The following is a 576,716-nucleotide window of genomic DNA, read 5'->3' on the forward strand; positions in this document are numbered from 1 at the left end:
CCTAGTCTCCACATTCCGGCACCTGTTCGGGTACACAGAGGGAGAATTCAGAATGTCCAAATTACTTAAGAAGCACATCTTTTGGGACTTGTGAGAGGAAAAGGGAGCACCTGGAGAAAACCCTCGCAGACACAGGGAGAACGTGCAGACTCCACACAGACAGTGACCCAAGCGGGAATCAAACCCTGGAGCCAATGGTGCTAACCACTGTTAAATGGGTACAGCATGAGAAGCCGTGGAGCTTCACTCTGTGGTTAAGTTCGAGCCCAATGAGTATTTCACAAATGAGGTGATCACGAAAGTATATCAGTTGGATTCAAGGCCGCTTATTGTATTTTACAGGAGAAATCATTGCAGACAATGCTGAATCTGATGACTACTACGAATATATGTTTGAAGATTTTGAAGATGATGCAGAAGGCAATGACTTGGAAGGTGAGACAGATAAAGACCAGTATGAACTGCTTCTAGATCTTTATCGCAGGAGCAAAAACGGTCTCATTGAAAAGTCTCAAGAAGCATTACTCCGGTGATTTGGACGGAATGAAAAGATGGTCACAGGGAACGCCCAGATTGCACTGAACACTAAGAAGAGCCGGAGCTCGGAGATGGCGCATACAAAAATAGAAACTTCAATCGAAGCTGCTGATACCATGGATGGCCAGCCACTGACCAAGCTACAGCAGAAGAAATAATCCCAATATTAGAGAAACTGGCTCCAGAGGTACGCGGTAACTTGTTCCAGGTCTTTGAAACGATTCCTGTAGTCAATTCCCAGATCATCGAGAACACTGAGGATGAGTGGGAAGACATTGATGATGACAGCAACTCTGACGTTGGAGAGTTTGAAGACTCCAGGACTGAAACAGAGGAGATCCTTGAGGACACCAATGATGAATGGGACAACATCGATGAATACGATGACAGCAACGCGGATGTCAAAGCGATTGGCGACTCTGAGAGTGACCCAGAGGAGGAGCTGATGACAGTTTCACTATGCAGCTCAATGGATAACACACACATTCTTGAATTTGACCGAGATAACCCAACGCCTGGGTCATCACGACCAGAGAGCATCATAATCTCTAGTAACGAAGAGTGACTGAGCGATGTTCCAGCAAGCCAAGAGGAGGCAGCACCTGCTGTCGTAGTTCCAACTTCCACCTAGGCACCAGAAAGCAAGGCGCTTCAACAATCCATAGAGGTCGCAGAGTGGACGTGGCCACACAACCCAGTGATAACGCGTCGACCCCTCGGGGTCCACCTGAAACTCTGGGTGAAGACCAACACCATACCAGAGGCTGCCAAACCTAAACACAAACACAAGAAACTGCACCATTCCATTCCATTCTCAGAACAAAGAGAAGAAAGAGGAGAAGACTGGGAGAACTAGCTGATCCCATGAACAAGCCATAAACAGAAACAAAGTAAAGCAGCAAGCAGTGTTCTGGCAGGAACTGCAAAGAAAGAGGCTGATGATGCAAGCATGCCAATCATGAACACAGGCCTTCCAAAGGCACAAAGCAAAGGGCAGAAGAAGAAAGAGGCTGGCAAATAAACCTGTCTTTGAAGAAGCTGGAAATGGCCCAAATGATCACAGAGGTGATCCAGTGAGGGAGGCACAATGACCTGTGCGAAAAAAGACTGACACTAACCAAGCATATCATGTTTATGAATACTTGAGTTAAACTTATTCACATTGTTAGACATATCATGAATGTATAAAGTTAAAAGATTCATGTTGGTTGTAAACAAATCTTAATGTTTTCTGAGGAAGGGGGGGGGATGTGGTGATATGCTTGTAAGCAATATTGTAGATGGCTGGTGGTGCAACCTCCAACCAGAAGGTGGCAGTACAGACACACCATGCAGTCTCAAGTCAGTGGTCATGTGACAAGACACCAATATAAGTGGAGGCACATCCGGCCATCAGCAGATGGTTGTAAGACATACAAGTGAACAGTCATGCTAGGTGTAGTTCCAGAGGTGTACAAAGAAATTCCATGATAACTTGCTGTGAAACAGATCGCTATCTTACCACATCTGATTCAATAAAGATCCTGTTTTGGACAAGTCAAGTCATTTGGTCGATTCCTTGTTAGACATAGAACACTAAACACAACAGGCACAGCTTTGATAAGGCAATTATGTCTGCCATTAATGTAGAAATGTAAAAATGATCAGGGTGTTGCGTTCTAGTTTCAGGAAACATCCATCAATGTCACAATGAATTGGAAACGCATGAGTGAGTTTGGAAGTGTTTTATCAGAGGAATGTAAATACACCCATATCCTTTAAATATCGACTATTACAGTGGTGAAAGCAATATGCCTTCAGAAGGCATCAATATAATCCTTTTCTGATTCTACATTTTCTTGTAGACTTAATAGCATCTCCCTTTCAGCACTGGTTCAATCAGAATTGGCAAAACTGTAGATAGGAAGTCAAATAAGAATAGTTTTATAAAGGTTATTTTGTTATTTGCCACTGAAATTTATTTAAACGTGGAAACAGACCTTGATTATTATCAAAGAGGTGATAAAACAATGGCAGGATAAACTGTCATACAACATCCAGAAGACACAGATCACTAGTAGGGGATCAAGTTATCTCAAGTATATCATCGTATCTCAAACAACGACGAGTCAGATTACAGAAGGGAGAAAGATCACTTTGTTACATGGTGTAACGAAAATAATCTCTCTCACTGTCAGCAAAACCAAGGAACTGATCATCGACTTAGGGAGTCTAGTATGACACATGCTCCTGTCAATGGCTCCGAAGTGGAGATGGTCAATAGCTTTCAGTTCCTGGGTACTGGAACAAGCAGTCAAGGTTTGTCAGGCGAGCAAGATAGCTGCACAGCAAATAAGCACACTCTTGTCAAAACGTTTGGTGTTTTGTGGCCAGAGAATTGTGGCCAAATGCATTACACAAGCTTGCTACCCTCCCATTGATTCTGTCTACATCTCCCGCTGCCTCAGGAAGGCAGACAGTATTGTCAGAGACCGCTTGCACCCAGGCTTTGCCCTCTTCCAGACCCTTGCATCAGGCAGAAGATGCAGAAGTCCGAAGACCTGTACATCCAGACTTAGGAACAGCATCTTCCCCACAGTTACCAGACTCCTCAACGACTCTCCTTCGGACTGATCTGTTCCCTATCAGACATTATTCATGACGCCCTATGTTCCTCTTGCTTATGTCTTATTTGCTACGTTATTTTTCCGTTGTTCCATACTGTAATGAATTACTTATTTGTCAATGTACTGTGTACCTTTTCACATTCACTGTAACTATCTGCAATTTTTTTTGTCTACTGTTCCTTGGCCGCAGAAAAATACTTTTCACTGTACTTAGGTACATGTGACAATAAATAAATCAAATCAAATCAAACCTGTTCACCCACCAACCACAGACTCAGCCCGACACATGTTCTTTCGCCAAGATCAAGGTTTGTTGCACTCACATCCAAGAAATCAGAGAGGGCCTGTAGGCCTGCCTGGAATACTGATACTCCAATCTGCTGCTAGATGCTCACCTCCAGTCAGTTGAACTGCACGACCCCCATCCGCCCCTTCCCCAAAGTACGTTGGGAAACTGGAGACCAACTGGAACATCCAAAACATCCTCTTTAATTGCCCTTACCAAAATTCTCAATGAGCCTGAAATAAAAACAGAAAATGCCAGAAAAGTTCAGCAAGTCTGACCGCATATATGGAGAGAGAAGCAGGGTTAACGTTTTGTGTCCCATCTTCTTCAGAGCTGAAGAGAAGTAGAAATGTGATGGGTTTGATACTGTTGACTGGAGTGGGGGGGGGGGGGGGGGGGGGGGGGGGGGGGGGAAGAGGGGGGAAGGGAGTTGGAATAAAATAGAAGGCCAGAGATCAGTTAGAGCTCAGGATAAATAAAATGATAAAGATGTCAAGGATACAAGGCAAGGGAAGCATTAGTAATAGTGTTAACAACTAAAGTAAGTGTTAATAGTGACATAAATGTCAGATACACTGTAGCAGAATGTGTTAATAGTCGAACAAGGTTTAGTGTTGTCTGAAAACAAAACAGAACAAGAAACAGACTGACGTTTGAGTTGGGGGTGGGGGGAGGTGGTTAGAAAAATAATGAAATTAGAGGACAGAGTTCATGGTCTGAAGTTGTTGAACTCAATGTTAAGTCCAAAAGGCTGTAAAGTGCTTCATCGGAAGATGAGATGCTGTTCCTCCAGTATACATTGGACTTCATTGGAACACTGCAACAGACCAAGGATGGAAATGTGAACATGAAAACAAGATGGAGAATTAGACCATAACACACAGGATCAGAATTAGGCCACTCGGCTCATCGAATCTTCTCCGCCATTCAATCATGGCTGATATTTTTCTCATCCCCATTCTCCTGCCTTCTCCCCATAACCCCTGATCCCCTTATTAATCAAGAACCTATCTATCTCTGTCTGAAAGACACTCAATCATTTGGCCTCCACAGCCTTCTGCGGCATAAAGTTGCACAGATTCATTACCCTCTGGCTGAAGAAATTCTTCCTCATCTCTGTAATTGAAGTATATATATATTATATATATATATATTTATTTAAATGATAAACAATTGCTGCAGCTTTTTTGCTCATGATATGCCATATTTAGTATTTCAAGCAATATCAGTACATATGAGGATCAATTTCCACAGCTAACGTTTGAAATCAAGTTTCTTCTGTAACAGAGGAAAGACTGTCTGTGGGAAAGGTAATAACATTAGTTTCCCTGTATGAGAGAGCGAAAAAATGTTCAATATATGTGTGTGAGAGAGAAGTAGCAAGGCATAACCTTTGTGTTTTGTGAGAAAGGAACAGTAGATGTCTCCGTGAATGGATGAAATGCAACAATGTTTCTGTGAGAGATGAGGGGGCAGGATAATATCTTTGTGTGAGTGAGAACTATTTTAGTGTCTGTCAGATGAGTCGAATAAATCTTAATACTGAATAGGGCAACATCACCATATATGACAGAAATAAAGCCTCAATAATTGGGAAACAAAAGGGATCTGTCATACTTTTATTGAGCTAGGGAAAGGGTGAAAATTATTTGGTATCATATCAAACAAATTCCTGAAAATGCAAACTGTAAGAACACATGTGAAAGTTGCTACAGTATCCTCTGAGCAGCACGTCAACACTCAGTGAACTGATGCTGTACTGAAAATCATTCAGTACAGAAAGGCAAATTATTAGAGCTTGGTATCTTCACAAAACCCATGAGAAAATACCAGTCCAAATGCATTGATTAGAAATATTATCAATGTGGCATAAGAATCAATGACTGAACAAGCATTTTATAATGGTTGAAATCATCTGTTTATTCCCATAGTTTCTTGTCCCTGTGGAAAAGCAGAGGACAATCTTTGCTGTTAGATCAAAAAAAATGTTGTTTGTTATATACAATGAATAATTATATCCAAGCACAGTATGTACAAAATTATCTAATGTCCCTTGTAACTAGATGATGGATAAGGGATAATTCATATATCAATGGGTAGTTTAACTTAAAGGGAGCATGAATTAGAGATCTGATGGTCCAATAGCATAGCCCTACTTCCATTCCATAAGGAAGCATGCCTCCTTATTGAAACTGTAGGATTGGCTAATTTATCTTTTAACAGTTTGGATGAACTGTCCATAAGCATCCCATTTGACTCCTGTTTTGATGAATACAACCTCAAATCCCCAATGTTCAACATTTTCACACTTTACCATCACTCTGTCACCTGCTATCACAGCATCATCTTGGCCATAATCCTGAAATAAAAGTCATTACAAAACAACCATTTTATACCATCTTTACTCAACAAAGCATCCAAAATTGCATACAAAACTCACTAACCACCCTTATCAGTTTCCTTAGTGCCTATCTAGCAGGTGCCCTTGTCTGGCCTACTGCTCTTTCAGCAGCATAGAAGGCTGCAATATAGCTGGTGAAAGTCTGTTGCCTTTCAGTCATGGAGACTGCAGATGTCTTGCAGGATGCCCTCTAGCAAGCTCTGGGCCTTTTAAACCTAATTTTGCCTCGGTATGAACATCAATGGTCTAGATTGACTGGCTGACAAGCAACAGCAAGGGCCAAGCCAGACTGGCAGTGGTGAGAGCACCATTTAGCTTTGAGCTTCTCAAAATTTATTTTGTTCTCCCAAAGGCAGAACATAGCATTTAAAATTGCACACAAAGGATATCTGAAGAAATTCAGCAGTGATGTCTGCCAGGTAACAGAGACTGAAGTACAATGGCCATCATAAAGGGTGACTCAAATGTGACTTAAGTAAGTTGGATCTGGCACAAAGTAATGCAAGTAAACTATTTGATAAAAGACAATATACTGATCTTGGATGCATTGTACAGTCAAAGAAAGACACAGTGGGGAATGAATCCTGAGATATCAGATAAACTGTCACTTCAAAAGGCATGGACTAGTCAGGGATGGTCAGCGTGGCTTTGTTTTTTTCTTTCGTTTTTAAATAAATTTAGAGTACCCAATTAATTTTTTCCAATTAAGGGGCAATTTAGTGTGGCCAATCCATCTACCTTGCACATCTTTGGATTGTGGGGGCGAAACCCACACAAACACGGGGAGAAAGTGCAAACTCCACACGGACAGTGATCCAGAACCGGGACCAAAACTGGGGCCTCGGCGTCGTGAGACTGCAGCCCTACCACTGCGCCACCGTGCTGCCCCACATGGCTTTGTTAAGGGAAGGTCCTAATCTTGGATGCATTGTACAGTCGAAGAAAGACAGTGAGTGTTCAGTAAAATTAATGGAGCTATGAATGTAACATTCCGTGAATGAGAGGTAAAAACCCTGGATAGCTTGCACTAGGAATATACCATGGGTTTCAAACAGTATCAGGGGCATTGAGGGTAAAATGTTCACTCTTTAGGAATTTAAAAAAAAACAATTCATGACAACGTTAAGAGGAGATACATGCTAAGAGGGAGGACATGCCTTACAACTTTGATTGAATACTTTGGGGAAGTGACAAGGAGGATTGATGAGGGTAGTGCAGTTGATGTTGTCTACATGGATTTTAGTGCGGCATGAGAGAAGGGCACACATAGAACACAACAGTGCAGAAGGAGGCCATTCCGCCATCAAATCTGCACCAACCTACTTAAGCCCTCACTTCCACCCTATCCCCGTAACCCAATAACCCCTCCTAACCTTTTTGGACACTAAGAGCAATTTAGCATGACCAATCCACCTAACCTGCACGTCTTTGGACTGTGGGAGAAAACCGGAGCACGCGGAGGAAACCCACGCAGACACGGGAGAATGTGCAGACTCCGCACAGACAGTGACCCAGCAGGCAATAAAACCTCGGACTCTGGCGCAGTGAAGCCACGGTGCTAGCCACTATGCTACCGTGCTGCCCGGAGACTGATGGCAGACTGATTAAAAAAAGTAAAAACCCATGGGATACAGAGTAATGTGGCAAATTAAAGTAGTGTTCTGCAGGGCTCAGTGTTGTGATCTCTATTGTTTGTTTTATACATTAATGATTTGGACTTGAATGTGGATGGCGCAGTTGGGATAGATGACACAAAAATTGGCCGTGTAATGGATAGTGTAGAGGATAGCTGGAAGCTGCAAAATGGTAGGGATGGGTTGGTGTAGTGGGCAGGAAAATGGCAGGAGGAGTTCAACTCCGATAAGTGTGAGGTGATGCATTGTTCCACGCTGTAACTAATCACTATTTGTTGATGCACCACTGACAATGTACTCTGTCGATTATTCTTTTGCCTACCATGTACGAACTGTGTACGTTCCCTTCGCCACAGAAAAATACTTTCACTGTACTTAGGTACATGTGATAATAAGTATCAATCAATCAATCAATCAATCATTCAGAGAGGTCAAACAGATAAGGGAATACACAATAAATGGGAACATACTGAGAGGGGTAGATGAAGTGACAGATCTTGGCATACAACTGCACAGGTCCCTAAAGATGGTAGTACTGGTAGATAAGAGTGTGAAGAAGATATATGGTACATTCTCCTTCATTGGCAGAAGTGCAGAATACAAAAGTAGGGATGTAATGATGGAATTATGTAAGACTCTGGTGAGACCATAACTGGGGTAGTTCTGATCACCACATTAGAGAAGGATGTAATTGCTCTGGATAGAGTACAGAGAAGATTTACGAGAATATTTCCTGGAGAATTGTAGCTATGAGGAGAGATTGGAGAGGTTGGGGTTGTTTCCCTTGGAACAGAGATGGCTGAAGGGTGACATGATTGAGGTGATGGGTCGAGATAGAATAGTCAGGAGGAACCTGTTTCCCTTGGCAGAGAGTTTAAAAACCAGGGGTCATGAATTCAAACTAAGTGGCAGAAGGATTAGAATGGACATGAGGAAAAGCTTTTTTATGCAGAGGGCAGTGGGAGTCTGGAATTCACTGCCTGAGTTGGTGCTGCAGACAGACCCTAAACGCTTTTAAAACATACCTGAACCTAACCTGCATTTTGCATGCTGTAATCTGCAGGACTCTGAGCCATATGCAGGAAACTGGGATTAGAACATAGAACATAGAATTTACAGTGCAGAAGGAGGCCATTCGGCCCATCGAGTGTGCACCGGCTCCTGGAAAGAGCACCCTACCCATGGTTAACACCTCCACCCTATCCCCATAACCCAGTAACCCCACCCAACACTAAGGGCAATTTTGGACACTAAGGGCAATTTATCATGGCCAATCCACCTAACCTGCACATCTTTGTGACCGTGGGAGGAAACCGGAGCACCCGGAGGAAACCCACGCACACATGGGGAGGATGTGCAGACTCCACACAGACAGTGACCCAAGCCGGAATTGAACCTGGGACCCTGGAGCTGTGAAGTGATTGTGCTATCCACAATGCTACCATGCTGCCATGCTGCATTAGAAAGGGCACATGGGTGTCTTTGAGTCGGCATGGACAAGGTGGGCTGGATGGCCCCCTTCTGTGCTGTATCTTTTCTATGGAAGATGTTTGCAGCTCAGATGAAATGTAAAGAAATAAAAAAATTAGTGACACTTCATTTGCGTTGTTTGGTGTGGGTAGGAACCTCAGATGACATGCATCATTGGTAGTTGAAGAATATTAGTTCATTACTGTGGTTCGTCCTTTTGCTTTGACCATATAGCAAAGAGGAGGAAATGGAAAGGTGTCATTAGCAAAATAACTCATTCATCCACCTTGATGGATGGTTTTGATATAAACAATTCTCCCCCTATGTTCTAAACATTGACCACCATCTCTGAGTTTTGCTTCCTCATTATCCTTCTCCAGGTCTGCAAAATAAAATGAAGTTCCCAGACTGATGTCATTAGTACAAAGAGTTTGAAAACTTTCAAAATTCACCACATGCAGAAAGACAGTTTCAGTTAATAACATCGAGAAGCTCATCCTCTTTAGGAAGTTACCGTTTGGAGCTATAGATCGATTTAAACAACTTCTGTTTAAAGAGCTGCCTCACTCACTAAGCCCAAAAGATTTACGGACGTCATCTGGAATTGTGGAAATCCGAGCTGAAATCTATGCCAAAGACCATTAAATTCCGAACTGTTTAGGAAGGAAACTCCAGGTTCCATCCCATCGAACAACTTCATGAATGGGAGGAGATCCGAGAGAATGAATTCCTGCCAATGCCCCAGTCCATTATGTTGCATTAGCTCCTAGTCTTGTAGCAGGCACCAACTTGAGTCCCAGGAATCAAACAGAATTGAACTTTTTCCTGGAAGATAAAATATTATTTTCCAAATTTAATGATTGAGTCAACCACACACCTATCTTAGCATTTCAACAAAGTTATATTTAATTCAAGATTTCATTTAAAATAGGTTTGAACTGACAAAGGTGATACATTTAAGACATTCAAATTAAATAGGGGCGGAGGTTTCAATTTTTACAAAAGGATACCTCATTGTTTCACAAATATAAATTCAAACTGGACATTTTACAGATCAATAATCAAGATGTAGTTAGCAGGAGGCTCAGGAAAGTAGGGAGGCATTGTCAAAGCACTATTGGTTCACTGAACAGGAAATTGGGGAAATTACCGTCTAGGAGACACAACAGTTACACTTTCCCGTTGCTCATTTTAAATAATTCTATTTCATGTACACATATTGAATTTCCTTCATTTTGTTTACTGGTTCATGGGATGCGGGTGTCGCGGGCTAGGCCGCCATTTATTACCCGGCACTCATTGTTTTCGCTATTGCAGTGTTGTTTTGTTGTGAAAAGTTTGTTTTCGGAGAGGCTTCCAGATGTCCATGTTCACAATGACACCTTTCCAATGGGCATCAGAGCAATTGTTGAAGCTTAGAACCAGGATACTTTAAGTGAATAGTTCCTAATTGTTGTGTCTTTTAAGGTGACTCGTAACTTAGAGTAAAACACTGCCCTAATTCAACAAATACACACCATGTTAATTGGCTTTCAGCAGGTAAGTAGGGGCTGGGGGCAGGGGGGTCTCCCTTAAAGAATATGTTAATGAAACAGTCTCGTTGGGAACGAAGAGTTTATAAAATGACAAGAGCTGTCCTTTGTGCTGAAACCCTTCTGCTTGTTGGTGACACAGGCGCACTGTGCCAAGTGTCCCACTGTCCATGTGATTAAAGTGTATTTGTAATTTCTTCAGTATTCTTCATTCCAGCTGCTTACCTCCTTTGCACTGTTGATTCTCTTTCACACGTGTTTAACAACAAATGTATTTTCGCTTCGTTAAGAAAGCCGAGTGTCAAATAATGGAACGATGAGAATATAGGCACCGTTTGAAATGATTTGGAGCATTTGACGAGAAGTGGGGAAAAAAGCTACATTTTTAGGTACTCATTTTTTACTCGAGCCCTTTAAACATGGCTTTGAAAGTGCATTGCGTCTGAAGCAACTCACGATTTGTAAAGAATTGGGATATAACTGTATGTCAACACAATTCAAAACAATGAGCTCTGCCAAAAAGTAATTACTTAACTCATTAATTAAGCAAGACTAAATTTGGATAACAATTTTACAATGACTTCGGAAAGAAAAACGTTGAACAATTAAAAACAAGACAAGTCCCAGACGCGGCTAAATGGTATTGTTTTGGAGGAGACAGCGAGTCAGTGGGGCCTCCTTATCAAAGCCAAAACATCTTTCCAATTACAACTTTCGCCATCTTCAGAGTGGAGTCAGATGCTGATCTTACCGCTAACCTCTAGTCTCTGCAATTACCGCAGGCCAAAAATGAATGAATTGGAGTGATGTGGAGGTGCGATCAGAAATGAAATGGTAGGCATGTCAAAATGACAATGTATATTACATGGTTAAAAGAATAAATGATACGTGCGATAGCTGCGGGTGATTTCAATAGCTATCAACAATTCGCATTTTTAAAAAAGTGAATCTCGAGAATTAGTTCTAATTAACTGCGGGCAATTGCTCGAAACATCCCCTTGGATGAGCAATACCGTTTGTACACTGGATGGCAAGAAAAGTAACGTGTATATATAGGGTTTGTGTACACATGTTAGTTTCAAACTTCATCCAGAAAGAGCACCAAATGTCAGCTGTAGAATTTGAAACCACCGGAACTGGGACTGCAATGCCTGTTTGCTACGGTAAAGAAATTTGGTTCTTAATTTATTTTTGTAGCGAATTATTCCTTAAAATTGAACTCACACTGAATGTCCTACGCAATTGTTCAATGAAATGTATTTTCTGTGTATGCGGGTTAGATTTGTCTTGGTCAGAACTGACATCAAACGAGCCTCTCCATTCATATTTCTAATGAATTGCAGCCTCATTTCGCACTTCAATTTTCAAATAACAACGTGGAGTTGTTAGCTCAAATGAATATCTGAACGCGTGCTGGGGTTAGATAGAAAACAGCCAAAGCACACTTCTGACTGGAGGGTTCACATATGATTGACATGTGTAAAATTATGAGGGGCATAGACAGAGTAGGCAGGATGACACGTTTCCCCTTGGTGAAGGGATCAATGACTAGGGGACATAGATTTAAGGTAAAGGGCAGGAGGTTTAGAGGGGATGTGAGGAAAATCTTCTTCACCCAGAGGGTGGTGGGAGTCTTGAATTCACCGCCTGAAAGGGTGATGGAGGCAGAGACCTTCATAACATTTAAGAAGTATGTAGATGTGCACTTGCCATGCCAAGGCATACAAGACTATGGGCCAAAAGCTGGGAAATGGGATTAGAATAGGTGGTTGTTTTTGACTGGCATGATGTGACGATGCCGGCACGGCACTGGACTGGGGTGGGCACAGTAAGAAGTCTTACAACACCAACTTCACCTGATTACTATTTTTGACTGGTGCAGATCCGATGGGCTGAAGGGCCTTTTCTGTGATATAGACCTCTATGACTGACTATGTAATTTGCAGGGGTTCCCTCTCAAAACTGTCACACCCACAGGCATAGAGGGAGAATATTTCTCAAGGATGTTTTTTCCTTCTCTCTTATGAACTGATCTTGAACAACTTTGCACTATGCGCACGTTCGAGTCGGGCGCCTCAGTGATGGAGTTGGTTTCGTGTGGAAGTGTTTCAGTTACATGGTTTTGCCAGGCGCGGTGTGATGGTTAGAACCAAAACCAGCGAATGCAAAATAAATGAGTGCCAACTGGTCTCTTCAGGACCGAGGAGGAGTGTCAGCAATGCAGCAGGTTCGCCGCGTACATGTGCCCACACGTCTACTGTTTATTATACATCATGTGTAACTGAGAAGTAAAAAGTCAAATTGTCTGTATTTCGATTTTTGGATTCTAAAAACAGAATCGCATTTCCAGTTATGTAGGAGCCTTTTGCTAGCCAAGCTCATCAAGTATTATTGTGGTGCTGCTTAAATTACATTCTTTAAAATGTGCATTTATGTTCGGAAAAGGTTTAGCAAAGATCTGGAACGTGTACAATTACATATAAAATAGAAAGGTAAACAGAGTTTTTTAATCGTTGCAATTCTCTATAAAGCAATGGAACATTAAAAGTGACATAGATTTTTGAGATTTAGTGCAATATTCTCTCCTACCACCTAACATTCCCTGTGATTATTACACTTTGGGAGGAGCAATAGTTATTGTATGCCATATTATTGAGGAGATGGAGCCTGAAACAATGTTAGAGGTGGTGCATTTTCAACAGAACTTTGTTGCAGCGCATAACAAGGGGTTTAAAACTATGCGCAAGGACACAGCAGAGATACCATTCGATGGGACTTCACGGAATGTGATACTGCAGTCTCTCGTTTTCATATGTTTCCAAGTATTGAGGCAGGGATTAATATTAAAAATCTCCCAATTCCTGGGACTGTCCACAATAATAGAGGGCCAATCTATGGTTGTCACTGCAAAGAGTTTTGTGATTTGCTTTTAGCACTGGCGGTCGAAGTGATGTTGGGAGAGCGGTCGGGTCCTTTATGAGTCCCAGTTGCTTATTTGGTACTTAACCTATTATGAAATGCCAAATGCGGAAAAGTTAGAGAGCAATATAAACTGGCCCGGTAACCAACTATCGATATTTGTAATTGCGCGAGTGACTCCTCAATGCTGGGATTCTGAAAAGAGGGACAGCAAATCTGTGGAAAAGAGATGGCATTCACCTCACATTGAAGCTGGATCTACCGTCCACATTGACAATAGACCAAACTAAAATAGGTTGAAATGACGCGATGATCTCTGTAATATAATAAACTTCTCGCATTAGAAGCAGAGTCCTCATTGGTAAGCTAATGAGTTTTGTGGCACTGCAGAATTATTGAATCCCAGTCACTTGGTGACTGCGTTAAACAAGCAGTGAGTTTTCAGCCGGGTCTATGAGAAGCTTCACGCACAACACGTATCCTAGGTGCACACGGTAAATTTCCATTTCTACATGATAAACAATAACCCGAATAAAGTATTCACAGGTAAATCACCTCTCTAGTATGAAGAAGGCTCATTAATGTGCGCGAAGAATAATAGTAACTATATTTATTTTATAGCCGCTGCAGTACTTTGGAAATAAAGTTTATTTTATAACTGTACCCTGCAGTTACCACGGACTTTCTGCGCGCTGATTATTGAAGTGTTGAATTCCTGAATCGATATTCTATAAACTGTGAAATCATTTCAAATCATAAAACTCCTTCATTTGTCCCATTTTTATCCCAGTTCAATAAAGGGCCGAGGAGTACAATGGATGCAATGCGTGAATTATATTATTTATCGCTTTGTTTACATTTCCTTGAGCTGGTCCGTTATATTTTATATAAAATGGATAATAAAGCAACCAGGGTTCCGACGGCTCACTTGTTTATTTTTTTCAAATCAAATACCATCAGAGTGAAAGAATTCGCGGGTACTTTTGTCCTATCATCTAAGTCAATGCGAGCAGTTGGAACAGGTTGAGATATGCTAATAAATATCTAAACGCCTAAGGTATTTTAATTAAAATCCGCTATTCATCCATGGAAAGCAAATTCTGATTTAATTTGGGAAAGTTATGTGTTAGTTATCGTTAGGTTGCTCGCAATAGCTCTTCAATAGTTTTGTTAGGTCGTGCACCTAACAATCAATACTTTGACAGTAAGTTGCAGCAACTTTGCCCGTTTTGCTCATTTTAATCATGTATTAGCATAAAGATGACCCAGAACAATTCTGGCAACATTTACAGACCAGATCATGTTCTAATATAAGTACAATTTTCCATCTATTTTGTTTGAACAGATGCCTTTAAATGAATCATTTGCTATTTTATCGGAATCTCAATTATAACAATTAGACATTCAGGGACAAAACAAGGAACATTGCATGGAATGATAAATGTGTGTGGGAGGCAACGAGAGCAAGAGAACAAGGATGTTCATTATAGAAATATACGAAATAAACTATCAAAACTGAGTATAATTTTATTATTTTAGCACAGTCTAAAATTCCCTCAAAAGTTTCACAAATTGAAATGACATATAAGAAATCTTCCTTCCCCACAGCACACCAATATCTACAGAAATAAACGAATGCATGCAAACCATAGGCTTGGAGTAATCATTATGCAAAAGTCAAAGAGAGTAAATATCTCAAAAATTCTTTATGCTACCATAGTACAGGAAGGAGAGTTGATGATCAGTAACTGACAAACACACAAGTTTCACACAAAAAAGTTAAACTTTGTAATCTTATCAGAAATATCAAAACATCAATGATCTAATAATGGTTGTCCTTTATGGTAATATTAGTTAAAATAATCTTTGACATTTTTCTTGGTTTAAAAATAGATGCCAAGGCATAAGTCTGCATTACAGTCAGTTTTATGAGTGTCTGTTTGCTCAATCCTAACCTTTGAACAAACAACACAGTCCAAACTTGTTGCTGTTGACAGAGGGAAAAGCCACTCAATACATCTCTTCCAGTCTGCAAGTTAATGATCGGTTAGCCATGCTTTGTTTTTGTATCTCTGTGAGGCAGTGAATTGCATTGGCAAATCAAGTAATATAATTGGTGATAAACCTGTAAACAGGACACCAAATTAAACAGAGGGAGATTAGAAATGATGAAGAATATTTGCCCAAAGAAATACTAACATCAGTACTAAACACTGGCAGGCAAAGTGCTATTTTTTTCAACAATATACCGAAGGTGCAACCTGTTAGACCAATGCTATCAACACAATATGTCATTTTAATTTGGAACATCATTCTTCTTGCCTGGTTGAGTGAGATTGTCATGTTATGACTGACCTCTGGAAATAAATATGTTGTAGACCAATGGACTGTACTAAAAAACTGAGCTAATTGCCCAGATTTATCATTAAACCATTGGCACTGACACTCTTTGCAAGGCAGCTCCAGCAACTGAGTTAGTCTTTACGTTGCCAACGTGGACTTGTTCCAGATCCTCTAAATGGGAGGAGTGGGCTGGTGGCATCAGCGAGGGTGCCACAAGCTAGATAGAAAATAAACAAAAATCCAAAAACATTGAGAATTTCAGCTATCCTCAGACAGAAACTTTCTAAATAATTGGATATTAGTATCCAAGGATATACATAGGATCCAGAAGCCGTACTCATTGCCTATCAATTGGAGTATTTGGAAAGAAGACTGTCTGGAATAATAGTAGGGGTGGCAGATCACTCCAAGAAGGAGATTAATGACTCAGCTGAGTTTTAAAATCATCTGAAGCTCTCATGATAATTTCGCGAGCACAAGAATGTGCAAACTCCACATGGTCAGTGACCCGGGGCTGGTATCTAACCTGGGTCCTTTGCACCGTGAGTCAGCAGTGCTAACCACTGCGACACCGTGCTGCCAGACAAATTCACAATCACAACCATTTGAATATTACTGTCCAAGAACTGGGTCTTATGTTTCTCAAGCTAGTCACAATATTCACAGCTGGATTTGTTTTATATAATTATTTCACAGAACTCACAAGCAACTAAAAAAAAGTTAATGAAATTTGAACTTGATTTATTCAATGTGAACGGGGTAGTAACAGCCCAATAATGGTTCAATATCTCATTTACTTAAATCGTCACCAAAGCTAAAGGTGTTTACTTCAGGGAGACTGAAGTGTTCAGCTATTGCAGGTAGCATACCCTTTCATTAAACAAGTGGGATCCTATAATCGACACAGTGCCTCAATTAATATTTTAGGGCCTAGCAGTTTGGAATGTTGGCCGTGTATGCTCACCATGCAGTTTAGGTTGTCCATCTAGCCAAAGACGACCCCAGAGGTAAGTACTCACTTTTGTGGGAATGCTGCATAAAAATAGCCTGGACGATGATTTATTCAGGGCACCTTTTCCTCCCACAAACAGTCAGCCAAATATAACGTTTTTCTGGGTGGTTCTGATGTAACCCTAACCCTAACCCATATAAACGCCTCCCCAGTGCTTGTTCTAGATCCATTCGAGGGAATGGCTGCCAGGAAGCTTGTGTAAAGATTGTCTGAGGGAACCCTGACCGGATTCTTGGATAGAGTGCAGCAGAGGTGGGATGCTCTCTCTCCATGGTTGCACAGATGTCCATCCAGCAAGGTGACCACCCCTGACTGTATAGCAGTGGCAACCCTTGTGAATGCCAGCTCACTGCAGGAGAGAATGGGTAGCAGTGCCACAAGATGATGAATGACCTCCATCATGCGGTCAGGGCAAATCTGCAACCTCCAGTCTCTCACGGCATCCCCTCACACACCGCTTCCAACTCCAATGTGATCTCTTACTCAGCCACCTCGCAGGTTCTTCCTCCTCTTCCCCCCCCCCCCCAAATCCCCATGGTCTCCCTCATTATCTACACTGCTCCTCACAACCCCACTCCCACTCTAGTCCCACAAGTGCCCCACTTCATCACCATCTCAACTGACAGGACACCCAAATACACTTTTCTATCTATCTCACTGCAGGACAAACTCGAGCATAACAGGCGAGATAACACCCTGAGCCATGCGCAGTCTCAGATGCCCTTTGAGAAAAGAGCCCTTGAGCTGGCCAGGATAGAGCAAGGCCGCACCTTGTGCAGAGGGTGAAGTGGGGCCTGAAGACAAAAGTAAGAACTATCAGGATGCACAGTCATTCATTGAGCCTCACGTGAGTGAACATTGTCCCATCATTTATCTCCTGTGATGCACTAATGTCAACTCCCTTTGCAGGGCAATCAGTCAACTAGTCCAGACCATCCTCACGCCACTTGGTGTCCACGGACATGAGCAGCTCCGAGGGAGACATCTTGGACACTGCCATAGAAGAGGCATCACATCTGTCAATCACACCCCCCAAAAGTGCAGACATTCACACCTCAGTGGTATTAACTAGTAATACTAGCGTCTGGGCCACTCACTGGCGAGGACCTCACAAACGAAGATCCGCAGCAGGTGGAGGAAGGAATGTCCCAGGGGTCTGGCACTCAGGTGGATGCTAGAGCCAAGGGCTCTCCTGATCCCCTGGCTGATGATGCGCCCCTGAATCCGGTCATCCCAGAGCTGCTGGTGCTGCAAAGGCAGAGTCACGAGCATCAGGAAGGGATGATGGTATATCTCCTCGGTGTGCAAGAGCGATTGGAGGGGTTTCATCATCTTCCCTCTGAGGAGATGGTGCCGTCACTCCTACACAGCGAGAGCAACACTACGAGGGTGGTATCCGCAGTGGAGACCTTGGTGCAGGACATGCACTCCATTGCTGGGGATGTCTGCTCCATGGCTCAGCACATGACCTCCATGACTGAGGTTATGAGCTCCATGGTGCAGAGCTTCACCTGCATGGTGCAGGCACTGGTGGGAATCAGTGCCAAAGGATGGTGGGGCTTCTGGATCTTACTCCAGCTTCCGCACTATCCCATTGTGGTACACAGGGGCCCTCGAGCAGCCGAGGGGTAGAAGACCTTCAGGAAAGCTGCCCAGGTCTTCCACCAAAGAGACCCTGGGAGTGGCCTGCCCATCTGATCTCCCTATCTCTGTGAATGCCACCCTCCAGTCCCACATACTGAGGAGGGCAGCACTGCAATACCCGTGCTGCCCGAAGGTAGACCCGGACTCTAAATGCATAGGCCCCCCAATACCCGTGCTGCCCCCCAGGGGATGCCCACCAAAGTCGTCTGAGGAAACAGGTTGTGGAAGGCAGCAGACCACCCCTACCTCAGCTGTGGATTCTGGGGATACATCTAGATGTAGAGTGAGGGTGAGGAAGAGTAAGAAATTGTAGGCACCTATTGGCACGGTGAACCTAGGCACAAGCTCAGATAGGTCACCGTTGTAATGTAGACTGTATATTAAACATCACTTTGTTCACCGGCAGACCCTCCACCATGTAATTTCATGGCGCCAGGCCCTGCAAACCCCCCCCCCCCCCCCCCCATACACACACACACACACACACTCAGCACTTCATCTTTGTGGAGTGTGAAAATGGCAGCACTATATTTCCCCCATCTCCCACATTGATGACTCAGTAAAGACATGCTGCTCTTGGCATGGATCACCACCCTCCACTTAACCCCAGCATCAATGCTTAGGCCTCTTGTTTCTGCTACCCTTTTCCAGTGATGAGTAGGTCACGGGCTGACAAAGGTTAAAGAGACAGATCCACCTCAGATGTTCGTTGGAGGACCCCTGACGTAGGAGGCGGCTGCAACAGGTGAAAAATTATCCAGCATCTCTGAACCCCGTGATAAGCCCGTTCATTTGCAGATGTGTTCAGCTTTGTGTCAGGCAGGAGTCAGATATATCGCTGAGGATGAAGAAGCATCGCTGAGTCTTCATTGCAAGTCATCATCATTCTGCTGAATTTGGCCCATGGCTTTGCCGGTCTGCTTATGAACCTCACACTACAACCATTTCACCGCATTTGCCCATCTCAACTCTCGCTGGATGAGGCACATGTACCCTTAAGAGTCTCAGTGGTGTCTTCCCCCCGACCATTTCCCCACCCCATCCTATAACCCTAGCATTAGGTGAAAGGGCAGTTCAGTGGCTGTATGGAACCAGCATCTGCATCCTCAAGAGAATCCTTAAAGACCCCTCCGTCGCTGGGGTGAATGATGATAGGCATTACTGGCATACCTTCCATAGGCCTTGTAATGTTAATACTTGTATTAGCATTGGAGTTCTCTGTTTGGGGGCCAACCCTTCCAAAGGATTAAGAACAGTGGCCCTGACGTTTAGCTCTGCGGGATTTAATGGGAACAATTGACTGGTCAAGGAAGGGTGTGGTACTATTTCAGGCTGATGAATACCTCCTGTGGGAAACAAGGTACAGCTGATTCAGGGTGAAGCCTGCAATTAGAATGACCAGCACATCCTTACATGCCTCCCTCATTCTCCCAGGTCACAAGGTCTGCAGAGTTGACAAGCCTTCTATCAGCCACAGCCATTCACCCGAACACTAGTTCCTGTCAGTCAAACGTCTCTGACAAGTTGATTAAAACTTCCATGCAGCTTAACCCCTAACAGTGTTGCCTGAGTGTGGGGTACAAATCACACTGCCTTCGCCCTCCCCCAAGTGAGAGCGCCTTCATGCCTCATGAGGTAGAGATGCATTCCATTTCTGAGACCCCATTTTTCAGCTCCCACTATGGAAGGGCACTCCCACAGTGGCAATTTGTACACGTGCCCAGCATGGAGGACATGGGAAGTGCTGCCTGCATGCCAGCCATTAAACCCCTTTAAAGCAAGGGTTGCCCAACATCAACAGTTGGTCAGGCCTTCAAGCGACCCCTGCCCCTCAGTTCGTGATACTGAAACCCACCCCCAGGTAAAAATGTTATTGTAGTGGGAGAAAGGGGAAGGAATAGAGATTTAACAAAAAAGAGTATGCCAGATAAATGTATCATCCCTGAATTTACTTGCATTTTCAAGTAATAATGGTTAAGGCATACTCCACACAGGAGCACAAGTTAGGATAGAAACCACTTTTTATTGAATACATATCCCATTTATGGATGATGAAACATCCTGGTTTGTTGTGAGGCTGACAAGACTCTCCCCCCCCCCCCCCCCCCACCATCTCTTCAGTGGCATAAATGTTTCTATTGAGAAGAAATGCAGAAGTGACAGATTTGAATTACCCTTACAACTGCCCCCTTGCACAATGTGTAACTTATGACCAGATCAACAAGATAGTGTGACAAGTTGGTTTACAACTACATTAAGGGTAAAAGGATAACAAAGGAAAAAGTAGGGCCTATTGAGGACCATAGCGGTAACATTGTGCACAGCCAGAGGTAGGGTTCTAAATGAATGCTTTGTCAGTGGTCCCTTGTGAGGGAGACAGTGTGTGTATAGAAATCAGGGAGAAGGACTGTAATAAAATTAAAGAAATTAACATAGTCATAGAGGAGGCTCTGAGTGGTCTGGCAGACTTAAAAGTAGACAAATTACCAGGGTCAGATGAAATGTATCCCAGGTTGTTGAGAGAGACAAGGGAGGACATAACAGGGGTGTTGGCAATAATTTTCAATTCCTCTCTAGCCACAGAAGAAGTCCCAATGGACTGGACGATAGCCAATGTGGTGCCAATATTCAAGAAGAGAGGAAGGGATAAACCAGGAAACTAAAGGCCAGTCAGTCTAACCTCAGTAGTGGGGAAACTATTGGAAGCGATTCTGAGAGACAGAATTAATCTGCATTTGGAGAGGCAGAGATTCATCAAGAGCAGTCAACGTGGTTTTGTTAAGGGGAGGTCATGTCTGACCATCTTGATTGAATTTTGTGAAGAGGTGACCAGGTGTTAGGTGAGGGAAATACATTTGACATAGTCTACTTGGACGGCACGGTAGCACAGTGGTTAGTATTATTGCTTCACAGCACCATGGACCCAGTTCGATTCCCGGTTTGGGTCACTGCCTGTGCGGAGTCTGCATATTCTTCCCGTGCCTGCATGGGCTTCCTCTGGGTGCTCCGGTTTCCTCCTGCAAGTCCTGAAAGAGGTGATTTGGACTTTCTGAATTCCCCCTCAGTGTACCCAAACAGGCGCCATACTGTGGCGACTGGAGGGTTTTCACAGTAACTTTATTGCAGTGTTAATGTAAGCCTAGCTGTGACAATAATAAAGATTATATTATTATTACTTAGACTTCAGCAAGGCTTTTAATAAGGTCCCACATAGGAAACTGATAGTGAAGGTAAGATCCAAGCAATTTGGCAAATTGGATCCTGAATTAGCTGAGTGACAGGAAGTAGAAATTTATGGCGGAGGGATGTTTTTCTGACTGGAAGCTTATGTCCAATGGGGATCGTTGACCCCCACAGGGATCAATGTTGGGGCCCTTACTGTTTGTGGTTTATATAAATGATTTGGACATGAATGTAGGAGGGTTGATCAGTAAGTTTGCGATTGGTACGAAAATTGGTGGGGTAGTAAATAGTGAATAGAATCATTGAATTTACATTGCAGAAGGAGGCCATTTGACCGATCGAGTCTGCACCGCACCCTACTTAAGCCCATGCCTCCACCCTATCCCCATAACCCAGTAACCCCACTAATCTTTTGGACACTAAGGGACAATTTATTTATTTATTTATATAAATTTAGAGTACCCAATTCATTTTTTTACAATTAAGGGGCAATTTAGCGTGGCCAATCCACCTACTCTGCACACCTTTGGGTTGTGGTGCGAAACCCACACAAACACGGGGAGAATATGCAAACTCCACACGGACAGTGACCAGAGCCGGGATCGAACCTGGGACCTCGGCGCTGCGAGGCAGCAATGCTAACCACTGCGCCAACATGCTGCCCTTCTAAGGGGCAATTTAGCATGGTCAATCGACCCAACCCCTGCACATCTTTGGACAGTGGGAGGAAACCGGAGCACCCGGAGGAAACCCACGCAGACACAAGAAGAAAATGCAAACTCAATACAGACAGTCACCCAAGGCCGGAATGTAATTGAACCCGGCTTCTTGGAGCTGTGAGGCAGCAGTGCTAACCACTGTGTCGCTGTGCCACCCATAGGATAGTCTTAGATTATTGGAGAATATAGATGGACTGGACAGATGGGCTAAACCGTGGCAAATGAAATTAAATCTGGATAAGGGTGAGGTGATTCACTTGGGCAGGACAAACAAGGCAAGGGAATACATGATAAATGACAGGACCATAGGAAGCACTGAGGATCAGAGTGACATTGGTGTACATGTACATTGGTCCCTTGAGGTAGAGCAGGTGAATACAATGGTTAAGAAGACATATGGGCCGGGATTCTCCGAGCCCGCGCCGGGTCAGAGAATCGCCGGGGACGCGGGAAATCCCGCCACCCCCCTCCGACGCCGGGACGCGATTCTCCGACAACCGGTGTTTATGCCGGCATCAACACTTAGCCGGGATTTTAGAGAATCCCGGCCATGGTATCCTTGCCTTTATTAGCTAAGATATAGAGTTTACGAACAGGAAGTTATGCTGGAATTGTATGAAAGGTTGGTTAGGCCACAGCTAGAGTTTTGTGTGCAGTTCTGGAATCCACATTATAGGAGGGATGTGATAGCACTTGAAAGGGTGCAGAGGAGATTTACCAGGATGTTGCCTGGGCTGGAGAGTTTTAGTTATAAAGAGAGATTGGATAGACTGGGGTTGTTTTCCATGGATCAGAGGAGACTGAATCGGGACATGATTGAGATGAATAAAATTATGAGGGGCATAGATAGAGTAGATAGGAATAAACATTTCCCCTTTGTGGAGGGATCAATGACCAGGGGATGTAGATTTGAGGTAAGGGGCAGGAGGTTTAGAGGGGATGTGAAGAAACACTTTCACCCAGATGAGTGGTGGGAGTCTGGAACCCACTTCCTGAAAGGATGGTGGAGGCAGACCTTCATAACATTTAAGAAGTATTTAGATGTGCACTTGCAATGCCAAGGTATACAAGGCTATGGGACCAAGTGCTAGAAAATGGGATCAGAATAGTTAGGTGGTTGTTTTTGACCAGTGCTAATGCGATGGGCCAAAGGGCCTTTTCTGTGCTGTAGATCTTTGACTCTACATTATGATCAACTGATGACTGTACTTGTTAACTAATTCCACAACTTTTGTTCTTATTAATTTTGTAAATGGATTACCTATGAGAAACTACTGATAGCAACTTTAAACTGACAGTGAGGAACTCGCTGATTATTTTCAAATTTATGATTCCGTTCATTGTGATGGACACTATTAAGCACCATAGGCTGGATTCTCCGCCCGTCGTGCCACATTTCTGCCCTGACCCGCTGGCGGGATTCTCCGTTAAGCCAGCCGGTGAATGGGGTTTCCCATTGTGGGGCAGCCCCACACCATCGGTAAACCCCCGGGTGCCAGCAAAACAGAGAATCCCGCTGGTGGAGAATCCCGCCCCCTGTATATTATTATGGGAATTCCTTTCTAAAATGTGAATGAAACATCAGTGCGGTTGGAAGTACCAACGAAAGATACGGCCAACACACAAGTACCCGAAACACCTCAATATGTATCTATAGGTCCAGGAGTACTTTTGAGGATTCAACTGAGGAGGTGTCTCTTCACAGACTTGGGTTCAACAAGGTACCCCTGAATGAAGTGCGTCAGATTCCATATACCGATTTGTAGTCCAGGAAAAAAGGGGAATGTTTAGCTCTGTTAGTAATTGTCAACTGATCTGCCTTTGGCTCTCTGTTGCAATTGGAGCCTTCAATAAAATCACCCTGGATGCTATCCAAGAAAAAAGAACAAAAGGAACAAAGAAAAGTACAGCACAGGAACAGGCCCTTCGGCCCTCCAAGCCCGTGCCGACCATGCTGCCCATCTAAACTAAAATCTTCCACACTTCCTGGGTCCGTATCCCTCTATTCCCATCCTATTCGTGTATTTGTCAAGATGCCCCTTAAATGTCACTATCGTCCTGCTTCCACCACCTCCTCCGGCAGCAAGTTCCAGGCACCCACTACCCTCCGTGTAAAAAACTTGCCTCGTACATTTGCTCTAAACCTTGCCCCTCGCACCTTAGACCTATGCCCTCTAGTAATTGACCCCTCTACCCTGGGGAAAAGCCTCTTACTATCCACTCTATCTATGCCCCATATAATTTTGTAGACCTCTATCAGGTCGCCCCTCAACCTCCGTCATTCCAGTGAGAACAAACCGGGTTTATTCAGCCGCTCCTCATAGCTAATGCCCGCCATACCAGGCAACATCCTGGTAAATCTCTTCTGCACCCTCTCTAAAGCCTCCACATCCTTCTGGTAGTGTGGTGACCAGAATTGAACACTATACTCCAAGTGTGGCCTAACTAAGGTTTTATACAGCTGCAACATGACTTGCCAATTCTTATACTCAATGCCCCGGCCAATGAAAGCAAGCATGCCGTATGCCTTCTTGACTACCTTCTCCACCTGTGTTGCCCCTTTCAGTGACCTGTGTACCTGTACACCTAGATCTCTCTGACTTTCAATACTCTTGAGAGTTCTACCATTCACTGTATATTCCCTACCTGCATTAGACCTTCCAAAATGCATTACCTCACATTTGTCTGGATTAAACTCCATCTGCCATCTCTCCGCCCAAGTCTCCAAACGATCTAATTTTGCGTTCACTCAGAGAGCTGGAGAATTCATCCAATTTGGGATGGTATCACAGTAGCAGCATGTAAAGGCCATTCAATTTTATCAAGTTCTCAGTTCCTATAAGCTTAGCCGGGCAATAGATGACAATCTCTTGCAGCATTGTGGATGCCTACCATTGAGTACCTGATTAGAAAGGAATTCCTCTCCTGAATGTTCACGTTGTTTTTGGCCAGCAGAAATGATTTCTACTTGTCAATGCCATATTTTCAGAAATTTGGCGTGACGTTTATGTCATGAGAAACTCCAACCTCCGAGCACGATTCAGAGAAGTCAGCCACATGTTGGCGTGGATGTTCAGCACAAATTTACTTTTTAAAAATAAAATATAAATGGAATCTGTGAAGAAGGGAGGCCCAGCTGCTATAGATGTTCAGGCATCTGGAACCAAGCATTACGAGGATTTTGACTTTGAGGAGGATGCCATCCTGACTGCCAAGCAAATTCCTTGGCTCAGATTAAAAGACTCGCTTGACTACATTTTCCCAGTCTTCAGGCTGATTTCATTCCTTCCAAGAAAATACTTTGTATCCCATTACAGCCATGCCACTTCACCCCAATTGTGTCTCGCAGGATCTAGTAAGCTCACTGAACAGCAGAGCCAAGACAAAATTCAACACCAGTTTTGTTGTACCTTCACAAAGGTGACATTCAATCCAAGTTTCTATTTCTTTCCACTCTGTTCTTTATAGGTGGCTATCCATTTTTTTTCAATTTACTTCTCCTAGTGTTTTTGATTGAATTGGTTTGATCCCTGTGGGGGAAATGCATACCAAAATAAATAAATTTACCAAATGGTCCCCAAATGAAAGAGTTACAATAGGATTTTAGCTTGTTTTAGCTTTTACTTTAACACAAATTATACCTCAATTAACAGGCAAACAAACTTCAAATAAAAAGGATAAATTTCATTTTGAATAGACAAACCACAAAGATACATCTTATGCAATCGTTAGCATTTGAAATGAAAATCGCTTATTGTCACGAGTAGGCTTCAATGAAGTTACTGTGAAAAGCTCCTAGTCGCCACATTCCGGCGCCTGTCCGGGGAGGCTGGTACGGGAATCGAACCGTGCTGCTGGCCTGCTTGGTCAGCTTTAAAAGCCAGCGATTTAGCTGAGTGAGTTAAACCAGACCCTTGCATTTGCATCACTCCTTGCACAGATGTGGCATTACATAGCTATGCAGTTTTACAATCTGTTGTTCTTTACTCACACAGGTTAAAACAGGAGTGCTAGCTAACCACACATTTCATTTTCAGGTTTCAGGTATGATTATCATCAGCAAGACATACTTCTATGAATCCTCTCTCCCTCAGGTCGCAACAGTTCTGACAGAGTTCTTTTTTAACCAACCAACCAATATAAACTCCAGTTCATTGCTTGGACATTTCTAGGAAATCACCCAGTTGTTTTAACATCTTTGAGCTGTTTACAAAGCTTTCCAGGTCTTTAACATTTTTAGCTAGTTTACACAGTTCCTTCAAGACCTCCTGCCTGCTTTTGTACCAAACCAAAAGAACTGCCTTTTCCTGAGAGTCATTGTCTTCTTCTCCTTCCCAGAATTATCTGTGTTTCTCTTTCTGTTTCTGTCTGTTTTGCCTTTCTGTCTGCAGCCATGTGCTGACCACCTTCGCCCTCCAGCTCCACTGCTTATAACTGTGCTTTGTGGCTGTATCTCTGCCTTTTCTGTCTTAGCTTCCTTCCTGTTGGTTCTGCTTCGCTGTCAAGGGTTGCCAGGACACATGGACTAGTATTTCTTATTATCTGAGAAAGTAACAATCGATCGCGTTACAATTAATGACAATTGATACACTTAGTTATTTTCAAATATTCTTGAAAACAATTAAAGAATTCAGAGACATTTTAAAGAAATTATGAATTTTCCTATTGTTTTGCTTCTGGGTCAAAGGATACATTGTATTTACAAAACAAGCTTAATTACAGTGTTATACAATCTTATGATGCCCAATACATTTACCTGGCTATGAGACATGTTACCATCCTATGTTCTTTAAAGGCATCCGCAATAATATTATTTTGGCTGGGGCAGCACAGTGGCACAGTGTTTAGCACTGCTGCCTCATGCACCGAGGTCCCAGGTTCGATTCCGGCTCTGGGTCACTGTCCGTGTGGAGTTTGCACATTCTCCCCGTGTTTTCGTGGGTTTCACCCCCGCAAACCAAAGATGTGCAGGGTAGGTGGATTGGCCACGCTAAATTGCCCCATAATTGGAAAAAAATGAATTGGGTACTCTAAATTGCACAATTTTTTTGTGTAAATGTGTGCAATTCCAATGAAACAGCCTTTGGTTCTTGATTTTGAAATTCTCTCGGAAAACAAGGGTTGTGGTGCAATCAGCATGTTTCTTTTTTTCAAAAATTGTATTGGACTTTGTACAGTCAGGACCCTAGATTAGCATTCATGAGGATCCAAAGGTTTTCAATTTGTTTGGTCTGGTTAACTTTGTCGAGAACGGGCAGCACGGTGGCCTAGTGGTTAGCACAACCGCCTCACGGCGCTGAGGTCCCAGGTTCGATCCCGGCTCTGGGTCACTGTCCGTGTGGAGTTTGCACATTCTCCCCGTGTGTGCGTGGGTTTCGCCCCCACAACCCAAAAAACGTGCATGCTAGGTGGATTGGCCACGCTAAATTGCCCCTTAATTGGAAAAATGATTGGGTACACTAAATTTATAAAAAAAAAAAAAAACTTTGTCGAGAACAATGTTGCTAATTGCTTTAAAACCATCTGGTTTCTGTATACTGGCAGCTGTGAATTAGATTGCAATGAGAAATCTACATCTTATCGCTTCTTATCCTCTGGATTAAACAATTTTCTTTTTTCCTCCTTAAAGCCAAATACTAAATTATCATCGGGGCTTTCAGTTTTCAAAAACAGACTCTGAACCAATCTGTTCATTCTCTAATGCCTTTAAATTATTTGAGATATCTTGCGGGGGGGGGGGGGGGAATATCATTTCACTGGCCAACGCCAGTGATTGTATCATCCCTAGATCCTCGAGGATATCAATTGACTTGCCTTACCGGACAAATGTGGCGACACTTTAAACTCAAACAGAAAACTCCAATCATTTCCTGCACCCTGATTCGCTCTACCAGTAAGTATAGTTTGTTTGTCATAGGTTTTATCCTTTGGGACAGTATTTCTGAAGGGGCAATATGTAACTGTACTAATGCCAAATTCTTGCTTCTTAGTTCTCAGCATTCATCCTTCACACTCACTTTCTTGTGACCAAAGCAGCAGGTTGACCCCCTTGAATTGATCCTGTCCTCCAAACTTTCGCTTGTACTAACCCAAGAAGGACCTGGGTCTTTATCTTTGCCACTGTTCTCAGCAGAACCTAGCCTCTCCTCATCATCAACCTTACTCTCATTCCAGTATTACTGGAAGGTTCCAAAATGGGGCCAGTTACTAATTACCTTGTGAGTTAACTCTTAATCATCTGTCATTTCAGCGGCTTCCCTTATCTTATGAACTTTGTGGTCTTCCATGTGAGACTCTAACCCAAGAGAAACACCATTTTTAAATTCCTCAATCAACAGTATGTCCTCAAGACTATCAAAGTTCTGTTTCACCTTCAGTAACCTACACCACCTGTTGAACCCCATTTCCTTTTCTCTGGCAAATTGTACATTGTCTTTCTAAATTTATGCCTGTAGGCCTGTGGCACCAACTCACAAGCGTTGAGTCTAGCAATCTTTACTACCACTTAATAACACAGGTTCACTTTTGAAAGAGATGATTACACTTCCTTAGCTTTCCCTGCCAAACACTTTGAGTGGGATTCTCCGACCTCCCGCCGGGTCTGAGAATCCCCAGGGGGTGGCATGAATCCTGCCCCGCCGCTCTGACGCCGCCTGCTGTATTCTCCAGCTCCGGTTTTCGGGCAGGGCGGGGATCATGTCAGTTTTTGGCCAGTCCCACTGGCGTGGATTGGACATGGTCCCACGTTGAAGAACCTGGCATGTGGGTTGGCTGGTGCGGTCCTCGGGGGCGGGGCACGGGGGATCAAGCCCAGGAGTGGCCCCCACAGTGGCTCGGCCCGCGATCGGGGCCCACCGATCTGCGGGTGGGCCTGTGCCGTGGGGGCACTTCTTTCTACTGCACCAGCCCCTGTGTGGCTCCGCCATGGCCGGCGCGGAGAAGACACCCCCCTGTGCACGCGGCAGAATACGTCGGCCAGTCTGCGCATGCGCCAACCCCTCCGGCACTGGCCTTGCACCCGGAAGTGCGGAGAATTCTGCTACTTCCGGTCGGCCCGACGCCGGAGTGGTTCACACCGGTTTTTACGCAGGCGTCGGGCCATCACGCCGATTCGGGAGAATCCCGCCTTTTGTAGGAGCTTTCGGCCATTTGAGATTTATATCAATTTTCTCAAGGGACACAAAGTATCTCTCCACTCCCTCAGTTGGGTTGGATTTGTTCATTGTCACATGTACCAAGGTACAGTGTAAAGTATTTTTCTGCAAGCAGCTCAAACAAATCATATAGTACATGAAAAGAAAAGAAAATACATAATAGAACAACTTAAGGTACACAATGTAAATACATAGACACCGACATCAGGTGAAGCATACAGGAGTGTAGTATTAATCAGGTCAGTCGATAAGAGGGTTGTTTAGGAGTCTGGTAACAGCGGGCAAGAAGCTATTTTTGAGTCTGTTCATGCTTGATCTCAGACTTTTGTATCTCCTGCCCAATGGAAGAGTTTGGAAGAGTGAGTAAGCTGGGTGGGAGGGGTCTTTGATTATGCTACCCGCTTTCCCCAGGCAGCGGGAGGTGCAGATAGACTCAATGGATGGGGGCGGAATCGTCTGATGGACTGGGCTGTCATCACGACTCCCTGAAGTTTCTTGCGGTCTTGGGCTGAGCAGTTGCCATACCAAGCTGTAATGCAGCCAGATAGGATGCTTTCTATGGTGCTTCTGTAAATGTTGGTGAGAGTCAGTGTGGATGTGCTGAATTTCCTTTGTTTCCTGAGGAAGTAAAGGCGCTGTTGTGCTTTCTTGGTGGTAGTGTCAACGTGGGTGGACCAGGACAGATTTTTATTGATGTGCACACCTAGGAATTTGAAGCTGTCAGCCATCTCCACCTCGACCTCGTTGATGCAGACAGTGGTTTGTAAAGCACTTTGCGTCCTGAAGTCAATGACCAGCTCTTTAGATTTGCTGGAAATGGGGGATAGATTGTTGGCATTAGACCACTCCACTAGGTTCTGTATCTCCCTCTTGTATTCTGACTCATCATTGTTCGAGATCTGACCGACTATGGTTATGTCATCACCAAATCTGTAGATGGAGTTGGAAACAAATTTTGCCATGCAATCGTGTGTGTAGAGGGAGTATAGTAGGGGGCTAAGTATGCAGCCTTTGCGGGCCCCGGTATTGAGGACTATTGTGAAGAAGGTGTTGTTGTTTATCCTTACTGATTGTGGTCTGTGGGTCAGAAAGTCGAGGATCCAGTTGCAGAGTGAGGAGCCAAGTCCTAGGTTTTGGAACTTTGATATGAGCTTGGCTGGGATTATGGTGTTGAAGGCGGAGCTGTAGTCAATATAGGAGTCTGTGTAGGAGTCCTTGTTGTCGAGATGCTTCAGGGATGAGTGTAGGGCCAGGGAGATGGCGTCTGCTGTGGACCGGTTGCGGTGGTATGTGAATTGCAGTGGATCTAGGCAGCCTGGGAGTATAGAGTTGATGTGCTTCATGACCAACCTCTCATAGCACTTCATTATGATTGATGTCAAGGCCACTGGATGGCAGGTTGTCTGGTTCTTCTTTGGCATCGGTATGATGACGGTCTTCTTGAATCAGGTGGGGACTTCGGAAAGGAGTAGGGACAGGTTGAAGATGTCCACGAACGCATCTGCCAGCTGGTCCATGAATGACCAGGAATCCCTTCCGGACCTCTCGCCTTCCGAGGGTTCACTTTCAGGAAGGCCGATCTGACTTTGGAAGCCGTGAACGTGGGTACGGATTTGTCCGGGGCTTCTGGGCACTCAACAGTGGATTGATTGCTTCCTGCTTGAACCAAGCATAGAATGCATTAATTTCATCGGGGAGGGGTGCGTTGGTGCTGACGATACTGCTCAGCTTGTGCCCACTGTGTTGTTTAGGCTTTGCCACAACTGACGTGAGTCTGTAACGCTAGTCTGTCACTTTAGCTTGGTCTGATATTGTCTCCCTGCATCCTGGATGGCTTTGCGGACATCGTACCTGGATTTCTTGTATAAGTCAGGGTCGGCTGACTTGAATGCCTCAGACTTGTCCTTCCTGATTAAGCGATGGTTTCGGAGTGGGGAACGTACGTACTGCTTTTTTGGCACGCAGTGTCCACACATTTGCTGATGAAGTCTGTGACGGTGGTGGCATAGTCATTTAGGTTGGTTGCTGAGTTCTTAAATATTGACCAGTCCACTGTCTCCAAGCAGTCACAGAGGAGCTCATATGTTTCCTCAGACCAGCACTGCACGACCTTCTTAGCCAAATTCTCCCGCTTAAGTTTCTATTTGTATGTCGGGAGAAGGAGCACCGTTATATGGTCTGATTTTCCAAAGTGCGGTCGGGCGATGAAACGGTAGACTCCCTTGATTTTTGCCTAGCAGTGGCCGAGAGTGTTGTCACCCCTGGTGGGACAGGAGATGTATTGGTGGAATTTTGGCAGTTCACTCGAGGTTGGCCTTGTTGAAGTCCCCAGCCACGATGAACAAGGCCTCCGGGTGTTCTGTTTCGTTGTTGTTTATAACTGTGTACAGTTCATCCAGCACCTTCTTCACTCCTTACTAAAGTTAGTAATGAAGTAAAAATTCTTCACCAAATCAACATTAAGGAGAATGTTTCCTGAGTCAGCCGCACTTCTCATCAATTAAGGTTCATATAATCAGAACTTATCCTACATTTTGAACATCTCTCTCTCTTTATCTCTGAGGTACTTATGTCAATTTCCCAATAAAATATGGAAAAACAAATGTGAAATCTTGTTTATTTAATTGCTGAAAATGTTTCAGTGACTCTGTTTTAGTCCATGGTTTCAAATTCAGTCTCAAGCCCCAATTTTGTTATGATCCCCATGGGGAGAACATAAATCCAAATAAGCAAAATTACCATATGGGTGCAATTAGCACCCCTATGCCCCCCCCCCCCCCCCCCACCATCCCCATCCCCCACAACCCCCACAGCCAAATAAAGAAATTACCAACAGGATGTCATGTTTCTGTAGCTTTTACTTTAACACGAATCTGGACCAGTGCAAATGATATGTAATATGTAAAATTAGTCAAATTATACTTCAAATAAAAAGATACATTTTACTTTCAATTGTCTACAAAATAGATACATTTTACACAATTGCAAGCATTCACATTATTCCCTCAAAATGTGACACTATATAGCTGCACCGTTCCACAAAATGCTATTGTTTATTGCTGCAGTATAGGTAAGGACTCCTATCTAGCAACAACTGAGTTTTGAGGTGTGATTAGTATCAGCAAGGCACACTCCTGTGAACCCACTCTGCCTCGGGTCTTCACAGTCCTGAAGGCGTAGCTCTGCAGATTTCCTTTGCGACTAATCAACCAATAAATATCCTGGTTCACCACTTCCGAGTTTTGCCATTTCCTCCAGGTGCTCCAGTTTCCTGCCACAGTCCGAAGACATGCAGGTTAAGTGGATTGGCCATGCTAAATTGCCCTTAGTGTCCACATCTTTTTATGGTGCACGATTGAGATGATGGCTTCACTGATTTCTTCCCCTCCATTAAGTGTGGCAATAACATTAGGATTAACATTCTGATCAGGAATGTTTTTAACATAGAACATACAGTGCAGAAGGAGGCCATTTGGCCCATCGAGTCTGCACCAACCCACTTAAGCCCTCACTTCCACCCTCTCCCCCTAACCTAATAACCCCTCCTAACCTTTTTGGACACCCACGCAGACACAGGAAGAACGTGCAGACTCCGCACAGACAGTGACCCAGCAGGGAATCGAACCTGGGACCCTGGCACTGTGAAGCCACAGTGAGGATACTTACGTCTGGCACCCCTTAGCACTGCTCTGGGCCCTCTCCTGGTGATTATGGGAGAGTTTTTCCTGATTGATTGATTTATTGCCACATGTACAGAAGTACAGTGGAAGGTATTTTCCTGCGGCCAAGGGAATGTGCACAGTACGTACATAATAGACAAAAAACATAATTGACAAAATACATCGACAAATCAGTAATTGCTTACAGTGCGGAACAAAGGCCAAACAAAGCAAATACGACATGAACAAGAGCAGCATAGGGCATTGTGAATAGTCTCTTATAGGGAACAGATCAGTCCAAAGGAGAGTAATTAAGGAGTCTAGTAGCTGTGGGGAAGAAGTTGTTCCTACATCTGGATGTAGGGGTCTTCAGACTTCTGTATCTTCTGCCTGATGAGAGGGCACCGTTAGCCACTCACTTGGTTCACAGTGGTGGCGGGGTTGGGGAGGGGGTTGATGGGGGAGGGGCGTGGAGGGAAGGCTTGGGTTCGTTTGGGGAGTTGGGAGGTTGGTGCTCCCTTGGTGGAGGGGTGGGGTGGGGGGTGTTGATATCTACTCACCCGTGCTGCCCAGTGTAGGTCATTGACCTTCTTCCTGCACTGCAGGCCGGTCCTCCTGGTCACTCTCCTCGAGCTGATAGGAGCCTCCCCAGGTCAGCATTCCTGAATCTTGGGGCCAGTCTCCTCAGCCATTGTTGCGAGCTGGCTGGGGTTGGCTGAGCAAGGGCAGTCTAAGTGCTGCTCGACCTTGTTAGCAGGTGGCTAGCGAGCGCGGTCCCGGCAAATCAGCTGACGAGACTTAATTTGCGGCGAGAAGCCCATGAGGCCTTAAGAGGACCAATTAACTTTGAATTGCATTGCCGGCCTTGTTGGGCAGAGCACAGGGAAGCTCACAGCAATTCCCACTCGTTACCACACTTAAAAAATGTTTCTGGAGAATTGTGCCCATAGGGTGGGATTTTCCGTTGGCTGATGCCGAAATCAGGAAATGCGATTGGGCAGAGAATCAGTCATGAAGCTAAAATTACGGACCTGGAGAATACCGGGTCAGGCCCATTAATGATATGCAAACAACTTTACTGTACGTGTGGAATAAAACGCATTGATGCCGCTGTCAAGGCTAGAACTACTCAAAGGGGACACTGCAGCAGCGGAGCCTTCGTCAGAGGAACAGGATGCAGTCGGTGAGGATGGAGAGCTGGCTGCCTAACAAACCGAGGAGGAGGTGAGAAGGAGGTGCACCCCAAATGGTGCCCTAGGAGCCTCTTCACTAACATCCCCAACTGAGATGAGTGTCTCTGGGATGGTGGGGGGTGTTGGAGACAGCTGTGACAGGAAATCAGTGTCGTCCCAGGACACTGTTCGGGCTGCAGGTCGAGCGCGCCGCTGTCTGTGTCCTCACTCTTGCTGCTATCCACTTGGGGTTGGGGTTGTGGTTGGGGGTCACCAGAGCGGGTCCGCCTCATCAGCAGGAGATCCTGCAAGTTACAAGACATGACGCATGGTTGGATCATGGGTTGGAGTGGTAGGTGGTGGTGGAGGGGGGTGTGTGGGGTGGTGGTGCTGGAGGAGGGGAGTAGGGTGGTGGTGGTGGAGGAGAGGTGTGGGGTGGTGGTGGTGGAGGAGGGGAGTGGTGTGGTGGTGGAGGAGGGGAATGGGGTGGTGGTGGTGGAGGAGGGGTGTGGGGTGGTGGTGGAGGAGGAGTGTGGGGTGGTGGTGGTGAAGGAGGGAAGTGGGGTGGTGATGGAGGAGGGGTGTGGGGGTAATGGTGGTGGAGAAGGGGGGTGGGGGAGGTCTGGCTATGGTGGAGAGAAGGGCGTGATGTTGGGGGTGGCGACAATGTGCCTTGAGGAACCGGAGGCAGGGTCTCACTTGCTCGCTCGATATGGACCTTCATATCTGTGATTTCCCTCTCTTCAGGCCCACCGACCAGGTCCAGTGCCCACTGCTCTGCTGCGGTGAGGGGCCTCAGGTCTGGTCGCCGCTCTCCTTGTTGCCATCTTGTTGGCTGGGAAGAGTGTGTGTGGGGAGTGGAGTGCTAATATGTGGCTGCAGTTTGTCAGCCTCTCGGTGTCAATCCTGACCCCGGCGTTTCAACCACTGTTTTTCATCAGAATCGATCATGTTCCACGTGGCGCCGGTGCCAGCCTATTAAAGGTTATGAAACTGGTCCGGGAGTGGCGCAAAGTATACTGTCTTAGAAGACCACCAATTCTGTCCCAGTGTCAACACTTAGTCTCAGGAACGGAAAATTGATTGACTGATTTGATTAATATTTAGTACTGAAGTACAGTGAAAAGTATTTTTCTGCGGCCAAGGGAACGTATATAGTAGGCAAAAGAACAATTGACAGAGTACATTGGCAAATGGTACATCGACAAATAGTGATTGGTTACAGTGTGGAATAAGGGCCAAACAAGAGCAGCATAGGGCGTCGTGAATAGTGTTCTTACAGGGAACAGCTCAGTCCGAGGGAGAGTCATTGAGGAGTCTAGTAACTGTGGGGAAGAAGATGTTCCTATGTCTGGATGTGCAGTGTCTTCTGCCTGATAGAAGGGTCAGGAAGAGGGCAAACCCTGGGTGTGAGGGGTCTCTGATAATGCTGTCTGCCTTCCTGAGGCAGCGGGAGCTGTATACAGAACCAATGGTAGGATGGCAAGCTTGTATGATGAGTTGGGCTGAGTTCACCATACTGCAGTTCCTTGCGATCTTGGGCCGAGCAGTTGCCATACCAAGCTGTAATGCAGCCAGATAGGATGCTCTCCATAGCACATCTGTAGACGTTTGTGAGCGTTGATGCAGACATGCCGAATTTCTTTTGCTTCCGTCGGAAGTAGAGGCATTGTCGTGCTTTCTTGATGTAGTGATCTCCGCATGTACATAAGAGGTTAATGTGTAATCAGTAGAATCAGATTATCACTAGAGGGCAGTATTAACAGGGGTGTAAAAGCAAGCTCATTCTGTTCCCATGCCTCTTTTGGGTGTATTGTGACGAGAGGATACGAGTGTAGATTAGCTCCGAGTGTAAGTGCAGATAAACATAGTTACTGTATTTAGATCTTGTTATTGCTAGTATAAATATTAAAGTAAAGAACTCACAAAATTATTGTTTCAGTTACTCAATAAATCTTTTGTTAGTACTGTATGACTTTGAGTCTTTCCTATCAAGATTCAGAAAACCTCATCAACAACAGTATTGAGTAACATATATTATATTCAATAGTATAACATAACATACTACCAGAAGTATGATAAAACACTTGACTGTTGCATCAACGTGAGTGGACCAGGACTGACTGTTGGTGATGGTGGCCCCCAGGAACTTCAAGCTATCAACCATCTCTATTTCGGAGCCATTGATGTAGACGGGTGGGTGTGTCGTGCTACGCTTCCTGAAGTCGATGATCAGTTCCTTGGTCTTTCCAACATTCAGAGAGAGGTTGTTTTCAGTGCACCATGCAACCATGTGATCTATCTACCTTCTGTAGCCTGATTCGTCGTTGTTTGAGATATGACCCACCACAGTCATATCATCTGCAAACTTATAGATTGAATTGGAGTTGAATCTTGCTGCACAGTCGTGTGTGTATAGGGAGTACAGTAGAGGACTGAGCACACATCCTTGCAGGGCCCCGGTGTTGAGGACTATTGTGGAGAAGGTGCTGTTGCCTATCCTGACAGATTGCGGACTGTTGGTGAGGAAGTCAAGGATTCAGCTGAACAGGTCCAAGGTTGCAGTGTTTGGTTATTCGTCTTGTCGGGATATTGGTGTTCAGCCCATAGTTTTAGAGTTTAAGAATGTGATTGTATTTGCTATGAAAAGACATAGCAATAAATAGCCATGCATATTGCATATATGAGAGTACGTAACATTGTTAAAGGGCAACTAATAATTTTATTCCAATATGTTTTGTGTAGCAAAACGTGAATTACAAGCTATTTAGTAAAGTTAGGGAAATGTAACGAAATAAATGTGAAATTTGCCCAAACATATATACCATAGTGAATCACATTTTTGGATCTTTGCACTCTTCTTAGGCTAAATCTTTTGACTGCCATAATTAAAACTACTCTGATCAATATGTTTTTTTATTCAATTCAATTATCTTCATTAGCCCCAATATCGAGATAAGCTTACAGTAACATGAACAAAGAAATCTCTCTACCAATTACTTTATCCATTTGAATTATCTTGCATCTTCACAGCAATTTTCTTCCACCTTTGAAAAAAATAAAGCATAAGAACATCAAACCTTTATTGAGACATTGAGTATCAAATAAGCCTAGTGAGCAAATAATAAATGGCTTGTTGCCTTGCACATTGGGGGTCAAGTTCAAAAAATCAGCTTCAGGTGAAACAAGGTGAAACAGTGCAGATATAGTTCAGTCATTTCTAAAAGTCATGTATTATTTTTTTTAAATAAATTTAAAATGCCCAATTTTTTTTCCAATCAAGGGGCAATTTAGCTTGGCCAATCTACCTACCATGCACATCTTTGTGTTGTGTGGGTGAGACCCATGAAGATACGGGGAGAACGTGTAAACTCCATACAGACAGTGATCTGGGGTGGGATCGAACCTGGGTCCTTGGCGCCATGAGGCAGCAGTGCTAAACACTGTGCCACTGTGCCTCGCTAAAGTCAGATATTCTATATTTATTTTCATATATTACTTTGATTTCCTTTTATTTATAATTAAATAACAAAGATGACTACACTTTGAGAAGCAGGAATATAGAATTGGTTGCAATTTAGGAGTTTCTACACAGTCTGAGGAGCTGAGAGGGGCAAAACTAAGGTTTTGCAATGCCACCACAGGCACAAAGGTGTAATTACAGCATGATATGTTGACAGAAGCAATTTCCATTAGAAACGTAGCCATAGGAATTTATAATTGAACAAGTTGGCAGTATTGAAAGGTATTCAGCAGTACATATTTGTTAAGCAATGATGTGTAACAAGGAGATAATAGATCTGGCCAGCCTTTAAAAACATGCTGACATCATCCCAATATCAGTGATGTTATTGCTGCATGTGCATTGCATCATGTGTGCCAAAGTATATTTACCGCGGATGTCCTGAAGTATTGTGCTTGTACTTATATTTACCCTTGTGCTCTTTCAACAGATGCAGGTGACATGGCAGTATAACAGAAGGCTAGTATGGAAGAGCTAGACACATACACAGTCACTGTCACTTATACATAGCACTTCACATTGTCCTGAGAGCACAGGCACCTTAGATTTTCAGTAAGAATGCATTTTGTCTGGTGATAAAAACATAGCACATGATCATTGGAGATCCAGAGAAGTCTTCAAAAGGCATAGTGCATGATTTACTGCCACTCCTTAGTCGATCTGTTTGTATGGTACATACTGGAACATGTGAGTGCGAGAAGACCTTTCATCTCCATGGAACAGTTTGGGTGCACATCAAGCTGTTCCATGCGAGTGAATGCTCAGGATATCCAATAATATAGGCCAACTAATTGGAACTTAGAAGCACATTGGGCGGACATCTCCGGCACCAACGGAGAATCCGCGGGTAATTCACGATGGGAAAATTGGAGCCGATTCCGGTACCGGTGAAGGGATAGCATCGCGCCACATGGAACATCCACGGATCGCATGGAAAACGGCCGAGAATCGTCAGGTCCCAAACCGTGCATGCGCAGGGCTGACGTGCTCCACCGGTCACATCAGAGAAAATGGCGGCGGCAGTGCTGGAACCCTAACCTGCCCATCCCAACCCCACAGCCCACCCCCTGGCCACCCCACACCATTCCTCCGGCCCTAACAGCAGCCCCCCGGCCAGTGGCATAGATCCCAGACAAGTGTGGCGGCGCTGCCTCTGTCCGCAGCTGGCATGCCATGTTCCTGACCACTGGGACCACACGTGGCCCACGCCGCCAGGATCTCAGCCCATTGGGGGCAGAGCATCGCGGGTGGGCAGGCTGATGATGCACCAATGGCTTTGCAACTATGTGCAGCCCGCAGCCCGAGGATGCCGATATGGAGGGGGCGGAGCATCACAAACTGGTGTCAAACGGCGCCTGCCCCGAATGCGGCGTGGAAACCACTCTCCGCCTGATCGCCGATTTCGGTGTCAGGCTACGGAGATTTCTGCCGATATTCTTTGGGATGGAGAAGAACATACATGATAGAAACAGGAGTAGGCATTCAATTCCTCAAGTCTATTCTGGTATGCAGATTATAGCAGGTCTATACTTTCATTTACCTGTCTTTGCTTCATTTCCCTTTATACCCTTACATAAAAGCCATCTATCAATCATAACCTTGAAAATCTCACTTGGTTATGACAGTTTATGACAGCACAGTGGCTAGCTGCCAGGGACCCAGGTTCAATTCTGCACTTGGGTGATTGTCTTTGTGGAGTTTGCATGTTCTCCCCGTGTCTGCGTGGGTCCAAAGATGTGCAGGTCAGGTGGACTGACCATGCTAAATTGTCCCTTAGTGTCCAAATATGTGCGGGTTAGGTGGGGTTACGGGTTTACGGGGCTAGGATGGGAGAGTGAGCCTAGTTAGGGTGCTCTTTCGGAGGCCCAGTGCAGACATGATGGGCTGAATGGCCTCTTTCAGCATTGTTGGGATTCTATTGGTATGGATTCTATGGTTCAGCATACACAACTTGGATAAATTTCCAGATTTACACAGTGAGAAAAACACCTTCCTTTGTATTGTACAAAAGGAGGTTGTTTAGCTCACACACCTGTGGAAGTAGTCTCCAATTTGACCGACTTTCCACCTCTTTCCCCATAATCTTGCAAGTATGTGCCCTTTTGATAGCTATTAGTGAATCTGATCCAAACCACTTTTCAGCAGTTAATTTCATACCATAATAAGTCACTGCATTAATAACAGCTTGTATTTTATAGTACCTTTAATGTAATTAAATGTTCATGGAGATTCACAGAGGCATTATAAAAGAAAATATAACACCCAGTCATATAAGCAGATATTAGGGCAGATGAATAAAAGCGTGGTCAAAGACATAGGCCTTAATGACTGTCTTAAGGGAGAGAAGTGAGGAAGAGAGACAAAGAGGCTGAGGGAGGGAATTGAAAAGCTTGGTTGTGGAGCAATTAAGATCAGGTAGAGTGGATCAGTGATGGGTGAATTGATGTGAGTTAGGACATGGGTAGCAGAAGTTTTGATCATAATAATAATCTTTATTGTCACAAGTAGGCTTGCATTATACACTGCAATGAAGTTACTGTGAAAAGCTCCGAGTTGCCACATTCCGGCGCCTGTTCGGGTGTACAGAGGGAGAAATCAGAATGTCCAAATTACCTAACAGCACGTCTTTCAGGACATGTGGGAGGAAACTGGACCACCCGGAGGAAACCCACGCAGACACGGGGAGAATGTGCAGACTCCACACAGACAGTGACCCAAGCCGGGAATCGAACCTGGGACCCTGAAGTTGTGAAGCAACAGTGCTAACCACTGTGTGCTCGAGCCGCCCTCAATATTACAATTACGAGGGCATGGAAGCGCAGCTGGTAAAGTGAATTGGCAAACTAAATGATTGGATAGGCCAATAGAGATGCTGTGGCAAATATATAAGGGGATATTTCAAAATGCATAGAATAGATTAATTGCACCAAGTAAGGAACAATCCAAGGGATGGACCCACCATCCACGGCTAAAAGATTAATAAGAAGGGAAAAAATAGAGTATGAGAGAAATGTAACGAGAAATATAAAAACAGATAATAAGAATTTTCATAAATATCTTAAAAAGAAAAGAGTTAACAAAGTGAGATTTGGAAAGTGAGTCTGGAGAATTGATAATGGAAAGCAAGGAGATGGCACATGAATTGCAGAAGTATTTATTGCACAGGTCTTCACTATAGAGGATACAAGTAACATTCCAGAATCAGCTATGAACCAGGAAATGGAAGGGAGGGAGGAACTCAGGAAAATTAGTCATCAGAGAGGAGGTACTGAGTAAATTGTTGCAGCTACAGGCTGACAACAGCCCAGGCCCTGATGGGCTTCATCCTCAGCTCTTAAAAGAAGTGGCTAGAGAGATATAACTGATGCATTGGTATTATTTTTTTTAAACTTTCTATATTTATGGAAGGTCCCATTAGATTGCAAGATAACAAATGTGACTCCATTATTTCCACCAGACATAGTAAAATAGAAAATAGGAGCAGGAGTAGTCAATCTGGCCCTTCGAGCTTGCTCCACCATTCATTATCCTCATGGTTCATCAACCAACTCAGTAACCTATTCCTGTATCCCCTGTACCTTTTGATCCCCGCCAAGAGTTATATATAACTATTTCTTGAAAACATACATGTTTTGGCCTCAACTACTTTTTGCAGTAGAGAATTCCATGGGTGGGATTCTCCGAGCCCGCACCGGGTTGGAGAATCGCTGGTGGCATGGGAAATACCCTCAATGCCGCTCTGTCTGTTGCCGTGCCGCCGATTCTCCAGCGACCGGAGAATCAGCGGCAATTGTGTCCAAGTGGTCGCCACAGTGCCGGTCAGGGGCCGCTGAAATAGGCCCCGGCGGCGATTCTCCGCGGGCGACGGGCCGAATTCCCGCCGAGTTCCGCCAAGTCCCGCCGGTGTGGTTCTAACCCAGTCCACCCAGCGGGAGCATGGACCCACGGCCCCTGTGGACGTCCTGGTGGGGTGGCGGGGGGATCTGACTCCGGGGGGGGGGGCCTCCATGGGATCCAGGCCCGCGATCAGGGGCGCCCGATCGGCGGGTGGCCGCGATCTGGAGTTGGCCTACCTCCTTTGCGCGGCCCGCTGTAAAGCTCCCGACATGTTGCTCCACGCCGGCGCAGAGATGGCAACAATACGCATGCATCAGCGCGGAGACGGCCATCGCGCGCATGCACGGACCAGCGCCGGCCGTGCAGGGCCGCCTTTCGGCGCCGGAGCAGTGCGCTGCTCTCTGGCCCCATGCTATCACCCTCAACAGCGGAGAATTGCTGGGCCAGGAGGCCCATTGACGCCGGCATACACCACTCCGGTCTTTACGCCAGCATCAACACTTGGCCAGGATATCGGGGAATCCCGGCCCATAGGTTCACCATTCACTGCGTGAAGACATTCCTCCGAATCTCAGTCCTAAATGATTTACTCTGTATCTTCAGACTGTGACCCCTGATTCTGGAATCATCAGGAACATCCTTCCTGTATCTCCCCTGTCCAGTCCTCTCGGAATTATATAGGTTTCTATGAGATCCCCCATCATTATTCAAAACTCTAAAGCGAGTACAATCCTAACCGACTCAATCTCTCCTCATATCCTGCCATCCCAAGAATCAGTCTAGTAAATCTTTGCTGTACACCCTCCATAGCATGAAGATCCTTCCTCAGAAAAGGAGACCAAAACTGTACACAATGTTCCAGGTCTCATCTCAAAGTCACATATCCAAATTTGCTGAGGATACAAAATTAGGTGGCATTGTAGACAGCCTAGATAATAGCATAAAATTACAAAGAGACAATGACAGACTAGGTGAATGGGCAAAATTGTGGCAGATGGAAATCAACGTAAGCAAATGTTTGGACCAAAAAGGCTAGAAAGGGTGCTTTCTCAATGGGAAAAGGTTAAGTAGAGTGGATATCCTAAGAGACTTGGGGGTTCAGGTGCATAGATCTTTAAAAATGCCACGAACAAGTGCAGAAAATAATAAAAAAGGCTAATGTAACGCTTGTCTTTATATCTAGAGGATTAGAACAAGAACAAAGAACAAAGAAAATTACAGCACAGGAACAGGCCCTTCGGCCCTCCCAGCCTGCGCCGATCCAGATCCTTTATCTAAACCTGTTGCCTATTTTCCAAGGTCTACTTCTCTTTGTTCCCCACCCGTTCATATATCTGTCCAGATGCATCTTAAATTATGCTATCGTGCCCGCCTCTACCACCTCCGCTGGCAAAGCATTCCAGGCACCCACCACCCTCTGCGTAAAAAACTTTCCATGCACATCTCCCTTAAACTTTCCCCCTCTCACCTTGAAATCGTGACCCCTTGTAATTGACACCCCCACTCTTGGAAAAAGCTTGTTGCTATCCACCCTGTCCATACCTCTCATAATTTTGTAGACCTCAATCAGGTCTCCCCTCAACCTCCGTCTTTCCAATGAAAACAATCCTAATCTACTCAACCTTTCTTCATAGCTAGCACCCTCCATACCAGGGAACATCCTAGTGAACCTCCTCTGCACCCTCTCTAAAGCATCCACATCCTTCTGGTAATGTGGCGACCAGAACTGCACGCAGTATTCCAAATGTGGCCTAACCAAAGTCCGATACAACTGTAACATGACCTGCCGACTCTTGTACTCAATACCCCATCTGATGAAGGCAAGCATGCTGTATGCCTTCTTGACCACTCTATCGACCTGCGTTGCCACCTTCAGGGTAAAATGGACCTGAACTCCAGATCTCTCTGTACATCAATTTTCCCCAGGATTCTTCCATTGACCATATAGTCTGCTCTTGAATTAGATCTTCCAAAATGCATCACCTCGCATTTGCCTGGATTGAACTCCATTTGCCATTTCTCTGCCCAACTCTCCAATCTATCTATATTTTGTTGTATTCTCTGACAGTCCGCCTCGCTATCTGCAACTCCACCAATCTTAGTATCATCTGCAAACTTGCTCATCAGACCACTTATACCTTGGTCCAGATCATTTATGTATAAAGACATAGAAGTTATGCTGTAGCTATACAAAACCCTGGTTTGACTCCACTTGGAGTACCATGAGCAATTCAGGGCACTAAACCTTAGGAAGGATATATTGACATGGAAGGAGGGCAATGCAAGTTTACAAAAATGATACATGAATTATAGGGGTTACGTTACGACGAGAGATTACACAAATTAGGCCTGGTTTTGCTGGAATTTAGAAGCTTAGGGGGTGATATGATAAAGGTCCTCAAGATATACCAGGATAAAGATAAACTATTTCCACTGGTTAGAGATTCTAAAACTAGGGAACATAGTTTACAAAATTAGGGCTAGACTGTTCAGGAGAGATGTGAGGAAGCACTTTTTCATGCAAAGGGTGGTGAAGGTTTGGAACTCTTTCCCACAAACAGCAGTTGAAGCTAGAACAGTTGTTAATTTTAAAACTGAGATAGATAGATAGATTTTTGTTAAGCAGAGATATTAAGGATTATGGACCAAAGGCAGGTATATGGAGTTATGATACAGATCAGCCATGACCCCCATTTAATGGCAGGACAGGTTTGAGGGGCTGAGTGGCCTACTCCTGTTCCAAGTTCCTATGTAACAAGGCCCTGTATGACTGCAGCAAGACATTCCTTCTCCTGTACTCGAATCCTCTCTCTATGAACGCTTGCTGCACCATCATAGAACATAGAACAGTACAGCACAGAACAGGCCCTTCGGCCCTCGATGTTGTGCCGAGCCATGGTCACACTACTCAAACCCACGTATCCACCCTATACCCGTAACCCAAGAACCCCTCCATTAACCTTACTTTTTAGGACACTACGGGCAATTTAGCATGGCCAATCCACCTAACCTGCACATCTTTGGACTGTGGGAGGAAACCGGAGCACCCGGAGGAAACCCACGCACACACGGGGAGGACGTGCAGACTCCGCACAGACAGTGACCCAGCCGGGAATCGAACCTGGGACCCTGGAGCTGTGAAGCATTTATGCTAACCACCATGCTACCATCCTGCTTACTTTCAGCAACTGGTGTACGAGGAGGACACCTACGTCCCATTGGACATCCCCCTCTCCCAATCTATAGCCATTCAGATAATAATCTGCCTTTCTGTTTTTGCTACCAAAATGAATAACATCACATTTATCCATATTATACTGCACCTGCCATGCATTTGCCCAATCACTCAACTTGTCCAAATCACATGGAAGCATCTTTGCATCTGAGGAAGCATGGTAGCACAGTGGTTAGCACAGTTGCTTCACAGCTCCAGGGTCCCAGGTTCGATTCCCAGCTTGGGTCTGTGCGGAGTCTGCACGTTCAACCAGTGCCTGCGTGGGTTTCCACCGGATGCTCCGGTTTCCTCCCACAGTCCAAAGATGTGCAGGTTAGGTGGATTGGCCATGCTAAATTGTCCTTAGTGTCCAAAAACATTGGGTGGGGTTACTGGGTTATGGCGATAGGTGGAGATGTGGGCTTGGGTGGGTGCTGTTTCCAAGGATCAGTGCAGACTCGATGGGCCGAATGGCCTCCTTCTGTACTGTAAATTCTATGATGATCTATGATCTTCTTCACAGCTCACCAACATTGCCCCAGCTTTGTGTCATCTGCAAATTTGTAGGTATTGCATTTAGTTCCTCATCTAAATCATCAATATATATTGTGAATAGATGGGGTCCTAGCACTGATCCTTGAGGTACCAATCACTGTCTGCCACTTGAATAAGACTCATTTAGTCCTACTATTCAAAAAGGTAGGGTGACAGAAAGTTAAAAACTATAGGCTAGTTAGCTTAACATCAGTCGTAGAGAAATCCTTAGGAGCTATTATTAAAGAAGCTATACAGGGCACTTGGATAAGCTCCAGGCAACCATGCAGAGTTAGCATGGTTTTGTGAAAGGGAAATCATGTTTAACCAACTTAAAATAGTTCTTTGAGGAAGTAACCTGTGCTGTGAATAAAGGAAAACTGGTGGATGTACTGTACTTAGATTTCTAGAAGGCATTTGATATAGTGCCACGTCAAAGATTAAGTGGAAAAAGTGGAAAATAAAAGTTCAGCAGAGGGGAACATATTGGCATCGATAGATTATTGGCTGACTAACAGGAAGCAGAGAGTAGGCAAGTTGTAACGAGTGGTGTGGCACAAGGATCAGTATTAGGTCCTCAACTGTTTATAATTTATATAAATGGATGATGGGATTGAAGAGATGGTTGCCAAATTTGCTGATAGGTAAGGAAGTAAGTTCTGAAGAGCAACTCAGGAAATGGCTGAAAGCACTGGATACTGCAAAGGCTCTGTGCCCTGACAATATCCAGGCAATAATACTGAAGACTTGTGCTCCAGAACTTGCCGCAACCCTAGCCAAGCTATTTCAGTACAGCTACAACACTGGCATCTACCCAGCAATGTGGAAAATTGCGCAGGTGTGTCCTGTACTCAAGAAACAAGACACATCCAACCCAGCCAATTGCGCCTTATCAGTCTACTCTCCATCATCAGCAAAGTGATGGAAGGAGTCATCAATAGTGCTATCAAGTGGTAATTAATCAGCAAAAACCAGCTCACGGACGCTTAGTTTGGGTTCCGCCAGGATCACTCAGATCCTGAACTCATTAAAGCCTTGTTTCAAACATGTACCAAAGAGCTGAATGCCAGAGGTGAAGTGAGAGTGATTGTCCTTGACATTAAGGCAGCATTTGACTGAGTATGGCATCAAGGTTCCCTAGCTAAACTGGAGTCAATGGGAATCAAAGGGAAAACTCTCTGTTGGTTGGAGTTATACCTGGCACAATGGATGATGGTTGTGGCGGTTGGAGGTCAATCATCTCAACTCTAGGACATCACTGCAGGAGTTCCTTAGGGTAGTGTCCTGGGCCCAACCATCTTCAGATGCTTCATCAATGGCCTTCCTTCCATTATTAGATCAGAAGTGGAGATATTTGCGGATGACAGCACAATGTTCAGTACAATCTGCAACTCCTCAGATAACGAAACAGTCCATGTCCAAATGGAGCAAGACCTGGACAATATATCCAGGCTTGGGATGACAAGTGGCAAATTACATTTGTGCTGCACAAGTGCAAGGCAATGACCATCTCCTACAAGAGAGGATCTAACCACCGCCCCTTGACATTCAACGGCATTAACATCGCTGAATCTCCCACAATCAACTTCCAAGGGGTTACCATTGACCAGAAACTGAACTGGTCTAGCCACATTAATACTGTAACTACCAGGGCAGGTCAAAGGCTAGGAATCCTACAGCGAGTAACTCACTTCCTGACCACCCAAAGTCTGTCCCTCATCTACAAGGCACAAGTCAGGAGTGTAATAGAATAATCTCCACTTGCTTGGATGAGTGCAACTCCAACACTCATGAAGCTCAACACCATCCAGGACAAAGCAGCTCGCTTGGTTCCTCCTCCTTCCACAAACATTCAAACCCTCCACCACCGACGAACAGTGGCAGCCTTGTGTACCATCTACAAGATGCACTGCAGTAACTCACCAAGATTCCTTCGACAGCACCTTCCAAACCCACAACCACTACTATCTAGAAGGAGAAGAGCAGCAGATATCTGGAAACCCACCACCAGGAGGCTTCCCTCGAAGTCAGTCACCACCCTGACTTGGAAATAGATTGCTGTTCTTTCATTGTCGCTGGGGCAACATCCTGGAACTCCTTCCCTAATAGCACAGTGGGTGTACCTACAGACCAAGGACTGCAGTGTTCAAGAAGGCAACTCACCGCCACCTTCTGAAGGCAACTAGGGATGGGCAATAAATGCTGGTCAAACCAGTGATCCCCACATCCCATAAATGAATTAAAAAGGAACATAAGAATACAAAAAAGACAGGTTAAGTGAATGGGCAAAGAACTGGCAAATGGAGCATAATGTGGGAAGATGTGAAGTTGTCCATTTTAGCAGGAAAAATAAAAAAGAAGCATGTTATCCAAATGGTGAAAATTTACAGAGCTCTGAGGTGCAGTGGGGTCTGGGTGCCCTCGTGCTTAAATTGAAAAATATTCATTTGCAGGTACAGCAAATAATTCGGAAAGAAAATAGATTGGTATAATTTATTGCGAGGGGAATTGAATACAAATGTAGGGAAGTTATGCTTGAGTTGCAAATAGCACTAGTGAGACCACATTTGGTGTACTGTATACAGTATTGGTAATCCTATTTAAGGATGTAAATGCATTAGAAGCAGTTCAGAGAAGGTTTACCAGACTAATGTCTAGAATGGACAAGTTGCCTTCTGAGAAAAGGTTGAACAGACTAGGTTTGTATCTGCTGGAGGTTAGAAGAGTAAGAGGTGAATTGATTGAAACAAATAAGATCCTGAGGGGTCTTGACAGGGTGGATGTGGAGAGGATGTTTCCTCATGTGGGAGAATCTAGAACTACGGATCACTGTTTAAAAATAAAGGGTTGCCCATTTAAAATGGAGATAAGGCCAAACATACCTTTGGAATGCTCTTCCTGAAAAGGTGGTGGAAGCTGTCTTTAAATATTTTCAAGGAAGAGGTGGATAGTTTCTTGGTAAGCAAGGGATTGATAGATCTTCGGAGATAGGTGGCAGGTAGATTTGAGGTTACTATCAGATAATATTATTGAATGGCGGAGCAGGCTTGAAGGGTACCAGTAAAACTTGTCCAAACTGTTCTTGCATAACTTAAAATGGAACTGCAATATTACTGGTGTCAGTATTATTGATTTTTTTACTGTGATTTGAAAATTTTGAACTAGTTTTTGGTACAGCCCTCGCTGTTAGCTCTGGAGCTCTCCCCTCCACAGCAGGAATGCAAGGGCCGTGATGCTAACCCTATGAAAGTCCTTTAAGGAGATGGTATTTGTGGTGATATGCATCACTGTAAATACATAAGGGGTTAATGTAAATACAAGTAGACTAGCTAGGCACTAGAGGGAGCACCAGAGACATGACGCACAAACATTCAACCAATAGGCCAGTAAGATAGGACACGAGCAATGGGCAATCACGACACACACAGAGGTGACACTACCACAGGGGGGTATTACACCAACCCATATATAAGGACACGGCACACATGATCTTCCTCTTTCTAGTGGAGACACTTAGTGAGTACACAGGGTTAGTTTGAAACACATCACACCCACCACGTGGATTGTAGCAGACTGGTGCGTCAGTCTGAGTAGCTATAGCAAAATTAACAGGAGGGTCGAATCCAAGTAGGAGAATCATTAACAGTTTAATAAATGTGTTAAAGCTATCTCCAAGTCTAAATCTTCCTTTGTCAGAGTGCACATCAAGGAAGCAACTTATGCTAAGTCAAGTGCATAACAAAACATGGTACCAGTGAGTGACTGTTAAATCCATATAGTTACAACTCAGCAAACAGTGACAACCAGCAACAGCAGCCAGGCAAGATGATGTTCGAGATTCCGGTTCCACAGCAGCTCAGGTACCAAGGCAATCTCAGTGAAAACTGGCGTGGATTCAGACAGAGATTCGAGATCTACCTGGTAGCGTCCGACCTAGATGGCGTGGCAGATGCAGAGAAAATAAAGTTTCTACTTACCATCGTGGATCCAGAAGCAGCTGAAATCTTCCATACCTTCAAATACTCAAAGGGGAAAAACAAGAACAACTTCCAGGCAGTCCTGGACAAATTCCAAGAATTCTGCAAGGAAGATACAAGAAGAAAAGTTAAAAGAGGCGCCAAAACTCACCATGAGGTAGGCTTGCAGCAACGAACGGCAGTTTTTATTTGCAGCCATCTTGAAAAAGGAGCTGCACATGCGCAGTTGCGCGAAGAGAGCACAGAATGGGAAGGTCTGTTTGTGCATGCGCGAGAAGCCGCGCATGCGCAATTGCAAAAAAAGCCCCAAGTAAAGGAACAGCGATCTGCGCATGCACAATCGGTTCCTACCACCTACGTCACACGCTTCATGGCGTCAGAGGCCCCGGACCATGCCCACTTAAAGGGGAAATGTCCCAAAACATGAAAAAACAGTTTTAAAGCCGTAAAACCCGATTCTTTCACCTGGAACAACAGCACAATGCCTGAAATTCGACCAGTAGCTGAAAGTAACATCCGCAGAACCCTGCAACATGCAGTAAGCACCACCCTAGAAGATGATATGGTCTTGGAAGACAACAACTCAGACGATGGTTTCATCTTGGGAGGTGGCTACCCAGTACCAAATCCAAACCGCAACTAGAGGTGTTGTACATTGAAGATCCCGACGACGAGTTCTTCGGACTGGGGAGTCCTCAGCCAGCATATATGAAAACCCGACTCGGGAGTGCAGGATTATGCTGCGGCCTGACACCAAGAGACAGAGAGCGGCACAAGCCCACAGAGAGTGGCCTGCTGCCACACAGAGAGTGGTCCACGCACCACAAAGGGTCCCAGCCTGCACACAAGAAGTGATGACAGTCGCAGCAGCGAGACCAATGCACAATTCCACACAGGGAACGCTGGAAGACTCCATAGAGGGAGTGACCCAAGCCTCTACAGCGAGCTCGTGGACGGACTCCACGATGGAAGGAACGCAAGACTCCAGAACGCAGTCCTTGCATGAACAAGACCATGAGGGTCTAGCAACCTCCTGGGTCGTTCTCCGAAGTGGGCGGGATGTACCTTATAGGTGCCTGTCTTTTCCTTGACGACCTCCTTGGAAGTTGTTCTCGGTCTGTGCTCCAGAATGTATCTATATGCCGCCATTAGCAACGCCCAGCGTTGGATTCTAGCTGATGCAATCGGGGGTATTGACTTGTCTTCTTTTAATAACCCTAATAACGGCTTATGGTCCGTCACTATGGTGAATTTCCGCCCGTACAGATACTGGTGGAATTCTTTTACTGCGAATATCACCGCCAGTCCTTCCTTCTCGATTTGGGCGTACTTCCTCTCAGCCATCGCCAAGGGGCCTCGAAGCATAGGCTATTGGCCGTTCTTCCCCATTCCTTCTTCTATGGGCTAAGATGGCTCCTACCCCGTAGGGGGATGCATCACAAGTGACCACCAACTCCTTCCTTGGGTCATAATGCTCTAGGACATTTTCGGATGACAGCTGTTCCTTAATGTCCCTAAATGCTCGGTTTTGGCGGGCGGACCATTTCCATTCTTGCCCCTTTTTTATTAGTTGGTGGAGGGGTTCTAGGATGGATGCCCTATTTTCATTAAATTTTCCATAATAGGTTACCAACCCTAGAAATGATCGTAACTCCTGGGCCGTGGTGGGAGCTGGGGCTTCTTTTATTGCCCTTACTCTGTCTTCTAATGGATGTAAGCCTGACTCGTCTACTTTATATCCCAGGTACGTCACTTGTGGGGCCAGAAAAACACATTTTTCCCTTTTTAGCCGTACGCCTGCCTTTGCGAAACGCCTGATCACTTCCTCCAGGTTCCTTAAGTGTTCCCTGTTTGTCCTACCCGGGATTAAGACATCGTCCAAATAAATCGCCACCTGCGGTAGTCCCTGCAGAATATTTTCCATCGTACGCTGGAATATAGCGCAGGCTGATGACACTCCAATAGGTAGCCTAGTATAACGAAAAAGGCCCTTCAGGGTGTTGATCGTAGCGAACTTCTGGGAGCCCTTGTCCAGTTTTAACTGCAGGTAGGCGTGGCTCATGTCTAGTTTCGTGAACAAAAGCCCACCTGCCAATTTGGAATATAGGTCGTCTATTTTCGGGATTGGGTATTTGTCCAGCAGTGCGTATTTGTTTACTGTCTGTTTGAAATCTCCACAGAGACGTATCGAGCCATCTGGCTTCAAAATTGGTACCACCGGCGCTGCCCATTCCGAAAACTGTACTGGTCTGATAATGCCATCGCGCCGTAACCTTTCTATTTCGTCATCTACTTTCTTCCTTAATGCAAAAGGTACCGGCCTGGCCTTACAAAATTTCGGAAGGGCTTCTGGGTCCACGTGCAAAGTTGCTTTGGCACCTATGATTTCCCCCAAACCTTCCTGGAAGACCTCCGGGTATTTTTGGAGTACTCCACTCAACTGCCCGCTTCCACTCTGGAAAATTTTCATCCAATCTAATTTTAGGTCTTTCAGCCAGTTCCGTCCAATTAAGCTTGGTCCGGAGCCCTCTACTATCATCAACTGTAATCTGAGCAATTGTTTCTCAAATTCCACAGGTACATGAGTCGTGCCTAGAACTTCCAGGGGTTCCCCCGTGTAGGTTTTAAGTTTCGTCGATGTTTTTGTTAGGGTTAGTGGCTGGAGTCCATCTTTGATTTTTCTAAATGCTGCCACTCCCATTACTGATACGGCCGCACCCGTGTCTATTTCCATTATTGTCGGCCGCCCGTTCACCCGTGGGGTAATCCTAATGGGTTCTGCTTTCTTCGTTGTAATATTATATAATTGTTCCCCTTCGGAGGAGGATGGGGTGTCTAGGTTGTGTACTTCCCTGCGTCCCCACCTGCTATTCCTCTTTTGCCACCTCCTTCTAGGGTTTCTGTCGCTGTTACCCCACTCTGTCTGGTGCCAGAAACGGTCCTTCTCTGTTGGGGGAGCCCCAGCCGGTACTTCCCTCTGTCTCCAGTTAGTCCTGGCAGACTTGGGGCCAGTTCTGGGGTTTTCCTTTTTCCTTCTATTCCTCAGGTTTTTTCTGAGAGCGACTATCTGGTAGCAGGACCCGTTGTGGTAGTCCCTCTCACAGGTATCTACCTCCATTGACGTGCCCTGTAGTTCCTGCACCCCACTTGCTGCCTTTTCTAGGGACAGTGCGAGCTGTAGCGCCTGCCTGCAGTCTAGCTCCGTTTCCGCCAACAGGCGTTTCTGTATTGTGAGGTTGTTTATACCACACACTAACCGGTCCCGAAGCATTTCATTTAGCGTCGGGCCAAACTCACATTTTTCCGCCAGCCTTCTCAGGCGGGTCAAGAAATTCGTGACTGATTCCCTGTCTTCCCGCTTCGCTGTGTAGAATCTGTACCTACGCAAAATGAGGGGTGGTTTTGGGTCGTAGTGCTCTTTCACCAATTCCGTTACTTCTTGGAAAGTTTTCGTGTCCGGCGCATCGGGATAAGTCAGACTACGTATAATGGGGAAAGCGGAGGGTCCGCACGCCGACAGCAGGATAAGCCGTCTCCTTTCGTCCGTCAGTATATCATTTACCCGGAAGAAGTAACACATTCTCTCCACATACTGGGACCAGTCCTCAATAGCCGGGTCGAATGCCTCTAACCTCCCAAAAAACGGCATTTTTAAAATGGCAAGGCTTACCCTCCGAGTGCGGCAGCTGGTCTCCGCCAAATTCGTAGTTTACCTCGTCGCCACTGTAGTAATCCACGGGAGGCAGGAGTTCCGTCACCACACCAATATTTATTTACAATAACGATATTACAGGAGCAGCTACAAACAGTGCTGCTAGCAGTCCAGTCAACTTAAGACTGCTCACAAAGCCTACACAGGTGATTATATGGGCCCCCACAATGAGCTATCATTGAGGGAGCTCATACTCCAATTGGCCAACCAATAAAGCCAATTGGAGTTTATTACAAAAACCAACTGAGGCACCCTCAATTACGACGCGAGAACGAGGTCAGTAATCAAAAGGCTTTAATCTACAGAGAACTGAACAGCATCCGAGAGAAGTGTGCTCACCACATGGAGCCTTATCCTATATACCGTTTCCTGCTTTGCGTAGCCAGAGGCGGAGTCCCCCAGGGTTCCAAGCCTCTTAAAGGGGCACGGTATTAAAGGTCAGGTACCGTTTACAGCAGTTATTAATACCGTTCATCACACCAACAAACACAACAACAACGTCAAAGACAATAACAAGAAGCGTACCAGTGGCAACAACGTCGCCAACAAGCATGACAAAAACAACACCAATGGAACAACAACTGGTACGACATGGTACAACTCTGCCCATGAGGGACACTGTTACTGCTCAGCTCAGTACAATGACATACCATGGCAGGACGACACACATTGCATACATCGCTACCACAAGCATTGGAAGAAAAAAAGACTCCAAATCAGACAACAAAGTGATTTGACTACTTCTTGGTTCCTTAAGCACAAGGACACTGATGGCATTCACAAGGACATGCCACCATCAACATCACCACCTCACCAACCAAACAAGAAAGACATTTGACCATAATAATTGATGAATTTTGGACTCATACATTAGATTTGGACTTATTATTTAATGATCACTGTTATCATGATTTGTATATATCATCACTTATCTACTTAGTTTGTTCAATTTTCTTTAACACTACAGAAAATATGTAACACGAAAAAGGGGGGATGTGGTGATATGCATCACTGTAAATACACAAGGGGTTAATGTAAATACACGTAGACTAGCTAGACACTAGAGGGAACACCAGAGACATGACACACAGACATTCAACCAATAGGCCAGTGAGATAGGACATGACCAATGGGCATTCACGACACACACAGAGGTGACACTACCACAGGGGGGTATTACACCAACCCATATATAAGGACACAGCACACATGATCTTCCTCTTTCCAATGGAGACACTTAGTGAGTACACAGGGTTGATTTGAAACACATCAAACCCACCTCGTGGACTGTAGCAGACTGGTTCGTCAGTCTGAGTAGCTATAGCAGGATTAACAGGAGAGTCGAATCCAAGTAGGAGAATCATTAACAGTTTAATAAATGTGTTAAAGCTATCTCCAAGTCTGAACCTTCCTTTGTCAGAGGGCACATCAAGGAAGCAGCTTATGCTACGTCAAGAGCATAGCAAAACAGTATTAATGTCAAACCACACACAAAGGTCGGAATCTTTGATTCGTGGTGAGGGTCTCACTTGACATTGAAGGATCTGAAGTGAGACCAGTGCTGCCTTTTCTTTGGAAGACCTGCCAGAACTTATGCCAATCAGGCAGATCCAGGGCCACCAGTGGGCCTTCCTCCAGAATCAAGTCTCTACTTCACAGGGCAGCATGGTGGCACACTGGTTAGCACTGCTGCCTCATGGTGCCGAGGACCCAGGTTCGATCCCGGCTCTGTGTCACTGTCCATGTGGAGTTTGCACATTCTGCCCGTGTTTGCGTGGGTTTGGCCCCCACAACCCAAAAGATGCGCAGGCTAGGTGGATTGGAAATGCCAAATTTCTGCTTAATTGGAAAAAATGAATTGGATACTCTAAATTTCTTTTTTTTTAAAGTCTCCATTTCACCCCACCTCTCGTGACCCCATCCATTGGGCAGGATTCTCCGATGCCCGACGTCGATATCGTATTCGGCGATTGGGCACCAGAGAATCCCTGCCAACGCCCAAATTCGGGGACGACGGCAGTTTTCTATTCTCCACCCCCTCCGAAATGGCACCATTGCATCGCGCGCCGCCCGCAATTGGAGCGGCGTTGGCACATCATCTGAAGGCCCGCCCCCGATGGGCCATGTTTCTGACCGTGTGGGGGACATGTGGCCTCAGAGGTCGGGAACCCAATGTGGCGGATGTGGACTGTGCCCAGCGCCGCCACAGTCGGCCGGGAGCCGTGCTGCTGGCTGGGGGGCCTTTCATGAGGGCTGGGGAGACTGGTGGAGCGTGGCCTGGTAGTGGCCATGGGTGGCCAGGGGGGCAGTATTTGGCAGGTCTTTTCCGCACACAGCCGGCGCCAAGTTTTACGGCGTCACCAGTGCACGTCGTCGCCACGCGCATGTACACCCATGGACCCGGCCATTCTCCAGCCATTTTTGTCGTGGGAGCCGGGTGTTTTACCCGGCATGGCTGCTAGCCACTCATCAGCCCCTGGATCGCTGAAGATTAGGCTCTGATTTTGGCATCGTAAAACACCACAGCATCAAAAATGGAGAATCCAGCCCATTGTCGATAATTTCTTATTCTGCCCATCTGACACTTTTACTGGATGAGCAGAAAAACCTTCTAATATTGAGAAGACTGAAGCTATTGTCTGCAGTCCCTGTCACACAGCCCCATTCTCCTGCCACCAATTTGACCCCTCCACCTGGAAACTGTCTAAGGCTGAAGCAGGCTGTTTACAACCTTTATGTCATATCAACACTGAATGAACTTCCAACTACATATCTGTGCCATCATCAATGCCACCTATTTCCACCTATGCAAAATCACCTGCCTCTGCCCGTGCCTCAGCTCTTGTGCTGCTGAAGCCCTCACCCATGCTTCTGTTACCTGCAGATTGGCTGGTCTAAAGCACTCGTGGTTTCTCTCCCACTTCCTACCCTATGTACAAACAGACAAACTTGCACTGTGGGTGTGTACCTACACCTCAGAGACTACAATGGTTCAAGAAGGCAGCTTCTGAAGGACAACTAGGGATGGGCAGTAAATGCTGGCCTAGCCAGCAATGCCCACATCCTGTAAGTTAATTTGAAAAACTTTAACTCATCCAGAACTCTGCCATATCCTATCCTACACTTCAACCTTTCTGCTTTACTTACATTGAATATTTTTTTTAAATTAGAGTGAGTTTATTAGAGTATCTACCCTATTAAATATTATTACATTTTAAAGCTCTTGAAGGGAATACAAACCTGTTGACACGGTGCACATTCTAACCTCAGTCTCTGACGGCATAGCTATGTTGGGTTTAAGCTTAGAGTAGTTGGTTAACATGTATGGTAATGAAAGAAGGTTTCACGGCTACGAATGACAACGAAAATTTGAAGTCCGTGATGATAAGTATTTAGTTCTAATGTATAAAGAAGGACGTGGGATGTCATTTTTTATCGAAATAAGCAGGGACCTGACATGATAATTAGAGCATCATTTAAATAAAATGATGAATTTAAAGTAGATTAATTCATATTAAATACTGAAACACATCTTCACAGAGGGAATCTGAAAGCTACATTTTGCAGTGCTGTCGTATTCATAAACAACAATTTCTCGCAACTTGAATTCTCACAGCACAAATTCTAAATTACTTATTTTTACTTGTCCCTTACCTTGCGAGGATTTTGCTTCAGACTTCTGAAAGGTTTTATTGAATGGTTTCCAATAATATGCTTCAATTGTTATCCATTAATCTTTCCTAGTAGGCTGTTTATTGAATCTTTTCCAACTCGTATGGAGTACAAGGTGCCAATGTTCAATTTTAGTTTTTCCTTTGACTAGAACCTTTGACTTAGTAGATTTAGCATTTTACAAATACAGAGAATGTGATTAAATATTGAATGGATTTCTAGGTGACAATATTGATTGGTGAGTTTAGAATTAGGGTTCAAAGTGTCGGGATAAGGGATGGGACACTTAGAGTTGAGGTAAAGAGACATTTCTCCCCTCAGAAGGTTGTGAGCGAAAAGCTGGAGCTAAGGATCAGCCATGATCTTACTGATTGGTCGAGTAGACCCGAGAGGCTGTACGGCCTACTTCTGCTCCTAGATCTTACGTTTTTAAATCCTTGGTATTGTGTCGGTAAAAAGTCACTTTAGGACTTGTTCTCAGAAAGTTCAATGTAACACAGAGCGTGATCAATATTTAGAATTCAATTCTGGGCAGACGAGCAGAAATAGAATTATAGAACATAGAACAGTACAGCACAGAACAGGCCCTTCGGCCCTCGATGTTGTGCCGAGCCATGATCACCCTACCCAAACCCACGCATCCACCCTATACCCGTAACCCAACACCTCCCCCCCCTTAACCTTACTATTAGGACACTACGGGCAATTTAGCATGGCCAATCCACCTAACCCGCACATCTTTGGACTGTGGGAGGAAACCGGAGCACCCGGAGGAAACCCACGCACACACGGGGAGGACGTGCAGACTCCACACAGACAGTGACCCAGCCGGGAGTCGAACCTGGGACCCTGGAGCTGTGAAGCATTTATGCTAACCACCATGCTACCGTGCTGCCCGATGGAATTGATGGAATTTTCATGTGAGAGTACCTTTAAGAAATGCGTGTTTAAGAAATGTACCTTTAAGAAATGGGTGTTTATCAGTGATGTCAGAGTGTGGGTGGAGCTGGGCTGTCTGTCAGCTTTTTACTTTTGTTTTAGGCTGTTTGCTGCAGGGTGTGTTTTAGTTTCGTTTTCAGTGTTGGAGCTGAAGCCAGACAGAGCAGGTGAACTGTTGATCTCTCTGCCATCAAAAGACTATCTCTTGATCATTTGGTGAATTCAGAATTATAAATGTTCTCAGTAGTGAATGTAAACCTAATCTGCTTCTGTTAAAAGGTGTTTCTTTTGTCTTCTAGATGTTGTTTTGGAAGTTATTATGGCTTACTTAGTGTTGTATTCTTTGATGGTTGTATTTGAATTAATGGTTGCTAAGATGTTCACTGTATGGTTTAAAAGGTTAACTTGAGATCATAGAATAAACATTGTTTTGCTTTAAAAAATACCTTTCCATTTCTGCTGTACCACACCTGTAGAGTGGGCCTTGTGCTCCCCATACCACAATCTATTAAAAGTTGTGGGTCAGGTGAATTCCATGATACACTTTGGGGTTCTCTAAACCCTGGCCTATAACAGAATCAAAAAAGAAACAATTAGATACAACAAAGTAGGGAATGTGGATAGGTTTTGAATGGATGAATTAAGATGGCCCAGCAGCTGGTTTCATCCATAAATACCCTGGCCCTGATCGAACAGCCTCATTGCACCCAACTCGGGAGGCAATGAGGCTGTTAAATCTCGTGAGAGGCTTCTCACGAGATTTTCAATGCTCGGGCTGCATTGCCACATCGAGCAAGATCTCGTAAGACGTCGCGATCGGATCTCGCCCTCACTAGGAGGGACCCAGATTTGCATATTTGCAGTTAGGCTCACTTAAATAGGTCTGCGCTTGATCTCTCAAGGCTCGGGATCAAACGCCTACACCTGGGAAATCTCGCTATGGAGCCATTTAGCACTGGTCCACACAAAGGTGGACCAGGCATAAAGATACCTGGAGAGATCTCTAAGGCCATCGGAGGTCCTCAGGTGGTCAGACTCCGGCTAGGGTAGTACCCTCGCACTGCCACTGTGACCCTTGGCACTGCCACCTGGGCTTCTTGGCTCTGCCACTCAGGCGCCCTGGTAGTGCTACCCTGGCATTGCCAGGGTGCATGAGTGGCACTGCCAGGCTAGCAAGAGCACTGTCAGGGGGCCAGGCTGACAGTGCCAAGGTGCCCAGGTGCCAGGTTGGAACTGTCAGGGATCGGGCCCGGGGGGGCCCTGCCCTTAAGAGATGGTATGACAGGGTTCAAGGACCCCCAACAGTTGAGTTTAGGCTTTGTCAGGATCCGGAGTCCACGGAAGGGGGTCCAGAGATCGGGGAGATTGGGGTGACATTTTAAAATGAAGGTAAGTGTGGCTTTGGCGGGGCATTCCTTGTGGAGGTCTAAAGAAAAACAGAGTCCCATTTGATAGCGGGGTCATTCACGGCCCTGCAGGTGCCAAGAAACACCCTGCTAAACGTGCCCAAAACAGGGCTTTTTTGTCCTGTTAAATTGTGCTTATCGGACTCTGGAGGCTGGACAAACCTGTGCTATTTTGGAAATTATAAATTAGCTCTTAATATCAGATTCCTAGAGAAATAGGGAAACAGGTGCCAATTGGAGGCAGAAAGGCCACTTAATTAGGCAGAGTGATGCCATACCTAAACACCCTCCCACCTCTGACAGAATTAAATTCTGGGCCGGAAAGCCAATGATAAATTTTCACACAATGCCACCAATTAAGACTCTTAAATGGCCAACTAATGATCACTTTAGGGCTACTTTCCACTGCTGCTTGGCTTAAACCAGCTCCAGGTCATCCTCCCAATGTACGCCTGCATGACTGGTAAAAGAGCGCGGCTGTCTGTCACCTGAAGGGTAGGTTTCTGGGAATCAAATATTGTTCAACGGCAACTCCCTTTTCTGGAACTCCGATCCTGGGATTCCTGGGGTGGGGGGGTTGCCCTTCCAATATTAACCACAGCCTCTTGCATGGCCCTATTGACCACAGGAGCCCGCCGGCCTCTGATTGGTTAGCAGCTCTTAGCAGCTGGGACTTCTCCCTTCAGAGATTTGATTCTGGAGGAACGCCCACTGGTGTCCCTGGATCTGCCTGATTGGCCTAACTTATTGAATGTCTTCCGAAGAATAGGCAGCATTGGTCTCACTCCAGCTCCTCAACCAGCAGGTGAGACCCTCACCACTAACCAAAGATCCCAACCAATGTGTATGGTTTACAATAATACCATTTCCATAAAGGACTTGCAGCAGGTTAGCATCATGATCCTTGCATTCTTACAGAGGAGGGGAGAGCTCTAGAGCTAACAGTGGGGGCTGTGCCAAAAATTGCTCAAAACGTTCAAATCCCAGTAAAAATCAGAAATACTGGCACCTATAATACCAGAGTTCCATTTTAAGTAAGTTGTAGAAGAACAGTTTGGACATGTTTTACTGGTACCCTTCATTTACAAATTTTACAGCTGTTTTCCTTTTGCGTGGACACCATGGTCGTTATGCACTGTTATGGACCAGGGTATAGAGAACCCCAAAGTGTATCATGGAGTTCTCCTGACCCACAACTTTTAATAGATTGTGGTATGGGGAGCACATGGTCCACTCTACAGGTGTGGTACAGCAGAAATTGAAAGGTATTTTTTAAAGCAAAACAATGTTTATCCTATGAACTCAAGTTAACCTTTTAAAACATACAGTGAACATCTTAGCAACCAATAATTCAAATACAACCCCCAAAGAATACAACACTAAGTAATGCTTAATAACTTGCCAAACAACATCCAGAAGACAAAAGAAACACCTTTTAACAGGAGCACATTAGGTTTACATTCACTACTGAGAACATTTATAATTCAAAATTCACCAAATTATCAAGAGATAGTCTTTTGATGGCAGAGAGATCAACAGTACACCTGCTCTGTCTGGCTTCAGCTCCAACACTGAAAACAAAACTAAAACACACCCTGCAGCCTGCTCAAAAACAAAATTAAAAAGCTGACAGACAGCCCAGCTCCACCCATACTCTGACATCACTGATAGACATCGATTTCTTAAAGGTACTCTCACATGACATGCACCCAACTAACAGGCTGGTGAAACGTTCGCCCACGGAGAGAATAGCTGCCCTACTGCCATTTAACAGGCAATTAGACATCAATAGGCTGGAGCTGGATTTTCCCCTTCCGGGACAGGACATCCTGCCTTGGAGCTGCTGTCCAATCAGGTGGCAGGCAGCTCTGTAACCCCAGTTGTGCCAGGGGAGCGCAGTGGCCACTGCTAGAACTATAGGTAGTTCCTGATGGAGATTATTGCTGGAGCCAGACACTAAGATAAATGGAGGGAGGTGGATTTCACTGGGATTAGGGTGACAGGCCTCAGCAAGTTTGATGTGGGGCTGTGTTTGAGAGGCTAGTGGGAAGGCAAAATGAAAGGTGTGACCTTGGGGAGCACGGACAACCTCCATTGGGCTCAGTGAATCTGTCAATCTGTATCCCTCCCCTTGCCCGACACCAGCCCTTGCAGATAAAGCTCATGGACCAGTTGCTTGAATTGAGCCTCCTACTACCCTGGGTAAAATAGCAACTGGGGCAAAATGAGAAGCAGGGGGTGGGTGTAGGTGAAGTGAAACTTAAATATCCAAAGAAAAATTTGGGGTATCAGAACAATATCATGATGGCAAGAAGAGTAGAATCTGCAAGGACAGAAAGTTTAACAGAAAATGTACATTAGCAAATATGGTCATTGCAGGGAATAGAAGTAAAAAAAATGAAAATTAAGATTTTTATTTGAATGCCTGAAGCATCTGCAATAAGTTAACTGAATTGGTGGCACAAATAGAGGTAAGTGATTTTGATCTATTTGCCATTACAGAAATATGGGCCGGGATTTTCCGACCCGGCGCCGGATTGGATAATCCCCAGGGGGAGGCGCAAATCCCACCGCGCCGCCCCGACACCGGCTGCCTTATTCTCCGGCACCGTTTTTCGGGTGCCGGCCGTTGACAGTGCCCCCCACCCCGACGATTCTCCGGGCCCTGATGGCCGAGTGGCCGTCCAGTTTTGGCCAGTCCCGCCGGTATGAATTACTCACCTCACGCACGGCAGGACCTGGCAGGTAAATGTGTTGGGGCGGTCCTGGAGGGGGCATGGTGGCCTCGCCCGAGATCGGGGCCTACCGATCCGGCGGGCCTGCTGTTTCCGTGGGGGCCTTCTTTCCTCTGCACCGGGCCACTGTAGGGCTGCGCCATATTGCCCGGGCCGGTGCAGAGAAGAGAATCCCCGCGCATTCTCGGAAATACGCCAACCAGTCTGCGCATACATGGAAATACACCGGCCAGTCCGCGCATGCGCGAGGTCATGCCGGCCATATATTTCAGAGAGAACAGACAGAATGGCAGAAGAGGCATAGTCTTTATAGTAAAGGATAGCATAAGAACAAGAGTGTGAAACAATCTGGTCTCTGAAAATTATGAAGTAGAATCAGTATTGTTGAAAATTAGGAATAGCAAGAGTAAGAAAACATTGGTCGGAGTAGTTTATAGGCTTCTTAGCAGTACTTATAACATTGATCAGAACATTGAACAGGAGCCTGTAACAAAGGAAATGTAATAATTATGGGTGAATTTAATCTTTATATAGACTGGGATAATTAAGCTACCAAGAAGGTCTGGAGGATGCATTTGTAGAATGGTTTTGTGACAGTTTCTTGAGCAAGTACATAGTTGAACCGACTTGGGATTAAGCTATCTTAGATCTAGTGTGTAATAAAATCCCTGCAGTGCAGAAGACCATTCGGCCCATCAGGTCTGCACCGGCCCTTGGAAAGAGCACCCTACTTAAGGCCATGTCTCTACACCTATCCCCATAATCCCAGCTAACCTTTGGGACACAAAGAGGCAAGTAAGCATGCAATCCACTTAACCTGTGCATCTCTGACTGTGAGAGGAAACCTCAGACCATCGGAAGAAACCCACGCAGACACGGGAAGAATGTCTCCACACAGACAGTGAGCCAAGTCTGGAATTGACCCAAGTACCTGGAGCTGTGAGGCAGCTGTGCAACCATGCTGCCCAATGAAATGAAATGAAATGAAAATCGTTTACTGTCACAAGTAGGCTTCAAATGAAGTTACTGTGAAAAGCCCCAGTCGCCACATTCTGGCGCCTGTTCGGGGAGGCTGGTACAGGAATTGAACCATGCTGCTGGCCTGTCTTGGTCTGCTTTCAAAGCCAGCGATTTACCCCTGTGCTAAACATTAATTAGTAATGCCAAAGTAAAAGATTCACTGTGAAATAGTGCCAATAATACTATTCAATTTCATGTTAAGTTAGAAAGTGACACATTCCAATCACAAATAAATATCTTAAACAAAGCCAATTAAGTAGATATGAGGGGGAGAACTGGCTGAGGCTAATTTGGTAAATAGACTGAAAGGTGTAGAGGTAAATTGACAGTGGGAAATATTTCAAGAAACAATTCAAAATGTTCAGCAAAATTACATTCCATTGAGCAACAAAATCTCATCCAGAAGGACCCATTGTTGCTCACTCAGAAAGTTAAGATTAAAAAGAGATTTACAATCTTGCGATAAACAGTAACAAGTCTGAAGATTCAGAACGTTTTTGAAACCATCAAAGAACCACCAACAAGTTGATAAAAAAAGGGAAAAATATGAAATATGAGAGTAAACGAGCCAGGAATATAAAAACAGATTGGAAGAGCTATTTAAAGTATATAAAAAGGAAGAGAATAACTAAAGTAAACATTTGTCCCTTAGAATCAGAGGCAGGAGAAAATATCTTGGGGAAATGAGGAAATGGCAGAAGCATTGAACAGGTATTTTGTTGAAGACACAAGTTCCATACCAGGGATAGACAATAACTTAGGGGTTAAAAGAGTGAGGAAATTAGGGGAATTAACTTCAATAGAGATAAAGTTTTGAAGATACTTAAGGGACTAAAATCCCACAAATGCCAGGATCTGATAGCCTATAGCTTACGTTTTTGAGAGACAGCTACAGAGATAGCAGATGTGCTATGATTTTCCAAAATTCCTTCGATTCAGGAACTGTCCCATCATATTAAAATTTGGCAAATGTTAAAACGTTTTCAAGAAAGGAGGCAAAAATAAAGCAATAAACTACAGGCCAGTTAGCCTAACATCAGTTGTTAGAAATCGTTGAAATCTATTATTAAAGAAGTCTTAACAATGCACTTAAAAAAGTACAGAAACATAGAAACATAAAAACTAGGTGCAGGAGTAGGCCATTCAGCCCTTCGAGCCTGCACCACCATTCAATATAATCATGGCTGATCATGCAAATTCAGTATCCCACACCCGCTTTCTCTCCCTACCCCTATAACTTTAACCGCAAGGGCCACGTCCAGCTCCCGCTTGAATATATCCAACGAACCGGCCCCAACAGCTTTCTGTGGGAGAGAATTCCACAAGTTCCCTACTCTCCTCACCTCAGTCCAGAATGATTTACCCCTTATTCTGAGGCTGTGACCCCTAGTTCTGGACGTCCACAACATTAGGAACATTTTTCCCGCATCTAGCCTATTCAGTCCCATCAGGATTTCATATGTTTCTGTGCAGTCCTGTCTCATTCTTCTAAACGCCTGTGAGTAAAAGCCTAGTCGATCCAGTCTTTCTGTGGCCGGTAGTTGCGCAGAGTGGCAACTTCTGCATGGGTGCCGCCCACCCCAACATCCCCGTACTTCAGCCCCCCACCCCACCAACCCACCCCAACAATCGAGCGCCACTTTGCCGGCGGGGCATCACATGGCCCACCCAAGGGCAACACCCACAGTAGCCCCTGCATGAGGCCACCAGGGACAAATGTCGGGGCCAGAGTGCTGGGCACTGAAAGGGTCAGGGGTGCGGTGCAGAGGGCGGAGTGCTGGGAGAACAAAAGTATTTGCGCCTGGGGACGGGGAGGAGGGAGCCGTAGGAAGATGACATGAGGAGGGCAGGGGCTGCAGTGCAGGCTGGGGTCACCGTGCAGCCTGTTGGACCTGGTTGCGCGTGGGGGTACGCACCATGCTATTGTGTCTGCCTTTACACCCGCTGCTCACAATGGACTTCGGAATCCAACCAGGAATGGTGGCCTTAATCCTAGCCACCGCAGCCCTGGGGATGCACTGAGGCTGTATGAGCAGGAGTTGCTCAAGGAGGACCCTGCAGCAGAGGAGCCTGCCTCAGAGGATGCAGCCAACTGGCCGAGGAGGAGGTGGGAAGGTGGCACCACGTCAGGCCTCGTATGTACTGGCAGCACCTGTCATTTGAGGATCTGCTGGACCGTGCATATCGCTGAAGACTCCGGTGGAGCAGGGGACAGTACAACATATCTACCAGATCATGGTGCACCTGGAACTGCTGGAGTATGGGGGAGGGCACCCATTCCCGTGGCCATCAAGCTGACGGTTGCCCTGAACCTTTATGCCACGGGGTCCTTCCAAGCGTCAAGTGGGGACCTGTAGGGATCTCACAGACCTCGGTGCACAGATGCATCTGCGCCATCAGGGTGGTCCTGTATGCCTGGTTGACACAATATATCAAATTCAATGTCGACTGAACCCACCAGAAAGCCCAAGCAACGGGGTTCGCGGCCATTGTTGGGATTCCCCAGGTCCATGGGGTGATCGATGGGATGTCCGCCTACAGGCACCGGCCCATGATGGACCGATCTTCACAAACCAAAAAGGGTTCGACTCGTTGAACAAGCAGCTGGTGTGTGAGCATAAGCTGCACATCATGCAAGTCTGGGCCCAATACCCAGGCAGTGTGCACGACGCCTTCATCATAGCACACTCGACTGTTTCTGACATCTTCGAGGTGCACCCCCAAGTGAGGGGTTGGATCTTGGGCGGCAGGGGTTATCCACTGCGGTCATGGCTGATGATACCTATCCGGAGGCCAGAGACCAATGCGGAAGTCTATTACATCAACACCCATGCCACGGCCAGGGGGTGATGGAGCGCTACATCGGCATCCTGAAGATAAGGTTCAGGTGCCTGGACCGCTCTGGAGGGGTCCTCCAGTATAGCACTAGAAAGGTCTCCCACATCATGGTGATCTGCTGTGTCCTCCACAACATCTCGCAGCAGAGAAGCAAAGTGCTGGAGGGGGGCAGGATGGGCAGGGCAGGGGGTGGCAGTCACTGAAGGCTGCACATTGTGTGTGCTAGGGCCGGTGTGCATGGGACACTCTACTCGCTTCCAGGTTCACCAATTAGGGGGCTTGGAAGATGGCACAAACATCTCATCCCACCCCCATACCCACACCCCACCCTACAGCCAACCACCCCCTCCCATGACTGTCTGCCCCTTGGGGATTCCTATCTCTACTTGCTGCACATGTATGCTGCACACAAGGTAGTGCCCTGGGAGCCTCTTCACTAAAGTGTCCAACCGAAGTGAGTGTCTCTGGGTTGGTGGAGGGTGTTGAAGACAACAGTGATGGGAAGTCAATGTTGTCCCCAGACTGGTGTTCCAGGGTGTTTTGGGCTGCCGTTCGGGGGCTTGCCTCACTGTCTGTTGCTTCCTCGTCGCTAGAATCTGCTTGGGGTTGGGGTCAGGGAAGGGGACACTAAAAGGGCCCGCCTCGTCACCAGGTGATTCTGCAAGACAAAAGGCATGATTGGATTGTGGATTGGGGTGATGTGGGGTGGTGTAGGGGTGATGCGCAGTAATGAGGGAGTGATATGGGTGTGGTGAGGGGTGGTGAGGGGTGTGTGGAGAGGTGTGGGTTGTGTCACGTATGCCATGGGAAACCAGACCGCAGTGAAGTCTCACTTGGTTGCCCGATGCCGACCTCCGCCTCGGTGACTCTTTCCCGGCCCACTGACCAGGTCCAGTGCCTGCTGCTCCGTGGCTGGAGCGGCCGCAGATCCGGTGGTCCCCCTCTGGTTTTCCCTCCCCATTCCTGTTATGCACCACCTTCTCCTGGGGGGGGGGGGGGGGGGAGAGAGAGAGAGAGAGAGAGAGAGAGAGAGAGAGAGAGAGAGAGAGAGTGCACAGGGAGACGGAAAGCACACAGTGTTAGACGTCGGAAACGGGCAGCATAGGGGGTGGGCGGCTGGTGGCCTTCATGACCAGGGCATCCAGTCATGGCAACTGGTATAGGTTTGGGCACATGGTGCAGTGTGTGGAGCATGCATACTGCTGGCAGGTGGGGCTCGGTCACCCTCCAGTTGAGGGGGGGGGGAGTTATTGGTGTTTGGAATTGGACACAGTGCTGCCTACTCCCCCTGGCCACCCTGAGGAGGTCATCAGCTTCTTTCAGCAATGCTGTCCAGTGCTGGCGGTGGGGCCCACACACTCACAGCCTCTGCCACCTGCACCCAGGTCCAGCATGCGTTGGTGGGTGACAGCCTCCTTCCCACTCTGGGGAACAGGTTGGCCTGCCTCTCCTCTACAATGTTGAGTAGGTTCTCCAGCTCAGCATTTGCAAAACGGGGGTGCCGCTCTACATGCTGGTATTTTATTGGCTGGGATGAGTGTGTGTAGGTTGTGGAGTGCCAATAAGTGGCTGCAGCTTTGCAGCCTCTCAAGTGTCAATCCTGACCCCAGAAAACCGGACACTGTTTTTCATTGGAACCAATCATGTTCAACGTGGCACTGGCGTTAGCCCATTAAATGTTCATGTGCTCCGGGACTGGCGCCAATTTAGTTATCATAGAAGTTCACCGATTCAGTCCCGACGTCAACACTTACTTTCTCAAGTGGAAAATCCCACGCAATGTACCTAGGTTTGCTGATGATACCAAACTAGATGGAAAGGTAAGCTGTTGGGAGGACACAGAGAGGCTGAAAAGAGATATTGACAGGTTAGGTAAGTCGGCAACATGATGGCAGGTGGAGTATAATATAGGGAAGAGTGAAGTTATGCACATTCATCATAAGAATAAATAGGCAGTTTTTTTTTAAAGGTGAGAATCTTGTAAGTGTGGATGTTCAAAGAGCCTTTGGTGTGTTTGTACAAAGAATGCAGTAAGTTAGCATCCAGGTGCAGCAAGCAATTAGTAAGGTAAATTGGCCTTTATTCCAAAGGGATTACAAGGAAGAATTAAGACGTCTTGCTACAGTTGTGCAGGATATGGTGAGACTGCATCTGGAGTACTGTGTGCAGTTTTAACTCTACATTTAAGAAAGGATATACTTGCATTCGAAGTTTCACTAAATTATTCCCTGAGATGGGGTGGGGGGCTGTTCTATTATGAGAGGCTGAGTATTTAAGCTTATATTCTCTGGAAGTTAGAATAATGGAAGGCAATCTCATTGAAACTTACATAATTCTGAATCTAAAACATAAAGGCACAGTCTCATGATAAAGGGTCAATCATTTTTGAATGGGATGAGGAGAAATTATTTCACTCAAAGAGTTGTGGATCTCAGGACCCTGGTTCGATCTCGGTCCCGGGTCACTGCTCATCTGGAGTTTGCACATTCTCCCCGTGTCTGCGTGGGTCTCACCGCCAAAACTCAATGTTAAGTGGAAATGTTGTTTTTATGTTTTTTTGGAAAAGAGCTGTGAATCTTTAGAATTCTCTATCCATCCTTTAAGATGGGGATGGATATATTTTTCATCTCTCAGGAAATAAAGAGATATGGCAAGATCAAGGTCACATTGAATGCCAGAGCAGGTTTGATGGCCATGTGGTCTACTCCTGCTTCTTTAAAAAAATTCTTATGCGACCATTAAGAGGCCATTATCAGGCCCAAGGGCAGGCCCGTGTCTTTCCTCTGCCGCACCACCCTGTAAAATTCCATATAAGTCAGGAGTGAGTGGGTAGCCAGCGGGAAGGCCAACTCCTGGATTTTACAAGCCCCCTCCCCCCCCCCCCCCCCCCCTGCCTTCAAACCTGCCGGTGGAGGGAGCATAAAATCTAGCCCAGAGGAATTATTGACACACAAAAAAAAATGCTAGGGTTAGAACTCAGTCTGACACAAAACCATAGCATCAAATCATTTAGTCTAAAAGAAAAAGTGGGCATGAAGGGATAATGTGAAAGTGCAAAGAATTCATATACAATAGAATTTGACGAGCGTCAGCTAATGGGCCATTTGATGTGCGCCATAGTCATAATTTGCAAGCAGGATGAAGGGTTTACAAAGGTGTATAATAAAGTAGATTAATACAGTGACATGAACACAGACAATGACATTTTGGTCTTGAAATTTGATAACTGCTGAAAGCAGGCAGGAGGATCATGACGTGCAATTAACCCACACCTGTTGCTTCCGATGTAGGCAGCCCACAGACGTTATGCTCCCTATTATTTTAAATGTTAATAGTGTGCAATCAGCACTAAGCACATTGCTGAGTGCCTGAACACATGAGCAGGGTGCAAAACCGTGAGAGTTGAACATAAGTTAAAGCTAGCCTGCACAACTTATAGCCTGTCTACGTCTCTTAAAGAGGAAGTATATTGTGGCTGGTGTAGGTGCGAGAAGTCATTTTACCACTGTTTCTGACCTCAGGAAGAGACAGGAATGGCATATCATAGCAGAGAATTGAGTCAAAGAATGCCTGGATATGTTGGTGTAGGAGGAGGAGTGATAGTGGCCGCGATTCTCCAGAAAGATTTCTAAGTGTGGTAGCGAGCAGGAACTGTCACAAGCTTCCTAGCGCACAGCCCAGCAAGGCCAGCAACGCAATTCAACGTTCACTTAATGAGGCCTCACGGACTTCTCGTCGCAAATGAAGGCTCGTCAGCCGATTCACCGGGACCATACTCACCAGCACCCTGCTAACAAGGTCGAGCAGCACTTAAGTTGCACTTGCACAGCCAAAGCCAGCCAGCTCACAATAATAGCGCCGAGAAGACCGGCCCCGAGATTTAACGATATGTACATTGGGCAGCACAGGTGAGTAGGCACGATCGATGGGTCACAGCTGTCAACCCCACCCTCCACCAGCGCAGATACAAGCACCTCGGTGGGAAATGTTTGTCAGGCTTCTGGCGAAAATCTGGTGAGCACCACACAGCTGCTGGTGTACATCGGGTGAAGGCAGGAACCCCCAGGCGAGACAGCATCTGGAGGTCTACTGGAACCCAGGACCCAGCTGGATCCGAGCCTGGTCTGAGCCTCTGGTACAGGGTTATCCAGAGCTGATAGAAACATTAGGGAGCGGTCAGGACATTCGGAGGGAGATATCAACGACACACCAGCAGGTCCATAGCGAGATGTGGAGATGTCGCTGGCAATGCGTGGCACCAAGGCCAAACTGCTAGTGGAGGCCCTGGTGCACGTCGTCGGCACCATGAGTGAAGGTGTGCAAGGCATTGCGAAGTCGGTGAAAGCCATGGCTGAGGATCTCGGCAGAATGTCCAACTCGCTGGTGGATGTTACTCAGTAACAGGATGATCTTGATGAGGGGCTGCGGGACATGTCCCGCTCTCAGATGGCCTCACAGGCATGATCACGCTCAGTTAAAATATCTTCAGATGCTATATTTCACTACCTATTTCACTAGCCTGATACACAGTTCATTAAGCCACACACCCCTGAACAATCTCCGTCTCAACTCGTACCCAACGTTCATTGCTTGACCTCACCCTCACATGCTTAGCACAGCTGCAAGCCATAGACTCACATCTCAGAGCCATAGACATTATCCAAACCAATTGAAGCGCACTCGCTGGCACATTTTCCTCTCTCTTGTAGAACAAAGTGGCGCATAGCTGGAGGAGGGAAGGCAAGGGGCAAGTCCTTGCCTTGATGGAGGACAATGATAGCCATTATTGAAGTGGCCATGACTGAGGCCATGTTGCCAACATGGTGAAAACAATAGAAGATGAGATTATCTTCATAGCTAATCCTCATTCTCAAACCTCACTTCCTTCCCATGCCAAAATATCTTCTAAGTTTACAAGCAGATACATCTTACAACACCCTATTCCCATCACCACAGCCCTACCCTTGTCCCTTTCTCCTTTTAGATACTCAAGGACCGCAACTTGTCAAGCAATGGTTGGATAGCAAAAGGCAGAAAGGAGGAATACCACAATGAAGAAGAAAGACACCCTCTCTCACATTCATAGCCACCAGCTCAGATATTGACACTGTGTCTCCTTTAGAAGACAGCTTAGAAGTGATATCTGCACATACTGAGACACCAGGCATGTGTGGTCTGCAATGAAGAGGAAATATCCTCGCAGCACCTACCCTGTCAGGCACATTCAGAACCTTATATGTTTGAATAGGATCATCTCTCATTCTCCTAAATTCCAATAAACACAGGTCCAACCTTTGCTCATCAGACCAACTTTATCCCAGGAACCAGCCTGGTGAACCATCTCAGAATTGTTTTCAATGCAAATATATCTCTCCTTAAGAAAGAAAACCAAAACTGTACACAGTGCTCCAGGTGTGGTGTCACCAATGCCTTCTACGGCTGTAGTAAGACTTTCATACTCTTATACTCTATTCTCATTGCAATAAAAGCCAACATTCCACTTTCCCTCCCAATTACCTATTGTGTCTGCATGCTAATTTTTTATGAATCAAAAATTGCTCTTCTTCCTCCTCAGTTGGTCACTGTACAACTTATGATATGGATTATGCTTTCATGATCGCAAAGAACCACCACAAATCATAACATGTGCTCTGTCAAGTACTGCTGGGTTCCTCGTGTATGATCCAGGCAATAAAAGTATTATTTACACACCCAAATTGTCAGCTTGGTCTAATTTCTCGTGACAGCATGGTTTTTATTATGTGCAAATTGATACAATTATGAGATTTATGAGATAATTATGTTTTGGCACAGTACCTTCAAATTTAAAGTTAAATAGTGGGGTCACGTGGCCTGTTCTAAAGTCTGCCTGACAGTAAACCTGGGTGATTTTATTGGTAGAGATAAAAGGAAAGCTTAGATTGTTTTATTGAGAAGCATATGCAGCAGTATTTACACTTGGAGATAATGGCAACAGTCTCTAAATTTATAATGAGTAGACACTGAGTTTCCCAAAGTCCCAGAAAGGTGTTGAAAGTACACCATTGTAGATAATTGTGCTGTAAATTTGCTATTTACTTCAAAACTGAGAAGGGGGGTTCACAGATAGTTAATTCATATTTTCACCTGAGTTCAAATAATAATAATAATCTTTATTGTTACAAGTAGGCTTACATTAACACTGCAATTAAGGTACTATGAAAAGCCCCTCGTCGCCACATCCTGGTGCCTGTTCGGGTACACAGAGGGATAACTCAGAATGTCCAATTCAGCTAACAGGATGTCTTTTGGGACTTGTGGGAGGAAAGCGGAAAACCCGGAGGAAACCCACGCAGACACAGGGAGAATGTAAAGACTCCGTACAGACAGTGACCCAAGCCGGGAATCGAACCTGGGACCCTGGCACTGTGAAGCAACAGTGCTACCCACTGAGCTACTGTGCTGCCCTCAAGTGAATGTGTTTTCATGTTGCTATGGAGAAGAGAATGAATAAGTCATTTTTCAGGTCAGGTTACAGGCTTCCCTACAAATTAATGAATATCACAGACAGACAGCTGTTTTTGTGTGGTTAGCAGAGAGAAGCAGCTGCTCAGCTTTGAAAACTAGCAAAGCCAGATGTGGGAGGCAGATGGTCTCTAGTCCAAGAGAAGTGTCCTGTGCCCTTATAAAGATTCCAGGAGATGTGTCCTCGCATTGCAGAGGAAAGAAGAATCATTGGAACAGGCTTTAGTGCGGATGATATAATTAAGAAACTCTCTGAAAACTGAAGAAAACATCTAGAAATGATCATTCAAAGTTACTACTCAGCAAAATGGGGCCATAGGAATCATTGGAGGTTGAAAGGAACTGCAGCCTGCTTGTTATAAAGACTGTAATAGGTAATGGGGAATGTGATGTCTGATGAGTATAAAGTATAAGTTGCCTACAAAAGAAAATAGTGCTTAGCCAATATGCTTTTAAAGATATGTAACAGTTTAAAACTTGAAATATTGCTTTGTCGTTCTTTCAGCTAGTAACTGGAAGATTGAATTTCTTTAAAAGATATCAATCTCTATGGAGATTGTAACATGGATTATACTCTGGAGTGATGAACCATATCTTCAAGCAATTGATAGTCCCTGTTGCCCAGCAGACACCCTCTGATTTATCATGCTCAAAGGCAGATGGTACAGTAGACTTCCTCAGAATAAAGGCATAATGATTGTTTCCCGGATGTCTGTCTGCATGATACAGTGCATTGAGACGCACACCAGGAAGTGGAAGGGGCCATACATTCCACCCTGGAAGGGGCCATATATTGTCAAGCAGAATACTGTGGATGCTGGACATAGAAACACAAAATGCTCAGCAGATTAGGCAGTGTCTGTGGAGAGAGAAACAGAGTTAACTTTTTGGGTCTGTCTCCTTTGTAAAGTTACTGTCATCTTCACAGTCATTGTCAATGCTAGTTCACCTTGTTTTGAGACTGCAGTTCCAGCTGCAGTGGGTGAGAAATTTCAATGAAGGTGATGTCCTTCATGAAGTAGAAACATCTGGCACACTGTTCCTTTCCGAACTTTGGGTCAGAAAATTGCTCCCTGCAAGAAACATTTCTCCCATTCCTGATTCTCTCTTCCAGCAATGTGTCCTGCTCTGCGCCATGTTGTAATCCACAGGACTGCACCTATGTCTGGCAACAACTGATTCATGCACCATTCCCTGCAGACTTTAGCAACTTTAATCAGCTCCGGAAACAATAATGCACTTCTACAATCACAGCAAGAACCATTAGAAATCAAACAGCCACCAACCTTAAAGTAACTGATGGTCCCTTTAAAAAGCACTGATTGGGCGTCGAGCTTGCTGTTCAAAGCATGCTCAGTTGTAAGAGATTAAGAGCTGGTTGTATTAGCTGCAGTGCTAAACTCCAAATTGGTGGCACTGTTGTCAAATCAGTGTTACATACGGATTGGTATCACAATCTGCTTACTCTGCATACTTCCACTGGACTTCCTCTCTGTGCTCACTAATGCCTTCACCAAAATGGCATCTGGTGAGGCTAGCCCCAGCTATGTACACGCATGCACAGATTGATTGTTTGATTTCTAATGCTTCTGGTTGTAATTGTAGAAGTGCATTTTTGAGCCAAAATAGCATTTGTAGCAGCACCAAATAACTTGGCACGACAGAACCACATTTCATGGTACTTTTCATTTATAAAAGCACTTTTACGTAGAGAAATGTCCAACTGTTTTTCATAAAAAGGCATAAATTTCAAATGAAATGTTTAATTCATTTTAATTTAGAGAAATTCAGAAGGTTCATAGACTATAGGGAAACTGTGTGGAGCAACGGGGTGCATTTGTGTGGAATGGGTCTAAATGGAGCTAGGAGGCAAATATGGCCTTCTTCAATGCAATTTGCTTCAATGACCGTAGGTAAAATGGGAATATATAATGTATCCCATTACTGGCAATGATTTCATGGCATCATAACAAAGTTAAAAAGTAGGTTGGTTGTGAAGGTCATACTGAAATGTGGATTGAACTTAACATTTCTATGTTACTTAGTTCTTCTGTTTAACCCAAGCATAAAATAAACATATGTAGTCACATTTGTTAAAATACTTAATCATGTGGAATTGCTGAATTATGATAGTATCCAGACAGTGCATGTTTAAATTAACTCCAGGCAGATTTACAAAAAGATCCATAAGGTCCAATAAACCTGGATATTTCAAATTCTGAGTGGACACCCACCAGTGGTATACTTCATTCAGTGTCAAACTTTGTAAAATTACCTCCCTTAAGAATCTCCCACTATCCTGGGTTAAGTGTGAACCTGAATCCAGATTTATACTCCCAGACTTTGTTTTGCCATGAAGGGTAAAATGACAATTAAGATATTATGTAAATACATCCTTGAATAGATTCCGTGTGTCATGACCGTATGCCAGCTATGGTTCAGTGGTTACACTCTAGTTTCTGGGTCAGAAGGTTTTAGCTTCAGTTGGAGTCTTAAGCACAAAACCTACAGGCTAACATTCAGAGGTTCTGTGTTTCAGATGAGAATTTAATCCTGAACTTTGTCCTCTCAGGTAAATGTAATCAATACAATGAAACCACCTTGAAGAAGAGCAGGGAAGTTTTCCCTGATGTTATGGTCAGTAGCTGTCCTTGAACCAACATGCCTAAACAAGCAGATTATTTGATTACTCTCACATTACTGTGGGAGGTAGATGTGAAAAATGAAAATCGTTTATTGTTACAAGGAGGCTTCAAATGAAGTTACTGTGAAAAGCCCCTAGTCGCTACATTCCGGCACCTGTTCAGGTCCTTTTCGGGGAGGCTGGTACGGGAAATGTGTACAAAAATGCTTCTTGCATTACAACATTAAATATTTTGATTGACTCTGAAGTGTTTATCGACATCTTGAGGTGATGGAAGTCAAGTAAATGCAAGTTCTAACAATTAAGTTTTATGGCAAGGTAACAAGGCTATATATAGGAGCTGTGGCAAAGTGGAAGAGTTCAAACACAAGGAAGGGAGATCCAGTAGTTCCATCAATTGGCACAGCCAAAAACCTCATGAATGGTTATCAAGTAAAAGTACTCGTACTTGCAATTAGCTATCATTGGTCTAAGTGCAAATGTGAGAAGAATCAAAATCTGACAGATGTGCAAATATCATGAGTTGCTCAATTTTGGCGATTTAGTAAGAAATTAAAGAATTGACACTAAGTTCCCTATGAAGGTAGGAAGAGGAATGGCGTTCTGGATGATCCCAGTTCCATAAATATGCGTTGATCTGTTGATTATAAAGAATCGAAACTGTATCATAGCTCAATGCATTGGGGCAAATAAAGTTATGAACTTTTTAATTACCTATTAACACAGATCTTTCAAGATTGCTTATGTGCTATGCTTCCGTGACTTTGGCTGTCTTCTACTTAACCATCACGCTAAATACTCAACTTGTTAGGAATTATTGTAATGATCACAGATGGTTTTCAATGTGCCGTGACTTGGGTTATTCTATATGCTGTTACTGAGAGGTAGGGGTTTGCCCTTTGGACGTGCCAATGTACTGTACCGTGTTCTCAGCCAATCGGTTCTCAGAATGACAGCGGTGTTTATTAACTCTGTTTCAACACCTTGTGGCTGACAAAAAGAGCAGGAGAGTGCTTCAAACTTGTTTTTTTGTTGTTGTTTTGTTGGCAAGTTATTATTTTGGAAGGAAAGGAAGCGTTGTGGTGCCTGAACTTGAACTGTGCCTATTCCAGGAACACAAGCAAACAAGCACAACATGAGTGCAGACCAGGATAGTCCTGCTCCAGCTTCCTGCAATGTGCCCGTGCCAGTTCCCGAGGTGGAAATCAAACACACCAAGGTGAGTGCTTTTCAATTAAATCTGAACACTGACAACTTTGCCCGACTTGCAGCCCCCCCCCCCCCCCCCCCCCCAACCCCCACAATCTGTTATTTCGTGTTGTAACATCGTTTCAAATCTGAAACCAGAAACTCTGCTCGGGACGTGGAATGCGAACATGACCAAAAAAAACAGAACTATTGCCGGGCCTAGGACGTGTAGTTTGTGTCGTAGCGGAATAGATGATGGTAAAACAGTAGTTATCACCGCGGTGAATATCAGCGCAGTGTTATTATTGAAACAACAATAAGTGGTCGCTTTCCCGTGCGGGAGAGCGGGGGGACTGCAGTCAGCCGGAGCTGCAGAGCGGGCAGCCGGCAGCAAACCCCTCATCTCACCGGTGCAGTCAACTGGAAGATTAAAGTTTCTCTTGATAACCAAGACAAAACATGTTCCCAAACAACGACGACTTAAAACAACATCAACAAAACATGTTTTGGAGCGTCTGGGCGAAAAAAATGAATCTAAGGAGTCTTGACCCATGTGTCGCTCTATCAAGTGCAGCATGAAGTAGAAAAGCAGGCCAACCTGTAAGTATTCAGAGGATCCACACATTGGTATTTCTGCCCCCTCCCCATGTCCGGAAAACCAGGCTGCGCTCAACTAGCAAAAGGAAAGTAGTAAGCGAGCTGCGCAGTGGCGTTTGGCGATAGCCGTTTTTTTTTTCCGGCGGTGTTGTTTTGAATCGTTACCCACTTTTAGCTGTTTGTTGCTTTATTGTAGATCTTTATAAATAACGACTGGCACAGCTCCAGCAGCGGCAAGAAATTCGCAACCTGTAACCCTGCCACGGGAGAGAAGATCTGCGATGTGGAAGAAGGCGACAAAGTGGGTTCACTTAATCATTTCAACATGTTTATTCCCAATAATTCCGAGGAGTGCACTTCGGGTTTTTTAAATCAAGTTTCTGTCAGTCGCCTCTCGGTTTTCACGCGCATAAAGGCAACACATGAAATGAGATTATATTTGAATCCACGCTTGGATTTAATCACTGCTCTTTGTCTGTTATAAATGCCTATTATAGTATTCAGAGCTCATTGATATTTGGCATATCTAACTTTCACTTCAAGGATGAATGATGAAGCCATATGCTCAACACTAATTAATTGTAGATCAGTATCTATTGCTAGTTTCAAAGAGAGATTGCATTCTTGATGGTTGGGCTTGAGTCATAAAATATACATTAACCTAGAAGTTAAAATCATGTTAAACCAAGATGGTCTTTGTTTGGCACCATTATTCCTTTTGCAATTTGTGCACTTATCTGAATAAATAGGGAGCTCCAAGGTGTCACCGTGAAGGACAAATATAATTGACTTTAAGTCATCATTAGAGAAGCATACTGTTCGGTGATTGAAATGAGCACAAATCCCTATTCTGCAGTGCTAAAATGAGTAGTAAGGGAATCACAAAGTTCTTGAAGAACAGCATATTTCTGAAGTCACTGTGAACTCCTGTGCTCAGATGGTTGAAGTTCCACAACCATCACCAACCACAAGGTCACAATCGCTGGGTGAAGAAATGTGTCTATATCAGAATAATTTGGACAGTAAATGGTTTATCTTAAAGGCTAAGGAAGTTGCATTACAGCTTTCGTAATACCTGTACGCTCGACTGCATATAAACTATGTGAGTTTTCTATTTTTAATAATTTATGAATATCATATTCAAAACATTACCATTAAGGAAATATTTTATTGCATCCCATTACTTTATTCCTTGTTGTTTACTACGTCTCTGAGTTTTGCATAATCTGTAAATGTACTTTAATTACTTACTTAAAAGTGACCTTGTTGTAACATGGTGTATATTTTCCTCTATTCATTATCATTCTTTTCTGTGAAAGTCATACTTCACTATTAGCTACCAGAAGAGAATAATTTTGGAATCTCAAAATATAGTCTAAAACAGGCCATCTTTTGCCAGTCTTCTGTTGTCTTATATTTACTGATGATGGAAGGGTGCCTTGATCTTTCAGAAAATAGCATTTTGGGATACAATATGAGTAATTTGGAGCATGATGTGTGTAAATTTTACAGACCTATTTGGAAAAAAACAGTGAGGGATAAACCTGACAATAAAGGCCAGTCTGCTAAATGACAGAAGTGGTGGAAATTTCAGAGACAATAATCTGGGCCAGAATTGATTAACATTTGGGAAAGTATCGACAAAAAAATGAAATGAAGCACATATTTATTAAAGGAAAAGTGTTTAGTTAACTCGATTGTGTTCTTTCATGTAGCTCTGTGTATCCAACTCCAGGACACCAGTATTATATAGTGGTCTTAAAACTGAGGGAACACCATTTTAAACTTCCAATCAGCCTGAAAGACAACCATTCACTATTACTTTCACCATTTTGGAGAGAATTTGTATTATGTATGTGGACTTTCAAAAGACATTTGACAAAGTGCCAAATAGACTTGTTAACAAAATTAAAATGCATGGATTTAAATGTATAGAGGCAGCACAGGTTAAATTGGCTAAGGGAAAGAGTAATGGTTGTCTTTCAAACTGATTGGGAGTTTAAAGTGGTGTTCCTTGTATATTACTGGTATCTTGGTGTTAGACACACAGACTATAATTTCAAAGTTTACAGATGATGCAAAACTCAGAGACGTAGTAAACATCAAGGAATAAAGAAATGGGGTGCAATCTTCCCAAAATGTGTCAGTGTCAGAACGAAAGCCAGCAAATAGCTCTCCAGCTGCATGACTGAGTTTTCTCTCCAGATTCTCTGGCACTTAGTACTTAGGCAAGACCGGCACCATGGAGATCAGGGTGCCATCTTTAAATGGTGCTCCGATCTGCACAGGAAATAAACACCACCCCCACCCCACCATGGATACCGAGGACCCCCATCACAACACATAAAGGGCGCCAGGTTGGCAGTGCCAAGAGCAATAGCTGGGCATGTCCCTCACCGCATAGGGGCTATACTGACTTGTGCGCCACCACTGATTTTAACTTTTAGCACCCAAAGAGGAGTCCACAGATCTGAGCTCCAACTCATCTGTCAACACAAGGTTGGTTGAACCTCCCTGCTCATCATCTATGAACAGGCAGCTGGCAGAGTTACTAGGTACCTCATCCATCTCTCACATTGGCATTGACCTGCTGAGGTCACTGGCAGTGTGTGGGCTTGCAAGTCTAAACGTAACCCCAAACAACCTCTGATTGAGTTCCTCGAACTGCCCTTTATGAGAGGCATGATTCTCTCTATGGAGAAGGCTGTACATTCAGAGCTCCGGCTCAAAACAGTGCTCATGTCCGTATGGACGTCTTCAAGACAGAGACCATGGCACACTGGTCCTCAGGGACTTCCGCCAGATATTCCCGTGCATCCCCTGAACATCCAGCATCTGTTGCCTGATGGATGACTCCAGAGGCTCGTCTTCTGTCTCAGTCTCAGCATTGTCCTGGTCTCTGGCAATCATCCGAATGAAGTCACAGTGTGTACACTCTGGTTGCTTCTCATAATGCCTCAGAAAGGTGTTCTGAATGGAAGACCAATGGGGACAGTTGCTTTTCACATCTCAGTCTAACAAACACTGCCCTACATCTCTTACACCCTTCTGTCATCTCTTCACTGTCCACTGGACTCATCTTCCTTTGAGACCCAGGCCTTGGACCTGGCTCCATGCTCACACACCACTCAATGCTTCCTTCACCACCTGATCACCTCCCTCCTGCTCGTTATGACCCCTGTTCTCTTGTAAGGGCAAAAGTGCTTTCTCAAGGTTCTCCCCCCCCCCCCCCCCCCCCCCCCCATACCAGAACATAGCAGCCTTCCCCTACAGACCAGGTTCAGGTGCCCATCACATTGCCCCAACTCACCCTTACATACAATCCATCCATGCGGCCTAATTATTTAGTCTTTCAAGGCATAGTGAGATGCACCATTTTACATTCTGCATTTCACACTCGTGAGCACCAACAAGTCCTGCCATCCCACAATTGCACCTATCCATAACTCCAAATATACCCAATACTCACTCCAGCAGATGCAGAAGGCCTTTGAACCTTTTCCTGCACTGGATCCATGTCCAATGAGCAACATCATGTCCACTCATCAGGTGTTCCACCTCTGTCCAGGCCTTCTGGGTGAGGTGAGGTGGCCTCCTCGCCTCATCTTGCGGCAGCACAATCTCTTGCGGGCACTCACTGCCACCAGATGAACTGTTGTCAATACACTGAAAACCGGGGTTGGGGCAGACTGACATGGGCTGCAAGTCCAGATGCCATAATGTGAACATTAACATCAGAATGCCTTCCTGATGCAGTACAACACACAGAATGTAAATGCAGCTCCCTGAGGCTCCAGAATACCTGTTGGTAGCCTCGGGGAGCTCCCTAAAAAATGTTAAACCCCCTGCTCGCACCCTCATTTGTCCCGGAGCCTGTCCTCCCCCCTCTGCTCCCCACCCTCCCCAGCAGCAGCGCTGGCCAGCAAGGAATCGAGGTCAGGAGCTGATTGCAGAAGGAGGCGGATTTCATATCCCCTTCCAGATCACGTTGAGAATTCAAGCCATAATCGTCTTTGCTGATTTATTAAAAAATTGAATTGTTGGCAGGACTAGGCAGCCTGGTAGCACAGTGGTTAGCACTGTTGCTTCACAGCGCCAGGGACTTGCTTCGATTCCCGGCTTGGGTCACTGTCTGTGCGGAGTCTGCACGTTCTCTTCGTGTCTGCACGAATTTCCTCCTGGTGCTCCGGTGTCCTCCCAGAAGTCCTGAAGGACATGCCTGTTAGGTGAATTGGACATTCTGAATTCTCCCTCTGTGTTCAGGCGCCAGAGTGTGGCCAGTAGGGGATTTTCACAGTAGCTTCATTGCAGTGTTAATGTAAGCCTACTTGTGACACTAATAAATATTATTATTATTTTCACACTTCTTTTGGTCTCCAATATGAAGGCTTATTCTATACTATGATTATTTAACCGGAATTAGCATTAAATACAATACCTCAATTATTGTAATGTGAAAGGTTACCTTGGCAGATTACACAAAATCGCATCGGAGCATATTGCATTGTAACCCAAATAACCACAGTCTTGGAAACTGTTGATAACTTCCAGCAGATTAATTCTGTTTATGTGTGTACATGTACAGGTGTGTGGACATATTTGTGTCCATGGGTGGAATTTTCCCACCATGCCTGTTGTGGGTTTCATGGCGGATGGGAGTGGAAAATCTGGAAAGAGGCCAAAGTCGGATTCCTGTCAGTGAAAGCAGTTTGTAATTTTCCCGACAACCCTTTAATGATAGGTTGACGGTGGGTCTACGTTGGGTACTACGCTGACAGTGACATGAACATCATTTTCATTCACTGCCGTCTCACAAATTAAATATGCTGCTTGGTGGAATTAGATGGCGCCTTCTAATCTTGGGTCACACCAGCAGGAATTCACACTGGTCTGATTCACAGTTGTAAAATGGTGGTGTGCAGCGGGCAGACCTCATTTAGCTTGTGACTTTGAGGTAAGTGCAATATTCACATGCTACCTGCCACAGCACTGCTCCAGTCCCATTGCATTGCCAGTGCAACACCACACTGCTAGGGTATAGGGCCAGTTTGTTCCTGGTGGTTGCTCCCAGATGGTGGCATAGTGGTACTGTAACTGGTGATCCAGAGACCCAGGATAATAATCTGGGGACCCAGGTTCGAATCCCACCATAGCAGATGGTGGAAATTGAAGCCAATATATCTCTGGAACTAAAAGCCGAATGATAACCATGAAACCATTGTCAATTGTCTTTAAAAAAAAAACAGCTGGTTCACTGTGTCATTGAGGGAATGAAATCTGCAGTCCTCATCTAGCCTCGCCTATATGTGACTCTAGATCCATAGCAACGTGGTTGACTTTTAAATGCCCATTGAAATGGCCTAGCAAGCCACTCAGTTGTATCAAACTGAAAAAGTCAATAAAAATTGAATGAAACCAGATGGACAAACCGGCATCGACTTAGGCACTGGAAATAGCAACAGCAAACCCACCCCTGTCGACCCTGCAAAGTCCTCCTTACTAACATATTGGGGCTTGTGCCAAAATTGGGAGAGCTGTCTCACAGACTGGTCAAGCAACAGCCGAACATAGTCGTACTCACAGAATCATACTATTACAGATAACATCACAGACACCACTATCGCCATCCCTGGGTGTGTCCTGTCCCACCAGCAGGACAGACCCAACAGAGGTGGAGGCACAGTAGTATACAGTCAGGAGGGAGTAGTCCTGGGAGTCCTCAACATCGACTCTGGACCCCATGAAGTCTCATAGCTTCAGCTCAAACATGGGCAAAGAAAAGTCCTGTTGATTACCACGTACTATCCATCATCAGCTGATGAATTAGTACTCTTTCATGTTAAGCGCCACTTGGAGGAAGCACTGTGGGTGACAAGGGCACAGAATGTACTCTGGGTGGGGGACTTAAATATCCATCACCAAGAGTGGCTCGGCAGCACCACGACTGACTGAGCTGGCCGGACCCGAAAGGACTTGGCTGCTAGATCGGGACTGCAGCAGGTGGTGAGGGAACCAACAAGAGGGAAAAACATAATTGACCTCATCCTCACCAACCTGCCTGCTGCAGTTGCATCTGTCCATGGCAGTATCGGTAGAAGTGACCACCGCACAGTCCTTGTGGAGACAAAGTCCCACCTTCACATTGAGGATACACTCCACCGTGTTGCGCAACACCACCATTGTGCTAAATGGGATAGTTTCAGAACAGATCTAGCAACTCAAGACTGGGCATCCATGAGGGGCTGTGGGCCATAACCAGCAGCAAAATTGTACTTAGCCGCAATCTGTAACCTCATGGCCCAGTATATCCCACACTCTACCATTACCACCAAGCCAGCGCATGAACCCTGGTTCAATGATGAGTGCAGGAAGGCATGGAGCAGCACCAGGGGTACCGAAAAATGAGTTTTAACCTGGTGCAGTTACAACACAGGACTACGTGTGTGCCAAACAACATAAGCAGCAAGTGACAGATAGAGCTAAGCGAACCTACAACCAACGGATCATATCTAAGCTCTGCAGTCCTGCAGTCCATCCAGTTGTGAATGGTGGTAGACAATTAAACAATTCAATGGAGGAGGAGGTTCCAGAAATATCCCCACCCCATGGAAATATCCCCGCCCAGCACATCAGTGCCAAAGATAAGGCTGAGGCATTCGCAATAATCTTCAGCCAGAAGTGCCGAGTGGATGATCCACCTCGGTCTCCTCCGAGGGTCCCCAACATCACAGATGCCAGTCTTCAGCCAATTCGATAAACCCCACATGATGTCAACAAATGGCTGAAGGCACTGGACACTACAAAGGCTATGAACCCTGACAATATTCCAGCAATAGTACAGAAGACTTGTGCTCCAGAACCTGCCACACCCCTAGTACAACCCAGCAATGTGGAAAATTGCCCAGATAAGTCCTGTACACAAAAAGCACGACAAATCCAACCCAGCCAATTACCACCCTATCAGTCTACTCTCAATCATCAGTAAACATAGAACAGTACAGCACAGAACAGGCCCTTCGGCCCTCGATGTTGTGCCGAGCAATGATCACCCTACTCAAACCCACGTATCCACCCTATACCCGTAACCCAACAACCCCCCCCCTTAACCTTACTTTTTAGGACACTAAGGGCAATTTATCATGGCCAATCCACCTAACCCGCACATCTTTGGACTGTGGGAGGAAACCGGAGCACCCGGAGGAAACCCACGCACACACGGGGAGAACGTGCAGACTCCGCACAGACAGTGACCCAGCTGGGAATCGAACCTGGGACCCTGGAGCTGTGAAGCATTTATGCTAACCACCATGCTACCGTGCTGCCCGCAAGTGATGGGGTCATCAGCAGTGCTATCAAGCAGCATTTACTTCACAATAACCTGCTCATTGATGCACAGTTTGGGCTCCGCCAGGGTGACTCAGCACTTGTCCTCGTTAAAGCCTTGATTCAAACATGGAGAAAAGAGCTGAACTCCAGAGGGGAGATGAGAGTGACTTCCTTGACATCAAGGCAGCACTGTATGGCACCAAGGGGCCTATCAAAACTAAAGTCAATGGGAATCTGAGAAAACTCTCCGCAGGTTGGAATCATACCTGGGACAAAGGAAGATGGTTGTGGTTGTTGAAGGTCAGTCATCCCAATCCCAGGACATCACTGCAGGAGTTTCTCAGGGTAGTGTCTTAGGCCCAACTATCTTCAGCTTTTTTATCAATGGCCTGCCTTCCAACTTAAGGTCAGATATGGGGATGTTCACTGATGATTGCACAATGTTCAGCACAATGCGACTCCTCAGACACTGAAGCAGTCCATGTGCAAATGCAACATGAACTGGACAATATCCAGGCTTGGGCTGACAAGTAGAAAGTAACATTCATGTCACATATTGCCAGGCAATGACCATCTTCAATAAGAAAGAATCAAACCATCACCCCTTGACATTCAAAGACATTACCATCACTGAATCCCCCACAATCAACATGCTGAGTGTTACCATTGACCAGAAACTGAACTGAACCAGCCATATAAATATTGCGACTACAAGAGCAGGTCAGAGGCTAGGAATCCTGCAGTGAGTAATTCATCCCCTGATTCCCCAAAACCTGTCCACCACCTACAGGGCACAAGTGCTCCCCACTTGCCTGGATGAGTGCAGCTCCAACAACACTCAAGAAGCTTGACACCATCCAGGGCAAGAAGCCCACTTAATTGACATCCCTTCCACAAACATTCACTCCCTTCACCACTGACGCACAGTGAGAGCTGTGTGTACCATCTACAAATGCACAGCAGGAACTCACCAAGGTTCCTTAGGCAGCAGCTTCCAAACCCACAGCCACTACCATCTAGTAGGACAAGGGCATTAGACACATGGGATCACAACCACCTGCAAGTTCCCTTCCAAGTCACTCACCATCCTGACTTGGAAATATAATGCTGTTCCTTCACTGTCGCTGGGTCAAAATCTTGGAACTCGCTCCATAATAGCACAGTGGATATACCTACACCATACATGGACTGCAGTGGTTCAAGAAGGCATCTATCACCACCTTCTCAAGGGCAATTAGAGATGGGCAATAAATGATGGCCTCGCCAGCACGGCCATATCCTGTTAAAATGAATTTTTCAAATATCCTGGAGGACATCACTAGGAAGCAGCATTCAGGCAAGGCTCTACACTTAAACCAAGACCAGCATTGTGACAGAGGAGGGAGTTGAGGAAGCATGATTTTTTAAAATTGTTCCTGCAATGTGGGCATCGCAGACTGGGCCAGAATTTATTGCCCATCCCCAATTGCCCTTGAGGGGGCAGTTAAGAGGCAACCACATTGCTGGGGATCTGGAGCCACATGTAGGCCAGACCAGGCATGGATGGCAGATTTCCTTCCTTCGAGGTCATCAGTGAACCAGGTGGGATTTTATAACAGTTGACAATGGTTTCATGGTCATCATTAGACTTTTAATTCCAGATATTTATTGAATTCAATTTTCACCATCTGCAGTGGCAAGATTTGAATCTGGGTCCCCGGAGCATTACCCTGGTCTTTGGTTTATTAGTCCAGTGACAATGTCACTATGCCACTGCCGCCCCATGGACACATGATGGGGGAAAGGGATAGGAAGGAGTTTCAAGAGAGCGGGAGGGGAGGAGGAATGACAGCAGGCAGTGAGAAGACTGAGGTTGGAAGCTGGAGCCCAACTGACACAAAAGGAAGTGTATGGGATACCACATGTATGAATGGGAGGAGATTACCAGAGACACCAGAATAGGAAGGGACGGGTAGATGTGTTAGTGTGGCACAAGAGGACTGGGATGCAGAGACTCATGAGATGGGTGGGATGGGAGATCATGTAGTGACCAGCCATGAGAGCATTGAAAGAGAAAATCTGCAATCTAGTGGGAGCGAGAGAGTAGAGACAGTCCTTGGGCTCACTGTCAGGAATAAAAGAATAGAGACACTGCTGGGGCCAATAGTCAGGAGTGAGAGAGTAGAGTCAATCCTTCAGTTGACCAAGCCTTTCGCATTAACACCCAATTTATTAACAGAAGTGCAATATTTATCCAGTGGATGCACCTCCGTGACCTAAAAGTGAGTTCAATATTCCTTAATTTTCCCAACCTTAACACTACACCTAGGTACAACCCAACAGGGGCTGGTTTAGCTCACTGGGCTAAATCGCTGGCTTTTAAAGCAGACCAGCAGCACGGTTCGATTCCCGTACCAGCCTCCCCGGACAGGCGCCGGAATGTGGCGACTAGGGGCTTTTCACAGTAACTTCATTGAAGCCTACTCGTGACAATAAGCAATTTTCAATTCATTCATTTTTCATTTCACATGCACAGCAGAGATGAGGAAGCCCGTTGACTGCTATGTCCAAGGTGACCTTGCCGATGTCCGGGAGTAGCCCGAGGCCTGGAGGGCCCAACCTCATAAGGGCCTACTCAGAGGCAGATGTACCCTCCTTGGAGTGAGTAGCTGGGTTGGATGGGGTCACAGGCAGAGAGGACTCTGAATGGCCAGACACCCTTGGAGTGAACTGTGGAGCCCCCAGGGAGTTCAGTTGATGCCCATGCTCTTTGTGGGTGCCCAAGGACCTCGCCCTGACTCCTTGAGGATAAATGATGCCTGGAGATAGGCTAAGGTGCCCCGCCCACCCCGTCACCTAGCCACTGATGGGCCACATCACACCAATGTACGCAGCCATGGAGTCCATGACTCAAATCCGCCAAAACCTGCTGGACCAATGTCTCTGTGGCAGTTGGCTGTCTTCCCATGTTAACCTCAAGTTGTTGGGATGTCAGAGCCATGACTTTGACTCCTCCAACCTTCACTAGTCTTTTGAATGACTCATGCATGTGATGAATGTAAGAAATTATTATATTTTATATTTGTGCCAATAATGTTACTAAAAACTCTGGTTTTAAAATACGTACAGGCAATATGCCTGCTAAAGCTGAAATTAAGGAATTGTAAAAGGTGAGGTACTGATTGATTTTAACCATTTACTTGGTTACAGAGAGATGGTTAATGAGATATTGTTTTGATTGCTCGAGATTCCCTGGACAGCAGTTAATTTATGAGGGCTTGTATTTAGTCCTAGCTTAGCAGGTGATGGGACATCCTAGTGGGATACAGATGATGTAATGAATGGGAGGATCCAGATCTATCTGTAATTTTCAGTTTTGCAAACTGTTGTTAGGTTGAGCAGCAGAGTCTGACAAGACAGAAGGATTTTCAGGTTGTTCCTGAAAAGGGTCTCGCTCCAAAGGTCTGCACAGACAAGCATGTAACCTATTTTGTTAACTTTATATACAAGTGGCATTTGTAGGGCAGCACGGTGGTGCAGTGGGTTAGCACTGCGGCCTCATGGCGCCGAGGTCCCAGGTTCGATCCCGGCTCTGGGTCACTGTGTGGAGTTTGCACATTCTCCCGTGTTTACGTGGGTTTCGCTCCCACAACCCAAAAATATGCAAGCGAGGTGGATTGGCCACGCTAAATTGCCCCTTAATTGGAAAAAATGAATTGGGTACTCTACATTTATATTTTTTTTAAATAAGTGGCATTTGAACTGTATTGGGGTTGCTTAATTGAAATTAGTGGAAGGTGTAGATAGTAAATTAAAGATTTTCCTTTTATTTAACAACAATTTATCTGTTAATTGTAAAGCTATTTCATTGATGTTAATGTGGTTAATTCTGTGTTTAAATTAAAGTTTGTTTAAACATAACAGATACCTATTGGTCAGAGTCATCACTTCTGGGGTAAAGTGTCCTTTCCTCACTGTTTTTAAAAAAAAGTTGTGGTCTGGCCCAGTATTCCAACAAAATCACCCAGTATCCTAACACACATCTCTGCCTGATGCTTAGCCGCCTGCCATTGCATCTCTAGCATTGAGCTGGCAGCCATTCACAAAGACTTGTCATTTGACGTGGACTCAGCATGTTCCTGAGTTTTCCCTGCCTCCGATGTGGCAGTGAGGTGTTCGCCACAAAGTGACCCTGAGCCTAATGTAGAACTATGACCCAGCGAGGTGTGTGTCTCTGTGCTGGTGGAGTGTGTAGGTAAACGTCACAACTGCTCTTCTTCGGTGGCTGTTATGTTGCCCCTCTGTGCATAGAACTGAGACGTTAAGACAAATATACTGGTTCACAAAGGTAATGCTGAAGTGCTACAATTCACCCAGTAATTTGTGGCAATTCACAATCCACATTGTATCTCTTCCTCGCCAAAAGCTGCTGGTCTATTTGCATATTACTACTCTTATTTGTTATTGACCCACAGTTATTTTTCCAGCAAATTCCAGGCTATTTTTCTGCAGCTGCTGTTAGAAACCAAATTATATGTGCACTTTTCATAAGTTATGTATGAGATAATTTTCAGTCCAGTGTAATTATTGTACACCATTCTCATATCAAAATATTAGAATCAGGGCAGCACGGTGGCACAGTGGTTAGCCCTGTTGCTTCACGGCGCCGAGGTCCCAGGTTTGATCCTGGCTCTGGGTTACTGTCCATGTGGAGTTTGCACATTCTCCCCGTGTTTGCGTGGGTTTCGCCCCCACAACCCAAGGATGTGCAAGGTAGGTTGATTGAACATGCTACATTGTCCCTTAATTGGAAAAAAGTGGATTGGGTACACAAAATTTTTTTTAAATGAAAAAATAAATATTAGAATCACAGAATACTACAGTGCAGAAGAGGCCCTTCTGCCCATCGAGTCTGCACCAATGCATGGAAGGGTCCTATCCTGCCCACCTAATCCCATTTGCCAGCACTTGGCCCATAGCCTTGAATGTTATGGCGTGCCAAGTATTCATCCAGGTACTTTACTCAAATCCCTCTATATCCCATGTGCATTTGTCTTCTTAATAAGTCTCCCAAGTAGGACCTTGTCAAAGGTTTTTCTGAAATCCATGTAAACTACATCAACTGCACTACCTCATCTATACACATGGTTACATGCTCAAAAAATCCAATCAAATTAATTAGGCATGGCCTCTCTGTGACAAAACCATGCTGACTATCCTTGATCAAACCTTGCCTCCAAGTGGAGATAGATTCTCTCCTTCAGAATCTTCTCCCACCTATTCCTAAGCTCCAACCACAAAGTTTCATTTTGTGCCCCCTCCAAGATATCATCTCTCCTTACTGCAGTAACTGTCTCCTTAACTAATAATGCAATGCCTCGTCCTCTTTTCCCCTCCTCTGTCTTGCCTGAAGATTCTATATCCTGGGATGTCCAGCTGCCAATCCTTCCCCTCACTCAACCATGTCCCTGTAATAGCTGTTATATCATGATTACACAAATCAATCATTGTCCTTAACTCATCCGTTTACCCTTTTATATTTCTGTCTTACTCCCTTTATAAAAAACTTTTTAGGGTACCCATTTTTTTTCCAATTCAGGGCCAATTTAGTGTGGCCAATCCACCTAACTTGCACAACTTTGGGTTGTGGGGGTGAAACCCACGCAGACATGGGGAGAACGTGCAAACTCCACACGGACAGTGACCCAGGGCTGGGATTAAAACCCAGGTCCTCAGTGCTGCAGTCCCAATGCTAACCACTGCGCCACATGCCACCTGCCTTACTCCCTTAAAACGTACTACCGCTGTATTTCCTCTGACCTGATTGCTTTTCTGTTTCATACTGTGTCCCTTTTCTGCTATCAATCTGTATCCCCTGCCCCTGCCAAACTAGTTTAAACTCTTCCCAACAGCACGAGCAAACCCGCCAGCAAGGATGTTAGTCTTGCTCTGGTTCATATGTAGACCGTTCCGCTTGTGTAGTTCCCACCTTCCCCAGAAACAGTCCCAATGGTCCAGGAATATAAAACCCTCCCTCCTGCACCGACACTGAAGCCACGCATTCATCTATGCTATTCTCCTATTCTGTACTCACTAGCACATAGAACTGGGAGTATTCCAGAGATTACAACCCAAGAGGTCCTGCTCTTCAATCTACTGCCTAACTCTCCGAATTCTTAATATAAGACCTCACCCCTCTTTCTACCTATGTCATTGGTATCAACAAGTACCATGACCTCTGCCTCATCACCCTGCCCCTTCAGGATTCCCTGCAGCCGTTCAGTGACATCCTCCTCGGACCCTGGAGCCAGGGAAGCAACAAACCACTCTGGCGTATTTTTCACGACCACAGAAGCACTTATCTGTGCACCTGACTATGGCGTCCCCTATGACTATTACTCTTTTTCGTTTTGACCCTCCCTGCTGAAGGGCAGCACAGTAGCACAGTGTTAGCAATGTTGCTCCAGGGTCCAAGGTTCGATTCCTGGCTTGGGTCATTGTCTGTGCGAAGTCTGAATTTTCTCCCTGTGTCTGCGTGGGTTTCCTTCGGGTGCTCCGGTTTCCTACCACAAGTGTCCCTTTTCTGCTATCAATCTGTATCCCCTGCCCCTGCCAAAGCAGGCTCGAGGGGCCAGATGGCCTACTCCTGCTCCTAGTTCTTATGTCCCAAAAGACGTGTTTGTTAGGTAATTTGGACATTCAGAATTCGCACTTCACGTACCCAAACAGACGCCGGAATGTGGCGACATGGGGATTTTCACAGTAACTTTGTTGCAGTGTTAATGTAAGCCTACTTGTGACAATAACGATTAAAGAACAGCAGAGCCAGCCGTGGTGGCACTGCTCTGGTTGCTGCTATTGTTTTCCCCCGATAGGCCATCCCCCCAACAGTATTCAAAACGGTATACTTGTTAGAGAGGGGGACAGCCACGAGGGATTCCTACAGTGACTGCCTGCTCTTTGTAGTGGTCACCCATCTGTCTGCCAGCACCTTGGGTGTGAACACATCTCTATAAACCTGTCTATGTGGCTTTCCGTCATCTGCATCCTCTTACGTGCATCCAACTCCTGCTCCAACCGAACCACGAGGTCCGTGAGGAGCTACCACTGGGTACACTTCCTGCAGATGTAGTCATCCGGAATGCTGGAAGTGTCAAGGACCTCCCACATCTTACAGTGAGAGAACTGCACCCCGCTGACTGAAATTTCTAGCACTAATTAATTCATTCTGTAAAAATAAATAGTTATTAAATTTCGTACAAATTAATTAAGGCAAAATAAATATTTATTAAATTTAGCACTAATTAATGAACTACCTTAAAATAAATACTTATTAAATTTAAAATAAAATTAACTATATGGACCCCTGCGCTAGATTTCTCTGATAAATATTAAATGCTAAATACACCAGTCTCCTACTTCCTCCTCTACTGAGTTAATTACTCTAGTTTTTCAAATTTAGAACAGATACCCAACCAGCCAATCAGGTCACAGCCTTACTGTAACATCACTTTTCAGTTTACTTTCCTCATCCTCGATATCCAACAGGTAAGTTATTTATACTTACTGTTCTGAAGCTCCACCTCCCCAAGTTTGTGCATCTACACTCCAAGCCGACCAGGCCCCAAATCCTGGAGTAAAGTTTTTTATACTTACTGTTCTGAAGTTCCTCCTCCCCAACTTTGTGCCACCTCCACTCTGTGCCAACTTGGCTGTAAATCCCAGAGGTAAATTATTTATACTTACTTTTCTGAAGCTCCTCCTCCCAAGTTCGTGCTAACCCCGCTCCCTGCCAACGAGGCCGCAATTCCCAGAGGTAAGTTATTTATACTTACTTTTCTGAAACTCTTCCTCCCCAAGTTTATGCCAACTGCGTTTCATGCCGACAAGGCTGCAAATCCCGGAGTTAAGTTATTTATACTTACTGTTCTGAAGCTCCTCCTTCCCCAGTTGGTACCACGTCTGCTCCCTGCCTTAAAGGCTGCAATTCCCGGAGTTAAGTTATTTGCACTTACTTTTCCGAAGCTCCTCTTTCCCAAGTTCGTGCTAACTCTGCACCCTGCCAACAAGACCACAAAAAACCGGAGGTAAATAATTGATACTTACTTTTCCGAAGCTCCTCCTCCCCAAGTTCGTGCTAACTCTGCTCCATGCCTACTAGGCTGCAAATCCCAGAGGTAAGTTATTTATACTTACTGTTCTGAGTCTCCTCCTCCCCAAGTTCATGCCAACTCCACTCCGTGCTGTTATGAGCCAGGGTTTAGAGAACCCCAAAGTGTATCATGGAGATCGCCTGACCTACAACTTTTAATAGATTGTGGTACGGGGAGCAAAACGGCCCACTCTACAGGTGTGGTACAGCAGAAATAGAAAAATATTTTTTAAAGCAAAACAATGTTTATTCTATGAACTCAAGCTAACCTTTTTAAAACATACAGTGAACATCTTAGCAACCATCAATTCAAAAATAACCCCCAAAGAATACAACACTAAGTAATCCTTAAGCTGCCCTTTTAACCTCCATAAGACTTATAAAAAAACTTTTAACAGAAACACATCAGGTTAAAGTCACTACTGAGAGCAGTTATTAGTTTTAAATCACCAAAGGATTGATTTACAGTCTTTAGATTTCAGAGAGAGAGAATCATACACCTTCTGGCTGTGACTGCAGCTATCCAGCACCGAAAATGAATCTAAAACCCATCCTGCACCAAAAAGCCTAAAACAAAAGTAAAAAGCTGACAGACAGCCCTACTCCACCCACACTCTGACATCACTGATAAACACCCATTTCTTAAAGGTACATTTCTTAAACACTCATTTCTTAAAGGTATTCTCACATGACAGTGCCGACTAGTCCGCAATCCCGGAGATAAATTATTTACACTTACTGCCCCAAAGCTCCTCCTCCCCATGTTCATGCCAGCTCCGCTCCATGCCGACAAGGCCGCAAATCCCAGAGGTAAGTTATTTATACTTACTGTTCCGAAGCTCCTCCTGCCCAAGTTCATACCAACTCCACTCCCTGCCGACTAGGCCGCAAATCCCTGAGGTAAGTTATTTATACTTACTGTTCCTAAGCTCCTCCTCCCCATGTTCGTGACAACTCCGCTCCGTGCCAACAAGACCGCAGATCCCAGAGGTAAGTTATTTATACTTAATGTTCCAAAGCTCCTCCTCCCTAAATTCGTGCCAACATCACTCCCTGCCGACTAGGCCGCAAATCCCGGAGGTAAATAATTTTTACTTACTGTTCCAAAGCTCCTCCTCCCTGAGTTCGCGCCAATTCTGCTCTCTGCCAACTAGTTAGATTAAATCCAATTTTCTATGTCCCTTCCTTACTTGTCCTTGTTACTACCAATTAGAGCCCTTACAGATTATAAACCACAAACTTATTTTCAAACTATAATTGATGAAAGTTGTAATGACTTACCGACCTTGTCCACTACTTACCAATTAGCTCTCTCCCTTATATCCTCAGCTGCAGCAGGGGAAGACTACTCTCTGAAGATTTAAAAGTTACAAAGCAAGGAGAAAAAGGAAAGAGCACCTTTCCCGCTCCGCAGCGAATCCCCACTCGGTTTTAATTATATAACTTCGATAATTTTAGCACACTTAACATTTTAGTCACTCAGAAGAATAAAGTTATTATTGTAGCTACAATGGACAAATTAATTTGCTGGTTCCCTTGTTAAACTATTCCAGGACAGCTATTGGGCAATTTAGCATGGCCAATCACCTAACCTGCACATCTTTGGACTGTGGGAGGAAACCAGAGCACCCAGAGGAAACCCACACAGACACAGGGAGAACGTGTATACCCCACACAGTCACTCAATGTCGGAATTGAACCTAGGTCTCTGGCGCTGTGAGGCAGAAGTGCTAACCACTGTGCCAGGTTGACAAGAGACAGGTAGAAAATGCAACTCTTATTACCTACATCCTAAGAAGAAAATAATAAAAATTAGCTTTTGTGGAGTGCAGGAATTACATTTCTCATGGAAAGCCTGCCAATTGTATCAGAATTTAACCATAATGTTGTTTCACAATGAGTATAATTTCTGTATCATTGCCATCCTGTTTGCAATAAGATGGCTGGTAAAGGACCAAAATTATGATTGCTGCAAGTACCAACTTACTGCCAAATTGTCATCCATCCAGAGTTTGAGTGGGACTCAGGTCTGGTGGCCAGATCACGCTCCCATTGGAAAGAGGTAAACTGGGGTCAGAAGAGGAAGTTAGCACACTAGTGCCATTTTAGGCTCAGCCTGCCTGACTACCAGCAATCACTGATTCTGCCCAACAACCATGGCTGGCACAAGTTAGTAGGCACCTATTTCCAGTGCCAGTTTAAAAAAATCCTTAGCTGCAGATAAGAAAAGCTGGATACAGGATTAGGCAACATTCTTATGGGAATCACTTGTGGGTTGTGAGCCCAGTGACTTTCAAAAATGTGGTAATTCTCTTTAGTTCTGATACCATTACTCTTCCCACTTATGTTTCTGTTGCAGGATCTTCATGTTCATGCTCCAAGATATTATGTTGTGCAATGGCAGGATACAGGTTGAATCTAATGGTTCCTCATAGCCATTTCAGGCTAACTTTAAAAAAAACAATGAAAGAAAGCCAGACTGCAATTATCCAAGTGGCTTTTGCATTTCTCCTATGGGTGGTTTCCATTGTCAGTACCCTGGGAATAGGTTGTTTACAATTGTACAAAATTGTACAAAATTGCCCCTAAGTGGGGTTAAAGGGATAGGCTGGAGTTTGGGCTGAGGTGGGGTGCTCTTTGAGAGGGTTGGTGCAGACTTGATGGGCTGAATTGCATCCTTCTGTGCTGTATGTGTTTTATGGTGTTTGCCATCCAGAGATTCAAAGAAATGAACAAACATAAAGTTAAAATGAGGAAAATTTTATTCCAGGAAAACTCACCATTGTTCCTTAAAGAGTTAAGTATAGTACAACATGAAAGAATCATAATTTTGGGGCCTCACTTTTGTTAGTTTACTGGACTTTTGTTCTAAAATTCTAAAGATTAAATTGTGAGGAGTAATTTCTGAACATGTAATGATAAGTGTGAGGGCTATCAGTTAAATTATCCTATTTAAAAGGTAGAATTCTGTTTACATTGAATAAAAAGTATAGATTTACTTAAGATTAGATTACCAAACTCTTGGATTCTCTGATATTTGACCAGGCAGGAATTATGAGATGAACTGCAATTGAATTACCTCAATCCATTTTTTGACAGCTCACTTAAAGCTCTATTTCACTGCCATTCATTTTCCATTTACAGATGAGAGAATGGATAATACTATTATGAACACAGGTGCCTTTTCCTACAACTAATTGCTAGGGCAACAAGCTATGTTGCGGCAGATGTTGTATTTTGCTATTTTTAGTGGAACAAAAGAAAGAACCATTTTTTCCTTCCTTTTTATGTTCCTCTTTGTATTGTGAATTGTATAATAAAGAACAAAATAGAGAATGGAATATTAAAATCAGGAAATGTTCAAATTGCTCATATAGTCAGTCAGCATCTGAAATAAAATTGTGTCAGCTCTTATATCTTAGATAATTCTCACAAGTTTTGACTCCTATTAGCTTTGAAATTGTCTATTTTTCGCCTTAAGATCTAGCTAGGATTTTAATTACATGACCGGAAAACAGGCAGCAATCCCTGCCAGATAATAGTTTTCAGTTCCTTCTTTTTAATTTTATGGGATATAGGCAATGCTGGCAAGATTGATACTTATTGACCACGTTAGTTATCCAGGTAAGATAGTGTGGGTTTTCTTCGTGGACCAGATTGCCAATTTGATACAACTGAATGTACCCACTTCAAAGGGCGGTTAAGAGTTAACTAACTGGAGTCACATATAAAGCAGACAAGGATCACAGGTTTCATTTGTAAAGGACATTCGTTGGATTGATAAAACAATCTGAGGGATAAACAGAATTGTAATACAGGTCAGCCAGGATCCAATTGAATAGTGGAACAAACATGACGTGCTGAATGGCCATCTCTTCTTCCGTTTCTAACTAAGGTTAGCGACAATTATGTTTTTTCTAAAACCCAGTCAAACCAATTCCAAATAAAATGTACCATGCCTTATGAATTTGAAAATTATTGGTTCAAAATCCAGGCGCACTCATTTTTATGTGCACTGGATACAATCCTAAATGGCAAGGCCCAAAGTGCCCTAATATTGGACTTTGGCATAATTTTCATTAAGTCAGTGAGTTATTGATAGTAACAGTAGCTGTGATCAAAGCAGCTCCCTGCTATGTTAGCACAGAGAGGTGGGGTGCAATTGGATCAAAAGGTGAGTGATCAGGTCAGAATGGGTAAAAAACTCCTGCTCCTGAATTCACATTCAAGTAAGTTTGAAAAATGTACTCTGTCAGTTGCTGCGTAATAGGTGGTTTCTTTAAGACCATTTATTAGGCTCCATAAATGTGATTTTTCTGAATATCGCTAACACTTGCACTAATTGGCGGCTTCAGAATAAACTAATCTTGCATTGGTGGCTTCAACTGGTCCTTTAAATTTCACCACATGGCAGGCAAAGTACTGCCCAGAGGCAGACTTAGACTTTTGGGGGCCCTGCGCTCTCTTTGCAGGGACCTCACATCACAAACTGGCCCCCCACCCACCCACCCACGGAAATGGGGCAACCAGCTCCCAATTACATTGAGCCCTGCCCCCAATGAAGTTGAGCCCCACCCAATGAAGCAAACCCTGCCCACAATGCTATCAAGCCCCACCCCAAATTACGTCAATGCCCTGCTAACCCCACCCATCAGCAGCTCACACAATACAAGGCACGGAAACCCAAATTCTCTCCCTCATTAGAATCCATAGAATCTCTACAGTGCAGAAGGAGGCCACTCGACCCATTGAATTTGCACTGCCCCTCTGAAAGAGCACTCTACCTCGGCCCAATTCCCCACTCTATCTCCATTGCCCCAGCTAGCCTACACATCTTTGGCAATTTTTAATCTGGCCAATCCACCGAACCTGCAAATCTTGGGCTGTGCGACGAAACCGGAGCACCCAGAAGAAACCCACGCAGACACGGGGAGAATCTGCAAACTCCACACAGACAGCCACCCAAAGCTGGAATTGAACCCGGATCCCTGGCACTGTGAGGCAGCATTGCTAACCACTGTGCCACCATTGCCATCTGAGTCTGGCTGCTGCCCAGTCCAGCCCTCTCACATTTTGAGTCCTGCTGCTGGCTCTAGTAACCCACCCGCCGACCCTCCTCTGCCTTGGCCTGGAGGTCAGAGAGTCATCGCGCTGCTCCCCTTGATGGCCGTTGGCCACGCCTCCTTCTTCCCTCACAGAAGACTTTGCAGACTTGCACCCCACTGTTAGTTTGGCAACCTCACCTTTGCCCCTGGCTGCCCCTCCCCCAGACCGAATGCCAGAAACCTGGCTGCTGCTTTGCAGCTCTATTCAGCGATAGTTCAGTAACTTCACACCAATTCAGGAGACCAGTGTCTGAATTGATCTAAATCTCCACCACCTCTCAACGTCTGGCAAACCGATTCCCGCTCTGAAGGGGAGTCCACCAATCAGTCTGGTGTTCTGTATTGCCTGTTGATAGGCTCAAGAAAGTCAAATGAGCCCATCAGCAAATTTAGAGCTATCAAGGCTCTGATTGGTGCTCTCATGGTGTTCCCAACACAACAGTCACTTCTCTGATTGGGGCCGCCTCATTGGCCGGGCCCCATGCTACAACGACATGTGTTTCATTTAAAATCCGCCTCTGGTACCATGGTCCCCATGTGCACTTCCTCCTTGTCATATTGGAGGCTTAGGAGATGTGTTAGTGGCTAAAAACAGAATCTAAGTGGCTGGATTACTAGACCTATAAGAACGTCAGCTTTAATTGGTTTCATCACCTCTATCACTAAATGTTCTGTTTCCTGATTTGTAAATATATCTGTGCCCATATATGGCCATTGAAATGTGAATGGCTAAGTGGATATCTTTGTAACAATTTCTTCAAGCTTTAATGTAACTTTTAGAATATCTTAATGTTACACCATGCAGTGTCTTAATCTTAACTACTCTACTGTTATCTTTTGCAATGTTGCCTACTTATAACAGATTTACCTTCACTGTTAAACCATCTTAGTGTGACTGCTTTGCATGTGAATTGTTCCCTTTAAGATGGAAATTGACAAAGCAGTAAAAGCTGCCAGGGACGCTTTTCAGATTGGATCACCATGGCGCAGGATGGACGCCTCACAAAGAGGGAAGCTTTTGAATAAACTTGCTGATTTGATGGAACGGGACCGTGTAATATTAAGTGTGAGTTGTATCTTGCATTTTCGTAATCTTACATGTGAAGATTCCAATGTTACTGTGATGGTGAGCTTTTGTGCTACAAGTGCCTCTTACAAATTCACTATTCACAAATAACCAGACCATGACTTCTAACACAGAATTCCTCAATTGTATCTGGTGGAAATTATTTTAAGGATACTCATAGAGTTACTAATGCTCTAAAACAACAGCTTTGTCTAAAAATGAAACCATTTATTTTTACCACAATACATATATACATAGATACATAGAAGATAGGAGCAGAAGGAGGTCTTTTGGCCCTTCAAACCTGCTCCGCCATTAATCACGATCATGGCTGATCATCCAACTCAATAGCCTAATCCTGCTTTCTCCCCATAGCCTTTGATCCCATTCTTCCCGAGTGCTATATCTAGCCGCCTCCTGAATATATTCAATGATTTAGCATCAGCCACTTCATGTGGTAATGAATTCCACAGGCTCACCACTCTTTGAGTGAAGGAATGTCCCCTCATCTCTGTCTGAAATGATTTACCCTGAATCCTCAGACTGTGACCCTTTGTTCTGGACCAGTAACATCGTCCTTGCATCTACCCTGTCTAGTCCTGTTAGAATTCTATAAGTCTCTATGAGATCCCCCTCATTCTTCAGAACTCCAGTGAGAACAATCGTAACGTAGTCAATCTCTCCTCAAATGACAGTCCTGCCATCTCTGGAATCAGTCTGGTAAACCTTCACTGCACTCCCTCGGGAGCAAGAACATCCTTCCTCAGAGAAGGAGACCAAAACTGCACACATTACTCCAAGTGTGTCCTCACCAAGGCCCTGTACAACTGCAGCAACACATCCCTGCTTCTATATTCGAAACCTCTCACAATGAAGGCCAACATACCATTAGCCTTCTTTACTACCTGCTGTACCTGTATGCTTACCTTCACCGAATGGTGCACAAGGACACCCAGGTCCCGCTGCACACTCCCCTCTCCCAATTCACAACCATTCAGGTAGTAATCTGCCTTCCTGTTTTTGCTTCCAAAGTGAATAACCTCACACTTAGGTTGTTGGGTTACGGATATAGGGTGGATACGTGGGTTTGAGTAGGGTGATCATTGCTCGGCACAACATCGAGGGCCGAAGGGCCTGTTCTGTGCTGTACTGTTCTATGTTCTAGTGGCTCTTTGTTGCGAAGCAATAACCTAGCCTGTCTTTAAACCTTATTTATTTCACATTGTAAACTTCATTATCAAACCAAAGACATTAACCCTTACAAATACAGAATTACAAAAATTACATTTACTTAAAGCTGTGCTTTATTTCTAGCACTCACAAATACAAATATAGATTACTTAAAATTAACTGTTTTTGATGCTGTGAACAAAAATATGACAAGATATGAAAACAAGCAAAGGATTTTAGTGAGATGGATGGATTGGGACTGCTTTTTTCTGGCGCTGGTGGTTTTTGTGTTTGGGATGGTTTTTGATGGTATAATCGGTTCACAATTGGTGTACCAATTGGCTGCATTACTTGGGTTACCTTTTGAAGCATGCCTGAATCAGTTCCTCCAGGGAATCTTTAGCAATTCAGTTAGTGGCTACAGATGCTCTCATTGTACCAGGCACTCCACATTCGTCCCCAGCCCTTTCTCCTCTAAAGAAACAGAGATGTCATTGCCCTCCTGTATGTGTTGTATATTGCATGTTGTTGCTTTATGTGCAAGACACAGCAGGCCATTGTCATTCTAGAAACCCTTGGTCTGTACTGAAGAGGACCCCCAGAGCTGTCGAGACACCTGACTCAGATCTTCAGCACCCTGATGGCTTGCTCAGTGGCCACTCTAGTACACATGTGGTTTTGGTGATAGCTTTCCTGTACGTCAGTGCTGGGGTCCTCACAGGTGTGATCGGCCATGCCCTTCGAGAGTAGCTTTTGTCTCCAAGGAACCAACCGGCGAATCTGCTTGGAGGTGCAAATATTTATCAGAGATTTGACTGGCACAGGATGAACTCATCATGGCAGTTCCCTGCATCTTGCACAGTCATGCAAGTTGACCTTTGAGTGGGTGCAAATCAACTGAACATTGATGGTGCAAAGTCTCTTTCAATTGATAAATGCTGCTGGATGATCGGAGAGGCCTTTATCACATTTGACAGTCTATGACCAGGATTTTATAGGGCAGAGGGGCCCAATCCACTGGCTGGAAATTAAGGGAAACTCAACCTTTGGTAGTCATAGAAACGCCAACCCAAATGTAAATGCAGTGGGCAATTAACTGCATCAGTCAGTGTGCCCTTATCCCTATATATCACAATGCCTTTCCCCCAAGAGCTGCAAACAAACTGGATGGCTGGAGGCTTGTCATTCGCAGCACCATCACCAAGAAAAGTGTCCACTGCTGGAACTGGAACCAGGCAAAGATGAAAGAGGGCCCAGTCACAGATAAGCGGGCTTAGGCATGCCGGGTCATTCAGGCAGGCCCTAGGTGAGGTTGTCATTCATTAGGGTTTGAGGGAGTGCTAACAAGGGGGTGGAACTTGCTGCAGGGATTGGAGGGGTGGGAGGGCGTTAACTCTGTGAAGCGCAGAGGGTCACTCCTGCCTGCCCTCAAGGAGATCAACAGGATGTGCCTGGCCATCTCCCCACAAGGCAAAATGATCACCTGACACGGGTAAAATGCCAGCAGTGGGAAGAGTCTCAATTAGCCTGAGGGCATGAGGTCTGAGTACCATCTTCCCCACCACTGGGGCAGCACGGTAGCACAGTGGTTAGCACTATTGCTTTACAGCGCCATGGTCCCAGGTTCGATTCCCGGTTTGTGTCCAGAAAAGGGGCGAGGATTCAGTGAGAGGAACCAGAAAAGGGGTGAGTTTTAAAAAATTAATTTACGGGATATGGGCGTCGCTGATTCGACCAGCATTTATTGCCCATCTCTAGTTGCCCTTCAGAAGGTGGTGGTGAGTTGCCTTCTTGAACTGCAGGAGTCCTTCAGGTGTAGGTACACCCACTGTGCTATTAGGCAGGAAGTTCCAGGATTTTGTCCCATCAACAGCGAAGGAACGGCGATATATTTTCTGGGTGAGTGAGTGACTTGAAGTGGTATCTCCAGGTGGTGGGGTTCCCAGGTATCTGCTGCTCTTGTCCTTCTAGATGGTAGTGGTCGAGGCTTTGGAAAGTGTTGTCTAAGGAACCTTGGTGAGTTACTGCAGTGCATCTTGTAGATGATACAGAAGGCTGCCACTGTTCATCGGTGGTGGAGGGTTTGAATGTGTGTGAAAGGAGGAACAATCAAGCGGGCTGCTTTGCCCTGGATGGTGTCCAGCTTCTTGAGTGTTGTTGGAGCTGCACTCATCCAGGCAAGTGGAGAGTATTCCATTACACTCCTGACCTGGGCCTTGTAGATGGTTGAGAGGCTTTGATGGGTCAGGAGGTGAGTTACACACTGTAGAATTCCTAGCCTTTGACCTGCATTGGTACTCATAGTACTAATGTGGCTAGTCCAGTTCAGTTTCTGATCAATGGTAACCCCCAGGATGTTGATTGTGGGGGATTCAGCGATAGTAATGCCATAGAATGTAAAGGGGCGATAGTTAGATCCCCTCTTATAGGAGATGGTCATTGCCTGGCACTTGTGTGGCACAAATGTAACTTGCCACGTCAGGCCAAGCCTGGATATTGCCCAGGTCTTGCTGCATTTGGGCACGGACTGCTTCATTATCTGAGGAGTCGTGAATAGTGCTGAAAATTGTGCACTCATCCGCAAACATCCCCACTTCTGACCCTATGATGAAAGGCAGGTCATTGATGAAGCTGCTGAAGATGATTGGGCCTAGGACATCACCCTGAGGTACTCCTGCAGTGATGTCCTGGAGTTGAGATGATTGACCTCCAACCACTAGAACCATCTTCCTTTGTGCCATGTATGATTCCAACCAGCGGAGAGTTTTCCTCTTGATTCCCATTGACTCGAGTTTAGCCAGGACTCGTTGATACCATACTCGGTCAAACGCTGCCTAGATGTCAAGGGCAATCACTCTTACCTCACCTCTCGCATTCAGCGCTTTTGTCCATGTTTGAACCAAGGCTGCAATGAGGTCAGGAGCTGAGTGACCCTGGCGGAACCCAAACTGAGTGTCCGTGAGCAGGTTATTGCTGAGTAAGTGCCGCTTGATAGCACTGTTGATGACTCCTTCATCACTTTGCTGATGATGAAGAGTATGCTGATAGACCGGTAATTGGCTGGGTTGGATTTGTCCTGTTTCTTGGACAGGACACACCTGAGCAATTTTCCACATTGCTGGGTAGATGCCAGTGTTGTAGCTTGTTATGGGCCAGGGTTTAGAGAACCCCAAAGTGTATCATTGAGTTCACCTGACCCACAACTTTTAATAGATTGCGGTATGTGGAACACACGGCCCACTCTACAGGTGTGGTACAGCGGAAATGGAAAAGTATTTTTGAAAGCAAAACAATGTTTATTCTATGAACTCAAGTTAACCTTTTTAAAACATACAGTGAACATCTTAGCAACCATTAATTCAAACACAACCCCCAAAGAATACAACACTAAGTAATCCTTAAGCTGTCCTTTTAACATCCATAAGACTTAAAAAAGAACTTTTAACAGAAGCACATCTGGTTAAAGTCACTACTGAGAGCAGTTATTAGTTTTAAATCACCAAAGGATCGATTTACAGTCGTTAGATTACAGAGAGAGACTAATACCCCTTCTAGCTGCGACTGCAGCTATCCAGCTCTGAAAACAAAACTAAAACACACCCTGCAGCAAACAGCCTAATACGAAAGTAAAAGGCTGACAGACAGCCCAGCTCCACCCACACTCTGACATCACTGCAGTAATAAACACCCATTTCTTAAAGGTACTCTCACTACAGATATTTATATACACACCCATTCATAAACATTCATTTCTTAAAGGCACTCTCACATGACAAGCTGTTCTGGGACATCTTAGCTAGGGGTGTGGCAAGTTTTGGAGCACAAGTCTTCAGTACTATTGCTGGAATATTATCAGGACCCATAGCCTTTGCAGTATCCAGTGCCTTCAGCCGTTTCTTGGTATCACGTGGAGTGAATCGTATTGGCTGAAGACTGACATGTGTGATGCTGGGGACTTCTGGAGGAGACTGAGATGGATCATCCATTCGGCGCTTCTGGCTGAAGATTATTGCGAATGCCTCAGCCTTGTCCTTTGCACATATGTGCTGAGATCCTCCATCATTGAGGACAGGAATACTTGTGGATCCTCCTCCTCCAGTGAGCTGTTTAATTTTCCATCACCATCCAGGGCTGGATGTGGCAGGACTGCAGAGCTTAGATCTGGTTGTGGAATCGTTTAGCTCTGTCTATTACTTGCTGCTTATGCTGTTTGTCACACAAGTAGTGAAGTTGTAGCTTTACCAGGTTGACACCTCATTTTTCGGAATGCCTGGAGTTGTTCCTGGCCACTTCTCCTGCACTTTTCATTCAACCGTTCGACTCCCTGTGGGAGTGAGTAGAACAGGAACCAGAAAAGGGGCAAGGATTCAATGAGAAACCAAAAAAATGAAAAGGATTCAGTGAGAGGGACCAGAAAAGGGATGAGAATTCATTGAGGAACCAGAAAAGGGGCAGTGATGTTCCTATATTTCCTCAATACCTGTCCAGGAATATTTAACATCCAGTCCTGACCTTCTTTGAGCCACAACATCATATTTAAATTTGCGCCTGTAACTCAACGATTTTATTTAGCACAAACCACACATTCACATGCACAGAACCCTGGTTTAGACTTTATTACTTTCTCACTTACTCTGACCCCCACCTATTAACTATTCCTTATTCTACAGCTACCCACCTCTCCCAGCATTCTGTGCACTTTGACATTCCTCTCTGATATTATTTCTTGGTTATCACATCCCTGCCAAGTTAGTTTAAACCAGTCACAATAGCATTAGCCAAATGACCCACAAGAAATTCAATGAAGGCTCTATTTAGGTGCAACCCGTACAACTTGTACAGGTCCCATCTTCCCCAGAGGGGGAAAGCTAACTTCAATAGCGTAAGAACTGGTCTGGAATTAATTGTCACGAAAAATGATAGCTGAGCAATGGGTAGCCCAATGGTTAGCAAAGGTAGCCTGCAAATAAGAGATAGTTTAGGCACACTCAAAGTATAGTCCCTCAAAATGGAAAGGTTGGGTAAACAAATCCAGAGCTCCTGGATGACAAAAGGGATAGAATTTAAGATAAAGAAGAAAAAGTGTGCTTATGACAGGTGTCAGGTGGAAAATATATTGAAGAACCAGGCTGAATTCAGAAGGTTCAAAAGAGAATTAGCGAGGCAAAAAAGAGAGTATGAAGAGAGACTGGCAGTCAACATAAAGAGAATTCTAAAGTGTACTATAGGCACACAAATAGTAAAGGATGGTAAAAGGAGTAATAGGGCCAATTAGGGACCAAAAAAGGAATTTATGGAGGCAGAGGTCACAGCTGAAGTATTAAATGAATACTTTGGATCTGTCTTTACCAGGCCACAGTGAAAGAGGAGATAATTCAGACACTATAAGAGTTTATAATTGATAAGGAGCAGTTATTGGATAGGCTGTCTATAAGTGGATAAGGCACCAAGATTGGATGAGATGTATCCAAGTGTTATCTGTAAAGTTCAGACACTTCGACCAGTTTATTTTTCAAACATTTTACACAGGTCCCCTTATCTGCGAGATGAACAAAGGACAAACATAAGTTAACAATTCAACCCAAGTTTATTTAAAGCACAATCAAACTGTTATCCCCCCACATTATCCAAACTAGAATATGGCCAATATTCTTGATACTAACTGTGCCGATGAACTGGTCAAGCTTCAGGTCCAATCCTCTGAGTCCCAGTCGTCTCAGGGACTTCATCTGTGAAGGTGAATCTCACACGCTGCTTCCATCTGTCCTCTGGTCCACTGTTAAGTCTTTTCCGCTGCCTCTGTGTCAAGTCTTCGCTGGGGAGGGTCTCTGGATGTCCCCTTTGCGCCCTTCCAGAAGCTTCTCTAGCCCTCAGCCAATCAGGTGACTGGCAGCAGTCGCAACATGCAATGGAGTTGCCAATTGCAACTCTGCAGGACACCAGGAACTCCCCCCAGATGTCCATCCTCAGGTGCATTGTCTGCACTTAACCTTATTCCATATAAGGTTGTATAAGTGCCAGAGAGTCTGGCTTCATCTGGGCAATTCACAACAATTGATCCAGTTGAATGCGGCTGATTACATTCCGATGTTCTGTTAAGCCCAGACTTGCCCCAGCTGTCTGTCTTTGTTCAGTATTTTTGAGTTTGGCTGTTTGACATATTACTAAAATTTGACTTATTAATAAAGTCACTGATGATAAATTTTCAGTTTTACTTATGTTCAGAGTTGGTGCAAGAGGAATGGAGAATTGCAAACGTTACACCCTTGTTCAAAAAAGTGTGCAAAGATAAACCCAGCAAATACAGGCCAGTGAGTCGATCTTCAATGGTGAGAAAACTTCTAGAAGCAATAAATCAGGAGAAAATTTGTATTCGCATGGACAAATGTGGGCTAATAAAAAAAAGCAAGCATGGATTGGATCTGTGTAGACTCGATGGGCTGAATGGCCTCCTTGTGCACTGTAGGGATTTATGATTAAGGCTCATGACCAAAACCTTAGTCAAGGAGATAGGTTTTAAGGAGTTCCTCAAAGGAGGAAAGAGAGGCAGGATTGTTCAGGAACGAATTCTAAGCATAACTGAAATTATGCCAGACATTGGTAGAACAATTTAAATTGGGGATGTTGAGCAGGCCAGAATTGGAGGTGTGCAGATATCACAGAGATAGTAGGAATGGAGGAGACGAGTTAGGGAGGGGCAAGGCCATGGAGGGATTTTAAAACAAGGATGGGAATTTGTGCCTTGAGCTGTTTTACTAAATTCAATGCACTATCTAATCACAAGTTGGCGTTGTTGAGTTTGTGGAATGGAGGAAGAGTTGGAGATTTGAGCTCCCTCCAACTCGCACTCACTTCATTCCTGAGGAAAGCTACTGTACAAATACATTGTGATTCGCAAAGATCATTGGGCACTATTGACATCTGTATTGTTGGCATCCAGACAATACTCCGTTGCTCTCCATTCTCCCCATCCCCCTTCACTTCCTGTTTACTGCAGTACCTTCAACTAATTAACAGGAGGACATACTTAAATGGCAAGAAAAGATGGAAAATGTGTTGTCCTAATTTCTTATCGAGGGTTACTGACGCCAGTTTCATTGCAGTTTTTATTGTTACCTTAATATCAATGAGAAGAAATTCCACATTTATCAACTATTTTGATCTGACACTCAAAGGGCTCAGGTCCTGTGATGTGATTATCACAAAATAATGTGTGACATGATTCACAGAATGTTACAATTACACTAAAGGTCATTGTAATAGGTTATTTAATAAAAGTCGTTACACCGTTTGTACGTTTAGATATTCTTAAATTAAGATGAATTTTTAGCTCCTCAATTATTGGAGAAAGCTGCTGGCTCTCTTGGAAAGTTAGAGTTGATTTAACTGTTGTTCATGAGAACTAATATCACTGACTGCCAATTTTTTCTTTTTATTTAAGACAATAGAATCTATTGACTCTGGAAAACTCTTCCTTCATGCATACTTTGTTGACTTAGATGGTTCAATTAAAACACTGCGTTACTATGCTGGCTGGGCTGACAAAATCCAAGGACGCACCATCCCTGTGGGTAAGGTTTTATTTATGCTCATTAATCATGTTAAATTAATGTTCTTATCTATCCTTGAAATAAACACTGTGGGAATTTTCTAATAATGTAAGAATGTTTTCACGCAGTGTTTATTTTTAGCCAAATTATTCTAATCTCAAGCTTTTCAGAACCAGAAACAAAATTATCTTGTCTGTTACTCCCAGTACAGGTTTAAACTTCACTAATCCTTGAACAGCTGTGTTAGAAAGAAAGTATATTTAGTTATATAAATAGACAGTTATAAGAAAATTATTAACAAGCTGTTTCCAAAAATGCACATTTACCTAGGGTAATTCATATTTTTGCATTTTCCATTTGGGCTACTTTTCTTCCCTTTTAATCTGCTGTAGACAGTTGTTTTCTTGTAAATGCATGAATCCATATGCACTACTTCCCGTGGAAGTGATCTTTCTTCATATGTCAGCATAGATGGTTATCATGAGTAGAACTGTTCACTTTGAGGGTCATCACAGTGGAATCCAATTTTGTGTTGCTAAAATTACGGTCAAATGCACTTTTCAGCGTAGATGATTTGGATACTGCGCATCTACAACTCCAGAAATTGTTGTGGCCCCCACTACCCTGACTGCTGAGGTTACTTAGAGAACAGAAACCCGGACTATCCTTTTGGTGATTCTATTGGCAATAACAGAGATATCAGTGAGTAGTGTGAAAAATAGGTTTTCAATTCTTTTGTAGCTTCAGCAGTTTATTTTTGGATCCCTTACTATATAGAGGAGGAGCGGTGTGGATAACCTTACTATATGGAGGAACATTGAATTTCTCGCAGTATGGATCCACAAACAAGCAGTTATCCCAGAATAGGAGATCTCCATGGCAGAGTTTAGCATCTAACTTACAAGATACTTGGAGTTACATGTTTAGTGCTGTAGTTGCAATGGTTAACAGTATACTTCCACTTTCTTTGGCACCAAGATATTTAATGTTTCTGTAATTTTAGGCTTGTCGATCAATTATACTCGATAATTTGTCACATTAATGTAACTATGTTACTCAGGGGTGCAGTAAATTCAACTGAATTCTGGCAACGGAGTGAGAATTGCTCGAGTCCTTCAGTCCCATGTTAGCTGCAGTATACTATAACTGCTGCAAATAAAGTTTTTTAATAATTCCAAGGCAATTTGTCCCCTAGATACTTCTTAACCTCATTTTTAAATTGTTTAATGTTGGCAAAGAGACAACTGACCCACTGGCATTTTACAAATATTAAAATTTCAGCGAACTCGGTTGAACACTGTTCTAAACTGGTATTAATCCAAATTGGTACTTGCAGTATGACAGTACCATTAAAACAGTCAACTGGCATTACAATCTGATGAAATAAAATGTTTCCTCCCTTTGCCAGAAGGAGACTTTGCAAAATATATGTTGCAGAAGATTCTGAAAATTTCCAGGGCCAAAAGGCAGAAAAAAAGAAAGCACACCTAAATTAAGCATCAAATATAATGTAACTAGTAAATATATGCTTTCAACCTTTCAAATAATTTCTCATACCTGGAATGAAACTACAGAATATTTCCAGCGCTGATTTGAATTGAAAATAAATTAACTCAGTCAGACCTGTAGAGACTCAAGCTAAGTAAATTACTTCCTGTTATTAATAACAGCTTTATTCTTTGTTAAAAGATTACATTGGCAAAGAAAATTAAAATTTAGCACAAAATAGGCAGATAATTGTTGGAAAGACTATTTCTAACAGTACTGTGAGAAATTCTAAGTGTTGCCCCTTATAGTGAGAGATCTACAGCGCTCCTCCACTGTACAGTGAAGGATTCACACTGCTCCTCCACTTTACAGTGAGGGATCCACACTGCTCCTCCACTGTACAATGAGGGATCCACACCGCTCCTACACTGCATAGTGAGGGATCCACACTGCTCCTCCACTGTACAAGGAGGGATCCACAATGCTCCTCCACTGTACAGTAAAGGATACACACTGCTCCTCCACTGCACAGTGAGGGATCCACACTGCTCCTCCACTGTACAATGAGGGATCCACACCGCTCCTACACTGTACAGTGAGGGATCCACACTGCTCCTCCACTGTACAATGAGGGATCTACAATGCTCCTCCACTGTACAGTGAAGGATACACACTGCTCCTCCACTGTACAGTGAGGGATCCACACTGCTCCTCCACTGTACAATGAGGGATCTACAATGCTCCTCCACTGTACAGTGAGGGATCCACACTGCTCCTCCACTGTACAATGAGGGATCCACACTGCTCCTCCAATGTACAGTGAGGGATCCACACTGCTCCTCCTCTGTACAGTGAAGGATCCACACTACTCCTCCAATGTACAGTGAGGGATCCACATTGCTCCTCCACTTTACAGTGAGGGATCCACACTGCTCCCCCAATGTACAGTGAGGGATCCACACCGCTCCTACACTGTACAGTGAGGGATCCACACTGCTCCTCCACTGTACAATGAGGGATCTACAATGCTCCTCCACTGTACAGTGAAGGATACACACTGCTCCTCCAATGTACAGTGAGGGATCCACACTGCTCCTCCACTGTACAGTGAGGGATCCACACTGCTCCTCCACTGTACAGTGAGGGATCCACACTGCTCCTCCACTTTACAGTGAGGGATCCACACTGCTCCTCCACTTCACAGTGAGGGATCCATACTACTCCTCCAATGTACAGTGAGGGATCCACATAGCTCCTCCACAATACAGTGAGGGATCCACACTGCTCCTCCTCTGTGCAGTGAGGGATCTACACTGTTCCCCCAATGTACAGTGAGAGGTCCACACTGCCCCTCCTCCATACAGTGAGGGTTCCACACTACTCCACTTTGCAGTGAGAGGTCCACACTGCCCCTCCTCCATACAGTGAGGGTTCCACACTACTCCACTGTACAGTGAGGGATCCACACTGTTCGTCCACTGTACAGTGAGAAATCCACACTATTCCTCCACTTCACAGTGAGGAATCCACACTGTTCCTCCACGGTACAGTGAGGGATCCACACTGCTCCTCCCCAATACAGTGAATGATCTACACTGGTCCTCCTCAATACAGTGAGGGATCCACACTGGTCCTCCTCAATACAGTGAGGGATCCACACTGCTCCTCCCCAATACAGTGAGTGATCCAATTGCTCCTCCTCAATGCAGTGAGTGATCTATACTGTTCTTCCTCCTTACAGTGAGGGTTCTACACTACTCCTCCACTGTGCAGTGAGGAATCCACACTGCTCCTCCACTGTACAGTGCTGAATCCACACTGCTCCTTCACTGTACAGTGAGGAATCTACACTGCTCCTCCACTGTACAGTGCTGAATCCACGCTGCTCCTCCTCCATACAGTGAGGGATCCACACTGCCCTTCCACTGTACAGTGAGGAATCCACACTGCCCCTCCCTGTACAGTGGGGAATCCACACTGCCCCTCCACTGTACAGTAGGGAATCCACACTGCTCCTCCAATGTACAGTGAGAGATCCACACAGCTCCCACTCCATTCAGTGAGCGATCCACACACCTCCTCCTCCATACTGTGAGGGATCCACACTGCTCCTCCACTTTACAGTGAGGAATCCACACTGCTCCTCCACTTGACAGTGAGGGATCCACACTGCTTCTCCACTGTACAGTGAGGGATCCACACTAGGGCAGCACGGTAGCATTGTGGATAGCACAATTGCTTCACAGCTCCAGGGTCCCAGGTCCGATTCCGGCTTGGGTCACTGTCTGTGCGGAGTCTGCACATCCTCCCCGTGTGTGCGTGGGTTTCCTCCGGGTGCTCCGGTTTCCTCCCACAGTCCAAAGATGTGCAGGTTAGGTGGATTGGCCATGATAAATTGCCCTTAGTGTCCAAAATTGCCCTTAGTGTTGGGTGGGGTTACTGAGTTATGGGGATAGGGTGGAGGAGTTGACCTTGGGTAGGGTTCTCTTTCCAAGAGCCGGTGCAGACATGATGGGCCGAATGGCCTCCTTCTGCACTGTAAATTCTATGAAACACTGCTTCTCCACTATACAGTGAGGAATCCACACTGCTCCTCCACTTTACAGTGAGGGGTCCACACTGCTCCTCCTCTGTACAGTGAGGGATCTATAGTGCTCCCCCACTGTACAGTGAGGGAATCCACACTGCTCCTCCACTGTACAGTGAGGGAATCCACACTGCTCCTCCACTGCACAGTGAGGGATCCGCACTGCTCCTCCACTTTACAGTGAGGGATCCGCACTGCTCCTCCACTTTACAGTGAGGGATCCGTGCTTCTCCTCCAATGTACAGTGAGAGATCCACACAGCTCCCACTCCATTCAGTGAGCGATCCACACACCTCCTCCTCCATACAGTGAGGGATCCACACTGCTCCTCCACTCTACAGTGAGGAATCCACACCGCTCCTACACTTTACAGTGAGGGATCCACACTGCTTCTCCACTATACAGTGAGGGATCCACACTTCTCCTCCACTGTACAGTGAGGGATTCAAACAAAATTATGAGGGGCATAAACAGAGTGGATAGTCAGAGACTTTTTCTCAGGGTAGAGGGGTCAATTACTAGGGGGCATAGGTTTAAGGTGCGAGGGGCAAGGTTTAGAGGAGGTGTACGAGGTAAGTTTTTCACACAGAGGGTAGTGGGTGCCTGGAACTCGCTGCCGGAGGAGGTGGTGGAAGCAGGGACAATAGTGACGTTTAAAGGGAATCTTGACAAATACATGAATAGGATGGGAATAGAGGGATACGGATCCCGGAATTGTAGATGATTTTAGTTTAGATTGGCAGCATGGTTAGCGCAGGCTTGGAGGGCCGAAGGGCCTGTTCCTGTGCTGTACTTTTCTTTGTTCTTTGTTTGTTTGCTCCTCCAATGTACAGTGAGGAATCCACACTACTCCTTCATTGTACAGTGAGGGATCCACACAGCTCCTCTAATGTACAGTGAGGGATCCACACTCTTCCTCCACTGTACAGTGAGGGATCCACGGTGCTCCTCCACTATACAGTGAGGGATCCACGCTGCTCCTCCACTGTACAGTGAGGGATCCACACAGCTCCTCCACTGTACAGTGAGGGATCCACACTGCTCCTCCTCCATACAGTGAGGGATCCACACTGCTCCTCCACTGTACAGTGAGGGATCCACACTGCTCCTCCTCCATACAGTGAGGGATCCACACTGCTCCTCCACTCTACAGTGAGGAATCCACACTGCTCCTCCAATGTACAGTGAGGGATCCACACTGCTCCCCCAATGTACAGTGAGGGATCCACACTGCTCCTCCAATGTACAATGAGGGATCCACACTGCTCCTCCACTGTACAGTGAGGGATCCACACTGCTCCTCCACTGTACAGTGAGGGATCCACACTGCTCCTCCACTGTACAGTGAGGGATCCACACTGCTCCCCCACTGTACAGTGAGGGATCCACACTCTTCCTCCACTGTACAGTGAGGGATCCACACTGCTCCTCCACTGTACAGTGAGGGATCCACACTCTTCCTCCACTGTACAGTGAGGGATCCACACTGCTCCTCCACTGTACAGTGAGGGATCCACACTGCTCCTCCACTGTACAGTGAGGGATCCACACTGCTCCCCCAATGTACAGTGAGGGATCCACACTGCTCCTCCACTGTACAATGAGGGATCCACACTCTTCCTCCACTGTACAGTGAGGGATCCACACTGCTCCTCCAATGTACAGTGAGGGATCCACACTGCTCCTCCACTGTACAGTGAGGGATCCACACTGCTCCTCCACTGTACAGTGAGGGATCCACACTGCTCCTCCACTGTACAGTGAGGGATCCACGGTGCTCCTCCACTGTACAGTGAGGGATCCACACTGCTCCTCCAATGTACAGTGAGGGATCCACACTGCTCCTCCACTGTACAGTGAGGGATCCACACTGCTCCTCCACTGTACAGTGAGGGATCCACACTGCTCCTCCAATGTACAGTGAGGGATCCACACTGCTCCTCCACTGTACAGTGAGGGATCCACACTGCTCCTCCACTGTACAGTGAGGGATCCACACTGCTCCTCCACTGTACAGTGAGGGATCCACGGTGCTCCTCCACTGTACAGCGAAGGATCCATGCTGCTCCTCCACTGTACAGTGAAGGATCCACACTGCTCCTCCACTGTACAGTGAGTGATCCACACTGCACCTCTTCAATACAGTGAATGATCGACACTACCCCCTCAAAGCAATGAGAGATTGACAGTACCTCCCTAAATACAGTGCGGGTTTCACACTGCTCCTCCTCAATACAGTGAGGGATCTACACTGCAGCCCCTCCATATAATGAGGGACCAAAGAGCTCCTCATCCATACAGTGAGGCGTCCACACTGCTCCAACTCTGTACAGTGAGGGGTCCATACTACTCCTCCACTGTACAGTGAGGCATCCACACTGCTCCAACTCTGTACAGTGAAGGATCCACACTGCTCCAACTCTGTAGAGTGAGGGATCCACACTGCTCCTCCACTGTACAGTGAGGCGTCCACACTGCTCCAACTCTGTACAGTGAGGGGTCCATACTACTCCTCCACTGTACAGTGAAGGATCCACACTGCTCCAACTCTGTACAGTGAGGGGTCCATACTACTCCTCCACTGTACAGTGAGGCATCCACACTGCTCCAACTCTGTACAGTGAGGGGTCCATACTGCTCCTCCACTGTACAGTGAGGGATCCACACTGCTCCAACTCTGTACAGTGAGGGGTCCATACTACTCCTCCACTGTACAGTGAGGCGTCCACACTGCTCCAACTCTGTACAGTGAGGGGTCCATACTGCTCCTCCACTGTACAGTGAGGGATTCACACTGCTCCTTCATTGTACAGTGAGTGATCAACACTGCTCCTCCATTGTACAGTGAGGGATCAACATCTGGAAAGGCATTGCTTGATTAGGGATAGTCAGCACGGATTTGTGAGGGGTAGGTCTTGCCTTACAAGTCTTATTGAATTCTTTGAGGAGGTGACCAAGCATGTGGATGAAGGTAAGGCAGTGGATGTAGTGGACATGGATTTTAGTAAGGCATTTGATAAGGTTCCCCATGGTAGGCTTATGCAGAAAGTAAGGAGGCATGGGATAGTGGGAAATTTGGCCAGTTGGATAACAAACTGGCTAACCGATAGAAGACAGAGAGTTGTGGTGGATGGCAAATATTCAGCCTGGAGCCCAGTTATCAGTGGCGTACCGCAGGGATCAGTTCTGGGTCCTCTGCTGTTTGTGATTTTCATTAACGACTTGGATGAGGGAGTTGAAGGGTGGGTCAGTAAATTTGCAGATGATACGAAGATTGGTGGAGTTGTGGATAGTGAGGAGGGCTGTTGTCGGCTTCAAAGAGACATAGATAGAATGCAGAGCTGGGCTGAGAAGTGGCAGATGGAGTTTAACCCTGACAAGTGTGAGGTTGTCCATTTTGGAAGGACAAATCTGAATGCGGAATACAGGGTTAATGGTAGGGTTCTTGGCAATGTGGAGGAGCAGAGAGATCTTGGGGTCTATGTTCATTGTTCTTTGAAAGTTGCCACTCAAGTGGATAGAGCTGTGAAGAAGGCCTATGGTGTGCTCGCGTTCATTAGCAGAGGGATTGAATTTAAGAGCCGTGAGGTGATGATGCAGCTGTACAAAACCTTGGTCAGGCCAAATTTGGAGTACTGTGTGCAGTTCTGGTCACCTCATTTTAGGAAGGATGTGGAAGCTTTGGAAAAGGTGCAAAGGAGATTTACCAGGATGTTGCCTGGAATGGAGAGTAGGTCATACGAGGAAAGATTGAGGGTGTTAGGCCTTTTCTCATTAGAACGGAGAAGGATGAGGGGCGACTTGATAGAGGTTTATAAGATGATCAGGGGAATAGATAGAGTAGACAGTCAGAGACTTTTTCCCCGGGTGGAACACACCATTACAAGGGGACATAAATTTAAGATAAATGGTGGAAGATATAGAGGGGATGTCAGAGGTAGGTTCTTTACCCAGAGAGTAGTGGGGGCATGGAATGCACTGCCTGTGGTAGTAGTTGAGTCGGAAAATTTATGGACCTTCAAGCGGCTATTGGATAGGTACTTGGATTAGGGTAGAATAAGGGAGTGTAGGTTAACTTCTTAAGGGCAGCACGGTAGCATTGTGGATAGCACAATTGCTTCACAGCTCCAGGGTCCCAAGTTCGATTTCGACTTGGGTCACTGTCTGTGTGGAGTCTGCACATCCTCCCCGTGACTGCGTGGGTTTCCTCCGGGTACTCCGGTTTCCTCCCACAGTCCAAAGATGTGCAGGGTGGGTGGATTGGCCATGACAAATTGTCCAAAATTCTATGATTAACCTAGGACAAAAGTTCGGCGCAACATCGTGGGCCGAAGGGCCTGTTCTGTGCTGTATTTCTCTATCTCTAACACTGCTCCTCCACTGTACAGTGAGAGATACACACTGCTCCTTCATTGTACAGTGAGGGATCAACACTGCTCCTCCACTGTACAGTGAGGGATCCACACTGCTCCTCCACTGTACAGTGAGGGTTCCACACTGCTCCTCCACTGTACAGTGAGGGATCCACACTGCTCCTCCACTGTACAGTGAGGGATCCACACTGCTCCTCTACTGTACAGTGAGGGATCCACACTGCTCCTCCACTGTGCAGTGAGGGATCCACACTGCCCCTCCACTGTACAGTGAGGGATCAACACTGCTCCTCCACTGTACAGTGAGGGATCAACACTGCTCCTCCACTGTACAGTGAGGGATCTACACTGCTCTTCCACTGTACAGTGAGGGATCCACACTGCTCCTCCACTGTACAGTGAGGGATCCACACTGCTCTTCCACTGTACAGTGAGGGATCCACACTGCTCCTCCACTGTACAATGAGGGATCCACACTGCTCCTCCACTGTACAGTGAGGGATCCACACTGCTCCTCCACTGTACAGTGAGGGATCCACACTGCTCCTCCACTATACAGTGAGTGATCGACACTGCTCCTCCACTGTACAGTGAGGGATCCACACTGCTCCTCCACTGTACAGTGAGAGATCGACACTGCTCCCCCAATGTACAGTGAGGGATTCACACTGCTCCTTCATTGTACAGTGAGTGATCAACACTGCTCCTCCATTGTACAGTGAGGGATCAACATCTGGAAAGGCATTGCTTGATTAGGGATAGTCAGCACGGATTTGTGAGGGGTAGGTCTTGCCTTACAAGTCTTATTGCATTCTTTGAGGAGGTGACCAAGCATGTGGATGAAGGTAAGGCAGTGGATGTAGTGGACATGGATTTTAGTAAGGCATTTGATAAGGTTCCCCATGGTAGGCTTATGCAGAAAGTAAGGAGGCATGGGATAGTGGGAAATTTGGCCAGTTGGATAACAAACTGGCTAACCGATAGAAGACAGAGAGTTGTGGTGGATGGCAAATATTCAGCCTGGAGCCCAGTTATCAGTGGCGTACCGCAGGGATCAGTTCTGGGTCCTCTGCTGTTTGTGATTTTCATTAACGACTTGGATGAGGGAGTTGAAGGGTGGGTCAGTAAATTTGCAGATGATACGAAGATTGGTGGAGTTGTGGATAGTGAGGAGGGCTGTTGTCGGCTTCAAAGAGACATAGATAGAATGCAGAGCTGGGCTGAGAAGTGGCAGATGGAGTTTAACCCTGACAAGTGTGAGGTTGTCCATTTTGGAAGGACAAATCTGAATGCGGAATACAGGGTTAATGGTAGGGTTCTTGGCAATGTGGAGGAGCAGAGAGATCTTGGGGTCTATGTTCATTGTTCTTTGAAAGTTGCCACTCAAGTGGATAGAGCTGTGAAGAAGGCCTATGGTGTGCTCGCGTTCATTAGCAGAGGGATTGAATTTAAGAGCCGTGAGGTGATGATGCAGCTGTACAAAACCTTGGTCAGGCCACATTTGGAGTACTGTGTGCAGTTCTGGTCACCTCATTTTAGGAAGGATGTGGAAGCTTTGGAAAAGGTGCAAAGGAGATTTACCAGGATGTTGCCTGGAATGGAGAGTAGGTCATACGAGGAAAGATTGAGGGTGTTAGGCCTTTTCTCATTAGAACGGAGAAGGATGAGGGGCGACTTGATAGAGGTTTATAAGATGATCAGGGGAATAGATAGAGTAGACAGTCAGAGACTTTTTCCCCGGGTGGAACACACCATTACAAGGGGACATAAATTTAAGATAAATGGTGGAAGATATAGAGGGGATGTCAGAGGTAGGTTCTTTACCCAGAGAGTAGTGGGGGCATGGAATGCACTGCCTGTGGTAGTAGTTGAGTCGGAAAATTTATGGACCTTCAAGCGGCTATTGGATAGGTACTTGGATTAGGGTAGAATAAGGGAGTGTAGGTTAACTTCTTAAGGGCAGCACGGTAGCATTGTGGATAGCACAATTGCTTCACAGCTCCAGGGTCCCAAGTTCGATTTCGACTTGGGTCACTGTCTGTGTGGAGTCTGCACATCCTCCCCGTGACTGCGTGGGTTTCCTCCGGGTACTCCGGTTTCCTCCCACAGTCCAAAGATGTGCAGGGTGGGTGGATTGGCCATGACAAATTGTCCAAAATTCTATGATTAACCTAGGACAAAAGTTCGGCGCAACATCGTGGGCCGAAGGGCCTGTTCTGTGCTGTATTTCTCTATCTCTAACACTGCTCCTCCACTGTACAGTGAGAGATACACACTGCTCCTTCATTGTACAGTGAGGGATCAACACTGCTCCTCCACTGTACAGTGAGGGATCCACACTGCTCCTCCACTGTACAGTGAGGGTTCCACACTGCTCCTCCACTGTACAGTGAGGGATCCACACTGCTCCTCCACTGTACAGTGAGGGATCCACACTGCTCCTCTACTGTACAGTGAGGGATCCACACTGCTCCTCCACTGTGCAGTGAGGGATCCACACTGCCCCTCCACTGTACAGTGAGGGATCAACACTGCTCCTCCACTGTACAGTGAGGGATCAACACTGCTCCTCCACTGTACAGTGAGGGATCCACACTGCTCTTCCACTGTACAGTGAGGGATCCACACTGCTCCTCCACTGTACAGTGAGGGATCCACACTGCTCTTCCACTGTACAGTGAGGGATCCACACTGCTCCTCCACTGTACAATGAGGGATCCACACTGCTCCTCCACTGTACAGTGAGGGATCCACACTGCTCCTCCACTGTACAGTGAGGGATCCACACTGCTCCTCCACTATACAGTGAGTGATCGACACTGCTCCTCCACTGTACAGTGAGGGATCCACACTGCTCCTCCACTGTACAGTGAGAGATCGACACTGCTCCTCCACTGTTCAGTGAGGGATCCACGCTGCTCCTCCACTGTACAGTGAGGGATCCACACTGCTCCTCCACTGTACAGTGAGGGATCAACACTGCTCCTCCACTGTACAGTGAGGGATCCACACTGCTCTTCCACTGTACAGTGAGGGATCCACACTGCTCCTCCACTGTACAGTGAGGGATCCACACTGCTCTTCCACTGTACAGTGAGGGATCCACACTGCTCCTCCACTGTACAATGAGGGATCCACACTGCTCCTCCACTGTACAGTGAGGGATCCACACTGCTCCTCCACTGTACAGTGAGGGATCCACACTGCTCCTCCACTATACAGTGAGTGATCGACACTGCTCCTCCACTGTACAGTGAGGGATCCACACTGCTCCTCCACTGTACAGTGAGAGATCGACACTGCTCCTCCACTGTTCAGTGAGGGTTCCATACTGCCCCTCTTCAATGCAGTGATGGGTCCAACCACCTCACCTCAATGCAGTGAAGGATCCATACTAACCCCTGCCTTCAATACAGTGAGGGTTTCACACTGCTCCTCCTCCATAGAGTAAGGGATCTACACTGCCCCTCCTCCATACAGTGTGGGATACACATAGCTCCTCCTCCGTACAGAGGGTTATCCACCTCTTGTCCTCAATGCATGGAGGGACACCCACTCTCCTCCTCAATACATTGAGAGATCCACACTACTACTCCTCAATATAGTGCGAGATCCATACAGCCCCTCCTCGATCCAGTGAAAGATGCGCACTGCTCCTCCACTGTACAGTGAGAGATACACACTGCTACTCCTCCATACAGTGAGGGATCCACACTGCTACATCGCTGTACAGTGAGGGATCCACACTGCTCCTCCACTGTACAGTGAGAGATACACACTGCTACTCCTCCATACAGTGAGGGATCCACACTGCTACATCGCTGTACAGTGAGGGATCCACACTGCTCCTCCGCTGTACAGTGAGAGATCCACACTGTTATTCTTCCATTCTGTAGGGGATCCACAATGTTCCTCCATATTTGTTAAGGCTTATAGTGTTCCTATTCATAGTAAGGAGACCAATGTCTTGCCTCACGCTGGTGTACTGTAAAGGTATCATGATGCTATCTTTTTCATTTTGATGCTGAGTGATTTCTCATGCACATTAACATGGAGGCCGCAATTGAACTGAGGAAGTGATTTGATATCCGGATCGATATCAAATCACTTCCTCAGTGGTACTGCTGCCTCACTGTGCCTGGAACCTGGGTTCAATTCCAGCCTTGGGTAACTGTGTGGATCTTGTATGTTCTTCCAGTGTCTGTATGGGTTGCCTTCAGCTGCTCTGGTTTACTCCCACAGTCCAAATATATGCAGGTTACGTGGGGCTATAGGGATGGGTTGGGGGTGGGGGTGGACCATCTGGGCCTAGGTGGGGTGCTCTTTCAGAGGGTCAGTGCAGACATGATGGGCTGAATGGTCTCCTTCTGCACTGTAGGAATTCTATGATTCTATATCTAAGTACCAGAAAGCTGAAAGCTGTAAAACTACTTCCGAGAGATAATGGGCGGCATGCTCCATTTGGGTGACTATCTCCCACCGGAGATCAATTGCACCAGTTTTATGATCCTCTTGCAGTTGTAAAGCGCAATGCAATATGCAATTCAGTGTTCCAAGCCATGCAAATATATGAATGGCGTGAAATACAAGGGATTCTGGCGCCCCCCCTCCCCCCAGAAAAGGGACCCTGTCAGAAAGCTGAAGTGCAGTCCAGAGAGGGGCAGTGGGAAGCTTTATAGCAATAATACTTAACTTGCAGCTCCTGCAAGGAGAGCAGCTGTCCCTGCCACAGATCCATTATCTGCAAACCATTCACAGCTTTATGACGAGTGGTCTGTGATTTACAGCTTGTGAAAAACATCTACAGCTTTGATCCATTCATATCCTTTCACACTTTAATGGCCTAAGTGGTGACATCCCAATGTTTTTAAACATTGACCACATCAAAGAGAAACAAGTGCAGTAAAAGCACGCGCTTAAGTAATTAGAATGCACTTAGTGCTTGGAATGCACTTACATCTCTTTGGTGTGGTCAATGTTTACAAACATTGGGTTTTCACAACCTAGGCCACTGATGCATGAAGGGATGCAAATGGATCAAAGCTGCGGATGGTATTTAAAAGCTGTGAATCACAGACCACTACTGCTGCAAGGTAAGTATTACAGTTAGAATGTTTCCCACTTCGCCTGTCCAGACTGCTGTCTACCTTCCAGTCAGGGGTCTCTTTTCTGGGGTGTGTCCCCCTATTAGAGAGGTCCATGGGGTTGGGAGGTCTCCTAATACAGGGTTCCCTGTGGGATGGGTGGGGGGGGGGCTCCCAGAAGAGGCATGGGCAAGCAGTGCATTGTTGGGGGGATAGCCTTGGATGGGTTCAGATGGTCGCAACCAGTGTGGCCTTGGCATTGTGGATCTCGTTGTGGGCCAAGGGGGCAGCCCATCATGAGGTCCACCACGTCAGGTTCCCGATTGCTGAGATCACAAGTGATCCGCGCACACGTGATCCCCAGCCATGAGGACCGGAGAATCATTGTAGCCCGGAGCATAGGGTGCCGGACCTGCTAAATAGATGCATTTATTTACATATCCCCTCTGGTGTGAATTGTGGACCACATTCACGCCGCCAGCAGGAGTTGGTGTTTCGGGCGGCCGATCCCGATTTTCCCGACGCCCAATTCTCCGTCCCATCAAGGAACACATTTGAGTTGTCCCAGGATGGAGAATCCCGCCCAATATCTATAAGTCTTTGCTACAAATGATTATACTCTAGTCTGGACAATGGTCATGTTTAAAAGTTGCAAATCAATACCTCAAAACCTTTAAATATTTTTAATAGTTTCAAATGCATTGAGCGATCTTTCCTGTCTGTCCTTAACCTTAAAAATTAACATATGCAATGCAGTTTTTTATTGCCCACAGTGATAACCACTATTCTTCTCATTATGTATGTTCTATATTCATATAAAATGGAGCTTGAACTTTGATTTTAAAATCGGGACTTTCTATGAAACTAATCTCACTTGAAACGTTTTTGTAAGATTAATGACTATTGATGCCACTGTCAAAATAGCACATTATTGCAATAGAATTCTTTAATTTGCAAATGCTAATCACATGGAATCAATTTTAAACAAAAGTCTTCAGTACAGATATATGATGGAGTCATGCTTATGGCCTCAACCTTTCGCCCCTCGGGTGCACGGAGTTGGCGGACCCAGGAGCAGCCGCAAAACACACTTCTGACCATCAAACACGCTCCTGGCTGCTGTCAGTCATAAGAGCTGTGAAAGTTTGAGCGATACCAGGGTGGGAAGAAAGTGGGTGCCGATAAAAGGTGGGGTGCAGGCAGATGCTTCCAAGGTGCTCTGTCAGAGGGATAGCCGATGTTGAGCTATCTCAAGGAACTGCTGGCCTGTGAAAAATAAATATTGATATGAAACCTAACACACAAGTGAACATGTGCACAATCAAGCACAAATCTCAGTCCCCGGACACATTTTAAAATGTTATTTGAGCTCTGACCATTCTTCCTGCACTGGATCAAGGTTCAGCTTAAACACAAAGGCCGCCTCGCGAATCAGCATACCCACCAACCATAAAAGCAAACGAGCAATGTAAAATTCCAGTCAATTGGTGTTTAATTGATTTAAAATGGCTTCTTGATTGTTGGCTAGCACACTTAAGACTCTTGAGTGCATTATGCCGATGATGGTGGTGGATGTTTGCCCGTTGTCTTTGCGCATGCTTTCACACACTTCCAAACCAGGCACACACCTGGAATTTGTCCATACAATTCTGGCCATAATGTGTATTCTGTCAAATATACTCCTATTGCCGATATTAATTTACAAAATACGCCTGAATGACATAACCGTACAAATGTTTGCTTATGCTTCATGATTAAATTAATACATTCATTCTTTATTTTCTATTAGATGGAGATTATCTCACATTTACAAGACACGAACCAATTGGAGTGTGTGGACAAATTATACCTGTAAGTAAAAATTGTAATTTTATTTTTTTTGACCAAATTCCAGAAAGCCATTGTCAGGAGTTTGACTTCCAGCGAACAAATAGTCTGTTGTATAACTTGTATAACAAGTATCTCTTGTATAATAGTCTCACTGTAACATGGGGAGTCGTTGGTGCCATCTTTTAGAAACCTGGGGCGGATTCTCCGGTCTCCGATGCCGAAATCACATTCGGCGATCGGCCTAGAAATCCATGCTGGCACCGAAATCGGAGTGGCGGCACTTTTGCGATGCTCTGCCCCCTCGAAAATGGAGTACTTGCAGAGTGCGCTGCACACCGTCGGGATGTTTTCAGGATATCACCTGAGGCCCTCCCTCGATGCTCCGCCTCTGATGGGCTGAGTTGCCGATGTCCTGGCACACTTATCCAATTTATTTTCATGAACGCGACGTGGCAGCTGTGGACTGAGTCCAGCACTGCTTCAGTCGGATGGGAGCCGTTCCGCGAGCAGTGGGTGCTTTGGTGGGGGCTGGTTGCACTGGTGGCGGGTGATCCGGGGGTGGTATTCCTGGTCAAAGGGTCCGGTTTTTGGTAAGCAAGGTCCGCACGCAGCCAGTGCCATGTTGCATGTCACGGACCCAGCAAATCTCCAGCCCTATCCGCAGTTAAAGCCAGGGGGGGCTTTACGCTGCATGCCTGCTACCCCCCCCCCCCCCTTCAACAGACGGAGGATGGGTGCAGCTTTTGCACCGTTTTTTGGGGCGTAAAACATAACTGTTCCCATGCCAGCGTCAGTACCTAGCCTTCAAATCGGAGAATCCAGCCCCTGTTCTTTAACATCTGGGTGCTGTTTCTAATCCTGGTAGCATGTTATATTACCCATGGTGGTAATATGTTGTGTTCTTTGCCTTTTGTTCCAGAATGGTTCGTTGAGGTGATGACAAAGAATCCACTAATCATTAGATTGAACCAAAATTAATTCATTGTATAACGATTAATTAAATAAAGTTTGCACATGCTACTGAGCTACAGTTATTAATAAAGTAATATTGAATCTGTCTAGTAGTAATCAATAATCTAAGTAGTCACTAATAATAACCTTGTGTTAACTCTATCAAATCTAATCTCCTCGTGCTGTTCTCAGGCTTTCTCCTTCACTAACATCCAGAATTACCTTAGGGTCTGATTTATATATAGAAAAGTGGTGGTGCCCTCTAGTGTTTCATTTACACTGAGATGTAATAATTAACCCTTCACTCACCTGACTATATACGTATCATTACAGGTGCTACTGACAAGTTTATCATGGATAATGATAATTGCGCCTTCACCTTTTAGGTTCTTGGTCTTAGAAATCCCTCCTAAACACCTTCCATATGCCCAGCTATTTCACATTCTTCAGAAGTCACCTTGATATTTATCTCTTTGATAAAACCTTTAATCATTTGCCCTGATAACCTATTATTTAACGTAGTCTCTGATTATGCTGCTGGGATTTGTTTCCCCCACATTAGAGACATTAAATGCTGAGACAGAAGTTCTCTTTTTCCGTCTCTAGGTGTCTGTACTGATCGTTCATGGCCCTATACAAAATGAGTTTGAGCAGTTTCATTACACAAATCCAACGCAAGACTATTTCAACTCATGCTCTTTGACAAAAGCAAATTACTGTGGATGCTGGAATCTGAAACGAAAGAGAAAAAGCTGTAAAATCTCAGCAGGTCTGGCAGCATCTGTAGGGAGAGAAAAGAGCTAACTTTTAGAGTCCGATGACTTTGACAAAGACTCATTGGACTCGAAACATTAGCTCTTTCCTCTCCCTACAGATACTGCCAGACCTGCTGAGATTTTCCAGCATTTTCTCTTTTGTTTCATGCTCTTTGACCTTGGGCCACTTTCATTCGTTTGAAATAATAGGTCCTATTGGGCACAATAGTGCATCATTTTCTTGCTTATTTCTAATCAATGAATAGAGCAAATCAAAGAGTTTCTGTTACAGAATGAAAATAAACTCTGTGGTATTACACATAATTTTTATTTCAGCGTTGAGTAAACATTGGAGATGAAGGCTCATCATTTTCTATTGAACTCTACCATGGTATAATGATTACTCCCATTTATAATCAGTTCCTCATCAATAATTTATTGCAAAACATTCATTAAATGCTTCAGTGTGCAACCTGAATATTTATTTAGCACGCTGATCGTTTAATTATGTAATATTATGAATGGCCTGGCAGGCAACAGAATTAAAGATGTGCATGAATGAGTTGAGGAGTCAGTATATTAAGAATTAATGCTTGATACTTCAAAGAATTTGGTAAATTGGATTTGAACTTATAGTTGTGCGTAATCAATTTAGAGTGAGTAGGACAGTTAATTAGCATTGATTGCATGTGGGTTAATTTGAATTAATTATTAACTTATTAATAAATAAAGATCAAGAGCAACATTCCCGCTCCAAGTGTAATTCTTATAAGATTGCTGCCATGCCATCGATCCTTAATTTATAAACAATTTAGTCACAATGGTTACAAAAATCACTGTCCATTTGGTTTGTTAACATAAACATTTGTTTGTGAAGATTTTGTCTGTATAATATTTCTCGCAATATCCTCTTTTAGTACATCGGGTATATTCTATAGTCCTAAATTCATTATAAAAAGGTGCATTGCAAGGTTGAATTTTATATACCCACCCACTTGCAGACTTAACACAGGGGCAGGACCTGTTAAATCGATGGGCGGTCTGCCTGTTGTTTTCCCATCTGCCCTTGCCCCCACCACAATTATACTAGTTCAAGGGTAGTATCAGACCACTAAGCCAATTGAGGCCATTAAAGGGCAATTATTTCCCACTTAAGCACCTTATCCGTCTCTGCTGTGATTCAAGCGACAGCTGGAAGGGCTCCCTGTGCGGGCTAATGATGGGCATTAGGGTAGGTGGGAAGCTCCTTAACAAGCCTTCTGGGCCCTTCAGAGGGCTGATCAACCCCCACAGTTGCCCACCATCCATTGGCCTTTCAAAGATCACACCCACCCCCGATTACCTCCGTTGCCCTTCATGCCAAGGCAGCCGGCAAGACACTTGCCCAAATCCTGTGTTCCCCCCGAAGGGCTTCCCTCCTACTTTTTAGCCGGAAGGTGGGGGAAATCTAGCACCTTGTGCAATTCAACCCAAAGCAGGACATAGAATTGTGTTAGATTACATTTTATTAGAGATGCCAAGAGGGCGAGATTCTCCGCAAATGCGGAGAATCGTAAAGGCTGCCGTGGGACAGGCCGTGACCCACGGCAGCCTTCACGCCCACTTCTGGGGCCGATTCTCCCCCCCCCCCCGGGCGGGGCTAGGAGCGCGGCCCCGTGCATCACGGCGGCACGGCCTTGACGACGGTCATCAAGGCCGCACGCCAAGCGTCACGCCGGCTGACGCGGCCGATGATGTTGACCGCGCATGCGCAGGTTGGACAACGCCAACCCGCGCATGCGCAGTTGCTGTCTTTTCCCTCAGCCGCCCCGCAAGACGTGGCGGCTTGACCGTGCGGGGCGGCGGAGGGGAACGAGTGCGTCCGTTACGGATGCACGGCCCGTGATCAGTGGGCACCGATCGCGGGCCTATGCCCCCCTTGGCACGGCCGTGGTACTGCCGTGCCAATCGGGCCCCCAGATGCCCCAAACGGGCATCTGGCGGCTGTTTCACGACGGCAGCTAGCAGGTGTGTTTGCTGCCGTGTTGAAACGGGCGCGAAGGCCCGGCCTCTTGGCCCATCGGCCTCGGAGAATCGCTGCTCGCCGTAAAAAACGGCGAGCGGCGATTCGTGTCGTGGGTCGGGCATGGGGGGGTGAGAATAGTGGGAGGGCGTGAAAAATGTCGGGAGGCCCTCCCGCTATTCTCCCACCCGGCATGGGGGGTGGAGAATCACGCCCAGGGAAATTTCACAACTCATTTATCACAATACATATGGGCAGAGAATTCTTATCCTATTATGACATACAAATATTATTATGCTATGATAAGAAAGATTATGGGGTGAATTCTCGATGAAAGCAAATTACTGCAGATGCTGGAATCTGAAACGAAAGAGAAAATGTTGGGAAATCTCAGCAAGTCTGCTCGCCCTTTCCTTTACCTTTCTCCTCTTTGATTCCCCCTTCCCCTCCCCCACATCTACAGTTCATCCTCTGATGTTAGTTTCTCTGCTGTTTGACCTTTCACATCTTTTGTTCTCTCTGGGGACTGCCATTAGTACTCTTTCCCCTTGGTTTCTGTGGCCATTAGCACCCGGTTTCCCTGGGTTTCTGTGGCTATGACTCATCTTTCATTCTCATTCCACAGTATAAATATTTCCTACTTTCTCTGTCTGTTACCTTTGACAAAGTGTCATCGGACTCGAAATGTCAGCTCTTTTCTCTCCCTACAGATGCTGCCAGACTTGCTGAGATTTTCCAGCATTTTCTCTTTCATTTCATGGGGTGAATTCTCCAACGGCAGGATTGTCAGTCCTGCCGGCAGTGCACTCAAGCCTGTGGGTTTCCACGCGGCAGGGAAGAAATCCTATTGGTCAGTGGCGGGAATAGCCAATCCCACTGCCAGCGACGGCACACCACTGAGAAAATACTGGGAAGCGGAGAATTCACCCCTTTGTCTGTAGAACTAATCATTAAGAAAATATGATTCTATTAATGTACATTTTTTGTCACTACAGTGGAACTTCCCACTGCTGATGTTTACTTGGAAACTTGCTCCTGCACTGTGCTGTGGCAACACAATAGTTATCAAACCAGCTGAGCAGACTCCACTCACTGCACTCTACATGGGAGCTTTAATTAAAGAGGTAACTGGTTAAAATTGTAAATTATGAATTAGACACTTATTTATGTTCCTTACTAAATCAAATAAATGTTTCCGCGATTGTAAGCTGAAGTAAATTTGTATCCACCCATGTAACACACCCAAAGTTACACCCAGCTCCAACTGACAAAGGAGTTGGATTCTTACAAATTTATTGCAAAGTTTTGGCCTAATAAGGCTCACCAACTGAATGAAAATGCTTTGTGAGAACATTTGCCTTCATTGTGCCTGCTCTCGGTGTAAAATGAGTGAAAAGAAGTCCAACTTAGGGGGCTGTTGAGGTGTTTCTTGTGGTCACCTCCAACATGTTTTAGAACCCTTGCATATGTTAATAAAGAATCGAATATTTCTTTCTGGATCTATATCAGAAATTGTTTTTTCTAGAATGCAACTAACAGCTCCACCTGGGACTGCTGGTCACTGCCCTCCCTCTCCTCCTGATTGCCCCAGCCCCTTCTGTCCTTTGCCAAAGTCTCAGTAAGCTGAACTTGCTGACCCTCATGACTGGTGAGCTGTTTCTGGGCCCAAAACTGGCAACTATACTAATGGGGGCTGTGGATCAACTTGCTGTATTCCTGCCTCTGGTCTCAGTAAGATCACCCCTTACAGGCACAATCTGATTTCGAGACTTCGCTCCCTGGGGTGAATTTATTGTCAGAATATTTACAATATTTACTCCGATTTTAAAAAATGTATTCATGCCAATCCCTGGGCGACATCATAGTCCATGTAAAAAAAATGTGTACCCTTCTCTGGCTCATTTAGTCTCAGCTATTCTGGTGTGATAAGAGCAAAATACTTTAGATGCTGGAAATTTGAAATAAAAACAGGAGATGCTGGAAGAACACAGCAGGTCCGACAGAGCCTGTGGAGAGGTGTTGCCAGACCTGCTGAGCTTTCCAACATTTTCTGCTTTTATCTTCTGGTATGAGTCCGTTTGATTGTAAATGGTTAAATTCAGTTGGTAAAGTGGCTTTCATAAGTTGCAGCAAGTAAATTATTTACTAGAACTCCAGACATCGAACTGGAATTGGTTGATCATTTTTCTTGACTTCATACTAAAGGTCTAGGTCAAGTCAAGCTTGAATTGATATCCTCGGGCAACAGAGTAAAGAGCTATCATAAAGGATGTAAAACTTCCTGCTTTACTGATTTTTGAATTTACCTGTTAATCTGTGGCAAACGTACTTTTCAGAAGCTAAGCACTATGGTTCAGTAGCACAATGCTACTAAAATCAAAATATTCAGCATTGTTATTAAGTTGTGCTGCTATTCCTTTAACTATGGATATAAGAAACATACATTTCTCATTACTGATCAACTTTAGCAACCAATTGTGACATTGTTCCCATTTGGTAAGGGAATAGGGAGACCGACATGCTGGTATTTCACTGAAAATTAAATATTAACTTCCACAGGAAAACCGCTTTGATTTTTTTTTAGACAAGATCAATCAAGTGACCACAGCAGCCGTGTTCTTTGCTTTTTTATCCAATCTGAAAATATTTTTGAGTTGAAAGTTCTGCCGGTCATTAAAAGTTTTTGAAATGTCCTTAAGAGCTTGCAATTTCCATTGAGAAATCCTGGTGAGGAGTTGAGGCCCAGAGGACAAAACACCATCAAATTGAAATAAATTTTTTATATATTAACAAAATTAACTAATCAAGGAGATGTCATTAAACATTACAAAGCTTGCATTTTTAAAGATGATGTGGAGATGCCGGCGTTGGACTGGGGTGAGCACAGTAGGAAGTCTTACAGCACTGCTCCTTCCTCAGGTGAAGGAAGGAGCAGTGCTCCGAAAGCTTGTGTTTGAAACAAACCTGTTGGACTTTAACCTGGTGTTGTAAGACTTCTTATACTGTGCATTTTTAAAGGCAGTTCTGCATTGCACAAACATATTGGAGAGATTTTCTCCAGCCTTTCCTGCCCGGGGGGGGGTCCTCCCGGTCCCAGTGAGGGGGGGTCTCCCGGTCCCAGTGAGGCGGGGGGGGCTCCCGGTCCCAGTGAGGGGGGGGGTCTCCCGGACCCAGTGAAACCAGTCTCAGCCTGCGGATTCTCCAACGGCGGCACATGCGAGGAATGTAAATCACCATTGACTTCAGTGGGACCAGAAGATCCCGCCGGCAGCCGGCACTGATCTACCTCCATCGCAGGGATGGGGCTGGAGAATTCTGCTCATTGCATTACATTATTCAATGTTCAAAAACCTATAGTGCATGGGTCACGCATATGGCCAAAATAGATTTCTGGTGGTGGCCATGGTGAGAATGGGCGGCACGGTAGCATGGTGGTTAGCATAAATGCTTCACAGCTCCAGGGTCCCAGGTTCGATTCCCGGCTGGGTCACTGCCTGTGTGGAGTCTGCACGCCCTCCCCGTGTGTGCGTGGGTTTCCTCCGGGTGCTCCGGTTTCCTCCCACAGTCCAAAGATGTGCGGGTTAGGTGGATTGGCCATGCTAAATTGCCCGTAGTGTCCTAAAAAGTAAGGTTAAGGGGGGGGGTTGTTGGGTATAGGGTGGATATGTGGGTTTGAGTAGGGTGATCATTGCTCGGCACAACATCGAGGACTGAAGGGCCTGTTCTGTGCTGTACTGTTCTATGTTCTATGGTTGTGCACAGGGCAGCTCCTGCTTGAAAGCGTAGAAAATAACTCTTTATACCTAAAATTGGGTGTCATTTTGAAGGGTGATGCGACGTAGCGAAGTTGGAGAAGAAAAATGGTTAGGGACGGAGAAAGTAGCCATCTTGGATGGAACAGGTACAGGGCGAAATTAACTGGGGTAGAGCTGAAAGTTGAGGATGGCAGATGGTAGAGAGGTATGGAGGCATGAGCCTCCAGTAAGGCTGATAACATGGAGCGTGCGAGGGCTCAATGGACCAGTGAAATGATCTTGGGTCTTTGTGCACCTCAGGAGTTTAAAAGCGGAGGTTGCCTTTCTGCAGGAGATGCACGTCCGGTGAAGGACCAGGTTCGGCTAAGGAGGAGATGGGTGGGGCAGTATTTCCACTCGGGACTTGATTCAAAGTCGTGGGGGTGTCAATTTTGATGAGTATGAAAACGAGTTTTGTGAGAGTGAAGGAAGTGAGGGACCCCGGTGGGAGATTTGTGACAGTGAGTGGGGTATTAGAGGGGATGCCGGTGGTACTGGTGAATGTGTATGTACCAAATTGGGATGATGTAGGCTTTATGAGGGTGTTGCTGGCTGCGATCCTGGTCTTGGCCATGCACCAGTTGATTACTGGAGGAGATTTTAATTGTGTCGTAGAGCCAAGGGTAGATAGATTGAGCCCCACGTCAATGGGTTGAATATGAATGGCAAAGGCGCTGGGTGGGTTTATGGAAAAGATGGGTCTGGTGCACCAGTGGTGCTTTAAGAACCCAGGGGGAAGGGAGTAATTCTTTTTCTCACATGTGCATAGGGTGTATTCAAGAATCAACTTTTTAGTGATGAGCCTTGAGGTTTTGGTTGGGGTGGAGGGGGCAGAATATGCAGGGATAATAATCTCAGACCATGCGCCACACTGGCTGGCGATTTGCTTCGATTGGGATGGAAGCAGAGGCCAGGGTGGAGGCATGAATCGAGGTTGTTGGCATGTAGAGGGTTTTGTGATAAAATGCGCAGCTGTGATTAAAGATTATGGCCGGGATTCTCCCCTACCCGGCTGGGGCAGGGGGTCCCGGCATGTCGGAGTGGCGTGAAACACTCTGGCGTCGGGCCGCCCCAAAGGTATGGAAGTTGGGCCAAGCCCTCACATTAAGGGGCTAGGCCCACGCCGGTGGTCCCACTCCGCCAGCTGGCGTGAACGGCCTTTGGCGCCACGCCAGCTGGGGCCGAAAGGACATCGCCGGCCGGCGTAAGTCCGCACATGCGCCGGAGCATCTGCGGCAGCTGGCGTCATACCAGTGCATGCGCAGGGGAGGGGGTCTCTTCCGCCTCCGCCATGGTGAAGACCATGGCGAAGATGGAAGAAAAAGAGTGCCCCCATGGCATAGGCCCGCCCACCGATCTGTGGGCCCTGATCGCGGGCCAGGTCACCGTGGGGGCACCCCCGGGGTCAGGTCGCCCCGCGCCCCCCCCCAGGACCCCGGAGCCCGCCCGCGCCGCCAATCCCGCCGGTCAGGTAGATGGTTTAATCCACGCCTGCGGGAGATGCCTGTCAGCGGCGGGACTTCGGCCCATCGCGGGCCAGAGAATCGCCGCGGGGGCCCGCTGACCGGCGTGGCGCGATTCCCGCCCCCGCCAAATCTCGGGGGGCGGAGAATTCGGGACACAGCGGGGGCGGGATTGACACCGGCCCCGGGCGAATCCCGCCCTATGTAAAATTGAACCCAGAATTGGAAGGTGTCGGTAGCCAAATTTTGGGATGCACGAAAGGCCGTGGTCCGCGGGGAGATTATCTTGTTCAAAGCACATGCGGATAGGGAAAGGATTATGAATGGCTAATGCATGAGATAGTGGAGGTAGATAGAGAGCACTCGAGGGCGCCCACCACGGAGGGATTGGCGAGGAGGACAAGGTTACAGGAGCGATAGATTGACGACGAGAAGGCAGTAGGACATCTGCATAAGGCAAGGGGGGTGCAGTACGTATACAGGGAGAAGGCAAGTCAAATGTTAGTGCATCAACTAACATGAGGCAGTCTGCGTCCAGGGAAATATTGAAGGTACAGATTGGGGCAGAGGATGTGGTGTCACAGCTGGGGAGGATAAACAAGGGGCTAGATTCTCTGATCCTGCAGCTATGTCCACTTGATCCATCTGGTCTTATGACCAGAAAGTTGCCGCCGCCCCCACACCGATCCTCCGTCCGATAGTCCATGGCTACGCATGGCGGCAGAATGCGGCGGCTGCGGCGGCAACATGATGCTGGCCTTGCGTGGACCCAGCCTGCCAGAAACTGCCTCACTGTGTCGGCCCTCGCCACCCCCTACCAGTCCCTCCAGCCCCCGCCTAAGACCCCCTGCCAGCAGCCTCCACAAAAAGTCCCCGAAAAGTGTGAGCACACGCGCCCCATGCCGTTGGGGGCAGAACATCGCGGGCCGCCTCAGGTGACATCCTGTGGTCATCCATACGCCATGAGGTGTACTCCCCTTTTTGAGGGGCGGAGCATCGCAAAAATGGCACTGCGCCGATTCTAGCGTAAAAATAGATTCTCCGGCTGATCGCCAAATGCGATTTCGACGTTGGCGATCGGAGAATTCTATCCAGGGTGTTTAGGGATTTACTATAAGGAGCGGTACAGCGGGGCGAGGAGGAGGACATGGGATGGTTCTTAGACGAACTTGAGCTCCCACAGTTGGAGGAAGAGAAGAGGCAGGTGCTAGAGGAGCCCCAGGAGCTGTGGGAGGTATTGGGCAGTATAAGAGGTATGAAGTCGGGGAAGGCCCCAGGGTCCGACGGTTACCCAGCGGAATTCTATAAGGAGTTTGTGACGGACCTGGCACCGCACCTTTTGGGGGCATTTAATAAGGCGTTGGAGAAAGGGGAGCTGCCAGACACGATGACGCAGGCAACGATCACATTAATACCAAAGAAGGGGAAGGACCCGTTGGAATGTGGGTCGTATAGACCCATATCGCTGTTAAACACAGATGTAAAACTGCTGGCTAAGTTGGTGCCAGAAAGGATGGAAGGCTGTGTCATGGAGTGGTTGTGGAGAACTAAACAGGTTTTGGAAAGATGAGACAGCTTTCCAGTCATATAAGGAGGCTGTTAAATGTGATTATGACCCTGTCGGGAGCCCAGGTACCAGAGGTAATGGTGTCCATGGACGCGGAGAAGGCACTATACCAGGTGGAGTGGTGGTACCTGTTTGAGGTCATGGGATGGTTTGGGTTTGGGCCGAAATTTGTGGCATGGGTGCGCCTGTTATATGTGGCACCAATGGTGAGAGTGCAGACCAATGACATGGGTTCACGAAATTTTGAACTGCATAGGGGAACAAGGTAGGGGCGCCCGCTGTCGATGCTGTTGTTTGATCTAGCTATAGTGCCTCTGGCAATGGCTCTTAGGGGGCCGGCAGAGTGGTGAAGCATTACAAGGGGACCAAGGGAGCATCGGGTGATGTGGACGACCTACTATTGTATGTTTCGGACCCGCTGGAGAGCATGGAGAGGATGATGGTACTGTTGGTGGACGTTTGGGATGTTCTCGGGATAAGCGAAGTGTTCCAGGTGAACGAGTTGGGTCGGTGAGCCAATCTAGGAGGCATGCTATTTAAGGTGTCCAGAGACATGTTTAGACACTTGGGGATTCAGGTCATGAGAGAAAAGGTGATGCTATCTAAATGGAATCTAACAAAGCTGGTGGAGGAGGTTAGGGAGGATCAGTAGAGGTGGGACATGCTGCACTTGACTCTGATAGGGAGGGTCGAGTGGTGAAGATGAACATTCTGCCGAGGTTCCTGTTCATATTCCAGACACTCCCGATCTTTATACAGAAGGCCTTCTTTCGAAAGCTGGATAGGATTATCCCAGACTTTGTATGGGCAGGGAAGGTGCTGAGGGTAAGTAGATCCTGTTACAGAGGCAGAAGGGAGGATTGGCATTGCCGAACCTGGTGCATTATTACTGGGCGGTGAATGTGGAGAAGGTGAGGCGGTGATTGGAAGGAGAGGGGACAGAATGGGTTAGGATGGAGGAAAAATCCTGTAGGAGGTCAGCTTGAGGGCTATGGCTGCATTCTTTTTGGCATTTTTCTGATCCTTTCCCAAGGCTTCTACATCCCCAACAGACTTGACCTCATCCTCATCAACCTGCCTACTGCTGATGCATCTTTCCATTATAATACCGGTAGAAGTGACCACTGCACAGTCCTTGTGGAGACAAAGTCTCATCTTCACATTGAGGATATCATCCATCGTGTTGTGTGGCATTACCACCGTGCTAAATGGGATAGACTTAGAATAGATTTAGCAACTCAAGACTGGGCATCCATGAGACGCTGTGGATCATCAGCAACAGCAGAATTATATTCAACCACAATCTGTAACCTCATGGACCGGCATATCCCCCACTCTACCATTACCACCAAGCCAGGGGATCAACCCTGGTTCAAAGAAGAATGTAGGAGAGCATGCCAGCAGCAGCACCAGACATACGTAAAAATAAGGTGTCAGCCTGGTGAAGCTACAACGCAGGACTACTTGCGAGTCAAACAGTGTAACTAGCAAGGAATAGACAAAGCTATGCGATTCCACAACACACGCATCTGATCTAAGCCCTGCAGTCCTGCCACATCCAGCATCCAGCCGTGAATGGTGGTGGAAAATTAGACAACTCGCTGGAGGAGGAGACTCCCCAAATATCCCCATTCTCAAATGATGGAGGAGCCCAGCACATCAGTGCAAAATACAAGGCAGAAGCAATCGCAATAATCTTCAGCCAGAAGCGCCGAGTGAATAATCCATCTTTGTCTCCTCCGGAGGTCCCCAGCATCACAGATGTCAGTCTTCAGCCAATTTGATTCACTCCACATGATCTCAAGAAACGGCTGAAAGCACTGGATACTGCAAAGGCTACGGGCCCTGACAATATCCTGGCAATAGTACTGAAGACTTGTGCTTCAGGACTTGCCGCACCCCTAGCCAAGCTGTTCCAGTGCAGCTACAACACTGGAATCTACCCTGCAATATGTAAATTTGCCCAGGTGTGTCCTGTACACAAGAAACAGGACAAATCCAACCCAGCCAATTAACGCCCTATCAGTATACTCTCCATCATCGTTATAATAATAGAAGGAGTCATTAACACTGCTATCAGGCGGCACTTACTCAGCAATAAGCTGCTCAGTGCCGCTCAGTTTGATTCTGCCAGGGTCACTCAGATCCTGACCTCGTTACTGCAATGGTTCAAACATGGACAAAAGAGCTGGACTCCAGAGGTGAGGTGAGAGTGACTGCCCTTGACACCAAGGGAGCATTTGACTGAGTATGGCATCAAGGAGCCCCAGCAAAACTAGAGTCAATTGGAAACAGGGAGGAAAACTCACCGCTGGTATGAGTCATACCTGGCACAAAGGACGATGGTTGTGGTGGTTGGCGCTCAATCATTCTAGAACCAGGGAATCACTTCAGGAAATCCTCAGGGTAGTGGCCAGGCCCAACCATCTTCAGCTGCTTCACCAACGACCTTCCTTCCATCATAAGGTCAAAAGTGGGGATGTTCTCAGATGACTACACAATGTTCAGCACCATTTACAACTCCTCAGATAATGAAACAGTTTATTTTCAAATGCAGCAAGACATGGACAATCCCATCGAAGTCATTCACCACCCTGACTTGGAAATATATCGCTGTTCCTTCACTAATGCTGAGTCAAAATCCTGGAACTCCCTCCCTAACAGCACTGTGGGTGTACCTATACCTCAGGAACTGCAGTGGTTCAAGAAGACAGCTCACCACCACCTTTTGAAGGGCAACTAGAGATGGACAATAAATGCTGGCCCAACCAGCAACACCCACATCCTGTAAATGAATAAAAAAACAATATATGAGGAGATAAAACATGGCAGAGTATTCTTAAGTGATGCTGAACCAAAACCTCATATAAGTCTTCATTTTTTAAATCACTTCTGGCAAAAGGAACAGGACTAGGGTGATACATAATTATCATGCAAAAAGAGATGTGACTTACCTGCAGACCAATCTTGTGTTACTCAGCACCCATTCGTTCTTATTTAAACTTGTAACCTATCATCATTTATTCCACTGAAAGATAACCACAGCTTCATAGATAAGTAAATATGTAATTGTCTTCCATTTATATGATTATAAATATATTCTTAGCATTCTATCAATGTTAATAGCCTGCAGCAGTTAGATAACCTTTTATAAGTACTGTTTGGAGCAATTTAAAAACAAAAGAGCACAATGCATTTTTAGGTAATGCATCTTAAAGTCTTTTGATCATTAATTCATTGCCTTTCTCTTTAGGCAGGATTTCCTCCTGGAGTGGTGAATATTGTACCAGGATATGGATGCACAGCAGGAGCAACTATAACCAGTCATATGGACATAGATAAAGTAGCCTTCACTGGTTCGACTGAGGTACTTTGAACTCAACACCATTCCTTTGTCAAACTTGCAGGCCTCAAATCAATTTAGAGGGCCTATTTTAGATAACGTCAGTATTATGGCTTTTGACAAATCACAGATATCAAGAGGACTTTAACCATAATTTGTGTCTTCAGGGTTTTGGCATGGTTTGTGCCAATACAATACGCTTAAATACATTCAACCATTGTTTCACTAAATTCTGTAAATCAAAACAGCATTCCAAAATTCAAACTTTAAATCCCAGCAAACATGATGAACCTGGTTAATTGTTAAAGCAGCCACATGCTTACTGGGAAGCCTCAAATACCCACCAAGATCACTTGAGAGGTGGACAAAAGTCCTGAGATTTTGTGAAGTTTTCTAATCTGCAAATTCAGTGGATGCTCAGGGGGCCTCTTCGAACTGTCACAAATTCACTGCATTCTTCCTGCCAGATGACATCCTCCTTTTCCAATTCAGCTACCAAGGATTGAACCAGGACCATATCAGTTAATAATAAACAATGCATTCTCCTTTTTTGCTGTGGCTGCAGCACCATACATATTAATCATATGGAGGTGTGGTTTATCTCTCTGCTGACATATACTCAGCAGGAATCATTTATCTGGTAATGGAAAACTAGATCACATACATGTTTGCCATTTTGGTATTTCCATGGTCCTATGAGCGTAAGAATTTCTGGGGCTATTATCATTTCAAATGTACATTGGGTGTACAGTGGATTGGACATCTACTCAACCTGTTCAATACATTTGGCAGAATGCCAATTCAATTTGCATGTTTGAACCACATTTGCAATGAATGGGTGAGCTGCTAATATAAATCATAATAAACAGCTGACTGATTGGGAAGGTGGGAAGACAGCTGCTTAAAGTTAGACGATAGCCCCTTAAAAGTGAGCTGCACTTTTTTTACACATGATCAGTGAGTCATCCCTAATTTTTCAATGCAGCTATAGAACTACTCATCAAGTAGGTGAGCTATAGATTTATCTCCAATGGAAACATGGTCCCCTGTTGGCGGGTTGAGTGAAAAGAATGAAGAACACTGTCGTTCTTGGGGGGCAGGCATTGAATTTAATTCTAAAAACCTTTTTTATTAGTGTCACAAGTAGGCTTACATTAACACTGCAGTGAAGCTACTGTGAAAATCCCCTAGTCGCCACACTCCAGCGCCTGTTCAGGTACACTGAGGGAGAATTCAGAATGTCCAAATTACCTAACAGCACGTCTTTCAGGACTTGTGGGAGCATCCGGAGGAAACCCACGCAGACATAGGGAGAACGTGCAGACTCTGCACAGACAGTGACCCAAGCCGGGAATCGAACCTGGGACCCTGGCGCTGGGTAGCAACAGTGCTAACCACTATGACAGAGGCATGTGCACCTCAGAATATTTACCAATTACATTCCTTCCTGGGACTGTTGAACTACTATGGAAGATTTGTCCCAAACTTGGTGACAATTCTGAAACCATTATATAACCTCTTGTGCCAGAACAAGAAGTGGAAGTGGTCAGATCAATGCAATAATGCTTTTGTGCAAGTTAAAGCAGTGTTACTTAAATCTGAAGTTCTCATGCACTTCGATCATACGTTACTCTTACAGTTAGCTTGCAATGTCCCACAGATTGGCGATTTTGCACATCATACCATTGGTTGAAGAAAGACCTATTGCTTTTACCTCTCAAACTTGTGAAGATAGGCATTGCTTTTGTCTGCACATACTTACCAAGTACTGACAGTCAAGTTTACCTGGTAGTGCTACTTTCAAGATTACCACTGCCAGGTAGTTCGTCAGACCGCTCAAATGGAAATATGTTCTACTTTAAACAAGTAGACAACACACCATCAACTTCTAAACACACACGGAGCGACCAGATACTCTTGGACATGATGGATATGGTATTATGAGGGAAGACCTTGGAATCAGCACCTAACATGAAGCTCTACTACTGGAGAGTGGAGTTGTCACTCCTGTCAGGGTGTCTTCTATGGGGGCTCAGAGTGATTATTCCATCACCATTGAGGAAACAGGGTGTTAGAGAAGCTATATGAGGGCCATTGCAGAGTCATACACATGAAGAAAATAATGAGAACTTATTTTTATTTTAAATTTAGAGTACACAATTCATTTTTCCAATTAAGGGGCAATTTAGTGTGGTCAATCCACCTACCCTGCACATCTTTGGGTTGTGGGGGCGAAACCCATGCAAACACGGGGAGTGACCCAGAGCCGGGATCGAATCTGGGACCTTGGCGCCGTGAGACTGCAGTGCTACCCACTGCGCCACCGGGCTGCCAATGAGGTTATTTATGATGGCCTGGACTGATGCAGTAATTGAAGAGAAAGCTAGAATATGTTCTTCCTGTGCAAAGTAAGAAACCCACCACCCTTAGCACCGCTGCATCCATCGGAATGATCTGAAGAAGCTTGGCAATGCGTGCATGTTTTTGCAGGACCTGTGTTCTCGGTAATGTTCGATGCTCAAACCAAATGGCCAGAGGTTGCTGTAATAAAATCTACCTCATCAGAGGAGACTATTGAGAAACTAGAAGTGTTTAGTCACTCTGGGTTCCCTGAACAATTGATAAGTGACAACGAACCACAATTTGTATCACAAGGATTCAAAAAGTTCTTAACAAAAACATTTTATTCAACATATTAAGTTCTCACCATACCATCCTGCAACTAGTGGACGAACAGAGTGTTTCATACAAACTATGAAACATACCTTGAGAGCAACCAGGGAACAAGGTTTGCTGATCAAACGTCTTGCAAAGTTCCTACAGGTGTATAGGAATACCACACAATCTATGACCTGCGTTAATGATGAAAAGGCATGTTTCATGATTCATCTGTTGAAACCTCTGAAAACTAAAGAGATCATAGAACAGCAACAGCAAATACAAATGAAATGGCAGGAAAGCAAAACAAAGCATAGAGTTTTCCACAAAGGGCAAGAGGTTTTGACTACGAATTACTCCACGGGAGGAGGAATAGGTTCCTGCCACAATCCTTGCACAGACTGGACCTGTCTCTTATACTATCCAGACCATGGATGATGTTATTGGAAGGAGACATGCAGACCAGTTGGTGGCTTGAAGAATGGAATTGGGGTCTGCGGAAAATCCAGCTTCAATCCTGCAACTCATGATTTGACCTTTGCTGCAACGTCAACGTGAACAGGTGTTTGATGAAAGCAAAATCTCACCTTCTGATCAGACACAGGGACAGCCACTAGTTCCTATGTCAACGCAGGTTAAATCAAACACCAGTGATGTTAGTGCAAAGACGGAAATACCAGATTTACCAGCAGTATGAAGAAGACGGCAGACGTTCGCAGTCAACCATTCTGAGAAGGACGAGCTCCAGACCATCTGACTTATTGACTGTTGTTCATGTTGAACTTGCTTTGAACCTGTTGGGGAATGTTCAATTTAAGGGAGGGAGGAAATATTATGTATTGCATTAATTTGTATTAGTTTGTGAAACTCTGTTCATAGAACATAGAACATTGTATTAATGCATTCACTGGAAGTGGCGCCTTAAGTGCAAGCACGGGGAACAGAGAAAGAAGAACAGCTATGCAAGAGATAACACACTGTAAATAAAACTCTGTTGTTTTAAACCTCCATGCTCCTTAATACCCACCTCCAAAATGCAACACATGGCCCATTCTGCCACATGTCTTGCAGAATTGATGAAAAGCTGGACATTTCCTTGGCACATGCAGAAGGCTACACTTTCCACATGCCTTGATAGACTTGGGTGTTTTAGCGAGCGCATCAATAATTGTGTACTTAGGACCAGTAAGCTTTGTCGACCTGCGAGGATCACTTTATACTTACATTCTTCCTTTAGTTCTCTGATGCTATACATTTTGGGCTTGTCTAGCAGCTATTTCTGGAAAGCTTGTATAGGGATATTTGCGGCCACCAACTCAACAATTCTGCCTGCATTTGATAAATCACAGTATATACCCTTTTCGCAGCATCTGCTGATGAACTGCTCTATGGATCTTGCAGGCTGTTGTCAAAATAATATGAATTCTAGCTGCCGAATGCATTAGTTGAATCTGATTCTAGATCTTCCAATGTAACCCATATCTATTGGGGATCCTTTAGCTTTTCTGTTGTTAACCTGTCATAGACCATGGGTGGGATTCTCCGAGCCCGCGGCAGGTCGGAATATCGGCGGGGGGCGTGGGAAGTTCCCGCCACGCCGCGATTCTCTGGCGACTGTAGAATCGGCGGCAATTGCACCTGCACGGTCGCTGAGGCGCTGGTTGGGGGCCGCTGAAAGACCCCCACAGCGATTCTCCGCGGGCGACTGGTCGAACTCCCACCGAGTCCCGCCAGCATGGTTCCAATTTGGTACCACGCGGCGTGAGGTCGGACCTGGTGGGGGGGCTTCCGATCGGGGGCACCCACAAAATGGAGGGGGCATACCTCCTTCGCCGTTAGGTCCCCGACATGTTGCTCGGCACCGGCGCAGAGATGGCAAACACGTGCATGGGCCGGCGCGGGATGACTGTCGCGTGCATGCGCGGACCTGCGACGGCCGTGCAGGGCCGCCTTTTGGCACCCGAGTGCTGCATCTCACATGCATTGAGTGATGTGAGATTCCAGACAGATCCCCACTCGGTGCCTGGAGGACTCCGTGGCGTAGATGTTCAGGGTGACCGTCACCTTGACGGCCACTGGGAGCGGTTGTCCTCCCCCATTCCCCCGCAGTGCCAAGTGAGCCTTGATCTGGCAGATATGGCATATGGTCCCCCTGCTCAGCCAGAGTCCTTGACGGCATGCCCGGTCCGGCAAGTCCTCGAATGACAGGCGTTGCTAGTATACATGAGGCCTCATTCGCACCTTCTTGGCACCTCCTCCTCCTTCTCAACCTGTTGGCCTGCTGGATCCCAATCCTTAGTGGCTGCGCCAGTTCCACTGGGGCACGCTCCATTGCTGCTGCTTCCTCCTCCTTGAGCAACTACAGCTCCTGCGGTGGCAGTGCAGCACCCAAGGCTGCGGCAAGAAGGGGGAAGGCCACCATTGCTGGTTGAATTGTAATTGCAATGTCCATTGTTTGCAGGGGATGAAGGACATGTTAGCAAGGTGCATATCCCCATGCCCAACCTGGTCGAACAGCCCCACAACCCATCCCCCCAGCACACCCACCCCCACCCCCCCCACCATCCAGCCTAGACGGAGGCCCCCACCTCCTAGCCAGCCCAGCCAGTGTCAGGACCGGCAGCCCATGGTCGCGCCTCTCTGTATTCTACCTCACTCTCTCCCTAATCATGGCGCCTGTTTCTCCATTTTTAAAAGCACAAGTGAACCTCACCCGTCGGTAATACCATCCAGTGGAGAAGCGCAGAGGCCCCAGAGAATACCGGGTCAGGCCTGTTAATGATATGCACATGCCATGATTTCAGCATCAAAACCGATTCTCCGTTCAATCGCTTTCACGATTTTGGCATTAGCGGATGGAGAATCCCGCCCTAGATCTTTGGAGACAAAGCTGACTCATGTCCGTTTCTCACTGATAGTACTGGGAGGAGACCATCAGGTAGATGAATCCTGGATTCAGCTCTGCCTGCATTATTGCTTACAGGCAAGAGAGAAGGAGGGCAATCCTGGCTCTGGGTCACTGTCTGTGTGGAGTTTGCACATTTTCCCTGTGCTGGCATGGGTTTCACACCCACAACCCAAAGATGTGCAGGGTAGGTAGATTGGCCATGCTAAATTGCCCCTCAATTGGAAAAAATGAATTGGGTACTCTAAATTTATTTTTAAAAAAGAGAGAGAAGGAGGGCAAGATTGTGACAGAGGCACATGGATCACCAAATGGAGAAGCAATATCCTCAAGACCAAGAGCCCGCGTGGCCCTGCCGGGCACAGAGGACCAAGCTCATGGGGACATCGTGCGTGGGCACAAAACAAGACGAAGGGTGTGCATGTCTTATCGGCAAATGAGCGAAAGATAGTATCACCGATGCCTCCACACAGCAATACCTGCTAACAGGCACTCAGTTTGAGTTCTACCGGGATCACTCAGCTCCTGACCTCATTACAGCCTTGGTTCAAACATGGACAAAAGTGCTGAATGCCAGATGTGAGGTAAGAGTGACTGCCTTTGACATCAAGGCAGCATTTGACCCAGTGTGGCATCAGGGAATCCTAACAAAACTGGAATCAATCAGGGGAAAACTCTCAATCATACCTGGCACAAAGGAAGATGGCTGTGGTGGTTGAGGTCAATCAGCTCAGCTCCAGGATATCACTGCAGGAGTTCCTCAGGATAGTGTCGTAGGCCCAACCATCTTCAGCTGCTTCATGATGATCTTCCTTTCACCATAAGGCCAGAAGTGGGGGAGTTCACTGATGGCTGCACAATGTTCAGCACCATTCGCGACTCCTCAGACACTGAAATAGTTCATGTTCAAATGCCGCAAGACCTGGACAATACCCAGGCTTTGGCTGACAAGTGGCAAGTAATATTTGCACCACACAAGTGCCAGGCAATGGCCATCTCCAACAAGAAAAGATCTAACCATTACCCCTTGACATCCAATGACATTACGATCGCTGAAACCCCACAATCAACATCCTGGGAGTTACCATTGATCAGAAACTTAACTGTACTAACCACATTTAACTGTACTAAAAACTTAACCGGACTAGCCATCACTTTCACACCTACAGAAGCTGCCTCTGTGCTCTTTCCGATGTGTGTGGTGTGCGGTGAGTGCCAATGTGTGTGTGAGGGGTGATAGGACGCGGCGTCAGGCGAGTGTGTCCCCCCCACCCCCGGGTTGCCCCCGCCATTCCCCCGGGCAGACGACGGGACCGTGCGCTGCAGTGTCAAGGCCGCATGCAGGGACGGTCCAGATGGAGGGTGGTACTGTGGCCATGGGTCAGACATTGTCTAACGATGTCGAGCCCGGAGTTCATCGCAGAGCAGGTTGTCATCAACCTCCATGGCATGCAATTGACAGGCTTCCACTGGCGACCATGTGAGCCCAGCCCGTTGTGCTGCAACGGTGGATGTGCAATGGAGGGGTGGTGTGCATGCGGGTGGGGCAAGGGTGGTTGGTGGTGGGTGGGTGGGGTGATGGTGGTAGACTGGTGGGTGGGTGGGGTGCAGGTGGTAGGCATGTGCCATACTGTGCTGTCTGTGCCCATACCCGGCAATTCCCACACCCCCCTAGTCTGTGAACCGGGTGTCTATCAACCCCATCCCGTGTGCTGCAGGCAGGCCCAGCAGGTAACAGTGGGTAGCCTCCCGTCCATGTCCAGCCCGTCTGTCCTGTACGTTGCCCCATCCTCCTCATCTGGGGAGGCCTGCCCTTCGTCGTGTTGCTCCTCTGCCTCCAGCACATTGCCCATCTGCCGGGCTATGTTGTGCAGGACGCAGCAGACCAGAACGATGCGGCCGACCCGATGCGATGGATACTGGAGGCCCCTCCAGAGCGATCCAGGCACTGAAGCGCATCTTCAGCAGCCCAAAGCACATCTCTATCACACCCCTGGTCGCTGCATGGGCATTGGTGTAGTGGTGTAGCGGTTCTCCGCGTCAGTCTGTGGCCTTCATATAGGCGTCATCAGCCATGACCGCAACGGGTAACCCTTGTCGCCCAGCAACCAGCCCCTCAGCTGGGGGTGGCGTCCCTCGAACATTGCGGGGATGATCAATTGCGCCAATGCGAACGAGTCATGTACACTGCCTGGGTACCGGGCGCAGATGTGCAGGATCCTCATGCGGTGGTCACAGACCACCCCCCTCCCCTGTACTCACCCTCCCCCATCCCTCCCCGGTACTCACACCCCACCCCCCATCCCTGGCACTCACACTCCAACCCCCCTCCCCGGCACTCAACCCCCCCTCCCTCCCTCCCCGGCACTCACACTCCACCCCCCCTCCCCGGCACTCACCCTCCCCCCCCCTCCTTCCCCGGCACTCACACTCCACCCTCCCTCCCCGGCACTCACACTCCACCCTCCCTCCCCGGCACTCACACTCCACCCCCCCTCACCGGCACTCACCCTCCCCCCCTCCCCGGCACTCACACTCCAGCCCCCCTCCCCGGCACTCACACTCCACCCCCCCTCCCCGACACTCACCCTCCCCCCCCCCCCCCCCCGGCACTCACACTCCAGCCCCCCTCCCCGGCACTCACACTCCAACCCCCCTCCCTGGCACTCACTCCACCCCCCCTCCCCGGCACTCACACTCCACCCCCTCCCCGGCACTCACACTCCACCCCCCCTCACCCGTACGCACCCTCCCCAGCACGCACCCTCCCCGGCACTCGCCCTCGCCCACCCCTCCCCGGCACTCACACTCCATCCCCCCTCCCTGTCACTCACACGGTGGTCACAGACCACCTGAATGTCCATGGGGTATGTCTGCCCCCTATTTGTGAACACGGCCCTGTTATCAGCTGGTGGCCACACAGCGACATGCATCCCATCGATCGCCCACTGGACCATGGGCATCCTGGCCACGGCAGTGAAACCCACTGTTCGGGCATTCTGGCTGGCCCGGTCCACAGGGAACTGGATGTTGCGGTCTGTGATGTCATACAGTGCGTCCGTCACCGTACGGATGCACCGGTGCACCGACGCCTATCAGATACCGGACAGGTCCCCACTTGGAGACTGAAATGACCCCGTCTTGTAGAAGTTCAGGGCCACCGTAACCTTGACGGCCACCGGGAGAGAGTGTCCTCTTCCAGTGCCACGAGGTGCCAGGTGTGCCATGAGATGGCAGATATGGGCGACCGTTTCCCGGCTCATCCTGAGTCGCCCCTTGTATGCCCGATCAGCGAGGTCCTCGTACGACGTGCAGCGTCGATACACACGATGCCTCATTGGCCGTCTCCGTTGCCGTGACACCACCTCCCCCTCCTGCTCCCCGTCCTTTCGGGCGGGCGGCACTCCAGCATGGGCGGCTGCCATCTGCCTCTCTGCGGCATGCTCCTCTACGGCAGCCTCCACTTCCCTGGCACACTCCTGCTCCAGGTCCCCCAGGGGAACATGTGGATGGGCGGCTCCCGCCACAGCGGCCGACATCGCTGGGTGATGCCCAAACTTTACGGTCTGCAGGGGGTAGGGGATTGACGATATGTCATCATGGCCCATACCCCCCAATGCAGCCAGGTGCCATGGGCTGCATGGTCGCTGCTATTGCCAGCAGGCACCTGGACAGGCAACCCCCCCCACCCCGTACTCACCCCCCCCCCCCTCCCCGGCACTCACACTCACCCCCCTCCCCGTACTCACCCTCCCCCCCCCGTACTCACCCTCCCCCCCCCACCACCCCGGCACTCACACCCGACCCCCCCCCTCCCCGGCACTCACACTCCACCCCCCTCTCCGGCACTCACACTCCACCCCCCCTCCCCGGCACTCACACTCAACCCCCCTCCCCGGCACTCACACTCACCCCCCTCCTGGGCACTCACACTCCACCCCCCCTCCCCGGCACTCACACTCAACCCCCCCCCCGGCACTCACACTCACCCCTCTCCCCGGCACTCACACTCCACCCCCCTCCCTCCCCGGCACTCGCACTCCAACCCCCCTCCCTCCCCGGCACTCATACTCCAACCCCCCTCCCCGGCACTCACACTCCAACCCCCCCCTCCCTGGAACTCACACTCCACGCCCCCTCCCCGGCACTCACACTCCACCCCCCCACCCTGGCACTCACACTCCACACCCCCTCGCCGGCACTCACACTCCCCCCCCCTCCCCGATACTCATACCCAACCGCCTCCCTGGCACTCACACTCCACCCCCCTCACCGGCACTCACACTCACCCCCCTCCCCGGCACTCACCCTCCCCCCCTCCCTCCCCGGCACTCACACTCCACCCCCCCTCCCCGGCACTCACACTCCACCCCCCCTCCCCGGCACTCACACTCCAACCCCCCTCCCTGGCACTCACACTCCACCCCCCCCTCCCCGGCACTCACACTCCACCCCTCCTCCCCGGCACTCACACTCCAACCCCCCTCCCCTGCACTCACACTCCACCCCCCCTCCCCGGCACTCACACTCCAACCCCCCTCCCTGGCACTCACACTCCACCCCCCCTCCCCGGCACTCACACTCCACCCCTCCTCCCCGGCACTCACACTCCACCCCCCCTCCCCGGCACTCACACTCACCCCCCCCCCCCCAGCACTCACACTATACCCCCCCTCCCCGGCACTCACACTCCACCCCCCCTCACCGGCACTCACACTCAACCCCCTCCCTCCCCGGCACTCACCCCCCTCCCCTGCAGTCACCCCATCCCCGGCACTCACACTCCACCCCCCTCCACGGCACTCACACTCCACCCCCCTCACCGGCACTCACACTCAACCCCCTCCCTCCCCGGCACTCACCCCCCTCCCCTGCAGTCACCCCCATCCCCGGCACTCACACTCCACCCCACCTCCCCGGCACTCACACTCCACCACCCCTCCCCGGCACTCACACTCCACCACCCCTCCCCGGCACTCACACTCACCCCCCTCCCCAGCACTCACACTCCACCTCCCCTCCCCGGCACTCACACTCCACCACCCCTCCCCGGCACTCACACTCACCCCCCTCCCCAGCACTCACACTCCACCTCCCCTCCCCGGCACTCACACTCCACCACCCCACTGCCCGGCACTCACACTCCAACTCCCCTCCCCGGCACTCACACTCCACCACCCCTCCCTGGCACTCACACTCACCCCCCTCCCCAGCACTCACACTCAACCCCCCCCCCGGCACTCACACTCCACCCCCCCTCACCGGCACTCACACTCAACCCCCTCCCTCCCCGGCACTCAGCCCCCTCCCCTGCAGTCACCCCCCTCCCCGGCACTCACACTCCAGTCTCCACCACGGCACTCACAGTCCACCCCCCCCTCCCCGGCACTCACACTCCAACCCCCCTCCCTCCCCGGCACTCAACGCCCGCCCCCCCCCCCCCCCCCCCGGCACTCACCTTCCAAACCCCCTCCCCGGCAGTCACACTCCACCCCCCCTCCCCGGCACTCACCCTCCCCCCCTACCTCCCCGGCACTCACACTACACCCACCATCCCCGGCACTCCACTCCCCCCCCCCCCCCTCCCCGGCACTCACCCTCCCCCCGCTCCCTCCCCAGCACTCACCCTCTCCCCCCACCCCCCACCCCTCCCCGGCACTCACACTCCAACCCCCCTCCCTGGCACTCACACTCCACCCCCCCACTGCCCGGCAATCACCCTCCCCCCCTCCCTCCCCGGCACTCACACACCAACCCCCCCTCCCCGGCACTCACCCTCCCCCCACTCCCTCCCCGGCACTCACACTCCACCCCCCCCCCCCCCCCCCCGGCACTCACACTCCATCCCTCTCCCTGGCCCTCACTCCACACCCCTCCCCGGCACTCACACTCTACCCCCTCCCCGGCACTCACACTCCAACCCCCCTCCCCGGCACTCACCCTCCCCCCTCCCTCCCCGGCACTCACACTCTTCCGCCTCCCCGGCACTCGCACTCACCCCCCTCCCCGGCACTCACACTCCAACCCCCCTCCCTGGCACTCACACTCCACCCCCCCCTCACCGGCACTCACTCTCCACCCCCCCCGCCCTCCCCGGCACTCACACTCACGCCCCCCCCCCGGCACTCACACTCACCCCCCTCCCCGGCACTCACACTCCAATCCCCCTCCCCGGCACTCACACTCACCCCCCTCCCCGGCACTCACACTCCACCAACCCTCCCCGGCACTCACACTCACTCCCCTCCCAGGCACTCACACTCACCCCCATCCCCAGCACTCACACTCCAACCCCCCTCACCGACACTCACACTCCAACCCCCCTCCCTGGCACTCACACTCCATCCCCCCTCCCTGGCACACCCTCCCCCCCCCTCCCTCCCCGGCACTGACACTCCATCCCCCCTCACCGGCACTCACACTCCAACCCCCCTCCCTCCCCGGCACTCATGCTCCAACCCCCCTCCCCGGCACTCACACTCCAACCCCCCCCTCCCTGGCACCACCCTCCACGCCCCCTCCCCGGCACTCACACTCCACCCCCCCACCCTGGCACTCACACTCCACACCCCCTTGCCGGCACTCACACTCCCCCCCTCCCCGATACTCATACCCAACCGCCTCCCTGGCACTCACACTCCCACCCCCCCTCACCGGCACTCACACTCACCCCCCTCCCCGGCACTCACCCTCCCCCCCCTCCCTCCCCGGCACTCACACTCCACCCCCCCTCCCCGGCACTCACACTCCACCCCCCCTCCCCGGCACTCACACTCCAACCCCCCTCCCTGGCACTCACACTCCACCCCCCCTCCCCGGCACTCACACTCCACCCCTCCTCCCCGGCACTCACACTCCAACCCCCCTCCCCTGCACTCACACTCCACCCCCCCTCCCCGGCACTCACACTCCAACCCCCCTCCCTGGCACTCACACTCCACCCCCCCCTCCCCGGCACTCACACTCCACCCCTCCTCCCCGGCACTCACACTCACCCCCCCCCCCCAGCACTCACACTATACCCCCCCTCCCCGGCACTCACACTCCACCCCCCCTCACCGGCACTCACACTCAACCCCCTCCCTCCCCGGCACTCACCCCCCTCCCCTGCAGTCACCCCATCCCCGGCACTCACACTCCACCCCCCTCCACGGCACTCACACTCCACCCCCCTCACCGGCACTCACACTCAACCCCCTCCCTCCCCGGCACTCACCCCCCTCCCCTGCAGTCACCCCCATCCCCGGCACTCACACTCCACCCCACCTCCCCGGCACTCACACTCCACCACCCCTCCCCGGCACTCACACTCCACCACCCCTCCCCGGCACTCACACTCACCCCCCTCCCCAGCACTCACACTCCACCTCCCCTCCCCGGCACTCACACTCCAACTCCCCTCCCCGGCACTCACACTCCACCACCCCTCCCCGGCACTCACACTCACCCCCCTCCCCAGCACTCACACTCCACCTCCCCTCCCCGGCACTCACACTCCACCCCCCCTCACCGGCACTCACACTCAACCCCCCTCCCTCCCCGGCACTCAGCCCCCTCCCCTGCAGTCACCCCCCTCCCCGGCACTCACACTCCAGTCTCCACCACGGCACTCACAGTCCACCCCCCCTCCCCGGCACTCACACTCCAACCCCCCTCCCTCCCCGGCACTCACCTTCCAACCCCCCTCCCCGGCAGTCACACTCCACCCCCCCTCCCCGGCACTCACCCTCCCCCCCTACCTCCCCGGCACTCACACTACACCCACCATCCCCGGCACTCAACTCCCCCCCCCCCCTCCCCGGCACTCACCCTCCCCCCGCTCCCTCCCCAGCACTCACCCTCTCCCCCCCCCCCCCCCCCCTCCCCGGCACTCACACTCCAACCCCCCTCCCTGGCACTCACACTCCACCCCCCCACTGCCCGGCAATCACCCTCCCCCCCCCTCCCTCCCCGGCACTCACACTCCACCCCCCCCCTCCCCGGCACTCACCCTCCCCCCACTCCCTCCCCGGCACTCACACTCCACCCCCCCCCCGGCACTCACACTCCATCCCTCTCCCTGGCCCTCACTCCACACCCCTCCCCGGCACTCACACTCACCCCCCTCCCCGGCACTCACACTCCAACCCCCCTCCCTGGCACTCACACTCCACCCCCCCTCACCGGCACTCACTCTCCACCCCCCCCGCCCTCCCCGGCACTCACACTCACGCCCCCCCCCGGCACTCACACTCACCCCCCTCCCCGGCACTCACACTCCAATCCTCCTCCCCGGCACTCACACTCCACCCCCCTTCACTGGCACTCACACTCACCCCCCTCCCTGGCACTCACATTCCACCCACCCTCACCGGCACTCACACTCCAACCCCCCTCACCGGCACTCACTCTCCCCCTCCCCCCCTCCCCGGCACTCACACTCACCCCCCTCCCCGGCACTCACACTCCAACCCCCTCCCCGGCACTCACACTCCAACACCCCTCCCCGGCACTCACACTCCAACCCCCCTCCCCGGCACTAACACTCCAACCCCCCTCCTTGGCACTCACACTCCAACCCCCCTCACCGGCACTCACACTCCACCCCCCTCCCCGGCACTCACACTCCACCCCCCTCCCTGTCACTCACACTCACCCCCCTCCCTGGCACTCACACTCCACCCCCCCTCACCGGCACTCACCCTCCCCCCTCCCCCCTTCCCCGGCACTCACACTCACCCCCCTCCCTGGCACTCAGACTCCAACCCCCCTCCCTGGCACTCACCCTCCCCCCCCACCCCTCCCCAGCACTCACACTCACCCCCCTCCCTGGCACTCACACTCCAACCCCCCTCCCTGGCACTCGCCCTCCCCAGCACGCACCCTCCCCGGCACTCGCCCTCCCCAGCACGCACCCTCCCCGGCACTCACCCTCGACCACCCATCTCCGGCATGCACCCTCCCCGGCACTCACCCTCCCCCCTTCCGCAGCACTCACCCTCCCCCCCTTCCTCCCCGGCACACACCCTCCCCCCTCCCCCCTCTCCCCGGCACTCACCCTCCCCGGCACTCACCCTCCCCCCCCCTCTGCAGCACTCACCCTCCCCCCTTCCTCCCCGGCACACACCCTCCCCCCTCCCCCCTCTCCCCGGCACTCACCCTCCCCGGCACTCACCCTCCCCCCCCCCCCCCCCCCCCCCCCGGGCACTCACTCTCACCCCCCCACCTCGGCACACACTCTTGCCCCCCCTCCCCGGTATGCACCCTCCACGGCACTCACCCTCCCCCACCCCCTCTCCGGCACTCACTCTCACCCCCCCCCCCTCCTCGGCACTCACACCCCTCTCCGGCATCCACCCTGCCGCCCCTCCCCAGCACACACCTTCCCCGGCACTCAAACGCACACCCTTTCCCCGGCATTCACGCTCCCGCCCCTCCCTGTCACTCACTCTCACCCCCTCTCCCCGGCACACTCCCTCCTCGGCACTCACATTCCCCCCCCCCCCCCCCCCCCCCCCCGGCACTCATCCTCCCCGGCACTCAGACTCCCCCCCCCGACCCTGGGCTTTGCATCCTGATTTGCATTTGCACAATTAACAAACATACATCTAGAAATCATCTTTATACTGCTTTGCTCCCAAATTCAGTTTCTTCTTAATAGGTTGTTCACCAGAGGCTCTGTAGCTCTGTATAATGCTCACACCAGCACTGCTTCGTCCTGATGTAGATTCTCCTGATGCAGCTCTCTCCAGCAGATTCAGTTGTGAGATCCTGGTCTGTGTCTCTGGCCCTCTCTTCCGTATTACAAAATGACCCACCTTTAATTCTTCACAGCCCTGTTTGCTTACTTGCTGGCAGCAACAAAATGGAGGAATACCTCCTCCATGATTTTGCGCCCAAAGCACGGATGTACAGGGCATGTGACAGCACGGTAGCACAGTCCTTAACACATTTGCCTCACAGAGCCAAAGACCCAAGTACAATTCCCGGCTTGGGTCATGGTCTGTGCGGAGCCTGCACGTTCTCCCCAATGTCTCCATGGCGGCTGCGATCCTGCCAGTGTTTACCTCAGTGCATTGGAATGACGGCCCTATCACCTCAGACTGATCGTGGATGGACTCCTCAAATCTGAAGAATGCAGCTGACAACCCTTCCTGATGGTCACTGCAGCTCCACCACTGATTTAGGGCCTTGTCCAGAGGCCCGTAATCTGACTCAGACTCAGTGATGACGACCTCAGATCTCTCTGCAGTAGACCAGACTGTGTTCTGTTCAGCAGATTGTGACCTTGTGACCCCAAGCCTGCTCTCGAACTCGGTCCCACTGAGGTGGTGGAGGGGTGTGAGCACTTTGGTGGATCTTCCTGCTGTGGTGTCCTCAGGAGCCTCATCCAAAGTGTTATTGGGGCTTCAGCTGAAGGCCTGGTTGATTGAGGCGTTGTGCGCTTGGCTTTGGTTCCAATGAAAGAAAGTAGAGATAATTAGTGCATGGCAGGTGACTCTAAAACAGGAAAATGCGCTCACAGGATGATTATCTGAGGGATGAGCTGGTGCAGGATCCTTACATAGGTGTTTATCACCTTCCCCTTCGTCATAGGCAAAGCCCACATTTTCTCTGGCCGACTCAATGGCTCATTTCTCGAACTGAGAGGACTTTAAGTTTTGGCACTCCATTCCTGGTCTGGGACCTCTCGCTGCGATTGTGTGCAACCTTGTCCTGTATAAAGACAGATAGAGAGTGTGAACAAGACACATGCCGGGGAGATGATAAGGATGCCTGTTATATGTGGGTGGTGAATGGAGCCATGGACCGGTTGAGGATGCAATCTCCAGAAATGAAGCCAGATGGAGATGTGAGAGTATGTGTGAGAGTGGTGATATCCCTTAAACTGGCAGTGAGTGAGATTAATGTGATTGTGTGATTGGCTTGTGAGAGTGTGTGACATGTGAGTGATGGGATGTTTGACTTACCATAGTGGCAAGGATAAGATTATTCATCTTTTTGCACTGGGTGGACTGTTGTGGGCAGCCTCACCTTCCACACATTCTCAACCTCCTGCAGCCAGAGCGGGATAGAAGTCATTGCAGTGGGCCTCGAATGTGTCCAAAAGTTATTCTAGTAAAGCATCAGTGAACCAGGGCCTGTCATCTTGTTGGCATTCAGAGCCAGGTCTTCAGTGAAGCCGTTCTGGGCTGCAAGCATTAAGAATGATGTGCGTAGCTTCTGTTTAAATATGGCACCCAAGGAAATATGGCACCCAAGGTGAAGAAGCAGTGATCCATGTCAAGACAGGCGAATGAGAGGTCGTCTGCCATCAATCTGCATAAATAATACAATGGGAAGGAGATGATACAGCACAAAAACCCAACACTGTGGCCAGCAGGTCAAATACTGACTTCAGACCTATCAGCGCATTTAGTGCAATGGGAGGAAAATCCTGTCCCCATAGGTCTGTTTTTAAAATAGAAAATAGAGGTACAATTCTAAAGTGGGTGCAGAAGCAGAAACATTTGGGGTAAATTTGAACGAATCATTGACACTGGCAGGACAGTTTGAGAAAGCGGTTAATAAAACATACAGAATCCTGGGTGATGTCAATAGTCAAGATTATAAAAGCAAGCAAGTTATTATGGTTCAGGAGTAGTGAGTCCAGTTCAGGGTGCCACAGTTTGATAAAGATGTGAAGGCATCAGAAAGGGTTAGGATTCAAGAGAATTAATTCAGGGGAAGGGGACTTCAGTTATGTGGATAGATTGGACAAGCTGGGGCTGTTTTTCCTTGGCAAAGGAAAACTTTGACAGAGGTATTCAAAATCATGAGCGATCTGAACAAATGAGAAATGGTTTCCATTTGCAGAAGGGTCGAGATTAAGATGGCACTGATAAAAAATGATTGGCAAGAGTGATGTGCGTGAGCGATTATATTTTGGAATGCACTGCCTCAGAGTGCATTGGTGCGAATTCAATAGTGGCTTCAAAAAAGAGTTGGACAGTTACCTGAAGGGAAAACATTTGCAGGGCTATGGGAAGAAGGCAGGAAAGTGAGGCTGGGTAAGTTCCTTTTTCAGAGAGCCAGCAGGAAATGATGGACTCAATGGCCTCCTTCTGTGGCTGCAACCATTATATTCTATGATAAAAACATATTTTACTTTCACATGGGCAGAATTAGAAACATTTTTAAGGATTGAATTGCTTTGCTGTGACCTCTAGTGACCCATGCAACCAGTATATTCCCCATGAGGGAATTTATTTTCTTTCATGGGGATGTGAGTGTGGTAAGGCCACAATTCGGTGCTCACATCTTGAGAAGGCGATGATGAACCGTCTTCTTGAACCAAATGCAGTCATGTGGTGTAGATATACCCACAGTGCTGTTAGGAAGCGAGTTCCAGGATTTTAACCCAGTGACTGTGACAGTGAAGGAGTGGCAACATGTTTCCAAGTCAGGATGGTGTGGTGGTGTGCGACTGCACTTGTCTTCTCAGTGGTAGAGGTCACAGGTTTGGAAGGTGCTGTTGATGGAGGCTGGTGGAATTGCTGCAGGGAATTTTGTAAATGATACATACTGCTGTCACTGTAGTGGAGGGAAGCAACGTTCAAGCTGGTGGATGGGGTGCCGGTCAAGCAGGCTGCTTTGTCCTCGATGGTGTTGTACTTCTCAAGTGCTATTGGAGCTGCACTCATGCAGGTAAAATGAGAGTATTCCATCATATTCCTGGCTTGTAGATAGTGAGTAGGCTCTAGGGAACCAAGAGGTGAGTTGCATCCGAGTCTTTGTACCCACAATATTTATATGGTTGGTCTAGTTAAGTCTTCTAATTATTGTTGATTTTGGGATCTTGCTCCTTTAACAAATGGCTGTTGTGTTTTTCTTTTGAACAATATTAACCGTATGTGAAATATTTATAGTGCATTATAAAGTGAAATTGATTTGAGTACAGTATTCACATTCTAATTGTAATTTTTTACTCAGGTTGGTAAACTAATACAGGAGGCAGCAGGCAAGAGTAATCTAAAGAGAGTAACACTGGAACTTGGAGGGAAGAATCCAAACATCATATTTGCTGATGCAGACCGTTAGTATCAAAAATTATAATTTTCTTAAATTTAAAATTTATCAGTTTATTATTACTGGGTGTTTAAGTCCTGCTGGTAAGTTATCTTATTGCCAGGCCCAGTTATCTCAAGAGGATGGTGATGGAGCTTCTGTGGACTTTGGCACAGCAATGGGGAAAGATCAGCAATATATGCCCATGTCACAATGTGTGTGACTTGCAGGGAAATTGTAGTTGATGTATTTTCCATTATCTTGTTGTTCTTGTCTTTCTTGTTGGTCGAACTCAGGAGCTGGCAAGTGCTGACAAAGTGAGCCTTTTACAGAGTTGATGCAATGCATCCTCTAGACCAGTGCTTCTCAAAGTGTGGTACGCGTACCGGTGCCGGTACGCGAGCCATCGTCTGCCGGTACTTGGAGTGTTTCCAGAAAAGAAAGAGACAGTAATCCTGGATTGGCTTGTTTCGCTCACCGGTCCCTGGCACATTGAAAAAAAAAACTGCCGGTACACCACATCAGATAGTTTGAGATGCACTGCTCTAGATTTTATGTACCTCAGCTGCAGTGTGCTCATGGTGGAGGGAAGGAAATTGAGACCAGTTGCAAGAGAACCAATCAAGCAGACTGCTCTATTCTGGATGGCAACACGCTGATACTGTTAAAGGGGAGAGAGAGGTGTTTAGGCCTTTTCTTACTGTAGATGCCCATTGTCTACCATTATATGGTGCAGAGGTTATCCGCCCCTTGTAAACCCAAGCCTGGATGTTACCAGCTCCTGCTGTAAACTGACATGGACTACCTCATTCATTTTCCTTTGTAAGAGTAGGTTCTTCACCTTAATCTCTCAGGTTTTCTTTAGAACTAATGTCATCGAATTTGCAACATAGCTTTTGAATTCAGATGCATTGAGAGGAAGTTTGAGTTCCCACTCCTCTGCAGAAAATTCAGCCACCTCAGTTCAGCACCTCCCTGTATAATTATCAGACATGTGTATGATGGGCAGCACCAATCAGGCTAAAAGACTGCATGCTTCATTTTATTGTAATGGGATTTGACAAAGCAAATTAAACCCTTATAGAAAACTATTATGTTGCTAATTGTTATAATCTGAGAGCTAGCTGCTCAGTAATGACTTCTTTGAGTTCCACCATTTACAAATGTGGATACAGTTGAATCAATGAATCTCAGTTTCTTGAAATGAATATGGCATAAAAACTGTTAATTCAGATGTCCGGTTGTAATTCATTAACTGTGGCCAAACTTAATTCATTAACCAGAGAGTGGTTGTTGCACCTTATTGCCCGAGCCAGCTGGTCTCCATTTGCAGTCAATCTTGGCATGATATACAGTAGTAACTCACAAACTATGCCAATATCTCACTTAAACTGAGCTGGATTCAGCACTACCAGAATGGCTCACTGAGATTACTGAATGCAATGCAGGCTGGTAATAAAACTTCCAAAACAAAAGATACATTTTGCCAAGTTTACTATTTAACTACATATGTGGCCCAGCATTTGATGAACTACTCTCATTCCAATTGTATTCAGTTGTCATTTGTATGATTTCCCTGGGTCCTCTGATTCTCAAGCTGATGTTGGTTGTTGTGAAACTTATAGCCACAGTAGCCTGGCAATGAAAGGGACCTGACTTGAGGGACTCTGTGGCAGAAATAATTCTGATATATTTTTTTTAAATGTTTTTATTCTCCTTTTTCACATTTTCTTCAAAATTTACCCCCACCATAAAAAGTAAACAGTAACGGATACAATGTCAAACCCCTGATAAGCCTCGCACCAAACATCCCATCCTCTCACCAACCCCTACACAACAGCCCGCATGATGACAATATAAGCATCAAATAAAAAAAACAGAAAAAGAATCAGGAATCGCCCATGGTCACCATTCACATATATAGTCCACCCCCCAAACCCCTCCACCCACGCTAATATTCAAGGCCATTCCAATCCCCGAAAGTGTACAATGAATGACACCCATGAATTGTAAACCCCCCCGTCCCAGACTTCTCCCCTCCACTTCCTCTCGAAAACATCTCATCCAGTATCGGTCCCTTCCCAAACTTTTCGCCGCGGCTAGGCTCATCGAAATCTGTTCTACCAGGCTCTGATGGCTGCAGCTCCTCCTCCAGGGGCTGGTTTAGCTCACTGGGCTAAATTACTGGCTTTTAAAGCAGACCAAGCAGGCCAGCAGCATGGTTCGTTTCCCGTACCAGCCTCCCCGGGCAGGCGCCGGAATGTGGCGACTAGGGGCTTTTCACAGTAACTTCATTGAAGCCTACTCGTGACAATAACGGCAGCACGATAGCATTGTGGATAGCACAAATGCTTCACAGCTCCAGTGTCCCGGGTTCGATTCCGGCTTGGGTCACTGTCTGTGCGGAGTCTGCACATCCTCCCCGTGTGTGCGTGGGTTTCCTCCGGGTGCTCTGGTTTCTTCCCACAGTCCAAAGATGTGCAGGTTAGGTGGATTGGCCAGGCTAAATTGCCCTTCGCGTCCAAAATTGCCCTTAGTGTTGGGTGGGGTTACTGGGTTATGGGGATAGGGTGGAGGTGTTGACCTTGGGTAAGGTGCTCTTTCCAAGAGCCGGTGCAGACTCGATGGGCCGAATGGCCTCCTTCTGCACTGTAAATTCTATGATAATAAGCGATTTTCCATTTCATTTCATTTTCATTTTCATTTCATTTTCATTTCCACCTCACTCCCGTTCACTGGCCGGCTTAAACCAGCCGGTGTGGAGGTCCCCGCCGGGGTCTCTTTCCCCCCTGCCAGGTCCCAGGAAAAACAAAGAAGTCCCCTTTAACACACAACCCCAGCACAAACCCACAAGCCCCAAAGAACGATCATTGCAAAGGAAAGTCCCAACTCTTACCTTGTCCAAATAGACAGCATTGACTCAGTTAGTACATACAACAACATGCCGTGAAAAGATAAAGCTACATACAGCTACATACTCTCCTACCAACCCCCTACCCTCAGTACTAGACCAATCCTCGGTCCCATTTCTCAATTCTGCCACAGCCCTTCTGCCTTCACAAGCACCTCCACCGCTTCCACCATCTCAAAGTAAAAGTCTTTGGATTTCTAGGTCACTCTCAGCTTAGCTGGATACATTACGCTGCACCACACCTTGCTGTTATACAGTGCCGTCGTCATTCGGACGAAGGCCACCTGCCTCCTCGCCAACTGCACCGCAAAGTCTTGGTATATGCGCATACCAATTCCAGCCCACTGCACCTCCTGCTTCTGGTTTGCCCAGCACAAGTCCTCCTTCAAGCGGTACCTACGGAAACAAACAGTCACTACTCTTGGCGGCTCACTTGCCTTTGGTATTGGCCTCCATGACCTATGAGACCGATCCAGTTCATATCGAGATGGATCCTCCCCCTCCCCCAACAGCTCTGCCAACATCATGGCATAATACGCCACCGGAAGTCTAATTCTGACATTTTTAAGAAATGTCAAGTAAAATAATAGGGTATCTATCATACTGTGTATGGAACAGGAGATGGCAGATAATCTCCCATAATGTCTATCCTCTGTAAGTAGAAGAGCAATTGGGAACTGGTAAATTTGATTAAAAAATTAAACTGTTCAGTAGGTTATTGGAGCTATTAAGGTATGCTGTAAAAGCCAGGATATTCCCCCATTTCTGATTAAGTGAGGTTAAGTGATTATTAATAGATTTAATTCTTGATTTTTACGTATTCGATTCCATGCATCAGATTATTGAATATAAATTGTGAATACTATCACTTCAAATCATTCTTTCCAAAGCGTAAATGGGTATAAACTATGTAAATGGTTATAAACTATGCATGTTAATATTTAACAAATGGATCCAGTCTGTGTAATATGTGTAGAACTCCATGTGATTTTGCTGTTCTGAAGTGCAGCTTTAATTGTCATTTCATGTGATCATAAGGTTTTTAGAGAAAGCCGATGAGATGAAGTAGAATATATTAACATTTTACTGGAAAGGCAGTTATGAACTCATAAATAAATGAAACTGCATTGTATTTATCAAAATTATGTTTACATTTTCAAATGTGAATGAATATGCCATTCTAACTCATATTTTGCAGTGGACTTTGCTATAGAACAAGCTCATCATGGTCTCTTCTTCAATCAAGGGCAGTGCTGTTTAGCAGGATCCAGAATATTTGTGGAAGAACCTGTTTACAAAGAATTTGTCTGCAAGAGCATTTTATTAGCACAGAAGCGTGTTATCGGAAATCCTTTACATGTTGCAGTCACCCATGGGCCACAGGTAACAGAAAAAAGGTGTTGCACAGATTGTGCATAGATTAATTAGTTAACATGATGCTATAAACGATGAGAAAAGATTCTCAAGTGTCCATCTTCTGAACTCTGACAGTCTGTCTTTATGCAATATCTATTGTTGATTTTTTATACTTAAAAACCAGCAATGTTGCTGTAGTTTAAAATTATGGAGTCTGTTCTTATTTGTTATGATGACTTTCTAAACATAATGAGAATTATTAAATCACAAAAACATGAAAGCATAGAATGTGCAAACACATATGGACTTCCAGAAGGCATTTGATAAAAGTCTCTCATAAGAGGCAGTTAACTAAAGTTGAAACTCATGGAACTGAAGACAAATTATTGGCCTAGCTAGGAAATTATCTAAGTGGAAGGAGACAGAGGATAGGGATAATGGTCATGGAATCTACATGTGCTATCATCCTACAAGGATCTATATTGTAACATGCGTATTCATTGACACTTGAGATTAAGGGATAGAATGCCATACATCCAAATTTGCAAATGACACAGAGATAGGATAAGCAGTGTGGCTGGAAGCATAAAATTACAAAGACATTGACAGATTAAGTATATGAGCAAAACTGTGGCAAGTTGGTTTCAAATGTAGGCAAACGTGAGGCCATTCACCTTAAACCAAAAATGGTGCAGTAAGAAGTCTTACAACACCAGGTTAAAGTCCAACAGGTTTGTTTTGAATCCCTAGCTTTCGGAGCACTGCTCCTGAAACATTTTGAATTATTTATTTCAGAACTTCCCATTGTTTATTTGTCACCATACCTTTTAAACAATGAACGCGATTAAGCGGACTCAAGTTAAAGTCCGCTGAATGGTGCGTTTAGCGAGGCGTTTCATGGAGACTGCAGTGCTGAGAAACACCCCGCTATCCAACGGCACTTGAAAGAGCAGTGCTCCGAAAGTTAGTGATTTGAAACAAATCTGTTGGACTTTAACCTGGTGTTGTAAGACTTCTTACTGTGCTCATCCCAGTCCAACGCCGGCATCTCCACACCAAAAATGGTAGTACAGGGTACTCACTAAATAGTGAAGGGAAGATACAGTGAAACTCCAAAGAGACGCACACACGCATGCTCATCCTCAAGCACATACCTACCCTTGCACCACACACACAAGAACATTTGGCATGTCAGCTACGACTCTCACCAACTTTTACAGATGCACCATTGAAAGTATTATTTCTGGTTGTATCACAGCTTGGTGTGGTTCCTGCTCTACCCAAGAACGCAGGAAACTACAAAAGGTTGTGAATGTAGCCCAGTCCATCACGCAAACCAGCCTCCCATCCGTTGACTCTATCTATAATTCCCACTGACTTGGAAAGGCAGCCAGCATAATTAAGGACCCCATGCACCCTGGACATACTCTCTTCCACCTTCTTCCGTCAGGAAAAAGATACAAAAGTTTGAGGTCACGTACCAACCGACACAGGAACAGCTTTTTCCCTGCTGCCATCAGACTTTTGAATGGACCTACCTTGTATTAAGTTTATCTTTTCTCCACATCCCAGTTATGACTGTCGTCTCTACTTCCTTCCCTATGCACGGTATGCATTGTCTATATAGCATGCAAGAAACAACACTTTCCACTGTATACAAATACATGTGACAATAATAAATCAAATCAAATCAGACATGAGCCATTGCAAGTTCTAATGGAAGCTCACCAAGCAAAACTGTCCCAAATCTGCTAATGATCCGACTGAATATTTTCCATGTTTACTGTTTGCTTATCATAGTTTCTACAACCGTAGTTTTTGCACTTTGTACTAACATGTTAGGATTGGACAATGATCACGGCATGTATGCAGCCCTCAGGAATCCTTTCAAATGCAAACGTGTCAAGGTTCGAATGAAAAATTAATGGAGTGACCAGCACAGATACTTTCCTCTCCCACCTTTAGCGGGAGGGCAGCAAATGTTGTCTGGGATATTGATACCTGCTTAGTGGCATTAAAATATACCATGCACTGGTTACACAAGGGCAGGATTCTCCGACCGCACCCGCCCAGTGACTGGAGAATCCCGCCCGAGCGCAATGGACTTTTCCATTGTCGCCCCTGGCGATCTTGCAGCGTGCGGGGCGGAAGAATCCAGCCCAATATTTCATATTCCCGTCTCTCCTCATTTTTGTTTGCTTATGTTGCTGAATATGTACCTGTAATATTAAGAAGCTCTGATCTGTACCTTTAACATGAACCGATCATTTTTCTCAGACTTTGTATCTATTGACAAACTATATTATTTGGCAAACAGAAGCATTGGCACAGAGGAACAGGAATTCAAACAAAATGCGGCAAAGTACAAAAATAGAGCAAGGACTTTTTGGCAGATTTATATCAGACACTAGGTCGATTAAAGCTGGAATTTAGTGTCAAATTATGGTCAGCATTCTTTAGGAAGGACTTCCAATGCCGGGAATAGGTACAAATGTGACTGATTGAAATGGTTCCCGTTATAAAGTTCAGAGGCTGCGCTTATGTTCTTTAGAGCAATGAACTCGAAGGAGGTTTTGATCGTTTTGTTTGAAACCAAGAAGGTTTTAGATAGAGTAAATAAAAAGAAACTGCCCCAGTGACTGAAGGACAGTAAACTAAAGGGCAAAAGGCTTAATTTGATCAGTGAAAATTCCAGACTGAATGTGAAGAAAGATGCCTGTGCATCGTGTGCGATGGATTTTAAATTTTGAGCGGTGGAACCGATCTTTGCTGGGCACATGGCCGCTGCTAGCATCACAGACCCCTTGGAGACCCTTCATGGACCCATGGAGGTCTGCGGACCCAAGTTTGGAATCACCTGGTCTAGGCCTTTCATCAGGAAAAATATTTCTTCATGCACATTCTTCCACATTATATTCCATCTGTCAAATTCGTAGCACCATGCTGTTCTGCTGCACAGGAGAGGGGCTAACGGTGAAGAAATGCACAGTAAGAAGTCTTACAACACCAGGTTAAAGTCCAACAGGTTTGTTTCAAACACGAGCTTTCGGAGCACGGCTCCTTCTTCAGGTGCAATAGTGATAGGGGATTCAGTTGTGAGGGGAATAGATAGAATAGATAGACATTACTGTGACCGCAAAAGTGTCTACTGGATGATATGTTTCCTCCCAGGTACTAGGTTCAAGGATGTCTCAGAGCAGCTGCAGGACATTCTGAAGGGGGAGGGTGAACAGCCAGTTGTTATGGTACACATTTGTACAAACAACATCGGGAAAAAAAGGGATGTGGTCCTAAAAGCAGAATATAAAGAGCTCGGAAGCAAGTTGAAAAGTAGAACCGATTACTCCCAATGCTTTATGCTAATCAGAATAGAAACAGCAGGATGTATGGTGTGAAGGGAAGGGTTTGAGATTCCTGGGGTATTGGGACCAGTTCTGGAGGAGGTAGGACCAGTATAAACTGGACGGGTTATATCTGGGCAGGACCGGGAATAATGTCCTTGGGGGGTACTTGCTAGAGTGGTTGGGGAGGGTATGAACTAATACAGCAGGGGGATGGGAACCAAAGTAAGGATTCAGAGCAGGGGGACTCAAAAACAAGAGATAATACAGCAAGGAGAATAAGAAAAGAGGTAGGCAGAGAAATCAAGGGTCAGATTCAAGTGAAGACACAGTAAAAAAAATAGTCAGAATGGGACAAGGAATGTTAAAAAGATGAGCCTGAAGGTTTTGTACCTGAACGCTCGGAGCATTTGAAATAAAACAGATTAATTAGTTGTGCAGATAGATGTAAAGGAGTATGATATAATTGGGATTACAGCGACATGGCTCCAATGTTTCTTTTTAATTCATTCTTTGGATGTAGCCCCACATTTATTGCCCATCCCTAATTACCCTTGAACTGAGTGGCTTGCTAAGCCATTTTGAGAGCATTTAAGAGTCAACCACATTGCTGTGGGTCTGGAGTCCATGTAGGCCATACCAGGTAGGATTTCCTTCCCCAAAGGGCATTAGTGAAACAGATAGGATTTTACGGTAATCGACATTAAACTTTTAATTCCAGATCATGGAATTTAAAGTGCAGAAGGAGGCCATTCGGCCCATTGTGTCTGCACAGGCACTTGGAGAGAGCATCCTACTTAAGCCCACACCTTCACCCTATCCTGTAACCCAGTAACCCCACCTAATGGGCGGAATTCTCCCGTATCCGGCGGGGTGGGGGGGTCCCGATGGGGTGGAGTGGCGTGAACCACTCCGCCGTCGGCCCGCCCAAAGTTGTGGAATCCTCCGGGCCTTCAGGGGCTAGGCCGGCGCTGGAGTGGTTTGCGTCCCGCCAGCCGACGTGGAAGGCCTTTTGCGCCACACCAGCTGGGGCCGAAGGGACTGCGCCGGCCAGCGTAGGTCCGCGCATGCGCGGGAGCGTCAGCGGCTGCTCACGTCATCCTCGTGCATGAGCAGGGGGGGTTCACCTACGCGTCGGCCATCGCGGAGGCTGACATGGCCGGTGCCTAGGAAAAGAGTGCCCCACGGCACAGGCCCACCTGCGGATCGGTGGGCCCTGATCACGGGCCAGGCCACCATGGGGGCACCCCCCGGGGCCAGATCGCCCCACGCCCCCCCCCCCCCCCCCCCCCCCCCCCCCCCCCCCCAGGACCCCGGAGCCTGTCCCCGCAAAGAACGGGCGGGACTACGGCCCATTGCGGGTTGGAGAATCGCGGGGGGGGGGGGGGAGCGTTGCGAGCGGCCGCCGACCAGCGCAGCGCGACTCCCGCCATCCTCCGGTGATTCTCCGACCCGGCGGAGAGTCGGAGAATCCCGCCCAACCTTTTTGGACACTAAAGGCAATTTAGCATGGCCAATCTACCTAACCACACATCTTTGGACTGTAGGAGGAAACCGGCATACATGGAGGAAAACCACGCCGACACGAGGAGAAGGTGCAGACTCTGCACAGACAGTGACCCAAACCGGGACTGTGCAGCAACAGTGTTAACCACTGTGCTACCATGCCGCCCTCTGAAAATCACCATACCGCAGGCGAGGGGCAAGGTTGAAGAGGTAGGGCCTTCGTGAATAGCCTCAGCCAATACGGGTATTGAACCCAAGCTGCTGTGGCCTTGCAAATTTGTGTTGGTGAGCAGATCTCACCATCTGCCATGGCGGGATTTGAATAATGGCCCCCAGAACATTACCCTGGGTCTCTGGATTACTAGTCCACCGACAATACCACTAAGCTACTGCAGCCCCATGGTGACCAAGGCTCGGAACTAAACATTGAGAGCTATTTGATTTTTAGGAAGGACAGGCAGAAAGGAAAAGGTGGTGGAGTTGCACTGTTGATTAAAGACGATATTGAAATATTGAGGAAAGATATTAGCACAGTGTGGAATCTGTCTGGGGGGAATTAAGTAACGCCAAGGCAGAAAAAACATTTGTGGTGGTGGTACACAGACCACCGAATTGTAGTGGTAATGTTGGGAATAACATTCGACAGGAAATCAGAAATGTATGTGATAAAAGAACATCTATGATTATGGGTGACTTTAATCTATATATAGATTGGGTGAGTCAAATTAGTCACAGTACAACAGAGGAGTAATTTCTGGAGTGTATATAGAACATAGAACATAGAACAGTACAGCACAGAACAGGCCCTTCGGCCCTCAATGTTGTGCCGAGCCATGATCACCCTACTCAAACCCACGTATCCACCCTATACCCGTAACCCAACAACCCCCCCTTAACCTTACTTTTATTAGGACACTATGGGCAATTTAGCATGGCCAATCCACCTAACCCGCACATCTTTGGACTGTGGGAGGAAACCGGAGGACCCGGAGGAAACCCACGCACACAGGGGGAGGACGTGCAGACTCCACACAGACAGTGACCCAGCCGGGAATCGAGCCTGGGACCCTGGAGCTGTGAAGCATTTATGCTAACCACCATGCTACCCTGCTGCCCCTATGGGATGGTGTTCCAGACCAATACGTTAAGGAACCAACAAGGGAACAGGCCATCTTGGACTGGGTATTGTGCAATGATAAAGGATTAGTTGGCAATTTAGTTGTGAGAGAACCCATGGGGATGAATGACCATAATATGGCAGAATTCTTTATCAAGGTGGTTAGTGAGGTAGTTGATTCTGAGGCCAGGGTCCTGAATCCAAGTAAAGGTAACTATGGTGGTCTGAGGCATGAGTTGGCTATGATGGACTGGGAACCATTACTGAAAGAAAGGACAGTGGACAGGCAATGGCAGGCATTCAAGGAATGGATGAGTGAACTCCGAAAGTTGTTTATTCTTATTTGGTGCATGAGTGGAAAGGGAACCATGGCCAAACCATGGCTTACAAGGGAAACTAGAGATAGTATTAGATTCAAAGAAGAAGCATAAAAGTTAGCAAGCAAAAGCAATAGACCTGAGGATTGGGAACAGTTTAAAATTCAGCAAAGGTGGACCAAGGGATTAATTGAGAAGGGTAAAATAGAATATGAAAGTAAGTTGGCAGAGAACATAAAAACATGCCTGAAAACGTTTCTACAGGTATATAAAGGGAAAAAGATTTACAAAAATAAATGGAGGCCCCTTACAGTCAAAAATAGGGGAATTCATAACATGGATCAAAGAAATGGCTGAGGAACTAAATTCATACTTTGCTTCTAACTTCACAAAGGAAGTCATGAATAATGTCCTGGAAGTTCTGAGAAACACAAGTTTTAATGAGGAGCTGAAGGAAATCGGTAATTTTAAATAAATGATTTGGAAGAAATTAATGAAATTGAAGGCAAATAAATCCCCAGGGCCTGATAATCTTCATCCCAAAGTTCTTTAGGAAATGGCCTTAGAAATACTAGATCCATTGGTGGTCATTTTCCAAAATTCTTTGGACTCCGGAATGGTTCCTAACATTGGAGGGCCGCCAATATAAATCTGCTTTTCAACAAGGGAGGTAGAGAGAAAAGAGGGAACTATGGACCAGTGAGCCTAACATCGGTAGGAGGGAAGTTGCTGGAGTCCATTATCAAGGATTTCATAGCATAGCATTTGGAAAGCAGTGATATAATCAGACAAAGTCAGCATGGATTTACGAAAGGAAAATCGTGCTTGACAAACCTACTGAAATTCTTTGAAGATGTAACTGGTAGAGCTGACTAGGGAGAACCAGTGGATATGGTTTATTTAGACTTTTAGAAGGCTTTCGCCAAGGTCTCACACAGCAGATTAATATGTAAAGTTAAAGCGCATGGGATTGTGGGTAGTGTCATGAGATGGATAGAAAGCTGGTTAGCAGACAGGGAGCAAAGAGTTGGGATAAATGGGCATTTTTCCAATTAGCAGGCAGTGACTATTGGGGTGCCGCAGGGATCTGTGCGAGGACCCCAACTGTTCATATTATCTATTAATGATTTGGACGAGGGAACTAAATATATTAACTCCAAATTTGCAGATGATACAAATTCAGGTGGGAGAGTGAGCTGTAAGGAGGATGCAGAGATGCTTCAGTGGGATTTGGACAGGCTGAGTGAGTGGGCATATGCATGACAGATGCGGTATAATGTGGATAAATATGAGGTTATCCACTTTGTAGCAAAAATAGGAAGGCAGATTATTATTTGAATGGGTGTAAATTGACAGATGTGGAAACTCAGTGAGACCTTGGTGTCCTCATGCATCAGTCGCTGAAACTAAGCACAGGTGCAACAGGCTGTAAAGAAGGCAAATGATATGTTGGCTTTCATAGCGAGAAGATTTGAGTGCAGAAATAAGGATGTTTTATTGTAATTGTACGGGGCATTACTGAGGCCACACCTGAAGTATGTGTGCTATTTTGGAGTCCTTATCTGAGGAAGGATGTTCTTGCTGTGGAGTGAAGGTTTACCAGGCTGATTCCTGGGATGATGGGACTGTCATATAAGGAGAGACTAAATCGGTTATGATTATAGACACTGGGGTTTGAAGAGGGAAAGGGGATCACAGAGAGACTTATAAAATTCTAACAGGATTGGACAGGATAGTTTCAGAAAGAATGTTCCCGGTGGTGGGAGAGTTCAGAAATAGAGGCCATAGTTTGAGGATAAGGCGTAAACCTTGTAGGACAGAGGTGAGGAGAAATGTCTTCACCCAGAGAGTGGTGAATCTGTGGAATTCACTACCACAGAAAGTAGTTGAGGACAAAACGTTGTGTGAGTTCAAGAAGGAATTAAATATAGCTCTTGAGGGCGGCATGTGGTGCAATGGTTAGCACTGGGACTGCGGCGCTGAGCACTTGGGTTCAAATCCCGGCCCTGGGTCACTGTCCATGTGGAGTTTGCACATTCTCCCCATGTCTGCGTGGGTTTCACCCCCACAACCCAAAGATATGCAGGTTAGATGGATTGGCCATGCTAAATTTCCCCTTAATTGGAGAAAAAAATATTTGGGTACTCTAAATTTATTTTTTTTAAAAGATATAGCTCTTGGGGCTAAAGGGATCAAGGGATATGGGGGGGGGGGGGAGGAAGGATCAGGATATTTAATTTGATCATCAGCCAGGATCATGATGAATGGTGGAGCAGGCTCAAAGGGCTGAATGGCCTACTCCTGCATTTATTTTCTATGTATGTTCTTGCCCACTCACCAAGACTATCCAAATCCCCTTGAAACCACTTTGCGTCTTCCTCACATCACACATTCCCACCTAGCTTTGAGTCATCCATGAACTTGGAAATATTACGTTTGGTCCCCACATCCAAATCATTGATATATATTGTGAACAGCCAGGGCTCAAGTCCTGATTCTTGTGGTATCGCACTAATCATGGCCCGCCAACGCGAGAATGACCTATTTATTCCTACTCTCTGTTTTCTGCCTTTTAACCAATCCTTAATTCATGCGAGTTTATTACATCCTATTGCAGGTGTTTTAATTTTGCTAATGAACCTCCTGTGGAGGATGTTATCGAAAGCTTTCTGAAAATTTAAGTACACTACATCCATCGACTTCATTAGCGTTAGATTGCAGATCAGCCACGATCTCACTGAATAGTGAAACAGACTCAAGGGGCCAAATGACCTACTCCTATGACAATCAAGGTCCAGAGACATACATCAGATCACAATTGCAATTTTGAGATGCAAATGGATGAATCATATCCCACTGGTGCTCTGTCCAATTGTACCACAAGACATAGGAGCAGATTTAGGCCTCTTGGCCCATCGAGTCTGCTCCGCCATTCAATCATGGCTGATACTTTTCTCATCCCCATTCTCCTGCCTCCTCCCCATAACCCCTGATCCCCTTATTAATCAAGAACCTATCTATCTCTACCTTAAAGGCACTCAGTGATTTGTCTTCCACAGCCTTCTGCGGCAAAGAGTTCCACAGATTCACCAGCCCTTGAAGGAATCCTGAATGCTGCTCAGAATATGGGAAGCTTTTTTGTAACTTGTGTTTTAAAGTTCTGGTTTGAGTGAGGTCTGTTAATGATCAACACCAGCCCACTCCCTGCCCCCACCCAAGCTCTGACTGTATATTGGCATTAACAGTGGATGGAAGGTGGATGTATCCTATCCAACAACTGCCCATTGTGTGCCCCTCAAATGAAAAGCAGCCTAACTACAGAGAAGACAGTGGCCTACAGGTAATGTTGTTGGCCTAGTAATGGAGAAACCTCAGCTAATGCTCTTGGGACATGGGCTCAAATCCCACAATAGTGGCTGGTAGAGTTTGAAATCAGTTAAAAAAGCTGTAATATAAAGATAGTCACAGTAATGGTGACCATTAAACTATTATCGATTGTCATAAAGAAAACAACCTGGTTCACTCATCTGCCATCCCTACATGTGACTTCAGACCCACAGCAATGTGGTTGATTCTTAACTGCCTTCAGTAATAACCAAGCAAGGGCAATTTGAGATGGGCATCTGAAAGCCTATTAGGAATTTGACATTGAGTTTTAATCCCAATCTGAAATAAAATCAGCTGAAATTGTAGATCTATGGTACATGTGGGATAAGGTTGCTTACTGGTGTTAAAAGCAGGACTAGGCCACAAGGGACTGTAGGGATCTCTCTCCACTGCTGAGAGACAATTGGTTATATAGCTTGAGAAAAGCTATTCCACATTAAGCTTGGGGAAAGACAAGGAGGCAGGCCTTGATGAACTATCACATCCTTCTGTACCACATTGTAGCCATCTAACCAACTGAAGTTAACCAGTTCCCAGAGTACAAGTGCATTTCAAACTTTAGTATTACTCTAACCGCAACTCGGCGATTAATCATTGCCTTTTATTAAAATATAATGCAATTGCAATATCACTTAATATCTCACTTAGCTGTTAAATATAGGATACAGGTTTTGTAACGATCCTATTTCACTGAAATATACACACTAGTCTATTCTTATATGTTAATGTCACAACGTCACAGAATTAACTTAATGTGACAATGGAATGTGCTGTGGAATGTAGGAGTGCTTATTATCACTGTTTAAATATGATACTGTAACAATAAACATGGTCACATCATTCACTGCAGTATTATCTGGCAACTAGAGATTGCAATAATTGCAATACATTGTCTTCCCAAGACACTGAATTATAGGAAGTCTACTGAATTATCATTTTGATTTAGACAATTAGTGACACAGGGCACAAATTTATCAGGCCCCTGAGCCCCTGTCCTGAAAAGCCCTGAGCAAATCCTGTCATGGCCACGAAATTTGTCAAGGGCCAAAAACGGGATCTGCGGAGGCGAGATTTCAGAACACAATCTTCCCTCGTTCTCCCCAGTGAGGCAATCAGGCTCTAGTCATGGGGTAGTTGAGGCATGGCAGAAATGAGGGGTGCAATTTTTGAAGGACAAAGACAGAGTGTCTTTTTGGGTGCATTTAGTGGGGTGTTTCTTAGCCCCACTATTTAACGGGACTTTGCTTTTCTTCTGGCCAGATGAGGAACACTCCGCCGAGGCTGCACTTACTTAATTTCCTGCCATGACAAGCTCAGGTCGATAGCGCAGAAAGACTATTCGCAGATCAGGGCACCAGCTTTTGACCCTCATAGCCACCCCACCGCTGCTTCCGGACCCCCCCCCACTTAACTCCTGGGGGTCCTTGAGCCCCCCTCATCCCACCTCTTTAAGAGCAGGCGAACACCAGGCCCAATCACCGGGATAGGCAACCGGGAATCTTGGCACCATTGTAGTGCCCCTGCCAGCCTGGCAATTCCACCCTGGCACCCTGAGTGACTGTGCCAATGTGGCAGTGCCAAGGTGCCCGCATGCCAGCAGGAGTGCCAAGGTACCTGCCCAGAGACTGACCACCCAGGAGTCTCTAATGGCCTGGGAGACCACCCCAGGTGCCATTGTGCCTTGGTGTCTGTAAAATTCCAGACACTTTCCAGACAGTTTATTATTAAATTTATCCAGGTTTCCTTAGTTACAAGATGAACAAAGGACTGACGCAAGTTCACAATTCAGCCTAAGTTGATATTAACTATCTTATCTTAACTATAGTATACCTTAAGAACCCACCCCAGTTCCCATTTCAGGTACATTGTCCATATGTAACCTTATCCCATATAAGGTGATCTAGGTGCCAGAAAGTCTGGCTTCATCTGGGCAATCCACAATAATCGATCTACTTGAATGGGACTGTATCTTCCAGTGTCTTGTTGAGAGGACAGTCACAGTCTTGTCCAGGCTCTCTATCTCTGTCCAGTGTATTCGAACTTGGCTGTTCGAATTCCCGTCAAGCCTGTCTGAGGTTTAATTTCAAATGTCCAATTCTCAATTTAAAGTGTCCAATTCTGCATCAGGCCTAAAATTCAGGCCATTGGCCATTTTATCACAGCCTGGCCCAGGTTTGGGGAAACCAGTGCTAACTGGCGCTCTGGCGAGGTCTCCCAGGCGAGACCATTAGTTCCCGGGCCCTGGGAGAATATGGCACAGACATATTTAAATGAGCATAGTGGCTCATTTAAATATGTTAATCTGAATCTCGCCCAGCGAGGACGAGATTCAGATCGCGACGTCTCATGGGGTCTTGTTAAATCCCACAAAGCATTTTGAGCATCGCGTCAATGGCCTTTCAATGTCACAAAGTCTGGCGCAATGTGGCCATTAAATCGCACCCAATGTCTCTGAATCATGCAGCCTGACCAAGAAGGATGCCTATTATTCTGACTCTCCATGAAGCAGATGCCTTCTACCATTCTGGAGACTCATGCTTGTAACACTAACCCTTAGTAATATCAGCTCCCCGCAGTCTCAAAGTCAAAGAATAGGATGAATCCTCAGGTTTCACACCTCAAAATTCATTTGCACAGCACCAAGAGGCAAAGAGGTCACCTCTCTGCCATGACCCAAATGACTACCAGTCAGGATTCAGCAGTTCCGCAAAGCAGACATAACCATCCAGTTGACCTTGACAAGACAAGTCTAAGTGGGGAGGGCATGGGCTGGGACCAGTCATGTCTGGACATGAACTGTTTGCTTCCGGGTCACGAAAGATCTGTCTGTCTGTCTCCGGTTCTCTCTTCTAAAGTTAAAGTGTTCTCCAACTTCTAGTGTCTAACTTCACCTACGCCCACGCTATGCCCCTAAAATCCCTTAGTTTAGGTGTGTTCCCATGATGCATGCCAGAGGTGGAGCTGGCCTGTTGCCTACCACGCCTTGTTGCCCGAAATGCCTTCAGCAGATGTCCTTTGGAGGGCCAAGTCCTAGAGGGCCCGGCCTACTTTCGAGTAGAACTGGTGTTGTAGTATCACCCTGTTCTGTCTGCAGTTCCTGAGTTGCGCTGGTCCTAGGAACGAGGGATTCAGATTGAATGATCACTCTTAGGGTGTCCTGGGTGGAAGGCCCTGGGCTGTGCTCCAACAGATCCTCCTCTCTCTGGGTGCTCAAGGGCCCCTCAGTTATTCTATGGGATGGTGGGGCTGCTGGTGTGAGTTCAAAAAGCCTCAACAACATCTACAAGGCAGTAAAAATATAACAGCTATTTTTTTTTTCCCCAAAATTAGGAATGTTCAGTTTATTCACAAGGTTCCATTTTGGTAACAAATTATGCAGTAAATGGCGGGAATTTTCCAGCCACTCCGCCAGCGGAATCTCTCAATCCCGCCAAAGTCAATGGACATTTGAATACCTTGCCGGATCTGGCACAGGGGAACCTACCACGGTAGGCCCCGAAAATCCCAGTCTATTAATGTTATGGCAGGAGCAATTTTAACTCTTTGCAAGGATCAAGTTATTTCTTGTATAAGCAAACCTCTTTTTGGATTGGATTGGATTGGATTTGTTTATTGTCACATGTACCGAGATACAGTGAAAAGTATTTTTCTGCAAGCAGCTCAACAGATCATTCAGTACATGGGAAGAAAAGGGAATTAAACAAAATTCAAGAAAATATAAGAAAATACATAATAGGGCAACACAAGATATACAATGTAACTACATAAGCATTCGCATTGGATGAAGCATACAGGGTGTAGTGTTAATGAGGTCAGTCAATAAGAGGGTCATTTAGGAGTCTGGTGACAGTGGGGAAGAAGCTGTTTTTGAGTCTATTCGTGCTCAGACTTCTGTATCTCCTGCCCGATGGAAGAAGTTGGAAAAGTGAGTAAGCTGGGTGGGAGGGATCCTTGATTATGCTGCCCACTTTCCCCAGGCAGTGGGAGGTGTAGATGGAGTTCATGGATGGGGCAGGTTCGTCTGATGGACTGGGCGGTATTCACGGCTCTCTGAAGTTCCTTGCGGTCCTGGGTCGAGCAGTTGCCATGCCAGGCTGTGATGTAGCCCAATAGGATGCTTTCTATGGTGCATCTGTAAAAGTTGGTAAGGGTTAATGTGGACATGCCGAATTTCCTTAGTTTCCTCAGGAAGTATAGGCGCTGTTGTGCTTTCTTGGTGATAGCGTCGACGTGAGTGGACCCAGACAGATTTTTGGTGATGTGCACCCCCAGGAATTTGAAACTGCTAACCATCTCCACCTCGGCCCCGTTGATGCTGACAGGGGTGTGTACAGTACTTTGCTTCCTGAAGTCAATGACCAGCTCTTTAGTTTTGCTGGCATTGAGGGAGAGATTGTTGTCGTTACACCACTCCACCAGGTTCTCTATCTCCCTCCTGTATTCTGACTCGTTATTCGAGATCCGGCCCACTATGGTCGTATCGTCAGCAAACTTGTAGATGGAGTTGGAACCAAGTTTTGCCACGCAGTCGTGTGTGTGCAGGGAGTAGAGTAGGGGGCTAAGTACACAGCCTTGCGGGGCACCGGTATTGAGGACTATTGTGGAGGAGGTGTTGGTGTTCATTCTTACTGATTGTGGTCTGTTGGTCAGAAAGTCGAGGATCCAGTTGCAGAGTGGAGAGTCAAGTCCTCGGTTTTGGAGCTTTGATATGAGCTTGGCTGGGATTATGGTGTTGAAGGCGGAGCTGTAGTCAATAAATAGGAGTCTGATGTAGGAGGCCTTGTTTTCAAGATGCTCTAGGGATGAGTGTAGGGCCAGGGAAATGGTGTCTGATGTGGACCGGTTGCGACGGTATGCGAATTGAAGTGGGTCAAGGCGTTCCGGGAGTATGGAGGTGATGCGCTTCATGATCAGCCTCTCGAAGCACTTATTACAACTGACGTCAGGGCCACCGGGCGGTAGTCATTGAGGCACATTGCCTGGTTCTTCTTTGGTACCGGTATGATGGTGGCCTTCTTGAAGCAGGTGGGGACCTCGGAGTGGAGTAGGGACAGGTTAAAGATGTCTGTGAATACCCCTGTCAGCTGGTCTGTGCAGGCTCTGAATGCACGACCAAGGATCCCATCCGGACCCTTTTGTGGGTTCACTTTCAGGAAGGCTGATCTGACTTCGGAAACTGTGATGGTGGGTATGGGTGAATTATGGGCTGCTGGGGCACTCGACAGCAGATTGTTGGTTACCTGCTCGAACCGAGCATAGAATGCATTAAGTTCATCGGGGAGGGGTGCGCTGCTGCCAGAGATGCTGCTCGGCTTCGCTTTGTAGCCCGTTATGTTGTTTAGTCCTTGCCACAACTGCCGAGAGTCTGTCTGTGACTCTAGCTTAGTTTGATATTCTCTCTTGGCATCTCGGATGGCTTTGCGGAGGTCGTACCTGGATTTCTTGTATAGGACAGGGTCGTCTGCCTTGAACACCTCAGATCTGTCCTTCAGTAGGGAGTCAATCTCATGATTGAACCATGGTTACCAGTTGGGGAACGCACGCACTGCTTTCTTTGGCACGCAGTCGTCCACACATTTGCTGATGAAGTCTGTGACGGTGGTGGCATACTCATTTAAGTTAGTCGCTGAGTTCTTAAATATGGACCAGTCCACTGTCTCTAAGCAGTCACGTAAGAGCTCTTCTGTCTCCTCGAACCAACACTGCACAACCTTCTTAGCTGGATTCTCCCGCTTCAGTTTCTGCTTGTAAGCCGGGAGAAGGAGCACAGTCTTATGGTCTGATTTCCCAAAATGCGGTCGGGGGATGGAACGGTAGGTGCCCTTGATTTTTGAGTAGCAGTGGTCAAGAGTGTTGTCGCCCCTGGTGGGACAGGAGGTGTGCTGGTGGAATTTTGGTAGTACACTCTTGACGTTGGCCTTGTTGAAGTCTCCAGCCACGATGAACAAGGCCTCTGTTTCATAGTTGTTTATGGCTGTGTACAGTTCATCCAGCACCTTCCTCACTTCTGCCTGGGGTGGGATGTAGACTGCTGTGATAATGGCTGAAGTTTTCTTTAACTTGCAATGTTCTGAACACAGTGGAAGATTCAGAATGAGACAAAACAGATTTAGCTAGCCTTAGAAAGTTACTGTACTGTATTTAAATAGGCAGTTTACCTGAACTTGGCATCATCCCATGAATCTTTGATTAGTAAACTCAAAGGAAACTTGGATCACAAACTCTCATAATGCTACTCTGTGTTAAGGTGCACTGAACCATCACTTTCATCAGAACTGCTTATTTAGACTTGTAATAAGATGATGAATGACTGTACCATACAATTGAAACTCTTGAAAGACTTAGTTCTAATCACCCTCATCAATTCAATCATATTCCTTCTCCTGTGCTATGTTGTATTTGTAAAAAGCAAAGCAGGATAGAAGCCTGTAATAAGTGAGCACAATTCCTTTGTAATTTTGGAGACAGAAGTCAATGAAAAGTTCTGACATTGTACAGTGCTTCAGAGGGAAGTCAGGAAGAGAGAGGAGGTCAATTAGCTACTGTAGGCATGGTGCCACCAACCTCACCATCTCCCACATCAAGGGTATCGTACCTCCCCACAAAATGCCTGAGCTGGTTAACAAAAGAGGGGAGCCTCGACTGACCAGAGTTTGCTGGCCATTGGGCACAGATGAGGTGAAGTAAGAGATATGGGGATGTGAGGCTATTAAATTGAAGGAGGGCTTAGACATTCTCCATACATTACTTGTGTGTTAGGGGAGCTGAACAACCATAAGGTAGGATAAGGAGTGAACAGCTTCTCAGCATTCTTTTTGTGGTAATGAGTGCTCTTAGAGTTCCAAAACATTACCTGCAATATGCAGCACATTTGTGGGGTAAGGCACTTTGGATGGCATCTTGTTGTTGCCAAAAGTGCAGTGCACGTGCAGTGAATCTCCAGCTGATGTATGCCATGCAGGCAAATCATAATGTCAATCAATGTGCAGTTCTATACTGGTTAGACAGATCATCAACTACTTATAGGTTAGTTGCTTGCTGGTTGGTTTCCTTTTGCTGTTGCTTCGATGTGAGATGTGTTTGATGCTTTCTACAGTTATTTCAAATTAAAACAACCATCCAATATTCCTGTCTTATCTTCCTGTCCTTCAGCATTTGCTGAATCACACAGACTGCAGAGGCGTTTCCTGCTCATTTAGCTCTTGCAGCAATTAGCATCTGCCAACAACCAATTCTTGCACCAATGGATATGCGAATAAGCAATGCACAGAAAGCTTCCATATATCTCCCTCTAGAGGCTTCTGGGCAGATGTAATGCAAGAAGGGAAATTCATTGGGGCTGATTCAGCTATACTGCTGTAACTTTACCAGACATGCCAGTTACAGTTGCAGAGAAAGAAGAGCTTCAAGAAAGTTCCCATTCTCTTTTCTTAAAGGTGTCACAGCACTGTAACCTGCAATGGGGAAGGTTAGTGCCATAACTTTAAAAAAAAACTTCTTTGGATGTGGGTGTATATTGTCTGGGATTTGTCTTGAGAAGGTGGTGGCCATTTCTCTTGATGAGTGTTTGCTTATATAATTGAGTACATCGACATAATTAAGAGTCAACCACATGCAGGCAGAGCACAAAGAAGTGCTAAGTTCCAGGTTGTAGTGATCCTCGCCTGAGTGTGTACAGAAGGGGCTGATGGGAAATGGAAGTACCACCAGGGGGCAGCGCGGGGACAAATAAGAGGGACGCCGAAGGCCCGCCCTCGCCCACTTGGACCGGAGGGTTAAGGAGGCAGGACGTGGAAGTTGAGCTCAGGGCTGCAAGTCTTTTGGGCCTAGTTGCAGAACATTGAAGAGCAGTATATTCTCAAGGCAATTCTGTAACTTATTGTGGAGCACAATAAACCATCCTTTAACTTAAAGACGACTTCGAGCATTCTTTCAAGAAGCATAACACAGGTTCGTTCCCTAAAGGACATCAGTGAATCAATTGGGTTTTTCCAAAGAAAACACTTAGAACCTAGCCTAATTTATGCTCACTTTCTATAAACCCTAGTGCAGCCTTGCCTCAGTCATCTACCCAACAGCAGTAGTAGAATCAGTCATGGATTATTTTTCCCTTGACTGAGTGGAAGTATATTTAAGAGTCAACTACATTACTGTAGGTCTGGAGTCACAGGTATGATGGCAGATTTCCTTCTCTAAGAGACATTAATGAACTAGATATATTTTTACAACAATTAATAATGTGATGATCATTAATCATGGTGATCATTAGAATTTTAATTCCAAATTTTTATTGAATTCAAATTGAATGATCTGTTGAGCTGCTCGCAGAAAAATACTTTTCACTGTACCTCGGTACACCTGACAATAAGCCAATCCAAGAATTCACCATCTGCCATGGTGGGATTTTGCCGTGGGCCTCTGGATTACCAGTCCAATACCACCACTATGCCACCACTTCCCCAGATACAACAGAATGATTGACAGCGAAAGCTTTAAGGTTATAGGCCAAGTGCTGGAAAGTGGGATTAGAGTAGTTTTGTTGCGCAGACTTAATTGGTGAAAGGGCCTCTTCTGTACTGTGTGGCTCGATGACTTAAGAGCTATAAATAGTGCAAAGCAAAGTATCCTCAATTTTTTAGAGGTACTAGGGCAATTTTATAACTGCCCAGCCCCTTTAAATATTTTTGCACAGCCATAACATAAAGGGGGCAACTTCTACACAGCCTGTATGGGAACTTACAGGTTTCTGTGTTGCTTTGAAGGAATATTGGTGGGAGAGGTATGAAACTCTTGGGGAGGAAAAGTGCACAAGGTAAAGGCAGCTTCAACAGTAAAGTACAGGAAAATACCTGTTAATGCAGAAATCTTGGGTGGGATTTTCTCTCCCCCCCCCCCCCCCCCCCCCCGCCGGGTTGGAGAATCACCGGGGAGCGGTGTGAATCCCACGCTGCCCCTCCGATGCCGACTGCCAAATTCTCCGCGCGGTTTACGGGCGGGGTCAGGAATCACGCCGCGCCAGTTGGGGGCTGTTGGCAGCGGGGGCCTTTACCAGCAATCCTTTACCAGCAATTCTCCAGGCCCCGATGGGCTGAGTGGCCACCCATTTTAGGCCAGTCCTGCCGGTGTGAAATAGACATGGTTCATCCCGGCGGGACCTGGCTTGGAGGGCAATTGGCGGGGTCATCGGGGGGGGTGGGGGGGTGGAGGATGCGGCCCTGGGGCAGGCCCCCACAGTTGCCTGGCCCATGATCAGGGCCCACCGATCTGCGGGCAAGCCTGTGTTGTGGGGGCACTCTTTCCCGACCGGCCGGCCTCTGTAAGGCTCCACCATGGCCAGCTTGGAAAAGAAACCCCCTGCGCGTGCACCAGAACACGCCGGCAGTCCTGCGCATGCGCCAACTCGCGCCGGCTCGTGGCACCCCTTTGGCGCAGTGCCAACCTCTCCAGCGCCAGCCTAGCCCCCCTAACTGTGGAGGATTCCGCAACTTCCGGGCAGCCCGACGCCGGAGTGGTTCGAGCCGCTCTTGGAGCCGGCGTCGGGCCATCTCGTCAAGTGCGGGAGACTCCCGCCCCTTGTTTTCCTCTAAGTATGGCCAGACCTCTAGCTACAAATCCTTTACCATTACTGCTACTTTTCTCCATTCCTGGTCTATTTCCTTTCCTATTCTTCCCGGGTGGCTTTCCCAGCATCAACTCCTCGCCTGTTCGAACACTTGTTTCTGCTACTTACTCTTTTGTTCCTAGTAACTCAGCATATAATAACTGCACTTCAAAAGAGTTTTATTGGCAGTGAAATGTTTTGGGAAGTCCTAGGGTGGGATTCTCCGACCCCCTGCCGAGTCGGAGAATCGCCGGGGGGGGAGGGGGGTGGCGTTATCCTCGCCCTGCCGCTCCGACGCTGGCTGCCGAATTTCCCGGCGCCGGTTTTTTGGCAGGGGTGGGGGGCACGTCGCGCCAGTCGGGGGCCGTTGGCAGTGGACCCCCGGTGATTCTCCGGGCCCTGATGGACCGAGTTGCTGCCCGTTTTCGGCCAGTGCTGCCGGCGTGGATTAGACGTGGTCCATACCGGTGGGACCTGGCTCTGAGGGTGGCCTGCGGAGTCCTCGGGGGGGGGCATTGGGACCCCGGGGGTGGCCCCCACGGCGGTCTGGCCTGGATCGGTGCCCACCAATCTGCGGGTGGGCCTGTGCCTTGGGGATACTCTTTCCTTCCGCGCTGACCTCTGTAAAGTTCCGCCATGGCCGATGCGGAGAAGAAACCCCTTATGCATGCGCAGGGATCACGCCAGTGGTTCTGCGCATGCGCCAGAACATGTTGGCACTCCCGCGCATGCGCCAACTCCTGCCGGCCAGTGGAGACCCTTCGCCGCCGATTGGCGTGACGCCAACCACTCCAGCGCCGTCCTTACCCCTGAAAGTGCGGAGGATTCCACAACTTCCGGGCGGCCCAACACCAGAGTAGTTCACACCACTCTTTGGCTCCGGTACGGCCCGCCTGCCGGTTGGGGGTGAATCCTGGCCCCAAGGTCAGATAGATCATCTGGCCATTTCACTCATTTTGATGGGACGAGGCTGTGCACAAATTGATCACTGCATTTGCCTACGTCACTTTTACTGTGACATTCTCAGGGATATCCTGAGTGCATGGAATGTAAAACATAAAAGCAAGCTCTTTTTTTTTTAAGATGAGAAAAACACAGCATTGGAGGGAATTTGGTTTTGGGAGCCATCGGCTTCACCCCAATCTGAAAACCTTCCCACTATGTTTAAATTAAATATCCTTTCTCAGACTTAATAAATAATTAGCACAAAGTTCTGAAAATGAAAATCCAAACGTACTAAAAGGTAGACCCGTCCTCCCGGAATCCCGGGGCCTGACCGGACCGCGAACGTGTCCCCCCCCCCCCCGGCAACCCCAAAATCGCAACTAGCGCCCAGGAACTTGCCAGACACAACCATTTGCCTTCCACAAGGTGAGACTTCTCCCATCAGACCCCGGCACCATCCAGAAGCAGCCACAGACTGAGGAAGCCAGGAAAATGCAGAGGTCTGCCGGTGAGACTAAAAGAATGCAGTTTCAAGTCTCCTCTCCCCAGCATTCTCCTGGAAATCAAGCTGGACAAGCTTAATGCTAGACTTACCTCTCAGAGGGAAGTAAGAGACTGCTGTGTGCTCTGTTTCGTGGAGACTTGGCTCACCCCTGCCTCACCAGACTGTGCCATACAACCTGACAGCTCCTCAATACACTGGATGGACCGCACGGCATCATCGGGCAAAGGGAAGGGTGGAGGGTTTTGCCTCCATTAACTCCTCCTGGTGCTCGGACGGGACGGCCCTGGCAAACTGCTGCTTCCCGGACCGGGAATACCTGACTGTGAAATCAGTGACTGCGCATACTACCTTCATGGGATTTCACTTCTGCCATCATCATGGCGATCTACATCCTACCTCAGGCAGAAGTGAAGAAGGAGCTTGGTGAATTGTACACTGCTATAAATAACAGCGAAACAGGGCTTGTTCCCCCTTGTACCTTGGGGACTTCAATCAGGCCAATCTCAAGAGTGCACTGCCAGAATTCCACCAACAAATCTCCTGTCCCACCAGGGCAACAACACTCTTGACCACTGCTACACAAAAGTCAAGGGCGCCTACCAATCCATCCCCCGACATCACTTCGGAAAATCAGACCATAAGACAGTGTTCCTTCTCCTGGCATACAAGTAGAAACTTAAGATGGAGAATCTGACCTAGAAGCTCGTGCAATGCTGGTATGAGGCAACAGAAGAGGTCCTATGCAACTGCTTGGAGTCAATGGACTGGTCCATATTCAAAAACCCAGCTGCCAGCCTAAACGAGTTTGCCACCACCGTCATCAGCTCAGAAACTCAGTACACCTGACAATAAATTAAATCCAATCCAATTCAAATCCAATCCAATGTATTTAATTTCAATGAAAATTAATTAAACATCATTCTAAGGCCCGATTACATATACAAAGTTCTAGATTAATTGTGGAACAAATGGCCAAACCTTAAAATTAAAGTAGTGTAACTATTGCACAGGAGTGCTTTTGTGCTTGTTAACAAATTGACCAAATTCAAAATAAAAACTGAGAGTATTGTAAAACTGGGTTAAAGACTAGAAAATGCTGTAAATATGAAGCAAAATTTTATATCTGACCAAAATAAATAAAAGAGAAAAGACTTGCATTTATATTTCCCTTATGTATCCACCGAATGCCCCAAAACTCATTCCAGCCAATATCATTACTTTTTTTGATGTGTAGACCTTGTCGTAATGCAGGAAATGAGGCAATTGATTTTTACAGTGTGTTAATAGTATGTTAATTATATTGTTAAGATACACAGTTGAAGGGCGGCCATTGATTAATTAAGTACTAACAGCACTTATAAAAGGGAGACTCGTCGGATCAGACTCGGTACCGTGGCTAAATTCAAGGCTGAGTGGCCTTCGAGAGGAAGCATGCAGTGTCTACCGATATGATTCCGGCCTTCCACGACCGGTGGGTTCCATGGGGGCTGGGGTGCATTATCACCCCTGGTGATGACATTTTGATTTAGTTAAGTTTCTTTTTGACACATTTGTTTGAGTTACTGCCCCACCAGGGGCTATCACCTCTGTCATTCTTGTTTAATTTATTGATTATTGGTTTCATTAAAAGAACGTAAGGGGATACTGCTGCTCACCAGATTATGAAGGGGAATTGCTTGGACACAGGTTTCGGAAAAAGGAACCAGACATTCTGTGACTAAACATCTTATCAATAAAAGTAGTAGTGTAATAATAATTTTTATTAGTGTCACAATTGGGCTTACATTAACACTGCAATGAAGTTACTATGAAAAGCCCATGGTTGCCACACTCCGGCGCTTGTTCGGGTACACGGAGGGAGAACTCAGAATGTCCAATTCACCTAACAAGCATGTCTTTCAGGACTTGTGGGAGGAAACCGGAGCACCTGGAGAAAAACCCACGCAGACACGGGAAGAACGTGCAGACTCCGCACAGGCAGTGACCCAAGCCGGGAATCAAACCTGGGTCCCTGGCACTGTGAAGCAACCGTACTAAGCACTGTGCTACCGTGCATGCTTCACGAACTGGGTTGGGAGTGAAATTTCCAAACAGTGGGCTCCAACAAGCAGCAGTGTGATAATCACCAGATAATCTTTTCAAGTGATGTTGATTTATACACATGAGCAGCATATGAATTGGGAGAAGGAGTAGGACACTCGACAACTTGAGACTGCTTCACTGGATAAACATTGGCCAGAACACTGGGGATAACTCTCGTGCTCTTCTTCAAAATAGTGCCATGGCATCTTTTATGTCCACCTGAGAGGGTAGATGGCACCTGGATTTAACTTCATCCAAAAGCCAACATCTCCAACAGTGCAGCATACCTCAGTACTGCACTGGAGTGTTGGCCTTAATTTTAGGACTCAAGTTCAGTAGCAGAACTTGAATCTATAAGCCTCTGGTTCAGAAGTGAGGTTGTTAATGGCTCAGTTACTGCTGACACTATATATTTTAAATTTTCAAATATTTGAATTGTGAGACTTCTACAAAAGGCAAGTAAGGCAAACATTATTCTTTTAGTTTTAATTTAGCTTTCACATAAATGATACAATAACCATATATTTTCACAGAATAACCCTGTGCAAAAATTTACAGAGATAAAAGATCCACAGACACTTATGAGATCATTGTCATAATACTTTGTGTGCAAAATGTAGTCTTTTATTATTTGTGATAACGTTTTGACAGATTGGCAAAGAGCAGTACGATAAAATTCTCAGGTTAATTGAGAGTGGGAAGAAGGAAGGAGCCAAGCTGGAATGTGGAGGTTTGCCATGGGGAGATAAAGGCTTCTTCATACAGCCAACAGTTTTCTCAGAGGTTACAGATGAAATGCGCATAGCCAAGGAAGAGGTAATGTAGCTTTACACATGCCAAATTCTAATGCTGCTATGCATTTCAGACTCATACTCTTAAATAATTCATTAGAAAAGGAAAGGTCATTATTATTTTGTTTCACAGAAGAAGTATTCTCTTTCATGACCCATTAGTTCTGGCACTGCAGCCTCAGTTAGAATGCTGGCCCTGACTGATGTTTGATTCCAATGTACCCTCAATGGGAAAACTTCCCCAGCTGTCAGACAGGCTGATAAAATACAGAGTTTTGTAATAGTGGAGTGCTCCACGTTGGGGAGGAGAGGCTGGCACGGCCCTATCTTGTAAGAGAAGCACACATTCTGGTACTAGTCCCAGAATACCACTTAAAGCAACCATAACATCTGCAGCCCCGATCATTCAAGCTGATTTTTTTTTAAAAATCAACTAACTTAAAAAATGGGAATATTGTAAGAAAAAATGTTTCAAAGTTACAATATTTCCAAATTAGATTCCGTTTTTAAACTTCAATGCAAAAACATGTTGTATTCATCAGATATTAAAAACATTTCGATCAATTATGCACCAATTAATTCTTGTTGTTCTTCAAATATCACCAGCCATTGGAGCAGCAATGTCATTGCCAATATTTACAGAGCCAACTATGATAATTCTTACCTGTACAACACCAGAGTTATTTTGATTTAATTTGTATTTACCTGGCCACAACAAGCAATTTTATAGCATTGCCGATATTTTCACTTGATTTTCAATTATTAATCCTCTGTTCTTAAAAACAAGAACCTACACTTGTGTAAGGTTCCATGGGCACCAACAGGGTTTTATTTTTCAGGTCATAATTCACAAAGTGTAGACTTGAACAGTATACGTTGGCAGGCAGATCGACCATGAGACCTCGATGCCTGACCTAGCACCGACAGTAAACAATCGGGCAAATTAATACTGTTTAGTGTCACCACATAGTAGAAATCATCACTTGCCAAAATCATGGGGAAGGAAGTGAAATTATAAGTTTCTTCTTGAATACATTTATGCACATAATGACCAGAACAATACTTCATCCAAGTGTATTGAAGGAATTATTTAATTGAGCAAAGGAAAAGCAAGGAACTAAAATGTTATAAATTATATCATTATACTTTAAATGTAACCAACGTTAGTTAATAGCGTACCAGTGTACAAGGATTGATAAAATCGTGTGCACAATTCTTGTTTTCTTCAAATATATTTCTTCCTTTGTACAAACAAAATAGATTTTTGGGCCAGTGCAACAAATCATCAAGTTTAAAACAATAGATGAAGTTATCAAAAGAGCCAACAACACACATTATGGATTGGTTGCTGCAGTTTTTACCAAAGATATTAACAAAGCATTTACCGTGGCTTCAGCTTTGCAAGCTGGGACCGTGTGGTAAGCATTTTTCTAAGCATTTATAGAATATGGTAACATTCAATTGAACAATATACGAACTGGAGGTTTTATTGCATTGATTGCACTGGTAAATGTATTAATATTTCCACAGGGTTAATTGCTACAATGCCTTGCATGTACAGAGTCCTTTTGGTGGATTTAAAATGTCTGGAAATGGTAGAGAAATGTAAGTATTGAAATAAAGATCTTTTAATATTTAAGACTTGTCCACACTTCTAGTTCAATGCTATTGCGAGTTGAAAATTTATAGAACTGAAATGCCTTAAATTGTGCATTGGTGGAGGGAGGTATGTGAATTACATTTTCTACTTTGGAAAGTCGAGAGGTCTACAGAAAGGTAGAAAAACCTGAAAAAGAAAAGAAAATCAAGGGTTAAAGTTTGGATTTTAATTACACCAATTTTAACAGGAAATCCTGTGTGGGAGATATTTGTCGGTGTTGCAGATTTACACTGATTCATCTGGCAAGCAGATTCACAGGCCATTACCCACATTCTTCATTTATATTAAAGAATGTTGTTTGGGCTGTGCAGGTAGTAGGTGTATGACAATTAGTCTGCATGTCTCCACTAGTATGTGAATTGATCCCTCCCCTTACCATAGAAAGCATCCTATCTGGCACCCTATCTGGCTGCATCACAGCCTGATATGGCAACTGCTCGGCCCAAGACCGTAAGAAACTACAGAAACTATTACCTCAACCCATCCGTTGACTCTGTCTACACCTCCCGCTGCCTTGGGAAAGTGGGCTTATTCACTCTTCCAACATCTTCTATCGGGTAGGAGATACAAAAGTCTGAGAACACGCACGAACAGATTCAAAAACAGCTTCTTCCCTGCTGTTACCAGACTCCTGAATGATCCACTTATGGACTCATCTGATCTCTGCACACATCTTCTCCACTGAGTAGTCCTGAATGCTTCACCCGATGCCTGTGTCGATGCATTTACATTGTGTATTCATGTATGCAGTATGTTTTTATTTCCATGTATGGAATGATCTGTCTGGACTGTATGCAGAACAATACTTTTCACTGTACCTCGGTACACGTGACAATAAACAAATCAAATCAAAACCAATTTGGGATTAAGCTATATATTTTAAAAGCAGCAACAGTCTGGATTTTCTGAGGTTTTGAGAGCACCACAGTGCCTTGCTGAAATGAGTAAGAAGTCTTACAACACCAGGTTAAAGTCCAACAGGTTTGTTTCAAACACGAGCTTTCGAAGCACTGCTCCTTCCTCAGGTGAATGGAGACTTGCAAAATCCTACCAACTGTCCTGGCTTGAGCCAATTCACACCTCATTAACCTGGGATCACAACCCTATCTCTGGATCTGTAATGATTTGATTACCCGCAAATGCTCGCATTCCAAGCATTGTCTGGCATCTCTGACTTTGTCTATATAAATGTTTCTGGAACATACCTCTCCATTCACCTGAGGAAGGAGCAGTGCTCCGAAAGCTCGTGTTTGAAACAAACCTGTTGGACTTTAACCTGGTGTTGTAAGACTTCTTACTGTGCTCACCCCAGTCCAACGCCGGCATCTCCACATCATTGCTGAAATGAGGCATAGCTTGACCGTTTTGCTATATGTTCCAAAGTGTGATTATTTTTGAGTAGCAGGCGGTTGAGCTGCAATCATGCACAAGCTTGATTTCAATAAAATTTATGAAAATTAGGTCCCACGTTGAATCCAGCAATTTTGGTGACTGTTCCTTGTCCCGCAACTTGCCCCTATACAATAGATATGACTTGAAAATAAACTTTGCCTGCCTTTAGTCTCCCTTAATATTATGTTGTAGTTGCTAACACTGAGTGCAGTAGTTTATACTTTTGTCAATGAAAGCATTTCTCTGCTGAGGCATTGAGCATCTTGCAAACAGCCATTTTTCTTTTTATACATTTTTGTGGAAACTTTCTGTTTGATAAGATGAACTTTCTTGGAATTGTGACCATTTTTGCAGTAGTAATTAACAAAGCTGAAATTGATGAGAATCCTTTTAGCCATTCTCATGATGCTCATGGCTTGGGTGAAGAAGACACATTCAAGAAATAGAATTTTCAAACCAAAGGCACCTAGGGGATGAGGCACTCCTGTAAGTACTTATGAACTCATGTTTGCAAAACACCAGTCATGCCTAGTTATGACACAGAAGATCTGTCTTGAGCATCTTGGTGACAGTGATGGAGAGCTGAATTTTCAGCTGAAGAGGTGAAAACAGGGACCAGGTCTGTTTTAAAAGTAGGAACACACCTCTGGTAGGAAACTGATTCAAATCCTGACTTTTATGGGGGTGAGCAGTTCATCGGTATGAATACAGATCTCCTGTCCACTTCGAACCATTCAGGCAGAATAGAGATGGATCAGATTAAGTGTGGGACTCATTTTGACTTTCCATGGCAGCCACCACTGAGGCTGTTAGTTGACTTGGAGTGATCGGTAGTTTGTTCCAAAGCCTTTCACTGAACCAGAGGGAAGCAGGATATCAAAGGAAGCCCTTCACTTCATTGATGCCAACCTGGACCTCAAATACCAGAGGCTATAGGGAGAGGATAGAAACATAGAAAATAGGTGCAGCAGAAGGTCACTTGACCCTTCAAGCCTGCTCCACAATTCAATATGATCATCGCTGATTCACTATCTCAATGACATATTCCAGTGCTCTGCCCATGCTCCTTGATGCCTTTCAAGTATAAAAATCTATCTACTTCCTTCTTAAATATATTCAGTGATGTGGCCTCCACAGCCTCTGTGGTACAGAATTCCACAGGTTAATTACCCTCTGAGTGAAGAAGTTTCTCCTCATCTCAGTCCTAAATGGCCTAACTTGTATTCTGAGACTGTGATCCATTTTCCCAGACCCCTAGCCAGGGGAAACAAATCCCTGAATCCAGTCTGTCCAGTCCTGTCAGGATTTTATGTTTCAATGAGATCCCCTCTTATTCTTCTAAATTCCGGTGAATACAGGTCTATTTGACCCAATATCTCTTCATATGACTATCCTGCCATCCCAGGAATCAGTCCGGTGAACCTTCGCTGCACTCTCTCCAAGGCAAGTATATCCTTTCTTTGGTAAGGAGACCAAAACTTCACACAATACTCTGAGGCCCTGTACAACTGTAGTAAGACACCCTGGCGCTGTGAAACAACAGTGCTAACCACTACCATGCCGCCCATAGACTAGCTTCCTGTTCCAAAAGGGTAACCATACCTCTTGCAATAGGTAGTTCATTGATAGTAGCTGTTTTGCCTTCACTTCTACTTACAGACAAATCCCTATCCAACAAAGTTTGTTTGCAGTGTCAATAATTATATCCTCTTTAAAAAAGGACAGACAACAGCCCTTTAGGTCCAATTAGACAGTTGAAATTCACAAGTGGCAACCAAATGCACTGTGATGTAATTCTTGCGGAGGAAACCAGTTGTAGAAGAGGGGCTCGCCTCATTAAATTTAGTCAAGTCTGCCCTTTTTATTATAGGCATGGGGTAAGCATGCTCCCAATTTTACTGGTCTCAGAAAGATGGAGCCAAAATGATCAAATACAGATATATGTTCAACTATGTAATCACCTACAGATGAATAAAAATTATGACCATCTGAGCAAAATTACTGATTATTATTCTTTTTATCTAGGGGAGAATATGGTCTCCAGGAGTACACCGAGATTAAGACCATCACCATCAAAATTCCACAGAAGAATTGCTAAAATATTCTAAGTTAAAATGCGTTGTCTGAAGAAGTAGAAAAAGACTAAAAACCTCATAGGCTGAGCTGTATCTAAAGTTGACAATCATGCATTATGATTGATCTGTGTAGTTTCAGAATAATGCAGGTCTGTAGCTTACAGCTGCTTTGCCCCAAGAATTATAAATAATATATCAAAATAGTATTTACCTGTTAGTGTTTATACAGCAAAATAGTGATTAAAAAAACTATTTAGATTTACTAATGCTTAGTTTGAATTTTTTTGTTTCTAATGTTTGGGGTTTTAGTCAATTAATAAAAGGCTCAACTCATCTCACTGTGTCAAAGGAAGTGACAGAGTTTCCATTTTTTGTTTGATGCTGTAATATTTACCTAATTTTGCAAGTCTGTCAAAACTGCTCTCAAATTCATTTATTCATCAATTTATTTGAAATGTCAGTTCATATCCTGCAGATTGTAAAAAAAAACATTAAAATGTGTTCACACTGTTTTTACCAATTATTTTTTAACAGACAAAGGTTATGTAAATAGTATGCATGACATCAGGATGAATTTAATAAAAAGGTAAATGCATTAGTTTCAGACAACTGAGCAATTAAGGGGCCATAGCAGCTCTAACCACCAACATGAAATTCTCAACTAGAATGGTGAGGATCGGCACTGCAATTGAACCACATTAGAACCAAAAGATTCCACTTATGTCTTAAACCCTTCATAAGAAAAAGACTTGCATGTATATGGCTACTTATCACAACTTTTGGAAGCACTTCACATATGATGGTGTTTCTTTGAAGTGAAATGAAAATAAATTACATTCTAGAACATTGATGTATTTACTATGGTCGCCAATCAGTTGTAAATGGTGTGATAGAAAGACATTAGATTGATTGGCTGGTAAATGAATCAATAAGAGTATAAATACAAGACATTTCACATTGTTTTTCAGATTTTCTTTTTCCCTTTCTTCTTCCTGCATTGAAATCAAGATCGAGCATATCGAGTTCCAAAATTTCTCTCATCGTGCATAGATAAACTGTAAATTAATTAACAAAGGTTTTTTCTCTTTCTATCTCCAACCTAATCATGAATGCATTATTTTGCAGTAGATTCACGCTACAGATTTAGTAGTAGTGCAAAAATGGTATCAGCTTCTCACCCAAGTTAAACATGATGTGGAGATGCCGGCGTTGGACTGGGGTGAGCACAGTAAGAAGTCTTACAACACCAGGTTAAAGTCCAACAGGTTTGTTTCAAACACGAGCTTTCGGAGCACGGCTCCTTCTTCACCTGAAGAAGGAGCCGTGCTCCGAAAGCTCGTGTTTGAAACAAACCTGTTGGACTTTAACCTGGTGTTGTAAGACTTCTTACTAAGTTAAACATGAACACTGGAAAATTCTTTGGCTTGTCTCCTGCTCTGTCACTGCAACTGCAGGCAATGCTTGGGTTTCTACCAAAATTGTGTCAGTAAAGTGAGAGAAGCCCCAAGCTCAGTGGTGTAGCAGGAGAAGCCCCAAAGAATGTCCCAGTGATGAAATATAAATTGGATGCCAAGGCCCTACAACTCATTGGAAGCTGGAGTGAGGCTGCTTCCTATGAATATGCTTACAGAACAGGAGTAGGCCATTTGACCTGTCATGACCATGTTTGCAAGGCCAGCTTAGCTAGTCTGACTTCTCTACCCTTTCCCCCGTACCTCTGCAATTTTTTCTCTTCAAGTATTTCTTCAATTACATTTTGAAAGACACAATTGAATTTCTCTTCACTAGACTTTCAGGCAGTCCATTCCAGATCCTAACGGCACTTGCTTAAAAAAGTCTTTCTTTATTCTGTTGTTGGTTCTTTTGCCAATCAATTTAAATTGGTGTTCTCCGATTCTCAAATCATCTGCCAATGGGAACAATCATTCTCCATTTATTGCGTCATTCTCAGCAAACAACTCAATCAAATTAATTATTTACAATTTGCCTTTAACAAACCTGTGCTGGCTTTTCTTAATTAATCCACAGTTGTCCCAGTGATTGTTGATTTAGTCCTGAATGATCATTTCTAAAAGTATTCTCACCACCAAGGTTAAACTGGCTGATCTGTAGGTGCTGGGTTTATTGTTCCACTTTTTTGAACAAGGATGTATCATTTGCAATTCCCTAATCCTTTGCACCATCCCAGTTTTTAAGGAAGCTTGCATTGTATGGCCAGTGCCACTGCAATTTCCATCCTTACTTCCCTCAGTATTCTCGGATGCATCCTATTTGGTCGTGGTGATATCCATAGGATCCCCAAAGTGTGGAAGGAGACCATTTCGGCCCATCAAGTCTGCAGTGACCCTCTGAAAGAGCCCTTTACCTAAGCCCACTCCTCCACCCTATCCCTGTAGCCCTGTGCATAGATTATGATCAATCCACCTAACCGGCACATTTTTGGACTGCAGGAGGATAGTGGAGCACCGGGAGGAAACTCATGCAGACAAGGGGAGAACATGCAAACTCCACACAGATAGCTACCCAAGGCAAAAGTCCTTGTCCCTGGTGCCATTAGGCAGCAGTGTTAACGACTGTGCCACCGGGCCGCTTCATATCAACTTTAAGTACAGCAGTTTTCCTAATACCTGCTATTCATCCTAAAATCTTGCTAGGGTTGGGTCTTGACTCTGGATTCAGGTTATATTTGCACTTTAATGGAACTTTTGTGTGAAATGATAGTTGTAGTCAGAGTGAACCCTGAGAAACAACTGAAGAAGTGCATGTATGACGTTGCTACAATCAGATGAATTATCCTCCATTGTTTCCCGTTCAAACTCAGGCTATCTCATATCATCAAAATGCCTCCCTCATTCTTTCCGTCCTCTTAAAATCTGTAGAAATTTAAAATTCAGCTTTCCGAACCATGATCCCATGACTCAGTTCACCTTTTATAACCTTGTTGTCCTATAGCAGGCTTTGGGATCATTTAGAGGTGTGCTACTGTTGAAAAGAGCTTCAAGTGTTGGGAAATCCCTTTGCAATTCCGATATGAAGATTAGCACAAGGTCCAAATTATTTTCCAGTAATTAAAATTAATGAACCTATGTCGAGCAGGAATTTTGCAGTAAGACATCAACCTCTAAGTTCCCAATATGCACTCCTGTCTAATGAAACTGAATGTTGAGAACACAAAATCATATCGAGTACATTGAACTGAACTCACTACACGAAATCCATGGTTTAACATTCCACTTAATATTATTTTATTTAATATTTTCATACCCATTGCCATTCAAATACCACTGTGGCTGTTGGTAACAGCACCTAACAGCAAAATTACCACCTCTTGAAATAAATATGAATTTAAAAATGCAATCGTACATAAAAGCATCAATAAGAATAGCTGAATAGCTTGCAACATTTATATTTATTTATTAGACCAAAATCAACCTGAATGCATGTAAAATTGTACAAAATGTCAGGCACATGTCCTGACGTCTTTGCGCATGCCTGCAATATTGAGGTCGGCGGGCACATGTGGTCGACAGAGCCACATCCACTGACAATTTAAGGACCAATTAAAGCCATTACAAAGACTATTGACCAAGATTTTACAAGGGCTATCCATTGAAAAGTTGGCTAATGATGCGGACAGAAGCAGATGAGGGATATAATAGGGCGGTGATAGAGAGGACAGCAGAAGATGAGATTCAGATGCCTGGACCGCTCTGGGAGAGCACTGCAATATTCCCGAGCATTTGTCTCTTACAATCATCATATGCTGCAGTCTGGCTCTGGCAAGGAAGGACCCACTAAAGGATGGGGATATCGAGGCAGCTTCACCTGCAGCAGCTGATGACTCTAGTGGTGGGTCAGATGAGGAACCCAGGGAAGAACACGGTGAGGCATGGCGACAGACTTCTGGAACCTTCAGGGAGGCAGGGGCACCGGTGAGGCCTTGATGCAATACACTTTCAGCCAGCTTGCCAAGGCACTGCTCCCACCTCATGGCAGGGGCACTCTCTCATTTATTAAATGTTTGCAATGAGCCATTCCATTGAACCTAAAGTATATTCAGTACCAGTACAAAGAAGTTTACAGTCCCTTATATCCAGGATGAGACACTGGCGTGAGTAGCTCCAATAAAACAAATGAGGTTTACTCAGGCCATTAACAAAGCAAAATTGTAAATGTAATACTATAAGATACTGACAATCGCAAGTAAACAACTTAATGAACAATGGCAGAATGGGTGATCACCGTAAAAAGTCCCTCTTTTGCTCACAGTGATTTAAACTTACTTTTGCAACTGCTGCGTCTTGGTGCCCGGCGCCCCCCCCACCCCTCCAACCCCCCTCCCCAGCAGCATGGGAGCCATGTGCACCAAACCATATCTTTACCATTAACCTGTGCTGCCACCTTTGCCCAGGTTTTTTTGGCAAAGTGCGGTGGCCTGCTCCTGCCATCCTGTGGCATCATAATGTCACGTCTGGCATTGACCTCCTCCACCAGTACTCCAAGGCATTCATTTAAAAAACAGGGGGAGGAGTTCCCACCAGACTTGCCTTCCTGCCGTGCTCACTGGGTGCTGAGGCTATGACTGCTGTGAAAGTTAAGATTAGCAATTCTCCTCTGGACAGCATCTAGAGGCTCCTCCCCATCTCGATCCATCCTTCAGGAAGCTGCCAACTTTTTAAAGCCCTCACCGGGTCGGCATTGACCAGCTCCCGGGCCGGGCCTAGATTTCCCAAACAATCAAAGGTTGGGAATTTCCGCTCTTGGGGCGGGTATGCCTGGAAATGCTTCCCCAAGGTCAGCAGATTTTTAAATGTCCGGCAAATTTTCCATCTCACCCGCGACAATTCCCCTGGTGGGCAGGACCAGAAAATGTACCTCAAGAGGCACGGTAAATGCTGGGCACGCCAAAATTGGCCAGCCAGTGTAAAATCGTGTCATCAATGCGAAATCCCCTGGGAACGATTCCACATCTACCTCCGGGCCCTCCTAGCTGATACACCCAACAGGTATGAAATTCAGGCCAGAAGAATAATTTGTGACTTTTATTTTCTTCATGATATTTCTTACAAAATAGATTGCCATGGAAACATATTTCCATGGTAATGTTTTCTTCAAGTTGAAATCTTCAACCATCTGAGGAACATTTTACAAATCCCCTTCTACCTGCAAGATTTGTGAATAATTAAAACGTAGCATGACAATATCAACATGCCAGTTTCATGACCAAAGTGATTTCGGGATGGCAGGACTGACATATGAAGAAAGGCTGGATCGACTGGGCTTGCACTCGCTAGAGTTTAGAAGAATGAGAGGGGATATAAAACATATAAAGAGAAACATATAAAATCCTGATGGGACTGGATAGGCTACATGCAGAAAGAATGTTCCTGATGTTGGGGATGTCCAGAACTAGGGGTCACAGCCTAAGAATAAAGGGTAAGGCGTTGAGGACTGAGATGAGGAAGAACCTCTCTCAGAGTGCTGTAAACTTGTGGAATTCTCTCCCACAGAAAGCTTTTGGGGCCGGTTCGTTGGATATGTTCAAGAGGGAGCTGCACATGGCCCTTGCAGTTAAAGGGATCAAGGAGCAGGGAGAGAAGGCGGAAGTGGGATACTGAATTTGCATGATCAGCCACGATCGTATTGAATGGTGGTCCAGGCTCGAAAGGCCAAATGGCCTACTCCTGCACCTAGTTTCTATGTTTCCCTTTCCAATGTTTTAATTGTTCCTGCAAATTCTGCTCTAGGTTGTACCAATTATTGCCTGTGAGGGTCCAAGTTTTCCACTGGCTTTCTCCAGCTGTAACATTGAAGACTGTTGGGACTTGCAGATAAACTATATCTTACACGCTCACTCCAGGGGTTCTGCTGGTCTCTTCTCAAAGGTATGGTGGGAGATTATTTTCAAAACCAATAGATTCGACTTCCCATCATATTTACTTTAACATAATATTAAATTAGACCATGTGATTTTACTTCTGAAGTAGGTATTCCAAATATTGCTTGGCATATTGCCACAGATTTTAGCAGGCTTTATTTTTCAGTGACACAATAAATAAATAGGCATAGCAACTATACAATTACTGCTGGCATGATTTATGATGCACCTGCATTAAATCACTAATAAATAAATATAAGATCCAAAATTCCAATAAATCCTTTGTGCTTTAATTTAACATTCTTAATGACCATCAATTTAGAACCAACTTCAACGTCTCAGATTTCTAACATGCTGTTAATTTGTTTCCATCAGAAAACTCAATTTTACATTCAGTTTATTTCAAAACCGTACCTAAATGAATCATAATGATTTCAAACAGGGTAAGAAACCTCAATGCTTAATGATAAAGTATTTATCAAACTTTGACTATTACAATTAAAGGGGAGCATTGCTTATAGAACATGATAAATCCATTGATGAGTTTGGTAAAATGTTGTCCAGAATGATGTCTATCTTTGATCACACATTCTTAACAACAATTTCATACTGGCAGCACAAATTAGATTTGAAAAATAGTGATATTTTTTGCTTACAGCTCAACGTTTTGGTTGACCAGGAGGAGGTCTCCGTGGACCTTGACCTGGAGTTCCATGTCTTTGTTGTCCCGGCAGGTGTGATGCTTGTCTAGGGTTTGGTGGTTTTGTTACTACCATTTTCGGAGGGGGTGGTGCCAGCGTCATTTCTTTTCCGTATTTTCCATTTGCTTTTGTCACTCCAGTGGTGATGCCAGGTTGTTTCTCAATCACTACTTTATCTATGTTTTGCCCATTCAACATAAAGAAAAAAGAAAAATGGTTTATCTCAAATGCCATTTCCTGAATTAATTATTGGACACATGAAATGAAAGAAAATTGTGAAAACATGGTAGCTAAAATAGATTTTTAATCAATAACTGCGCTCATTTATTCATAATTTTGCTGAATATTAATAGAAACATAGAAACTAGGTGCAGAAGTAGACCATTCGGCCCATCGAGCCTGCACCACCATTCAATATGATCTTTCTGATCATGCAAATTCAGTCTCCCACTCCCGCTTTCTCTCCATACCCTTTTGATCCCTTTAACTGCAAGGCCCACGTCCAGCTCCCTCTCGAATATATCCAACGAACCGGCCCCAACAGCTTTCTGTGATAGAGAATTCCACAAGTTCACAACTCTCTGAGAGAAGAAGTTCTTCCTCATCTCAATCCTGAATGATTTACCCCTTATTCTTAGGCTGTGATCCCTAGTTCTGGACATCCCCAACATCGGGAACATTCTTCCTGCATCTAACCTGTTCAGTCCCATCAGGATTTTATATGTTGCTAAACCCATAGCTGTTAAAATTGATAGACTTTGCATTTAAATGAATCAACCATTATTTTCTTGTATGCTATATGTGTCCAGCAATATTTTGAGTTGTTGCTCCAAACTGTAATCTCGATTATTCTAGCAAACTAATAATGATTAAATCATTTTACAGTTAGAAGAGAGTATGAACTTTGTGTTTTTCACACCAATACCAAGGCTCCTTAAAGGGTAAATATCTACTAACCATTTATGTTAATAGAACAATTCAGTTATTTACTTTTTCTCTCCTCATTCCCCTCCTGAACAATCTTTTCCTCTTTAACTGCACATGCGAACATACAAATTAGGAGCAGGAATAGGCCATTCAGCCCTTCAAGCCTGCTCCACCATTTAATAAGATTATGGCTGATCTTATTGTGGCCTCAACTCCACATTCCCCTACTCTTGATAATCTTTAACTCCCTTGTCAGTCAAGAATTTATCTACCTCTGCCTCAAAAATATTAATTGACCGTGCATCCATCGTTCTCTGGGGAAGAGAGTACCATAGGTTCATCACCCTCTCAGGGTAAAACTTCTTCTCATTAAATAGGAGATTCCTGGGGCTGGATTCTCCGATTCTGGGGCTATATCCACACGCCGGCATGGGATTGCTTGCGTTTTACGCCAGACAAAATGGCGTAAAATGGCCACTGATTACCTGTTTTGCTGGGGGCTAGAATGCCGGCAGCGTAGAGCACCCGGCTCTAGCTGCCAATACAGCCTGGAGAATTGCCCAGTCCGTGGCCGTGCATGTGCACGGCAGCAGCTTGCTGTCGCCTGCAACAGCTGCACTGTGCTACATGGCGGAGGCCGCTTGTGGACCCGGGCCACAAAATAGTTCCCCCCCTTTGGCCAGTTCGCGCGCCTCGGACCCCCCCATAGTACCCCCAACTCCGAATAATGTCCCCCCCTGCTCGCGAATCGGCCCTCGCCCTGGACTGAGTCTGCAGCCGCCATGCCAAGTTCCCGATGGATGAGACCACTCACAGGCAATGTCTTGAGGTCGTCGATACATGGCGCAGCGTAGTCCTAGAGCATGCCGCTTTGGAGGGGCCGAAAGCGGCGCCGCCCCCGATTTGGTCGGAATTGGGTATTCTCCGGCCGATCGGCGAACGCGATTTCAGCATCGGCGACCGGAGAAACCCACCCCTTATTTTTAAACTGTGTCCCTTAATTCTAGTCACTCCAACAAGGGAAAATATCCTTTCAGCATCTACCCAGTCAAATCCCTTCACAATCTAATATGTTTCAATAGGATCTAACTGTCCAACAGATTCTATTCACACACTTGGGATTGGAAGGAAAATCTGAAGCAACCTCGACTGATGTATGAAGCAGACGTGGCAGTTTCCAGGAAAGTATATCCACACTTGGAGGAAGCCCTTGTGGTCGCAGAGCAGTTGAACGTTGAGGGAGGGGGAAGCTCTTCCTATTGTTGAATCTCACTGGCCTGTCACTGGGTGCCTTAATGGTCACATGGATGCACTCGACTATGTCCCAAACCTAGGAAAATTCAGCGATGGGAATAAAACCTAATGTCATCTGTCTGGTTGCAATCTGTCATGATATGAAGGTACAATCAAGGTCTGGGAAAGCGAACACCAGTGACCAACATGGTGCCGTGGTGTGCAGCCAAGTACAAGATATAGATGGATGGAAGGAGTCAGAGGCAAAGAAGTTCTTGTTCATTGTAACTTTTACAGCATGTCATTGTAAGAGGTGCTGTGAGGTCTTTAACAACAAGGGCACAGATCTCAGAGATCATCCAGAGTGCAGCTTCATTTTTGGCAGCATATTTAATGTTGCGTAAGGCCTCTGTTCATTTTCTCTTTCCTCTCCCATACCTTCCTGGTGCTCCCTTTTGGGCTTCTCCTGTGAAGATGTTGCCCCTCATCACCACTGGGCCCAAACCTGACAGTTAAGACCCTTTGACCAGTTTGGCTGCCATATTGTGATTGGTAGCCTTGCCTCCTGCACTTCTGCTCCCACGATACCAGAGGCGTGACAATCTATGCAATGCTCAAGCTCTGAATGCCCACTATCATCACCATCTGTGCAATGTCATGGGTACTTACTTTTCGAATACCAAGTCCCTCTTTGCCCCACTGGTCCTCTAATAGGGCTGAGGTGATTCCCTGTGTCAGATTTGACTGGCATCCCACACTGTACCCACCTCCATTCAGGTAATCAGCAACGGGCAGCATATTCATACTGATATCTCCAACCAGCTCTAATTGAGCTGCTTATCTAGTTTAATTGGCCCCAATCAGGAAGCAGGTGGGATCACTGTTCTGCATCTCCCACCACACCGGGTGAACATTGCTGGTGATGTGAATGGTTCTCAACCTGACATGTCAGTATTAATGACCCCACATCCTCCATTCCCGACCTCAGCGTGATCTGAAAATTCAGCCTATCATCTTGTAGTAGCTATCACTGTTGATTGAGGATTCCATAGTTAACCCATTTTCAAAGTTTCCAATTCTGCTTAAATTAAATGTTAAAATGAAATTATTAGACATATACTGATTGTCATCTAATAGCTATTTCTGTGTAAAAGCAAAATACTGCAGATGCTGAGGATCTGAAATAAAAACAGAAAGTGCTGAAAAAACTCAGCAGGTCTAGTAACATTTGTGGAGAGAGAAAAACAGAGTTAATGTTTTGTGTCTGATATGATTTCTTCAGAATAAAAAGCTATGCCTATGCGTTGTGTTTTGCAAAATTAAGCAAAGTGCAATATAATGTGTTGACATTTATTGACAGAACAGTCAATGGATGGACTGTAATCATATACAGAACTAAGTACATTGAACAGACTTTTCAAGTTCCTAAGCCCATTATGTTCTTCATTTACAGGCTTAGCCTATTGCCTGCTACTGTATTCTTTGTTTTGTTTGTAATTAATGGCATTAAAAAAAGTTACATCATTGGTAGAATACCAGCTCCAGTATGTGAATAAGCAGATCCTCTGAGATTGGCATCTACTAGATTGTTCTTGCGTTGGATGTGGTCAATGCCAGCAATTGTTGCCCATCCATTGTCAATAGAATCATAGAATTTACAGTGCAGAAGGCGGCCATTCAGCCCATCGAATTTGCATCGGCCCTTGGAAAGAGCACCCCGATTGATTTTATGTCAATCAATTAAGATTTTATGGTCACTATTATTGAAACTAGCTTTCATTTTTGATCCTGCCATCACATCACCATCTCTTGTGAAACTCCTTTTGTATTATTTTTGTAATTTCCAAGCCTCCACTTTCAAACATTTTTAAACTGCACTTTACATTATTTAATGGCATAGTTATTAACTTCCTGTTGATGTTAACAATTAGGAAGCTAAAATTAGTTAAAAGATTAATAAGAGTCCTTTTGTATATCATTACAATTTAACATTTATTATTTTATAAATTTGTATAAATTTTCATCTTGCAACAAGACAAAGATGGCGGGTTGAATTCTCCGCCAGTGGGATTCTCTGTTGCGCTGGCAGTGCACCCACGCCCACAGGTTTCTTGGCGGCTTGGGCGTGCCACCCAGGAAAACGCGGCTGGTGGACCGGAGAAGCCCGCCCAGCATTTTTGAAACTTTTTGGCCGGGATTCTCCCGCAATCAGTGGGATGGCCCGACGCCGGCGCCAAGAACGGCGCGAACTACTCCGGCGTTGGGCCGCCTGGAAGTTGTGGAATTTTCTGCACTTCTGAGGGCTAGGCCGGCTCTGGAGGGGTTGGCACCGTGCCAACTGGCAGCGAAGGGCCACTGTGGACCCACGCATGCGCAGAACCGCCGGTGTGTTCCTGCACATGCGCAGGAGGATTCTTCTCCGCGCCGGCCATGGCGGGGCCCTACAGAGGCCGGCGCAGAGGGAAAGAGTGCCCCCACGGCACAGGCCCGCCTGTAGATCGGTGGGCCCCGATCACAGGCCAGGTCACCTTGAGGGCCCCCCGGGGCCGGATCCCTCTGCCCCCCCCCCCACCCCGTGGACCCCGCTAGATGGCCGACAAGCCAGGTCCTGCCATGATGGACCATGTCCATTTCACGCCGGAGGGACTGGCTGAAAATGGGCAGCCGCTTGGCCCATCGGGACCCGGAGAATTGCCGGGGAGGGGGGCTGCTGCCAATGGCCCCCGACCGGTGTGGCGTAAACCACACCCCCGCCCGCAAACTGGCACGGGAGAATATGGCAGCCGGCGTCGGAGCCGTGGGGCGTATTTCACGCCGCCCCCCCGGGGATTCTCGGACCCGACGGGGTTCGGTGAATCCCGCCCTTTATTTTTTTTGTAAATTTAGACACTTCTGATCAACATAAGTAGAGTTGTCCATGTCAAGGAACAGATACGTTTCTGCTTTTGTCAAGCTTCCACTTCCACTTCCAGTCAAGCTTTTAGGTCGCATATAGAGAACCTGCAAATGTGTATACGTTGCTACAGGAGTTCCTCATTGTCACATCCTAGGCCCAATCATCTTCAGAAGCTTCATCAAAGACCTTCCCTCCATCATAAGGTCAGAAATAGGGGGAGAAATTCTCCGACCCCCGCAGGGTTGGAGAATCGCCCGGGGCCGGCATTAGTCCTGCCCCCGCCGTGGCCGGAATTCTCTGCCACCCGGGAATTGGCGGGGGTGGGAATTGTGCCGCGCCGATCGGCGGGCCCCCCGCGCCGGTCGGCGGGCACCCGCAGCGATTCTCTGGCCCGCGATGGGCCGAAGTCCCACCGCTGAGAGGCCAATCCCGCCGCCATGGTTTCAACCACCTCTTGTGGCAGCGGGATTGGCGGCGCGAGTGGGCCCCCGGGATCCTGGGGGGGCGGGGGGCGATCGGACCCCGGGGGCTGCCCCCACAGTGGCCAGGCCCACGATCGGGGCCCACCGATCGGCGGACGGGCCAGTGCCGTGGAGGCACTCTTTTTCTTCCGCCGCCGCCATGGCCTCCACCATGGCGGAGGCGGAAGAGAACCCCCCTACCATGCATGCGCCGGTGGTGATGTCAGCAGCCGCTGACGCACTGGCGCATGCGCGAACCGGCGAAGGCCTTTCGGCCAGCCCCGACGCGGCCAGCGGGCATCAAAGGCCGTTGGCGCCAGTTTTGGCGCCAGTCGGCGTGGCGCCAACCACTCCGGCGCGGGCCTAGCACCCAAAGGTGCGGAGAATTCCGCACCTTTGGGGAGGCCCGACGCCGGAGTGGTTAGCACCACTCCGCTACGCCTGGACCCCCCCCCGCCCCGCCGGGTAGGGGAGAATCCCGGCCAGGTTTGCTGATAATTTGTAACTCATCAGACAATGAAGCAATGATAAGTGCAAGGTGATTCATTTTGGTCGAAAAAATTTGAATTCAGATTACAGGGTCAACGGCAGGGTTCTGAGGAATGTGGAGGAGCAGAGAGATCTTGGGGTTCATGTCCACAGATCTCTGAAGATTGCCGCTCAAGTGGATAGAGCCGTGAAGAAGGCTTATAGTGTGTTAACGTTTATTAACAGGGGGCTTGAGTTTAAGAGCCGCGGGGTTATGCTGCGACTATACATGACCCTGGTGAGACCACATTTGGAGTATTGTGTGCAGTTCTGGTCATCCTATTATAGGAAGGATGTGGAAGCATTGGAAAGGGTGCAAAGGAGATTTACCAGGATGCTGCCTGGTTTGCAGGATAGGTCTTATGAGGAAAGGTTGAGGGAGCTAGGGTTTTTCTCTTTGGAGCGGAGGAGGATGAGAGGCGACTTAATAGAGGTTTATAAGATGATGAGGGGGATAGATAGAGTGGACATTCAGAGACTATTTCCTTGGGTGAACGTAGCTGTTACAAGGGGGCGTAACTATAAGATTCAGGGTGGGAGATCGAGGAGGGATATCCGAGGTAGGTTCTTTACTCAGAGAGTGGTTAGGGTGTGGAATGGACTGCCTGCTGTGATAGTGGAGTCGGACACTTTAGGAACTTTCAAGCGGTTATTGGATAGGCACATGGAGCACACCAGAATGACAGGGAGTGGGATAGCTTGATCTTGGTTTCAGACAATGCTCAGCACAACATCGAGGGCCAAAGGGCCTGTTCTGTGCTGTACTGTTCTATGTTCTAATATCTGCCCTAAGCAGGATCTGAATAACATTCAGCCAATAAGTGGCAATACATGTCACACAAGTGCCAGAGAATGATCACCTCCATCAAGAGGTGGTCATTTCTGAATCCTCTATCACCAACATCCTGGAGACTACCATTGACCAGAAACTGAACTGGACCAGCCACATAAATACAGTGGCTACAAGAGCAGGTCAAAGGCTGAGATTTGTGTTCCAAGTAACTTCCCAATGCCTGTCCACTTCTACAAAGCACAAGTCAGGAACACAAAAGAGTAAGGAAGAGCTGAGAGCATTGTGTTTAAAACAGATCAGACATAGTTGAGGGTCCTGTCAAAGATGTTGGAGGAAATCCTTGGTTGAGAAAAAAAAGATGAATTGAAAGTGCTGGTATGGAAGGTTGCAGCATCTGAACAGGTATGTCGAAATTGGAGAAACTCTGAGAACGGAATGGAGTCCATACAGGAAGCAATGTTTATGGAAAAGTAGTCAAGGTAGCTGTTGGAGTCCATGACTTATGGTGAATATTAGTTGATATCCTTTCCTCAGAAATGGAGACAGAAGTCAAGGAAGGGACAGCATGAATAGGAAACGGACTATTAAGAAAATTGGAAACAAAGGCAATTAAACTTTCCAGTTCAGATAGCAGGAAGCAGCACAGATCCAATCAGACAAATCATAACAGATATTCTGAGTTATTAAATAGGATCGGAAACATAGGAATATAGAACTTAGAAGCTAGAGTAGGCCATTCATCCCTACAAACCTGTGCCACCATTGAATACAATGTTGGCTGATCTGGTTGTAGTCTCAACTCCACTTTGCCGTCTGCCCCTCATAACCCTTCCCTTGAATGTAGATTAGATGGAATGAACGATTAAGGCAGTGGAGATCTGAAGTGTTTTTAAATGGAAAATTGTACATTTGATTTGTGTGGGTTTATTACAATAATAAAGCTAATTGTGATAACTGCATGGTTTTATAAATAATGCATCAATGTTGATATCAGTATCAGAGGCTATGTGCTACAAACCTAAAAAAATGATTATCCCAGAGATTTAAACTTCCACATCGTGCTTTCATTCCACCGTAGCCTCAAACACTGAGTCAAATCATTATTAAGAGGCAGCACAAAGATCCAATGCCTGCTATAAGCAGATGTAGGTGCCACTGAACGTATCAAGAATCTATTTGGTGGAATTCCCATGGAAATCTAGATGCACCTGAAGACATAATCCCAAACAGTTGCTGGTTAGAAATGGAACAAGCAGAGGAAACTTCCTCCGAATCCTCAATTGGGTTGGAATCTCTATGGACTTTGAGAATATGGCAAAAACCCTGTTGATTTGGATTCTGCCCTGTTTTCCAGTTGCCACCCCAAAAAACCCCCACCCCCCCCCCGGCCGCCTGACCCCCACCCCCCACACCACCATCAGTAGTCTTAAACATGTTCAGTTTCTTCCCCACTTGCATTGGATATTGCAAAAAAAAAGACATTGCTCACAAATTTGCTCCTGCAAGTGGTAAGGGGTTAATACAGCTTTTAGTTTGAATTGTTACAATTCATTAATGCACCATTCCTGTGGAACTTTCAAAGACTGTCAGAAGTTAAAATGGTGAAGCTTGTTTCCAGATGTAATACAACCAAATATTAATACATTTAAAAGCTGAACAAGCTCATATTTGAATTGCAGTTTTACAGGTCAAAATTCAATTAAATTTAATTTTGCCAATATTGATGCAATTACTAAATATTTAAATGCATGTGTCTCTTCTAAATATAAATTTTTATCAAAATTTGACAATACACAGAAAAAAACAGCACATAGAATTACCTTACCTAATTCAGATTCGCTCACATTTGCATTATTTGGCAAAAGATCTTCCAAATCTTGCAACATAGGATTAACAGTGTTTTTGTTGTTCCTTCTGTTCTTTTGTTCATCACGTAACTTTTATAAAAGAAAGGAATAACACTATATTTAGCAATGCTTCATTGCAAAATGATTAAATTTACAGAATAAACACAATCCCGAGCTCATTCAAATGCAACACAGAAATTATTCCTCTGTTTTCCATGAGTAATATTATTGTGCTGGAACTCACTTCCGAATGTGACACCATGTAGTTATTTAATAACTTTTGCCTTACAAATATCAGTTTTAACAGAAAGATATTTCAACTGATTCAAATAGACAAGTGACCTTTTGCTCAGGAACAATGCAGTGAAGTTTGCATTGTGTTTTTAAACAATGTGAACAAATCAAGTTGATTCTGAGGCTACGGTCCTGAATCTGCACAAAGGAAATTTTGATGATATGAGGCGTGAGTTGGCTGTGATGGATTGGTCAATATTATTTAAAGGGATGATGGTGGGTAGGCAATGGCCAACATTCAAGGAGCCAATGGGTGAATTGCAACAATTGTTCTTTGCTTTCTGGTGCAAAAATAGAATGGGAAGGGTGGTCAAACCATGGTGCATTCAATCCAAGAAAGATGCATACAAATTTGCTGGAAAAAACAGGAGACCTGAGGACTGGGAAAATTCAGAAAGGAGGACAAAGGGATTGATTAAGGAGGGGAAATAGAATACAACGGTAAGATTGCGGGGAAATAAAACTGATTATAAAAGCTTCTTTTGGAATGTTAAGAGAAAGTTCGGTGAAACCAGGGAAATTTAGAATGGGGACTAAAAATCGTTGACCAATAAAACATATACTTTGGTTCTGTCCTCACAAAGGAGGACACAAATAAAGTACCATAAATGTTGGGGAACACAGGGTTTAGTGAGAGGGAGGACCTGAAGGAAATGAATATTTGTAGGGAAATGGTGTTGGGGAAATTGGTGGGATAGAAGGCAGATAAATCCCCAGGGCCTAATAGTCTACATCCCAGAGTACTTAAGGAAGTGGCCCTAGAAATAGTAGATGCATTGGTAGTCATCTTCCAATATTCTATGGACTCTGGGACAGTTCCTATGGATTGGAGGGTAGCTAATGTAACTTCACTATCGAAAAAGGGAGGTAGAGAGAAAACAAGGAATTAAAGACAGTCAGCCTGACGTTGGAAGAAAATTGCTAGAGTCCATATAAAAGATTTAAGAGCAGAACACTTTTTGGAAAACAGTGGCAGGATCTGACAGAGTCAGCATGAATTTAAAAAAGGGAAATGATGCTTGTCAAATCCATACAACCTGATGGCTTCTCAATACACTGGATGGACTACTGGATGAGCGAGAGATAATGCCATGCCCATCTGTGCTTCACAAGGGATGTGGTGGATCTTATCTGCCACGTTTTGCGGGAGTGAGAGGACATCCCCTGCCAGTGCCTCTGAATGTCACTGCCACACTCAATTATTTTAAATGGGGATTGTTCCATGGATCCAAAGGGGACCTCTGTGCATCTCACAGGCCTCAGCATATTAATGTATCAAGCAGCTGACAGACGCTCTCTAAGTAAGGCTCACCATTATGTGAACTTCACACTCAATGAAGCTAATCAGGTTGCTAGGATTCTGGGGTTTACAGCTATCTCAGGTTTCCCTAGAGTACAGGGTGAAATTAATTGCATATATATGGCACTGAGAGCTCCACGGCAGCCATCACAGCCCCTGATGTTCATCAACAGGAAAGGGCTTCAACCATGAAAATTCAACTGGTGTGCTATCATCAGAAGCACATCAGGCACCTTTGTGCCAGGTACCCTGGGAGTTGCCATAATTCAAACATCCAGAGTCATTCCCAGATGTCTCACATATTTGAAAGGCCTCAGTGATTACAGGGATGGTTGCTTGGAGATGAGGGATACCCTTTCAAATGATGGCTCATGACACCCATGCATCATCGTCTGAGTCACTTGGAGGAGCAATACAATGTGATGCATCGAGCAGCCCATTGGCATCCTCAAGATGTGCTTCAAAAACTTTGGCCACTCAGGTGGGTTTCCCCAGTGCTCTTCAGAGAGGGCGTCCCTCATCATTGTGGTGTGTTGAGCCTGATAACTCTATGGGAGGGACATAGAGGAGGCTCTAGAGCTCCTCGGGCGATGAAGAGCAGGTTGGGAGCGAACCTAAAGAGGGAGATGAGGGTCAGCTCCCACATGAAGTTGCCCTCAAAGAAGCATAATGTGGAAGTCATGCCCATGATACACAGAAAGCTCCAAAATTCCTGGAGAGTAATGTACAGGCAATGGAACACAGCCACATTCCTTTAATTCCAATGGCCATGCCTGTGGACTTAAATGCCTTAAAAGCAGGGACATCAAGAGTAATCCCTGCATTGACCCTTGCACTTTCAAACCTCATGGTTCACTTGGCCCTGGTCATTGTAAAGGTTAGCAATTAACCATCTGTTGGTGCACTCTGGGAAATTATATTTGCTACAACAGTGCAGATGTTGCGTCAAAAGCCTTGATGCAGTGGTGGCCATCTTTTTGGGAAGGTTTCTGCGAACACTGGGATGCAGGTATGGTTGAAGAGAGCGTCAAAGCTGCAGGTCTTGTGCTTTGAGATGCATAGCCTTCCTTCACCTGTTCTGGCTTTTTGAACCGCACTTTGTCAGGCACTTCCCTTGACCTTCACACCATGGTGGCTCTACCAGGAGAAAGAGCTCCCCGTACCATTGCTTAAGTAATCGGTGGAGCACACAAGCCTCTCCACCACACCAAGCTGGTGATCCACGTGGGTTGATGCACAAATCAACATCAAAACACATGACATCTGACACAACAAACTCAATAGCTACTGCAGAACTAAGCTGCAAAGTACCAGTTTATGATGCTGTGACATGTTAATTGCTAACATATCCATCATCAAATAATATTTTACCATAAGTCATTTTTAGCCATTCATGTACTCCTTCAAGATATTCCCTCAGTGGCTTCAGCAAGGGTGGTCCAAGTCTGCTGATGGCTGGATAAGGTCCCTTGAGATGATTGTGGGGAGTGGCCTGCAAGAGTTTTCGCCCACCCTACCTCAGCTGCAGATTACAGCATCTCAACTTCTGCAAGGGCAGTTTGACCCGGCTGGCTTTCTGGTATAAGAGCAGGCATTGTTTCAGAAGCTATTCTGTGATTGACCATTGAAAATGCTCTTAAACTCACTAGTGAATTTTATTATATGCCCGGCTGACCTATTAGAAGCCGGAAGTGGCATCACTTCAGGTGACAGCATTTTCCTGGGTTCAGGAAATTAATTAGTTGCCACCTGAACTCCCACCTGATCAGAAGGCTGGCAGATCAACAGTATCAGCAGTGACACCAGGGGCAGTGTCTGCTGTTGGGATTGTGGCTAGATGTTAAGGATGCCAGTATACCGTCCTTACAGTCAAATGGTTATTGGGTTCCAGGTGCAGTCAGACAGACTCTAGTAAGGGGAGAGGAAGGTTGGTGAGAGCAGGTGGTGTTGGTGCAAGGAGGACCATTGCCACCAAGGGCTTCTCCATGGGTTGAATAGGAGGTCTGCTTGAGGAGGCCACTAGGGTTCACTGGGCAGTCTCCCCACACAATGGAGGGCTGACATGCTGCTGGTAAAAATGACAATGGTGACAGGAAGAGGCCATTAATTGGCTACTTAAGTGGTTCAATTGGTTTCTGGGGGGAGGGTTGTCCCAATGTTGGTAAAATTGCATGGCGGTAGAGAGATAATGGGTACTCCACCTCCCACCTTTCCGTGCCATGTTACTGGCCCCACTCCACAATCCACCTCATGCCAAACCTGTTCTTAGGGGGCTGGTAAAATCCAGTCCCACGGATGCTCACCATTTCAGGGCTTGACGTTTAAGTTCTTTTCTGTATAAATTATAAACATAGAAAAACATGCGCATGCTATTTTTACTGAGTAACTATATACGCAAGATGAGTGTTTCTCAATATGAACGTACCATTTGCATCTTCTTTTTTAGCTCCAAATTAGCAGCTTCATATGTTTTTGAAGTGGCATTGAGATAGTATATGGCCAAACTGCAATTAAATAGAGTTAAAATGTCAGACATCTTAGTACTTGATAAAAACACATAATATATCCATCCAAAACACTTCTTAATCCCGTTTCAGAGTGATAATTAACATGACAGCTGCTGCTAGGACTATAAAGCATGAATTGAATATTGATTTCAAAACTGATGTTTCCCTGCTCATATAGTCACCTCAGCCCCATAAACCTTTTTTAGTAAAGTAAAAGAATTGCAAACGTGTAGGACAGCCTCCTGACTGATATTCCAGCATCATGTCCGCAGTGACCTCTGCCACTTACACCACTAAGTGTTTGGTTTTGGAGAGGCTCCCAATATGTTTGGCAGAAACTATGTCAATTAGGCAGGTACCTATCTCAAGCACACATCTTTCTTAGGAGACTACAAAATGCAGCCTTGATGCCCTGGCTGAATCCTGATCAATCTGGACTCTTTTGAAAGAGGAGAAAATTAATCACAAGTCAGAATTTTAATGCCGGTCAAGGCCAGGTGGGTGGCATACACCTTTGAGCTGATGTAGATTTGCCAGAGGACTTGGCAACACAGTGGTTGGACCAAAGGGATTTCCCGCTGGTTATCCCCAAGTCATGCCAGACATATGGGCCCAAATATCCCGTTCTCTGGATAATTGGAGATCCGACATACCCTGGAGGATATGCTGTGGGATCCCTCCAAGATGCAAACTCAAGAACTTTGTGGGAAATATCTGGGAAGTTTGAACTTCTTATAGGCAATTTGCCAGCTCTTTCGGCCTTCCCAATATCTCCAACTGTGAGTTAGCATGAAAACTTGAAGACAATACTGACTTACTGGAGAGTTACCCAGGAAAGGTTTCAGGAATGAAAATGTGATTAAATCCCTGGGTAACTATACAACTGATTCCCCGCACACTCAAAGAGCCCCACTTGATGCCCCCCCCCCACTCAACTAAACCTCATAACCTCCCCCAAATATCCCATCAAACCCTGAACCCCTGACTTCCTCAGACCCAACCTGACTAGTCGCCAATAAGCAACTCCCCCAGCCCAATCTGACCAGCCCCTAACCCAATTCAACTCCACCAACCTCCCTCCCCACCTTCCCCACCGGCCACCCAACCCACCTAGCCTTCTACCACCCTACCCACCTGACACATCTGTCATTCTATCCACTTCATACAACCCTACCCACCTGCTGCTCTGTCTGCCTACTCCCTTACTCATTTACCTTACCCACCCTACTCCCCCTTACCTCCTTCCTGAAAAGGGCTGTTTAGCACAGGGCTAAATCACTGACTTTGAAAATAGACCAAGGCAGGCCAGCAGCACAGTTCAATTCCTGTACCAGCCTCCCCGAACAGGTGCCGGAATGTGGCGACTAAGGGCTTTTCACAGTAACTTCATTTGACGCCTACTTGTGACAATAAGCAATTTTCATTTCATTTTTTCATATTTTTCATACTCTTACTTTCTCTCCATAGCTGTTTCCAAAGCAGCTTTGGGACATTTAGCCTTGTTACTTACGAAAATATGGCAGCTAGTGCCATAAAAAGGGGTCACGTGTGAGAAAAACAGATAGTTTTAAATATCTATATTTTTACTGTTAAATGCTCAAAATAAGGTATTGTTTTAAGTAGTTTTAATTGAATGTTTCTGTGTCAGGAAGGGCAAACTTATAGTTAGATTCATGTTAGGCAAATGTGTTTGCATCTGGGGGTTATTTGTTTCATTGGTTCTATTGGGCTTGAAGAGGGTTACGACATGAAGAGTGAATGGGAGAAGTAAAAGTTATTGCTTAGAAACCAGGGGTACCTTTCAGGTAGAAAGGCCTTTTGAGTATAGTTTTTAGCTGAATTCATAGGAGTTGATTTTTGAAGGCTGTAGAGGGTACATCTCTCTGATTTGCTAGAAGAAAAGCCATACCATGGAGTAATGGTTAAGAAAATAAGTGCAGGAAACTTAAAGAACAGCTAGTTAAGGAAACTATAGAAATTAAGAAAAGTTTCCAAGGGTTTTGAAGTTAAAGGAACAAAGGAAAATTAGAACTAGAGAAAAGTACTGTTCGGTAAAGCCACAGCTAAAGCCAAAAGGAAGTTGGCTCATGAGAGGCCAGAAATATATCTGAATTTGTTCTGAGGTCTGTGAGATTTTACTACAGTTTATGAGACATTATTTGAAATAATTATGAATATCGGTGGCTGGACCTCCAAGTTGGTGTAAAAGCATTGAAGAAAAAGGAAACCTGGAGCTGGATTTCTTGTTAAAAGTGGAGCAGAAGCTTTGTTTGAAGGAATAGTTTGAAAATCTCGAATAGATTCTTAATGCAAATGATTGACAGAAAGCACTGTTTACAAGCAGATTTTAAAGCGTGTCATTTTAGAAGTGGAGTTTGGAAATTATGAATCTTCTTCCAAGCATATGTGCCATGGGGTACTGGATTGTAGAAATTTAATGTATGAAATCAATAGTCAAACATTGAACGGCAGTTTGACACAATTACTTCTAAATCATTTACGTATTGTCAAAGAATATTGGCAGAGTACTCAAACACGGAATAATATAGTCAAGCCCTTCCTACCTTTAACTAGTATCTACATATAATCACACACATGCAGCAGGGGCCACTATTTGTCAATCGAAAGCAAGAACCCTGAACCATTTTTATCTCCCTTATCTTAATTGGGAAGTTCCAAAATTTAGTGCCCTGTTATTGCAGCTAAAGTAGTGTTCTTGAAAATACAGAAAAATGTGTCATTTGAAACATGGACGTCTGGCAATATCTGGTCTGAGAGGATACAGGGAAAGATCTCACAAAAGGTTAATAGCAGCTGCAAAGAGCAGGATTGTAAAATGCAGATTATCAAACACACAGGTTTCATGTGGTAAGCTAAAACAATGGCTCACACCTTCATGGAATGTAACTATCTCAGGAAGTATCTGGAAAGGCATGGATGAGAGTTTCAATTGACGAATGTTTAAAACAGGCAGGTCTTTCAGTTAAATTTTAGCATACAGCTAAAAGCAAAGTCTCACACCTTAATTGAAATAAACTCTTAGTAAACAGCTGGAAAGGATGGAAGATGCTCAGTCGAATTTGGTGTAAATTCTAAAGTGTAAAATTCTATGGACATCAAGTCAATTAAAAGAAAATTGGAGACGACCTGTCTACGGGAGACACAATTTGAAGTCAAAATCAAAGGCAAAGTTATGAGCTGGGGACAATTGGAAAATTAAGTGATTCAAAAGCAGGAAGTGGAGGTAACACCTATTGAAATCGGGGCGTTTTTTAATCAGATCTGAGAGGTGACGTTATGCGCAAAATGAATAGTTGGTTGAATTTGGATGTTTGCATCAAGGATACTTTTTGACAATCAAAATGAAACAAGCTCATTTACAATAAAGTCGTTAAAACTTGGTGACTCTTCGAAAGAGAATATAAACCTGAAGAAAGGGGACAGCGAGCAGAGCCAGCTCTCACAGCTCGGTGCATGGGAAGGACAGGACACAGCAACCGAGTTCACCAGCGAATACAACTCAAGAAGACCAGATTTTAAGAAGATTGATTGTCAAGGTGGGCCTGAAGGTCTCTACAACCAACCAGCAGCAGCCAGAAGCAAGATCTTTTTTCCTTTCTGTAAAGAAAGTGTTTGCAGCTTTTAAAAGAAAAAATATAATAATAAAATAACTTAACTTAACCTGAAAAAGTGGTTATTAGCCTACTTTACTTCCTTAACAACGCAGGACCCAGGACATCGATGCTACTAAGGGGTAAGTAGGTAATATTCTTCGGTGAAGGTATGGGTTATACTGAGGGATAACTTGAAAATATAGTTTGACCTAAATAGCACCCATCGAAGCCTGCATCGGAGTCAGGGAGTGAGAATCCCTGTTCACCATTTAGAATATTTAGGCAGCACGGTAGCATGGTGGTTAGCATAAATGCTTCACAGCTCCAGGGTCCCAGGTTCGATTCCCGGCTGGGTCACTGTCTGTGCGGAGTCTGCACATCCTCCCCGTGTGTGCGTGGGTTTCCTCCGGGTGCTCCGGTTTCCTCCCACAGTCCAAAGATGTGCGGGTTAGGTGGATTGGCCAGGCTAAATTGCCCTTAGTGTCCTAAAAAATAAGGTTAATGGGGGTTGTTGGGTTACTGGGATAGGTATACGTGGGATTGAGTAGGGTGATCATTGCTCGGCACAACATCGAGGGCCGAAGGGCCTGTTCTGTGCTGTACTGTTCTAATTCTAATTCTAATTCTAATATCGACCTTTTTTTGGTATAAGGGGAATTCTAAGAATAGTGGTGAGTTTAAAAAACATGGCGCCCAGCGTGGAGGCCTAGAATATTAGAAGTTTCTAGGTAAAGCGAGCCTAGAATATTAGAAGTTTCTAGGTAAAGCGAGGCTAGAATATTAGAAGTTTCTAGTTAAGCAGAGTAGGGGCTAGAATATTAGAAGTTTCTAGTTCCCAAGAAACGGTTGGAATATTAGAAGTTTCTAACCGGCACAAAGGCTAGAATATTAGAAGTTTCTAGTCTGTGTGAGTCAAACTTTACCTGCCGAGTTTAGTTTGGAAAGTCATGTGTGATTGGCTTTTGTAAGGATATTCTGTGGATCGAGGGGACTGAAGCTCAGGTTGGGTGTGAAAAATCAGTGGACTAGAAGATACTGACCCTGAGAAAAAGTCTGCAAGACATTTTGGTGATAGCACTAAAATCTTGCATCCATTACTGGTAAAAAAGGCCAAAGAATAAATCATCCTCAGAGTAAGGCAGATTGTGCGGACATTTTCTGGAAAACGCGGGTTTCCGGCGAGAAAAATCGGTGTTAATCACTCCGGCGTCGGGGCCTTCTTTTAAGCTGGCAATCTCCGTTCCCGGAGGGGCCAGCAGCTGACTGACGCGATACGCGTCAGTTTCACCAGCTGCGGAAGTGGTGAGACCCGGCGTTTTTTGGAGGAGGAGGAGGAGGAGAGAGACAGACCCGGCATTTTGGGGGGGGTGTGTGTTCCGGCATTTGGGGGGGGGGGTGTGTGTGTTCCGGCATTTGGGGGGGGGGGTGTGTGTGTTCCGGCATTTGGGGGGGGGGGGTTGTGTGTTCCGGCATTTGGGGGGGGTGTGTGTGTTCCGGCATTTGGGGGGGGGGGGTGTTCCGGCATTTGGGGGGGGGGTGTGTGTTCCGGCATTTGGGGGGGGGGGTGCCCCGGCATTTGGGGGGGGGTGTCCCGGCATTTGGGGTGGGGGTGTTCCGGCATTTGGGGGGGGGGTTCCGGCATTTGGGGGGGGGGGGGTTGTGGCATCGGGGGGGGGGTTTGGGGGCAGCGGCGTGCAGAGAGGGGGGGCGACCACCCCTACCCCCCTCCAAAGCCGCACCCCCCCCCACTAACGGAGGAAGGAAGGGGGGAGGAAGGAAGGGGGGGGAGGAAGGAAGGGGGGGGAGGAAGGAAGGGGGGGAGGAAGGAAGGGGGGGGAGGAAGGAAGGGGGGGGAGGAAGGAAGGGGAGGGAGGAAGGAAGGTGGGGGGGAGGAAGGAAGGAAGGGGGGGAGGAAGGAAGGAAGGGGGGGAGGAAGGAAGGAAGGGGGGGAGGAAGGAAGGGGGGGACGGAGGAAGGAAGGGGGGGGAGGAGGAAGGAAGGGGGGAGGAGGAAGGAAGGGGGGAGGAGGAAGGAAGGGGGGGAGGAGGAGAGGGGGGGTGTGGGTACCGGCCTTCAGAGGGAGGGGGACGGGGTGTGGGTACCGGCGTTAAGGGGGGGGGGTTGCGGCGTTGCGAGAGATGGGGGCGGCGTTGGAGGGGGGTAGGGGTGGTGGGGAGGGAGGTAGGGGTGGTGAGGGGAGGGGGTGGTTGGGGTAGGGGGCAGCGGCGTTCAGAGGGGGGGGGGCGATGGTGCGTTGGCCCAGGGCATCCGTAGCCCCCCCTCTCTGCACGCCGCTGCCCCCAAACCCCCCCCGATGGCCGCAACCCAATCCCCCGATGCCGCAACCCACCCCCCCGATGCCGCAACCCACCCCCCCGATGCCCCCCCGATGCCGCAACCCCTCGATGCCGCAACCCCCCGATGGCCGCAACCCCCCGATGGCCGCAACCCCCCAATGGCCGCAACCCCCCGATGGCCGCAACCCCCCGATTGCCCCCCCGATGGCCGCAACCCCCCGATGGCCGCAACCCCCCCGATGGCCGCAACCCCCCGATGGCCGCAACCCCCCCCGATGCCCCCCCGATGGCCGCAACCCCCCGATGGCCGCAACCCCCCCGATGCCCCCCCGATGGCCGCACCCCCCCGATGGCCGCAACCCCCCCTGATTTGCCCCCCCGATGGCCGCAACCCCCCGATGGCCGCAACCCCCCCGATGGCAGCAACCCCCCGATGGCCGCAACCCCCCCCGATGCCCCCCCGATGCCGCAACCCCCCGATGGCCGCAACCCCCCCGATGCCCCCCCCGATGGCCACAACCCCTGATGGCCGCAACCCCCCGATGGCCGCGACCCCCCGATGCCGCAACCCCCCGATGGCCGCGACCCCCCGATGGCCGCGACCCCCCGATGGCCGCAACCCCCGATGGCCGCAACCCCCCGATGGCCGCGACCCCCCAATGGCCGCAACCCCCCGATGCCGCAACCCCCCGATGGCCGCAACCCCCCGTTGCCGCAACCCCCCGATGGCCGCAACCCCCCGATGCCCCCCCGATGCCGCAACCCCCCGATGCCGCAAACCCCCCGATGGCCGCAACCCCCCGATGGCCGCAACCCCCCGATGCCGCAACCCACCCCCCCGATGCCGCAACCCACCCTCCCCGATGCCGCAACCCACCCCCCCGATGCCGCAACCCACCCCCCCCGATGCCGCAACCCACCCCCCCCCCGATGCCGCAACCCACCCCCGACACTGAACGGCGTCAACCATCATCAATGGTTGACGCCGTTTTAAAGGTACTTTGTTTTTCGCCGACGTGACCCGTGGCCACATCGGCGGGACTTCGGCCCATCCGGGCCGGAGTATTGTGGAATCTAAAAATATAATGAAATCCCGCCGGCGCCAGCTGTTTTCAGAGGCTGCCGGCGGGATTTGCACAACGCCGGTTTTTGGCCGGTGGGAGATTTAAAAACCCTGCGGGAGCGGGAATAACGCCGCTGCCCGCCGATTCTCCGACCCTGCGTGGGGTCGGAGAATCCCGCCCCTTGTTCGGACACGGACAGAAGCATGCAGCTGCTCAAGTGGGCAAAGTGTGCTCCAAACTGATTAAAATCATTGACGAAGAAAACATGAAAGAAATAATACAGATCCCTAGTGAACACAAAAGTAACTCTGAAGTGGCAAACAAATATATAAAACAACTGCAGAAAATGAAGCATTAGAAATGGAAAATGACGAGGAATCAGTCCTAGAATCAGATAGCACAGTAAAAACAGTAGGGTTTTCAAACAAATGTGCCAAGTAAAAGTGCAGATGAATGGGAACAGACGAGACTTATAAAAAATTATACATAGGAGGAAAGCAGATCCACTTAGTGGAAGGAGACTTTACAAATGCCCAAAAGGACGTACAAGTTAATCCTTCCAATAGAAAAGGGAAATTAGGGGCAGGAATTTCAGGGGTATTGGCTCATAGATACAATCCGGAGTTAAAGCTAAAAATGGATGAGGAGGTAGTTCTAAGAGGAGAATTTAAAGAAGGGATAGTTAGAGCCACAGCTCTGAGCCATGGGACAATGATTATACATGTGGTATCACTAAACAATTCCGGACAGCAGTATGGTATCATGGAGGAGACAGAAGTAAATCAAGCGAACATGGAAGGGATCCTGAGACATAGTGTAGGGAGAGATATTGATATGACATTATTAGGAGACGGAATATACAAAAATAACTCAAGGGAATCTCTGAGAGCAATAATAAAGACATGTGCATTAACCCCTCCAGCTAGGGCAGGTCAGATAATTAGGATTTGGCGAGAGCAATGGCCACAATTCCTTTTAGACACAGCAGGAACAAGACAGCAATCAGAATTTCAATTCAACCAAATGCCAGCACCCCTGTTAGAGATAGAAAAAACATATCCCAGTGCTTCAGATAGCCGAGAGAATTCGGACCCCGTTGAAAATTTCCCAAAGGGATACAATTTTCAATACCCAGACCCAAGTCCGTTTCAGGAAGAAAATTGGCCTAGGCAATCTGCCACACATAAAAAAGGAGCTTTTATCGATTATTTTTTTGAAACACAAGAAAGTGAAGAGGAACAAAGCCTAGTTGGGATTATTGCGCCTCCTGCGCTGGGACAGGAAGAATTATCATCCTCATCAGAGAATGAGGAAATATTAAAACCAAGGAGAAGAATAGGGAATAGAAAAAATTCTAAACCATTAGAAATAGGGGATTATAGTGATTACTGGAAACAACAACAACCTTCCATTTATCGACCAATAAATAAGGATTTACCGTATTATATGTATAATCCAGAAGCAGAAACGGTACACCATAGAGATCAGGAAGGATGGGAAAGAGGTTATATCTAGGGGACTTAAAATAGGAGAAATATTAGGAGGAAGTTAACAAATTGATTCTACAAAATTACTGGGATTACCAAACGTTACCCCCAAAGCTAAAATTTGGCAAATGAGCAAAGAGTATGACAGTTTCGGAAGAGCCATGAGTAGAGTAAGGAACAGCACAGAAACACAAGGCCAGATAATAGCAGCATTAAGACCACAAGAAAGGATACAGAATCTTCCAAGACCCCGAATAACTGCTCCTACTCCCATGGATAGGGCAAGTTATGCTCCACGGGATAGCCAAGTACCAATTGCAATGTTTGATGAATATATAGAACCGGTGGAAGATTTTGTACAACATGGTACCCCCTATCTTGGAGAAGAACCGGTACAACGACAGATACATTTCTCAGAATATAGGAAACTAGATAGAGGTGCCCCTTTAAGAACACCGTGCCCCAGAAGTGAGAAAGTAGTTCAGTCATTTACAGCAGGTCCAGAGGAAGGACAGGGAGGTATGGTACCATATAAAATAGTAGCAGCAGTAATGAAGACAGCAGGCCCAAAGAAACATGGGGAGAGTAGAATTGAGTATTCACAGAGGTTAAAACAGTTAGCGAAGAAAATGGGGGCATCAGGAGAATCCACCAAATTGATTGATTTACATACAGTGGGAGAAATAGTTACAGGCGAAGTCTCAGATTTAATAAATGAGTTAGATTTGGGAAATGAGAGAGCTAACTTAATGAAAGAAATGACAGAGGCTGCATATGCAGGGGAACACCTCACAACATATGTTGACCGAATATATGAGGTTAATAAGGAAGAGGGGGCCAATGTAGTCAGATTCCTGAGGGAATTAGGACCCAAGATTCCAGGAGGAAATAGCTTCTCAACAATACTGATAACGACCTCCAGAAGAGAAATAGGAAGAGAACTGGTCAAATTTGATTTGGCAGGCAAAGCATTTAAGGATAAACACACAAAAGGGGAACAAAAAAGAGCAGCAGCTGCCCAAAATAATGTTTCAACCCAAAATGCTCAGATTAGACCACCAAATCGACAGATACCCGACAAATCGGAACAAAATCTAACCCAACCAGCAATGCCACAACACGGGTATAATCTGCGGTCACAAGGGCCACCTCCACCACAAAATCTAAATTACTTACCAAGGGAACAATTCCTAGCCCTCAGTCGGGAGGAAAGAGACAGATTCATTGAGGATAGGAGAAGAAGAGCAGCTGGTCAGGGGAGGATTGAGCAAGGTAGATATCAACCACCAGAGTGGTACTCGGGACCCTCCCGAGGGGGATTCCGAGGAAGAGGCAGAGGAGGCCCCGGTCTAAATTGAACGGATTCGGCTTCTCCCCTTAAACAGGCTATCCAAAATCAAACAACAGAAACAGAAAAAGGAGAATTAGTAGTAGAATACAGGGGGAAAAGATTTATAGTGGACACAGGGGCTGTGATATCAATGATAAGGGAAGAAGCTGGAAATCTTACAGGAAAACAATACAGAGTAGAAGGAGCATTAGGGAATAAGGATATTAGACCAGAAATTAGATTGGGAGAATTACTTGCAATATCAGGAAATGAGAATCTGATGGCAGGAAAAGATTTAATAAAAATAGATACTGGAAAAATAAGGATATTAAAACCAATTGATAACATGGAGGAAATAAGGAAACAGAAAGAGAAAAGTATTTTAAATGACGAAGCTTGGAAGAAGATGGAAGAAGTATTAATGGGTGCAAACCTAGCGATAGGTAAGAATGACACAGGTTTAATTAGCAAGCGGTTCCAACACACAATTCACAGTGGACAACACAGACCTCAAAAACAGTATCCTTTGACCCGAGGAGCTAAGAGCGAGCTGGGGATAATAATCAAGGAATTGGAGCAGCAGGGGATTATTCAAGGGGTCACATATGCCTCAACAAATAGTCCACTTCAGGTAGTAAGAAAACCAGATGGTACATTTAGGATGGTAACAAATTACAAAGCTCTAAATAAAGTCACAAAGAAGGACAAGAGATATTTAATAAATCCACAAACTACCTTAGAGCAAGTCGCGGGAAAAACTTACTTAACTAGTATAGATTTGGCGAATGGATTCTGGAGTGTTCCATTAGACCCAGACAGCAGGGAGAAAACAGCATTCACCTTCGAAACTAAGCACTATGTATATTGTAGACTGCCACAGGGATATGTTAATTCTCCGAATCACTTTCAGGCAATAATCAGGGAACTGATTAAAGATGATTTGGCTTTAGTATATATCAATGATATATTAATTGGAGATGACGATCAGGACAAACATGTGGAAAGAGTGGCCAGGATAATTAAGACACTTAGTGAAGCAGGCTTTAAAATAGGGCTCAAGAAATGTCAAATTGGGAGAAGCGAAGTCAACTATTTAGGTTATTCAGTATCGAAGGAAGGTAGAGAGGCCAGTATTGAAATGAGGAAGAAGGTAGCTGAAATTACTGCGCCTGTTTCGAAAAAAGGGGTTCAAAAAACAATGGGAATATTGGGATATTTAAGGCCAGTCGTGAAGGACTTTAATCTTTATGCTAAACCCATTTATGAAACATTGAAAGGGGATTTTATTTGGAACAGCGAGGCCCAGAGAGGGTTAGATCAGTTAGAGACAGCAGTTGCGATATCGGGACCATTAGTTGGGAGACAAGAAGAGGATGATTTAAGCATTAAATTAGACATATATAAAAATGGATATGGTATGGTGCTTGCTAATCAAAGCAATCAGACACCTATCAAACATCTGACAGGAAACTGGTCGAGAGCTGAACAAAAGTTTTCAGACATCGAGAAATGTCTAGCAGCTATAACAAAGAGAATAGCAGAGATAGAAAACTTGTCGGGTGGTAAGAAAATTTATGTCACAACTGAGTTTTTGGAATTAAAGAAGCTAACCAAGAGACAGATTTGCCTGCAAGGTGCGAATACAGCTCGATGGGAAAGATGGGAAACCATTCTTCTAAACCCTGACTTAATGTTTATTCATAACATTAAAAAGGGACAGGAACTTGATGAACCAGTTAGTAAAACGGAGTTGGTGAATGCTTGGGTATTATATACTGATGGTAGTAAAGTCACGAAGGACGAAGAACAAGCCAGGTGGGCATTCATTTAAAAAAATTCAGGAAAAATAGTAGTGGAGGAACAGGGAATAATCTTGGATCAGCTCAGACAGCTGAGGTAGAGGGAGTATTGCAAGGGTTAAAGGAGTGTCAGCAGAGAAAGCTGCAGGAAGTAACCGTTGTAACCGATAGCTTTTTCGTGCAGCAAGGATTGGAGAAAGAATTGAAGTTTTGGAAACTAAACGGTTGGATGAACGGTGGAAATAAACTACTAGAACAGAAAGAACAGTGGGAAGAGATAGATAAAATTTTAGCCGATATGGAAATCCAGACAATTCATCAAAAAGCACACACAAAAGGAACTGGGGAACTGTGTAAGGGGAATCAGGAAGTGGATGAATTTGCCAGACTTAGGACGATAATCTTGGGGACTCTTGGGAACACAGCAGCTGACCTTCAAATGGTAATTAAGCAAATACATGAAGCCACAGGACATGGGGGTCATGTTGTAGTCACAAGGGAGTTGAAAAAGTTGGGAATTAAAATAGCCTATTGGAGACAACATTTAACTGCAGTAAGGAGAAAATGTGAGAGATATATGGCCTGTGGAGGACAGAGAGGGAATAAAACATATGGGAGCATAAAAACTGAGAAACCAATGCAAGAATGGTCATTAGATTATGCAGGACCACTTTTTCCCAGAAGCAGCAAAGGTAATTTGTACTTTTTAGTCAAAACTGATAGCTGCACGGGAGAAATTGACCTTAGAGCAACCAGCAAAGCAAATGGAGCCACGACCAAGAGGGTATTGGCAGAAATGATGACCTCCAGAGGTAGACCAGATTCGATCCGAATGGACAATGTGCCGCACTTTAGAAATAATACTGTTATTAACTTTTGTGCTGACAGAGGAATAACAATCAATTGGGCCGTGAAATATGCACCTGAGAGTAGTGGAATGGCTGAGAGGTCTGTAAGAAAAGTAAAGGACTGGATCATAAAGAATCAGAATGATAAAGGCTGGGATAAAGACAGTGAAAGAATAGTATTTGATTTTAATAGTAATCTCGGAACCTCTGTCTCCCAGGGACAAGGGGACCCAAGTGAATCTGGGAATTATCAAGTAGGAGACGAAGTTTGGGTGAAGCTACCAACTAAGACTGCAGGGAAAATCATCCGTGAAGCTGTAAAATGTAAAGACAAGATTGTTCAGATTCTGGGTACACATACAGTTGAATTAGAGAAGCATGGTGTCTGGAGCAAAAGAAATTGTATCACAATTAAAACACATAACCCAATTGGTGAAAAGACAGTGAATTAAAACCTGTTAGCAGCATTGAGTGGACAGATGATAAAGTTCAAATGTCATGTTTGGATCTTACTTTCATAAAAATCCAGTCGTAATCAAAATAAAGTAATTAAAGTAAATACAGTAGCAATATCAGGAATGTATCAGGGTATGGTTTTGACCAGATTGGATCACTGGGTGAGCAAAAGAGGAGTTTGAAATTCTTCGCATCTCACTCAGGGGTGCAATGACAGAAGGAGGAGGCTTAACAGGCCTTAATTATATGATGTACATCAATGATATGGAAAATAAACCAGTTCAAAAAGAAATGGTGGCAAAAGAAATCCGGAAGTCCTGGAGAGGGCACTTCTGGGGGAATCCAAATGAAAACAGAAGGTACAAATTAAAGAATAGGGCCCTCTCCACCCTTGATCTGTTCATTTTATTTTTCAGGTGGGGAAAAAAATAAATAACAAACCAGTTTACAAGAAGGAAGAGAACTACGCTCCAGAGAATAATCTTTTAGACAGGATTGGGGGAAATCTAATGATACAATTGGCTACAAATTTGAGGGAATTAAATGAAAGAGCCCGGAGGAAAACTTTACGGGTTAGAAACAAATCAAAATATCAAATTATTACTGAACAGTGAAACCTCCGGTCAGACATCTCTAACTGGCCATTAGCTGATGGATGATCTGTGGTCTCCATGGGGTATGTACTACGCGGTGGAATTATTAAGGATCTCGGCAGACAGCAGCGACTGACGAGGAACCCCAACATGATAAATGACAATCGTTTAAGAATTTTTGTAGCTTGATACCACGGCGGGAAAATTGTTACCAATGCAGCAAAACAATATTGCATTGAAGAGATGTAATTGTTATTAAAGAAAGAAATTTCATGTAAATTGATAGGGACTGCTGTATATATATGATAAGGGGGGTAGGTGTGCCGTTAAAGAACTTGATCCGCATTTCTAAACTGTGTGAATGTTTTAATAGCGGGAATAGTCGTAGTTTAGTGTGTTTTCTTGATTTAACTAATAGAACAGTACAAATAATATTGATGTTGTTTATATGTCATATTTAGTATGTAATGACTATTGGTCCCAAAGCCAAGAAGGGATGTTTCGATATTGTACCTTATTTCTGGTATTTAAATTGTGATAACAGTTGAAAATATGTAAAGTTGTAACACACAGTCTATTTGTGTGGTTAGGTAATGAATAATGTGTTAAGATAAGACTTAATTTTTTTTACTGTGTATTTAACAATAGGGAGAATCTATTTGGAAAAGTGACAGTTCAATGTGGTTTTGCAAATGCTGTAATGGAAAATATACACTTTCATGTTGTAAGGGAAACGATGATAGACAAAAGGGATTTGAAGGAAATTTGTCAGAAAGATATTCTCTCATGTAAACCAGGGGTTGGCAGACATACATGGTTCACGACAATGTTAGACATTACTGTGGGGAAGTTAGGAATATAAGCAGGATCGATTGAACCTTTTAAATAAATGAAACTAGGGGATCAGTGGGTGGTACATGATATCATAATTACCATTCCAATCAGAAATGGAAAGCAATTGTTACCTCCCTGAGCAGCTATGGCTATGGTTCACGGTAATTGGACTTGAGGAAGAAAAACAAGACTCTTATCGACACTGGTCTGAGATATGGATACATTTACGAATTGATTTCGGTGCACAATTTAAAATTGCAACACATGCATACAAATGACAAAGATCGGGGATATATGTTAGTACAATTGGATGGGGGGACAATTAACCAAATTATATAGTTATGTTTCAAATGTCAAGACGGGGTGTTCTTGAAAATACAGAAAAATGTGTCATTTGAAACATGGAAGTCTGGCAATATCTGGTCTGAGAGGATACAGGGAAAGATCCCACAAAAGGTTAATAGCAGCTGCAAAGAGCAGGATTGTAAAATGCAGATTATCAAACATACAGGTTTCATGTGGTAAGCTAAAACAATGGCTCACACCTTCATGGAATGTAACTATCTCAGGAAGTATCTGGAAAGGCATGGATGAGAGTTTCAATTGACGAATGTTTAAAACAGGCAGGTCTTTCAGTTAAATTTTAGCATACAGCTAAAAGCAAAGTCTCACACCTTAATTGAAATAAACTCTTAGTAAACAGCCGGAAAGGATGGAAGATGCTCAGTCGAATTTGGTGTAAATTCTAAAGTGTAAAATTCTATGGACATCAAGTCAATTAAAAGAAAATTGGAGACGACCTGTCTACGGGAGACACAATTTGAAGTCAAAATCAAAGGCAAAGTTATGAGCTGGGGACAATTGGAAAATTAAGCGATTCAAAAGCAGGAAGTGGAGGTAACACCTATTGAAACCGGGGCGTTTTTTAATCAGATCTGAGAGGTGACGTTATGCGCAAAATGAATAGTTGGTTGAATTTGGATGTTTGCATCAAGGATACTTTTTGACAATCAAAATGAAACAAGCTAATTTACAATAAAGTCGTTAAAACTTGGTGACTCTTCGAAAGAGAATATAAACCTGAAGAAAGGGGACAGCGAGCAGAGCCAGCTCTCACAGCTTGGTGCATGGGAAGGACAGGACACAGCAACCGAGTTCACCAGCGAATACAACTCAAGAAGACCAGATTTTAAGAAGATTGATTGTCAAGGTGGGCCTGAAGGTCTCTACAACCAACCAGCAGCAGCCAGAAGCAAGATCTTTTTTCCTTTCTGTAAAGAAAGTGTTTGCAGCTTTTAAAAGAAACAATATAATAATAAAATAACTTAACTTAACCTGAAAAAGTGGTTATTAGCCTACTTTACTTCCTTAACAACGCAGGACCCAGGACATCGATGCTACTAAGGGGTAAGTAGGTAAAATTCTTCGGTGAAGGTATGGGTTATACTGGGGGATAACTTGAAAATATAGTTTGATCTAAACAGCACCCACTGAAGCCTGCATCGGAGTCAGGGAGTGAGAATCCCTGTTCACCATTTAGAATATCGACCTTTTTTTGGTATAAGGGGAATTCTAAGAATAGTGGTGAGTTTAAAAAACAGTAGGATCAGTTAACAGCAAAGGAACAGGATCAAATCTGGAATATTTCAGATCGCCATGGCTCAGCTACTCATTGGGGACATTTTTCCAGTCCCATCCACCGCTGGAATTATCATGGGCAGGACAGAAAAAAAATCACAGACCAGTTAATCTCCATTGATCTCCGGCGGGAATTTTGTTGCAGACGCAACCAATAATCCTGCCCATCAAATTAATTCTTTAAGCTATCTGGGGAGCTGTTTAATGCAATTAGCTTAGAAATCTATACATAATTCAAAATCAATTTGGGATTGCTGAATGAATTTTTAATGCCTTTTGAATTGACTATTTTAAAGTAACTTGTAAAAAATGTCAATTTAAAAAATACAATTGACAGGAATTTATTTTACTAATAAGGAAGTTAAACAAATATGAAATTGATTATAAAATAACTATTGATGGGCAGCACGGTTGCCTAGTGGTTAGCACAACCGCCTCACGGCACTGAGGTCCCAGTTTGGATCCCGGCTCTGGGTCACTGTCCGTGTGGAGTTTGCACATTATTCCCGTGTCTGCGTGGGTTTCGCCCCCACAACCCAAAAATGTGCAGAGTAGGTGGATTGGCCACGTTAAATTGCCCCTTAACTAGAAAAAATAATTGGCTAATCTAAATTTATTTTAAAAAAATAACTATTGATGCAATATATTGACATAAACATTGAGCTATATCTATCAATTAAAGTTACAATTTTGTGCCCCCAACCAAGCTGTTCCAGTACAGCTACAACACTGGCATCTACCTGATAAAGTGGAAAATTACCAAGGTATATCCTCGCACAAGAAACAGGACAAACCCAACCTGGCCAATTAACACCCCATCAGTCTACTCACAATCATCAACAAAGTGATGGAATGGGTCATCAACAGTGCACTTACACAGCAATAAACTGCTCACGAACACTCAGTTTGGATTCTGCCAGGCACACTCAGCTCCTGACTTCAATACAGCCTTGGTTCAAACATGGACAAAAGAGCTGAATGCCAGAGGTGAGGTGAAAGTGACTGCCCTTGACATCAAGACATCATTTGACCGAATATGGCACCGAGGAATCCAAGCAAAACTAGAGTCAATGGGAATCAGGGGGAAAACTCTCCACTGGTTGGAGTCATACATGGCACAAAGGAAGATGGTTGTGATGGTTGGAGGTCAATCATCTCAGCTCCAGGAAATCACTCCCGGGGAACCAGAGAAGACACAGCAAAGCTGGGTGGGGAGGAGGTGCTTCTTATCCCTGGTAAGTGACTGGTAAGTAGTTTTTTTTTTCATTTGTCTATTTATTTTATTTTTTTCTTTCTTTTTTGTAATTGGAGTTGTATAAGTTAACCTAATGTTTAAGACATGGCAGGAGATCCCAGACCCATGTCATGCTCCTCGTGCGCAATGTGGGAGCTCAGGGATAAGTCCACTGACCCTGGCTCCTTCACGTGCAAGACGTGTGTCCAGCTGTTCAACCGCTTGACGGCTCTGGAGCTGCGGATGGACTCGCTTTGGAGCATCCGCGATGCTGAGGACATCGTGGATAGCACGTTTAGCGAGTTGGTCACACCGCAGGTGAAAATTACCGAGGGAGACAGAAAATGGGTGACCAAAAGACAGAGCAAGAGTAGGAAGGCGGTGCAGGTGTCACCTGCGGTCATCTCCCTGCAAAACAGCTATATCGCTTTGGATACTGTTGAGGGAAATGGCTCACTAGGGGAAAGCAGCAGCAGCCAGGTTCATGGCAACATGGCTTGCTCTGCTGCGCAGGTGGGCAGGAAGAAGAATGGCAGGGCTAGAGTGATAGGGGACTCAATCGTAAGGGGAATTGATAGGCGGTTCTGCGGACGCAATCAAGACTCCAGGATGTTATGTTGCCTTCATGGTGCAAGGGTCAAGGATGTCTCAGAGCAGCTGCAGGACATTCTGGGGAGGGGGGTGGGGGGATGAACAGACAGCTGTCGTGGCAAACAAAGGCACCAATGACATAGGTAAAAAAATGGGATGAGGTCCTACAAGCTGAATTCAGGCAGTTAGGAGTTAAACTAAAAAGTAGGACCTCAAATGTAGTGATCTCAGGATTTTTACCAGTGCCATGAGCTAGTAAGGGTAGGAATATCAGGATAGATAGGATGAATACGTGGCTCGAGAGATGGTGCAAGAGGGAAGGATTCAAATTCCTGGGGCATTGGAACCAGTTCTGGAGGAGGCAGGGACAGTACAAACCAGACGGTCTGCACCTGGGCAGGACTAGAACCGATGTCCTGGGGGGATGTTTGCTAGAGCTGTTGGGGAGGGTTTTAACTAATGTGGCAGGGGGACGAGAACCGATGCAGGAAGTTGGAGGGAAGTAAAACTGGGCCAGAAATAAAAAGCAGTAAGGGGGCAAGTGTAAGGCAGAGAAGCCAGAGTCAAAAATCAAAAAAGGGCCACAGTACAGGGCACAGTGACGGAGGAGAGTGTAAAAAGGGATGTGGCCAATGCAGGATTGAGGGTATTGTACCTAAATGCGTGCAGTATACAGAACAAGGTAAATGAGCTTGTTGCGCACATTGAAATTGGCCGGTACGAAGTTGTGGGCATCACAAAGACATGGCTGCAAGGGGATCAGGGCTGGGATCTATATATGCAAGGATATATGCCCTATCGAAGGGCCAGGCAGATGGGTAAAGGGGGCGGGGTTGCATTGTTAGTAAGGAATGAAGTTAAATCGATGGCAAGGATCGATTTAAGATCTGAAGACATAGAATCTCTGAGGGTAGAGTTGAGGAATCGCAAAGGTAAAAAGACCCTGATGGGAGTTATGTACAGGCTCCCTAGCAGTAGTCAGGATGTGGGGCAGAAAATAAATCTGGAGATAGAAAAGGCATGTTAAAAAGGCAATATTACAACAGTCATGGGGGACTTCAGTATGCAGGTGGACTGGAAAATCAAGTTGGTAGTGGATCCCAAGAAAGGGAATTTGTGGAATGTCGAAGAGATGTATTTTTGGAGCAGCTTGTGACAGACCCGATGAGGGAACAGGCAGTTTTGGATTTAGTGATGTAGAATGAGGCAGACTTGATTAGGAAACTGAAGGTGAAGGAACTTTAGGGAGCAGTGACCACAATATGATAGAATTTACCCCACAGTTTGAGAGGGAGAAGCTGCAATCAGATGTAACGGTATTACAATTAAATAAGGGTATCTACAAAGACACGAGGGAGAAGCTGGCCAGAGTTGATTGGAAAAGGAGCCGATCAGAGAAGACAGTGGAACAGCAGTGGCAGGAGTTTTTGGGGGTTATTCGGGAGGCACAACAGAAATCCATCCCAAGGAGGAGGAAACATGCTAAGGGGAGGACAAGGCATCCATGGCTGACAAGGGATGTCAGGGCAGCATAAATGCTAAAGAAAAAACATACAAAGTTGTGAGGATTAGTGGGAAACCAAAAGATTGGGAAGCCTTTAAAAGTGAGCAGAGGCCAACTAAAGATGCAATAAGGGGGGGAGAAGATGAAGCATGAGTGCAAGCTAGCCAGTAATATGAAAGAATATAGAAAGAGGTTTTTTAATATATAAAAGGTAAGAGAGACAAAAATAGACTTTGGACCACTAGAAAATGTGGCTGGCGAAGTAATAATAGGAAACAAAGAAATGACCTGACCTGGAAGACACCAGTGGGATGCCCGAGTTCCAGGAGAACCAGGGGGCAGAGGTGAGTGCAGTGACCATTACTAAGGAGAAGATTCTGAGAAAACTGAAAGGGCTGAAGGTGGATAAGTCACCTGGACTGGATGGACTACACCCCAGGGTCCTAAAAGAGATAGCTAAGGAAATTGTGGAGGCATTAGTGATGATCTTTCAGGAATCACTGGAGGCAGGAAGGGTCCCAGAGGACTGGAAGGTGGCTAATGTAATACCACTGTTTAAGAAGGGAGGGAGGCAGAAGACGGGAAATTATAGGCCGGTTAGTCTGACTTCGGTCATTGGTAAGATTTTAGAGTCTGCTATTAAAGATGAGATCATGAAGCACTTGGAAGTGCGTGATAAAATAGAACTGAGTGAGCACGGTTTTGTCAACGGGAGGTCGTGTCTGACAAATCTGTTAGAGTTCTTTAAGGAGGAAACAAGCAAGTTAGACAAAGGAGAACCAGTGGACGTGATTTATTTAGATTTCCAGAAGGCCTTTGACAAGGTGCTGCACGGGAGACTGTTAAATAAGTTAAGAGCTCATGGTGTTCAGGGTAAGATCCTGGCATGGATAGAGGATTGGCTGACTGGCAGAAGGCAGAGAGTGGGGATAAAGTTTTTTTTTTCAGGATAGCAGCCGGTGACTAGTAGTGTGCCTCAGGGGTTTGTTCTGGGTCCACAACGTTTCACAATATACATTAACAATCTGGAAGAAGGTACTGAAGGCACTGTTGCTAAGTTTGCAGATGATACAAAGATCTGTAATGGGACAGGTAGTATTGAGGAAGCAAGGGGGCTGCAGAAGGACTTGGATAAGCTAGGAGAGTGGGAAATGAAGTGGCAAATGAAATACAATGTGGAAAAGTGTCAAGTTGTGCACTTTGGAAGGAGGAATTTAGGCACAGACTATTTTCTAATTGGGGACATGCTACGGAAAGCAAAAGCACAAAGGGATTTGGGAGTCCTTGTTCACAATTCTCTTAAGGTTAATGTGCAGGTTCAGTCGGCAGTTAAGAAGGCAAATGAAGGGCCGCACGGTGGCACAGTGGTTAGCATTGCTACCTCATGGCGCCGAGGTCCCAGGTTCGATCCCGGCCCTGGGTCACTGTCCGTGTGGAGTTTGCACATTCTCCCTGTGTCTGCGTGGGTTTCGCCCCCACAACCCAAAGGTGTGCAGGGTAGGTGGATTGGCCACACTAAATTGTCCCTTAATTGGAAAAGATTAATTGGGTACTCTAAATTTGTGGTGAAAAAAAGAAGGCAAATGCAATGTTAGCATTCATGTCAAGAGGAGTAGAATACAAGACCAGGGATGTACTTCTGAGGCTGTATAAGGCTCTGGTCAGATCCCATTTGGAGTATTGTGAGCAGTTAGTGAGTATTGTGGGCCCCATATCTCAGGAAGGATGTACTGGCCTTGGAAAGGGTCCAGAGGAGTTTCACAAGAATGATCCATGGAATGAATAACTTGTCGTATGAGGACTGTTTGAGGATGCTGGGTCTGTACTCGTTGGAGTTTAGAAGGATGAGAGGGGATTTTATTGAAACTTACAGGATACTGCAGGGCCTGGATACCGTGGACGTGGAGAGAATATTTCCACTTGTGGGATTAATATAATCATTGACATTATTTTACACTTGAAACATTACCTTTCAGGGTGTTAAACCAAATCTGCCATGCATGTGATCAAAAGGTGTTCTATTGTATCAATAAAGTTAATGTACTTACACCATGAGTAAGATTCCAGGAAGAATCAGCCCTGGATTTGATGCATAGCCAAAGAGCTTTCCAATAAATGCTGGGAAATCATATTGGATTGTTTCCATAATAACGTCAAACATTTTAGTTTTCCCACTGTTGATTAAAAAAAAAGTTAAATGTAGTCTAAATGCTTACAAAAATGTTGAAGTTGAAGACTATTAGAGGTGACATTTTATCTTGTTAAAGTACAAACTCACTGATTTTTGCTGTGCAAGACAGAAACAGTTTACAGCCAAGGTTTTCATGTCATTGTACTCCAATCCAGAAAAGTGCCATCTTGATAAAACCTTTCAAATTTCCAACTAAAATAACAGATTGGAAGTCTCACAGCTGCCGACTTCATCTACATGCCAAATATTTATATTCCCTTTAATATTTAATCTACTAGTCCAAGTCCCTCCCTGAATACTACCCAAATATTTGGAGAGATTTGCCCAGCAACTCTCTCATTCCTGCATCGGAGACAGGAAAAAAGCTTGCTGTCAAAAAGCCAGTTCCTCTCTTATCTTTCCTTTCTGACATGTTGTTCTTTAAATTTGAGGGACTATTAGTTATTACTCCTCCCTTTGCATCTTGGCTGTGTTGAAATCAAAACTCATTGTTGAGTTCCTTTACTCTAACATATTCTTTCACAAGAATTCAAAACTGTGGATCTCCTCACCGCCCTTCATTTTACTTCACATTAAGCACAGGTTTGGCGATTGCTAACCCTATCCCCATGCCTAGCCTTATTTTCTACAGCTGGTTGTGTTTAATGCGAGGGAGCTACAGATAACAATTTACTGACAGGCTCAAAATGTCTTAACATCGATGACCATTTGATAATAATTTAAAATTATATATGATAAAAGCTATGAACAATATAAATTATACTGTGCATATCACAAATGATAGTAAACAACTGACGTGTCATCACTAAATAATCAATGCTGTGATTTTACTTCTTTCAGGAATTAAGTAGTTATGTGAGCAATCTGTTACACATAACATTTTAGTTTTTCAAGGGTCACCTTTGTTAATGGAATTGTTACTTATCAAGCAAAGTATTTAGATATGTACATAAATACACATAAATTACTTCCACTTGTATAAGTTCAAAAACAATTTATACTGCATGAGAAGACAGTGTTGATTGGTTGGCAAGTAGACTGTGGTTGGCAGAGGTGTTGCTATGTAGAATGCCTCAGTTAACTGATAACTGACAATTATGCAGTATAAATTGTTCTTCCCTTTACAGTCGGTATTCTTGTGAATTGTCCTGATAAGTGCAAAATGAAAAACGTAGACAGCAGCTGTTTTTCTTCAGCAATACATAAGTTTTGTACTATCAAACGATATTCATGTCAAGCATTCTTTCAATAATATTGTCAGTAATAGCATCAAGGTTCCATAAGAATGCTGAATGTTTCCTCGATAACATATAGAATTAATAGAGTTTATGCGACTACTTTCAATCTGGATATAGAACATAGAACATAGAACAGTACAGCACAGAACAGGCCCTTCGGCCCTCAATGTTGTGCCGAGCCATGATCACCCTACTCAAATCCACGTATCCACCCTATACCCGTAACCCAACAACCCCCCCTTAACCTTACTTTTTGTAGGACACTACGGGCAATTTAGCATGGCCAATCCACCTAACCCGCACATCTTTGGACTGTGGGAGGAAACCGGAGCACCCGGAGGAAACCCACGCACACAGGGGGAGGACGTGCAGACTCCACACAGACAGTGACCCAGCCGGGAATCGAACCTGGGACCCTGGAGCTGTGAAGCATTTATGCTAACCACCATGCTACCCTGCTGCCCCATATGTTTCGATGAAAGGTGTTTTCTCTAGCCACTAAATGATTTTCTATTCATAAACATGATTATATCAGATCATATTCTTCAATCCAACAGTAAATTAATTGGTCTGGGATGAGTGCATTTCTGCATCGAGAATTGTCAATTTAAAAACATTGTTGATAAGGGATAATGCCAGAGAGAATATGAGGAAACAAATTATGGAGCTAATTTTTAAGATTAGACATGTTTCTCAGTTTAATGTTGCCAGCAAGACCAAATACTTGTAGCATATTGTAATAACAATGATTAGAAAACAATTTCCATTTGGAGATGACATAAAATAAGGTGTAAAATTCTTAAAGGGTCAGAGGAGCAGAGGGACTGGGTGTATATATGCATAGATCATTGAAAATGGCAGGACAGGTGGAGAGATCAATTAATAAAACAGATGCATTCTGGGCTTTATTAATAGACATGTAGGGTAGCACAGAACGAAGATTATGCTGAATTTATACAAGACACTAGTTAGACCTCAGCTGGAATATTGTGTGCAGTTCTGTGTGCCACATTATAGGAAAGATGTGAATGCATTGGAGAGAGTGCAGAAAAGGTTTACAAGAATGGTTCCAAGGATGAAAAACTCCAGTTATGAGGATAGATTGGAGAGAATGGGACTGTTCTCCTTGAAGAGTGGAAGACTAAGAGGAGATTTGATAGAGATGTCCAAAATCATGAAGCAGCTGGACAAAGTAGACAGTGAGAAATTGTTTCCAGATGTAAGAAGATCAAGAATGAGATGACCTAGATTTAAAGTTATTTGCAAAAGAAGCAAATGTGACGTGAGAAAAAACTTTTTCACACATCAAGTGGTTTGGGGCTGGAATACACTGTTTGGAAGTGTGGTGGAGGCAGGTTCAAATGAGGCATTCAAGTAGCTATTAGATGATTATTTGAGTAGGAACAATGTGCAGTAGTACAGGAAAAAGACAATGAAATTTGCATTAAGTCACAATGCTCATTTGAAGACTGGGTACAGACACAATTAACCAAATGGCCTCGTCTGCACCGTGACAATTCTGAAATTCTGTGATTTTTGATTATTTGTCAAGTTGAAGAATATGTACAAGTATTAGGTAAGAACTAAAAAAAAACATTCTTGCATCTTGCACCACAACATTTTGAATTCAAAATGTATTTTTACTTGCCCTCTCTGAGAACCTGAAAACTAAGGGCACAAGTTGGGTTGTTGATTGCGGCACCAGCAATCACTTGGGAAATAAAAAAGTTGTCTGCATTCATGTGCAGATTGGTTCCAGCTTTTATTAGTAAATGGTGGTGCAAATGATTCTTTGATACTGATGGACTGTGTGACACCGCAATGCAACTATTTAGAAAATGCTATTTTACATTATTATAAATGATCAATTCTGTAATCCAGACAAAATTTTTCAGCATCAGTAAATTGACATTGCAATGCCTACATGATACTGCAGATGTTTATACAGCAGACTTGGATTCTCAGAAGGGAAACTCACCCAAAGGGAATTTGGACAATGGTTCAGCACATCAGTGTTATAGTATTAACTGGGACATATGCAGCACTATGGCACGGTGGTTAACACTGGACCTGGGTTCAATTCTGACCTTGAGTGACTGTATTTTTGGAGTTTGCACATTCGCTTAGGGCGAGACTCTCCCAAAACGGGAGAAATCGTAAAACTGCCGTAAAACCCGGGCGGGTTTTACGGCAGCGCGCCCCTTCCCGACGGGGGACCGATTCTGGTCCCCCGTCGGGGCTAGCAGCCCGACATCGGAGGCTCCGACAAGTCGGGCTTAACGCGCCGGCTGACGCGTCATATGACGTCAGCCGCGCATGCGCATGTGGGAAGACTCCACCCGCGCATGCGCGGGTGACGTCATCGCGTTTTTGCGCGAAACCCGCGCATGCGCGGGCCGGGTTGCCCCTCAGCCGCCCCGCGTATTGATACTGCGGGGCGGTGGAAGGACAAATAGTGCGCGGGCATCGGGCCCGCTGCCCGCGATCGGTGCCCACCGATCGCGGGCCCATGGCACCCTTGGCACGGCCTTGGTACTGCTGTGCCAATCGGTGCCATGGTTATTTTTTGCGAGTTTGTCACGACGTTTTTACAAACGGCAGGACCAGGTGTGTTTGCCGTTCGTAAAAAGGTCGTAAAGGGCTGGGACTTCGGCCCTTCTAACAGCTGAGAATCGCTGCCGGCCGTAAAAAAACGGCGGCAGCGATTCGTGTCGGGATTTCGGCGGGGGGGGGGGGGGAGAATAGCGGGAGGGCGTCAAAAAAGTCGGGAAGGCCCTCCCGCTATTCTCCCACCCGTCGTGGGGGGCGGAGAATTTCGCCCCTAGTGTCTGTGTAGGTTTCCACTGGGTGGTCTGGTTCCCTCCCACAGTCCAAAGATGTGCAAATTGGATGGATTAGTCATGCTAAATTTCCATTAGTGTCCAGATGTCAGGTGGGATTACAGGGATAGGGTGGGGGAGTGGGGCTAGGTGGACTGCTCTTTCGGAGGGTCAGTGTAGACCCAATGGGCCAAATGGCCTCCTTCTGTAGTGTAGGAATTCTATGATATGCTCTTCTTCAATACAATTCCTACCAAAAGCATGGTTTTGGTGAACTTTCCCTCAAGTGCCTTTTTTTCCACAAGTTCCTGGTACAATTCAAATTATGCGCACACATTTAATTTCAACAGTGGCTCTTTTTCTTTATTTGTTCAAGAGATGTGGGTGTCGCTAGCTGGGCCAGCATTTATTTCTCACCCTGAGGGCATTAAAGAGTCAACCATGTTGCTGTGCACCTGGAGCCACATGTAGGCCAGATCAGGTAAGGACAACAGATTGTCTTCCATAAAGGACATTAATGAACTAGGTGGGTCTTCACAACAATGGTCACCGTTAGACTTTTAATTCCAGATGTTTCCGTTGAATTGGAATTTCACCATCTGCCATTGCGGGATTCAAACCCATGTCGCCAGAACATGACTCAGTGTCTCTGGATTGCTAGTCCAACGACCAGTGAGGCTAGAAATAGGAGGACAGTGCAGCTAAATACATGGCTAAACTGGTGGTGTAGGAGGGAGAGTTTCAGATTTCTGGACCATTAGGATCTCTTCTGGGGCAGGTGGGTCCTGTACAAGAAGGATGGGTTGCATTGAAACTGGAGGGGTACTAATATCCTGGCTGGGAGATTTGCTAGAGTCACTCGGGACGATTTAAACTAGCATGGCAGGGGTGTGAGAACCAAAGCATTAGCTCAGAAGGTGTAATAACTGAAGGGGAAATAGAGAACAAAAATAAGAGAACAACAACATCACCTTGCCTACCGAAACACAGTAGTCTGAAGTATATTTGTTTCAGTGCCAGAAGTACAGCAGGTAAGGCAGGTGAACTTAGGGCACTGGTCAGTACATGGAACTATGATGTTGTGGCTATGACAGAAATGTGGTTAAAGGAAGGGCAGGGTTGGCAGCTGAACATTGTAGGATATAGATGCTTCAGGCAAAATAGAGGGGGATATAAAAGGGGTGGGGGAGTAGCATTACTGGTTAAGGAAAATATTATAGCCGTACTGCGGAACGACACCTCTCAGAGGGCTCATACATTGAAGCAATCTGGGTAGAGCTCAGGGACAGGAAGGGGGCAATCACAATGTTTATTTCAGCACCCCCCCCCCCCACCCCCATCTGCCAGCGAGTGATGGAGGAGCAGATAGAGAGATTTTGTATAGGTGCAAAAGTAACAGGGTTGTTGTGGTAGGAGATTTTAACTTCCTCAATATTGACTGGGACTCACTTAGTGCTAGGGGATTGAATGGGGCAGAGATTTTTTAACGTGTATCTAGGAAAGCTTCTTGATGCAATATGTAGACAGTCCAACTAGGAAAGGGGCAGTACTGGACTTGGTATTGGGGAATGAACCTAAACGGGTGGTTGAGGTTTTAGTAGGGGAACATTTTGGGAGTAGTGGTCACAATTCTGTAAGTTTCAAGGTACTTTAAGTTAGAGATGAGGGTAAACCTCGGATTAAGGTGCTAAACTGGGGAAAGGCAAATTACGATAACGTGAGACAGTAATTGAAGAATTTGGATTGGTTGTGGCTGTTGGAGAGTAAATCAACATCGGACATGTGGGAGTCTTTCAAGCAACAGTTGACTAGGATTCACGAAAGTCACATTCCAGAGAGAATGAAGGAGAAGTATGGGAAGTTTATGGAACCTTGGATAATGAGGGATATTGTGAGCCTCGTCAAAAAAAAAGAGGCTTTTGTATGGTCGAGAAGGATCGGGACAGTCGCTACTCTTGAGGAGTACCAAGAAAGAAGGAAGGTACTTCAGCGGGAAATTAGGAGGACTAGGAGGGGCCATGAAAGGTCCTCGGCAAGTAGGATTAAGGTGAATCCCAAAGCTTTTTATTCATATGTAAAAAGCAAGAAGGTGGCCAGGGAAAGGATTGGACCACTTAAGGACAGTGGGAGGAATCTATGTGTTGAGCCAGAGGAAATGGAAAAGGTACTAAATGTGTACTTTGCATTAGTGTTCACCAAAGAAAAAGACTTTGGGTGGCACGGTAGTACAATGGTTAGCACTACGGCGTCACAGCGCCTGGCTTCCAGGTTCGATTCCCGGTTTAGGTCACTGTCAATGTGGAGTCTGCACATCCTTCCCGTCTCTGCGTGGGTTTCCTCCAGGTTCTCCGGTTTCCTCCCACAAGTCCCAAAAGACGTGCTGTTAGGTGAATTGGACATTCTGAATTCTACCTCAATATATCCGAACTGGCGCCGAGGAGATTTTCACAGTAACTTCATTGCACTGTTAATGTAAGCCTACTTGTGACAATAATAAAAAAGAGATTATTATTGATTATTATTATGATGATTCTTCGATAGGGCGTGTGGATAGTCTGGGACATGTTGACATCAAAAAGGATTGGGTGTTTTAAAAGGTATTAAGGAAGATAAGTCTCCTGGGATTGATAGGATTTACCCCAGAATACTGAGGGAAGCAAGAGAGGAAATTGCTGGGGCCTTGACTGACATCTTTGTATCCTCTGTGGCTGCAGGTGAGGTCCCAGAGGACTGGAGAATAGTTAATGTGGTGCTGCTGTTTAAGAAAGGTAGCAGGGATAATCAAGAAAACTATAACCTCATGTTGGTAGTAGGTAAGTTATTGGAGCAAATTCTCAGGAACAGTATTTTTATGCATTTGGAAACAAATGGACTCATTAGCGATAGACAGCATGGTTTTGTGACTGGGGGGTCGTGCCTAACATGATCGAGTTTTTTGAGGAGGTGATAAAAATAATTGATGAAGGGAGAGCGATGGATATTGTTTACATGGACTTCAGAAAAGTCTTTGACAAGATGCCTCATGGCTGACTGGTACAGAAGGTGAAGCCACACAGGTTCAGAGGTGAGGTGGTAAGATGGCAGAGGGTAGCAGTAGAAGTGTGTTTTCCTGAATGGAAGGTTGTGACTAGAGGTGCTTCAAAGGGATCTGTGCTGGGGCCTCTGTTGTTTGCAGTATACATAAATGATTTGGAAGAAAATGTAGCTGGTCTGATTAGTCAGTTCACGCATGACACCAAGATTGATGGAGTGGCAGATAGTGTTGAGGATTGCCGGAAGATACAGCAGGACACAGATAGGTTGGAGACTTGGGCAGAGAAATGGCAAATGGAGTTTAATCCAGACAAATGTGAGATAATGCATTTTGGTAGGTCTAACATAGAGGGGAAATATACAGTAAATGACAAAGCTCTTAGGAATATTGTAAGTCAGACACATCTGGGAGTAAGGTCCACAGATCTTTGAAAGTGGTAACAAAAGTAGACAACGTAGTCAATAAAGCATTTGCAATGCTTGCCTTGATTGGACACGGCATCGAGTATAAAAATTGGCAAGTCATGCGACAGTTGTACAGAACCTTGGTCAGGCCGCACTTGGAATATTGCGCACAATTCTGGTCACCACACTACCAGAAGGATGTGGAGGCTTTGGAGAGAGGGCAGAGGAGGTTTACCAGGATGTTGCCTGGTCTGGAGGGTGTTAGCTATGCAGAGAGGCTCAACAGACTCGGACTGTTTTCATTAGAACGACGGAACTTGAGGGGTGACCTGATAGAGGTCTACAAGATTATGAGAGGCATGGATAGAGTGGATGGGCAGGCACTCTTTCCCAGTCTGGAGGGGTCAGTCACCAGGGGGCATAAGTTTAAGGTCTGTGGGGAAAAGTTTAGAGGAGATACGCGGGACAGGTTTTTAACACAGAGGGTGATGAATGCTTGGAATGTGCTGCCAGGGGAGGTTGTAGAAGCAGATACATTAACAGCGTTCAAAAAACATCTTGACAAATACATGGATAGGATGGGTACTGAGTGATACGGCATTAGGAAATGCTGAGGGTTTTGGCCAAGGGTGGTATCATGGCCAGTACAGGTTTGGAGGGCCAAAGGACCTGTTCCTGTGCTAAATTGTTCTTTGTTGTTCTTGACAATACCTCCACCCCTCCTGACCTCTCAAATTAACTTTGGCAGAAGAGGAATAGAAGCCCTGGAAACAAATAGCTGCTGGTGCCATTTCTCCAGCGTTTCCATTGATCTTTTGCAAAAGTTATAGCAGAAGGTCTTAGGAACCCTAATAGAATTCATAGCTATTTTGAGCAGGCAACAGCGAACTATAGTCCTGAGGTTGACATAGAAAGTAGAAAGTATACTACAACCCTGGAGGTTTGGGTGTTTTGATTCTCTGAAGGTCACTTCTATAATCCATGCAGCAAAAGCTTACCAATTATATCACAGCCATCAAACTCCTGTCAATATTAGCTCTGCTACATTTTTATACTGAGCTCATTTTTTGTGTGATATTTTCACCTGACACAAACATCATGACGTGTTCTTTGTTGCGCCGTTCAAACGATATGTTCAACAAAACTCACATAAAAATTTTTCCAAAGTCATGTTTAGATAATTTTTCAATTTTGTAATGAACCATTGTCAATCAATTTCAGTATTTTGGGCCAATGGATAAACAAATGAATTGATAACAGGTCAATGATCTATCTCATTTACATATATTGCAACATTTTGAATCTCTATTAACAAACATTCATTAAAGTTATGTCCCTATCACTGGGCAGATTTGTAATTCTGCATATGAGTAATTCGCTAATGGAAAATCCTCATTGCTGCCAGAATGGATAGCTACTCGCCAGCAGAATTTTTCCAGCAATTTAAATGCTAATTTATCATAACTTATAGCATTGCCTTAATAAGATTGCCTTGTGCAGGATTGTACAGTTCCATTTGTGGGACTGTTAATGTCATGACAATTACAATAATCTCACAGGCTATCAGAGAAATTGCACTTGATGTGAATCTGAGAAATCTTTTGTGTACAACGGAACCATAAGCTGTGAATCACATGTGCACATATACGAGGAACATTCCTAACTTTTATCAGTTTTGGCAGAGATCCTGACTTCCATTTTCCCATCAACAATTCCAATCATTAGCTGTACTTTCTCTACTCAGGTTCATGGGTAGATAAATCTAAAGTTGGCGTACACTAGCTGATCTCATATAGCATTGTATACAAGGACTAAAAACCAGTGATAATGATTTGTCTGCACCGTAGTGCTAATAATCTGGTAGCCATGATGTGGAGATGCCGGCGTTGGACTGAGGTGAGCACAGTAAGAAGTCTTACAAAACCAGGTTAAAGTCCAACATGTTTGTTTCAAACACTAGCTTTCGGAGCACTGCTCCTTCCTCAGGTGAATCTTAGATACAACTTTATATTTTTATTTTTAAAATGTCACGTTGAATGCCGGGCAACCTGTTTTTCACAGATTTCATGAAACAAGCGCATTTTACAGCAGTTCTAAACCTGTTCATTATTAGCTACTAAAAGAAGTTAGAGAAACAAATTTTCAAGGTGAGTCATTAAAATATAAAATATAAAATGTTTTACAGAAGTGACTACTGAGGCAGAGACTACAGCAATATACAGAAACTTGGATAAGTATCTGAAAATGAAGAATATGAAATAAGAGGAAGAGCTGAAAAACAGGAGGCGATTCTCCAAAATGGAGCCCAAGTGTTCCAACCATCGTGAATGGCGTCGCGTTTCACGACGACGCAAAACGGGCACAGGGACGACCGATTCTGGACCCCACAGGGGGCAAGCACGGCGCTGGAGCGGTTCACGCCACTCCAGCCTCCCTTCCCGGCGCCAATGGGCACCGCGCCAACCTGCGTATTTGCAGTTGGGCCGCGCCAACTTGCGCATGCGCGGGGGACTTCTTTAGCGCGCCGGTCCCAACTCAACATGGTGTCAGTGCTCAGGGGCCGGCCACGCAGGGAAGTAGGCCTGGGGGGAGAGGCCAGCCTGCTGATTGGTGAGCTCTGATCGCGGGCCAGACCCCATCGGAGGCCCCCCCTGGTGAAGGAGCCCCCCTCCCTCCCCCACAGGCCGCCCCCCGACCGTTCAGGCAGAGTTCCCGCCGGCAGCGACCGGGGTGAACGGCGCCGGCGGGAATCTGTTGTATCCGCGCAGCCACTCATCCCGCCCGGGCCGGAGAATCGGCAGCCCGTGGCCGACGCCGCGGCAAAAATGCCGGCGCAAATGGCGGCGATTCTCCGCGCCTCGGAGAATTGCGCACCGGGGTCGGGACGTCATGGCGCGGTTGCGCCTATTCTCTGGCCCGGCGTGGGGCTCTGAGAATCTCCCCCATAGAATTTTATGAGCACAAGTGTAATTTGCCAAATGAACTCCTTCCATGCTACAATAGCTATAATTTTACAATCATATTTGATAATATGATAAAAATGGAAGCATGGACACTGTTTAATGTATTAATGTAATTGTATCCCATATTAATCTGCAGTTTCTTGACCGAAAGCATATCATTCTTAGTGTATGGTTCATGATTAGTTTACATGTGAATAACAGAATAAAATGTAAAAGAACTTAATACATGTCTTTTAATCATATTAGCGAGAACATTTTAGACTTAAAACAAGAATACATTCTTCAAACATTATATTATATTTTAAACTGATTACCTGAATGGCCCACAATCAAATGAGGGGGTAAATGTCATGATGGTGTAGACTACTGGCAATAAGCTTAGGAACAAGATCAACAGTAACAATGACATATAAAAATTATTAGATCCCGATGCCTTGAAAACTCTTGACTGAGGGACATTGCAACACATCACAGCCCAGCACTGAAAGTACATGGACGTCAACAGCCGCAGAATATTAATGCCAATTAAACCAGGAGAATAGAAAGTGCCCATCCTGAAAAAAATAAAAATAATCTTCAGTTGTGTAAAATAAACCAAACATCTAAATATAAACAACATAAATGACTGTCCTGTCCTTTTTTTTATTGCTTCTAGTTGCAAATATCTTCAGATACTTCATACTAGTGAAATAGAACATGTGACACTGTTAATTACCCCCGTTATTCACAAATGTTACATACTTCCTGCTAAGATGTTCAGTTCCATTAGTTTAACAAAATACTTTACATGCTACCTATGCCAAACTTACTGTTAGATTCATTTGTTTTTTTCCCTGTGCACTCTTTTTCTTTACAAGACTGCGTTATAATATACTTTCGGGGTCATTTCTTCAGACTGCAAGCATTCAACCACTTTGACAGTAACTTGACATGAATTGTATTTATTTAGTGAGACATGTAATACTCAATCCACTGCCTTTTAAATTTGTACTCATAGTAAGTTACACCATCCATGGGAACATTTCAGTGCAAGACAAAGTAAAACCAAGATCCATCTTGTGTTATGGGCCAGGGTTTAGAGAACCCCAAAGTGTATCATGGAGTTCACCTGACCCACAACTTTTAATAGATTGTGGTATGGGGAACACACGGCCCACTCTACAATGGTAGTACAGTAGAAATGGAAAAGTATTTTTTAAAGCAAAACAATGTTTATTCTATAAACTCAAGTTAACCTATTTAAAACATACTGTGAACATCGTAGCAACTATTAATTCAAATACAGCCCCAAAGAATACACTAAGTAATCCTTAATAACTTCCCAAACAACACGACAAAAGAAACACCTTTTAACAGAAGCACATCAGGTTTACATTCACTACTGAGAACATTTATAATTCTGAATTCACCAAATGATCAAGAGATAGTCTTTTCATGGCAGAGAGATCAACAGTACACCTGCTCTGCCTGGCTTCAGTTCCAATACTGAAAACTAAACTAAAACACACCCTGCAGCAAACAGCCTAAAATGAAAGTAAAAAGCTGACAGACAGCCCAGCTCCGCCCACACTCTGACATCACTGATAAACACCCATTTCTTAAAGGTACATTTCTTAAACACCCATTTCTTAAAGGTACTCTCACATGACACTTGTTTGTCTTGTACCATCCTGGTAGTCATATGTTGTGATGGTGAAATTATTGATAACTCAATATGAATCTAAATCAATTACTCAAAAACACAACCAAACATGACCTGAAGAAAAGCTCAGTAGTGGAAAGCTTTGGGAACAATAGGTTTAAAGGTATTGGTTACTTCCAAACATGTTATACTTACAACTTATCATGTTTCATGTCATGTTTCAAAATACTCTAGAAAGGACCAAATTCAACAAAAAGATCCATAAACCAAGTGAACTAGTGAATACATTTACTAATGACCTTTGCAGACTGGTTGAAGGTTGCAAATATGGAGACCTAAAAACCGAATTAATACAAGACCGCATTGTAGTTGGTGCTACTAATGAAACCCTATCAGATCTATTGCAATCCAAGGAAGACTTAACTTTGGAGAAGGCAATACAGTTGGTGAGATAATCAGAGATCTGTAAACTGAATAGGGAAATACTGAGAGGTGAAGAAAAACCTTGGCTCAGAATACCATCCGTGACAATAAAGCTTATTCAGCAAAGGAATGTCAAAAACTCCAGGGAACAAGACTTCATGTGGAGGAAAAGTGCAAGACACCATCAAACCATGTGTGGCACCAAAAGTTCCCATAGGCACAACAGTGTACTGCAAGTACTGCAGAATTCCTTCACTGCAAAACATTTAGACACTTTCAGAAGGAATGCAGAACTAAAACCATTAAATTTATGGAAGATAATGAGGAAGTCTTAATGCACAAGGCCATTCATGAAATTGAGGAATTTTAACAAGAAAGGAACAAAAATGTTTTGTAGGTGAAATCAAAGACCCAAGTGCGCATTCTGGAATGCAGGCATTTGTGTCAACTTCAAGCTGGATACAGAAGCACATGTTACGGTTTCCATAAGACAAAGAACCGTGGTTAGTAACACAATGCCTGAAGCCAACTGAAACTCAGCAAAATGGCCCAGGCAGGTTTAAGCTACAAGTTAAGGGTAGGTTACAGCTGATGCTCCTGTACAGGAAAAAACAGTTACTGTAAACATTATCAAGGATGAGATTGACATGTTTTTAATCAGCAAGAGGTTCAAGGGTTATGGCGTTAAAATGGGAAAGTAGAGTTGAGGATTATCATATCAGATCAGTCACAATCTCATTGAGTGGTGGAGCAGACTCGATGAGCCGTATGGCCTACTTCTGCTCCTCCATCTTATGGTCTGATTATATTTCCTTCATAATCAAGACCTCGGGCAGGATTCTACCGCACTTGGCGCGATGGCCCGACGCTGGCTCCAGGAGCGGCGCGAACCACTCTGCCGTTGGGCCACCCGGAAGTTGCGGAACCTAGGCCAGCACTGGGGGGGGGGGGGGGGGGGGTAGCACCGCTCCAACCGGCAGCGAAGGGCTGTCGTGGGCCAGCGTGAGTTGGCACATGCGCAGAACCGCCAGCGTGTTTCCTGCGCATGCGCAGGGGGTTTATTCTCTGCGCAGGCTATTGCGGAGTCTTACAGAGACCGGCACGGAGGGAAAGAGTGCCCCCATGGCACAGGCCCGCCCACAGATCGGTGGGCCCCGATCGCAGGCCAGGCCACTGTGGGGGGCCCCCCCCCTCAGGGTCGGATCCCCCCGTGCCCCCCCGAGGACCCCGCTAGACAGCCAACAAGCCAGGTCCCGCCGGCGGAACTAGCCGAAAGCGGGTGGCTGCTCGGCCCATTGGGGCCTGGAGAATTGCCGGGGGGGCCGCTGCTAACGGCCCCCAACCAGCATGATCCACGTCCCTGCCGGAAAACCGGCGCCGGAGAATTCGGCAGCTGGCGTCAGGACGGCGGGGTTGGATTCACGCCACCCCCCCCGACCCCCACCACCCCTCTCCCCCCCCCCCCCCCCCCCACCCCCACGATTTTCCGACCCAGCAGGGGAGTCGGAGAATCCAGCCCCTCAATCTCATCAAAAAGGGAGGGGAAAATCAATCAACAAGAATTTAAGGGCACGATCTATCTGGTGCTTTATGCCCGAACTGAAGCCAGAAGATGCTCGGAGATCTCTCTTCTGGGATGTACTCAACTCACCACGCCTTATGAGATCGAATACGATCTCCTGAGACTTTGCGGTATGAATCCTGCCCATTGTGGCGGATCACGTTTTCTAAAATGTACAGATTACAATGAGACAGGTAGTCTCACTCTAATTTGCTCTCCCATGACCTAACCCAGTGTTCTTCAAACTTTTTTTCCAGGGACCCATTTTTACCAACCGACCAACCTTTGGGACCCAACCCGGCCAACCTTAGCGACCCACACCGGCCGATCTTTGCGACCCACCATTTTCTCTTACCTTGTTTGCTGCTGACAAAAATGGAGGAAATGGTTTTGGGTCACTTTGGCCCTCGTCCCGCTCCTCCAATGGAACCTGTTGGATGAAGGTGAAGCCTTCCGGTGTCGGAAAGCATGGGGCGGAATTCTCCGCTCCCCACGTGGCGTGGGAGAATTGTGGGAGGACCTCTCGACATTTTTTACACCCCCTGGCGCCCCCAGCGATTCTCCCCCACCCCCCCAACTCGGAAAAATCGCCGCTCGCCGTTTTTCACGGCAAACGGCGATTCTCCGAGCCCGATGGGCCGAGCGGCCGGCCCTTCACGCCTGTTTCACTACGGCAGCAACCACACCTGGTTGCTGCATTCGTGAAACGAGCGCCAGATGCCCGTTTGGGGCATCTAGGGGCCCGATTGGCATGGGAGCATCACGGTTGTGCTCAGGAGGGGACACGCCCGCGATCGGTGCCCACCGATCGTCGGGCCAGCGTCCTAAACGGACGCTCTCTTTCCCCTCCGCCGCCCGGCAAGATCAAGCCGCCACGTCTTGCCGGGCGGCTGAGGAGAAAGGTGACCACCGCGCATGCGTGGGTTCGTGCCATCTGCGCGATGTAGTCATCAGCGCATGCACGGGTTGGACCCGGCAACCCGCGCATGCGCGGATGACTTCACATTCTCGGCGTGACGAGGTCGCTGCCGAGAAAGATGGAGGCCCGCTCCTAGCCCCCCGGGTGGGGGTGAATTAGGTGTGGGGAGCGGGCTCCGAGGCCGTCGTGAACCTCGGCCGAGTTCACGACGGCCTTCACGAATTCGGCCCCCTGCAGAGAATTCCGCCCATGGAGTCTCCATCTGTCCAAAGTTCTGAATATTTTCCCTGTAAAGTTTTATCAAATAAAACCCCCCCCCGAACTTGTCAAATCAAAAATCAAATGAGTAAAATAAATGAAAAAAATGAATAAAACCCCCCCAACTTGTAAAAGAAATAAAATGAATAAAATAAATGAAAAAAATTACTAAACCTGCCCCCAAACATGTAAAAGAAAATGAATTTAAAAAATGAATAAATGAATAAAATCCACTACGGAACTTGTAAAACAAAAAGCTGCAACCATTTTAAAAAACAGCGGTCGCTCTGCACATGCGTGACTGATTTGCCGATCATCGCGCGTGCGCATGTGCAATGCGGCCAAATTTTTTTAACATGTTCGCGGAATGCGCATGCGCGCCAATCATCGTTTGTGCATGCGCATGCTGCCGATTTTGTTTTTGACATGTTCCGGCCACTTGCTGCCGGCGTTATGAAAAGCCGGCTGCTGTGCGGGGATTTGCACGATCGGGAGCGCCGCGGACAACGGATCCGCGACCCTCCCGACACCCGCCCGCGACTCACCCGCGGTTCACAATCCCGACTTTGAAGAACACTGATCTAACCAAGGCGTTGGGATCTAACCACTTGGCCTTGGAGATCTCGGGTGAGCGCCATTCAGTGCTGGTCACCACAACTGGGGACCTGATGGAATGGCACTTATGGGGATCGCCCAGGGGATTGGAGGCTCCGAGGTGCTTGCCACCTAGGCAGGGTAGCAGCCTGGCACTGTTGGTGCTACCTGGGCACCTTGGCACTGCTAACCTAGTACCCTGGTACTGCCAGCCTAGCACTGTGGCAATGCACCTGGATGCCAGCCTGACACTGCTAGGGTACTCGGGTGGCATTGCCAACTGGCAGGGGAACTTCCACGGTGCCAGCCTGGCAGTGCAAAGGTGCCAAGCTGGCATATTTCCCATGATGAGACCAGGTCCTGTACAGGGTTGTGTAGGGAGGGGGGTGCCGGAAGACCCCCTGATAGGTTGGTTGGGGATTTGGGGTGTTTGGGGAATCGCTTCATGGGGGTCGGGAGATTGGGATGCCATTTCTAAAAGGCACCCCGATCTTTGCACTCAGGCATTCCGGCGAATGGAGCTCCTTAGTGCAGAAAACCGGACTAAGCGCGGTTTCACGGGGAGTCCCCCACCGAGGCCCCGAATCTACCCGGATGGGAACAGAGTCCCATTCGATAGCGTTGGTTTTTTCAGCTTTTTCGGCGCTCCAGAGGCTGGAAAGCAACTTGCTAAACGTGCTCGTTATGGGAGCATGTTCCCATTCGAGTAGATCTCGCCCTAAGTCTCACTTTCCCATTCGATAGCGTGGGGTTTTTCGCTCCACCGGGGGCCGGGAAGCAACTTGCTAAACGTGGTCTTTATGGGACTCTATTCCCATTCAAGAAGATCGCACCATAAGTCTCAGTTCAAAAAGGATTTTCTGATGCTATTTACTGGTCTCTTAACATTTAAGACCAAATATAGCATAACACTATTGAAATATACAAACTCTTTGTGCCTTTTGACACCAAGGAAGACACCAATTCCACTGATGAAACAGGTCCAACAACAATTAGAGGTCACAACCAGGATGGGAATATTCTCTCCAGTCATTAAGCCTACAGAATGATGCTCAGGAATGGTTTATAAACTAAATGGGTCTCTTCACATTCGTATGGACTTAACTCAATTTAATAAGGCCACAGCAAGGGAAATTCAACTCTTGACCTCGGTGGATGACATCTTGCCAAAGCCATTCAAGAGCACAATGTTCACAAAATTGAATTCCAGCAGCAACTTTTGGCAGGTGCCATTTGATGAAAAATTGAATCTATTAATGGCTTTCATTAGCCCATTCTGCAGAATTTTTTTTAGTAATTTACCTTTTGGCATAAAATAATATTTTTGAGTGAAAAATGTCCATCATCTTAAAAGGACTCAGAGGTACAATATGTCACGTGCATTACATCCTTGTCCAGGGTGCAACTGCCAAAGAATATGACTGGAAGGTTAAAGCAGTTTTCTGCCATCTGCAGAAAGAAGGTATGACACTTAATGAAAAGTTTGAATTCTCCAAAACATCAATTCAATTGGATTGGATTGGTTTATTGTCACGTGTACCGAGGTACAGTGAAAAGTATTTTTCTGCAAGCAGCTCAACAAATAATTAAATACATGGGAAGAAAAGGGAATAAAAGAAAATACATAATAGGGCAACACAAGATAATAGGGCAACACAAGGTACACAATGTAACTACATAACACCGGCACTGGGTGAATTATACAGGGGTGTAGTGTTAATCAGGTAAGTTCATAAGAAGGTCATTTAGGCATCTGGTAACAGCGGGGAAGAAGCTGTTTTTGAAATGAAATGAAAATGAAATGAAAATCGCTTATTGTCACAAGTAGGCTTCTAATGAAGTTACTGTGAAAAGTCCCTAGTCGCCACATTCCGGCGCCTGTTCGGGAAGGCTGTTACGGGAATCGAACCGTGCTGCTGGCCTGCCTGGTCTGCTTTCAAAGCCAGCGATTTAACCCTGTGCTAAACAGCCCGTCTGTTCGTGCGTGTTCTCAGACTTCTATATCTCCTGTCCGATGGAAGAAGTTGGAAGAGTGAGTAAGTCAGGTGGGAGGAGTCTTTGATTATGCTGCCCACTTTCCCCAGGCAGCGGGAGGTGTAGATGGAGTCAGTGGATGGGAGGCAGATTTTTAGGCCACACAGTGAGCAATACAGGAATAATGGCAGACTCACAAAAACAATGGGCCATTAGGGAATTTCTAACCTATGTCCATCCTGGATCTTCAACAATTCCTGGGTATGTTTAATCAGTTGGAAAAATTCCTGCATTCATATTCACCAATATTGCATGGAAGGTTGCCCACAGCAGCAACCCAGTGGCATGGTGATGGAATCCTATATTAAGCAAAGGAAGGACTTTACCACTGGTAAAGGGATGGATAGGATCATCAACAGTTAACTAACCCTAACCCTAACCATCTTCAGCTACTTCACCAATAACCTTCCTTCACCATAACGTCAGAAGTAGGGATGTTCTTTGATGGCTGCACAATATCCAGCAGCATTACCGAATCTTCAGATGCTGAAGCAGTCCATGTCGAAAGGCAGCCATACCTGGATAATATCCAAGTTCGGGCTGACAGGTGGCAAGTTAAAATTACGCAACATAAGTGCCAGAACCCGATCATCTCCAACAAGAGAGGATCTAACCACTACCCCTTGACATTCAATGGCATTACAATCAGTCAGTCCCCTACTATCAAAATCTTGGGCATCGCCATTGACCGGAACTGGACGTGCCACATATATTTTGTGGTTTCAAGAGCAGGTCAAAGGGTAGGAATCCTGCAGTGAGTAACTCCCCTCCTGACTTCCCAAAGCCTGTCCACCATCTACAAGGTACAAGTCTGGAGCTTGATGCAACATTCTCCACGAGATGCAAGGCGCTAGTTGACCGGTGCTTCTCAGACAACACCTTCCAAACCTACGACCACTACCATCTAGAATTATGGGGGAAGCAGATACATTGGAAGTTCCGCTCCAAGACACTCACCATCCTGACTTGGAAATATATCATTCTTACCTGACTGTCACTGGGTCAGAATCCTGGAACTCCCTCGCTAACAGCACTGTGGGTGTACCTACAGAACATGGGCTTTAGGAGTTCAAGAAGGCAGCTCACCACCACCTACTCAAGGGCAGTAAGAGATGGGCAACAAATTACGGCATTGTCAGTAATACTAAAATCCCATGAAAGAACAAAGAAATGATGAAAACTGCTAACCAATGTTTCCTCTCAGCTATGTGCCTGACATCAATTCATCAATGCCATGCAATTAATTATTACAGCTGCACACATCCTGATAGTTAAATGTAATTACTACCAAGCCTTTCATACTGACCTTCCTGCTCACCAACTCTCTCCCCAACCCTCCTACTCACCAACTCCCTCCCTCACCCTCCTACTCACCAACTCTCTCCCCAACCCTCCTACTCACCAACTCCCTCCCTCACCCTCCTACTCACCAACTCTCTCCCCAACCCTCCTACTCACCAACTCCCTCCCTCACCCTCCTGCTCACCAACTCCCTCCCGAACCCTCCTACTCACCAACTCCCTCCCCAACCCTCCTACTCACCAACTCCCTCCCCAACCCTCCTACTCACCAACTCCCTCCCTCACCCTCCTACTCAACAGCTCCCTCCTTCATCCTCCTACTCACCAACCCCCTCCCCAACCTTCCTGCTCACCAACTCGCACCCGAACCCTCCTACTCACCAACTCACTCCCCAACCCTCCTGTCATAATATACATCCAGGTATATAATGGTGTGCAGACAGGCAGTGATTGACACGCAGGATGACCAGTGAACACATAGAACACAGCAGCCAATCACCAGAAAGGACACGACCACTATAAAGCCAGAGGGCACTAATTTTCTCGCTCTCTCGGGATCCAGCCTCTGAGACAGTCAGAGCTCGTGAGCAGCAACTAGAACAAACACCATGTGGTAGTAAGATAGTCTGGTCAGGTTAGCCTCAGGTCTCCAGTCAACCCAGCAGTGTCAACCCACAGTTAAAGCATGTATTATAGTTACGTGTTCAATAAAATCGAGTTGCATTTCTTCAATTGTTGGAAGCCTGTCTCTCTCACCATTGCAGTAAACGCAGTCCTCGCAGACCCAGCTTACCAACACATCATGGTACCAGTGAGTTATGCTCGAGTTTGACGGACCTACCTTGAGATAACCTGCCTTTGACCAGCGATTAGCCATCCGGTAACATGGACAGCGTCCGCCCTCCCCCGCCGCTCCGCATCGCCGTCAACCTTGGTGCAAACTGGAAGATTTTCAAGCAGAAGTTCCAGCTGTATCTTGAAGCCACCGACCTCGAGGCCGCATCGGATGCCAGGAAGATCACTCCCTTCCTTTCTACAGCTGGGGACCACGCTATCCACATCTTCAACGCCCTCACCTTTGTTGAAGACGAGGACAAGACGAAGTTTAAAACAGTCCTGCTGAAGTTCGACAGCCACTGTGACATCGAAGTCAATGAGAGCTTTGAACGCTATGTGTTCCAGCAGAGACTTCAGGGTAAGGATGAACCTTTTCAGTCCTTTTTAACCCATCTCCGCATCCTCGCGCAGACCTGCAACTACGGCTCCACTTCCGACTCCATGATCCGTGACAAGATCGTTTTCGGGGTCCACTCCAATCCCCTTCGCCAGCAGCTCCTAAAAGTTAAGCAGCTCACCCTCATCATCGCCATCGAGACCTGCGTCATCCACGAGCACGCTAACAACCGGTACTCCCATATCAAGGCGGCAGAAACGGCATGGCAAAACCCGCACGATGCGGAACGGATGCAGGCCATCAAACAAATGCAGGGCCTGAGTCTGGATGAGGGTGGCCATTTTGAGCACTTTTCCCGGGTCCCTGCGCATGCGCGCCACGACCAAGGGGATGGCGAGGCCGACGACCGAACTGCGCAAGTGCACACGCCGTTCGACCGCACTGCGCATGCACGGTGGCACACGAACGTCCTGATGACAGCGCCATGACGTGCCCCAACTGTGACTCCGCCCACTTAAAGCGGCATGTCCCGCAAAATCTCGACGCTGTCTCCAGTGTGGCAAGCGTGGCCACTACGCAGCCCTTTGCAGATCTGCTCCACTGCCCAACACACAGCGATCCCAGCCACAGCGCAGGAGCGTCCGGTCAGTACAGCAACCCGTTACAGACTCCAACCCCGACATTCTTCCAGATACCGACAGTAAGGGCCTCACATCCCCATTCCGGGTGGGCATCATCACCAAGCATACCATGCCTTTATCAACGATGGTGAAACAACTCCCAATAATGAGCATTGATCCGGACGACGAGTGGTGTGCCACCTTTACGGTCAACAAGGCTCGCATTTGGGGCAGCAGGGTAGCATGGTGGTTAGCATAAATGCTTCACAGCTCCAGGGTCCCAGGTTCGATTCCCGGCTGGGTCACTGTCTGTGTGGAGTCTGCACGCCCTCCCACTGTGTGCGTGGGTTTCCTCCGGGTGCTCCGGTTTCCTCCCACAGTCCAAAGATGTGCGGGTTAGGTGGATTGGCCATGCTAAATTGCCCGTAGTGTCCTAATAAAAGTAAGGTTAAGGGGGGGGGGGGTTGTTGGGTTACGGGTATAGGGTGGATACGTGGGTTTGAGTAGGGTGATCATGGCTCGGCACAACATTGAGGGCCGAAGGGCCTGTTCTATGCTGTACTGTTCTATACGCATCAAGCTGGACACCGGAGCTTCAGCAAACCTCATTTCAAAGGTTGACCTTGACAAGCCAAGCATTCTTCCACCGGCCTTCCAGCTCCTCGACGACAATGGCAATGCCATTGCTGCCAGTGGCTCATGCCAGCTTGCGGTGTCCCATCGTTCTTCAAAATCAACGCTGCATTTTGAAATTGTAGAAACCAACAAATCTTCCCTGCTCGGTGCTCGGGTCTGCAAACTCCTGAACCATGTGCAGTGGGTTCACACCATGTCATCCCCAGAGGCAACGGCCTCGCCAGGTGTTAACTTCCAAGCCCAACTCGATGACATCATAGCACAATACCATAGCTTATTTGAAGGTATGGGCACACTCCCTTGCCGATACAAAATCCTGTTGAAGCCAAATGCCACCCCTGTGGTCCACGCACCCCTCAAGGACCGCCTCAAGCAGCAGCTGCAAGCCCTCCAGGACCAGGGCATCATTTCTAAGGTCACGGAACCCACGGGGTGTGTCAGCTCCATGGTTTGTGTCAAAAAGCCGTCGGGGAACTTCGAATCTGTATCGACCCCAAAGATTTGAACCGTAACATCATGAGAGAACACTACCCAATACATAAACGAGAAGAGTTAACCAGCGAGATGGCTCATGCCAAGTTCTTCACGAAGCTGGATGCCTCCAAGGGGTTTTAGTAAATATTGCTGGACGCGTCCAGTCGAAAGCTGTGCACATTTAACACCCCGTTCGGTCGCTACTGTTACAACCAAATGCCTTTTGGCATCACCTCCGCCTCAGAGGTGTTCCACCGCATAATGGAACAAATGATGGAGGACATCGATCGCCTCAAGCGGGTGTTCCACAGGATCCACGAGCATGGCCTCCGACTCAACAGAGCCAAATGCTCGTTCGGTCAATCAGAAATCAAATTCCTTGGCGACCACATTTCGCAGTTCGGCGTGCAGCCAGATGCAGACAAGGTGTCGGCGATCAACGCCATGAAGACACCGAAGGACAAGAAGGTGGTCCTCCGCTTCCTAGGGATGGTCAACTTCCTTGGGAGGTTTATCCCCAACTTGGCGTCACACACCACAGCCCTCCACCATCTCGTTAAAAAAACTACGGACTTCCAGTGGCTACCTGCTCATGAGCGAGAGTGGCGTGAGCTCAGGGGGAAACTCACCAAGGTGCTGGCGTTTTTTGATCCCACCAAGGAGACACAAATATCCACTGATGCGAGCCAGGCTGGCATTGGGGCAGTGCTCCTCCAGCGGGATGACTCCTCTTCCTGGGCCCCAGTCACATATGCCTCTAGAGCCATGACTCCCACTGAGCAACGATATGCTCAGATTGAAAAAGAATGCCTGGGACTCCTCACAGGGATCGGCAAGTTCCATGATTATGTGTATGGCCTCCCCAAATTCACGGTCGAGACGGACCACGGGCCATTGGTTCACATCATCCAAAAAGACCTTAATGACATGACGCCACGGCTACAAAGTATCCTCCTCAAACTCCGCCGCTATGATTTCAACCTGGTGTACACCCCGGGCAAAGAGCTCATTGTGGCCGATGCACTCTCCAGATCCATCACCACACTGTGTGAGCAGACTGACTTTGTCTGTCAGATAGATGCGCAGGTACAATTCTGTGCCTCCAACTTTCCGGACACTGATGAAAGGGTCGTGCAAATTCAGCAGGAGACGGCCAGGGATCCTCTACTCCAGCGGGTCATGCGACATCTCACGGATGGTTGGCAAAAGGGGCAGTGCCCCCAGTTTTATAATGTAAAGGACGATCTAGCGCTGGTAGACGGCATATTAGTGAAGCTGGACAGAATTGTGATCCCACAGAGCATGCGAGAGTTGGTCCTCAGCCAAATCCACGACGGTCACCTGGGGGTCAAAAAGTGTCGACGTCGAGCCCGAGAGGCAGTATATTGGCCAGGCATCAGCCAAGATATCGCCAACACGGTTCTCAATTGCCCAACGTGTCAAAGGTTCCAGCCGGTTCAGCCGAAAGAGACTCTACAGCCGCATGAACTGGTGACCTCCCCATGGTCCACAGTTGGCGTTGACCTCTTCCATGCCAAGGGCCGCGACTATGACCTCTTAGTGGACTACTTTTCCAACTACCACTGTGAATTGCGCTTTCACGTATCTGATCGTCAGTCCAGAAGTAAAACACTCGAACACGTCAGTAACGAATATTCGTTTATTTACGGCCGGGACAAATCTCTAAGCAGTCGGGTAACTACCTTCGAGAAGTGCCAAAGTCCAAAATATGGACGGTATCTTTATACAATCACAGCTTAGGGGTGGTCACTTTAAATTCCTAGATACACCTATGATTTGGCAAGGATCCAGAACATGTACATATATGGAATTATTCTTCGAGGTCGGGAGGTTATTTTTGACATAATCATTAGCACAAGTCACTATCAATATTAATACAAAGGTTTTTGTATCCCATGGCCATATGGCTCAACTCACTCCAAAGACAGTCCCCCTTACATTTCAATGTTTAATTGTTCCAACTGGTCAAACGAGCTTAATTATGTTATCTCTGCAATAAAGTAACGGTTCCCATTCATTCCATTCTTTGCCTTTTTGACCTCTCTGCTTTTACAGATACGGGTCAGAACATTAATTAGTACCAATGCCACACTCCCTATATTACATCCCATAACCTTCTGACATCTTTGCTTTTACAGATACGGTCAGACACACTCCCTTTATTTCATCCCTTGACCTGTTGACATCTCTTTCACAGAGCTTTTCAGAACTGTTATATTAACCCTATCAGCGAAGTTCCAAATGAAATCCACTTCTACATTCCCCCCTTTGATCATTCCTTGATCACATAACACTCAGGATACTTTAGATGGAAATGAGAGCGAGGCGGAGGTACTCCTCCTCTACTAGGCTCCGGCAGGATGCCACTTCCTCATATAGGTCAGGGGTAGGTGGAACCAGTGTTTCTTTTTCGTCTAGGGCAGATCTCTGAAGCATCTGTGGTAATGCAGTGACACCCAAACGGTTGCATAGGCATTTCACACCAGTAGCTATGATACAGAGCAACAAACAGATGGTAACGAAGATAATGAGCCCATGGAATAGGTAAGTGGCCCAAGAATTGGACCACATCCAGCTCCACCAGTCAGCCTGACCGGCGAGTCGCAAGCGCTGTACTCCATCTCTGATATGGGTTACCAGACGCGTGATATTCTCTGAACTGTCTGGAATATAACCCATGCAGCCGTCTGTTCGATCGAGAAAGGAACAGATATCAAGGGAATGCCTCCATGGGCATGGGTCGGGACCTGTGTACATACCCAGCAAGAGGAGACACCCACTTTCTTAGCATAGACATAGGACATAAACAGAAAAGAATTTGCCGTTACATGGTGCGTTGCCCGCTTCCTTCTGGAAGGCGAGTAGGGGTGAGTAGTCCTTGATGGTAAAATTTGTACCCTGTCCTTATCAATGCACCGGTGGTTCCACCGGCATGTGCGGCGATCGTAGATCAGAACCATGTACGTAGTCCGGAATCGGGGCTTCTGGTCGTCGGGATGAACGGTGGTTGGGCAGGTTTTGATAGCCGTGGTGATCCATCGGAGATCTGTCGTTGTTCCACATCGTGGGGTTCCTTCTCGGCACAGGGGTGGACGTCGGCTTCCATACGGGCATCTCCTTCTTCTGGATGCAGCGAGAGAGAGCAGGGTGGCGAGTATTGTGACGGTGAAGAGGGACTTCATCCTGGTACTCGTGTTCCTAGGACTTAAAGGAAAAGTTTAGAACATCATGGATACTTAATTAACTTACAATGGTGCATATGTACCCATGCGTTCCGGCCCTCCACTTTTACTGCAGTGGGGGTAGTGAGTAGAACCTGTAGGGGACCCTCCCATCGAGGTTCCAAACCTTTACGTGTCCAATTTCGAATTAGGACATAATCCCCAGGGTTGATGGAGACGTCATGAGTAATGGATGGGACTTCCTCCTGGGTGGCACGAACTCGGGAGTGTAATCCTTTCAAAATTCTAGTTAGTGTTAATATATAATTAGCCATCTCGGTAGTCATGTAATGGAATTGAACATTCCGTGGAACACTGCTGTCCCAAGGCGTTCGAAAGGGTCTGCCATATAGTATTTCCGCTGGGCTTAGGCGAGTTTTTCCTGCGGGGGTGGCACGTAGCTGGAAGAGTGCTAAAGGCAGGAGTTTGAGCCAAGTGGCCCCAGTGTCTGCTTGTAGTTTAGCGAGTTTAGTCTTTAGAGTCTGATTAGCCCTTTCCACCACTCCAGCGGCTTGTGGTCTGTAGGCACAATGAAACTGTTGCTTTATTCCTAGCAGAGCACAGAATTCCTTATTGATCTGACCTATGAAGTGGGGACCATTGTCAGAGCTCAGCCGGGCTGGAATTCCAAATCGCGGAACAATTTCTCGCATTAACACCTTAACTACTGTCGAGGCCTTGTTATCCGTAGTCGGGTAGGCCTCGATCCATTTGCTAAAAGTGTCCACAATGACTAACACATATTTATAGCATTGACATCTTTCCAACTCAATGTAATCCATTTGCAGGGTCTCAAATGGACCCTCAGGTAAGGGGGTTGTGCCAGGATCACAGGGGACGGCCTTACCGGGGTTGTGCTGTTGACAGATTAGGCACCGACTGCTAATTTGTTGGGCCATCTCTTGCAGTCGTGGGTGCCACCAGCTTTTTAACAATATGTCCCCTGTGGCACGAGCTCCACAGTGAGTTGCAAAGTGTACACATTCGGTCACCCAGGCTGCTAATGCATCGGTCATACATGTTTGTCCTACCGGGGTGACCCACAGCTTATTTTCGATATCATATATACATCCTAAGTTTTTCCACATATTTACAGCAGTTGCAGGAGCGTCCTCCTGCATTTGGATTATGTCAGCAATGGTTGGCATAGGTTTTTCAGAGGGAGACTTTTCCGGGGGGGTTTTAGTCTGCCTCATCATTCTAGGCACCATTAGTTTGCCAGATTTAGAAATTTCTTTTGCCTTCTCGTCCGCTCTCCTGTTGCCCGTTTCCACCAGTCCTGTGCCTTTTGTATGCGCTGCGCATTTTATCACCGCTATCTTGTCTGGGAGCATAAGGGCCTGCAATAACTGGGTTACTAACTGCTGGTGTGAGATGGGTGTACCAGTGGAGGTTAGAAATCCTCTGTTTTTCCATCACCGTCTTGATCGATGATTGCATAGCCAGATTGTCTATCCCCCCTTTCGCCGACGGAAGAACTTCCATCGGTGAAAAAGGAACAATCTGCACTCGGGATGGGTATATCGGAGAGGTCGTCTCGAACCGAGGAGACTTCCTGCAACAGTTGCAGACAGTCATGAGTTGGGTCGCGCATGTCTGTGGGAGGATGCGCCAAAAAGTTAGCAGGGTTGATAGTGGTGCAGTAGGCAAACTGGACCTTTGGGTTATTAAGGAGAGCAATCTCATATCTATTCTGACGAGCCATCGTGAGATGCTGAGTCTGTAGCCGTCCCAAAAGGGCCGTAACAGAATGGGAATTATAGACAGTGATATCTTGTTGGAGGGTAATATTAGCAGCCGATTGCAGGCTGTGTGGTTCTGCTAGTGACTGTTTGTGATCAGCGGGCACTAGGACCCTGCGGAGCCATGCAGTGTCAATTTCAACGCAGCAGTTTCGAAACTGCCCAGCACAAATCCTTTATCTGTTTATTCTGAGACTAATGTAGTTCTGAACATACTGAGTTACTCATAATACTGATCACATTCCAGGGGCGGTGGCGGAGGTGGCTGTGGGGGCTGTGGAGGCTTCTGACGTCCCCCGCAATTGAACAGATGTTCCTCATCCCCATCGTCCCCCTCCTCCCAACCTTGCTTCGTATTGCTGATCGGCGCCAGGTTTCTTATATTGTTTACATTCCCTTTTTAAGACCTCTACTGTTTTAGCAATTCCCCCTTCAGTGAGGCCAATACCCAATTTTGAGGCATTTGCCTGCCAGCTAGCCAGTATAGATGCATCTTTCATTAACTGACAGTATTCCCTCCACAAGGCAATTAATTTATTTGCGGTGGGTTCTTGATAATACAGAAAAATGTGTCATTTGAAACATGAAAGTCTGGCAATATCTGGTTTGAGAGGGTACAGGGAAAGATCCCACAAAAGGTTAATAGCAGCTGCAAAGAGCAGGGTTATAAAATGCAGATACTTGCTCACAAGCAGGCTTCAGCAGAAACAATGGCTCACACCTTCATGGAATGTAACTATCTCAGAAAGCATCTGAAAAAGCATGGATGAGAGTTTCAATTGCATTAAGTGATGAATGTTTAAAACAGGCAAGTCTTTCAAGTCACAACCAAGTTAAATTTTAGCATACAGCTAAGGGCAAAGTTTCACACCTTAATTGAAATAAACTCTCTTAGTAAACAGCTGGAAAGAATGGAAGATGCGCAGTCGAATTTAGTGTCAATTTAAGGGGTAAAATTCTACGAACATCAAGTTAATTAAAAGAAAATTGGAGATGACCTGGCTACGAGAAACATCATTTAAGTCAAAATCAAAGGCAAAGTTATGAACTGGGGACAATTGGAAAATTAAACGATTTGAAACCACAGAAATAAAAGTTAACTATTGAAACAAAAGCATTTTTTAAAATCAGATCTGAGAGGAGACGATATGCCTGAAATGAATAATTAGTTGTAGTAAGATGTTTACATCAAAGATACTTTTAAACTATCAAAGTGAAACAAGCCCATATACAATACAGTCGTTAAAACTTAATAACTCTTCGAAAGAGAATATAAACCCAGGGAGCAGAAGCACCAGCACTCTGCAACAGCAACAGGAGAGAGAGAGAGAGAGAGACACAGCCTGCTGGAGAAAGACAAGGAAAGCAGCCGAGTTTAAACAGCTAATTCAACTCAAGAAGACCAGATTTTAAGTGGTTATTAGCTTACTTTACTTCCTTAATAACACAGGACCCAGGACACCAATGCTATTAAGGGGTAAGTAGGTAAAATTCTTCAGTGAAGGTATGGGTTACACCGGGGGATAGGCTCCGAGAACCCCGCCCGTAACTTCCAGAGAACGCTGCCTGGAATCACGGCGGCAGTCCCGTCCAGAGCCCACAGCCCGTTAACCGTCCCCTAGCAATCCTGAGAACCCCGCCCGTAACTCCAGCGAACGCTGCCTGGAATCACGGCGGCTCCTCAGGCTGCCTCTAGCAGTCCTGGCAACCCCGCCCGTAACTCCAGCGAACGCTGCCTGGAATCACGGCGGCAGTCCCAGGCTGCCCACAGCCCGTTAACCGTCCCCTAGCAATCCTGAGAACCCCGCCCGTAACTCCAGCGAACGCTGCCTGGAATCACGGCGGCTCCTCAGGCTGCCCCCAGCAGTCCTGGCAACCCCGCCCGTAACTCCAGCGAACGCTGCCTGGAATCACGGCGGCAGTCCCAGGCTGCCCCTAGAGACGATAACCACAGGGTTCACTCACTTACCCTCTTTAAAACGGGTTCGCTGGACTGACCTGGATCTCGCAGAGGCTTCTCGACAAACCAACGGCAAGGCTGAGCAACGATCAAACTGGTAGTAGGCGAATACCAAGGTGGAAAACAAATTTTTACGCACGTTGGGGGCCAAATTCGTCCTCTACTTTGAACGAGCTCAGTCGATTACGCCGGTTAGTTGCGCAGACCCCTCTGGAGATCCCCGTACGGGCCACCAAATGTGAATTGCGCTTTCACGTATCTGATCGTCAGTCCAGAAGTAAAACACTCGAACACGTCAGTAACGAATATTCGTTTATTTACGGCCGGGACAAATCTCTAAGCAGTCGGGTAACTACCTTCGAGAAGTGCCAAAGTCCAAAATATGGACGGTATCTTTATACAATCACAGCTTAGGGGTGGTCACTTTAAATTCCTAGATACACCTATGATTTGGCAAGGATCCAGAACATGTACATATATGGAATTATTCTTCGAGGTCGGGAGGTTATTTTTGACATAATCATTAGCACAAGTCACTATCAATATTAATACAAAGGTTTTTGTATCCCATGGCCATATGGCTCAACTCACTCCAAAGACAGTCCCCCTTACATTTCAATGTTTAATTGTTCCAACTGGTCAAACGAGCTTAATTATGTTATCTCTGCAATAAAGTAACGGTTCCCATTCATTCCATTCTTTGCCTTTTTGACCTCTCTGCTTTTACAGATACGGGTCAGAACATTAATTAGTACCAATGCCACACTCCCTATATTACATCCCATAACCTTCTGACATCTTTGCTTTTACAGATACGGTCAGACACACTCCCTTTATTTCATCCCTTGACCTGTTGACATCTCTTTCACAGAGCTTTTCAGAACTGTTATATTAACCCTATCAGCGAAGTTCCAAATGAAATCCACTTCTACACCACAAGGTTGCCAAACTGACTGACCTCACCTCAGCAATAGTAATCAAGGCATGCAAGGAGACTTTTGCCCGGCATGGCATCCCACTCACAGTTATGAGTGACAACGGCCCCTGCTACTTCAGTCAGGAGTGGACAGATTTTGCACGGCTGTACAATTTTCGGCACGTCACATCAAGCCCCCACTACGCCCAGTCGAATGGGAAGGTTGAAAAAGGGGTCCACATCGTTAAAAGACTGTTATGCAAAGCTGCTGACTCGGCTTCTGATTTCAACCTGGCGTTGGTAGCCTACTGGGCTGTCCCCAGCGCAGCTCCTAATGAACCGCACACTGCGAACGACGGTTCCTGCCATCCACATTCTGGACCTTGACAACTTCCCGGTCCTACAGAGGATGCAGCAGTCTTGGGCCCAATGCAAGTTGGCGTACGACGCCCACGCCACAGATCTCCCTGACCTAGTCCCTGCTGACCGAGTTCGTGTTCAGGTACCTGATGGTGGCTGGTCTGCCACAGCTGTGGTGGTCAAGCAAGTGGCCCCGAGATCGTTCCTCGCTCGCATGCCTGATGGCTTCTTTCTTCGGCATAATAGGCGGGTACTGCGTTGACTTCCGCGCCCGCTACCTAACCGTGATGTCCAGCCTCGCACGCTGGTTCCTCAGGACGTGCCCTTCCATGAGGCCACCAATCTGCCAGTTATTCTACCGACCTCTACATTGGACGCAGTTCTGCCCGTTCAAGTGCAGGCGGCCCCTGACGCACACTTGAGGCGGTCAACCTGAAGTTGTCGCCCGCCACAGACACTGAATTTATAGACTGAATGTTGCATTACCTTGTTATCTCATCGTTTACACATCTGTACATATTGTTTTTTTTCTCATGTGTTATCTGCCCTCTATCTGCACTAGACACCTTCCCATGTAAATACGTCAGCATATTTTGTATACAGTCAGGCTCCTGTACACACACACTCATTATTTATTGACCTGAGCATATTTTTTTTTTAAAGGGTGGGAGATGTCATAATATACATCCAGGTATATGATGGAGTGCAGACAGGCAGTGGTTGACACACAGGATGACCAGTGAACACACAGAACACAGCAGCCAATCACCAGACAGGACACGACCACTATAAAGCCAGAGGGCACCAGTTTTCGCGCCCTCTCGGGATCCAGCCTCTGAGACAGTCAGAGCCCGTGAGCAACAACTGGAACAAACACCATGTGGTAGGCAGTTAGTTTGGTCAGGCTAGCCTCAGGTCTCCAATCACGTCAGCATAGTGTCAACCCACAGATAACGTATGTATGATAGTTAAGAGTTCAATAAAATAGAGTTGCATTTCTTCAAGTGTTGGAAGCCTGTCTCTCTCACTACTGCAATAAACGCAGTCCTCGCAGACCCAGCTTACCCAACACATCACCTCCTGCTCCAACTCCCTCACCAAACCTCCGACTCACCAACTCCCTCCCCAAACCTCCTGCTCACCAACTCCCTCCCCAAACCTCCTGCTCACCAACTCCCTCCCCAACCCTCCTGCTCATCAACACCCACCCCAACCCTCCTGCTCACCAACTCCTTCCCCAACCCTCCAACTCACCAACTCCCTCCCCAACCCTCCTGCTCACCAACTCCCTCCCCAACCCTCCTACTCACCAACTCCCTCCCCAACCCTCCTACTCACCAACTCCCTCCCCAACCCTCCTGCTCACCAACTCCCTCTACAACCCTCCTGCTCACCAACTCCCTCCCCAACCCTCCTACTCACCAACTCCCTCCCCAACCCTCCTACTCACCAACTCCCTCCCCAACCCTCCTGCTCACCAACTCCCTCCCCAACCCTCCTGCTCACCAACTCCCTCCCTAACCCTCCTGCTCACCAACCCCCTCCCCAACCCTCCTGCTCACCAACTCCCTCCCTAACCCTCCCACTCACCAACCCCCTCCACAACACTCCTGTTCACCAACTCACTCCCCAACCCTCCTGATCACCAACCCCCTCCCCAACCCTCCTGCTCACCAACTCCCTCCCCAACCCTCCTGCTCACCAACTCCCTCCCCAACCCTCCTACTCACCAACTCCCTCCCCAACCCTCCTACTCACCAACTCCCTCCCCAACCCTCCTGCTCACCAACTCCCTCCCCAACCCTCCTGCTCACCAACTCCCTCCCCAACCCTCCTGCTCACCAACTCCCTCCCCAACCCTCCTGATCACCAACTCACTACCCAACCTTCCTGCTCACCAACTCCCTCCCCAACCCTCCTACACACCAACTCCCTCCCCAACCCTCCTAATCACCAACCCCCTCCCCAACTGTCCCTCTCACCAACTCCCTCTCCAACCCTCCTACTCACCAACCCCCTCCCCAACCCTCCTGATCACCAACTCCATCCCCAACCCGCCTGCTCACCAACTCCCTCCCCAACCCTCCTACTCACCAACCCCCACCCCTCCTGCTCACCAACTCCCTCCCTCACCCTCCTACTCACCAACTCCCTCCCCAACCCTCCTGATGACCAACCCCCTCCCCAATCGTCCTGCTCACCAACCCCCTCCCCAACTCTCCTGCCCACCAGCTCCCTCCCCAATCCTCCTGCTCACCAACTCCCTCCCCAAACCTCCCTCTCACCAACTCCCTCCCCAACCCTCCTGCTCACCAGCTCCCTCCCCAACCCTCCCTCTCACCAACTCCCTCCCCAACCCTCCTGCTCACCAACTCCCTCCCCAACACTCCTGTTCACCAACTCCCTCCCCAACCCTCCTGCTCACCCAATTCCCTCCCCAACCCTCCTGCTCACCAACTCCCTCCCCAACCCTCCTGCTCACCAACTCCCTCCCCAACACTCCTGTTCACCAACTCCCTCCCCAACCCTCCTGCTCACCAGCTCCCTCCCCAACCCTCCGATTCACCAACTCCCTCCCCAACCCTCCTGCTCCCCAGCTCTCTCCCCAACCCTCCTACTCACCAACACCCTCCCTCGCCCTCCTACTCACCAACTCCCTCCCCAACCCTCCTGCTCACCAACTCCCTCCCCAACCCTCCTGCTCACCAACTCCCTCCCCAACCCTCCTGCTCACCAACTCCCTCCCCAACCCTCCTGATCACCAACTCACTACCCAACCTTCCTGCTCACCAACTCCCTCCCCAACCCTCCTACACACCAACTCCCTCCCCAACCCTCCTAATCACCAACCCCCTCCCCAACTGTCCCTCTCACCAACTCCCTCTCCAACCCTCCTACTCACCAACCCCCTCCCCAACCCTCCTGATCACCAACTCCATCCCCAACCCGCCTGCTCACCAACTCCCTCCCCAACCCTCCTACTCACCAACCCCCACCCCTCCTGCTCACCAACTCCCTCCCTCACCCTCCTACTCACCAACTCCCTCCCCAACCCTCCTGATGACCAACCCCCTCCCCAATCGTCCTGCTCACCAACCCCCTCCCCAACTCTCCTGCCCACCAGCTCCCTCCCCAATCCTCCTGCTCACCAACTCCCTCCCCAAACCTCCCTCTCACCAACTCCCTCCCAAACCCTCCTGCTCACCAGCTCCCTCCCCAACCCTCCCTCTCACCAACTCCCTCCCCAACCCTCCTGCTCACCAACTCCCTCCCCAACACTCCTGTTCACCAACTCCCTCCCCAACCCTCCTGCTCACCCAATTCCCTCCCCAACCCTCCTGCTCACCAACTCCCTCCCCAACCCTCCTGCTCACCAACTCCCTCCCCAACACTCCTGTTCACCAACTCCCTCCCCAACCCTCCTGCTCACCAGCTCCCTCCCCAACCCTCCGATTCACCAACTCCCTCCCCAACCCTCCTGCTCCCCAGCTCTCTCCCCAACCCTCCTACTCACCAACACCCTCCCTCGCCCTCCTACTCACCAACTCCCTCCCCAACCCTCCTACTCACCAACTCCCTCCCCAACCCTCCTACTCACCAACTCCCTCCCCAACCCTCCTACTCACCAACTCCCTCCCCAACCCTCCTGCTCACCAACTCCCTCCCCAACCCTCCTGCTCACCAACTCCCTCCCTCACCCTCCTGCTCACCAACACCCTCCCCAACCCTCCTGCTCACCAACTCCCTCCCCAACCCTCCTGCTCACCAGCTCCCTCCCCAACCCTCCTACTCACCAACACCCTCCCCAACCCTCCTGCTCACCAACCCCCTCCCCAACCCTCCTGCTCACCAGCTCCCTCCCCAACCCTCCTACTCACCAACTCCCTCCCCAACCCTCCTTCTCACCAACTCCCTCCCCAACCCTCCTGATGACCAACCCCCTCCCCAACCCTTCTACTCATCAACCCCCTCCCCAACCCTCCTGATCACCACCTCACTACCCAACCCTGCTACTCACCAACCCCCTCCCCAACCCTCCTGATCACCACCTCACTACCCAACCCTCCCTCTCACCAACCTCCTCCCCTACCCTCCTGATTACCACCTCACTACCCAACCCTCCTGCTCACCAACTCCCTCCCCAACCCTCCTACTCACCAACTCCATCCCCAACCCTCCTGCTCACCAACTCACTCCCCAACCCTCCGACTCACCAGCTCCCTCCCTCACCCTCCTGCTCACCAGCTCCCTCCCTCACCCTCCTACTCACCAACTCCCTCCCCAACCCTCCTGCTCACCAGCTCCCTCCCCAACCCTCCTACTCACCAACTCCCTCCCCAACCCGCCTACTCACCAACTCCCTCCCCAACCCTCCTGCTCACCAGTTCCCTCACCAATCCTCCAATTTGACATCTCCCCACCAGTTGTTATGACCCTGAACTTAAAACTTAGAGCTTGTGAACTTGACAGCCACCAGAGTAAATTTAAAACTATTTCTGTAAATCTGGTCATTTGGGGACTGATATGTTACTGTGTCAGGGGCTGGGAGTGATATTCTTTCTTCTTCATCTATTCCCGTGTTATCTTTCAAAAAGATGTTGGTAAGGATTCTCCATAGCGAGTTTCCCCCGCTATCGCTCAGCCAAATCTCCCATTCACTGCAGTAGGGCGGAAGAATCCGGCTGCCATGAACGGATGGAGAATTCCGCCAATTAATATTTTTTGTTTCTACTGGTGGCGCATAACCATTTATTACCTCGATACTGGTGCACATAATAAAATTCTTTCTGCACATGAAAAAATAGAGGGAACATTGCTGCTAGCCCCATCTACTGGCAAGAATCAGTGCAGCAGAGCTATTTTCTTCAATGTTCACATATCTTATAATTCCTGACATAAACTGACTTTTCTAGATCTGGCAAATCTTACAAAAGCATTCATTACATAAATAAATATTATACCAGTCTTATGTCAAATATTCTTCAACAATTATTGAATCAGATTTTAACTATTGTTGTTCATCTTCCTGACCAAAACAACTGGGAAGTTGGCTGGCAGCAGCTGCCAAGGGACTAATATTGTGCACTTTAGTTGCCCTGGCCCAGGATATGTGTGGGGACTAGGAGGACCGAGGAAGGATAGGGATTCCATGGCAGAGAGCTGTTTGAGGAGATAGAAGTTCAGGTGTGGAGAGCCCTATGCTTTCTTATGGGGCAGGGAGGAATAAAGAATAAACAATAAAGAAAAGAACTATACTTATCTTAAGGACCTCCTTCACCAGTGATCAGCCCCGCAGAAATGTCACAGCCACTTCCCACTCAGGCCAGTGTTAAAATGGCAGCCAGCAGCTGATGACAAAACCAAGGCTTGGAAGCAATAAACAAGCACAAGCTCTTTCTTTCCTTACACATTCTTACTGCACCTAAGAGCTATAGCAGTGTGGTAGTTGGTATTAGGGGTATTACGGTACCCAGGTTGATGCTGTAAGACCATTGGTGTGGGAGGTACCTGAGACAGCAATATCATTGGTGAAGCCTGCCTGCTGGTTCCGCCCAGTAAGGCGGAGTATAAGAGTCTGTGTCTCCCTAGCAGCTGCATTCTGCATCTGCGCTGCTGGGGGAAACACCTAGTCCTAATAAAGACTTCAATTGTCATCCAATCTCACTTCAGGAGTTATTGATCGAGCATCAAGCAGTAAATTTATTTTATGAGTTTTATTGTTAGAAGTGAAGGGAGTGGCGACAGTGGCCATCAGCTCCCCGATTTCTTGGATTCTGACACTGAAATCCAGGTGTTGGAGAACTCCGACAGGGAGCATGCAGTGCAGCAGCCTTCGACAGTGCATCTACCGTATTCCAATCGGAAGCGGCATTCGCTGTCCAGATCCAGCACCACGTGTGCAGAAAGCACAGCCGCCGTCCTCCCACTCCGCAGTCGTCAGAAGCATCTTCGGACTTTCGGGGATTCGATCTTATAACCGACATGAGGCCCATGGTGTTAGAGCAATTAGTCTCCTCATGAGTCTTGCCGAATACGAGCTCCCCTGCTGAGGAGGTGGGGAGCCCTGGATCATTCATGATTAAGATCTGTATAAGGTCGGCCAGGTGTTGAACCAACAGAGCAGACCCAGCTGAGATCTGATGTATATTGTCAATATAATTGCTTTACAATAAGCAAGTTTCCCTTTTACTAACTTGGTTCGGACTGGTTTTTGGTCTACAAAAATTACTTCTGACCTATTCCCTGGTTTTAAGACCTTTTTTCAGTTCTTTAGTTTTGGATCTGCACCCTGCAGTCTCTCTTCATGTCTGCATGCCACATCTTTCTGTGAAAAGCTCCTTACTTCCAGGTTACATTCTTTCAACTCAAACTGCTTTTGCTACCTATTTGGGCCCCTGTTTGCTCAGTAACAACCCAGTATTTTTATACCTGTGTTAGTTTTAGAGTCATTAAAAAACTCATTGAGAGGCAGCCATCTTTTATATTGAAACTAAAGATGAAGTCCTCTTAACACATGACCACAGAAATATAAATTAAACTTAATATTCGAGGTTATGCCCAGGACACACAAATAGCTTATGAAGTATAGCTTACTTAAATCCATCTCTATTTCTGAAGAACATGAAACTGAGACACCGAGTGCAATACATATAAAGAATTGAAGGACCAATTAACTGTCCCTGATATTTGCACGTTAAACAACCCTAATTTTAATAGGAGAAAAATATAGTTGAAGTAACCTTGTGCTACATTCCTAAATTTCCGAATAAAAGGCAATTCTATTTAAAATAATCAAACATCTTCAACCACGGTCCGTGTGATCTTCCACTGCCATTGGCAATCATCTCACATGGGCGGAATCTTCCCAGTGTTGTGGGGGCAAACCTGAAGGCGAGACCAGGAGGAAATTCACAAAACTTAGCAGCACATCAGTGGGCCAACGCTTTCCTGCCTCCGGATCAACAGCAGACCATAACTGCTGCTGCACACCATCTTGTGGCAGCCCTTCATAGATTTCCCCTTCATATGGATGGCCTGACAGCTGCAGCCACCAATCATTTTATTGACTTAGATGCTCTCCAGAGGGTGCCTGAAGACAGACGCACCTTCTCAGTTCCTATTCTGCAGTGACAGCATCCACCTCTCATGGTCAGACTGCTGTCATTCTAGGTTTTAAGCCCTCTGATGGTCCAGCAATCTCCGGAACCTAGCCTCAGTGGATCCAAGGGTGGCCACTTAATTGGTTACTTGTGGGAAAATTTCCCAGATTGAAAAGGCCCCAAATATGTCACGACTCGCAATTATTTTCGAAAATGCACAAGATTCTACACAGATTTCTGAACACTTATGGTGTCAATGAAGTAGTTAACTGCTCTTGCACAAATAAATCACAAAAGATGCAGCTGATGTATCCCAAACCTAAAATAGTTACATAACTGTACATGATTTCACCAGTTATATATATTTTTGAGCTTCGTTTCTACCACATCACTTCTTTACGGGTCTTAGCAAAATTAGACAGCGCTACTGTCAAAGAACATTTCATGAATTGTCCAGTTGTGACAAAATACTTCCTTACCATATCATTCCTTGATTGAATATAAGTCCTAGAACATTTCCACTGATGTCAAACTCGGTGTATGAAGGCTATAATTTAAAGGTTAAAATAGCAAGGTTAACGGAAGTGAAGCAACAGCACAATAGGTCTCCAAGTTGCAATATTCATTTTGTTCTATGTCTTATTATGTGAGCCTATCTACTATTGGTGCTCACTGTGATTAATTAGTTAAGCCTGGTTGTGGAAAAAAATAAACAAAACCACTATGAATAAAACTTATTACACACATTTAAACTAATGTCATCCATGATCTTAGGTATAAAATGTACAACACTAATGACATGTTCTATTAAGTAGTAAAACGTACATTAGTGATAGTGATCATCGATTCTTTCGACACATTTATTGATAAAATATACTTACAAATCCATACTCCAGATCCCAGCACCAGCAGTAGTTGAAAAATCTGACAAACAAAGCATTTAGAAAATCTCCAACCAAAATACTGCCATAAGTTACCAAAATGTCAGAAATAGTAAGCTTTGTAAATTCCTGCAAATAGCAATAAAACAAACACAATTATTCAGTAAAGAATGCAATGATCATATATTTTGATAACCTTCAGCATTAACTTCACTGTAATATTTATCACAAAAATTATGATTGAAACAAAAGTGTATCACTTTCTCACTATCACCATAGCTATAAATTGGCCAAAAAAAGTGAGCTTATATACATTAGACTGGGTTAAGTGGCCTTGGTGGTGGGCCCATCCACTGAAAGGAAAACCAATGGAAATCCCCCAGTTGCCATTCTCAGACAGTCAATCCAACTAAAAGCCAAATAGGTACAATGGTTGGCATTGTGTTCCTGGGGCCTGCAGGACAGATGTCCTGATTTCACCCAGAGACTAGCAGCTCTTCAGTACCAGCAGCTCAATCACAACCAATGGCCACTGCTTGTACTGCAGTAGCCTCAGGAGAAGGAACAGCCCTGGAGCCCCGGAAACAGATAAGTGAAGGTCTTTGGTGAGGCCTATAAGACAGGCTGGTTTGGGATAGGTTTAAAGGGCCTGGGAGCCTTCCCGCAGGAATGGCCCTTACCAATACCATGTCACTCTGTCGAGCATAAGGTGTCTGAGCTGGGGGACCAGCGAGCACAATGCAATGGCCACCTAGGTGCATTTACTGACAACGCCAACATGGTGTGGGCCCCCTCAATTGACCTAGAGGAGGGAAGGTCAATCTTGACCCTTCCTGCCTCTGGCTTATTGGAGTGAGGTGGAAAGCTGACATCCTGCGCATTCCTTCCTCATTATACTGCACCTGCCCTGCCTCCCAGTCTACTTATGGGAATAGGAAGGGGACATTGAATTCCCCCCATTAGCAAACATTAAATCTCATGAAGCCTATGAGATTTAAAAAAGTATCTTGTGCTCTGGATGTGAGAAATGCATGAATACCACAAAATAATTCAAAGTCCACTTCTACAGTACAGATTCAGATGGTTTACCAATCCAACACCTGTCTCCCAGCAAGGCCCTCTGGGAAAGTCTGCAGGATCTATTGCTGGAATTCCACCAGAGGTCGAATTAGTTGAATTGAAGGAATTAATCACGGCTAACGTCTTATTCTTTATACTTTCTTCCTCTGCCAACTGAACAAAGCCAAAGAAAACATTTTCAGGATATGAATGCATATTTATAGCTATAATGGTTTAAGAAATTTGATTAGTACACTACGTGGCGTAGATCTTGTGCTCAGCTGCAGCAACTTCTGCCTGTAACTTAGATTCAGCCCTGTTCCTAGTGGGATATATAGCCATCTCAGATGGCCACCTGCAAAGGACCATTAGAATTATGGTCAACCCAGGACTCAGCTTGTGTGTGTATTTGCAACCCAGATAGCTAGACGCGATCGAAACCCCCGCTCGTTTGCATTCTAATGGCCCATTTCCACAGAACAACAAGACTGCACTCAAGAAACCCATACAGCCTCAGACTGATCGGCGCTACTCCCTTTACTCAGGGAGCCCAAACAGCCAAGGTCAATATTGGCCCCTTTATCGGCCAAAATCGAAGGCAGTGATCGAAGCATGTCGAATTATTGGGTCCAAGTTAAGGACCGCCCCAAAGAGTGTGAAATCCCAGTGAGATAAGAAGAGACACAGCCATGTGTCTCTCTTGGATCCAGCCTATGCCAACCCAAGTGCAGCATAACAACCAGACAGACCAGTTTAACTTGTTATTGCGATGGCCGGGAATCGAACCCGGGTCAACTGCTTGGAAGGCAGCTCTGCTCACCACTATACCACCATCGCTCACTTGACAGACCAGTTCAAGACCAACAATCGCTACCAGACGGATGAGCCCAGCAGAAACAGAGCCACTTCTTCCACCCAGCCACGCAATATCCGGACAAAGGCCTTGTCCATCTGCATAGAGCCGGTTGCCCTGAAGTTAAGTATAGGTTATTGTAGTTGTTAGGTGTAGTTTTACTTGTGTTTTGTGTTGCATGTCAAAGTAATCCCTGTGAGTAAATAAACCATCTTTGAACTTGAACTGACTAACTGGTTGTGTGGTCCTTTGATAGATATCTGGTATAGCCTTGTGGTGGTATCATTTGATACCTGGTGACTCTAAGGAGCATCATTATTATTTCGCAACATTACTCCGCTGCTGATTGGCAACAGATAAATATCTTTGAAATAATTTTGGGAAGTGGCCAAATCAAAGGATGAAAACCTGCTGCCTCTTACAAAGCCTGGCAGCCTCTGAAGCAACTGAACAATGCCATTGATTTAATTCCCTTCTCTCAAAGATTTACGGTTTAAAGCTTCCTCCTTCACTCTCAGAAACAAGACTGGACATCAAGCAGACAGATGTGGCTCATTCCCAGCTTTGTTAATGCACAAGTGAACAAAAACACACTGATGTCTGTATGAAATATTCTCCTGATTAATCACTAATTCTAATACATTCATTCACATTTGGTTGGATGTGTAACATACCTAAATTCAGGTCCCAGGAAAAAGATTGCATCATATGTTGGGGCGACATGGTGGCACAAGGGGGGGCATGGTGTCACAATGGTTAGCACTGCCGCCTCACAACGCCTGGGACCCGGGTCCAATTCCAGTTTCGGGTGACTTTCTGTGTGCAGTTTGTACATTCTCTCCATGTCTGTGTGAGTATCCTCTGGGTGCTCTGGTTTTCTCCCACAGTCCAAAGATGTGCAGGTTAGGTAGATTGGACATGATCAATTGTCCCTTAGTGTCCATTGATATGTAGGTACGTTGTTGGAATAGAGGGGAGAATAGGGTAAGTGCAGATTTGATGGGCCAAATGGCCTACGTCTGCACTGAAGTGATTCTATGATTCTGTGACCAAATGAGGCGGCAGCACAATGGTTGTTGAGAATTCTTTTACTCTCACCCAGGTGTATAAATCCTAATTAGATTGTACCCAGAGGCCCTCAAAATCATTGCTATAATAGTGTGGTGAATGTAACTCTGTAATTCACGGGGCAGCACGGTGGCCTAGTGGTTAGCACAACCGCCTCACGGCGCTGAGGTCCCAGGTTCGATCCCGGCTCTGGGTCACTGTCCGTGTGGAGTTTGCACATTCTCCCCGTGTCTGCGTGGGTTTCGCCCCCACAACCCAAAAATGTGCAGAGTAGGTGGATTGGCCACGCTAAATTGCCCCTTAATTGGAAAAAATAATTGGGTAATCTAGATTTATAAAAAAAAACTCTGTAATTCACACTGTGATATATATATGAGACCGTACGATTGTAAGCGCAGTTGCGTTGCCCGACCACTAGGGGGAGTAGCTCTGGGAATGCTTAGGAGTTTATACAGGGCTCCACCCTTGGCTCTGCCCACGGCTCCTCCCCCTGGACTGCTGTATAAATATCGATGCCCAGAGCCACTTGACCAGTACATCGAGAGTTCAACGTGTAACAGGCTAGCTCTGTAGTAAGTAGATTAAAACCACTGTTCATATCTCAAAGCACATGTCTAGTGAATTGATGGTCTCATCAATTTAATCTACTTAAGAAACAGTCAGGATCAATCATGGAATCAGCCCTCAAGCCTGAGCGACTGGAACTCGACCCACAGGATGTAGATGCAAAATAAATTTTTTCTCATTGGCCTACCTGACGGAAGCAAGCACAGCCGAAACAACAGAGGAGCAGCATGGTAATGACGGGCAGCACGGTAGCATGGTGGTTAGCATAAATGCTTCACAGCTCCAGGGTCCCAGGTTCGATACCTGGCTGGGTCACTGTCTGTGCGGAGTCTGCACGTCCTCCCCGTGTGTGCGTGGGTTTCCTCCGGGTGCTCCGGTTTCCTCCCACAGTCCAAAGATGTGTGGGTTAGGTGGATTGGCTATGCTAAATTGCCCTTAGTGTCCTAAAAAATAAGGTTAATGGGGGGGGTGTTGGGTTACTGGTATAGGGTGGATACGTTGACTTGAATAGGGTGATCATTGCTCGGCACAACAAAGCCCGAAATCTGCCTTTCTCCACTGAGGAGGTAAAAGCCATCACCAGGGATTGCCCGATCTGCGCGGAGTGCAAACCGCACTTCTATAGACCAGACAGGGCCCACTTAGTCAAGGCTTCTAGGCCCTTTGAATGCCTCGCGATCGATTTCAAAGGGCCGCTCCCCTCAACTAACAGGAACGTTTACTTCCTAAACGTCATAGATGTGTTTCTCCCGCTTCCCCTTTGCTATCCCGTGCCCCGATATGACCTCCCACACAGTCATTAAGGCCCTGCATAGTATCTTCACCCTGTTTGGTTACCCCAGCTACGTACACAGCGACAGGGGTTCGTCCTTCATGAGCGACGAGCTGCGTCAGTACCTGCTCAACAAGGGCATCGCCTCGAGCAGGACTACCAGCTACAACCCCAGGGGGAACGGGCAGGTGGAGAGGGAGAATGCGACGGTCTGGAAGACCGTCCTACTGACCCTCCGGTCCAGGAATCTCCCAGTCTCCCATTGGCAGGATGTCCTCCCAGACGCGCTCCACACTATTAGGTCACTCTTATGCACCGCGACCAACCAGACCCCTCACGAAAGGCTCTTTTTCTTTTCCAGGGGCACTACCACGGGGGTCTCACTCCCGGCATGGCTGAAGACACCGGGCCCTGTACTCCTGAGGAAGCACGTCAGGACGCACAAAACTGACCCCCTTGTAGAGAAGGTGCACCTGCTTCACTCAAACCCCCATACGCCTTTGTAGAGTTCCCTGACGGCCGTCAGGACACCGTATCCCTCCGGGACCTAACACCCGCTGGATCCAGCATCCCCACTATCACTGCAGAGGTATCCCTCACTCTACACCCTACCCAGCCGCCCCCTCGCGCTCCTGAGCCCACTAGCTCGCTACATTTGTTTCACGCACCCACACCGGCTAACCTCCAGCGTCCCCAGTCCCCAGTCGAACCAGACGGGTATGGAGCTCGGACGGAATCACCCCCGGAGTCCGCCATCGTACCCCAACCCACAGCACCCATCCAGCCACCCAGAGGCTGCAACCCCGGTGCTCCCCAGATCGCAGCGGACGACTCGACCACCGGACAGACTCAATTTATGAACCACCACCCCCGCCGGACTTCATTTTTTTGTAGGGGGTGAATGTGGTGAATGTAACTCTGTAATTCACACTGTGATATATATATGAGACCGTACGATTGTAAGCGCAGTTGCATTGCCCAACCACTAGGGGGAGTAGCTCTGGGACTGCTTAGGAGTTTGTACAGGGCTCCACCCTTGGCTCCGCCCACAGCTCCTCCCCCTGGACTGCTGTATAAATATCGATGCCCAGAGCCAGCCGACCAGTTCATCGAGAGTTCAACGTGTAACAGGCTGGCTCTGTAGTAAGTAGATTTAAACCACTGTTCATATCTCAAAGCACGTGTCTAGTGAATTGATGGTCTCATCAAATAGGTTATGTTATAACTGAGAGTTGCTTGCTTCCATTTGTTGATCGGCTCCCATGTTTCTTCTCAATATATAGCTTTTAGCAAGACTTTATTATTAATAGTTCACAACAAATGCAACATTCCATTCATGAAAACTCAATGGAAAAGTGGTCCAAATAATGTGGGTAACAAAATAAATATAGTGCAGGTCAAGAATCCTTCATCCAAAGCCCTGGGACCAATTGCGTTTTGGATTTCAGGTCATTTCAGTTTTTAGATGCAGCATATAAACTTACATTACAACTATAGTCTACTAAGTAGACAAAATAGCTTGAAATGTAAGGTGTCTCACTGAATAATAAATACCACACGCAGGATTCTCTCTTGGCCGACCCAAAATTGGGAAATGTGATTGAGCAGAGGATAGCTTCCGATGCCAAAATCATGGCTGTGCCGATTTGACATCAAATCGTGATTCTCCTTCATCCTGACAATGGCATCAATGCGTTTCACTCCATGCGTACTGTAAACACCATTTACATATCATTAGCGGGGTGTACCCATATGGCTGGGGTGGGGCGGCCAGGCCAGGGCCGAGGGAGTGGTAGGGGGAGTTGGGTGGAATGGCCAAGTGGCCACGATGGCCCCTCCCACATGGGACTGGTGTGGTGTCCAGCCACGATCGTCACTGCAACCATCTTTCTGCACGACCCACTGACCATCCAATTTGGCCCCTGGTTCTGCAGAGTGACACTGGCTATATGGGTAGCCCCCCACCCAACACACTGCATCCCTCTGCCACACACACACCCCCAACCCCCCACCTGACCACCACCCACCGGTGGCCCACCCAGGGCAACACCCACAGTAGCTCCTGGAGAGGGCAGTGCCAGCCATTGCTACCCCTAGCATCAGGGACAGGCGCCAGGGCCAGAGGCCCCAATGGTGCCTGCCACCGATGGAGCCAGGGGTGCGGGATTGGGGTGGGGAGGGAGATGCGGGACGGGATCCCGCAATGCCAACCTAGACCATTATGAAGCCCGATGGACCTAGTTGGGCACGGGGTACACACCATGCTAACATGTTGGCCTTTTACCTCCTGCAGACAATGGATATTGAAATTCAACCAGTACTGGTAGCTATCCTGCTAGTTGCCGCAGCCCTGGGAGATGCCATGTGGCTGTACGAGCAGACGCTTCTCGAGGAGGAGCAGGAAGCTACAGCAGCGGAGCAGGCAACAGAGAGACAGGTGGCAGCCACCCAGGTTGGAGAGCCAGCAGCCCAACAGGCCGAGGAGGGGGAGGTGCCAAGGAGAAGGCCAAATGAGGCACCACATGAGGCCTTGTGTGTACTGGGCGGCCTGTCATTTGAGGACCTGCCAGACCGGGCATGCCATCGAAGACTCCGGCTGAGCAGAGAAACAGTGAAACATATCTGCCAGACGATGGCATACCTGGCCAGGGCCGGCTCAAGGCACCGGCAACTCGGGCAGTCGCCCGGGGCGCCATGTGCTAGGGGGCGCCAGACTCGGGTCCCGCGCATGCGCAGTTGGGCCGGTGCCAACCAGCGCATGCGCGGTGGCCGCCCTCCCCCAGGGCGGCCCCGCCCCCCCGCCCGGTCCGCTCCCCCCGACCCCCCCTTCGGTCGCCCCCCGCCCCCTCCTCGGGTCCGCCCCCCCCCCTCGGGTCCTCCCCCCCGCCCCGCCCTCGGGTCCGCCCCCCCCTCAGGTCCGCCCCCTCCTCGGGTCCGCCCCCCCAACCCCTCCTCGGGTCCGCCCCCCCCGCCCCCTCCTCGGGTCCGCCCCCCCCGCCCCCTCCTCAGGTCCGCCCCCCCCGCCCCCCCTCGGGTCTGCCCCCCCCCCGGGTCCGCCCCCCCCGCCCCCCCCTCGGGTCCGCCCGCCCCCCCTCGGGTCCGCCCCCCCTCGGGTCCGCCCCCCCCGGGTCCGCCCCTCCTCGACCCCGCCCCCCCCGGGTCCGCCCCTCCTCGACCCCGCCCCCCCTCGACCCCACCCCTCCTCGGCCCCACCCCCCCGTCCCTCCTCGGCCCCCCCCCCCCCCAAGGGCGCCGAAGTTCAGCTTGCCCGGGGCGCCAGCAACCCTAGGGCCGGCGCTGTACCTGGCACCACGGAGGTATGGGGAGAACACCCGCCCCCAAAGGCCGTCAAGGTGACTGTCACCCTGAACCTTTATGCGATGGAGCCCTTACAGACACCGAGTGGGGACCTGTCTGGGATCTCACAACCTCGGTGCACAGGCGCATTAGAGCCATTACGGAGGCCCAAATGCCCAGGCGGTTCAATACATCTATTTTAATGTGGACTGAGCCCACCAGGATGCTGGGGCAGCGGGTTTCACCGTCCTGGTGGGAAGCCCCGGGTCCAGGGGGTGATCGATGGGATGCATGTACCCCTAGAGGTTGCTCTACGCCAGCTGAAAGGGGTTCCACTCGATGGACGTGCATCTGATATGTGACCATCAGCTATGCATCATTCACCTCTGCGCCCGATACCTGGGCAGTGTGCACGACGCCTTCATCCTGGCACACTCGGCGATTCCTGACATGTTTGAGATTCCTCGAGATTCCAGGACTGGCAGCGCCAGGTTTCAGGGGAGCCTAAGTTCCGCTTGCACCCCCATTCCATGGAGTAGGTCAGGGGCCATTGGGCATCCCGAGTAAGGCAGAGATGATGGGGCCGGTGCCCACATAAACATAGCGTCAGGGCCCATAAGGCCAGAAAAGTAGACACCAGTTACGTTGACATGGGTGCGGTGCAGGGCATAGTTTAGTTATAGGGGCCAGGGAACAAACCTATAATATTTGTTCACAATAAACAGCTGTTACCACTGTTACATCCTGCCTCCTTGAACTGTCTGATGGGTGTGAGGGGTGGGCTAAAGAACAAAGAACCAAGAAAATTACAGCATAGGAACAGGCCCTTCAGCCCTCAAGACTGTATCGATCATGCTGCCCGTCTGCACTAAAAGAAACTACTTTTCAGGGGACCATATTCCTCTATTCCCATCCTATTCATGTATTTGTATCTGCTTCCACTACCTTTCGCGACAGCGAGTTCCAGGCTCCCACCACCTTCTTTGTAAAAAACCTACCTCCTACATCTCCTTTAAACCTTGCCCCTCGCACCTTAAACCTATGCCCCCTGGTAATTGACTCTTCCACCCTGGGAAAAAGCTACTGACTATCCACTCTGTCCACACCCCTCAGAATCTTGTAGACAAGCCCTAGTCTGGGCTGGCCTGGGGAGGAGGGCGGCAGGGGGAATAGACAGACCTTGAGGGGGGAATGGGCGGGCCCTGTGGGTGGCCTGTACTCCCCACTCTCCTCCCCTCCATCAGACGTTGTTGAACGATGCGGAGCACCAGAGCTCATCGCAGAGTGGATTGTCATCATCCTGCATCCCATGGACCACACAAGATGTTACTGCCAATCCAGGGCCCCCACTTCATAGTGCGGCAGGTATGTATCATGGAGGGGATTGCAGGTGTGGTGTGAGGGGGTGTGGGGTTGGGATGCAGTGTCCATGCCTCTGGCTAGTCTCCCCCTCTCCTCCCCCCATCCTAGTTGGTGAGTGTTGTGTGCTCGTTGACCCTGGCAGCAACCCCGTTGGGTCTCGGCCAGCGCCTGAACAGAATGCCCCAGGCATTGGAAAATCAACACCCATCCAGTGCCACAGCTGGAGCCCGCCCCCCGTGAGCTGAACAGCGACGAGGCGTGCAGCTCAGACACCAGCCCTCCACCCTAGTCTCAGGACACCCCAGAGCTCGGGTCGGAGGATGACACATTTCCCGTCACAGCTGTCTCCAACACCCTGCACCATCCCAGAGGCACAGTTGGGCATATTAGTGGAGAGGCTCCCAGGACACTATCTGGTGACCACCACCTATGCTTTGGTACAACAGGTGGAGGTAGGAACACCCGAGGGGGCGGACGGTCGGAGGGCAGGCCGCCCCGAGGAACTAGGTGCCGTCCAGACGGGTTTCGGGCTTCTGGAACAGACAGTCCCATTGATGGTGGAAATGCAGTCACAGAGTCAGGGATTACATGAGGGGTTTTTGGCGAGCATCCAGTACCTGCAACCATGTGCAGCAGCAGGAGGTGGTGCTGAAAATGCATATCACCCAGGCCAACACCGCATGTGTGGCGTCCACAGAGTATGCATTGGGGGCAACGGGTTTTGGCTATGGATCAGCATGTCCAAGGCTTGGGGTATTCTGTGCAGGTGCTCGCCAAGTCCCAGGACTGGGTTGCCGTCTCACAGGCAACCATGTGCCAAAGCCACCTGGACATTGCAGTGGCGCTCCTGAGCATGGCCCAGTAACAGCAGGCCATGGCTGAGATAGCTGACGGCATTGCCCATGTGCTGGCTGACATGGCGCACACACAGAGGGAGGTGGCCCAGTTCCAGAGGAAATGGCGCAGTCACTGGCTGATGAAACACAAACTCAGAAGGTGGTTTGCAAGTCAATGGATGATGTGGCGCAGTCCCACACGTAGATAGACCACTTCCTGTGCTCCATGCCACGAGCATGCAGACCCTGATCGAGACCAGAGCAGGAAGCAGGAATCCAGGACTGGCACCAGGTGTCAGAAGAACTTCAGGTGATGGCTCCGTTCGGACCCTTGTCCCATGGAGTAGCCCAATGGTCATCGGGCACCCTGAGGGTGGAGGAGGCAATGGGGCCCATGCCGGTGACTCCCGTATGGGCAGATAACAGAATGCCACAATACATCGGATAGCCCCCTGTCCCTAGTGCATCTGTTGGGCAGTGAGTGGAACAGGGCGGCAGCACGGCACCCAGCACACTGAGCAGCAGCCGGGTCCAGACAGGCCCGGTCGCCCAGAAAATGCCCACAAACGGAGATCCAGGTCGCAGGACTGGAATCACAACAGGAGTCTCCACTCCTGCTGTGCCATTTGGGGAACCACCTAGGCATGACGTCAGGGCCCATAAGGCCAGGAAGTTAGACACCAGTTGAGTTGGCACGGCTGCATGGCACGGTTTAGTTATAGGGGCTAGGACACAAATCTGTAAATATTTGTTCACATTAAACACCTGTTGCCACTGTTACAACCTGCCTTGGTGCCCTGCCAGATCGGTGTGAGGGGTGGGCTGGTCTGGGCTGGCCGAAGGGGGGGGGGGGTCTGAGCGGACATTGGGGGAGGGAGGGAGTGGGGCAATTCTGTGGGTGGCTTGGGCTCAACACAACCGCCCCCACATGCCACCCAAGAGCATGGGTGACATATTCCTTCCGCCCCCATCCCGCACCCTGGTCCTGTCGGTGGCCAGTACCATGGGGGCCTCTGGCCCTGGAACCCATCCCTGATGCCATGGGTACCATTGGCTGGCACTGCACCCAACAGGTGTCTGCACCGCAGCCCCCGTCGGGGCTAATCTGTGTGTTGCCCTGGGTGGGTCGCCAAATGTGGATGATGGACGGGTGGGTGACTGTGTGACGGGGGTGTGGGGTGCAGGGGTGGAGGGTGGGGCATCCCTATGGCCGGTCTCACTATTCCAAGAGGCGGAAGCAAGAAAACAACAAATTATAGACTTGCCATTAATAGTTGAGAAAATGTTAGAATCTATTATTAGAGACATGGTAGACATTTAGAAATCACAATTTAATTAGACAGAGTCAACATGGAATAATGAAAAGGAAATTATGTTTGACAAATCTGTTCAGAAATATTTGAGCTTATAGTTAGCAGGGTCGTTAAGGGGGAGCTAGAAGACAAAATATATTTGGATTTTCAAAAGGCATTTAATAGAGACCCACTAAGAGATTATTCCATAAGAATAGGTCGCATGTTATTGATCGGAAAGCAAATAATGGAAATAAAAGGGTATTTTTTTGCTTAGCAGGCTGTAACCAGCTGGCTGTCATGGGGATCAGTAATTGGTACTCATTAATTTACAATCTATATCAATGAACACATAAGGGGACCAAGTGCAGTATATCCAAATTTCTGACGGTAGTCGGGAAAGTAAACTGTGAGGGGTATGTGAAGACGATACCAAGGGATATGAACAGTGCAACCAGTGGGGAAGAACATGGCCGATGGAATATAATATGGAGAAATGTGAAGTTATCCATTTTGTTAGGAAATACACAAACACAGGAGAAGCTTTAAATGGTCCCAGGTTCGATTCCCGGCTTGGGTCACTGTCTGTGCGGAGTCTGCACGTTCTCCCCATGTGTGCGTGGGTTTCCTCCGGGTGCTCCGGTTTCCTCCCACAGTCCAACCCCGGGCGGTATTCTCCGCTCCCGATAAAAATCGGGATGGCCGTCGTGAAATTGGCCGAGCTTGGGGCCCTTGGGCCCGCTCCCCGCATCTAATTCACCCCCACCCGGGGGGCTAGGAGCGGGTCCCCGTCGTTCCCGGCCGCAACCTCGTCGCGCCGGAAATAACGGCGAGACGGCGCTTTTCTGAAGTCATCCGCGCATGCGCGGGTTGCCGGTTCCAACCAACGCATGCGCGGATGACATAAGCGTGCAGACGACACGAACCAGCGCATGCACGGTGCCGTCTTTCTCCTCCGCCGCCCGGCAAGACGTGGCGGCATGATCTTGCCGGGCGGCAGAGGGAAAAGAGTGCGTCCGTTTTGGACGCTGGTCCGACGATCGGAGGCTTGCCCCTCCCGAGCACAGTCGCGGTGCTCCCATCCAAATCGGGCCCCTAGATGCCCCAAACGGGCATCTGGCGCCTGTTTCACGATGGCAGCGACCAGGTATGGCTGCTGCCATGGTGAAACGGGCGTGAAGGGCCGGCCGCTCGGCCCATCGGGCTCGGAGAATCGGCGTTCGCCGTGAAAAACGGGGAGCGGCGATTTTTCCAAGCCGGGGGGTGGGGGGGGGGAGGGGAGAATCGCTGGGGGCGCCAGGGGGGCGTAAAAAAAGTCGGGAGGCCCTCCCACGATTCTCCCACGCCACGTGGGGAGCAGAGAATTGCGCCTGTGCAGGTTAGGTGGATTGGTCATGCTCAATTACCCTTAGTGTCCAAAATTGCCCTTAGTGTTGGGTGGGGTTACTCGGTTATGGGGATAGGATGGGGTGGTGTGCTTGGGTAGGGTGCTCTTTCAAAGAGCCGGTGCAGACTCGATGGGCTGAATGGCCTCCTTCTGCACTGTAAATTCTATGATTCTATGTGAGAGATTGAAAAATCGTAAGGGATCTGGGTATTCTTATACACAAATCACGAAATTAACATGTGATGTGTTGGGCAGGCTGGGTCGATGTGGACTGTACTTGATGCAGTGTAGCGAGAGACAGACCTCTAACACTAAATAAGATGCAACACTATTTTATTTAACGTCTTAACTAACATACATGTTCAACTGTGGGTTGACACTATGCTGACTTGACTTGTGACCTAGTACTAGCCTGACCAGACTTACTAGCTACCGCATGGTGTTTGCACTGGCTAGCACACGAACTCTGAATGTCTCAGGGTCCCGAGAGAGCGGGACCCCTAGTGCCCTCTGGCTTTATAGTGGTAGTGTCCTGTCTGGTGATTGGCTCCTGTGTTCTGTGTGCTTACCGGTCATCCTGCGTGTCAATCACTGCCTGTCTGCGCTCCATTATATACATAGATGTATATTATGACAACATACAGGTACAGGAAGCAGGAAATGGTACATTTGCGAATATCACAAAAAGATTGGACCCGGATGAAACTACACCACCACATTGGTGGGATTTTCCCAAGCCCCCACTAGTGGGTGGGGGTGGGGGGGGGGGGGGGGGGCAGAATTTGGCTAGGGGTCCAGAATTTCCCACAGGATCTTCCGCTAGTGCCCACCATCTCAAATCGGGAAACACATTGGAGGCTGGCGGGAAATTGATATGCATTCAACAAATGGGCTGCAAATGAAGCTTGGGCAGAATCTTCCCCGCAAGCCCAATTCTCCGCAATGCCAGCGGGAAAACACACCCATCCCGAACCTGTCTGAAACAACGTGGTGTGCAGAAGTCGGTACTTACCTAAAGACTGCCTGGGGCTGCCTCCGGAACTCAGGATGGAAGCCAGCAGCAACCCTGGACCCTGAAACACGACAGCATTGGTGGGGGAGCATTATTCAAGTAAATCTTCCAGCTTCATCGTCACCGAGTAGGCAGCATGGTGGCACAGTGGTTAGCACTACTGCCTCACATCACCAGGGACCGTGGTTCGATTCCAGCCTTGGGCAACTGTCTGTGTGGAATTTGTACTTTCTCCCCGTGTTTGCATGGGTTTCCTCCAACAGTCCAAAGATGTGCTGGTTAGGTGGATTGGCCATGCTAAGTTGCCCCTTAATACCCAAAGATGTGCAGGTAAGATGGCGTTACGTGGTTGCAGGAACAGGAAGGGGAGCAGGGTGGGGTGCTCGTTCAGGGGGTCGGTGCAGACCGATGAACCGACTGACCTCCTTCTGCACTGTAGGGATTCTATGGATCTTCCAGCCTCAGAGGGTTCTTGGAGATCTATCTTCTTTCTTCAATGGTGCATCAGTGACGTTTTAAATCTGCTACCCAGATATGACAGCAGGACATGTGCCTGCCCCACCACAGAAGATGGCTCAAAACCTCCGGATGGATAATTAATTAAGCTGGAGACTGAAGATATGGCATGGTTCCATTTCCTCCTGCAGTGAGAAACATGGGATATAGTCCCAGATCAGAGAATTCTGCCCCATGTGTGGGGGGGAATTTTGGTCTACTTGCCGAAGGAAGGGTATATTAACCTTTGATAAAGTGCAAATATAGATCACTGGACTGATTCCTGGGATGGGATTGGCAGATGTGGAGACTGAGTAGATTAGGCCCTTTTTCTCCAGAGTTTAAACCAGCGTTTCCCAAACTATTTTCCAATGTGACCCCATTTTAACAATTCAAAATCCACGTGACCCAGACACCAGCAAAAACAAAACAGCGACCAAGCGATAGTTATATTTAGTATAGAATTATTAAAGTTTGTGTATACCTGTAATAGATCAGCATATAATACATAATATAAATATGAGAATCGCTGTTTTGAAGTGCCCTGTAAAAAGAAGTTATGATACTCATGTAAGTTTTGGCCAAGCTCTCCATATTCCACAGTGACAGATGATTCAGTGAAGCTCCCCTTCACCCGTGAATTAAAATTAATGATTCTCCTCTTCCCAACTTTGTCAAGTCATCAGCATCCCCCCCCCCCCCCACACACACACACACACACACACACATACACGTACAAAGTAATCATCTCATTCCCATAAGCATATGGATGATAAGGGCATAGTAGGTTAGATGGCCTTTAGTTTTTTTTCCATGTCGGTGCAACATCGAGGGCCGAAGAGCCTGTACTGCGCTGTATCGTTCTATGTTCTATGTTCATTCCCCTTCCACACACACACTTTTGTTATTGTAATCAGCCCCCTTCCTCACTCACAGTAATTAACTCCCCTGCTACCACCCACCCAATTAAAGGTAAAGTCGCCAGCGTCCTAGATGACCATAGGCTACTTTCCCCTTTGAGGGGGGGAGCTGGCTGAATCACAGAATCATAGAATAATACAGTGCAGAAAAGGCCCTTTGGCCCACTGAGTCTGCACCAATGCATGAAAAACATCTGACCTGTCTACCTAATCCCATTTGCCAGCACTTGGTCCAGAGCCTTGAATGTTATGATTTAATGCGAGAATCAACACACTTCAGGCAAGGGGAAAGGTTGAGAAGGTGGGCCTTCATGGATAACCTCAGCCGGTAAGGGAATTGAACACACGCTGCTGCCTTCGCTCTGCATCATGAACTAGCTGTCTAGCAACTGAGCTAAACCACCCAATTTGCCCCTTCTTTGTCACCACCATCTACCCTACCCAACACTTCCCCACCCATCCCAGCCACAGCCCTTTTTGGTCTAGTTGCTAAGTTGCTGGTGCCTGTGAAGCAAGTTTGCCAGCCCTAGGGTAAGGAGCCTGTACTACAGGAGTAGAAACATAGCAAACTTTGAAACAGCCACTCATCTTTCAGACTCAGCCACATGACCTGTCAAGTTTTTTCCCGCACTCAGTCAGTGACTCAGTTCCACTTGCTTTTTCCCAAACCAACTCAGTGCACAACCATCCCAGGCATGCGCGGTGCTCACTGTTAAAAGACCTTCTAAAGGTTAAAGAGCGTGTTAGATTCACCCCTTTGTGTTTTGGCGGCATCAATCCCATGAGTCCACGGCCGGTGCGGCCTGAGTCTCTTCTCCATGAGACTCATTGCTGCCTCACAGAAGGGTGAGCTCATAACACCAAATGTTGTTTCTGCAACCCATTGTAAAAGGTGACTCACAGGTTGGGAACCACCAGTATCGAAGAATGAAAAGTGATTCTATTGAAACGTCTAGAATTCTTAAGGATATTTCCCCTAGTCAGAAAGTTTATATTCGGGGACACATAAAAACATCAGAAATCGGAGACTATTTGATCCCCCCTGAGACTACTCTCCAGTTCATATGATCATAACTGATCTTGCCCCCCATTTCTCCTTCCCCCTTATCCCTTGATATCTTGAGTTCAATAACCTGTCTATTTCAGCCTTAAATATATGCAACAGAGTATTCACAGTCCTTTTGAGTAGACAATTCCAAAGATTCACAATACTCTAACTGAAGAAATTGTGATTGGGATCTTCCACCCTGCCCGCCGCAAGAACTCCACGGGCGAGCCGCGGGAGAAGTCCATTGACTGCAGCGGGATTTTCCAGTCGCCGGGCGGATGTGGCCGGAAAATCCCACCCTTTGATTTAAAATGCTCTTACAATTTGTTTTTAGATTCTGTCTATCCTTCTTTCATATTCTAAATTTCCCTTGTTGTCAAATTGTGTGTGTTGAACACAAAACAAAGTAAAAGAAATTCAATCATAATCACACCAAATGGGTGAAAGCCATTGAGCTGACATTTTAAAATGCAGTCTTTGAAAGCACTATTCTCTCTGTGACTATGAAGTCATTAACTGCACTCAACCTCTATGGTGCCAGCTTATTTCAGGCAGCCAGAGAGGCCATCTGGAATATCAGCCAGGGCGTAGTGTGGGCATGTATTCATCAGGTGATTGATGCATTTACAATGAGTGCATGTAGATGCAGAAAAGGCCCAAGGTAGGTGGCAACAACAGACCTCTAGAACACTCTAGAACATAGAACATAGAACAATACAGCACAGAACAGGCCCTTCGGCCCTCAATGTTGTGCCAAGCCATGATCACCCTACTCAAACCCACGTATCCACCCTATACCCGTAACCCAACAACACCCCCCTTAACCTTACTTTCATTAGGACACTACGGGCAATTTAGCATGGCCAATCCACCTAACCCGCACATCTTTGGAATGTGGGAGGAAACCGGAGCACCCGGAGGAAACCCACGCACACAGGGGGAGGACGTGCAGACTCCACACAGACAGTGACCCAGCTGGGAATCGAACCTGGGACCCTGGAGCTGTGAAGCATTTATGCTAACCACCATGCTACCCTGCTGCCCCCGATTAAACAAGATTAAACATCTTGCTGGTTTAATGACAACCTATCATTTTTTATGTTAAATTACACATATTAGACTGATCATCAGCCAGAAAAATGTTGCTGGACTTAACCCACTGATACACCATGAACCATATTTGAAAATATTGTCACACCTACCTAGCAACTCATATGGAGAAGTGTTTATATCAGTGCAGGTGTAGAGTTGTTCCACCTGCTGTAAAAGTACAGCTTTTGCCAATGTGCAGCTCATTACTTATCAGCTATGACTTTACAGCAGACAGAGTTTCCTTTCCATTCATTTCTGCCCATCACTCGTTAACCTTCTATCCTTTCAGTCATAGTAAAAAGCTGCTAATGGAAATGAAAACCATGTCTTGCTAGTTCAAATTCACCCATAAATAAAGTTATACTGAAGGAAAGAATATACTAACAAAGAGATCAGCTCACTTGTATATTGACTTGATCAATAAGAGCCAACAGGAATGTATACAGGTTACCAAGGAAAAGAGCAAACATTCGCCACAATTGCCACTTCAACGCAATACGGGGATGATAATTTTCCAGGGTAGCAATGGTTTCAAACAGTGGAGGAACAAACATTCCCAACAATGACATGACTATATCAATCTGCAAGAGGAATAACATGAAAAGATAGTTATTGCTATTGTTATTGCAAATGCAATTTGCATTGCAGAATTTATATTGAATACTACCTAATCAATAAACATGCAGCTCTCATAAATGGAACCATAAATGAGTGATCAAAATTACAGAATAATATGAAATTATTATCCAAGTGCTACTTAGAAGACATGGTTCCAAAATTATGATTGGCAATGAAGTTGGCAGAAATAAAGAGTTCACCAGAGGCGATATTGTGGTCACAGGAACTGTGTTCATATTTGCTGTCCCAATTGCAGAAATCTTGAAACTATCAGGTCTGCCAAGTTCAAAAATGTCTAGGTCAAAAAGTCTTTAAAGTCAGTCGGCATCTTTTGTATTTTGCCACTGAACTGTGTACCCGATCCGCTAAATGACCTGGCAACATAATTTTAAAAAAAACAACTGAATATTTTGAGGCTGGAAATGGCAGGAAAATCAAGACAGAAAGAGAAGCAGAAGAGGTAAAATAGCTGAAAGTAAAGAAGGGAAAAAGAACAGACAGAAGCAATAACGGAAAAAAATAATAACACAGATTCATCAGAAAAGGATAAATTGTGAACATATTGTTTGCAACATCAGACAATATTTGATTGTGAATAATCTTCTGTATAGCTCAGTATGATAGAAAAGGTCAACACTAGGACTGTAACAGGAAATACAAGCAATGCATTTCAACTGAGCAGATTAAGTTTGTTAACAAAGTTACAAATTGCGTGCTCCATTGTGAAAACAGAAAAAAGCATATGTTTGTGTTTCTGTAATCATTCCTTGCATTTTTGATAGTTTATCACTTACCTCATTTTTCTGATACCATGACATTGTTTCCAATGCTGAATATTTCTGGGACTTTTTCACAACATAAAAAATGAGATAGCCACTTCCAGCAAGACAGCAAAATATAAGAAAATTAGCTGAAACAATAAGAAATCTTCTGAGGTGAACATTTTCATCTTTTTGGTTTTCCTCTTCATCCACAATGGATTCCTAACAAAATAATATATATAAATGCATAAAGTCACTGCCTATGGACAGGGTAACATTATTAAAACTGTATGGGTTACCTTTCTAAAGTAATCGTTTATGCACTTTTTGAATTTTCAGTGCCGGGTTTCTGAGCTTGAAGAGTTACTGCAGAGCATGGGGTGATTTGAGAATTTCCTCCATTGCATGTTGCAGGAGGTGGTCACCCCACAGTCAAAGAGTGTTTAATGGAATAGTAAGTGGGTGGCTATCTATAAGGCGAGAAGCTGCAGGCAGTGCAAAGTTTGAAAAAGATAAGTTGAAGAAGAGATAGACTAGAATGGTACCATGCATGAAAGACATCAGTTATGTAGAGAGACAATAGAAGCTACCATAGTTCTCATTAAATTAAAGAAGGTTAAGGAAGAAATTGATAGGTGTTCAAAATCCTGAAGGGTTTTGATAGAGTAAACAAAGAAAAACTGTTTCTAATGGCAGAAGATCAATAACCAAGGTTAAGACAACTAGCAGATGAAGCAAAGGCACCTGAGGTTAAAAAAAGGATGCAGAAAGTTGTTATAAGCACTGCTTGAAAGGGTGGTAGAAGCAGATTCAATAATAATTTTTAAAAGCTCGTTGGATAAAACCTGAAGGGGGTGGGGGAAATGCGCTGAGCTATGGGAAAAATAAATCAGGGGAGTGCTACCTTTTCAAAGATCCAGTGCAGGCACAAATGGCAGAATTATCTCCGTCTGTACTGTATTATTGCACTATGAATATAAAGTAACGAGCAAAAATGTTTTAATTCATCAGTTACTGCAATATCAAGGGGTCTCAATATAGAACAGTCAAAAATTTGGGGAAGAAAAAACGAATCATGGAAAGGAAATGGAAAATTACAGGAAATTTAATTTAATAAGAAATTAGTTCTGTTCTCAAATTTTTAATTTCATGATTTCAAATGATAATTGTAACATAATACACATTTGAGGCAGGATTTGACAGATATCAAAAGCAGCGACCATTCCCTGTCACCCATCACTTCCAGTGGCAAGGTCTCAGGTGCAGATAGAAACTCTCACTCTCCCTCCTCTCCTTAGTCGAATTATCCCTTCATTCTCGAATCCAACTTGGGTCTACGGCCATACTAGTTTGAAAACGCCCAATCTCGTCTGATCTCAGAAACCAAGCAGATGCAGGGCTGGTTAGTACTTGGATGGGAGACTGTCTAGGAATACCAGATGCAGTAGTTTCTGTGGTGTAGTGATTATCGCGTTTGCTTTACACGCAACAGGTCTAATCCTACTTGGCATGAATTTTGCACGGTGCCTTCATGACTCTCTTGACTTGGTAACATCAGATGAGGTCAGCTAGTAAATATATAATATTATCAGTACATATTGGAAGATAAATTTGTTCTCATAGCATCACTATGCAAACTATGTCAATTCCCTGGGGGCAGGTGACCCATGTCGGATCCTTCAGCAATATCAATGAGACTGGTTTAGCTCACTTGGCTAAATCGCTGGCTTTGAAAGCAGACCAAGCAGGCCAGCAGCACGGTTCGATTCCCGTACCAGCCTCCCTGGACAGGCGCCGGAATATGGCGACTAGGGGCTTTTCACAGTAACTTCATTGAAGCCTACTCGTGACAATAAGCGATTTTCATTTTCATGAGAGAAGGCACACAGGATCCACAGATGGCAGCCTGCAGTGCTGCCTGCTTACAGGGAATCAATGCACTGCACACGGGAAAGTGTGTTATGCAGGAAAATTTCTCTCCCATTAATATTTTATATTAAAATAAAAAATATTGTAAAGTCACCTAGATGGAATAATTCTTAATGTAGTGCGTTGCAGTTTAAGTACACTTGTAGAATCCAGGTTTAGTCTGACAAGCGGAAGGTCATGGCAACTCAAACAAGAAACGGCCTAGTCATCTCTGCAAACATTACTACTGTCACCGAGAACCCAATGATAAACATCTTGGATATCACCATTGACCAGGAGCTGAAATGGGCCAGCCAATTTAATAGCTGGTTACAAGTTCAGGGCAAGGCTGGGCACTCTACGATGAGTGGCTCACCTTATGGCCCCTCAAAGCCTACACATCATTTATATGGTTTATATTGGGACAGTGGTGTACACACCACTTTCCTGGATAGGCACAGTACTAAAGATGCACACCTTCCCAAACAGAGCAGTTCACTTAATTGACTGGTATCATTTTCACTGGAATCAATGCACAATCTGCTCTATCATTGCCTGTGTAAAGGATGTACTGCACTAATTCAATAATATTACTTTAACAGAACCTCCAACCTCTGTTAAATCTACCATCAAGAAGGACAGCAGTAGCAATGCCATGCAATACAATCACCTTCAAGTCACACACCACTGTGAATTGGATAGGTACTGCTATTTTTGCCTTCCTGCTGAAACAAAATTCTGCAATTCCCCCTGTCATGGCATTACGTTTCAAGGAGAAAGGCCATCACTGAAAAGATAACCAGCAGAATTCTCCCAACCAGCCCACGGCAGGTTTGGTGGCAGATGGGTGAGGTGAATCTGGCAGGAGCCTAAAGTCAATAACCCACAAGCATAAAATCACGGTGAAATTCTCCCGATGGCAGGTTAATGATGGGTCACTCTTCCTACTGGGAGGTGGCACAAATGCCATTTGCATTCATTTGCATATCACAAATTCTTATTAAAACATCTGCCTGCATCCCATCACGTCTTTCAATCTTGTGTCATGCCAGCGGGAATTACATTACGATTGGTAATGAGCGGCATACACGAGGCGATCCTCAGTTCGCCAGAAACTTCAGGGTGAGTGAAACAACTTTCTGCCATGAAGCTGCACTGCTCCTGATGTGCTGTAGACAACTACTAGAACAGAGTGGTTCCTATCCTCCATCTCCATGCCAAGCTGGTCCACATGGACAGCACTGTGCTGCTGGACCCATGAACCCATGAACCCTCCTGTGTGACCACAGCCGATCAGTATTGCGTCCGGGCTTGGGGATTTAGGGGTCTCTCTCCTGCTGGATCCATACACAAGCGTCTATCTGGACAACACTGTGCTGTGGGACCCATACAACCACTGCAACAAAGGTTTGCAGTTCGACCGGGGGTAGAGTGCAAAATGAGGCTGGGGGGGTGTGAAGGGGGTGTGATCTAACGAAGACAAGGATGGCTGTGCAAGGAGGTCGTGGGAGGAAAGTTGAGGGCTCATGATGGCACGCAAGGAAGCAAGGAGGTGAATGAAGATGAACAATGGAAGGCAGAGGGAAGACAGAGGGGTGGGAAGCTAGACCATGACAAGGCTGCATCAAAAGCTCAAGAGGTCTAAGGGATACAACTTTGTTTACAGGAAGGGGATGGATGAAGACTCCAGATGCAGTGGGTGGAGGTTCATATTGGGCATGGGTGCCTCACAGGTGATGGGCATGGGGGGAAAGAGGTTGTTTCGAGGATCAGACTTCATCGTGAAGCTGCTCGCTTTTTTGCTTTGAGTTACTAATAGCCTGTCTTCAGGTGAAAGGTGGTCTGGAGAGAGTAATATGAGTGTGTTGAACTGCTATTTAAATGTGGCACTGGGATCTTCGAGCCCACGGGCAGCTGAACGAATCAGCTACAAGGAGAGTCGGAGGAGAACTCGCTTATGCATGACTAATGAGATTCATGCACAGAATCTGGTGCGGGATCTTGCTATTCTGGTCGACGGGACAGGAATCACCGGAGCCACCCACCACTCATATAGTTTCAAAAATGGAGAGCTCCGCCCAACGATTTCCTTAATTTCCATGTTGGTGGGAGGTGGAAACATTCAATTTGAAATGTTTTTCCCAACTGCTCTGAATAAAAAATCACCATGGACATGAATAATAATCCACTCATTTTCCAGAGCTCTAAATTTACCTTAAAACTAGTTGTAATGGATGCAAACTTGTTATCAGCTGTTTCAGGATTTCCAATGAGGTAATCCCAACTGGTAAACATTTTCCAGCTAAAGTTGAAATCTCCATCATCACCATCAACTCCACTCTCTCTTGCATTTCTTGTCATTCTATACAAGATCAAAACATGAATAACTTTAACGAGTATTTTCCATATATATAACATGTTTAAGATTTACACTGTCAGACTGGAATTCAAGTGACATTGGAACGTGTCTCAAACCTCATGGTATTTGTCACCTAAACCTTTAGATTAAAACTGTCTTATAATTAATTTCTCTGAAATGGTTGCTTCGGCCTATTCATTGATGCATTTGGTAAGGGCTGTGCAAGAATTTAAACATTGTCTCCACAATTTATTCAATACTTACGTTCTAATTACAACCATGAGACTATATCCAAAGGATCCCACACCAACCATGAAATAAGCCAATGGTAACCTGTACTTGAAAACACCAATCATTCGTTCATTATTGTAATATCCATAGAAAAGAGCTGAGTACTTCATATATCCCTGTAAAATACAAAAGTATTTCTTTTTAAGTCATAACATAACACAACATGGCATACAAACGTTTTCTACTTAATGTTCAGACAACATGACTTATGCATATAATGTATACAAGCCATTGAAAGACATTTTATCCCCCCTCCGCACATGAATGATTGAACACTACGTTTTTTTAGGATGCTGTGATAATACACTTAATGCCAATAATTTTGTTGACATTATTAGGAAGTCTTAATACACTTATAAAATCAGAGTATATGCAAACAAAGTCGATATAGCTTAATGAAAGGGAAATCATGTTTGACAAACTTATTAGAGTTTTTGGAGAATGTAACTATCAGGGTAGATAAGGGAAATGAAAAATGAAAATGAAAATTGCTTATTGTCACAAGTAGGCTTCAATGAAGTTACTGTGAAAAGCCCCTAGTCGCCACATTCCGGCGCCTGTCCGGGGAGGCTGGTATGGGAATCGAACCGTGCTGCTGGCCTGCTTGGTCTGCTTTAAAAGCCAGCGATTTAGCCCAGTGAGCTAAACCAGGATAGCCAGTAGATGCACTTGGAGTTCCAAAAGACATTCAATATGATGCCACAAAAGGTTAATATGCAAGATAAAGGCTAATGGAGTTGAACATATAGTCATGGATATTCCAAGGATGTACAAGTTAGGTGGATTGGACATGCTAAATTACCCCTTAATGTCCAAAAGGTTTGGTGGGGTTACTGGGTTCCAGTGATAGGGTGAGGTTGTGGGCCTAGGTAGGGTGTTCATTTGGAGGGTCAGTGCAGACTCAATGGACCAAAGGGCCTCCTTCTGCACTGCTTTGATTCTATGATTCTATGATCAGGGACAAGAAGCAGAGAGCAGGAAAAATGGGGAATTTTCAAGTTGGAAAGCTGTAACTAGTGTACTCCAGCAGAGATCTGGCCCTCAGCTATTTACAATCTATATTACTACTTAGACTAGGAGGCCAAATGTAATGTTTCCAAATGTTCTGAAGATATAAAGTCAGGTCAGCTGTGAGGAGGATACAAAGAGACTGTAAAGAAATGTTGACAGGTTAAGTGAGCGCTCAACACTGTGGCAGATGGAGAATCTTTGGAGAGTAAGAAAGAAAAGCAGAATAATTTTTTTAAAGTATGAAACATTAAATACTGATGTTCGGAGAGGCTTGAGTGCACTTGTTCAAGGAAGACAGAAAGTTAGCATATAGGTACAGCAAGCATTATGAAGGCAAATGGAGAGGAATTTGGAGTACAAGAATAAAGTATTCTTGCTACAATTGTAAAGGAAATAAATTGTACTGGGCTTTGGTGAGATCACACCTGGAGCTTTTTTTAAAAATGTTTTTATTAAGGGTTTTTCATATTAGTCAGAGAAAAGATGAGCAGTTGACTTACATTATGTAAATTGTTTGTCTTTCATCATTTACATCGGTTACAGTTTCTTGCTATTTGTTTTCCAGTAGGAACTTAGTTTTAGTTGGATCCCCTGCTTGCCTCTCTTTTTTCCTGGCCGCCCCTCCCCTTCTAGCAGGGTCGGAGAATCGCCGGGGGCCGGCGTGAATCCCGCACCCGCCGTCTCCCGTAGTTTCCGGCACCAGAGATTCAGTGGGGGCGGGAATCGCTCCGCGCCTGCCGGCGCCCCCTCCCCTCCCCCCCCCCCGGCGATTCTCCAGCCCGCGATGGGCCAAAGTCCCGCCGCTGTCATGCCAGTCCTGCCGGCGTGAATCAAACAACCTACCTTACCAGCAGGACCAGGTGGCGCGGGCGGGCTCCGGGATCCTGGGGGAGGCGCGGGGCGATCTGGCCCCGGGGGGCCCACCGATCGGCCGGCGGGCCTGTGACGTGGGGGCACTCTTTTCCTTCCGCCTTCGCCATAGTCTTCACGATGGCGGAGGCGGAAGTGACCCCCTCTCCTGCGCATGCGCGGGGATGACGTCAGCAGCCGCTGACGCTCCGGCGCATGCACGGACTTCCGCCGGCTGGCGAAGTCCCTTCGGCCCCGGCTGGCGTGGCGCCAAAGGTCGTTCCCACCGGCCGGCGGGTCACCAACCACTCCGGCGCGGGCCTAGCCCCTCAATGTTAGGGCTTGGCCCCTAAAGTTGCGGAGACTTCCGCACCTTTGGGGCGGCCCGACGTCGGAGTGGTTCACGCCACTCCATCCTGCCGAGACCACCCGCCCCGCTGGGTAGGGGAGAATCGCGCCCCAGGTCTTTTATCCTGTTCCTGCCCTAATCGCCTGCTGGAAAATCCTGCTCGGCTGGCGATCAGCAGCACCACCCAAAGCTGCGGACTGGCTCTCCCACCTATTGGAATTTCTCCAGATGGAGCAAAATAAAATTTGCCACCCAGGCATCAGAAAGTGGCTTCCACAAAAGTGGGAGCCATTCACCCAGTTGTTCCAAGACCTGTTTGTAACCAACAGCTAATAAGCCAGAGGAAGGGAAGCCACAGTAAAACAACAGGCACAAATGAAAAGAGAGGGGGGAGGGGGGAGGAGGGGGGAAAGGGAATAAAGAGGCATGGTGCACAGCCATGCCCAACACATAATAAGATACAAGGCATCACACCGCCCTAACAGGGACAGGATAAAAGATACCTGGAGAACTGTATGCAGTTTTGATCTACATATCTAAGGAGAGATATACTTGCTTTCAAGGTAGTACAGCGAACGTTCATTAAACTGGCTCTTGGGTGAAAGGTTGTCTGATGATGAAGGGCTGAGTAAATTCTGTCTATACTTCATGAAGTTTAGGAAAATTAAAGATGATTTAATTGAAGCAGACAATATTCTGAAAGGGCTTGACAGGGTCGATCTTGAGAGGTCGATGGGTTTCTGGAGCAATCAGGGCAAAGCCTCAGGATAAGGGTTCGATTATTTTAGAACTGAGTTGAGGAGAAATGTTATCACTCAGAACATTATGAATCTTTGAAATGTTCTGTCCCAGAGGGTTATGGTTGTTCCACTGTTGAGTATAGTTAAGGTTGAGATATACGGATTTTTGGTCTCCTGTGGAATCAAGGGGCATGAGGAGTGGGTGGGATAGTGGAGTTGAAGTAAAAGATCAGCCATGATCATATTGAATGGCACAGCAGGGTCAAGGGGCCATGGTGCACTCCTGCTCCTGTTCCTTGTGTTCTTAGGAAGCAGAAGTGCAATTTAGTTTATAAAAATATATATTTTCAAAAGCGCTAAAATTAAAATATAAAATTGCATGAATATTGAGCTCATTCATCATTCTGCAAGATCTTCAGTGACTCAATCATGACCTCAGCTAATCAACGCCCCAAAGTTCACCCAAATGTGATTGAATAATTCAGTAATGCAAAGCTAAACTTGATGATAACAAAAGAGATGAATTTTGCAAAACATTATCAAACTATAAAGAGTGTAATATCTAAAGGATAAATTGTGTATTTAACATGTGGGCACATTAGTTTTACTTCTACTCCATCTAAAAAAAACTCAAAAACTGATTATCAAATATAAGATGTAAGAGCATCCATGCAGCAATAATCCTCTTAACAACAAAAGGAAGAGAGATCTGCCTAACCCACCTTCTCAAATTATTTGATGAACAGATACTCAAGTGGACTGTGGGACATCTTAAGAGATGATGTACTTTAACTTTGCACATGAAAGATGGTTAATTAAAGTCAAAACTGTAGGGATTTAAGATAATGGAAATGTATAAGAAACTGCAAAACAAATGGAAAACATGTACTCATTCGAGGATTTACATTGAAGTGGAAAACTAAAGAGTGAGCTACCTCAGGGCTCGTGTCGTCCTAATTTATATAAATAACCTGGATTTAGAAAATTAGTCCTAATTGCCATTTTTGAAGGTGGTGCTAAATTAGGAGGGATAATAGAATCTGCATAGGCAGCATAAAATAACAGAATAACTGGACAAAATGTGTGTGGCCCAAACGATGCAGATGAAATTCAACAGTTGAGAAGAACTGTACCTAGGAAGGCAAAACGGACAACATGAATGGCAGTGAAATAGCGAAGAATGATGTTGAAAGCAACTTTGGAAGTTAAACTGGACATCTAATATAGCCAATGCAAAACGACAATCAACACTGGCGAGCCTTCATTTGGGATGGAGAAGCCCATGGGGCCTCGTTTAATGGACCAATTAATGTTGAATAGCGTTGTTGGCCTCGCTGGGCCTAGCACCGGAAGCTCAAGGCAGTTCCCGTTCGCTACAACACTTCGAAACCTTTCTGGAGAATCGCACCCGTAGTCATTTTTTGAGGAAAATCCTGCTCGAAAATTCTATGTCTAATGAATTGATTACCGTAAAAACCCATCTGGTTCACTACTGTCCTTTAGGGAAGGAAATCTGCCATACTTACCTGGTCTGGCCTACGTGTGACTCCAAACCCACAGCCTTGAGGTTGATTCCAAACTGCCCTAAAAATAGTCACTCAGTTGTATCAAACTGGTACAGAAAATTGGACAAGAAATGAAACTGGACGGATGACATGGCATCAAACTAAGCGCCAGGAATGAGAACGGCAAACTCAGCCTAGTCGGAACCAGCAAATCCCTCCTTACTAACACCTGGGGTTTGCGTCAAAATTAAGAGAGCTGCCTCACAGACGAGTCAAGCAACAGCCTTACATAGTCATACTCACAGAATCATACATCACAGAGAAAGTCCCAGGCACCACCTTCACCACCAGCAAAGGTGGTGGTACAGTAGTGTACTGTCAGGAAGGAGTTGCCAAGGGAGTCCTCAAAATCAACTCCATAAGGTCAAATGGCATTGGGTCAATCATGAGCAAGGAAATCTCCTGCTGATTACCACGTATCACCCCCCCCCCCCCCCCCCCCCCCAGCTGATGATAAATCAATACTCCTCCATGTTGAACACCATTTTGAGGAAGCACTGTGGGTGGCCAGGGTGCAGAATGTAGTCTCGGTGGGGAACTTCAACGTCCATCACCAAGATGGGCTCTGTAGCCACTGTAGCCACCTAAAATGGACACTGAACTAAACAAAGTGGAGAATCGCTAAGACTGCAGGGAAAAGCAGTTTAGCCAAGGCAGCAGCCTGCAAACACTCATTAGCATTTTGCAAGCAGCAAAACTAGTTTCTGGCCAGGTGGAAGATCTCAAACCAAAGGTGATAATGGCAAAACGCTTTACATACTAATGAGGCAGTCCAGATCTAGGCACACACAATGGCAACATTTGGGTTTGAATAAGATACTTTGAGTGGATGTCCAGACAGAGCGGCACCAGAAGTATCCACTATAGAAACCGCCCCCGCCATCAAGAGAGACCCTCACATTGGAGGAATTCAAAAGATATCGATTGGGAGTGATCCAATCGATACCTGAAGGTAAAGCCCGCCCAGAAAAAGGCAAGGACATTGGGGACCCCTACAAAAGATAGACCCCCACCCATGGTCCTGTCTGTTGTTTCATGCTCCGGCTTTGACCAAGAACTCCAACCTGTATCCTGACTCCAGCCGTTGAGCACCAGCCGCCGAACCGTAAGTGCCAATACGACGCTCTCTACGCGAACCAGGCCCTCTAGACCCCCAGTGACCAGCACGCTCTCTGAAGGTTGCAGACCAAGATCGGAACGAAGGCCTCGCTCCCTGACCTTGCCTGTTCCTGTTTAGTTAAGTATTCTGATCGCTTAGTTTAGTCATAGCTTAGTCCCTTAGCGTGTGCATGCGTATTTATTATAATTGTATAATAAATATAGATCGTTTGGAACTTACTAATCGGTGTATCGTTTTATTACTTTGAACCTGACCTTGGAATATTTGTGAGGTGTCTATACGGCATCTGGCGACTCCTGAGCTGAAAATACATACATAGAGCCTAGTAGTGTTAAGCACACAGCCTTTAAACGGAGGCGTGTTAATACACTCCAATAAACGCGTTTTACACCCATAGTAAAACGTGCAACAGCTCGGTAGTACCATTGCAGAATGAGCTTGCTGAGTGCTGAAATACATAGTTGCTAGACTGTGTCTGTGTCAGGTAGTGAGAAAATCAACAAGAGGGAAAAACATACTTGACCTAATCCTCATCAACATGCCTGCCGCAGATCCATTTGACAATGAAAATTCAGTAGGAGTGACCACCACACAGTTCTTGTGGAGACAAAGTCTTGTCATCACATTGAGGATACCCTCCATTGTGTTGTGTGGCACTACCACCATGCTAAATGGGATATATTTGGAACAGATCTAATAATGCAAGACTGGGCATCCATGAGGTGTTGTTGGCCATCAGCAGCAGTCGAGCTGTATTCAAGCACAATCTTTAATCTCATGGTCCAGCATATCCCACATTCTACCATTACTAGCAAGCCAAGTGATCAACCCTGATTCAATGAAAAGTACAGGAGGGCATGCCAGGAGCAACACCAGGCATACTTAAAACTGAGATGGTAACCTGGTGAAGCTGCAACACTTATGTGCCAAACACCATTAAATGCAAGTGATAGAGCTAAGTGATTCCACAACCAATGGATCAGATCAAACCTATGTAGTCCTGCCACATCCAGTCGCGAAAGGTGGTGGACAATTAAACAACTCACTGGAGGAGGAGGCTCCATAAATATCCCCGTCCTCAATGACGGAGGAGCCCAGCGCATCAATGCACAATTTGCAACAGTCTTCAGACAGAAGTGCCAAGTGGATGATTCAGTCCCCAGCATCACGGATGCCTGTCTTCAGCTAATTCTATTCACTCCATGTGATACCAAGAAACGGGCGAAGGCATTGGATACTGCAAAGGCTTTGGGCCCTGACAATATACTGGCAATAGTACTTGTGCTCCAGAAAGTGCCACAACCCTAGTTAAGCTGTTTCAGATGGCATCTACCCATCAATGTGAAAATTGTCCTGGTATTTCCTGTAGATAAAGAGCAGGACAAATCCAACCCAGCCAATTACTGCCCAATTAGCCTACTCTTTATCATCAGTAAAATGATAGATGAGGCTATCAACAGTGCTATCAAGTGGCACTTGCTGAGCAATAAACTGCTCACTGATGCTCAGTTTAGGTTCTCCCAGAGCCACTCTGCTCCTGACCTCATTTCAGCCCTGGTTAGAACATGGAGAAAGAGCTGAACTTCAGAGAGTGACTACCCTTTATATCACGGCAACATTTGACCGGTATGACATCGAGGAGCCCTTGGAAAACTGGAGTCAGTGAGAATCTGGGGGAAAACTCTGGTAACCAATGGCTAGGTGGGGTTACGGGATTACCGGGATAGGGCGGGGAGTGAGCCTAGGTAGGGTGCTCTTTTGAAGGGTCAGTGCAGATTTGATGGTTGTGGTTAACCAGGTTTGATGGTTGAGGCTAGTCATCTTAATTCCAGGACATCACTACAAGAGTTCCTCAGGGTAGTACCCTGCGCCCAACCAAGTAGACACATGGGAACACCACCGCCTGGACGTTCCCCCCCCAATGTCACCCATGACTCTGATTTGGAAACATATTGCCATTCCTTTTTAAATGTAAAACGTAAGATAAATGGAATCAGATGGATGCTGGTGAACAAACTTTAAGGTAAATAGTTACTTAGTATTACATAATTTGAGTAATCCTGAAAAAAGATATGTGCTGTTGAACCTTTTCATTTTGCACTCATCATGTCAGATGTAAGAATGCCAAATTTCAACGGGAGAACATTTTTTACTGCATCAGAATAATTGGTTGGCAAGTCAATTCTCATTGGTTGGCTCGTTGCAATAGAAAATGCATCAGGGAACTACTGTCCACCGTGCTTTTGTTTAATTCAAAAAAGGTGCAAAGCCCAGACATATTTTCCTTTTGCATGCAGACTTCAGGTCCCTGCATATGAATATATAGAAATGCCGAAAGTAATTGCAATTCAAAGGGTGATTTATGTTTATTTAATAAGGTCAGAGTTGGAAGTGGGAAAACACTAAACAATGGGTGAGTTTCTTGGTGGAGACGGGATGTCTACAGCTATTCAAAACAGGTTTAAATAATTTATATGGTTTCCCAGAACAACGTTTTGGTTTTAGGTTAGCTGTGTGATTTCTCACAGAAGCAGTCAATTGAAATCTGGGAGTAGCTTTGAGACAAGTGGAGAGGGAGAATCTGCCAGAAACTGTAGACATATATCCAGAGAATACCTACAATGCAAAAGGAGGCCATTTGGCCCATCAAATCTGCACTGACCCTTCAAAAGAGCACCCTACCTAGGCTCACTCCCCGCCCTATCCCGGTAATCCCGTAACCCCACCTAACCTTTGGATACTAAAAGGCAATTAACATAGTCTTTGGATGGTGGGGTTTCAGAAACTAAGGGTGTTTTCTGATTTGGACTCACTAAACTTGAGCTGGAGTGTCCACAATAAGGGTCATATCAACACAAATTAGTCATGACTTAGTTGCTGGCATTCTCAACTTTAAAATCTTCCAGTCCCACCAAAGTCAATGGCAATTGGCATTGTTCATTCATCCTGTAAACACAGAACCTGTGGTGAGGGTTTACCTCCGTGGAACTGGAAGATCCCGCAAGTGGGGAGGGCCAGAAAATTCCACCCCATGACTTGAACACAAAAAAACTATCTTGACATTCCAGTGTGGACCGAGGGAGTGCTGAACTACTATAGATACCAAGGAGGATTTTCCAGCCCCGTTTTCAGTGAGTGGGAATGGCAGTGGGGGCAGAGAATTGATGGAATGTCTGAAAATAGATTTCATGGCAGCAGGATTTCCCCGCTTGATTCACCCCGCTCCTGCTAGTGGCATAATGGGGTTCTGGCCATGTAATAATGAGAATTCCATTATAATACATGACCATCTCCTTCGCAGGCCTCCCTAATGTGTCATCGCTCTGTGTTGGGAATTCACTCCCCACTAGCATGACGTCCCATCAGAGGGGTTTACCATAGGTTTTGGAAAATGTGGAACTGGCGAAGAGAACCCGTCGGGAAAGCACAGCTAAGTACAGCCACCAGGTGAGAGGGTCAACTCCGGACAGAACCCTGGCAGTGCCCATTCACTACCAGGACAGTGCCAGGTGGGATCCTTTGTTAAGGAGATTCATGGTGGGGAGGGATTCCCTTGGGAGGGGCCTCCCTAGGGTGGGGGGGGGGGGGTTTCCTGTGTTCACAGGGGGTTAGGATTCGTGGAGGTTGTTCTGGGGGTCTTGTGTCATTGTGTTTTTATTTAGGTTGGAGCATCTTTTAATCTTTCAAAAACTGAAGTTGTGGGCTCCAGGATGGCATTTGTGGGATCTGTCCCTTCATTTTTTACAAAGTGTTTAAAAGTACAGGGTATAAAGCCAGCAAGGCAGCCAGCGAGCTGCCCTCCAATTTTTCCACCCAACACAATACTTTGAAAAAAAACCCAGAAAATTCCGCCTGCCATCTTTCAGATGAGACATTAAAATAAACCAAACTGCCAATCAGTAAGGAAATCAAGGGTAATGGGGATAAGGTGGGAAAGTAAAGTTAAAGATTATATCAGATCAGCCATAATTTCATTAAATGGCAGAGCAAACGCAAGGGGCCAAATGGCCTACTTCTGCTCCTACAGCCTATGGTTTTACAGCTCTCTTCAGGTGGATGTAAATGATCCCTATACACTGTTGCTGTTCTGGGCAATATTTATCCCTAAACCAATATCACACAGCAGATTAAATGGTCATTATCACATTCCTGTTTATGAGCTTGCTGTGCACAAAATGGCTGTGCATTTCCTACATTGTGACAGTGACTACACTTCAAAAGTATTTAATTGGCTGGAAAGTGCTTCAAGATGTCCAATCATCCTGAAAAGCACAATATAAATGGAAGCCTTGTTTTTCAGAGTAATCAACATGTGGAATAAAACTCCGATGAAACAGTGGAGGAAAAAGGCTTGGAATAATTGAGTGAACAATTGGATATTATAATAGCAAAACATTATTCATTAGTAGCTTGTTAGAACATCTACAAGCTCACCCCAAACTCCCAAAGTACTGAAAAATCCATAGCAGTTGGCTGTTCTTTCCTTGGCACAGTCTTCCGAGGTATACTGCCATATTGAAGGCCCATCAACACCTGAAGTAACAAAAGTATTATCAACATTCATTGGCAGTTTCTTTTGCTCATCTAAATTTTGACACTACACCCTCTAGGTATGTATTGAAATCGCTGATATGCATAGTGAACAGAAGTAGCCTCAGAACTGAATCCTGTGGGTCACCATAGCCGACTTTCAACCACTCTGAGAAATGACCCTTAACTTCTCATTTGTTTTTGCCCTTTGCACACCACTGATGTCCACTTGCACACACCTTCATCATCTCTAGTAATTTTGCATGTGGCCTCGAGCTAAAAGCTTTCTCCTAAATTCTATGTATTCTACAACCACTATAAATTCTCTTCTATCATATCTGTTATCTCCCCAAATTGGGTATGCTGCTGCACTCTTTGGGCTTTCCTCATCATTCCCTTCGTCAAATCAGATGAACGCTGGAATTCCAAAATGAAAATCCATCACCACACTAAAATTATTGGTAAAATGTTTGAAATGTCTATCAACTTTTAATTCCCAAGATTTCAACAGTCTTCCTGATTGGTAATTGATTCAAAGTTTTCCTGTCTAGCAAAATGACTGATCTGTATAAGTAATGGCCTCCACTAAGTCTTCCTGTCTCTTGGCCATCATACGTGTCCCAGTTTGAAAATGACAGTTTCCTTCCTGGGCAGTAGAGTGGAGGTGAGGATGGAAATAAACAGAAACCAAAGGAAATCCCAATGACAATTAAACTACATGCCGTTTGTCTTCATCTACATGTGGCAAAGTGGACTTAAGTTGGGAAGCATCTGACTATCTTGGGATCAACATAGGGAAATAATGCTTCCTGGGGGAAGTATTTTGTCACTAAGGCTCCATCCCTATCTCCCTTTACCATTCTGTCCCACCTCTTCCACATGAATTCAGGAAGGCTTCATGAGGAAAGCCCAGGATGAAGAGGAACAATGTCAGGAGAATATGGCATAGACCCAAGATGGTATTGAATTAGGCAGAATGCAGAACTGAAGCAGGAATGTGGAAATAAATAAAATAGGGTCTCATCAAGCTTTGCAAGGAAAGTTGCAAAATATTCAGACCATTCAGAGAAAGAGAGAGCAAAACAACAAAAATCAAATCAGTTTAAATGCATTACAACCAAACATAGCCTGCAATTATTTCAACCAGAACAGCAACAATTAGGTTTTGAAAGATAACCTCTATGGCATTTAATGATTAATACCACAATTACTAGAAAAAATATCTTACTTTTGATCATAACCAACTCTCTGGCTTGCATCTAAACATTCAGAATGGTGGTTAATGGAGTCACACATTTCCTGTTTACAAACGATTAATGCACTCTGAGAATAATTATGACTTTGTGTGTTGGTTTGAAATGGATGACAGCTAGCTGACAACACTTTCATCTCTCATTATTTTTATTACCATTGACTTCAATTCCTCCCACTGTGTTCATGTATTTATGAAGAGTCCACTTACACAAGAATCAATAATAACAACAATTTGTAAATTTATAATGCACATTTAATTTGGCCCATAACATCCTTGGAGTGGCAGCCAGCGGCAGATTGCCACTCTGTAGTGACTTATCTGCGCTTTAATTGTAAAGCAGCTATCTTGCCCAACTTGCCTGACTCAGGCTAGGGAAGGGGCTGTACTGGACTTGGTATTGAGGAATGAGTGCGGCCAGGTTGCAGAAGTTTCAGTAGGGGAGCATTTCGGGAACAGTGATCACAATTCAGTAAGTTTTAAAGTGCTGATGGACAAGGATAAGAGTGGTCCTAGGGTGAATGTGCTAAATTGGGGGAAGGCTAATTATAACAACATTAGGCAGGAACTGAAGAACCTAGATTGGGGACGGATGTTTGAGGGTAAATCAACATCTGACATGTGAGAGGCTTTCAAATGTCAGTTGAAAGGAATTCAGGACCAGCATGTTCCTGTGAGGGAGAAGGATAAATATGGCAAATTTCAGGAAACTTGGATAACGAGAGTGGTCCTAGGGTGAATGTGCTAGTCTCAATGCTGCAGATGAAGGTTTGATTTGTAATGAATTTGTTACTTAAAAATGTAAAATAGAAACAACAATAAATTTCTCTTGCCTGAAAGAGAAAAAAAAAGGGCAGCACAGTAGCATTGTGGATAGCACAAATGCTTCACAGCTCCAGGGTCCCAGGGTCGATTCTGGCTTGGGTCACTGTCTGTGCGGAGTCTGCACATCCTCCCCATGTGTGCGTGGGTTTCCTCCGGGTGCTCCGGTTTCCTCCCACAGTCCGAAGATGTGCAGGTTAGGTGGATTGGCCATGATAAATTGCCCTTAGTGTCCAAAATTGCCCTTAGTGTTGGGTGGGGTTATGGCGATAGGGTGGAGGTGTTGACCTTGGGTAGGGTGCTCTTTCCAAGAGTCAGTGCAGACTCGATGGACCAAATGGCCTCCTTCTGCACTGTAAATTCTATGATTCTATGAGAGATATTGCAAAAAGAAAAAGGAGGCATTTGTCAGGACTAGAAGGCTGGGAACAGACAAAGCCTGCGTGGAATATAAGGAAAGTAGGAAGGAACTTAAGCAAGGAGTCAGGAGGGCTAAAATGTGTCACGAAACGTCATTGGCAAATAGAGTTAAGGAAAATCCTAAGGCTTTTTACTCGTACATAAAAGGCAAGAGGGTATCCAGTTAAGGGTTGGCCTACTGAAGAACAGGGGAGGGAATCCATGTGTGGAGCCACAGGAAATGGGCAAGGTTGGAAATGAATAGGTGTGAAACCTGGCCCCACATAGAGCCGACCATCGCCTCTCCCCCCCCCCCCCCCCCCCCCCCCCCCGAGACAGGATCTACTCCCATTTGGAAGCAAGTGGACGTATTAACGAGAGGCAGCACGGGTATTAGCGAGAGGCAGCACAGTTTTGTGAAGTGGAGGTCATGTCTCACTAACTTGATAGAGTTTTTCGAGGAGGTCACAAAGATGATTGATGCAGGTAGGGCAGTGGATGTTCTCTATATGGACTTCACTAAGGCCTTTGACAAGGTCCCTCATGGCAGACGGGTACAAAAGGTGAAGTCACACGGAATCAGAGGTGAGCTGGCAAGATGGATACAGAACTGGCTAGGTCATAGAAGGCAGAGAGTAGCAATGGTAGGGTGCGTTTCTGATTGGAGATCTGTGACTAGTGGTGTTTCACAGGGGCTGTTTAGGACACTGGGCTAAATCGCTGGCTTTGAAAGCAGACCAAGGCAGGCCAGCAGCACGGTTCGATTCCCGTAACAGCCCCCCCGAACAGGCGCCGGAATGTGGCGACTAGGGGCTTTTCACAGTAACTTCATTGAAGCCTACTCGTGACAATAATTGATTTTCATTTCATTTCAGTGCTGTTCATAGTATATATAAATGATTTGGAGGAAAATGTAACTGGTCTGATTAGTAAGTTTGCGGATGACACAAAGGTTGGTGGAATTGCAGATAGTGATGAGGACTATCAGAGGATACAGTAGGATTTAGATCGTTTGGAGACATGGGCGGAGAGATGGCAGATGGAGTTTAATCCAGACAAATGTGAGATAATGCATTTTGGAAGGTCTAATACAGGTAGGGAATATACAGTGAATGGTGGAACCCTCAAGAGTATTGACAGTCAAGAGATCTAGGTGTACAGGTCCACAGGTCACTGAAAGTGGCAACACAGGTGGAGAAGGTAGTCAAGAAGGCATACGGCATGCTTGTCTTCATTGGCCGGGGCACTGAGTATAAAAATTGGCAAGTCATTTGCAGCTGTATAGAATCTTAGTTAGGCCACACTTGGAGTATGAGTACAGTTCAATTCTGGTCGCCACACTACCAGAAGGATGTGGAGCCTTTGGAGAGGGTGCAGAAGAGATTTACCAGGATGCTGCCTGCTATGGAGGGCATTAGCTATGAGGAGAGGTTGAATAAACTCGGTTTGTTCTCACTGGAAAGACGGAGGTTGATGTGCGACCTGATAGAGGTCTACAAAATTATGAGGGGCATAGACAGAGTGGACAGTCAGAGGTTTTTCCCCAGGGTAGAGGGGTCAATTACTAGGGGGCATAGGTTTAAGGTGCGAGGGGCAAGGTTTAGAGGAGATTTACGAGGCAGGTTTTATACACAGAGGGTAGTGGGTGCCTGGAACTCGCTGCCGGAGGAGGTGGTGGAAGCAGGGACAATAGTGACGTTTAAGGGGCGCCTTGACAAATACATGAATAGGATGGGAATAGAAGAATATGGACCCCGGAAGTGTAGAAGATTTTAGTTTAGACGGGCAGCATGGTCGGCACAGGCTTGGAGGGCCAAAGGGCTTGTTCCTGTGCTGTAATTTTCTTTGTTTTGTTTTCTTTTGTTCAGGCCAGGTGAAGCGCCAATGTGGAAGTGCAAAAGGAGCAGATTGAAGGAGGACACACCCCTATTTTACTAGATGCCATAAAGCAGGTTAGTTCAAAGGTTCCATTTAAAAGGAGAAGGTAAGATTCTAAGGTCAGTGAATGGGATGTGGGGGTGGGGGTTTGGATGTCAGAATGGTGGATTTGGACATGGGGTGAATCCAGACAGCCGGGGGTGGAGTATTCCGACCTCAGCGGCAGAGGATTCGGACATCAGATAGGGGTGCAGGCAGAGGCATGGGGCCAGGTCGGGTTGGATCGGGGGTGGTTGCTGGGTGGGCTGCTTGCAGCAGGGTCGGTGAGGGATTGGAGGGGTACAGACAGGGTGGGGCTGGCTCAGGGGCATGGGGGCGCCAGGTCCGTGGGGGGGGGCTCAGGTGTGGGGGGTTTGGGGGAGGTCTGGATGGGGTGGCATGGCTGGGGGCATGGGGCTGGTTTGGGGGCGGGGGGGGACCAGGTTGTTGTGTGGGGGGGGGGTGGTGGTCAGCTTTCGGGGTGCTGTGGATATTGTTGGACGGGGTGGTGTGTCCAGGGGCATGGGACTGAGTTGGCTGACGGAACGGGGGGGAGGGGGGGGGGGGGGGGGGGGGGGGAGATGGTCGGCTCTATGTGGGGCCAGGGGGGGGTGGGAGGCGATGGTCGGCTCTATGTGGGGCCAGGTCCAGTCAGCCCCAATCCCCAGATGGTGCCGCCCCATTCAATCAACCCCTCCCCCCCACCCCTACCCTCCCAGTGCACCCTCACCTCCTTATCTCCTCCCCCCTCCCCCCCAGTGCCCTCTCAGTGATCCGTGACCTGCTTAGCCTTCTGTGCTCTACTGCTGGGCCTATATGTGCCCGGAGAATGCACATAAGAGGTGGAGGCATCCTGCTACCTCCCGCGTCCCATGGTTTTTGATGCCCTGGCAGGCATCCTCAGGGGGTCCTGGGGCCAGAGGGCCCCTGCTCACTTGCAAGCGGCACATGTCTTGCCTCACCACCCTGTTCTGGGTTCTGACTCCAAGACACGCCGTTGTCAGGGAGACTGGTATCAGGGGAGCTAGCGCAAACCATTCTGTAGGGTGGTTTGGAGTTGGCACCCATGTCCCCACTACCCAGTCAGTGACCATAGGGCCCTGGAGTTCACCTCGGCATGGAGGGGCAGCTGGACCTAGCTCCGGTGCCCCTGCATCATCTGGGTCTGCGAGCCCTGGCGCTCCCCAATGTCGGCAGCACTGAGTCGATGCCCTCAGCGATGCGCCTAAATGACTGCCACATGCTCTAGTCTAGAGCACGCCAACAATTGCCAACTGTGCCTGGGACAAGCTCCACAGCGCCTCAGTTATGCAAACCTGAGACTGGGGGATCTACCCCATCGACTGGGACGTGCTCTGGAGGGCCTTGGCAATGCCCACCTGAGACTGGGACATGCCCCGCAGCGCCTCATCAAGGTGTCCCCCAGCGACTGGGGCATGCTGTCGAGGTGCTCAGACATGGCCGTCACTGACTGTGCTACACCTTGGACACCACCACCCATGCTGCCAACATCATGCACCAGGCTCTCCACTGTGGTCACCACCTAGCAGTTCCACACATTGTCGGTGCCATTTCTTGCACCCGTAGCCTCTGGGACTCCTCCAATCAGCTATGGACCTGCTTGAGCATCGCTGACATATCCCGCTGAATCTCTATGACGCTCCCTCGTGTCTGCATCAGCTCTGGGTAAACCTGGCTCAGCATCTAACTGGGACCCAGCTGGGTCTTTGAATCCAACAGACCTCCGATTGCTGTCCCGCCTGGCTGTTCTGCCTCCACCTGATGGCATCAGCAACTGTGTGGAGTTCTTCGGAATTTTCCCCAGAAACCTGTCCATTACTGTCGCCCACCGAGGTGTGTGTCTCTGCGCTTATGGAGGGTGGGGTGACAGCTGTGCCATGATTACGGTGGTGTCCTTGGAGCTCCCCTTCGAGGTGCTCTCGTGAGAGGTGGTGGGGGGACCAGCCCGTATGGGCTAGCACCATTGGATGGAGATCCTGCGAGAGAATGGACATGTGGTCAGTGGAAGGGATGGATCATTTTTTATGACATTAACAACTCACGTGTGACAGGTCATCTGGGTGAGGGCCGGTGAATCTTCACCTTTGCACTAAAAGCCAACCTCAACGTCGGTGACAGATCTGTCTTCTGCCACCCCGTGATCTCCAGGGCCCGTTCCTCGTAGGGGGTGAGGACGCTGATGTCCAGCATCTCGCCGCCCATCTGGCTCCTCTCCTGTCTGTTGTGGGCCAACTTCACTGAGGGGGCATCGTGAGCCACACGTATCGTTCATCGTGTGGGTTTCGGTGGGGCATAGACGGTGTGCATGCGGGGGGGGGGGGAGTAAAGGGGGAATGGGGAGATGAGGGGGATGGGGTGATGGGAAGAAGGGGGACTGGGGAATATGGGAGGGTATGGGGGTGGGGGTATGGAGTGGTTCGGCATGTGTGGCACTGCTGGACATTGGTGGGCCGGGGCATGAAACGGTGCTTGGAGGGTGTGGTGATATGCATCACTGTAAATACACAAGGGGTTAATGTAAATACACGTAGACTAGCTAGACACTGAAGGGAGCACCAGAGACATGACACACAGACATTCAACCAATAAGTCAGTAAGATAGGACACAACCAATGGGCTTTCACGATACACACAGAGGTGACATTACCACAGGGGGGTATTACACCAACCCATATAAAATGACACAGCACACATGATCTTCCTCTTTCCAGTGGAGACACTCAGTGAGTACACAGGGTTGATTTGAAACACATCACACCCACCACCTGGATTGTAGCAGACTGGTTCGTCAGTCTGAGTAGCTGTATTAACAGGAGAGTCAAATCCAAGTAGGAGAATTGTTAACAGTTTAATAAACATGTTAAAGCTATCTGCAAGTCTGAACCTTCCTTTGTCAGAGTGCACATCAAGGAAGCAGCTTATGCAACGTCAAGAACATAACAAAACAGAGGGGGCGATGCGTTCTCAGGGGGGAGGGAGTTCAGGGGTCCAGTGGCAACCCATCCATGTGGTCCGGTGGAGGTCGTTGATCCAGCCAACTGAGCTAATCCTGCTAGAAGTGTAATCAAGAACTCAAGACTTACCTCTGGAATGACAACCAAGCCAAAAGTTAAACTAAAAAGAACCAGATTCATCCCATAGAGCCACCGTAGAAAAATGAAATATGAAGCTACGGAAGAACCAAAGTGACCTGCGATAAAAGAAACATTTCTATCAACTTCATATAGTTCAAAATTTCTTTCTGAAAACATGCAGGTTAAATATGCACAATTTCACTCTCCCATTCAATTTGTTTACTGATAATTAAGTTTCTCAGTGACTGAATAACTTTAAATATTCAACAAATTGCTTTTATTTAGTATCTTTAGCCGAATAAATTGTCCCAGTCCACTTCACAGAAAAAGGAAAGGGGAAAGAATCATTGAGCAGGTATATCAAGATTTGAATTAGGGTGGTGACCAAAGACATGATTAAAGCTATAGGTTTTGAGGAGATCATTTTTGATTGGCGGAGACAAAGTGTGTCAGATGGGTTTTTGAAAAAGTTTCCAGAGTGCAGTGATCACTGCTAAGACAGTAAAAGAGATATAGAAAATAAATAGTTTGGAAAAACTGGAGGTTATGAGTTGGTTGAGGGTGTAAGGAGGTGGATTTTGAAACAAATACACTGAGAGATAGGAATATCAGTTAAGGCAGAAGTGCATTGGTGGGACCAAGTGAGGACGGAAATATCGACGTCGCGAATTCGGCTGATAAACTGGTCATTTATTGTAGATCTTGAGGTAGGGTATGAACACTTATGATACGTTGAGTTGTTGAGGGATGATTACTGATATGAGGACTTCATTGGCAGTGGGGCTGAGCTACAGAAGAGGTAGCTAATGTTACAAAGGTGGAATTAGACACTGGGCAGAATTATGAGCCCATGTTAGCTGTCAGTGAAAACAGCGACTGAGGTGGAAAATTGGGAAATCAGGAAAGGTGATTCCGATCTTGTTTCACAATTTTCCACATCCTCACCGATATCATAATGAGGCTCCGCACACAAAAGGCAAGAACCTCATTGTAATAAATTTAAATAAATGTTAATATTATTAATGAGCCCCCACCACATGATTTCACTTAAGTGTGACATTACGTTGGCGAAATACATCACAGGTATAAAGGTGTGAATTAGTTGAGGAATTCTCCCGGGGGTGCAAAGGTAAGTATATCCCAGGCACAGGTTGGCACTGCCCCAGGCAGAGGTTGGCACTGCCCACTGTCAGCCTATGGTGAGGGACAGTGCGGGGGGGGCCCTCTGGGAAGCCCAATTATGGTGGCGGGGAGAGATTGCTGAGGACATGGCAGTAACGGTGGAGCAGCCATTGAGGGGGTGCAGCCATTGAGAAAATACTGGGCACTGAGGTGAGGGGAGCAGGAATTGATGTGCGGAGGAACTTGCAGTGATATGGGGGGGGGGGGGGGGGGGGGGGTTTGCTGGCGATACTGCTGCGGTGGTTTTTGATCATGCGGGGGTAGGGGGAAGCCCCCAATGATTACACAGTGGGGTAGAGGAAGATTCCCTGATACCTTTGTGGTAGGGTTGGGGGAGTGCTTGGGGAAGTTTTAACTCTCTTCTGATTAGGGCTGCCTTTCAAGATGGCGCACCAATCTCTGTGGTGCTGGCCTTCCAGCCTCTATCAGGCCCCGCCCCACCAGACTGGCAGCATAAACCATGCCTAGGATTTTTTTGTCAGAGTGCCAGACAACATGGTCTGAAAACGCATGAGATACAGTCGGGTTTTCAGTCAGGCCTGACACCCCGACAATTAGATAAATTCCACCCACTCTTGTAATAGATATATTTTAGAATCATAGAATCCCTACAGTGCAGATGGAGACCATTCGGCCCATTGAGTCTGCACCGACCCTTGGAAAGACCACCCTACTCAGGCACAATCCCCCGCCCTATTCCTACAACTCAACTCTTTTTTTTTATTCTTTTTTTTTAATAAATTTAGAGTACCCAATTATTTTTTCCAATTAAGGGGCAATTTAGTGTGGCCAATCCACCTACTGTGCACATCTTTGGGTTGTGGGGGCGAAACCCACGCAGACACGGGGAGAATGTTCAAACTCCACACGGACAGTGACCCAGAGCCGGGATCGAACCTGGGACCTCAGCGCCGTGAGGCAGCTGTGCTAACCACTAGGCCACCGTGCTGCCCTCCTACAACTCAACTCTAATGGGCAATTTAGCATGGCCAATCCACCTAACATGCACATCTTTGGACCATGGGAGGAAACCGGAGCACCAGGAGGAAACACACACAGACAAGGGGAGAATGTGCAAACTCCACACAGACAGTCACCTGAGATTGGAATCAAACCCGGGTGCCTGGTGCTGTAAGGCAGCAGTGTTAACCACTGTGCTACTTTGCCGCCCCAAATATGGGGTGAGAGGCTCAGCTCAGGATTAAGGATGACATTAAGGTTGTGCCTTTTCTGGTCTAGTTTGAGTGAGAAGTAAGGAATATATTTCCAGTGAAAGAAGATTTTAGGCTTGCACAGCAGAAGGTGAATCAAGAGCAGGAGGAGGCCTTTTGGCCCTTCAAGCCTGCTCCACCATTCATCACGATCATGGCTGATCATCCAAATCAATAGCCTAATCCTGCTTTCTCCCCATAGCCTTTGATCCTATTTTCCCCAAATGCTATATCCAGCCGTCTCTTGAATATATTCAAAGTTTTAGCAACAACTACTTCCTGTGGCAATATAATTCCACAGGCTCACCACTCTTTGTGTGAAGAAATGTCTCGTTATCTCTATCCAAAATGGTTTACCCTAATCCTCAGGCTGTGACCCCTGGTTCTGAACACACACATCATTGGTAAAATCTTCCCTGCATCGACCCTGTCCAGTCCTGTTAGAATTTTATAAGTCTCTATGAGATCCCTCCTCATTCTTCTGAACTCCTGCGAGAACAATCCCAACCTAGTTAATCTCTCCTCATATGACAGTCTGCACACTCCCCTCTCCCAATTTGCAACCATTCAAGTAGTAATCTGCCTTCCTGATTTTGCTACCAAAGTGAATAAACCTCACACTTATCCAAATTATACTGCACCTGCCATTGATTTGCCTACTCGCCCACCTGTCCAGATCATGATGTAGCATCCCCGCATCCTTGTCACAATTCACCCTTCCACCTAACTTGATATCATCTGCAAACTTTGAGATGTTACATTGTGTTCCCTCATCCAAATCATTAATATATATTGTGAATAGCTGGGGTCCCAGCACCGTTCCCTGTGGTACCCCACTATTTACTGCCTGCCAATTTGAAAAGGACCCATTAATCCCTACTCTTTGTTTCCTCGCTGCCAACCAGTTTTCTATCCACCTCAATACATTTCCCCCAATACTATTCATTTATGTGATGAAAAGACTAGCAATTATTGCCATCGCTAATTAACCTTGATAAGGTTATTGTTAGCTGCCTTTTTGAACCACTGAAGTTCATATAGTCTGCATAAATGCATGGTACCTCTGGGGAGGGTATTCTGAATTTTGATCCAATGACAGATGGTGTGTGACTTGAAGGGAAACTAGCAGGTGGCTGTTTCCATGCACCAGCTATCCATGTTCTTCTGGATGGTAAACGTCAATGTTTGGAAGGTGCTGCAAAGAAACTCTGTTGAGTTGCTGCAGTGCATCTCGTAGATGGTACACACTGCTGCCACTGTGCATTTGTAGTGCCTGTTTAAGGTGGTGGATGGGATGTCAATCAAATGACTCGCCTTGTCCTGGATGATGTGAAACCTCATAAGTGTTGTTGGAGCTGCACTCATCCTGGCGGAGTGGGAAGTATTCCATCATACTCCTGACATGTGCCTTGTTGATGGTAGACAAGTTTTGGAAGTTGAAAATGAGATAGCCACTACAGAATTTCCAACCTCTGATCTGACTGATCCAGTTAAGTTTCTGGTCAGTGGTGACTGCCAGAAAACAGATGGTGGGGAATTTGGCACTAATAATATGGCTGGATGTCAAGGAGGGGAAAAGTTCCATTCTCCCTTGTTGTCCATGGTCATTGCTTGGCATTTGTGTAGCATGAATGTTGCTTACCACTATCAACGCAAGCCTGAATGTTGTTCTGGTTTTATTGCATATAAACACAGACTGCTTTATTATTGGGGGTGATATGATTGGAACTGAGCACTGTCATCATCAGTGAACATCCCCACTTCTGACCTTATATTGGAGGGTAACTCATTGATGAAGCAGCTGAAAAGGGCTTGGGATGTGAACATGCACAATCATACAGGGAGCATGGGGAACAGCGGGTCACTCGGCTCTGGCCTCATTATCAGCCTTGGGTCAAACATGGACAAAAGAGCTGAATGCCAGAGGCAAGGTGATAGTGACTGCCCTTAACATCAAGACAGCATTTGACCAAGTATGGCATTAAGGATCTCTAGCTAAACCGCAATCAATGGGAATCAGGGGGAAAACTCTCTGCTGGTTCGCGGATGACAGTAAGGTTGGTGGAGTGGCAGATGGTAGTGTTCAGAATTGTCAGAGGATAGAGCAAGACATAGATAGGTTGGAGACTTGGGCAGAGAAATGGCAACTGGAGTTTAATCCGGATAAATGTGAGGTAATGCATTTTGGTAGGTCTAACATGGAGGGGATATATACTCAAAATGGCAAAACTCTGAGGAATATAGAAAGTCAGAGAGGTCTGGGCATGCGGGTCCACAGATCTTTGAAGGTGGTAACAAAGGTGGACAAGGTAGTCAAGAAAGCATACAGAATACTTGCCTTCATTGGACGAGGCACCGAGTATAAAAACTGGCAAGTCATGCGACAGTTGTATGGAACCTTGGTAAGGCCGCACTTGGAATATTGCGCACAATTCTGGTCGCCACACTACCAGAAGGATGTGGTGGCTTTGGAGAGGGTGCAGAGGAGGTTACTAGGATATTGCCTGGTCTGGAGGGTGTTAGCTATGAAGAGAGGCTGAATAGACTCAGACTGTTTTCATTAGTAAGACGAGAGTTCGAGGGTGACCTCATAGAAGTCTCCAAGATTATGAGGGGCATGGATAGAGTGGATGGGCAGAGACTCTTTCCCAGGGTGGAGGAGTCAGTCACCAGGGGGCATAGGTTTAAGGTCCATGGGTAAAGTTTAGAGGCGATGTTCGAGGCAGGTTTTTTATGCAGAGGGTGGTGAGTGCCTGGAACGCGTTGCCAGGGGAGGTTGTGGAAGCAGATACATTAACGGTTTTCAAAAGGCATCTTGACAAACAAATGGATTGGATGGGTATAGAGGGATATGGCACGAGGAAGTGCTGAGGGTTTTGACAAAGGTTGGTATCATGACTGGTACTGGTTTGGAGGGCCGAAGGGCCTGTTCCTGTGCTGTACTGTTCTTTGTTCTTTGGTTGGAGTCATACCTGGCACAAAGGAAGATGAAGGTGGAGGTTGAAGGTCAATCATCTCAGCTCCAGGACATCACTGCAAGGGTTCCTCAAGAGAGTGTCCTAAGCCCAACCATCTTCAGCTGCTTCACTGAAGATCTCTCTTCCATCATAAGGTCAAAAGTGGGGATGTTTGCGGATGACTGCACAATGTTCAGCACCATTTGCGACTCCTCAGATAATGAAGCAGTCCATGTCCAAATGCGCAAAACCTGGGCAATATCCAGACTTGGCCTGACAAGTGGCAAGTTATATTTGCACCACACAAGTGCCAGGTAATGACCATCTCCTACAAGAGAGGATCGAACCATTGCCCCTTGACATTAAATGGTATTATAACCGCTGAATCCCCACTATCAACAGCCTGGGGGTTACAATTGACAAGAAACAGAACTGGACTAGCCATATTAATACTGTGGCTACCAGGATAGGTCAAAGGCTAGGAACCCTGCAGCAGGTAACTCACCTCCTAAGGTGTAGGTACAGCACAGTGTGTGTACCTACACCTCAAGGACAAAGCCTGTCCAACATCTACAAAGCACAAGTCAGGAGAGTAATGGAATACTCTCCACTTTACTGGATGACTGCAGCTCCAACAACACTCAAGAAGCTCGACACCATCCAGGATAAAGCAGCCTACTTGATTGCTCAAGTGACAGTCGTGTGAATTATCGACAAGATGCACTGCAGTAACTCATCAAGGTTCCTTATACAACACCTTCCAAACCCACGACCACTACCATGAAGAAGGAGAAGAGCAGCAGATACCTGGGAACCTCACCACCTGAAGGTTCCCCTCCAAGTCACTCACCAACCTGACTTGGAAATATATTGCCATTCCTTCACTGTCACTGGGGCAACATGAAAAAATGAAATGACAATCGCTTGTTGTCACAAGTAGGCTTCAAATGAAGTTACTGTGAAAAGCCCCCAGTCGCCACATTCCGGCGCCTGTTCGGGGAGGCTGATACGGGAATTGAACCGTGCTGCTGGCCTGCCTTGGTCTGCTTTAAAAGCCAGCTAATTAGCCCAGTCTGCAAAACCAGCCCCTCCTGGAACTCCCTCCCTAACAGCACAGTGGGTGTACCTACACCTCAAGGACTGCAGCTGTTCAAGAATGCAGCTCACCACCATAGAACATAGAACATAGAACAGTACAGCACAGAACAGGCCCTTCGGCCCTCAATGTTGTGCCGAGCCATGATCACCCTACCCAAACCCACGTATCCACCCTATACCCGTAACCCAACAACCCCCGCCCTCCCCTTCCCCCTCCCCCCCTCCCCCCCCTCCCCCCCCTCTCCCCCCTCCCCCCCCCTCTCCCCCCTCCCCCCTTAACCTTACTTTTTTACTAGGACACTACGGGCAATTTAGCATGGCCAATCCACCTAACCCGCACATCTTTGGACTGTGGGAGGAAACCGGAGCACCCGGAGGAAACCCACGCACACAGGGGGAGGACGTGCAGACTCCACACAGTCAGTGACCCAGCCGGGAATCGAACCTGGGACCCTGGAGCTGTGAAGCATTTATGCTAACCACCATGCTACCCTGCTGCCCCATGTGCCAGGTAATGCCAGCTTCTGAAAGGCAACTAGGGATTGGCAATAAATGCGTCTAACAAGTGATGTCCACATCTCGTAAATGAATATTTAAAAAAGTTTAAAAATCATAGAGCCAGAGACACAGGTTCAATTCCAGCTTTGGCCGACTGTCTGGGTGGAACTTGTATGTTCTTCCTGTGCCTGCATGGGTTTCCTCTGGGTGCTCCGGTTTCCTCCCACAGTCCAAAGATGTTTATATTAGGTGGATTGGCCATGATAAATTGCTCCATTGTGTCCAAAGGTTAGGTGGGGTTAGGGGTTTGTAGGGTGTGGGCCTAGGTGGGGTGCTCTTTCAGAGGGTGGGTGCAGACATGATGGGCTGAATGGTCTTCTTCTGCACTGTTGGGATTTTATCAAGAGCAAGATTTTGGTCCCTGTTATGATTTGCAGGTTGTTAAAATTAAACTTGAAGAGAATCAACGCATAGACCCCAATCCTGCCTCATTCCTCCAAGATTAATTTAATTCAGAGGATAAATGGAAGGAATAAGAATAGCTTTTACTATTCTGATAGTTGTTCTGCCTGAACTTTGGGCAATATATTGTTTGTCCCCCATCTCATGATGGTTGATTCTTTTTCATGAATGTGTATTCAAATAATTAGAACCAAATTAATACATTTCTAGGGAAGGAGACTAGACTATCTCATACTATTCCAATTTTAGGATTTGGCATTTATAAAGTAGCCTCATTCAGTTTGTTGGACAATGGGTCCCACCATTGTTGTTGGAAGTGGGAGTGAGGGGCTTTGGAAACTAGCAGGACCCGAGACTACATTTTTATGGATGCAACCAAACAAGTGGCTGCCACTGGGCCCATCATCATATTAAAATGGTACGTCAGTGGCAAGCCCACAATGCCTCCCCATACCATTTTTTCAACTTTCCCACCTCCGAGCCTCTTGCTCATTATAAAATTCAGCTAGTGTGCTTCACTTCATGGACACTCAACGTTTTTGAAGCCTCGTTGTCTTTTGTCGCCTACCATGCTATTGGTTTGTCCTACGTACGAGTTTAAAAGAGGATGTTGGTTGGAATATCAAGCTCCAAAATGGTAGCGCTGCCATCAGATCTTGCTGATTAATGGCAGAATCAGCTGACTCTTTGAATCCTATGTGCTAATGCCTTCATCAAAATGGTGCCCAGCATGGCCAGCGACAGAAGTGTGTGTGCACTGTGGGTGCCATTTTGGAGGCAAACAGCACCAAAATAAATGGACACTATATTTAAAAAGCCAAATTTCACAGCACAGAACTTTCAGTAATATATTTACTGCAGGATTTTTAAAGCACTTTACTTTTAATTACCAAAGTAGCAGAATTGGATTATGCTGCACATTTGCGTTTTATCACTAGAAAATAAATTAGAACCCATTTCACACTGTTGGAATGTGAAGGGAAGGATCTGCAAAGCTTAGAACCTAGGAAACTGAGGACAGGGTCACCAATGGCAGAGCAATGAAAACTGGGGATGCACATGAGAAGAGCAGAGATCTCACTGGGTTGGAGGTCTGGAGGAGATTAGAAATAGAGAGCGGTGAAACCATACGGCAATTTGAAAACATGGATGAAAACTTTAGGATTGAGAAATTACCAATTTAGGTCAGAAATGGAAATGATGGGGAAACAAAAGTACTTGAATTAAGTAAGAAAGAACTTACAATATAGCATTTATTGACTCTTCCATAATTTACAGGTGTCAATTATTTTTATATCCTGCAGTGTATATGTTAATGAAAGCTCTGTGCTGTGATGTTTAGCTCCATGGGGACAATTACTTTAGTGCCTTTTGCCTCCAATATCATTTGAACAGTGCACACACTTCTGTAACAATTGAATATCACTTTGGTGAAAGCATTAATACAGATATAGGGAGCATTTAACATAAGAATGCACAGTAGTCAGATTCTGCCATTAATTGGCATAATTTGATGTGTGATGAATGTAGAAATTGGTATATATCATATTTTATATTGTTGCAGTAATATTATTAAAGACCCTAGGTTAAGGTATCCAGACTATGAGTCTACTAAAGCTGTAATTAAGAATTCATAACGGTGATGTCATGATTGATTCTAACCATTTACTTGTTTACATATAGAGGACTAATGGGATATCGTTATGATTTCTGAAGATGCCCTGGAGAGTAGATATATTTATGATGAATTGTATTTAGTCCTATCTAAGCGGGCCATGTGACATTTTAGTGGAATGCAGATGCTGTAATTAATGGGAGAAGCCAGGTCTGTCTGTAATTTTGCAGTTTACCATAGGATTTGAGTCTGTCAAGACAGAAAGATTTTAAGTTGAACAGCAGTTTTTCACATGCTGCTAGGTTGAGCAGATGTGTACTGGTTCTGTTCCTGAAGGGTCTTTCTCTCCAAAGGTTTCTACACAACTAAGCAAGTGATCTGTTTGTTAACTTCATTTATAAGTAGCATATTTCAACTGTATCAGGTTGCTTAATTGCAGTTAGTAGTAGGTATATATATATTAAGTTTAAGTTTTTTCATGTGTCTCAGAACCGTTTAGTTCATAATTGTAAAGTTGGACAGGATTCTTTGGTCCCCCAGTGCATATTTCTCGATGATGTACCATTTTCTGGCAGCAGGACACTCTCTTCCCACTGCTTGTCAATGGGATTTCCTTTTGAAGCCACCCCACGCCATCAGGAAACCCATGGGCACAGGTGAGCTGCCAGTGGGAGAAGAGAATTCCGGCTGCTATTTCCTTTGATGTTTATGTGTTAGAATCTGTGTTTAAATTAAAGTTTGTTTTCACATAAAATATATCTATTGGTCAGAGTCATCACTCCTAGGGTGAAGTATCCTTTCCTCACAGTTTTACAAATTTTAAAAATCGTTTGGGGTTCTCGTTCGGTATCCTAACAAATGTTGGGCTCTGGTCTGTTATCCTAACAGATGGCATCACTGTCATTTTGGAGCTCGACATTCTAGTTAAAATCCTCTCTTAGACCAGGATTTTCCATCCATTATGTGGCAGGATCTGCTGCAGGAGATTCAGTGTCGCAGCCAAAGGTTCACTGACTTTCTGCAGACCAGATGACCCCAGTGTCAGGCAGAGCTGGAAAATCATGCCCTTAACCTCGCACAGCAGTAAGGGCCAATAGCACATGTACTATTTCAAGGAATTATCAGCTACATTCCTGTTAGGGGTTGATTAATTTCTGCTGGCTCTTGCTACACTTGTAGATTCGCTTGTTGGTTCCCAGCTTTGTTTAAAGTTGTTGAAGTCTGCAGTGAGTGGTGTGACATATGATGTGGAATTTTGGCCTGAATTCAAGGTTTTTTGCATAAACCACTTGCTGTCAGACATGGGTCCAATAGTTTATATCCTCACTGGACAACAGCTTGACAGGGAAAATGAGCAGAGGTGAAACAGAGCAGGCGAAGCTGGTAGAACAGGAAAATGAAGGAGGGTGAGAGGGTCCTCAGCAAGAGGCTCCATCCACCCACTCAGGTGGCAGTTCTTCGACCTGAACCTCAGCAAAGATCAATGGGTTAGCTACCTCCTCATCATTAAGGATATCCTCACTGAGACTGCAGCCACAGAGCAAGATGAGGAAGGATTTGTCAGTGGTGTAAAGGTGAACGCACTTGTGAACTTTTATGTGTCAGACTCCTTTCAGTCAGCAGCAGACAATATTTCCAACTGTTGTGAAAATCTGCTTCATATTCCGTATTTTTTAAGATGTGGTGATGCCGGCGTTGGACTGGGGTGAGCACAGTAAGAAGTCTTACAACATCAGGTTAAAATCCAACATGTTTGTTTCAAACACTAGCTTTCAGAGCACTGCTCCTTCCTATTTTTTAAGGATGTAACTTTTTGTTTCAGGATTATAACTTTTGGGTTGGAGGTTACACAGCTGAATTTTGATTCCAATATATTCATTTATTGACACATACTTACTCTCGATTTCCTTTATTTTCATCTCCCAAGGTATGCAGGAAGTCTTAAAATTTTCAAAGTCCCTTTTAAATTTTATCCATTTCTGAAATATTAAAGAAAGGTGCAAATGATGGCTGGCCTTTCATTGTCCGAAAACAAAGTTTAAATAGATACACTTTAAGAACTAAAATATCCCTGAGCAGATGTCATTTTAGGCCCTCCTCTTCTCTTCAAAGAACTAAGGATTTTTTTTTCTATTTCATGCAAATAGACATAAACCTCTAAAAAAATTAAACATCAGTAAAATTACAAATTTAGTTTATGATGTTTATGATGTTTATAAAATCATTCTGAATTCAGAGCTGATTTACCATGCTATATATTTCTTTAATTACTTTATTCTATTTCTCAAAGAACAAAGATAAGTACAGCACAGGAACAGGTCCTTCGGCCCTCCAAGCCTGCGCCGGCCATGCTACCCATCTAACCTAAAACCTATGGAATTCCTTGCCCAGTGAAGCAGTTGAGGCTCCTTCATTACATGTTTTTAAGGTAAAGATAGATAGTTTTTTGAAGAATAAAGGGATTAAGGGTTATGGTGTTCGGGCCGGAAAGTGGAGCTGAGTCCACAAAAGATCAGCCATGATCTCATTGAATGGCGGAGCAGGCTCGAGGGGCCAGATGGCCTACTCCTGCTCCTAGTTCTTATGTTCTTATGTTCTTTTACACTTCTGGGGCCTGTATCCCTCTATTCCCATCCTATTCATGTATTTGTCAAGACACCCCTTAAACATTACTTTCGTACCTGCTTCCACCACCTCCAGTGAGTTCCAGTGAGTTTTACCCTCTGTGTAAAAAACTTCCCTCTCACATCTCCTCAAAACTTTTCCCTTCAGACCTTAAACCTATGTCCCCTAGTAATTGACTCTTCTAGCCGGTGAAAACGTTTCTCGTTAGAATTGGCAGCATGGTGATAAACTGCTTTGTTACCGCAATATGCTTTGCTACGATGAGTGGGATTTTCCAGTCCTGCCTGATGGAGGATCTTCTGGCCCCGCCAATGGTGATCCCTCATGGTGGGATTGGCAAGCCACGCAAAACACCATGGACATCTGGGACCCAGAAGATCCCATCGGCGCCAATGGTGATCCACGTCTGCCACCAGAAAATGTACCTTGGTGGGTGGAGGGGGAGCAGGAAAATCCTGGCCATGATTTCTGGGTTCCTGCTGTTACTTGCATTCTGTATATTACACCCATAAAACTGAATACATACTTTCAGCTCATCAACCAAGATGAGTTGAAATGAAGTCTGAAGTCCATGTGATCAAACATTTTTACTTTTCAGAACAAAATTCACCAAAAGTTAACAATCATTTATTTCATCATTATTACAAGTGTCTATCCTTTAAACAAGCTAATTTTTCTAGCTCCTAATTTACTAATTGTGCCCGGAATTATGAAAGATTGTGAAGTTGATAGCTGGAAAGATACTTCTGGAGTCTTCAGGAATTGAGGTAACTCTTGTCCAAGTGAAGCTTCTTCCCCTAGCCAATTCTGATTTCCGTTTTCTTGTATTGTTGAAGGAAGCTAGATCCAGGCCTGGCAAAAGGTTTCAAAAAGCTCGGAACATACAGGGCGCGATTCAATGGAAAAACATTGGGCGTATTTGGTGGGTGTTTCCCAATGGCTGCATTGGCAAGATCGCGGCCCATATTCAACGGTACTGAGTGCCAACAATGAGCCCCCACGAGATTCTCGATATTATTGGCTCCCTCGCTCTCTGATTCATTCCACTCCTGCCTCAGCATCTCGCCGCTAATAAGGGGGAACTACTTTTAAGCACTCCCTCATCACTCACTCCCTGACCGCACACAAGAATAGCAGCACACAGACCTACTCCTCGCTTTGGGAGTGCCAAGCTCACAAGGCTTTTTGATGCTGTGATTCCCTATCTGGTGAGCACCACATAGTTGCTGATGCACATCAGGTGGAGGCAGGTTTTATTTTTTGTTTAAATATATTTTATTATAAGTATGTATCAAAGCAGGTTACAGCCAATAAACACCCCGGGAAACATACATCCCAACAATCATCTATACAGTCAGTACAGAATTGCCCCCTTTTTGTCCCCCCCCCCCACCCGCACCCCCCCCCCCCCCCCCCCCCCCCAACCCCCCGCCCCAGCGACGAACAGCTCCTGTCAGTGAGGGACGTGTCCCAGTTGTAAGTGGACATTGCCAGGGGCACTGCAGAGCATGGCCCAGTCACAAAGGAGCAACGCTGAGGACCTCGACACCATGATGCAGACAATGGGGAACTCCAGAACTGGCAGCGCTTGATGACTCAGCGGAAGCTGGAGCTCACTCCAGCTGCACCTCTGTTCCATGGAGTCTCCCAGGGCTCTATGGGCACCGTCAGAGAGGAGGAAGCGCTGGAGCCCAATCCAATGCCTGCCACCAAGGAGACTACAGTGGTCTCCAGTTCTTCTTAATCTCCCCTCCTGACACCGGCTCATCTCAAGGACAGCGGGCTAAACATTGTGGCACGGCGATGCCGGTGACACCAGTAAGTCAGCCGGGGCCACGGGGCTTGGAGGTATCAGGCTGCCTCCACCTCTGGTGTGCATCCTGGGGACACACCTAGCTGTAGCACTAGAACACGAGAGATCAGGAAGAGTGAGGAGAACCGATGAGGTCACTATCCGTACAAGTGGGACTGGAAATCTCAGTCAAAAAGAGTGAAACCTGAGGGGTTTCCCCCCCCACCCCACCCCACCCCCTTTCACCTCCTCACTTGCGCCAGCTTCACGTTTTTGAAAAGGAGTACCAAACAATTCCTGCATGACTTCCCTCTGGGGAGTCGGGTAAATCCCGTGAGGCTGCTGCATTCACCTTCAATCTTGTTATGAGATTGAATGTAGATGAGGGTTATTGACATTCCCGCTATATTTGGGTGAGATCCAGAACTCACTATCAGCCTTTTTTAGTCCCAGCATTGTGTATACAGTGCGTATGGGTGAATGGCAAAATGGTTCACGCCTGGCAGGACTCTCAATTTTGTCCTCTTCTCTGAGCTATACAGCCAGCGCGCCCCGATCCTGGCCGACTGCAAAGCGGTCACTGAGTCGCACCCACATTCACCATTATGGGACACAACAACATCTATTACAGGTCTTTGTAGGCAAATGGTGCAGGGCATGAGCTCAAATGCTACAGGTCAGTACCTATGCACAAGGAACACAAAATAACATATAAGATGAATGTCAGATACTAACCTTCATCATCATCACTTTGTAGGCATAAAACTTTCGGCCTTTTCCCTTCCCCAGGGCACCTTCAAATTTCTCTATAAATGCTTGGGATTCCCTGATAAATGCAAGTCAAAACTGAATTAATAAGAGAGCACCTCCTGTAAGATGATTTTACAATTTCAGTATAGTAGGAATATTCAACCCTGCCCTACCTGAAATTATTAATATAATTTGATTTTATTTGCTTTCAACAACTTTCATTTGACATCATCTTCTCTCAGTTGCATTCAGAACTTGCAGTTTACATTCAGAACTGTCCATTTAGTTATCATTTTCACACACAACTATACTTGTGATGGCAAATTATAGTGTTATATCATTGCCATCAATTGCTGTCCTGCAGTGATCACAACAAAATGTGACCATATACACAGCCAATACATCCTTTAGTCCCAGCATAGTGTATACAGTGTGTATGGTCACACTCCCCCCACACCCTGACCTAACTTTTCACTCTCCATCTCTTTTCTCCCCTTCCTTCCCTTATTCCCCTCCTCAAACTCCTCTTACTCCCCTCCCCAAACACCTCTCATTTCCCTTCCCTTCATCCCACACTTCTTTCCACCCTCACCCCTTCCCCTCTACAGCATCCCTGCTTTGCCCCTACCGTCCCTACCCCTCCCCTCTTCCACTGCTCTCATTCCCACCCCTCCTTCATCTTCCTCCTCCTTCCCCACCCCTTCCATCCACTTCCCTCCTCACTCTCTCCTCCCCCTTCCTTCACCTTCTTCCCTTCCACTCTCTTTGTCCACCCCTCATCATCTTCCCCCCACACTCCCCAACTAAAGGTCTCTGTTTGCAGGACTAACATGTCAGCCAGTGGGAAAACATTTCCTTAGCCTCTGCATCCTGTGGGTCGAGTTCTAGGCGTCCGGGCTTGAGTGCTGCTTCCATGATTTCTTCGATTGTTTCCTAAGCATATTAAATTGTTGGAACCAACAATTCTACGGACACGTGCTTGTAGGATTAGAATAGCGGTTTTAATATACTTACAACAGAGCCAGCCTGTTAACCGTTGAATTTTCGGTGAACTGGCCGGCTGACCCTGTGGCACTGATCTTTATACAGCAGCTCCCGGGGGAGGCGTCCTGGGCGGAGCCAAGGGAGAAGTCCCGTACAACTCTCGAGCATTCCCAGAGCTACTCCCCCTGGAGGACAGGTAGTGCAACTGCACTTACAATATAGGCACATGTATATACAGGTTATAATCCGGTGTGAATCACATTTTCACCACAAGCTGGAAACTGGAAGTGATGTTTTCTGAGCCAGTCTCTGAAGATTTGGGTGTGGAATCTCCGTTTATGAGACTATGGCGTGTTTCTCCAGCCTTGTTACACTCTAGCTCAAGCAAAATTCAGCCGGTGAATAGCAGGAGAGGCCGAAAACAAGAAACCAACAGGTGCCAAACAGTTTGCAAATCAACCGGCCTGCTCCTGTAGGCAAAATCGTTATCTCGCCGTAGTGTGGCAAGAAACCAATTATCACCACTTGGACCCTATTTCCTTACAATTAATGAGAGCCACCACATATACAACGGCCTCCCGTCATTCAGCGGCCTTCCCAGCAAGTCGTCACATTGGCACTAATCAGTACTCCTTTTAAAAAATGTGAACCTGGTGGAAGGATTTCTGTGGGGAGCTGAGGAAGTGAGTAGCCATCTTGGCTCAAAGAGCCCGGAGGTGCTGGGTCTGCCACCCCAGTGCTCCATTGGGGGTGGGGCAACCTCGGCTCTGGATGGGGAACCCTCGGCTGGGGGTGGGAGATCCTTGGTTGGGGATGGGGGACCCTCCGGAGGGGTGAGCCACCATGGGAGAGTGGGGGGAGATACTGGAGGGGGGCAACCAGAGGGTCAACCGCACAGGGCACCAGCATGCCAACCCCTGGATCGTTCTGGGTGCAACTCCTATCCCTGCCTATCTGCCCCACTGACCACCCATAATCCCCACATACTGCTGTGTCTGGAGAGAAAGGCCAAGGGTTCGGAGGTCGCTGCGCATTGCAGAAGAAAGTGACAGAGCCATCATACTAGTTGTGTACAAAGGTGTTTATTGTGTTTTATCCTCAAAGTGCTTGGCCTTCCTTTCTCTACCATAATGTCTAGGTGTGACCCCAGGATTCACATTTGAGGTGGAGGCAGTCAGCTGCTTACCACGTCCCATGGCCTTCGATACCCTGGCGGGGGTCCTTGAGGGTCTCTTGGGCCGGAGGGCCCCGGCTCAGGAATTAGAGGGAGTGAGGGGGAAGAGTGCAGAGAGTGGAGAGAAAGAGGGTTTGAGAGCACAGAGACTGGAGGGAATGATGGGTTGAGCAAGGAGACTTGAGGGAGTGAAGCATTGTTGAGGGGCAAATTTAGAACTGTAGTTTTGTGGAGTAGGTGGTTGGAGATTTTAGAGACAGAGTTTAAAAGTAATTAACTGATGGGGATCAGGTGGTGCTCTCAAGCATGTCCTATATATCAGAACAATTTATTTGGACTAAATGACAAATTGAATAAATCATATTGGATGAGATTTTCCATGTAACCCACCGCGTGTTTCTCAGTGGCAGAGGCAGCCCACTATTTGCTGGCGATGGGATCTTATGGGCCACCATTGTCGATGGGTTTCAGTTGAATGCGACCATCACTGATGAGAAATCCACAGCGGGGCTGCATTATCGATGGGACCAGAAGATCCCACCAGCGTGAAGGGCTGGAAAGTTCCAGCCATTATCTAAGTAAGTAATTACCTTGTATTTTTCAATGGAGGCTGCTGAGCGTATTTGATAGCTTTGAGTGTGCCAGATAGCTTTGAGAGTCTCTGATTGCTTTGAGCAAGCAAGAATAGCTTTCAGTGCAATGATACCTTTGAGCGTGCTATCAAATTTTATATCAAATTCAATCCAAATGAGAAGTATTAATGTCAAATTGTAATTGAGAGCATTGAGTACTTATGAACGGAAAAATAAAGCCAAAATATATAGGTAGGGTGACATTCTACAGGGATTCTCTTGATTTCCCACCATAACCTTTTGAACCAGATTTGTCCAAACAAGGTGAGAAGGCCAAGTTGGTCAATTTCCCGAATTGGCTAAACCAGCTCCTTCAAAATTCATTTTTAAATGTTGCCCTGATCTCTCGACCCCCCAACCCACCCCCTCCCCCACCCCCCCATTGCGGCCCTTGGATCACCCAATGCCCACCTGTTGGGGTACTCTCAAGCACCCTGCACCCTACCTCATATAGGCAAGGCACCCCGGGCTCATTCCCCGGCACGGACAAAATGCTATCTGGGCACCTTGACACTCTGAGACTGGCACCCTGACAGTGCCTTATCAGCCTGGCAGTGCCACGTGGGCACCCTGGCAGTGCCAAGGTGGGCCACCCAAGTGACATCCTGCCCAGATACCAATCACCCGGGACCCAAGGACCCATTCTCTGTACACAATAAAAAAATGTTTAAGCCTTGTACTTTTCTTGAATTTTCCACATGTCTAGGGAGCTTATAGTTTCCCATTGCTTTCTTCACGGCAACATCCTTTGTCAATCAGAGTCGATGTGTCAAAAAAATCAGCAACCTTTCTCCTGTAGTTTAAATTATCATGATCGCTTGGAATTTGGCATTCTAGAAGTTAAATCACTTGAGATCATGGCAATTAAACAAACAATTCAGCCCTTCCTCCATAAAATCATAGTTCCTGCACATTCAGCAGGGTGACAATACTTTTTTGAAAATTATCTTTGTCACATTGCACAAATATTAGTACACAAAATAATCATGTTTGTATGAAATACAAATCTGTTATTTTAATTCATGCACAAACCTGTAAAAAAACAGGGTTCATTTTGCAGTTGGTATAAAATAGTAGGCAAAGGAATTTTGCACACACTGATCAAGGGTGGCACGGTAGCACAGTGGTTAGAATCATGAAATTTACAGTGCAGAAGGAAGCCATTAAGCCCATCGGATCTGCACCGGCTCTTTGGAAAGAGCACCCCACTCATGCCCATGCTTCCACCCCAGCCCCATATCCCAGTAACCCCACCTAACCTTTTTGGACACTGAGGGCAATTTATCATGGCCAATCCACCTAACCTGCACACCTTTGGATTGTGGGAGGAAACCGGAGCACCCGGAGGAAACCCACGCAGACATGGGGAGAACCTGCAGACTCTGCACAGACAGTGACCCAAACCGGGAATAGAACCCGGGACCCTGGAGCTGTGAAGCAACTGTGCTGACCACTGTTTTACCATGCCACCCGAGCACTGTTACTTCACAACCCCAGGGTCCCAGGTTCGATTCTCGGCTTGGGTCACTGTCAGTGAGGAGTCTGGACGTTCTCCCTGTTCTGCGTGGGTATCCTCCAGGTGCTCTGGCTTCTTCCCACAAGTCCCAAATGACGTGCTTTAGGTGAATTGGACATTCTGAATTCTCCCTCTGTGTACCCGAACAGGCACTGGAATGTGACGACTAGGGGCTTTTCACAGTAACTTCATTGCAGTGTTAATGTAAGCCTGATGCAATGGTCTGGTTAAACAGAAAGTTGAATTAGAGATCATAATGATGGAACTGATTTTGTCTTGCCTTGCATTTTTTAAATGAACATGGATTGTAGGATCTCAAATTCTTTAAAGGGTAGATTATTAGAGAACACCTGAAAGATTATGCAGAAATGACAAATCACTTACTTTAATGTCACAAGTTTTCTTTTCATACGCCAGGCTTTGTTCCTTAGGATTGCTACTAGCTTTTTCCTTTCTTCCACTTCTTCCAAAACCTTGGCAAGTTCACCCTCTGACAAAGAATCGTCACTGTTTGATGAATCTGATGATGAGCTGCAACAAAATAAAAGAGAAAAAAAAATGTACCAGTTGTAAGAAACTCACAACCTGAATGCAGCTCAGGCCAATTATCGGGGTAGGGTTTCATCAGGTTTTCAACAGGGGCTGGTTTAGCACAGGGCTAAATCGCTGGCTTTGAAAGCAGACCAAGGCAGGCCAGCCTCACCAAACAGGTGCCAGAATGTAGCAACCAGGGGCATTTCACAGTAACTTCATTTGAAGTCTACTTGTGACAATGAGCGATTTTCATTTCATTTCTTTACCATCTGACTGTCAAGTATCGCCCAGGTGGACCACAGAAAGGAAACTCTGACTGAAAGGTTATGATGCTTCTTAAAGAACCAGCTGAATTATCTTTCCATTCATTTCAATAAATCAGAAACTGGCACTGGAGGGTGTGCAGAGGAGATTCACTAGGTTAATCCCAGAGCTGAAGGGGTTGGATTATGAGGAGAGGTTGAGTAGACTGGGACTGTACTCGTTGGAATTTAGAAGGATGAGGAGGGGATCTTATACAAACATTTAAAATTATGAAGGGAATAGATAGGATAGATGCGGGCAGGTTGTTTCCACTGGCGGGTGAAAGCAGAACTAGGGGACATAGCCTCAAAATAAGGGGAAGTAGATTTAGGACTGAGTTTAGGAGGAACTTCTTCACTCAAAGGGTTGCGAATCGATGGAATTCCTTGCCCAGTGAAGCAGTTGAGGCTCCTTCATTACATGTTTTTAAGGTAAAGATAGATAGTTTTTTGAAGAATAAAGGGATTAAGGGTTATGGTGTTCGGGCCGGAAAGTGGAGCTGAGTCCACAAAAGATCAGCCATGATCTCATTGAATGGCGGAGCAGGCTCGAGGGGCCAGATGGCCTACTCCTGCTCCTAGTTCTTATGTTCTTATGTTCTTATAAACCACTGTGGACACACTCATAAAATAACTAAAGGTTTGATTAAATAAATGTACGAATTTGATATAATGTTAGCTGAAAATAATGCATCTGGGCTTTATATAGATTATTGCCAAAATAACATGACACAAAGTTTTATTTAGTGATAAATTAAATATTTCAACATTGGTTAGGTTGTAATGTATATTACTATTAATACAGAGAATTGTCCAGCTTTCTAGCATCAGGCAAAATAAGCTAATTTCACCATTCATTAACTTTCTACAAAACAAGAACTTATATAGTCAAGTCAGAAAACAATAAACAATGCAAACTAAATCCATGAAAAACTGAGAGCAATATTACATCAATGCTGTACCGCTGGTAGCAGCCCATAATATAAATGAGGTGGCACTCATGCCTCTGCAAACCCATGGAAGTGATTTTTCTACTTTGTTGCTGTGGGGTAACAACCAGCTAGTGACAAATAGAAATGGGTACTGCCAAACATGTTGAATGCTGAGGCCAACTACTTTCTCATGGAAGGCAAGCTAGACTCTCAACCCACTTATATAAGACAGTATTATAGGATTGCTTTCCTAGCTGCACCAAGCTAGGAAAAGATCAATGCATGGAAAATAAATGTCACAAATGAGATCTTTTAAAGACGGGCCATACAGTGTCCACCTTAACTCAGTGAATAAACATCATTCCAGAAATTTGAACACATGATCCTGGTTGATGGATCAGTGGATGGGCTGCACTTTCAGAAGAGCTGTCTTCCACGAGACATTGAACTGAGGTCCTGACTGTCTTTTCAAATGGATGTAAAAGTTCCTATGAGGCGACTTGAAGAAGAGCAGGGTGTTCTCCTGAGATCTCTCCAATTTTATTCCTCAACCAAAGTATCTAAAAAATGGCAATTATATCGTTGCTGTTTATAGGAGCTTGTTATGTGAAAATTGTCTCCTGTTTCCCTACATAAGAACAGTGAAATACATTTCATAATTACCCCATTTGATGTAAACTGCTTTGTGATGCTCCGAGATCGTAAAGATGCTATATAATTGCAATTATTTACTCTTTCTTTGAATTAAACTATTTAAACCAAATAGTTCTGCTCAAGTGGCCTATCTTGATTCAAAAATGCTTTGGAATGTTGTCCAGTTCAGATGAATAATGTGTTTTGCAAACAAATATTCTTCATTGATTAAACCTTTACTGCATATTATGGATATCAGAAATAAAAAGTAGGAAATAATGGAACCTCACCCTACTTCTGTCCACATTTGAAAAGCAAAAGATGTCTAATATTCTGGGTAAAGATCGTTAATCAGATTACAAAATGTTAATGAAAAGTCACACCCAAAAGAGCAGCTACTGACTGACATTGGGCAGAATTATACTATTTTGAGACTAAGTCCGGGATTCTCTGGGGCAGCCTTCTAACCTTGGGATTTGTGCTGGCACACTGAATCCTTCATCGAGCAAAAATTGGGATTCGCATCGGTCCTCAGATCTGGCACAAGTCTCCAGGTTTCCCACCCCATGCTGGTGGGAACATGCAAAGTGATCATCGGCATTCATTTGAACGCCATTATCTGGTTGGAAGATAATTCAAGTGTTGCCTGTGTGCCTCCCACCACCCCACCCCCCACAAGACAGGGGTCACGTGGGCGTGATTTGGCGCAAGTATTTAAAAATTGGTTCCTGCAGCTTGCAGTCAAGGAGTGGCAAGGGGGATGAGTATCCTCCCTACAAATGCCTCCAGGGTGTCAAGAAGGGTCCTTCATGGGAGGTTGGGGTCAGAGGGTCTTGGGCTTGGCTGGAGGGACTCAGGTAAGGGGTCTTTCCTGGGGTGGGAGTCGTTTAGTTGCTCATCCCATCTGTAGCCTTGAAACCCTTTAAACAGTTATTTAGTATCTAAAAATTAAGGTTCTCCCATAATAAAGTGAAGGTCCCTAACCCCTTTAAACAATCTGTCAGCATGCCAAGTGCAAAGATCTGTGAGATGAAGGTAAAGGTAATCTCTTTAAAGTGGTGGAAACTTTTGAAATGGTTCTCCCACTGTCAATTTCATTGCCCGTTAGATTATTGAAGACTGCTTGTATGACTAGAAGGTTAAAAGCTGTGAACTGCATTGTTCACATTCAATTTCACACACGATCACCTCCTAAAAGCTTTTTGATTGACAGGTCGAGGCACTTTCAAAGAAGGGGTTATGATTATTTATTTATATAGCTCTGCAGAGATCAATTAACCCAGTGGATCAGGTGGTTTTCTAACCATAGTTTTGTTTTATGAGTCTGCCTCTTTGTTCTCCAATGCTTCCCAGTAAGAACAGATACATTTTAAGTGCTAGAAAAATTGTCATCCTATCTTAATGATTTAAAAATCAATTTCTGTCCCCAAAGGGTGCCTTTCCCTAAAAATACACCACTTTTGGACCACGTTAACATGTGTGCAGGACGTAAGTGAGTCAGGGGATCTATTCTTTGCTGTCTTCGATGTTGGAAATCTCCTGCACTTTGTTCATTATTACCAAATTGAGCACTAATACAAAGCGTGAAATATGATAACTAGTTCTCCTTCCTTCTTGCTTTCCCCATTCCCTTCACCAAAGTTAGAATATACTATCTATGATAGCCAGAATGGAGAGGGAATGATTATCGTCCCCGTGGCCCTTGCGGAGTATGAGTTCCCCCGTTAGGGGTGGGGAATCTGTATAAAATGTCGGCCAGTAAGCCAGCGACCAGTGAGGAATCCGGGAGGGATCTGTCGGGCTGTGAATATATTGTGTTGTAAATAAAACTTTGTTTCTTTATTTTATTCAGTGTGGACTCCCCATGTCCTTATTAAACTATCTTTCTAGTTTGATTGTCTTTCAATTTAATTCTCAGTTATGTCCCATACAAAGTGTGATGGGATATTTCATCAAAGCAATACCCTTCTGTCAGTATACAGAACAAAACTATATTCATCCCTGTGCCTTTAGAAATATATCAAGACGGTTAGCATTCACCTCTCTGTCTTACATTACGCTGATGCTTTTGTATTAAAACAATATCTACTACAATGACCATGCACAGGAAAGAGAAACCAAATACCTGGAGGATTTTCCTTTCTTCTTCTTCTTATCCTTCCCATTACCCATTTCACCCTTCTTGTTACCTTTATTGTTTGCTTGTTTCTGCTTTTTATTTTCTTCATCCTTCAGTTTTTTGTTCGTATTGGCTCTATTATTTCTATTATTACTATGCACTGGTTTCTTTGTCCTTTTCTTATTTTCTCCTAGTTCACTGTCATCATCACTTTCCTCTACTTCATGATTCTTTTTGTTTTTTGTCCTTGAATTTTTAGCTGTTTCTTTGTTTTCTTCTTCGCTTTCATCATCTTCATTGTCCGTGTTGTTCTTTCTGATCCCATTCTGAACCCGCGGTCTCCTCCGGTTGTTTCTTTGTTTGAGTTTAACATCTTCTTCCGAGCTATCCTCTTCATCCTTAGATGCTTTAGGTGGTTTATGAGTATGTTGTTGCTTTCTACACGTCACTGGTTGTTTCACAACTTCTTCCTCTGCATTGTCAGAAAAATTACATTAAAATCAGAAAGATTGAAACTCCTCTCATGACTGAAATGGCAGAGTAGCCGAGCAAGACAGACCAGAAAGTTCCAGGTTTTGCGCTACAATAACAAGTTTCAATCAAGGTGGCAGATTGGTTGTTTTAACTGGCCTCAGATCCACGAGGATAAAGTACGGAAAATTAACCAGGGTTCCCTCTTCTGATCACAATCCAGCTTTTTCTGCTCGGACTTGTGATCAGGTAAATGTCAGGAAAGGACTATATTAGACTTCACTGTTATGTGGTCCATTGTAAAACACATCAGTGTCCATTCTTACTGATGAGGTAAAGTTTCTTGGACGAGGTACCCAATCACTTGAGACCCAAACCCCAACATGATCCACATTTTCGGGAGAGAGGGAAATCATTGAAAGGGGAAAATAATGGCCAGAAAAAAACAAAAGAAGCAGTTATGATGAACATTCAGTATACGGGTTGCAGAATATCAGTTGTGCTTCATTATTAAAGAATACAAAAAATGATATTACACCATATTTTACTGTAACTATAATGTAAATGAAAAATCAAAACCTCTTTTTATGTTTCATATGCAAAGCATAGTTCAAGTAAACTGAAACAAAAAGAAAAAATACTGGACAATCTCAGCAGGCCTGACAGCATCTGTGGAGAGAGAAGGGAGCTAATGTTTCGAGTCTGGTTTGACAAAGAGGCATCCAGAGTAATCCAAGTAAAGATGATGGATTTGAATAAAGTTTTTTTAGCTAATTTATTTGGGACCAATAATTTTGGATACCTTTGAACTGTAATGTGCAAATTGCTTATTTTAGTTGTTTATCTGAATGAACATACATTTACCACAAAAACATATTGGCCCAGATCTTCCACCCTCTGGATGATGGTACCCCATAAGACACACTAGGGTAATCCCCATGCAGATTGCCATCTTGCCTGCCCCAGGACACGTGTGGCCCGTGGGTGCTGCCATATTACCCACCTTAGGTCCCTTGCCCGTCAAGCACCTCATCAGGAAGCTCATCATGTTGCCTTCATGTTTAATAACACACAGCGGGGCAAGATCAAAAATGATAAAATCTTGAAGTGGAGGATCGAGCTCTCCACCTACAATTACGAGATTTTGTATCGCCCCGGTAAGCTCAACGAGCCACCCCATGCCCTATCCCGAGGTACATGTGCCAGCGCACAAGTGGACCGACTCCGGACCCAGCACGACAATCTCTGTCACCCAGGAGTCACCCGTTTTTACCACTTCATTAAGGCCCGCAACCTGCCCTACTCCATTGAGGAAGTCAGGGCTATCACCAGAGACTGCCAGTTCTGCACAGATTATAAACCGCACTTCTACTGGCCAGACCGTGCGCGCCTGGTGAAGGCCTCCCGCCCCTTTGAAAGCCTCAGCATGGACTTCAAAGGGCCCTTCCCCTCCACCGACCGAAACACGTACTTCCTCAGTGTGGTCGACGAATATTCCCGATTCCCCTTTGCCATCCCATCCCATGATATGACGTCTGCCACCGTCATCAAAGCCCTCAACACCATCTTCTCTCTGTTCGGTTTGCTCGCCTACGTCCACAGCGACCGGGGATCCTCATTTATGAGCAATGAGCTGGGCCAGTTTCTGCTCAATAGGGGCATTGCCTCGAGCAGGATGACCAGCTACATCCCCAGGGGCAATGGGCAGGTGGAGCGGGAGAATTGGACGCACTTCACTCCATTCGGTCGTTCCTGTACACCGCGACTAATGAAACCCCCCCATGAACGTCTCTTTGCCTTCCCCAGGAAGTCCACCTCCGGGGTTTCGCTCCCAATGTGGCTGGCAGCTCCAGGACCCGTTCGCCTCCGTAAATACGTGCGACTCCACAAGGCGGACCTGTTGGTTGAGACGGTACAGCTACTCCACGCCAACCCGAAGTACGCTTACGTAGCGTACCCCGATGGCCGCCAAGACACAGTCTCCCTCAGGGACCTGGCACCAGCTGGTTCCCCACACACCCCCACTCTGCCCCGGCGCCACCCTCCCTTCCCCCGACGCACCCCACCGCAGCCCCCACTCCAGGACAATCTGTTCTCCCCTTACTCCCACCCGGGGATGAAGAGGATTTCGACACACTCCCGGAGTCACCGAAGACCAAGCCAACGCCTGAGTCGCCACCAGCACTGCGGCGCTCCTGATGACAGATCAAGGCACTGGACAGTCTAAATTTGTAATCTTCTCTGTAAATCTTAAAAGCAATCTATGTGTATATAGTTCTCCACCGCCCCTGCTGGACTCATTTTTAACAGGGGTGAATGTGGTAGTCACCACTGATGTATTATACTGTATATATGGTTTAACGGTAAGGCCCCTGTACTATAGGTACGGGGCTAGATCCCTGCCTGCTGGCTTCGCCCTGTAGGTGGAGTATAAGTGTGTGTGCCCTCTGTACAGCAGCCATTTTTTCAGCTGCTGTAGGAGGCCACACATCTCTGTGTAATAAAGCCTCAATTACATTCTACTCTCGTCTTGTCGTAATTGATAGTGCATCACCCAGGAAGCATCAGAAGGAGTAAAACCAATTCTACCACATAGGTGACTGCAGTACTGAACTCTCCCTCTCATCCATCCCCGACCCCACCTCTATGGCACACGCACACACACACACCAACAGGACCCTCTGACCACCCTGTCATCCCCAACTACTCTCCCAATGTCCCAAACTTCTCAACTTCTCCCCGATGTCCCAATGACCATCAAAACCTTCCAACTACCCGCCCAACTAGCCCCCACTTCCCATTCAACATGCAAAAGCACTGACACTAAGCCAAGGCTTATTAGGATTAATGGGATTCACTATTTGAGGGGGAGGTGATGGTGTGGTGGTATTGTCACTGGACTGGTGATCCAGCAACCCAGGATAATACAGTAGCAGCTGAGTGTCCATCTACAAGATTCACTGCAGGAACTCATCAAGGCACCTTAGGCAGCACCTTCCAAACCCACTACCACCCAGGACAGGATTCACCTGAGGAAAGAGCAGTGCTCCGAAAGCTAGTGATTTGAAACAAACCTGTTGGACTTTAATCTGGTGTTGTAAGACTTCTTACTGTGCTCACCCAGGACAAGAGCAGCAGATACATTGAAGCACCACAACCTGGAAGTAACCCTCCAAGTCACTCACCATCCTCACTTGGAAATATATCACTGTTCCCTCACTGCTGCTGGGTCAAAATCCTGGAATTCCCTCTCTAACAGCACAGTGGGTATACCTATATCACATGGACTGCAGTGGTTCAAGAAAGCAACTCCCACCACCTTCTCAAGGACAATTATGAAATGGGTAACAAATACTGGCCTGGCCAGCAAAGCCCACATTGCATAAAAATGAATAAATATAAATGTTTAAAATGTTTGAGAAAAGATATGTTTCAGAATACTATTGTTAGATAGAATAATTTTACATGATTAAAATGCCTTTTGTTGATAAACCAATGACATTTATTAAAAGACGTAATTATGTTTACTTACCACTGTCATCATCATCTTCTTCCTCTGTCTCAGTTGGTTCATCAGCATCTATCTCAATTCCAACTGCAAATGACAATTTGAAATTATTCGGATATGCTTTTCTGTTGATTTGTTGCTTTGATTATTATTCAAAGCCATAAAGTAACTAGAATTTTCTCTATTTTTTTTTTTAAGAAACATTTTATTGAGGTATTTTTTGGTTTTACAGCGACAACAAAATAAATGGTATACATGAATCTATAAACATAGTGCAAAAGCCATCTTCCTCCCTTACAGGTCCCACCTGTTTTAACCCCCTACTCTAAGCTAAACTAACCCCCCCCCCCCCCGCTGCCGCCGCACCCCCTTCTGCTGACGATTAATTTTCCGCAAAGAACTCGACGAAGAACCCTAACATTGACCCTCTCAAGGCGAACTTGATTTTCTCCAAACAGAGAAAGCTAGCTGATGAACCATCAATCGAATGTGAGACGAGTTGCTGTACAAAAGTTAGGCTTTAATAAGCTAGAAGTTAGCCCTGCGGTCGACTACAGTAAATGGACGACCGCTGGGAGTTCTGGGTATTTATACCTTGCTCTGGAGGCGGGGTTAACTCAGCCTCTCGACCAATCGGGGAGCCGTCACATGACTGGTCTCAACCAATCGGTCGAGGGGCACATGACCGACCAGGGCCAATGGTAAGCCAGTGTTCTGCACCAATGGCAGACAGCTATGCAAATCATACCACCACACTAGCCATGTCCGATAGCCAGGTCTCTGACTTCTGTTGCTATGAGTCCCTCCAAGCTAATAGTATCCGTCTCCGGGCTACCAGGGAAGCAAAGGCCAGAACGTCTGCCTCTTTCTCCTCCTGGATTCCCGGATCTTCCGACACCCTGAAAATCGCCACCTCTAGACTCGGTGCTACCCTTGTTTTTAACACCGTGAACATGACATCTGCAACCCCCTGCCAGAATTCCCGAAGGTTTGGGCATGTCCAGTATATGTGGACATGATTCGCTGGCCCCCCCTCACACTTTGCACACCTATCTTCTACCCCAAAGAACCTGCTCATACGGGCCACTGTCATGTGAGCCTGGTGAACGACTTTGAATTGTATCAGGCTGAGCCTGGCACATGTTGTGGACTCAATGATTCTTCTCAACGCGTCTGACAATAGACCATCCTCTATCTCTCCTCCCAACTCCTCTTCCCACTTGCACTTTAGCTCCCCAGTCTACGTCTCATCTGACCCCATAAGTTCCTTGAAATTCTGCTCTATTATTAACGTATTACGACCAAGTAAAACCTAACTCAACTTTGACACACGTGAATCTGGAATTTGTATTTCTTTGTAGCACCCAGTGCAGCCACAGGTGTAAACCTATGTATCAACCTATGTGTCTAGGTGTAAACATCACCAACAATCTGTCCTGGTCCACCCTCGTTGACACTATGACCAAGAAATCACAACAGAGCCTATCCTTCCTCAGGAAATTAAGGAAATTCGGCATGTCCACAATGACTCTCACCAATTTCTATAGATGCACCATAGAAAGCATCCTATTTGGCTGCATCACAGCTTGGTATGGCAACTGCTCGGCCCAAGACCGTCAGAAACTATAATGAGTCATGATCACAGCCCAGTCTATCACACAAGCTCGCCTCCCATCCATTGACACTGTAAACATCTCCTGCTGCCTTGGGAAAACGGACAGCATAATCAAAGACTCCACCCACCCGGGTTATTCTCTGTTCCAACCTCTTCCATCAGGCAGAAGGTATAAAAGTTTGATAACACCCACCAATAGATTCAGAAACAGCTTCTTCCCTGCTCTTAGCAGAATCCTGAATGACCCTCTTAAAGACCGATCTCTCCACGCATCTTCTCTACTGAGTGGCACTACCCGCCATACGCTTCATCCGATGTCTATGTTTATGTATTGACATTGTGTATTTATCACATGTTCAATGCAATACTAATAATAATCTATTAGTATTACAAGTATGCAATGAAGTTACTGTGGAGCAATCTGCCTGGACTGTAAGTTTTTTTTTGCAATGGCCTCACTATTCCTAATGTTACTATCACTGAAAAGGCAATCTCTTATCATTTTCCTTGAACATTGTCCACCCATATCTCCATTCCCCTTCCCAACCCCACTTCTGAGTGTTTTGTTCTCTGTCTTGCTTTACCTCGGTGGCTTGGATGCGTTGTGTTGAACAAAGAACAACAAGCTTTGTTAACTAACAAAACTAATTTATTAACACTGCTAAATAAGATTTGTAAATATTCCTAAAGTATAAGGATACTAAATTAAACTATGCTATCTCTAACTGCAGAATTCTACACGATGCAACTAATCTATCTCATCCTGAAGCACCTTGAGCTGGATTCTCTGTTTTTGGGACTAAGTCCCCACACCAACGGGAAAACTGGTCTTTTATGCCAGGATAATTGACGTCAAAAGGCCACAGATTCCCATTTTGCTGGGGGCTAGCTGGGAGCTGTCGTGGAGCTCGCAGCTCTACCTGCCGCTACGGCTCCCAGCACTTCCAGGTCAGAGGCCGCACATGCACAAGGCAGCAGCCTGCAGTGGCTGCGCCATGCTCCATGACGGACTCAGCCCGCTGATTTGGATGGGCAAAGTAGTGCCCCACATAGACCTCTCACACTCCCGGGACCGCCAGCCTACATTGCCCCCAGCCTCCAATGACGCCCCCACCCTACCCTCCGATCAGTCCTCTCCTGACTGTGGCAGCTCCAGACTGAGTCTGCAGCCGCCACGCGAGGATCCCGAATGTTGAGACCACACGAGTTCCACGCCTTCAGGAATTCGGCCAGTTGGGAATGGAGCATCACGGGGCGGGACTCAGGCACTGACCTGAGGCGGTGGATACTTGGCGCAGCATACTCCACGAGTACGCCGATTTTCGGGGGGCAGAGAATTTTAAAAACGGTGCGGCTCCTGAGTTTGGCGCCAAAACAGATTCTCCTCCCCGTCACCGAACGTGATTTCAGCGACGGGAGGCAGAGAATCCCAGGAGTCACATGAGATTTATATGACTGCTCCTTATCTCCATCTGGTGGTGAGAAGTATTAACATCAAATTGTTGACCCTTTGTATTTCTTGCAATATACATATTGCTAATTCCCCTTTTTTAAAGCTGTGTGTACATCATTACAAACATATATACATGGTAAGCAATGTATGCTCTGTACATGTAAATTAATATTGTTACATGTTAACAATTTTTAAACATTTTTTACCATCCACAAATTGAACACAGAATGCAGAAGGAGGCCATTCGGCCCATCGAGTCGGCACCAACCCACTTAAGCCCACACTTCCCCCCCCCGATCCCCGTAACCCAATAACCCCTCCTAACCTTTTTGGTCACTAAGGGCAATTTATCATGGCCAATCCACCTAACCTGCACATTGTTGGACTGTGGGAGGAAACCGGAGCACCCGGAGGAAACCCACACAGGCACGGGGGGAATGTGCAGACTCCACACAAACAGTGACCCAGCGGGGAATTGAACCTGGGATCCTGGTGCTGTGAAGCCACAGTGTTATCCACTTGTGCTACCATGCTGCCCATTTGAGTCTGTACTCAGTATTCACTATAGTAATGTGGTACATAACCAATCAGTCATCAGTTCAATTGATCAGGTTTTCGACTGATGTCACTGTTGAACACCTTTGTTGTCTGACGTGGTCTTTTTTCTGTGCTTGTGGTGTTGATGTCTTGTCTCCTTTGCCCCAAAACAGTTTGATTTCTGGTCTTGGAGCATGTACCAACTCTTCCAATTTGTTGGAATGATGCTTTTTTCTGAACAATGTCTTGCAGTCCCTTGCTTGTTTACTATCTGGATTGCTTTCCGCGCTGCATGGTTACTGCAAGTTCCAACACTTTGTTGTCATTGAATTGCAATGCGCAGGTTAGTTGTTCTTTGGTTTCAAAGTCGTACGTTTGTACAAGTTCTGTTGCTCTGCAGTTACTCTTTGTGTTCTCAAGATCAGTCCCCTCGGCTCATCTGATTCACCTTTGAGGTTTTTAATATCAGTTTCCTTTGGCTTATCTGATGTATCTTTGATAGTCTTGTGCTTCTCATTTGGAGTAAACGTCTCGTCGCTGTCTTCATTTTTATGTTGGCTGTTCACAATTGATGTGCTCTTAACTGGTCTGTTGCCCTCTCATTGTCAGCCTCTGCACAGTCCAGCTGAGAACTACTAGTCTCGCCGTTGACCTGCACAGCTTGTATGCTACTTGTGTTCACCTCGTCACTACTTACAAATAAAGTAAATAGACCCTCATAGTCTTCCTCTTCTAGCTCATCGTATGATTCTTCACGGATATCCGATGTTGCGCCAGCGTGCAATTCTATCTGGTTATCGATTCCGCCAATCTTTTTTTGAATTGTCCCAATCATCCAGATTTTGAACAATTGTGATTAGTTTTATTTTTTAAGCTTCGGAAATTTCCTGTGGAACTTTGTCTACACTTTCAATTGTGTTAATACAGAACAAATCATCAAATCCAAATATATCTTCCAAATCTAATTCATGTTCTCCAGTGTCGGATTTATCCTCTTTATTTTTAGATTTGGTGAAATTAACCTCTTGTTTTATGCTGCAAACTTCTTGTACAGCTATCTGCTTTAATTTCATCCCTGTTCTGCACTACAAGGCAAAACGTTTTGATCCGCTGCACTTCGCACATTTTCTTCTGAATATTCACGTCAGTGACATTTCCAAAAGGTCTACAAAAGCATGAACCTGGTGGCTTCACCTCCGAGGTGGATATCGGAGGTGGCCGCTCAGACAGTCATGATTCCGCAGGTTCCTCACTGCTCAGGTGCACTGGAGAGGACATGGGGGACACAGATAAGTTCAACTCGGGGCCGGGACAGGAGGTCTGTTACTCATTCCGAGGGAGGGGTTAGTAGAAGGCCTTACTGCCCATTCACTTCAGCCTTCCCCTTATTTGAAGGGAGTGGCATGCAGGCATCGCTTCTTGTGTCTTCCTTGCTGGGCTTCTGGCCAAATCATCACTGAGGGAATGACTGACACACAGGCAGAGCAGGGGTCTGAGCCACTACTGGTCAGGTCTGTCCACACATATACAAAAGGGATGCTGGACATGGGCCAGGATGAACGGTGCTGGCTGAATGGCTTCCTCGCTGGGTTCCCAAAGCAGTGAAAGGGCATACGGACCTCTTCTCTTTACACGGATTAAAGTGATGGTAGCACAATGCTTCTGACATGAACGTGACCATAGCCAACTTTAACATCAACAGCAGCAAAGAAGCACAGCGCAGGTTCCAGAACCTCTCGGTCCTCCAGAGCGGGAAGCATGCGGTGTACTTCCTCCAGGAGATGAAGCTGTATGGCTCCTGGAGTGGTGAGGGGAAGATCTACGTGAGTCACTGGATGGGGGAGCAGGAAGAGAGAAGAGGACCTTGTCATCTGTGGGCAACTCGCGAGGTTACTGGCTGGTTGAGAGATCACCTTGGAGGTGTGTGGTGTGGCTGAGGTGGTGCAGTGAGACTGGAGGTGACAGACCTACTCTGGCCACAGGAAGAAGGTCATTCATCTTTTTTCCACACTGCTGCCCTGTCCTCATCTGGAGAGTGCTGACACTCAGGAAGGCAGCTTGCCTCCCAGGCCGGGGTGCAAACCTTGCTGGTGGGCCGCCTCCCGGTTTGCCTGTACAAGACTTCCTGTTTCTGCTGCGCCCCATCCAGAAGTCTGAACAGGGTTCCCTCTGTGAAAGGCGTCACTGGCCTTTTTGCTGCCATCCCCTCTCATTGATCTGGAACTAGTGCTGGGCAGTGCTGGGGAAGCATTTTAATGGAGCCTCCCAATGACTGTAGTGATTAGGTTTCCCCGAGGAGAGCGAACCAGTGGGAGGCACCAAGAGCTCGGCATGATTCTTGTGGGGAGAAAATGTTTCCTTTAAGAGGCATAAAATGCCGTGAAAAATGCTGACAGACCTGTTTTCTCGCTGGGACTGACACCTTGACATTTTTTGGTAAGATTCCGCCCCAGGTTTACTACCACTGGAAGAAGTTTCCCTATCAAAATCATTCATGTCTTTGAACAATTCTATTCAATTTTCTTTAAATTTTCTCTACTCCAAGCAGAGTAACAGCAGCTCATCTAGCCCCTTCATACATATTGAGTCTTTCAACCATGCTAACATGACAATAAATCTCTTCACGCACATTTGAAGGTGTTGACATCATTCCTAAAATATAATTCTCATAATTGAACATAATTTTCCACACAGACCTATTGATTTTTTTTTCTGAGTTACAAAGCCAATGCACAAAGTGGATGGGACAAGCCGCTAAACCATCTCCTTACTTGCACCAAAAACAATTCAAATTCAATCCAATTCATGGTCCGAACAAAAGGGATATACTAGATCCCAGCTGACAAGAGCAAGAATTACACCTCATCTCACATTTGATTCTAGGCTTCAGCCAAGGCCTATCAACGTAGAAGGCAATGGCCTGCAGTATCTCGCCAAGCATAACCATGGACCAACTCAGAAGTCCATGGTTGCCGACACCCTTTCAGGGCATGGTATCTGAACAGAAAATGAGAGACCAATGTAAAAGCAAATTACTGCGGGTGCTGGAATCTGAAACGAAAGAGAAAACGCTGGAAAATCTCAGCAGGTCTGGCAGCTTTGACAAAGAGTCATCGAACTCGAAACATTAGCTCTTTTCTCTCCCTACAGATGCTGCCAGACCTGCTGAGATTTTCCAGCATTTTCTCTTTCGTTATGAGAGACCAATAATTATTTTATCAAGGTTTAGCATAATTGTCATGCTTTTTTACTCTACCGGCTAGATTTTGACAGAACTGGAGAAGTCGTCTCTGCTGGGATCCAACCCTCCTGCTGGTGGGTGACAGGATCTGGGGATGTCATTTTGCCAGCAGCAGACAATTGACTGGCTGCCATGAGAGTCAATGTCTAATTGAGAATTGCTGCCCACTCCCTCATCCAGGAGTTGGCAACTGATCAGAGGGGCAGCAGCTCAGCAGCCTTGGCTGGCGGTGCTCACTGCTGAGGCTGTGAAATGAAGGAGAGGGTGCCTCACTAGTGAGCCCCCCTCAACCAGCAGCTCCGTTTATTTTTAATCAGCCAGGGACAGGCAGACAATGAAGGGGTTGGGAGAGGCTCATATTGCAACTGTGTCACAGTTGCTGTGAGGAAGGCCAGGGGGTGAGAAAGCTGTGGGAGGATGCCTTCCCCCATCATATCACCAGCACTCCAACATCTCAGCCCACCCCCATAGGGCTGGGAATATTCAGCCCTACCTCTGGAGCAATAAATCCAAGTGCACTCTCTCAACTTGTCCTGTCACCTTCCAATACTTGTCAGGTACCTCGAGTCCCTGCACCCCTCTTGAAAAGTGGATCATTTAGTTTCTCTCCTGCCCGCGCACATTCTTCGCACTGAAAATGCTTCACTCCACACTATGTTTACTTGACATCTGTTGCTAGCTTCTTCATTGTTTTACTATATTTCCGAATTTCCTGTCATCTGCAATCATTCAAAAAGGGCAAAGTCTGAATGCGGGGGGCGGCTGCGAAGCACCGCACTATTCCCCCTCCCCCAGTCTGATAAATATCACTGCTCTCTGCCCCATATCCATTCGGCCAGGATTCCTTCACACACATTGCAATGGCAGGTTAAGTTATTGTTCTTATTTGAAGGGTCACCTTCCCAATTTAAAATAATGAGAATGAATATCACCCAAACACATAAGAGAGATTAAATTGTTCAAAAAGTCCAAAGAAGATTGAATTAAACAAGTGGCAACAACCTGGGTGCTCACCAGACTGTAGGGGAGGAGGAAAGTGCCTGATCAGCACACACAAAACTCACCCTTTTCCAAATCTTCATGGTTTTTGTTCTTGGTCTTCTTCGTATTTACCATGATCACCTCGTTTCAGCAGCTTCTCGAGAAAAGAAGTGTCTTGTGTGAAGATGGCCTCACAAATATTAGATGGTGTTGGGGTGGATCTGAAGGCGATTTCTCCGGCTGCACGCGCTCTGTGACAAACCGGACCGGGTGTCACCCTGGCAACAGGCGCAGGAGATTCTTCCTGGACCTGACACCCCGCGCTATCTGCCGTTCAGCGTGTGTGCCAGATTAATATTTCATACTGCTGTGCATTCCCATGTCGGTTTGCTCTGTAAAGCTTCTTACGCAACGGATTGCCCGTTGTTCTTTTAAACAGAAGGTCAAATAGTTTTCTGGACTCCAAGAATATTGGTGAAGTAGCCAGAGAGTTTTAAGTGCATCGTACCCGAGCTTGGAAAAAAGTGCAATGAAGTCACCAGGCGAAAGATTCCTCACCAGCGAGAGGTTCGGGGCTGGAATGCGCTGCCTGAGAGGGTGGTCAACATGGGGTTCAACAGGGGATTGGGCTATCATCTGAAAAGGAAGAATTTGCAGAGGCAGGGGAGAAGGGGTGGGGGAGGTGTTTGCATCAGGGGCTGTGGCTCATTTGGAAAGCCAGCAAAGGCCGAATGGACTCCTCCTGTGATATAACCATTCTCTGCTTTCATGAAATTTGAATTGACAGCAGCACTGTGGCATTCACAGGTGGAGACTGATGTACTTGAACAAAATTAACATTGAGCAGGGACATATTAACGCTTTTAACGGATTTAAAAATGGTTAAATCCCCAGGCCCAGATGGGATGTATCCCAGGTTGCTGTGCGAGGCAAGTGAGGAGGTTGCTCGGTTTAGATTAAATGGTTTAGATTGAATTGTTTAGATGGAGCAGATTTTGTCAGGTGCGTCCACTAATGATTACTGACTCAATATGTAGATAGGCCAACTTGGGGGGGGGAAGCCATATTGGATTTAGTGCTTGGCAACAAACCATGCCAGGTGTCAGATGTCTCGGCGAGAAAGCATTTTGGTGACAGTGGCCACAACTCCTTGACCTTTACCATAGTCATGGAGGGGGATAGGAACAGACAGTATGGAAAGACATTTAATTGGGATAGGAGCTGAGGAGCATAAATTGGGAACAGATGTTCTCAGGGAAATGCACAACATTTTGTCCCACTGAGATGAGAAAGGAATGGTAAGGTGAAGGAGCCATGGATGACAAGAGAAGTGGAGTTTCTAAGAGGAAGAAGGAAGCATACATAAAGTTGAGGAAGCAAGGATCTGGCACGGCTCTAGAGGGTTACAAGATAGCCAGGAAAGAACTAAGAAATGGACTTAAGAGAGCTAGAAGGGGGTATGAAAATGCACTGGTGGGAAGAATTAGGGAAAACCCCAATGCATTCTACACTTATGTGAGAAATAAGAGGATGAACCCGGCCAGGTGTTAGATTTAGATGTAGGTGAGCACTTTGGTGATAGTGATCACAATTCGGTTATGTTTACTTTAGCAATGGGCAGGGATAGGTATATACCGCAAGGCAAGAATTATAGCTGGGGGAAAGGCAATTATGATGCTATTCGGCAAGATTTAGGATGTATAGGATGGGGAAGGAAACTGCAGGGGATGGGTACAGTCGAAATGTGGAGCTTTTTCAAGGAACAGCTACTGCGTGTCCTTGATAAGTATGTACCTGTCAGGCAGGGAGGAAGTTGTCGAGCAAGGGAACCGTGGTTTACTAAGGAAGTTGAAGCACTTGTCAAGAGGAAGAAGAAGGCTTATGTTAGGATGAGACATGAAGGCTCAGTTAGGGCACTTGAGAGTTACAAGTTAGCCAGGAAGGACCTAAAGGGAGAGTTAAGAAGAGCGAGGAGAGGACACGAAAAGACGTTGGCGGATAGGATCAAGGAAAACCCTAAGGCTTTCTATAGGTATATCAGGAACAAAAGAATGACTAGAGTAAGATTAGGGCCAATCAAGGATAGTAGTGGAAAGTTGTGTGTGGAATCAGAGGAGATAGGGGAAACGTTAAATGGATATTTTTCGTCAGTGTTTACACTGGAGAAAGACAATGTTGTCGAGGAGAACACTCAGGTTCAGTCGACCAGGCTAGATGGAATTGAGGTTCAAAAGGAGGAGGTGTTAGCAATTTTGGAAAATGTCAAAATAGATAAGTCCCCTGGGCCAGATGTGATTTATCCTAGGATTCTCTGGGAAGCCAGGGAGGAGATTGCAGAGCCTTTGTCCTTGATCTTTATGTCGTCTTTGTCGACAGGAATAGTGCCGGAAGACTGGAGGATAGCAAATGTTGTCCCCTTGTTCAAGAAGGGGAGTAGAGACAACCCTGGTAATTATAGACCTGTGAGCCTTACTTCGGTTGTGGGTAAAATGTTGGAAAAGGTTATAAGAGATAGGGTTTATAATCATCTTGAAAAGAACAAGTTAATTAGCGATAGTCAACACGGTTTTGTGAAGGGTAGGTCATGCCTCACAAACCTTATTGAGTTTTTTGAGAAGGTGACCAAACAGGTGGATCAGGGTAAAGCTGTTGATGTGGTGTATATGGATTTCAGTAAGGCGTTTGATAAGGTTCCCCATGGTAGGATATTGCAGAAAATAAGGAAGTATGGAATTGAAGGTGATTTAGCGGTTTGGATCAGTAATTGGCTAGCTGAAAGAAGACAGAGGGTGGTGGTTGATGGCAAATGTTCATCCTGGAGTTCAGTTACTAGTGGTGTACCGCAAGGATCTGTTTTGGGGCCACTGCTGTTTGTCATTTTTATAAATGACCTGGAAGAGGGTGTAGAAGGATGGGTTAGTAAATTTGCAGATGACACGAAGGTCGGTGGAGTTGTGGATAGTGCTGAAGGATGTTATAGGATACAGAGGGACATAGATAAGCTGCAGAGCTGGGCTGAGAGGTGGCAGATGGAGTTTAATACGGAAAAGTGTGAGGTGGTTCACTTTGGAAGGAGTAACAGGAATGCAGAGTACTGGGCTAATGGCAAGATTCTTGGTAGTGTAGATGAACAGAGAGATCTCGGCATCCACGTACATAAATCCCTGAAAGTTGCCACCCAGGTTAATAGGGCTGTTAAGAAGGTATATGGTGTGCTAGCCTTTATAAGCAGGGGGATTGAGTTTCGGAACCACAAGGTCATGCTGCAGCTGTACATAACTCTGGTGCGGCCGCACCTGGAGTACTGCGTGCAGTTCTGGTCACCACATTATGGGAAGGATGTGGAAGCTTTGGAAAGGGTTCAGAGGAGATTTACTAGGATGTTGCCTGGTATGGAGGGAAGGTCTTACGAGGAAAGGCTCAGGGAATTGAGGTTGTTTTCGTTAGAGAGGAGAAGGCTGAGAGGTGACTTAATAGAGACATATAAGATAGTCAGAGGGTTAGATAGGGTGGACAGTGAGAGTCTTTTTCCTCAGATGGTGATGACCAACACGAGGGGACATAGCTTTAAATTGAGGGGTGATAGATATAGGCAGATGTCAGAGGCAGTTTCTTTACTCAGAGAGTAGTAGGGGTGTGGAACGCCCTGCCTGCAACAGTAGTAGACTCGCCAACTTTAAGGGCATTTAAGTGGTCACTGAATAGACATATGGATGAAAATGGAATAGTGTAGGTCAGATAGGCTTCAGATGGTTTCACAGGTCGGCGCAACATCGAGGGCCGAAGGGCCCGTACTGCGCTGTAGTGTTCTATGTTCTATGTTCTATGATCAGAGTGAGAGTAGGGCCGATCAGGGATAGTGGAGGGAACTTGTGCCTGGAGCCTGAGGATGTAGGGGAGGCCCGAAATGAATACTTTGCTTCAGTATTCACTAGAGAGAGGGACCTTGTTGCCGTGGGAATAGTGTGAACCAGGCTAATAGGCTCAAACATGTTGATATTAAGAAGGAGGATGTGCTGGAAATTTTGTAAAGTATCAGGATAGATAAGTTCCCTGGGCCCAACAGGATACACCCAAGGTTACTATGGGAAGCAAGAGAGGAGATTGCTGTGCCATTGGCGATGATCTTTGCATCCTCACTCTCCACTGGAGTAGTACCAGATGATTAGAGGGAGGCAAATGTCGTTCCACTGTTCAAGAAAAGGAATAGGGAAATCCCTGGGAATTACAGACCAGTCAGTCTTACGTCTGTGGTGAGCAAACTACTGGAAAGGTTTTTGAGAGATAGGATTTATGATTATTTAGAAAAACATAGTTTGATTAAAGATAGTCAGCATGACTTTGTGAGGGGCGGGTCCTGCCTCACAAGTCTCATTGAATTCTTTGAGGATGTGATAAGACACATTGATGAAGTTCAGGCAGTGGATGTGGTATATATGGATTTCAGTAAGGCATTTGATAAGGTTCCACATGGTAGGCTTATTCAAAAGTTGCAACAGGACATTGACAGGGTGCAGAGATGGGCTGAGAAGTGTCAGATGGAGTTCAACCTAGATAAATGTGAAGTGATTCATTTTGGAAGGTCAAATTTGTATGCTGAATACAGGGTAAAAGGCAGGATTCTTGGAAGTGTGGAGGAACAGAGGAATCTTGGGGTCCATGTACATAGATCCCTCAAAGTTGCCACCCAGGGTTAAGAAGACGTATGGTTTATTGGCTTTCATTAACAGGGGGATTGAGTTTTTGCTGCAGCGTTATAACACCCTGGTTAGACCACACTTGGAATATTGTGTCCAGTTCTGGTCATCTCATTATAGGAAGGATGTGGATGCTTTGGAGAGGGTTCAGAAGAGATTTATCAAGGTGCTGTCTGGTCTGGAGGGCATGTCTTATGAAGAAAGGTTGAAGCAGCTAGGGCTTTTCTCACTGGAGTGAAGAAGGAAGAGAGGTGATTTGATAGAGGTGTACAAGGTGATGAGAGGCATGGATTGAGTGGATAGCCAGAGACTTCTGCCCAGGGCGGAAATGGCTGTCACGAGGGGACATCATTTTAAGGTGATTGGAGGAAGGTATTGGGGAGATGTCAGAGATCGGTTCTTTACACAGAGTGGTGGGTGCGTGGAATGAACTGGCAGCGAAGTGGTGGAGTCTGAGTCATTAGGGACATTTAAGCGACTCTTGGACAGGCACATGGACAGCGGTAAATTGAAGGGTGTAGGTTAGAGTGACCTTAGATTAGGATAAGGGGTTGGCACAACATCGTGGGACAAAGAGCCTGTACTGTGCTGTACTGTTCTATGCTCTATGTTCCAATGCAGAAATTCTGACAATAATTTTCAAATCCTCTTTGGCCGCAGGAGAGGATGGGACGACAGGTAATGTGGTATCATTATTCAAGAAGGGTGGCAGGGATAAACCAGGAAATTACAGAGCCTGTGAGTCTAACCTCAGTGGTAGGGAAATTATTGGAAAAATTTCTGAGGGACAAAATTAATCTCCACTTGGGGAAGCAAGGATTGATCAAGGACAGTCAGCAGTTGTCAAAGGGAGATCATGTCTTACACATTTGATTGAGTTTTTCGAGGAGGTGACTAGGTGTATAGATGAGGGCAGTGCAATTGATGTCATCTACTTGGATTTCAATAAGTCTCTCATGGGAGACTGATCAAGATGGTAAGAGCCCATGGAATCCAGGTTAATTTGGCAAATTGGATCCAAAATTGCCCTAGTGGCAGAGGGTGGTGGTCAAAGGTTTGTTTTGTGACTGGAAACCTATGCCTGGTGGTTTTCTGCTGGGATCGGTGCTGGGTCCCTTGCTGTTTGTCGTGTACATTAGTGATTTGGAGGTGAATGTAGGAGGTATGATCAGTATGTTTGCAGATTACACAAATGTTGGTGTTGTGGCACATAGTGAGCCTTAGATTACGGGATGACATAGATGGGCTGCTTAGATGGCAGAGAAGTGGCAAATGGAATTTAACCGTGAAAAATGTGAGGTAATGCAGGTTTAGCGGGGTTTTTCCCGGAGCTTATAGCGGTGGGATTGACCCTGCTATCGAACGGGACTTTTATTTTTCCGGGCCTCGCTTGGTGGGGAACTGCACTTACCTACATTACCTGCACCGAGGAGCTCTGCTCGCCAGTGCAGGACGAGGTCCCCCAACACCAAACCTCAATCCTCCCCAATGCCCCAACTTACCTGTTTGGGGGGTCCTCAAGCACCCGGACCCCACCTCATAAGGGCAGGGTGCCTTCGTGCCCAATCCCTGACATGGGCAATATGCCACCTTGTCACTGCCAGCCTGGCACCCTGACAGTGCCCCTACCAGTATCACCTTGGCACTCAGGCAGGAGTGCCCGGGTGGGGACTACAAGGGTTCCAGGCTGGAAGTGCCAAGGCACCCAGATGGCATGGGTAGAGCCAGAGTGCCACCCTACACAAAGGCCAACCACCTCCAATCATCTGGGAGGCCCTTCTCCCAAGTGCCAATCCACCTGGCCCCCATTTGTGGGGACCAGTGCTGAACAGCACCCAGCTGGTGTCTCCTGAGCAAAGCCATTTGTTCCATGGGGATGGTTAGCTCTGGCAGACATATTTCAGTGTGCCCAACTGCACACTTAAATATGCAAATTTAGATCCCACACAATGTGTGCGGGCGCTACGTAGCTGTTAGATCACGCCCCAAATATCGAACCAATATTGCATTGGAAAAGAGCAGAAAGCTCCTGAAGACTGAAACAGGGAAGGAATTGGGACCTAAAGACCAAGTGTGGCTCAATTATTAATATTGATTGATCAGTAATATATTGCTCAGTAAGGCAAGCATGCTTTACAGTTCAATGTCCTTGTTCTGAAATCCCCTCATATCATTTTACATTCTACCACTTGCTATTTCATTGCAATGTCCTTTACTGTCAGTTCCTTGTTGACTATCTTCACCGAAGCATAGATATCCTGTGCACATGTTGTCTTTTATGGATTACACAAACACCATTAGCATCCAACTGCCAGTTCTGCTGTCTTGTTACACTCCGCATACTCTCCACTGTGATTACTGCCTTGACTGAAAGATTTGAGTTTCAGCGGTCATTTTTTGAACATTAAGTTGTTCTGTATATAATACAAAAAAAGGGTTAAATTCTTAAATGCGTGCAGGAGCAGAAGGACCTGGATGTATATGTGCATAGATCAATGAAGGTGGCAGGATAGGTGGAGAGAGCTATTATTAAAGCATACAATATTCTGGGGTTTATTAATAAGGGCATAGAGTGCAACAAGAAGGAGGTTATGCTGAACTTATACAAGGCACTAGTTAGGTGTCAGCTGGAATTTTGTGTATAGTTCTGGGTACCACATTATAGGAAGAATGTGAACCCCCACTAAACCTGCATTACCTCACATGTTTCATGATTAAACTCCATTTGCCACTTCTCTGCCATCTAAGCAGCCCATCTATGTCATCCTGTAATCTAAGGCTTTCCTCCTCACTATTTGCCACAACACCTTTGTAAACTAATTTGGCAAGGGAATGGGAACCGGATCTGTAGTCCAGCAACTAAGGTAGACGATAGTCAGGACGCCAAAGCACATAGTGATGCAGTGGGGAAGGTAACAATGACAAAGGAGAGTACTTGCAGGCAAGGAGATGGGTTGAAGTGTGTATACTTTAATGCAAGAAGCATCAGGAATAAGGTGGGTGAACTTAAGGCATGGATCTGTACTTGGGACTACGATGTGGTGGCCATCACAGAAACTTGGATAGAAGAGGGGCAGAAATGGTTGTTGGAGGTCCCTGGTTATAGATGTTTCAACAAGATTAGGGAGGATGGTAAAAGAGGTGGGGGGGGGTGGCATTGTTAATTAGAGATAGTATAACAGCTGCAGAAAGGCAGTTCGAGGGGGATCTGCCGACTGAGGTAATATGGGTTGAAGTTAGAAATAGGAAAGGAGCAGTCACCTTGTTGGGAGTTTTCTATAGGCCCCCCAATAGCAGCAGAGATGTGGAGGAACAGATTGGGAAACAGATTTTGGAAAGGTGCAGAAGTCACAGGGTAGTAGTCATGGGCGACTTCAACTTCCCAAACATTGAGTGGAAACTCTTTAGATCAAATAGTTTGGATGGGGTAGTGTTTGTGCAGTGTGTCCAGGAAGCTTTTCTAACACAGTATGTAGATTGTCCGACCAGAGGGGAGGCCATATTGGATTTAGTACTTGGTAATGAACCAGGGCAGGTGATAGATTTGTTAGTGGGGGAGCATTTTGGAGGTAGTGACCACAATTCTGTGACTTTCACTTTAGTAATGGAGAGGGATAGGTGCGAGCAACAGGGCAAGGTTTATAATTGGGGAAAGGGTAAATACAATGCTGTCAGACAAGAATTGAAGTGCAGAAGTTGGGAAAATAGGCTGTCAGGGAAGGACACAAGTGAAATGTGGAACTTGTTCAAGGAACAGGTACTGCGTGTCTTTGATATGTATGTCCCTGTCAGGCAGGGAAGAGATGGTCGAGTGAGGGAACCATGGTTGACAAGAGAGGTTGAATGTCTTGTTAAGAGGAAGAAGGAGACTTATGTAAGGCTGAAGAAACAAGGTTCAGACAGGGCGCTGGAGGGATACAAGATAGCCAGGAGGGAACTGAAGAAAGGGATTAGGAGAGCTAAGAGAGGGCATGAAAAATCTTTGGCGGGTAGGATCAAGGAAAACCCCAAGGCCTTTTACAGATATGTGAGAAATATGAGAATGACTAGAGCGAGGGTAGGTCCGATTAAGGACAGTAGCGGGAGATTGTGTATTGAGTCTGAAGAGATAGGAGAGGTCTTGAACAAGTATTTTTCTTCAGTATTTACAAACGAGAGGGGCCATATTGTTGGAGAGGACAGCGTGAAGCAGACTGATAAGCTTGAGGAGATACTTGTCAGGAAGGAAGATGTGTTGCGCGTTTTGAAAAACTTGAGGATAGACAAGTCCCCCGGGCCTGACGGGATATATCCAAGGATTCTATGGGAAGCAAGAAATGAAATTGCAGAGCCGTTGGCAATGATCCTTTCGTCCTCGCTGTCAACAGGGGTGGTACCAGAGGATTGGAGAGTGGCAAATGTCGTGCCCCTGTTCAAAAAAGGGAATAGGGATAACCCTGGGAATTACAGGCCAGTTAGTCTTACTTCGGTGGTAGGCAAAGTAATGGAAAGGGTACTGAGGGATAGGATTTCTGAGCATCTGGAAAGGCATTGCTTGTTTAGGGATAGTCAGCACGGATTTGTGAGGGGTAGGTCTTGCCTTACAAGTCTTATTGAATTCTTTGAGGAGGTGACCAAGCATGTGGATGAAGGTAAAGCAGTGGATGTAGTGTACATGGATTTTAGTAAGGCATTTGATAAGGTTCCCCATGGTAGGCTTATGCAGAAAGTAAGGAGGCATGGGATAGTGGGAAATTTGGCCAGTTGGATAACAAACTGGCTAACCGATAGAAGACAGAGAGTGGTGGTGGATGGCAAATATTCAGCCTGGAGCCCAGTTATCAGTGGCGTACCGCAGGGATCAGTTCTGGGTCCTCTGCTGTTTGTGATTTTCATTAACGACTTGGATGAGGGAGTTGAAGGGTGGGTCAGTAAATTTGCAGATGATACGAAGATTGGTGGAGTTGTGGATAGTGAGGAGGGCTGTTGTCGGCTTCAAAGAGACATAGATAGAATGCAGAACTGGGCTGAGAAGTGGCAGATGGAGTTTAACCCTGACAAGTGTGAGGTTGTCCATTTTGGTAGGACAAATCTGAATGCGGAATACAGGGTTAATGGTAGGGTTCTTGGCAATGTGGAGGAGCAGAGAGATCTTGGGGTCTATGTTCATAGTTCTTTGAAAGTTGCCACTCAAGTGGATAGAGCTGTGAAGAAGGCCTATGGTGTGCTAGCGTTCATTAGCAGAGGGATTGAATTTAAGAGCCGTGAGGTGATGATGCAGCTGTACAAAACCTTGGTCAGGCCACATTTGGAGTACTGTGTGCAGTTCTGGTCACCTCATTTTAGGAAGGATGTGGAAGCTTTGGAAAAGGTGCAAAGGAGATTTACCAGGATGTTGCCTGGAATGGAGAGTAGGTCATACGAGGAAAGGTTGAGGGTGCTAGGCCTTTTCTCATTAGAACGGAGAAGGATGAGGGGCGACTTGATAGAGGTTTATAAGATGATCAGGGGAATAGATAGAGTAGACAGTCAGAGACTTTTTCCCCGGGTGGAACACACCATTACAAGGGGACATAAATTTAAGATAAATGGTGGAAAATATAGAGGGGATGTCAGAGGTAGATTCTTTACCCAGAGAGTAGTGGGGGCATGGAATGCACTGCCTGTGGTAGTAGTTGAGTCGGAAAATTTATGGACCTTCAAGCGGCTATTGGATAGGTACATGGATTAGGGTAGATGGATTAGGGTAGAATAAGGGAGTGTAGGTTAACTTCTTAAGGGCAGCATGGTAGCATTGTGGATAGCACAATTGCTTCACAGCTCCAGGGTCCCAAGTTCGATTTCGACTTGGGTCGCTGTCTGTGTGGAGTCTGCACGTCCTCCCCGTGACTGCGTGGGTTTCCTCCGGGTACTCCGGTTTCCTCCCACAGTCCAAAGATGTGCAGGTTGGGTGGATTGGCCATGAAAAATTGTCCAAAATTCTATGATTAACCTAGGACAAAAGTTCGGCGCAACATCGTGGGCCGAAGGGCCTGTTCTGTGCTGTATTTCTCTATATCATAACACCAATATTTGTGTCATCTGCGAACTTACTGATCATACCTCCTACATTCATAGAACATAGAACATAGAACAGTACAGCACAGAACAGGCCCTTCGGCCATCGATGCTGTGCCGAGAATTGTCCGAAACCAAGATCAAGCTATCCCACTCCCTGTCATTCTGGTGTGCTCCATGAGCCTTTCCAATAACCGCTTGAAAGTTCCTAAAGTGTCCGACTCCACTATCACAGCAGACAGTCCATTCCACACCCTAACCACTCTCTGAGTAAAGAACCTGCCTCGGATATCCCTCCTATATCTCCCACCCTGAATCTTTTAGTTATGCCCCCTTGTAACAGCTACATCCACCCGAGGAAATAGTCTCTGAACGTCCACTCTATCTATCCCCCCTCATCATCTTATAAACCTCTATTAAGTCGCCTCTCATCCTCCTTCGCTCCAAAGAGAAAAGCCCTAGCTCCCTCAACTTTTCCTCATAAGGCCTATCCTGCAAACCTGACAACATCCTGGTAAATCTCCTTTGCACCCTTTCCAATGCTTCCACATCCTTCCTATAATGAGGTGACCAGAACTGCACACAATATGCCAAATGTGGTCTCACCAGAGTCATGTATAGTTGCAGCATAACCCCACGGCTCTTAAACTCAAGCGTTTATTAACAGGAAGAATGAGAGTGCAGTAGAGGTTTACAAGAATGGTTCCAGGGACAAAAACTTCAGTTGTGAGGGTAGATTGGAAAAGGTGTGACTGTTCTCCTCAGAGATAAGAAGGCTGAGAGGAGACTTGATAGAGGTATTCAAAATCATGAGGGAAATGGACAGAGTATATAGGAAGAAACTGTTCCCCTTGTAAATGGATCAGGAACAAGAGGGCATAGATTTAAAGTGATTTTAAAAAGAAGCAAATGTGATGTGATCTTTTTCACACAGCAAGTAGTTCAGGTCTGGAATGCACTGCCTGGAAGTGTGGTGGAGGCAGGTTCAATCCATAAAATCCTTACAGTGCAGAAGGAGGCCATTTGGACCATTGAGTCTGCACAGACCTTCTGAAAGAGCTCCCTATCTAGGCCCATTCCCTCGCCCTATCCCAATAATCCTGCACATTGATCATGGTCAATCCACTTTACCAGCACATTTTTGGACACTAGGGGGCAATTTAGCATGGCCAACCCACCTAATCAGCACATCTTTGGACTGTGGGAGGAAACTGGAGAACCGGAGGAAACCCACGCAGACTCAGGGAGAACGTCCAAACTCCACAGTCACCCAAGGCCGGAATTGAACCCAGGTTCCTAATGCTGTGAGGCAGTAGTGATAACCACTGTGCCACAGTAATGCCCTTGACATATTCAAGAGGGCATTGGATAAGAATAGAAACAATCTGCAAGGGTAGGGGGAAAAGCAAATTGAATGGCACTAAGTCACCATGCTTGTCTGGAGAGCCAGTGCAGACACAATGGGCCAAATGGCCTCCTTCTGCATTGCTGCAATTCCGTGATTCTGCCATGTCAGAGCAGAAATTTGAAGAGGAATTGTACCTGCCGAGTTGTGGGCAACAGCACCGATGCTTGCCCTATGGAATCACACTGGGATGAGCTCAAGGGCTGGACCTGAGGACAGGGTCAGGCTGTAGCCAGTTTCAATAGCGTGGACCAGAATTTTTTTTTAAACTGGTGCTTGAAGCGAAATGAAAAGAATGGGGTTGTCAAGTGGATTAGTTGGATTGGAAATATCAAGCAACCCAGTGGTGGTAGCCACTCTGAAGATTTGGAGGCAATTTTGGCAGCATTTTAAGTTAGGGCCGGTGTCAAAGATGGCGTCGATATGTGCAAATCACCTGTTTGTACTGGCTAGATTGGATGTTAGGTTCCCAGGCTGGGAGGAAAAGGAGGTGGTAGGAATGGGAGATTTGTTTCTGAAGGAACGATTCGCGAGTTTGGAGGAGTTGACGGAGAGGGATCTAATGGACCGAATCTTTCTGGTGAATGCACATGCAGGATTCTGCAAGTAAGAACTTTCAAGTATTCCCGGTGATGCCACCTTCTTTGCTATTAGAGGGGGGGGGGGGTGATTTACGGGAGGACTGTGGAGGAAAATATGAATCTGCTGGAGAGGGTTAAGGCTCAGTGGGAGGAGGAGTTGGGGATAGCACTGGAGGAGGGGGTGTGGTGTGAAGTGTTGCACAAGGTGAACCGCACGACATTGTGTGTGAGATTCAGGTTGACTAAATTAAAGATGATGCATAGGGTACATTTAACGAGGTCGAGGATGAGCCGGCTGTTTGAGGGAGTGGAGGACGAGTGTGAACGGTGTGGGAGGGGCCTGGCTAATCATGTTCACATGTTGTGGTCTTGCTCTGAGCTGGGGAGATTTGGGGACTCGTTCTTCTGCAGCATGTCTGCAATCCTGCAAAAGAATTTGTAGCCCAATTCTCTAGAGACAATATTTGGGGTGCTGAAGCTACAGACAGTGGCAAGGGCGTATGGTTTATCCATCATCTCACTGATTGCTCGCAGGCGGGTCCTGTTAGAGTGGAGGTAAGCTTCTTCGCCTCGTGCCTCGGTATGTTAAGTTCACCTTGAGAGGGGTGATCGAGGGTTCTACAAAGATGGCCCCCATTCATTCTGTATTTCAAAGAGTTGGTCACCGTCAGCTGCTAGGGATCGGGGCAGTGAATAGGGGTTTGAGTGGGGATGCGAGAGCATGTTGTGTGTGTTTTGTTTTTGTAATGAACTCCAATTGGCTTTATTGGTTGGCCAATTGGAGTATGAGCTCCCTCAATGATAGCTCATTGAGGGGCCCATATAATCACCTGTGTAGGCTTTGTGAGCAGTCTTAAGTTGACTGGACTGCTAGCAGCACTGTTTGTAGCTGCTCCTGTAATATCGTTATTGTAAATAAATATTGGTGTGGTGACGGAACTCCTGCCTCCCGTGGATTACTACAGTGGTGACGGGGTAAACTACGAATTTGGCGGAGACCAGCTGCCGCACTCGGAGGGTAAGCCTTGCCATTTTAAAAATGCCGTTTTTTGGGAGGTTAGAGGCATTTGACCCGGCTATTGAGGACTGGTCCCAGTATGTGTAGAGACTGTGTTACTTCTTCGGAGCAAATGATATACTGATGGACGAAAGGAGACGGCTTATCCTGCTGTCGGCGTGCGGACCCTCCGCTTTCGCCATTATACGTAGTCTGACTTATCCCGATGCACCGGACAAAAAACTTTCCAAGAAGAAATGGAATTGGTGAAAGAGCACTACGACCCAAAACCACCCCTCATTTTGCGTAGGTACAGATTCTACACAGCCAAGCGGGAAGACAGAGAGTCAGTCACGAATTTCTTGACCCGCCTGAGAATGCTGGCGGAAAAATGTGAGTTTGGCCCGACGCTAAATGAAATGCTTCGGGACCGGTTAGTGTGTGGTATAAACAATCTCACAATACAGAAACGCTTGTTGGCGGAAACGGAGCTAGACTGCAGACAGGCGTTACAGCTCGCACTGTCCCTAGAAAAGGCAGCAAGTGGGGCGCAGGAACTATAGGGCACGCCAATGGAGGTAGATACCTGTGAGAGGGACTACCACAACGGGTCCTGCTACCAGATAGCCACTCTCAGGAAAAACCTGAGGAATAGAGGGAAAAAGGAAAACCCCAGAACTGCCCCCAAGTCTGCCAGGACTAACTGGAGACAGAGGGAAGTACCGGCTGAGGCTCCCCCAACAGACAAAGACCGTTTCTGGCACCTGACAGAGTGGGATAACAACGACAGAAACACTAGAAGGAGGTGGCAAAAGAGGAATAGCAGGTGGGGACGCAGGGAAGTACACAACCTAGACGCCCCATCCTCCTCTGAAGGGGAACAATTATATAATATTACAACGAAGAAAGCAGAACCCATTAGGATTACCCCACGGGTGAACGGGCGGCCGACAATAATGGAAATAGACACGTGTGCGGCCGTATCAGCAATGGGAGTGGCAGCATTTAGAAAAATCAAAGATGGACTCCAGCCACTAACCCTAACAAAAACATCGACAAAACTTAAAACCTACACGGGGGAACAGCTGGAAGTTCTAGGCACGACTCATGTACCTGTGGAATATGAGAAACAATTGCTCAGATTACCGTTAACGATAATAGAGGGCTCCGGACCGAGCTTAATTGGACGGAACTGGCTGAAAGACCTAAAATTAGATTGGATGAAAATTTTCCAGAGTGGAAGCGGGCAGTTGAGTGGAGTACTCCAAAAATACCCAGAGGTCTTCCAGGAAGGTTTGGGGGAAATCATAGCCACCAAAGCAACTTTGCACGTGGACCCAGAAGCCCTTCCGAAAGTTTGTAAGGCCAGGCCGGTACCTTTTGCATTAAGGAAGAAAGTAGATGACGAAATAGAAAGGTTACGGCGCGACGGCATTATTAGACCAGTAAGGTTTTCGGAATGGGCAGCGCTGGTGGTACCAATTTTGAAGCCAGACGGCTTAATACGTCTCTGTGGAGATTTCAAACAGACAGTAAACAAATACGCACTGCTGGACAAATACCCAATCTTGAAAATAGACGACCTATATTCCAAATTGGCAGGTGGGCTTTTGTTCACGAAACTAGACATGAGCCACGCCTACCTGCAGTTAAAACTGGACAAGGGCTCCCAGAAGTTCGCTACAATCAACACCCTGAAGGGCCTTTTTCGTTATACTAGGCTACCTTTTGGAGTGTCATCAGCCTGCGCTATATTCCAGCATACGATGGAAAATATTCTGCAGGGACTACCGCAGGTGGCGATTTATTTGGACGATGTCTTAATCACGGGTAGGACAAACAGGGAACACTTAAGGAACCTGGAGGAAGTGCTCAGGCGTTTCACAAAGGCAGGCGTACGGCTAAAAAGGGAAAAATGTGTTTTTCTGGCCCCACAAGTGACGTACCTGGGATATAAAGTAGACGAGTCAGGCTTACATCCATTAGAAGATTTGGGGCCTCACGGTAGCATGGTGGTTAGCATCAATGCTTCACAGCTCCAGGGTCCCAGGTTCGATTCCCGGCTGGGTCACTGTCTGTGTGGAGTCTGGACGTCCTCCCCGTGTGTGCGTGGGTTTCCTCCGGGTGCTCCGGTTTCCTCCCACAGTCCAAAGATGTGCAGGTTAGGTGGATTGGCCATGCTAAATTGCCCGTAGTGTAAGGTTAATGGGGGGATTGTTGGGATACGGGTTACGTGGGTTTAAGTAGGGTGATCATTGCTCGGCACAACATCGAGGGCTGAAGGGCCTGTTCTGTGCTGTACTGTTCTATGTATTTCTATGTATTTCTATAAGACAGAGTAAGGGCAATAAAAGAAGCCCCAGCTCCCACTACGGTCCAGGAGTTACAATCATTTCTAGAGTTGGTAACCTATTATGGAAAATTTATTGAAAATAGGGCATCCATCCTAGAACCCCTCCACCAGCTACTTAAAAAGGGGCAAGAATGGAAATGGTCCACCCGCCAAAACCAAGCATTTAGGGACATTAAGGAGCAGCTGTCATCCGAAAATGTCCTAGAGCATTATGACACAAGGAAGGAGTTGGTGGTCACTTGTGATGCATCCCCCTATGGGTAGGAGCCGTCTTAGCCCATTGAGGAAGGAATGGGGAAGAATGGCCAATAGCCTATGCTTCGAGGACCTTGGCGATGGCTGAGAGGAAGTACGCCCAAATCGAGAAGGAAGGACTGGCGGTGATATTCGCAGTAAAAAAATTTCACCAGTATCTGTACGGGCGGAAATTCACCATAGTGACGGACCATAAGCAGTTATTAGGGTTATTAAAAGAAGACAAGTCAATACCCCCGATTGCATCAGCTAGAATCCAACGCTGGGCGTTGCTACTGGCGGCATATAGATACGTTCTGGAGCACAGACCGGGAACGCGAGTAGCACATGCAGATGCTTTGAGCAGACTTCCCCTCCCGGGCACTCCGCCGCAAATACCAAAAGTAGAGGAGACAGTAATGACTCTAAATTTTTTGGACACCCTACCAGTAGACGCACAACATATTCGGTTGTGGACGCAAAAAGACCCAGTTTTAGCCAAGATGAAGCATTTACTGCTAACAGGGGAACTGGAAAGACCAGTGGAGCTCCAGATGCACCCATACTGGAGCAGAAGGGACCAAATAACCGTAGACGACGGTATTCTATTATGGGGAGCCCGGGTAATCGTCCCAGCTCAGGGCTGTCAGGCAATCTTAACCGAGTTACATTACGGACACCCAGGAGTGTCTAAAATGAAGATGCTAGCTCGAAGCTACGTTTGGTGGCCAGGTTTGGACACAGACATAGCAACCTTGGTACGTTGGTGCCAGGAGTGCCAACAGGGGCAAAGAGTGCCACCAGCGGCGCCATTGCACCCGTGGGAATGGCCAGGCAGACCGTGGACCTGCCTGTATATTGACCACGTCGGCCCTTTCATGGGCTCAATGTTTTGGTGATAGTGGACGCCCACTCCAAATGGTTGGACGTCCACCGGGTAAACACGGCAAGCACAGCATCGACATTGAAAAGCTCAGGGCCTCGTTTGCAACGCATTGACTTCCGGAGATATTGGTGTCGGACAACGGAACGGCATTCACAAGTGGGGAATTTGGAAAATTCCTGAAGGAAAACGGAGTCCGTCACATCACAACGGCCCCTTACCATCTAGCGACCAACGGCCTGGCAGAGAGAGCGGTCCAGACACTGAAAGCGGGACTCAAGAAGCAGCCGGCAGCGTCAATAGACACAAAGCTCTCCCGCTAGCTGTTTGATTACAGGACCACACAACATTCCACAACGGGCATACCGCCAGCTGAACTTTTAATGGGAAGGCGGCTGCGAACGAGGCTGAGTCTCCTTTTCCCAAATTTAACGGGGAAAGTGGAGAAACAACAGGATGCCCAACGCAGGGGGCATGATAATAGTCGGCAGCAGAGACATTTCCAGGTGGGGGCACCGGTTTGGGTCAAGAATTATGGGAATGGGCCAACGTGGGTCAAAGGCACGGTAGAATCCCAAACAGGGCCCATATCCTATGAGGTTTCAATAGGAGGTAAGGTGCTGAAGAAACACCTAGGCCAAATAAGGGCAGCGGAACCACACCTGGAGGCAGGCGAAGCAGGACCACCTCAAGCTGGGATAGCCCAGACGGAAAGGATACCCACATCCCAGCCCCGAGCAAGTTCTCCAGACCCCGTCATCCAGTCATCAGAGTCGGAGATGGACACACTCGACGAGGCCCCCGCGACACCTCTCCCCGAGGAGGAGGAAGAACAACTTCCAAGGAGGCCGTCAAGGAAAAGACGGGCACCTATAAGGTACACCCCACCCACTTCGGAGAACGACCCGACAGACCCAGACATGAGGAGCAGGAAGAAGCTCAGAGGAATGCCAGCTGGCAGGAATTCCTCGGACCTTGGGGGGGAAGGGTGTAATGAACTCCAATTGGCTTTATTGGTTGGCCAATTGGAGTATGAGCTCCCTCAATGATAGCTTATTGAGGGGGCCCATATAATCACCTGTCTAGGCTTTGTGAGCAGTCTTAAGTTGACTGGACTGCTAGCAGCACTGTTTGTAGCTGCTCCTGTAATATCGTTATTGTAAATAAATATTGGTGTGGTGACGGAACTCCTGCCTCCCGTGGATCACTACAGTTTTATACTAGTTCTGCTTGAGATGGGGTGTGTTTTCCTTTTTAGGTATAAAATGTTAAAAACGTAATTAAAATATTGCAACAAAAAAACGGAAATGGTGGTCCTGCTAAACAATTACTTTACCCTTGGTGATGCTATCCCAGGCATCAGGAGAGCACAGGAGAGGAAAGAGGGCTAGGAGAGTAGGGAGGCCAAACTCTCAGTGCAAGATCTACTGCCAAGGATGACGATACCTGGAGGTGACCAATACCCAGTGCTGCAAGAAACTGCAACTCTGCAAACAGATGGTCAAGGACATCCTTACCCTCATCACCGAAGCCCTCATATTCGTAGCACTGGTCACCATGCTATGCCAGGAACTGTCAAAGTCACTGTGGCCTTGAATTCATTTCAAGGATCATCAGCAAATCTTTGTGGTGTTTCACAAGCAGTTACACACCACTGATTCTCACAGGTCATTGATGCCTCTTTGTTAGGGCTGGATAGTACCTTCATTTTCCAACAGACATGGCCTCACAGGGATAGATTCCTCCAAGTGCACGGCATGATCAGTTGCACCCGGATGACCATCAAGCTACCCAGTGATTACACACTTCGACTCATCAACAGAAAGTGCTTCCACGTCCTCAAAATTCAACTGGTCTGCAACCACAACAAGAGCGGCTTCTGTGTATACATCACTATCCTGGCAGTTACCATGACTTCTTCATCTTCCATCAACCCAGGTTGCATAAGATCTTCATTAGAACCCCCAATGTGTGCCAGTGGATCCTGGGGGACAAGAGTAAGCATAGCTATTTAAAAGCAGAACTACTCACCCCTCCTTTAGGGCTTCTGATAGAGGCACAGAGGTCATACAACAAACACTTCCCGCTCAGTAGGACAAGTATTGAGCAGGCCATTGACTTTTGAGAATGCAATTTTGATGACTGGACTGATCAGGCCATTACCCTCCTGCAAGGGTCTGATCATTGTGGTGGTCTACTGCGCTCTCTATAACACGTCCCACAAGAGAGGTGTAGACCTTGAGGACAATGAGGGCCAGGAAAGGCACAGTTCATGAGGGAAGAGCAGGAGAGGAGGAAATGGAGATGGAAGGAGATGACACTGAACAGAGAGGTGCCTTTTCTGAACAATGAGGTGATGTCTTCCTGCCACCCGCCAGGAAGAGGGCCTCCCACATGGCTTCCAGCATTAGAAAAAGATCATGATCGGTGAACTGAAAAGGCAGATTTGGCCTGGGTGCTAGCCTCCTGGCTCTTCAGTGATATCTCACTTCCGTCGAGTGCCGAAGAGTTTGGCACAATCATCACATTTCTCCCTTCGAACAAATAGCAGTTTGAGTAATGGCTGCCGTGAGGAGCCTAAGTGAGTCCCACACTACATCTGGCCCATTTCCTTTTTCACCAATTAAGAGCTTATCCAGATGAAAATCTTGATTTAATCATTTTCCCACCATAGGCAATTTTTTGTCACGGTAACAATGCTAACTCCTGTCCATGCCTTTGTGGTGAAAATTCAGCCCAGCATCTCGATAACAGTGCTATACCAAAGTATCATATATGCTTCAATCTCTAGAAGGGGTTTTGATTCCACTACCATCTGACTCTGGGGCAAGAGTTTTGACAACTGAGCGAAATCTGCTAATTCTGAGTTCAGTAAAAATAAAGATTCACATATAACCTGACAGATTAAAAGTAATTCTCACTTGCAACCAAGAAGGATACCAGCAGCAGTGTCGCGTTAATTTGCTTCCCAAGTCACATACCATCCTAACTTGAATATATATTGCCATTCATTCATTGTCACTGTGCAAATCTTCTCAAATACCATAGTAAACAATGTTGTTGCAGAACTGTCCGATCGATTCTCAGGGAATTAAGGATGGGCAATCAATGTAACCTGAGAAAAAATAAAGAAAAAAATCTGAGTCAACAACAAATCTTTGTGTCCTATGCATGCAACTGTGATGTCTTTGAGGTGTGATAGCTTTTGGAGTGGTGGTACTGCAGGATTGTACTAGACCTCGATTATTAATTATAAAGGAAATATGATCTTGTAATATTGTATTCTCATAAAGATAATAGCCTAGAAATCTGGGGGATGAAGTTAACTTAAATTTAAACAAACTAAATCATTGACTGCTTTTTGTTAGCAAATAAAATACACCCCAGAGATCAACAATTTGTACAACATACATCACACCATCTGAGGCAGACATGAAGTTAAGGGCATTAAGTTACTTTATGAGTTATGCAGCTGAGGAAAGATAGATATGTAATCAGGAATGAACCATTTTTCTTTACTTCTCTTTATTTCACTTTCGGATGTGGCATTGAATTCTATTCTAATTGAGACTCCCTGGTTCAGACTCTCACTGGTTTCATAATGATGCTTCAATCTGACTGGTTAAGGACCCAATTGCTTACCCCGTTCACACAGGTTCCAGACCCCCTGGAAAGGGCACTGCGCTATTTGGCTATGATTTACACTAAGTCCCACCTCACAGCGTCTTTGGACAAGTGAAATTCTAAGGAAAGGCTGTTCATTTGCCACTGAGAAAAATGTCCAGCCTATTATTTAATACTGAGGCATAAAAATGCAGTTTAGGTTACATTCACACACCAACATCCATATTACATCAATGCAGTTTCTACCTTACTGTGGCACTGAAGATGGCATGTGAGCACTGACTTGACTAATAATGGTAGGGATATCGCATTGCCTTGAACTAGAGACAGAACTTGAACTAAACTGCAGATAACAGATCACACTGTAAAGGTCTCTGTTCTTTTGGTTCAGGAATATAATCAAAATCAGGCTGTTTAGGCTATCATATAATAGGCTGAAATATGACAATCTCATCAATTAATTGTGTCATAATTTAATCATTCTCCTCTTACCCATTGCTAATATTAGACCTTGATTCATGAAATGAGTGCTTTTGCACAAATAATTTGAAAGCAGGTTTCTTACCCTGCTGCCAACATGACTTAATTGCTTTTACTTCTGATGAATGGCATTTGATGTAAACACAAAAACAGCCAGCAGCTTCAGATTGCTAGATCCAATTCACCTAGGTCAGGTGGTAGAGGTGACAACATGAACCTGCTTTCCAAACCTAAAGCAATCTCAGGATCAATTCTTTCTCAGTTCACTCAATGCACTGTAACTATATCAATTAGAATCATCCATGTGTCATATCATGAATAGTTTTTTAAAAACAAGGATCCTTTAAAGAGCTCAAAAACTGAGCTGCAAGCTGTGATGTTCTTGGTTGGATGCAGTTACTTCAAATTGTTAACCCGTCATTAACCCTACAATATACATATAGTCACACAAGCCACATATGTCTCTTCCGCTGTCCTGCTCACCTACCCATCTTCAATGTTATAGAGTTCACACTTCATAGATTTAAGTAATATTTTACCTCTGTGACACATGTAACTAAATAGCAGAGGCTTTATGAAGAATCGTTTTAAATTTTAATTAGGTTTTAAATTTCCTTTCATCATTTTTGTAAGATGTAAGATTGTATTTCTTGAATGTTAAAACAACTGCGGTGGAATTCTCCTGAGACTAAATGTTGACACTGGGGCAGGATTCGGCAGCTTTCACAACAGCATAACTGACGCTGCACCTGGACCCATTCAGCGACCTTGGAGGGACTAGCACTGGCACCATGTGTAAAACAAACAATTCCAATGAGAATCCGTGTAGGATTCACCAGGTCCGTGGTTGACACTCAGGAGGCTGACAAGCTGCAGCCGTATGTACACACTTTACTCCCCATACTCACTCATCTCAGCCAACAAGATGCCACTGGTTGCAATGGAGCACGTCCATCCTGCTGATGGGTCGGCTGGGGCCATTGGCACCTGGGGGGTGCCCTGGGATGTGGGGGGGGGGGGGGGCATTCATATGACTTTGGCCCTGAGTTCGCAGTGGGCAGTTAGCGACGTGTACAGCGGCATGGCTTCCTTGCAGGTCGCGGCAATGGTGCTCTGTGCCCGTCCACTCCGACCCCACAGACCACCTCCTGGCTACACCCCTGGCCCTAGCAGAAGCCCCCAGCCAGCAGCCGACTGTCAGGCCCGCTAATGATATGCCAATTGTGTTTACTGTACGTGCAGAGTGGAATGCATTGACGCCACTGTCGAGGCACTGGAGAATTGCGATTTGGCCTAAAACCGGCGCCCGCCATGATGTCGGTGTCAAAACCGATTCTCCGCCCAATCGTGTTTCCCGATTCCGGTGTGGCCGACGGAGAATCCCAATCCTGATATTTATAAAATTGGAAACATTGAATGGTTTATATTAATATTTTTCAAAGTATGAAGGTCTTTAAACATTTTTAAAATTCTAAATGTTTCACAAAGAGAACTGTTCAAACTTTGAAAAGGGATAATAAATGTTATCGTGCTAGCAGCATGATCAGTGGTGTGCATCATGAGCATTAGGAGGAACATAACAATCAATCACATTATTATCATCATGTTTCAAATAATCATCAAAATGAAGTCATGGATTTAAATAAAGTACCTTCCGTTACCAAGAGAAGAACGTGCTTAATAAAGCAAAACAATGCCAGCTTTGAGAATATTATTTGTCGAAAGGATTACCCAAGTCATTTATAAAGACTTAACACAGTGGATTCAGTGATTTTGTAAAATTAAGCACATAATCATGTATTGTAAAATTAAAATGAACATTTATGTATTTCATTAACTTCCTGTATAATGTACTTTCAAACACACTTTCACACGATTTTAGCTGTTTCCATAGCAATGCATAAAAGTACTGCTGATGGTTCTGGAGTGATGTAATAATGATGAAGTAGCTTTAGGTCATAGAAACCCTGGCAAAACAGCCGGGAGGACGTATCTATTGTTAGATGCCCTGCGACATAATGGAATTATCAAGAACCCATGTGGTGAGAATAACTAAAACAAGGAATTGTTGCAGTAGTCCCAACAAGGAATGACTGACAGTGAGGAGGGAACTTTCTTCTTCTGGACATCCCACCACTCCACACTAAGCTGACCAATATTTAACCATTTTAAAATTTAAATACTATTTTCAAATCTCATTTTTTGGTGGCACTGTGCAGTAGTCCCAATAAGGACCCTGGTTAGGTCATATGCAGGTCACCATGTCCTGAATGCAATGAGAGGCAGGTTGGTTGTGTCATGCAGCCAGACCAATTATACAATTATCAAAGAGACAAGAAGACTTCTACTTGGAGATACAAAGGGTTTAACATCTGTTGCAGGTACGGGCTCTCAATCCCTCTTTTGATGTATATACTAAGATGAGAAAAAAACATCAATGTTAGTGCAGAGCGCATTTCACGCCTGTATCGTCAAATATGCTCAAAGCAGAAATTCCCGTCCCAAATCGTTAAGGAACAATAAAGTGTGCCATGATATTGTGTGGCAGCAATATCAGTTTTCTTTCTTTGCTACAATGTCATTGGAAGTGGCAACATTCCAGTCACATCAGTAGTGTGAAGGTGCCTCCCACAAACAAGTCAACGCAACAGCAGATGCATGAAATGTCCAATCCAGCAATATTTGGACCGTTAATGCAGAAATTTGGTCACAGAGCACCGCTTCTGGCAGCTCTATACAGACGTAAGACTCCCGCACCCGGGCAGGGTACCCCCAGGTCCGATCCACAGTGTGGGGAAAATGCCAACTTGGTACTTTGGCAGTGCCAGCCTGGCACTCTGACAATGCCGCTTCCCGCTGGCTGTGCCTCCTGGGCACCTTGCCAGTGCAGGATAATAATAATAATAATCTTCATTGTCACAAGTAGGCTTACATTAACACTACAATGAAGTTACTGTGAAAAGCTCCTAATCGCCACATTCCGGCGCCTGTTCGGGTACACAGAGGGAGAATTCAAAATGTCCAAATTACCTAACAAGCACGTCTTTCGGGACTTGTGGGAGGAAATCGGAGCACCCGGAAGAAACCCACACAGATATAGGGAGAACGTGCAGACTCCACATTGAATGTGACCCAAGCCTGCGATTCGAACCTGGAATCCTGGAGCAGGGAAGCAACAGTGCTACCACTGTGCTACTGAGCTGCCCAGGCAGCATTCCCAGGGTGCCAGGCTGGCAGTGCCAGGGTGTCTGAGTGGCACCAGTAGTGCCAGGATGCCACCCTGCCTATTGTCGCAAGTAGGCTTACATTACACTGCAATTAAGTTACTGTGAAATCCCTTAGTTGGAGACTTCTGGTGGCGGCCTTGGTGTGAGTGGTCTGACAGAGGCCAGCTCCTGCTCGAAGGCACAGGAAAGAGCTCTTTTTACCTGATATTGGGTGGTACTTTGGTGAAAACGGACAGTTGTAGATTGAAGGAATAGTTTCCCTCAGGAGTGGCATGTCCGCAGGTTATCAAACCCGGCAGAAGATGGTGAGAGACATGGCCAAAGAGTTGGAGGAAATCTGTGGCACAGCAGCCAGTGTAAGGGTGGCTAAGGAGGAAGGGCTGGTGCAAGGTTGAGAGCCCCAGATGGAGAAGCTGATGGCTTTTATGAAGGAGGAACTCCACCAACAGAGGAAGGAAATGTAGGAGGATCACTCGAAGGCCATCGAAGGAGCTGTGACACCCCTGTAGAGTTTCATAGAACGGGTGAAAAGCGTTTAGAGGTGCAGGGATTGCAGATTCAGGAGATCGAAGGAGTGATCTTGGACCACAGTGATCGTATGGTGGCTCTGGAGGCAGAGGTGGGGCTCCTAGGAGACCTTTGGAAAACGTTGAGGGGAAAGGTGGAGGAGCAGGAGAATATCTTGAGAAGACAAAACCTGCCTGAAGGAGTGGAAGGTGTGAGCACCATGAGGTACATCTCGAAGATGCTGATGGGGCTGGTGGTGGAAGGGGTGCTAGGTAAGACCCCTGAAGTGGACTGAGCGCACAGGTCCCTGAGGCAGAATCCTGGAGGGGAGCTGCCACGGGCAGTGATCGTGAGACTCCACAAATTTGTGCAGAAAGAGAAGATTTTACGTTGGGCCAGGGAGAAGCGTACCTGCGAATGGGAGGGGAACAAGGTCCGAACTTATCAGTGAGGGGAGTGGGGAGGGGGGAATGGAGAAGGAGGGAGGAGGGGGAGGTTGTCGCAATATGGCAGGGGGATCAGAGATGTCATGGTCTGGGGGAAGAATGGGGTCATCTGGGATAGGCTAGGTATAGGGTAGAATTAAGGGGGGCGGGAGTTAAGTGGGGAAGATGATGGACCGTAGAGGGGATTGGAGTCGTAAGCCTCCGGTCAGGCTTGTAACGTGGAAAGTCCTGGGACTGTATTGGCCGGTTAAAAGGTCATGGGTGTTCGCGCACCTCAGGAGCTTGAAAGTAGGGGTGGTCTTTCTGCAAGATATGCACTTCTGTGTGAAGGACCAGGTAAGGTTAAGGAAGGAGTGAGTCGGGCAGGTTTCCCATTTGTGGTTTGATTCAAAATCGAGTGGGGTGGTGATTTTAATGAGCAAACAATGGGATTTGTGAGTGCGAAGGACATTAGGGATCTGGGTGGGAAATGCGTGATTGTGAATGGGATACTGGAAGGGGCGTCATTGGTGTTGGTAAATGTGTATGCCCCAAATTAGGACTATGTGTGTTTTATAAGGGTTGCTGGCAGCGATCCTGGATTTGGTCATGCACCAGTTGATTATGGGAGGAGATTTTAATTGTATCCTAGAGCAGACTGTGGATAGGTCGAGCCCCAAGTCGATGGGTAGAGTACGAATGGCAAGGGAGCTGGGTGGGTTTATGGAGAGGATGGGTATAGTGGATCCATGGAGCTTTCAGAACCCAGGGGAAAGGGAGTATTCCTTCCTTTCGTCTATAAGATGCATTCGAGGATTGATTACTTTGTAGTGAGGAAGGAAATTTTGCTTGGGGTGGAGGGAGCAGAGTATGCGGAGATAGTTATCTTGGGCCATGCACCCCACTGACTGAAGATTCGGTTTAGATCGGGACGAGAGCACAGGTGGACGTTTGATTCGGGTTGTTGGCGAACTGAGGTTTTTTGTGATAAGGTGCGACGGCAATTAAGGAGTATGTGGAGTTTATTCAGAATGAGGAAGTGTCAGCGGCTATTTTCTGGGAAGCACTGAAGGCAGTGGTCTGGGGAATTATTTTATTTAAGGCTCGTGCGGATAGGGAAAGGCGGGAGGAACATGACCGTCTAGTGAGCGTGATAGTGGTGGTGAACAGGGAATATTTGAGGGTGCCCACCACAGAGGGCTTGGTGAGGAGGAAAAAATTGTAGGGGCAGTTTGACAGGTTGACAGTGGGGAGGGAAGTAGGTCAACAGCAACGAGCAAGAGGGTGCAACATAAGTATGGGGAGAAGGCGAGCCACATGCTGGCGCACCAGCTGCAGAGACTGGCCGCGTCCATACCCGGCAGAATTTTATAAGGAATTTGCAATGGACCTAGCTCCGATTTCCTCCCACAAGTCCCGAAAGACGTGCTTGTTAGGTAATTTGGACCACATCTTTTGGGGGCATATAATGAAGCGGTGGCGAAGGGGGAGCTGCTGGAGATGATGACACAGGCAGTAATCATGCTAATCCCGAAAAAGAGGAAGGACCCGGTGGAATGTGGATCATATAGGTCCATATCACTATTGAGCACGGATGTGAAAATATTGGCTAAGTTGTTGGCAGGAAAGATGAAGGATTGTGTCCCGGAAGTGGTTGCAGAAGATCAAACAGGCTTTGTGAAGGGTAGGCAGTTCACGAGTAATATACGATGTCTGTTGAATGTGGTGATGAATCCATCGGGGGCTCTGGTACCGGAGGTGGAGGTGTCCATGGACGCGGAGAAGGCATTTGATCGGGTGGAGCGGCAGTGCTTGTTTGAGGTTTTAGGAAGGTTTGGGTTTGGGCCGAGATTTGTGGCATGGGTGCAGTTGCTGCATGTGGCACCAAGGGCAAGGGTGTGGACAAATAATATGAGTTTGTGAAGCTTTGACTTACACAGGGGTACGAGGCAGGGGTGCACGCTGTCGTCTTTGTTGTTTGCCCTGGCCACAGTGCCGTTGCCGATGGCTCTTTGGGGGGTTGGCGGAGTGGCAGGGATTATTAGGAGACAGAGGGAGCACCGGGTATCGCTCAATGACGATGGCATATTGCTTTATGTTTCGGACCTGCTGGAGAATACAGGCCTGTTGGGGAGGTTTGGAGGGTTCTGGGGGTACAAGCTGAATGTAGGGAAAAGCGAGGTTTTCCCAGTGAATGAGCTGGGTCAGTGGGCTAATTTAGGGGGGTTGCCATTTACAGGCGTGAGGGATAGGTTCAGGTATTTGGGAATTCAGGTAGTGAGGAATGGACAGGGCTCCATAAGTGGAACTTAACAAAGCTGGTGGAGAAGACCAAGGGGGATCTTAGAAGGTGGGATACACTGCAGTTGACATTGGCTGGGAGGGTCCAAGTGGTGAAAATGAATATTCTGCCGAGGTTCTTGTTTTATTTTTCAGGCTCTCCCAATCTTTATACCAAAGGCCTTTTTTCGGAAACGGGACACGATTATTTCGGACTTTGGATGGGCGGGAAAGGGGCTGAGGGTCAGGAAGGCCCTGCTACAGAGGCAGAGGCAGCAGGGGAAGTTGGCCCTGCCGAATCTGCTTCATTGTTATTGGGCGGCGAATGTGGATAAAGTGCGGCGATGGTAGGAAGGAGAGGGGGCAGAGTGGTTTAGGATGGAGGAGAAATCTTGTCAGAGGTCCAGTTTGAGGGCTATGGTGACGACAGCATTGCCAATGGCTCCGAGTAATTATTCAGGAGCCCGGTGGTGCAATCCACGGTGAAGATTTGGAATCAGTTGAGGCATTTTAAGGTGGAAGGGATGTTGGTGTTCACGCCGCTATGCAAGAATCATGGTTTTGAGCCAGGGTGGGTGGGTGGATAGTGTATACAGGAGGTGGAGGGGAGTGGGGCTGGTCAAGGTGAGGGATCAGGAGAAAGAGTTCACTAGTCTGGAAGAGTTAAGGAAGAGCGTACAGCTGCCAAGGGGGAGGAAGTTCAGGTATCTGTAGGTTCGGGACTTTGCGCGTAAGGTCTGGACGGGATTCCCCAGGTTGCCAGGATACACCCTGCTGGAGCGACTGCTGCTTTCAGATTTGGAAGGGGAGGGAAGAATTGGGGATATGTACAAGTGGCTGGGGAGCAGGGAGGCGAGCGGGCGATGAAGATCAAGGAGCAATGGGAAGGGGAGTTGGGAGGGGAGATCAATTGGGGAGTATGGAGTGAGGCATTGCGAGGGTAAATGGGACCTCAGCTTGTGCAAGGATGAGCCTGATATAGTTTAAGGTGATGCACAAGGTGCATTTGACTCAGGCGAGAATGATTGCGTTCCTTCAGGGGATAGCAGATAAGTTTGAGATGTGTGGGCGGGGGCCAGCGAATCACACGCACATGTTTTGGGGTTGTGAAAAATTGGAAAGATTCTAGGCAGGAATGTTCGCGTTCTTAGACAGGATAGTAGGGAAGAAGGTGGACTCGGACCCTTTGGTGGTGATATTTGAGGTTTCAGAGAAGCCGGAGCTCATGGAGAGGAGGAATGCCAATGTCTTGGCCGTCGCCTGTCTGATTGCACAGCGGCAAAATTTACTGGAGTGGCGGTTGGCACTGCCACCGGGGGTAGCATCTTGGTTGGATGACCTGTACGACCTCCTGCGGTTAGAGAAGATACAATATGAGTTAAGGGGCTCTGCAGAGGAGTTTGAGAAAAGGTGGGGGATATTTGTGACCGTGTTTGAGGAGCTGTTCATTGCGGGAAGGGGAGGGGGGAAGGGGGTGGAGGGTGAAAAAGGGGAAAAGTTGTACAGACTGTATAGTTGATTGCTTATTTTTGTTTATTTGCTATAACCTGTTTTGATATATGTTTGTAAAAAATACATTTAAAAAAAAGAAAATCCCCAAGTCGCCACATTACGACGCCTGTTCGGGTACACTGAGGGAGAATTCGGAATATCTAATTCACCTAACAAGCACGTCATTCGGGACTTGTGGGAGGAAACCGGAGCACTTGGAGGAAACCCATGGAAACACGGGGAGAACGTGCAGACTCTGCAAAGACAGTGACCCAAGAGGAAATCGAACCAGGGACCCTGGCGCTGTGAAGCAACAGTGAACTCCACTGTGCTACTGTGCCATGAGGTGAGGTGCGGGGTGTGGGGGGGCCAAGGATCACTTTATAGGTTCGTTGGGGCTTTGGAAGGGTCGCGTCGGTGGCTCGAGAGATTGGGACGCCATTTAAAAATGGCATCCTGATCTCTCCCTGCATTGAGCAGTTCCGGCGAGCGGAGTTCCTCAGTGTAGGAAACAGGATTAAATGCACCTTCAGCCGTGCGTTGCCGCTGAGGCGCCATATCTAACCGGAGTCGTGTTAGATAGCAGGGTGTTTTTCAGCACTGCGAGTGCCGGGAAATATGCGGCTGAACACGCTCGCTATACATTTTGAAGGGAAGTTGAAGTTTCATTTTACTGCAATGTTCACCAGTAAACCTGTGAAATGGTCATTAAGTAAATCAAACGAAATTCTGAGGCATGATTAATTCTGATTGCTTCTACCATTACATTTTAGTAACTTTAATCTTTTTTAAAATACATTTTTGTGCCAATAGGTTGTTCATTTCATAGGAATATTTTAAGTGCCTATTTATGCAAATTTTCAATCTAGTGTAATTCAATTATTTTCTAAAATTACATTGGAAGAGAATTTGTGTCTCCATCTGAAGTTTCCAATAGCATTGTGTAAACAATATTGTCACTTGAAACAGCAAAGAACCACCTGCAGAAATGGGTTCCATTGTAAAATAGATCGCAAAATGTTGATTAATGAAAATTTCAAGCTGAGTACTCTGTAAAAAGTAGGGGTTTTCCAGAATCAGTAGGCAGGATTCTATGAAAAATTTTGCAGAAAGATTCAGAAAGGATTAATGCACTGTATGTTTTAATGGCAGATTGCACTATATATTTTAATGGCAGAAAACAAGCTGATAGAGAGGAAGAATAGGATCAGCTTCATTAAGTTCTTTATGTAAATTTTTCATGAGTGCTGTAAAACTGATGCTGTTTGTCGTGCAAAATTTATTGCACTGTTACAGGAATACGCACATTAATAAATTGATGCTCGAGTATCAGTGCAACACCAGAGTTGCTCATGTTTCCTATCGGTTTACATTGTTGCAAATGAAACTTGATACTTATGTTGTATTGTCCAGTGAGTTTAAGAGAGTACAGAAAAGAAAATGTAATGGCGATGTTTTTCATACATGATATCACCTAGCGTGGGCCCTTGCTTTACAATTGAGATTGTCCACTTTTGTAATGTTAGCGATGGGAGGAACTGAGCTTCTTCATCGGTGTGAAACAATGTGAGACAAGTTATATCATCAGATTGCTTTGTGCACCTTCTTGCTGCAGACTCTGAGTGCTGCTGGCAACGGCCTGGGAACACATCAAACACCTGCCTTCTTGGCCAACTCCGCAGAATGTGCTGTTGTGACCAGTGAAATCCACTGTTTATGTCAAACGTAGATCTGTTGTTGGGCTAGATGTATTTTTTTGATGTTATGCTGCCCGTGGTACAGATTGTGAATCTGGAAAATCCAACACTTGTCTGCTTTTGTTCCACTCAAACTACAAACTCCCAGCATAGCCAGAGATATAGAGCAAAGTAACTTCTACACTAAATAATTAGAATTTAACCAGTCTGGGGATAACCCTCCTGATTGTTTTAGGGAATTTTCCATTTCCTGGACAAGCAAATTGAAATGGTTTAGTATTAATTTATCCTGAGAGCTGTTGTGATGTTAATTAATGTCCATTGAAAATTGATATATAACGGTGCTGCTGGAGCGGGGCCGTGGTGTGGGGGGGTGCTGGCTCTTCCGAATTTTATAAATTATTATTGGGCGGCGATGGTCAGGAAGTGTGTAGTGGGGGGGGTGGTCGGTGTGGGAGCAGGAGGTGGCGGCCTCATGTAAAGACACGAGTTTGGGGGCACTGTTGATGGTACCTCTGCCGTTCTTGCCGGCCCGGTACTCCACAAGCCCGATGGTGGTGGCAGCCCTGAGGGTGTGGGGGCAGTGGAGGCAGCACATGGGGTTGGAGGGGCCGTCGGTGTGGTAATTGCCGGTTCGCTCTGGGGGGGGGGACTGGATGGGGAGGCATTCTGGAGGTGGCAGCAGGCAGGGATCAAGAGATTTGGAGATCTTTTTATTGATGAGGTCTTCACAAGCTTGGAGGAGTCGGAGGAGGAGTTTGAATTGCCAGGTGGGAATGGGTTCCGGTATCTGCAAATGAGGGATTTTGTGCGGAGGCAGGTTTTGACCCAGGGGCTACAAGATAAGGTGGTGTCGAGAACAAGTGTGGGGAGAGGAAGATCTCAGAGATCTACAGGGAACTGATGGAATGGGAGGGAGCCCGATAGGGGAGGTAAAGAAGAGCTGGGTGGGGAGTTGGAGGCAGGATTATGGGAGGAGGCCCTGAGGCGAGTCAATGCATCCTCGTCGTGCACCAGGCTCAGCCTCATGCAATTTAAGGTGGTCCACACGGCACACATGATGGTGGCCTGGATGAGCAGATTCTTTGAGGAGGATAGGTGTGGGTGCTGTGTGAGGGGGTCCTGTGAACCATGTCCATTTGTTTTGGTCATGTCCGAGGCTGAGGGGTTTCTGGCAAGGGTTTGCTGACGTCTTGTCAGAACTTTTAACGGTGAGGGCGGTGCCGAGCCCAGAAGTGGCGATCTTTGGTGTGTCGGAAGACTCGGGGCCCAGAGGGTGAGAGAGGCCGATGTCCTGGCCTTTGCCTCGCTGGTGGCCCAGAGACAGATCTTACTAGGTTGGAGGCACTCAGAACCCCCAAAGTTGGAAATTGTCTTGAGGGGATCGCTGCAGGGGTTTGCTCGGAGGTGGCGGCTGTTCATCGACTTCTTCGAGGAAGTTTTGCTGTCAGCAGGGTGGGTAGGAGTGGGGACGGGAGGAAAGGAGGTATGGGAGTGGCGAGTAACGGCAGGAGAACCAGTGGAAAGGAGGTGGGGATAGGTGGTCCTGTTTGTGTAAGCCATGTTGGCTGGGGTTTGTTACTGGGGGATTGTTGGTTATATTGTTTTGTTCTTGTTGAAACCTTATGTTTACAAACGTTAAAACTATAAATGCCCCAATAAAATATTTTCTAAAAAAAAAATTGGTTCATAACTACCTAAAGGTAAAGTAGACCCACATCCATACACCTCTGGATAGACAACTCTGATTTTGAATAAGGCCCTCAAAGAATAGTTTTTCTCTTTCTAACACAGTAAATTAAATAATTGGGTTGGATAAAATGCTCGCCTTGAAGTTAGACGGTTTCCGATGAACTTTGTGCTGAGCAAGGATAGGCTTTTTTTTCTTTTTAAATACATTTTAAGTTTCTGGTCTGCCTTAAATATTCTCTTGGGTTCATTTATCTGCACAGGGCTATGACATTTAGCCACAGCGCTGCAAATTCCCACAATTGTATCCAGATCATTTACAGTGTTACAAAGGATCGTTAAAGATGGCTTTAACACCTATTTAAAAAGTTGACATTGTATTAGATGTATATTTATTGTCACGTGGACCGAGGTACAGTGGAAAGTACTGTACAAGTCAGATCACGCCAGACATGAAAACCATAGGACGTACAATAAATACACAATGTAGGGGGCAGCGCGGTAGCACAATGGTTCGCACAGTTGCTTCACATCTCCAGGGTCCCAGTTTCGCTTCCCGGCTTGAGCCACTTGCTGTGCGGAGTCTGCACTGCACATTCTCCCTGTGTCAGCGTGGGTTTCCTCCGGGTGCTCCGGTTTCCTCCCACAGTCCAAAGATGTGCAGGTTAGGTGAATCCCCTAGTCGCCACATTCCGGCGCCTGTTCGGGTACACAGAGGGAGAATTCAGAATGTCCAAATTACCTAATAGTACATCTTTCGGGACTTGTGGGAGGAAACCGAAGCACCCGGAAGAAACCCATGTAGATGCGGGGACAACATGCAGACTCCGCCCGGGGTGGTGGGGGGGTGGTGATGGAGGGGGGCTGTGGGATGCTGTGTGGGTGGTGGAGGGGGTGGTGGGGTTGGTGTGGAGGTGGTTGGGTGGGGGTTTATGGGGGTGGTGTATGGGTGCTGGTGGCGGGGGTGTGGGGGTGCATAGCGGTGGTGGTCGTGAGGGTGGTGACACGTGCCATTGGGAGTCACATCGCAGCGGGGTCTCACTTGCCCGTTACTCTGCTGGAGTGAGGGACCGCAGGCCAAGCAGTTCCCCTCCAGTCTTGTCCCTCTCCCACCAGTTGTGGGCCGTTTTTTTCTGGAGGCGGGCGGAGGGAGACAAAAATGCAGTGTTAGACAGTCGGGTGTGTGTTGCACAGGCGATGGGTAGTTGGTGGCCTTTGTAGCCAGGGCACCTGGCCATAGCGGCCCTTATCGGTTTTGGCATGTGGTGCAGGTTGGTGGTTGGTCGGCCACTGGCTGGCGGGGTTACAAGTATGTGGGACGGGTGTTAATGCCAGGGACGCAGTGCCGCCTATTCACCCTGGCCGCCCTGAGGAGGTTGTGCTGTTTTTCCTGGCACTGCTGTCCGGTCCTGGCAGCGGGGCCTACGGTGCTCACAACCTCTGCCACCTGCACACAGTCCCGATGTACGGCGGTGGGTGGCAACATCCTTCCCACTCTGGAGTACAGGGTAGCCCGCCTCTCCTCCACGGCGTCCAACAGGGTCTCGAGCTCCACATCTGCGAACCGGGGTGCCGCTCTCCGTGCCGTGGCTGGGATGGGTGTGTGTGGAGTAAGGAATGCTAATGTGCGGCTGCAGCTTGTCAGCCTCCTGTCAATCCCCACCCTGATGAATCCGACACAGTTTTTCATTGGAATCAATTATGTTCCACGTTGTGCCGGTGCTTGCCCAATAGCAGTTGATAAATTGGTCCGTGTTACAACACCCTGGGCAAGTTTGCGGTCAGTTCCAGACCCACAGACCCCGGAGTTCCAACACAAGTAAATTAATCAATAACTCATGTTTTCCTGAGATCTTTAACCCTCAACTGCTCCAATGAGTTACAGACACCAGATATATAAGTCAAACATTAACAGACTTTATTAATAATAAGAACAGGTGAGTGTATAAAGAAATAATAGAACAATGGTCTACCAATCTACCTATTCCCAAAACATTGTCCCACCCTGCACCCAGACACACACAGGACAGACATACGTATGGATAGGAGGAGATCAACAAATGGGGATTAAAGGGAAAAGTTTGAGATGACTCTTCGCTGCTGCGGTTGCGGCCTCTGGGGAATGGACTCATTCAAGAGTTTCAGATTGGTGCAGTTCCTTCTTTCGACACCAATGGCGTCAGGGAGTTCCAAGTCAGCGCAATTCCAATTGCTAGCCACCAGATGGTGCTATACACAGGTTGTTCAGGTCAGTGCACTTCTGCTCTTCAACCACCAGATGGAGCTTTCTTCTCCCTGTGAAATAAATACAGCTGCCTTCCTGATTAAACACCATTTATATTCCCTTTGTCTGAACTCAGCTGTTCGTACTTGCCGTACTTGAAGGAATATTCTTAATTTAAGCTTCAATATGAAGTCTTCCCAGCCTGTGAAATACTGAGTTAGACTGTTGTCGACCTATGGAAAATGGCTTGTACTTTCTCAAAGATCAAAAGTCCAAAGATGTGTAGGTTAAGTGGATTAGCCTTGAAATTGCTCCATAGTGACCAAAAGGTTCGGTGGGATTACTGGGTTACGGGGATATGGTAGAGGCATGGGCGTAAGTAGGGTGCTCTTTCCCAGTTAAGTGGTTATCCTTGCTAAATTGCTCCATAGTGACCAAAAAGTTCAGTGGGATTACTGGGTTACGGGGATATGGTGGAGGCATGGGCGTAAGTAGGGTGCTCTTTCCCAGGTCCAGTGCAGACTCAATGGGCCGAATGGCCATCTACAGCACTGTAAATTCTATGATTCTGTGATTTCAGAGATCTGTTGCGCAGGTCTGGGGCGAAATTCTCCGACCCCCAGCAGGGTCGAAAACTCCACTGATTGGCTGCTTGCCAAGACTATCAAATGGACATCACAGATTATGCCACAGAACCTAAAGGGATGTTTTGGCCAGTCCATCAGAATAGGGGTGTCCAGTTCTGCCTAAAATCTGTAGAGTAACAGAAATCCCAAATTGTGCAGCTAACCAGAAGACTGTAGTTCAAAGCAGACAACAGGTAGGGGATAAAAAGGAAACACAGGACAAACAAAAGGGGCAGGATTCTCCGTTGGCTGATGCTGCAATTGGAAAACGTGCTTGGGTGGAGAATAGGTTCTGGTGCCAAAATCGCAGCGGGCATTGATTTGATGCCAAATTGCAATTCTTTGTCAGCTTGACATAATCGTCAATGAAGGCCGGAATGCCCGCATAGTAAATACAGTTTGCATGCCATTAGCGGGCCTGACCTGGTATTCTCCAGGGCCTCCGCAATTCTCCGCCTCCGATATGCCGAGTACCTGACGGTGTGGTTCATTGCTGCTTTTAAAAATCATGAAACCAGTGTCATGGCTGGTGAGGGAGAGAGAATAGGTAGGACACAGAGAGGCACGACTGTGGGCTGCCGAGCCGAACATTGGCTGGGCTGGCTGGAGTGACGGGGGACCAGGCCATGTGGCTGGGTGACCCTCCTATGGGACTTGGACGGTGTCCAAGCACAGACTGCCATTACTGTGGCCTGCAAAGCAGACATCTTGCTGCACACCCCACTGACCACCCACATTGGCCCCTGGTTCTGCAGAGTGACACTGGCCGTATGGGTGCCCCCCCCCCCCCCCCCCCCCCAGCCAACACCCCACCATCCACCATACCCCCACCACCCAACCATAGCAACCCCAAAATGCGGTGTCCATGCCCCTGGCCACCACCCCCCTCCTAAACGGCCCGCTTAAGGACTGATCTGATTAATACTATACACCTATATGCTTCAGCCAATGCCGGTGTCTAGATATTTACATTGTGTATTTATGTTGCCCTACTACATATTTTATTTTCTTGTACTAAGTGAACTGTTTGAGTTGCAAGTGGAAAAATACTTTTCACTGCACCTCGGTGCACATGACAATAAACAAATCCAATCCAATCCAATCTAATCCAATCCAGTCCAGGCACCTGCATTGCATTTTCAGGAGGCCGAAACATCACTTGATCATGCTCCTGGTCGCTGTATGGGCGTCATTGTAGTGTAGTCGCCGCATTGGTCTGTGGCCTCCAGATAGGCATCATCAGCCATGACCACAGTGGATAACCACTGTCACCCAGGAGCCAAACCCCCAGCCAGGGAATCGTCAAGTGTGCCAGGATGAAGGTGTTGTGTACACTGCCCGGGTACTGGGTACAGACGTGTATGATGCGCAGCTGATGGTCAGATATCAGCTGCACGTTCATCGAATGGAACCCCTTTCAGTTTGTGGAGAGCAGCCTGTCACCTGCAGTTCTTCATAAGGTGACATGCATCCCGTCGATCACCCTCTGGACCCGGCGCATACAGTCAATGGTGGCGAACCCCGCTGCCCGGGTATCCTGCTCGGTTCACATGGAAATGGATGTATTGAGGCGCCTGGGCATACAGGGCCTCCGAGATGCCATGGATGAACATGTGCACCGCGGTCTGTGAGATCCCGGACAGATCCCCACTCAGCGCCTGGAAGGACCCCATCGCGTAAAGGTTCAGGGCGACCATCACCTTGATGGCCACCAGGACCAGATGTCCTCCCCCATACCCCACGGTGCCAGGTGCATCATCATCTGGCAAATATATCGCACTGGTTACCTGCTCAGCCAGAGTCTTCGACGGCATGCCCGGTCTGGCAGGCCATCGAATGGGAGATGCTGCCGTTACACACGAGGTCTCATGTGGCGCCACCTTGACACCTCCTCCTCGGCCTGTTGGGCAGCTGGCTCTCCAACCTGAGTGGCTGCCACCTGTTCCTCTGGGGCAGGCTCTGTTGCCGCCCGCTCTGTTGCTGCACCTTCCTCCTCCTCCTCGAGCAGCTCCAGCTCATACACTAGTAGGAAGGCCACCATTGCTGGTTGAATTGCAATATCTATTGTTTGCAGGGGGTGAAAGGTCAACACTTTAGCATGATGCATATCTGCCCCCCCCCCCTCCCCCCCATGCCCAGCCAGGTCCACCGGGCTACATGGTGGCCCCTGTTGGCACTGCGGGCCACATCCATGCCCGGCACCATGGGGACCTCTGGCCCTTGTGCCCATCCCTGCTGCCGGGAGTACTGTCAGCTGACACTACCCTTGACAGTGGGACGCTCCGCGGCCCCTGCCCAGAACCACCATAAGGCGTAGGCACTGCCCTTGGGTGGACCACCTGATGCCCCACTGGCAGGTTGGTGGCCGGTTGGGTAGTGGGATGGGGGGGTATGGCAGTGGATGGGGTATGGGGGTAAGGAGCGTAGGGGCACCCACGCGGCCGGTGTCATTCTTCAGAACCAGGGACCAAGGCTGGTGGTCAGGGGTGCGCATCAAGATGGCTGCCTTGCAGGTCGCGGCAATGGCGGTCAATGACTGGACACCGTCGCAGTCCCATGGGGGACCACCCCGGCAACACGGCCCGTTCCCCCGTCACCACCCCCCCTTCCCCGGCCGGAGGGGACAGTGGTTATCCACTGTGGTCATGGATGACGGAGGGCAGCCCCCCGTCCTAGCCAGCCCGGCCAGAGTCCGGCTCAGCTCCCCATGGTCACGTCTCTCTCTCTGTACGACCTCCTCTCTCTCCCTCATCAGCCACATTGCCAGTTTCACGATTTTTCAAAGTACAAGTGAACCATGCCATCAGGAACTCCGCCCATCGGAGGCGGAGGATTGCAGAGGCACCGGAGAATACCGGGTCAGGCCGGCTAATGGCAGGCAAACTGTGTTTGTTGTACATGCCTTTCAGAATGCATTGATGGCGCTATTGATTTGTGATTTGGCGTCAAATCGGCACCCACTGCGATTTTGGCATCTGAACTTATTCTCTATACTATCACATTTCACGATCTCGGTGTCAGCCAATGGAGAATCCCGCCCTTGATCTTTAGCTTGATTCCAGTGGACTTTGAAGTTGGATTGATGAAGGCTGCAGAATATCCTTTTGCAGTAACTTGACTCCGTCAGACTGAATTGAGGCTCCAGTTCCTGTGTCCAATTTAAATTCTGTATGATGCCCATTGACTTCAATGTTGGTGCTACAGTATTGGCTTTTGTTCTCAATGGTTTCACCCAGAAAAGTGACTTCCTGACCATCTGTTTCCTGTATAGAATTTCCTTTGAAAGATTCTTCTCTTTGCTTTGCAAGTACAGGCCTTTTTGAATGACACACTGCTTTAAAATGAATAACTTTGCCACATCCGTGAGGTTCTGTGATTTGGTTAGGACATTCCTTGTGCCTTCTTCCTGCCATAGTGGGGACATTGTTAAATGGTGGTTGGTGCTGTTTCTGAACATTTCCCTGTTTGCTGCCATGAGGCCTTTTCAGTTTTGCACGAAATAAACAAAATGTCTTTGAACGGCTTTTCCCACGGGATTTCTCACTCACCGCTAAAAAACACTTGGGCCGGGAGCTAAGTGGTTTAGCTTCCTCTTTTCTCACAGCAGAAAGCACGTAGCCCCTTTTGATGTGGTGAGGTGCTGTCAATCATAGCAAGATATTTATAAACATCGTGGTTACCATCAAAGCTGGGTACTTGAGATGCATTCAAGCATTAACGGAAAGCTAAATAAGTATTCCACCAAACAGCTGTGTCATTCCCAGACTAATGAAAGGCATTGGAAGCCTTCCCAAGTGTTATCTGCTTTCAAGGAAGCCTCTGACACTTGTAATAGCTACTGTTTTGTCTGAAGGAGCAGATGTTAGGAAAGCGAATGTGTTCCTGCATTGACTCTTCACGGAACTACTCTTCATCTGCCAGGCACAGCGGTTCAGGATGAGGAAGCCACTTCGGAATTTAATAACCTCAGACCAGGAGGATGCTTTTGAGCAGCGGGCTGTCTGAGATCACCATGCCCAGGGCTGGAAGGGCTGACCAGACACTGGACACCCATCCCTGGAGTGGGGGGAGTCTTGGGGTCAACCCTGAGCCCACAACCTGTTGCCACCCAAACCCCTGGACTCTTGGGGACCCTCCCCCCCCCCCATGCCCCAGCAGCAGCAGAGGGGCACATTATCAGTGCCCTGATTTCCTTGCCCCCCCCCCCCCCCCCGGATTCACCGTGGCAGGGCTGTGCTTGACCAACCATGCAACAAAGCCCGCCAACTGGATCTCCCGGTGTGGGAGTCAGATCATCACGGTGGGGGGGGGAGTGAATCGAGCTTCCAGCCCATTAATTCCGCGCTTGTGCACAGTTATCTTGAATTAGCATTTTCCCATTGGCGTGAGGCGGGATGTTTGACCAAGGCCAGTGATGGGGGAGCAGAGAATGGCAACGTGTTTGCTGCCTGGTGACGATCTCGTTTTTCTGCCAACGCTCCATTGTCTGCCCGATCGGAATTCCCGATCACAGCAGTGGTGAATGGGAATCCTGGCCTTGGTTTGCTGTTGCACTTTGACCTACCTAGCCAGTTGTACTGCTTTTCTCAGCATCAAGTCTTTTCTAGATTGGAGAAAGTGTGACAGGGAGGTGAATTCTCCGTCGGCAGGATTCTCCGTTTTACCGGCAGCCTACCCCCGCCCTTGAGTTTCCTGGTGGCATCAGATGCCTACAATGAGAAATCACATTAACCAGTGGCGGGAACAGAGAATCCTGGTGCCAGTGACGTCGTGCCATTGAGAAACACGTGGCTGGGAGGTGGAGAATTCACCCCAGGGTTTGATCTTAAACACCAACCACTATTATTAAATTGTATTTTAACATGCTGTACTCACAATCATCAGTTAAATAAAAGAGGTAATTTATTAATGAATTGATTCCTTTATCTGGGGCCAGATTCTCTGCCGCTCGCCACCGGTAGCAAAATTCCCGATGCGGCAGAGAATCCAGCATCATCCAAAAAACGGGATTCGTGCCACAATATTTCTAAACATCTAGCTATAATTGACAGCTCTTGGACCACAGCAAAAGCAGTTATGTGATTTCTGCAGAAAAAAAGAGAAATTGAGAGAACTTAATTGCCTTTGATGTAGTCCAAGAGCTGTCAATCATAGTTAGATGTTTCTAAACATTGGGAATAGTTTCACAGCTGGGTACCTGAAGGGAAGTGAAATGAAACAATCCAGAAAGCTGGCTATGTGTCAGCTGTCGATCACTGCCTGGTAAAAAACAATTCCCATTGATGTGAATGAAAGCCTTGCCGATCAAAGATCTGAGGGCTTTAACCCCAGCTGATGTAGTTTTTGCTTTTTAGGAATTTACAGGTGCTTTTTTCTCTGCCTGAGCCAGCAGGTGTATTACACAGGTGAGGTATAAAACATTGTTTTTTTTTCACTGCCTCTGTCTGGATTTCTCTCTAGTTTCCAAGTAGGGATCTCTGAAATGGGGTTGTCTCTGGTGGGGATCTCTCTTATGGTGGGGGGGTTCTAGTGGGGGTCTCTCTTATGGTGGGGTTTCTGGTAGGGAGTCTCTCTCATGAGGGGTTTTCTGCTCGGGATTTTTCTTATGGGGGTATCTCTGGTTGGTGTCTCTCTTATGGAGGGATTCTCGGCGTCTCTCTTATGGGGGTTTCTTGTGGGGGTCTCTGTAATAGGGGGTCTTCCAACCCCACAACCACCACCATTTAGGACAAGAGCAGCAGATACCTGGGAACCCACCACCTGGAAGTTCCCCTCCAAACCACTCACCATTCTGGCTTGAAAATATATTGACATTCCTTCACTGTTGCTGGGTCAAAGTCCTGGAACTCCCTCCCTAACAGCACTATGGGTGTACCTACACCTCAGGGACTGCAGGTGTTCAAAAAGGTAGCTCGCTACCACCTACTGAAGGACACCTAGGGATGGGCAATAAATGCTGGCCTAACCAGCAACGTCCACATCCTGTAAATTAATACTAAAAATAGCAGTGGCAGAGTCCTATCTCTGGGCCAGAATATATGCCATGGCCAAGACTTGTTGGCCATGGAAGGAGCATTCTCAATGTGGTTTAGCATACATCAGCTCGGGAATCGTTCCAATATTCCCCAAAGGAGAAAACAGTGTATGTGTGAAGATACGCTAAAAATAACTGAAACCATACTAATTTTGGCAACCAGGCCATCCCATGTGTAGCTTGCTCCTTCGATTCGTCAAGCATTCCTCTCAGATATTACGCTAGGTATACCATAAATCATGATACTTCTGAGGGAGGAACAGGGGCTGCAAAACACATGCTTTTAAACAGCTGTAAAAAATCCTGAAATTTTAGTGCTGTCTCATGAGTGGAGCTTAATTTTATGTTAATATCACATCTCTTGCGATAAGATTGCATCTCTTGCGATTTTGGCATGTTTACAGGTGTCCAATGCTTGTGCCTCATGTTAATACCTTGCAGGAGAACAATAGTGCCCTCCAGAGGCAACATTTTAGATTGTATCCCCTTTTGGACCAGTTTTCAAACACTCTTATGGTCTTCTGATACTCAGGAATGTCACAATACACAAAGAGATCATTCAACCCATCATGTCTACAACGGCTCTCCAATTGAGCGATTCACTTAGTGCCACTATCACAACTCCTCCCTGTAATCCTGCACATGCTTCCTTTTCCGATGACAGTCTAATTCGCTTTTGAATGCTTCAGTTGAACCTGCCTCCGCCATTCTCTCAGGCAGTGCATAGCAGATCACAACCACTCGCCGTGTGAAAAACTTTTACTCACGTTGCTTTTGCTTCTTTCACCAATTACTTTCAATCTGTGGCCTCCCGTCCTCAATCCTTTAAAGAGTGGGAATAGTGTTGCCCTATCTATTCTGTCCAGAATATTCATGATGTTGAATGCCTCTATCATACCTCCACTCAGCCTGCTTTTCTCCAAGGAAAACAATCCTAATTTCTCCAATCTATCTTCATAACTGAAGTTTCTCATCCCTGAAACGGTTCACACTCTCTGCAATGTCTTCACATCCTTCCTGAAGTGTGGCACCCTGAATTGTACGCAATACTCCAATTGAGGCTAAACTAGTGACCTATGTAAGGTCATAACCTCCTTGCCGTTGTATTATTAATAAGGCCCAGGATACAGTATTCTTTATTAACCACTCCCTCAACCTGTCCTGCCACCTTTAATTATTTATGCACATATATGTAGTATAAACAGTCTGACATATATAGGATTAAGATGGGACTGAGTACAGTACCGTCCACACAGTGATATATATGCGTGTGTATATATATAGGTTTTGTAGTCAATAAAAGTTCTTGTAGTTAATAAATACATACAATTAACCTACTTAATGCTATGAAGAATTAATTAAGACCAATGGAACAGTATCCAACTGCGTACAGCATGACAGCAGCCAATGGAAAACCCTAAATCCCACAAAAAATGCTGAGAAAAGCAAAATCCTGCAAAACCACAGGATTTAAGAAAACCTCGAGAAGCAAACTCACAGTGAAATGTCAGCAGGAACAATCTCCAAAGAAAGGCTTGGAAGCTGAAAGCAGAAATCTAAAATTTGTTACTGCGGGTGAAGACTCTATTGGATCTCTTTGAAGCCCTGCTTCAACCCCTAAAGAGCAAAATCAGCAGAGCCAACAGGGGTGAGCAAAAACTTTTAAATTCCAAGACACAGCAAGTCTTGAGAAACTTTTAAATATTTCAGTAGTTAGAAATTGCAGTTTAAAAACTTTATCGGAAAAGCTAGAATCCCGAGTTGACATCTGATGCCAGGACAACCTCCAAATCAACAGGGTTTACCTGCAAGAACAGAGTCTATCACGTCCCCGACAGTTGTGCGAACGAGATATGGAGGATTTTAAAACCTCCAGACCGCCTGAACCTATAAACTCAGAGACTTGAGGGGGAGGGAGGTGAATAGGGGGAAAGGGGTAGTAATAACAATGTAAACACATGGAGTAAGAGTATAGTACCATCCACACAGTGATGTAAGAGAACACATGGAGTCAGTCTAGTGTTGGACAGAGCTGTGTGCGCAAAAATGCATGGAGACATCTCCTAGCTTGAACCTTTTACTTTATATGTATACATATTTCTTGTAGTTAATAAATACATACAGTTAACCTACTTGCGACAATGGGCACTATTTAGCCGACTCATTGCAGCCGACTTGGTGTGTGGACAAAGCTGTTGAATCTTTGAGAGGCCTCGTGCGAGATTTGCGATGTTCAAAATGCCTCATGAGATCGAATGGAATCTCGCAAGACATTGGGATGTGGATCGCAGCCTCACTGGGTGTGACCCAGATCTGCATATTTAAATGAGCCGCACCTGCACAACCTCGCAGGGCGCCATTTAGTATTGGTCCACACAAACGTGGACCAAGCATAACGACACCTGGGCAGCTCCCAGGCCATTAGAGATACCCAGGTGGTTAGGGACTGATAGATTATTGATTTATTGATTCATTGATTTATTCGTGGTTTTAGGTGTTAATTGAATGCATAGCTAAAGAGTGAAATTATTAAAAATGCCTTGACTGTGAAAATAGTCATTGTTTTAGATAATGAATCAACTATTGAACTCTACTGTCTTGTCTGTGGAAATTTCGACATGGTTTCAGTGAATGTTTCATATAATGAATGGACTATTGTATTTCAGTGCATTTAGCAATAAGAATGTATCAACTAATTAGTTACAGCAAGGTCTATGGCCAGCAGTGGCGTGAGAAACCTATTTTCACAAGACTGCGCACAAGACTGAACTAACTTTAATGGAGACCAGTCAATCTTAAGTAATGGCCAATGTTTGATTAATAAATCATACTCTAAGCAACAGACATCCATTTGAACAAATCAGGAGGTCTCAGCTGAGAATTAGAAACCAATGAGAGTAAGTGAGGGATTAGACCATAGATAAGGATTCCCTTAAAAATAAGATCTCATGGTCAAGGTTTTGTTCCTGAATTCCTGCCTTCTTGAATTCTTGAATCATCCTATTCATTTATTTTAAAGTGATTTCTTTATTCTTTCATGTTTTCTTTGCTATGTATTTGATCAGCTTATGTATTGTTTGATATTTTGTTTCTAAGTTTTGATTCAGTTCTTATGCAAGTGTATTAAAGTGAATCGTTAGCAATGAAGTTGTATTTTCGACACTTCCAATCAACCGGACAATTGAGTCTTATTAGAAGAAGGTAAAACAAGAGACCCAACAGGGGCAGGGCAGGATAGCACTCTGGCATTCCCCATGGCGTGCCTGGGTGGCACTGCCCAGCTGGCAGGGGCACTCCCAGAATGCCAGGCTGGCAGTGCCAGCATTCCCAGGTGCCAAGTTGGAAATGTCAGAGATCAGGCCCAGGGTCCTTACCAGGTAGAAGGGGAGTGAGGAGGGTCGGGGGAGGGGGGGGGGGGTGTCCTGGGAGCCTCTACATGGTTGGGTGGATTTACCCTCATGGTCAGCTCCAGCCACTGATCACCCACTGCTGACCCTCTCCCTGAGCATTATATCCCGGACTAGCCATCCGTGTCACTAATCCTCATCACTTCCCCAATTACTCCCCCCACTGACCCTCTCCCTTTTACCCACTGACCCTCTCCGCCATTGACCCTCTCCCCCACCAATTCTCTCCCAATGAGATTCTCCCCCTCTCCCAATAATCACTAACAAGCTGAACTTCTTCCTTTCCCCCACTGGCTCTCTCTCTCCTCTATTTGTTGCTCCCATGATCTTCCCCAGTGATCATCCCCAGATCCTCTGTCCCTCTCCCCCTCCTCATGCAAGTTGAGCATCTTAAAATAAATTATTATGAAGACAAGAAAATGAGTTGGATCAAGAAAGCCCCACAGTGATTGGGTTATGGAAGGTCAGTAACATTGGGTATAGAGATCTGAGCCCTAACATGGCTAGCATGCTCTGCAATTCCTTATGCATTCATCCAACTCCACAATGGCAAAGGATCTCAGATATAATAACAAATATGCAGGAAGTACTCAACCATTCTGGCAGCATCTGTGAAGAGAGCAAAATAGTTAATGTTTCCAGTCGAATATGCCTCTTCTCCTTTCGAGTCACATCTCCACAATCTCCACAGGTGTGGCCAGACCTGCTGAGTACTTCCAGCACTTTCTGGTTTTATTTCAGATCTCAAAGATTGAATACCACAGAAGAAGAAATCAGGAAGCAATGAATAGTTGGCCTAGCCAGCAATGTTCACATCCTGCAAATGAATAAAAAGACTGACATTCTAAATCCACAAAACTGTGGATCCATAGGTTTGATTTTATCAGTAGCAGAAATTGGGCAGGTATTGAATTGACTGCCCATTGAAAACCTCCCCTCTTTAGCCTTCCACTGGTTAATATAAATTGTGATCCTGTACTGTACCCTCTGCATTGCCTCAATATACTTTCTGCAGTGTGGAACCTAATTGCACACAGTACTCCAAATTCGATGTTACTATATTTTTATATAGATTCACCGTTACATGTCCAATTAAATATTCTATCCCATTTACCTAACACCCAATATTCTGTTGAATTTCTTTCTCATCTTTTCCTTGAGGTGCTGCTTTTAAGGTATTGTGAACCTAAACCTTGTAATCCCTTTACTCTTCCACATCACCCAGACTTCCCCTATTCAAAGGATAATTAATACTTAATTTCATGAACCAATATACCACCACAAAATTACAACATCAAAGTCCATCTGCCAAAGTTCCAAAGTTTCATCTACCACAAATGTAAAGTCCTTAGTTAGTTCTGTATCTTGTTAGAAATTGGTATTACATTGACCATTCTCTGGCACACATCAGCTCTCAATAGTATGTTCAATTTTAATTTCTAGTTCTTCTATTATTCCTTCCTAGTATTCGAACAGAGTCTTTGAATATAACCCATCAGCCTCCAACACAATTCTCCTTCAATTTAACGCCTCAGCTTAAATTCCTTTCTTTAATACTTTTGTGTTACTCGTTTTAATATTTCTCATATCACTTTAATTAGTTCCAAAATCCTTATGCTTTGTAAGATACCAGCTTGAATTTATATCTATTCAAAAGTATTTATTTATGTATAAATTTAGAATGAATCTGACTCATTTCTAATTCCTTTAAAGCGTGCATGCACAAAATGTAATCTTCCCCGAAACTCACGGTAAATTAAGATATGTAAAAGTGGACAGATCATTAAATAAACAACTAGCAAATATTTACAGTAGTTTGGAACTTGAATGATCACTAAATGCTGCGATAGGATGTCATCAATTAAATATTGTACGATTCAATCTAGCGAAAGCCAAAACATTTCATCTTACCTGAGAATTTGATCAACTCATGCAAATAATTTGTACAAATGTCTTAATTTCTCCCTTCCACGAAGTTCCATTCCCCGTGAATGTAAAGGCTCACTGACAGTACCGTAGCTATAGAGCAAACCATAGATTTCAGATTTATTTCCAATTGGTTGTAATATAATTCCAATCTGCACCACCTGATTTAGTTTTAATGAGATGAACAAGTGTTGGATTTTATGTCACTTGAAAGGGAAAGTGACTTCTGAATAATTTACTTGACTATCTCCATTGCACTACAGAATTTACATAGAATGTCAAACGCTGTGTTTTGTTATTTTTCCAATGTTTCTTTCTGCCTCCAATTAACAAATTCTGTTTGGCCTGAATGGCCACACCAGTTCCCCAGAACTTGCACCATAATTCTAGTGTGAGTTTGTTAACATATCCTAATATGAGCAGCTCAGGTCAGGGAAGAATCCTGAGCTCTTAAAGATTATGAGAGTGCCTTTCAAATTTTAGGACCAAGGGTAACTCCATCAGGAAGCAGAATTCTATAAACAGAGCAAAAAAGGCCCACAACCGATGGATCAAATCAAAGTTGTGCAGTTCTGCCACATCCAGATGTGGATGGGTGGTGGAAATTTAAACAGGGGGACGTTCCACAAACATCTCCATTCTCAATGATCCCATCACATCAGTGAATAAGGCAAAGCTGCAGCATTTGCCACAGCCTTCAGCCAAAAGTGTCGAGTGGGTTATTTATCTCGGCTTCCCCCGAGGTCCCCAACATCACAGATGCCAATCTTCAGCCAATTTGATTCACCGCGTCATATTAGGAAATGATTGAAGGAACTGGATACTGCAAAGGCTGTGGGCCCTGACAAAAAACTGATCAAATTCAATCTGGCCAGTTACCACCCCATCGTCCCGCACTCAGTCATCGGCAAAGTGATAGAAGGTGTTGTCAACAGTGCAAACAAGCGGCACTGATGCTCAATGGGTTCTGCCAGAACCACTTGTTTCCAGACATGAAACAACCTTGGCTAAAACAGGGACAAAGGAGATGAATTCCAGATGTGAAGAGAGAGCGACTGCCATTGGCATCAAGGCACCGTTTGACGAAGTCTGACATCGAGAAATCCTAACAAAACTAAAGTCATTGGGAATCAAGGGACATTCTTCACTTGCACATTCTAGCACGAAGGAAGATATTTGTGTTTATTGGAGGTCAATCATCTCAGTCTCAGGACATCATTGTAGGAGTTTCTCAGGCCATGGTGGTATTGAATGGTGAGCAGGCTTGAGGAGCTGCTGCAGGGTCCTGTCCGAGCAGCTCCAGCGCGTTCAGCCTCAGTGCACCCCCCAGGGTTGCGGTGACTCGGATAAAGGTCACCATTCCTGGTTGGATTCCTCAGTCCATTGTCTGTTGGGGGTGAAAGTCAGACATGTAAGCATGGTGTGTACCCTCGTGCCCAACCAGGCCCACTGGGCTACATGGTGGCCCCGGTCTCCACTGCAGACCCTTCCCCCGCATGTCCTCCTCCCTCCCCCATCCCCACCTCCCTTAGGCCCGTCGGTGCCCAACGCTATGGGGGCCACTGGTCCTGGCGCCCATCCCTTCTGCCGGGATACCCTTGCTGGCGCTACCCTGGCTAGTGGTACACTCCATGGTCCCCATCCAGTACCCTCCTGTAGGAGCAACTGTGCATTGCCATGAGGTGGGCAGCATCCTGTCCCGCCGGCAGGTGGCAGCCAGTTAGGGGGTTGAGTAGAGTTGGTGGGGTGGGGGTGGAATACGAGGGTGATGGGGTGGAGGGTGGGGGGTGAGGTGCGGGGGGTTTTGGGGTGGGTGCATCCATACAACCTGTGTCACCCAGCACGACTATGGGCAATGGAGGGCTGATACTGGGATGTGCAGCAAGATGGCTGCCTTGCAAGCTGCGGTAATGCCGGTCAGTGCCTGGTCACCCAGGTCCCATGGCGGGGGGTGGGGACCCCAAACCCACTGCCCATTCCCTGGTCACCGCCACTGTCCCCCCTCCCGCCACGGCCAGCCCTGCCAGTGGTAGAACCGGCAGCCCTCGGTTGCACCTCTGCACATCCTACCTCCCCGCTCTCCCTCATCACCCATGGCGCCTATTTCCCGATTTTTCAAACCGCAAGTGAAACCCGCCTTCAGTAATTCCTCCCGGCAGAGGTGGGGCATCGCGGAAGTCCCGGAGAATACCAGGTCAGGCCTGCTAATGATATGCAGACGGTGTTTTCCGTACGTGCGGAGTAGAACGCATTTACGCCGCTGTCGAGGCACCAGAGCATGGCATTCTGGCGGGCACCTGGCACTGGCCACGATTTTGACCTCACGACCGATTCTCTCTCCATTCGCCTTTCCCGATCTCAGCGTCGGCCGACAGAGAATCCCACCCCTGGTGTTTATTCCTTCTTTCAAATTTGTTTGTGCGTATGAACGTCACCTTATAAATTGAACATGACAGGATGTGGACAGAATTAGACAAAGCTTCAATTTCAGAAGGGTTCCATAGAGAGCAAAATTAAATAACTGATTAAAGTTATTTTAAGGTCAAATTGGCAGGACAGCCTTATAATTAGATATGAGAATCAAGCTTATGAACCAAATTATAAGGGAATGTGAGATAGAATGAACCTGCTTAATGTTAATAATGTTAAAAACAATTAATTCCAGAGATAATGGGCTGGATTCTCCCAAAATGGGACGATGTCCCCACGCAGGCGTAAAAACGCTGGAGTTTTACTCTGGAGTTTCCTGCAGAAAAGATGAGCTGATTCAATGACTTGCAGAGGGCTAGCAGGGACCCAAAGTAATTGACGCAACTTTAGCTGCGGATACGGGCCCCCGCACCTCTGGTTTTGAGTCCGCGCATGCGCAAGTGAGTGGCCGCGGCGAGCACCATTGCGGACTTTTAAATATACAAACCCTCTGATTATTGACTTGAAATTGGAATATAATAAAATTACAGACTGCTTATTCATTGATTACGGGCCCGGTCCCTACTAACAATATTTGACAATATTAATAGGCAGCACAGTAGCTCATTGGTTAGCACTGTTGCTTCACTCCAGGGTTCCAGGTTCGATTCCCGGCTTAGGTCACAGTCTGTGTGGGGTCTGCACGTTCTCCCCGTGTGTGCGTGGGTTTCCTCCGGGTGTTCCGATTTCCTCCCACAGTCCAAAGATGAGCAGGTTAGGTGGATTGGCCATGCTAAATTGCCCTCAGTGTCCAAAAAGGTTAGGTGGGGTTTGTGGTGATATACATCACTGTAAATACACAAGGGGTTAATGTAAATACACGTAGACTAGATAGACACTAGAGGGAGCACCAGAGACATGACACACCCGATAGGCCAGTAAGATAGGACACGACCAATGGGCATACACAGAGGTGGCACTACCACAGGGGGGAATTACATCAACCCATATAAAAGGACACAGCACACATAATCTTCCTTTTTCCAGTGGAGACACTCAGTGAGTACACAGGGTTGATTTGAAACACATCACACCCACCACGTGAATTGTAGCAGACTGGTTAGTCTGAGTAGCTATAGTAGGATTAACAGGAGAGTCCAATCCAAGTAGGAGAATCGTTAACAGTTTAATAAATGTGTTAACGCTATCTCCAAGTCTGAACCTTCCTTTGTCAGAGTGCACATCAAGGAAGCAGCTTATGCTACGTCAAGAGCATAAAAAAACAGTGTTACTGGGTTACGGGTTAGGGGGGAGGTGTGGGCTGAGGTAGGGTGCTCATTCCAGGGGCCGGTGCAGACTCGATGGGCCGAATGACCTCCTTTTGCACTGTAAATTCTATGAAGTCTATGAAGAAGTAACATTCGTTTACATATTTAACCATTTTCTCAACATGTGTTTCATACCACTTGTTACAGTGCTATTATTAAATGTACCATTTCAAGTTTCTACAGGATTTTATGCAGTTCTGTATTCTGTATTGGTAATCATCCCAAAATGAGACATTTTGGGCAGCACGGTAGCATTGTGGATAGCACAATCGCTTCACAGCTCCAGGGTCCCAGGTTCGATTCCGCCTTGGGTCACTGTCTGTGCGGAGTCTGCACATCCTCCCCGTGTGTGCGTGGGTTTCCTCTGGTGCTCTGGTTTCCTCCCACAGTCCAAAGATGTGCGGGTTAGGTGGATTGGCCATGATAAATTGCCCTTAGTGTCCAAAATTGCCCTTAGTGTTGGGTGGGGTTACTGAGTTATGGGGATAGGGTGGAGGTGTTGACCTTGGGTAGGGGGTAGGGTGCTCTTTCCAAGAGCCGGTGCAGACTCGATGGGCCAAATGGCCTCCTTCTGCACTGTAAATTCTATGTAATTCTATGATTCTACTGGGAGATTTTAATGTCAGAGTTGGAGGCAGCTACACCATCGGGAAAAGCACCCTCACAAAAGAAGGAGTGGGGAAACTAAAAGCCAGCAGACTCCCCTTCCTCACCAAATGCATTGAATATTGGCACATCATTACACAAGCACTCTTTCATCAGAAAAACAAATATAAGGCAATATGGAAACACCCCCAATCAAAGCATTGGCACCTTGTGGACTTTGTCATTCATCAAGGCAGAATAGAAAGGATGTGCACATCACTCAAGCTATTTGGAGTGCAAACAGTTGCTGTACAGACCACAGACTTGTAGATGTAACACTGAGCAAATGCTTGGCACCCAAACACCAATTTTATTTTACTCTTTCACCGGACATGTGTTCAAGGAGTTCAAATCAATAGTCATAATTCGGAAGTGTGTTTTTGCATGCATAACTAACAGGGTTGTAAAGTTAAACCGAGAGATTTTTGTTGCGACAAACTGTCGGGAGTTTTATAAGTCGGAACATAGCAAAAGCCGTACCCGTATTTATAAGCATTGCCTTATTATTCCTTGTTCCAAATTAAAGAGAGCATAGAGGAAATGGCCATGCAGGCAATGGAATGCCTCATGAACCCAGAGCAGTTCGTGGTCGCAGCGACCAACAGTAGCAGAGTAGGTCAGTGTCCCGTGTGGGAGCTGAAACTCAGGAAGTACCTCAAAGGGAAAGGATGGCCCCTTTGGAGTGAATTTTGTGTGAATGAGGAGACAGGTCCCGGGAGTATAGGACATACTTGGTGGGAGAACCTATCTCAAATTCATAAAAGGAATTTAGGAAAAGCACGCAAGCCGATGGCAATTGTGTCCTGCTTGGCACAATTGCGAGGCATAGAGGAGGTCGTTCGGACGCTCCGCAAAGAATTAGAAGAGAGGAATAGAATGAGCAAAGTAGATGTCAGGGACATCGAAAAGGAGAACCTAGGTTTAAGGCAATGACTGGCAGAGAAGGATAGAGAGGTGGATGATGCCAAGAGGGCACATCAGTCTTGTCTAGCCCATCTGAGCAGTTCCCAAGTCCAGTATGAGAAAGCCTATCAGGATGTGCAGCGCGCAGTTCTGATAAGAGAAGATTCAGAGAAGCAGGTAGAGGCACTGCAAAGGCAATGCTCTGACCTAAAGGCAGCTTTAAGAGCACTCCATGCTGCCACCACTGAGCAAAGGCAAAGCACAGTGGATCATGAGAAATGTAGGAAGCAGATTGCGCAGCTGCAATCTCTGCTTTCTGTGCAGAATGGGTTCCAAGAGACATTTGGAACCCAGTTAGATGAAGAAACTGCCCCAGATTGGCAGGAATTGAGCGAAACCGAGCAGCGCTATGTTCAAGGAACATGTGCGCCAGCAGCGCAACAGAAAAAGAAAGGGCCCCAACCCCCCACAGATCAGATAGCACCCGCACCAATGAACCCAGTCACCACCCAAAGAAAGGCAACCGCAGAAGGCGCACCCGACATCACCTACACCACCCCCTTAACCGTAACACAACTAAGGGACGCGTGTGAGAAAATCACCCCGTTCCTCCCTACTGCAGACCCCCACCAATTTTTCACAAGAGTGAAACAGCAGGCGACCATGTACGGCCTGGATGAGCGAGAGCAAGTGAAGCTCACAGTTTTGAGTTTAGACTCATCAGTAGTAGCAGCCCTCACCGACCCACAGAACGTTGGAGGAGGCACCCTCAAAGAGATGCATACAGCTATTTTAGACGCGATAGGGTACAATAGAGGAGACCCAGCCGAAGGCCTAAATAAGTGTAGGCAGAAGAGGACAGAGCACCCCACAGTATGCGCAGGAAGGCTGTGGATTCATTTCACTGCCGTTTTTGGTGATTTAGACCACGATCATTTAACCCGCGATAAGATGGTTAAATGGACTCGCACCACCATCTCCCACGCCACAGATGCAGGACAGAATGTCTGCAGCAGTTATGACCCCTCAGAAGAGGCCCATAATGAAAAATGGGTATCGAAAAGATTGTCCTGCGCTTGGGTGCAATCTGTCCAAGGCAAGATAAAAGCACAGAACCCCGAAGAAGCTCAGGCTGCAGCAGATATTCAGGCAGTGAGAGCGCACCAAAACTCTGCATGGGTAAATGAAGGAAAGAACAGCCCCCCACAGAAGTTGCAGGAATGTTACAACTGCGGACATTTAGGACATTTTGCAAAAGAATGCAACGCCCCGCAGAGATCTCAGAGAGGCCAGCAGACAGGCACTCTGAACAGGAACAAAGCTAAGCCTATCCATAGTATAGGGACTCAGTCAGGACAGACCAATGTGGACGGAACGGACTGACGGTGTTCAGGCTCCCCCACTTGGGTCTGTGACACCCTCTGGGACCGATCCGGCAGACCAGTGGTCACAGCAAAAATTAGAGGGAAGCCCATAGAATTACTCTGGGACACAGGAGGGTCCCGCACTACCATTAATTCCTCCACTACACCACAGGCAGACACGTGGCCCACTACAGCTTCAATAACCCTCAACGGCTTTACAGGTCACACAGCAGGGACACATTACAGCCCCTATATCCATCCAACTAGGGAATATCTCCACCAGACACCCCGTTGTGTTAGTTAATCTGCCCCGCACAGCAGAACACATACTGGGTATTGATTTTATGAATGCCCACAGCCTGTCGTTTGATCCAGTAAATCAATGTGTCTGGCGAATGGCAAAATCTGACAGAGCACCCGCAACTCTCACAGTAGGAGAGTATGCAAACAGGATTAGCGCAGTAGGCGACTATTGTTTTGACCCGACCACACTTAGCACGGACAAACAGGTTAGGGCAGTTTTGAACAGACACAGGACAGCATTTGCCAGTCACTGGCACGACTGCGGCAGAATGACTGGACAAGTTCAAGTTACTGGACCTGACCCGAGACCACAGAGACAGTACCAGTTCCAGACCAACTCTCCCCCTATGCAACTGAGGTAGCTAGCACCGATCTGACCCTCTCGGCCATGCTCCTTCAGGAACGGCACGAGCAGCTACGACCAGTGGCTTATGCCTCCAGACTTTTAGACCCCGTAGAACAAGGATTTTCAGCCTGCGAGAGGCACCTACTGGCAGTATTTTGGGCAGTTCAGTACTTTCGATACATTACCGGACTCAATCCCATCACCATTTTGACCGAACACACCCCAACACAGTTCCTTTTGGACGGTCGACTGAAGGACGGTTCAGTGAGCCAGATAAGAGCAGGTAGGTGGACACTTCTGTTACAAGGACGGGACTTAACTGTTAAACGGACCAAATCACACACATTTTTTGCGGACAACCTACAGTATCCAGGACAACCCCATGAATGCGAGATAGTAGCACCCCTACACAACACAGGACCATTCATTGCCAAAACGCCCCCCAGGAAGATAGGGAATTCAAGCCAGAGCCCCCAGCACACAGACACGTGTGCCCCATTGAAGATATATGTGGACGGTTCATCCACAGTTTTAGATGGCGAACGCATCACTGGATGCGGAATTTATGTGGAAGATGCGCAGGGACTCGCTTTAGAGGAGATATCTCTAAAACTTCCAGGACACTTAGGCGCACAAGCAGCAGACCTCGTGGCCATTGCATATATAGTGGACCACCCAGATTCATTCCCCAGCCCGCAGACATATACTTGGACAGTTTATATGTCTGTAACAGCCTCACAGGCTTTCTACCCCTGTGGAGGACAAGAGGTTTTGTCTCCGCAGACGGGAAGCCCCTTCCATCAGCCCCATTACTCCGCCATATCCTAGAGAAGGCAAAGGATAGGACATACGGAATTATTAAGGTTAGAAGCCACCATCTATCATCCCCCCTGGAAATGTAAAAGCCGACGCATTGGCAAAAGCAGGTTCCAGGCGAGGTCATTTTTGGACACCCCCAGCTAGCGCACCAGCTAGCGCCCCTGTGAGTTCAGTTCAGGTCTCACAGACAGACATAGAGGATTTAGTACAGGCACAGAAACAGGACGAAAATCTCTGGGTGATTTTAAAAGGAAACTTTGTGGCCCAGTACGATAAATTCAAACACGCTTTGACCACACATGAGGGTGTGATTATAAAAGACAAATTGTATGTGGTTCCTGAAAAGGACAGGAATCAAATGATTGCCTTATTCCATGATGGTCATGGACACCAAGGGATCGACCCTACCACAACACACCTTAGACAACTCTGGTGGTGGCCCAACTTACGACAAGATGTAACCCACTACATAGAGAATTGTTTAATTTGTGCACAGAATAACCCGGAGAAGTATTCAAAGAAGGCACAACTCAGCCACACTCGCCCCGTTAATGGCCCCTGGACAAACCTCCAAATCGAGTTTATAGGTCCATTGCCTCCTTGCAGGAATGGCTATAAATATGTTCAGGTGGTCATAGGTACCTTTACCAAATGGGTAGAGGCATTCCGTTCACGGACCAACACAGCAAAGACAGCCGCAAAGATCCTGACCCACCACATCTTTACGAGATGGGGACTCCCCAGAAGTATAGAATCAGATCAGGGATCTCATTTTACAGGATGGCTCATGAAGAACGTCCTGACAATATTCGGAATGAAACAAAATTTTCACATTGCGAATCACCCCCAGTCAAGCGGGATAGTGGAACGCATGAATCGGACTCTAAAATCGCCCTTAGAAAGATGGTACAGGAGAACAATTCAACTTGGGATTCAGTGCTCCCATTCGCTCTTATGTTCATAAGAAATACTGTTTCACCATCTACAGGTTTCACCCCACACACACTCATGACCGGACGCCCTATGAAAGGATCAGAATTCCTTTTAGGATTCAACATGACCAGCCCCGAAGTGACGGCCCTCACACATGAGAAAGCAGTTAAACAACTAGTTGAGACTGTAAGGTCTGCTCAGCTAGCAGCCGCAGTAAAATTGGGTAAAAGGAGGAAACAGAGCAAGGCCTGTTTCAACAAAAATGTCCACACCACAGAATTTCAGGTTGGGCAACAAGTGATACTATCTGTATGTAACCCCAGCACATTTTTGGCTCCAAAATGTTCTGGCCCGTACTCAATTTCGGACAAAATCAGCCCCTCGGTATATAGGATAAAGTACCCCAACGGTAAGACTGCGTGGTTCCATATTAACCAGCTAAAGGCTAATGGAACACAGTCAAACCACTTACACCATGTCCTGCTAGATGCAGCAGAACACCTCGCCCCGCCCACAAGAGACACATATCCACCCTCCCCTTCACAGACCAGTTCACCATCGGACTCGACCTCAACTCCGCCCACTGACTCCAGACCACGCCCCGGAACACCCACAAGCTGCTACAGCAGAGACAGTGACAGTGACTGTGAGACTGAGGACAGCCACAGCACTCCACCCTACAGTCCCCACTTCAGCAACTCCGACACCGACAACAGTGACCCCATGAAGATCACTTACATTAAAAATCCAGACCCACACCCAAACCCACCACCCAACACTGACGTCCCCGACAATGCTCCTTCAAATTTAGACCCCACGATTTGGCACAGGGACAATTCTTGGAGACTTGTCCGAAATGGTGAGAGTGACCCCCGGTCAGACAATGCAAAAATTGCATGCCTGATCCATACAAGGGTATGGGATCTGGGAGAAGAGGATGACTTGATGTCTGACTCCCGACACGGCAACCCATTTGTGTCCAGATGATGTAAAAAAAAAAGGAACCGCTTGAGAGAAGCGCTGTCCTTTCTGATGGAACCTGCACGCATGTTTGTATGTTTGTTTGTTAAATGTTTGATATGGAGATTGGCCACTCGGTTTTCAGCTGAAAAGCTTGTGACCACCTCACATGCACGTTAGTTTGTCCGCAGATATTTCTGAGAACTTGACTCAGCTGAAATGTCTGGAGCCCAGCTCAACACTTCACCCTCCCCCCAATAGGAGCATCTTGGCTCCCCCTTTTTTTTTAGGTGCCCCTGTATTCTGGGAATAGAGGCTGCAAATTCCACAATGACTACATTCTTGACCGTTCATTTCAGGTCGCTCAGGCAGTGGAGAAACGGCATTGAGGACCCGCCCTGTCTGAGGACCACCCCTTTGGTCAGCTAAGCTCGGGTACAGCACAGCATGCCCTACCCGGGGATCCCATTCAACTCTTACCCGTCGCGGCCCATACGCAACTCATTCGACTTTTCATTTCTAAAGCTTGGTTTCATTTTGTTTCAGGTAGCCCTTCGGCCGCCACTCCATATGCTATTTACATCCAGGAACATTTTGGGATGGTAAATTGCAACACTCTGCGAGACGGCTCGCACTGGTTTAGTAGTTAAGTATATGTCTGGTCCTAAATCCGTTTTGGAAAATAAAAAATGAGAGAGTCACATTGAGGTGACCATCATAAAGGGAAATTTGGAACAAGAGGGCAGATATACTGAAAGTCAAGATATTAAGCTGAACACTAACAGATAATATGCTTGATCCATAGCTTTCGGACGTTCAAGAGAGGAACCGAAGCAACAGCACAGCAAGATCCCAGGAAGGAAGAGAAGAGAAGAGAAGAGACAGAGAAGATGAAGAACACTCTAATTGCTATGTTTTTAGCTATTGTGGCATCTGTGTGGTTGCGCGTGGTCGCGGATCCCCTTTCCCACAGTACAACGTTTGCTAACTTCTCCCAAACCCAGACCACCCCCAGCCCAGTCAATGGTAACAGTACCCCGACCTGGTGTACCAGATTTCTGACATGGTACTCTTTGTCATACGTCATTGAATCACTTTTGGTGATTGCAGTTCTCTGTATTATAGTCCAAACCCTCAGGATGAGGAAATGGAGAAGGAGACCCTACCGCTCTCGTACCTCAACAGTGTACAGAGTACAATCCCCTATTTTCGGATTCCACCAATCCCCCCAACTCCTTGATGTGTAATAAAGGATTTAATTTTGATGTGATCTGTAAATAAAGACTTTTGCGGATGTATTATAATGTTCTGAGCTCGACTGTCGAGTCAGAAAATGAAATGTAATGATGCTGTTGTGTGAATGATTAAGGGTTTAGAATGTTGTAGAATGTTTAAATATGAGATGAGAGTAGTTTATTGAGGATTGTTAGAGGTTCCCGATTCCAATTGGTAATGCATGTCCCCTTTGACATAGCGCCAATCAGAAATTGTTAGTTAAAAATGTTTTGCCATAGTTGAGGAAAGGATAGAAGCCATGGAACTCGCTGGTATCGTTAAGATACCGCCACAAGTTTCAAGATCAAGTTCAAAGCAATAAAACCATTCACCAATTAGTAAGTTCAAACAAATGAGTTTATTATAATACAATTATAATCTACTCATGCACACGCTAAGATGACTAAACTATTCCTACCACTAAATAAACCAATACTTATCTTAAAGGGAACTGCCGGATCAGGAGACAAAGACAATCACCAAAGACACCGTACTTGGGTGATCCGTCATGATTTCTCATGAGGATCACAAGGAGGGAGTGTAGCCACCAAAGTTGGCCATTCCCTCAATACAAAATGGAGGAACGCAAAGCTTGCAGGTTAAAACGGACAATGTTTGCAGCACAAGCAGGCTGCACCAAGCCAATGTGTATTCTGTCTGCTAAGAAAGCAGACAGCACCAAAACGAACCTTCCGCATACTAATGAGGCAATCTCCAGGATAGTTAACATAGCAATGGAACCATCCCAGGGACAATGGACACAAATAGGGAAGTGATTGCAACAGTGTATGGGAAACCAGACACCCCAGCACCAGCGGGGTTCTAAAACAAAGCACCTGAAGGCCCGCCCAGTAGCCGAGAGACAGCCTCAGTATTAGGGGGATTCAAACAAATCGATTGGGAAGAGACCCAATCGATTCCCAGCAGGTAGAGGGCCCGCCCAAAAGGGCGCGAAACCCTAGGACCTATAAAAGACAGGTCCCAAACTTAGTTTGTTCTTCTTGACTAGCCCTCCTCTCTGGACCAGCCCCTCGACCAGCTTTTGCCACTGAACCCACCAAATCCAATAATCTGTCTGTTGTTGGTTGACTATGAAGAGACTTTGAGGGGAAAATGGCTTGCTTGATTCCAGGTTGAGTTCATAGAGGATCACTCTGCCCAAGGGTTGATTCTATCTATTTCCAGGGGTACAAGTCAATTTGTGCCCATACTTCAGCCCCTGTTAAAAATATTCTTCCCACTGGAGCTATACTTCAGCATAGGAATCAAGGCAGAATCTTCAGAGCTTCTAAAGCTTCAGAATCCTGTGCCTCCTTCCAGGATATTCATCCACAGGATATTCGTCCACAGAAAATTCATCTTCATTTTGTCTTAGAAATTCATCTCATCATAGAAAATGGTGTAGCCTTATCGTCACATCCACAAAATTTCTTCCCATGGCGCACAATGGGACAATCTCACACACAGAAAAGTATGCCGATGTTACCACTGCTTACAGAAAGTAGATTTTCTTTCCAAAATACCATTGGGAAATCATCTCTTCTCCATTTCCTGAAGGGCCTGCAGGAATTTTGTCTTTTTGCTTCTCATTGTCCAGATTCAATAGAATCTCAAATCTTCAATACCGTTTTAACCTTCGATGCAGCAGTGAATGATAAGGCTATAAGAGCCTTTATTGGAATTGACTGATGCGCCTTCTTAGGTATTTTCCCATTCTGCTTCAAGGGAACAGAATATTTCTGAAAGAGTCCTAATTTATTTTCTACTTGTCCAAAAGAGTCGAAAGATTGATGTCCTTCAGTTTTCTTTCTTTCTGAGGGAGATCCATTATCCTTACAGGTCAACAGTCTTGAAATCTACTCTCTGATTACCAGCAGAACTCCAAAGATGCTGTCTCATTTAATTCATAAAGATGTTCTCCAACGAAAAGGATGTCTCCAAGAGGTTGTCCCTAAGGACTGAGAACACTGTTGGAGGCAGAATCCCTCATGATACTTGACTTGGGTGAAAAGCAGGAGAAGGTATTGGATAGAACCTATAGCAGTAAAAGGGAGTTACAGAAATACAATGTAAATAGTTAAAAGATGGTTTTGTATTGTTATTAAGACGTTAATACTCGGTGGGAGGTGTACTGTAATAGGTTAAGAGAATGTCAATGAAAATGATTGATGCAGCAATGATGTATCAGCAGTCATGTGCTAGACTCTCTCAGACAGAGACATAATGGGATACACTATACTCAGGAGAGACATACCTACCCTGTAACGCACTTATATATAGTGTTAAGAAATAATTTAAAATAAGTAAAGCTACGGTTTGTCTAGGGAAGATGGGTCACACATACAAGAAATCAGGAACCATGCCTACCGTCCAACAAATATGGTGCAGTCCAAAGCAAAAAGAACAAAAGAACATGACAACATCAGATTTCATTGTAAATGTTTTCAATTAAACAGTAACATCAAGGAATATAGATTTGATTTGTTTAAAAAGGATAAGATTCCCTCATAAATAAATAAACAGAAAATGCTCGGATAACTCAGCATGCCTGGCAGAATCTGTGGAGAGAGGGTGCAATTCAGCGCACTGAAATCTAAGTTCACTCTCAGGTGTATTTGGCAGGGTGATTCTCGCCAGCTGCAGTGCCAGGAAATGCCCCACTATTCAACGATACTTTGCTTTTTTTGGCCTCTGTGATTTTCCCTCGGCCAAGGCCACATTTAAAGAGATTTCCTGCTGACAAGCTGATCTCGCGAGCAGGAATGGCTACTCTCAGATCAGGGTGCCATTTTGTCAGCAGTCTTGATTTTCCCCTCACTTCAAGCCCCTCTCCCCCTGCTTTCTTGCCTCACCCTCACCCCAGGAAGGGGGATGAGCTCTTGCAGCAGGAGTTCAGGGAGCTATGCAGAAGGTTAAAAGACAGGACCTCAAGGGTTGGAATCTTGGGATTACTCGCTGTGCCACGTGCCAGTGAGGCTAGAAATAGGAAGATAGAGCAGCTAAACACATGGCTAAACAGCTGGTGTTGGAGGGAGGGTTTCAGTTATCTGGACCACTGGGAGCTCTTCTGGGGCAGGTGTGGCCTGCATAAGAAGGACAGGTTGCATCTAAACTGGAGAGGCATAAATATCCTGGCCGCAAAGTTTGCTAGTGTCACACGGGAAGGTTTAAACTAGTATTGCAGGGGGGTGGGTACCGGAGCAATAGATCAGAAGGTGAAAAGATCGAGGGAGAACTAGGAAATAGGGCCAGTATTGCTCTGAGGAAGAGCAGACAGGGAGATGTTGCTGAAAACAGCGGGACTAGTGGCCTGAAGTGCATATGTTTTAATGCAAGGAGTATAACAGGTGAGGCAGATGAACTTAGAGCTTGGATTAGTACTTGGAACTATGATGTTGTTGCCATTACAGAGACCTGGATGAGGGAAGGACGGGATTGGCAGCTAAACGTTCCAGGATTTAGATGTTTCAGGTGGGATAGAGGGGGATGTAAAAGGGGCGAAGGAGTTTAGGGATTACTGATTAGGGAGAATATCACAGCTGTACTGCGGGAGGACACCTCAGAGGGCAGTGAGGCTATCTGGGTAGAGGTCAGAAATAAGGAGGGTGCAGTCACAATGTTGGGGGTTTACTACAGGCCGCCCAACAGCCAGCGGGAGTTAGAGGAACAGATAGGTAGACAGATTTTGAAAAGGAGTAAAAGCTACAGGATTGTTGTGACGGGAGACTTTAACTTCCCCAATATTGACTGGGACTCACTTAGTGCTAGGGGCTTAGACGGGGCAGAGTTTGTAAGGAGCATCCAGGAGGGCTTCTTAAAGCAATATGTACATAGTCCAACTAGGGAAGGGGCTGTACTGGACCTGGTATTGGGGAATGAGCCCGGCCAGGTGGTAGAAGTTTTAGTAGGGGAGCATTTCGGGAACAGTGACCACATTTCAGTATGTTTTAAAGTGCTGGTAGACAAGATTAAGAGTGGTTCTAGGGTGAATGTGCTAAATTGGGGGAAGGCTAATTATAACAATATTAGGCAGGAACTGTAGATTGGGGACGGATGTTTGAGGGTAAGTCAACATCTGACATGTGGGAAGCTTTCAAATGTCAGTTGAAAGGAATTCAGGAATGTCATGTTCCTGTGAGGAAGAAAGATAAATATGGCAAGTTTCAGGAACCTTGGATAACGACAGATATGTAGGCCTCGTCGAAAAGAAAAAAGGAGGCATTTGTCAGGGCTGGAAGACTGGGAACAGACGAAGCTTGTGTGGAATATAAGGAAAGTGGGAAGGAACTTAAGCAAGGAGTCAGGAGGGCTAAAGGGGGTCACGAAAAGTCTTTGGCAAATAGGGTTAAGGAAAATCCCAAGGCTTTTTACACGTACATAAAAATCAAGAGGGTAGCCAGGGAAAGGGTTGGCCCACTAAAGGACAGGCGAGGGAATCTATGTGGGGAGCCAGAGGAAATAGGCGAGGTACGAAATGAATACTTTGCATCAGTATTCACCAAAGAGAAGGAATTGGTGGATGTTGAGTCTGGAGAAGGGTGTGCAGATAGCCTGGGTCACATTGAGATCCAAAAAGACAAGGTGTTGGGCGTCTTGAAAAATATTACGGTGGATAAGTCCCAGGGCCTCATGGGATCTACCCCAGAATACTGAAGGAGGCAAGAGAGGAAATTGCTGAGGCGTTGACAGAAATCTTTGGATCCTCACTGTCTTCAGGTGATGTCCTGGAGGACTGGAGAATAGCCAATGTTGTTCCTTTGTTTAAGAAGGGGAGCAAGGGTAAACTACAGGCCGGTGAGCCTTATGTCAGGGGTAGGGAAATTACTGGAGAGAATTCTTCGAGACAGGATCTACTCCCATTCGGAAGCAAGTGGACGTATTAGCGAGAGGCAGCATGGTTTTGTGAAGAAGAGGCTGTGTCTCACTAACTTGATAGAGTTTTTTGAAGAGGTCACAAAGATGATTGATGCAGGTAGGGCAGTGGATGTTGTCTCTATGAACTTCAGTAAGGCCTTTGACAAGGTTCCCTCATGGCAGACTGGGACAAAAGGTGAAGTCACACAGAATCAGAGCTGAGCTAGCAAGGTGGATACAGAACTGACTAGGTCATAGAAGGCAGAGAGTAGCAATGGAAGGGTGCTTTTCTGATTGGAGGGCTGTGACTAGTGGTGTTCCTCAGGGTTAAGTGTTAGGATCTTTGCTGTTCATAGTATATATAAGTGATTTGGAGGAAAATGTAACTGGTCTGATTAGTAAGTTTGTGGATGGCACAAAGATTGTTGGAATTGCGGATAGCGATGAGGACTGTCAGAGGATACAGCAGGATTTAGATCGTTTGTAGACTTGGGCGGAGAGATGGCAGATGGAGTTTAATCCGGACAAATGTGAGGTAATGCATTTTGGAAAGTCTAATACATTGACAGTCAGAGAGATCTAGGTGTACAGGTCCACAGGTCAATGAAAGGGGCGACACAGATGGAGAATGAAGTCAAGAAGGCATATCGCGTGCTTGCCTACATTGGCCAGGGCATTGAGTATAAAAATTGGTAAGTCCTGTTGCAGCTGTATATAACCTTAGTTAGGCCACACTTGGAGTATAGTATTCAATTCTGGTCGTCACACTACCAGAAGGATGTGGAGGCTTTAGAGAGGGTGCAGAAGAGATTTACCAGGATGTTGCTTGGTATGGAGGGCATTAGCTATGACAAGAGGTTGAATAAACTTGGTTTGTTCTCACTGGAACGAAGGAGGTTGAGGGGCAACCTGATAGAGGTCTACAAAATTATGAGGGACATAGACAGAGTGGATAGTCAGAGACTTTTTCCCTGAGTAGAGGGGTCAATTACTAGGGGGCATAGGTTTAATGTGCGAGGGGCAAGGTTTAGAGGAGATGTACGAGGCAAGTGTTTTACACAGAGGGTAGTGTGTGCCTGGAACACGCTGCCAGAGGAGGTGGTGGAAGCAGGGGCAATAGTGACGTTTAAGGGGCATCTTGACAAATACATGAATAGGATGGGAATAGAGGGATACAGACCCCCCAAAGTGTAAAAGATTTTAGTTTAGACGGGCAGCATGATTGGCGCAGGTTTGGTGGGCCGAAGGGTCTCTTCCTGTGCTGTACTTTTCTTTGTTCTTTGTTCTTTGTTCAAGCCTCCCTGAGGCCCCTTGGACAGCCCGCTCACCTCCTTCTAATGGGAAAGGCATCCCGGAGCCCGACCCTTGGCAGTGCCAACCAGGCACCTGGGCACACTGGCACAGTCAGCCTGGAACCCCGGCAGTGCACCTGGCACACTGACAGTGCTACCCAGGAACCTAGCAGTGCCACGGTGCCCAGATGCTGAGGGAGTGTAGGGTACCGTCTTCCTGTCCCCATACACCCTGGGGTATCCCATGAGCTGCAAGGCTCCCAAAGTGCCGTTACGACTGGTCCATGTTGTGTGGACCATACCAAACGGCACCCTGGCGAGGTCTCCGAGGCACGGCCATTAAGTCCTGGGTGCCAGGTAAATCCTGCAACCGAGTATTTAAATGAGCCATTAGGATCTCACCAGACGAAGGCGAGATCCAGATTGCACTGGGCGGAGCCAGGCAGGTGATTCGCGATCGGCCCGGTGCAGAGCCTGATTTGGAGCTCTTGCGCAATTCACCCATTGCGCATGGATCCACACAGGGCACAACAAGGTCACTGAATCGCACCGAACGTTTCCAGTCTAATATGACTTATTTAGTTCTGAAGAAGGGTCCACATCAATTGGGATTTTCAGTCAGCAGTGTGGGCAGCCCACATTGGCCGAGACCAGGATTCTGCTGCCCACCATTGGGCGGCTTGGTAGCACAATGGTTAGCAGGGGATTGGGCCTAGGTAGGGTGGTCTTTCAAAGGGTGGGTGCAGACCCGATGGGCTGGATGGCCTCCTACTGAACAGTAGGGATTCTGTGGTTTTTTCATAATTTTAAGTGTTTCAATCCTGTTGGCAGACAATATTTTTTATATTTTTCTTCAAGGCTTTTTGCATATATACATGAAAATATCAGACCAAAACATCAACATAAACAGAAACTTCAAATCCCCAACCTCCCCCAATACCAGCACCCCACCTTTCTAATTTTACCCTCTTATTCACTCCCCCCCCACTAGCCCCAACTCCCCACTGCTGACCCCTCAAACCACCTTAAGGAAACCAATGAAGGTTTCCACCTCCGTGTTAACCCCTCCTCCAACCCCTACAAAGCGAACTTCACCTTCTTCAACTGCAGGAATTCTGCCAGGTCTATCATCCTTCAATGGCTGCAAAACCCGGCAACATGAGAAAATCCATCTCCGGGCTATCAGGGAGGCAAAGGCCTCTCTCCCCACTTGGATCCCCGGACCTTCCGACACCCCGAATGTCATCATCTCCATACTAGGGGCCACAGCCACACCCAGAATCTCAGACATAATATCCAAAACCCCGATCAGAACCCCCTCAGCTTTCGACATGCCCAAAACCTGTAGACATGATTCGCAGCGCCCCCCCCCCCCTCCCCCCCCCCCCTCCCCCCCCCCCCCCCCCCCCCCCCCCCGCATACCACCCACACCTATCCTCCACCCCTGCAAAGAATCAGCTCATCCTCGAAACCGTCATGCGGGCCCTATGGACCGCCTTAAACTGGATGAAACTTAACCTTGCACATGACGAGGACGCATTCACCCTCCGTAAGTCCTCTTTCCACGTCCCAGTCAGCATCTCCCCTCGCAGCTCTTCCTCCCATTTGAGCTTAATCTCCTCCACCAGAAACTCCCGTCCTCTCCATCAATTCACTATAGATATCCGACACACTCCCCTCCCCTACATTATCCTCCGACAACAATTTGTCCTGCAACACCAGAGGCGGCAACCCCAGGAAGGACGGCACCTCTGTCCAAAATGAAATCGCTAATCCTAAAATCATTCCCCTTGGCAACCCATACATTTCCTCCAACTCCTCCTACCCTGCAAATGTTCCCCCTATGAACAAGTCACTAAAGTATCTTATTCTCACCTGCCCCCACCCCCAGAACCTCGGATCCAGCCCCGCCAACACAAACCTATGATTGCCACATATCGGCGCCCACAATGATATGCCCTCCCACTCAAAATGCTGCCTACACTGGCTCCACACCCATAACACCGAAACCACTGCTGGGCTCATAGAGTACCTGGCCGATGAGAATGGAAGGGGCGCCAACAACAGTGCCCTCAAACGTGTGCCCCTACAAAACACCGCCCCCAAACCCACCCCTTCTCCACTGCCATTTCCTCACCATTGCGATGTTCGCCAGCCAATAGTAATTCATCAAACTCGGCAGCGCCAGCCCGCCCCGCCCTTGCCCCCTCTCCAGGAAACCCTGCTCATCCACGGAGTCGTCCCCGCCCACACGAATCCTCAACTTATTCCATTCACCTTCCTGAAAAAGCAGGAACAAAGATGGAGAGATTCTGAAATATGAACAAGAACCATTTTAACCGTCTGCACTCGCCCAGCCAGTCACAGCGGCAACACATCCCCCCCTCTTGAAATCCGCCTTCATTCCCTCTCCTAATCATGCCAAGTTCAATTTGTGTAGCTGGGCCCAGCTCCGCGGCACCTGGATTCCCAAATACCAAAACCCTGACCCCACCACCCGGAACAACAACTCCCCTAACCTCCTCTTCTACCCTCTAGCATTGATTGGAAATGCCTTGCTCTTCCCCATGTTCAATTTGTACCCTACAGACAAGTCAAATTTCCTCAAGGAGTCCATAATCCTCTCAATGCTGCCCACCGTGTCCGAGATGTATAGCAACAGATCGTCCACATATAGCAAACATCTATGCTCAGCAACCCTCCAACTCAATCACTTTCCAACCCCTCGATGCCCTAAGAGCCATTGCCAACGGCTCTGTCACCAAGGGGAAAAGTAACGAGAAGAGCAGCCTTGTCCCCCGATGCAGCCCAAAGTACCCCAAACTCGTCCTGTTCGTCCAAACATTCACCAACGACACCCTGTACAGCAGCCAAACCCAGTCCATGAACACTTGGCCAAACCGGAACCGATCCAACACCTCCAACAAATACTCCACTCCGCCCGATCAAATCCTTCTCCGCATCCATTGCCATGACTACTTTTACCTCCTGTCCCTCCAAAGGCAGCATAATAATATTGAGCACCCTGCGCACATTCGCTGACAACTGCCTTCCTTTCACAAATCCCATCTGGTCCTCCCCTATCACCCCGGCACATAGTGCTCTATTTGCAATGCCAGTACCTTTGCCAACATATTTGCATCTACAGTAAGCAACAATATCGGGCAGTACAACCCACACTGCCCCGGATCCCGATTTTCTTCAAAATCAAGTAGACAGAAGCCTGCGACAATGTGGGGGGGGGGGGGGAGCTCCCCCTATCCCTCTCATCATTGTACGTCCTCACTAGCACCGGCCCCAGCTCCGCACCAAATATCTTATAAACCTCTACTGGGAACCTACCCAGTGGGGCCTTCACTGCCTGCGTCACACCCACACCGTCCCTCTCCTCCCTCAGCCCGATCGAGCCCCACCGTCCGGGCACCCTCTCATCCTCCACCTTAGGGATCTCCAACCCGTCCATGAACTGTCTCATTCACTCCCCCCCAGGTGGGAGTTCTGACTCACATAGCCTCCTGTAGAAGGCCTTAAATACCCCATTCACCCCCTCTGGGTCCTTCACAACCGTACTGTGTTGTTCTTTGTGTTGCTTTTTTAGGATGGTTGACGTAGTGTTCCAGAAAGACCACAGTATAGCTTTTACTTAAACAAAGCTCTGATATATTTACACTACTAAACTGGATTTCGACACTTAGTTCTTAAGAATACAGAATTGATCAATAACATCTAACTACACTCATCTACTGCTAATCTCACTACTGGTATAAATTATAATCTAATCTACTCACACTAACTTCTCACACTAACTTCTCACATATGAAATATGGATTTCAGTAAGGCGTTTGATAAGGTTCCACACGGTAGGCTATGGCAGAAAATAAGGAAGTATGGGATTGAAGGTGATTTAGCGGTTTGGATCAGTAATTGGCTAGCTGAAAGAAGACAGAGGGTGGTGGTTGATGGCAAATGTTCATCCTGGAGTTCAGTTACTAGTGGTGTACCGCAAGGATCTGTTTTGGGGCCACTGCTGTTTGTCATTTTTATAAATGACCTGGAAGAGGGTGTAGAAGGATGGGTTAGTAAATTTGCAGATGACACGAAGGTCGGTGGAGTTGTGGATAGTGCTGAAGGATGTTATAGGATACAGAGGGACATAGATAAGCTGCAGAACTGGGCTGAGAGGTGGCAGATGGAGTTTAATGCGGAAAAGTGTGAGGTGGTTCACTTTGGAAGGAGTAACAGGAATGCAGAGTACTGGGCTAATGGCAAGATTCTTGGTAGTGTAGATGAACAGAGAGATCTCGGCATTCAGGTACATAAATCCCTGAAAGTTGCCACCCAGGTTAATAGGGCTGTTAAGAAGGTATATGGTGTGCTAGCCTTTATCAGTCGGGGGATTGAGTTTCGGAGCCACAAGGTCATGCTGCAGCTGTACATAACTCTGGTGCAGCCGCTCCTGGAGTACTGCGTGCAGTTCTGGTCACCACATTATAGGAAGGATGTGGAAGCTTTGGAAAGGGATCAGAGGAGATTTACTAGGATGTTGCCTGGTATGGAGGGAAGGTCTTACGAGGAAAGGCTCAGGGACTTGAGGTTGTTTTCGTTAGAGAGGAGAAGGCTGAGAGGTGACTTAATAGAGACATATAAGATAGTCAGAGGGTTAGATAGGGTGGACAGTGAGAGTCTCTTTCCTCGGATGGTGATGACCAACACAAGGGGGCATAGCTTTAAATTGAGGGGTAGTAGATATAGGACAGATGTCAGAGGCAGTTTCTTTACTCAGAGAGTAGTAGGAGTGTGGAACGCCCTGCCAGCAACAGTAGTAGACTCGCCAACTTTAAGGGCATTTAAGTGGTCACTGGATAGACATATGGATGAAAATGGAATAGTGTAGGTCAGATTAGCTTCAGATGGTTTCACAGGTCGGCGCAACATCGAGGGCCGAAGGGCCCGTACTGCGCTGTAATGTTCTATGTTCTATGTTCTAAATCGATCGTTGTGTCCTCATTGGCCACAGGTGAGGTCCCAGAGGATTGGAGGACAGCCAATGTTGTACCGTTATTTAAGATGGGTTGCAAGGATAATCCAGGAAATTATAGGCCAGTGAGCTTGACGTCAGTGATAGTGAAATTGTTGGAAAAGATTCTCAGAGATAGGGGGCTTGATTCTCCGCCCCGCCGAGCCACATTTCTGCCTCGACCCGCCGGCGGGATTCTCCGGTTATGCCGGCCGGTCAATGGGGTTTCCCATTATGGGGCAGCCCCACACCATCGGCAAACTCCTGGTGCCGGAAAAATAGAGAATCCTACCGGCAGGGAGTCCCACCCAGGATCTATGCACATTTGGAAGTGAATGGTCTTATTAGCGACAGACAGCATGGTTTTGTACGAGGGAGGTTATGTCTCACTAATTTCATTGAATTTTTTGAGGAGGTAACGAAAATGATTGATGAGGGAAGGGCTGTGGCTGTTGTCTGCATGGACTTTAGTAAAACATTTGATGAGGTCCCTCATGGCAGGCTGGTGCAAAAGATTAGATCACATGGGGTCAGGGGCGAACTAGCTGGATGGATCCAGAACTGGCTTAGCCATAGAAGACAGAGGGTAGCAATGGAAGGGTGTTTTTCCGAATGGAGGTCTGTAACTAGTGGTGTTCCACAGGGATCAGTTCTGGGACCTCAGCTCTTTGTAATATATATAAATAGCTTGGAAGAAAACATAGCGGGTCTGATTAGCAAGTTTGCGGATGATACTAAGATTGCAGGAGTTGCAGATAGTGATGAAGATTGTCAGAGAATACAGCAGGATATAGGTAGGCTGCAAAATTGGGCAGAGAAATGGCAGATGAAATTTAATCCGGACAAATGAGAAGTGATGCATTTTGGTAGATCCAATTCAGGTGGGATCTACAAAATAAATGGCAGAACCATCAGGAGCATAGAGACACAGAGATATCTGGGCATGCATGTCCACAGATCCTTAAAAGTGGCAGCATGGGTGGAAATGGTGGTAAAGAAAGCATATGGCATGCTTGCCTTCATAGGATGGGGAATCAAGTATAAAAGCTCAAAAATTATGTTACAATTATATAGAACGTTGGTTAGGCCACATTTGGAACACTGTGTCCAATTCTGGTCACCGCATTACCAGAAGGACATGGAGGCTTTGGAGAGAGTACAAAAAAGGTTTACCAGGATGTTGCCTGGCATGGAGGGTGTTAGCTGTGAGTGGAGATTGAATAAACTGGGATTGTTCTCCCAAGAGTGATGGAGGCTGAGAGACGAACTGATAGAAGTTTATAAAATAATTAGGGATATAGATAGGGTGAACAGTTGGAACTTTTTCCCAGGGCGGAAATGACAATTACAAGTGGGCACAAGTTCAAGGTGAGGGGGGAAAGGTTCAGTAGAGATGTGCGGGGGAGATTTTTTACACAGAGGGTGATGGTGGCCTGCAAAGCATTGCAAAATGAGGTGGTTGAGGAAGATACATTAGTGACTTTTAGGACTTATCTGGATAGGCACATGAACAGATAGGGTATAGAAGGATACAGGCAGTTGATCTAGATAGGACACGTGATCGGTGCAGGCTTGGAGGGCTGAAGGGCCTGCTCTCGTGCTGTATTGTTCTTTGTTCTTTGTTAACTGCTCTTATGACCTTCACTAGCTATCTCCTGCATACACTCCTTTCCTAATGTCTAGCATCACTGCCTTATATAGTTGTATCTGTTGCTCCCTCTCGTGGCTACTCTCAACACTACATTAACCCTGATAGTTGATAGTTATGATAATCCTGGAATGAAGAACTTGTTGTATGAGGAACGTTTGAGGACCCTGGGTCTGTACTCAGTGGAGTATAGAAGGATGAGGGGGGACCTCATTGAAACTTACAGGATGGTGCGAGGCCTGGATAGAGTGGACGTGGAGAGGATGTTTCCACATGTAAGAAAAACTAGAACCAGAGGACACCATCTCAGACTAAAGGGACGATCCTTTAAAACAGAAATGATGAGGAATTTCTTCAGCCCGAAGATGGTGAATCTGGGGAACTTTTTGCCGAAGGCTGTGGAGGCCAAATCACTGAGTGTCTTTAAGACAGAGATAGATAGGTTCTTGATTAATAAGGAGATCGGGGTTATGGGGAGAAGGCAGGAGAATAGGGATGAGAAAATATCAGCCATGATTGAATGGCAGACCTTCCATGTAACCAACCTGGTCTGGGGGCTCCCAGGCCCCTCCCCTGCCGATCAACCATACCCCTTTTAAGTCAGGCCTCGGCCCACGTTACGTGCCCCTCCAGCCCCAGATGTCCGCCGCCATCTCTCCTTTCCCAACTGTGCCATACCCACTATTCCTCATGCCCCACCACTGACTCCTCCACCTTCTGGATTGCCAGGCCCTGAGCCTTCTGTCTCTGCCCCACCATTCAATTACCTTTGCCAAATCCTCTGAGGACTATTTCCTCTGCTGCTGGAATTTGCCATTCAGGAGCTTCACCAGCTGCTCCGTTAACCACGAGTTGGCAGTGCTGCACTCTGCCATCTTCACCTGTGTCGCACCACGACAAGTTTCCTGCTCAAACTGCTCTCTCTTCCTCGTGGCACTCCTCGTCCGTTCATCCATACACTAACCCCACCAGAGAAGTATTACCTTCCCTGGACACTCATACACCTTTTGCCCTCAAACACCACACAATTTGGGTGGGGAAGGACCAAAAAATCCACCTCGAGCCATCAAGTGTGTGTCCATTTACTCCATGGACTCCACCAATAGTCTCTTGCTGGCATACAATCAATTCACTTTTTTGAAAAGGTCCAATTTTCCCCATTTTTTTCTCAGTATGTGCATTTCCTCTCACCAGACAGCATCCTCATTTAGTCTTTCAAATCCTCCCTACAGTAGGGAGTCCAAGGCCATAACCGTGCTCTAACAGAGGTCTATTACATATTCCCATCACTACTGAGACAATTGCTGAGACATTTATTGTGCACATGTTATTTATCATTACAGATATTTGTGTGTGTTTTGATGTTGTAGCATTTCCCAGGCATAGACTAATAATTACTTTTTTTTCTGCAAGTTTGGTATTCACAATAAAGCAGCAAAGGAATAAGCAAATCAGAAAAATTATGATTTCTTTCAAATTCAAAACATAGATTCCATGAGCAAAGTCACTGAGGAGTACAACTATCAACACATCTTCTGAATTAAGTTACATTTTATTTCAGCAGGAAGTTGATACACAACTTTTATTACATTAAAGGATTGTATTATTCTTGAATTATGTAATTTATTCACAAAAAATTCACTCAAAACTGTAGTACATTTTAAAATTCATTTTATGTTAGGTTTAAAGCAGTATCAGCTTACATTTCAGCATCTCTGTCCACATTATCTACAAACAGCACCACCTCTGGGCATCCTTGGATGAGCTCCATGGTACTGCTGTGGTCCAGGATAACGAGGTAGGCCTGGCAATTGACCAGATGCTCTTGGCCCTGGTGGTCGAGTCACAGCAACTCGTGGTGGAGCAGCAAGTCGCATTCCTCTTCCATTGGGTGGATGGACACCATGAGCTGAAGGTGCGTTAGAAGAATTCACTCCATTTGGTTTCTTATCCACATCGCCTCCTGTTGCTCTTTGGTTGACTGAATAATAAATAGGAAGACACATTTCATGTTTGTTTACTTTTTTAAATTACTTTTTAGAAAGCTTTATTTGCATTCTGCCTGGAGAGATCATTTGAACTTAAAGTAATTGATTGTGAATATATATCCATCTAAAACAACAACAATTGCATCTCTAGACAAACACCCTATCCTAATTGCACTTAAATAAAACATACTATGGACTCTTTTATATCTAGGTATAAACTGCAAATGCCTGTGTAAATGCAAATATATTAATGTTCAGAGATACAGAGCAGCACGGTGGCACAGTGGTTAGCATTGCTGCCTACGCCGCTGAGGATCTGGGTTCGAATCCCAGCCCTGGGTCACTGTCCGTGAGGAGTTTGCACATTCTCCCCGTGTCTGCGTGGGTTTCACCCCCACAACCCAAAGATGTGCAGGATAGGTAGATTGGCAACTCTAAATTGCCCCTTAATTGGAAAAAATAATTGGGTACTCTAAATTTAAAAAAAACTCACAATTTAAAATCACATAGCATGATGAAACCTAACACAAGTGTATTGACTAAATACCAACAAGTTGCAACCTGTGACTCTCTTTGAGAAGGCCAACATAGGCATTCTTGTCCAAATAAAACAAGAGCAAATAATTGTGAAATTGCAAATGAAAAATGAAAATCGCTTATTGTCACGAGTAGGCTTTAATGAAGTTACTGTGAAAAGCCCCTAGTCGCCACATTCCGGCGCCTGTCCGGGGAGGCTGGTACGGGAATCATGTTAAAGCTCAGTAACGTTTATCATCCTGCGTTGCTCTGTTTATATCTGGTCTCCCTTCTTACTCATTCACACGTGATATGCAAACAATCACACAATTGTCAGTGCTGCAAATTCTTGAAGTGGGTGGCGGCAGGACCAAGATAAATTGGCCTGTTAGTCCTACTTTAATATTAATGACAGCCTCCTTAATTTTATAGCTTGCTGATAGTCTGAGCTTCATGTGCACAGAAGAAAGTTTTTGGCCATTTCATTTGAGGGTTTGTTCATTTTTCTTTTTGTTTCCTAATCACATACTTATCTGAAGAAAAGCCAGGAAATCAAATGACAGAAAATAATTTAACTTTTCGATGTCGTTCACAAGTGAAAGGCTTTTTCAGGAACAACTAATATTCGGATTGTTGAGTTCCCATGAAGGAAGTATTATGAGTTATTTTTCCACATTGTTAGATGGAAGCTGTAATGAGCTGACAATGTTCTGCCATCCATATTGTCCACAGAGTGAAGCAAGAATCACAATGAAGCTTTTAAATTTAAGTAAGAAAAAGCTATGAAGGGATGGGAAATATAGAGACCACAGTAAACTGGGCTAAGCTGTGAATGGGTAAACCAATGGGTACACACTGGGCAGAAAGCAAAAGAGTATGTTAAATGATTTGAAAAAGAACCAGAGGGGGTGGAGGAGAATTAAATTTTTCGCAATGTAATGTAATTTACTGCCTGAAAAAGAGTGGGAGAAACAGATTCAACTTTTACATTCAAAAAGGAAATTAATAAATATTTAAAAAGAAAATGCATGCAGCGCTATGGGACAACAATAGTAGCATTAACTGGATAGCTCTTTCAGAGAGTATGCGCAAACAAGATAGGTTGGATGGCTTCCTTCTATGTTATATTTTCACTGTTCATAACTGAAGGAGCAAAGTACATGCCTGTGCAAATCCACAGAGCAGGAAACAATATTTGGTACCCTTTTGCTTCACATCTGGATCTATTCATTCATACCTTTCTGCATGGAATTCTGCAATTCTTCCATCTGATCGGCTGCAGCTGTAGCATTCCGTTTGTTTCTCTTTTTATTTTCATCACTTTGCTAGCAATAATTCCAACAAAAACAAATTAATTCTCTTTTTAGTGTGACTAAAGAGGGGAAAAATGTTCTTAAATTAAAATATTCCAAAGTATCATAAAAAGGATCTAATGTTTGAGGAATATTTGACTATTTTTCACAGAAAGGCATTGCAAATTGATTAGGTTAACTTCATTGTTTTAAATGGAAGAGCTCATCCAGATTCAAAATCCCTCTTGCTGCTTCTGCAATGAAGAAATAATTGATGTTTTCCTGGGCCAGCTTTGCTGACTGTTTTCTACAAGCATTTGTCTTCCTGCTTCAGGCTACCAATAATCCATCAAGACATCGACAGGACCCTGTTGAATTCCAGCAAAAGGTCAGAGGGAAAGTCATCCTACTCGTGGAGACACTGGAAAAATATACAGAGAAATTTGGGCTGGAATTTATAGGCCCCTGTGGATAGGTTGGCAGGTGGGGGCAGGGTTGTAAAATTGTAATATTGGATGGTATGCCATAGGTGCCAATCCTGGCACCTACCCATCAACCCCGCTGCAATTTTACCAGTAGCTGGGGAATTGTCGATAGACCTGTCTACCTGTGGGCCAATTCAGGCCCTTAAGTGGCTAATTAATGGCAGCTTAACAATCCCTTCTCACCGCCAGTGGGATTTTAGCTGTACTGGGAGAGGACTGTGCCAATTGTACAATCCAACAGGTTTCACTAACCAGGCTGCTGGTCAGTCAAGAGGGAGGATGCCTCCTTTATGGGTTTCTTGTGGCCGCTGAAGGGCCTCCCACCCAGTCTTCCCAGCCCCATGTTGCCCCTCCTCTTCTCTCCATCCTGCCCCCCTCTCCATCCCTCTCGCCAGGTCTGCCAGATTGGCCCTGATGAGACCCTGAACTTACCTTAAAGACTGGCTCCATGGCAGCGCACAGGGATTAGCTGCAGTCCCAGCAATGGCTACACATACAAAGGACCAATGGTTACACATAAAATCAGTCAGTTCAGTTGCATCTGGAATGGAGTCCAGCAAACAAGGGTAAACTCACTCATGCGGACACACGAATTAGGAGCAGGGGTAGGCCACTCTGGTCCTCAAGCCTCCTCCACCATTCAATAAGATGATGGTTGATCTGATTGTAACTTCAACTCCACATTCACACCTATGCCTGATAAGCTTTCATCTACTTGTTAATCTATTTGATAATCAAGAATCTATTTAGCTGTGTTTTAAGAATATTCACAGACACTCCTTCACCTACTTTTGAGAAAGAGAGTTCCGAAGACCTGTGACCCTCTAAGAGAAATAATTTTTCCTCATCTCCATTTTAAATGGGTGACTCCTTATTTTTAAACAGTGACCCCAATTTCTAGATCCTCGCATAAGAGGAAATATTGACTGGGATTCTCCATTTGGGAGACTATGGGCGTGATTTACCAGCCGCGTTGTGCCGGAATCGGAAGGGAAACAGCTGGTAGATCCTGAGTGAGGCCTCCCCTGGGATTCACAATGGCCGTTAGTCCTCGCGAGATCTAACCAGTGCTGCCACGGTGCCAGGCTGGCAGTGCCAAAGTGCCAAGCTAACATTTTTCCCGCACCAGGGATCGGGCCTGGGGGGTGCCCTGCGGCATGTTGTGGTATGCAGGGGGCTCACGGACCCCTCAACAGGTGAGTTGGGGCATTTTGAGTGTCCAGGGATCGCGCCAGGGAGTCGAAAGATCAGGGCGCCATTTGATCTCTTCCTGCACTGAGGTGTTCCGCGTGTCAGAGCTCCTCAGTGCAGAATACGCGGCTAAGTGCGACTTAATGAGGGCGTTCCCCACCAGGGCAGAAAAAAAAGAGTGTGCCGCTCGATAGCGGGGTGGTTCCCGGCGCTTGTCGATTCCCGCCCAGAATGATCTTGGTTTTCTTTTGGTAAATCATGCCCTATGCTCTCCTGCAAAAGCTAAATCACACACACCTGGTTTGCACTCACACTGGGAGTGCAAATAAGGAAATGAGTCACAATCCTTAGCCACGCAAATTGGGTGGCACAGTGGCACAGTGGTTAACACCACTGCCTCACAGGGACCCCGTTTGATTCCGACCTTCGGTGACTGTCTGTGTGGACTTTATACGTTCTCCCCGTGTCTGCGTGGGTTTCCTCCTGGTGCTCCGATTTCCTCCCACAGTTGAAAGATATGGGGCGGCATTCTCCCCGACCCGGCGAGACGGGAGTCCCAGCGTAGGGGAGTGGCGCCAACCACTCCGGCATCGGGCCTCCCCAAAGGTGCGGAATTCTCCACACCTTTGGGGGCTAGGCCCGCTCTGGAGCGGTTGGCACCACGACGACTGGCGCTAAAACCGGCACCAGCGGCCTTTCAGGCCTGCCGCCGGGGCTGGCCGAATGGCCTTCGCCAGTTCGCGCATGCGCCGGTGGTGATGTCAGCGTCAGCGGCCGCTGATGTCACCACTGGCGCATGCTCCCTGGGGGATTCTCTTCCACTTCCGCCATGGCGGAGGCCGTGGTGGCGGCGGAGGAGAAAGAGTGCCCCCACGGCACTGGCCCGCTCACGGATCGGGGGGCCCCGATCGCGGGCCTGGCCACCGTGGGGGCACCCCCTGGGGTCCGATCACCCCGCGCCCTCCCAGGACCCAGGGGGCCCACTCGCACTGCTGATCCCGCCGCCACCAGAGGTGGTTCAAACCTCGGCGGTGGGAGAGGCCTCCCTGCGGCGGGACTTCGGCCTATCGCGGGCCAGAGAATCGGCGCAGGGGCCTCGCCAATCGGCGCGGACATCACGCCGATCGGCGGAGCGTGATTCCCGCCCCCGCCAATTCCCAGGTGGCGGAGAATCTCTGCCACTGCGGGGGTGGGATTTCCGGCGGCCCCAGGCGATTCTCCGACCCTGCTGTGGGTCGGAGAATTTCGCCCATGCAGTTTACTGGGTTGGCCATGCAAAATTGCCCCTTAGCATCCAAAGATTGGGAGGGGTTACAGGGATGGGATGGGGGTATGGGCTGCGGTTGGGTGCTCTTTCAGAGGGTCAATGCAAACTCGATGGGCCATATGGCCTCCTTCTGTACTGCAGAGATTCTCTGATTCTATTAAATTAATGCATGGTGGGAATTGCGAGGGATTCCCTAGCAAATCCCATTATCGGGCTGCCAATTATGGCACCAAAATCCTTCTTATAAGCCCTTGCACACATAGAATTTCTCAAATCATCAACTTTCAGCAGTAAAATTGTGAGTTGTTCAATAATCTTGTATCAGCTGCTGAACTCCCCATTGCGTGGAATTATTGCCTTCCACTGTGGTGTGGTTGGGGGTCGAGAGGGTATTTAATCCAGTATCAACTAGACCTTATCTAGTCTAGCAGGCAGCTCGATAATGTGGTGCGGCAGCTGCACCCCCCCCCCACAATGCAATTTAGCCCCCCCCCACTGGAATATTCAGGATGACCTCCCCCACCCAACAACCCCCTCAGAGATCCCCATGAGAGCGATCTCCACCAGTGCTCCAAATTAGAGAGACCCCCACCAAAGACCCCTAATTAGAGAGACCCCCACCAGAGACCCGTACTTAAAGAGGCTCTCATCAGAGTCCCCGCATTAGAGAGACCCCTGCCTGGAAACCCCCCATAAGAGAGACCTCTCCCAGGAAGCTAGAGAGCAGTCCAGACAGTGGCAGTGAAACAAAAACCACCGCTTTAAAACTCACCTGCTGGTTCAGGCAGAGGAAACAGCACCTGTCAATTCCTGGAAAGAGAAAACCAGTCCATTGGAGGCCCCCCTCCCCACAACACAAATCCTGCCTATCCCACCCCGGATACACTGCCCCACCTCCATCAGAACCCCCCTTCAGAAACCCCTCTGTGATGATTGGAAGATGTTAGGAAAATTGGATTATAAATGTAGTGGGAAATTTAAGAGTTAAAGAGCTGTGGGTTAGAATGTGTTAGTTTAAAATAATTCTGTTCTGCAGGGACTGAGTGGCTTTAGCAGCCAGCAAGTGAAATTGACGAAGGAATGTGTTTTTCAGTCTGGGCTAATGCATGGTGGTTTGCATAGGGATGTCCGTGGGGAGTTAATGTGCTTTGCAGCTTGCAGAGATTGTTTTTCAGCTTGGGGAGATGAGGTAATTGCTGGGTGGAGCCAATAAAAGCAGAAAGACATTTTGAAAGCATTAAGGAGGCAGTTTGTGGAGAAACTTTGGAGAGAGGAGTTGCCTTCTGATCTCCTGATGCTGAGCTCACATTTCTCCCACAGTAAAATAGATTGAGATATGTATTTTTCTTTTCTCGCTGGTTGATGGGAAATTGAGTAGTCATGTTCAAGGTATGAATTGTAAGCTGTTCTTTTTGGGAGTGAAGTTAAAAAGTTTAATATTGTGGTTATAATATAGTTTTGTTTTAAAAATAACCAAGTCCTATTTGTTTACACAATCGTTCCTGGAGAAAATAATTCTGCACAATGTTTCAAATAAACTAAAATATTGGGGTATCGGTCAATATCCTAGCCATTGTTGGGGTCTGGTCTGGGATCGTAATACCCCCATATCAGAGAGTTAAGTGCTTTCACTTTCTTTCTCAGCAGAAAGCACTAAACTGCATTTGATGTGGCCAAGAGCTGTCAATCATAGCTAGATGTTTATAAATATTGAGATTAGGTTTAAAGCTGGGTTTTTGAGATGCATTCAAGAGAAATGAAAATAAACAATCCAAACACCTGGCTCTCTGGAAGCCATTCACTTGTAAATTACAACCGAATATAAGCTACAGCTCCCTACTTCATCATCCCATTATCTTCAATGCCCCTGGAAGACATCCTCTGGGTGCTCTGCAACCTGGTGGGCTGCAGCTCACTTGTCAACGGCACATGCAGAGCCATGCCACCCTGTTCTATGTGCCGACCTTGAGAAGCGGCCTCATCAGAGGGGAGGAACTCGGGGGAGCTGGTGGCCACTGTCCAACTCCATGAGATGGGTCGGGCTTGGCACTCAGCGGCCCCTCCTCCCGGTTGGTGCCCATAGGACCCTGGGGTTCAGCTTGGGATGGAGGGATAGCTGGTTCGAGCCCCGGATGCCCTTGCATCATCTGGCTCTGCCAGACCTGGCAGTTCCCCATGGTTTGCACCATAGTGTCGACGCCCTCAACAATGCTGCTCAGGGATTTGGACATGCACTGCAGCACCTCAGCCATGCCCACCTGCAACAGGGATAAACTCCGCAGCGCCTCGGCCATTCCAATCTGAGAGGGGAACATGTCCCGCAGAACATCATCAAGGTCGGCCTGGTACTGGGTGACATCCTCCAGGGAGTCTTAAATTCTGCCGAGCCCCTCGGCCATAGACGTTACCGACTTCACTTATGGTGCTGCCGTTGTGCACCAGGTTCACCACTCGCAGTGTTAGCCTTGGTGCCACTCATTGCTGCTGCCATCTCCTGCACCTCTAACCTCTTGCATGCCTCCAAGCGGCTATGGATCTGCTGGAGTAACGCAGACATCTCCCTTTGAATGTCCTGGTCGCTCTCTATCATCTCCATCAGCTCTGGGAAACTCTGTGCCAGGGGTGCAGCATCAGGCTGGGACCCAGCTGCGTCCAGGGATTCAGCAGCCCTCTGACTGCTGTCTCGCCTGGGGATTCCTGCCTCCACCTGATGTACAGCAGTAGTATGGTGCTCACCAGATTGTGCCCCTGAAGTCTGACAACTAACATTTCCCACCGAGGTGTGTGTATCTGAGTTGGTTGAGGGTGGGGTGACAGCTGTGCCACGACTATAATGGTTGTATCCTCAGAGCTCTCATCTGAGGTGTTCTTCTCGGAGTCAGTAGAGTGCGCCCTCTGGGACTGGTCGGCTCCATTGGCTGGATGACCTGCGGGAAAATGTACATGTGGTCAGTGAGAGGGATGGGTCAGTTAGTAAGGCAATCACTACTCATGTTTGACAGATCCTCCGAGTGGAGCCGATGGTTCCTCACCTCTGCGGCATCTGCCAGCCTCCGCGTGGGTGACCGCCTTGACCTCAGCCACACCGTTCACCCCCAGGGGCCACTCCTCGAAGGAGGTGAGGATTCTCGAGTTCGGCACCCCACCACCAGTCTGGGCTGTCTCCGACGGATATGGGATAGATTTTCCTGAGGAGACACAGAGGGCATCGTTAATCACACATGTGGTTCACAGTGGTGGGAGAGGGGGTGTGAAGGAGGGTTTCGGGCGGGTGGTGGTTGAAGGGGGAAGGGGATGAAGGAAGGGCTGAGGGATCACATGGGGAGTTGGGGGCTGATGCTCCCTTGGAGGTGGGGGTCATTGGTGTCTACCCCCTCGTGCTGCCCGGTATAGATCATTGGCCTTTTTCTGGCACTGAAGGCCAGTCCTCTTGGTCAAACTGCCCAGCTCAAAACTGCTGTCACCTCATCCCAGGCAGCACTGGCTGTCTTGTGGCCAATTCCCCAGGACCCTTGGGGGAACAGGACATGCCTCCTGACCTCCATGACATCTAGCAGCTTCCCCGAATCTTCGGCCGGTCTCCTGGGCGATATTATTGCTGGCTAGAGTTGGCTGAGTAAGTGCAGCTTAAGTGCTGCTCGACTTTGTTAGCGAGGGAAGGTGAGGGCGGTCCTGGAGAATCAGCTGACGAGCCTTCATTTGCGACGAGAAGCCCGTGAGGCCTCATTATGTGGACCAATTAACGTTGAATTGCGTGGCTGTCCTCGCTGGGCCAAGCACCGGGAAACTCACGGCAGTCCCCACTCACTACCACACTTAGAAATTTTTCCGGACAAATACACCCTTTAGTTAGGGGGACCCATTTAATTTGGGTGTCTCTGTAGGGCGGGACTCTCTAATTAGGGGGTTTTCATCATTGAGGGGGTCCCAGGGGACTCTCCCTATTCACGGGGTCCATGGGGGGTCTCCCTGTTAATGGGGTCCCTGGGGAGGCAGGTGTCCTTATTAAGGAGATCCCAGGGAAGGCGTGGGGGGTCTGGTAGAGGAGGGGTGATCAGGTAGTACTTTGTGGGAGAAGGGTGGCCCACAGATGGACGTTGAGGGTAACCTTCTTAAGGAGTTACTCCCTTGGCCCACAGTGAGGTCCACCACGCCAGGGCCATGCTGGTAAATACCAGAAGTGACCCGTTCCTACGTGATTCTCGGCCCAGGGGACATGAGAATCATGGGCCGCCGGAGAACAGGGTTCTGGGCTCGTTAAATGGATGCAAATGGGTTATTAAGACCGATTTGTATTCATTTACATCCTCCCACTGGCATGAGGTCATGAACCTTGATTCAGGTGCTAGCGATAGGTCGGAGCTTCGTGTTCGGATCGGCGACCGAGGCCTGTGCCAAGGTTCACCTGATGCCCAATTCTCTGTCCCATCAGGAAACACATTTCAGGCATCATGGGATGGAGAATCCAGTCCTAAGTGTTAATACCAGGACTGAGTTGCTTGCGGTTCGCATTCCCGTTTTGGGCGCTGTCGGTAGAGAAATTCAGGATACGCTAATGAACCAGCATTCTGCCCATTCTGGGTCAATTCTCATTTCCGCCGGAGTCGCATTTGCTGAGGCCAGAATTTGTGCAAGAGAGATTGGAAAGCTGGAGCAGCTTTCAGCATCCACTCCCCACACATTCCAGCCAATAAGATGGCCCAGAGAAGAGCAATGCCATGTTGAATGCGGTGGAGGAGAGGCAGGACACCCTCTTCCCCAGGGTGAGTAGAAGACCCCTACCCGTGATTGTTAACCGGGCCTGGGCGGAGGTGAAGGGGACTGGCATGGGGGAGACTGGCACACAGTGTCGCTAGAAGATGAGCGACATCCTTAGAGCAGCTCGGGTGAGCCACCACCTCTGTTCTCCGGGTATCACTCTTATCCCTCACTCTTCACATTACAACTCCACTCCCATCGAGGCCAATCAAAACTACTTGCCTGCATCTCTCTCACACCCCATGCTGCACCAAACCCCAACACCTGCGAGATCCTCTTTGGCCAGGTGCCTTGCACACACATGCCAACAGCTACAGACACTCTGGCCTCACCTGCATCCCATGGAGTAGCCCAGGGGTCATTGAGCACCCTGAGGGAGTAGGAAGTGCTGGGACCTATGCCGATGCCTCCTGCAGGGGAGGTACTGAAACATCTCAATGCTTCTGAATTCCCCCACCCCCCATCTGGCACTGGCATTTCTGATGGGCAGAAGGCAGAACAAGGTGGCACCTCGTCACCTGTGACACCCAAAAGATGGCCGTGCCCATCTCGGTCCGGACCCTCCAAAAGATGATCGCCAAAGGCATCTCAGGTTAGAGGTCGAGATACGCAGAAGGCCACCTCCACATCTGATGTGCTGTCAGGGGTCACACCTAGAAGGAGTGGTAGGACATGTAAAATAAGGAAGTTAGACACCAGTTAAGTTGGCAAAAGTGAAATACGTGGCTGCAATGCTGGGCAACTTAGTGGGCAGGAAAGCTTTCCCCACCCCACCGGATCTGGACAGAGCACATCGGTCGCTGCGCCCGAAGCCCAAGGAAGGGGATCAACCGAGAGCAGTCATAGTCAAACTGCACCGGTACCGGGATAGGGAGGCAATCCTGCGCTGGGCCAAGGAAAATAGAGCCAGCAAATGGGACAGGCACACCATCCGAATATATGAAGACCTTGGAGTGGATATATCTAAGAAACGGGCTGAGTTTAACAGAGCGAAAGCGGCTCTCTACAGGAACAAAGTGCGTTTTGGTATGCTGTACCCAGCGAAGCTCTGGGTCATATACCAAAACAAGGAATATTTCTTTACAGCCCCTGCTGAGGCGAATAGATTCGTCGAGGAGCACGGGCTGGAAGAACAGCAGGGGGGGTAGGGACGAGAGGCCCCTGGCAAGGAGCAACGACACGCCAATGGGTAGGATGGGGGAAGAGCAGGCAGAAAACCGTAGAGGCCAGGTAGAGGAGAAGCGAGACAACAACCTCCGAGAGGGGAGCCACCGTAATAGCAGGAAAGCTAGCGCCGGGGGCACGCAACAAAGCAGGGCCGCTGCGCACCCCCAACAGGGGGGAAGGCGCCAGGCAGGGGAGGGGGGAGATCATCCAAAGTCGGGAGAGCAAACGGGGACAGGAATAGGGTATAGAGGAGCAAAGGAGGGGTATACAGGGGAGGAGGGTAGAGGGAGAGACCGGGGGCGGGGGCACACAGGGAGGGGAAAGGTAGGGTCAAAGGGACAAACGAGGCCAGAAAAGGAACAGGGCTACAAAGTACCACAACCAAGGGCTCGGAACAAGGACCCACTGCAAGCACCCACCCAGTACGGTCTGTGGGCAAAGGGGCCCCCCAGAGTGCAGGGGACTACCCGCGTGGCGGACACACAGTGGACGGCCATGGCGGGTGCCCCCAAGACAAGGGGAAACCCCGGAGCGCAGAGACCCGACCGCATGGGGAGAGCAGTGGTAGCGGCCATCCTGGACGGCCCCCTAACAAAGGGAAACCCCGGAGGGCAGGGGCTCGTCCACCAGACAAACATGGTTAATCCCACAGGAACGAGGGGGCAGAAGCCCCCCACCATGATAATCACCTGGAACGTAAGGGGACTTAACAGCCCAGTGAAGAGATCCAGAGTCCTCACCCACCTCAGAAATATGAGGGCCGACATAGTCTTCCTCCAAGAGACGCATCTGAGGGAGCAGGACCAACTGCGGGTAAGAAAGGGCTGGGTGGGACAAACCTACCATTCCTGCTATGGGACAAGGGCCAGGGGGGTGGCGATACTGATCGGCAAGAGGACAATGTTTAGGGCGACAAAGACGGTTACAGACCCAGGGGGGCGATATGTCATGGTCAGCGGGGCCCTGGATGGGGCGCCGGTAGTCCTAGTCAACGTGTACGCGCCCAACTGGGACGACACGAGCTTCATCCAAAAGACCATGGCAGAAATCCCGGACATAGCGACGCATCGACTAATCATGGGGGGGGACTTCAACTGTGTACAGGACACAAAGACGGACAGATCAAACCCCAAAACATGGAAAACCTCAAACATGGCAAGGGAACTCGGTCACTTTATGGAGCAGATGGGAGCTGTGGACCCCTGGAGGTTCGCCCACCCGGGGGAGAAAGAATTCTCCTTCTTCTCCCCAGTACACAACGTGTTCTCCAGAATTGACTTCTTTGTGGTGGGGAAAACGGTGCTTCCAGGGATAGAGAAGGTGGAATACTCCGCAATTGTGATATCAGACCACGCCTCACACTACATGGACGTGCGGCTGGAGACGGGAAGGGCCCAGCGCCCCACATGGAGGTTGGACGGTGCCTTACTAGCTGACAAGGCCTTCAGCGAAAGAATAGCGCGGGCCATAGCGGAGTACACGGAGAACAACCAAAACGGGGAGGTATCATCCTCCACGTTCTGGGAAGCGCTTAAGGCCGTAATAAGAGGGGAAATCATTGCCTTCAAAGCGCAAAGAGATAGGGAGGAAAGGGTGGCTGGGCAGAAGCTGGTCGACTCCATACTGGAGGTAGACCGTAAATACTCCGAGGCCCCGACCGTAGAGCTCCTGGCGGAGAGAAAAGAACTACAAAGGAACTTTGACCTGCTCTCCACCAGGAAAGCAGTGCACCAACTCCGCCAGGCGCGCGGGACCCTGTACGAACACGGAGACAAAGCCAGCCGCCTGTTGGCACACCAGCTGAGAAAGCAGGCAGCCACAAGAGAAATTGGGCAAATCAGGGGTACCAGAGGCATGTTGGAAACAGAACCAAAGAGGATTAACAAAACCTTCAAGGCCTTCTACCAAGAGCTGTACACCTCAGAGACCCCAACGGGGAAGGCTGGGACGAACCGGTTCCTTGATGGACTGGTCATACCAGTCGTGGGAGAGGGAAGGAAACAGGACCTGGAAGCACCACTAGCACTGGGAGAGATCATGGACAGTATCAGCTCCATGCAGACGGGAAGGCGCCGGGACCGGACGGATTCCCGGCGGACTTCTACAAAACATTTGCGACAGCGCTGGCCCCGCACCTGCGGGAGATGTTCACAGACTCGCTAGCTAGGGGCACACTGCCACCCACGTTAGCACAGGCCTCAATCTCGCTGATACCTAAGAAAGACAAAGACCCAACGGAATGTGGGTCAAACAGACCCATATCTCTGCTGAACGCAGACGCCAAAATACTGGCCAAAATCCTAGCCAAAAGGCTAGAAGACTGTGTACCTGAGGTGGTCACAGAGGACCAGACGGGCTTCGTCAAAGGTAGACAGCTCACCTCGAACATCAGGCGCCTGCTGAACGTGATAATGACCCCCTCCGGGGAGAGAACACAAGAGGTGATCGTCTCCCTGGACGCAGAAAAGGCCTTCGACAGAGTCGAATGGAAATACCTCATAGAGGTACTGGAGCGGTTCGGGCTTGGAACAGGGTTCACCGCGTGGGTAAAACTCCTATACAATGCCCCCATGGCGAGTGTACGGACCAACAATACCAACTCCCAATACTTCCAGCTGCACAGGGGCACCAGACAAGGATGCCCACTGTCCCCACTGCTGTTCGCACTAGCAATCGAACCGCTAGCAATTGCGCTCAGGGCAGCAAAAAATTGGAGGGGGATCCGAAGGGGAGGCAGAGAGCACAGAGTCTCACTCTATGCAGACGATCTGCTCCTCTACATCTCGGACCCACAAAGCAGCATGGACGGAATCATCGTGCTCCTGAAAGAGTTTGGAGCCTTCTCGGGCTACAAACTCAACATGAGCAAAAGCGAGATCTTCCCAGTCCACCAGCAAGGGGGGGGGGGGGGGGGGGGGGGGGGGGGGGGGGGCAGCACTAAAGGGGCTGCCGTTCAAAGAAGCCCGACATAAATTCCGCTACCTGGGGATCCAAATAGCCCATGACTGGAAAGGGATCCACAAATGGAACCTCACCAGCCTGGCGGAGGAAGTAAAAAGGACCTGCAAAGATGGAACACACTCCCACTCTCCCTCGCAGGAAGAGTCCAGACGATCAAAATGAACGTATTGCCCAGGTTCCTCTTCCTGTTTAGATCCATTCCGATCTACATCCCCAAGGCCTTCTTCATAGCGCTGGACAAACTTATCATGGCGTTCGTATGGGGGGTAAAATGCTAGGATCCCAAAGAAGGTCCTACAGAAAACAAAATCCAGGGGGGGGCTAGCCCTCCCGAATCTACAATTCTACCACTGGGCGGCAACAGCCGAGCGAGTAAGGGGATGGATCCAGGAGCCAGAAGCCGAGTGGGTGCGTGCGGAGGAGGCCTCCTGCATGGGGACCTCCCTCCGGGCCCTCGCCACGGCAGCACTCCCATCCCCACCCAAAAAACACTCCAGCAGCCCAGTGGTGACAGCCACCCTCCAATCCTGGAACCAACTGCGGCAGCAATTTGGCCTGAACAAAATGTCGGACAAGGCTCCCATCTGCAACAACCATAGGTTCAAACCAGCACTGACTGACGCCACCTTCAAAAGGTGGAGACAGGACGGGGGGACACTGACAGTCAAGGACCTATACACGGACGACAGGATCGCAACACTGGACGAACTGACAGAGAAATTTCAGCTAGCTGGGGGGAACGAGCTACGGTACCTGCAGCTCAAAACTTCCTACGAAAGGAGACAAGGACGTACCCACAACCGCCACGACAGACACTACTGGAAGACCTACTGGACGCAAGTATCCTAGAGAAAGGGAACTGTAGTGACATGTATGGCCGACTGGTAGATAGGGACGACACCGTACTGGACGCAACAAGAAGGAAATGGGAGGACGACCTGGGGATGGGGATAGGGTGGGGACTCTGGAGCGAAGCACTGCATAGGGCCAACTCTACCTCCACATGCGCAAGGCTCAGCCTGACGCAATTAAAAGTGGTACATAGAGCCCACTTAACGAGAAACCGTATGAGTAGGTTCTTCCCGGAGGTGGAGGACAGATGTGAGCGGTGCCAAAGAGGCCCGGCCAACCACGCCCACATGTTCTGGTCTTGCCCCAGACTTGTGGAGTACTGGACAGCCTTCTTCGAGGCTATGTCCAAAGTGGTGGGGGTGAGGGTGGAGCCATGCCCGATAGTGGCGGTCTTCGGGGTTTCAGACCAGCCAGATCTATTCCTGGGGAGGAGGGCGGACGCCCTTGCCTTTGCCTCCCTGATCGCCCGCCGTAGAATCCTGTTTGCCTGGCGGTCAACAGCACCGCCCAGAGGTGCAGACTGGCTGTCCGACCTCTCGGATTCTCTCCAAATGGAGAAAATCAAATTCGCCATCCGAGGGTCGGACGACGGCTTCCACAGAACGTGGGAGCCATTCATGCAATTGTTCCGGGACCTGTTTGTGGCCAACGTACAAGAGGAAGAATAGTCGGGGGAAGGTAGCCGGCGGGGAGGGGGGGGGGCTACGGGCTCGTTACGGGGGTTTGATGGCTAGCTAAGGCCCAAAACCAAACTAAATAAATGCCAATAAACATGTTGGGGAATGTAAAATATGTATGCCGGCAAAGAGGGGGAGGCCACAGTTATTACTACGAAGATGCTCACCTGTAATATATATGTTAATTTTTGCGTGTTTTTTTTTCTCTCTCTAACAATTTGTAATTTGTTCAATATAAAACATGAAAACTGAATAAAAAACATTTATAAAAAAAAAAAGTTGGCAAAAGTGCAGCAGATAGGTTAGAGGTAGAGATCAGGGCCCAAAAATTGTATATAGTCATGATTAAATATCTTTGCACCAACATCCCGACCTGCCTCAATCATCTGGCCAAAGGGTGTGAGGGATGGGCTAGGCTGGATGTAGAGGGTGTGCCAGGTGGAGGGGTATGGGAGGTTGGTGGTGCGGGGTGTGGATACTGGAGGATGGCACAGGTCAATTGAGCATTCTAGCTGGTGTCACCCTCAGAGGAGCAGGGAATGGAGTCAGAAGTGTGAGGCCACATTGTAAAAAGATAGCTGATCGTGTGAGTGACCCACCATTACTTAATATCTTCATAACCACCACCCCGCAAAACCCCAGCGGATATATGGGCCCGTGAGATGGAATGGCGAGCCCACATGCAGGGATTACCCGGGCGGACAGTGGAATGTGATCTTGAAGGCAGGAGTCCAACTTTATCAAACAATGAGGAGCACCAGAGCTCATCTCACAGTTAGTCATCATCACCCTCTGTACCATTGACAAGACCTGTTGATACTGCCTGTCCAGGAAAATCACCCTGATGTGATGCTGGTAGACGCTTAGTGGGGGGAGGGCCAGCTGGAGTGGTGGGATGGAGTGAAGTGAGGAGGGACCGGGGAGGATGGGATTGATTATGGGGGAGGGGGCACCATTTGGAAGGGGTTGGAGGGGGTGGGAAGAGCATAGAGAGGTGGGAGAGGGTGATGGAGATGCCAGTGGCTAAGCCTCCAAGTATGGAAATCTGGAGGTGATGAGGTTATCTCATGTGTGGCGGCACTGGTGTTCCCAGCCCGGGCTCCATGTCTGGCATTCTTCCTCCTCATCCAGCACGTTCTCCTTCTGCTCTATGATGGTATGCAGGCTGCAGCAGGTCAGCACGATGCTAGAGACCCTTCTGGGGCTATATTGGAGAGCCCCACTGGAGCGGTCCAGGCATCGGAAATGCATCTTGTGGACGCCGATGCACCGTTCAATGACGCTCCTGATTGCTGCATGGGCATCGTTATAGCGGTTCTCCGCTTCAGTCTGGGCCTCCGGACAGGCATCATTAGCCAAGACCACAGTGGGTGACTCTTGTCACCAAGAGCCAACACCTCACCCGAGGGAGCGCCTCAAAAGGTGCCAGGAACCGATGAGTTTGCCAGGATATATGCATTGTGCACGCTGCCTGGATATTGGGCACAGGCGTGCATGATGTGCAGCTGGTTGTCACGCACCAACTGTACATTCAGGGAGTGGAAGCCCTTCCGATTGATGAAAGACACCCCCTGATGAGCCGATGCCTGTACGGGAATGCTTGTATGGGGGCTGGTTTAGCACAGTGGGCTAAACAGCTGGCTTGTAATGCAGAACAAGGACAGCAGCGCGGGTTCAATTCCCGTACCGACCTCCCCAAACATGCGCCGGAATGTGGCGACTAGGGGCTTTTCACAGTAACTTCATTGAAGCCTACTTGTGACAATAAGCGATTATCATTATTGTTATGTGTGCCATGGATCATCCCCTGAACCTGGGGCATGCAAGTGATGATGACAAATCCTGGTACCCAGGAATCCTGGTGTGCCTGGTCCAGATTGAAGTTCATATAGTCTGCTGCCCAGGCGCGTAGGGCATCTATCACAGTGCAGACGCACCTGCATATGGATGTTTGAGAGATCATAGACAGGACCCCGCTCACCCCCTGGAAAGGCTCACAGGCATAAAAGTTTAGGGCGACTGTCACCTTGTGGCCACTGGGGGCAAGTATCCTCCTACATACCATCACGGTGCCAGGTGTGCCATCATCTGGCACAGGTGGCATCTGGTCTCACTGCTTAGCCAAAGTCTTTGGTGGCACAAGAGTTCCGGCATTTCCTCATAGGACTGGCGCTGGTGGCATACACATGCTCTGATGCGGCTCCTCCTTTGCATCTCATCCTGGGCTTGTCGGACAGCCGGCACTCCAGCCTCAACGGGTGGCCCCTGCTCTTCTGGGGCAGGTTCCTCTTGTGCAGGGTCCTCCCTGAGCAGGCCCTGTGCCTCCAGCTTCTGTACCACCGTAACAGCAGCTGTGGCCAGATAGATAGCAAGCATTCCAGGCTGTACTCCGGAATTCACTCTCCGCAGGGGGGGAAAAGAAAAGACATGTTGGCAAGATGAGTATTCCCCTGCCCATCCAACTCCAACAGGCTACATGGTAACACTGAGTTGCACTTTAACTCCACCCTCCAGCTCTACATGTCCCTTCCAAACCCATCCCCACCCCTCAGCTGTTCCTCCCAATGTCTTCCCCCACATTCCACCCCTGTCCCAATCTGTGAGTGGCACCGGAGAGTCTCTATCCTCACCACCCACCCCTGTCAACAGGGATAGAGGTGGCTGCTGCAACCCATGTCAGCAATTGGCTCTGTGGTCCCTGTCCTGTCTCACCAGTGATGTCTACTATGGGTGTCCTCATTGGGTGGGCCACGTGTAATGCCGCCAACAGGGTGAACCTCAATGTACAGTGGAGAGGGTCACCGTGTGCCACCAATCAACTCCATGCTTAGAGGCTTGTATGTGGGCAGGTCCTACAGATGGGGGTGAGGCAGGAAAGTCTGCTGGCAGCATAGTTGCTGGGTCCTGGTTGTGTCACACAAGTTGTGACAAACTGATCGGGGGCAGGATGGATGGGCCAGGGGCATAGTGGGTAGGCAGGGCTTGGAGACAGCTGGTCCTCTGGAATGGGCTAGCTGATAGTGTCATTGGTGAGAGGGCAGTGTGTCAGGGAGGGTTCCAAAGGCCACTGTACATGTGTCCTTTGTTTGGGGTGAGCTCTGCTATTCCCCTGCTTCCCCTGAAGTGGGGCTGCTCTTCTGATGAGTGCATTGAGGAGTGGCAGCACCTGGTCTGTCATTGATTGAGTTTGGCCACACCCATCCCATTGTTGGGCCAGCTGGAGTCTGAGGGTTTCCAGAGGGGTGGCCTGGGTGGGCTCCCAAATGACCAGTGGCTCTGTGAACTTTTACAGGACACAGTGAGCAGTCAGCAGAGTGAACAGTCAGGGGTCTGTAACTTGTACCAAATGGGTGCATTTAAAACAAATACTGCAGCAATGGCAGCCTGAGCCAGGCCACCCCAATCCTGAGGGGACACCCTGAATCCATGGAGCTGTCAGCAAGTCTCCCTAGAGACCCACATTTTACCAAATCCCTTTCTCTTTCCAGTGAGTTTGTTTTGACTAAAATTAGCTAAAGGCACAGAATTCCTGTTACAAGCAGACATGTTGCAATGCATGCAATAATATTGCAGTAGAACCTAATTTTTACAAAACATACAAAGTGTCTCTCTCACCCAACCACTGCCTAGTCATTCTGCCAATAAATGATAGTGACAATGGACAACTGGAACATGTAATATTTATGCACATGGGGTACTTCTACAAAACATTCCTTTGATAGGCTGAATACCTACATTTTGTAGTTTCTTCTTTAATTCCAAGTTTGCAGCCTTATATGATTCAGAGGTTGTTTGAAGATAATAGATAGCCAAACTGCAAAGGAACAACATGTAGGTCATGGTTTATTTCTTTAATCTGTCAGTTGAAGTTTGCATTTCAAAAGAATATCATGTAGTTTGTACAAATACACTTATCAAAGATCTGTGCATGTCAGGCAGGCATATCACACATGTAGTTATTCAAATTGCCCCATGGGATTTTATCATTCATCAAAATTAACACTTGAGCCACAAATGTATAAAATCTACCTGTACTTTTCTCATGATCAAGTCATAAAGCTTTTTGGTGATCTGACATGATACTCTGAGGCCTGGATAGAATGGACGTGGAGAGGATGTTTCCACTTGTCGGAAAAACTAGGACACAATCTCAGACGAAAGGGACAATCCTTTAAACAGAGATGAGGAGGAATTTCTTCAACCAGAGGGTGGTGAATCTGTGGAACTCTTTGCTGCAGAAGGCTGTGGAGGCCAAATCACTGAGAGTCTTTAAGACAGAGATAAATAGGTTCTTGATTAATTCGGGGAGTAAGGGTTATGGGTACAAGGCAGGACAATGGGAATGAGAAAAATATCAGCCATGATTGAGTGGCGGAGCAGACTCGATGGGCCAAGTGGCTTGATTCTGCTTCTATATCTTATGGTCTAATGATTCTAAATCAATGATACCGGGGGTCTTTTTATAAACAACAATTCCCAAATGTAAATGTATGAAATTAACTGAGACAGCCATAATCTCTAATTTTTTTTGTTATGACATCCTTTTCATTGTTTCTGCTCATTTTCACCCCTCCTGACCTGATGAAGTTCTATTAGGCTATAGTTGTTAGTTGCTTGTGATACCTTGTCCAAGTCAGCAAGTTATCTATGAGCCCTAGCAATGTCCGTACATTGTTCAGTAACAGAGAAAACACAGATGAGACCTATACAATCCTCATTCCAAAAAAATTGGTGTTGTAACTCAAGAACTGTTGCCTTAGCAGCTGAGCTACAAAATAACCCTCTTTTAAGGAGGTTTATTGAAACAGACTCCAGAAGCTATAAATTTACAAAATACTTGGAAATATTTGTAGATAATAGAAGATAAGCAGTTCCAGGTGACCAATTTTTTATCACTCAAATGTTTGAGCCGAAATTACTTACACCATGAGTAAAATGAAAGACAGAATCAAACCAGGGTTGGTGGCAGCAGTGAAAACTTTCCCAAACCATGCTGGAAAGTCATTGTCCAGAGTTTCTTGAATAACATTAAACATTCTTTCTTTGCCACTGTAAAATAGAAATTAATTACATTTAAGAATTGTTTTTGATTTAAATTTGCCATGTTGCTTGCTGTGGCCTCAAGTTAAAAGTTGATGGCATTAAAAGTTTCCGTGATAGTTAATTTTGTAAGGCTAATTGTCCTGAACTTCTCCTTATCTATCGCTATAACTTGCAAAGCTGTTGGATAAATAGCATGTAAAAGACAGTTTTTAACTATCTGCATCGTTCCTGTGGGAATTCTGCTGATCTCCCTCCAGAAAACCCCTGAAGAAATTCTGCGTAAGTGTTAATAGTCCAGAAGGCCCTAGGTTTTGTTTTAATCTATTCTGAGTGAGTCTATCTCAGCTGCCCAGAGGCTCCTGCTGGCAAGTGCATGTGCAATGACAAGTGAGAATACCATTAGATGACTGGCCAATTTCCAAGCAATGTTATTCACCTAAATGGACCACAATCAAAGGACGGTGGTATTGAGACAATAGTGTAAACTGCAGGCAATGTTGACAGGAACAAGATGATCAGCAACATGGCCATGTAGAAGTTATTTGATCTTGAAGCCTTGAACACACGCTCATGTGGAACATTGGTGCACATGACTGCCCAACACTGCAGATACATGGAGGCCAGAAGACGTAGAACATTGATAGCCGGAAGACACGGAGCATAAAAAGCACCCATCCTAAGGAAAAAAATATCAGAATTATTGGCTTGACATACTATCTTACAGAGATAAGAAAATGTTCAAATGATGTCTCCACAATTAGAAATTAAACTCAACTAGGAAATTTACTGCTTAATTAATCTTACATAAATGCTGTTGAGGATGCATTGATGAGGACAAACCAAGAAACAAATGTAAACAAATAGTGGGCGCAATTCAGCGGACACAAGTTAAAATCTGCTGAACGGCACGTTTATTGGGGTGTATCTCGCCAGCCGGAGCAGAGACACTTCGCTATCCAACGGCACTTTGCTGTTTCTTTTGGCCTCATGGAGTTTCTCCCTGCTAAGGCCGCACTTAGAGGGATAACCTGCTGGTGAGCTGAAGCTCGCCAGCAGGAAAGACTCCTCACAGGTCGAGGTGCCATTTTGTCTGGCAGCCCCGATATTTCAGACCCTCGCCTCTTGTTTTTGTGACCACTCACAGACCCCCCCTCCCCCGGCAATCTTGGGGAGGGCCATGGAAACCACACACCCTCACCTCCCATCTACCTGGCAAAGACCCCTGGGCCTGACCTCTGGCAGTTACAACCTGGTACCCTGGCACCCTAGAACTGCAGCCTGGCACCTTGGCAGTGCCAGGGTGGCACTGTCAGGGTACCAGAGTTGCACTGCCAAGGTGCCTGGTTGGCAGTACCAAGGTGTCCAGGTGCCAGAGGGAGTGTCAGCATGCCACCATACTCTGCCCCGACTACCCGGAGTGTTTCCAATGGCCTTGGAGAACCCCCCTAGGTTCCATCACGACTGGTCCACGTTTGTGTGGATCTGTACTAAATAGCACCCTGGCGAGGTCTCCCAGGCGCGGCCGGTGAGTAGCGGGAGTCGGGTGAATTTGATGTCCGGATATTTAAATGAGCCATAAGTTTTTCTCTTTGAGATAGTTATAGGAACATAGGAACAGGAAGAGGCAATTCAGCCTGTCGGGCCTGCTCTGCCATTAATACGATCATTGCTGATCAGACACTTCAATATCTTTTACACCCAATATCCCCATAACCCTGTATGCTATTGTTAATCGGACATCTATCAATTTCTACCTTCAACATAGTCAATGACTGAGCATCCACAGCCCTCTGGAGTAGAAAATTCCAAAGATTCACAACCCTCTGTGTAAAGACATTCCTCCTCATTTTGGTCCCAAGGTGGTATCCCCCTTATTTTGAAATTGTGCCCCCATTTTATCTTTATTGTCACAAGTAGGTTGACATTAACACTGCAATGAAGTTACTGTGAAAAGCCCCGAGTCGCCACATTCCGGGCCTGTTCAGGTACACTGAGGGAAAATTCAGAATGTCCAATTCACCTAACAGCACTTCTTTTGAAACTTGGTTGATATATTCATGCAGCATATCTTACACATTGCAATGATAATGGATGGCAGTAATAGCTAGATATTCAAGTAATAGATATATCCCAATTGAGTTATTACCACTGTGGAAAACAACATTGGGAATTTTCTCAAACATTTTTCTGTTTTTGTTGGATCAGCAATATTCTAAATAGATGCGTAGGATCCACAATGATCATTAATCCAGCTGTGTTTGTTTTAAGAGGCATTAATGGAGTGGGAAAAATTCTATCCGTCTATAGAATTCTTACAATACAGAAGGAGGCCATTCGGTCCATCAGGGCTGCACCAACCCTCTGAAAGGGCACCCTACCTAGGCCCAGTTCAGACCCTATCCCGTAATCACACCTAACCTACACATATTAGGTCACTAAGGAGCAATTTTGGCATGGTTAATCCAACAACACTTTTGGGAGCCAGAGGTGCAATTAACCATCATAAAATGCAATTACCCTGGGGGGGTAATTCATTTTCAGCTTGGTGAGATGATGTCATTGCTGGGCAAAGCTAAGGTTTTTTGAGAAAACATTTTCAGTTCAGTTCTGATCTGGCTGAAGGTGTGCACAGTGAAACAGTTCTGCTCTCACTGTAACTAAGTTAAAAGCGATTAACTATATTTAAAGCATTGCAGACTTGTCTGAGGATAAGGGTGAGCTGAAACAAGCCAATGAAAACAGCTTTTGAAGATATCCAGCCAGAATTTCTGGATGGGTCTGACCGGACTTAGATCTTTTCTGTAAAACAGTGTCAAAAAATCTCTTCCTCAAAGGGTAACTCTGTAAAGCTAGAATTCCTCTGTGCCATTGGTATTTAAAGTGGATTGAGAGCTGAGATTAATTATTTTTGTGTTGTCCAAATGGGAATAAAGATAGCAATTAAGTGTATTGCATTCACTGTATTGATTAATATTGTTTAAGGGGTAATTGTCAGCTATTTTTTGGTGTGATGTTAAAGATTTTAATACTCTGTTCATAATAAAGTTTGTTTTAATGTACCATAATCCCTATTTCTTTGTGCAATCACCACCGGGGAAAAGTTTCCTTTCCTCACAGTGTTACAAAATTAAAATATAATATTGGGGTTTCTGTCCAGTATCCTAGGCACTGCTGGGTTTGGTCTGGGATCGGAATAGTAATAATAATAATCTTTATTAGTGTCACAAGAAGGCTTACATTAACACTGCAATGAAGTTATTGATATCAATATCACTCCACAGAAATTTCACTCTTGACAGTCATGATAAGGTATAGAGGGATCCACAATCTAGAATATTCTACCATCATATGCTCCCACTAAAGGAGACAGAAAATGGTAATGTGCATAGTTAAGATGCTCAAACTACACGGAGAATAGTCATAGATCGGCAAAGACATAGGGTGAGATTTTCCACACAATCCGCTGCATGTTTCGCGTTGGTGGAGGCAGCCCACCATTGGCAGAAGATCCCGCCATTGCCAATGAGCTTTCCTATTGAATGTACCCCTCACCACCAGAAAACCAACAGTGGGGGTATGCTGTCTGCAGGACTGGAAGATTCTGCCAGTGTGAACAGCCGGAAAAGTTTGGTCATTGAGTTTTACATCACAGCTAGAGGCCCTTCGGCCCATCGTGCTTGTGTCAGCCATCAAGCTCCTGGGCGGGATTCTCCCAGCCCGGGGCCGGGCCGCAGAATCCCCGCAACCAGGCCACGCTGCCCCGACGCCGGCACGCGATTAATCGGCGCCATTGACGCAGGCACGTTTGGCGCAGTGCCAGTCGCGGGCTGCTGTACCTGGCGGGGCCGCCGATACTCCGGCCCGGATGGGTTGAGCAACCGCTCTAAAAAGGCAGAGTCCCGCCGGCGCCGTCCACACCTGGTCGCAGCCAGCGGGAACTCTGCGCTGGGGGTCAGGGTGTGGCCTGTGCGGGGAGGCTCCGACCCTGGGGGGTGCCTCCGATGGGGCCTGGCCCGCGATCGCGGCCCACCGATCGGCGGGCTGGCCTTTCACTCCTCGGGCCTATTTTCTTACATGCTGGCCCCTGAACTCCCGCGCCATGTTGCGCCGAGGCTGGCACGTTGAGGGAGGCCACCGCACATGCGCGAGTTGGCGCGGCGCACAGTTCGCGCCGGGTTGGGAGGCTGGAGCGGTGTGAACCGCTCCAGCGCCATGCTGGCCCCCTGTAGGCCAGAATTGGTACTCCCAGCGGCCCGTTCACACCGTTGTGAAATGCAACGGCGTTTCCGACGGCATGGACACTCTGCCGCCGAATGGGAGAATCCTGCCCCATCCCATTCTCCAGCACTTGGCCTTGTATGTTTTGAAATTTCAATTGCTCATCTAAATGCCTCTTAAATGTTGTGAGGGTTCATGCCTCTACTGCCTTTTCAGGCAGTGAATTCCAGATTCCCACCACTTTCTGGGGGTGAAAGACAAGGGGATAAATATCAGTTGTCAGAAAATCATATTGATGCCTGTATTTCCAACGTGAGCTTCCAACCTATCAGGCTCCTTACTGACACCATAAAGTCTGAAAGTTAACGATTAAGTCCCCAAGTGAGTCTGCCATCTGCAAAATGAACATCACAGTTGTTTCAGAAAATCCCAGAACAGATGTTCTGAAACCATTCCTTATGATGTCCTTCAATACATAAATGATGACGATGTTGAATAGGAGGTTTTTCTATTTAGAAAAGGCAAACCTAATGAACCTCCCTTCTCATTTCATACATGAGTCTTAAAACTGGAATACATAGGATTTGCTCATGGACTCGCATGACTCCAAGCTTCTTCAGGACGACCGGGTGAAGCATGAGATGAGAAGTCTTATGAATGTCTCTGTAAACAATGTAAGTATTACCTTTATGCTCACCCACCATATCATGCCTTGATTGAAGATCAGACCTAAAACATTCCCACTGATATCAAATTCTGCATAGGAAGGCTAGACAAAAATAATAGTTTATATTCAATGGTTTATTCCAAGCAATTATTACAAATTACAGTTTCTCATATTACATTGCATGTAGTAATTATATGTATGTGTGTATCTGGACATAAAACTATAATTAGTTAATACTTACAAATCCATACTCCAGGTCCCAACACCAACAGTAATTAATAAATCTGACAAAAACAGCACGGAGGAAATCTCCAATTAGTATAGTTATGACGGTCGTCAAGGTATCTGAAACAGTGAGCCGGACAAACTCCTATGAGAAAGTGGAAATGCATTTTAATATGGTTGTATTTCCCAGTCTCCTATGAAATCTCAGCTACGTATCACAATAGTTTACTTCATAAATTTGAACACATCATCCTCAGTTATTATTTTAAGTCAAATTAAAATTGAAATATTCTATTTGTAGCAATTATATGCTTTCTGAAGATGGTTCTTCAAACAGGAATCACATCTATACCCTTAGAGTCTTGAATGTCCTCAGATATATAAAATCAATGGATAATTTCCATGGTATCAAATTCACTCAAAACATTTGATGGGAAATTTCTGATGGCAGCTCGTACAAAGCCAATTTAGAGAAGTAGTTGGAATTGTGGAATTACTTGTACTAATACCATTCTTCACAAAATGTTCATGCCTGCCAAACATATGCGGGGGGGGGGGGGGGGGGGGGGGGGAAGAAGATTTGTGTTGTAGCGAGCAGGAATTGCCGCGAGCTTCCCGGCGCTCAGCCCAGCAAGGTCTGCAATGCTATTCAACATTAATTGGTCCACTTACCGAAAGCCCATGGGTTTCTCGCCGCAAATTAAGGCTCACCACCTGATTCACAGGCACTGCGCTTGCCAGCCCCCCCCCCCCCCCCCCCCCCCCCCCCCCCCCCCCCCCGCCAACAAGGTTGAGTAGCACCTGCTTGGCCAAACCCAGCCAGCTCGCAACAATGGCGCCAAGGAGACCATTCCCAAGATTCAGGGACGCTGACCTAGGGAAGCTCCTAGACGTATTGGAGGCTAGGAGGGATATCCTGTTCCCGCACCAGAGGGTTAGCCATAGGACAACCAGTGCTGCCTGGGCTGAGGTAACAGCAGCTGTGAGCACCGGGAATATGACCAGGAGGACAGACCTACAGTGTCAAAAAAAGGTCAACAACCTATACCGGGCAGCATAAGTGAGTAGACATCAACACCCCCCACGCACCCCTCACACCCCCACCCAAGACCTGTCCACCCCCAAGGAAGCATCCACCCTCCAACTCTCCATATGGCCACCGTGCCTCCCTCCACCCCCCTCGCCCTTCGCAAACTGTTTGGTGCCTGGCACGGTTCTCATTTTGGCCCCTCCCGTGTTCACCGGCCTCGTTTTGCTTGAGCGAGAGCATAACGAGGTCAGGGAATTGTGCCCTAAACGTTGACCACAGGGAAGCATTCGGGGACTTCTACAACAGCAAAACTGGTGCTGCACCTGGACCTATTCAACGACTGTTAATGGGCTAGCACCGGTGCCACGTGGAACACAATCGATTCCAATGAGAAACAGCGTGGGATTCACCAGATCTGTGATTGACATTCAGGAGGCTGACAACTGCAGCTACATCATTCACTTCACTCCCCAAGCACACCATCCCAGCCAACAAAATGGCAGCAAGAAACACGGTCCCGAGGTGGACCAACGTGTAACTGTGGACCCTGCAGGATGCCAGGGAGGAGAGGCAGGTGAGCATGCGCCCCGGGATGGGAAGAAGGCTGCCAGCTGTCGCCGTTCCCTGGGCCTGGATGCAGGTGGCAGTGGTGGGCAGCACTGTGCGCAACACTGTCTGGACCGGCTAGAAGTGTCGGAAAAAACTGTACGAACTCCTCAGGGTGGCCAGGTTAGTAGGCAGCACTGTGCCCCCAGCACCAAACCCCGTCCCACACACCTGTGACTCCACCCACCTCCCCAACGTGGAAGGCGGCCAAACCCCCACTCTGCGCCACTTGACGGCCTCTCATAACCGCCGGGAGCAAGAGAAGACTGGAGGTGGACCGCCAGACCTGAGACCACTCACTACAGCAGAGCAGAGGGTACTGGACAAGGTCGGCGGTCCTGAAGAAAGGGCAGTCACCAGAGTGGAGGTCGGCATTGCCTCAGGAAGTGAGACTCCACTGAGTTGTGGTTCCCCATGGCACATGTGTCATTCCCCACCATCACCACCCCCACACCGCCCCATTACCCCGGCTTGCAATGTATTCATGCATCTTACCTTCTGTCTTCCAGGAGCTGTTGGTGATGGGATGGGCCCTTCTGGTGTCCCACCTCCCCCGACCCCAGCGACAGGCATGTGCCGAGCAGCAACGAGGACAACACTGTCATGGGTGTGAGCCCTTGACCCGCACCCCAGGTCACCCCAGAGCTCGAGCCCAGAGATGACACTGACTGTCCGTCACAGCTGTCTCCAACACCCTCCACCATCCCAGAGACACTCACCTTGGTTTGGCATATTAGTGAAGAGGCTCCCAGGACACTATCTGGTGCGCACCACACACATGCTCCGGTACAGGAGGTGATGTAGGGACTCCTAAGGGGGCGGACGGTTGGAGGGCAGGCTGACCCCAACTGCAATCCACACAGTTTGGGATTTCTGGAACGGACGGTCAAAATCGATTGTGGAGATGCAATTCCAGAGCCAGGGACTACATGAGGATGTGTCACCGAGCCTCCAGCACCTGCAGGTGGAGGAGTCTAACCCTGTGCAGGAGCAGGAGGTGGTGCCGACAATGTGTGACACACAACATGGGTGGTGTCCACGGTGGAGATCTTGGGGGCAAAGGCTTCAGCCACGGATCAACATGTTCAAGGCCTGGGGCACTCTGTGCAGGCAGTGGCCGAGGACCAGGACAGAGCTGCCTTCCAACAGGCGACCATGTGCTATAGCCACCTGGACATTGCAGTGGTGCTCCTAGGCGTGGACTAGTCACAGCGGGCCATGGCTGGGAGAGTCGGCGGCATTGCCCAGACGCTGTCCGACGTGACACAGACCCAGAGGGAGTTAGTCTCGTCCCAGAGGGAGTGCCACATCACTGGCTGATGGCACACACACCCAGAAGGTGGTGGCACAGTGGCAGAGTGATGTGGCGCAGTCCCAGGTGGAATTGGTCCACTCGCTGTGCAGACCCTGATTGAGATGGCAGCAGGTCTCTAGGACTGACAGCACAAGGTGTCTGTGGAGCTTCAGGGGATAGCTCCCCTCACATGGAGTAGCCCGGGGGCCATCAGGCACCCCAAGGGAGGAGGAGGTGATGGGGCCCATGATCGCAGCATAGGTGCCGGGACATCACAATACCTCGGACTCCGCCCCCTCTCCTGTCACTGCCGCATCTCGTGGGCAGTGGACAGAACCACGCCACCTGGGACACCCGAACAGCAGCCGGGCCCATCCAGGCCTGGTCGCTGCAGAAGACGGCCGCCAAAGGGGATCCAGAATATGATGTGTTGGGTATGCTGGGTCTGCGAGGACTGCATTTACCTTAGCAGTGAGAGAGACAGGCTTCCAACATTTGGAGAAATGCAACTCTATTTTATTAAACTCTTAACTATTAAACATACTTTCACGGTGGGTTGACACTATGCTGAGTTGACTGGAGACCTGAGGCTAACCTGACCAGACTATCTTACTACCACATGGTGGATGTTCGAGTTGTTGCTCACAGGCTCTGGCTGTCTCAGAGGCTGCATCCCAAGAGAGCGGGTAAACTAGTACCCTCTGGCTTGATAGTGGCCGTGTCCTGTCTGGTGATTGGCTGCTGTGTTCTGTGTGTTCATTGGTCATCCTGTGTGTCAATCAATGTCTGTCTGTGCACCATCATATACTTGTGTGTATATTATGACAGGTTACAGGGCAGGAATCACAGCAGGCCACCTCCATTCCTGCTGTACCATCTGAGGATGTAGCGTTAGCCAGAAAAGTAGACACCAGTTAAGTTGGCAACGGTGCAGGGCAAACTTAGAGATAGGGATGGGTTGTCACTGGCCCTGTCGACGGACTTGAGTGCAATCAGAACGTCCCGTGCACGTTGCCCCTGGTGCACATGTTGTGCAGCCTCCCATGTCTGCCCAGGTCCTATATCCTACCCATCCTCGCCCTCCCCCGCATCCTCCTCGTCAGACAAGGCAGGGTGTTGATCCTTCTCCTCCAGCACATCGCCCTTCTGCTGCGCAATGTTATGGAAGACGCAGCAAGCCACCATGATGTGGGCCTCACCAGAGAGGTCCAGGCACCTGAACTGCATCTTCAGGATGCCGAAGCTCCGCTCGATGACAACCCTGGTCGATACATGGCATCGTTGTAGCATGTCGCTGCATCAGTCTGTGGCCTACAGATAGATGTCATCAGCCATAATCGCAGTGGGTAAACCCTGTCGCCCAGGAGCCAATCCCCCAGCTGGGGGTGCTCCTTGAAGAAGCCAGGAACTGTCAAGTGTGCTGGAATGAAGGTGCCATGCACAATGTCCAGGTATCAGGCACAGACGTGCATGATGTGCATCTGATGCTCATATATGAGCTGCACGTTCATCGAGCGGAACTCCTTACGGCTTGTGTAGAGTGGCCTGTAGCCTGCAGGCACTTGTAGGGTGACATGCATCCTGTTGATCACCCCCTGGATCCAGGGCATCTCAGCGACGGCTGCGAATCCTGCTGCCTGGGCATCCTGGTGGGCTCAGTCCACATTGAAATGAATGTATTGTGCTGACTGGGCATATAGAACCTCCGTGATGATGCGGATGCACCTGTGCACTGAGCTCTGTGAGATCCCGGACAGGTCCCCACTGGGCCCTGGAAGGACCCTGTGGTGTAGGAGTTCAGGGCGACTGTCCCTCATCAGACACAACGCCTGTTTCCCAATTTTTGAAAACACAAGTGAACCTCGCTGTCGGGAATATCGTCCCCCGGACGAGGCAGAGAATCACAGAGGTCCCAGAGAATACCAGGTCAGGCCGCTTATGTTATGCAAATGGTGTTTACTGTACGTGCAGAGTGGAACGCATTGCCGCCGCTGTCGAGGCACCGGAGATTAGAAATCTGGTGTGAACTCTGTGCCCGCCACGATTTCGGCATCAAAACCAATTCTTTGCCCAATCGCCTTTCCCGATTTCGGTGTCAGCCGACAGAGAATCCCACCCATGAATTCCCCATTTCCCCGCCGTGTGTTTCTTGGCGGCGCGCTGTCACTGACAGTGGGATTCTTCGTTCCCGCCGCTGGCCAATAGGATTTCCCCATTGTAGCTGCTCCATGCCGACAGGAAACCCGCGGGTAGTGGTGTGTTGTTGGCGGAACGGGGAATCCCATTGACCCAGGTGATGGGACACAGCTCCAGGAACATGTCCACAACTGGAAGATGGGTGGGTGCCACGGGGAGGGGAAGATGCTTCGAGAGATGGGCCAAGGGTTCGGAAGTCAGACTGTTGTGCGGAAGAAAGTGACAGAGGAGCCATAATGGTTGTGCACAAAGGTATTTAATGTGTCTTGCAAACCCCATTCTCCTGATGGTGCTGCCCCCCCCGCCCCCCTCAATCCCCATCCCCCTCCCCACCCCCTACCTACCCCAACCCCTGATGCTCTCAGTGATCCTCAACGTTCTTGGCCTTCCCAGCTCTACAGCTGCGTCTAGGTGTCTCCACAGGAAGCATATCGGAGGTGGAGAAAGCCTGCTAGCTACCTCGTCCTGTGGCCTTCGTTGCTTCTGGTGGGTGCCTCGGGGGGCTCTGAGGCCGGAGGGCCCCAGCACACTTATTGGCAGCACATGCACAGCCTTGTCGCCCTGTCTTGTGTGCTGACTTCGAGACACGGCCACATCAGAGGAGTGGAACTCGGGGGGAGCTGCTGGCTACCATTGCCACTCCATGGGACGGGTCCGGGTTGGCACCCAGCACCCCCTTCCCCGGTCTCTGCCCATAGGGCCCTGGGTTCACTTTGGGACGGAGGGGCAGCTAGTTCGAGCCTCGGCTGCGCCTGCATCATCTCGCTGTGCCAGCCCTGGCAGTTCCCCATAGTCTGCACCACACCCCCCCAGCGAGTCGTACATTCTGCCGAGAAGCTCAGCCGACGTCGCGACGCCTTGGACACCTTCACTAATGGTGCCGTCGTTGTACACCAGGCTCGCCACTGCCCTCACCACCGTAATAGTGCTGGCCTCTGTGCCACGCATTGACAGCCCCATCTCCTGTGCCTGTAGCTTCTGGGACTCCTCCAAGTGGCTCTGGAACTGGTGCAGTGATGCTGACATCTCCATCTGAATGTCCCAGCTTCACCCTATCATCTCAATCAGCTCTACGTGCCTCTGTACCACAGGCTCAGCATCAGGCTAGGATACAGCAGCCCTCCGACTGCTGTCACACCTACGGATTCCTGCCTCCACCTGATGTGCATCATCAGCAGTGTGGTGCTCACCAGATTGTGCCCCAGAAGCCTGTCCACAAACATTTCCCTTTGAGGTGTCTGTGTCTGGACTGGTGGAGGGTGGGGATGACAACTGTGCCCCAACTATAACAGTTACATCCTCGGAGCTCTCCTCCGAGGTGGTCTCCTGGGAGGCAGGAGAGGGGGCCGCTTGGGATGGTCTGGCGCCGTCAGCTGGAGGACCAGCAGGACATGTGGTCAGTGGGAGGGATGGGTCAGTCAGTAAGGCAATAACAACTCACGTTTGACAGGTCCTCCGGGTGGAGCCCGGTGGTTCCTCATCTCTGCGGCATCCGGCAGCTTCTGCGTGGGTGACGGACCTGTCCTTGGCCACACCAGTCACCTCCAGGTCACGCTCCTCGAAGGAGTGAGGATTCTTACGCCGGCACCCCTCTGCCAATCTGGGCCCTCTCCTGACAATTATGGGAGAGCTTTTCCTGAGAGGACACAGAGGGAGCATCGTTAGCCACATGCATGTTCCACAGTGGTGGGAGGGGGGTATGGAGGCGGGTTGGTGAGAGTTGAAGGAGGGTGTGGAGGAAGGGTTGGCGGTCACATGGGGAGTTCGGGGATGGAGGGATTGTTGGTGTCTACTCCTTGGTGACCTTCTTACAGCACTGGATGCCAGTCCTCCTGGTCACACTGCCTGAGCTCACATGTGCCACCACCTCATCCCAGATAGTACTGGCTACCCTGTGGCTGTCTCTCCGGCACCTTTGACAGAAAAGGACTTCTCTCCTGGCCTCCACGGTGTCAATCAGCCTCCCCAGATCTGCGTCCCCGAATCTTGGGGCTGGTTTCCTCGCTGCCATTGTTGTGAGCTGGCAGGGGTTGGCTGAGCAAGTGCAGCTTAAATGCTGCTGTTAGCGGGGGGCTGGTGAGCATGGTCCTGCCGTATCAGCTGGTGAGTCTTCATTTGCAGCGAGAAGCCCGTGAGGCCTCGTTAAGTGGGAATGGGACAGCTCATCGCCGCCGACTCATCGCCGCCGACTCATCGCCAGCCCAACTCATCGCCAGCCCAACTCATCGCCAGCCAACTCATCGCCAGCCCAACTCATCGCCAGCCCAACTAAAAATTGAAATTCATGGTGTGCTCAATAAAATGAATGGAGGTTAAAAGACTTATTTAAAATTGAAATTCATGGAGACTTATTTTATGTTATGAGAAATACCGCGTAAATATTCAATAGGAATCCTTTCATTAAAACTTTGGACTATCCTAAGAATGCGGTTATCAGTATCTAGGTATCTTTTTAATTTTGCTGGTGGTGCACTGCCAGCTATAAGCAATTCCAAATAACAGTCTCGTCCTTTTTGAACTTTTCTGAGTGCATTAATGAATTTCCATATTGTAGGATGCTCCATCCCTAATTCCATTTGTAGTCTTCTGTTTGCTGCTTCTGCGTGGTTGTTGGTTCTGTCTTCATGATTTAAAGTTCGAACATACAAATTCCACATTTCCATTGGGAAGAGTGGGGCACGTCTGCTATTTCCGCGTCTGTTTAACCGACCTATATAATTGGTTTCGAGCCAATTCAGGATTGGCAAATGCTCTGTAGATAATTCATCAACTAAGGCATCAATATAGGAATCTATTTGTTCAACAGGGACAAATGCAAGAGCCAGTATCATCTTGACTTGTAACGAAAACTTGCTGTCGTTATTATAACGAGAAGTTAGACCCGAAGCCGCAATGTGCTTCTGCATATTTTGACTAAGGTGAAAGAAGCACCCTTTTAATTCTACGTTTGGAAATATTTCTTTGATTGCACTAAATGCCGCGAGTTCAAAATCACATACAATTGATTTCGGGTTTACGGTGGGCTCAATTTCTTTTATCATTTCAAAAACCCTTGAATATGTAACTTTTTGCTTGTTAGGTAAAAGAGCATAAAGTACTGGGATGACACCTCCGAATTTTTGAGCCAATACAATATAAACCTGAGAAAATAACTTCGGAGCTATCTTAAAGGTTCCATCGACATACCAAACTTCTGATGAAGCCAACTGTTGCAACCAACTTCTCCTTCCAAGCAGCAAGATTCTGTCTTCTCCAGGACCACTGTCTTTTAGTAAAAAAACTTCCTTCTGGTTTGGCTCCGTTTCGTAGGTCGCATATTCATCAGGGATTGCTAACTGATGAAGGTCACTTGGGTCTGGCGGAGGGACGCTAATTTGATTCCGTTTCCGCCGAATTGTTTTCTTCAGAGCAGACGCACACGGTAGTGATCCTTGTTCCGCTTGGGAAACATCCGCCAAAACTTCATTAATCAATACACTTGGGTTTTCCATTGTCTCCTCGGCTCGGGTTTTAATTTTTGTAGTCGTCCTTGCCACTTCTATTCGTATTGGTGAAGAGTCATGGGTGTGAGTATTTCACGACGTTTCCAAATCTTGTGTGAATTCTTGCTTTGCATCCGCTGAGCTCTTCACATCGGCAAAACATCAAATCGCCTTCGGTTTTACTGAATTTATCAAAAATGAACAAATATCCATTATGAGAAAACTTCTCTTTGCCTCGCTGACTTAAAATTTGCTCCATTGTAAAGGGTTTAAAATTGGAAGAATTAAAATTGAAGTAAAGGGTTTAAAATTGGTAGAATTAAAATTGAAGTTCCTGTCCTGAAGGTAATTTGTTTTCTGTGGAGGAGCAGATTTATTTGTTGACAAATAGGTGTGTTGGTCATTGAGTAACTTGTGGATCTAGTTAGTCGGTAATTATTGTGGGCTGGCGATGAGTTGGGCTGGCGATGAGTTGGCTGGTGATGAGTTGGGCTGGCGATGAGTCAGCGGCGAAGAGTCGGCCGCGATGAGTCGGCCGCGATGAATTGTCCTAGACCCCGTTAAGTGGACCAATTAACATTGAATGGCGTTGCCGTCCTTGCTGGGCTGAATACCGGGGAGCTCTTCGCAATTTCTGCTTGCTACAACACTTAGAAATGTTTCCAGAGAATCGTGCCCTAAGTGTGGGCTAAACTGGTGGGAAACTCCCCAGGGTCGAGAAAAGTAACTAAGTGTCATTGGAAAGCGGTGGGGAACTCGCCAGTGGAGCCAATGGGAAACTTCCTGAAAAACCCGCCACAAATCAACTTAGAAACATTTCCGTTGAATCGCGCCCGGTGTTTCCTACAGCGGAGGCTAGCATATCTTCTGGCCCCAACCTAATTTGTTATACACCCAGGTGTTTTGCACTGTATTTTGTGTAGGACAGGCCCGATGGCGCATAGTCCACCATCATGTCCGGGTGCCATATTGAAAAGGCATCTAATATTACTGACCGACTATTGAAGAAAGAAGCTGGACCTCCTGAGAAAGAAGATGGATCTCTGGGAACACTCTGAGGCTGGAAAATGGAGCTCCTCGATGACAATAAATCTGAAAGATCCACTTGTAGTTGCTCCCCCACCCACTGTTGTGGTATTCTGGGATCTACAGTTTCTAGTGGTCTCCACACCAAACTCTGAAGGCAGCCCTGGCATTGTTTAGGTGAGACCATACATACTTTGAACCGGTATGTTTTCCTGCTAGCATCGTGAAAAATTGTGCATGAGTGGAAGATTCTGGTCAGGCCATTAGCAGGATGCAAATCAGTTTCATGTCGGCCCCCAGTGGGTTTTCCGATCCACCATGGTGGCACCAGCGGAAGATACCGTGGGAAATTCACACTAGCATGAAACCAATTTTTTCCATTCTTGCCAAATTCTGCGCACCTTCCTCCCCCCCTCCCCCCCCCCCCCCCCCCCCCCCCCCCCCCCCACCCACCCACCCACCTCCACCCACCATTGAACCAGTTAGCGGGGCCATGGGAGAATTCCACCCATACATCGATAGACTTGCAAGTACTAATTGAATTAAGTGATATTGGCATGGTGAGAGAAGGTGGGGTTGAGGTAAAAGATCAGCCATAATATTGCTGAATGGCGGAGAAAGGCCAAGTGGGTGGAACATTCTCTGTGCATACCCTCACCAGTTTTACAAGCAGTACACTTGTCTACTTGAGGTACTGTCACCTCAAATGTGTCTCCTCTTCCCACCCCTCACACCGCCTCCTGTGATCTCTAATCCACTACCCCAAAATTTTTCCTACGTTGGACAATATTCCAACGATCTGCCTGGCATACCTGTTTGAGATGTTTCTATTTCAATGAGGGCCGAGTCCACAAATCAGCTTTGTTCCCAGCTCAAGGATAGGATTGGCACACTGAAAATGAAAACTTTCATTTTTCATGTATGGTACGATCTGACTTGACTATACGAAGAACAATACTTTTCACTGTACCTCGGTACACATGACAATAAATCTGAATCTAAATCTCTCATGAATTATCTTTGGAATCTCGGTTCAAATTATAAATATTACGTATTATTGAATATTGTTTATTGACAGAAGATACCTGCCCCACCATGGTCTCCCAGCAGGGTCCTCTGGGTACAATTGCAGGATCTACATCTAATAGAGGACGTGAAGTTGAGTTCTCCAACCAAGTTCCATTATAAAGATTCTTCTCCCAGATAGTAATATTGTATCGAATAATCTTTTCCTCTTCAAGCTGAAACAAAATAAGTAATGTGAAGTGATATAGCCTTCTTTAGCCTAGAGGGTTATTTTGTATGTGAAGTCAAAATGATGAATTATTGCATTGTTCTTGCCTTCAGATTAATTTCATCCAATAATGCGATAATAAATGTGTAGAGGTTACCAAGAAACAAAGCAAAAATGCGGCCCAGCTGCCACTGAAGTGCAATTCGTGGATGGTAGTTCTCTAAAGGACTAATGATGTCAAATAACATTGGACAGAACATACCCAGCAGCGACATGACCATGTTTACCTAATAAAAATCACACAGGATTAATAACATCACACAAATTTTAAATAAATACTTTAGAGCAGCAGCAATGTCAATTCAGTTTCTCTGAAGGAAATGATAAGAGGTCACACATCTCAAGGCACTCAAGATAAATCATGTTCAATTCGTTTTTTTTTAAGTATAACTAAATAGAATGGGGCACCATATCCAGGAACAAGTACTTGTCAATGATTTTATATCTGAAAGCTTTAATTATGTGCAGATTTGTTTTTTATATATTTGGTCACTACATAACAACATATTGGGCAGGATTTGCCAACCGCCCTGGAAACCCCTGCGCTGGCATGGGACCGGAGTTTCCCACTGGCGTGAACCTTGTGATTCTTCCCCCAGAGTGGTGTTGTGTGAAAATCTCAAAAGCAAGAAGTCCTTCTGTTAATGATAAGGACATTAGTGTGCAGAATTTCCTTTTAGTCACAATATTCGGATAACTTTGATGGAGTTCCACACCCACCCAGCATATGCTTGGATTCCTGATGCTGGTTGTCACAGATCTGACAGAAGGGCCCATATATGAAATGGGAAATAAAACTCATTTTCTGTCTAATCTTCTTTACTGCATTTGATTGCAACGAGCCAGTTAGCCCTTTAAATCCCCTTTGGTCCCATACCCACTCTAGATTAGAGAAAGACATTTCCTGACTCACTCTCAGAGATCTGATGGTATACATGAAGAGAAATACATGGTATGACATATCCCATCATTTGAATCTCATTTCAATATTATTCCCACATGTGGAAAGAAATACGGTACTTCTGATCTGAACTTCATTGGGAAATCGTAGAAGTGCTGTTACAAATACAGATCAGATGAGTGGCCTTGCCTGAGTTTTCTTTTCACATCTATCCTAGATCAGTGTGGAGGAAAATCTGCCCTAACCTCTCCCAACAATATTTGACATGCTTAAAGTGCAACAGTGGACCACTGATGGATTCCTTTGATACATATTTATATTAACAATAGGGAAAAATAAATCTGGAAAGGGTGTCTGCACACAATGGATATCTATTTGACTTTGTGTAACAGTGTAAAAGGTTTAACTCCCTAATCATATTTCAATGGAAATTGAGGGTGTATAACAGCCGACTGATTTGATAGCCCCCATTTCACATTGTTACACAAGGTCAACATGACCCCCAATAAGTTGATACATTAATTGTCTCGATATCGAAAGATTTAAAGAATAAACATCAGTTCTGTTTCATAGCATGTAAACAAAAATAAATGAGCTCATAGGAGGTGATTATTCTGTTTTAATTATCATCCTTAGGCTGGCACAAAGCTGCACATTTTCAAATGTCTAGGCCATATACAGCTAACAATTGTGCTTGATAGAGTCTAGATGATTTACCAATGGTTTCCCATTTTCACATCCGTCAAGACAGTTTGACTAATACACATCAAAATTCAACCTTCAGGAGTATAGAGCTAGAAATTCCACCCTCTGATGCTGAACAATTCGAATAGCTACTCCGCGTATCTGTCAATGGTAGGAGTGAACTCCGAACCAATTAATAAAAAAGAATCAATCTGAAACTGGTTCATTATGTATATACGTAGAGAATGCAATAGTTAAGTTTTTACCCAGTCCAGATTATTCAGTTGCAAATGTCCCGTATTCTTTAAGAAAAATAGGCTGCTACATGTGGGGCTGGATTCTCCGGTCCCCCAACCGTGTGTTTCTCGCTGGGCCTGCCGTTTGCTGGCAGCGGGATTATCTTCTCCCGCCTCTTGTCAATGGGATTTCCCATTGAAGCAACCCCACACTGCCGGGAAACCCTTGGGCTGGGGTATGCCGCCGGCAGTAAAAGAGAATCACAATGCCTGAAGAATTCCGGACATGCTTTTACTGTCCACCTATGTGCCAGATTGTCATTCCTCTATATATGTGCAATGTTGGATTGGTAACTGTCACATTGAGAGGCCTCCAGTTCTTGTACCAAAATTCCCGACATAATTTTAAACTTTTTTCTCCTGTTATTTATGTATATATGTTTTCCGTGCAACAATCCAGTAGCATTCAATCTTCGCACTTATATTGTCCATTTTATTAATTTCCTTTTGTAGATTGCTATCTAAAATCTGAACCAATTCTTCTCCTCACATCCACCCCATCCACCTTCTGTATACACTTTCCACTCCATAAAAGACTGAGGGGAAATTCTGAGGCCTTGTTCAAGAAAACAATGGCAGATTTCTTTGTGAGGGGGCAGCACGGTAGCATGGTGGTTAGCATAAATGCTTCACAGCTCCAGGGTCCCAGGTTCGGTTCCCGGCTGGGTCACTGTCTGTGCGGAGTCTGCACGTCCTCCCCGTGTTTGCGTGGGTTTCCTCCGGGTGCTCCGGTTTCCTCCCACAGTCCAAAGATGTGCGGGTTAGGTGGATTGGCCATGCTAAATTGCCCGTAGTGTCCTAAAAAGTAAGGTTAAGGGGGGGTTGTTGGGTTACGGGTATAGGGTGGATACGTGGGTTTGAGTAGGGTGATCATTGCTCGGCACAACATCGAGGGCCGAAGGGCCTGTTCTGTGCTGTACTGTTCTATGTTCTATGTTCTATGATTAGAATTTTGGACTTGGATTGTAACTGTCTGTTTTACCCTAAATTTCAGAGAATTAACAGGAACACAAGCAACAGGCAACCCGAGAATCCAGGTTCATAGAGTAGCAAAGCAAGAGATCCAACTTGGTACAGATACATAGCCACCACAGTGTATTACCAAAGAAGATTATTGATACATGTAGTTACATGTCAGGTGACCTCCATATTTTATGGAACATGAACAGGGGCTGTTTAGCACAGGGCTAAATTGCTGGCTTTGAAAGCAGACCAAGCAGGCCAGCAGCACGGTTCGATTCCCGTAACAGCCTCCCCGAACAGGCGCCAGAATGTGGCGACTAGGGGCTTTTCACAGTAACTTCATTTGAAGCCTACTCGTGACAATAAGCGATTTTCATTTCATTTAATTTCAGAAGCTCGTAAAGCCGTCACTTGTTCTAAGATTGCCTGCACTGATGAGAAGTCCCCTCTGAAAATGCCACAAATGTGGACATTGGATCCAACCATATGCCATCGGAGAGATTTTACAAAGTATCTTGGTTTCAATGCTCTACATCAATTTGTCTTTTCATTACTTTTTGTACCTGTACACTAGTTTTTAGTAATTTGTATATATGGACTCCTACACCTCCTTGTTCCTCCACTGTTCTTAGTATCTCACCATTAAGAAAGTATTCTGATTTATCTTTCTTGGATCCAAAGTGGATGACATCATACTTCCCAATATTGAACTCCATCCGCCATAGTTTTCAATAGTCACTTAGTCTGTCTCTGCTCTTTTCTAGCTTTATGCTCAAATTGGTACAATTTATTATGACTTCAATTTAGTGTAATCTGTGAATTTATGTTTATAACTATCTATTCCTTTATCCATGTGCTCAATATGGTGAAAAGCTGAGACCCAGAACAGATCCATGAAAAAATCTCTAGTCGCATCCCACTAATTGGAAAAGTTTTATCCCTGTTCTCTGTCTCCTGCTGATGGCAAGTTACAGATCATTCAGGAATCTGTGTTGCTGTGGCAACATGCACATTTACAACATATTGTAGCCTGGAGCTATGGATAGTGACGGTAGAGGCACCACTTTCTTCCCATCACATGGCTGACTTAGAATCTCTTATCTGTCTCCCAACTCCCAATAAATTACCAACCATGTCACAAGATTTCCGCTAATACAATTTAAAAAATAATAATCCCTCATGAAATATTTCAGAAAATTTGTTATCAAATATCCACATTTGATCTTGTAATTTAAATAATGGGGAAAATCTAAGGCTTTGCCTTATATAATTTATCAAAATAAGTATTTACATAGAACTGATTTATTTAGAAAAGTAAACAGCTGACAGGCGTCATCAAACTGGGAATTGCATAACTAATGTAGAATCTGCAAATCCAGGGTTTTACGTGTCAAATGGTTTAATATAGTTCAGTGTTTATGAATATCTAATAGTCTATTTGAAATAATGAAAATATGTTTTTCAAAGTACAGCAAGATTTATGTAACTGATTCCATATGTCACCCTGTTCCCACAGTAAACTATTTGGTGCACTAACTTCATTTCTTTCCCACCAGCCATAGTCGTCCAGTCCCTCCTGTGCGAACTTTTGAGACCTTCTGACGACGTAAAAAATAAGATAGCCACTTCCAGCCAGAGTGAGGAGTACCAGAAAGTTGGCAAGAACCCGTAAGAATCTGGTTAAATGGATATTTCCTTCTTTCCGATTCTCTTGCTCCTCAAGAATAGATTCCTGTTAATAGATTCAAGTTCATTTTTAAAGTCATTTGTGAATATCTAATAAACTATTTATCTGCAGGCTAACAAGTTATAGCATGTGAATCTTAGATAAGCATTCTTTAGTTACATATTTTCGATCATTAATCCATTAGTGACACAAAATGCAAACAATCTAGGCATTCTACCATAATTGTATAAAAGATCAGTGTCTTAACAAAAGATAACTCAGTACATAATGCAACCTGGAGTCCTGCATGAGCCAAACATGATGTGCAACAAAATATATTTCTTTTCAAGGCGGCACAGTGGTGCCGTGGTTAGCACTGCTGCCTCACGGAGCTGAGGACCCAGGTTCGATCCCGGCCCCGGGTGACTGTCTGTGTGGAGTTTGCACATTCTCCCTGTCTCTGCATGGGCCTCACCTCCACAAACCAGGGTAGGTAGATTGGCAACGCTAAATTGCCCTTAAATGGAAAAAAAAGACTTGGGCACTCTAAATTTAAATAAGTAACTAAATACATTTCTTTTCAGCGTGTGGGTCAAGTGGTCAGCCCCACCACCGGGGAACTTATCAGGGGCTGGTTTAGCACAGGGCTAAATCACTGGCTTTGAAAGCAGACCAAGGCAGGCCAGCAGCACGGTTCAATTCCTGTACCAGCCTCCTCCCCGAACAGGCGTCGGAATGTGTGGCGACTAGGGGCTTTTCACAGTAACTTCATTTGAAGCCTACTTGTGACAATAAGCGATTTTCATTACATTTTCATTTTGTTTCATCATGGGGGATTGACTCCAACAGGGCCGGAAAATCCCGCTTCTGAGAAGGGGCAGAAAAAATCCCACCCGTAGGAACAGGAGTAGGGATTCAGCCCCTTGATTCTGATAGACAACTCAATTAAACTCTAACTGATACATATATGAACTCTTATCTCCCCACCATGGTCCCCTAACCCTCATAACTCTTGCATAACAAAACATATCAATCTCAATTCCACCTGGGGTCACTCTCAGAGGCGGAAGGGAACGTGGCCAGAAGTGTGAGGATACCTTGTATGACAGCTTACCCAATGAGTGCCCCATCACTGCTCACCATCTCCATAACTGCCCCAACCCCAAAAAGGAGGAAAACAAAAAAGACAGTGTGATCTGTAAGAATTTTCAAAAAGCATTCAATCAACCTGACACCTATCATCAACTCAATGTCTCCTAAGAAGTTTTGGTAATAATTATTCTAATATCATACAACTTGCTATCTGTAAGAATTTTCAAAAAGCATTCAATCAACCTGATACCTGTCATCAACTCAATGTCTCCTAAGAAGTTTTGTTAATAATTATTCTAATATCATACAACTTGCTATCGCTACATTTAGGATATTATTTGTAACATGTATGCAGTAAATGGACACTGAAACATTGAATAGCATTTGAAGAAGAATAACCAGGATCATTGCACAGCATGTTTTGAGTCGTCAAGTTGTTGAGCTGTGCAGAACTGATCTGCATAACTAAAGGAAAGAAAGTGAAAGAGGGCATGATATAGACCGCGATTCTCCCAAAGGGAGACAACGTGCCGACGCAGGAGTGAAACCCGGAGTGTTTCACTCCGGCGTCGGAGGCCGCTCCTCGCCCCCTATTCTCCCACCCCCAGGGGGCTAGGAACGGCGGCGCGTCAATCTCGGGCGCCGGGCCTTGACGCTTGCGTCAAAGCGGCGCCGCCTGAATGACACAACCGGCGGCGCCTAAATGACGTCACCCACGCATGCGCAGGTTGGCCGGCACCAACCCACGCATGCGCGGTTGCCGTCTTCCCCTTCGCTGCCCCGCAAGACATGTCGGAGTGATCTTGCGGGGCAGCGGAGGGAAAAGAGTGCGTCTTTCAGAGACGCCGGCCCGACAATCGGTGGACACCGATCATGGGTCAGACCTCTCCTGAGCACCTCCCTGGTGCTCGATTCTCCCTCCGCCACCCACAGGCCCCACACGCAGCGGTCACGCGCTGTTCACGCCAGAAGCGACCAGGTGTGGTTGGCACCGGCGTGAACCGGTCGCATTAGGCAGGCCGCTCGGCCCATCTGGGCCGGAGATTTGCCGCTCGACCGGAGCGGCGATTCTCCGAGCGACCTGTCGAAAAACGCGACACGCCGTTTTTGGGGGGAGGTGGGAGAATCGCGTGCGGGTGCCAGTGCGGCATGGCGTGATTCGCCAGGCACTCCCGCGATTCTCCCACCCGGCGTGGGGTTGGAGAATCGCGCCCATGGTCTTTAAAGAAAAGTTTGAAAATATACTTCTCAGGTTATAAATGAATCACAGGTATAATGTAATTGGTTGGAGATGAATACTGAAGGTTTAAGTATATTTGGAATTTTGCCATTATTTTCAATAATGGGAAGCCATTTCAGAGTTGCTTTCTGGAGATTTAACTGTAGATTGTTACATTCTTCAGGCAATACTGAGTAGGAAGGAGAGAGTCTGTGATAGCACACATTGTATAATCTATGCAATTTATGGACTCAGTAGTCCAAATAGATGGTTCTTCTCCCAGACAAATTACATAATTGCAAAAACCTTAGACATACTTTAATAATTATCACATGGACCATTACAAAAACCTATTCACCCAAAAAACACCAAATTTAAATTTGAAATAATATGCTAATATTTACCAATGGATATTTATAACCCAATAAATGGCTATTGTGAAGTAATGCAGTACCTTAAAACTGGTAGTGATGGAAGCAAACTTATTGTCTGCAGTTTCTGCATTGCCAATCAAGTAGTCCCAGCTTGTAAACAACTTCCAACTAAAGTTAAAGCTTGTGTCATCTCCGCCACCTTCCTCGTTTGCATTGCTTGCCATTCTGAAGAAGTTATGGAAAAGTTATAGCTTTATATTGATGCAGTATTGTAGCTAATTTATCATTATGCTCAAAGAAACAACAAAATATGGATTAGATGATGTAACACTGTCAAGCCACAATGAACTGTGAGGATTCATTTGAAACCACAGGGTGCAAGCAAGCGGACCACTTTGCGTCCATTAACTTCAGTTCATTGAATTTGTGATGCAGCACACAGAGGGAGGATAGACATACACACGAATCATTTGCATACTCAAGTGAGCAGTTATTCTCACTTAAACATGCCTGCGCCGGAATTATCCAAGGCGAAGGATCTAACGGCCTCAACTCAAAGTCCCTGAGCCAGCGCTGTTTAGCATTGATTTCCACAAATGTGGACCAGGTGTACTGGCACTTGGGGGTTTCCTAGGATTGGGGGCTTCTGGATGGTCCAGCTCTGAGCAGGGGGGTACCCTGACACCCCCAATGCCACCCAGGCACCTTGGAACTGCCAGCCTGGCACCCAGGCACCCTGACAGTGACACCTGAGTTCTCTTTTATAACCACAGTGTGTTTAACCCGTATAAGATGGACAAATGATCACACAAGTTGTTTAGTACAATAATAGTTTATTTGACACACACACAAGATTGTTTACTTCATTAGTCACATGTTCAAGCACATTGGATTATAACTAACACACTTAAATGACCTTAACGTAACTTCCAGGTGACCGGCAGATACAGAGTAGATAAGGACTTATCTGATTCCTGTATTCTGGTGGAGGCTGTAGTTCTTGGAGGTAGTCTGTGTTTGGTTGTCATCCTTCGAGGGATGGCGTGGGCCCTTGAACTTGGCTGGTGTTGGTAGCTGTCGTACTGCATTCGAAGATCAGTCGAAAGAGTACGTGTGAAGGCCTGCGCTGCCTTTTAACTGGCTTAGAATTCCCTGCCCCTTTTCTGCATGGTCTCTGAGTCGCTGTCAATCAATTGATCATGGCTCCATCCCCCTGTTCGGTTAAGTCCAATCATTGGCTGCCACATCGATTGGGGTGGGCACTCAGTGTGGTGGGGGGTGGGTCCAGAGATCGGGGGGGGGGGGGGGGGGGGGTGCATTTAAAAATGGGGCCCTAATCTCTTCCTGCACTGACAAGCTGAGCTTGTTACTGCAGGAAACTAGACTAAGTACGGCCTTGGCGGGATGGTCCTCACCCAGAAAAGAAGCAGAGTCACATTTAATAGCACGGTTGTTCTCAGTGTTGCAAGCGCCAGGGGATGCCCAGCTGAACACGCCTGAAACAGGAGTTTGTTTCTTTTCCATTAAATCGCAGCCTACATAAGAACATCAGAACTAGGAGCAGGAGTAGGCCATCTGGCCCCTCTTTATCAAATAGAGAACATAGAGCACCACAATTTAATTTTTCATGCAATGTTGTTTCATTAATTTAGTCGGCTTTGATTGATTTGGGTTTCTGATCCAATACTACACAAACCCATAGGGGCCAATTCTCCAGGGGGCATAGCCTCAAAATAAGGGGAAGTAGATTTAGGACTGAGTTTAGGAGGAACTTCTTCACCCAAAGGGTTGTGAATCTATGGAATTCCTTGCCCAGTGAAGCAGTTGAGGCTCCTTCATTACATGTTTTTAAGGTAAAGATAGATAGTTTTTTGAAGAATAAAGGGATTAAGGGTTATGGTGTTCGGGCCGGAAAGTGGAGCTGAGTCCACAAAAGATCAGCCATGATCTAATTGAATGGCGGAGCAGGCTCGAGGGGCCAGATGGCCTACTCCTGCTCCTAGTTCTTATGTTGTGCCTCGCGCTATTTCGGGGGAATTGCAGGGGAGCCCCGGAATGGGATTTGTGCTGGGTGCAAAGCAGTTTTGCATTCTCCTGGCCCACTCCAGTTGGCATGAGCATTATTCTACTCTGAAATGTGAGATATGATCACAGCTTATTTGCACTCATTTTAATTTCATTTGTGTGATTAATGCAGCGGCCTCCTGGTTCTCCATCCCCTTCCCCCACAACCCTCCCCACAACCCCCCCCCCTCCCCTCCCACCACCAGCAATCCAGCCCCCAGGCAGATAGTCATCCAGGCATGAATCACTACTGGTCATTAAAACTGGGGACCAGGCACCATGGCTGATGAGTACCCCTCTCCACTTACCTTCAGGGATCTTAAGGGCGCGGCAGCCATTGGCCAGGTGCCGTGAGGGAGGTGGGGGTTTAGGTCTCGGGCAAGGTCGGAAGGGGACAGATCAAGGGTCTCCCTTGGGATGGGGGTCACTTTGGGTCTTTGAAGCCTTGAAGCCTGTTTTCTTTCATCTTGAACATCCCATAACCGGGCAATGCACAACTGCAGCTTGTCTGTCCTAAAGTCCTCTCACAGGACAAAGCTATTCTGCAGCTTGTATCTTGGAGAAGCATTTTGCCTCCCTTGAAGTTTTCCCTTTGTACTTGCTTGTTTACTTTCCATACCACTCACCTTGAAGTTTCATTAGGCTCTGTGGTTTCAATATTGTAGTATGACTTCCTTTATTTTTTGTACTTGTTTGTTTACATTGAGTTTCACACACTATTGACTTTTAGAAGCCTCTTGATTGACAGCTGAAGGCTATCTCAAAGGAAAATTAGCTTTGCTTGTTTTTATAGCACTTCAAGTCCATTAGCTTGGAACTACTTTCTAGAAAGAGCAGGTGTACTGTCTGAGAGTATTTTTTTAGACTGGATCTTTTTCAACATCTGATGCCTGAATAGCCTGCCTGCAGTGGAGGACCTTTTCCACCATAGAAGCATCTGGCGCATGTGCAGAACCGCCGGCGTGGTTCCGCGCATGCGCAGACCGGCCGGCGTATTCTTGCACATGCACAGTGGGTGTCTTCTCTGCGCCAGCCATGGCAGAGCCCTACAGAGGCTGGCACGGAGGGAAAAATTGCCCCCACGGCACAGGCCCGCCCGCAGATCGGTGGGCCCCGATCGTGGGCCAGGCCACCATGGGGGGCCCCCCTGGGACGGATCCCCGCGTGCCCCCCCCCCGAGGACTGTATCAGCTGGCCTACAAGCCAGGTCCCGCCGTGTGGGACCATGTCTATTTCACACCGGTGGGACTCGCCGAAAACAGACGGCCGCTCGGCCCATCGGGGCCTGGAGAATTGCCGGGGGGGCCGCTGCCAATGGCCCCCGACTGGTGTGGTATGATCCCTGCCCCCGCCTGAAAACCGGCGCCAGAGAATACGCCCCCCCCGGGATTATCCAACCCGGTCGGGGATCGGAGAATCCCGTCCCTTGTGTCTATGCCGGGGGGCTCAGAAGTCGTTGTCGCCCCCAGGTGGTCAGTTATATGGCTGGACAGTGTCCTGGCACCACCCTCCGTCACCCTGACATTGCTACTTCCATGGTGCAAGGGGGCAGTGCCAGGTGTGCACTGCCAAGGAATGTGGCTTGAAAGGGGGCCTCTGGCAAACACATAGCAGGCTGCCGCTTACTTGGGGAAGGGGTGCCTAATGGAAGCGATTGGGTGGGTCTTTGCCAGCAATTGGAAGTGGTCTTGCCAGTGAGAAAGGGTATTTTCTGTAGGGTTATTCTGAGGTCAGGAGACCCTTTAAAAATAGTGTCCCGATGTCTGAGGATCCGGTCTTGCCAGTGTCTTTGGGTCTCATGGCGCAAATCACCCCTGACCAAAGGAATTTCTAAGTGTGGGTGGATTGCGATCTGGATTACGTCGATTCATTCGGTGGCAATTGCACCTCATTTCCTGCCAAAAATCTTTTAGACAATGCCGCTCGATATTATACTTGTCCCAATAAACGAATTATATCACTCACACATAAGGTGGAATTAATTACTGGCTGAGGGAATGGGAATGACGCAGAAGGATCTGTTGAATCACACGGGAAGTGCCATGTCAATTCTATGATGTCGAGATCAAAGGTCCAAATTATCCTGATGATCGGAGGAATTGGGACAGCAATACTGAGGCCACACAGCACAAAGGTAATTCTAATGGCGTAGCATATAATTACCACTCATTGGGTTTCCTCTGGATGCTCCGGTTTTCTCCCACAGTCCAAAGATGTGCAGGTAAGGTGGATTAGCCATTTTAAATTGCCCCTTAGTGTCCAAGGATGTGTAGGTTCGATGAGGTTTCAGGGATAGAGTGGAGGAGTGGGCCTAGGGAGGCTGCTCTTTCAGAGGGTCGAAGCAGACTCAATGGGCCAAATGGCCTCCTTCTGCGCTGTAGGAATTCTATGGTTCTATGATTCTAGTATACAGGTCTCACCTGAACCATCTCTGAACATCTGAGAGACAATGCCAGTGACGATTACAGGTATCTTTGGAGGCTGTCACTGACCTGTGTGCTTTGCTATAGGATGATCTATGACCCCTGAAACTAGAAGAGAATCAAATGCTGTGGCTTTGAATGCGATGGTGCATTAAACGTCTACACCAGCAACTCCTTCCAAGGCTCCACCTAGGACATGTACAGCATTTCCCAAGCAGCAGCTCATGGCTGTGCAAACAAAGTGACTGATGACCTGTTTAAAAGGGTCAGAGTGTTTCTGTGATACAGGAAGGACTCGGAAAGGAGGCCTACATTTCTGTGGGCTTTGGGGCTGCTGCAGCCTTCCCAAAATTGCAGGGATTATCAATTGCATACATGTGGAAATCTAGGCTCCATGGGACTAGCCTGTGGCATTCATCAACAGAAAGAGGTTCCGCTTCATGAGCATTTTATTGTGTGCGACCAAAGTAGATGTATACTCCAGATTTGCGATCAATTCCCAGGGAGCACTCATGATGCTTACATTCTAAGATACACCCAAGTGCTGCAGCTGCTGCATGGATGGATTCTGGATGACAGGGGTTATCCACTCAAGACCTGGCTGATGACATGCTGAGGCATCCTCAAACTCCAGCCAAGGAGCAGTATGAAAGCCCTGGAACAACAGGGGCCACATTTGAGCAGGCCATTGGTTTGCACTGCCTGGTCCAACCCAGCTGAACTCAGCAACAAGCACATCGGAGGGTTTTCCAGATAAATGTCAGCTGTTGTGTGTTCATAGAATCATAGAATTTACAGTGCAGAAGGAGGCCATTCGCCTCTTTGGTCTGCATCGGCCCTTGGAAAGAGCACCCTACTTAATTCCACCCACCCAATCCCCATAACCCCACCGAACCTTTTGGAAAATAAGGGGCAATTTAGCGAGGCCAATCCACCTAGCCTGCACATCTTTGGACTGTGGGAGTTAACCGGAGCACTCAGAGGAAACCCACGCAGACACAAGGACAATGTGCAAACCATACACAGTTACCCAAGGCCGGAATTGAACCCTGGACTCTGCAGCTGTAAGGCAGCAGTGCTAACCACTGTGCCGCCGTGCCGCCCTTGCACAACATCGCACAGCAAACTATTGACCCAGATAAGGATGATGAGCTTCTGCTCTTTGAACAACTAATCATTGGATTCCTTGGACAGGGAATGGGGCCTCCTGATTATTCCACCCACAGTTCCTTTCTCAGTACTTACACAACGACAGAAGCATGAGCCTGCAACTTCTTGCCCACAACCACCCAAGCCTCATGATGCATTGGCCATTTGGGTTTATATTTCTTTTGCCCACCTGCCCGCTCTCTCCCCTGCTGACGCAATTACTTTTGCACTCATGAGAGTGACATTGTTCCAACGATTCTGTCATACTCGCCCTGGCAGCACGGAGCAGGTCATTGGTCCACTTTCTGCATTGGATCTGGGTGCACCTTGCACCCTACAGCTGCTGACCTCTGCTGCAACCTCCATCTGGACTACTTTGTTTCAGTGGGAGGCTCTTCTGATGCCTTCGGTTGGGGGAAAAAGATCTCCCATTCCTGGGCAGCTTGGAGGAGAGCTCACATGTATGCATTATTGAACCATGGGGCGCCTGTTGTCTGCTTTGTGCCTTGAGGCAGCTGGCCACCGTTCTCAATGCCAACCATAGATCAGGACAAACAATGATGCAGCTGGAAGTCTGCCTGACGAGCTTAGGGTTCAGCCAAAAATTAAAGGTTGATTCTGGAGGCCTGTTCAAGAGTAGGGTTCCATCTGCCTCTGCAACACAGAAGCTACTGCCTTCTGATCGCTGCAGCCACGTTTGGTTGCAGCTTAAAAATGGCACCCAGACCTCTGACACCATCAATGATGGTGGGTTCAGAAACTCCCTTCCTGCCGCCACTGCATAATGAGCCAGGCCCCATGCTTCAACCCTGTTTATTGGCCAGCTGCCATGTTATCACAGTTGGTCAGGTGGTCTCACTGCTACCAGCAATGACACCCACCTCCAGGTACACTGCCAGGTCCAATAAACTCCAACCACATTGTCAACTGTGTTCATATGATTACAAAGATTCATCAATAGAATCTGCCAGAGTGTCTATGGGTACATCTTTTTATAATTAAATAATTGTACTTAATTAAGATAAACATTGAAATGAATCCAAAAGATTGAGGCTGAAAGGTTTTGACTTGGTGTGCATAAAATTTAACTAATTGGTTTGGGTCGTTTTGACAAGGAAACAGTAAATTAATGTCCACTCCACTGGGAAAATGGAACTTACGTTCGAATCACCACCATGAAGCTGTATCCTATTGTACCAATGCCCACCAGGAAGTAGCCCAACGGCAGCCTGAACTTTAGCCATCCAATTGTTCTTTGGTTATTATAGAAACCATAGAAAAGGACAGAATATTGTGCATATCCCTGGCAAAGTTAACAAAGATTTTTTTATATTAGAGTTATTCACAAAAATTGTCAGCAAATAATTTGCTCCAAAAATCTACATTTATTTTGCACCAAAGTAGAATTTACAAAAGTAATAATCTTCTATTCCAGTATAAATAGCTACATATGTTCCTTTGCAGAGATTTTTGGAACAAAAATTTAACTTACCCCAAAATCCCACAATGTGGCAAAGTTCATGGCTGAGCCCTGCTCATTCTTTGGAACAGTTTTTCTCGGCATGCTACCATACGGCCTTCCCATCAAAGCCTAAAGTCAAAAAATGAAAATATTTAAAATATTCTTTGGAGAAATGTCAATTTTATATCATCATTCATGATGGGCACGATTTAACTGCCTTGCCAGACGCGACTTGGGTTGGGATGTGGCCGTTGTATATTGTGGGATGCCTCCTGCGAGATTTGCAACGTTCAGAAAGCCTCGCGAGATGTAAGAGTCTCGCAAGACATTGCCATCTGGATCTCTCCCTCAGTGGGCATGATCCAGATTAGCATATTTAAATGAGCCTTTGAAGATTCTCCAAGTGCCCAGGACCTAACGGGCACTTCTGCGAGACCTTGCTATTGTGTCGTTTAGTACTAGTTTCCACAAGCGTGGACCAATGGCACCCCAATCTGCAACGAGCCTTTCCTGCTGGGTGCACCTGCTGAAAATGACTCTAAGTGCGACCTCGGCAGAAAGAAACTCCCCGATCAAAAAGGCACTGCAGCCGCCGACGAACATCCCGCTAAACACACCCAAAACTGGACATAGATTCTTTTTCCAGTTAAATCACGGCCAATTTATTTTCAACCTCAACAACTGGCAATTGACATTATCATGGGAATGCCTGTCGTTTAAGGATAAAAATCAAAACTTCACCATGATTAGTAATGCTCAGTTATTGTCCTATTTAGTGACTATAATTTTAGAAGTTTGTAAAACCCAATACACAAATAGGATTGATGCGACCATCAATTCACGCGAGACAGAACTGAAGTGAACAGTGGCTTTAATCGACTAGAACAGTGCCTGCCTGCGACTGCTCTGCAACTGAGAGCCGCCTACAGGGCAGCTGCTCATTATACCTCCCCTCAAGGGGATGGAGCTTGGGGCGGAGCCCACAAGGGCACTAAAATGATAAATTCCATGTAGTACCGTACAATGGTCCATAGATGGAGCCCACATGGGCAACAGCTTGATACAATTTAATACAGTGGTGAATGGTTAGTACAATATGTTCACCACAAGGATTTCCACTGATCTTCCACTACAATTATAGTAGTGTTTGAGGAGAAGGTTTCTGATATAGGTGTTACTGATTACCATTTCAGCTTTGTTTGAAAAGCAAATTAAGCGAAAGATCTTGCCTCAATCCAGCATTTGTGAGATCTCAGTGCCTAGACAACTAGAGTCCAGAATGTAATCCAATCCAGAATAATGGAGGAATCACTGAAAGAGATTTTGGAAGGTCTGTACTAGAGGAAAGCCCCAAAATTATGAATTCATAAAAGCAGCACCTAGCAACATCCTGAAATGTTTATTTTTCATTAACAGGATATGAATACCACTGTTAAGGCCAGCAATTGTTGTCCATATCTAATGATTTCTGTGGACATGATGATGAACCATATTTTGGATAATGGCATGCTCAGATATTTCTGGGGACAGTTAAGAGTCAGCCATAAGCTGATCTGGAGTATCATATTGGACAGACTAGGTAAGAACAATAGACCTTTGTCCCTAAAGGATGTTAGTGGGCCTCCAGACAAAACTTCTGTTTGGTAACACTACACTGACACTAACATTATTGTTGGAGCGTCATCACCACAAGAGTTGCAGAGAAATGTACAAAAAGACCATGATATTTAAAAATAATGAGGAATGGGAAATGAATGTGACCTTGCCAGAATAATGCTAATTTTGGAAAAACACTATTAAAAAATTGATTCTATGGAGGATTCTATGGGCAGCATGGTAGCACTATTGCTTCACAGTGCCAGGGTCCCAGGTTCAATTGTGTTCCTGGCTTGGTTCACTGTCTGTGCGGAGTCTGCGCGTTCTCGCTGTGTCTGCGTGGGTTTTCTCCGTGTGCTCGAGTTTCTTCCCACAAGTCCCGAAAGACGTTGTTGTTTGATAATTTGGACATTCTGAATTCTCCCTCTCTGTACCCGAACAGGCGCCTGAATATGGCGACCGGGGGCTTTTCACAGTAACTACATTGCAGTGTTAATGTAAGCCTACTTGTGACAACAAAGATTATTTTTATTATTATTATTGTATTCCAAAAAGCAATAGTGGAAAACAGGGCAGGGCATTAAACAACTAAAGTGAGCACTTCAAGGGAGAGAGGAATGATTGATTTGCAGAGATTTATTGCTTGCATTTTTCTTCAACAGTGAAGGAAAGATTTCTGGCCTCTTAGCTGCCACATAGTAAAGCTTGCATTAAAATTTTATGAACAGGTGTAGAAAATATTCAAAAATGCTAATGGAATACTGCTCTTTATAGCTAGAGGAATGGAATACAAGGGGAATGGGAGTTCAGGGAAATTGAATACATTCTTAAGGTATACAATGCCCTGTTTAGACTACACCTAGAATGCTGTGAGAAGTCTGGACACAACAGGTGGGATTCTCCGACCTCCTGCCGGGTCAGAGATTCCTGGGGGGTAGCGTGAATCCCGCCCCGCCGCTCCGACACCGGCTGCCATATCCTCTGGCGCCGGTTTTCGGGCAGGGGTGGGGATCACGCCGCGCTAGTCGGGGGCCGTTGGCAGCGGCCCCCCCCCGGCAATTCTCCGGGCCCCAATGGGCAGAGCGGCTGTCTGTTTTTGGCCAGTCCCACTGGTGTGAAATGGACATGGTCCCACATGGCAGGACCTGGCTGGTAGGCCGGCTGGTAGGGGGGGATCCAGCCCCGGGGGGGCCCCCACAGTGGCCTGGCCCGCGATCGGGGCCCACCGATCTGCGGGCGGGCCTGTGCCGTGGGGGCACTCCTTCCTTCCGCGCCGGCCTCTGTAAGGCTCTGCCATGGCCGGCGCGGGGAAGACACCCCCTTGCACATGCGCCAGAATCGCTGGCAGTTCTGCACATGCACAGGACCACACCGGCCCTTCAGCACCGGTTGGCGCGGCGCCAACCTCTCAGGTGCCAGCCTAGCCCCCGGAAGTGCGGAGGATTCCGCAACTTCCGGGTGGCCCGACGACGGAGTGGTTCACGCCGTTCTTGGCGCCGGCATCAGGCCATCCCGCCAATTGCGGGAGAATCCCGCCCTACGTGCGCGACCTACCCAAATGTGGACAGTGTACATAGAGCAAGATTAGCCCGAAATTCCCTGGAGCTCGGATTAAGATACAAAGGGTTAAGATACAAAGAGTGATTACACAATCTAGGGTTAACCTGTAATGTAGAAGATTAAGAAGAAATTTGATAAAAAGTTTTCAAGATATTAAGGAGGATTGAGAGCATAGTTTGGGGAAAGCAACATCCATTATAATTCAGGACCGGATCTATCAGGAGAGAAACTAGGAAACATTTATATATGCATAGGGTGGGAGAAGTTTGGAACTTCCACAAAAAGAGTCATGCTAGATCCTGATTAATAAGGGGATCAGGAGTTATGGGGAGAAGGCAGGAGAAGAGGGGTGAGAAACATATCAACCATGATTGAATGGCGGAGCAGACTCAATTGGCCGAATGGCCTACTTTTGCTTCTATGGTTATGGTCTTATCACTATTAATTTTAAACTGAGACCAATATATTTTTGTTAACCAAGGGTAATAAATGACACAACCGTAGTAGGTAAGGCTACGCACTTAGCCCCCAACTATACTCCTTATACACACATGACTGTGTGGCAAAATTTGGCTGCAACTCCATCTAAAGGTTTGCTGACGAGACGTCCGTAGTGGATCTCGAACAACAATGAGTCAGAATAAAGGAGGGAGGTAAAGAATCTAGTGGAGTGGTGTAATGACAACAATCTCTCCCTCAATGTCAGCAAAACTAAGGAGCTGGTCATTGACTTCAGGAAACAAAGTATCATACACACCCCTATCTGCTTCAATGGTGCTGAGGTGGAGATGGTTGACAGCTTCAAATTCCAAGGTGTGCCCTTCACCACCAATCTGTCCTGGTCAATCCACATTGGCGCCACGAACATGAAAGCACAACAGCGCCTTTACTTCCTCAGGAAACTAAGGAAATCGGCATGTCCACATTAACTCTTACCACTTTTTAAAAATAAATTTAGAGTAGTCAATTATATTTCTTTTTTGAATTAAGGGGCAATTTAGCGGGGCCAATCCACCTAACCAGCACATCTTTGGGTTGTGGGGGTGGAACCCACGCAGACACGAGGAGAATGTGCAAACTCCACACGGACAGTGACCCAAGGCCAGGATTCGAACCCAGGTCCTCAGCGCGCAGTCCCAGTACTAACCACTGCGCCACATGCCGCCCTCGACTCTTACCACTTTTAAAAATGCACCATGGAAAGCATCCTATTTGGCTGCATCATAGCCTAGTATGGCAACTGTTCGGCCCAAGACCGCAAGGAACTTCAGAATCCTGAACACAGCCCAGTCCATCACAAACTCACATCTCATTCATTGACTCTGTCTACACCTCCCACTGCCTTGGGTAAGCGGGCAGAATAATCAAAGGCACCTCCCACCTGGGATGGGCGACACAGGAGCACAGTGGTTAGCATTGTTGCACTGTTGCTTCACAGCGGCAGGGTCCCAGGTTCAATTCCCGGCTTGTGTCACTGTCTGTGTGGAGTCTGCACATTCTCCCCTTGTCTGCGTGGGTTTCCTCTGTGTGCTCCAGTTTCCTCCCACAAGTCCCGAAAGACGTGCTGTTAGATGAATTGTACATTCTGAATTCTCCCGCAGTGTACCAAAAAGGCGCCAGAGTGTAGCGACCAGGGGATTTTCACAATAACTTCATTGCAGTGTTAATGTAAACCTACTTGTGACAATAATAAAGATTATTACTATAATTCTCTCTTCCAACCACTTCCATCAGGCAGGAGAACATGCACTAACTGATTCAAAAACAGCTTCTTCCCCGCTGTTATCAGACTCCTGAATGACTCTCTTATGGACTGAACTGATCTCTCCACGCATCTTATCTACTGAGTAGTACTACACTCCGTATGCTTCACTTGATGTCTGTCTATGTATTTAGAACAATGAACAAAGAAAAGTATAGCACAGGAATAGGCCCTTTGGCCCTCTAAGCCGAAGCCGATCATAATGCCCTAACTAAAAACAAAACCTTCTGCCCTTACTCGATCCATATCCCTCTATTTCCTTGCTATTCATGTACCCATCCAGATGCTTCTTAAATGTTGCTAATGTGCCTGCTTCCACCACATCCTCTGGCAGCATGTTCCAGGCACCCACCACTCTGTGTGAAAAGCGTACCACGCAAATCCCCCTTAAACTTTCCCCCTCTCACCTTGAACCTATGCCCCCTTGTAATTGACACTTCACCCTTTGGAAAAAGCCTCTGACTATCCACCCTGTATAGCCCTCTCATAATTTTGTAGACCTCTATCAGGTCGCCCTCAACCTTCGTCTTTCCAGTGAAAACAATCCTAGTTTATTCAACCTCTCCTCAAAGCCAACACCCTCAAGACCAGGTAACATCCTGGTGAACCCACTTTGCACTCTCTCCAGAGCTTCCATATCCTTCTGATAATGTGGTGACATGAACTGAACACAATAAGAACAAAGAATAAAGAAAATTACAGCACAGGAACAGGCCCTTCGGCCTGCGCCGATCCAGATCCTTTATCTAAACTTGTTGCCTATTTTCCAAGGATCTACTTCTCTCTGTTCCCCGCCCGTTCATATATCTGTCCAGTTGCATCTTAAATGATGCTATCATGCCCGCCTCTACCACCTCCACTGGTAAAGCGCTCCAGGCACCCATCACCCTCTGCGTAAAAAACTTTCCTCGCACATCTCCCTTAAACTTTCCCGCTCTCACCTTGAAATCGTGACCCCTTGTAATTGACACCCCCACTCTTGGAAAAAGCTTGTTGCTATCCACCCTGTCCATACCTCTCATAATTATGTAGACCTCAATCAGGTTCCCCCTCAACCAACTTTCCAACGAAAACAATCCTAATCTACTCAACCTTTCTTTATAGCTAGCATCCTTCATACCAGGCAACATCCTGGTGAGCCTCCTCCGCACCCTCTCTAAAGCATCCACATCCTTCTGGTAATGTGGCGACCAGAACTGCATGCAGTATTCCATATGTGGCCTAACCAAAGTCCTATACAACTGTAACATGACCAGCCGACTCTTGTACTCAATACCCCGTCCGATCAAGGCAAACATGCTGTATGCCTTCTTGACCACTTTATCGACCTGCATTGCCACCTTCAGGGTACAATGGACCTGAACTCCCAGATCTCTCTGTACATCAATTTTCCCCAGGATTCTTCCATTGACCATATAGTCTGCTCTTGAGTTAGATCTTCCAAAATGCATCACCTCGCATTTGCCTGGATTGAACTCCATCTGCCATTTCTCTGCCCAACTCTCCAATCTAACTATATTTTGCTGTATTCTCTGACAGTCCTCCTTGCTATCTGCAACTCCACCAATTTTAGTATCATCTGCAAACTTGCTCATCAGACCACTTATACCTTTGTCCAGATCATTTACGTATGTCACAAACAACAGTGGTCCGAGCAGGGATCCCTGTGGAACACCACTAGTCACCTTTCTCCATTTTGAGACACTCCCTTCCACCACTACTCTCTGTCTCCTGTTGCCCAGCCAGTTCTTTATCCACCTAGCTAGTACAACCTGAACCCCATACAACTTCACTTTTTCCATCAACCTGCCATGGGAAACTTTATCAAACGCCTTACTGAAGTCATGTATATGACATCTACAGCCCTTCCCTCATCAATTAACTTTGTCACTTCCTCAAAGAATTCTATTAGGTTTGTAAGACATGACCTTCCCTGCACAAAACCATGCTGCTGATCACTGATAAGTCTATTTTCTTCCAAATGTGAATAGATCCTATCCCTCAGTATCTTCTCCAACAGTTTGCCTACCACTGATATCAAGCTCACAGGTCTATAATTCGCTGGATTATCCCTGCTACCCTTCTTAGACAAAGGGACAACATTAGCAATTCTCCAGTCTTCCGGGACCTCACCCGTGTTCAAGGATGCTGTAAAGATATCTGTTAAGGCGCCAGCTATTTCGTCCCTCGCTTCCCTCAGCAACCGGGGATAGATCCTATCCGGTCCTGGGGACTTGTCCACCTTAATGCCTTTTAAAATACCCAAAACCTCCCCCTTCCTTATGCCGACATGACCTAGAGTCTCACTCATTTTCTCTGACTCCATGCATAAATTCCCTCTTTTGTCTTTGAGTGGGCTAATCCTTTCTCTAGTTACCCTCTTGCTCCTTATGTACGAATAAAAGGCTTTGGGATTTTCCTTAACCCTGCTAGCCAAAGATATTTCATGACCCCGTTTAGCCCTCTTTATTGCGTGTTTGAGATTTGTCCTACTTTCCCGATATTCCTCCAAAGCTTCATCAGTTTTGAGTCGCCTCGATCTTATGTATGCTTCCTTTTTCATCTTAGCTAGTCTCACAATTCCACCCGTCATCCGTGGTTCCCTAATCTTGCCATTTCTATCTCTCATTTTCACAGGGACATGTCTGTCCTGCACTCTAATCAACCTTTCCTTAAAAGACTCCCACATTTCAAATGTGGATTTACCCTTAAACAGCTGCTCCCAATCCACATTCCCGAGCTCCTGCCGACTTTTGTTATAGTTGGCCTTTCCCCAATTTAACACTCTTCCTTTCGGACCATACTCCAAATGCGGCCTAACCAAGGATTTTTGCAGCTGCAACATGATTTCCCAACTCCTATACTCAATGACCCGGCTGATGAAGGTAAGCATATCATATGCCTTCTTTATGGGCGGCACGGTAGCACAATGGATTGCACTGTTCCAGCTCCTGGAGCCCAGATGCGATTCCCGGCTTGGTTCGCTGTCTGTGTGGAGTCTGCATGTTCTCCCTGTGTGGGTTTCCAAGGCTGCTCCGGTTTCCCACCACAAGTCCTAAAAGACGAGCTGTTAGGTTATTTTGGACATTCTGAATTCTCCCTCTGTGTACCTGAACAGGCACCGGAATGTGGCGACTAGGAGATTTTCACAGTAACTACATTGCAGTGTTAATGTAAGCTTATTTGTGACAATAAAGATTATTATTATTATTATCATCTTGGCCACCTGAGTTGCCACTTTTAGGGAACTGTGGACCTGCACCCCAGGTCATTCTGTATGTTAATGTTCCTAAAGGTTCTGCCATTTACAGTATAATTGATACCTAGATTTGATCCTCCAAAATGCATCACATTTGTCTGGATTAAACTCCATCTGCCATTTACGATCCCAGCCATTTCTCCTCTTGCCTCCCACTGTAACCTGGGATAGATCCCATCCGGCCCCAGGGACTTGTCTACCTTAATATAATTTAGGATACTCAACACTTCCTTCTTTGATATATTGACATACTGAAGATCGCTCACACACCTATACCTGACCTTAACATCCATCATGTCCTTTTCCCTGGTGAATACCGATACAAAGTACTCATTAAGGATTTCACCCACTTCTTGTGGTTCCACGCATAACTTCCCTCAATTGAGTGGGCCTACTCTTTCTCTTGCTACCCTCTTGCTCCTAACATATGCATAAAAAGCCTTGGGATTCTCCTTGACCTTGTTTGCTACAGACATTTCATGGCCCTCCTAATTCCACATTTAAGTTCCTTCCTACTTTCACTGTACTCCAAGGGCTTTGTCAGCTTTTAGATGCCTAGACCTATCGTATGCTCCCTTTTACATTTTGACTAAGTTTACAATTTCCCTTCTCATCAATGTTTCTCGAATCCTGCCATTTCTATCCTTCATTTTTGCAGGGACATGCCTGCCCTGCACTTCAATCAACTGGCCTTTAAAAGCCTCACACATGTCAGATGTGGATTTGCCTTCAAATAGCCGCTCCCAATCCACATTCTGTCTAATTTGGATAAATGGCCCTCTTCCAATTAAGCACCCTCACCCACTGGCCAGTCTTGTCCTTATCCATGACTATTCGAAATCTCATAGAATTATGGTCACTAAGCCCAAAATGCTCCCTCACTGAAATATCAATCACCTGGCCTGGTTCATTCCCCAATACCAACTCTAGTATGACCCCCCTCCCTGGTTGGATTGTCAACATACTGCATCAAAAAGCCCTCCTGGACAAATCTAACAAATTGCTCTCCATCCGAGCCTCTAGCTGAAAGGGATTCCCAGTCTATGTGGGGGAAGTTAATGTCACCCTCACAACCACCCTGCTTTTAGTCATACCTTTTCAGTATCTGACTACACAACTGCTCCTCTGTCTCCTTCGGGCTGTTGGGATTTCACCCTTCTTAATCCTGAGCTCCACCCATAATGCCTCACTTCAAAATCCCTCCAATGTGTCCTCCCTCTACACAGCTGTGATCTGCTCCCTAATCAATAATGCAACTCCACCACCTCTTTTGTTTCACTTTCTGTCCCGTCTAAAACAACAATATCCCAGAATGTTAAACTGCTAGCCCTGTCCCTCCTTTAACCATGTCTCAGTAATTCAAATTACATCATAGTTCCATGCAGTAATCCCGGCTCTCAGTTTATGTGTTTTTTAAAAATAAATTTAGTGTACCCAATTAATTTTTTTCCAATTAAGGGGCAATTTAGTGTGTTCAATCCACCCACCTTGCACATCTTTGGGTTGTGGGGGCGAAACCCACACAAACACGGGGAGAATGTGCAAACTCCACACGGATAATGACCCAGAGCTGGGATTGAACCTGGGACCTCAGCGCCGTGAGGCAGCAGGACTAATCCACTGTGCCACCGTGCTACCCAGTTCATCTGTCTTACCTGTTATATTTCTTGCATTGAAGCAATCGCACTCCAGCCCTATAGTCCCGCCGAGCCTTGCGACTTCCCTCTGCCTGCTCTTACTCTGCGCTATATTTATCTCAGTCTCACTTTTTTCCGCAGTCTCTTCACCTATTGGCCTGCTGTTCTGGTTCCCACCCCCCTGCCACACTACATTGTGTATTTATTGTATGTCTTATGTTGTTCATGAATGGAACGATCTGTCTGGACTGTTTGCAGAACAATACTTTTCTCTGTACCTCGGTACATGTGACAATAAACGCAAATCCTAAAAAATATGGGCAAAGGTGGTGAGCATATCGAGTTAGATTGCAGATCAACCTTGAGCTCATTGAATGCTCAGCAGGCTTATAGAGCAAAATGGCTTACCCCGTTCTTACATTCATGAAACAGGGGCCAGAATTTTAGGTCCCCCACCCTGATGAAGCTTTAGGCGGGGTTGGAGTGTGAAACCTATGTTCCCACCTATAGGAACGTTCCAGCAATCTTACACTGGAGTGGGCAAGGCCTCAGATGGGAAGCGCACCTTTTCCCGAATTGAGACCCTTATGTGGCAAATGAATGACTACTTAAGGGCCATTTTTCGCCCAGCATGAATTTTAGATTGGCGGGTGGCTTGAAGAATCATAGAATTTACAGTGCAGAAGGAGGACATTTGGCCCATTGAGTCTGCACCAGCTCTTAAAAAGAGCACCCTACTTAAGCCCACGCCTCCACCTTATCCCAGTAACCAAGTAATGCCACCTAACCTTTGGACACTAAGGGCAATTTATCATGGCCAATCCACCCAACATGCACATCTTTGGACTGTGGGTGGAAACTGGAGCACCCGGAGGAAACCCACACAGACACGTGGAGAAAGTCCAAACTTGGAGAAAGTCACCTGAGACCGGAATTGAACCGAGGTTCCTGGAGCTGTGAAGCAGCAGTGATAACCACTGTGCCACCATGCCACCTAGATCCTTGGGGAGAGGCCAGAAATAATCCAAGTTAGATCTGGAATGGGGGGCACTTCTGGCTGGGGGTACCCACTGAAGGCCTGGTGACCTCAAGACCTGCCTCATCTCTTTTCTCCCCCCTCCACCAATTTCAACCCCCCGGATCCTCGATCAACCCCCTCCCCACCTCCCCCCATCCACCCCTCATGACCCACGGGCCTTCCCTACCCTCCCCAGTGCAGGCACCCAGGCACTTATCATTTCCTTGGGTTGCCAGATTTGGTCTCAGCTGTCCTGGTGCAGTTTTTCACCCAGCCACTGCAGCGATGTTGCTGCAGGGACTGGAGAGCTTCATAACTTACATGGACCATTCATTATTGTGAAACCCAATTGGTTTGCCTGATGAATGTCAGTATTAATTGAAAACATTTTAATGATGAAATAACCAATTGTATCGGTATTGTATGGTGACCAGCCTGAATGAGTACGCCACGACAGTAACTGACTTCATCAGTAAGTGTGCAGAAGACTGTGTGCCAAAGAAGCAGATCTGTGTGTTTCCCAACCGGAAACCCTGGATGAACAGGGATATCCACTGCTTGCTGAAGTCTAGGTCTGAGGCTTTCAAGTCAGGTGACCCTGACCTGTACAAGAAAGCCAGATATGATCTAAAGAAATCCATCAGGAGATGCCAAAAGACAGTACCGGACCAAGCTTGAGTCCCAGGCTAGCCACAAAGACCCCAGCCGTCTATGGCAAGGTCTGCAAGACATAACGGGCTTCAAGATGAAGGCATGTAAAATCGCCGGCTCCAATGCACCCCTCCCTGATGAGCTCAACGCATTCTATGCACTGTTTGAGCAAGAGGTCAGCAAGAGCAAGCCCTCCACCCCAGAAGCCTCGGATGAACTTGTATCTGAGATCACCATTGCAGACATCAGAGCAGCCTTCTCAAAGGTCCTTTTTACTTTGTTCCCATTGATGTAGACAGGGGCCATGTCTCCTTCAATGTACGTACAATGTACGGCATGCATTGTTTGTACAGCATGCAAGGAACAATACTTTTCACTGTATACTAGTACATGTGACAATAATAAATTAAATAAAATTGTGCTAATTTAAAGTTTACCTCAGGGATCATGACCAGACCAAAGGTTAATCCAAACAGAACCATATTGATCCCATACATCCATCTCAAGAATATGAAATATGAAGCAACCGATGAACCAAAGTGACCTGGTAAAACAAAATAAAAGCGTTATTAGAAACTATAAATAATTCTAGGAGTTAAGGAGAAAATGAAAAAGATAGCACATCAACTTGGTAGCATCACAATACTATAGCTGCTGAAGAGGGAGGGAAGCACAGGAGAGGTACTTCTTGTTTGCTGATTCCAGCAGCATTATTATGGACAGGCACTGAGTGGAAGGCTCATTCATGGCCTTGTCAAAGAAAAACATCAGTGCAGGAATATTCCCTGACCTTCTACCAAACAGTTTCTGAGCAGGAGGCATGAAGCATGATTCTCCCCTCTGATTTTTTTTTTTTTGCACATTGCTTAAGATACACCAAAACCTCGACTTAATTTTTCTCCTGTACCGGAACTTAGTAAAACAGTATGGCCCTAATTTTCGCAGAAACAGAAGTATTCCACTCCTTAATTAAAATGGCGCAGGAGCCTGGAATCTGCCCCCCAAACCCAGTACCCATCAGTTTCGTTGGGCTTGGGGAGTGATCTCGAATAGTGGCAGGATGTATTTCACACATCTGCAGTTCACACAGGCAGTGCCACATTTAAATCTGCCTTCACTCAGAAGCAATTTTCATTTCTGGGATTTCCAAAAGGTGTCACATGGGTGATATGAATTGGATAGAAAGGTCTGAATCTGCCAACCGTTCTTTGGAGAAATCAGGGGCAGAATTCTCCTACCCCCGTGGAATCGCCCAGGGCCGGCGTAAATCGCGCCCCCGCCATGGCCGGAATTCTCCACCACCCAGCCAGTCGGCTGGCCCCCCGCGCCAATCGGCGTGCCCCCCGCAGCGATCGGCGTGCCCCCCGCGCCAATCGGCGTGCCCCCCGCGGCGATCGGCGTGCCCCCCGCGGCGATACTCCGGCCCGCGATGGGCCGAAGTCCCGCCGCTGTCAGGCCTCACCCGCCGACGTGGTTTAAACCACCTCTGTGCCGGCGGGATTGGCGGCGCGAGCGGGCCCCCACGGTGGCCTGGCCCGCGATCGGGGCCCATCGATCGGCGGGCAGGACAGTGCCGTGGGGGCACTCTTTTTCTTCCGCCGCCGCCACGGCCTCCACCATGGCGGAGACGGAAGAGACCCCCTCCACCGCTCATGCGCCGGTGGTGACATCAGCGGCCGCTGATGCTCCGGCGCATGCACGGACTCACGCCGACCTGCGAAGGCCTTTCGGCCAGCCCCGACATCGGGCGGCGTCTTTGGCGCCAGTTTTGGCGCCAGTCGGCAGAGCGGGAGCCACTCCGGCATGGGCCTAGCCCCTGAAGGTGCGGAATTTTTCGCACCTTTGGGGAGGCCCGATGCCGGAGTGGTTGGTGCCACTCCGCTACGCCGGGATCCCCCACCCCGCCAGGGAGGGGAGAATTTTGCCCCAGGTACCCATTTTGGATTGTTGAGAGTAAATATGTTGAGAGTGATTAAAGAGTGGATAATGTCTGTGTAACTGTCAAGTCATGTTAATCTCTGCACTTCAAATTTTGAAAGAAAAACAAGCCTGTAGTTGAAAAAACATTGGGCTGACTTCTCCGCAAGGCCCGACGCCGTCATGAAACCTGAAGAGGTTCACGACGGCGTCAGAAGCCTCTCCCGGCCCCCTATTCTCCCCTACCCGGGGGGATAGGCACGCCGTACCAGGAAACTCAGCGGCTGGACCTTGTCCCTGGCTTCAAGGCCCGGCGCGCCAAGAATGACGCCGCGGCGGAGCCTAATGATTGCCGTCTTTCCTCTCAGCCGCCCCGCAAGACGTCGCAGGTTGATCGTGCGGGGCGGCGGAGGAGAAAGAGTGCATCCCCTTGAGATGCCGGCCCAACGATCGGTGGGCACCGATCGCGGGCCAGTCCCCTCCCGAGCACGGTCGTGGTGCTCGATCCCCGATCCGCCCCCCCACAGGCCCCACACTTACCTGGCGCGTCATGGTCACGACGGCAGTGACCAGGTGTGGTTGCCGCCGTCGTGAACAGGTCGGGAACGGCAGGCCGCTCGGCCTATCCGGGTCGGAGAATCGCGGGCCGCCGCTCTTCATGGATTCTCCGAGCGGCGTGTTGGAAAACCGGACACGCCATTTTGTGGGGGGGGGGGGGGGGGGGGGGGCGGGGGGGGGGGAGTATAGTGGGATGCGGAAGTGGGCCTCCCGCTATTCTCCCACCCATCGTGGTTGCGTAAATCACGCCCATTAAGCGGAATTCTCCCCCCCTCACGCCGGGTGGGAGAATCGCTGGGGAGCCGAGCGAGTCCCACCACGTGCCCCGGCACCTGCACGCGATTCTCCCACCTCCCCCCCCCCACAAACCGGTGCGGCACGATTCACGGCTGGCCGGTCGGAGAATCGCCGTTAGCCGTTTGTAATGGCCGAGCGGCGATTCTCCAGCCCGGATGGGGCGATCGGCCTGCCCAACACGACAGGTTCCCGCCGGCGCCGTTCACACCTGATTGCTGCCGGCGGGAACAGAGTGGGAACGTTGGGGGGGGGTGGAGGGGGGATCCAGCACAGGGGGGGGCTTCAAAAGGAGTCTGGCCCACGATCGATGCCCACCGATCGGCAGACCGGCCTCTCTGAAGGATGACCTTTACACCGCCGCCCCACAAGATCCATCTGACATTTCTTGCGGGGCGGCCACGGGGAGGACGGCAACCGCGCATCGGCGTCGGCCAACCTGCGCATGCGCGGATGACGTAATTTACGTGGCGCTGGCCACGTAATTTACGCGGCGCCACTTTTACGCGGCGCCAAGGCCCGGCGCGCGTAAACGACGCGGCGCTGCTCCTAGCCTCCCCCCGGGGGTGGGAGAATAGGGAGCGGGGAGCGGCCTCCAACGCCAGACTGAAACACTCCGGGTTTCACTCCGGCGTCGGGACTTAGGGCGGAATTCTCTGCTCCCCACGTGACGTGGGAGAATCGTGGGAGGGCCTCCCGACATTTTTTAGGCCCCCCCTGGCGCCCCCGCGATTCTCCGCCCCCTCGGAAAAATCGCCGCTCGCCGTTTTTCACGGCGAACGCCAATTCTCCGAGCCCGATGGGCCGAGCAGCCGGCCCTTCACGCCCGTTTCACCACGGCAGCAACCACACCTGGTCGCTGCATTCGTGAAACGGGAGCCGGATGCCCGTTTGGGGCATCCAGGAGCCCGATTGGGACGGGAGCACTGCGACTGTGCTCCGGAGGGGACAGGCCCGCGATTGGTGCCCACCGATCGTCGGTCCTGCGTCCAAAACGGACGCACTCTTTCCCCTCCGCCGCCCGGCAAGATCAAGCCACCCCGTCTTGCCGGGCGACGGTGGAGAATGACGGCACCGCACATGCGCGGGTTCGCGTCGTCTGCACGCTGATGTCATCCGCGCATGCGTAGGTTCCTGCGCATGCGTGGATGACATCCGCGGAGCGCCGTTCGGGCGTCATTTCCGGCGGCCGGGAACGACGGGGGCCCGCTCCTAGCCCTCCGGGTGGGGGTGAATTATGTGCGGGTAACGGCCCCGAGTCCGTCGTGAACCTCGGCCGAGTTCACGACGGCCTCCGCGATTTTTGGAGCCGGCGGAGAATACAGCCCTTCGTCTCCCGATTGGAGAATTTCGCCCATTAGTTTTTGCAATTTCAACAGATGTTTATTGACATGAGGGTTGTCATTATAGTATTAGTGCTGCTTGTCTGTTTCTACAACCTATCATGATCATAGCGGAGACCTATAAATTCAAAGTCCAATTTACAACTCCAAGTGGTTATTAAGGCATAAGCTATCTTTGATGTGGAGCTATCTTTGTTTTGGAGTCGGAGAATCGCATGGGGCCGGCGTCGTTCCCGCCCCCACCGCATCCCGAATTCTCCGCCCACCGAGATTTGACAGGGGCGGGAATTGCGCCGCACCGGTCTCCGGCCCGCGATAGGCCGAAGTCCCGCCGCTGACAGGCCTCTCCCGCCGGCGGGAATCAAAACACCTACCTGACTGGCGGGATTGGCGGCGCGGGTGGTCTCCGGGGTCCTGGGGGGGACGCGGGGTGATCTGACCCCGGGGGGTGCCCCCACAGTGGCCTGGCCCACGATTAGGGCCCACCGATCGGTGGGCGGGCCTGCGCCATGGGGACACTCTTTTTCTTCCGCCCCGCCATGGCCTTCACCATGTCGGGAACGGAAGAGACCCCCTCCCCTGCGCATGCAGCCGCTGACGCACCAGCACATGTGCAGACTTCCGCCGGCCGGCGAAGGCCTTTCGGCCCCGGCTGGTGGGGCGCCAAAGGCCGCTCACGCCGGCCGGCGGAGCGCGAGCCACTCCGGTGCGGGCCTAGCCCCTCAATGTGAGGGCTTGGCCCCTAAAGGTGCGGAGAATTCCGCACCTTTCAGGAGGCCCGACGCCAGAGTGGTTCACGCCACTTCGTTCCGCCGGGTAGGGGGGAATCCCGGCCTTGAAGTGAGTTGAATAGACTGAATGTGCTTTTATCAATGAGGTCATTTTTTTATATTAAAGGACCAAGATGAGGAGGAATTTAAGAACTCAGCGACTAACTTAAATGAGTATGCCACCACCGTCACAGACTTCATCAGCAATTGTTTGGACGACTGCGTGCCAAAGAAAGCAGTACGTACGTTCCCCAACCGGAAACCATGGCTCAACCGCGAGATTGACTCCCTACTGAAGGACAGATCTGAGGCGTTCAAGGCAGGCGACCCTGTCCTATACAAGAAATCCAGGTACGACCTCCGCACAGCCATCCGAGGTGCCAAGAGAGAATATCAAACTAAGCTAGAGTCACAGACAGACTCTCGGCGGTTATGGCAAGGACTAAACAACATAACGGGCTACAAAGCGAAGCCGAGCAGTATCTCTGGCAGCAGCGCACCCCTCCCCGATGAACGTAATGCATTCTATGCTCGGTTTGAGCAGGTAACCAACAATCCGCTGTCGAGTGCCCCAGCAGCCCATAATTCACCCATACCCACCATCACAGTTTCCGAAGTCAGATCGGCCTTCCTGAAAGTGAACCCACGGAAGGCGACGGGCCTGGACGGGATCCCTGGTCGTGCACTCAGAGCCTGCGCATACCAGCTGGCAGAGGTATTCACAGACATCTTTAACATATCCCTACTCCACTCCGAGGTCCCCACCTGCTTCAAGAAGACCACCATCATACTGGTACCAAAGAAGAACCAGGCAACATGCCTCAATGACTACCGCCCGGTGGCCCTTACGTCAGTTGTAATGAAGTGCTTCGAGAGGCTGATCATGAAGCGCATCACCTCCATACTCCCGGAACGCCTTGACCCACTTCAATTCGCATACCATCGCAACCGGTCCACATCAGACGCCATTTCCCTGGCCCTACACTCATCCTTAGAGCATCTCGAAAACAAGGACTCCTACATCAGACTCCTATTTATTGACTACAGTTCCGCCTTCAACACCATAATCCCAGCCAAGCTCATATCAAAGCTCCAAAACCTAGGACTTGGCTCTCCACTCTGCAACTGGATCCTTGACTTTCTGACCAACAGACCACAATCAGTAAGAATGAACACTAACACCTCCTCCACAATAGTCCTCAATACCGGTGCCCTGCAAGGCTGCGTACTTAGCCCCCTACTCTACTCCCTGTACACACACGAATGCGTGGCAAAACTTGGTTCCAACTCCATCTACAAGTTTGCTGATGATACGACCATAGTGGGCCGGATCTCGAATGACGACGAGTCCGAATACAGGAGGGAGATAGAGAACCTAGTGGAGTGGTGTAACGACAACAATCTCTCCCTCAATGCCAGCAAAACTAAAGAGCTGGTCATCGACTTCAGGAAGCAAAGTACTGTACACACCCCTGTCAGCATCAACGGGGCCGAGGTGGAGATGGTTAGCAGTTTCAAATTCCTAGGGGTGCACATCACCAAAAATCTGTCCTGGTAAACTCACGTCGACGCTATCACCAAGAAAGCACAACAGCGCCTATACTTCCTCAGGAAACTAAGGAAATTCGGCATGTCCACATTAACCCTTACCAACTTTTACAGATGCACTATAGAAAGCATCCTATCGGGCTGCATCACAGCCTGGTATGGCAACTGCTCGGCCCAGGACCGCAAGGAACTTCAGAGAGACGTGAATACCGCCCAGTCCATCACACGAACCCGCCTCCCATCCATGGACTCCATCTACACCTCCCGCTGCCGGGGGAAAGCGGGTAGCATAATCAAGGATCCCTCCCACCCGGCTTACTCACTTTTCCAACTTCTTCCATCGGGCAGGAGATACAGAAGTCTGAGAACACGCACGAACAGACTCAAAAACAGCTTCTTCCCCACTGTCACCAGACTCCTAAATGACCCTCTTATTGACTGACCTCATTAACACTACACCCTGTATGCTTCATCCGATGCCAATGCTTATGTAGTCACATTGTATATCTTGTGTTGCCCTATTATGTATTCTCATGTATTTTCTTGTATTTTCTTGAATTTTGTTTAATTCCCTTTTCTTCCATGTACTGAATGATCTGTTGAGCTGCTCGCAGAAAAATACTTTTCACTGTACCTCGGTACACGTGACAATAAACAAATCCAATCCAATCCAATCCAAACTGCAGAGTGATAAATCTTTTGAATTCTCTACACCAGAGGACTGTGGAGGCTCAGTCATTGGGCAGGATTTTCGAGCCATTCCCGCTGACAGGATCGTCATTTCCTGCTGATGGCAAACTCCCAACTGTGGGTTTCTTGGTGGCGGAGGGTGCAAACAATGGGAAACCCTGTTGAAAATGGCGGGGGGGGGGGGGGGGGGGGCAGAAATTTCTGTCCGACTATTGAGTCTGTTCAAAGCTGAATTTGATGGATTTCTGAACACCGATGATATTAAGGCATACAATGAAATTGCAGGAACATGACATTGAGGTAGAAGATCAGCCATGCTCTGGTTTGATGGTGGAGCAGGTTTGAGGGGCCGAATGGAGTACTTCTGCTACCATGTTCCTATATATAGAGAAGTCTGTAATGGATTCTTTGAACTATATTTTATTTCATCTCCGCATGGCTCCAAGCCTTGTTGGCTACTCGGTGAGTTGCTTTGTAAAGACAAAGGATTGAAGGTGTGGGCAAAAGTTGATATGCAATGATGAGGTGACACTAAGTTGGCACAGGGGCTATAAAGGGTTCTCGAGATGAGAAGGGAGTCATGGTTTTGTATGGAGGATATGAGGGACCATGGGGATGGGTAAAGGGGCATAGGTTGGCATTGAGGATACAAGGGGCTATGGGGGTGGTGGGGAAATGAGGTGGCATGAGTTGACATGGAAGGAGCATGGGGAGTGAGTGGGAGGTGAGAGAGGTGTGGGATGAGAGCTAGAAGGCTTCTTTTTAAATATTTTTATTATCACTTAGATGAAGGCCAGAGCACCAATGTGGGCCTTTTAACCAGCCTGTCATTGCACTCAGCAGCTTTTTTTGGCAGCCTCTGCACTCTTTCCGGGGTGGTGGATCCGATTCTAGTTAATTCTCACCTGGAACGAAAATCTGGCCATTTGGGGAGTTGGGAATTTTCCTGATTCTGCACACCCAATTTCAGAGCACAAATTCAGCCCCATGTAACCAACCCCATTCTGGAGCACTGAATGCTCACATTCCAATGGTTAGCATAACCTGACTTGTTCACAACACACTCAGGCAGATAATCTTGCATCTGTATTTGAATCAATGTAACCAATAGGCAAAGCAGTGAACCTATCACATCTGCTCTGCACATTGCAATGCAAGTAAAACCCAGATCAAAGCATTCAAGAGTAAGAACAAGCATTTGAAGATCCCTTGATACAATCATATTGTAAATAAATATGTTGCCTCAGCTCTCCTCACGGGGTTGAAGACATCCGGATATGATCCCGCAGCACCACATCCCATGGATGAATAAAAAATTCCAATAAATAATGAGTCTGTCCAGAGGTAGGCTTTGTTTTAAAAAAAATTTCCTGCCTATAGACGTTTCCTGCATGTAATTGTGTGAACTAATTTAGGGGTTGGTTATAACTCCCAGCAAACTTCAAATGGGTGGGTGTTGAATGAATTTGAAATACATTCAATGTTCAGGATATCAGGCTCAGTAATTTAACTCTTGCATGTCATCTGTATGCTGCCAGTCAGCTCTTTGTGTGAGATCGAAAGAGAGCAGCAGCTGGCTGGGATGTGGAAATAGTGGCAGCCTGAAGCTGTCTGCTCCTCTTGGCTGCACAAAGGAAATATTTACGCTTATCTCAAAGGACCTCTGAATCTTCCGGACCTGCTTCATTCTGGTGAAAATGGCATAGTGGCTTGCTCATTCAGAATCAAAGAATCTTTATAGTGCAGAAGAAGTCCATTTGGCCTATCGAGTCTGCACTGCCCCTGTGAGAGAGCATTCTGCCTACCTAGTCCCACTCCCCTGCTTTATCCATGTAAACTTGCTCATTCTTTCTTTTCAGGTAGCAATCTAATTCCCTTTTGAATATGTTGATCGAACCAGCCTCCACTGCAGTCTCAGGAAGTTTATTCCAGACTCCAACCACCCTCTGGGTGAAAAAAAACATCCTCACATTACTTCTACTCCTTTTGCCCTTTATTTTGAATCTGTGTCTTCTAGTTCTTGATGTACTCCTGAAAGAGAACAATTTCTCACTATTTACCCTGTCCATAGCCCTCAGAATCCTGAATATCCCTACTAAGTCTCCTCTCAGCCTTCTTTTCTCCAAGGAAAACAGACTCAACCTCTCCGATCTAACCTCATAGCTACAGTTATTTATCGCTGAGAGATGAATGCAGAAATTTCAGATATATTGTATTCCAGATATTTGGTGCTGTAAGGGTTAAATGTTTGGATTAATGTGCGTATAACTGCTGTAGTCGTGCTTTTAAAGAATACTGGTTTGAAAGGTTTTTGGAGCTAGATGTGCAATTTAAGGCATAATAAAAGCTTGGGCGAATGGAATTTTGTTTGAATTAAGGGTTTCCCTGTGAAGTTAATTAGTTACATTGTGTTTTAGCTTGGTAAGATTATGTAAGTAATGGGAGGAGCTAAGGTATATACATAGATACATAGAAGATAGGAGTAGGAGGAGACCTTTTGGCCCTTCAACCCTGCTCTACCATTCATCACGATCATGGCTGATCATCAATAGCCTAATCCTGCTTTCTCCCCATAGCCTTTGATCCCAGGCATTTTGTAGAAAAGCAGTTTAGTTGAGTTTTAGATTGGGATGTGAGCAGAAGTCTAGCATCTGCTCTCACTGCAGTACAGTTAAAGATAAAGATATGTCTGTAGACACTTTAGAGGTTCCTTTCCAAGCAGTTCAGAATTATGTGGCCGCAAGTTCAGCTGAAACAAGATGAGAAGCAGCTTCTGAAGAAATACAGCCAGAGTTTCTGCATGGTTCTGACAGGATTCAGGCCTTTTCTTTAAAACAGTTTCAAAGAACATCTCTGTACAGCAAGTATTCCTGAATGTTAATTGTATTTGAAAGTGGATTGAGACCTGAGATGGCTTTGTTGTTTGAGTGGGAATAACAATAGCAGTTTTAGGTTATTGTGTCACTGTATTTATTACCATTGTTTAAGAGGTAATTTTAAGTTATTTTTATTGTGCAGTTCTAAAGATATTTTAATACTGTGTTCGTATTAAAATTTGTTTCAATATACCATATCCCTATTTTGCGTGAAATCACTCCTGGAGCGAGGTATCCTTTCCTCACAGACTGACAAAACTAAAATAAAATCTTAGGGTTTCTGTCCAGTATCCTAGTCACTGTTGGGGTCTTGTCCGGATCATAATACCTGAAATCATTCTTGTGAATTTCCTCTGTACTCTTTCCAATGCCTTCACATCCTTCTTCAAGTATGGTGCCAGAACTAGACACAGTACTCCAGGTGAGGCCTAACTGGTGTCTTATACAAGTTTACCATTGAGTGATAGAGGTCATAGAGGTTTACAACATGAAAACAGGTCCTTCAGCCCAACTTGCCCATGCCGCCCAGTTTTTATCACTAAACTAGTCCCAATTGCCCACATTTGGCCCATATCTCTTTATACCGCTTTCCCATATAACTGTGTAAATGCTTTTTAAAAGACAAAATTGCATCCGCCTCTACTCCTGCCTCTGGCAGCTAGTTCCAGACACTTACCACCCTCTGCGTGAAAAAAATTGCCCCTGGACCCATTTGTACCTCTCCGCTCTTATCTTAAACCAATGCCTTCTAGTTTTAGGCTCCCCTACCTTTGGGAAAAGATGTTGGGCGGAATTCTCCGCTCCCCATGCGGCGTGGGAGAATCACAGGAGTGCCTCCCGACATTTTTTACGCCCCCCTGGCGACCCCAGCGATTCTCCCTCCCCCTCTCGGAAAAATCGCCGCTTACCATTTTTCACGGCGAACGCCGATTCTCCGAGCCCGATGGGCCGAGTGGCCGGCCCTTCACGCCCGTTTCACCACAGCAGCAACCACACCTGGTTGCTGCATTCGTGAAACGGGCGCCAGATGCCATTTGGGGCATCTAGGCGTCCGATTGGCACGGGAGCACCACGACTTTGCTCGGGAGGGGACAGGCCCGTGATCGGTGCCCACCGATCGTCGGGCCAGCGTCCAAAACAGACCCACTCTTTCCCCTCCGCCGCCCAGCAAGATCAAGCCGCCACATCTTGCCGGGCGGCTGAGGAGACAGACGGGCACCGCGCATGCGCGATTTGTGCCGTCTGCGCGATGAAGTCATCCGCGCATGCACGGATTACCTCACAAATGCACTGTTTTGCGCGCCATTTCCGGCGCAACAAGGTCGCGGCCGGGAAAGACGGAGGCCCGCTCCTAGCCCCCCGGGTGGGGGTGAATTAGGTGCGGGGAGCGGGCCCTGAGGCTGTCGTGAACCTCGGCCGATTTCACGACGGCCATCCCGATTTTTATCGGGAGCGGAGAATACCGCCCGTTGACTATCTATCTCATCTATGCCCCTCATTATTTTATAGCAAGAAGTCTTACAACACCAGGTTAAAGTCCAACAGGTTTGTTTCAAACACGCTCCGAAAGCTCGTGTTTGAAACAAACCTGTTGGACTTTAACCTGGTGTTGTAAGACTTCTTACTGTGCTCACCCGGCATCCCCACATCATTATTTTATAGACCTCTATAAGATCATGAACTTGAACTCTTTAATTCTGCACTCAATGCCCCTATTAGTAAAACATAGGATACCACGTTTTATTATCTACCTTTCAACATGGCCTGCCATCTTCAATTACTTATACGCATATACACCAAATTCAACAAGGTGACCCAAATTAACATAAATTTGAGGTCTTGTCCATTTGAGAGAGGTGTGCCCATCATCAAATTACACTTTAGCCATTAAAATAGTGGCCAGCAGGTTTCAAGTGAGGAAAAGTGTTGAGGCTCAATACTCCATTTTAAAGGCACACTGCTCCATTCACATCAAGCAGGTTGTGTAAAAATTCTCATCCCTAAAGTTAGAATGCTCAAAGTCAAGAACCTGAATGCATTGCCATAATAAGTGTAATGATCTCACGTGAGGGCCGTGGGAATTCCCATTGTCAATCACATCAGCCAAATGCAGTTCATGGCACTCACTGACACATTTCCCTCTCTCTTACACGACAACGTGGCACACAACCAGTGGCAGCAGAAGTTAGCTGGAGGGGGACATTGCGCTTGCGTGTCCCAAACTCCATGGAGAAGTCAATGCTAGTCATTGTTAAAAAGGCTATTGCATAGACCATGTTCAGTGGCAGGGCTGAAATCATTGAAGATGATGGTGTCGTCATACCTAATCATTCTTCTCACATCCCACTTCCCCTTATCAAAAATCTTGTTTGAATTACCTGTTGCAGGTGGTGTAAGCATACACCTCTTACTTTCCCCTCTCCCCTAGTCACATTCTTACCCTCATGCTTTTTTCCTCTCAGACATCCAACTGGCCAGGCAATGAAAGTGATGAGCCATCAATTGCACGAGAGACGAGTTGCTATACAAAAGTTGGCTTTAATAAGCTAGAACTTAGCCCTGCGGTCGACTACAATAAAATGGACGACCGCTGGGCATTCTGACTATTTATACCTCGGTATGGAGGCGTGGTTAACTCAGCCTCTCGACCAATCGGAGAGCCGTCACATGACTGGTCTCAACCAATCGGTCGAGAGGCACATGACCAGCCAGGGCCAATGGTAAGCCGGTGTTCTGCACCAATGGCAGACAGCTATGCAAATCCTACCACCACATTCACCCCTTGCGGAGAAAGAAGCCGGGGGGGGGGGGGGGGTATCAACGAGAGCCGGGGGCAGGGGGGGGGGGGGAGAGAACTGGTGGTATGAGTAGCAGCCGGGAGAACAAAAATTTTCTCTCCTTTTCTTTTATTACATTTTTGGCTTCCCACTGGCCCAGACAATTAGCAATAGTACACAAAGTCCCAACAAAGTCCATGGAGCTGTTGAAATTTAAATCAATTCGATCAGTCTTTTCGTGGCCCGTGACGTTCTGGCAGACCGCCGCAGTGGAGTAGGTGACGTCGGTTCAGCCGATGGTGGTGGTTCCGCTGACGTCCTGGAGTCCGGGAGCGATGGTCCTTGAATAGTCTCCGTCACCCGAGCTGGCTGTGGAGACGCCATGGATGGGGAAGGGGTGACATGGGTGGGGCGCTGGGGGGAAAAAAACAGGGGGGGGTCTGTGGTGAAGGGGGGGGAAGGCCACACGCCGGCGGGTGCCAGGTCCCGGAGGAAGACCGTGTCCTGCCGACCGTCGGGGTACTCCACATACGCATACTGCGAGTTAGCGTGGAGTAACTGGACTTGTTCCACCAACGGGTCGGACTTGTGCACCCGCACATGCGTCCGGAGCAAGATGGGTCCGGGGGCGGCCAGCCACATCGGGAGAGGGGATCCGGAGGACGACTTCCTGGGGAAGACAAGAAGACGTTCATGAGGTGTCTGATTTGTTGCGGTGCAGAGGAGTGAGCGGATAGAATGTAGGGCATCGGGGATAACCTCTTGCCATCGGGAAATAGGGAGATCTCTGGACCGGAGGGCCAGTAGTATGGTCTTCCAGATGGTACCATTCTCCCGCTCGACCTGTCCGTTACCCCGGGGGTTATAGCTGGTCGTCCTGCTAGAGGCAATGCCACTGTTGAGCAGGAATTGACGCAGCTTATCGCTCATAAAGGAGGACCCCTGATCGCTGTGTATGTATGCGGGGTAGCCGAACAGGGAGAAGATGGAGAGGAGGGCCTTAATGACGGTCGATGTGGTCATGTCGGGGCAGGGAATGGCGAAGGGGAAGCGGGAGAATTCGTCAATTACCGCCAAGAAGTAAAGGTTGCAGTTGTTAGAGGGAAGGGGCCCCTTGAAGTCAATACTGAGACGTTCAAAGGGGCGGGATGCTTTTATCAGGTGTGCGCGCTCGGGGCGGTAGAAGTGCGGTTTGCTCTCGGCGCAGATGTGGCAGTCACGGGTTACTGTCCTGACTTCCGCGATGGAGAAAGGCAGGTTGCGGGCCTTAATGAAATGGTAGAGAAGGGTCACCCCTGGATGGCAGAGGTCCGCGTGGAGGGAGCGGAGGTAGTCTATCTGTGTGCTGGCGCAGGTACCGCGGGACAGGGCATCAGGAGGCTCATTGAGCTTCCCAGGACGATACAAGATCTCATAGTTGTACGTGGACAACTCGATCCGCCACCGTAAGATCTTCTCATTCTTAATCTTGCCCCTTTGTGCATTATCGAACATGAAGACAACTGACCGTTGGTCTGTGAGGAGGGTAAACCTCCTGCCAGCCAAATAGTGCCTCCAATGTCGCACCGCTTCGACTATGGCCTGGGCTTCCTTTTCCACAGAGGGGTGGCGGACTTCGGAAGCCTGGAGGGTTCTGGAGAAGAAGGCCACGGGTCTGCCCGCTTGGTTCAGGGTGGCCGCCAGAGCTACTTCTGATGCGTCGCTCTCGACCTGGAAGGGGAGGGACTCGTCGATGGCGCGCATCGTGGCCTTTGCGATGTCCGCTTTGATGCGGCTAAAGGCCTAGCAGGCCTCTGTCGACAGCGGGAAGGTCGTAGTTTGAATGAGGGGACGGGCCTTGTCAGCGTTGTTGGGAACCCATTGGGCGTAGTAAGCGAAGAAACCCAGGCAGCGTTTGAGGGATTTGAGGGCATTGGGGAGAGGGAGTTCCATCAGGGGGCGCATGCGTTCGGGGTCGGGGCCTATCACTCCTTTACACACTACGTAGCCGAGGATGGCTAGATGGTTGGTGCTAAACACGCACTTATCCTTATTGTATGTGAGGTTGAGGAGTTTTGCGGTTTGGAGGCATTTCTGGAGATTGGCGTCATGGTCCTGCTGATCATGGCTGCAGATGGTGACATTATCAAGATACGGGAAGGTAGCCCGTAATCCGTACTTGTCGACCATTCGGTCCATCTCCCGTTGGAAGACCGAGACCCCATTTGTGACACCAAATGGAACCCTAAGGAAGTGGTAGAGGCGCCCATCTGCCTCAAACGCGGTGTATTTGCGGTCACTCGCGCGGAGGGGGAGCTGGTGGTAAGCGGACTTAAGGTCCACAGTGGAGAAGACCTTGTATTTCGCGATATCGTTTACCATGGCGGAAATACGGGGGAGAGGATACGCGTCCAGTTGCATAAACCGGTTGATGATCTGGCTATAGTCGATGACCATCCGGTTTTTCTCCCCAGTCTGGACCACCAGCACTTGGGCTCGCCAGGGACTGTTGCTGCCCTCGATGACCCCTTCCGTCAGCAACCTTTGGACCTCGGACCTGATGAAGGACCGGTCCTGGGCACTGTACCGTCTGCTCCGTGTCGCGACGGGTTTGCAATCAGGGGTGAGATTAGCAAACAAGGAGGGGGGGGTCCACTTTGAGGGACGCGAGGCTGCAGACAGTGAGGGGGGGTATAGGGCCGCCGAATTGGAAGGTCAAGCTCTGCAGGTTGCACTGGAAGTCCAGTCCTAGGAGTGCCGGTGCGCAAAGGTCAGGGAGGACAAGGAGTTTATAATTTTTAAAAACCTTCCCTTGGACCGTGAGGTCCGCGATGCAGCACCCGGTGATGCGGACAGAGTGCGAACCTGAGGCTAACCCAATTTTGTGTTTTACAGGATGGACAGGGAGCGCGCAGCGTCTTATCGTGGCAGGGTGAACGAAGCTTTCCGTGCTCCCGGAGTCCGGTAGGCAGCCCGTCTCGTGGCCGTTGAGGTAGATCAGCGTTGTCGTTTTGGCGAGTGTTCGTGGACGTGACTGATCGAGCTGAATGGCCGCGAGCCATGGAGAAACTCCATATTCGTCGTCGTCGTCCGAGTAGATGCTGGAAGAACCTTGCGTGCCAGTTCCGGAAGGTGGTGCCCAGGATCCGCACGTGGAGTCGGGGCCCCAAGATGGCGGCGCCCAGGACCCGCACGTGGAGTCGGCGCCCCAAGATGGCGGCGCCCGGGGGGCCCTCGTGGTTGCTGGGGGCAGGGTTAGCGGTGCCGGCGGGCCGGTCAGAGCGGCTGGGAGCGGGGGCAGAGAGGCGCGCAGGCCAGGGGCGGGGGCCCGGGGGCGGCGAGTGGAGAGTAGCACGGTGCGCTGGAGGGGCCCGGAAGGGCCCGGAGGAGAGAGAGAAGCACGCAGGCCGGGCGCAGCGGCCAGGGGGCAGGTGGGGAGAGAGTTGCGCGGCATCCAGGAGGGGACCGGGAGGGCCCAGAGGGGAGAGAGAGGCGCGCAGGCCGGGCGCAGGGGCCCGGGGGCGGGGGGCAGAGAGTTGCGCGGCGTCCAGGAGGGGACCGGGAGGGCCCGGAGGAGAGAGAGAGGCGCGCAGGCCGGGCGCAGGGGCCCGGGGGCGGGGGGCAGAGAGTTGCGCGGCGTCCAGGAGGGGACCGGGAGGGCCCGGAGGAGAGAGAGAGGCGCGCAGGCCGGGCGCAGGGGCCCGGGGGCGGGGGGGGGGAGAGAGTTGCGCGGCGTCCTGGAGGGGCCCGAGAGGGCTCGGAGGAGAGAGAGAGGCGCGCAGGCCGCGCACAGGGGCCCGGGGGCGGGGGGGAGAGTGTTGCGCGGCGTCCAGGAGGGGCCAGCAAGGGCCCGGAGGGGGGGATCCCTGGTCGCTGAGCAGAACCGCAGCGACCGTTTTGGCCTGGCAGACAGTGGAGAAGTGGCCCTTCTTCCCGCAGCTCTTACAGAGGGCGGAGCGGGCTGGGCAGCGCGGGCGAGAGTGTTTCGCGAACCCGCAAAAGTAGCAGCAGGGCCCCGTGGACTTGTCGGGGCGTCCCGCGGCGCAGGCCTGAGGGAGGTCGGGAGCGGCGGATGGTGGTGGGGAGGCCCAGGATGGTGCAGCGCGGCTGGGGACATAGGCGCGGGCGTTTAGATCAGCGACCTCCAGGGAGGTGGAGAGAGTCCGTGCCTCAGTTAAGCTGAGGTCGTCTTTCTCCAGCATCCGCTGGCGGATAGCGGGGGACTGCATCCCAGCCACGTAAGCATCTCTGATCAGCAGTTCCATGTGCTCCGTAGCTGAAACTGCGAGGCAGGAGCAATTCCTCCCAGGCACCGGGAGGCTGTTGTCTGGTGGCCAGCAGATGTCGGGCGAATACTCTGTTGACTGGTTTAAGGAATTGTCCATTCAGCTTTAGTATGGCTGCATCATAATCTTTCTCCTCCTTGATTATCGCGTAGGCTGCTATGCCCACGCTGGAGTGGAGGATGTGAAGCTTCTGTGCCATGGTGGGGGGGCTGGTTGCAGACTCCAGGTATCCTTCGAGACATGTCAGCCAATGTTGAAAAATTTCTGCAGCGTTCTGAGTTTGCGGGCTGATGCGGAGGCATTAGGGCTTGATCCGGAACTCCATCTTCAAAAATCTAGCTTATTAAATTGATGAGCCATCAATCGAACGCGAGACGAGTGGCGATACAAAAGTTAGGCTTTAATAAGCTAGAACTTAGCCCTGCGGTCGACTACAATAAAATGGACGACCGCCGGGCATTCTGACTATTTATACCTCGGTATGGAGGCGTGGTTAACTCAGCCTCTCGACCAATCGGAGAGCCATCACATGACTGGTCTCAACCAATCGGTCGAGAGGCACATGACCGACCAGGGCCAATGGTAAGCCGGTGTTATGCACTAATGGCAGACAGCTATGCAAATCATACCACCACAGAAAGAAAATCAAGAAAAGAGCAATGATGAAGATACACCATCACTTGATTTCACATTCACAGCCACCAGGTCAGAAACACTGACTGACACTGCACCTATCTTAGAGAGGAAATCCGTACATCGCCACAAAAAAAATAGTAAGGTGCAGCCAGGCAGTGAGAGGACATGGATGAGGACTTTGAAGAGACAGTATACAGAAGAAGACTGATGGTTATGCACAACACAAGGCTTGGTGCTTTGAAAGCCTGCCAGAATGCATAGAGAGATCCAGAACCAATGGCACAATGCTTTGCACAAAGCTTGAGACTAACATTTTCAGCATGGAAATTATATAGGGCGTGGTTCAGGCACTATCAACCCAGGTGCCCAGGTGCCAGGGGGAATTTTAGAGTACTGCCAGTCCTTTCCCTGACCACCCGCGGAGATTCACTAGCCTCTGAGACCCCCGAGTGGCCACCATGACTGGTCTCGGCTTGTAGATTCCATAACTAACCGGCACCCGGTTGAGGTCTTGCCAGTGCAGCCATTGACTCCCGGGCGCCGGGTGAATACGATGTCGGTATATTTAAATCAGATTGTGGCAGGTGTCACGGGTCCGGTAACTCGCGATTGGCTCGGTACCTGGTGCGAAGCCCAATTTTGGTCGCTCCTAAGATTCACCCGCCAGGCACAACACATTGCCTGTTTCGGGCCCATAGGACGTGATTTTCCAGAAACATTTCTATGTTTTCTAGCGAGCAGGAATTGCTGCGAGTACCCGGTGCTCGGCCCAACAAGGCTGGCAACGCTATTCAACGATGTCCAATTCTCGTCCCAAATGTCGGCTCGCCAGCTGATTCGCCAGGACCGCACTCACCAGCCCCCCCCCCCCCCCCGCTGACAAGGTCGAGCAGCACTTAAACTGCAATTGCTCGGCCAATCCCAGCCAGCTCGCAACAATGGTGTTGCGAAGACCAAGATTCAGGATGCTGACCTGGGGAGGTTACTAGATGCAGTGGAGGGCAGGAGGGATGTCCTTTTCCCCTGAGGACCCGGAAGGTGAGCCACTCGACAGTGACCCGCTAAAGGTGCCGACACAGTCCCAGCACCCTGGAGTGATGTGACACATACCCTAGGAGAGTGGGAAATGAGGGTGGTGAGTGAGTAAGATTGCGATGACCGACCAGGCCACGTCCTAGGTGAAGTCAGTAAGTATGAGGGCCTCCCTGGCCCTCTGGGCTTGCCGGACCCCCACCGATGTCGCCTGTCATGCAGCCTCTGGCTGGGCCTCAGGTTCCTCCCCAGCATGACACTCCTGCCCCTGCTAGTCCGGCGCCTCCTCATCATCATCAAGCTCGTCTCCCTCCTCCTCCTCTTTGGTAGCCACATGTTCCTCGTCACCAACCTTCAGCTCGTCGCCCCGCTGGTGTGTCAGGTTGTGGAGGACAGAACAGACCACCACAAAGCGGGTGACCCTCCGCGGGGCGTACTGGAGTGCACCACCGGAGCGGTGGAGGCATCGGAACCTCATCTTGAGGAGTCCGATGCACCGCTCAATCATGCCTGGGTGGATGCATGGGCCTTGTTGTAACGTGCCTCCACTTCGGTCTCTGGCCTCTGTACTGGTGTCATTAGCCAGGTGCTCAGCGGATAACCCTTATCCCCCCAAGAGCAAGCCGCCCATCCTGAGGTGCTCCTCAAAGAGGCTGAGGATGACAGACTGCCCCAGGATGTAGCTGTCATGCACAGTCCCCGGGAAGCGTGGACACAAGTGCATTATGTTCATCTGGTAGTCGCACACGAGCTGCATGTTGAAGGAGTGGAACTCCTTTCTGTTTACGTGGGGCACCCCCAGATGGCCCAGTGAGCGCAGGCGACATGCTTGGCATCTATGACCCCTTGGACGTGGGGCACCCTGGCAATGGCGGAGAATCATGCAGCCTGGGCATCTTGCTGAGCCTGGTCCATGTTACAGCCAGGGCATACAGGGCATTTGTGACCTTCCAAATGCACCTGTGGGTTGTGGTCTGCTGAGATACCATGCAGATCCCCGCTCGAGCCCTGGAATGAACCCGAGGCATAAATGTTCTGAGCTGCAGTGACTTTGATGGCCACCGGAGCGGGTGTCCTCCTCCTCCATGTGGTGCCAAGTCCGCAAGGATATGGCACAGGTGTCGCACCGTCTCCATGTTGAGGCGGAGCCTCCTGTGGCACGCTCTGTCCGTCATCTGTTCAAAGAATCAGCGACGCCTGTATACCCTCGGCCAGCGCGGGACTCCCACTCTGGATCCCTAATGTCCTAATGGGCAGTTGGGTCCTCAGGATGTTGGGCGGGGACCTGTACGTGGGCCGCTGCCTCGAGCATCTGCAGATATTGCTGCTTCCGCCTTCTCCAGCATCTGGTCGCATGGTGTAGCACCAGCACCACTAGGGCAACTTCTGCATCCAACATCTCTGCTGTAGTGTTCAATATCTGTTAGGCATTGGGAGAGCGTGTTAGACTGACAAAAAGCAGTGGCTTCCACTCCGGGATCCTCCGTTCCCCCACTGATCCCTCCCACCCACCCACCCTACCCGGAACACCATGCCCAGGTACTCCTGGCCGCAGTGGGCCCCCCTCACCGGGCCCCAGACCCTGTACCCCGGACACCCACTCACAACGCCAACCGGACAGGGCGCTGGCCCCCTCCCCACGGCACTCATCCACCCTCCTCATTTTTGGCCTGTCCCGCTATTCACTGGCCTCGTTTCGCTTGATCAAGAGTTTAATAAGGCCGGAAGATCACACCCATAGTGTCTAATTGCGAATCTCACCTATTGCAGGGGCTGATTTAGCTCACTGAGCTAAATTGCTGGCTTTTAAAGCAGACGAAGCAGGCCAGCAGCACGGTTCGATTCCCGTACCAGCCTCCCTGGACAGGCGGCGGAATGTGGCGACTAGAAGCCTACTCGTGACAATAAGCGATTTTCATTTTCATTCATTGCAGCACAAGCAGCAGCAGCACACATCTCAGGCCTGGGGCGAAATTCTCCAACCCCACGCAGGGTCGGAGAATCGGCCGGCAGCGGCGTTAATCCCGCTCCCGCAGGGTTTTTAATTCTCTGACCGGCCAAAAACCGGCGCTGTGCAAATCCCGCCGGCAGCCTCTGAAAACAGCTGGCGCCGGCGGGATTTCATTATATTTTTGTTTCCACAAATCTCCGGCCCGGATGGGCCGAAGTCCCGCCGACGTGGCCACGGGTCACGTCGGCGAAAATCACAGTAGCTTTAAAGCGGCGTCAACCATTGATGATGGTTGACGCTGTTCAGTGTCGGGGGGGGGGGGGGTTGCGGCATCGGGGGGGGGGTTGCGGCATCGGGGGGGGTTGCGGCATCGGGGGGGGGTTGCGGCGTCGGGGGGGGGGGGTTGCAGCATCGGGGGGGGTTGCGGCATCGGGGGGGGTTGCGGCATCGGGGGGGTTGCGGCATCGGGGGGGGGTTGCGGCATCGGGGGGGGTTGCGGCATGGGGGGGGGTGCGGCATCTGGGGGGGGGTTGCGGCATCGGGGGGGGTTGCGGCATCGGGGGGGTTGCGGCATCGGGGGGGGTTGCGGCATCGGGGGGGGTTGCGGCATCGGGGGGGGTTGCGGCATCGGGGGGGGTTGCGGCATCAAGGGGGGTTGCGGCATCGGGGGGGGTGGTTTGGGGGCAGCGGCGTGCAGAGAGGGGGGGCGACGGATGCCCGGGGCCAATGCACCGTCGCCCCCCCCTCTGTGCGCCGCTGCCCCCTACCCCAACCACCCCCCCTCACCACACCTACCTCCCTCCAACGCCCCTACCCCCCTCCCCACCACCCCTACCCCCCTCCAACGCCGCCCCCCCATCTCTCGCAACGCCGCAACCCTCCACCCTCAATGCCGCAACCCCCCCTCATCGCCGCAACCCCCCCCCCCCCTCAACGCCGGGTCCCCCCCCTCTCAACGCCGGGTACCCCCCCCTCAACGCCGGTACCCACACCCCGTCCCCCTCCCTCTGAAGGCCGGTACCCACACCCCCCCCTCCCTCTGAAGGCCGGTACCCACACCCCCCCCTCTCCTCCTCCCCCCCTCTCTCCTCCTCCCCCTTCCTTCCTCCTCCCCCCTTCCTTCCTCCTCCCCCCTTCCTTCCTCCCCCCTCAACTCAACGCCGCAAACCCCCCCCCTCTCAACTCAACGCCACGCCGCAAACCCCCCCCCCTCTCCTCTCAACTCAACGCCGCAAACCCCCCAACGCCGGGTCTGTCTCTCTCCTCCTCCCCCCCCCCCCCAATGCTGGTCTGTCTCTCCCTCTCCCCCCCCCCCCCAAATGCCGGTCTGTCTCTCTCCCCCCCCCCAAATGCCGGGTCTGTCTCTCTCCTCCCCCCCCCCCCCCCCCCCAAATGGTGAAACTGACGCGTATCGCGTCAGTCCGCTGCTGGCCCCTCCGGGAACGGAGAATAGCCGCCTAAAAGAAGGCCCCCACGCCGGAGTCATCTACACCAATTTTGCTCGCCGGAAATCGGCGTTACGACGGTCTGCAGAGAATTTCGCCCCTGGAGTGGGAATTCAGATTGCCATCTTGCAAGGTCAGGTTGCAACAATGTGAAGTCAGACTACAATGCTCAAAGTGACTTGCAGGGTGCTACATAAACCAAGTAACCTGTCCTCCAACTGATCACTAAGGTTGCTGAGGTGATGTCCCAGGGTGTCCTCTCTCTGAATGACTGCACTTTAACCTGGTGTTGTAAGACTTCTTACTGTGCTCACCCCAGTCCAACGCCGGCATCTCCACATCACATATAATCAAATAATACAATGCTACTGAAAATGAATCATGTATTGAATGTAATATTTTAATACTCGGAATATGAGACATGTCAGTGGTAGGAAATGGTGCATTTAAGCATCAGGTATTTCCAACTCAGTTACAGTGGGATTAAATATGTAATCCCTCTATTTTATCCAACATCGTGACCTCACCCAATTACAGAAATGCTTTGATTGCTATGCTATTCCTATTTTTCATATCACTTGCGACTTTGGTGAGTGAAGCTGTCATTAGAGTAAATTTGCTGTTTATCTGAATTGGTTAGGAATGGGATTGAGAACCTATGAGCTCTTATGTCTTGCCAGTGAAAGACATCTGTCTGGGATGGATTACAGTTTAAAACTCTAGCAATGCAAGGATACGGTGCTTTTACCCCTGTTGCCATACAAGTAATCCTAAAGACTGGATTAATAATAATCCTGAGCATGTGAGTTCAAATGACATTCACAAGGCTCAGTTGTTTCAACCTGTTACAAAAACTACAAGGCAACTAAGGATGGACTTAATAAATTTCAATGTTTGCTTACAATATCAAACATGGAGGTGTGCGGATGATACAAATCGCCTACAACATGGCATAGATAGTCTATCAGAATGGGCAGACAAGTAACAGATAGAATTTAATACAGAACAGAGTGAGGTGATGCAGTTTAGCATAAAAAATAAGGTGGGCGATTCAACGGGACAGCAACAGAGTCCCGTTTCCGGTGCATTTAACGGGATGTTTCTCAGTGCCAGCACCACCAAGAAAGACCCCACTATTCAATGGCACTTTGCTACATTTTTTGGCCTCAGGGGGAACACCTCATTAAGTCCACACTTACATAATTTCCTGTACTGATGAGCTCATCTCTCGGTGCAGGAAGGCACCTCGCAGATCAGGGCACCATTTGCAAAGGCCACCCCGATATTTCGACCTCTCTCACAGATCTCTCCACGGCCTCCGGAACCCTTACTGCACCAAACTTACCTATTCCAGGGTCCTCGAGCTTCTCTCTCACCCCACCTCTTATGGGCAAGGCACCTCGGCTCAAACCTGGTGTGGGCAACCTGGGACCTGGGTACCTTGGCACTGCCAGTCTGGCATACTGGCAGTGCCCTTCCAGCCTAGTGCCTGGATGGCAGTACTAAGGTGGCAGGCTGGCAGTACCAAGGTGCCCAGGTGCCAGTGGTAGTGCCAGGGCACTTTGCCCAGAGCCCAATAACCTGGGATTCTCTCATGACTAATAACATTAACTGTGGGTAAACTATATACAAAACAATAGATGAATAATAATAAGATCAAGCACAAGCAACCTCTCTCCAGCTTCCTCCAGCCAGTCTGAGGGGTCACCTGAATCCAACATTCACTTATCTACTGGTGGTCAGTCGGTGAATTACAGCACAGCCATGATATCACTACATCCCCTTTCCTTTGAAGGGATAAATTAATACATTATCATCAGTATGTTTACATGTGATAACATGAGCCTGTGAGTCTCACAGTATTATTTATTTTTAACTATCAAAACTGGTTTAACACAAAACAGCAAGCATAGAATGTACAAATAGTCTAAACCTACAAATTGAGTCGATCAGGTTTTCTTCTGACTCTAGTTGATCTTCTCAAAGTTTAACCTTGCTGTTCAGAACTTGTAGCTTCAATGTTCTCCATGACATTCTCATGCTCAGATACTGCTGATCTAGCTGACACTACAGCTAATGTTGATTCTGACGTAGATTCGTCATCCATTACGTTGTTGTGAAAGCCTTCTCTGGTTGTCAAGAGCGTGCAACGATTTCTTATGAAAACCAACCCATCGTCTGTCTATGTATTTAAGGAACGAGGTGCTACTTCTTCAAGTACAATGGCTTTTCTCGACCAATTGCCTGAATCTTCTCCTCTCATAATGTCATCACTACTCAGAGGTGGTAAAGTTCTAGACACACTATCATAGAACTGCTTTTGTTTTGTTTTAATTTTTTTGCATTTCCTGCAGTACCACTGCATTCTCTTCCTTCTATGTCAAGTATGGAAGTCTGGTACACAACCTTCTGTTCATGAGTAACTCTGCTGGTGATCAACCATGTGACAATGGTAACGCTCTAACTCAATAGTGCGAGATATGGATCAGATTGGCTGTCCATTGCTTTCTTCATTAATTGCTTAACAATATGTACACCTTTTTCGGCTTTTCCATTGGCTTGAGGGTACAACGGACTCGACGTGATGTGAATGAAATCATATGTGACTGTGAAATGTTGCCATTCTTTACAGCTAAAACAAGGACCGTTGTCACTCACGGCGATTTGCGGAATTCTGTGTCTAGCAAAAATTGTCTTGATATGTAGTATTACACTGCTTGCCAGTAGAGCCATTTCGGGATAATTTGAAAAATAGTCTATGATCATTAAATAATCTTTCCCTCGTAGGTGAAAGAGATCAATATTTACTTTCTGCCATGGTGCAGTAGGTAAATCAGATATTTGCATAAGTTCTCCTGTTTGCTTACAACAATGCGTCTGGCATGTGTGACAGCTACTGACCATCTTGTCAATATCCTGGTTTATACCTGGCCAGTAAACAGAATCACAAGCTCTCTGTTTACATTTTTCAATCCCTATGTGTCCTTTATGTAACCTCTTTAGTTCACCCTTGCAAAGAGGTTGAGGTATGACTATAGTGTTCAAACAAAGTACCACTCCATTAATGATAAAAAGCAAATTACTGCGGATTCTGAAATCTGAAACCAAAAGAGAAAATGCTGGAAAATCTCAACAGGTCTGGCAGCATCTGTGGGGAGAGAAAAGAGCTAACGTTTCGAGTCTAGATGACCCTTTGTCAAAGTCCATTAATGATACCGGTCTCCGATCTTATATTGTAGAATGACATACATTGACCTCTGGGCAAGTGTGGGTTGATGTTCCCCATCACCTCTTGAAGAGTTTGATCCTTCCTAGCCTCTTCTCGGATCTCACATAGTTTTGTATCTGGTACTGGTAGTAGTGTGGATATAAGATTGACATGCAGATCTACATCTTCAGCAATTTCACTGCTAATACTTTGTATCGGTGCTCTCGATAATGCATCTGCTAAGAACAAATATTTGCCTGCCGTGTAGATGAGATTGAAGTCGTAGCCTTGTAACTTCATCATCAACGTCTAAATGCGCAGAGAAATCTGGTTGAGATTTATTTTTATGATGTTAACCAAAGGACGATGAACTGTCTCAACTGTGAAAGTTGGAAGCCCACAGATGTAGTCATAGAATTTCTCCAAGCCTACAACTAAACCCAGGCATTCTTTTTTGATTTGAACGTACCTCTGCTCTGTTGTTGTCATGGATCGTGATGCATATGCGACTGGTTTCCAATCGTCATGCTCGAGTTGTAGAAAAACTGCTCCCAGATCATCTTTCTGCGCATCTGTTGACACTTTAATCTGCTTTGATGAATCAAAAAATGTAAGAACTGGTGTGGTGGTTAATGAAGTCTTGAGCTTCTTCCACTCTTGCTCATGTTGCTTAGTCCAAGTGAGATCCATTGTCTTGTGCAGGAGATCACAGAGATGTGTTTTTGCTGACAGGTTTGGAATGAATTTCCCTATAAAGTTGGTTATACCCATCACTCTTAAGATGGCTTTCTTGTTGTGTGGTTTTGGCATGTTGCGAATTCATTGGATTTGTCTTTGTCAGGTTCAATGCCACACGATGAGAGCTTGTCACCTAGGAATGTGACTTCAGTTACTCCAAAGTGGCACTTTTGCTTGTTGAGCGTCACCCCATTTCTCCTGTTAGAATGTTAAGCAACCTTGTATTGTTCTCTTCTATGGTTGAACCCCAAACGATGATATCATCCACGTACAGATGTTCCCTTCGATGCCTTTGAATTATGTGCTCCATGGCACGGTGAAAGATTTCTGATGCCGGAATCATGCCAATCGGCAATCTCAGAAAGTAGCACCATCCAAATGGCGTATTAAAAGTGCTGTATTTTGTACTTTGTTCCTCCAGCTTTAGTTGCCAGAAACCCTGAGATGCATCAAGTTTCATAAAGAATTGTGCACCAGCCATGTCAGATGTGATTTCCTCACGCTTCGGTATTTGGTAATGTTCTCTTTTGATATTCTTGTTAAGATCTTTAGGATCCGGAGGTTCATTGGGGCAAGGAGATGCCAACCACAGAACTGCAAACGAAGATTAGATTTAGTTTATTTGCATTAGTGTTTAATCATTTTGAATCTTATTTTGTGGCAGACATGTGGGGCCTTCACAGCACCTCAGTGTGTTGGCAAGCCGGTTGGAAACAGCTGATTCAATCATAATCAATGTCATTTTGTACCCTTCTGTAGATGACCATTCAGCTCTTATACTAATGAAACTGTCTTTACTTTTTAAAAATTGCTTGAACATTGCAAATTCAAAAAAATATCTTTAGGATCCATGCAAACGCAAATAGCACCAATCTTTTGCTTTACACAAACCATGGAGTTTACCCTGTTGGTAGGTTCTTCCATCTTTCTGATTACTTTTGATTTTGTCATTCTATCTTGCTTCTTTTTGAGGCAATCCCAAAGGGATGCAGGTACTCTTCTTGGTGCCTGTACCACAGGTTTTGCATCCTCTTTGAGTTGTATCATGTAGGTGAATGGTAGTGTACCACAACCAGTGAACACATCGCCGAATTTGCTGATATTGTTCTGAACCATTGAAGTGTTGATCCAATCTATTGTGGATGCTATATACGAACCGCACTAGACCTAATTCTTCATAGGACTGATCACCTAATAATGAATCCAAGCCCTCAGATACAATATAAAATGTGACTGAATAAACTGTGTTCTTCACCATCACACTCAGGTCACAAGAACCATAGCATTCAGTGCTTGAACCATTATAATGTCTCAGAGATATTTTGTGATTTCTTCTAATCGGCTTAATTTTTAGATTTTTAAAATCAGTCATGCTGATTAAATTGGCTTTGGCACCAGTGTCTAACTTCAATTGGACCACTGTACCGTTCACTTCAAATGATAGCGGCCATTTGTCCTTATCAACCATATTTATTTTAAATGGAGTATTAGTTTGCATTTTTTTAAGCGCTGGAGAATTTTTTAATGTCTCCAAAAAATTATTCTTCTCTGTTATTGTTCCAACAAACAATGATGTTTCATCACTCGAGACTGTGGGCTGGATTCTCCGCACCCCGACACAGAAATCGCATTTGCCGCACAAAGTCAGGAGCGGCGCCCGTTCTTCAATTCTCCACCTCCCGAAAATCGGCATACTCATGGAGTACGCCACGCCAATGATCCACCACCTCGGGCCATTGCCTGAGGCCTGCCCTGCAATGCTCCATTGCCAACCGGCCGAATTTCTGACAGTATGGACCTTTCATGGTCCCACCATCCGGGATCCTCACGTGCCGGCTGCAGACTCAGTCCAGGGCCGCCACACTCGGGGGACGGCCAAACAGTGGGCAGGGGGAGCTTCATTCAGGACTGGGGTTTATGTGTGCGGGCTATCCAGGGCACGGCGGCCTCTGACCCGGAAGTACGGGGGACCGGATCAGCAGCTAGAGCTCGACAGCTGCCTGCTAGCCCCCTGCAAGAAGGTGAATCTGTGGCCTTTCGACGCCAGTTTTCCTGGCATAATAAAACACAGTTTTCATTATGGCGTGGGGACTTAGTCCCAAAAACGGAGAATCCAGCCCTGTATCTTCCACTGTGCTGATTGATTTGGGATTGAACTTAGAGTAACAATTCTGAGCAAAGTGATTTTTTTCCTTTGTATCTGAAACAAAACTTGCCACATGCTGGACACTGCCTTAATTTGTGCCATTGACCACATCTTTTACACAGGAATAACTTCATCCTGACCTTCAACTTGTATATTGGTGTGCGAGGAGCTGCTGGATCTTTCCCGCATTTTTTTGGACGTTTCCCACCTTTTTGGAAAAAGGGCGGCAACCGGAGTGCTTTCCTCAAAGCAGGCGGCGCCATTACATAGAACATAGAACATAGAACGATACAGCGCAGTACAGGCCCTTCGGCCCTCGATGTTGCACCGACATGGAAAAAAAACTAAAGGCCATCTAACCTACACTATGCCCTTACCATCCATATGTTTATCCAATAAATTTTTAAATGCCCTCAATGTTGGCGAGTTCACTACTGTTGCAGGTAGGGCATTCCACGGCCTCACCACTCTTTGCGTAAAAAACCCACCTCTGACCTCTGTCCTATATCTATTACCCCTCAATTTATGGCTATGTCCCCTTGTGCTAGCCACCTCCATCCGCGGGAGAAGGCTCTCGCTGTCCACCCTATCTAACCCTCTGATCATTTTGTATGCCTCTATTAAGTCACCTCTTAACCTTCTTCTCTCTAACGAAAACAGCCTCAAGTCCATCAGCCTATCCTCATAAGATTTTCCCTCCATACCAGGCAACATCCTGGTAAATCTCCTCTGCACCCGTTCCAAAGCTTCCACGTCCTTCCTATAATGAGGCGACCAGAACTGTACGCAATACTCCAAATGCGGCCGTACTAGAGTTTTGTACAACTGCAACATGACCTCATGGCTCCGGAACTCAATCCCTCTACCAATAAAGGCCAACACACCATAGGCCTTCTTCACAACCCTATCAACCTGGGTGGCAACTTTCAGGGATCTATGTACATGGACACCGAGATCCCTCTGCTCATCCACACTACCAAGAATTTTACCATTAGCCAAATATTCCGCATTCCTGTTATTCTTTCCAAAATGAATCACCTCACACTTCTCCACATTAAACTCCATTTGCCACCTCTCAGCCCAGGTCTGCAGCTTATCTATGTCCCTCTGTAACCTGCAACATCCTTCCGCACTGTCTACAACTCCACCGACTTTAGTGTCGTCTGCAAATTTACTCACCCATCCTTCTGCGCCCTCCTCTAGGTCATTTATAAAAATGACAAACAGCAACGGCCCCAGAACAGATCCTTGTGGTACGCCACTCGTAACTGAACTCCATTCTGAACATTTCCCATCAACTACCACTCTCTGTCTTCTTTCAACTAGCCAATTTCTGATCCACATCTCTAAATCACCCTCAATCCCCAGCCTCCGTATTTTCTGCAATAGCCGACCGTGGGGAACCTTATCAAACGCTTTATGAAATCCATATACACCACATCAACTGCTCTACCCTCGTCTACCTGTTCAGTCACCTTCTCAAAGAACTCGATAAGGTTTGTGAGGCATGACCTACCCTTCACAAAACCATGCTGACTATCCCTAATCATATTATTCCTATCTAGATGATTATAAATCGTATCTTTTATAATCCTCTCCAAGACCTTACCCACCACAGACGTTAGGCTCACCGGCCTATAGTTACCGGGGTTATCTCTACTCCCCTTCTTGAACAAAGGGACCACATTTGCTATCCTCCAGTCCTCTGGCACTATTCCTGTAGCCAATGATGACCTAAAAATCACAGCCAAAGGCTCAGCAATCTCTTCCCTGGCTTCCCAGAGAATCCTAGGATAAATCCCATCCGGCCCCGGGGACTTATCTATTTTCACCTTGTCCAGAATTGCCAACACTTCTTCCCTACGCACCTCAATGCCATCTATTCTAATAGCCTGGGTCTCAGCATTCTCCTCCACAATATTATCTTTTTCTTGAGTGAATACTGACAAAAAGTATTCATTTAGTATCTCGCTTATCTCCTCAGCCTCCACACACAACTTCCCACCACTGTCCTTGACTGGCCCTACTCTTACCCTAGTCATTCTTTTATTCCTGACATACCTATAGAAAGCTTTTGGGTTTTCCTTGATCCTACCTGCCAAAGACTTCTCATGTCCCCTCCTTGCTCATCTCAGCTCTCTCTTTAGATCCATTACTGAGAAACATTTTGGAATGCTGTGCTGCTAGCTCGTGAGCCTGATAAATCTTAACTGTTTATTCCAAAGACAGCTCCCATTCCCTCAGCAACCGTCCCCTCAGTTTATTTTCATTCACAGCAAACATAATCATGGAAGATTCCACCGCAGAAGAAGTACAGGTTTTAGCTTCTAACTTTAAATCAATGATGAAGTGATCAATGGACTCCCCTGTCTTCTGTAAACATTATCTAAACTTATAGCGTTCATAAATGTCATTATTTCTAGGGCTCCAATGTGCATCAAATCTTTGAATTACTTCGTTAAAATGTTTACTATCTTAATCATTTGCAAATTTAAATGTATTAAACACAGCAATTGCTTCTGGCCCTACCGCTGTTAGGAGAACCGCTACCATACGTGAATCTAATTGATGTTCTAAATTTACTGCAGTAAGAAACAGATTAAATTAGTGTTTGAGCACACATGAGTTGCCGTCCACGTTACCATGAAATCTGACACTCAATGGTGGCTTCAAGGACTCCATTCTTGCAGTCTAAAAAATCTTTAAATCTTTTTAGACCACGTGACAGGCTTGTTTTTTTTTCTCAGTGTTTAATACCATCCAACCCTGGTACCATGTAATGTTCTTGTCGGGTGGCCTGATTTATATTACAAGAACACTTGTAGCTAAATCTATAAATGATTTATTAACATTAACTGTAGGTAAATTAAATACAAAACAACAGATGAATAACAGTAAGATCAAGCACAGTTAACCTCTCTCCAGCTTCCTCCAGCCAGTCTGAGGGGTCACCTGACTCTAACATTTACTTATCTACTAGTGAGACTCCTAGTGGTCAGTCAGTGAATTACAACACAACTATGATATCACTACAGATAGATTGGAAAAGGTGGGACTGTTTTCCTTGGAGAAGAAAAGGTCGAGACAATATTTGATAGAATTCTTCAAAATCAAGCGGTCTGGATAGAGTAAATAAGGAGAAACTGTGACCATGAATGTAAAGAACAAGAGGGTACAGATTTAAGGTAATTGGCAACATGAGGAAAACCCTTTTCATGAAGTGAGTGGTTAGGATCTGGAATGCACTGTCTGAGAGTGTGGTGGATGCCAGTTCAAACAAGGCTTTTAAGAAGGAATTGAGTTATTACCTGAAAAGGATGAATGTGCAGGGCTACTGGGTGAAAAGGGTGGTGGAGTAGCGGAAGGTGAATTGCTCTTACAGCAAGCCAGCACAATCATAATGGGCTGAATAGTCTCCTTCTTTGATGTAACAATTCTATGATTCTGTGATTCTGAGTGGTAATGTCCTGAAACTTGCTGCTCATGAGGGTGGTGTTTGTTAAGTGAATTGAACATTCTGAATTCGCCCTCTGTGTACCAGAACAGGCGCCGGAGTGTGGCGACTAGGGAATTTGCACAGTAACTTCATTGCAGCGTTAATGTAAGCTTACTTGTGACACTAATAAAAGATTATTATATGGTAGAAGCAGAAACACTCAATGATTTCAAAAGAAATTGGATAGGCACTAGAAGGAAATAAACCTCCAGGGTTACAGGGACACGCAGGAGAATGAAACTGACTGGATTACTCCCTAGTGAGCCTAATGAGACAAATGGGCTCCTCCTGTGCCGTAAATGCTCCATGACGCTATGGCTCCATAACTATTCCAAAAAGAAACAAACAAAATATAGTGAATCTTAATTTATACTATGTACATTAACCTAACAATGTTCAGCAATTTTACAAATGCAATTTACCATGCAAAATGTAACATTACGTTTTGTAGTCTCTCCTTTTTTCCCTATGTACGTTATGCGTTGTCTGTATAGCATGCAAGAAACAACACTTTCACTGTATACTATTACATGCGGCAATAATAAATCAAATCAAATAAAAATGCTGGATTAACTTCATTCTCCAGCAACCAAGCAAGTGCATTTTATAAGAGACTTCATACTACTGTGTGTTCCACCTACTTTCAATCTCTTTTATTTTCATTTCCCATGGAATACAAGCAGTTCTGAAGTTCTCAAAGTCACGCTGAAATTTCATCCATTTCTGAAAGTAAAAATGCAAGATATATAGCCATTTTCTCACCAAAAATGAGAGTTCTAATTTTCTGGCAATTAAAAAATACTCTACTTTTAATTATCTAAATAGGTAGCCTGTTCCCAGACTAGTGCCATTTTTGAATTAAAAATGAAATGCTGCAAATATTCAGTGGGTCTGACAGCATCTTTTGAGAGAGAAACATAGTTTGCATTTCAGGTAGGTGATCTTTCGTCAGAACTTTCGCTTTCTGTTTTTATTTCACAATTACCAACTTCCACAGTGTTTTGTTTTTGTATTAGTGCCATTCTTGAATTAGCTGTTGCCAATAAAATAATTAATTCTCCCCAGCCACTCTCTGAAGCCTTTCTTTATTTATTAATTTACAGGATGTAGGTATCACTAACAAGATCACTATTTATTTCCTATCCCTAATTGAAACTGAGAAGCTGCTGATGAGCCATCTTCTTGAATGGCTCCTGTTTGTGTGATATTAGATAGGGAGTTCCAGGGTTTTGATCCAGCAACTGTTATTAATTTGCCTGGCACTTGCACTAAAACAAATTCAACAAATCATAATAGGATATGACCTGTCCAGCAACAGGTAGAAATCTGCCTCGAGACAGCAGTAGGCAGTATTCAAAAAGCTGGATGAGATGTGTCTCTTCCAGTAATGAGATTAGAAGACAGCTCAGATAAGAATCAGATGTGAATAGGTTCTGAGTAGAAACAGTTTATCTGGACAGTTGAGAAGAGTAATGAGGTATATAGAACAGTACAGCAGCACAGAGAGACTATTTCCTCAGGTGGATATAGCTGTTACAAGGGGGCATAACTATAAGGTTCAGGGTGGGAGATATAGGAGGGATGTCCGAGGTAGGTTCTTTACTCAGAGAGTGGTTAGGGTGTGGAATGGACTGCCTGCTGTGATAGTGGAGTCGGACACTTGAGGAACTTTCAAGCGGTTATTGGATAGGCACATGGAGCACACCAGAATGACAGGGAGTGGGATAGCTTGATCTTGGTTTAGGACAAGGCTGGGCACAACATCTAATGTCCAGAGTCAAGGAATTTGATAGAAGCAGACAGCCAAATACACAGAAAGCAAAATCATAGTGTAACAAAGGTATTATTATCTGGACCTTCAGGTACAAGGCAGGCCAGATAAGACCTAGCAGGCAGAAGCAAACATGTCAGTTTCCAGCTAACAGTCTCTAAGTCTGAGAACCGAGGCAATTCAGAAAACTTTCATAATGCCAATTTAAATATCGTCGCTGGATGAGGACAAGATGGTTCCCAGGCTTGATTATTATCCCTGTATTGTGTGGTATTTATTTATTTTTATTTTTTATAAATTTAAAGTACCCAATTATTTTTTTTCCAATCAGGGGCAATTTAGCATGGCCAATCCACGTAACCTGAACATCTTTGGGTTGTGGGGGTGAAACCCAAGAAGACACGGGCAGAATGTGTAAACTCCATGTGGACAGTGACCCGGGGCCAGGATCGAACCCGGGTCCTCAGTGCCGTAGGCAGCAATGCTAATCACATTGTGTGGTATTTATAAGCTGGTTTTAACTCGTAGATTTATTTCATTTGGATATTGTTTGCGGAAACAGGGAAGTCTTAGCGAGTTCAGGGATCATAGATGTATTTTAGAACAAGGAGTAAATTCTACATAAATTGTGTATGCATGTGTTTAGTAATTCATATACCTTTAATTGTTGTAAAGTAGAGTAGTCCTGTTCGTGTGCATTTTAGTAAATATTCTTTAATTATATGTATTATGTAATAATTATTACATGATGGCTGGACTTGTTATTCTCACTGAGGCTTCACTTACCTCCTCACACCAAAACAAAGCAAAACTATACAACAACAACCCCCCTCCTCACCACCTACTGGTGTCCAAATTTGGGATACCTTCACAGATAACATCAGTGTGCTTCGTGACACAACGATGAAGGAATTTTTACATATATTCAAATCAGGATGGTGGTGGACTTGGAGGGGAATGTGGAGATTGTGATGTTCCCATGTGTCTGCTGCATTTTCTATTCGAGGAAGTTGAAGTTGGGGATACCCACTTCTGACCATATGTTGGAGGGAAGGTCATTAATGAAGCGGTTGATAATGGTTGATATTTAGAGACTTCCCTAGGGAATTCCAGAAGCGATATTCTGAACCACATTGTTTGCAACCTTGGCACTGTCTATTTGACTGTGAGCTGAGCTTCCAACCCTCTGTTGTTTCCACCAACAAGACTGCCTACTTCAGGCGGTGGCATGATGGCGCAGTGGTTCGCACGGCTGCCTCACAGCGCTGAGGACTCGGGTTCAATCCAGGCCCTGTGTCACTGTCCATGTGGAGTTTGCACATTCTTCCCGTGTTTGCATGGGTCTCACCCCCACAATCCAAAGATGTGCAGGCTAGGTGGATTGGCCATGCAAAATTGCCTCTTAATTGGAAAAAAAAACCAATTGGGTACACTGAATTTAAAAAAGAAATACTGCCTACTTCCATTTCTGTAACATTGCACCCATCTCCACCTCTGCCTCAGCTCATCCATGCCCTTGTTATCTTCAGACTCATCTGTTCCAATCCTCCTTTAGCTGGCTTCTCACCTTGTACCCTCTATAAACTTAAACTCCTCCAAACCCAGTTGTCAAAATCGTAACTTGCCCCCGTGATCGCTTAACTGCATTGGACCTCAGACCTTTCTTGGCAATGCTTGTATTTTAAAATCCTTATTCATGTTTACAAATATCTTCAAGACCTCACCACTTCCTACCTCTATAATATTCTCAGTTCTATAATATTGTGAGATCTTTGCACTTCTACAACTCTGGTCTCCACCATTGTTTGTCATTTCTTTAGGCGCATATAATTCCCTTGCTGAAACTTTCCATCTGTGCATCTCTCTTTTTTAAACCTACCTCTCTGACCATGTTTTTGGTCACCTGCACCAACGTCTCCTCATGTGGCTCAGTGTCAGGTTTAGTTTGAGAAGGCTCCTGTGAAGCACCTTGGGATGTTTTACTATTCTAAAGGCACTATAAAAATTCAAACTTTTGTTTTAGTTTCCCTTTGTCTCTCTGAGAATAGCACTAAATCTTGGCTTGATGCTTCTCCAGTAGTTCAGTTGACCTCAAGGTTGTATTGCAAAGAGAAAATCAAAGATTTATTTCCCCACAATTGTTAGAAATAAATTCCAGGTAAATTGGGTGGCATGGTGGCACAGTGGTTAGTATCAGCTGTATCTGCCAGGAGCCTGGGTTCAATTACAGCCTTGGTTGATGTCTGTATGGAGTCTGCATGTTCTCCCCGTGCCTGCGTGGGTTTCCTCCGGTTGCCCCTGTTTCCTCCCACAGTCCGAAGATGTGCAGGTTTGGTGGACTGGCCATGCTGAATTACTCTGAGTGTCCAAAGATGTGCAGGTTAAAGGGGGATAGGGAGGGGAAGTAAGCCTAGGTAAGGTGCTCTTCCAGGATTAGTGCATGACTCTCAATGGGCTGAATAGCCTCCTTCTGCACATTAAGGACTCCATGACTCTATAAGTTCTATTTTGGATTCAGGCTGAAGCTCTAAACAAAAGTTTCTGAATTTTCGATTTTAACTCCAAGCCATCAAATTTAATCAGCCATGCCCTTCAATGCATATCGTGAAGGAAAGTTTTAAGTACAACAGTAATAATTCACTTTATTATTAACTCTTGTAAAAGTTCCACTCCTGTACATGGGAACATGAGTGATACATTTGGTCCCTTGACACTATTCCTTCATTCCACTAGATTAAGGCTGATCTACACCTAAGCTGCCTTTACTACAGATCCCTGAATACTTTAAACTACTAAAAAATTATCAATAATCTTGAATGAATCTGGAGCAGTTTTGTAAATAATTCCCAATAAGGTGGGTCTATTTACTTATTAACCCAAGCTCAGAGTTCTAAACAGATTGAGAACAGCAGTAATAACAGGTGTACTGAGTGCATACTAAGGTGAGCCGCACAGGATCCTGTTGTTGAATGAATAATGGAAGTGTCCTAATTTTCAGATGATAGCCTCAGATGTGTCACTGATGGGAATTGGGCTCAGGGGTCTGTGATTACTGTATCATATTTCTCTTGGTGTTTGGCTGCATGGATGTGACTCAAAATGAAGCTGTTTAGAAGCATCTTCTTTTCAAGCCAACTCACATAGTCTACAAACCTTTGGTCTCTATTACCTAAAAGGACATGTGCACCAGGTGCATGGGAATACCATCATCTCCAAGTTCCCCTTTCAGTTAAATACCATCCTGACTTGGGTATATATTGTCACTGTGTTAAGATCCTGATCTCTCTGCTAATAGCATTGTGAAAATACCTTAATCAGATGACCTTCAGACATTCAAGAAGAAGCTGGATTCACCATCACATCCTCAAGGGCAACTTGGAATAGGCAATAAATGCTGGCCTTGCCAGTGACACATATTAACGCGAGAAATATTTTTTAAAAATACATTTCTTAAAGACTAAGTTGGGGCATCGAATGAGCGGGTGGGCACCAGTGCACATTAGAGCCAGATGGATTATAGAGATTCTCAAAGCTATTCAAAGACATGCTGCATAAACCCATTAGGATAAGAAAACTCAACTTACAACAACCAGCAAAGATACAATGGTTTCATGTAGGAACCTTGCAAGAAAGCTTTTGACAAAAACTAAGAGCAAGACAATAGGATAATCAATCAAAAGACACAGATGTAATCCTACACTAGAGTTCAGTCACTTACTTTTGTCATCATTACTTTATAGGCATAAAACTTTTTGCCTTTTCCTTTTCCAAGAGCGCCTTCAAATTTCTCCACAAATTCTTGTGCTTCCCTGAAGATTGGGCAGAAATTACTCAATGAAATAAAAGCTACACCACATTAAAGATGTAGCAACTAATTGTATCAAAATCAACATGGCTTGCTTGTCCATGATTAGCAATGATATCACTGTCAAAGTTTATTTCAGACCAACAAAGTATTGTGTCATATTGTATCTAGCATATGGAATTAAGCTAAACATAAGCAAATTCTAAATGCTGAGCCTATTAGTATTGAAAACGCTGGCCTTCAAAGGTTATTAGCAATTAGTAATTTCAACTTCACTAGGAAGTAGATAAAGTAAGATAAAGCATACACCTGCTGGAAAGTCTCTTCTAGCACTACTCACAATGTAACAACTTCCTCTAGCTCTATTTCAGTCATGAACCGAAGCCATGGTCTTGACTGTAGCTGAAAAATAATGGTTCAATATTCTTCAGGAGCTCCCTATCCCCTCTGAATGGTAGTCAGTATATCTGGAGCTATGCAACATTCCCATTGAGCACCACCAAGATTTGATTGGGATTCTCCTGGGTTCCTATTCACCATAAATAATCAGCCTCAATTCAAGGAAATAGGTTCAGGTCAGTGATATCAGGATGGAGGACAGAAGACCTACCTCATCAGAATAATGCCCCAAAGTGGAGAATTCAGCTCCGAAAGTTGTCAGGCTATTTTAACCTAGAGAATATCACAGCCTAGCCTAATTCTCACCCAATATACACACTTGCATCTTTTGCAGCTTAGGGAATTTCGTCACCTTGACATATTTATTTACATAAAACATAGGCCCATATTTATACCTACACAGAGAAGCTTCCTGTCACAGTGAGGGTAATAGAAATACCCAAAAATTAGAAGCCCCACACCTGAACACAGCATTTACCATTTTCCCAGGGACAGGCCCTACATATTTGGTTTACAAAAGCAGCTGACGATTTACTCAACCAGCACACCATTTAAATCATCAGCTGCCTCCACTGAAGTGGGTAGGCCTGGAGTCTGAAATCCAAATCAGGTAAGAGCAAGTCTGAACATGGTGCATTCATTTGAATGGCCAGGTAGCCCTTTGGAAAGTTAAGTTACTCCTTTGGATCGAGTTTCCAGGACACCTTTGGGTGAGGAGAGGTGCCTTTTGGAGTAGGGAAGGTGCCCTTGGGAATTGGTAAAAGGAGGCATTATTGGACATAATGAAGTGTATAAACTCAATACTATCAAACTTATTAGAAGCTTATCGAGCTGTCAACAGATCTGTCAGAAGCACATGTGAAAGGGATCTGACAAAGATAGCTGTCAAGCAGTCAAGGCATTTAAAAGTACAGCCATTTTTTTATTTGAAAAAAGTGCTTGGAGACTAAATAATGTGGGACTAGGAATTCCATTGCTTGTTTTTATGAGGGATTGTGCACTTGAATTATTATTATTATTATAAAGTTTAATTTAATTGAATGAATGCAAATTTAGTAAATGTTTTTCATGAATAAGGGTTTATTTAAAAAAGTGAAGTCTGCAATAGACACATTACTTTAGTTTATAGAACTCTATTTTATCTGCATGGGTTTTGAGTTATGGTGGGGTAGCTGGAACCAGATGACCAGTAATTTGCCCAAAGCACCACTTCAAGGATTCTTGCAAGTGTGATATGAAGGTCCGAAACCTGGGAGTCACTAGCTGACAATAGAGGAAAATGGCAACACCTCCTGTGGGCTGGCACGCACCACCACGGTGACCATCGGCTACAGTGGATTGGCAACAGACACCAATGCCAAAAACAACAAACCACGACAATACCTGGCAGTTTCATGTGCGGCACCTGTGACAGAATCGATCTCTGAAGGATTGGCCTCTTCAGCCATTAGCAAAGCTGTACCATCTGAAATGGATTGTTTGTTGTGTGTCCATCATCTTTCATAAACAGAAGGATGCCAGTGATGAGTGGATGGCCAAGGACCGTCTGATCATCATCTGCCATAAAATTGCCCTGTACCCTCGTCCTACTAGAAATGCATGTCAAGGGGACCAGTTCCACTTAAATGGTGCCTGTTAAAATACTCAGCACTAAAAGTACAAGCAGAATCTTCCCTGCAAACTACAAGGTGAGACCAGGGAAATTTCTGAGAAAGACGTGTCTGGTCATTGCACCAATGCATTCATACCTCCAGGTGATCTTCCCAAAGGCAGGTCTGCACGTGCTGAAGCCATCTGCATAACTGAGTGACCATTTTGTGGGGTAACTGAGGATGCTACCCCACCTCTCCCTCTAACTCTCCCAGCTTGCACACCCCTTCCCCACCCTGGCAATTGAAGGCCAAACCAGGCAGGTGCTTGCTGTAACTCCCCACCAAAGCTGCCACCAGCCATTCTGTGGAAGGGTTTCCCTTCTAGAGGGATGACCTGGCAGCTGTGGCCACCATTAATCAAGATCGAGGTGGCCTTGAAGTTCCCTCTTGCAGAGGCAATGACAATTTCTGCCATCCTTCCAAAGTTGTAGGTACTCTGATTGGGCCTGCAGTCTCAAGGATCCATCCTTTCTTGGATGGTAAAGCTGAATGAGGACTTCTAATAGACTGCCTCCAGTTAGATTTCCCAGACGGGTATCCTAACAGGCAGTGTAGTGTTGGAACCAGGAAGTTTCCAGCTTATACTTACAGCTTAAGGGCAGGAAAATCTGCCCACAGTGAACATCCTTTGAGTCATTATGCCCCACATCCCTGCAATACCCTGGGCAGCACGGTAGCATTGTGGATAGCACAATCGCTTCACAGCTCCAGGGCCCCAGGTTCGATTCCGGCTTGGGTCACTGTCTGTGCCGAGTCTGCACATCCTCCCCGTGTGTGGGTGGGTTTCCTCCGGGTGTTCCGGTTTCCTCCCACAGTCCAAAGATGTGCATGTTAGGTGGATTGGCCATGATAAATTGCCCTTAGTGTCCAAAATTGCCCTTAGTGTTGGGTGGGGTTACTGGGTTATGGGGATAGGGTGGAGGTGTTAACCTTGGGTAGGGTGCTCTTTCCAGGAGCCGGTGCAAACTCGATGGGCCGAATGGCCTCCTTCTGCACTGTAAATTCTATGTAAATCTATGTAAATACCGACTGGGTTGAAACCAATCCCATTGCAATTTTACAGTATTAGCTATTTAGTTTAAAAGGTGTCCTGGTCATAATTTTAAAAGTTGCCATAAACTGTTATAAAACAGATGCACCCACTTCAGTAATTGTAATTTCTGTTTCATGGGCGAGGGTTTGTTTCGTAAAGTTGCAATTAGTTTCTTTTTTTCTTCCACTTCATCCTTCAGCTTGGCCACATCTTCTTCTGTAATGATTTCTTCTTCTTCAGATTCTTCTTCTGAGCTAGAAACCAAAAAAAAACTATTTACCATTACTGTATAGCTTTATCTTATAAAGAAAACTATCTACAATGTGAGTTCTGGGTGGCGAGGTAGCACAGTGGATAGCACTATTGCTTCACAGCTCCAGGGTCCCAGGTTCGATTCCCGGCTTGAGTCACTGCAATGAAGTTACTCTGAAAAGCCCCTCGTCATCACATTCCGGCGCCTGTTCGGGTACACAGAGGGAGAATTCAGAATGTCCAAATTACCTAAGAGTACGTCTTTAGGGACTTGTAGGAGGAAACCGGAGTACCTGGAGGAAACCCAAGCAGACATGGGAGAACGTGCAGACTCCACACAGACAGTGACCGAGGGTGTCATTTAATGCAAGTCATTGGGCCCAGTCTGCAAGAGCTCTGCATCACCCCTTTTGGAGAAGTGGCCAATAATGGGCCTACCCGAGAATCGAGGACCCATGGTGCGGAAATCCTTCCTCCAGAGAGATCCAGGTAAATCAGAGGTTGAAGCTGTCCATTAGAGGCAACACCATGGCCACAGGCGAGTGAGGGTGAGGCAGTTGTTGTGGGGTGAGGAGGGGGAGTTGCAGGAAAAGGGGAATGGGCTTTTGGCAGTATGGACAGCAAGGTGCCCTCAGGGGTCCTGTCCCTCATTCCACTTCCTGTTGCTATATCCCTCAAAACCCTGGGATCTCCCCAACCCCCGGGAGCCGGCAAGCAAACAGGACAGGGTTGTATTTTTGGGCTTCCCTGCCGGTGATTGGTTGAATACCAGAAACAGCACAATGAGGCCCTTAATTGGGAATTAATTGCAGTGGGTTGTGAAAGCCATCCACAAGCCTTCTTGACCTAGACTTAATCAAAACAGAGGTGGGAAGGCAGCAGAGTACAAACCAGCACGGTCCTGTTCGATTAAGTAAGCTCTCACCTCCAACCCGGCCTCAGAGGAGGGCATTAAACTCCACCCTTGGTACCTTCTGATAAATGAACTGATGGTTTGGTCCCAGCATTAGAAATGAAGTTCAGTGATGCAATGATCATAAAATTGCAGTCTTGATCCTGAGAAAGTGCGACTTACATCAGAAACAAGTCGTCAGGCAAAATATTATTGAAACGTCACCTTCCTGCCTGCCAGCTGGTGAGCTGGCAAGAGACACATAATGCTTCTGTTCCGGAAGGCACACTGAACCACAAGCCAATCAGACAGTGGTGAGGCCAGAGGCAGGCCTTCTTCTGGAATCGAGACCACGGGACAGAAGTCTCACTTAGCGAAGGTTGCCGACCAATCCAAAGCCAGCAGCTCTTGTGCTCAGCAGTACCACGAAGGAGGCTGCGACGAACACCCTCTAGAACCCCATGATCACAGAGCAACCCAAGACAAAGGTAAGTGATGTGGGGGCAGAGGCCAGGGCTTTGTAGTGTGGGGATCACAGGGAGAGGGTTGCAGGGAAATCAGCAGAAATGGCAAGAGGTTGGCTCTCAGTGACACATGCCCCCCCCCCCCCCCCCCCCCCCCCCCAATCCTCCCCAACCTCTCACTTTCCAATATCCAGTCTCATTATCAGGCACTAAATGTCTCTGATCAAGAGACCAACCCGCAACTCCCCACCACCCCCATCCCGCACCCACCACTCACTACACCCCGGAAGTGACAAGCTGCCCGCAGGGTTACAGCTGTTGTGCATGCCACATGATCACAAGTGCCACATCAGAGGTTATTGCAGAAAATAAAATCTCATAGGGGTATGTTGACATGGATAGAAGATTGGCTGACTAACAGAAAGCAGGAAATAGTCATAAATGGGCTTTTTTCAGGTTGGCAAGATGAATTGAGTGGTGTGCCGCAGGGATCAGTACTGGAACCTCAATTGTTTACATAAGGGGCAGCACTGTAGCATTGTGGATAGCATAATTGCTTCACAGCTCCAGGGTTCCAGGTTCGATTCCAGCTCGATTCACTGTCTGTGCGGAGTCTGCACATCCTTCCCGTGTGTGCGTGGGTTTCCTCCGGGTGCTCCGGTTTCCTCCCACAGTCCAAAGATGTGCAGGTTAGGTGGATTGGCCATGATAAATTGCCCTTAGTGTCCAAAATTGCCCTTAGTGTTGGTGGGGTTATGGGGATAGGGTGGAGGTGTTGACCTTGGGTAGGTGCTCTTTCCAAGAGCCAGTGCAGACTCGATGGGCTGAATGGCCTCCTTCTGCACTGTAAATTCTATGATAAGAACTAGGAGCAGGATTAGGCCATCTGGCCCTTCGAGCCTGCTGTGCCATTCAATGAGATCATGGCTGATCTTTTGTGGACTCAGCTCCACTTTCCGGCCCGAACACCATAACCCTTAATCCCTTTATTCTTTAAAAACTATCTATCTTTATCTTAAAAACAATTAATGAAGGAGCCTCTACTGCTTCACTGGGCCGGGAATTCCGTAGATTCACGACCCTTTGGGTGAAGAAGTTCCTCCTCAGCTCAGTCCTAATGATGGCACTGAAGGGATGGTTTCCCAATTTGCTGATGACACTAAAATAGTTGGGATAGTAAGTTTCAATGAGGAAGGAAATAAATTATAAATAGTATAGATAGGTTAGGTGAGTGGGCCAAAGTTTGGCAGATCGAATAAGTGCTGAGGCAGTTTATTATCTAATTGAAGAGAAACTTCAGAGTGCTTAGGTGCAGAGGGATCTGGGTGTTCTCCTGCATGAATCATAGAAAACTAATATACAGGTACCGCAGGTAATAAGGAAGGAAAATTGAATTTTTGTCTTTATAGTATAAAAGTGGGGAAGTGGTGCTGCAGCTATATAAAGCAAGGGTGATATTGCACCTGGAGCACTGTGCAAAGTCTTGGTCCCCTTATTTGAGGAGATATGTAGTTGCATTAGAGGCTATTCAGAGAAGGTTCACGAGATTGATTCCAGAGATGAAGGGAGTTGTAATCTGAAGAGAGATTGAGCAGTTTAGGCCTTTACACACCAGAGTTTAGAAGAATGAGTGGAGATCTAATAGGGGTATATAAGATGACAAACGGTTTTGACAAAGTAGATGTAAAGTGGATTCTTCCTCCTGTGGGGCAATCTAGAATGAGATGTCATAGTTTTAGGATAAGGGTTAGCAGATTTAAAACAGAGATGAGGAGAAATTACTTCTCTCAAAGGGTCATAAACTTGTGGAATTCATCATCCCAGAGTGCAGTGGATGCCGGGGCTTTGAATAAACTTGAGGAGGTAGACAGATTTTGAATTAGTAGGTTGAAGGGTTACAAAGAATGGGGAGGAAAGTGGAGTTGAGGCTGAGAGGAGATCAGCCATGATTGTATTGAATGGCAGAGCAGGCTCGAGGCGCTGAATTGCCCACTGCTGCTCCTAGTTCTTATGTCACATACAGCCCAGGATTCAAACGTGAAAATTATCTGGGCAACCCTGAATTGAAAATCAAGCCCTGGTTTATTTTGCTGGCCCATTATGAGTTTGGATTTGCAGCAAGTTGCCAGACAAAGAATATGAGAACCTAAACATGCACAGGCAAGCCTAACGAGCAGCAGAGTCCATCAGATAATCTGCCACGATGAATTATGGCCCATTGTAATTCTATATAGGCTGACCTTGGAATTTGCCACACTTATTTGATCTGACAGTCAGAATATCCATTGCAACTGAATACCACTCTTCCCACTCAAGTACCAGAACAGTTCTACTCACATCTCAGGCTTGAAACAATGAGGTTTCAGATGTTCAAATATTTAAAAGAAAAGTTGCTTACCTGTGAATTCACTCTGCTTGCTGTCAACAGCTGTCACACTTAGGACTGGAATCAGGAATTGTGGAAATTGCAGTACTTACACTGAGAAAACTACAAACAGTTTCTCAACATGCAGATATTACAACTTGTTTTAATGAATTGTACATAATGATGTGTACTGGCTAATTCATATTCTGTCAAATCAATTGGACCTCTTTTTGTATCAGAATTATTTCTTTATTAAAGTCAAGTAAATTGTAGAGTGGGGAAGCTGTGGTGTTGTGATATTATCACTGGACTAGTAAACCAGAGGTGCAGAGTATTGCTCTGGCGGCCCAGGTTCAAATCCTGCCACTGCAAATTATGAAATTGAATTAAATAAAAATCTGGGAAGGGCAGCACGGTGGCCTAGTGGTAGGCACAGCTGCCTCACGCACAGAGGTCCCAGGTTCGTCCCGGCTCTGGGTCACTGTCCGTGTGGAGTTTGCACATTCTCCCCGTTTTTGTGTGGGTTTCGTCCCCACAACCCAAAAATGTGCAGAGTAGGTGGATTGGCCACACTAAATTGCCCCTTAATTGGAAAAAATAATTGGGTACTCTAAAAAAAAATCTGGGGCTGGATTCTTTGCACCCCAACGGTGAAATCGCGGCCGGAGCCGGGGCAGAGAATCTACTTTGACGCCATAATCGGGCCCGGCGCTGGTTTGCCGATTCTCCGGGCACTGAAAATCAGCGTCACCGTAAAGTACGCCGCGCCGCTAGGGGGCCATTGCCAGAGGCCGGCTCAGCAATCCTCCGCCCCCGACCGTCCAAGTCCCCAACGTTGTGGAACTAACCTGCTATTGCCAGTCAGGATGCTCGCATGACGGCTTCGGACTGAGTCCGCAGCCGCCTTGGTGAGCGACGGGTGGATCGGAGACCAGTAGGGGCCTTATAGGCAGCTGGGGATTTAATGTGCGGGGGTTGAGGGTCGGACGCGCGGCCGATCGGGGGGTCTCATTCTTCGGTCTGGCTCCGCGATCCGAGTCCGCCATGGAGCGCAGCCCGGCCGCTGGAGGCCGGCGCCAATCGATTTATTTCTATCTCCCACTGTTGTTACTATTTGCAATATTTTTACTTTCTACAACTTATCAATCATTGAGTGAAAAGTGAGAAGCTGCCAAGTAAACCATTCTTTGATCTTTGTCATCTCCTGTTTGTAACTAAAGATTAGGTCATGGAGAAAATTCAACAAAACAATCAAGCTGGTCTAAGTTCTAAATCTGAAATGGGGGTTAATTAAAAATAAATCTCTGTAGTCTGAACTTCAAACATCTGTAAAGCAGCAAAATGTCAGTCTTTTGCAAACATTAGAAATTATTTATGCAAACATGAATATACCAGTTCTTCGCTCATTAAGTTATTTTCCATTTTGCATTCAGTCAGTTCCAACCTTCAGAAAAATTAGACGTACCTTGAATCAGCTTTCTTTTTATTGCCTCTGTCTTTATTGCCATCCTTTTTGTCTTTCTTATCCCTTTTCTTGCCTCTTTTCTTGTTATCCTCCTCTTCACTCTCACTGTCCATTTGCTTTTTTCCCTTTTTTCCTTTCTTTTTCTTGTCCACTGACTCACCTTCAGTCTCATCATCATCAGAATCTTTCTTCTTAGATTTTACATTTCTCCTGTTTTTTCTGTTTTTAATTGTTTCTTCCTCTGCTTCATCTGCCTTGTTCCTATTGGCTGATTTGGTCCTATTTTTCACATTTTTCTTTCTATTTTTCTCTTGTTTCTCCTCTTCCGATGTATCAGATTGCTCCTCTGATTCTTGCTCGGTCTTTCTCTTTCCATTCCTGTTCCTTTGTGCTGTTTTCTTTGAATTTTGTGGTTCCACATCTGAGTCATCATTATCTTAATTAGATGGACAAAGCTGTGCATTACATTTGTACTGAATCAGGAGCTCTAATCCCATACATACAATTAAATAATAACTGAACACTGAGATGTAAAAAAGAATTCCCTGTGATATTTTTAAAATACATAATACAGAAGCCTAAAGGATAAAGAGTTGGCAATTTTCCTGACACCAGACGAATTATTTTCCACAATTTCTCTATTTCCAATGATTCTGATAGTTCAGATGGTATTAAAAACCCTATCATGCTGTTTAAACATCAAGGAACTATACAGTTTAGATTGTTTCCCCCACTTCTTCCAGGAGGCAGAAATAGAAAGGAATTCAAAATGGGAAAACCAGTGCGCTAGATCTGAAATTGGGGGAAGGAAGGACTGACAGCCCTACATCAAATGGCACAAAGGCAGATAGCAACACAAAATCAAAATGACTAAGAGTTTTTTATCTGTATCTGATGAAAAATAGCACGAACAATATTGCCATTTCATTATTACCTTATTTGCAATGTACTGACACAAACAGGACCAGCAATTTGATGAATGACAGCAGATATTGCAGTGGGCACTACAGTGGAAATTCAGCTATTTAGGTCTGCAAATATTTCTTTCTGGTTTCTCTCAAATTAATATGAAAAAATTGGGGAATGGCAAGCTCAGAATCTAGGAAATTATATCCTCTTCCTTACAAGGCATTTTACCATGGTGACATTTCCTAGTAATTCTGTATTTGTAGTGTCTGTATCATTATGTATTGCACGGTAAAGAGAATGCATATCTATGCAAAAACATCTCACCTGTTTCTTCATCCTGTTCCTCATCATCGCTTTCATCATTATCCACCTCAATACTCACTGTTGGAAAATAAATACCAAGACTATGATAATATTCTGTAATCCTGGTTCTGCCACTTCAGCCTGTGACTCATTTTAATTAAATTCAAACTCTCAGTACAATAAAATGAGGACAGGAGGAGACTAACTGGTTCATCACACAACCATGATGCCTGCAGCATCATGATTTAAAAACATGTCCCACTGACGAGAAGTTTTGTGAATCTCTGGAAGAGGCAAAAAGGTAATTGAGTGAGTGGATTCAGGACAGTTTCTTAGTACAATTCTGAAACCAACCAGGGAACAGGCTATTTTAGACCTGGTAATGTGAATGAGACAGGATTAATTAATGACTTTATCATAAGATCCTCAGGGTAAGAGTGATCATAACATGATAGAATTTCACATTCATTTTGAGGGTACAAAAATCGGGTCTGAAACTAGCATCTTAAATTTAAGTGAAGGTAATTCAGCATTCTGATGAATGACAGCAGATATTGCAGTGGAAAAATATGTTAAAAAGTAAGACAGTAGGGAAGCAATGGCAGACATTTAAGGAGATATTTTGCGACTCTAAAAATATCTATATTTCATTGAGAAAGAAAGATCCAATGAGAGGTTTAATAAGGACACGGGGAGACCACGCTGAGTAAAATAAAGAAACAAAGTTTTTACTTACAGCACAATATATACACAGCCCATAGATTCCTTTTTCATCTGTGTCTTACTGGCCAATCTTTTATACAGAGGTTAATAGAGATCCCCACCCAAGGCGGCGGGGGCTCATACTCCGTAAAGGCCATGGGGACGATAATAATTCCACCTCATAGGCCCCATGCTAGCTATTACAAGAGGGTTATTTAAACATCAAGCACCATTTGTGGCTAACTAAAGAAGTTTAGGATGGTATCAAACTGAAAGAAAAGATGTACGCTGCTATAAAGTTGAATGGCCAGTAGATTTTGGAACATTTTAGAAACCGGCAATGGATGACTAAAAAAAAATAGAGGAACAAATTAAAGAATGAGGGAAAACTACCAAGAAATATAAAAACCGACAGCAAATATGTCGACAAGTCTATGAGAAGGAAAAGAGTAAGGGACAGTGTTCCAATACATAAAATACTGGATAATCTCAGCAGGTCTGACAGCATCTGTGGAGAGAGAAGCGAGCTAATGTTTCAAGTCTGGATGACTCAGGACACTGAGCAATGATCTCTTAGAGTGTGAGACTTGGGACTTTATAATGGTAAATGAGGAAATGGCAGAAAATATGAACATTTATTTTGTGCCTGTCTTCGCAGTAGAAGACACACAAAGCATCCTAAGAATAGTAGAAAGCAGGAGATCGAAAGGGAAGAGGAACTTATAAAAATTACTATAACAATAAAAAACTTGGTTTGCTAGTAGAAAACTTTGTCATAATATACACCAGTATATCATGGTGCAGACACACACACTGATGGACATACACTAGGACCAATCAACATGCATAAACACCTCAGCCAATCACCAGTTAGAGCACACTCACTATAAAGACAGAGGGCATCAGTTTTCCCACTCATTCGGGATGCAGCCTTTCAGAAGTACAGAGCTTACAGTTTACAGCACAGATTCTCACCACGTGCTGAGTGATTAGACTGGTTAGGATAGGCACAGGTCTTCAGTTAATCTAACATTGTGTTAATCCACAGTAAGAGTATGGTCAACAGTTTATAGTTTAATAAAATAGTGTTGTATTATTTTAAGTGTTGGTGGCCTGTATGTGTTTCACGGATCCAGAGCACCCAACACCTCATGGTACCAGTAGTTGAGGGATGTTAGAACTTCTTAGAGTTACCTGCAAGTGATCTCCCTTCCACCAGTCTACAGCCGTCCTGCAACATGGACAGTGTCCGCCCGCCGCCACCGCTCCGCATCACCGGCAACCTAGGGTCCAACTGGAAGATCTTCAAACGACGCTTCCAGCTCTACCTTGAAGCCACAGTCCTGGAAGCTGCTTCAGACGCCAGGAAGATTGCTCTCTTCCTCTCCACAGCCGGGGACCATGCCATCCATATCTTCAATTCTCTCACCTTCGCCGATGGTGAAGATAAATCTAAATTCAAGATGGTCCTCCTCAAGTTTGACAGTCACTGCAACGTCGACGTGAATGAAAGTTTCGAGCGCTATATCTTCCAGCAGCGTTTACTGGGTAAGGACGAACCTTTCCAGTCCTTTCTCACCCACCTCCGTATCCTTGCGCAGTCCTGCAACTATGGGTCCACCTCCGACTCCATGATAGGCGACCAGACCGTTTTCGGTGTTCAGTCGAACCCCCTTCGCCAGCAGCTCCTTAAGGTCAAGCAGCTCACCTTAACGATTGCCATTGAGACCTGCGTGCTCCACGAACACGCCACTAGACGGTGTTGCTCGTTTTACTGGAGTGTGATTAACACGCCTCCGTTTAAAGGCCGTGTGCTTAACACTACTATGGCTCTGTATGTGTAATTATGCTCGGAGTCGCCAGGTGCCATATTGAGACACCGTCACAAGTATATCAAGGTCAGGTTCAAAGTAATAAATCCATACACCGATTAGTAAGTCCAAACGATTGGTGTTTATTATAACAAATATAATAAATACACATGCATACGCTAAAGAGACTAACTTACTTCTAATACTAAACAACTAAATACTTATCTAGACAGGAACAGGCAAGGTCAGGGAGCAAGGCCTTCGTCCCGTTCTTGGTCTGTAACTTTCTGATTCGCAAAGTTGTCAAGGGCTAACAAGGTCTGGATCACGTAGCGATCGTTGTGTTGGCACTTACAGTTCAATGGCTGAGGCTCAACGGCCGGTGATGAAACTGGAGTCAGGATGCGATGTAACAGGTCTGGGCCGGAGCAAAACAACAGACCGAACCATGTGCGGGACCTACTCTTATAGGTGCTAGAAGTCCGTGCCCTTGGGGCGGGTTCTTTCACCTGCTCGGTATCGATTGGGTCTTTCCCAATCGATATCTTTCAAACTCCCCAATCTTAGGGTCGTTCCTCGATGGGTGGGGCGGTCCCTACGGCTCTTTGTGTTGGTTGCTTTGGCGTCATTCTGTCTGGGCGTCTATGGAAAAGTATCCATCGATACTTAAATGTTTCTATTGTCCGGGGTCTGGATCTGGATCACCTCATTACTATGCAGATCTGTTTCCCATTTGCACCTTTGGCTGAAACTCTGCACCTGGCTAGAAACTGGTTTCTGTGCGTGCAAAATGCAAAACAGTCTTCTGCAAGCTGTTTGTCCTCACTCAGACTGTTTTTCCCTGCAGTCTTAGCAGTTCTCCATTTTGTTGACCAGTGTCCATCTTAGATGGCTACAACGGTATCCCCACATCCAGGCAGCTGAAACGGCGCAGCAAGCTCCCCGCGAGGCAGAACGGGTCAAGTCATCAAACCACTTCAGGGCCTCAGCCTGGATTAGGGCGGCCATTTTGCGCGCTTCTGGCACCGAACGAGGGGACGGCGACGTCGACGAACATAATGCGCTGGCGCGCACCACACCTGAATGCACCGTGCATGCGCGGTGGCGCAACGAACGCACTGACGCAACAGCATGCGGCAACTGTGGCTCCGCCCATTTAAAGCAGCAGTGTCCTGCCAAATCCCGACGATGCCTGCAATGTGGCAAACTTGCCCACTATGCTGCTTTATGCAGATCAACTCAACCTGCTAGCTTTCGTCGCTCCAGCCAGCCTCGCAGGGATGGCCGGGCCATTCAACCTACAGTCACCGCGCCTGATCCAGACCTGTCCCCTGATTTTGACACCAACGACCCGCAAACACCTTTTCAAGTCGGCATCATAACAAAGAACAGGATGTCTCCAAAGCACAGCACCAAGCCTCTACCGATACACAGCATCGATCCAGATAATGTGTGGTGTGCCACCCTTACGGTCAACCGGTCCCAAATACGATTCCGCCTGGACATCGGTGCCTCCACCAATCTCATTGCACGGTCTGACCTCCAAAGCCTTCGTGTCAAACCAGCCATCCTGCCATCAGCATGCCAATTACTAGATTACAATGGCAATGCCATTGCTGCCAGCAGCTCATGCCAACTGGAAGTGACGCATCGGTCACAAAGCCATCTTGCCGTTTGAAATCGTAGGTCCCTCGAAAGCCTCCTTGCTTGGCGCGCAGGCATGCAAGCTGTTGAACCTAGTTCAGAGGGTTCACTCTCTCTCTCCTGTTGATGCGTCAGCCTTTCCAGACACCGACTTCAGGGTGCAACTCAACGCCATTACCAACCAGTACCACGACGTCTTCGAGGGCATGGGCACGCTCCCGTATACCTACAAGATTCTCTTAAAGCCGAACGCCACGCCTGTGGTGCACGCACCTCGCAGGGTCCCAGCGCCCCTTAAGGACCGCCTCAACCAACAGCTCCAAGACCTCCAGGACCAAGGAGTGATCTCCAGGGTCACGGAACCAACCGACTGGGTCAGTTCCATGGTATGTGTAAAAAAAGCCTTCCGGCGAATTGAGAATTTGTATCCATCCCAAGGATCTTAATCGCAATATCATGAAGCACCATCCAATTCCCAAGCGCGAAGAGCTCACATGTGAAATGGCTCATGCCAGGCTCTTTACCAAACTCGACGCCTCAAAAGGATTCTGGCAAATCCAGCTGGATGAATCTAGCAGACAGCTCTGCACGTTCAATACCCCCTTTGGAAGATATTGCTACAACATAATGCCGTTTGGGATCATCTCGACGTCCGAGGTGTTTCATAGGATCATGGAACAAATGATGGAAGGGATTGAAGGTGTTCGCGTCTATGTTGATGACATAATCACCTGGTCCACCACCCCGCAGGAGCACATTAATCACCTCCAGCGCGTTTTCAGACGCATACATGAACATGGCCTCTGCCCCAACAGAGCCAAATGCTCTTTCGGTCAGCCAGATATCAAATTCCTCGGGGATCACATCTCCCATTTGAGTGTGCGGCCGGATGCGGACAAGGTAGCTGCCATCACAGCTATGAGAACGCCAGAAGACAAGAAAGCGTTCCTCCGGTTCTTGGGTTGGTGAATTGTTTAGGGAAGTTCATCCCTAACCTCGCCTCTCATACCACGGCTCTCAGGAACCTGGTCAGGAAGACGAAAGACTTCCAGTGGCTCCCTGCCCAGGAGCGAGAATGGAGGGAACTCAAGGCTAAACTAACCACGGCCCTGGTCCTGGCTTTCTTTGATCCGGCAAAGGAGACAAAAATCTCTACGGATGCCAGTCAGTCTGGCATTGGAGCCGTGCTTTTGCAACTTGTTGAGGCCTTGTCATGGGCCCCCGTTGCATTTGCGTCTCGAGCGATGACCCCCACGGAGCAGCACTACGTGCAGATAGAAAAGGAGTGCCTGGGCCTTCTGACCGGTGTTGTGAAATTTCATGACCATATCTATGGGCTTCCCCAATTCACTGTCGAGACCGACCATCGCCTACTGGTCAATATAATACAGAAGGACTTGAACGACATGATGCCTCGCCTCCAGCGTATTCTGCTCAAGCTCCGGCAATACGATTTCCAGCTGGTGTACACCCCAGGCAAGGACTTCATCATTGCAGACACCCTCTCCAGGTCAGTCAACACTCCCGCCGTGTCATGCGCCACCTGACGAACGGGTGGCTCAAGGTCCAATGCCTTCAGTTCTATAACGTCCGAGACGATCTGGCAGTCGTTGATGGGTTCTCCTGTAACTGGACCACATTGCCATCCTGCATAGCATGCGCCAGCTTGTCCTGGAACAGTTACACAAGGGCCATCTGGGCATGGAGAAGTGTCACCGACGGGCCCGAGAGGCTGTGTACTGGCCCGGTATCAATGACAACATTGCCAACGCAGTGCTCAACTGCCCCACCTGCCAGCGCTTTCAGCCGACCCAACCACGAGAGAATCTGCAGCCCCATGAGTTGGTCACATCGCCTTGGACCAAGGTGGGCATAGACCTGTTCCACGCGTTGGGTAGGGACTATGTCCTGATCGTAGACTACTTTTCAAACTACCCGGAGGTGATAAGATTGCACGACCTCACTTCGTCCGCAGTCATTCGGGCGTGCAAAGAAACATTTGCTCGGCACAGCATCCCGCTAACGGTGATGTCGAACAATGGCCCCTGCTTCACCAGCCAGGAATGGGCCAGCTTTGCCCGGCGGTACAATTTTGCCCATGTGACGTCCAGTCCCCTGTACCCCCAGTCCAACGGCAAAGCAGAGAAGGGGGTTCACATAGTCAAAAGGCCCCTATGAAAGGCTGCCGATGCTGGGTCTGACTTCTATCTTGCCTTGCTGGCCTATCGCTCTGCCCCGCTGTCCATTAGCCTGTTGCCCGCACAGTTACTAATGAATCACACCCTGAGAATGACGGTGCCGTCCATCCATGTACCCAATCTCGGCCATGTTCCAGTTCTTCGCAAAATGCAGATGTCTCGTGCGCAGCACAAGGCGACTCATGACTCCCGTGCTGCTGATCTCCCCGCTCTCACTCCAGACGACAATGTTCGCGTCCATCTCCCGGATGGTGGCTGGTCTGCAACTGCTGTTGTCCTTAGGCAGGTGCCCCCCCCCCCCCCCCCCCCCGCTCATTCCTGGTTCGGCTACCAGATGGCTCCATTCTGCGCCGCAATCGACGCGCCCTTCGCCTCGTTCCACGATCGCCACGTGATCCGGTGTTGCCCCACTCCCCTGCTGACCCTGCCACGGACTATGCAGAGCTTCCTGTCACTCTGCCTCCTCCCGACTGTGATGCAATCCAACCTGCTCCTGAACTGGCGGCTCTCGACCCACCCTTGAGGCGGTCAACCAGAATTCGTCGCCCACCTCAGAGACTGAATTTATGAACTTTACAAATTTATGGACTCTCTGAGTTGTTTCCTTGCCTTGTTTGATCGTTTTCATGGTTTGTACATAGTATTGTTCTCGTTCTTTCTTGTTGCATACTAATTCTCTGCACCAGGCACCTTCCCTTGAATATAGCTTAGTTTTCATGTACATAGTCCTATAAATACATCTTCGCACCCCACACGTAGTTAGGAACATTATCAACACACACTATTTATTGCCACAAACATACACATTTTTTTTTCAAAAAGGGGCGGATGTCATAATATACACCAGCATATCATGGTGCAGACACACACACTGATGGACATACACTAGGACCAATCAACATGCATAACACCGCAGCCAATCACCAGTTAGAGCACACTCACTATAAAGATAGAGGGCATCAGTTTTCCCACTCATTCGGGGTGCAGCCTTTCAGAAGGACAGAGCTTACAGTTTTCAGCACAGATTCTCACCACGTGCTGAGTGATTAGACTGATTAGGATAGGCACAGGTCTTTAGTTAATCTAACATCGTGTAACCCACAGTAAGAGTATGTTCAACAGTTTATAGTTTAATAAAATAGTGTTTTACTATTTTTAAGTGTTGGTGGCCTGTATGTGTTTCACGGATCCAGAGCACCCAACACATCAAACTTGAAAAGACATGTCCTGCGAAATATTCAGATGAGCCAAAAGGAAAAGCTTTGACATGTTTCTTTTTTCAGTAATAGAAAAAAAGACATAGTAAAATTAATGGACATAAATCAGGGCTGAAACTAGCATCCTAAATTTAAATGAAGATAATTATAATCCACCTGACCTGATGACTGGCATCATAGAGTTTTAAAGGAAGTGGCTGTAGAGATAGTGGATATGTTGGTTGTAATTTTCCAAAATTCCCTAGATTCTGGAAAGCCACAAATGTAACATTATTCAAGGAAGGGGGGAGACAGAAAGCAGGAAATTATAGGCCAGTTAGTCTAATATCTTGCATTGGGAAAATGCTGGAATCCATTATTAAGTATAGCAGCAAGACTTTAAATGCAGTTATTAACCCAAGGATGAGGAGCCTTGCCATGCAAGAACATGGCAAGCTAACCCTGGTGTGCTGTTGTGTTTGTTCCTGGGAGGCAGGAGGGTGGTCCCACATTCAAAGGCACTCAATGCCTGATCAAGGAATCAGGAAGAAGGGACACACTGAGAGCCACCCTCCTGCCTTTTCTGCTGGCTCCTACGCAACCTGCTCTCCCACAACCCCACCTTCTGAAAACCCTCCCATTACTCGCCTCTGGCCTGGATCCTGGGCCTTGGGTGGTTGTCTTTCTGGAAACAGCCACTGCCACCTAGCTGGTAATTCTTGGCAGGTAGAAGGTCTGCCCCAGATCCTGATCACAGGATAACGCCCATCATTGGCTTCTCAACTGGTTGGCATGTACTACCAATGGGACTTCTCACTTACTCGTCAGACACTGAAGCAATCCGTATCCATATGCAGCTAAACCTGGACAAGACAGTTTGTGCTGATAGGTGAAAAGTAACATTCATGCCACACAAGTGCCAGGAATTGACCATCTCCAACAAGAGAGAATCTAATCATCACCCCTTGACATTCAATGACATTACTACTGCCAAATCTCCCATTATCAACATCCTGGAGGTTACCATTCACCAGAAACTGAACTAGACAAGCCATATAAATGCTGTTTAATACAAGAGAAGGTCCAAAGCTAGGATTCTGCTTTGAGTAACTCATCTCCTCATTCCCTAAAGCATGTCAACCATCTACAAGGTAGAAGTAGAGGGTGTAACAGAATACTCTCCATTTTCCTGAATGAGTGCAACTTGAGCAACACACAAGGAATCCTGGTGTATTAATCCATATTTAATGGGTAGAAATTCTTAAGGACTGCTTGTATGAGTAATCTGTGCAAATTCATGTTACAGAACCTCTTACTTTTATCTCCTTTTTTTCCTAAGATTAGATAAGGCTGAAGTGAGGTAACTGAAATGGTATCATATTAAGGTTGGTAGTAAGAAATGCATAAATAGCTTTAGAATAGGCAAATGTAGCTATAAGAGCACTTTGGATTTATGATGGGAAAGTTAGCCAAAGCTATAGACATGACAGGAAATATAGCCAACATTGTTGGCACGATGGATATATAGCCAGTGGTATGGGGATCTAGCTAAAGTTACAAGTCACAAGACTTAATGATCTTCCTTGAATGGTTAAACAAATGTTCATGCACTAAGAGCACAGACATGGAGACATTAGATCCTAGGCAATAAAACCTTTCTAATGAATACATAGAACATATGCAGCCTGAACAATTCAGCTTATCAGGGTTTGCAAAATATGTGTGACAATAGCTGATGGTTGAATTAAGCTGATAACTATAAGCTATGAGTATGCGACACACCCTTTGTATCAGAGAGACATCCTGTAGAATCAGACTGTGTTTCCCCCAGTATTGACTTGTATTAGAGTCCTTGCTTGCTTGAATCTCACTGACTCGAGTGGTCATTTATTTTCACCACAAGGCTTTTATATTAACACGCCCAGTGTTGGCAATGTGCGGAAACAAAATGCAATGGCTCATTCTGATGAGAAACCTCGAACAGAATGATAAAAGTGCTCAGAAAATGTCATTACAAGAGGAATGGTGTTGAACTACAAGCACACCTGCTGGCAGGTAAATTAACCTTTGCTAATGTAAACAATGTTCAAAGTTATCTTTGTTTAACCTCGTGAATCTTCTCCCAGTCCCTTGCTGCTTTTTAAAACCTGTACAGGTGTTATCACACAATAGTGAAATTCATAGCTTTATCCCAACTTTTATTCTTTCATGATGCAGACATATTGAAAAATCCCAGAAGTAAATGCAAGCCAAATTTTGTTTTGAAATATTTCAACATATCCTGATGATTTCCAAATCCCTCACCAAGAGGTACTTACATGGGGATGCTGACCATTATTACAGTTACACCAATAATGAAATCTAATAATAGAAGTCAATTTATGTTTTCTCCTGATTGCAAGTTCTTTTTGTGAATATTTATATTCTCAAGGCCAGAATATCGATGGTGAAGAATCATTCAAGCATTTCAGTGTCAGGTTAGCACTAGCTAGGCAGCACGGTGGCACAGTAGTTAGTACTGCTGCCTCACGGCGCCGAGGTCCCAGGTTCGATCCCGGCTCTGGGTCACTGTCCGTGTGGAGTTTGCACATTCTACCCATGTCTGCCCCCACAACACAAAGATGTGCAGAGTAGGTGTATTGGCCACGCTAAATTGCCCCTTAATTGGAAAAAATAAACTGGGCACTCTAAATTTATAAAACAAAATGTTCGCACTAGCTATGTGCAAGGTAAAGCTCTCTCTACACAGCTTCAATGGGTGGAATCTTCCCCGTCCCTCAGAGTTGTCCCTAAAGCCAGGAGAGGAGGAAATTTTGAAATGACCATCTCAAGTCAGCAGTTTGATGTCTTCCTGCCTCTGGACAATCTTTCCAGAGGTGGGATGAAACTGCAAGGCTACCTGCCTGGCAACAGCAGGTGGCCAGTCTATATAACTAAATGCTCAATTTTGGGCAAATTGGGGTGATCTCTGGGATCTTTCCAGTGGTGGACAGGATCTGTGCTGAGACCAAAGCCTGGCAGGTGCCTGGATGTTGCTTGCTGGCAGTTGGTTGGGGGGCTGAGATGACCATTTCACTCCCCCATGACCACCCACCAGGAACGTAGGATAAGGGGACCACAGCTGTGACCGTAGGCCATCTTGTGTAGGGGCTTACACTCCACAGCCATGGCCACATATTAATTTATCTAATTTAATATCTGTCCAGGGGGCATCATCAGATTGAGGTGCCCTTGCAGTCCCAATCCTGGTACAGCAGCACTCACCAAGGGCTCCAGTCATTCCTTCAGGCCTTCTTATTGGGCCTGCAATGTCAGGAACCCATCTGCAATCGATGGCAATCAATGTGGCATAAAATCACACTGCAGGCATATTATCAGCAAGTCGGGACACAAAACTGGTCCCAAACTGCAGCTATTTGTCGACAGGACATAACATTATTCCACCCAGAATTGCAATTCAACTCCAGCCACAGAAGAATGTGTTATCCAGCTCTTATCCCACAATTCCCAGATATAAGGAATAGTTTTATGAAACCACACTGCTAACAAGAAGACTCGCCCACTGGGAATGTGAGCTCGATCACACTATCGTGAGACAGGTTGGTTCTACCCTTCTGGTGATTGTGTTGTTGCAATAGTAATCCTGCTCAATGTGAGAGGAAATGCAGGTGAAGAAAAATAATTTTTAACAGTTAACAAATGTGCAAATTTCAAAAGACATTTGGTACATAAAAAGACAAATCTGGGGCGGGATTCTCCGACCACCGCTGGGTCGGAGAATCGCCGGGGGCCGGCGTCAATCCCGCCCCCGCCAATTCTCTCGCATCGGAGATTCGGCCGGGGCGGGAATCGCTCCGCGCCGGTTGGCGGGGCCCCCCCGGCGATTCTCCGGCCCGCGATGGGCCGAAGTCCTGCCACTGTCAAGCCTCTCCCGCCAGCGTGGATCAAACCACCTACCTTACCGGCGGGAGCAAGCGGCGCGGGCTGGCTCCGGGGTCCTGGGGGGGCTGCGGGGCGATCTGGCCCCGGGGGGTGCCCCCACGGTGGCCTGGCCCGCGATCGGGCCCACCGATCAGCGGGCGGGCCTGTGCCGTGGGGGCACTCTTTTCCTTCCGCCTTCACCAAAGTCTTCACCATGGCGGAGGAGGAAGTGACCCCCTCCCCTGCGCATGAGCGGCGATGATGTCAGCAGCCGCTGACGCTCCGGCGCATGCGTGGACTTCCGCCGGCCAGCGAAGTCCCTTCGGCCCCAGCTGGCGGGGCACCAAAGGCCGTTCCCGCCGACCGGCGGGGTACCAACCACTCCGCCACGGGCCTAGCCCCTCAATGTTAGGGCTTGGTCCCTAAAGTTGCCGAGACTTCCGCACCTTTGGGATGGCCCGATGCCGGAGTGGTTCACGCCACTCCATCCCACCGGGACCCCCCGCCCCGCCGGGTAGGGGAGAATCCTGGCCCTGTTCTGTTTCATTTCAATGGTGTGTGCCAGTGGCAAAACATTTGCTTTGGCTGTGTTTTTTATTGCTGTTCACTGCTGTTAAGCGACTTTACTTTAAATATTTACACATGATTTTCCATCTGTTAAATTTAATAGACAGAAAATCCTGGATACAGCATGCCAAATTTCAGGTGAAGTTCCCTATTGAATTATGCACACATTATATACATAAAATCATTTTACAATCCTTAGTGAAAAGGACAGTGCATCAGATTAGTTGACATTAGGACAGGAGGATAGAGGTTCTTGCCTACATTGGCAGGTAGGCATAAGACCATAAGACATAGGAGCAGAATTAGGCCACTCTGCCCATCGATCCTGCTCTGCCATTAAATCATGGCTGATATGTTTCTCATCCCCAGTCTCCTGCCTTCTCCCCATAACCCCTTATTGATCAAGAACCTATCTATCTCTGTCTTAAAGACACCCAGTGATTTGGCCTCTACAGCCTTCTGTGGCAAAGAGTTCACAGATTCACCACCCTCTGGCTCAAGAAATTCCTCCTCATTTCTGTTTTAAAGGATCATCCCTTCAGTCTGAGGCTGTGACATCTGGTTCTAATTTTTCCTACCAGTGGAAACATCCTCTCCACATCCACTTTATGCAGGCCTCGCGGTATCCTGTAAGTTTCTATAAGATCTCCCTCATCCTTCTAAACTCCAACGAGTACAGTCCTCAACTGCTCCGCATATGACAAGCTGTTCATTCCAGGGATCATTCTTGTGAACCTCCTCTGGACCCTTCCCAAGGCCAGCACATCCTTCCTTAGATATGGGGCACAAAACTGCTCACAATACTCTAAATGGGGTCTGATCAGAACCATTTACAGACTCAGAAGTACGTCCCTGCTCTTGTATTCAAGCTCTCTCAACGTGAATGCTAACATTGCATTTGCCTTCCTTTTTTTTTGGAAATGTTGTTTATTGAGTTTTCATATTTTATATCCAACAAATTACAAATTATTAGAAAAAAAACACGCAACAATTAACATGTATATTTACAGGCAAGCATCTTCATAATAACTGTGGATGCCCCTTTTAACCGGCATACATATTTTACATTCCCCAATATGGCCGAGGCACATGTTTATAGGCATTTATTTACAATTTGGTTTTGGGCCTTAGCTTGCCATCAGACTGTCGCTTGCGGCTTTGTCCTTCCTTTTTTTTGGAATAATTTTTATTCAAGTTTTCAACAACAAATTTTATCACAACAGAGAAAAACAGTAACCCCTCCCCTCCAATACAAAAACAATAAATTAACAAGAAAAAGAAATAAGCATAAAACCATGAGAACAAACCCCCATAACGAACCCGTAGCCCCCCCCCCCCCCCCCCCCCAACCCGGCTACCTACCCCGATTCCCGTCCATTTTCCCCTGATTCTTGGCCACCCGGCTATTCTTCCTCTTGTTCGTTGGCCACAAACAGGTCCTGGAACAATTGCATGAATGGCTCCCACGTTCTGTGGAAGCCGTCGTCTGACCCTCGGATGCCGAATTTGATTTTCTCCATTTGGAGAGATTCCGAGAGGTCGGACAGCCAGTCTGCAGCTCTGGGTGGTGCTGCTGACCGCCAGCCAAACAGGATTCTACGGCGGGCGATCAGGGAGGCAAAGGCAAGGGCGTCCGCCCTCCTCCCCAGGAATAGATCTGGCTGGTCTGAAACCCCGAAGACCGCCACTATCGGGCATGGCTCCACCCTCACCCCCACCACTTTGGACATTGCCTCGCAGAAGGCTGTTCAGTACTCCACAAGTCTGGGGCAAGACCAGAACATGTGGGCGTGGTTGGCCGGGCCTCTTTGGCACCTTTCACATCTGTCCTCCACCTCCGGGAAGAACCTACTCATACGGTTTCCTGTTAAGTGGGCTCTATGTACCACTTTTAGTTGCGTCAGGCTGAGCCTTGCGCACGTGGAGGTAGAGTTGACCCTATGCAGTGCTTCGCTCCAGAGTCCCCACCCTATCTCAATCCCCAGGTCCTCCTCCCATTTCTTTCTTGTTGCGTCCAGTACGGTGTCGGCCCTTTCTACCAGTCGGTCATACATGTCGCTACAGTTCCCTTTATCTAGGATACTTGCGTCCAGTAGGTCTTCCAGTAGTGTCTGTCGTGGTGGTTGTGGGTACGTCCTTGTCTCCTTTCGTAAGAAGTTTTTGAGCTGCAGATACCGTAGCTCGTTACCCCGGCTAGCCGAAATTTCTCTGTCAGTTCGTCCAGTGTTGCGATCTTGCCGTCCGTGTATAGGTCCCTGACTGTCAGTGTCCCTCCGTCCTGCCTCCACCTTTTGAAGGTGGCGTCAGTCAGTACTGGTGTCAACCTATGGTTGTTGCAAATGGGAGCCTTGTCCGACATTTTGGTCAGGCCAAATTGCTGCCGCAGTTGGTTCCAGGATTGGAGGGTGGCTGTCACCACTGGGCTGCTGGAGTGTTTTTTGGGTGGGGATGGGAGTGCTGCCGTGGCGAGGGCCCGGAGGGAGGTCCCCATGCAGGAGGCCTCCTCCGCACGCACCCACTCGGCCTCTGGCTCCTGGATTCATCCCCTTACTCGCTCGGCTGTTGCCGCCCAGTGGTAGAATTGTAGGTTTGGGAGGGCTAGCCACCCCCCCCCCTGGATTTTGGTTTTTGTAGGACCTTCTTTGGGATCCTAGCATTTTTACCCCCCGCCCCCCCATACGAGCGCCATGATTAGTTTGTCCAGCGCTTTCAAAAAGGCCTTGGGGATGTAGATCGGAATGGATCTGAACAGGAAGAGGAACCTGGGCAGTACGTTTGCTGCCCTGAGCGCGATTGCTAGCGGTTCGATTGCTAGTGCGAACAGCAGCGGGGACAGTGGGCATCCTTGTCTGGTGTCCCTGTGCAGCTGGAAGTGTTGGGAGTTGGTATTGTTGGTCCATACGCTCATCATGGGAGCGTTGTATAGGAGCTTTACCCAAGCGGTGAACCCTGTTCCAAGCCCGAACCGCTCCAGTACCTCTTTGAGGTATTTCCATTCGACTCTGTCGAAGGCCTTTTCTGCGTCCAGGGAGCCGATCACCTCTTGTGTTCTCTCCCCGGAGGGGGTCATTATCACGTTCAGCAGGCGCCTGATGTTCGAGGTAAGCAGTCTACCTTTGACGAAGCCCGTCTGGTCCTCTGTGACCACCTTAGGTACACAGTCTTCTAGCTTTTTGGCTAGGATTTTGGCCAGTATTTTGGCGTCTGCGTTCAGCAGAGAGATGGGTCTGTATGACCCACATTCCGTTGGGTCTTTGTCTTTCTTAGGTATCAGCGAGATTGAGGCCTGTGCTAACGTGGGTGGCAGTGTGCCCCTAGCTAGCGAGTCTGTGAACATCTCCCGCAGGTGCGGGGCCAGCGCTGTCGCAAATTTTTTGTAGAAGTCCGCCAGGAATCCGGCCTGTCCCGGCGCCTTCCCCGTCTGCATGGAGCTAATGCTGTCCATGATCTCTCCCAGTGCTAGTGGTGCTTCCAGGTCCCGTTTTCTGCCCTCTCCCACGACTGGTATGTCCAATCCATCAAGGAACCGGTTCATCACAGCCTTCCCCGTTGGGGGCTCTGAGGTGTACAGCTCTTGGTAGAAGGCCTTGAAGGTTTTGTTAATCCTCTCTGGTTCTGTTTCCAACGTGCCTCTGGTACCCCTGATTTGCGCAATTTCTCTGGTGGCTGCCTGCTTTCTCAGCTGGTGTGCCAACAGGCGGCTGGCTTTGGCTCCATGTTTGTACAGGGTCCCGCGCACCTGGCGGAGTTGGTGCACTGCGTTCCTGGTGGAGAGCAGGTCAAAGTTCCTTTGTAGTTCTTTCCTCTCCGCCAGGAGCTCTACGGTCGGGGCCTCGGAGTATTTACGGTCTACCTCCAGTATGGAGTCGACCAGCTTCTGCCTAGCCACCCTTTCCTCCCTATCTCTTGGCGCTTTGAAGGCAATGATTTCCCCTCTTAGTATGGCCTTAAGCGCTTCCCAGAACGTGGAGGGTGAGACCTCTCCATTTTGGTTGTTCTCCGTGTACTCTGCTATGGCCCGCGCTATCCTTTCGCTGAAGGCCTTGTCAGCTAGTAAGGCACCGTCCAACCTCCATGTGGGGCGCTGGGCCCTTCCCGTCTCTAGCCACACGTCCACGTAGTGTGGAGCGTGGTCTGACATCACAATTGCGGAGTATTCCACTTTGTCTATCCCTGGAAGCACCGTTTTCCCCACCACAAAGAAGTCAATTCTGGTGTACACATTGTGTACTGGGGAGAAGAAGGAGAATTCTTTCTCCCCCGGGTGGGCGAACCTCCAGGGGTCCACTGATCGCATCTGCTCCATAAAATGACTGTGTTCCCTTGCCATGCTTGAGGTTTTCCCCGTTTTGGGGTTTGATCTGTCCGTCTTTGGATCCTGTACACAGTTGAAGTCCCCCCCCCCCATGATTAGTCGGTGCGTCGCTATATCCGGGATTTCTGCCATGGTCTTTTTGATGAAACTCGTGTCGTCCCAGTTGCGTGCGTACACGTTGACTAGAACTACCGGTGCCCCATCCAGGGCCCCGCTGGCCATGACATACCGCCCCCCTGGGTCTGTAACCGTCTTTGTCGCCCTAAACATTGTCCTCTTGCCGATCAGGATCGCCACCCCCCTGGCCCTTGTCCCGTAGCAGGAATGGTAGGTTTGTCCCACCCAACCCTTTCTTACCCGCAGTTGGTCCTGCTCCCTGAGGTGCGTCTCTTGGAGGAAGACTATGTCGGCCCTCATATTTCTGAGGTGGGTGAGGACTCTGGATCTCTTCACTGGGCCGTTAAGTCCCCTTACGTTCCAGGTGATTATCCTGGTGGGGGGCTTCTGCCCCCTCGTTCCTTTGGGATTAACCATACTTATCTGGTGGACGCGCCCCTGCCCTCCGGGGTTTCCCTTTGTTAGGGGGCCGTCCAGGATGGCCGCTGTCACTGCTCTCCCCATGCGGTCGGGTTTCTGCGCTCCGGGGTTTCCCCTTGTCCCGGGGGCACCCGCCATGGCCGTCCACTGTGTGTCCGCCACGCGGGTAGTCCCCTGCACTCTGGGGGCCCCCTTCGCCCACAGACCGTACTGGGTGGGTGCTTGCAGCGGTTCCTTGTTTCGAGCCCTTGGTTGTGGCACTTTGTAGCCCTGTTCCTTTTCTGGCCTCTTTTGTCCCTCCCTCCCTGCATTTCCCCTCCCTGGTCTCTCGCTCCCTGTGTGCCCCCCCCCCCCCCCCCCGGTCTCTCCCTTTTCCCTCCTCCCCCGTATTCCCCTCCTTTGCCCCTCTTTCCCCTATTCCTGTCCCCGTTTGCTCTCCCGACTTTGATGGGTGATCCCCCCCCCTCCCCTGCCTGGAGCCTTCCCCCCTGTTGGGGGTGTGCGCTGCGGCCCTGCTTTGTTGCATGCCCCCGGCGCTAACTTTCCTGCTAGTATGGTGGCTCCCCTCTCAGGGGTTATTGTCTCGCTTCTCCCCTGCCTGACCTCTACGGTTTTCTGCCCGCTCTTCCCCCATCCTACCCTGCACCCCTCTCGCCTGCTCTCCCTTCTCCCCTCGCCTCGCCCCTCCCCACCCCCCCCGTCGGCGTGTCGTTGCCCCTTGCCAGGGGCCCCTCGTCCCTACCCCCCCTGGTTGTTTTCCAGCCCGTGCTCCTCGACGAACCTATTTGCCTCAGCGGGGGCTGTAAAGAAATATTCCCTGTTTTGGTATGTGACCCAGAGTTTCGCTGGGTACAGCATACCAAAATGCACTCTGCTCCTGTGGAGAGCTGATTCGGATGGCGTGCCCTTCCCATTTGCAAGCTCTATTTTCCTTAGCCCAGCGCAGGATTGTCTCCCTATCCCGGTGCCGGTGCAGTTTAGCTATGACTGCTCTTGGTTGTTCCCCTGCCTTGGGCTTTGGGCGCAGCGATCGATGTGCTCTGTCCATTTCCGGTGGGTTGGGGAAAGTTTTCCTCCCCACTAAGTTGCCCAGCATCTCAGCCACGTATGCTGTGGGGTTTCTACCCTCGTTCCCCTCTGGCAGGCCCACTATCCTGGTCATCTACCCTGCCCTTCAGGCTCCCCTGTGTTATGCCCAGTCTCGCCACTTCCCTCTCCAGGGCCGTGACCCGGTCATTCATGTCGGTCGCTGCTTTCTCCAGCTCCTTAATGATCGCCTCCTGGGCTTCCAGTTTCTCCCGTTCGGCATCTAATTTCTCCTCCAGTCTGGTCAGAGCCTGCTGCACCCCTGTCATGGCCCTGGCCACTGCTGCCTGCACTGCGGCCTCAATGTCGGCTTTCACCTCTGCCTTGAATACCTGCAGCTGCTCCCTCAGCACCTCGGTAAAGGCTACCTTCCAATTCCAGCCCCCCTCTGGCCCCAGGGGAGAGGGCACCTGTCTGTCCAGCTCTTTATGATGCGGCGATACATCCGTCCCGCTGCTTCGTGCGCTGATTCGCTCGCCTGAGCTGGCTTGCCCCTTGTCCCATCTGCTTCTGGTGCCCCCTCTCCCTCTGCCTTGGCTCCCTTCTGGCATTTTTCCCTCCCCCTTCCCTTTCATCTTTTCTTCTCCCCTTGTTTTTCTTTTCCCCCCGATTTCCGCACCCTATTTTTATTTTATTTTTATTTTTTTGTCACTTCCCTTTTTCTTCTCTCTTCCCTTCTTTCCTCTACCACTTTATTTTTATTTTTTTTCCCCCCCTCTTTTATGCAACTCCTCTCAGGTGGGCTTATTTTGGATGGGAGTGTAAAAAGAGAGAAAATAATATATTTACCCCTCCCCGCTCTCTTTAACAGTTTTCTTTTGGGTTTTGTTTTTATAAAAGTCCTTTTTTTCTTCCTTTCCCCTCACTCACCCAGGATAGAGAGAGAGAGAGAGAGAGAGAGAGACGTTTGTCCAGAGTCTCTTTGTCCTTGCCTCGTGGTGGTCGCTGCCGGTTGGGGGGGGGGGGGGGGGGGTCGGTCCCCGCTGCTCGGTCCCCGCTGCTCCGTTCGGGCTGCCGCACTTCGCACCCAGCGCCCTCCCGGTGGGGGTGGTTCGGTCGCTGGTCGCTGCCGCCGGCTGGGCCCCGCTTCGGTCCTGGCCGCTGCCGCACCGCTCCTGGCCTGCGTTTGGTAGGGGTGGTGGACCTGCTGCCGCCGCCGCTGCTGCTGCCGCCGCGGAACCGCTCCACCGCCGAGGATCTCCCGCCGACAGATTTGTTGGGTGGGGTGGGGGGGGGGGGGGGGGTCCCCGGGGTGGGGGGGGGGGGTTCCCTTCCCTGCTCTTTCCGCTGCGGAGAGAAAGGCCCCGACTTTGTTACCCTGTGGGAGCCCCTCTCCGCGCGACCGCCCCGCTCGCCGACCAGAAGTCGAATCGCATTTGCCTTCCTAACTGCAGACTGAACCTACACATTAACCTGAAGAGAATCTTGAACTAGGACTCCTACGTCACTTTGTGCTTCTGCTTTCCTCAGCCTTTTCTCATTTAGAAAATAAATTTGTCCCCATCTCTGCTTTCTGACAGTCAGCCAATCCTCTATCCATGCCAATATCTTACCCTTAACACCATGGGCTCTTGAACTTATTTAACAGCCTCCTGTATGGTACCTTGTCAAAGGCCTTCTGGTAATCTAAATAGATCATGTCCACTGAACAAAGAACAAAGAACAATACAGCACAGGAACAGGACCTTCGGCCCTCCAAGCCTGTACCAGTCATGATACCAACCTTTGCCAAAATCCTCAGCACTTCCTTGTGCCGTATCCCATTATACCCATCCTCTCCATGTGTTTATCAAGATGCCTTTTGAATGCCCTTAATGTATCTGCTTCCACAATCTCCCCTGGTAATGCATTCCAGGCACTCACCGCTCTCTGTGAAAAAAACCTGCCTCGCACATCTCCTCTAAACTTTGCTCCATGGACCTTAAACTTCTGCCCCCTGGTGACTGACCTCTCCAACCTGGGAAAGAGTGCCTGCCCATCCATTCTATCCGTGCCCCTCATGATCTTGTAGAGCTCTATCAGGTCACCCATCAACTTCCGTCTTTCTAATGTAAACAGTCCGAGTCTATTCAGCCTCTCAACATAGCTAACACCCTCCAGACCAGTCAACATCCTGGTAAACCTCTTCTGCACCCTCTCCAAAGCCTCCACGACCAGGATTGTGCGCAATAATCCAAGTGCGGCCTCACCAAGGTTCTATACAACTGTAACATGACTTGCCAGTTTTTATACTCGATGCCCCATCCAATGAAGGCAAGCATTCCGTTTGCTTTCTTGACTACCTTGTCCACTTGTGTTGCCATCTTCAAAGATCTGTGGACCTGCACACCCAGATCTCTCTGACTTTCTATATTCCTAAGAGTTTTACCATTTACAGTACATTTCCCCTCTATGTTAGACCTACCAAAATGCATTACCCCACATTTGTCCAGATTAAACTCCATTTTCCATTTCTCTGCCCAAGTTTCCAACCTATCTATGTCCTACTGTATTTTCTGACAATCCTCAACACGATCTGCCACTCCACCAACCTTAGTGTCATCTGCGAACTTACTAATCAGACCGGCTACATTTTCCTCCAAATCGTTTATGTACACCATAAATAAAAGAGGCCCAAGCACAGATCCCTGTGGAACCACATGTCACAACCTTCCATTCAGAAAAATACCCTTCTACCCTCTACCCTTTGCTTTCTGTGACCGAGCAGTTCTGTATCCATCTTGCCAACTCACCTCTGATCCCGTGTGACCTCATCTTTTGTACCAGTCTGCCGTGAGGAACCTTGTCAAAGGCTTTACTGAAGTCCATGTAAACAACATCCACTGCCCTCCCCTCATCAATTATCTTTGTTACCTCCTCAAAAAACTCCATCAAGTTAGTGAGGCATGACTTCCCCTTCACAAAACCATGCTGTCTATCGCCTATGAGTCCATTTGTTTCCAAATGGGTATAAATCCTGACCCTGAGTAGTCTCTCCAATAATTTATCTACTATTGACGTGAGGTTCGCCGGCCTATAGTTTCTAGGAATATCCCTGCTACCTTTCTTAAACAGTGGTACCACATTAGCTATTCCCCAGTCCTCTGGGATATCACCTGTAGCCAATGAGGATACAAAGATGCTGGTTCTCCTTTGTCTAATTTCCTTGTTACCTCATCTTAAAGAACTTGCAAGTAATCCGCAATCTTATCTTTAATAATGAACTCTAAAATCTTACCAATGAACAAAGTCAGGCTAACAGGCCTATAATTTCCAGTCTTCTGCCTCCCTCCCTTCTGAAACAGGAGTTTTACCTTAGCCATTTTCCAGTCCTCTGGGACCCTCCCTGCCTCCAGTGATTCCTGAAAGATCAGCACCAATGCCTCCCCAACCTCCTCAGCTATCTCCTGGGGTGTAGTCCATTCGGTCCAGGTGATGTATCCTCCTTCAGACCTTCCAGTTTCCCCAGAACCTTCTCCTTAGTGATGGTTACTCGATTTACCTCTGCTCCCTGATTCTACTGACACCCACTGGTGTCTTCTATCATGAAGACTTATGCAAAGTAACTATTTACCGTATATACTCGCGTATCATGCGATCTCGCGTATCATGCGACCCCTAAATTTTCGTCCCCAAAATATGATTTTGTGCTATATCTCATGTATCATGCGAGTCACTTTTTTGGAAATTAATGCCCAAACTAAAACTTCCAAATGGTATCATTCTCTGTGGATTCTGCAGAGTGGATTCTGTTGTGAAAGCTGTTCGCGAATCGAACAGCTTTCCAGCTGGCTTTACTAGCGTCGTTCTGCCACTTGACGTTTCCATTCATAAAAACGGCAAGTAAAACACCCGAAAATTCTGTATCGGAAAAAGACGGCCATGTATTGAATAAACTACCCATATGATCAGGAATACTACTCTTCAGATTTTGACCACAGCATTCTGATGGGAAGATGTTCAGCCACTTGACGTTTCCATTCATGTTTTTATGAATGGAAACGTCAAGTGGCTGAACATCTTCCCATCAGAAAAAACAGCAAGTAAAACACCCACGAATTCTGTATCGGAAAAAGATGGCCATGTATTGAATAAACTACCCATATGATCAGGAATACTACTCTTCAGATTTTGACCACAGCATTCTGATGGGAAGATGTTCAGCCACTTGACGTTTCCATTCATGTTTTTATGAATGGAAACGTCAAGTGGCTGAACATCTTCCCATCAGAAAAAACAGCAAGTAAAACACCCGCGAATTTTGTATCTCGCGTATCCATGCGACCCCCCAAATTTAGGTTACAATTTAGGTCTTCAAAAGTCGCATGATACGCGAGTATATACGGTAGTTCCTCTGCCATTTCTTTGTTTCCTATCACTACTTCTCCAGCCTCATTTTCCAGTGGTCCAATGTCTAGGGCAGCATGGTAGCATAGTGGTCAGCACAATTGCTTCACAGCTCCAGGGTCCCAGATTCGATTACCAGCTTGGGTCACTGTCTCTGCGGAGTCTGCACGTTCCCCCCATGTGTGCGTGGGTTTCCTCTGGGTGCTCCGGTTTCCTCCCACAGTCCAAAGATGTGCAGATTAGGTGGATTGGCCATGCTAAATTGCCCTTAGTGGCCAAAATTGCCCTTAGTGTTGGGTGGGGTTACTGGGTTATAGGGATAGGGTGGAGGTGTGGGCTTGGGTGGGGTGCTCTTTCCGAGAGCCGGTGCAGACTCAATGGGCCAAATGGCCTCCTTCTGCACTGTAAATTCTATGATTCTATTCTTGCCTCTCTCTTACCTTTTGTACATTGAAAAAAACTCTTGCTATCTTTTTTTATCTTACTAGTTAACTTATGCTCATATTTCATCTTCCCTCCCCTTATTGCTTTTTTAGTTGTTCTCTGCTCACTTTTAAAGGCTTCCCAATCCTCTGGCTTCCCACTAATCCTTGCCACTTTGTTTGTTTTTTTGTTTGCTTTTATGCTGTCCTTGACTTCCCTCATCAGCCATAGTTGCCTCATCCTCTCCTTAGCATGTTTCCTCCTCCTTGGATGAATTTTTGTTGTGCCTCCCGAATAACTCCCAAATACCCCTGCCATTGCTGTTCCACTTTCTTCCCTGCTCAGCTCCTTTTCCAATCAACTCAGGCCAGCTCCTCCCTCATGTCTTTGTAGTTACCTTTATTTAACTGTAATACCGTTATATCTGATTCCAGCTTCTCCCTCTCAAACTGCAGGGTAAATTCTATCATATTGTGGTCCTTCACCTCAAGGACCACAAGGGTTCCTTCACCTTAAGTTCCCTAATCAAGTCTGTCTCATTACACATCACCAAATCCAGATTTGCGTGTTCCCAAGTGGGCTCTGTCACAAGCTGCTCCAAAAAACCATCTCTTAGACATTCCACAAATTCCTTTTCTTGGGATCCACTACCAATCTGATTTTCCCAGCCCACCTGCATGTTGAAGTCCCCCATGATTATTGTAATGTTGCCTTTCTTATATGCCTTTTCGATCTCCTGATTTATTTTCTGCCCCACATCCTGACTACTGTACATAACTCAAATCAGGGGCGAAATTCTCCGACCCCCAGCAGGGTCGGAGAATCGCCTGGGGCCGCCGAAAATCCAGCCCCCGCCGTGGCAGAGATTCTCCGCCACCCGGGAGGTGGCGGCGGCGGGAATCTCGCCACTCCGATCGGCGAGGCCCCTGTGGCGATTCTCCGGCCCGTGATGGGCCAAAGTCCCGCCGCTGGGAGGCCTCTCCCGCCGCCGAGGTTTGAACCACTTCTGGTAACGGCGGGATCAGCGGCGCGAGCGGGCCCCCGGGGTCCTGGGGGGGCGGGGGGCGATCGGACTCTGGGGGGTGCCCCCACGGTTGCCAGGCCCACGATCGGGGCCCCACGCTCAGACTCCGAGCCAGTGCCCTGGGTGCACTCTTTCTCTTCCGCGGAAGTGGAGGAGAAACCCACATCGTGCATGCACCGGTGGTGACGTCAGCGGCAGCTGGCCGATAACGTCACCGCGGGCGCATGCACCGACCGGCGAAAGCCTTTCGGCCAGCCCCGCTGCCAGGGGCGCCGGTTCTTTGCGCCAGTCTTCTGGTGCCAACCGCTCCGGCACGGGGCTAGCCCCCAAAGGTGCGGAGAATTCCCCACCTTTGGGGAGGCCCGACCCCGGAGTGGTTGGCGCCACTCCCCTATGCCGGGACCTCCCGTCACGCCGGGTAGGGGAGAATCCCGCCCCAGGTCTTTTTACCTTTGCGATTCCTCAACTCTACCAATACAGATTCTATGCCTTCTGATCCTATATCGTTTCTTGCTATCTGTTTAACTTCATTCCTTACTGACAATACAACCCCGCCCCCTTTTCCATCTGCCGTGTCCTTGCAGCCATGTCTCTGTGATGCTCACAACATCGCACCGACCAATTTCAATGTGTCCAACAAGCACATTTATCTTGTCCCCTGTACTGCGTGCATTTAGGTACAACACCCTCAATCCTGCATTGACCATCTCCCGTCTCATATTTGTCACCTTTTTTGCTCTGTCTGAAGTTAGATTCCTGCCACCTTCTATACTCTCTGTTCTATTACGTGTTCTGGACATGCTGGTTTGGATTACTCACATTGCCTCAATAAAATATATTGGGCCTGAATTTGCAGTAGCAGAGAATCTGATACATTGGGCCATGAGTTAAAATTGCCCCTGCACCCTTTAACTGAAAAAAATATTTGTGCATTAAGTTGCTGAAAGTGCAATATAATACTGTCACACGAAGGCATTAGCACCTCTGGGAGCTTGGTGAACAGGCCTGCGAATAAGGATGGAGTGCAGGGGCTCACAAGTCTGATGCACCGGAAGGAAGTCCAGCCATTCAGCAGGTAATGATCGGCATCCTTGCTGTCTGAGATGGATGCTGCTGAAGTCAGTAGATGGGAGCAGAGGCACTTCCAGTCCTGGTTGCCAGCCACAAAAGGGTGGTTAAATGAGAGGGCCAGAAGGGTCAGAGCTGTCAGACATGAGAGGAAAATCCTCCACAGTAATTGGCTCAACAGTTGCTGTCAGCTGTTGGAGTGCTGCCTTCTACATTGACTAGAGCCCTGATGTCTCTCAGGCAGATATATATCTATCTATCAAACCTCAAGGGGCTAATCATTATCATTCCCCATAACCCGACTCCCACATTATCTCATGAAGGCAGGACCATATTGTGGTTCGACTGTTGGGATTTCCCTCCTGTTTTCTGGCTCACCCACCAGCAGACCCAATGCTTTTGAAAATTCAGCCATAAGTATCACATTTGAATAAAAAACAAATTTCAAATGAAACTTCCTCAAAAATAGATTAATATATAGAAAGGGAAAGAAAGTCCGTTCCTGAACCTCATCCATGTTGCTGAGTTACGTCTAGCAGGCTGAATGGGGAAATAATGATGCTTTTCCCAGTAAGCAAAACCTGCAACCACCAATAGCCAGGGCCAGCAATTTAAAAAGTATCTTTGCAGACAGAATCCTAGGAGCAGAAATGCTTCTCTGTGTCTCACACGGAAAGCTTGGGGAGTTCCCTGCCCTGGTCTTAATCTCTCCTCCAATAGGGATTCCTTCCTTGCAGCATCTTTGTCGCAGGGAATATGCCACTGGGTCCCAGCAGCAACCTCTTCCTTCCTGCTGACTTCCCAGCCATTTTCTTCTGGAGGTTGGCAAGTAGCGTATTCGTAACTTCCTTTAATTTATAGTATTGGGGCCTCCCTGGACTGTAAAACCCTAAAATCGTTTGGCACATGGCAGCCAGCCAGCCAGCCTACCATTCTTGCACGGCCTCCACCTGAGACTGACTTATCCTTGTGTATGTGGAGCCTTAGGCCTTCAGCAATTTTGACAAACACTTCTGCACTGGAACAATAAGGCCAATCTGTCACTGTGTCACTTTGCATCACGTAAGGATTCCAATAAAGCATTGGCCATGGCCATCCACTGTGTTCAAATATTTTCCTAATCGTACATGACCATAAAATAGCCAGTTTTTCACAATCTTCATATTCACTTGAGTGAGAGGAAACAAGTCCACAGGTAACTGAAGGCCGAGGTGCAACAAAGAACCTGCGACCTAAAGAACAGATTGTGGATGGAAAGAGCGCAGGACATTCAGCAACTCGCCGACATCCACGATATGCTTGGTTCCTTCAGCACAATTAAAACCATCTACGCTCCAAGTACCCTGAGGCCGACCCCACTGAGAGCCAAATGGAGAGATGTTCATCAAAGACAGAGAGGCAGTCAACAACCACTGGAGAGAGCACATCAATGACCTCCTCAATCAGGACACAGCCTTTGACACAAACATCCTCGACACCATACCGTAATTCGCTACCCACTACCATCTCAGCGCAACTCCAGCTTGCCGTGAGATCAAAAAAGCCATCTGACAGCTGAAGAACAACAAAGACTCTGGCGCAGATGGAATCCCCGCAGAAGTACTAAAATTCAGCAGAGATGCATTTTTGACAAGAATGCACAACCACATCACCTTTGGCTGGAAGGAAGAGAGCATGCCGGATGATCTCATCAATGCCATAATTATGACCATATTCAAGAAGGAGACAGATCCAACTGCGGAGATTACAGAGGGATTTCCCTACTCTCCGCTGTGGGCAAAAATACTCCTCCCAGTGGCAGAAGAGCTCCTCCTGGCTTCTCAGTGAGGCTTCTGCCCATCAAGAGGCTCAATGGACATGATCTTCAGCGTGCAACAAATCCAGGAAAAGTGCAGGAAGCAGCATCATCCTCTGTACATGGCATTCTTCAATCTCGCAGAAGTGGGGAGGGTTTAGTTTAGCTTAGAGTAGGGGGTTAATAAAGGTGGGACCTGGAAGGGAGGGAGACGGCTTTTGCACTATATTTATAGTTTCATGTACAATGTTTATTTTGTTGTTGTCATAATACCAAAAATGCTTCAATAAAATGTTGATCAAAAAAAAGTGTTATCGAGTGGAGCGCGCAGAGGCCAAGCATAAGCAGCGGAAGAAGAGCATAGAATCTTGAGCCCACCCACCCACCTCATCAAGCACCACCTGCCAAACCTGTGGCAGAGTCTGCGGATCCAGGATCAACGTTTTAACCACCAGAGAACCCACCTTCCCGTAATGGAAACAAGTCATCCTCAACAGTGAGGGCCTGCTCAAGAAGATTCACTGTAACCAGGTAAGAACATAAAACATCGGGGCATAAGTAAGCCATTCAGTTTATTCATCAAGTCTGCTCCAATGAGATTGTGGATGGCACGGTAGCACAATGGGCCACATGGTAGCATAGTGGTTAGCACAGTTGCTCCACAGCTCCAGGGTCCCAGGTTCGTTTCCTGGCTTTGGTCACTGTCTGCACGTTCTTCTCGTGTCTGCGTGGGTTTCTTCCGGTTTCCTCCCACAAGTCCCAAAAGACGCTCTGTTAGGTGATTGGGACATACTGAATTCTCCCTCTGTCTACCCGAACAGGTGCCGGAGTGTGGCGACTAGGCAATTTTCACAGTAACTTCATTGCAGTGTAAATGTAAGTCTACTTGTGACACTAATAAAGATCATTATTCTTAAGTTTTGTGACTTGTAATTGCAGCTAGATCCCCATAGCACTGGCTACATATCCATCACGCCAAGAATGTTAGCTATATTTCCAATATAGTATATAGTATTGGCTAACACACCCATCATAACTAGAAAGAGCTCTCATAGCTACATTTATCTATTCTGAAGATGTTAACGCTTGTGAAGTGGGGGGTGGGGGGTCGCAGTGTCTGTCAGGGTGCTCTCCATGCCTGTGGGCGGGGGCATCTGATGCCTGTGAGGGGGAATGCACTGATGCCTGTGGGGCAGGGGGGGTGCCTTGATGCATGTGATGGCGAGTGCCCGATGCCTGTTTAGTGTGGGGGAGTGGGGCGGGGGAGTCATCCCGATGCTTGTGCTGGGGTCCTCCGCATCTGTGGTGGGGGTGGAAGGGGTAGGCTTTTTTAGTGCTGATCGGGGCACCATTTAAAGATGGCACACCGATCTCTGCGGAGCCGACATAGCCGGCTCTACCAAGCCCCACCCCTCCAGAGGTATGGCAGAAACCATACCCCTAGGATCTCTCTACACCGAGTGCCAGATAATCTGGAGTGAAAACGCAGCTGTGCAGCTGGAGAGCTATAAGACAGCTTTCAGTCTGAAACTGACACTGACAAATTTTGGGATGATTCGACCTGATGGGTATTTGCAACAATCTGATAGGATCATGATTACTACTAAGGAGACTAGGGCCTAGCATAGCTTTTTGTCTGCGCATCGGGTGCGCAATGTCTGAAGAATTCCTGGGGCCAGGAACATGGGGCGGGACTCTCTCAGCCCAGGGCCAGGCTGGTGAATCGCCGTGACTGGCGTGAATCGCGCCACGCTGCCCAGACTCCAGGACACGATTCTTCACAGAGCAGAGAATCGGCGGCATTGGCGCCGGCACAGTCGGCACGGCGCAGGCCAACGGCCGTTCTACGTAGCCCCCCCCCCCCGCCGATTCTCCTCCCGGAACTAAAAAACCTGAGTCATGCCGGCACCGTTCTAACCCTGCCTTACCCGTCCAGACCTCGGCTTGGAAGGGTCCAGGGGCGGCCTGTGGGGGGGCGAGGGGGGTCCGACACCGGGAGGGAGGCGGGCGGGGGGGGCCTCCGCTCTGGCCTGGCCCACGATCAGGGCCCACCGATCAGCTGGCCCGCCTCTCGGGCTGGGGGCCTCCTTTCTTCCGCGCCGGCCTCTATAGCCCTACGCATGTTGCGTCAGGTCGACGCGGAGAAGGGAGCCACTGCACATGTGCGCTTTGGCGCCGGTGCCAATGCGCATGCGCGCTTTGGCGCCGGTGCTACTGCGCATGCGCGGACCTCGTGGCGCCCAGTTGATGCGGGGATCGGCAGCTGGAGCGGCATGGGTCGCTCCAGTGCCATGCTGGCGCCCTGTAGGGGTCAGAAGTGCTGATCCTGAGGCCATGTAGACGCCGTCGGGAAACGCGACGGCCTTTACAACGGCGTCAACACTTTGCCTCAGGATCAAAGAATCCCGCCCCCGCGCTATAAAAATGTCTGACAAAACATTTGCTTATTGTTGTGAGATGGAACAAAGTGAGTATTGGAGAATTTGTATTTTTTTTTTTTTTTAAATTTAGATTAGCCAATTATTTTTTTCCAATTAAGGGGCAATTTAGCATGGCCAATCCACCTACTTTGCACATTTTTGGGTTGTGGGGGCGAAACCCACGCACACACGGGGAGAACGTGCAAACTCCACACGGACAGTGACCCAGAGCCGGGATCGAACCTGGGACCTCAGCGCCGTGAGGCGGTTGTGCTAACCACTAGGCCACCGTGCTGCCCGAGAATTTGTATTAAAGTGCGGATTCAACGCAGTAAGGGATAGAGCTTCTTTAGTTTTATTGCAAGGAGAGCTTGTTGAATTAGGAATTCAGTAACGTTGGGGTGTGTGGTAAACCACTGTTACACCTGTATTAGGTGATGTAAGGTAGGACCTGTACTACAGGTTCGCCGGTAGCCCCTGCCTGCTGGCTCTGCCCAGTAGGAGGGGCGTGTCCTCTATTCAGCAGCCATTTCGCCAGCTGCTGTGGGAGGCCACACATCTTACTGCAATAAAGCCACAGTTGTATCCAACCTTAGTCTTTGTACAATTGATCGTGCATCAATTTATTGGAGGAAGATTTTCGAAAAGATGGATCTACGAATCAAACCACATCGCCTGCAGCTGGATCCGCAATCAAGCAACGCCAAAAAGGACATTAATCACTGGCTAGATTGCTTCGAGGCCTATATCAACTCAGCGACCACCCCTCCGACGGAGGCTCAGAAGATACAGATCCTGTACTCAAGGTTGAGCTCCAACGTGTTTCCGCTGATCCAGGACGCCCCGAATTACACAGACGCCATGGCGCTCTTCAAAGAAAACTACGCACAGAAAACAAACACACTCTTCGCCAGGCACGTACTTGCCACTCGCTCTCAACTCCCTGGTGAGTCCATAGAAGACTTCTGGCGGGCCCTAATCCCACTTGTCCGGGACTGTGACTGTCAGGCTGTTACGGCCACCGAACATTCCAACCTTCTTATGCGCGATGCGTTTGTGGCGGGGATTGGGTCGGACCCCATACGCCAAAGACTGTTTAAGGGGCCACGCTCGACCTAGCTGAGACTAAAAAGCTAGCACTCTCCATGACGGTCGCCTCACGTACTGCTCAGGCCTACCCCTCCGGCCTCGCGGCCCACCCCTCCTATCCGTTGTGGACCCCACAGATGGCCGCCCCAACCAGTAAGCCTGCGCCACACGCCAACCCCGGGGGTCCCTGATGTTACTTCTGCGGCCAGCAGAAGCAACGCCAACGCTGCCTGGCCTGCATTGCCATTTGCAAGGCTTGCGGCAAAAAGGGGCACTTCGCCGCAGTGTGCCAGGCCCGCGCAGTCGCCGCTATCGCCCCCTCCCCCCTGACCTACACACAATGGGCGCCGCCATCTTCATCCCGGACCACGCGCAGCCAGTGGGCGCCGCCATCTTCCCCCCCTCAGTCCACGTGCGGCCCATGGGTGCCGCCACCTTGTCCAGTCACCGCAATGTGCGGCCCATGGGTGCCGCCACCTTGTCCAGCACCTGCAACGTGCGGCCCATGGGCCCCCGCATTTTGTCCCCCGCAGGATCTTCAGACGCCGCCATCCTGTCTTCCCCACGGGGCATGGACGGCAACAGCATTCCTCGACCTGGGCCCCCACGCTCTCCATCTTCTGACACCAGTGACGACCAACCGCAGCTCACCTCAGTGATGATTGACCAGTCTAGTCCGCACAACCTGGCCACCGCTTCGACCAGTGTGAGAATCAACGGTCACGTGACTTCTTGCCTGCTGGACCCCAGGAACACCGAAAGCTTCATCCACCTGGATACGGAAGTCCACATCCGGGATGTCGCTCCCCACTTGGCTCGCAGCTCCAGGACCGGTCCTGCTCCATAGGCACGTCCGACTCCACGAGGCGGACCCGTTGGGGGATAGGGTGCACTTGCTCCATGCCAACCCCCAGTATGCCTATGTGGCGTACCCCAACGGCCGCCAAGATACTGTCTCCCTCAGGGACCTGGCACCAGTAGGTTCCACATAAACACACTTCTCCGGCCCAGCGCCCCCCTCCCCTGGCGCTCCCAACATTAACCCCACCAGGACCATCCCTCCTTCCCCTGCCCATGCCAGAGGATGAAGAGGATTTCGACGCACTCCCGGAGTCATCCAACATCAGGCCAGCATCGACATCGCCAGCATCGACATCGCCGCCACTGCTACATCGCTCCCAGCGGAACGTCAAGGCACCAGGCCAGTTGAATCTCTAACTGGCACCGGACTTTCAAAGGACATTTCTTTCCTTTTCCCTGATAAAACACTGTACATAAATTCACTATTGTATATAGTTCTCCACCACCCCCGCCGGACTCATTTTTAACAGGGGGTGAATGTGGTAAACCACTGTTACACCTGTATTAGGTGATGTAAGGTAGGACCTGTACTACAGGTTCACCGGTAGCTCCTGCCTGCTGGCTCCGCCCAGTAGGAGGAGCGTGTCCTCTATTCAGCAGCCATTTCGCCAGCTGCTGTGGGAGGCCACACATCTTACTGCAATAAAGCCACAGTTGTATCCAACCTTAGTCTTTGTACAATTGATCGTGCATCAGGGTGGAAGGGCAGGGATTCCTTTCTTCTATTCTTTTTCATCCTCCTGCATTTGAATTCCATTTTGGTGCAGCAGAAGGAGTAAGTTTATTTTTAGACATTTAGAGTTTTATATTATTTTTTTCCCAATTAAGGGGCAATTTAGTGTCGCCAATCCACCTAACCTGCACATCTTTGGATTGTGGGGAAAAACACACACAGACACGGGGAGAATGTGCAAACTCCACACGGCCGGTGACCCAGGGCTGGGATTTGAACCCGGGTCCTCAGCGCCGCAGTCCCAATGCTAACCACTGCGCCACATGCCGCCCCCAGAAGGAGTAAGTTAATGAGTAACTGGTAAGTTACACTCATACCAGGTTCAGCTGCATTTCACTTGCTCCTCTTTCAATTTGGTCTACTGCATTCGCTGCTCCCAATGTGGTCTCCTCTATATCGGAGAGATCAAACCTAGACTGGATGATTGCTTTGTTTAGCATCTTCGGTCTGTGTGCTTCAGGACCCTGACTTTCTCGTTACTTGCCATTTCAACACAAGATCCTGCTCCCATGCCCACATGTCTGCCCTTAGGCTGCTGCAATGTTCCAGTGAAGCCCAATGCAAACTGGAGGAACAACATCTCATCTTCGGTTACGCACGCTACAGCCTTCCGGTCTCAACATCGAATTCAACAACTTCAGATCATTAGCTTTACCCCACCTCGGTCCCTTTGTGTTTATTCCATTTCATTTTAATTGTCTTTCACCTTTTATCTCTTTCTTGTCTTTCTTTAGATATATTTTCCCCCCACCCAATCTTAACCCCCCTCTCCTTGCCTTTTCTCCCCTTTGCTTCTCCCTTTCCCCTACATCTGTCATAGCTTACCCTCTGATTTTAGTTTCTCTGCGGTTTGGCTTTTCACAACTTTTATTCTCTTTGGGGACTGCCATTAGCACTCTTTTCCCTTGGTTTCTGTGGCTATTGCACTCTTTTCTCTTGCTTTCTGTAGCTATGACTCATCTTTCATTCCCTCACCCCACAGTATAAATATCTCCCATTTTTTATGACTTATAGCTTTGACAAAGGGTCATCTGGACTCAAAACATTATTCAAGGGTGGCACTGGCATTAGAAATGTTTCAGGAGATCAGGATGTAGGAACAGTTTGGATGGAGATGAGGAATCGCAGGCAAATAGGTTACTAGTGGGAGTGGTCTACAGGCCCCCAACATGGCCGGCACTGTGGCACAGTTTTTAGCCACCAGTTCCATGGTCATTATTAGGCATTTAATTCTAGAATTTTATTGAATTCAAATTTCATCATCTGGATTTGGTTGGATTTGAACCCGAGTCCCCAGAGCTTTATCCTGAGCCTCAGGTTACTAGTCCAGCGGCAATACCATTAGCTAGTCCAGAGGCAATAGCCTCCTCCTAAAACAATAATTATTCTGGAAATAGTCCTGTATGATTTAAGAATCTGATAAAGTATAGGCTTGATTTTTTGCCAATCTTTCAGCTCTCTGGGTTCTAATTTATCTGTAAAACGAACTTGGATAAGTTGTTTTAACCTGTATGCAGTAACCCATCAGTGCAGCATTTTAAGAATTTCTGAAGCAACAGGAAAACATGGTGGGCATGCCACTGATTCTCCAGTAATTAGGCTGGTCATTTGTCCCATTTTATACCGGACACTCCTGTTTTCATCTGGTCTGTTCCCTGTCTGGTACCAGAGACATTTATGTCCAGTGTTTTTATATTGGGGTCATCAACAATGCTCAGATCCACAGAGACTGAGCCCCAGACTGTATTAGTGATTCAAAAAAGTTGATCAGTTCGCCTCATCAACTGTTGTCCTGATCATAGGCTCTGTCCCTTGTCCGACTTACATTATAATGGAATTCTTGAGGGCAGACATTATGGCAATAAGCTGCATGATATACGCAACCTAGGACAAGGACAGTCAGCAGGGCAAGATAATTAATGTATTATAAGGGTGATTGGCACAGCAAGGGTCAATGTTGGAATGGAGAACAATACCGCCCACAGTATGATGCAGAGTCACATGACAGTAAGCCTGAGACATAGTTAATGAAGAGCTTCATGTGGAAGCCAACATTGAGTTAGCTCCTAATCTGGGCTATCTTTTGTACATGCATATATAGCTATATGTTACCAAAAAATACTACTGTTCAATCTGACAAGTCACTGAAACTCTTCATGGGACTTATTGAACAAATATTTGCTGCATTTCAAAACAAATAGACTGGGCTAAATTGTGTCAGTAGTCCTTCACCCAAGAGAATTTAACGCAGAAAAATGGTTGGCTTCACTTTGCCACCTCCATAAATAAACTGATTCAGGAAAGTGAGAACTTTTCCAACCGCACTGCACCACCATGGTCGTTTCACCATGACCATGAAACGAAGGTGGAGGGGGGATTGAAGGGTGGGGGAGTGCAGGGCAGCTGAGTAGAGGCATCCGGGAGGTTGTTGGGAAATGGGTGGGGGTGCTGTAAGGGCACTTTGGGGGGCCAAAAGGGGGGCCCCCAGGTAACCCATAGCAGGGTGTCCCCACTTGGGGGATGTGGGGTAGTGTCCATCTGTATGTGGGGTGATATTGCCCATGGGGAGGAGTAGTGGGGGACCACAAGCTCACTTCAAAACTTCAAAAGCATCCTTTCAAAATGGCGGCCTGATCTCGGAGTTCAGCTCCCCAGTGCTATAAAAATTCTACGTGAGGGTTAAACTCGTGAGAAACTTCCCATGGCCCAAAAAAGTGACTAACTGTCACTGAATAATGGTGGAGAACGCGCCGGCAGAGCCGACGGGAAACTCCTTGAAATTCCTGCCACAAATTAACTTAGAAATTGTTTGGGAGAATCGCGCCATTTGGAAAGGAGACCAGGGAGAATGGTGAGTTCAGATTCCATTTATGTGGAATTTCAATGCCAATAGTGACAGATGCTGAAATAACTACTTATGAAGTTCCCGCTACAGAAAGGAATGAGGACATCTGAGGTCGCAAGTAGCCAAGTTCAAGAAAGCTGAATTCTACTAAAAAGGAATTGACGTCCACCACAGAAACTGCCTTATTGAACTGCGTATATGTATAGAAATGACATATCAAGTAATCAGTTTAATAAATGTTAATTGTTGCGGTTGCACTAATGAAGTAAAGAGTGAGAGGTATTATGTATCTGGGAATACATTCCTGCTGGTTCTGCATCTCGTGATGTGTAATGACATCAGTAGCATGTCTGCATGGGTTTTGAGCAGATCACCATTTTGATTATATGAGCAATACCCTGAATAAAACTCTCATCGTGTTTTACAAGAATCTAGAGTGTGGGTACCTCCATACCTTTTCTCAGTGCTGTATCAAAGAAATATAATAACCTCTCTCTAGCCTTTGCTCATGCTATCTTCCTCCCGCACTTCTCTTCCGCTGTCCATCTCAATAGAATTGTTCTTGCTTAGTTTCAATACTACCTATCCAATAAAAGCCAGAAAACCTCTAGCAATTACTTCTGTCACACACCATCATCACGAGAGTACCGCAGGGACTTATCCTTTGTCCATTCCTTTTAGTCACCTACATGCTGCCCCATAACTCCCAAATTACCTTCCTAAATGTCCACTTTAAACCCCTCCTTAATATCCATACCTTCTAATATCCTTTTCTTTGGCTTGGTGTCCAATTCTTTCTAATTACACCTCTATGAAACAGCTACTGATATTGTACTATGTCAAAACACTTGATTAAATCAAGTTGTGGATGTTAATATTTCAATGGCTTATAATAAGTCTGGCACATGCACCTTTAATTATATAGCTGCTTAAATGCATGTCTCTACTGAAATGAAAATGTTCAAATGGTGTTGTCTCTGTACCACCGTACTTATCTAAAATTAATGAAGCTCTAACTAGCAGGTTTCAGATAACTAGAAAATGAAAGTTCTTGAATTAATCATTTAAAATGCATTCTGTATGACTTAATCTAGTCCGACAGTACATGAGAAGGATACAATACATTATAAGTCGGGAGGATATAGACTTTTATGGAAAGGTTGACCAATACAGCATGAATGCATTGTAAATAATTGAGAGACCAGTTACACTATACAGTTTACATCAGCATGAAGCAGTATTGGTTTCACCTGAATGTAAAATGTGCTTTAATTTGTGTGCAAGGTCAAGTGTATACCCATAACAACATGCTGAGTGAAGTTTAGAGTTCTTATACCGATCCAATAGCTGAACAGGATAGAACAGATCTTATTAAAACAAAACACAATTAAATCATTAGTTCACTATACAATTTCTACTATATTAAAATCAGAACATTAAATTGGTAGCAGAATTTATTTGAATTTCTTTATTTTATTTCACATGGTAATTATACACCAAAAATAAAGTTGCAATGTAGCATCAATTGCATGCAATACTACAGGGGGAAAATCCTGCTCAGATGTGAGCTAGGCAACTCAATGGATAAAGATCAGAATGATTTTCTATTTATATATAAGCCTCAGTTTTAACTTCCCAGTGATTGTATGCTGGGACAGCTGGCAGAGTTCACTCCTAATGTAACTCCCATTTTAGATACTTCTGAATGTAAGTGATACGCATAAACAAGTTTATGTGTAAATATGTATAGCCTTCGACCAGTAGGTGTCAGGCAAGTAATAGCACGAGACATTGTAGACAGGAGGGGGTCTGGAGGAGAAATCATTGTGATCAGCTGTGTTTGTATTAGTTCCAGTGTATAATAAAATTGACTGGTCTTGAACTTGATGTTTTTAGTACGCCGACTCAGTAATTGTCTCTGTACAAGAACATAACATGGTACCAGAAGTGATGATCAAAGTATAAAGATCAAAAGTATGAAGATTTGAAGGACACAGGCTTCAAATTTGCTGAAATAGTGCTACAAGGAAAATGTGGAACATTGAAGGTAATCTCTGAAAACGCAAAACCAGTGCAAGAAGAAGATGAAAAGTTTAAAAACTCCTGAACAACTTCGAATAACCAGTAATTTGATAGCAATTGGCACGCATTTAAGCAACAGTTCACACTCAATGAGGCAGCTTTAGAATTGCAGCCAAATGAAAGAAAGATAGTATGGTTGCTAACGCTAGCAGGTCAGTGGGCAATTGAGATTTATAACACGTTTGTATATAATCAAGGGGATGATAGTAAAAGCTTTGATGCCGTCATAAACAATTTGATGAGCATTGCACGCCGAAAAAGAATGAAACTTTTGAGCGATATATATTTTGAACGCGCACACAGTAGAACATAGAACATAGAACAGTACAGCACAGAACAGGCCCTTCGGCCCTCGATGTTGTGCCGAGCAATGATCACCCTACTCAAACCCACGTATCCACCCTATACCTGTAACCCAACAACCCCCCCTTAACCTTACTTTTTTTTGGGACACTACGGGCAATTTAGCATGGCCAATCCACCTAACCCGCACATCTTTGGACTGTGGGAGGAAACCGGAGTACCCGGAGGAAACCCACGCACACACGGGGAGGACGTGCAGACTCCACACAGACAGTGACCCAGCCGGGAATCGAACCTGGGACCCTGGAGCTGTGAAGCATTTATGCTAACCACCATGCTACCGTGCTGCCGGGGCGAGTCCTTTGATAGCTTTCTCACAGACCCCAAGTTAAAACCACAGACGTGCAACTTGACGACTTTAAAATCTTCAATGATTAAGTATCAAATTGTCTTTGGAGTAAATAATGATAAGGTGCGTGAACGTCTCTTACGGGAGAATGAGCTTCAGTTAGAAGATGCAATTAAGATTCGCCATGCTAGTGAACTAGCTATGCAACATATCAGCACATTGAATGCACAAGGTTTTGGCGCAAAAATTGGGAGCGATGCCGACGCCATAGATGTTGTGATGCACTCAAAAGTAAAATGTGGTCTCAGCAGCGGTGGCCATTTTAAACACGTGACAGAAGCAGCCATTACATACAAAATATGTGGAAACAAGCACCTACTGAGGCAATGTCCAACTTATAGATTCATAGAATTTACAGTGCAGAAGGAGGCCTTTCGGCCAATCAAGTCTGCATCGGCTCTTGGAAAGAGCACCCTACCCAAGCCCACACCTCCGCCCTATCCCCATAACCCAGTAACCCCACCCAACACTAAGGGCAATTTTGGACACTAAGGGCAATTTATCATGGCCAATCCACCTAACCTGCACATCTTTGGACTTTGGGAGGAAACCGGAGCACCCGGAGGAAACCCACACACACACGGGGAGGATGTGCAGACTCTGCACAGGCAGTGACCCAAGCCGGAATCGAACCTGGGACCCTGGAGCTGTGAAGCAATTGTGCTATCCACAATGCTACCGTGCTGCCCAATGACAAACCAATGCTGCCTTATGACAAACTTTGCACAAAATGCAAAGGAGAAAAATCATCTTGCGAAACAATGTTTCACAAGCAAAAAAGTGAATTCAGGGAAGTCAATTAATACAACTGATGACATTAATTTGGAAGGAACATTTTTTATTAATGTAGTCTCGATAAAGACAGGGCAAACACAGCCAAAAATAATAAAATGTCACCTACAGGAACAAAAAGTGATAAAAATGATAATACAACAGTGACAAAGGACAAATGGTAGAGCCCTAGGCAATTCTGTAGCTTCTTCATCAATGACCTTCCCTCCATCATAATGTCAGAAGTGGGGATATTTGCCAATGATTGTACAATGTTCAAAAGCATTCGCAACTCCTCAGATATTGAAGCAATCCATGTCCAAATGCAGCAAGACTAGACAATATCCAGGCTTGGGCTGACAAGTGGCAAATAACATCTGCACCACACAAATGCCAGGAAATGACCAATAAGAGAGAATCAAACCACCAGCCTTTGACATTCAATGGCATTATGAATGCTGAAACCCCACGGTCAACATCCTGGGGGTTACCACTGACCAGAAACGCAGTTGGACTAGCCATATATATAATATGGCTACAAGAGCAAGTCAGTGGCAAGGAATCCTGCAGCAGTTCACTCACCTCCTGACTCCCCAAAGCCTGTCCACCATTGACAAGGCACAAGTCAGGAGTGTGACGGGATACTCTCCGCTTGCCTGGATGAGTGCAGCTCCAGCGACACTCAAGCAGCTTCACACCATCCAGGACAAATCATCTCACTTCATTGACACCCCTTCCACAACCATCCACTCTCTCTACCACTGACACCATCTACAAGATGCACCAAGGCTCCCAAATCAGCCGCTTCCAAACCCACAGTTGCTACCATTTGGAAGGCAGCAACACATGGGAACACCACTGTTGACTTCTATATTTTGATGTGAACCACAAGGTGTTTCTTATATTGACCGAATGACCAGACAACTAGTGTATTAGTTCAAAGACAGTTTATTAATAACACAAGACTTATTACTACATGCAATAATTCATACGACTACACACTAAACTAGATCTAATAACTAAGATGACCTTTACTTAACTTCGGGGTGACCGGCTCAACAAGATGAGGCCTTTATCTGTGTCCACGTGGGTCGGTTGGAAGTCTTCAGGTTCGTCTCGGCTGGGCTCATCCTTCAGGTAGCGATCGCGGGTCCTTGAACTTGGCTGGTTGATATGCTGCAGTTGTGTGGTAAACCACTGTTGCACCTATATTAGGTGATATACGGTAGGACCTGTACTACAGGTACGGCGATAGTCCCTGTCTGCTGGCTCTGCCCAGTAGGCGGAGTATAAATATGTGTGTCCTCCGTGCAGCAGCCATTTCGCCAGCTGCTGTGGGAGGCCACACATCATAGAGCAATAGAGCCTCAGTTGTATTCAACTCTCGTCTTTGTCCAATTGATCGTGCATCAATTTATTGCTCTACGATTTTCAGGAGATGGACCTCCGTATCAAGCCGGATCACCTGCAGCTGGATCCGCAATCTAGCGACGCCAAAAAGGACTTTCAGCACTGGCTAGCTTGCTTCGAGGCGTACATCAGGTCTGCACCAGACCCTGTTCCGGAGGCTCAGAAAATACAGATACTGTACGCGAGGTTGAGCACCAACATCTTTCCGCTGATCCAGGACGCGCCAAACTACGATGAAGCCATGGCGCTACTTAAAGAAAATTATGCCCAGCGGACGAACGCGCTCTTTGCCAGGCACGTGCTCACCACTCGCTCTCAGCTCCCTGGTGAGTCCATAGAAGACTTCTGGGGGCCCTAATCCCACTATTCCGGGACTGTGACTGTCAGGCCGTTACGGCCACTGAACATTCTAACCTCCTTATGCAGGACACTTTTGTTACGGGACTGGGTCGGACCTCATATGCCAGCGGCTTTTAGAAGGGGCCACGCTCGATCTCGCAGAGACAAAGAAGCTAGCGCTCTCTATGACGGTCGCCTCGCGCAATATTCAGGCCTGTGCCCCCAGCCACGCGGCCCACCCCTCCTGCGCATCGTGGACCACACAGACGGCCGCCCCAACGGGGACCTTACCCAGTCAATACGCCTGCGCCACGCACCAGCCAGCTAACCCCGAGGGTCCCCGATGTTATTTTTGCGGCCAACAAAAAAACTCCCGCCAACGCTGCCCGGCACACCCCGCCAATCAAAGAATCTCCCTGGCCTCCGTATCCCATTCCGTGGCGATCCGGGGGTACTCTTTGGTCACACTCACGGTCCAGGGTGTAGAATTCAGCGGCTTTCAACTCTACATCCTCCCTAATCTCTGCGCTGCCCTACTACTCGGCCTGGACTTCCAGTGTAACCTCCAGAGCCTAACCCTGAAATTCAGCGGGCTCCTACCACCCCTTACTATGTGCGGCCTCGCGACCCTAAAGGTCGATCCACCTTCCCTTTTTGCAAATCTAACCCCGGATTGCAAACCCGTCGTCACCAGAAGCAGATGGTACAGCGCCCAGGATAGGACCTTCATCAGGTCTGAGGTCCAGTGGCTGCTTCGATAAGGCACCATTGAGGCCAGCAACAGCCCCTGGAGTGCACAAGTGGCAGTAGTTAAAACTGGGGAGAAACATAGAATGGTCGTGGACTACAGCCAGACCACCAATCGGTACACGCAGCTCAACGCGTACTCCATCCCACGCATATCTGATATGGTCAATCAGATTGCACAGTACCGGGTCTTCTCAACGGTAGACCTCAAATCCGCCTATCACCAGCTCCCCATCTGTAAGGCGGACCGTCCATACACCGCCTCCGAGTCAGACGGTCGCCTCTATCACTTCCTCAGGGTTCCCTTCGGCGTAACCACGGGGCCTCGGTCTTCCAAAGGCAGATGGACCGAATGGTCGACCGGTACGGTTTGCGGGCCACTTTTCTGTACCTCGACAATGTCACCATCTGTGGCCACGATCAGCAGGACCACGATGCCAACCTTGCCAAGTTTCTCCACACCGCCACTCTCCTGAACCTCACCTATAACAAGGAGAAGTGCGTGTTCAGCATGAACCGCTTAGCCATCCTCGGCCATGTGGTCCAGAACAGAGTTCTGGGGCCCAATCCCGACCGCATGCGCCCCCTCATGGAGCTCCCCCTCCCCCACTGCCCTAAGACCCTCAAACGCTGCCTGGGGTTCTTTTCATACTACGCCCAGTGGGTCCCAACCTATGCGGACAAGGCCCACCCACTCATACAGTCCACCCATTTTCCCCTGACGGCCGAGGCTCAACAGGCTTTCGCCCGTATCAGAGCTGATATTGCTAAGTCCGCGATGCACGCTGTAGGCGAGACGCTGCCCTTTCAAGTGGAGAGCGATGTATCAGACGTCGCCCTAGCCGTCACCTTCAATCAGGCATTCATGAGTGATGAGCTGCATCAGTTCCTGCTCAGCAGGGGTATCGCCTCCAGCAAGACGACCAGCTATAACCCCCGGGGAAAGAGACATGTAGAGAGGGAGAATGGGACGGTCTGGAGGGCCGTCCAATTGGCCCTACTGTCCAGGAACCTCCCGGCCTCCCGCTGGCAGGAGGACCTCCCTGATGCACTACACTCCATTCGGTCACTACTGTGCACCGCCACTAACAACACACCCCATGAATGTCTCTTTGCCTTCCCCAGGAAGTCCACATCCGGGGTGTCGCTCCCGACTTGGCTCGCAGCTCCAGGACCCGTCCTCCATAGGCACGTCCGACTCCACAAGGCGAACCCGTTGGTGGAGAGGGTGCAGTTGCTACATGCGAACCTCCAGTATGCCTACGTGGCGTACCCTGACGGCTTCCAGGATACGGTCTCCCTCAGGGATCTGGCACCAGCAGGTTCCACACACACACACACACACCTCTGGCCCAGCTCCACCCCCCCTCCCCAGGTGCTCCCAGCAGCAACCCCCCCAGGACCATCCGTCCTCCCCCTGCCCACGCCCGAGGATGAAGAGGATTTCGGCACGCTCCTGGAGTCACCGAAGACCAGACCAGCATCGGCATCGCCGCTACCACTGCGTCGCTCCCAGCGGCACATCAAGGCCCTGGACCGGTTAAACCTCTAACTGGTTCACTGGACTTCAAAAGAAAAAATAAATTAATTTTTCACAAATGTTGTGTATGTAAATTCAATTGCTGTAGTTCTTCACCACCCCTGCCGGACTGAATTTTAACAGGAGGTGAATGTGGTAAACCACTTTTGCACCTATATTAGGTGATGTACGGTAGGACCTGTACTACATATTTATACTCCGCCTACTGGGTGGAGCCAGGCAGGCTGCTGGCTCCACCCAGTAGGCGGAGTATAAATATGTGTGTCCTCCATGCAGCAGCCATTTCGCCAGCTGCTGTGGGAGGCCACACATCTTAGAGCAATAAAGCCTCAGTTGTATTCAACTCTCGTCTTTGTCCAATTGATCGTTCATCAAGTTGGTCGCACACAGGCCGGCGCAAAAGAGGCCGATCCCTAGTGTGCAGGGCTTCTTAACTTTCTTCTCTTTCGTGCACTTTTGAGCTGTCCTATCTCCAGATCCAATAGATCGATAGGGTTTTGATCACCCTCATTGATCCTGGCCAATTAGGGGGCGGATACCTCGGTGGCTGGGCGGGTCCTAGCTACCATTGTCCTAGGCACATAGGCCTTTCTAAATAAGGGGAAGTGGCGCCGGTTAGTCTGCTACTGTTGTAACTCCTTGATTCAAACTCTATTGTCTGACGCAAATGGTGATTGACTCTTAATGGATACAAGTTTCAGTTAGATCTGGCTTCTTTGCACAATACACAAAGGCTGTGTACAAAGCTTTGACAAAGAGTCATCGGACTTGAAACGTTAGCTCTTTTCCCTCCCTACAGATGCTGCCAGACTTGCTGAGATTTTCCAGCACTTTCCCTTTCGTTTCAGATTCCAGCATCCGCAGTAATTTGCTTTTATTAAGGCTGTGTACCTGTCTGTGTCCAAGCTGACAACAATTCCCTTGGTCCTTTGCAGGTGGCCATTTTAGATGGCTACGCCACCACGTGGAAATTCCCCTCCAAGCCACATACCATCCTGACTTGGAAATATATTGCTGCTCCTTCAATGTTGCTGGTTCAAAATCCAAGAACTCCCTCCTATGTTGTACCTATGCTGCATGAAGTACAAAGGTTCAAGAAGGTAGCTCACTACCACCTTCGCAAGGGCAACCAGGAGTGGACAATAAATGCTGGCCTATCTAGTGATGCCCACAGTTACTGTCTGGACTGATGAGTTTTTCCAACATTTTGTGTTCTTTTTTAGATTTCCAGCATCTGCAGCATTTTTTTATTTGTACATGGGACATGGGTGTCACAGACTGTGCAGCATTTATTGCCCTTCCCTAATTGCCCTTGAGAGGGCAAGTTAAGAGTCAACCAATTGCTTTGGGTCTGGAGTCACATGTCGGCCAGACCAGACAAAATAAGGATGGCATTACTGAAACAATGGGTTTTTACGACAATTGCCAGTTGTTTCATCATTAGACTTTTAATTCCAGATTTTTATTGAATTCAAATTTCATCATCTGCCCTGGTTGGATTCGAACCTAGGTCCACAGATAACCTGGGTATCTGGATTACTAGTCCAGTGACAATACCACTACACCACCACCTCCTAGTATTAGCTATTGTAAAGAAAAGGAACTACTTTGCATATCTGCTACGCCCAATAGTTCAGTGGTTCAGAGAAGGAAAGAAACAATTTAATTCTTCTGCAGGAAAAGCTACTGATTGTCCAATAATAAAAATACTTACCTGTTTTGGAAGAGCACAACAATGGAATTGAGTGATAGTTGATCCACCAGTTCCAATGCAGTGTCACCAAAAACAACTTCCTCTCCCCTCCATTTTCAGCACTCTCAAGGGACTATTCCCACCTCCTCAATCACTCCCAACATCTACTTCCCTTCTGACAGCACATTCCAATGCAAATGCAGGAGATGCACCTGCCCTATTACCATCACGCTTCCCACCATCCAAGTCCCCAAATACTTCTTCCAGGTGAAACAGTGATTTACTTGTATTTGTTTCAATTTAGTCTACTGGATCCTCTACTCATGACCACCTCTACATTGGGCAGATCAAAATCATTTCAGTCCATAAGTGTGACCCGATTCTTCCATTTATCTCTGATTTTAATTCCCTGCTCTACTCCCGCTCTAACTTCTCCACCCTCAACTCCAACATTGTTGCATTAAAGCTCAATTAGTCTTTCAATTAGGCATGTTACAGCCTTCCAGATTCTAACACTGAATTTAACACTTTCAGATCGTGATCTCTGCTCCCATTTTATTCAAACATTAATCATTATTCTACGGTTATCATTTACATCCCTTCCTGATCTACATTTTAATACCTTGCAAGCTTTTTGCTATTTAATCTCTCCTGCCTTCTGTCCAATCAGAAACATTGGATTGAATTTTACGCTCCGCAATCGAGAACATTTGCTTCTTTGCGGAGTGTATTATGTGGCATGATGACATCGGAATGTCACCCAATATCATCACGCTCATTTCAGATAATACCATACACGGGTGGGTCAAAAAGTCAGAAACGTCCATGTTATTCAAATATTAATTTAAATGCCTATTTAGGCAATAAATAAACACACTGACTGAAATAATACGACCTGAAGGCAATAAACACCATCAAGGTCAGATTCTCCGCAGGTGAGAAACTCAAATTTTTAAGGGCTTGTTTGGACAGGCTTTTAAACTGTAGCTGAGAGCAGAGCCTTAGCTTTGCAGTTCAGACAGTGGAAGGACGCGAGGCCCCCAAGCGTGGAGACCTGGATCAATGACATGGCGGGCTTCATTAAGCTTGAGAAGGTTAAATTCGCCCTGAGAGGATCGGTGCAAGGGTTCTTTAAACGGTGGCAATCTTTCCTCTACTTTCTGGCTCAACGATAGGGTACTGGGACAGTAGCAGCAGCAACCCGGGGGGGGGGGGACGTTGATTATGTTGGCTTATTTTATTTAAATTTGATTTATTTAATTTTAATTTATGGTTAAGTTCTCTTGTTTGGGGGGGGGGGGGGGGTGGGGGGAGTGTGATACATGTGATGTTACGGTATGGGGGGAATTGTGGGTGTTATGGGGCTGTTAGTTGCATATTACTGCTTTTTCCTATACTTGTTGTTATATTTTTATATTTTCTGTAAAAAATTCCAATAAAAATTATTTTTTAAAAAAAGATTTTAAAAAAAGCTTTGCAGTTCAGAAACCTTTTGCTGCAGCAACTGCCAATTTCACTGGACATAGTAAAATTTCAGACATTTTCTCTTCGGAATGGCTCTCCTCTCATCGAGAGGAGTCATAGGAACAGGGGGAGACTATTCAACCCATCAAGCCTGTCCGCAATTTAATAAGATCATGGCTGATCGGACATTTCAAGGCCTTTTACACCCACTGTCCCCATAAAGCTTTGTGTTATTGTTAATCAGAAATCTATTAATCTCTGCTTTAAACTTACTCAAATACTGAGCTTCTACAGCGTCTGGAATAGAGAATTCCAAAGATTCACACCCTCTGCAAAAAGACATTCCTCCTCAGGTGATGAATGTAACAAAGTGTTATACATATTGTATTACATGTATCTGGTGCAGTAATGGTTTTAATAGCCTGGGTTAGGGTGCGTATATATATCTGCTGCAATGATATTTTGTTTACAATCTTGGTTTAAAAGGAAGACATACAATGTGGCTGCAGAAGGTGCAATTAAGACATCATAAAAGTTAGATCATTGTTATATCATTTTTATTTCCAATTGAGGGGCATTTTAGCCTGGCCAATCCACCTACCCTGCACATCTTTAGATTTTGGGGTTGAGACCCACAGACACGGGGAGAATGTGCAAACTCCACAAGGGCAGTGACCCTGCGCTGGGATTGAACCCACGTCCTCAGCACTGTAAGGCAGCACTGCTAATCACTGCGCCATCATGCCACCATCGACGAGATGCCCCAGGTCCAGGGGGTAATAAATGAGACGCATATCACCTTGCACTCACCAGGCCATCTCGGAGTCCCGACATCAATGAGAAGGGGTTCCATTCCCTGAACAACCAGCTCGTGTGCGACCACCATATGAAGATCGGCATGTATGTGATGTGACCATCAATTCATTCAGAGACACGAGTTGAAGTGAACTGTGGCTTTAATCGGCTTACAACTGAGCCTGCCTGCGACTATGCTGAACTGAGGGCGGACTCACAGGACCGCATCACTTATACTTCCTGCTGGGGGCGGAGCCAAGGGCGGAGCCCTGTACATGCTCCTCATCTCCCCCTGTGGGCAGAGCCGCACAACGGCTCACAGATGGAGCCCACAGGGACACAGTAATGTACAGTGTGAATTATAGTGGTTACACATTCACCACAGTATGTGCATGCTCCCCAGGGAGAGTGCACGAAAGCTACATCCTGTAGTCAGATATTCCCAGACTCTTTGAGGACCACCCCAAGATGGATAATTGGTTCTTGGGGAATAAGTGGTACTCACTGAGGACCACCTGGCTAATGGCACTAGTAAAGAGGCCAGTGGCCGATGCAGGGACCTGCTGGACCAGCCAGAGAATGGAGGATAGGCATGTGTGGCAAGGATCCAGCGAGCCCCGAGGGTCAGGGAGGCCCTCATCCTCACCCACTTCACATACGACGTGGCCCCTTCTGTCATTCTCCCTCTCCCCACCCCATTACCTGCCCCCTCCCACATCCCACTGCCTTCCCTCTCCCCCCTCCTCCATTCCCACCCTCCCAGGGTCTGTGGAACACCATTCCAGGGTGATGGAACTGTGTCGGCACTATCAGCGGGTCATGGTAGAGTGCAGAGGTGTGATGATAACCCACAGAGAGCTGAGTGCTGGAACTCCTCATTCAATGATATAGTCTGACCCCTGCCTGTCTGTCGTGTGCTCACTCACACCCATCTCCACGTGGTGTGATGGGGAGGTGGGGCAGCCCAGGCCACCCCCCCCCCCCCCCCCCCCCCCCCCAGAGCTGGGGCATGGGATCGGTGCTTGTACCGCATTGTTGAACAAAGTGCCAGAGGCCAACAGACTTGAATGGTGAACAAAATGTCCGCAATTGCCTCACTCTCCTGATGCTGCCCCCCAACTCACCCCATCCCTCCCAGACACCTCCCACCCTTCCCCCCGGGGGTGGTATGTTTGGGTGGGGTCACGGGTCTGGTGCAAACTCACCCGAGTGGCCCGGTGGAGTTTGTTGACCTTCTTGCGCCACTGTGTGCTGGTACACCTGGCCACGCTTCCCGAGCTGACGGCTGCTGCCACTTCCTCCCAGGAGGGGCTGGCTGCCCTGTGGCTGACTCCCCCCCCCCCCCCGACCCTCGGGGGAACAGGGCATCCCATCTGGCCTCCACCGGATCTGGTAGTATCAGCACTGCAGAAACGTGGGGCTGGCCGTCTTGAAGGCATGGCTGCAAGCTGTGTGGGATTGGCTGTGCAAGATCGGTTTAAGTGTTGCTCCCCCTTGTTGGCAGGGGGCTGGCAAGGGCGGTCCCAGAGAATCAGCCGGTGGACCATGATTTGCAGAGAAAATGACAGAAAACAAGTGCAGGAGTAGGCCTTTCAGCCCTTCGAGCCTGCACCACCATTCAATATGATCATGGCTGATCATGCAAATTCAGTATCCCACACCCGCTTTCTCTCCAGATCCCTATACCTTTAGCCGGAAGGACCATGTCCAGCTCCCTCTGGAATATATCCAACAAACTGCCTCCAACAGCTTTCTGTGATCGAGAATTCCACAAGTTCACAACTCTCTGAGAGAAGAGGGGCTGGATTCTCCATTTTGGAAACTAAGTCCCCACGCCATCGTGAAAATGTTGGTCTTTTACGTCAGGAAAACTGGCATCAAATGGCCACTGATTCCTCTTTTGCTGGGGGCAGCAGGGAGGCAGCGTGGAGCTCGCAGCTGTCGCTGCCGATACGGCCCCCAGCACTCCGGGTCAGGGGCCACGCATGCGCGCAGTGGCGGCCTGCAGCGGCCACGCCATGCTCCATGGTGCACTCAGGTGCACCTAGACCGGCAAAGTAGCACTCCGCGTCGGCCGCTCTCGCGCCCCGGACAGCCCGCCCACATTGCCCCCAGCCCCGAATGAAGCCCCCCCCCCGCCCCGCCCGTGGATTGGCCCTTCCCTGACTGTGGCGGCCCGGGACTCAGTCCGCAGTCGCCTCGCGAGGTTCCCGAATGGCTGGGACCATGAGAGTGCCACACCATCAGGAATTCGGCGGGTCGGGAACAGAGCATCGCGGGGCGGGCCTCAGGCAATGGCCTGAGGCGGTGGATACTCGGCGCGGTGTACTCCTAGAATACCACTTTTCGGGGGGGGCGGAGAACGTAAAAAACACGCCGCCCCCGATTTCAGCACCAAAATGGATTCTCCGCTGCGTCTTCGAACACTCTTCCCGCATCTAGCCTGTCCATTCCCATCAGGATTTTATATGTTTCTCTGACATCCCTTCTCATTCTTCTGAATTCCAGTGAGTACCAGCCCAGTCGATCCAGTCTTTCTTCATGTGTCAGTCCTGTCATCCCAGGAATTAGTCTGGTGAACCTTCGCTGGACACCCTCAATATTAATGTGGAAGGGAAATTAACATAAATGAAATACTGCTGAAATATTCTGGTTTCGGCGTTATTATGAAAACACATTGTCCTCCGAAAGATAACAAAGCCAAGGGCAAGAACCATCTTTCATCGTACGTACTTTCTAAGGTCTATTTAATAAAAACATGCCTGTTTACTTCAGATTATAAAAACACGCTGTCTTCAATCGAATCTCAGAGTGCAGTGCACTAGCTTTTGCAGCTGGAACACTCTCCGCAGATATATTTGTGTAAATAAATTTCCTTAAATCGATCCTCGAGGAATTTGTCTTTATTATGATTTCCACGACAATTAACAATGTCCTTCCTCAACCTAGGAGACCAAAACTGCACACAATACTCAAGTTGTGGCCTCACCAAGGCCCTGTATAACTGCAGCAAGACATTCCTACTCTGATACTCAAATCCTCTTGCTATGAAGACCAGCATGACATTAGCTCTCCTCACCGCCTGCTGTACCTGCACGCCAACTCCAGTGACTGTTCCACCATGACACCCAGATCCCGTTGCACTTCCCCTTTTCCTAACTGCCATTCAGATAATAATCTGCCTTCCTGTTTTTCCCACTAAAGTAGATGATGTCACATTTACCCACATTATATTGCATTTGCCAAGTATTTGCCACCTCAGCCAACCTGTCCAAATCACCCTGCAGCCTCTTTGCATGCTCCTCACAGCACACATTGCCATCCAGCTTAGTGTCATCTGCAAATTTGGAGATATTGCATGCAATTCCTTTATCCAAATCATTAATGTATATAGTGAACAGCTGGGGGCCCAGCACTGAACCCTGTGGTACCCCACTAGACACTGCCTGCCACTCTGAAAAGGAGCTGTTTCTTCCCACTCTTTGCTTACTGTCTGCCAACCAGTTCTCTATCCATGTGAATACATTACCCGTGGGACCTCATTGAGTGGACCAATGAACGTTTTAGAGCAGTGACAGCCTCACCAGACTGAGCATCGGAAACTCCGCGGCAGTTCCCACTCGCTACCACACTAAGGGTGCGGTTTTACTAAAAGTGAACCAAGTTCCAGAGCGGGTCGTTTAGCCACGTGTTTCCTGGTACTCGCAGCGCCGGGAAACACATGGCTATAAAATGCCAATTCACGTTAAATAAGGGCTTCAGCGGGGAGGCTGCACATAGCCCCGTTTTCTACACCGAGGAGCTCTGCTCACCGGAAAGCCTCAGTGTAGCGAGAGATCTGGACACTATTTAAAAATGCGTCCCTATCTCCGAGGCCCCCGATGCAACCCCGTCCCCCGAAGCTAAACGCACTATGGGAGGGTCCCCGGCACCCCTACGTTAGACCTCGTGATGTGTTGAGAGTGTTATGGGCCAGGTTTTAGAGAACCCCAAAGTGTATCATGGAGTTCACCTGACCCACAACTTTTAATACATTGTGGTATGGGGAGCACACGGCCCACTCTACAGGTGTGGTACAGCAGAAATGGCAAAGTATTTTTTAAACAAAACAATGTTTATTCTATGAACTCAAGTTAACCTTTTTAAAACATACAGTGAACATCTTAGCAACCATTAATTCAAATACAACCCCCAAAGAATACAACACTAAGTAATTCTTAAGCTGTCCTTTTAACATCCAGAAGACTTTTAAAAAAAACTTTCAGCAGAAGCACATCAGGTTAAAGTCACTACTGAGAGCAGTTATTAGTTTTAAATCACCAAAGGATCGATTTACATTCTTTAGATGACAGAGAGAGACTCTAATACACCTTCTGGCTGTGACTGCAGCTATCCAGCTCTGAAAACGAAACTAAAACACACCCTGCAGCAAACAGCCTAAAATGAAAGTAACAAGCTGACAGACAGCCCAGCTCCACCCACTCTTTGACATCACTGCAGTAATAAACACCCATTTCTGAAAGGACCTCTCACTACAGATGCTTATATACAGACCCATTTATAAACACCTATTTCTTAAAGGTACTCTCACATGACACGAGCAGGCTAGATTGTAGGAACGGGGTCTCCCGACTTCTGTCGGACAGACCGCGCTGCAGCGTACATGTGCCAATAAGCGATTATTATATTATTATTATAATAAAGATGTTTTAATGTACCATATCCCTATTTGTGCATGGAATCATTAATGGAGTGAAATGTCCTTCCCTCGCCATTTCACAATTTTTTAAATAAGTGATCAGGTTTCCTGTCCGGTATCCTGGCAAATGTTGGTGTCTGGTCAGGGATCATAATGCCTATCTTGGTGCTAAGTACTTTCTCCCTTATTTTGAAATTGTGCCCCTGGTTCTGGGCTCCCCAACCAAGGGAAACATCTTGGGCGGGATTCCCCGTTCCTGAGAATTTGGCGTGATTTTCCGGAAAAATAACCAAGTGATGCAGTGAGCGGGAATTACTGCGGGTTTCCCAGCACTCAGTCCAGCGAAACCTGCAATGCAATTCAACATTAATTGGTCCACTTAAAGAGGCCTCATGGGCTTCACGCCGCAAATAACCAGCCGATTCACCAGGACCACGGTCGCCAGCCCCCTGCTAACAAGGTTGAGCAGCACTTAAGCTGCACTTGCTCAGCCAACCCCAACCAGCTCGCAATAATGGCGCCGAGGCGATGCTGATCTGGGGAGGCTCCTGGACTCGGTGGAGACCAGGAGCGATGCTCTGTTCCCCCGGGGGGTCCCGGAGGGTGAGCCACAAGGCAGCCAGTGCTGCCTGGGACAAGGTGACGGCAGCCGTTAGTTCCAGCAGTCTGACCAAGAGGACTGTCCAGCAATGCAGGAAGAAGGTCAACGGCCTACACTGGGCAGCATGAGTGAGTAGACACCAACGTCACCCTTCCTCCCCATCAAGAGAGCAGCCACCCCCCAACTCTTCAAGTGACCCCCAGCCCTCCCTCCCCCTTCCCCCAACCCCGCCTTCACACACCCCTCCCATCACTGATCCGTGCGTGTGGCCAACGATGCTTTCTCTGTGTTTCCACAGGAAAAGCTCTCCAACAATCGGCAGGAGAAGGCCAAGACTGGGAGTGGGGTGCCGGAATTGAGAATCCTCACATCCTTTGAGGAGCGGGCCTTGGAGGTGACTGGGGTGGCGGAGGACAGATCGGTCATCCTCGTGGACGCTGGCGGATGCCATTGAGGTGAGGAACCATCAGGCTCCACCTGGATGACCTGTCAAACGTGAGTAGTGACTGCCTTACTGACTGACCCATCCCTCTCGCTGACCACATGTCCATTCTTTCGTAGGTCTTCCAGCCGACGGCGCCAGCCCATCCTGAGTGGCCCCCTCTCCTGACTCCAAGGAAAACACCTCAGAGGTGAGCTCCGAGGATGCCACCATGGTGGCGGCACAGCTGTCATCCCCACCCTCCACTAGTGCAGATACACCCATCTCGGTGGGACATGTGAGTAGTCAGGCTCCTGGGGCACAATCTGGTGAGAACCACACTGCTGCCAATGTACATCAGGTGGAGGCAGGAACACCCAGGCAAGACAGCAGTCAGAGGTCTGCTGGATCTCAGGACCCAGCTGGGTCCCAGCCTGATGCTGATCCTCTGGAAGAGGGTTACCCGGAGCTGGTGGAGACGATAGGGAGTGGCCTGGACATTCAGAGAGAGATGTCAGCATCACTCCAGCAGATCCATAATCACTGGAGGAGTCCCAGAGGTTATGTGCACA

The 576,716-nt window shown here is 47.1% G+C and overlaps 3 protein-coding genes and 1 non-coding gene across 8 annotated transcripts; 1 reads left to right on the plus strand and 3 right to left on the minus strand.

Annotated features, from left to right (window-relative positions):
- The first annotated feature begins 11,152 nt into the window (after window positions 1-11,152).
- LOC119970402 (retinal dehydrogenase 1-like) lies at window positions 11,153-188,292 on the plus strand. 5 transcript variants are annotated; one of them, XM_038804965.1, is made up of 15 exons: window positions 11,419-11,629; window positions 38,225-38,253; window positions 75,939-76,045; window positions 76,808-76,912; window positions 98,099-98,239; window positions 106,851-106,980; window positions 122,281-122,342; window positions 127,025-127,153; window positions 136,107-136,220; window positions 154,711-154,813; window positions 158,895-159,079; window positions 182,505-182,669; window positions 183,905-184,062; window positions 184,175-184,249; window positions 187,722-188,292. In XM_038804965.1, the coding sequence occupies exons 3-15, from the start codon at window positions 75,962-75,964 to the stop codon at window positions 187,792-187,794; spliced, it is 1,524 nt and encodes a 507-aa protein (XP_038660893.1). In that variant the 5' UTR covers window positions 11,419-11,629; window positions 38,225-38,253; window positions 75,939-75,961; the 3' UTR covers window positions 187,795-188,292. The 5 variants fall into 5 exon arrangements, with proteins under 5 accessions (XP_038660892.1, XP_038660891.1, XP_038660893.1 ...); XM_038804964.1 differs by lacking the exons at window positions 11,419-11,629; window positions 38,225-38,253 and adding an exon at window positions 11,153-11,300; XM_038804963.1 differs by lacking the exon at window positions 38,225-38,253 and having other exon boundaries at window positions 11,414-11,629.
- Window positions 188,293-194,009: 5,717 nt separating this feature from the next.
- LOC119969907 (transmembrane channel-like protein 2-A) lies at window positions 194,010-338,992 on the minus strand. Its single transcript, XM_038803883.1, has 21 exons — window positions 338,794-338,992; window positions 338,531-338,698; window positions 334,577-334,639; window positions 330,580-331,045; window positions 326,438-326,584; window positions 321,733-321,823; window positions 318,478-318,559; window positions 307,567-307,673; window positions 299,977-300,075; window positions 289,882-290,024; window positions 289,473-289,620; window positions 285,384-285,572; window positions 284,373-284,552; window positions 268,001-268,144; window positions 266,912-267,040; window positions 266,510-266,577; window positions 239,389-239,628; window positions 228,474-228,599; window positions 207,055-207,133; window positions 203,014-203,125; window positions 194,010-194,526 (listed from the first exon to the last, which is right to left on the minus strand). The coding sequence occupies exons 1-21, from the start codon at window positions 338,990-338,992 to the stop codon at window positions 194,309-194,311; spliced, it is 3,198 nt and encodes a 1,065-aa protein (XP_038659811.1). The 3' UTR covers window positions 194,010-194,308.
- On the minus strand, window positions 268,736-268,807 carry trnag-ucc. The gene has a single exon. It is a non-coding gene; the product is annotated as a tRNA-Gly (tRNA).
- A 75,961-nt stretch (window positions 338,993-414,953) lies between the features above and the next one.
- On the minus strand, window positions 414,954-531,388 carry tmc1 (transmembrane channel-like 1). Its single transcript, XM_038803884.1, has 20 exons — window positions 531,274-531,388; window positions 524,331-524,387; window positions 523,098-523,533; window positions 517,770-517,931; window positions 514,489-514,579; window positions 509,641-509,722; window positions 477,747-477,853; window positions 465,857-465,955; window positions 465,525-465,667; window positions 458,809-458,953; window positions 455,915-456,109; window positions 451,581-451,760; window positions 451,325-451,480; window positions 440,622-440,750; window positions 440,415-440,482; window positions 435,932-436,171; window positions 435,376-435,501; window positions 434,188-434,266; window positions 417,040-417,127; window positions 414,954-415,279 (listed from the first exon to the last, which is right to left on the minus strand). The coding sequence occupies exons 1-20, from the start codon at window positions 531,386-531,388 to the stop codon at window positions 415,023-415,025; spliced, it is 2,955 nt and encodes a 984-aa protein (XP_038659812.1). The 3' UTR covers window positions 414,954-415,022.
- Between the last annotated feature and the right edge of the window lie 45,328 nt (window positions 531,389-576,716).

Source organism: Scyliorhinus canicula, chromosome 8 (genome assembly GCF_902713615.1).
Source record: "Scyliorhinus canicula chromosome 8, sScyCan1.1, whole genome shotgun sequence".
Taxonomy (NCBI): domain Eukaryota; kingdom Metazoa; phylum Chordata; class Chondrichthyes; order Carcharhiniformes; family Scyliorhinidae; genus Scyliorhinus; species Scyliorhinus canicula.

Excerpts from the sequence above, each read along its gene's own strand:
- LOC119969907 (XM_038803883.1), bottom strand. The coding sequence starts at position 338,992 with ATGATTGGGACAATTCAAAAAAAGATTGGCGGAATCGATAACCAGATA. Across the intron at positions 334,640-338,530 it reads GCAACAGAACTTGTACAAAC|TTGGAATTGAGATAGATGCT; the intron begins GTACGACTTTGA and ends TGTCATTTGCAG. Across the intron at positions 267,041-268,000 it reads GGGAGACAGGTGTTGGATTG|GAATTTACAAAGCTTACTAT; the intron begins GTAAACCATCTG and ends TGCTATTTGCAG.
- tmc1 (XM_038803884.1), bottom strand. The coding sequence starts at position 531,388 with ATGTACATGAAAACTAAGCTATATTCAAGGGAAGGTGCCTGGTGCAGA. Across the intron at positions 517,932-523,097 it reads AAAAAGAAAGCTGATTCAAG|TTTTTTTTTGGTTTCTAGCT; the intron begins GTACGTCTAATT and ends AATGGTAAATAG. Across the intron at positions 509,723-514,488 it reads ATAAAGTAATGATGACAAAA|AAATGGATGAAATTTCAGCG; the intron begins GTAAGTGACTGA and ends TTTTACTTTCAG.
- LOC119970402 (XM_038804963.1), top strand. The coding sequence starts at position 11,494 with ATGGCAAGAAAAGTAACGTGTATATATAGGGTTTGTGTACACATGTTA. Across the intron at positions 11,630-75,938 it reads TGCAATGCCTGTTTGCTACG|GAACACAAGCAAACAAGCAC; the intron begins GTAAAGAAATTT and ends TGCCTATTCCAG. Across the intron at positions 182,670-183,904 it reads TGCGCATAGCCAAGGAAGAG|ATTTTTGGGCCAGTGCAACA; the intron begins GTAATGTAGCTT and ends CAAACAAAATAG.